Source organism: Vulpes vulpes, chromosome 8 (genome assembly GCF_048418805.1).
Source record: "Vulpes vulpes isolate BD-2025 chromosome 8, VulVul3, whole genome shotgun sequence".
In the NCBI taxonomy this organism is placed as follows: domain Eukaryota; kingdom Metazoa; phylum Chordata; class Mammalia; order Carnivora; family Canidae; genus Vulpes; species Vulpes vulpes.
The window spans coordinates 26,617,488-27,175,651 of NC_132787.1; the positions used below are offsets into that span (position 1 = coordinate 26,617,488).

A 558,164-nucleotide genomic window follows, 5' to 3' on the forward strand; every position below is an offset into this window, starting at 1 on the left:
ACCTGGACATTTAGGAGTATTATGTTAAGACTCTAGATCTTATTTTAACTATTTTAGTTAGCTTCCTCTTAGAGAACTCTGGCAAAGGAAGTGGAGGAGCCACCTCTGCAGGTATAGGTAAAGACCAAGTTCTGTTTCAGTCTCTGTTGACACCTCAGGGGCTGGGTGGGTGGTCCTTGTTACTGGAGTTGTTAGTGAAAATTCTAGCTTCACAATAAGCTTCTGCTGATACCATCCTAGATAGGTAGAAGTGTCTCATTAGGGATCCCTGGGTGGGGCAGCGGTTTGGCGCCTGCCTTTGGCCCAGGGCACGATCCTGGAGACCCGGGATCGAATCCCACATCGGGCTCCCGGTGCATGGAGCCTGCTTCTCCCTCTGCCTGTGTCTCTGCCTCTCTCTCTCTCTCTGTGACTATCATAAATAAAAAATAAAAAAATAAAAAAAAAATAAAATTCAACAAAAATTAAAAAAAAAAAAAGTGTCTCATTATTACTACTTTTGTAGTCTCCACTGACACCACAGATGAGTGGTAGACTCTTCAACGCTGAGTGTGGGGTGAGACTCTTGATTCTATATTGGGGCTTCTCTGATGTCATGGGTTTTTGGGGAGCCTTAGACTTTGGTGATATAGGTGGAGGTAGGCCACATTTTTCCTGTGGTGTTTGGCTAGAGTATTATCTAAGCATTTCTCTGTCTTGCTGTCTTTTCCTGATCATTTGGCTAGAGAGAGTGGAATTTTTTTGGGGGTATTGTGTTTTGTTTTTTGGGTTTTCTTTTGTTTTGTTTGTTTTTTGTCTGTGTCTATTGATATTTTTTAATTCCAAGTCTGAGTTACATAAGTTCAAAACAAAACCAAAGGAACTCACCACTGAGTTGCTCTTTGGGTCCCAAGGTCCTTAGTGGCCTTCTCTCCACTTTTCAGAGTCTTCTCAGATTTGTTTTACACATATCGCCCAGGGTTTCTAGTTGTGCTTAGTGGGGAAAATAGAGAAAAGTACATCTAACCCTTCTCAAGAGTAGAAGTCTCCAAAAGATGAACTTCGTAGTAATATAAAGGAATAGGTATACCTGAGTAGTCAAATAGAAAAATAAAGTTAGATAAATATCACTTAATGTATATTTCTGGTATATCCTATACACCAGAAAAAATTCTAAATGGATCAAATATTTTAATGTGAACTACAAAACTATAAAAGAAAGCATGGAAAAATTATTTTGATAGGCTCAGACTGGGGGGAAATCCTTCTAACTGTAACATATTTAGGAACTGTAAGAGAAAAATGGGTACATTTGACTAGAATGCTAATCTATTTGACTAGAAATTTAATCTATTCCATGGCAAAAAAATAAAATATCATAAGCATAGTTAAGAAATCAAGTGGTAATCTAAAAAGCATACATTCTCAATTTATGTCACAAAGAATTAAGCTCTTTAGCATATAAAGAGCTAGTAACTGGTAAGGAAACCAGCAATAACTGAATAGAAAAAATAGACAAAAGAATATGAAAAGAAACACACACAGTCAAGCAAACACAAATGGTTTTAAAATGCTTTCAAATTTAAGATAGATTTAAAAATTCTAATGACATTTAAAATAAAACCTTATTCACTTAGAGAAATACAAATGTAAACAGCACTGGGGAAACATTGTACCCTTTACTCCTTTCAGACCAAAAATCCCAAAGTTCAGGGCACATTTGATCAGTAAGAACAGACTTCCATCTGTTTCTGATGTGAGTATAAACTGGTAGAGACCTTTGGAAAGCATTTTGGTAATATTAAAATTACTTCTAGGAATTTATCCTAAGGTGTAATTGCATGTGTGGAGAATGATGCATTTATGTGGTTATTCATTGCAACTTTTAAAAATAGCAAAAGATTGAAAATAATCTGTTGTTAAATGAAAAAAATGTGTGTAATATGCTATCACTTATATTTTAAAAGAGGGGACAAAATTGATAATTTTATTGGCTTGTACTTATGTACAAATTCTTTGAAACAAATAGAAAATTAGTAATAGTGTTTACCTGAGGCATGGGAGAGGCAAGATATTTTACTAAGCAAATAGAGGACTCACAGGAAGGCAAATTTTCATTAAGTTACTTTTTATATTTTTGATTTTTGAATCATGTGAAACAAGGAAGAGAAGGAGAGAGGAAGGGAGAAGGGAAAGAACAAGAAAAGATTTAAGAGACTTACGGGGAAAAAAAATCCAAGAAGACAAAAAAACAAAACAAAACAGCATGATGAGATGGCTGATAGAATTCAATCAGTGATTATTTAGTCACCATAAAGGAGAACAAAAAGATGATATTAAAAAAAACAAAGTTTGCTAAAAGGATAATATATATTTTAACACATTGTATGTTGACCAGTACAAATTATGTTAGTTGTATGTTCAGTTTTGTTCTTCCACTAAGGGATAGCACAAGGTGTCTTTGTTTTCACAGGCAGGGAAACTCTTTAAAAGCACTCGTGTAAAAGATTATTGACTCTAAAAATCAGAAGTGGATCAAAAATTCTGGTCCTGAAATATCAGAGTTAGATTGTCACTGTGGGGAATGGATTATGTAGGATGCATCTGGACATAAGGAGAGAAACCAGGCAGGGATGCTCCAACATTAACTTTGCTTTTATAGGATAAAAACATGGTCTTGATGCCAGAGTTTACTTGAGAACCAGGAGGTTTTCATTGCCTATAAACATTTCCTTTAATAGAAATATTAAGTCTACATGCTATCTTGAAGAACACTGTAAGCCTCAAGTGAAAAAGAACCATGGCACAGCCATAAATTAATCCTTCCAGATTAATGAGACCATGCCTTCCTCATGGGATCTTTCTGGCTATTGAATTCCCACATTAGAGATTCTGGCCAGCCTCAAGAAACTCCATTAAGGCATACTACCTTTGTGCCTGCTCTCTGAGGCCACTAGTTTTAGCTGAATAGCTGTATCCTTTGTTAAATTAGGAAAACCTTATCAGATCTGTAAGTAAGTGAGTGAGTGAGTGAGTCAGGGGAAGGGTGGGGAGAGAGGAGAAAGAAGATGTTAGGGTAAAAGAGAAGGAGGGGGAGGCAGGAGGAGGAGAGAAGGAGGGAAGGAGGGAAAGAGAGAGAGGTAGGGAAATGTCCATACTGGATGCTTATGTGTGTTCTACTACTTTGGACACACTCCATTAGTCTACCCAATATGCTACATAGCGAATGTGGTTTTCTTCTCTTCAAGGGCTGACCTGCCTCTGGGCATGACTTTTTCAAGCTACCTTCTTCACTTTATCATTTCAAAGTAGTTTAATTTTTATCTAACTCCCTGATGATTTCTTTCCCTCAACAATTTCCACTGAAGGTAACTAGAACCACTATAAAAGTTTTATTTTAATATCTAGAAGATTAAACTTTCTTGATATTTTTGCAGTACCTCTAAGGATGTCATTTGTCAGCAACTTAGTGCCAAAATGTTCAACGTAGTAATGGACACACACACACACACACACACACACACATCCACATTCACACTGAAAACAGTAAAGAATCTTTCTGAGACAAAAAACCCAGTCACAGAGAATGTGTATAAAGGCTGGCACTTCCCCGGTATTCCTGTTTGCTCCTCACAATAACCCTACAGGGCAACTATCTTCACTTTAGGTTATACAGGAGCCTATGAGGCTCGGCAGGATGAATTATCCTAGCTGGCAAGCAAAGAGGTATTTCATGTTTAGATCTTCTTATTTTAGAACTCCTATTCCTCCACAACACCAACAACTTGCCTAAGTATTTCTTTTATTCTATTTTTTTTAAGCCCTTGCTCCATGGTGACCTAACATCCCACCATCAATTCAGTCTCATGTGCAGATCATACGGCTGAGATGGTCTTCCAACTACATATCAGGAAGGAACTAATTTTCATAAATAAGCAATCAACGGGTCATTGTTACTTGTTCCTCCCTGGATTCAGAGGCAATCTGCCATTTCTTTGGCATCTTTGTTTGCAGAGCTCCTGAGAACAGGAGCTATGATTTATTTCAGAGCTCCTAGAATTACATATCCTTGAACTATACAGATTACTATTATCTTCATTCTCAGTTCTGGGCGGAAGCCTGTAGCTCCAAAATACAACTTACAATTTTTTTAAAATCCTGCCCCAGAATTGTTGAACAAGCACAGGAAAGTTCAATACCAATTTGGCTAAGAAAGATTTAAAAAAGTTCTATTTGCTATACATGTTTAATTTGCAGTATGCAATAGATTCCAGGAATAATCACAGGATTTATTTAATGAAAGCTATGACAACAAAATGGAATATTACCTTATGCTACCTCGGGCCCATTTTTCATTTATACATCCAATAAGCATTTTATTGAATCTCTGCTAGGTTCCAGAATTTTGCTGAATACAATCTAAATAATATAAAACCAAACCTAATAACATGTAATTCCTACCTGGGAACGCAGAGAGGGCATTGCATTGGACACTCAAAAACCTAAATTTAAAACCTATCTGCAAATCAATGCTATTTGATTAGGGGCAGTTGTTAATCTCTCTAGTTCTTTTTTCCTCACCTAAAAAGTGAATTAAATTATATCTTCTTTTAAGTCTCTTTCAAGATCCAAAGTTATATGGTAATGCCTAACCCTCCAGACAAAATTTGGTGGAAAGTTAGAAAAAAAAATCATTGTCCCACTTTGAGTATTTTCCCTAAATTACTTATGCTTTGAAATGTTCATATTCCTTTTTAAAAGTCATCCCCTTGGTTTTGATACAGCCTCTTTTGATAGTGCAAATAATTACACTAGAGACAGATATTAAGGAAGCACAATCATGACTATTCTAAAAACAGCCATAAAAATGAAACAGTAACAACAAAACCTGCTCATCACTCTCTTAGCAAGATAACTTTGTTTTTGTCTGTTTCACATTGCAAAAAATGATCTAATTTAATTTCCCTTCTTTCTCTGGCAATATTGCTTTGTCAGTTCATGTCTTTGTTTTATGCTACCAGCATCCTTTGGCATCTCAGTCCACATTTGGAATTTTCTTAAAAATTACTTATTTTACAGTGATACTAATAGAAGATACTACTAGTCAATTTAAAAACTGTTGGGATACAATGATCATTCCTAGACTTTAGCTAAGACATGTTCCTGTGAATATTTCTCACAGGCAATCTCTCATTTTTCATGTCTACTTTAAACCTTTCCAATCAGTTTTCTTTTGTCAATTTTTATTTTGAATTGTATGTAGGGGATTAAGTGATGAGTCAAAGAACCTGTATTGAAAAACTATTTTTAAAATTCCTAAAGTCTATTCTTTCTGTAGAATACTAATGATGAGATCAAGTATTACTTGAATCATGAGCATTGTGAGCAACAAAGTGGTTCCAAGGAAAAATGTTTATCCATAGAAACTGAAAAATTCAAATACATGATTTGTCAAGATAACTGATGCAGTAAAACATACTTCTACTCCCAAAGAGATAATCTGTCAGAGAGTTCCTGCTCCACAGACAGCAGTTATAAGAATAAGCTGAAATATCAGCAAAGCATATTATTTCATCTGTAAAAAAAGAGGGAATAAACTAGTCCTAGAACTAGAGTCACGAAGAACAAAGGTTTAAATAGTGTTAGCCCTTTCCCAAGTCATTGAAGAAGTCAAGGTGAAGCTGGGAAGTAGAGTGTAGCTGGAAAAGGAGAGGGGTGATTGTAAACAGACAGCATGTTAGCAAAAGCAGAAAAATTATGTTGGGAATGATTTTGAAGATATTGCCTTGAGGATTGTTATTGTTCAAAGTATGCATTTAAAAATACTCCCCTTTCCACATACACAGTCACGGGCAAACAAAGCATTGCTCTTAGAAACTGTTTGACAGGGATCCCTGGGTGGCGCAGCGGTTTAGTGCCTGCCTTTGGCTCAGGGCGTGATCCTGGAGACCCGGGATCGAATCCCACCTTGGGCTCCCGGTACATGGAGCCTGCTTCTCCCTCTGCCTATGTCTCTGCCTCTCTCTCTCTGTGTGTGTGTGTGTGTGTGTGTGTGTGTGTGACTATCAAAAATAAATAAAAATTAAAAAAAAAAAGAAATTGTTTGACATGCCAGTCTCATCCTGCGCACTTGTTTCTCTCTGTTTTTAAACAAATCAGCAAGTAGAATCCTCTTGCTTCACTTTCCCTCCTTTGAGACATCAATATTTTAGAACAAAAACATAAAATCCAAAATTTATGTTATTTTCTTTTTTCCCCCTTGAAGGGATTCCTTTCTCACACAGACTATAGTTAAGTGATACATAGGGGAAGAAATAGGCTGATGCTAACTCATTTTTAAAAATTCAATTATTGGGTGAATGGGTGACGGGCACTGAGGGGGGCACTTGATGGGATGAGCACTGGGTGTTATTCTGTAAGTTGGCAAATTGAACACCAATAAAAAATAAATTTATTATAAAAAAATAAAAAATAAAAATTCAATTATATAAATAACTTACATTTTCTCACTAATAACATAAAGGAGACCTTATATTACAGGTGTAAAGAAAAGTATTTACCTCAACACAGCAAGTCCACTCTTGCTGATACTTAGCACAACTACCATCAATATAAAATAAATAACTGACCTTAATTTCACATGATTGATAAAATATGAGCACAGGGATAACTGTCTTGATTACAAGCTTAATTCTAGTTATCTTACCTACACCAGTATTTTAGAAAGATCTGAAGCATTCCATGGATAAAGTAACTGAAAGAGAAAATAGTACTCTCTCTCTCACTGCAAAAGACTCTTGATACTATAACTTTAAAATGACTGTAAGCAAAAAGTTGACCACATTTTTAAAAATATCTTGATTAGCTACTAGACAATGAAATTCAATGTACACATGCAAGATTCTAAGAAAAAAAATAATTGCACGAGCAGTGAATTGAAAACATGATGATGATAATTACGATAATGCTGTTGTTGCTGCTAAAATTTATTTAGAGCTTATTATGTCCCAGAATTGTGCTAAGAACTGTATATGTGTTATTCTAGATCTCTACCTATATATGTCTGGATCTATAAGAGTACTGTTCATGTCTCTATACTGCTGGTACTAAAGATATAACCATTTTCAAATGATGCAACTACAACTATTAAATATCTTGTTGAAAGTCAAACATCTTGGAATTGGAAAAGCCTGAATTTGAACTTATAAAAACTGACCCCAGAGGCAGTTTTTTCAACTGCTGTGAGGAAAAGTCACCACAAAAGCACAACGTGTGAAAAAGAAATGGAGGGACACCTGGGTGGCTCAGTGGTTGAGTATCTGCCATCAGTTCAGGGCATAATCCCGGGGTATTGGGATCAAGTCCCATATTGGGCTCCCCATGGGGAGCCTGCTTCTCCCTCTGTCTCTCTGTGTCTTTCATGAATAAACAAATAAAATCTTAAAAATAAGGAAGAAGAACTGGACAGGTTAATTAATATATGGCAATAGTAAAATATGATTGCTAAAAATACAAAATGAGATAATCTTAGGCTGCTTTAAGAGCTTTTTAGCATTGAAATATATGGAGAAAACAGTACTCTTACTGATCACACCACATCTGGAGATCTGGATTTAGTTCTAGACATGACACTTTAAGAGAGACAATAAGTAATTGGAGCAAATGCACAAAACTAACAGTGCAATGTATCAACTTGAAGTTATGCTGGAGAAGGAGTGGATAGGAGAAACCAGAGGAGGTTGTCCTAAAAAGGAGGAAGGGAGAAATGACTATTTACTGTGTACCTACCAGGTATAAAGCACGCTGCCAGACAGTTTAATTTAACCAGGAAAAAAAAATGCTAAACCACACCTACTTTTCGAAGGGGTTTATGATCATTAAGAGAAGGCTTTTTCACAAGCTGGACACTTTGCTCATCTGGAATATGTAGAATGAGCTAGGAGCTGAGTTTGGGAATAGAGGCTGTGTTGATTCTAATTAATTATAATATTTTGTATTGATTATGTAGAGCTATTAATAAAATGGAATGAGTTTTGGAATACTGAAGACAATTACAGATGGAAAAAATAAACAGAACAAGAGAAAAGGAACTAAGAGGCAGAAGAGACAGAGGCCAAGGAGGCATAGCCGAGACAAAGCAAAAAAAAGTAGGCATGATTTAAGCAAAAAACAATGTATGGGGAGGGGGGGATGGAGGGTAAAGTTGGGAGGAATGATAAGAAATAAGACTACAGGAGGAGGGGCAAGACCGCGGAAGAGTAGGGTCCCCAAACACCTGTCCCCACCAAATTACCTAGATAACCTTCAAATCATCCTGAAAATCTACGAATTCGGCCTGAGATTTAAAGAGACCAGCTGGAATGTTACAGTGAGAAGAGTTCGCGCTTCTATCAAGGTAGGAAGACGGGGGAAAAGAAATAAAGAAACAAAAGGCCTCCAAGGGGGAGGGGCCCTGCGAGGAGCCGGGCTGAGGCCGGGGCGAGTGTCCCCAGGACAGGAGAGCCCCGTCCCGGAGGAGCAGGAGCTGCACCAACCTTCCCGGGCGGAAAGGGGCTCGCAGGGAGTTAGAGCAGGACCCAGGAGGGCGGGGATGCCCTCGGGCTCCCGGGGACACTAACAGGCACCTGCGCCCCGGGAGATGCGCCGAGCTCCCTAAGGGCTGCAGCACGCACGGCGGGACCCGGAGCAGCTCGGAGGGGCTCGGGCGGCGGCTCCGCGGAGGGGGCTGCGGGGCGGGAGCCCGAATCCAACAGCGCAGACCCAGAGCACAGGGCGCCGGGACACAACCCAGGATCCGGCCTCCCCCGGGACAGGCAGAGGCCGGGAGGGCCCAGGACAGCAAGGACGCTCCTGCCCAGAGCTGAGCAGATCAGCGGCCCGCCCCGGAGCCCCCAGGCCCTGCAGACGGAGAGCCCTGGAGTTCCTGCGGGAGCTGACTCCAGGGCTGCAGAGCTGGCCCCGCCACTGTTGCTGTTCCTCCTGAGGCCTCACGGGGTAAACAACCCCCCTGAGCCCTGCACCAAGCAGGGGGCAGAGCAGCTCCCCCAAGTGCTAACACCTGAAAATGAGCACAACAGGCCCCTCCCCCAGAAGACCAGCTAGAGGGACAAGTTCCAGGGGAAGTCAAGGGACTTAAAGTATACAGAATCAGAAGATACTCCCCCGTGTTTTTTTTCTTTTTTTTCTTTTTTTTGCTTTTTGATTTCTGTTTGCTTCCCCCATCCTTTTTTTCCCTTTATTTCTTTCTCTTTCTCTTTTTCTTTACTTTTTTCTTTTTTTTTTCTTTTTTCTTTTTCTCTTTTCTTTCCTTCTTTCTCTCCTCTCTTCTTCTCCTTTTCCCAATACAACTTGTTTTTGGCCACTCTGGACTGAGCAAAATGACTAGAAGGAAAACCTCACCTCAAAAGAAAGAATCAGAAACAGTCCTCTCTCCCACAGTTACAAAATCTGGATTACAATTCAATGTCAGAAAGCCAATTCAGAAGCACGATTATACAGCTACTGGTGGCTCTAGAAAAAAGCATAAAGGACTCAAGAGACTTCATGACTGCAGAATTTAGATCCAATCAGGCAGAAATTAAAAATCAATTGAATGAGATGCAATCCAAACTAGAAGTCCTAACGACGAGGGTTAACGAGGTGGAAGAATGAGTGAGTGACATAGAAGACAAGTTGATGGCAAAGAGGGAAACTGAGGAAAAAGAGACAAACAATTAAAAGACCATGAAGACAGATTAAGGGAAATAAACGAAGGCCTGAGGAAGAAAAACCAACGTTTAATTGGGATTCCTGAGGGTGCCAAAAGGGACAGGGTGCCAGAATATGTATTTGAACAAATCATAGCTGAAAATTTTCCTATTCTGGGAAGGGAAACAGGCATTCATATCCAGGAAATAGAGAGATTCCCCCCCTAAAATCAATAAAAACCGTTCAACACCTCGACATTTAATAGTTAAGCTTGCAAATTCCAAATAAACAGAAGATCCTTAAAGCAGCAAGAGACAAGAAATCCCTGACTTTTATGGGGAGGAGTATTAGGGTAACAGCAGACCTCCCCACAAAGACGTGGCAGGACAGAAAGGGCTGGCAGGATATACTCAGGGTCCTAAATGAGAAGAACATGCAACCAAGAATACTTTATCCAGCAAGGCTCTCATTCAAAATGGAAGGAGAGATAAAGAGCTTCCAAGACAGGCAGGAACTGAAAGAATATGTGACCTCCAAACCAGCTCTGCAAGAAATTTTAAGGGGGACTCTTAAAATTCCCCTTTAAGAAGAAGTTCAGTGGAACAATCCACAAAAACAAGGACTGAATAGATATCATGATGACACTAAACTCATATCTGTCAATAGTAACTCTGAATGTAAATGGGCTTAATGACCCCATCAAAAGGCACAGGGTTTCAGACTGGATAAAAAAGCAGGACCCATCTATTTGCTGTCGCCAAGAGACTCATTTTAGACAGAAGGACACCTACAGCCTGAAAATAAAAGGTTGGAGAACCATTTACCATTCAAATGGTCCTCAAAAGAAAGCAGGGGTAGCCATCCTTATATCAGATAAACTAAAATTTACCCCAAAGACTGTAGTGAGAGATGAAGAGGGACACTATCTCATACTCAAAGGATCTATCCAACAAGAGGACTTAACAATCCTCAATATATATGCCCCAAATGTGGGAGCTGCCAAATATTTAAATCAATTAATAACCAAAGTGAAGACATACTTAGATAATAATACACTTATACTTGGTGACTTCAATCTAGCACTTTCTACACTCGATAGGTCTTCTAAACACAACATCTCCAAAGAAACGAGAGCTTTAAATGATACACTGGACCAGATGGATTTCACAGATATCTACAGAACTTTACATCCAAACTCAACTGATTACACCTTCTTCTCAAGTGCACACGGAACTTTCTCCAGAATAGACCACATACTGGGTCACAAATCGGGTCTGAACCGATTCCAAAAGATTGGGATCGTCCCCTGTATATTCTCAGACCATAATGCCTTGAAATTAGAACTAAATCACAACAAGAAGTTTGGAAGGACCTCAAACACGTGGAGGTTAAGGACCATCCTGCTAAAAGATGAAAGGGTCAACCAGGAAATTAAGGAAGAACTAAAAAGATTCATGGAAACTAATGAGAATGAAGATACAACCGTTCAAAATCTTTGGGATGCAGCAAAAGCAGTCCTAAGGGGGAAATACATTGCAATACAAGCATCCATTCAAAAACTGGAAAGAACTCAAATACAAAAGCTAACCTTACACATAAAGGAGCTAGAGAAAAAACAGCAAATAGATCTTACACCCAGCAGAAGAAGAGAGTTAATTAAAATTCGAGCAGAACTCAGCGAAATCGAGACCAGAAGAACTGTGGAACAGATCAACAGAACCAGGAGTTTGTTCTTTGAAAGAATTAATAAGATAGATAAACCATTAGCCAGCCTTATTAAAGAGAAGAGAGAGAAGACTCAAATTAATAAAATCATGAATGAGAAAGGAGAGATCACTACCAACACCAAGGAAATACGAACGATTTTAAAAACATATTATGAACAGCTCTACGCCAATACATTAGGCAATCTAGAAGAAATGGACACATTCCTGGAAAGCCACAAACTACCAAAATTGGAACAGGAAGAAATAGAAAACTTGAACAGGCCAATAAACAGGGAGGAAATTGAAGCAGTCATCAAAAACCTCCCAAGACACAAAAGTCCAGGGCCAGATGGCTTCCCAGGGGAATTCTATCAAACGTTTAAAGAAGAAACCATACCTATTCTACTGAAGCTGTTTGGAAAGATAGAAAGAGATGGAGTACTTCCAAATTCATTCTATGAGGCCTGCATCACCTTAATTCCAAAACCAGACAAAGACCCCACCAAAAAGGAGAATTATAGACCAATATCCCTGATGAACATGGATGCAAAAATTCTCAACAAGATACTAGCCAATAGGATCCAAGAGTACATTAAGAAAATTATTCACCATGACCAAGTAGGATTTGTCCCTGGGATACAAGACTGGTTCAACACTCGTAAAACCATCAATGTGATTCATCATATCAGCAAGAGAAAAACCAAGAACCATATGATCCTCTCAATAGATGCAGAGAAAGCATTTGACAAAATACAGCATTCATTCCTGATCAAAACTCTTCAGAGTGTAGGGATAGAGGGAATATTCCTCGACATCTTAAAAGCCATCTACGAAAAGCCCACAGAAAATATCATTCTCAATGGGGAAGCACTGGGAGCCTTTCCGCTAAGATCGGGAACAAGACAGGGATGTCCACTCTCACCACTGCTATTCAACATAGTACTGGAAGTCCTAGCCTCAGCAATCAGACAACAAAAAGAAATAAAAGGCATTCAAATTGGCAAAGAAGAAGTCAAACTCTCCCTCTTCGCCGATGACATGATACTCTACATAGAAAACCCAAAAGCCTCCACCCCAAGATTGGTAGAACTCATACAGCAATTTGGTAGCATGGCAGAATACAAAATCAATGCCCAGAAATCAATGGCATTTCTATACACTAACAATGAGACTGAAGAAAGAGAAATTAATGAGTCAATCCCATTTACAATTGCACCCAAAAGCATAAGATACCTAGGAATAAACCTAACAAAAGAGGTAAAGGATTTATACCCTAAAAACTACAGAACACTTCTGAAAGAAATTGAGGAAGACACAAAGAGATGGAAAAATATTACATGCTCATGGATTGGCAGAATTAATACTGTGAAAATGTCAATGTTACCCAGGGCAATTTACACGTTTAATGCAATCCCTATCAAAATACCATGGACTTTCTTCAGAGAGTTGGAACAAATCATCTTAAGATTTGTGTGGAATCAGAAAAGACTCCGAATAGCCAGGGGAATTTTAAAAAAGAAAACCACATCTGGGGACATCACAATGCCAGATTTCAGGTTGTACTACAAAGCTGTGGTCATCAAGACAGTGTGGTACTGGCACAAAAACAGACACATAGATCAATGGAACAGAATAGAGAACCCAGAAGTGGACCCTGAACTTTATGGTCAACTAATATTCGATAAAGGAGGAAAGACTATCCATTGGAAGAGAGACAGTCTCTTCAATAAATGGTGCTGGGAAAATTGGACATCCACATGCAGAAGAATGAAACTAGACCACTCTCTTTCACCATACACGAAGATAAACTCAAAATGGATGAAAGATCTAAATGTGAGACAAGATTCCACCAAAATCCTTGAGGAGAACACAGGCAACACCCTTTTTGAACTTGGCCACAGTAACTTCTTGCAAGATACATCCATGAAGGCAAAAGAAACAAAAGCAAAAATGAACTATTGGGACTTCTTCAAGATAAGAAGCTTTTGCACAGCAAAGGATACAGTCAACAAAACTAAAAGACAACCTACAGAGTGGGAGAAGATATTTGCAAATGATGTATCAGATAAAGGGCTAGTTTCCAAATCTATAAAGAACTTATTAAACTCAACACCAAAGGAACAAATAATCCAATCATGAAATGGGCAAAGGACATGAAGAGAAATCTCACAGAGGAAGACACAGACATGGCCAACAAGCACATGAGAAAATGCTCTGCATCACTTGCCATCAGGGAAATACAAATCAAAACCACAATGAGATACCACCTCACACTGGTGAGAATGGGGAAAATTATCAAGGCAGGAAACCACAAATGTTGGAGAGGATGCGGAGAAAAGGGAACCCTCTTACACTGTGGGTGGGAATGTGAACTGGTGCAGCCACTCTGGAAAACTGTGTGGAGGTTCCTCAAAGAGTTAAAAATAAACCTGCCCTATGATCCAGCAATTGCACTGTTGGGAATTTACCCCAAAGATTCAGATGGAATGAAACGCCGGGACACCTGCCCCCCGATGTTTATAGCAGCAATGTCCACAATAGCCAAACTGTGGAAGGAGCCTCAGTGTCCATCGAAAGATGAATGGATAAAGAAGATGTGGTCCATGTATACAATGGATATTACTCAGCCATTAGTAACGACAAATACTCATCATTTGCTTCAACGTGGATGGAACTGGAGGGTATTATGCTGAGTGAAGTAAGTTAATCGGAGAAGGACAAACAGTGTATGTTCTCATTCATTTGGGGAATATAAACAATAGGAAAGGGAATATAAGGGAAGGGAGAAGAAATGTGTGGTGAAATATCAGAAAGGGAGACAGAACATGAAAAACTCCTAATTCTGGGTAACAAACTAGGGGTGGTGGAATGGGAGGAGGGCGGGGGTTGGGGGTGAATGGGTGACGGGCACTTAGGGGGGCACTTGATGGGATGAGCACTGGGTGTTATTCTGTATGTTGGTAAATTGAACACCAATAAAAAATACATTTATTTAAAAATAAATAAATAAATAATTTAAAAAAATTAAAAAAAATAAAAAAAAATAAAAAGAAATTAGACTACATAGGTAAGCAGGAGCTAGCCAGATAGGGAAATTAAGTCATATTAAGGACTCTGGACTTTATCCAAAGGATGGTGAGATAACATTAGCTGGGAAGTTACATGACCAGTTTTAAATTTTAGAAGGGCCCCTCTGTTTAAAAGGAGGAAAATTGATTGGAGGCATGGAGGACAGGCAGGAGTGTATTGCCTTCTATCAGGTGAAAGATCATGGTGGCATGTAATGAGGTAATTGCAGTGGTAGTGGGGAACAGGTGAATGATTTGACAGTCCAGAATAATTGACAGACAGGTAGTATCAAGGTTGACATTTAGGTTTCTGGCTTCATCAAATAGTTAGATGGTTGTGTAACTCACTGAGCTAGATGAAAAATAAGATGAATTCTGTTTTGTACATACTGAGTTTGTGGTTCCTGTAAACTCAGTCCAGATGTTCAATATGCAGGTGGACACATGGGTTTGTTGCTCTGAGCCAGAGATACCTATTTGGACTTAGCAGCAGAATAGGGGTAGTAAATGAAGGAATGAGTATGAATAACTTAAAACAAGGAACATTTGGAAAGGAGATTGCTTAGAAGAGAACACAATTAGCTGTCATGGAAAAGCTGAAGATTGGACACTGCACAGCAAAGAAAAATAAGAAGGATGAGAAACTCGAAGTCACTGGTGACTTTAGAAAAAGATGTGACTATGGAGTGGTAGACAAATCTCGAGTAGGGTAGGTTCAAGAGAGATGGTTGTGGTTTTTAAGCCACTACATTTTGGGGGTAATTTATAATGTATTAAAAGTTCACTGATAGAAGGGATGTGGTGTCAAAAAAGTTTTCTTTTTTTAAAAATGAGTTTTGCATAATTTATGCTGAGGCTAATGCTCATAAAGAGGGAAAATTTGCTGTAATGAAGCCCTTGAGCAAAAGGGGTAAGACCTAGTGCTCTGGTAGAAATGCTGGCCTCTGATAGGGCCATGGATGGCCCTTTCACAGTTAACAGGAGAACAGGAGTAATGGGCACAGACCTACATCAGTCAGTGTGGTTCTAGGTCATGTGCAGAGGCGCTCTTTAATGGCCTCTATTTTTCTCAGTGAAATCAAAAACAGGTTGAAAGCATCAGCTAAATGTGAGGTGGAAAAAGAAGTGCTACAGATTTGAGTAGAAAAAAATATGAAATGGAAGTCTAGCACAGTAAACAATTAAAGGTTTAGAAAATGTTTTAAGATTGTAGGCAGCTCTAACATGCATGGGGTTCCAAGGTCATGAATTTAAGGTGAGAGCAGTCAGCATGGTTTTGTATTTTTTCCAGCCACATTCACCCAGGCATGTGCCGACCAAGCAGAGAGCAGAGGATTATGCTTGGTAGGTATAACAAAGGGATAGAAAAATAAGGACATTACTTTTTACAGTGAATGACAATTGAATTTATGTTGAATAGGGAGAAAAATGAGAACTTGAGGAAAATGAGGGACAGTAAAAGGTGGTAAACTGAGCTGTAGTAGAAAATTTTCACAGTTTAGGTAATTGCAGAAGTAAGTTAGAATGATGGGATGTTGTGGTCAGAGAACAGAAGCTGAGAAATTGAGGTTATGGAAGATTGAGTTGTTGGTGATGACGGGATCTCAGCTATGGTCACAAAGAGTATGGTAGAGGATGAAGGCAGAATGGGGGGGGAAATCATTCAAGGAAAGGAGATTCAGGAATTGAGAAGCCAGTGTATGTGAAGGATTATGAATGTAGATACTGAAATCACTATAAATGATAAGAAAGCAGTGTCAGAGACAATGCTCTTGTGCTTGATAATCAGGCCTTCAGGAAAGAAAGACAAGTGACTTAGGAGTTCTCTGGGTGTCTCCAACAAGAGAAATAGAATGTAGTTTAGTTGATGCATTTAAAGGTAGTGACTTCTAAGGCAAGAAGGAGACATAAGTAGCAATTAAAAAAAAAAATCAAAGTGAATCTATGCTATTTCAACATTTGGGGTTGGGGGTGTGGAGGTCTCCACTTAGGAGAGCTGCAAGAGAAGCATCTTCAAGTAGAAATATATGGTATGTCTTATTTACTCTAGGACAAACTTCTCTCTCTAATGCCATCTTTTACTCTTCATTTTTGGGTCATCTACCATCATAAGTATTGAAGGAATTAGCCCCAAATCACTATTATTTTTCCCTTCCAAATCTGATTCTTACTGATTTCAACATCCATCCACAACATTTACTTTAGGCTCTGGCCTTTTAATTCCTCAGCCTTCGTACTTTCGGTGACTTTATCTGCTTTCTCACCTCAATAATCCACTTTCATTGTTAAAACCTATATTGTCAGCACCAATAACTGTTGCACCAGATACTGATGGTTAGCTAACCAAAAGCATTTCCAACTCCCCCTAACTTGCATCCACAGTCTAGAGGCAAAGCTAACCACTTTTCTCCAGGATCCTACGGTGGCCACATCAAATATATATAAATATTTTGCTGCTTTCACTTGTGCTTTCTTCTTGTGTAGAACACAGACATGTGGCCTAGAGGTACACTGACCAAACTAAAAGCCATAATTTCAGTAGTATAAGGATTTAAGCCCCAAAGTCAATATACTGAGTGTGGTGGATGGAAGCATAGAAAATGCCTAATTGCTCCAGGATAAGATGGAGAACAAAAAGACATGGAAGACAAAATGTGAGGAGTCAAGATCCCTGGAAAAATAGAAGTCACCAATGCAAGAAATACTATATTCTCAAGTACAATAAATACAAAGAAAACCACATTGAGACAGATCATAATAAAATTACTTAAAACCAAGTACAAAGAGAAAAATCTTAAAATCAATGAAACCAGAATACTATCTTCAAAGAAGAAACAATAAATGATAGCTGATTTCTCTAAAGAAACAATGGAAAAACAATCTGACTAAAAGATAGGCAGAGGGGGTACCTGGGTGGTTTTGTTGGTCAAGCATCTACCTTTGGCTCAGGTAATGATCCCAGAGTCCCAGGATCAAGCCCACTTCAGGTTTCCTGCTCAGTGGGGAGTCTGCTTCTCCTTCTGCTCCTCCCCCTGCTTGTGCTCTCTCTCTCTCAAATAAATAAATAAAATCTTTTTAAAAATAAAATAAAAAGTAAAAGATAGGCAGATGTATTTTTATGGAAGACAGACAGATGGCTAACAGGTACATGAAAAGGTGTTCAATATTGCTAATCATCAGGGAAATGCAAATCAAACCCACAATGAAATATCTCAACTATTAAAATGGGTATTATCAAAAGGACATAAATAAGTGTTGATGAGAATGTGGGGAAAAAGAAACCCTTATGCACTGTTGGTGGGAATGTAAATTGGTGCAGCCCACTATAAAAAACAGTGTGGAGTTTCTTCTGAAAATTAAAAATAGAACTACCATATGACCTAGCAATTCCACTTCTGGATATTTATCCAAAGCAAATGAAAATACTAACTCAAAAGATATATATGTACCCCCATATTCATTGCAACATTATTTACAATAGTCAAGATATGGAAACAACACAAGTGTCCATTGATGAATGAATGGGATAAAGGAATTACACACACACACACACACACACACACACACAATGGGATACTATTCAACCATTAAAAAAAGTAATCTTGCCAATTGCAAAATATGGATGGACCTTGAGGGCGTTATGTTAAGTGAAATAAGTCAGAGAAAGACAAATACCACATGATCTCAATTATATGTGGAACCTAAAAGCAAAAATAAAACAAACTTCTAGATACAGAGAAAAAATTAGTGGTTACCAGAGGAAGTAGTGGGGCCTGAAATGAGTGAAGGCGGTTAAAAGTTACAAGCTTCTAGCCATAAAATAAATAAATCCTGGGATGTAATGTACAGCACAGTGACTAGAGTTAATAGTACTGTGTTATATATTTGAAAGTCACTAGCAGAGATTTTAAGTTCTCATGGCAAGAAAGAAAACATTTGTAACTATATGTGGTAATGTATGTTAACTAGACTTATTGTGGTGATCATTTTGCAATATATGCAAATATCAAATCATTATGTTGTACAATTGAAACTAATATGTTTTAAAAAAGAAACTAACATAACATTATATGCCAATTATATCTCAGTAAAGTAAACAAGAACAATAGAAGCCAGAGGGAAATGTATAATGTATCTCAAATGATTGAAGATAATAATTGCCAACCTAGAAATCTACACTCAGCCAAACTATCTCTAAAATTGATCTTTTAAATCCTTAAAATTTGCAGACAAAGAAAAATTGACTGAATTTGTCCAGAGCAAAATGGCTCTAAGGAAAATACTAAACGGAGTACTTATGGGAGGCATATATAGGTATAGATCAATAGAACAGTTAATATACAGTGTATCTGAATAAATACTGTATAAAACATTAATGCCTTGTAGAATGCAAAATGCAGGTAGAATTACAAGAATAGTTTAAACATTTTTGAATGGGTAAGTACTTAAAGTCCTTGCATTTTCTGAAATTGCTTGAATATCGATAAAGGGAAGAATTCATGCTAGTAAGTCAAGAATTCATGCTTTGACAAGTTAACCAATAAAAGTAGAGTTCTTAAAAAATGCAAAACTAATAAACTAATAGGACAAAAGGAATAGAATTAGGAAAAAACTAAGTAATCTAAAACAGGCAAAAAAGGGGAAAAAAGGAACATAGGGAAGGTAGAATTAATAGAAAACAAATATAAAAGCTTAGATTTATGAGCATGAACTAAAGCTTCAATAAAGGGACACCTGGGTGGCTTAGTGGTTGAGCATCTGCCTTTGGCTCAGGCTGTGATCCCAAGGTCCTGGGACTGAGTCCCTCCTCGGGCTCCCTGTGAAGAGCCTGCTTCTCTCTCTGTGTCTCTCAGGAATAAATAAAATCTTTAGGGGGGAAAAAAAGCTTCAATTAAAAGACACAATTTTCAAATCTGAAAAAACCAAAACCTAATTACATGCTGCCTTCACAAGACACACTTTAATTATAACGACACACTGAACTTAAAAGAAACAAATTTTTAAAAAGATAAGCTAAGCAAATACTGCAAAGAGGCTGCCATAGCTACATTAACATCAGGTGAGGTAGAAAGAAGTAAGGCAAATGCATGCTTCGAGATAAAAAGAACCATTTCAATGATAAAATTTGTCAGTCAACAGGATACAACAATTCTTAATTATTATGCATTGAATAATACAGCCTAAAAATAAGCAAAATTTAACAGAATTAAAATCTGAAAGACAACCACAACCATAGTGGGAGATTTTAACATCATAACCTCATAAAAATATAAAACTAGCAAGCAGTAAGCTTGCTAAGATTTGAACGTGCTTAACAAATGACCTAGTTAACATACATAGAACACTGTAAAAAAAAAAAGGAGAATATACATTCTTTTCTGGTTTATGTGAAACCTTAACCAAAAACAGATGTACACCTGGCCATAGTTAACACAAATTTCAAAAGAGTAATGTCATATAAAACACATCTTCTGATCACAGTGAAATGAAGTTGGAAACCCAGACAAAACAAAATCCACATATTTAAAAATTAAGCAAAACTCACCTAAATAGCCCGGTTAAAGGAGAAATTCCTATGAAAAACTAAAATTAAAAGGAGAAAATTAGAATAAACTGGTAACAGAAAATGACATCCCCAAGTTGTGGGATGTCGCTAAAGCTCAACTTAGAGTAGCAACTCTCATATATCAGCATGCACCTGAATCACCTGGCAGTCTTCTTAAAACACAGGCTGCTGGACTCTGCTCTAAAACTTCTGATTCACTAACTTTGGTATCAGGTGAGAATTTGCGGTTCTAACAACGTTCCAGGTGATACTGATGCTGCTGGTCCAGGAAACACAACTTATCCTAAGATACTATGAACAACTTCAGGATGATAAATTTGATAAATAAATACATTTTTAGAAAAACAATTCACTGAAATTAGCACAAGAACAGATACAAAATCTGAATGGTTTCATATCTATTTCAAATTTTCAATCTCTAATTAAGAAAATTTACACAAAGCCAAACTTCACACACCAGGGAAAGTTCTCAACCACATAAGGAAAAGAAAATATACTAATCTTACACAAAAGCCTTCAGAGAATAGGAAGAAACCCCCCTCTCAAAAAAACCCCCAAACCAAGAAACCTCAATTTCTTTTATGAGGTCAACATATCATTAAATATTAAATCAAAATTTAGAATGGTATTAAAAGAAATGAGGAAAGTGCTGTTCAACCACCCTCATGCACATAGACCCCAAAATCTTAAAAATAAATATGAAAATAAACTGCATCCATCACTATATGAAAGAGAAGCTGAGTCCTGGATGACAGCGGTAACTACACCAGCTTTGGTTTGTCGGCCTGATACTTCTTGATAAGTAACAAAATTAAACACTTAGGTATGTAGCCAGTGTTAGGTTTGTTATTAATGCTATTAAATGATTTTTTATTGATATTACTCAATCGCCTACAAAGTCTCAATCTAAGCATATAACCACTAACTCCTCTATTTCCCATATCCCAATTCAACAATTATTCCTCCCAAGCCTGAATACAACCATTAACTTGGAAATTTCTTCACTGCCTACTCAGACCTCACTTCTCATTGCCTGTCACTATCATCATGTCCTTGTGTACAATGTCAACTCTTTGACATCCATCCTCCACTGCATTACCAGACAAACCTCCAAATCTAGTGAGGTTAATTAAATCTCTGCATACCTCACGATTGCACCTGAGTGGCTCATACAGTGACTACAAACCAGCTGGGTTGCTTACCCATCTCACTTTAAACCACTAACCATGCCCCTTCACAAAAGCCCAGAAAACTCACATTTTCTCATCAGTCGATTCTCCCCTTCTCCATGGTAATGGTTTCAAAGCTATTGCTCTATTTTCAAATATCCAGTACTTCTCCCTGCCCTCCATACTCTCAGAGGGTGACCCCCTATTTTACTATGATCATAGAAGCCATAGAAGCTAACAGCCTCAGCTTCTCCCACCAACTTATCAACATTCTGCAGCGGCAAGTGTACTGGTTAAAACTGCATTATTGGGCACCTGAGTGGTTCAGTTGGTTGAGCCTCCCACTCTTGATCTTGGCTTAGGCCATGATCTCAGGTCCCAAGTAGGGCTCTATGCTCAGGGGAGAGCCTGCTCAAGATTCTCTCTGTCTCCCCCTACCTCTCTCCCACCCTCTCTCTCCAAAGCAAATAAATCTTTGGAAAAAAAAAAAAAAGCCTGCATCACCATGTGAGAACACAGAGTCCTAGGTCAAAATCAATATTAGGAAGATACTTAGAAAACTTGCATTATGGCGGCGTTCCTCAAAGTTTCGTAAACAGACCCATAGCAGCAGCATCACCCGGGAACTTGCTACAAATGCCAATTCCCAGACTTGTTGAATTAGAATCTCCTGAAATTGGGACCCAGCACCCAAGGTTTATCAAGCCCTCCAGTAGCTGATTCTCATGTGCCCTGAGGTTTGAGAACCGCTACTCTAGAACATGCTGATATAATTACGTTGTTTTACCTCCTACTCAAAACAGAGTCATGTACAATAGTTATTAAGGATGGAAAGAAGGAGTACATACATCTAAGCACGTACATTTTTCTGACTTTAAGAAGTCTCAGGAAACTTTAAATTGCCTCCAGTTTCTAACATTATTTTTCTAGGTAAAATCGAAGCCCAGTAATGTGCCCAAGTTCATATAGTAGCCTTGATTCTGCCTTTTAATAATGATGTCTAATGGGCAAATCAATTAACTTTCTCCCAAAATAGAGAGCTAATCTCTGCTGTTCTGCACTAGTTTCCTAGGGCTGCCATAAAAAATTACCACAGACTAAGTGGCCTAAAACAACAGAACTTCATTCTCTCACAGTTATCAAGGCTAGAATCTAAAATCTAGGTTTGTCAACAGGGTTGGTTACTGTGGGATATTCGGAAAGAGAACATTATCAGCCCTCTCTCCCAGCTTCTGGGGAGTACTGGCAAGTCTTGACTTTCCTTGGCTCATAGATGTATCATTCCAATCTCTGTCTCCATCTTCTGTGGCTTTCTCCCTCACTTGTCTATCTTTGCTTCCAAATTGTCCTCTTGAAATCTTGCCATTTGAGACAACATGGATGGACTTTAAGGACATTATACTAAGTGAAATAAGCCAGATAGAAAAACCAAATACTGTCTGATCTCACTTATATGTGGAATAAAAAAAAAAACTGAACTCATAAAAAGAGAGAGTAGAGTGGTAGTTACCAGGAGCTGAGGGGTATGTGAAATGGGAAGATGTTGGTTATAGGATACAGACTTCCAGGTATAAGATGAATAAATTATAAGGATCCCAATGTGAGATGCTTTACCTCATCCCATATCTCTCAGGCCTCCCTGTAAGGATACAGCCTAATTCTAAACCTAAAAAGGAAATAAAATGACATAAATTCATATTACGTCATTTTTTATGTACAAAAACTTCAGTAAGAGCAAAAAAATGTGGTATAAGTACATTAGTGTGACTAATGATCCTTATTTTACTTTATAATGTGACTAAGGATAGAAATGGTAGCAGCTCTTCCATTGTTTTCTCTGCTTGTTCTTGCATTATAGATTTTTTCAATCTATGGTGCGTTTTGTTTTATTTTTTACAGAAATCTGTTAGAACCATCTGTCAACTCAGAAGGTTAGTGCCATTAAGACTAGACACTATAATCCATAAAGCCACTTCCCCAGGTGCAGGTAAACTGTGAGACATTGTTAATGCCTTCTGTGTTGTGAAATTTCTCCTTTTTTTTTTTTTTTTGTCAAGATGTATTGGGAAATGTACATTACATAGGATTGTCTTATGCATATTCAAGCGAAGAAGCTGGAATCAATCCATATATTTAATATTAGGAAAATAATATATTTTTGATAAATAAACTTGTGTTAGATTAACATTCTAACATTTTCTTCATATCTTTAATGGCTCATCCTACATACCTATTTTGAGAACACCATTTTAGGAGAAGCCAAATTCCTTGGAAAGAAGCACCAAATATCAGGCTCTTTCTATTCTTCAATGTTTTCCTCTTATCTCAGTGATCCTCCATTTGGTTTGTCATCATTAATGTTTCACATCTGACCTCAAGCTTTGGGCTTCTAGACTGCCTATTCAACTACTCTTTTTAACCTAATCTCCTGAGGCACCTGGGTGGCTCAGTTGGTTAAATGTCAACTCAAATCATGATCCCAGAGTCCTGGGATGAAGCCCCACATTGGGCCCCCTGCTCAGCAGGGAGCTTGCTTCTCCCTCTCCCTCTGCCCCTCCCTGTCGCTCTTGCTCTCTCTCTCTCAAATAAAGTCTTTAAAAAAAATAATAAAGCCTAATCTTCTATTTCACAGAGACATCTAGTCTGACTCCTATATATCATCTCATTCACCTCCTTCTCAATATAATATAAGGGAGACAGCAAAGATCATTGGTTAAACCTAGGACTCTAGAGTCAGACCAACTGGGTATGTGATGTCGTGAGCTGCTTTACCTCTCTGGACCTGTCTCTTCAACATGGAAAGTGGAGATAATACAGAAGCTGGCAGAGTCTTCCTGGAAACAGTAAATAAAATAAGGTATGCGAGGTGTCATCCAGAAGGTTTATGGTTCAAACAGGTCAGTCAACTCTATAAAATATGACTGAGTGGTCAAGATGGATGGAGTCTGAGAGTCTCCGGTGAATTAGCAGCATCAAGTAAATATGCCATAGTATTATCATCGTCATGATCATGCCTGTTAATTTCCTAGTTGTCTATTCATCCCTCTCTGGACTCTGTATCACCCTATTGTATCTGAATGTGGAAATATTCGCCAAATGCCTACAGTTTGCTACTGTTGCACTCTCCTTAACATCTTGTCATTCTATTATTGACCCTTAGAACTTCTCTAAATCTTGACTGTGTCTCTTCCCCTTTTCCCCACTGCTAACTCTCCCAGCTGTACAACCAAGACCTCAATTTGGACACTATCAACAGTGTTAAAGACACTGAGGCACAGAAGAGAAAAAAAGAAATGCAGAGAGGTAGAATGGCATTCTATGCATCCTAAAGTCTACCTCCAGGGCTGCCGCCATAACATATCAAAATTTGAATTTAGCATCCTTAAAGAATTTGGTCCAGAAAATAATGTTTGATGAAAAACTAAGGTGTGGGCTTAGAAATGTCTCTCTCCATTTTTACCTAAATCAGGTACTTACCACCTTGTTGCAACATGCTTTCTAGGTATCCCTCTTGGCATGTCTGTGATGTTGGGTCCGTGTCACCTATCTGTAGACAGCCACGCACTTTTTAAAGACAATGCTACATTTTCGAATTTTCGGTGCATTTCTTCACTTGAGGATTGACTTTGAGTGCACGGTCTTGCTGAAATAACTTAAGCACATGTGGCTTAAACTGTCACTTTGAGTGACACTTTCTCATATTTATGTCCCTGACATCTCCACAACTATAAACTGCAAAAGTGGAACGAATGGAGCAGAAATGGCCAAAAAATACAGGAAACTTTCTCCCTCGGCTACTCTCATTTCTCTAGTTTCCAGGCAGTCTTCCCCCCATTCATCCTGCCTAAGGCTGTTTCCCCTCATGAGTCAAACCTTCTAAGTCAAGAAGCATTTCCGTGAAACCAGTCATTCTTTCCAAAATTCCAGAGATGAGCTAAAACGAATGAAAACCAAACCTGTGCATAAAAGGCAATGAGTCTTATACCTCCCATACACAAAATGTCAATCTCTGAAGTTTATGAAACTTTATATTTTATACTACTAGAACCTAAAATAGAATCCTGAGGATTTAAATTGGGCTTCTAGGATTCTTTTAGAGGTTAATTATACTGGAAGTATCTAGGACATTTAATTTTATAAACTCTGAAGCTAGGAAAATATTCTTAGTATTTATAGTTTGGAGGAAAAATAAGGGGAAAAGTGGTAATAAAAAGGAAATACTCTGTTTATGCTTTCTTTTGGATTATGTATAGAATTACATTTTGATAGTCTGCCCAGAATTTCAAAACCTTGGACGTATATATCAAAGGTACTCCATACATGCCTTCCTCTCTGCTTCTATTATTTCAGACATCCAAGTTCCCTGAAGCAGAGACTGAGCGCCAGAATTTCCTGTCTGCAGCATGCATACCAAGTCAGCATGGCCAGACCTGAATCAGGAATCGTCATGCTTTCTCAGCTCTTCAGATTTTCTCAAATGCCCAACAGACACAGCTCATTTGTGAGTTGGCTCCACTTTAGAAGACAATGGCTAAATGGAACCCATGTTGTTCTTGAAAAATGTAGAGATGAGGTGTAGAAGAACACTGAAATGGACACTTTCCGTCAGCCCACCCAGTATAAGCACCGTTTTTATTCAGCTCCTTACAAATTCTTACAAGCTCTCACCTTCTTCTTATATTTTAGACTCTAGGATTGTGTAGCACATCGTTTTAAAAGCCGCTTAGCTACTGCTGAACAAAGCAGGAATACTGTGCTTTGTGGACTGTTTATATACCAAGCATGTTTATGCATTCCAGCATTATGTTGGCTTTTAAAACATGCAACATATTTGATACATTCTAAATTTGTTCTCTTAAGTGAGTCAGAATGCCTTACATCCTGCAGTGGTATAAATCACAGCAAGAAGTACCTAAAAAAGAGGCAGAATGAACATGAATTTCACTAAGCAGCCCTTGTTTTCACAAACAAAAAAGGCCAACATGTTATTATTTAGGTATTGCCAGTGATAAAAGAAATCTTTAAAAAAATGTTTTGATAGTAAATGTGAAATGCAAAGCTATAAAACTCCTAGAAGGTAGCATAGGAGAAAACCTAGATGACCCTGAGTATGACAATGACTTCTTAGATATAATACCAAAAGCATAATACATGAAGAAAAGAATTGGCAAGTTGTACTTCATTAAAGTTAAAAGCTTTGCTCTGTTAAAGGCAATGTAAAGAGAATTAGAAAACAAAGCACACACTGGAAGAAAATATTTACTAAAGATAAAGGACTATTGTGCAAAATATTCAAAGAACTCAAAGTCAATGCTAAGAAAGGAAACAATCTGATTAAAATATGGGCCAAAGATTGTGACAGACATCTCACCAAAGAAAATATAGAGAGAGTAAATAATCACATAAAAAATATTCCACATCATAGGTCATCAGAAAAATGAAAATTAAAACAACAAGATGCCACTATATACCTATTAGAATGGCCAGGATCTGGAACACTGACAATGTGGTTATGTGAAGCAAGAGAACCTCTCATTCATTGCTGGTGGGAATGCAAATAGTACAGCCACTTTGGAAGACAGTTTGGTGGTTTTGTTTTTTTTTTTTTACCAAAATGAACATATTCTTACTACACAATCCAATGGTCATGCTCCTTAGTATTTATCCAAAGGAGCTGAAAATTCATATCTACACAAATACTTGCACATGTATGTTTGTATCAGCTTTATTCATAATTGCCAAAACTTGGAAATAACCAACTTATCCATCAGTAGGTAAATAGATCAGCGAACTGTGCTACATATAGACAATGGAATATTATTCAGCACTAAAAAGTAGTGATCAACCTATGAAAAGACATAGAGGAATCTTAGTATTACTAAGTGAAAGAAGTCAATATGAAAAGCTACAAGTGCATGACTCCAACTACATGTCATTCTGAAAATGGCAAAACCTTGGAAATATTAAAAAGATCAGTGGTTGCCAGGGGTGGGGAAAATGGGTGGGATGAATAGGCCAGAGCACAGAGGATTTTTAGGGCAGTGGAAATACTGAGTAATCCAACAATGATGGGTACATGTTATTATATATTTGTCCAGACCCATGGAATGTACAACACCAAGAGTGAATCCTAACATAAGCTGTGGACTTTGGTGATTATAACATGCCAACGTGGGTTCATAAGTCAGAGCAAATGTACCATTCTGATGGGGGATGTTGATAAAAGAGAAAGCTGTGCGTGTGTGGAGGCAGAAGGTAATGAAGAAAGCTCTGTACCATCCTCTCATTTTTACTGTGAATCTAAAACTGCTCTTAAAAAAAAAACTAGTCTTTGAAAGTAGTAATGAAATAATTTTTTCAAAAAAGTAAAAAGAATCAGGGAGAAAATGTCCCAACGTAATTCCTAAAAAGTTCAAAGCAAGGAGTTTTTCTCCGATATCTTCAGTCTCCCTTCCTCTCATCAATAAAAGAAATACATATGAATTCTGATGCTAGTGGAGGGAGCAGACCTGGGATTATGCATTTCTCACAAACTCCTGATAATGCTGCTGCTACTGGTCTATGGACCATGTTTTGTATAGCAAGCCATACACCACCTCAAGGGTCGAGATGCGCTGGGTTTCTAAGGAATCACATTACAATCATGATGAATGGAGCACAGGAACTTGTTTTGGAATTCCTTCTTGGCAACTTGCTGCGGGGAGAGCTGAAGAAAAAAAATTACTAGAAGAAGAACCTGAGTTTAACTTGTGGATCTTCCCATTTGTGCTAGGATTAAAAAGAAAACCATAGGTAGAAACACAACGGGAATGAATGTAAACAGACCAGGATTATGTCTGCTGATTACCCAAATGATTTTGGTAAGCTACACAACTTTTGTAGAACTTCATTTATTTAGCTTTCAAATTAAGAGGTTGGACTTACGCAAGTCTTGGTCACAGAGCAAAAGAAAGCAAAATGGGGTGGGGGGTACAGGGTGTGGGGCAGTGAAGAGCTGAGGATGTGTCAGAATATGAAGGTACTAAGGAAGACTGGGTAAATGTGGAGGGCAGAGTATGGTCACAGTCAAAGCTTTAATATAAATGCTAAGTTTATTCAAAGTATAAGACAAAGGTAGAAGTAGGGTAGTAAAAAATGAAGTTTAAGAGCAGGATGCAGAGTAGGACAGAGTAGGATGCAGAGTAGGATATAAAAAATGAATCAAGGGAGACTATTAAAGATGTATCCTAATAAATCATGAATAGAGGCAGAGAGGCTATTCTATGTGAAGCCTGTGGCAGTAGCACATCAGCTTGAAGGCGAGGGAGGTGTGACATTGAATGTGACTCATCTTTCTTTTTTTGTTTTAGATTTAATTTTTTTGTTGTTTGTTTATTTATTTATTTATTGGGAGGGGAGAAGCTGAGGGGGAGGGAGAGAGAGACAAGCAGACCCTGCACTGAACACCGAGCCCCAGGAGGGGCTGATCTCTTGACCCTGAGATCAGAACCTGAGCCAAAATCAATCTCAAGACCTTGAGATCAGGAGCTGAGCTGAAATCAGGAGTCTGAAGTCTAACTGACTGAACTGTCCCCAGGCACCCTGTGACTAATCTATCGAATCCCTTCCAGATATAACATTTCACGATCATTGCTTCCCTTTTTCTTCATCCAGGCCTCTCCTTAGAATCATCTTGGACCATTTGCTCCGTGGCTTCCCACATTCCTAACCTCTCTGAAGAAACTTAGAAGGTTATCTCAAAAGTCTTTTTTTGTCTTTTACTAGACTAATTTCTTATATTTATTTTGTCTGTATTTCAACACACATTCCATGTTTCCCTGCAGCATATTGCATTAGGCCATATTCCATTTTCTTCTTTAACATTTATTTCACTATCACACCATGCTATTCCTTTGAATTTCCATTGGAAGCAATTTTAGTGGTATACATAATATTCTTCAACACTCCTGTCTTGTTTTCTTTTCCATAATGAAAAAGGCACATCATAAGAGTTTTCTATGGATTTTTTTGTGCGTTGATTTTTTTTTCTTACTTTAGCAATGTCATAATTTAGTAAATTGGAGTCCACAGCCTATTATTAGCTTGAGAACTCTTCTTTAATGATTAGTGTCCAGAAAGCTATGTGGTAACTTTATTTTTTTAAATATTTTTAAAGATTTTTATTTATTTATTCATGAGAGACACACAGAGAGAGGCAGAAACGTAGGCAGAGGGAGAAGCAGGCTCTGATGTAGGAATCGATCCCTGGACTCCGGGATCACGCCCTGAGCCAAAGGCAGACACTCAACCGCTGAGCCACCTAGTTGTCCCTATGCAGTAACTTTATATTTAGTTACTGTTTTCAACTTTCTAAGAAGCAGCATTTTTGTTTTATGAACAATAAGCAAGTAGTTAAAAAAATACTAAATATTTTCCTCAGGGAATCTTTAGTGACAATAGATACACCTTGTGAATACAGATAGATATAGAAGTGTCTCCATATTTATATATTAAAATGACATCTCCAAATGCTACCTCTGTGGGTAGATGTTTACATTACTTAGAATTTTATCTATTTCTGTATATTCTAACACTTGTAATTGACAAAACACCTCTAAAACCCCCCAACTAATCATTACTCCTAATGATAAGATCAAGGGAGACATTTCAAAATATAAACAATACTTTAAAAACAATCTGTTAGGATGAAAGAACATAAGCTTTACTTTCTTGTTATATATATTTTTTCTTTCAAAGAAATGTCCTCTTCCTATCAGCTCTCACAATATGAACAAACATTTTTATTCAGCTGCTTGCAATCCCTTTCTAGTTCCTTACTCCAATCCTCTGTCTCAAATTTTAGATTCTGAAGCTGTGTCACACAGGTTAAGAGCCAGATGAATAAAACAGGAATATTGTACTTTGTGGCCCTGGTTTCATCACATTCTCTCAAGGCCATGTGCTTCAGAATCTCCTTGAAGCTTGTTAAGAATTAAAATGCCTGTGCTCTCTTAGACCCACCAAACTAGAATTTCTGCTGATGGAACATAGAAATCCATTTCTTTTTACACCACTTCTGGTGATCCTTATAAGCACTAAAGGTCAGGATGTACTGTACTATAGTAACAAGTCCCAAAATAGCCATTTCCAAATATCTTCTCTGCTTTAAAAGACCTCTATTGTCTCTTTGCTTTGCTAAACTATGAATGAGATTTGCTTAATGAGAAAAAAAAAATTACCTTCCAGTAAGTACCAAAGGCCATTTCCACTTTCTCTTACTTTTTTTTTTTTTTTATTAATTAGGTAGGCTGATCTGTCTACCCAAAAATATGTTCCACATCAGAGCTCCAAGTTATAAGTGTATTACCTACATGGAGGATGTGTTTACTATCTAATATCTAACATCATCAGGTTATCTTAGAGTCATTTCTCCCAGACATTTTTCGTAAGTCTATATATTGGGCAGCAGGACTCCCATTAAGATAGATAGAAAAAGGACTTCTAGTTCAAACTTCCTTCTACTTTGTTTCTTCTGGGCTGCCTTACCTTACCTCTTTCTTTCCTCTGATCCTGAAGAACAGAAAAATAGCTATATTTGTCCATGCCTGCTTTTATTTCTCTTTATGCGTTTCTCCCCAGCCATATCCACTGGAATATGCATGTTACAGACCCCACACTCAAGAAACGCAATGAGTTCTGTTATTTCTTATTTCACACTGAGTTTTATCATGAAATTTTTTTACTTTTCAAGAGATGTTGAATGTTCCTAGGTCTTTGACCATCTATTAAGCATGCCAGTGCATACATGCACAAAAACTTAAGTTTGGAAAGCATTCACTCTCCTGTATATTGGAGTCCTTGGTGATTCTGAACTCTTTAAATTCTAAAGTATTACTGGATGTGCTACATTTGCTGGTAGCATGTGTCTGCTTCTGTTTAATTTTTGCTCTTTCTTGAATCACTAAGTTTGTTTTTCAATCTTGGTATATTTCTATAATACAAGTTGAATTACTACAAAGTTCAAGTCTATGTTTATCTCTATTATGGACTTTTTTTCCAGGCCCTGAAGAGCACATGATAAAAGTAAGAAAACTCTGGACTAAGCATCATAAAACCTAAATTTTAGTGACAAATCCAGGGCCACCACATTTAGCCAGGCTGGCCAAGCACACTCAACATTATAGAGAGGCCCTGAGTTGTCAGTTCAGAGGATGGAGGAGTCTCCCTAACTCCACAACTTATGAACCATAATATATGACCACACACCTGCACTGTCCTAGGAGCAGCCAATGCTTCTCAATGCAGTTGCATTGTGAAAGCATTTCATAAATTAGATGCTCTGTACAAATGAATTAAGACTTTGCCTTTGATAAATCTAAAATACAAAGAGCTTACATTGGATATATATTATTTTTTCATTATATTTTTTCTCTAAAACTGCCACTGTATTTCCTGACATTTAAATTCAATATCTAGGCTCAATCAATAGATATGAATGTGTTTTAAATCCCTGAGTCACCTAATACCTGAGTGCTCTGAACAGGTGTCTTCTAAGAAACATATAATCCATTTAGTGGAGACCTATAATACTCATTTTGTTTTCACAGATGGTGTTGGATTATTAAAGTGGAAATACACCAAGAAGTTTTTAGAGTACCTTTCCATTTAAGCTGGACTTTGCATTATTTAAAGCTATGATAATTTAACTTGGCTCTAATCCTCTCATAGTCCAGTCTGATCAAATCATTATTTTCTATATCTCCCATATTTCAGTTTTCCTGTTACTGACCACTCCCCTGTCCCCACTGCATCATATAAAAAGCCTAGGGGAGGAAAACATATGATTCAGCTTCAAAGTGTTTCATCTGCAGCCATATCCTTTTCTTTTCAGAGGGCAGGTAATGAAACAGAATCACGAAAAACAAATAATGGCAAATCTACTATTGATTATTTGCATGGGGAAGTCATTTAGCCTTTCTTTATCTCAGGTTGGTCCTCTGTTACATAAAGTAATAAATTATTCGAACTACTAAATTTTTTAAGGGCAATCAAGTGTCAAAGTGGTTCAGGATTGGTTTGTTGAGAAATACTATGAATCTAGAATCTTATCAGTTTATCTAATCATACACAATATCTACCATGGGTCTTAAAGCAGAAAGATTTGGAGTTAGTGAATTCAGCTCTTTTACTTATCTCTGTGACTTTGGGCAAATGACTCTTATGTTTCCTTGGCTGCTTAGAGTCTGAAATACCCTTGTATATCTGGAGAATTTCCCATCATATGCATTTGTTGAACCATCTCCCACTATAGAACCTGAAAAGGCCAAAAACCCACTTCTCTGTATATCTTCCATTCCCAGCACCTAGCATATTGGCTCAAAACCTAGGCTTCTCCAAATAGATGCTTCCATATGAAACTCTGAGCTTGGATTGAGTAACATAAACAGTGAGAGTTTATTCACTTTGTCAGTGGGAATTGAGATGGTGCTACTATTTTGGTGGGGATGGAACTCCAGGAGTTTCTACCTGGCTATTCCTACTAAATGGTGCTTACTATATTGATCAAGACGTTGCTATGAGGATCCAGTTGGTTGTTAATGATATATGTCTCAAGTTTATATGGAGAAAATCCAGAGAATGGATTTAGGATATGATGTTTCATATCAGAATTCCATGTAAGACCTGATCTCTCAAAATCTCTCACTTAACAAGTAGACCTAGCAATGTTGGTTGCCAGCAATTAGTTTTAGCTCAGAGTTGGTGCTCATTAAGTACAAAAAGATCTGTGTATTTTTTAAGCTACCCTAGAATATGGGGCAGACTAGAGAACATGTTTACCCTATGGACTCGTAGCCATACTCTACTGTCCACCATCAAGTCTGTTAGCCTCCTCTTGGGTGACACCTGATCTGTGAAAAATGCAGTCAGTGAGTTAGAGTGATTTTCCTCTCAGTATTCTCCAGACAAACCATCCAACTAGCAGAAACAACTTGGAATGTACCCCTAAGTTAAAGATTCTAATGTGCTGAAACTTAACTGTCTAGAACAGATTAAAATCTCAAGTACATGCAAATACCAAGTATCACTTAATTAGAAAATGTTAAATCTGTCATTTTTATCACCAAAAAATTCACTTTCAGGTATAAGCTGCAACCAGGCCCATTTTATACCTGGAGAAACAAGTAGCAGCCAGTATCTTTAGTGAATGCTAACCTTGAATTTGAAATTTGTAGTTATTTAGTTTAAAATTTGCTAACTTTACAGATAAAATTTCAAATGTACCAATACTAAGAAGACATTTTTATTTCTTCCATATTAGAATATTTAATAGATGTCTGCTTTCAGAATTAATTCTGCTCCTTTCAAACATACATATTTTAAAAGTAAAATATTTAAAATGGATACCGTAGAGTTCAGAAGCCCCCAAACAGAACTACCTTAGTGTTGATATCTGGTATATGCAGAGGTGGGGGAAAAAGGAGCTGTTTAAAAAATACAGCTGGGAAAAAAGTTATACATTTGGGAAAAAGATCGAATTTGATCCCTACCTCATGTCATAAGTATCATTAATAAAACAACTCTAAATTAAATAAGGATTTAAAATGCAAAAACAAAAATATAAAACTTCTAGAAGAAAATATAGATGAACATTTTAGATGTGACCGTGAGGAAAGACTTCTTAATTTACAAAAACCAAAACAAAGAAAAGTAAACTTTACTGTATCAAAAGTAAGAAATTCTGTTCATCCAAAACACCTTAAGGAAGGGGGTGGGGTATCGATGGGGATGGTCTATAATGAAGGAGAAAACATTTGCACATTTGCAACAACAAAAGATTGCTACAAAGAATATTTTTTTGAAAACTCCTAAAAAATCAATAAGAAAAGCAGAAACTGTAGACATTTAACTGAAGATAAAATGCAACTGGACAATAAATATATGATAATCAGTATTATTAATGATCAGTGAAGGCAAATTAAGACCATAATGAGATATAATTTTACAGCTATTAAATTTGCACAGCTTTAAAAATCCAACAATGTCCAGTGTCAGGAAAGATGTAGATTCCCAAAATCTCTTATACATTACCATTATAAAGATATATCAATGAAACCATTCTGGGGCACAGTTCGACATCGCTTCCAAAATTTGAACATTCACATGTGCCACAACCAGCATTTTTATTCCTAGGAGTATATGTGAGAAAAGCTTATGTGCCTGTACAACAGGGAACTTGTACAAAAATCTCTTTACAGCACTACTTATAATAGCAGAGAGCTGAAAACAACCAAGATGTCATCAATTTAAATGAACTGGTATATGTACACAGTGAAATATTATGCAGAAATCATAATATTACAATAATACAACAATACAATTTGTGGCAGGCTGAAAAATGGTCCCCCAAAATATACTCACTTCCTTATCCCCAGAACTTGTGACAATTCCTTTATATGGCAATATGTGTGATTAAGTTAAGGTTCTTGAGAGGAGCTTACTTACCTTTATTAACCTGGTGGGTCCTAAATGGAATCACATGTCTGCTTATAAAAGTGAGGCAGGAGGAATTATTAGACAGACATACACAGAAGAGAAAACCGTGTGAAGACACAGCAGAGAGAGAGATTTGAAGATGCTGGTGATGTGGCCACAAATGAAGGAATGATGGCAGCCACAGAAACTGAATGAGGCAAGGAACAGATTATTTTCCCCTAGAGGTCTCTTGAGGGAGGGCAGCCCTACCAACACCTTGACTAATGCCTAGTGAAACTAGTTTTGGACTTCTGACCTCTAGAACTGTGAGAAAATATGCCACCAAGTTTGTGGTAATTTGTTACAGCAGCCACAGGAAACAAATGTACAATTCAATGATATATCCATATATACGGCAAATGCATTTTTTTAAAAAATATTATTAGCTGAAATAGATAACTAAAATAAAAAGCCTAATTGTACAATGTGTTGATTTGTAAACCAAATTATGTTAATATAAAAGGATGTTAGGCAAAAATAATAAATCTAAACAAATGGGGGGAATCTTCCTTAAGACATCACTGTATGGGGGCACCTAGGTGGCTCAGTTGGTTGTGTCCAACTCTTGGTTTCAACTCAGGTCATAATCTCATGGGTCCTGGGATCAAGTCCCACATTGGAGTCCACATTCAGTGGGGAGTCTGCTTAAGATTTTTCCCTCTGCCTCTCCTCCCCTTCCCTCTACTCATTTGCGTGGGCACACATGTGCACTCTCTCAAATAAATATTAAAAAAAAAATCACTGTAGCAAGTACAAGGTTATTTCCTGGACTTTCATCATAGTGTCTGATGATCCATAGAGTATGAGGCACCATAATTATGGTAACTCAATACAAAATAAAGCGGAATGGTTATAGAGTGGCGAGAATGATATTAGTTCTTTAGAATGTAAATAAATGAGACCCAGGAATAAGATTGTTGAAACACAGACAGGAAGAATCAGCAATTTGAGAAACAGGAATGACTGGAGTTTCAGACAGCTTCCAGAAAGGATTCTGATTTAATTTGCATTTAGCAAGCAGCTCATGACCTAGCCTCATCCACTGTTCCACTGTCATATACCCAAGACAGTCGTTCTCAAACTTAGGTGGAATCAGAATCACCTGGGAAGTTGGTATAAACCCAGAGGCTCAGGCGTAGTCTCTTCAGTGAGCCTGTTCTTCTGTGTTCTGAGTTCAACAGGTATCCTGATATGCATCAACACTGAGAACCACTGATTGAGGAAAACAGATGGAGAGAAAAATTATAATGTCCCTGAAAACAGTCCCCAAAGAATGAGACAGAAAATTTTATTCTCTTCCCTCATTGCTCATTCAAATCTGTTCTCTGATAGTAATTCTCTGTGTCCCTGTGAAATCTAAGCAGATTCCATGACTTTTCTGATTGCTCTCAGAAAATAAAAAGTCCTCTGGTCATTTTTGTCACAAAACATTTAATTTGGGTATTTAAATGATCATTCTCAAGTAATGCTCAAGACTCTAAACTGCATTTAAAACTTCCTCTAAGTTTTGGCAAGGATGTGGAGAAAAAGAAAACTTGTGCACTGTTGGTGGGAATGTAAATTGATGTGGCCACTGTGGAAAACAGTATGAAAGTTCCTCAAAAAAGAAACACCATATGACCCACTGATTCCCCTACTGGGTATTTACCCCCCCCACCACCACCAAGTACTAATTCAAAAAGGTATATGAATCTCTATGTTTATTGCAGCATTATTGCCAAGAGCCAAGGTATGGAAGCAACCAAAGTGTCCATCAATAGATGAACGGATAGAGAAAACATACACACAGGAATATTATTCAGCCATTAAAAAGAAGGAGATCTTGCCATTTGTGACAACATGGATGGACCTAGAAGATATTATGCTGAGTGAAATAAGTCAGAGAAAGACAAATATCATATGATTTCACTTGCATGTGGAATCCAAAAAATAAATTAATAAACAAACAAAAAGCAAAACAAATCCATAATACAGAGAATTGACAACTGCCAGAGAGGAGAGGTGGGGGGATGGGAAAAACAGATGAAGGGGAGTGGGAAATATAGGTTTCCAGTTACATAATGAGTAAGTCATGGGCATGAAAGGTACACTACAGGGAACATAATCAATGGTATTTTAATAGCATTCATTGTATGAAGACAGATGGTAACTACACTTGGGGCGAATATAGCATAAGGTATAGACTTGTCCAATCACTGTGTTGTCCACCTGAAACCATGACATTGTATGTTAACTATATATGTCAATCATATATATGTATATATATGTATATATCTGCTAAACAAAACCCACAGTAATTGTTATTAAAAACAACAACAGGGGTTCCTGGGTGGTTCAGTCAGTTAAGGGTCTGCCTTCAGCTCAGGTCATGATCCTGGAGTCCCACATCAGGCTCCCTACTCAGCAAGGAGTCTGCTTCTCCCTCTCCCTCTGTCCCCCTCCCCCTGCTCATGCTCTCTCTCTCTCTCACTCTCTATCTCTCTCAAATAAATAATAAAGTCTTTTTAAAAAAAGAAAGAACAAAAGATAAAGGATAGGTTAGAAGCCTACAGTGCTGGGAGGGCTCCAGTTACCTCCTTTATTACACTGCTTCTCCACTCCATGGACAGGCTGGCTCCAGATCTTCTAGATTTCACAGAGGTGTTAGAGAGCTGTAAAGCCCAAGAAAGTTCTCATTGACAGGCACCAATATAATCTGGCATTGGTTTCCTCTGAGCTTGGCAGGGATTTAAAGCTGAATCTTTCTTGTGGAGTGTATTTATAATTTCTATGGAACTGGCAACAAGATCTCCCATTGTTGTACTCCTAACACAAATGAGGTCTCCTCTGCCTAGACATTCAGGAGTTCACCCTGATTTCCTGAGGCCCATTCCATTCTCTCAAGAGCCACCCTTGCAAGGTGGCTCCAGGCATGTCTCTCTCTTCTATCTGGCCCTCAGGAGTCCCAGAAACCCTGCATTAATTCTGGCAATGGAGGTTGTGCCTAGGGCAGCAAGCTTTTTAGCTTTTCTAGAAGCAAACTCTGTGCCCCAGACCCTAGCACACAAGGCATCTTCTTTAAGGGGCTTCCTTGAACCCCTCAAATTCCACATGAGGGGAAGTAGAAGGGACATTTCACAGCACTCAAAATCAAATGATCATTACTTAAAGAGATTGAGCTAAAACAAACCAGCATGGAAAGGTAAAACATAAAACAATGGATGGCAGTAAATTAACATCAAGAAAAATGAGACAAATAAACATATTAATTTGGATAAAGTATAATAGAAAGTAAACTTTTTAACATGGATTAAAGAGGTCCATTAAAATAATAATAGATAAAACTTAGAAAATGTGTCAAATACATAAAGAAAAATTCTTGGCATTGAATAATAATTTGGCATAGGTACAACTAAATACACATTTCTTAGCCCTTAATCAATTGTATAAAAATATATATGTAATGAAAAATAATAAATTCAGAATTTTATATATATCAAATTTTGTAAGTCTTTAATCAGAGTTACCTAGTACACATGACCCTTAAAATAAATCTCTCTCTCTATATATATATTTTGCCAAAAAACATACATAAATTCCAAGTGCCCAAGATTACTCAGCCATTAGAAATGATGAATACCCACCATTTGCTTCGACGTGGATGGAACTGGAGGGTATTATGCTAAGTGAGGTAAGTAAATCAGAGAAGGACAATCATTATATAGTTTCACCCATATGGGGAATATAAGAAATAGTGAAAGAGATTATAGGAGAAAAGAGGGAAAATGAGTGGGAAAAATTAGAGAGGGTGACAAAACATGAGAGACTCCTAACTCTGGGAAATGAACAAGGGGTAGTGGAAGGGGAGGTGGGCAGGGGGATGGGGTGACTAGGTGACGGGCACTGAGGGGAGAACTTGACAGGATAAGCACTGAGTATTATACTCTATGTTGGCAAATCAAACTTCAATTAAAAAAATTTTTTAAAGCTATTTTTATTTTGCAAAAGACTAAAACTAGATATTTACAGAAGAAATATTAAAGAAGGATATCAATCATTTAACAATTCAAAGTCTTAAATATTAGACTAAAAATATAAATATATAATTATAAACTATTCAAGTGTTAATGATGATGACTAAAATATATCCAAAATTTATAGGAGATAGACAAAGTAATGCTCAAAGATCATTTAAAATTTTTAAAATTTTAAGTTATAATTTTAAATAGCTTAAAAAGAACTATTGTTTATTACATAAATGTAAATGCAAATATTTGGAAAAATTCATAGAAATCTAGAGGAATCAGAAAGAAAACAGTAATAATTTTGAGTCCTTAGTATGTGATGCTGAATAAGTTAAAATACCTACCTTTTTACAGACTGAGTATGTGATGCTGAATAAGTTAAAATACCTACCTTTTTACTTAATTCATGCTCAGCACTTTGTATACAGAAAATAGTGAACAAATTGCAAGATAAAATAAAAGAGTGAACAAGTCACAGGTCTTGTCCTGAAGAACTTTAAAAGTCAGTAGGGAGTAACATAAATAGGTAATCAAAATATAGGGGGTCAGTTGTCCTCTGACAGTACAAAGGGCCAGGGAAGCGTTAGCACATTGTGCTAATACTATGAAGTGGAGGTATCCGCAAGGGACAGGATGCATAATTTGAGTCCTGACAGTAAATGGCATCAGAGAGGTACGTGAAAGCATGTGAAAGGAGAGAGAACAGAATACAGTTTGGAGAACTGAAAACATTTCAATATCACTAGAGATTAAATGATGAAATGTGGTCTTGGAGAGGTGAGCCTGGCTCTATGATGGAAAGTCTCACAGGAAATGTTAAGGAATTTCAACGTCATCCTGGGAGGTATCAAAGGATGGTTAGAAAGAGTACAACATGGGAAGATGTGCATTTTAGAACTGTGACCAGATGGAGTGCGACATGTTATTCCCTCCTGTCTAGGGTGAAACCTGTGCCACACTAGGACAAGAAGGGGCTCATGATTCATAGATAGTAGGGTCACACGCATACACGGGAAATGAAACCAAGTAAGGAAATGAATACTCCAAATCCAAAAATGGTGTACAGGGAGTCAGAATCAAATACCAACAAATACTGACCACTTAAAGCACAGAAGATCCAAAAGTGAGGTATAAAAAGTAAAACAGCCAGACTAACAGACTCAAGGGAAGAACACAAAACACAAGAGAAGAATGGAGTTGCAATACTATAAAATTAACAGAGGCGTTATAAATTACTAGAACTGAGGGAAATTGGCAAAGCATCCACCAGTAAATGTAAGAAAAACATCAGTGAAGAGTGGTACCATCATCCTCTTGGGTTTCCTTTAAGGTCTACTGGTAAGCTACTTTTTAGAATATGGTCATTTGGTACCATTATATAATTTTAACTCCCCAATCAATTAAAGACAAGGATGATATTTCTACTCCCAAGATGCCTAATGGGATGAATTACTTATAATTCAGTTTGGTCTATGAAGTGGATGTGATTTCCTGGAACTGGTAGGGTAGTTACTCTATATAAGGACTCTGAACAAAACAAAATGAAAGCTATGGGAAACTTGAGAGCGATCTTCCAAGTGGATCATTAAATTTAATAATATTAGAAGCTTTTAATAAAATAATATTAATTTCCCTAGTGCCATTCCTATCAATGATATGGATGTCACATTAAATTATAACCAAAACAGTGTTTGTCAGAAGTGATAACATAATGGGGCACCTGGGTGGCTCAGTCAGTTAAGCATGGGACTCTTGATTTCAGTCAGGTCATGATCTCAGGGTCATGAAATCAAGCTCTGAGCTGGGCATGGAGCCTGCTTAAAATTTTCTCTCTCCCTCTACCCCTCCCTCCCACTGTGTGTGCTCTCTTTCTCTCTCTCTCTCTCTCTCTCTCTCTAAAAAAGAAAGAAAGAAAGAAAGAAAGAAAGAAAGAAAGAAAGAAAGAAAGAAAAAGAAAGAGGCTAAAATCCAAAACTGTGAATAATGAGAATATATAAAATTGCAGTAATGAGTTTCAGAGTTGTGATTAGTTAAGCATCACTTTCTCTCTGTTGATGTAGCAAATAAATCTCTTCCCAGTGCCACTGAGCACTTCTGACTCCCATCAATTTTATTACCAATTATTTCCTGATATTTATCAATGCCAGCCACAGGTATTATTTTTCTCCAATTAGTCTCCATAGTTTTTGTTTGTTTGTTTTGTTTTGTTGGGTTTTTTTAGAGTAGGACAGAGAGAGAGGGAGAGCGAAGCAGGGGTGGGGTAGAGAGAAAGATAATTCTATGCAGGCTCCATACCCAACGTGGAGCCCACTGTAGGGTGATCTCATAACCCTGAGAACATGACCTGAGCCAACATCAAAGAGTTAGTCACCTAACCAACTGAGCCACCTAGGCACCCCTCTCCATGGTATTTTTAATGTAATTTTGAGGAAAAAATGGAATGGAAACAAATCATGTGCTCTTGCTGTAGCGATTGGCCAACTCAAAATATTGTCAGCTTTGAGCAAGCATTATTATGAATACCACATTAAATATATCCAGTATATATTAACACATTAAATATATCCAGTATATATTCAAAACAGATTATGTTGATATAATCATAGATGAATTTGGGATTTGCAGAATTTCAGTAAAATTAGAGTTCTAGGATTACATATGCATATAATTAGCCATTCAATTTTTTATTTATTTTTTCAATCAATCACACAAATTATTTATCAAGCACCTACTATGTTCTATGTCCTGTTTCAGGTGCAAGAAGTAGAGTGAACAAAATAGACAAAATCTTGCTCTCAGTGAACATTCTTGTTTTGCTTTATGTAAGAGTTCATTCCATGAAATAAGAAAAATTCATTAATGCATGACCTTTTGTCTCTTTTTAAGAGAAGGCATGGGTACTTTGAAAGCTTCAGAGATGAGTTTGTGATATATTTTTATATTTTTTTTACTTCTTTCCAAAAGCATTTAAAATATTTATCATCTCTCTGACAAAAAAAATAAAGAAATAATGCTTATTTTAAAAAGCCAAGATAAAAGGTCTATAATATAACCTACTTTATTGTTCATGAGAAAGAATTCTAATAACAGCACAGGATGTTTTTTTTAAAACCATTTTAAAGAAATTATAATTTCAAATTTGGAATCTGTCAGCCAAACACTTGATTCACCAGTCACCTGCATATTTGAAGATTAATTAATCTCCAGATGTGTATTAATTACACCAATAATGTAAGATCAAGTACACATCAAACTATGTTTTTCAACTTTCATAGCTCACTTCTAATGCCTTTGCTCTGCTTACACATTTTGAAGAATTGTTTATCTTTTTGCATATTCGTGAGTGGCATCATATAAAGCCATGATAGAATTAAGAGTTTTTCACTTTTCTACTTATTCATAAAACATTATAACTTATAAATTCAAACAGGCATAATGATAAATGGATAAACTTCTGTGTTTTCTTCTGCAAATTCCACAGGTACTTCATTAAATTTCCCACAATTTTCATTTTTTTTGCAGGTTAAGCCATATATTTTATTGTGACTTACTGCAAAATAGTCTCTTATACCCATTGTAAGTTGTGTCAGGTTATTTTTCCTACTTTGATGAAATGTAGCAGTTTCTTTTCAACAAGGATATATTTTAACATTTTCAATGGGTCCGACCTACATTTAAGTTGTTCTATCCATGCAGTTTTCTCATACTGTATTATTGAGTAAACTGGGGAAAAAAACTCATTGACTATGTTTGGTGATTTTCTTGTGCTGTTTTCACTTAGTATTGAAGGTGTTCCCTTTTGTAAGAACCTACTTAGAATCCATATATTGAAATATACATATGAAATTATATAGCAGGCTCATCTTCATTTTCCAACCAAGGCCTTGTACATTAAAAATCAGATCCAGCATGTGTCACTGATTGTTTATATGACACTGATTGTTTTTCCAAATTCCAAGGATTTACAATGGCTGCTTTATTGCCTGAGAGCATTTTAATTCAAGGTAGTTAATGTTATTTGAATTTTTAATTGGTAATACTATAGGTTTACAAGCAAAAGCAAGCCTTGCACTAGAGACGTCAAGTCTACAAAATGATAAGTAAAGAGAACCAAACCATCAAGTTTTAAAAGTTGATGTTAGAAATGCCTCATTTAGTTCAAATACGCTGCTATGAAATAATTTTTTAAATGTGTGAATAAGAGCCAACCACCTAAGAGTGAAAATAACATCTAACTGAGAGATAGTTTATATTCCATCAGATGATGGGATTAAATAACATGAAGACTGAAAATATATCTACATACATAAAAAGTTTGGTTCCCAAAATAATTATGAAATATTTACGCCATCTCTAAGGGAATGGCTGGAACATAAACAAAGTACCCTATTAGAAAGAGCTTCAAAAAAAAAAAATTAAAAAAAAAGGAGCTTCAAAGAGCACTTTTATTGTTGCAATTAATTTACTTTCTGAAACTCTGAAGAAAGGACAATTCTATTGTAGAAATCTGTGGTCCTTCACGAATCAAAGTCAGAAATTATATTACTTTTCATAATTATCAATAGGAACAAAACCATGTGAGACATTAAAATAGACATGCTTTTAGTTTGGATACAACTGAAAAAAAGTGCAACTCACAGAAGTTGTACTTTTCTTAAGCAAGACAGCATAGAAGTTCAAGTTAAATACTAAATTTCCATTTCTAATAAAAATATTAGGAGATTTTAATAGATGGTGAAACCAGCATGGCAAGTGTTATAATTTGATATCACTTCCAATAACACTATGATCAGAAACTCATTGATTCTATATGAAAACTATTAAAATTTTACTGACTTTATTTCAATATTTATTTATTTATTTATTTATTTATTTATTTATTTATTTATAGCGCAGCTGTGTGCATAGGCAGTACAAAAAGGCAGTATAGTATTATAGTTAAGGGTGGTTAGTCAGCTGTCCTGAGTTCAAATCCAGGTTCTGTGCCATCTGAATAACCTTGAGCAAACTGGCTCCTCTCTATTTGCAGCTGTTTTTAAAATGAGAAGAACAATACTTACTTCATAAGATAAATAGTTTGAAGGAATAGTTTGAAAGGCTCATAGTTTCAAAGGAGAAGTGGGCACAAACATCCAATTCTGGTCTCATTTATTCTCATTTATCTACTCTTTTTTTGTCTTTGAGCAGCAGCCCAAGGAAGAAAAAAATCAGAACACACATTTCTGGCTGAATTTCAACTTCTTCCTCTCTTCATCCACTAGTGTTCTTGATCCACTGAAAGGAAACTTGAGGAATTTGAAAAATCTTATTTTCCATGTCAGAAGTTATTACATCATCCTCCTTACAATAACATGTCTTAATCTTCTCCAGGTTTGATGAATTCTTGTTCCAACTAGAATAAATGTCATATACTTGAAGAGCCAGAAAAGAATGTGTATTTAAATTTTCAAAGCATCACCTCCTTCACAACTGTATAAAAAAGAAAAGAAAAGGAAAAGCTGAGTGATTGTGCCAAAAGGACAGGAGGGAACATTTCTATGCTTTCGAAAGGATACCCAGCAAGCAATGGTTAAAAATGATGTTATCTGGACCAAAGCCCTTGCCAAGCTAATCTTGACAGACACAGTAAATCTGTCCATATTAGATGTGTCAGTCTCAGTTGCACACCTTGCTTTAATAGTTAGGGTGCCTCAGTCCTCCTCTAGCCACAGTAGAGGAAGTGCTGAGTAATCATCGATAGAGAGGTGATTTAACAGTTAATGAGGTTCCTTGGGATGTGCCCATAAGGATCTCCTTCAATTCTTCACAGTTTCCTCTCATATCCTGGAGAAATGTCTACAACTAAGTCACTTTTTAAAAGATTTTAAAATTAAATTCCACATTAGGTTATGTATTACAATGAGCTTTACTACTGTTCATGGAAAAATGACATCCAGTTACAAAACAACAGCCTCATTGATTTAACCTCATATGGCCTTAGATGATGGATAGAAGATTCATTTATACCAATACTTCCTTATTCTGTTTGAGGATTATCAAAGATTTATGAATTTGGTTTAGAAAATGTTGATCTCTAACTGCACTTTTTAAACACCTTCTAAAAACCAATTACCTCATTTTCAATTAATTAAACCAATTACACCATTCAAAACTGTTCATCTTAGTCATATATCAGTAGTTATCATACTTCAAGGAGCTAATTTTTGGCTATTGTATGTCTTCTGTTATATGCAGAACATTAAGCTTTGCTGTGTTGTTCTGTATATTAATTTTCATATTTAAAGGTAGAAGTATATGCATTATATTTTTAAATGTATTTTAAAATTTAAATTGTGAAGTCAAGCCCTTAAAAATTTTATATTACATCACAGTAAAATGTTTATTTTGCCAATAGAGCAGTCCCACTATGACACTAAAAGCATTTAGCTTTTTGGCAAACCAAATCTTGTAAAGAATGCTAATATTGTCTCCAAGCTTCTTGGAATGCATAGGGTTTTTGCCTCTTTTCAGATGCAAGCAATAGCTTGTTAGGTTATTCTTAGAAGAATGGTTCCTCCTGGTTTATTTTTTTAATCCCAGTTTTGGAGAGATAAAGGTGTATACTTACCCTCACATGCACTGAGTTATACCTTCACCAGATCACAATGTCTAGGTAAGATCTGCATATCTGCAATTGTGTTATGATTCACCTGGAGAACCAGATACCACCTCCTCAACCCTCTGCACTTCTTCTGTGGGGATAAAAGTAAAGTGAGATGGTAAAAGTGGCCAACGCTGAACACTTTAGTTGATCAAGTAACCCTGAACAGGTTAGAGTAGCAGAACAGAATACTGGATTAGCAGTGAAAGGAGCTATAAACCTTAATTATCTCAACAACAACTTTATTTCCTAGCTATGTGACTCAGTCTCAATTTGTTCTTATATCAGGTAAGAAAGCAAAATCATCACAGGTGACATACTGGAGCCAGCAGAGGGTACAATGTGAACACGTGGGAGGGCAATGATTCATCCAAGTAGAGGGATAGGCTTTAAAGTCTTTCTCAGAGGAGTTGACACTATGAAAGGCATGAGACTGAGCCGGATGGTGAAGATGTTGCATCTCAGAAGATGCAAGGCTATTGTGAGGATTAAGAAGACACTCAAAACACCCTCAGTGCTTGGTGTGTTATGCTAATTCTTGTTCTCCTTGTTTGACATGGCAGAGTTTGCCTTTAATCAATGAGCTGCCAACCCCTTCTTAGCACTCAAAAAAAGAGCCCCATAGAATCATGGGAGAGCATGGTCAGGACCAGCTTCATGGGCATACAACCTGTGCAGTTGCACACAGCCCCCACACAGAAGGGGCCTCAGTTTGGCCTCTCCTGTCATTGCCTTGAAATTCTCAGTACTTTTGAGCAAGGTACCCCACATTTTTATTTTGTACCAGGCCCCACAAATTATGTAGCCAGTTCTGACTATGGTAACAGAAAATCCAAATTTGTGTTGATTAGACTGATTCACATCCTGGTTTTCTTCCTAGCTTCATGAATTTCTTGAGTTTCTTTTTCTATAGCTTTAAAAATGGCAATATCACCAAAATCTATTCATTTGGGAGGATCAAATGAATTATGATTGTAAAACCAATGTTTATTTTGTAAGTTATAGAAACAGGGAGGATAGTCGCTCAGCTACTGAGACCCTTGTCCCTTGTATTTAAAGAAGTTACTATTTGTAATTATTTTAAAAATCTGGAAATTAGTACATACATACCCCTGCTCTTTCTTCTCTTCTTTTCTTTTTCTTTTTTTTTTTTAATTTTATTTATTCATTCATGAGAGACACAGAGAGAGAGAGAGGCAGAGACACAGGCAGAAGGAGAAGCAGGGTCCATGCAGGGAGCCTGATGTGGGATTCGATCCTGGGACTCTGGGATCACACCCTGAGCCGAAGGCAGATACCCAACCGCTGAGTCACCCAGGGGCCCCTCTTCTCTTCTTTTATGTTTGTCCCTTCTTTCCTTTGCAATTGATCTCATACTATGTGTCCGATATGGGACTTAATGCTACAAATGCAGGTTCAAGAAGATAGAAGTTAATTTGGAAGAAAGGAGCATTCTAGAAAAAAGAGATAACTGATGAGAAGTGTGAATTTATATTGACAGTGAAGAAAGGGTGAGAGACCGAACCAGGATAGTGACTGCAAAAATGGAAAATAAAAAGAAAACCCAGATTTACAAAATGTCTAGGAAGTATTGGCAGAAATTAGTTATTAGTTGTGCAGTGGTGGAGGGGTACTACACACACAATTCTGACACAAAATACAGAGCTAGGGTTCCCACACCAAGCAATTATCCAACTCTGAACCACCAACTTGGTGCCATATAATTTAATTCTAATAATTTAATTCAACAACCCAGTGTTAGTGCAGATCCCACGGGTTAAGGGCTCAGTCCTACAAGACTGCCTCCCACTTCAGACATCAGTCACAAGACCGACCAAGTATCCTTAACTTCTGACTAGCTATAAATCAGGGGTTCCCATGAACCCCTCCCCATGTTAGATAATTTGCTAGGAAAGCCCAAAGAACCCAGGAAGACAGTTTACTTACTATTACCAGTTTATTAAAAATGATACAACTCAGAAACAGCCAAATGGAAGAGATGCACAGGTAAGTTTGGGGAGAAGGACACAGAGCTTCTAGACCTTTTCTGAATACTTCCACTTTTACAGCACCAAGATGTGTTCACCAGACCAGAGCTCTCTGAACCCCATTGTTTAGGGTATTTATGGAAGTTTCATCACCTAGGCATGATTGATTAGATCAACAGCCATTCGTGATTAACTCCATCTACAGGTCCTCTCCCCTCATGGAGGTGGGCAGGGTAGAGATGAAAGCCCCAACCCTCCAATCATCTGGTTGGTTCCTCTGTCAACCTGCCCCCATGCTGAAGCTACCTAGAAGCCCACCAAGAGTCCACCTCACTAGCATACAAGGGGTGGATGAAATGCGTTTGTTATGAATAACAGATTCTCCTCTCACCTTTATGATTCAGGGAATTCCAAGAGTATTGGGAGCTCTATATTAGGAACCAGAGAAGATGACCAAATATGCATTTCTTATTACTTTGCAGTCCCATGGTGGTGGGAGCGGAAGGAGAATATTTCTTTTCCATCTTACCTCTTTCACTCCTTAGTGCCAATAAACAAAATAGACTTTCCCAAACTATTCAGTTTAGCTAAGTTACTTTTCTTCTTCAGGTTGTACTAAAGAAAGTCTATGCTGTATCATCTATAATTACTGCAAATTTATATATCTATAGTCACATTACTGTTTGATTTCAAAACAGATATATTGAAATCCCAAATCCCACCATAATTTTGGCTGTTCACAGACAGCTGTAGACATGATGGTGGTCAGGCATGTCCTCTTGTCAAAAAGCCACTTACCATTTCCATGATATATCACATATAAGGCATATAGACATCTTCTCTCTCAGATCAATTTCAAGGTTTCCACTGTGAAATCACAGAAATTCAGGGTTGTAAAGCACGTTAATGGTTACAGAACTGGAATACTTGAGACACTCTGGCTTAGATTTTATCTACATGTTTCATAAGATCAAGAAACTAGAGAGCAAGGGCCACCTGCTTTGATAAGTTTAACTCCTGGTTCTGAGAAAAAAACATTTTTTTTTGAGAACTGGGAACAATAATATATGACTACTATTTCAAGGCCCCATGAACTTTCAAATTCACTTTCCTATTTTGTCAAACAACTGTCAGACAAGGTTGATTTTTTTTCCCCTCCTCATTTAAATGTCTCTCATGCTTTCTGATATAAGAATTGTGCTTAAACGAAATGAGGTCACCGTTTGCTTTTATTTTGCCTAGGCTTTTGACAGAAAAGAATAATGTAGCCTAAAAGGAATATAAACTGGTGTGAATGAGGGAAGTGAGGGACACATGAGTCATAGGGAATAAGGCTGTCCTATCAGAAACAATGAGAATGATTGCTATATATTTGACAGATGAGAAACTTACACATTATCTCATTAAATTTCATTTTCAATATTGAGCACATTCAGGGCAAGGATGATAAAATATTTTAAAGCTCTAACTTCAGCTGTACAATCACTGTAGTTAAAAATTATTCAATAAACCATAATTCATCAATTATGTACAGGACACAAAGCCCTCATTTTGCGTCCTGAAAATGATTGCTTAGAATGTTCCTTAAGAGCCCAAAGGAATATTACAATATAGAGAGTTATATGAACTTGTTCAACCTAGAAAACACACACACACACACACAGACAAACACACACACATTTCACTCATACACATCCACTCTACCAAATTTATAGTTTTTACCATTTGGGAAGGGAAAAGGCTTCACAGTGAAACAAAAGGAAAATGACAAGTCATTTTGGTATTTCATAAGCTCATCATACATTTCTGACGTAAGTACATGATTATAAATGCAAAGTGTCTTTCTAATATGTCATACCAGATATGCTGTAAGTTCTGAAACAAGATCAAATGATGCCTAATGGCTGCATAAAAATCATGACCAAATAAATGGGACAACAGCCAAAGAGCAGACTCCTGTGAATAAAAAATAGTTAAATGCCACCTATTTAGCTTAATGTACTACTACATTTTACTTGTTTTCCAAAATATTGCATCATTCAATGAATACGTGAAGTCCTACTACGTGCCGAATGGTTTATTCCGTTGGTAGCAACTTATTGGTCACAAAGAGGTGCTGAAATCAAATCTCCCTCTAAGATTTTTTCTCATTCACTGCTGATCTTGGGCTCCTTGTTGTTGTTGTTGAAACTGATCAATGTTCACCACATTCAGTAATATTTTCCAGACTTGCAGACAAATTAATTCATAGCATATGCATTCACTTCCCCTTGAAAACACAATTTTTACAGTTTTTGTTTCCAGAGAATACAGAGCAAGTTTATTTTTCAGAAGAATTAATGAAATAAGAAAACAGTTGCTTCATTGAGTAGTCTAGCCTCAAAGCCACGGATAATCTAGAGGACAACTTCAGTGACGTACTTCATTTTCCACAGGGGCCTGTTCCAATTAAAAGGAATCTAGTCTTCCATAAAGCTCTCTTTTTTCCAGTTACCACACACTTAATGAGAACTCCACTACCTGCTCTTGCCTGATCAAATAGGCTTTTAGGACAAATTCCTCCGTCTTGCTATTTGAAATGTTGACTTTGTAATGATTTTTTGTATAAATATTTCAAGACAATCGTCTATTTCTTTGTATCTATTCTACTATCACTTACTGGAAAAGGAGGAAATTATTGTAAGAATAGAATTTTCTAATTTCCATTTATTGTTCTCTGCAAGAATCTGGAGTTTTGTTGTTATGTTTGTCCATCTATCTGCCTGGTCTTCACTTGAGGGCAAAGGGTGATATTTATAGTTTTATATTGCACTACAACTAAAATATATTTTCAAATCACAATTCATTTTTTACTACTCTTCTAGAGATTACACAGATTTGTTTAGCAGTGTTATATTACACCAGTCTACCAATATTAACATAGACAGTAGTGATTTTATAATATGTCAAATAGCTAATTGACAAGGGTTTCATAAGACTGACACTGTAAAATTGGATTTCTTTAAATATTAGTCTACAGAGATAGCTAGTGAAAATAGACTGGACATATACTACCTAGTGTTAAAGGCTCAGTAAAAGGATCTTATTAACTTTATTTCTTCCTCAATTATTCAATGTTTTATCAAGTAACTTGATTACAGTACCTATTTCTAAAGGAGAGCAATTAATATCTGCCTCAATTTGACTTGATTTCTTCAACAACTACTCACCCAAGTTTCCACAGTCAACAACAACCTGAAGTGGACTCAGATCTGTTTAATTCCAGAGCTTGGACTTTTCACATCCAGCAGAATTATATCAATGCCTCGTTCCCCCCCTCCACCCACACCTGCTTCTTTTGTATTTTATTCATAAGTGAGTAATAACCTGACCTACCAAGGTGATCAAGTCAGAAATCCAGAAGTCATCTGAGATTGCTTCCTCTTTCTCAGAAACCATTTATAATTAGTCCTTAAGATCACTAGAATTTACCTTTTTAACATTCCTGATACCTGAATTTTCATTTCCTTTTCTACTTCACCTGTCTTAAATTCCTTATCTTTCTCCCAATTAAAGTTTTCTCACCTACCCTCCATCTTCAAATCTCCATGTCTTAGACACATTTTCTATAAGGAAAAACTAACTTCACACACACTACCACCACCTCTCCCACACCATAAAATTTTTGAGTGACATCTGACGAGATAAAGTTCAAATTCATTAGTATGCTATATATCATTCTCTGTGACCCTACCTGTCTCCCTCTTGCCCTTCCTGACATACCATTCCCTATAATTTATCCACTAGTCAAATGAAGCCACCCACTCTGCCCTAACTATGTTAAAGATTTTTATGTTTCTGCAAGTTTGTTCAACTTCTCCATGCTACTTTATATGGCTTCAGGATGGGGTGTGACACAACTATAGTCAAATTTAGTACTTCTATTACTTTACAAGATTAACATCTTTTACAAAGTTTTAACTTCTTTAATAGCAATAAGTTTAGCACATTCATATTTGTAGTGGTCTTATATGTAATTCTTAGACAGTAGGCACAGTCATATGCATAACTGTTTATATGGTAGGCCCCATTTAGTAAACAGAACCAGATTTGTATTTGTCATATAATAGACTGTACTGCAGGAGACACAATCATAGTTGCAACTGTCATCTACTAGGCACTTAAATGCAGACATAGTAAATTGAATTTTTAAAAGCCGTATTTATATATTAATTCATATAAAGATATAAGTTAAATTTTAATGTTTTCCAGCATAATGCACTTTCATCAACTAATATCATAATTGGTGTTTTCTCTTAGTGATTTTATCCAATATTTTCAGATTCTTGACAGTGTTTGCGATAAACTTATCATTTTTCAGACAACCCTGTCGTTAAAAAGATCTCCATTATACGCCATTATACTGTTTATTGCTTTCATGAGATTCTATACCTAATTCAGATTTTGTCATGTTTGCTTTAGTGTATTTTTTACAGCTTTATTGAGGTATAATAGGTATATTTTTAAATGCATGCATATTTATATATTTAATATATATAATTTGATGAGTTTAGACATAAACATACACTCAAGGTATCAATGTATCCACCACCTCCCAAAGTTACTTTGTGTTCCTTTGTTTTTGTTTTGCTTTGTTTTGTTTTGTTTTTGTGTGGTAACAACACTCAACATGGGAACTGAACATGAGGGTACACTTAATAAATTTTCAAGTGCACAATATTGTATTATTAACTATAGGCACCATGTTGAACAGCGACCTCTAGAACTTATACTTATAGTATAAGTTACTTATGTAACTATAACTTTATACCCAATGGATAAGAACTCCCCATTTTCCTCTCCCTTCATATCCTGGCAACCTTCATTCAATGTTCTGCTTTTAGAAGTTTGACTATTTTAAACATTTCATATAAGCAGACTCATGCAGTATTTGTTCTTCTGTAACTGACATGTCTCTTACCGTAATGCTAAATTGGAACCCTGTACACTGTTGTTGGGAATGCAAAATGGTGCAGCCACTACAGAAAATAGTATGGAGGGTCCTCAAAAATTAAAACTAGAACTACTATATCATATAGCAATTCTACTTCTGAGCAAATATTCAAAAAAATTGAAATTGTGATCTCAAAGGGGTATCCGCATGTCCATGTTCATTGCAGCATTATTAATAGAGGCCAAGTTATGAAAAAAACCCAAATATCCATTGAGAGATAAATGGATAAAAAAGTGTGATACATACATACAATAAAATACTACTCAGCCTTAAAAAAAAAGAATCTTGCCATTTGCAACAACATTGATGAACTTGGTAGACATTATGTTTCAGTGTATTTTTAAAATCGGCAGATTTGACACTATGCTGCCCATTGCAATCATATTGAATTCTAGGTACTGAAGAACTACTTGGCACAGTGGTATTGCTCTAAACACTCATGCATTCAAACAATAGTTTTGAACACCCTCTATTTACTTGCCAAACATCATGGGGGCAGATGATATTTTGGTTCTCAAATTTCTTACAGTATATAATAAGTTAAGGAAGAAATAGAACAGTTTGGCATTAGTGAAACCCCATAAATGTGGGAGGTTGATATACCAAGATTTAAACCTTGGTTTTCACTTTCTAACCCCCAGACCTTGAACAAGTTATAGCACGTCAGTGAAAATCTCAGTCTCTCCATCTGTAATCTGGGGTAAATTGTAAAGTTATTGTAAGAGCATATGTCTGTGAAAGCATTTTGCATTGTGCCTGGCTTTCAGTAAGGAATCAGTAAGAGGTAACATTACAATGCAAGTACCTACAAGTAGTCACGTGGTCAAGGGAGGGAAAGGAAGGCTTTAGGGAAGAAGTGTCATAGGAGGTTAGATTTGGAATATTAATGGAGTTTTCTAAGCAGACAAGGGAAAAAGAACACTCAAGTGGAGCAAAGCAATGTGAGCAGAAGCCTAGACACTCACATGAGTGGGGAGCAAATAACAGTTTGGTATGGCCAGCATCTCTGTCAGCAAACTGGCTAAGCTGTAGCACCTTATTGTTGGCCATTTATATGTGTCACTTAATGAAAAGTAGATACAGTTTATGAATAATTCAGGAAGTTGACAGTAATCTTTGTGTAATCCCCAAACCTCAAACACATATCCATGCACTGCTATCATTTTAAGACATGCTACCTGGTATGGTGCTCTGTGTCATTTTAGCCAATAAATCTTTTAGAGTTCTAACTTGCTTATTTTTCTATTTCTTTCTCAGAGTCTCTAGTGTTATCCTCTCAAAAAAGTTCTCCACCGCAACCAGAGAGGCCCAAAAATCTAAATCGCAAACCCTGAAATGTTGACCACACTATTTAAAACCCTTTAATGGTTTCCTATGACTTCAAAAAACTGAAATTCAAACTTCTTAGTATGGAAAAAATGTCCTCCATTGTATATTCTTCACATCCCTCTCTGATCGTAATACTTTTAACCTGCTCCTGCTTTTGCACTTCGCCATAAAGAAATACCAAACTGCTTAAGATTCCCTGTAAGGGGGGCTTGGGGGGTTCAGTCAGTTAAGTGTCTGCCTTTGTCTCAGATCGTGATCCTGGATTCCCGGGACCCAGCCTGACATTAGAATCCCCACTCAGTGGGGGGGTCTACTTCTCCCTCTCCCCTTCCTCCTGCTCATGCTTTCTCTCAAATAAATAAAATCTTCTTTAAAAAAAAACATTCCCCATATACATCAGGCTCTTTCAAACTGTTCATTTTCTCTTCCTTCCCATGTGCTTTGAATACCCTTTTCCCCTTCATTGTCAGCCTTCATTCTCCAAGACATGTTCAGATGTCTTTTCCTTCTCTGATTGATCTGGATTGAGCTCACCAACTTTGTGCTGCCTTAGAACTTGTGTCCAAGTTACTCGTTTTCTTATCTGTCCCACTAGAACACAACTTTCCTGAAAGATTGTGTGTTTTAATCATTTATTAATAATCCCAGCACAATTACTGCTATATGGTACCTAATAATTATGCCTGTTCAATGAAAGGTAATTTGGAATGTAAACAATCATTCCAGCATAGTAGTCCCCAGATGGTCATGTTATTACTGATTTATAGCCTTTTAACATATACATTAAAGCTGCTTCCAGGTCTCTGGCTCTGTCCTATTCAAGCTGACATGGGATAGGATAATTGGACCTACTTGTTGGTTTGGATTTTATTGATTACAGTTAATGGAAGGTGTAGAAAAACATTAATTTGTTTATAATTAGTCATACCATTATGAAACATTTCAACAACTAACATTTTTCACACACATTAACATGCTTACCATATGCCAGACCTAGAAGCCTTCGGGAACTTCCTGAGGTAAAGAGCCATGCCTGGTAACTGATATTGTGCTTTTCTTCTGATGATATCATTTATTTTGAAGAGACATAATATGGTTAGTTCTAAGGTCTCCCCTTTGCATTTGCACCTCATTATCTGCTGAGAAGGCAAGAGCCCAGTGCTCCTATCACAACTTGGCCTGTGATCCCAAAGTCAAGCTAGGAATCTGTTGATAGATATGGACAGTTGCCCATCCAGAAACTATAAGCTTGGCACCAAATATTATACAAAGAAGCCAACAGTTTTGCCTCATCATCAGTTTTGCCTTTAGGGCTCTAGCAACTATATTTTTACCTCCATTTTTACTCCATTTGTGTAAGTGATGAGCTGCTGCCACCAAATCAATCCAATATAATTCATACCACTCTTTCTCATCATGGTCAGAGTTGTTCCTCATTTCTGCCCAACCACTTTCCAGGGAACAGCATGCTTAGAGTTCAAGTGTATTGAGTCTCTTTGGATTTCAAATAATCTTCTGAAAATTACCTGAAGTTTTCTTTTCTTGCTGTCTTAGCACTTCCGTGTGTGTGTGTGTGTGTGTGTGTGTGTGTGTGTGGAGTGTGTGTGAAGATACTGTATATTTCTGAGCATATTTTTTTAAGATTTTATTTTATTTATTCATGAGTGACACACAGAAAGAGGCAGAGACATAGGCAGAGGGAGAAGCAGGTTCCATGCAGGGAGCCTTTTGCGAACTGCATTCCAGGATTCCAGGATCAAGACCTGGGCCAAAGGCAGATGCTCAACCACTGAGCCACCCAAGCGTCCTTATTTCTGAGCATAATTAAGACCACTACTAGTGTGTTTCCTATGAGCATCTCTTTGCTGAGAAAATAGTATTATCAGAAATGGCATCTATTCCAGAAAGCAGAGGGTACTTATCTTCTGAATTTAAGTGCAATATACCCTTTTGGTTTGTTTTTTTCTCCTTAAGATAGAGGAAGATATGGGAATAGTATCCCTACAGGAATCTCCTGATAATTCTTTCATCTTCAAATGAATGGTCCATCAACCTACCAGGTGGGGATTTCCTCAGATTGGCCAATAGTCAGATTCTACCTCTAGATACAGATTTATTCAGATAGCTTCCCCTGGAGGTATTCAATATTATAAACATTATGTCATTTATAATCAAAATAACCTTAACTTTTCTTTGTAATAATTTGCAAGAGAATGCTTGCTTTGAAATAAAAACAAACAAACTCGGTTTAAATCCCAGATCTGCACTGATATTTATTAACATGGAAATAATATTACTAACATCAAATTCCCTCAAGAATTAATGACAAATGTTTCAAATAGTACCAGGAACATAGAAATATGTTTCACGGTTGTCTATAAAATGTTTTTCCTCGGTGCCTCGGTTAGTCAGTTGGTTATGTATCTGACTCTTGATTTTAGCTTAGGTCATGATCTCAGGGTTGTGAGTTTGAGCCCTGCTTCTCCCTTTCCCTCTGCCTCTCTCACCCTTAAAAAAGGCGGGTTTTTTTTTTTTTCTGGAAAATGCAACATGAAGGGAATCTTTATTTTTTAAAGTCAGAAAGCGTAAAAGCAAATGAGATTTAGTTCACTAAGTCCAAAAGGATCTCCAAATCTTAAATATCCTAGAGATTCTAAGCAATTTAAGATCCTGCAACTCACCCTATGTGGTCTCCCAGTCCCAGAGACTAGGTGCATATGTTGTCAGGAGTCTGATGCAAGTGGTGGAGGAACAGACTCTGGAGCTAAGTCACCACTGACAGCCATTTGATCTTGCTCAAAGAACTTCACCTTCACCTTTAGTTTCCTTATCTCTAAAATAGTTTCTGCCTCATGGTTTGTTAAGAAGATTTAAAGAGTTGATACATGGAGCACCTGGGTGAGTCAGTGGTTGAGGATCTGCCTTCTGCTCAGGTCATGATCCCAGGGTCCTGGGATTGAGTCCTGCATCCGGCTCCCCATAGGGAGCCTGCTCCTCCCTCTGCCTGTGTCTCTGCCTCTCTCTCTCTGTGTCTCTCATGAATAAGTAAATAAAATCTAAAAAAAAAAAAAAAAAAAAAAAAAAAAGAATTGATACATTAAAGCATGCCTGGAACATGGAAAGCTCTTAATACAATGTTAAATACTATGGTTATAGTCAAATTAGACCAGTAAGGCAGAATGAGGAACAGGGAAGTAAAAAAATAGAAATGTCATACCAATCCACTCTCTCTAGCCCTGAAAGAGTTTACTCTGGCCTGAGCATCAATCTTTAATTTTATGTGATTCTTAAGAATGGTTATGCATTTTCTACATGCTGAAAGTTCACTAGCTCATACATCATGTAACCTCTCTTCCCAAGTGGTTTCTCTTGTTCAGCCCCTCTTCCCAGCTGTTTTTCATGCATAAGGCACACATCTTTCACTGGAAATCTCTAGCACATGCATATTCAATCCTAACTGGGCTCAGAATTTAACTCTTTATTCCCTTGGTATTTTCCCCTTGCTTAATGTTTAATCATGCTGACTTAAATATAAAAACCTACAGGGATATTTCTAGTCTGTTTTCACATTTGCCTTTTGATATATTTTAGATGCTTTATTTCAAACATTTTTGATGAACAAAAATTCCAAGAGTTTAGATATTCTATTACACCCCATTCAAATCATCCCTAAATCCAAAAGATGTGCAATTCTTTTTTTTTTTTTAAGATTGTATTTATTTATCATGAGAGACACAGAGAGAGGCAGAGACACAAGCAGAGGGAGAAGCCAGCTCCCTGTGGAGAGCCTGATGAGGGATTCAATCCCTGGACCCCACAATCACACCCTGAGCAGAAGGCAGACACTCAACCACTAAGCCACCCAGGTGCCCCAAAAAAGATGTGTGATTCTTAAACCATCATTCTAAAAGAAAGGAAAACAGAGATAAGTACAAAGAAAAAAGTCAGAAACAAATATTGGTGCAAGTGCTTATTCTAAATAAATTCTGCTTACATTCCTTGTAAAATTATGGTTATCAGGAACCAGCAGATTTTGACTGATGGCTTTTATTCTATTTAAGTCCAAAAGGGCCTACTAAGTGTCACAAAAGTGCAGTTTTTTTCTTACTAAGTCAAGACATGATGTATCCTTATAATATAAGCAGCTGACTTCAGTTTTATTTAAGGGAATCAATAGTTAGGCAAAATTTAAAAGAGCTGACCAGTACCAAGCAAGAAAATCTCAAAGACTAAATGCTCTCAAGAGCCCACTGCAGAGTAAGATTTGTTTTAAATGAATGTCGTGTCTTGGTTCAGATTTCTCAGTTTGGGGTTCTATGACAGCTGATGATACTACTTCATCCTTTTTAAGTCCTCATTATATTTTTTCATCATTCTCACACATTTTATTTTGACAAGTAAACTCTAGGTCCCCTGTGTCTTTTCGGAGAAGGTACTCTCAAGAAGGTTATGAGAAGGCTGGTTGGGAGGGCAAAACACTTCCTGATAAAAACTGTTTCTAAGAGATATAAATAGAAGCTTTTCCAGGACTGTAGTCTGATGCTATATTGGGAATCATGTAACATTTACAATATGCTTCCATGTGAGACAACCTTGTGCTAAAATGTTACTAAAAGAGACAGTACCTTTGGAGTTTACCATATGTGATATTCAAAAGCAGTGGTAAATCCAATCTCCTACCTTAATCCCCACTTGTTATTATAGTAAGTAGCCTCCCGGTTTTCTGCTGTGTCCAGGTAGCATGGTATTTTGCCCATTAGAAGTAGATAGTGGAAATTCCTCTCAAAATTCCATTTACTTCATCTGTAGCTACTAATAAAAATTTAAATTTTTAAAAATAGAGGATAAAATGTTACATTTGAGCTTTTTGAGTGGATGAATTACATTTAATTAAAAAAAGAGAAAGAGAATTCATTGAATATAACCATGCAATGACCTAAAAACATTCATGAAGAGCTAATAAGAATGCCTAAAATTCCAAATGTGGACACTAATAATTACACATGACAGTTTAATAAACTATATGATAGTTTACTCACTGCTTTCCTAAGGAAACTTTACATTTCAGTATCTTAGGGGTTTTTTGGCATTTTAAATTATGATTGACATTTTGGCAATTCCTAGGAGGAAATCTTATAATTCTTATGAAAAACAGATATGCATGATTAAAACGTTTGTGAAGGGACCCCTGGGTGGCTCAGTGGTTGAGTATCTGCCTTAGGCTCAAGGCATGATCCAGGGGTCCTGGGATCAAGTTCCACATCAGGCTCCCCATAGGGAGCTTGCTTCTCCCTCTGCCTATGCCTCTGTCTCTATCTCTGTGTCTCTCATGAATAAATAAATAAAATCTTTAAAATAAAATAAAATGTTTGTGAAACTTTGTAATTAAAATAGTCTTATGAGCTAGGATATTGATGTCACTTTGGCCATATTTCCCTAACACTCAATTTTATCATATGTTTTGGAATTGCAGGTGTCCTTCTTAATTTGAAGATGAAGAAAAAAGTAGGAAAATGATGCCACATGTAATTCAGGGTATCAATGATAAACATAGGATTATAGACAAGATTCTTCTCAAAGACATCAGAGAGGTTACAAGATACCCCAGAATTTGTTGGAATAAGATCTAGAAGAAAACAAGTCGGACATATAAGCAAAGGCACTCAAAGCATACTTACCCTACGAGTATAGTGGCCATTCCAGTTGAAAGGTTAAGCAGTGCTTTTGGTGGTCTTGTGGAACTGGGGAAACAGAAGTCAAAATCAATAACTTTTTAAGAGAGGGGACATTAATAATTTACCCACTACAAAGAACTGTATCTATAAAATAATCTGGAAGTAAACAAGCCCTCTCTTGAACATGCACCTAAACACTGCACCATCTGTTGGAGGGTCAAGGAGCTCAACACTTAAACTTCATTTAAAGTGGTTCTGGACTGGTAGGTAAAAAAGCAAAGGGAAATCCTCTATGAAAAATGATACCATATGAAAAGCATCAGAAAATTTTTCTGAACAATTTTTCTTACACTGTTTTCTTGTAAAAAGGACGTTCAAAACCCAGGCACTTAGCTACTTTCAAATATACAACACAGTATTATTAAGTATAGTCACTTCACTGTACATCCCATGACTTACTCATTTTATAATTGGGAATTTGTATGTTTGGACCCATTTTACCCACCTTACCTATTCCCTCACATCCCCCTTCAGGCAACTACAAATCTGTCCTGTATATCGATAAGCTCATTTCTTTATTTTTTTTTAGACTCTACATATAAGTAGAGTCATACAGTATTTATCTTATTCTGACATTTCATTTAGCATATAGTCCTCAAGTCCTAAGTTGTCCAAATAGCAAGATATTATTTTTATGGCTGAATAATATTCTATTATATAAAAATATTAGCTTCTTTATCCATTCACTCATCAATGTACATTTGTTATTTCCATGTCTTGGCCATTGTAAATAATGGATAATAAACCTGGGGGTGCATATGTCTTTTTAAATTAAAAAAAGAAGCAAAACACAAAAAAGAAGCAAAACAAACAACATAACTTAATGGAATCCTCAAACTCAAATGATAAAACAATTGTATTTAAAATGCCCACAAAAGTGAACACCAAGTTTAACATTTTGGGTAGGGGAGTAGAAAATATAAAACATGACATGGCAGAGAGCACCTGGATGACTTAGTTCATTAAGCGTCCAGCTCTTGATTTCAGCTCAGATCATGATCTCAGGGTCACAAGATCGAGCCCCACACTGAGGTGGGGGGGAGTCCATGCTCAGCATGGAGCCTGCTTAAGATTCTCTCTCTCCCTTTCCCTCTGACCTTCCCTCCCCTGCTCACATGCATGTGCTCTCTCTCTCTCTCTCTCAAAAAAAAAAAAAAAAAAAAGTGACATGGCAGATATGAGACAAAACTGAATAAAAATTCATTAACTGAAAAATGTAACATGAAATTATGAATTGGTAATAGGAATTAGCTATGATTGAAAAAGAATTAGTGAACTAAAGGCAGTCTTGCCTTTAGTGAATTAGGCAGTGAATTAGTGAATTAGTAAATTAGGCAGTCTTGCCTAACCAGGAAGCCCAGCCAAAGAACCCAGGCAACCATGGAGCCCATTGTACAGCCATACTTGGGCAGAGAACCAAACTAGCAGTCCTGTCCAACTACTAAGTATAGCCCCTGGCCCTACATAACCAAAGAGCCTGAACGATGACCCTGGGTAATGCAGAACCTAGTCTATGGCCCTGACTGATTGCTAAACATAGCCTGTGGTCTCACCAAGGCAGGGAGCTCAACCAGTAACCTTGCCCAACTGCAGAACATAGCCACTGACAAGGAAACATGGAAAGCAACTCTATCTGACCACAGAGCACTGTCTCTCTCTCTCCACTCAACCATGAGACACAGCTGGAGCCCCCTTTTGACCAGAGAGCCCCGCCAGCAACCTTGCCTTACAGTGGAGTCTTGCTAGTGGCTTACTGGATGGCAAAGTTCAACTTATAGCCCTGCCTAACTTCAGGGCATAGCCTATGGCCCTGCCTGATCACAGGGAGGCTTCATCCAACTGTGAAGCTCTGCCTGAAGCCCTGAGTGTCCAGTCAGTAGCACCATCTTGGTAGGGAAGCACAGCATGAAAACCCATCTGACCAGGAGAAATTGTTAAGCGTGGCCCGTAAACCTGTCCAGTTGTGGAGTCCAACCAGTGGTACCACTCTGCCAGGGAACACAGGCTGTGACCTTACCTGATCAGAAGTAATTGCAGAGTCCACCTAGTGGCCCCACTTGATTGCAGAGAATAGATAGCAGCCTTGACCAGTAGGGGAGCCCACCCACTGGCACTGCTTGAACACAGAGTCCAGTCAGTTGCACCTCCATCCCAACCTCAGAACACGGGCAGTCGCCTTACCCAAATAAAAACCCCAATAGCAAGCCCTACCTGCCCAAGGATAGTACCAGCTAACCTGTTCAGTAATCAAGCTGAGCTCACTGGCGAAGGTTTTCCCCTGCCAACGTGAACTTGTCAAGTCTGGAAGAAGAGACAACTTACTCAAACATGCAGATACCAAAGCACAGAATCAAGGATCACAAAGAATCAAATAAACATGACACCACCGAAGAAAAGTAATAAAACTCCAATAATAGACCCTAAAAAATGCAGATCTATGAAATGTCTAAGACTTTAGAACAATCCTCTTAAAGAAGTTCAGTGAACACAGAGACAACTAAACAAAATTAGGAGACAAAAATGCATGAACAAAATAAGAAGCTCAACAAAGAAACAGGAGCCACGAAACAAACAATAAAATCTTAGAGCCAAAGAATACAAATGCTGAACTACAGAATTCAAAAGATAGTTTCATCAGCAGAATCAACCAAATAGAAGAACAAACAAATAATGAACAAGAAAATAGGTCATTTAAAATTATCCAGAGAGGGTATCCCTGGGTGGCTTGGAGGCTTGGCACCTGCCTTTGGTCCAGGGCATGGTCTTGGGGTCCCTGGATCGAGTTCCACTTCGAGCTCCCTGTGTGGAGTCTGCTTCTCCCTCTGCCTGTGTCTCTGCCTCTCTCTCTCTCTCCCTCTCTCTCTCTCTGTGTCTTTCATGAATAAATAAATCAAATATTTTAAAAAAATTATCCAGAGACAAGAAAAAAAAAAAAGAGTGAAGAAAGCCTACAATACCCCTTTGGGATACCATTTTAAAAAGCACTATATGCATTATGTGACTTCCAGAAGGAGAAAAGGAAGAGAAAGGGACAAAATGTATATTTAAAGGAATAATAGCTGAAAACTTCCCAAACTTGGGGAGAGAGAGAGACGGACATCCAGATTCATGAGGCCCAAAGGATTCCAAAAGAAACTCCAAAAGGGCTATACCAAGGCACATTATGATTAAATTGTCAAAACTGAAAGACTATGCCAATAAAGATATATACACATCATACACAAAAAAGAAAGCTCTCGAATAAATGACCTAATTTTACATCTCAAGAAACTAGAGAAAGAAGAACAAAGTACAAAATTAGCAGAAAGAAGAAAATAATAAAATTAGAACAGAGATTATTGAAATAGAGGATAGGAAAACAATAAAAAAGACTAACAAAACTAAGAATTGGTTCTTTGAAAAGAGAAATCAAATTGAAAAACCTTTAGCTAGACTAGTCAAGAAAGAGACAAAACTCAAATAAAATTATAAATGAAAGGGGAGATGTTATAACTGATACCACAGAAATACAATGAATCATAAGAGGCTACTATGAACAACTATGTACACCAACAAAGTGTACAACCTAGAAGAAATAGACAAATTCCTAGAAATAGGAATTTGATAAAACCTATCAATGAATCAGAAAGAAACAGAAAATCTGAACAGGTCAATAGTGTACAAGAAGATTAAATAAGTAATCAAAGCCTTCCCAATTAAAAAAAAATCAGATGGTTTCAGTGGTGAATTTAGCCAAACATTTAAGGAAGAATTAATGCCAATTCTTCTCAAATTCTTCCAAAATGTTGAGGTGCAGGGAACATTCCCAAACTAATTTTATGATTCAACACTAATACCCTGATTCCAAACCATATAAGAACACTATGAGAAAACTATAGACCAATATTGTTAGTGAATATTGATGCAAAAATTCTCAAAAAAATCCCAAACTATCAAATCACATTCAACAGCACGTTAAAAAGATCATATGCCATGATCAAGTGGGATTCATACCTGGAATAGAAGGATGGTTTAACATATGCAAATCAATAAATGTGATACATCACAGTAACAGAATGAATAATAAAAATCACATAATTATCTCAAATGATGTAGGGAAAGCAATTGACAGAATTCAATATCCATTCATGACAAATATCTTAACAAATTGGGTATAGAAGGAACAAATTTTAATAAAATAAAAGTCCTATATGATAAGCCCATTGCTAACATCACACTCAGTGATGAAAGGTTGAAAGTTTTCCCTCTAATATCAGGAATGAGACAAGGTGCCTACTTCCACCACTCCTATTCACTGTAGAACTAGAAGTCCTAGCCAGAGCAATTAGACAAAGCAAAGAAATAAATGGCACCAAAATTGAAAGAAAAAAAATCAAAAGCATCTTATTGCAGATGACATCATCATATATATGAGAATATAGAGAGAATTATATAATTTTCAATATGTATACAAACAGAAAGAGATAGGGATAATTCTAAAGACTCCACCAAAAAACTGTATCATTGCAGAACTCAAAATCAAAAATCAGTTCTGTCTATACACTAACAATAAACTACTGAAAAAGAAAGAAAAAAATCCCATTTACAATAGCATCTAAACAATAAAATACATAGAAATAAATGTAAGCAGGGAAGTGAAAGATCTGTACACTGAAAACTATAAAACTTTGATGAAAGAGATTGAGGAAGACACAAATAGAAAAAAATAAATCTTTGTTAAAATATATACTGTTAAAACATCCATACGAACCAAAGCCATGTATAGATTCAATGCTATCTCCATTATGGTTTCAATGGCATATTTTCACATAAAGAAAAAACACAGTTCTAAAATTCACATGGAACCACATGAAGCTCAGAATAGCCAAAGCAATCCTGAGAAAGAGGAACAATACTGGAAGCAACACACTTCCTGATTTCAAACTATATTACAAAGCTATAGTAAATCAAAACAGTATGTTATCAGCACAAAAATGGACATATAGACCAATGGAAGAGCCCAGAAAAAAAACCCATGTATATATATATATATATATACTAATATTTGACAAGAGATAAATAAACTAATATTTGACAAGAGAGCCAAGAATACACAATGGAGAAAAGATAATTTCAATAAATGGTGGGGGAAAAACTAGATATTCACATGCTAAAGAATGAGACTGAACCCCTATCTTACACTGCTCACAAAAATTAACTTTAATGGAATAAAAACTTATATGTAAGACATGAAATCACAAAACTCATAGGAGAAAACATAGAAGAAAGTTCCTTGACATTGGCCTTACCAATAATTTTTTGGACATGACACCAAAAGCACAAGCAACAAAAGAAAATAAGCAAGTGGGGCTGCATCAAACTAAAAGTTTCTGCAAAGTGAAAGAAATGATCAATAAAACAAAAAGGCAACCTAAGAAATGGGAGAAAAATATTCATAAACTATACATCCAAAAAGGGGTTAATATCCAAATATATAAAGGATTCAACTCAATAGCAAAAATATAAAAACAAATAACTTAAAAATGGGCAAAGGGCTTGAACAATTTTCCAAAGAAGATATTTAAATGCCCAACAGGCACTTGAAAATATGCTTAACATGACTAATCATTACAGAAATGCAAATCAAAACCATGCAATATCCTCTCACCCCTGTTAAAATGGCTCTTGTCAACAGATAAGACATAAGTGCTGGCAAGGATATGGAAAAAAGTGCACTGCTGATGGGAATGTAAACTGGCATAGCCACTGTGGAAAACAGAATGGAAGTTCCTAAAAAAAAAAAAAAGAAAAAAATAGAACTACCATATGATCCAGCAATCCCACTTCTGGGTGTATATCTGAAGGAAGCAAAAATGCTGTTTTGAAAAGATACCTGCACCCCATGCCCCTCACAGCATTATTTACAATAGCCAAGATGTAAGAATCACCTAAGTGCTCATCAGCACATGAATAAATAAAGAAAATGTGGTGTGAGTGTGTATGTATGGGATATTACTCAGCCATAAAAAGGAAGGAAATCCTGCCATTTCCAATACTATGGATATACCTTGAGGACATTATGCTACATTAAATAACTCAGACCAAGACAAATACTGTATGATCTCACTTCTTTATGGAATAAAACACTGAAACAACAGAACTGTGGCTGCCCAAAGTAGGCTTGGAGGAGTGGAGTAGGGAGAAATGGGTCAAGGTGGCCACAGGGTACAAACTTCCAGTTACAAGATGAATAAGTTCTGGGGATGTAATGAACAGCATGGTAACTATAGTTAACATTCCTACATTGTATAATTGAAATTTGCTGAAAGAGATCTTAGAGGTTCTGAACACATACAAGCACAGTCACAGACACACAAATGGTAACTATAGGAGGTGATGGATGTGTTAACTAACCTTACTGTGGTAATCATTTCACAATATATACATTTACAAAATCATCATGTGGTACACCTCAAACATCCAAAGCGTCATATGTCAATTAAATCTTCATGAAACTGGAAAAAATATCACAGAGATATTTTATGTTCTTTCTAAGTCTGTGAAATCCCGTGTGTATTTTTTTAAAAGGTTTACTTATTTATTTGTGAGAGAGATAGATCACACAAGAGAGCACAAGTGAGGGGAAGGGCTGAGGGAGAGAATCTCAAGCAGATTCCCCACAGAGTGGGAGCCTGAGGCAAGGCTCGATCCCACATAAGATCATCACCTGAGCCGAAATCAAGAATCAGTCGCTCAACTGATTGAAGCACCTAGGTGCCCCTTCTGTGTGTATTTTAAACAATAGCACATCTCAGTTTGTACCCACCACATTTTAATTGTTCAATAGCCACATATGGCATATGCCCAATGCGTTGCATAGCACAGGTCTCAACATTCCAAAGAGATGAGCAGATTTTGCATATCAAATAATGTAAATAATTGTAGCCAGAATGTGGACTGTGGTAGATTAAATATGACCACAAATACTTTGCAGTTCCTCCCATTAAATAGTGGAACATATTTTCCACTCCTTGAAGCTAAGCTCTCACCTTTTGACTTGCTTTGACTCATAAAATGTAATAGAAGTGGTGTTGTATGAGTTCCAGGGCCTAATTCTCAAGAAGGCTTTTAGCGTTTCCTTCACACTCTTGGAAAATAACCCTGCCTTTTGAGGCAACCTGGAAGCAACTACTGAAAGATGAGAGATTTCACTGATCATTGATCATGGGCAATGGCCAACACTAAGTCTCCAGACATGTGATCGAGGCGACCTTAGACACCCTCTCCTCCCCAATCAAGCCACCTGATGACTGGTGTTGCAGAGCTAACCCCAGGTGAGATCAGAACTGCCTCCCTTACCCAGCTATCTTTAGTCCACCCTGCCATTGAGATTCTCCAAACAGCCCTCTTCACTATTATTGGCATTTACATGGCAAAGACACATCTGTGATGATACTACTTCCCAATGTGCCACTAGACAGAGGCATTCAACCTCTCTACTCTCAGATTTACATTCCTAAGTTTAATAAGATATATCATAATAGTCCTTTTGTCAATTTTTTCTAAGACCTCCGGTTCTCCTTTCCTCACCAATTCTCTCCTCCTGCGTAGTTTAGCAATCTTAGCTTGTACGGTGGTAGGGTAGACAGCTGTGTCTGCACAATCACTTCTCCCAATATTTTACCATCTTACAGCTCCTCAGTGAGAGCCTCTTTTTGGACAGTGTCTATCTAGCTAGAATGAGGTGCATCACAGGTCCAAAGTATACAAATGAGAAGGAGAAGAATGGGAAATATATCATTTATTTGCACATCATCCTATCACATTTATCTGTCCAAATAAATAGCAAAATATGGTCAGTAAATTAGCTTATAATTCTTACATACACTGCGATACTTGGCACAGAGTTAAATGTATAATAGATACCAAATTGGTCATTGAAATTGTTGACTGAGACAGTAAGTCCATCCAGATAGAGTTTACCCCCTTTACATGTTTGGTGTTTCTCTCCTCCAGAGGAAGGTTTTACCTCTGATCCTTTTGAAGTCAATAGGCGTCTTTCTCTAAACAGCTACATAGATGACTAGTGCCCACTAGATAATTTTCTGCTTGGAGATAAATGGAGAAGAGGATAAGGGAGAGGGAGAGAGTGAGTTCTTGTGCACTTCACATCTGTAAAAGCATATTCTTAGTTTCATTCTGACTGGAAATAGAGAATCGGGCCTAGCAGTTCTTAATCTATAAATTTTTGGCACTTTGGTTAATTCAGTGGCATGATAAACATAGTTCACAGTGTGCTTCAATTAAATAGATTTATTTAAAGATGTATTTATTTTAGAGAGAGTGAGTTGGGGGAGGGGCAAAGGAAGAGGGAGAGAATCCTCAAGCAGACTCCCAGCTAAGCACAGAGCCCCACATGGGGCCCAATCCCAGAACCTTGAGATCATGACCTGAGCTGAAATCAAGAATTAGACGTTTAACTGACTGAGGTACCAAGGTGCCTCTCAATCAAATAGATTTTATAGCTTGTTGGTTTTCTAAAATGTCCTTACAAATGATTCTTTTATTGTTATTATTATAAGACAGTGTGATTATATTGATATTGATATGATATATGTGGGAATCAGTGTAAGATTCTGGAATTTTGATCTAGCATGAAACATAAATCAGATATCATCCATTACGTGAATGAATAAAATAGGAATGCTCCACTCACTCTCCAAGTTATCAGTGTAATTAGCAAATGTCAAAAAGTCAAAGAGCAGCATTTTTTTTTTCAAAATCCAAATCATAAACTATTTATCTCTTTCAGATGTTTAATTTAAACTTCAAGTAATAAAAATACATTTGGAAAGAGAATAAAATAAATATATAATATATTGTCTATACATGTGTATGTCAAAGTTTACAAAGTAAGGAAAACCCGTTATGCAACTCTTGAGAGACAAAAAGTAGAACAGCATTGGTAAATATGGGAGACATTTAGAAGTTTCAAAAAATTTTTTTGACTAAACCTTTGTGCTTTTGGAGTGCTAATTTCAAAGTCTGATTAACTATTTTACACTATTAGCTTCACCTAATAAGTTACTATTTCCCAAAAACCAACACTTGAAGTACATGAGCATCTAATAACCAGCTATTCAATGCAAATGACACTATTGCATTGTGTTGCTTCTTAGAAACTAACTCTCAAGTTAGTTTCTAAGAAAAAGTTTGTTCCTTTTTAAAAGTATTTCTAATCCAAAAAGGACATGAAAAGAAAATGATCCTTAGTGTGAGTTTTGTCCTCCCTGCTCAGTTATTTTCTTTCTGAATCTAGATATTTCATTTCAGCAAACCAGGTAGTTTCATCATTATACTAGATTTTGATGTCAAATAAAACTGGATTTCATGGAACCAGTGACTATGAACAGGCACAATAAAGCTCTTGCAAATAATAAAATATAAATCATGAACATAGTTATCCTGTCTTTAAATAGTGAATCATTTACTAAATCTATATTTTTATTTCAAATATTCTGATTCAAAATTTATTATATTAGTAATTTTGTTGAAAAAATGTATTGAGCCAAGTCTTCCTTGGTGCCAAAGTCACTCTCCAATAGTAAACATAACGGTTCCAGAAAGCAGAGTTCCAGTAGCTTGAGAGAGTTAACGCTTCTCTTGAAGGATTAACTTAAATCCAAAGAAAATACAAGCCCATAAATGTAGAGATTTTCATTAAATGGAAATTAAGAGGAGCACTTTGGAGGACTGGTACTGAGGAAACTAGGCTAAGAAATATCTTTTCAGTTGGAAAGAATAATAACCATGTAAAAACTACTAAAGGCTATTTAAACACAAATATTTTACGATGTCTGTTTGGCCATAGTATTTGGAAAGTTTAAGAACACTGAAGATTGTTAAAACACACAATATGCAAACTTTTAAATACACATATGTATGTTTTCCCTCAGACACTAGAAGCAAACAGAATTTCCCCCCTAGGTCCAGGTATCTATGCCCATACAAAATACCTTCAAGCCAACTTTCCTTCTTGGCTCAGAATCTCATGTATGGTTTGCATGATGTTAACAAAATTATTTACTCAACCTGCGATCAGGATGCCAACCAACCTCATGTCCTCAGGGACCTTGTTTTATCTGTTACAGACTCTTTCTCCAGTATCAACATCTTTATTTACCCAGTCAGATTGGCACCCTTAATTGTTCCCTCTCTGCAGTGCGACAGAAGCTCTACAAGAGCGGCTATGTTCCCAATGCCTAGGCAATTTCTCCAGGATCTACTTCCTACAGCTTGCTTCAGTGCTTTTCATGACTGCTTTATTTACTCTGTTTTTATCTTACTGCCTTAAACCAGGAGTCTCCTTTAGATTCATTAAAGTTGAAAAATCTGCCTGCATTTGATTTTCTCTCGTCTCAGAGGACTCTTTCCTCTGTTCTGCAGCCCAGAGGCCAGCCCTACCCATCCCTCACCCTACTGGCTGCTTCCTAGTTCTTGCACTCACCTCATGGCCTGTCCTTAGCTGGCCTCTATTTATCCACATATGGACTTAGCCCAAAATGAATCTCTTTTTACAGCTTTTAAACACATGCAGATCTGCCCTATCTAAAAAACCCTTTCATTACCTATCCCAAATCCTTCAAGAGCCCTAATTCTTCTCTCTCCTTCCCTTTTCTTGGTCAAGCTCCTTGTAAACATAACCTACCCTCAGCTTCTACTTCCTGACCTCACAATCACTGGGATACTGGCGTCTCTTCCCAGCAGCATACTGAATTCTCTCCTGCTGAGAATGTCATTGACCTAATTACTAGCTCCAATGGATACTCTTCTGAATTTCAGTTCCGCGTTTTGTGGCCTAAGACTCAACATACCATTCCTTTTTTTCTTGGAATTCTCTCCTATGATATGCATGGTACTTCTTTCTTCTGGCTTCCTGTGGGGGAACAATGGCATTAGGTACTAAGGAAACTGATCTCAAACATGCATAAAAGCATGCAATATGCATCTCCCTATGACTTATAACAGCTAACTTCTCAGTAGTAGCACATATTGGTACAAGGCTTCACAAAATTGCCTACCCATGCTGCCTCTTGGTCATTAATATCTATTCGTTCAATGAGGGTGTCAGGAATTCTCTCAATTTAGTTCTAATTTTTGAGGACCAAGAAGCTGGCCTGGGGTCTAAGTTAGACTAATAGCCCTTAGCAGACAAGTCATATCAGAGCCTAATGCTTCTCGACCTAGGAGGTCACCTATTTAGAACTGGGATTCTTCTGCACTTGAGGCATACATGGTTCCCTAAACTTTCCTGATGGAAAAAGAAACAAAAAAATAGAATGAGAGGTGAAAAGTGGGACAGAGTCAATTCTTTGCTTCCACTGAAATTCTCAGAGTGGTTGCTGAGACTAAGGGCTAAAAGCTGGCTAGAGGGTAAGGAGATGGTTCGAAAAACATAGTGGTGCCCCTATAACAATATAGTGGCAGGGTAAGTGTGGGCCTGCTTTACCCTGCTGCAGAAGTTTCTTACAGTTCAGCAAATAGTTATTGGGTGTCCATTATGTCCCAGGTTTTCTTTGGGGCAATGGCAACACAAGGATGAGGAAACACAGCTTTTATTCTCAAGGAGCTGCAATTTAGCAGACACTTCCATTAGGTGGGCATGAAAAATATGGTAAAACACCAGGAATCCTTCTCTCAGCTAGAGTATTCTCTCCCTCTTCCTCTGCTATATTCCCCAACCAATGAAGATGGAATTTCAAATTTTACCCCCAGTCCCGTTATAGTCCTATTCATACCTACACTTCTGAGCTCCCATAATGACACCTTGGATGAAGAATTTATTACTATCTTCCATTTGTCAAAGGAATTTCATTACCAGTAAATTTATTCTAGGAGATATCAATATACCTCCTACATTACTCTCTAAGATATGCTGCTTCTGTTGGATGAAACATTGGCAAGATCTTTTGGCTCATTGCATGTTATCCACATTTCTGTTCTTTCCTAAGTATTCCTACTGCTTTGGGATTTCAGTCATTAAGAGGACAATCAAATTGAATCAAAACAATTATGCAATAATATGCATGCCAAGGTTTCCTGGCACCTCTTACCAGAAACTCTACAGTGTGAGAGTGCATTCCCCAAATATTTTATTTACATTCAACTTGTCCCAAGGTATTGCACTAAGAATAGGAATGAATATATAGCCTGTTTGTTCAAAGAAGTAAGCCACATAGCCAAATTTGTACTGGTTAATGTTGTCTCCCTCATGAATAGAGAATATGGAATTGAAAAATGACTAGCATGGAGGACAGAATGACTCAGAAATCTAAGAATAGCCAAATCATGTGAAAAGACGCAAAAGCTGCTTCAAAATGAACTGCATCTGCCTGACTCACAAACCCAGCAAATTACAATATTTAAATCTATGCAGAATAGCCCTCCACCCGCATTTTAACGGCATATTTAACTTTGCGTTGGTATGGCTTTGCCTTCTCACTGTGAGATAGTTTTTAGTTCAAAGGTGTATTCTGGCTCAAAAAAAAATATCAATCCAGTTTGTTCTGTTTCTTTGAGATTATAAATTAATAAATTAGGCTGCTTAGAATCATTTTAAGAATAAATTTGAAACTGCATTTTGAATAAACCTCATGCTCTTCAGAAGTCGAGGAGACACCAACCACCAAAGCCCTGAGAAAGGAAGATAAGATGAGAGCCTAAGACCCCATGGGAGGTCCCATGTTGCCTTAGGTAAGCTCCTTATCTAGGATTCGGGGACTAATCAGACCCCCTAAATACAGTGTTTCCTCTGCATTAGTATTATAAGTCACTTTCTTGGGATTTAATTAGGAACAGAACTGAGAGTAGTCTGAGAGGGCACGTTCTTTGCTGTTCTCATCACCATACTCATCCCTAATAAACTGTCAAGGAAGAAATTCAGGACGAAGGAATTCAATGGACTGAGTATCATCCTGCATTAGATACCTTGGTCAGGCATCATTACCAACACACTGTGCCCTCTGAAGGTCCCATGCTTTGATCAGTAAACAGACCTATATCCTGAATCCTTTCCAAGAAAGCCTTTGCATCCCCTTGCTTTAATTAAAATCTGGGTCTCATCCTAGGCTCAGCCTTCCCTGCAGCCCTTTCAAGTGGTGGTTGCTCTCCCACTGCCATTTCCACACTGTCCCTTCACCAGGGAACCCCTGTTTCTTCTAGTTTCATGTCATCTGGAGAGAATACCCAATCCCCTTCATTCCTGCTGTGATGACCCGTGTTTTGTTTAATGCTCTGCCCTTGGGAGTGTTGACATTTCAAATAATTTTTGATCAAACACCTCCCATTTTCATTTTGCACTGGGTCTCACAAATGATGTAGCTTGTCCTATTCCTATACGTAGTCTTGCCCTTTCAAATTAACTCTACACTAACAACTCAAACCATTTTTTAAGATAATATTTATTTATTCATAAGAGACACAGAGAGGGAGGCAGAGACATAGGCAGAGGGAGAAGGCTCCCTGCAGGAGCCCAAAGCAGACTCGATCCCAGGACCTCAGGATCATGATCTGAGCCAAAGGCAGACGTTCGACCACTGAACCAACCAGGCACTCCCAAACTATTTTATTTTATTTTATTTTATTTTATTTTATTTTATTTTATTTTATTTGAGAGACAGACAAAGACCACATAAGCACCTGCAAGGAGAGGAAGGAGGAGGGAGGGCAAGCAGACTCCCTGTTTAGCAGGGAGCCTGACTTAGAACTAGATCCTAGGACCCTCATATCACAACTGCTGAAACCAAGAATTGGAGGCTAAACAGACTAAGCCATCCAGGTACCCCCAGGCTATTATTTTTATTAGGTGACTCAGGATGCTCCCTTGGTTGAAACACACTGATGGCTTTTCATTGCATTGAGAATCAAATTGTCCCTCATATCATGGTCTACAAAGCCCTGCCTGGTTGGGCTACAAGACTCCCTCCCCCAGTTCAATAACCCCGTTCACTGAAGTTGTAGGCACACTGGCATCTTTCAGATAGTTGTACATACTTGCTTCTCTTACTCAGACACTTTACGCATGTAGTTTCCCTCCTCTGCAGTATTCTTTCCCACACTACAACCTTCTCATACCTCAAGATTTAGCTTGCTGGGGGATCCCTGGGTGGCTCAGCGGTTTAGTGCCTGCCTTTGGCCCAGGGCACGATCCTGGAGTCCCAGGATCGAGTCCCACATCAGGCTCCCGGCATGGAGTTTGCTTCTCCCTCCTCCTGTGTCTCTGCCCCCCCCCCCCCCCCCCCCCGTCTATCATAAATAAATAAATAAATCTTAAAAAAAAAAAAGATTCAGTTTGCTGTGCTTATTGCCAGAACAACCCCCAAATCTCAGTGGCTTATTAAAAAAAGCTTTACTCCTCCATCATAACACAGCCTGATCAGCTGGTTTCCACAGCCAGACTTCCTAATGAGGATTCAGGGGCCCTTTTCAATAGGGTGGCTTCATCACTTTCCAAGTCCTTAGATTCCTTTGCTGGATTGGCTCTGCCCAGCAGGAAGATGAAGGAGGCATGTATGGAGCATCACAGCAGAGGTTTATCACCAGGTCTCAAAGAGGAGTTTGCCAATCTTGACCATATACCAGTGACTCCATGAATTTATAAAAGAGCCTGGGAAATATTGTTTAAGTCTATGCCCAGAAAGGAAAGGAAATGGGTTTGAGTGCATGTTAGTATCTTGGCCACTGTCTTCTACTCAGAGAGTCTCTGATTTTTAATCACAAACAGCTCACCTCTATTTTACTCTACTCTTGTAATCAAATTTTCTTACCTCAATTTGTTGGTTTATTTATTTACTTTTTAATTTTTTAAAAGATTTTATTTATGTATTCATGAAAGACACACAGAGAGAAGCAGAGACATAGGCAGAGTGAGAAGCAGGCTTCCCACAGGGAACCCCACGCAGGACTTGATCCCTGGACCTGGGGATCGCACCCTGAGCCAAAGGCAGATGCTCAACCACTGAGCCACCCAGGCATCCTGGTTGATTTATTTTTTGCCTTTTATTTGTTTAGACTTTCTTATCTACTAGAATGCAAATGCCTTGTGGGCAGAGATCTTACCAATCTTTTTCACTGTCGTATCCTCAGGGCTTAGAGCAGTACCAAGGATATGGTAAATACTTAATTAAAAAAAATTCTGTTGACTAATTTAATGAGTACAAGAAAAATATGTCTTGTTCCCTCTTGCTGGTAATATTGGTAACTATTTTTGTCTGTCATGCAGGAATGATAGAATGGCAAGGTTCCCTACTCCTGCAGAGATTACCAGTGCTTTTAAAGACAGGACATGTTTAGAAATATTCTGGAATCAGATTCCCTAAGTTCAAACCCCAAGGTTACTGCTTATTAGCTATGTAATCTTGAGTGACGTACTCAATCTCTCTAAGCCCTGATTTCCTCTTCTGTTAAAAAAATATAATAGCAAAATTTATATATATATAATATCCACATCCCAGGATTATTGTAAGATAAATGAGATAATATATGTAAAGTACTTAGTAGCACGCTATGGTTAATGGCTCAGTAAAAGTAAGTATGATTATTATTATTTAGCACTACATACCAAATGGCTGGTCCAATACATTGCACAAGCAAGCACTCAATATATATTGGTTGAATAAATGAACAAATGAATAAAGTAAAACCTTCTCTCATAGCTATTGACTCCAGTAAAAACAAGAGTGATCTTTACTGGACCTTTAGTCCATGAAAGCCCTTAGTTGCTAATGTTCAGCTCTTGGAAGGTGCTTTTATGCATAACAATAGTGTACGAGCCCTAGGAAACACCCAATGTTTAAAAAACTATCTGGCAATGTGTGGAAACTTGAACAAGAGCAGCAGATCTCATTCTCTTCCCTCACAATTTTTTTAAGTTTAATTTTTTCCAGTTTTGAGATATAATTGACATACCTCACTGCATAAGTTTAAGCTACACACCATACTGGTTTGATTTACATATATTATGAAATGATTACTACAGTTATTTAGTTAGCATTTATCATCTCATGCAAATACAATACAAAGAGAAAGCAAAAAAAATTTTTTTTCCTTGTGATGAGAACTCAGAATTTACTCTTTGTAGCTTTCACATACATATGTCATAAACCTGTTAACCATAGTCATCATGCTATACATTTCAACCTGAGCACTTACTTCTCTTAACTGGAAGTTTATACCTTTTGACCACCTTCCTCCAATTCCCCTCCTCTTACCCCCTGCCTCTGGTAAACACAAATCTGATCTCTTTTTCTAGGAGTTGTTTTTTTGTTTTTTGTTTGCTTGCTTTTAGATCACACATGTAAATAAGATCATATGATATTTGTCTTTCTCTTTCTGACCTATTTCATTTTAGCATAATGCCCTCCATGTCCATTCATGTTGCCTCAAATGGCAGAATTTTTCATTTTTTATGGCTGAATTTTGTACACACACATGCACAGACACACACAGAAACACCACAACTTCTTTATCCATTCATCTGTGAATGGACACTTAGGTTGTTTCCATTTCTTGGCTACCGCAAATAACACTGCTATAAACAGGGGAGTACAGATATATTTTCAAGTTACTGTTTTCTTTTTTTTTTTTAATTTTTATTTATTTATTTATGATAGTCACAGAGAGAAAGAGAGAGAGAGAGAGAGAGAGAGAGGGAGAGAGAGGGAGAGAGAGAGGCAGAGACACAGGCAGAGGGAGAAGCAGGCTCCATGCACCGGGAGCCCTACGTGGGACTCGATCCCAGGTCTCTAGGATCGCGCCCTGGGCCAAAGGCAGGCGCCAAACCGCTGCGCCACCCAGGGATCCCTCAAGTTACTGTTTTCATTTCCTTTGGACATATGCCCATAAGTAGAATTACCAGATCATATGATAGCCTTATTTCTAATTTTTTGAGGATCCTCCATTCTGTTTTTCATAGTAGCTGCACCAGTTTACAATCGCATCAACGATGCAAAAATGTTTCCTTTTCTCCACATCCTTGCCAGCATTTACTTGTCTTTTTCATAGTGACCAACAGGCATAAGGTAATATCTTGTGGTTTTGATTTGCATTTCCTTAATAACCAGAGATGTTGAGCATCTTTCCTGGTACCTGTTTGCCTTTCTTATGTCTTCTTTGGAGAAATGTCTATGCAGGTCTTTTGCCCATTTTTAAACTGAATGATTTGATTTTTCTATTGGGTTGTAGAAGTTCTTTATATGTTTTGGATATTAACCCCTTATCAGATATACAGTTTGCAAATATTTTTGGCATCCCATTGTCTATGCACTTTGATGATGATTTTTTTGGGGGGAGGGGCAGCACAGAAACTTTTTATTTTGACAGAATTTCACTTGTTTATTTTTTATTTTGTTACTTATGCTATAGGTGTTATATCCAAAAAAATAATTGCCAAGACTTATGTCGAGGAGCTTTTCCTGTTTTCTAGGAGTTTCATGGTTTTAGGTCTTATATTTAAGTCTTTAATCCGTAATTTTAAATATATCTCTCTATTCACATCATCTGACTTTTTAATTTTTAAATCCAACTTCTTTCACATATATAAGTTTCTTCCTAGTGAAAGAATAATGATGAAGGAAACAAATGATCAATTAATATTAGAGCAAATTTAAATCTTAGCATTGCCATATAATTTTAAGATCATTTGAAAAAATTAATCAAAATAAGTACATTCATAAAAAATTTCAAATGATATAGAGGAATACAGAGTAAGAAGAACATATTCTTCCACTGTTGAATATCAGTTCCATCTCCAGAAGCAAACATTGTTAACGATTTCTTGTTTGTTTCTAGAAATTATCTATGTATGAATAAGCGTAGGTTTGCTTGTTCTGTCATTAAAAAAAAAAATACAACAATAAACACCTTTATTATCTGAGTGAAGATAGGAGGGAGGAGGATTTGTTTACTCTTCCTGGCTTTGATTTTCCTCAGCTAGAACTCCAGCTCCTTGCCTTCTAGCACATGGTCATCTGCCCTGCCATGCTGGCCTGGTCTTCTTGTGATGCACTGGGCTGGAACTTCTCCTCCAGAAGATGCTGATTTGGGCATTCTTTGCCCTTTCATCATATTTCTTCTTCATTTCTTCAATCATTTTTGTTTAAAATCTTTTCCCTCTTCAGCACTCAGCTTGGCCCAGGGGCAGTGCATAGTGGGACTCTTCCACTGTTGGGGTGGTATGCTGTCAATGAGCATGACATAGATATTCACAAGGCCTTGGTGAAGCAGTTCATTGATGGATGCTTTGTAGACAACAACAACGCGCCTTGTTTTGCACACACAACCCTTGGAACTCCAGAAGAAGTTCCCCACATGCAGCCTCTAGGCATAGTAGCTCTTGTTCCCTCCCCAAACTCAGACTGCGGGTGTGGGGTATTCTTATTCCAACCTCTGCTTCTTATGGTAAGACTTCCTTTTGTCCTTAGACTTGTTTGTGCCAGTTGTCCCAGGAGATGTTCACTCATAGCTGGCTGAAAACAAAGCTACCGCCATGTGTTTCCCATGCCTTTTATTGCCTGTATGATATTCCAACTGGAGAGAGAGTGTGTGTGTGAGAGAGAGAGAGAGAGCAAAGAAAGGGGGGGAGAGACAGAGAATTGCAAGCCAACTCCTTGCTGAGCACAGAGCCTGACAAAGGGCTCAATATCTCTATTCTGAGATCATGACCTGACCTGAAACCAAGAGTCAGCCACATAATCTACTGATCCACCCAGGCTTCCCTTAAACAGGCTTTTATTGGTAGATACTAAATTGCTTCTTTTTTTGTTAGCTGTTGTATACCGCCTTGTAAATGAAGTCTTGGTACACATATCTTTTCAAAATTATGGGAATATTTCTGAAAGATAAATTCTTAGAAGGGAAGTTTCTGGGTCAAATAATATGTGCCTTTAAGTTTGAGTGATTTTTCTAAACTACCTCTAAAAAGGTGGGTCATTTTATGTATTTTTTTTAAAGATTTTATTTATTTACTTATTAGAGAGAGAGCACAAGAAGAGGAGAGGGAGAAGCAGAGGGGAGCCAGACTTGGGGCTCACTCCCAGGACCCTGGGATCATGACCTAAGCCTAAGGCAGATGCTTAACCAAATGTGCCACCCAGGCACCTCTGGGTAATTTTATGTAATTTTTAAATGTACATCACACTATCTTCTTAATTAACATTTTAAAATCAGGAATGAAAAGAATCTTTTCATGTGTTTGCTGGAAGTTAGTGCTTTTTTTTTTAATGAAATAGCTACAGAGGCACTTTACCCATTTTATATATGGTTTTTTTTTCAGTTCTGTGTGAAAGTAAGAAAAACTAGCTTTTGTTTGCCATACATGTTGAAAATAATTTTTCTAATTTTTTCATTTTTCTTTGACTTTGTTTATGGTGATTCTTGCAACACAAAAGTTTAAAATTTATAACTAGTCATGCATCATCCATCCTTTCCTTCCCTGATTATTTCACCATACACAGAGAAGACTTCTATGCTCATAAAAAAACTTCCTATGCTTTCTTTGGATGATTTCTGAATTTCATCTAAATCTCAGATCTATCTGAAATTTTTTTTGGTACAGAAATGAGGTAAGTCACTAAGTACCTTTTTAAACTGTAAGTTGTTAGAAATTATTTTCCCCTTTATTGAGTTTCCTCACTGATCTAAATGCTATCATCATCAACTATTAAATATCTATGAATCTAGATCTATATCTTGTTTCTATATCATCATCAACTATTAAATATCTATGAATCTAGATCTATATCTTGTTTCTTGAAGCTAATCACAATTCTCCATTTCTTTACCAGTCTCTTATCCTTTAGATTATGATAGCTTAACTTCAAATTTAATATCTGATAAAACTTGTTCTAGCTCACTACTCTTTTTCTTTCCAGAATATTTCTTGTTATTCTCAACCGGCTATTTGTCAGTAAAAAAAAATTAAAGACTTTGTTCATTTACTCCAAAATACACCTACTGGCAGTTTAATTACCCACAATAATAAGGAAAGTGGACTTCTTCACAACGTTGATTCTGTTTATCCTAGAGTAAGGTATATTTCTCCACTCTTTCAAGTCCTTATGTCCATTAGTAGAGTCCTACATATTAATAGTTAGATAGTTAAAAAACAAATTTAGCTATTTTTGTCTTTTTTCTGATTACTATATTAACTTTGTTTATCCTAGAGTAAGGTATATTTCTCCACTCTTTCAAGTCCTTATGTCCATTAGTAGAGTCCTACATATTAATAGTTAGATAGTTAAAAAACAAATTTAGCTATTTTTGTCTTTTTTCTGATTACTATATTAACTTTGAACCAACTACCTCGCCAAATTCTGTTTGCCAAAGCTTTTCAGTGGATTTTCTGGATGCTTTCCTGTTATTAATTAGATCTTTCATTGATTTATTCAATAAATAGTTATTAAGCACTAATATGTGCCAAGCATTAATCTAAATACTAGGCAAAAAGCAGTGATCAAAACTAACAAATTTCTTTCTCTTCTGGAATTTACATGTTAGTAAGAAGAACAGGATAATACTTAAATATATATTATGTTAGGTGATTATAAATATTAAAGAAAAAACAAATTAGGTAAGAGAATAGAGAATTACAGAGGTAGAAATTAGTTACTATTTTAAGTTGGGGAGTCAGTAACTCTGGCCTGAATGAAAAAGAAGGGAATGAGTTACTTCAATACTCAGAGTCAGGACAGAAAAAGGAAAAGCAAGCAGAAAGGAATTGAATGAGAAATATGCTCAAAAGACCAATTGGCTAAAGGTATGAGTAGGAGAGAATGTAGCCAAAAGGATCATGTAGCATCTTATGGGTTTTGCATTTTAATCTGTGAGACAGGAAAAGCCAAAGTTGAGATCTGTGAGTGAAAATGGCATGATTTAACCATTATTTTAAGTAGTATCTGGGTGGCTCAGTGGTTAAGTGTCTGCCTTTGGCTCAGGTCATGATGCTGGGGTCCTGGGATTGAGTCCTGCACCAGGCTTCCTGTATGGAGCTTGCTTCTCCCTCTGCCTATGTCTCTGCCTCTCTCTGATAAAATAAAATCTTAAAAAAAAATTCTTCTGGCTGTGAAGAAAGGATCAAGAAGCAGAGCATTCAAGGTCGGCTGCCTAGGGAAGTGGTAGAGGTGAGATGGTGAAAGCTGAAAAGAAGCACCAAGAAAGTGGGGAGAAGTGATCAGAAGATCTAGGATATAATTTTTTTTTAAAGATTTTATTTATTTATTCATGAGAGACACAGTGAGAGAAGAGGCAGAGACACAGGCAGAGGGAGAAGCAGGCTCCATGCAGGGAGCCCAATGTGGGACTCGATCCCGGGTCTCCAGGACCAGGCCCTGGGCCGAAGGCAGGCGCTAAACCGCTGAGCCACCCAGGGATCCCTCTAGGATGTATTTACACGGTTGAACAGGTAAACTGATGCATTGCAAAACAGTGAGTAAGAGAAACAGAGAAGTACGAGAATATAGTATCTTCAGCAAAGTATTTGCCATTCTTGTTATTTATTATTATAGCCTCTTCATTTCTAATTTTGTGGGGGGGTGTTGCTTTTTTTTAATAAAGATTTTATTTATTTATTCATGAGAGACACACAGAAAAAGGCAGAGACATAGGAAGAGGGAGAAGCAGGCTTCACGTAGGGAGCCCGATGTGGAACTCGATCCCGGCACTCTGGGATCACGCCCTGAGCCAAAGACAGACGCTCAACTGCTGAGCCCCTCAGGCATTCCTAATTTTATGTTTTTGTTCTTTCTCCAGTTTTCTTTGAGAGTTAGGCTAATAGGTTTTTACTTTATTGTCATAGTTTCTCAAAAAAAAAAACCAGTTATAAAATGTATTTATTATTTCTAATGTTTTTCTTTTATTTCATTAATTTATGTGACCTTTCTTATTTCTTCCTTCTTTTAAATTAAGTTTTGCTATTTTTAAAAAATATTCACCTGAATAGCTAATATTTTTCATTTAATTTATCCTTTCAGAGCAAATCAAAGATTCAGGGCTATCATATTTTTTTTTTCTAGCTACAGCTTTTCATATACCATATGTTTTTGGATCTGAAGTCTTTTTATTTTTATTTTCCAGCTATGAAATTTTGGCCTAGATTTCTTCATAGAGTTAAAAAAAAAAAGGAATTTAGAACTTTGAATTTAATCAAAGTAATTTTACTTTGATTTTCGTTATAAATTTCTACTTATTATAAGATAGTCCAAGAATATTGCTTATAATGTTACTACTGTTTAAGATTTATTGAGATTCTCCTTGCACTCATGTAGACAATTTTGGGAAACAACCTACGGAGACTTGAAAAGAAACATTTTCTGTAACTATTAAATAGAATTCAATGTAAATCTGTTAGTTCTATTTAATTCTGTTATTTAGATTCCTCATATCCTCTCTCTTTTTTTTTTTTTTCATTTTCCCTCTCACGTGAAGTGAGTTATAAATCTCCTACTATTATTGCTCCCACATCTTGCTTCTTGGAAGTGCTGAATTGCTGTTTGTGGTTTTAATGTTGTTTTACCTGAAATATGAAGATTCCTAATGGGGTGTTATGGAGCATCTTGAAAGAGATAAAGCCTCTTTTGAAGACATTAGAAAAACTGAACAAAAGAATAAGTCTGGCAAGCAGGGTATGAAAGTACAAGGTGCTCAGAGGAGGGAAATAGCTCCAGAGGCAAGTGGACATGTGTTTGTTTTGTTTGGTGCATTGGCCAGTTCTTTTTTTTTTTTTTTTTTTTTTTTTTTATTTGCCAGTTCTGAGCATGAAGCAGGAGGCTGGGGGTCCAAGAAAAAGGCCAAGAAGATGTCCTTGCTTAAGAGTAGAAAACCCAGCAGAACTTCTGACCATCCCATTGATGCTGGAGAGGCATAAATTAGAGACATGAAGAGCTAGGATTCCAGAAAGAAGGAAGAGAAAACAACACCCATGAGGGAGAATCTCATGACATTGACTTCTGCAGCTATGTGGGCAAAAAGAGCCTAAGAAGCCAAGAAGGATGTCTTTGAAGAGCAAAGAGAGGATTTGGCTGTCCAACAGTTGTACTAGAAGACAGGCATTCAAGTTTTGGTCACACAAGAAGAGAGAGGCATAGGTGAGCATCCTGGGCTCTAAACAGAAATTCCTTGGGAACTATACCTGGAACAGAAGTGAGAGAAATCTAGAAAGAAGTCTTAGAAAAGGTGCAATCCAGTCTGGAATTTAATTTCTGATTCGATTAAAGGGATCAACCTCCACTCCTTCTGGTCTTTGAGAAAGGCAATATGAAGAAGTCTCTTCAGTTTTCCATATGCAATGTCAGACATTAAATTAAAAAAAAAAAAACAGGTATACTGAAAAACAGGATTACATAACCTAACACCAAGAGAAAAAATAGTCAGTAAAAAGAGATCCACAGGTTACCCAGATAGTGGAATTATTGAATAAGGACATTAAAATATCATGACTAATAAATTCAAGAAAATAGAGAGAAAGATGAAGAGTTAAAATATGAAAAATTTCACCAGAGTTAAATCAAATGAAATTTCTAGATGCAAACAGAACAATTAAAATTATAAACTTGATAAAGGGACATATGGCAGATTAGACAGAGAACAGTAGCAATTTGGTGAACTGAAATACAGAACAATAAAAAAATTTTGTACTGAGGCACAGAAGGGTAAAAAGATTAAAAATCCAGAAATGTATATAAGAAAAATAATTTACATGCCAGACATGTTACTGGAGTTCTGGAAGATAAGAGAAAGGGAATCAAGAAAAAGCAGTATTTGCAGAGAAAATGGTTGATGAAGCCACAGATTCATGAAGCCTTTTGCACACTCCTAGTATGAATATGAGGAACATGAAGCCTAGACACATCATTGTCAAATGGCTGGAAGTCAAAAAATCAAGGGAACTTTTGGTACTTCCAAAAGAAATGATTAGGGGATTGGAGAGCACTGGGGGAGACACATTTTTAAAAAGAGAAACAATAAAACAAACAAGTAAATTTTTAACAGACATAAAGAAAGCCAGAAAGCAACAATATGACACCTTTAAAGTATCCAGAGTAAATATCTGCCCACCTAGAATGTTATAGACAGTGGAGGAAAATATCAATCCAAAATGAAAGCAAAATAAAGACTTTTTCAGAAAAATAAAACTCCAAAAAAAAAAAAAAAAAAAAGTATTGCCAGAGACCTGCCATACAAGAAAATACTAAAGGTATTTCTTTGGCAAAAGAAAAATGACTCCAGAGGAGTTAAAATGACCTCAGAGTGAGAAATAAAGAACAATGGAAAGAGTAAGTAATATAGTAAATATAAATTAATGCTGACTGAGCAAAATAATCATTTCTGTTAGGTTCAAACATGTATGTAGATTGAAATTATGACAATAATATATAAAAAATAGAAAAGGGGGCAGCCTGAGTGGCTCAGCGGTTTAGCACCGCCTTCAGCCCAGGGCCTTATCCTGGGGTTCTGGGATCTAGTCCCATGTTGGGCTCCCTGAATGGAGCCTGCTTCTCCCTCTGCCTGCCTGTGTCTCTGCCTCTCTCTCTCTCATGAATAAATAAATAAATAAAATCTTTAAAAAAAATAGAAAAAGTAAAATGAAATTTTAAATGTTTAAATTCTTAGCATGACTAGGGAATGGTAAAAGTTATATTTTTAACTAGATTATATTAACATATGCATATTGTAAACTCAACATAAACAGTAAAACCATAGTAATGCAATGTAAAACTAACAAGAGGTAGAGAAGGAAAAATAAAAAAAAAATTTATCAATCAAAAAGAAGAAAATAAAAGGAAGGAAAAAAGAACTTAGATGGAATGAATTTAAAAAAATAGATGGTAAATGTAAACTCAAATATATCAGTGATTAAATAAAAATAAATGAAATATTCCCATTATATGAAAAATGAAAAAGCAAAACCAAATACAAGTGCATGTCCTTATAAGATATAGGACACTGAAAGGCTAAAACAAAAGGCCAGTAAAAGATATGCTATACAAATATCAACTAAGAAAAGATGGTGTAGTCATGTTAATATAAATTTTAAGACAAAAACATGATTAAATAATGGGCACTATTCTTAATACTAAAGATATCACTCCAGTGACTAAATAAATAAATAAATAAATAAATCTAATAAGAAAGGGTGAAAAGATATGGACAAAAGAGACAGAATGAAAAGGAGAAACAAAATCATGATCTGTTTGGTAGGGTTTCCTTTGCTGTGATAGAACAAGCAAAGAAAATCAGTATGGAACACAGAAGACCTGAAGCTAATCTTTAGTCACAGAGCCACTTTATGATACATTCCATAGAGATTGTGCTAACTATTCTATTGCATTTCAAAGGGTTGTGTATTTGGTAACTTTTAAGGGCAGTATTTGGCGGGGGGGTGGGGAGGGGTGGGGAGGGGTGGGGGTGGTTGTGGCACAGAGGGAGAGAGAGAGCGAATCTTAAGCAGGCTCCACACCTAGCATAAGCCCCATGTAGGACTCCATTTCACCACCCCAAGATCATGCCCTGAGCCAAAATCAGGAGTCCGTGGCTTAACTGCCTGAGCCACCCAGGCGGTGTAAAGGGCAGTATTTTTTATCTATCAGTTAGGTTATATAGAAAACACTGCACTCCTTTTTTAGAGCTATCTGCTGCCAGTGCTGCCTCCTGCTGTTCCTGCCCCACCCTGATTCACTGCCTGCCCAGCTCCCCCTGCCTGCCACACGCCCCCTCCAAACTGGCTTGCCATGCTAGCCACTGATATTTGGAGTTCTTACAACATGGCAGATATGGACAACCTGCCTAGGGTAGTTAAAAGACGAGTGAATGCTCTCAAAAATCTTCAAGTTAAATGTGCACAGATAGAAGCCAAATTCTATGAGGAAGTTCATGATCTTGAAAGAAAATATGCTGTTCTCTATCTGATAAGTGATTTGAGATCACTAATGCAATTTATGAACCTATGGAAGAAGAATGTGAATGGAAACCAGATGAGGAGGACAAAATTTCAGAGGAGCTAAAAGAAAAAAGCCAAGCTTGAAGATGAGAAAAAGGATGAAGAAAAAGAAGACCCGCAAGGGAATTCCTGAATTTTGGTTGACTGTTTTTAAGAACGTTGACTTGCTCAGTGATATGGTACAGGAACATGAGGAACCTATTCTGAAGAACTTGAAAGATATTAAAGTGAAGTTCTCAGATGCTGCCCAGCCTATAAGTTTTGTCTTAGAATTTCACTTTGAACCCAATGAATATTTCACAAATGAAGTGTTGACAAAGACATATAGGATGAGGTCAGAACCAGATGATTTTGGTCCCTTTTCTTTTAATGGACCAGAAATTATGGGTTGTATAGGGTGCCAGATAGATTGGAAAAAAAGGAAAGAATGCCACTTTGAAAACCATTAAGAAACAGAAACATGAGGAACATGGGACAGTTTGTACTGTGACCAAAACAGTTTCCAATGATGCTTTCTTTAATTTTTTTGCCCCTCCTGACTTTCCTGAGATTGGAGATTTGGATGCTGCTGCTGAAGCTATCCTGGTTGCAGACTTTGAAATTGGTCACTTTTTACATGATCAGTATTTTACTTTACTGGAAAAGCCACTGGAGATGATGATGATGATTATGATGAAGAGGGTAAAGAAGCAGATGAGGAAGGAGAAGAAGAAGGAGATGAGGAAAATGATCCAGATTATGATTTAAAGAAGGATCAAAACCCAGGAGTGTGCAAGCAGCAGTGAAGCAGGATGTATGTGGCCTTGAGTATAACCTGCACTGTAATAGCCGACACACAACTCTTATTTACTTACAGCTTATGTTTTTGTATTTTCTTGGTAGACTCAGTATTTTTTTAGAGGAAAGGAATTGATAATTTTAGACCAATTTGTTCTACTTAGCATTTTCACTCTAGTTTTTCTCCAGATCTATTGATTGCACAAGTTCTTTCATGTATGTTCATTCATCACTACATGGTTTAGTTCTGTAGTAATCTGTATCATGTAACAAAGATTTTAGATTACAGTTATGAAAGTGAACAGACTTGTTAAACAGTTTTTTTGTTTTGCTAATTTTTTTCCTGAAGAACCAAAGTATTTTTTTAAGCTGGTAGTTCAATTGGATTTACGTTTGCTTACACTAGCTGTACCTTTCATTATTTTGTTATAGAAATGCAGTGACATAGACTAATATAATTCATCACTTAAAAAACAAAAGCAGAACTTTTTGAGATAAATATATGGTTAAGAATTTCCAGAAAGACCACAAGTGATAATTTAGATTATTAATGGATTTTTGTATTTTAGCTGATGTAGTTAAAAACCCAGTAAGGAAACAATAGTAAAGAAACCTAACTCATAGTGTGATTATTGGTTATTTTAGGGAGGTGAATAAAACCTATTTTCAGAAGTTAAGCCTCATTATTTTAACTGTACTTTTAAGTTTAACTTCCATTAACTAAGCATCTTTTCCTTATGGTAGTGTCTACCTTCTACTTCCCTGTAAGGGATGAATTTACATCATTTGAGAAGCCTATTTCAAGTTTTTTGTTGTTATTGTTTGCTTGCTTGCTTTTGTTTTTTCAGCCTAAGATAAAAATGTCAAATATAATTTTAGTTCTCACAAGATAATGGCTTAATTTTCTACTAATTCAGGTAGAAGCAGAGGCCTAGCTTGAATTAAGCTTTGTACCCAGTTTACCATATTACGGAAGAAAAGAATGTCAACTTTGGGAGACGTATTAATCTGTTAATCAAGAAAGTATAAGAAAGAAAGACCAAATCTTAAATGATGTATTTTTTTTAAAGAAAAATTTTAAAGTTTAAAATTTTTTCCTTTGATTAGGCTAGAAAGAAGGACCGAAGCCTCTATGTTTCATTCTATTCTTATTGCTTTTAAAGTATGAGTATGTCATTTACCCATGCTTTTGTTTACTATGTATTAAAATGGGTAGTATTGTTTACCTAACTACCTCACAGATATGTTAAGGAATATTAAGTTAAATTTTATGAAATGTCTATCTCATTAAAACCTCAAAAATTTGGATACATCTGTACCACAAAAAAAAAAAAAAGAAAGAAAACACTGCATTCAAAAATTGCCAAAATTTACTATACAATGAGCCATAAAGTTAGTTTTGACACTTTTTTTTTACAAATTAACTTTATTGAGGTATAATTTACATATATATATGATATATCCATTATATATATATATATACACATATATATATATAAGATATATCCATTTTACATGTACAGTTTGATGAGTTTTGACATTTACACTCGTGTTGCTTGCTATGGACACAACTAAGGTACTGTATATTTCCACTATACCAAACACTATACCAAACAACTGACTCCTTCATTCTACCTTGTAGTCAATCCTCTTCCCAATCCCAGGCTATTTTATTTAACCGCTAATAGACTTTCTGTTTGTTATATCATGTGGTGTCAAACATAAAAGGAAGTCTCTGGAGCCAGACTGCCTTGGTGAGAACTAGTTTTGTGACTGCCTAGAAATCATTAAAACTTTCTATCCCTCAGTTTTGTCATCTGTAAAAATGGAGATTATAATTATAGTAATTTCTTGTTAGGATTGTTATAAGGATTAGGTTAATGAATATAAAGTGCTTATAAATATGCCTAGAACATATCTTGTGTCTTTTAAGTATTAGCTGAGTTCCTAAAGACCCATCATTGCTCATGGGAATTTTGTTTAGAGACCTATTATATGAAGAAGGCATAATGATGGCATGAATCACTATTTTCTCTGTATATTATTTGCTATTCAGAATTTTAACAGAAAATCTATTTATGAAAGCAACTTCAATTGCTGAGCATATTAGAAAATTCAGCTGAAGATATAATGTTGCATCCTATTTCCTTTACAAAGGCAAAAATGTCTATTTTTTGAAGAATCAGGGTAATTTAAGAGAATATGTTTAATCAGAACAGAGAAAAATAGCTTGCATTATTTAACGCATTCTGTAACAAACAAAATCTCTATTTGTCTAAATAAATTAGGTGCCCATTAAGCAATAATAAGAGTAATATTATCTACTTCCAATTCTCACTCTTCATGCTCATTAGCAAATAAGAAGGCATCATTAATAGAGGGTACTCTTAAATCCCATCTTCAACACTCCAGTTTCCCTTGAGATCGTATAAATCTCTTACCTTTTAAATCCCATGCATAATTCATACCCTGGATAAGTGAATTAAGTATTTCAAGGAGGAAAAAGAATTCCAACTCCTTCTTTGTGAGTAGAAACTATTCACTCAAAAGTCTTTTTAAAATCAAATGCATATCTAAAACAAAACCAAGTATAAACAATGAATTTTTTTATAAAAGTAAATAAAATAATTAGTGGGTTATTTAGTTTTAACTGATTTCTAACAACCGTAGCCCCAGTTACAATTAACTAAATAAATTATGTCTAACTGATGTACATAAATATCTTCTGACAGCTTTATTTTCTATCTCCATGGTTCAGAGAAAGAATCTTAATTCATAATCAAGATAAACCATGAACCAAATTAAAGATCTTGATAAAAGTAGAAAATGTATAATTAGTATGGCCTATAAAGTATCAACAACAGCAGATCATGGTTTTAGTTGAGTATTTTAACCTGAAGGTTATTTTTTAAAAGATATCTATCAAGACATTAAATATATCAACATGTAAATTTATATTTATCATTTATTCCTATGTGTACAGAATAAGAAAAGATTTGAACAGAAAGGGAAATAAATAAGTAAACCAGAATTTTTTAAGCAAATGATCCTTAGGCTCAGATATCATAAAATTGACCATTCTACTTACTGTTTCACTTGGTATTACTACGATAGAATATCAATTAAAAACCATATTTCCCTTTAACTGTTTAAGAGTAAGGTAAAGGTCACTATGTAAGAAAATATATCTATGACCATCTTTATGCCAGAAAACATAAGGAAACTAAAAAGAAATGTTAGCACACCACAATATATGGGCTTTATTTGGTCCTTTTTCAAATAGACAAACTGGGGGGTGGGATGGGAGGAAGAAATGTGAATTAGATGTTTGGCAATCCTAGCAAATTACTATTTTTATAGTGTGATAATAGAATCATTAGAGAAATGAAATATTTACAGAAGAAACAATGTAATATCAGGGATCCAACCCAGCAGAGGTGGAGAGAAGATGAGTAGCTGACAGAAGAATTGATCAGTCACATATTGACAAGCGGTCAGGCTGACCAGAGTATACTGGGTTCATTATATATAATTCTCTCCTTTTGTATATGTCTGAAGTTTTCCATAATAAGAACCTTTTTAAGAAGATCTTCTAATGTCTGTCTTAAAGAAAATTGACATTAACTACATGAAAATAGAAAGACAATAAAAATATTTTGGATTAGATATGTGTAAGTATTCACCCTCTTCATATACAGTTCTTGGGCATTAACTCAAGTGTGAAATTAAACACACTGTGTGGGTTAATGCCTCTTCATTAAAAAATCTTGCATTCACTGAAACTAATATCACACTGTATGTCAATTAACTGGAATTTAAATAAAAACTTGAAAAAAAAGTAAATAAGAAATAATGCATTGAAAAAAACTAAGGTATGCAAGTGATACATCCCCTCAATTTACAATTGACAATTAAATTGTTTAAAATAGAAGGCAGGGAAAGTAGAAAAGCCTGTAAGCTCTCAGAACACACAAATATTACTCTGACTCTATCACTGACTTGTAACTAACTTTGTTCTCCTCAATTTTCTAATGTTGTCACCAGTTATTAGGTTTTTTTCTTTAGACTCTTTAAACACAGATCATTAAAAAAAAAAAAAAGTGTTGCTTTGTAGTGGATTGTGTCAAGTTAACCTGATGAAACTTCATGTCATGTGCTTCGTGTACAAACACCATTGTCTTGAGAGTCTGAGAATGTGCCTGAAAAAGAATGCGAATGATGACATCTGAAAAGCTTGAAAACTCTTCTGTAATGTTTGAGGTGACCATAGTAGGCCTATGTGTCCCAGCCTCCTGATAATCATGCCTATGAGTTTCAGGATTCTCAAGAATTTGAGAAATTATTTTTCCATTATCATGAAACCCCAGATTCTATACTTTGATGGCTAATTTTGAAAATTACACAATTGTTGTTTCAGATCCAGTCCAATTTTTGCTTCTAAGGGACCAGAACACTCATTTCCCTTCAAACACTTTGCTGTCTTAGGAGGGATAGTTGCATCTTGACAAAATTTATCACTATGAATTCAAGCTGTGCCTGTACAGTCACGAAACCCAAACAACCAGATAAAAAAGTGAAAAATCCAATGAATCCTTTGAATGTTTCTATAGGAGATTTATCTTAGTGGTAGTGGAAAATAATGTTTCAGTTGCATATATTTTTAAATACGAAACTAGAGCTCAAAAAAGAAAATTCTGATTTTTCTCTTGTGGTCTATTCAAGATAGGCAAATCGCAATAAAATAACTGGAATACTGATTGACTTTAGTATGAATAGACCTGAATAAGTATAAATATATCATATGGACAAAAAGCACAGAACTTTTTTAGTAAAGTAACTTTTTCCACTGCTTTTGTTTTTAGAGGAATTAGCTAACATCACTTTTATAGAAGTATTTCAAAACTAACATTTCCCTATGGTATCTCTTGGGATAATGATATCTTATTTAATGATAATGAGGTCCTGAATTGCCATAAATCCTTAATGTTAAATGCAACAAACAATATATTTGCTGGACATTATTTGAAAGCCTTTTATATAATTGCTTGAGTCATGTTAATAGCAAATGCCGCCGGACTGTTTTGCCAATAGAAGTCAATAACAATAGAAGAACTGGCAAGGGGATGTGAATTATAGTTTTTAATTCTGGCCTTGATAATACATGCTCCAAAAATCAATGAAGATTGTAGCAGTTCAGTTTCCAGTGATTAAGTAACTATTTAAATAAGATTAGTTGTAGTAAATAGGCAAAAATCCCCAAATCCCACAACACATGGAAGTCTAGGGCACCAACATAGCTTTAGACCTCCATCACTGGGTATGATAACATGCCATCCATTTTCTTAAGTGGTTTTATTAGCTTCACCTACTCATAATACTTAATATTTAATGGCAAGGGAGAATTCCCAACAATTAGCTCCTGGAAAGTAGCCAATCCACCCACATTAAATTTATATTTGCCCAACAGAGTTTCCAAGGCCAGGGTAGTAACAAAAATGAATAAGAAAGTGAAATTGCTCATAATAGGTATTATAGGCCCCTCAGCACAGAGTGGTCAGAACACTTCCTTTGACCCACCTGAATGCAGTCTCCCAACTGCACAAGAAAGCTAGCACCAGGGACGCCTGAGTGGCTCAGAGGCTGGGAGCCTGCCTTCAGCCCAGGGCGTGATCCTGGAGTCCCAGGACCGAGACCCACATCAGGCTCCCTGCATGGAGCCTGCTTCTCCCTCTGTCTGTGTCTCTGCCTCTCTCTCTGTGTCTCTCATGAATAAATAAATAAAATTTAAATAAAATGGTAAATAATAAAATAAAATAAAATAATAAAATAAAATAAAATGAAAGCTAGCACCAGCTGAGAAAGCACCAGCTGTCTGAACATGACAGTCAGAAATGAGTTCTTCCTTCTGATCCAAGAAAACAGAGAGATGAAATGGCTGCATCTTATGAATATATCGTAGGGATAACTAATAATGACTGTAGCCAGCATCCAAATATCTAAATATCACAGAAAGACTTGTATTTGCCTTGTCAGCCACTGACTCAGATTATGTGTGTGGATTTTTTTTTTAAGATTTTATTTATTTATTCATGAGGGGCAGGGGCAGAGAGGCAGAGACACAGGCAGAGGGAGAAGCAAGCTCCATGCAGGGAGCCTGATGTGGGACTCGATCCCTGGTCTCCAGGACCAGGCCCTGGGTTAAAGGTGGCGCTAAACTGCTGAGCCACCTGGGCTGCCCTATGTGTGTGGATTTATTTATTTGTTTGTTTGTTTGTTTAAGATTTTATCTATCTATTCATAAGAGACTCAAAGAGAGAGGCAGAGACAAAGGCAGAGGGAGAAGCAGGCTCCATGCAGGGAGCCCGATGTGGGACTCGATCCTGGGACTCCAGGATCACGCGCTGAGCGGAAAGCAGACACTCAACCGCTAGGCCACCCATGTGTGTGGATTTAAACTGATAAAAAGATATGTGTGTTAGTTAAGGCTCTGAAGTCAGATCGATGTTTGAATTCTAGCTCTGCCATTGCTTCTCAGCCTTTTGGCTAAGATCAAGTGTAGTATCGAGCTCTGCCATTTGCAGACTGTTAGAAATGAACCTTTCAAGTCTTAGTTTTAAGACTGGTAATATGAGAACAATAGTTTTTTCTTTAAGTTTTTATTTAAATTCCAGGGACGCCTGGGTGGCTCAGAGGTTGAGCATCTGCCTTTGGCTCAGGGCGTGATCCTGGGGTCTCGGATGGAGTCCCACATCGAGCTTCCTGTGAGGAGCCTGCTTCTCCCTCTCCCCATGTCTCTACCTCTTTCTCTCTGTGTCTCTCATGAATAAATAAGTAAAATCTTAATAATCAATAAATCAATAAATAAATTCCAGTTAACATACAGTGTTATAATAGTTTCAGGTGTGCAATATAGTGATTCAACACTTCTGTACAACACCTGGTGCTCATCACAGCAAGTGCTCTCCCAAATCCCCTTCACCTGTTTAACCCATCCCGCACCCACCTCCCCTCTGGTGACCAGCAGTTTGGAGAACAGTAGTTGTATCTCAATTATCAGTTGTTATAAGGGGCAAAATAGTATACAGCAAAATATATCGCTGTTTCTGAAAGTTCTCAATAATTATTAACTACTATTCATGGTACTGTAGTCAGTTGTGCACATGGTTTCCAGATTGAATAAAAACAAAGACACTCAATTAAATGTTAATTCGACATAAATAATGAATATTAGCATAGGTATGTCCCATGCAATATTTGGAACAAATTTATGCTAAAAAATTAGTCATTGTTTATCTGAACTTAAAATTTATCTGGGTACCCTGTACCTTACCTGGCAACCCTATGCCTGCATCAATGCAGTCAAGAAAATTCATTGATCTGTTACTTAGTCAAAACCTACTGGTAAGTAAGAGATCTAAGTCAGTCAAACAAAATGTGCACATTGAAGTTCCTGTTCATTATTTAAAGACATATTCCCTACATCTTTACTCAGTGTCTATGAGTCTCGAGTAAAATCTCAAGACTAAAAAGTTTATATTCTGATTAAGAGACGTTCCTCTTGGAGAGCTGCACCTATAAAAAAGCTCCAAGTGTCCTTGTGGAAAAGCTCCAGACCTTTGAAAGGAGCACTGACAAAAACAACTGCTGGCTACAAGGACTACGAGTCAGGCCTGTCTTCCCCAAGCCCCTGTGCTTTATCTTCTGCTTGGCTCCTGTCAGCTTGTGACCCCAGACTGAGCCATGGATTTTGGCTCTCCCACTGGTATCTCTTGTGCTACCCCAATATCTGGCCCCAGTCACGTCTCTGATTCTGATTCAAATACATGGACTGTGCTTTGGAATGTTGTCCATGTTTTCTCAGCATTTCCACCCCTGTTTTGTTCCTGGCTTGACTTTGCACCCACATCTCAGTGCCAATATCTTGCACAAGTCCATTTTGCTATGTTACCAATACAGGAACTGTTTTCAAAGCCCAAACAGATTAGACTCTACAAATTAGTGAAAGAGCCAGATATAACAGGAACACTGATAGCAGCAAGAAATTATGGTTAGCCACCTGACAGCAGTGATATGCTATAATAATAGTAAGCCATTGGTTAAGAGCTTACTGCAGCCAGTCACCTTGTTAGACACTTAGCAGCTTTGTCTCCTTTCATCCTCTTCAGAGTAGGCAATACTATACCCATTGTACAGATAAAGAAAATATCATACTGCTAATGTGTGTCAGAGCTGTAAATGAATACATCTAACTCTCTAAACCCCATGCTTTTGACCACAAAAGGCTATCTACTCAGTGAAAGAGAACATAAAAAAGGAAAAAAAAGTGTCATGAACCCACAAATGTAGTCTTGGACCACTAAATATAGATATAAATGGTGACCCTTTGTGTTTTGTTTTGTTAAAGATTTATTTATTCTATTTTAGAGAAAGAGAGAGATCAAGCTTGTGCACGTGTGTGTTGGGGGAGGACCAGAAAAAAAGAGAGTTTGAAGCAGACTCCACACCAAGTTCAGTGCCCGATGTGGGGCTCGACTTGGGGCTCAATCTCACAACCCTGAGATCATGACCTAAGCTGAAACAAAGATTTGGTTGCTTACCTGACTGGGCCACCCAGGCACCTCTAAACGGTGACCCTTTTAATTTTATCCCACTGAATAAAATTAGACTAGAATACTACAATGCATATGTTATATGTATTATGTTAGTGTAGCACTGTAATCTTGGGCCCAGATGGTTCCACTCAACCATGATGCAGGTCAATTCAGTATTTAGTTTTAGAAGGCAGAATCATCAGAAAAAAAAATTATTCAGAAAGACAGTTCAGTAAGGTGGATTGAACAAGTTTGAGTAAGGCAGTCAGAGGACCTGTGTTTCAATTCTGGCTTCATTCCTCCCTACTAGTTATAAGAACTTGACCAAGTTTCTTGACTTCTTTAGGCCTTGGATTCTTTTGGAAAATGATGGTGATAGAATCTATCTCATGGGTTGGGAGTGAGGATTAAATCAGAGCAAAAGGTGTGTTTAACTCAGTGACAGTCATACTACAATCTCTGAAAAATGTTAGCTTAAAAAAACACAAGGAGGGGTGCCTGAGTGTCTCAGTTAAGTGTCTGCCTTTGGCTCAGGTCATGATCCGAGGGTCCTAGAATCAAGCCCTGCATCAGGATCCCTCCTCAGCGGAGAGTCTGCTTCTCCCTCTCCCTTTGCCCTTCCCCCATTCATTCTATCTCTCAAATAAATGAATAAAATCTTCCAAAAAAAACCCCAACAAACCCACACAAGGAATATGCAACATTTTTTAGACTTTTGTCCAAAACAGTGAAAAGAAAAGAAAAAATAAGAGAAAAGCTATTTTTAAAAACAGCCAACCCTTAGCTAACTAGAAGAGTAAGTTATACTAAATGATCCATATGCTAAAGGTCCTTGATAGCAAAGCTGTGTGTCTGTGTATTTTTATATATGCGTATAGAACTACTGAAAACTCCAATCTTTCTTCAACTAATTTAAGATCCTAAAGAATCCTTATAGTGCTAGGAGGTTAGTCTTTTTAAAATCCAAGGAACTGCAACCTAAGTGTGGACACCTGTGCCCTTGTATCCACACTATGCCTCTATATCCCTATGTACTCTCACTCTCTATATAACTCTATATATCTGTATCTAGACCGATATCAGTATAGACCTATAGATATGGATATAGATATAGATACCTGATCCCTCTAGGCTACCCCTACATCTGTTTACTACAGATTTCCCTTCAGCAGGCACACAATAGAACAAGGAAAAAAATCTACTAGAGCCAACAGTATGACCCAGAAAGGAATTATGCCTAAAATATAATTAATTAATATAATACTTACATAGTATTATATTATATTATTATTATAATTAATATAATTAATTAAGATGTAATCACCTCCAACTTCAGAGCTTTTTTTAAGTGACAAATGCCAAAGAGTTAAACTATTTTTTTTAAATTTTTTTTATTTATTTATGATAGTCATACAGAGAGAGAGAGAGAGGCAGAGACACAGGCAGAGGGAGAAGCAGGCTCCATGCACCAGGAGCCTGATGTGGGATTCGATCCCGGGTCTCCAGGATCGCGCCCTGGGCCAAAGGCAGGCGCCAAACCGCTGCGCCACCCAGGGATCCCCAAAGAGTTAAAAATGGAAGAAAAGATAAAAGGTTTTATCTGGAACATTCTCCTTTGTGTGGCATTTTGGGAGTCGGCTGGTGTGGATTTGTGTGAGAGATGCTGCAAGTATGTGGGATGGCAGCTGTGATGGGCAGAACCAGCAGTGGACGTGGAGACAAAAGTTTTGGATTGTAATCTAGTTCCACCATGCCCAGGCCAATCCTCATCAAATCTCAGAGGTTCAGTTGCCTCATCTGCAAAATACGACTGATGCCACCTATATCAGGGGACTGTTGCTATAATAAAGATTTTGTGTACTAAAGCTCTTAACATGGTATCTGGCACATTTATTGTAGGCACCTAAATATTAAATGGTATGGTTGAAAAAGGTTCAACTCCACCTTTGCTCTTCTAGAAAGAGTTAGTAAAAGCAGGATGACTGCTCCTGAAGGACTTGGCTAGTAGTTTCAAAAAGGGATTGAAGAAACCTCTCCAAAAAGTTTACAAGTTTTCATTATGAAAGGAAATAAATACCAATTCAATGTTTGGGAACTTATAGATTCAAACCTCTTGACACTCTTCTCTAGTTTAAACCAACTGCTGAGTAAATTATCAAAGTATTAAGGTCATAGAAAATTTTTCCAATACAGCTTTTTTAAAGTGTGTGTAGAAATGAAGCTACTTGGTACCACTAGTTTTTACACTTAAAAATGGTTAAGACAAATTATATGTTTATATGTATTTTGCCATATTGACAAAAATGGGGGAGAAAAATGTCTGAATGATGGGGAAACTTAGGAAGGGCTATTATAATTCTATATACATGAAAAACATTTTTTTTCTTATTTTTCTTCTGTTTAATACATTTAAATTGAAAGCCTTAAAAAAATCATAAGACCAAAAGTACTTTATTAAAAACTTTTTGGTTTGAGTAATAATGTATGAGAAGGGTGGAGAGGGTCAGAGTACAAACTGATAATTCTATACATGGATGATTCCAGAACACCTGCCTAAAATATCACAGGATTAAAACTTCTGCAACAGAGTAGAACACTGAAGTGAATTTGCCAAATAGCATTATGTCAACCTGGCTCAAGTAGTTTTCTGAATGCCCAAATGCTCTGGGCATTTTTATTCATTGCACAGGTATTACATGAAACTATGTAAGATTCTAAAGGCTTATCCGGTGCTTTAGTGATCCTCCATTAGTGATTTGAAAGTATGCATGTATCTAATCTAATCAATTGTAAAGATTCTCTACTCCATTAAATTAAAATGTAGGGGAAAAAATTTAATGCAACTTTTCGCTTTTGTATATTATTATACAGCTACTATTTATACAGTTGATCCTTGGACAATGTAGGTTTGAACTCTGCAGTTCTACTTACATGCAAATTTTTTACAGTACAGAGGTATAAATGTATTTTCTCTTCCTTGTGAATTTTTAAATAGCATTTTCTTTTCTCTAGTTCACTTGTCAGAATACAGTATATAATATGTATTATATTATAATATTATTATTAATATACAAAATATGTTTTAATTGACTATTTATGTTATCAGGACAGTTTCCAGTCAACAGTAGGCTATTGACTATTGACTTAATTGACCATTGACTTAATTATTATTAGTTAAGTTTTTGGAAAGTCAAAGTTATACATGGATTTTCAACTGCACAGGGGTCAGAGCCCCTAACCTTCATGTTGTTCAAGGGTCAGCTGTTAGGTTTTTGTGTATAATTCTCTACTGTGTCTCTTTCATTTAATATAACGGGATAGTTTTCAATGGTGTTTACAAAAACACCATAATTATCACTTTGAACAGTTATATATGCTTCCTTTGTTGATACACGATGATCTGCATTATTATTTTCCTATATTTGAGTGTTTGAGTAGTTTCCAACCTGAAACTGTTAATAAGTAAATAAATGCTGCAATAAATATATTCTTCTATATACTTTTGTTTTTTATATTAATTCTATAGGACAAACTTAGTCAAAATATTTGTCTATGTTATACATATTCTCAAATTGTCTTCCAAAATGGTCATATCAATTACATTCTGCCATAAGACATTAGAATTGTTACTGTTTTCATTTATCTTGTTGACTTAAACAGTAAATAAATACTGTTTTGTTCTTTTAATTTGATTTTCTTTGATTACTAAGTATGGGGTTAAAATCCAACTTAGGTTATAAATTAGACAAAAAGCAGACACATTCTCTAAATAGTAGATAAGCAAGAAATAAGTGAGTCACCTTTTCTTTACCTATTCTTCTAGGGTTAAGAGATTTCACTTTCCAGACTTAAATATTTTTAAATTCTGCTTTATATCTTTCATAAAATACTTATGCAAATGATATGAAATTAGGTATATTTACTATTGACAGTAACACAATTCGTTAGGCATAAGGAGAAAGAGATTATCACTTGTATGTTATTTATTTAAAGCTGGACAGAGATTAAAATTATATATGAGACACTTAAAATTACATATGAGACACTGACTCTTAAACATTTTTGCATGATGGAGAACTTTGGGAATCTGGCAAAAGCTGTATTTCTTTTTCTTTACAAAATTTGACAAACTGTAGGAGACTGACGATTCCCATGAAAGGCATCTATGAACTCAAACCGAAAATGCCCCAATATAGTATCTTCATCCTTAATGGAACTTTTAGTTCTAGCCGGGTACATGACTGCCCAGAATAAAGACTCCCAGTTTGAACCATAGCATAGCATATGATTTAATACTGGTCAGTGGGATATAAACAAAGTATGATGGACATATTCTGTAAAGTGAGTGGGCATGCCCTTCTCCCCTGCTCTTCCTTCCACTGCCTATAATAAATATCTGACGACTGGAGTTAAAGGATTCTCCCTGGCCCATGAGTTGGTAGCCACTATAGAATGCAGCAGAATGATGATGTAAAAGAAGACACGGTTCCTGAAGATTGTGGAGTCATTCCACAAACCCTACACTGTTATTCCTGTACTTCATTTTATGTTAATGAAATAAAGCTCTATTTTGTTTAAGCCACTGTTAATTTGGATTTTCTGACACTCGCTGTTAAACCTAATCAATACAGACTTATAAGTTTACAATGAATAAATGGAAGAGTAATTTTCTGAATTTCTCCAGCCATTTAAGCTTCTAGAAGATGTCATCTTGCCATTTTAACCTGCCAGTTTTAACAACAAATCTTGTGCAACTTAAAATGTTCTCTAGGGGCACCTGGGTGGCTTAGTTGGTTAAGTGTCCAACTCTTGATTTTTGGCTTAGGTCATGATCTCAGGGTTGTGAGATCAAGGCCCACATCGGGTTCAGTGTTGGGCATGAAGCCTGCTTAAGATTCCCTTTCTCTCTCCCTCTGCCTCTCCCCCTTCTTAAAAAAGTTCTCTAAAGATAATCTAGAACTGCCAAATCCAGTTTAAAAACTAATTAATTATAACAATTTTGACTATATTTCTGTTTAGAGACACTATTAAGCGTGAGATTACTTAATTAGTACCCTGAACATATTAAATTGCTTATATCTGACCCTGTTTCCTACAAGAAAATTGCAATTTAATACATTGACCTGCTCTACAGATAATCTGAAAGAGTTTGCAAGCACTCTAGCCTGCATGTTAGTAGTCACGAGCATCCTTTCTTCCTTGAGGGCCAACTGAATTTAAAAATGAAAATATTCACAGTTCATGTTTTAAAAATTAGTCTTGTGTGTGTGTGTGTTTTAATAAGGGAAATGCAATCTTTGAAACTGCACTTAATTCTGCTACTTAAGGTTTTTTTAATTTTGCACTAAAATTTCAAAAATTGCATAATCCACTTCCAGCACAATACTTGCTTATAAATTTGTGGTTTTTAAGCACATTTTGCTTAAGATTTGGAGTACCAAATACTAAGGAGTGTTTTTAGACTGGAGAGAAAAATTGACTTGAATCCCACCATAAGCTAGTTAACGAAAGGAATGAAATAACAACAAACATAAGAAGATCTCTAGGTTCTGGGGAAGCAGAGGAGAGGCTCGACCATTTCAAGCTAGGTCTGAGAGGACTGCAGGGGAAGGCAGAGTGGCTATCGTAACACACCACGTGAATACGTGACATTTATTTGCTTTTCTTCACTGATTGTATAAAACATTCTTCCTACAACATTTCCTCAAGGGAAAGAGGTTGACACCTTCATTACAGTTTTATGTCTTTCTCACTTTCGTTAAATGTGAGTTTTGGATGCCCAAGAATGTAGCTTATAAAACAGAAAATTTACTCAGAGGTCTTTGGTTTTCAGCACCAATGCTTGATTAATTAGGGCTATAAGTACATATTTTACACAAAATATTCTATTCACAATTTAGCAAATTTTAACAACTTTATGGGGTCTTTAAACAATGTTTTGTTTCCATTAAAAACCTAAACATCTTCAAATCTGTGAAGAGGAGCAGAATACATCACTCCAAAGTATGCCTCTTTGGCATATGGATTGTTATTTTAAACTGGTTATTTTTAAGAAATAATTTTACAGAGTTTGTAAGAGACATTTACATTTAAAAGGGAAATCTCCATTTGTAAGGGTATCTTCCTCTCTGTATTGGAAGAGAAGGATGACTCTCTAGAAACTCTTATCAATGCAGAAGGTATTCAGACTTAATATGCAATACAACTTTATGGTTGTTAATTTTGTTTTTCCTGATAACCTCCCATTATTGGCTTTGTCCACCTACTCATCTCCATTTTTTGTCTTTAACTGGAGATAATATTTAAGGTGGTGGCTTGGGTCATTTCAGTAGTTACTTTCCTGGGCATGTACTGGGGAGGCATATATGTTATATATAGTATTTTTGCTGGTTTTTATCCTATTAATCTCTCTTTTTATTAAAGGAGTTTCAGCCAAGAACCTAGTAGGGTGGAAGGAAAATTATTTTTCCTCTTTCACCTCTGTATCTATAAATTAAATATATTCTACTTCTTTCTTAAGTGCTTCATTTATCTGACTGATGAGTCTCCTCAGGTATTTAAGAACTTTTTATAAAGCTAATGAGAAAGCTTTAAAGTATGTTTCATTATATGCATTATGTTTTAAAAGTAATTGATCTTAATGGACTTCTGTATTCTTTTCATATATTTCTCTTCTCTTAGTCCCAAAAGCTTTCACAGATTTCAAAATGACATCCAGTTGATCTATTTGATATGTTATTATGAGAATTAAATGAGTTAATCTATGTAAAGTCCTTATATCAGTGCCTGTTCCAGAGGAAGCTCAATATTATCTCAAATGCTTTATCTGACTAATCAGTCGCAATTTCCAGTGTCATTCTCCTGCCAACAATTTGTCCCAACAGTGGTCATAGGTGTGGTTCCTATCATGGTTCCAAATGCTAAACCCCTGGCAGCAGACTAAGAATCAGTCAGCCTTAGAGAAGCACATAAGATTTCACAGGCCCAGTAAGATGGGACTATTCAGAGTGGGGGCTATTTTCTCTGTGCACATGTATGGATGAGTGAGAGAGATTTTAGTTTATCAATTTTAATATTCTGTTTCATTTTCCTAAATTGGATCACAGGCTGCACACTTTGTTAAATGGAGTGGTCCCTAATTTTCTTATCAAAACTCCTAACAAGTTTGAATCTCTTCTCCCTTAACTATTCCTCCATACACACACACCACCAAAGAGAATAAAAACTTAATCTATTTTTTAAGGCCAGAAAGGATTTAATGGACATAGTTTGCTGGGGGATAAAATTCTATTGAGAAAGAAATAAAAGATAAATAGGGACAAGTACTCTCTTGGTTCTCCTTTCAGGCTGCTTCCCAAGGCAGTACTTTTTTCTTTCCTGGGGTTACCTCCACTAATCCTTATAAAGTTTTGCAGTGAGGTACTGCAATAGGAAAGAGAAAAGAATATACACTGGGAGGAGAGAGGTTCAGCCTGCTTTATTACAGTGGTTTCCAAAAGCAGCTGCTTATCAGAATCAGTTATAGAGCTTTAAAAAAAAAAAACAGATTTCCAAGCTCTCCCTTCGATGTACTGAATTGAAATCTTCTAGACCATCTGTGGTAGTACTTGGGGGTTGTTACATCACTAGATGTGTACTAGATCACAGCTCTAGTTAACCACCAGGGCAGGAGACCAGGACAGGATTTGGTACCAACTTTGATATCAATTACTTCAGGAAATTGCCTCTTTAAATTTATTCTGGATGATGTAAACTATGAAGAATACTTGATTCTTCAAATATTTCATCTATCACAATGACAAATGTATATTGATATACCTTGACTACCTACATAGTAGTGTGTCATTAATTTAAAGGGGTCATAATTACATTAAGTTGAAAGGACTTATAAATTTTTACCTATTTTCAATTTAATAGGAAAACAGCATGCAGAAATAGTGTGAGAGAATTAGAATTTAAACTTAGACCATATTTCTCTATGAAGTTATAGCCCTAATTCAAAGACGTAAATTCATAAGAAAAATGTAACAACCCCGTAGAACACTGGACAAAGTATAAAATCTTCTGTCAGTCACTATTATAATCCTTAAATAAATGACGTGGAGAGACATGAAAGTTGTGAAAGCCTGGAAGAATATTCACCAAACTGGTTTCCTCCAGAAGCATGCAGGGTCTAAATGTTGGCATCATGGGCAAGAGGAGGGGAAGGTAATGTGCATGCTGATCAAAGGATGGACTGTTGTTTTTTACTATATACACTTCTGTAATGCTTGACCTTTTTTTAATAATTAGACTGTACTGTTCTTGAGTTGCAAAAAACAAAAATATTAAAAAATTGATTTGAATAAGAAGAAAATAAGGGTTTAAACTTTGGATTGAATTCTCAAATATATCATGGGGGACAAAATATGTGAGAAGGGAAGTAGAAAGGGACACAAAAGTCAAAAAAGAAATAGAATGATTTTAGACACATTTACTGTTACCCATACTAATTATTTTGGAATCTTCCCTTAATAGAAATTCCAACATTTGCATGTTAATAATATTATAATAATATCATAAGTATGATATATAATGATATATACGAAATATCATTTTATGGTTTACAAAATACCATTAATAGTATAGTGAGTTGAACAGTCGCCCCTCCCCCTTAAAGATATGTCCATGTAATAATTCCTAGAACCTGTGAGTGCTATGTGGAAAAAGTATCTTTGCAGGTGTAACTAAATTAAGGATCTTCAGATGAGGATATCATCCTGAAATATTCACTCACTTGCTAAATCCAATGACAAATGTCCTTATAAAAGAAAGGCAGAAGGAGATTTGAGACAGACAGAAGAGGTGGCAATGTGACTACAGAGGCAAAGAGTGATGCAGCCCCAAATCAGGAATGTCATCAGAGACAAGGAATGGATTCTCTCCTAGAGTGCTCCAGAGGGAGTGCAGCCCTACCAGCAGGTTGATTTAAGACTTCCCATCTCCAGAAGTTTAAGAGAATACATTTTTCTTTTTTAAGCCACCCAGTTTGTGGCCATTTGTTACTGCTGCCACAGGAAACTAATACACATAGCTTATAGATCACTTTGGCTTTGTTTTTTCTAACAACCCTTTAAGGCACCTAGAGTCAAATGTTATTTTCTAATTCTTCTCAAACTTTCCCCAAAATAGGAGGGAACAGTTCCCAAATCATGTATGCTATGAGGCCAGTACCATCTCAATCCAAAACCCACACAAAGACATAAGAAACCAGAGACCAATATAACTTATGAATGTAAATATAAAAGGTCTCAACAAAACACTGGGAAACCATATACAGCAGTATGTAAAAAGGATAATAGAACATGACCCAGTATTATTTATCCCAGGAATGCAAGACTGGTTCAACATATGTAAAGCAATCACTATAATAAACCACATTAATAGAATTAAAGGAAAAAAAAAAAAACATGATCATTTCAATAGGCACAGAAAAAGCATTAGACAAAATCCCACACCTTTTCATGACATAAGCACTCAGTAAACTAGGAATAGAAAGGAACTTCCTCAATCTGCCATCTGTGAAAAATCCACATCTAATATTATACTTAATGATGGATAACTGAAGACCTTCCCTACCTAAGATTGAGAACAAGATGAGATGTCTGCTTTCATTATTTTTATTCAGTATTGTACTAGAAGTTCTAGCCAGGTCAATTAGACAATAAAATGAAATCAAATACATCCATATTAAAATGGAAGAAGTAAGAGTCTCTTTTTGCAGATGACATCATCTTATACACAAAAAATTCTAAGGAATTCACAAAAGAAAATGTTTATCAAAAGGTTCACCAAGTTTGCAGGTTATAAGCAGATATATAAAAATCAGTTGCATTTCTATATACTGGTAGAAATTACCCAAAATGAAATTAATAAAACAATTCCATTTACAATAGACTCAAAAATGATAAAATACTTAGGAATTAATATAACAAATAAAGTGCAAGAACTGTACACTGAAAGCTACAAAACATTGTTTGAAAAAAATTTTAAAGGGATCCCTGGGTGGCGCAGCGGTTTGGCGCCTGCCTTTGGCCCAGGGCGCGATCCTGGAGACCCGGGATCGAATCCCACATCGGGCTCCCGGTGCATGGAGCCTGCTTCTCCCTCTGCCTGTGTCTCTGCCTCTCTCTCTCTCTCTCTCTCTCTCTCTCTCTCTCTCTCTGTGACTATCATAAATAAATAAAAATTTAAAAAAAAATAAATAAAAAAGAAAAAAATTTTAAAGATCTGAATAAATAAAAATATACTCCATGCATATAGTTTGGAAAATGATATTGTTAAGATGGCAATACTTTACATATTGATCTACAATTTCAATGCAATTCTTATAAAAATTCTCCCTTTTTTGCAGAAATTATCACGTTGATCCTAAAATTTATGAGGAAATGCAAGGGTCTCAAAATAGCCAAAACAATCTTGAGAAAGAACAAAGTTGGAGAATTCACACTTTATAATTTCAAAACTTACTATAAAGCTACAATATATCATGGTACTGGCATAAAGATAGACATATAGATCAATGAAACAGAAGGGAGAGTCCAGAAATAAACCCTTACATCTATGGTCGAATAGATTTTCAATAAGGGTGCCAAGATAATTTAAGGGGGAAAGTATAGTCTTTTCAGCAAATGTTGCTAAGACTATCAGATAGCCACATGCAAAAGAATGAATTTGATACCCTAAACTCACACCATATACTAAAATTAATTCAAAATGGGTTAATGACCTAAATGCTAGAGATAAAACTTATAAAAGAAAGCACAGCACAAAATCTTTATGGTATTGGATTAGGCAATGGTTTCTTAGATATGACACCCAAAGGAAAAAAGAAAAAACAGATAAATCAGACTTTACAAAAATTAAGAACATTTGTGCATTAGAGAACACTATCAAAAAGTGAAATACAATCCACAGAATGGGAGAAATTACTGCAAATCTGAATAAGGATTTAATGTCCAGAATATATAAATACCTATACAATTCAACAATAAAAAGACAACCCATTTGTATGAAATGTCCAGAATAGGCAAATCCAGAGAGGCAAAAAGTAGATTAATGGTTGCCACAGGCTGGTGAGGAAGGAGAAAAGGGAGAGACTGCCATTAATGAGTATGAAGTTTCTTTTTTGGCTGATGAAAATGTTCCGGAATTAGATTATGGTGATGGTTGTACAACCTTGTGAATATACTACAACCACTGAAATGTACATTTTAAGATGGTGAGTTTTAGGATATGTGAATTAGATCTCAATAAATCATCTCAACAAATAAAATAAAAGCTAAATCTTTATTCCATTACAATGCCTAGGATTAAAAAATTAAGCCCTTTTCCCAAATCATTAAGATGGTCATGAAATTCATCAGGAATTTCTAGAACAAGATGGCTTTTCTGCTCTGAGACATCTGAGATCTCACTTGGAAGGCTCCAAGGGGCTGAAATCATCTGTAGACACCTTTAGTCACATGTCTGGTAGAGGACGTTTGGCTGTGGGCCGAGACCTTTGCTGGGAGTGTTGACTAGAACACTTTCTTATGGCCTGGCCACATAGCCTGGGCTTTCTCAGAGCATGGTGGCCAAGTTCCAAGAACAAGTGTCCTAACAGAGAGGGAAGTAGAGCCAGGTGGAAGCAGTTTCACCTTTAATGACCTAGTCTCACAGAAGTCACTCAGTTACTTCTAGCGCTTCTATTCCTTAGAAGGGAGTGACTGAGACTAGCCCATCCACATTCAGTGGTGGTGGGCCAGGGGAGGGGTGGGGGCATGGTAGGGTGGATACAGAACTTACTTCGTGTTGAGAAAATATCAATGTCACACTGTAAGCAAACCACAGGTATAAGATATATTGGAAAATAAAATCTGCCACACTCATTGATAATAATACCCCCCAAAAAAGTCTAATCTATTCAAAGTCAATTTTGTAAAAGAGCAACTCTGAGAGTCCGTATAGAAGCCACTAGACTTAAGCAAAAACAATATTAAATAATTTCTCCAACAACAGGATAATGAATTAACAGGCATTTAAAAACTGTATTCTGAGCACTTTTTCTGTGTGTATTGGTTACACATTGAATCACTTATCCAGTTATTTGTTCCTTAGAAGTTTATTATTGCCAAGTGATCTTTTAGGCTCTAGAATGCATGAGTGGGCAAGGAAAGACATATGGCACCTAGCCCTAGCAGGAAGGAATAATTACAACAGAATCACATAAACGTGATAAAAGGGGAAATGTAGTATTGCAGGATCACAGCTTAGTGTCTGCTCAGACTACCCATATGTCGAAATAGCCATGGGGTGATTTGTGGTTTTTAAGCATTTACAATAAACAACATGATCCAGAAAGAACATATTAGTTGCTGGAAAGGAAATCCCTCCACAAACGAAAGAAGATAGATAGCACAGAAAGACTTAGGCAATTTAAATAATTAACTAGAAAGTAAAACAGGATAATTCAGTGGCAGAACTTACATTTCCTTATCCTCCCAACCTCCCTTCCCAGTCTCTAGTCCCCAAAACCACCACCACCAGAGTAACCTGGTGGGATAGAGTCAGTAATTTAGACAATTATGCAACAAGTTTCAGCAACTTTTTAAATCCTCAGGACTCTGAACATATTGGACTTTTCTTTAATGATTCACATAATAATTTAAATTTTTTCACATCACTCCACCCATGTCCATAGAATTAACATTTCTATTAACTCTGTCACCCTTCACTGTGTTTAATCAAAGTACAGAAAATATAGTTTAACTTTAACCAGTCAGTTCTAGAATCTTACATATTCTGTAATCACACTGATGTTAAGCTGGCATTGTCCTTAGAATGCTGAATGGAACTAGGGTTTTTTCCCCCAAAGCCTTCATTATTTGAGATAACATAACATGCAAGTAGTGACAAAAAAAAAAAAAAAAGTGAAAAAAAAATAGCTTTACACGGTTGAAATTGGATCCATCTTTCAAGTTACATAAAGGCAACAGGACACTAACCAGTTCACCCAGGGAACAGAACCAATAGCTGTCAAGTTTTCCTGCCCAAGATAGTTGGTCCCTGGAAAAGGAGCTTGAGTTGTGTGATACGCCAGCTGGGAAGAAGTGACTCTTGAACACAAGAGTATAAAACAACTGCAACCAAGCAGGCAGTTTAGTTTGACTATGAAAACACAGAATTATATGTGATTTTCAGTGTACCTAAAATCCCTTAGGGTAGATAAACATTTACTTTCCAAAAGTGAGAAAACTAGTATAGACAAAGCCTTTCTGGAAACTCATCTGTTTACTTAAAAATTAAGTGTAGATTTATTCCCGCTGTCTAGAATTCAGTTTCACCCTCTCCTGCCCCATCCTCTCTGCACTCTCCATTTCTCCAATCCCATGTCAGCTCTCTATATTGCATATTTTTAGCTCATGTATTTGCAGTTCAACATAATCTTCATGAGGGCAGGGACTGTGTCCTACTGTCATCTACTGTTATCTGACTTTTGGTGGGCATCTGAAGAATGATGGAAGAAGGAGGGGGAGTGGGAGGAGAAAAGAATTGTTTAGATTCAGTACTCTGACTTTAATAGGAACTAGGAAGACAGTCTCATTCTCTTTCACATATTTTTTCCCTGAACTATATGCAAAACTAATGTCTAATTTACAAAGAATATGCAACACATTTAAACCTTGTTGCCATTTGTTGGTGCTTCTGAGAAGTACTAGCAGGATTACATTTTGAGATTCTTCTTACAGATTCCTGTCTTCTCTGCATTTCCTCTGGATTTGTTATGTGGGGAGTTAAACATAATTAAGAGGAAAGCACAAAACCGCCCATCCATCCTACTACAATCTTTCTGAGAACTCCAGTTAACATTTTAATTGTACCATCTTTGTTTTTTTTTTTAATTTTTATTTATTTATGATAGTCATCAGAGAGAGAGAGAGAGGCAGAGACATAGGCAGAGGGAGAAGCAGGCTCCATGCACCGGGAGCCCGACGTGGGATTCGATCCCGGGTCTCCAGGATCGCGCCCTGGGCCAAAGGCAGGCGCCAAACCGCTGCGCCCACAGGGATCCCCACCTTATAACTTTTTAAAGACTTGAAGCCAGTACATGTATTCAGGCTGAATTCTGATAGTAGCCATCACCTGGGAAAATATTCTGGTTCTGGTCCCAAGTTTGCTGGTTTCAAAGCACCACTGCAAAACCTATCTATCTAACCCACCTCTGCCTCAAGTGGAAAAGCCAATCTGTAATCAAAAGATTCATTAAAAGATACTATTGATGATTTTACAATAGAGAATGGATAACAAGTTATTGGTGAAAGTGCTTTTCATTGTCATTATTCCCTGAGGTTGTTCCAAGGGCACAATTTTAAAATCCATGTCACTATGAGAAAAGTTATATATCTATAAAATATTTAGATTCTAGGAGAATCTATTCTAGCTAGTAAATATAAGACTAAAACGGTTTCAAATTTTTCACCCACAATTTGTTTATGAATAACCTAAGGAAAGACAGCCTATTAAACTTCCCCAAAGCAGTATCATAATATGTGGCTTTTAAAAATAAGCCATTGTTAAATAAAATATGGATAATATTAGTTGTTCTATTTTACTGATTCCTAAATCTGATTTCGAATCTTCTTAGGGAGATCTGACACATAATACTTTCTAAATCTTGTTATTCCATGAATTGAAATCCAAAATAGAATTGAAAACAAACAAACAAACAAAAAACAACAACAACAACAACAACAACAAAAAACAAAATAGAATTGAGCTCAAATATTTGATATGACTTTTATGGTAATATATTCCAAACAAAGGCAAAATGATAACAACTACCATAAAGATTAACAATCATCATACACTTAAAAATATTTGAACATTCAAATAAGGAAAGAGAGACAGAAGAAATCTACTAAATAAAATGCTTTTTATTTTTGCAATGTTTTGCAATGTTATGTAATTTTTTTTATCTTTCCAAAAGTGTTCTAAACTTACTAAGAGAGAGGAGATTATGTTTTATACAATTCACAGCTATATGGTAAGAATTGTAGTAAGTGCCAACAAAAATTTGAAATTAATTGCCAGGTACATTTAACAGTTTGGAAGCATAGGATTCAAGATAAATGAGTATCCTATCTGACGGGTTCTTATAACTAAAAGCAGTGGATACTAATGTTATAATCTATATACCTTGGAGACAATTCTTTATAAATTTTACTAGGAAAATGTGATAGACCAATTCACAGTGGATATGTAGCTAGGGTCTTATTTAAGGAATTAATAATATTATTGTGTTTTCTCATAGAACTTTAAGAATTTAATTTATTTTTATGTAACAAAATAAAGTAAGTACTGATTTGCAAAGCCAAGATGGAAAAGGAAATTGGGTATTATCTTGAAATCATGCTCTTTTCATGGCTAATTCCCATCTTTCTGCATAGTTGGTTCTTAATGACCCAGACTTTCTACATTGTAGCAGTTATAATCATGCTTGCTATCAGAATAACTGTGGTTAATTATAATCATAAGCAAATTTAAATATCATATTTATATGAATAATGATTCAGGAAAGAAACACTCTGGATGGAGAATTTATTCAATTAATAATCAAAATTTTAAGGATGTAAAGAAAATCTCTCAGAGCATGAAAATTTGAAGAGGACTTTGTAACTGTAAAATTTCCATTTTTCCTGTATGGTCAAACAAAGTCTGTGATCTGACCATAGTGTTTTCCAGCCAGGTGAGTAAGCATGACAAATAGAATCAACTTGTCTCCATTAATATATATAGCTTATTGATCAACTCTGAGGAAGGGGCTGAACCTCCACTGGACTCAAAGAAATTAGTCTATGCTGTTTACATTTTGTAGATAAAACTAAAGCCCAGAAATCCTCACTAAACGGTCTGAAATCACACAGAGAGAAAGGCAATCATTTCAGAGCTGGGACCTACGAGTCCTAAATCACATCTTGAATTATTACTAAATCCTGTTCCAGCCAGTTTCCTGTTTTCTTGTTACTATTCTTTATTTTAGTTTGGCTTTGAAATACTTCTCATGTTGCATTCAGTGATTTATTTTCTATTACAATTAGATATAGTGATTAAAATGTCTTCCATTTTTGTATTTTCTGCACAAATGGATAACATCTAGACAGACTCCCCCTTCCCACACTCTATACTTTAAGTAAATAGGACGGAGTGGTCACAAACAATTTTATCTTTTGTTTCTCAAGGTTGAACTAAGAATGACCATAATATCCCAGGAAGGAACAAATACTAGTGGGTCAGGGGTTTTTTTGTTTTGTTTTGTTTTGTTTTCCTCTTTCTTCAATAAGCAAACCATCATTTAGCAACATAACAAAAAGTCTTATTGCAAAAGTATAGCTTAGTGTTATCAATGTTATCACATATATTCCATGACAGAGGACATAACATTAATTATCCTGCCAAGTAAAACCATAAATTTTAGGTACACTTCCAGTTCTTTCCTATTTTGAAGGGTCTATAAATTTCACGTATTGGGATATCAAGGAACAAAAATTCAGTAAACATAAAGGTCTTCCAATTATCCTACTTTAGAAGAGCTTCATCCAATATAATAAAGAAAATTGTATCTTAAAACATTTTTAAATATTGAAACTTTTAAAAACTATATCTACAAACTGTGGTCTTGGGGTTCCCAGGCTTCTATATATAATGTAATTGTGTAAAATAACAAATAATGCAATTTAAAGCATATTGCGACATCATTTTACATGTGCATACATTCTTCTGTAACTGAGCAAATGGATTAAATTAGATTAGTCTGTGATGGTGATTAGTGGAATTAAGCTATCTGAAGACTACACAGTAATTTAAATATTCATTTTATATAAGAAAAACTGCTTTGTATCTACTTAGTTTTATATATTATACATAAGGATGTTATAACACAGAAATATTTATTTTAAACCTTGAAATATATTCAGAGTTGGAATTTTTCAAGTATAGAGAAAAAAACAAAGACCGACTTTTGAACATGAGTTAATTTATAGGCATGTCAAAGTTTTTCCTAAGTACACAAGCACAACTGGAAAGCAATTTGGCAGATTAAGAAAACAACAACAAAGCAAAAATTGAAATTATTGTTGCTCATAAAAGGCACAAAGAGTAGAGATAAGTAAATATAACAGGTAAATTACAAAGGATGGATGATAAATGATTGGTAATGAATGTGTGCCTGTCGTAGTTCCTCTCTTGCTATCCATATCTTTAAATGAATGTATTGATGATTCCTGAATGCCTTTCTGATCCCTATTTTCCCTCTAGTTTACACCTGATTCTTTAATTGAGCTGTGAGAGCCAGGCACATAGTGTTCATTCAGTGTTTATTATGTAAATGAAAAATAATCAGCAGAAACAATAAAAATTTAGATGTTCAATAAATATATTAATTAAAATGAATTTATGAAGCTAGAGGGACAAAGATCCTAGATATTCCACAAAATAATCTTTTCCAAGACCAAACTGCAGTTCAAAGAGTTAACTATATGGAAAAGTCACTAGAGCAACTTAGAGAAAAAGTAGAAATTTATCCAATAATTTTTTGAATTTAGTATGATGGAAGTAGACTCATAAAATCTTATTTTTCCAATTAATAGTTTTTTCTGTTAAAGCATTTTTTAATCTCAATTTTTGCTTATTATATTCAAGTTCCCCTTATTAAAGAAAGAATTTGACTTCATAAACTTGAAGGAAACTACAGCCAGAAAATAATTCCTTCCTTTCTAAAATGGACTTTACTAGATGAATCTCTAAAGTGTTGGGAGTTCTGTGTAAATAAACAATGGGAAAGACCACTTATGACTCCTTTATTATACTAGAACTTGGAGCTCTAGCAGGTCACTGAGTACAATGACTGAATTTGGCTTCAGTGTAAGTGACTTGCTGTTAGCTCTCAAATAGCCTGGCATTACTCTGTGACTATCACTCAGACTTCACCCCAAAACACTCATAACACAGTAAGATGCTTTTGATTGCTGAGGCAGAATCATTGGATGTCTCATATCCTCATGAGTCCCTTTTTATAGTGTAATGAAAATGTTCTTGCTAACATTGCTTTTAAACATTGCTGTTGTCTTTGTATAAAGTACTTTCTCCAAGTTTCCCAACCACGTTCTCGAGAGTCTCTAACATCTGGCTTCCATCTAACTTTCCACGTGCATCTCATGCATCTCCAACCCCATCCCACCTTAGTTTTCCTTTCAGCCATAGTAAACCATCTACAATGCCACCAGCATTCTCTTTCCTCCTTCTAGCATGTGCATGTGCTATTCCTTCTGTTTTAACCCCCCCTTTCCTTCCTGCTTTGACCCATTTGATTCATTAAAACCTCTTGCCTGTCAAAAATTAAATTAGATACATCCTTCCCCCAATCAAATCTTCCATGAGCAGCAAGAGTGGATGAAACCCCTATCAAGCGTTTATTATGCAATATACCAACTGCCATTTTATCTGTCTCTTCCTACTAGAACTGGGGTGTGGAATGCATTCACCTGGTATGTTGCCTCATATATATGGTAGATACTCAATAAATACATGCTGATGAGAAATGGATTTAGTGAGAAAGACATGTTAGAAGATCATATTTTAAAAATACATTCACAGGTAAAAGAGTGGCCTTCTGAAGAACTCAGGAGCCTGTTAATAGGTAACCTGGCGAAGGGAAAGTAAGGATATAGATTGCTAACCAGCTGACCTTAAAATAGGGAGACTTGTTCTAGAACATCTAGATGGGTTCATTGTAATAGCAAAAGTCCTTAAAAGTGGAAGAAGTGATGTGATGTGAAAAGGACTCAACTCACCATTGCTGGCTTTGAAGACAGAGGAAGGGGGCACAAGCCAAGGAATGTGGGAAGCCTCTTCTAGATTAAAAAAGGCAAGGAAAGAATATTCACTTCAGAAAGGAACAGAGTGCTACCAACATCTTGATTTTAGCCTAGTGAGATCTGTGTCAGATTTCTGACCTATAGATCTTTAAGGTAACAAATTTCTGTTGTTTTAAGCCACTAAGTTTGTGCTGATTTATTATGGCAGCGAATAGGAAACTAACACAAAGACCTTGAGGTAGAGTAAAATTCATTGACAAAAAAATGCTAACCATTAAGGAAAAGTTTAATAAATTCTAATAACTTTTTTCCTCAGCTATTTTGAGATATAAATAGCATGTAACTTTAAGATGTACAATTTGATGATTTGATCATGTACACATTGTGAAATGATTATCACAACAAGGTTAGTTAACACATCTATCACTTCATATAATTGCCTTTTCTTTTGGAGTTAGAACATTTAAGATCTACTCTTTTAGCAACTTCCAAACATGCCATGCAGCATTAATCACCAAGATGTATATAAGATCTTCAGAACTTACTCATCTTATAACTGTAAGATTTTTCTTTAACTAACATTTCCCCATTAATCAATTTAATAACTTTTTAAAAACTTCTGTTGATCAAAAGATTCATAAAGAAAGGAAAATACAAATCAGAAACTCTAGGAGAGATGTCCGAATCATATACAACAACAACAAAGTACTAGGTCTACAGCATATAAAGAATCACTAAAAGAAAAACGAAAAAGTAATCCAAAACAAAAATAAACTTTACAAAATAGAAAATCTAAATGTGCCCCCAAAATATATGAAAATGTGCTAAACCTCAATAGTAATCAGGGAATGAAAATTAGAAACACAATGAAAGCAGATTGGCGAATATAATCTGAAAATCCCAAATGTTGTTGAGCTTGGGGAACAAGGGAAACTCCTATAGATCAGTAGTTGAAGTGCATGAGGTGCAACCACTTTGGAAAATGGTTTGGTATTATCTATGCATCCCCTGATGACTTAGCAATTTCACCCTTAAGTATAGGCTTGAGAGAAATTCAAGAATATGGTACACATACATACATATACATATACACAAAAATATATATCTGCATTTCTCATAATAGACCAAAATTAGAAAGAACCTATTGAAAGTAACTTAAAGAAACTGTAGTATATTCAAACAATGTAATGCTATACATAAATGTGAAAAGAATGAACTATTATCATATATAACAACATGGATGAATCTTACAAACATCTTATTGAATGAAAAAATTAGACATAATAGAATAAAATTAAAATTCCATGTACATGAAATGTCATTTATATGAAATGCCATTCATACAAAATTCAAAACTGATAATACAAATTATATTGCTTGGTAACTTTTTAAAGATTTTATTTATTTATGAGAAAGAGAGAGAGGGTGGGGAGGAGCAGAGGGAAAGGGACAAGCAGACTCTGTACTGGGCATGGGCCCTGACACTGGGCTTCATCTCAAGACCTGAGCTAAAACCAAGAGTCAGATGCTTAGCCAACTGAGCCACGTAGGCACCCCTTTTGCTTAGTAATTTATACATAGATAGTAAAAATATAAGGAAAAGAAAAAAGGGTGCCACAAAATGGACAATGGTTATCTCTAGTCAATGGGGAAGACATACATGATCAGTTGGCTTCGGGATAATATTTCCTGACATGTGTTTGCTTTATTATTAGTCAATAAATTCAATATCTTTGTTGTACATGTTTTCAATCTGTACCTTAAATTTCAAAATTGTCTAGAAAGAATAAGGATAAAAATTGAGTGGCATCATTAAGATCCAGGCTTGCAATACAACTTACTTACATCATCACTCTTCTGTCCACATATTTAAAATCTTTTAGTGAGAAACTATTTCTGAAAGCATAGAGTCAAACTCCTCAGTCTGACATTTCAGGCCACCTAGGATCTGGCCTAAAGCAACCACCCTAACCTTGACTATATCTCTTCACGTACCCTACATGTCAGCCAGACCAGAGGATTTCCCATTCTATGATTATGTACTCAACTTTTTAAGACTCTAGATCTTTACTCACTCTATTCCTTCATCTTCTATCTGTCAAAATACACCATCTTTCAAAGTAATACTCAGACACACCTACGTCATGAAGCTCTCTTGATTCCTATGCTATGATCTTTGATTATTTAATACTCACCACAAATTTATTTATGGATTACTTGTGTGCATTCCTAAAGTTTCAAAACAAATAATGTCTAAAAGGAAAGTTTTTAATAATTTACTTTAGTTAGCAAATTTCATATTGCTACTAAAAGGCAAAGTTGGCAAATGATTTTTACTCCTATTTTTTTAAGCCATTAAGCATTCAAAATTGTACACCTGAAACTAATATAACACTGTATTTTAACTACACTGGAATTAAAATGAAATAATTCTACATCAAGAGGAGAACAACAACAAAAACGGACTCTTTTATGTCCTGAGATTCTCTTATGATTCCCCAATTCAAATATCAGAGAATAATAAACCAAAAAGACCATAATTTCAGGAAAAAAAGAAAATTTCATCACCCAGGTGATATTAATTTTCAGATTGTATATATTAGCTTGTTCAAGTCTCCACTAGACATAGAGGAACATTTCACATCAAACTACTTGGAAAGTAAGTTTCCAATGTTTTGTAGGTCATTTTGACTGACTTTGTTTTAAGCAAACATTTTAATGTCTGCTTACATTAGAAATGTTCTTTCCGAGATTTTATAGATATATATCTTCCTTTTTCCAAAAGTTTACCATTTTTTAAAGAACTTTATATGAAATATGGAATTTTTTAATACTAATATGAAGGTTTTCTGGGGTAAAGAAGTATTAGTCACTATTCTCATTATCATTTTCATTAGACTGGTGCTAAAAAAAAAAAAAGTATCATACTACAGCAACTGAATCCTGTGAGCAAGAGTAGCAATTGGTACCAAATATCTTATATACAAGGGCATAGTAGGTATTGAAATTAACTTCAACCAGGCATCTTCTCTTGCATTCCTTCCCTCTTGTTCCATCTTCTTCTTTATTCTTACTTTGCTTATTTAACTGATTACTACTCATTTTGTTGAATTTTCAGGGTATATCAGTGTTCAAGGTGACAGTGATTGCAAACTGGCAAATAAAGGATAAACTAGAACAAGAAAAAGATTTGTGCTTGAGTGAATAAAGTTATTTTTCACTCCGAAAAAAACAAATTAACCCTGTTGTAGTTGGGGGCGGGGGCACCTCTAGGACTTCCAAACTTTCTCCTCAGTCATGGAACATCTTTGTTGTTGTTGTTGTTGTTTGTTGTTTTTTTTTTTTTAGAGAGAGAGAAAGAATGTGCAAGCAGGATCTGGGGGTTGGAGGTTGGGGGGATGCACAGAGGGAGAGGGAGAGAATCTTCAGCAGGCTCTATGCCCACCACAGAGCCCCACATGGGGCTTGATCTCACAACCCTGAGATCATGACCTGAGCTGAAATCAAGAGTGAGATACTTAACTGACTGAGCCACACAGGCGCCCCATCATGCAACTTCTGATGGGCTTCAGGAAAAAGAAAAGAAACTACATGCTAGCAACTGTGCTTGCCAGAGTTAATTCTCTTAAGTATATATGGTAGCAGCCACTTTTAGGGAACAGGCTTGAACAATGGAATGTAGAAAGAGCCCACAGCAGCCTCAGAGCTGAACACAAACAGGCCCATCAGGCAACCCACCTCAAAATAACCATAGGTCATAACTAACCAATGGGCTATTTACAACCAGGCATAGTTACCAAAAAAGAGAAAATTCTACATGTCCCCATACCTCCTCACCTTTCCCTTTTAAATACAGTCTCTGCCCACTGCCTTGTGGCAGTCTCTGCTTTGGTGTCCTGCCTGCTGCTGCTCCCTTGCAGTGTATTCAGTAAACTTCTATCTCCTTTGTTCTGACTTGAGTGAATTCTTTCACCGCCCATGACACCAGCTTCCACCCAAAGTGGCCATCACTCCACATTTGAGGGCCCCCATCTGATTAGAGAGACACTACAGTTATGATGACTTTAAACAGATCACCATGGGAAAAAAAGTGTTTAACTCTCCATCTTTAACTTGCTTTCAAATATATGTCATTTAGAATGGTAACACATGGGTATCAGTATTAATAATCAAAGATATAAATTTATCTATTTAAAAGGAATCAGGAGCCAAATATGAGGTGCAGACACTTAAAACCACACAGATGTGGAGCCAGGCCATGGGGTCTCCTGACTCCTAACTACTGTCAACATTGTTCCTAATATATCAAAGAATAATAGTCAATCAATTTGTATTTTATATGTACATATATCTATATAGATACTCACATATCTATCCTACTATATATATGAATTATATATGAATTCATATATATTATATATGAATATATAATTCACATATATATATATGAATCAAGTTTTTATTTTCTGCTTTACCATAAAAGTGTCACAAAATTTCAGTCTCTTATTCCACACACTGAATATTTCCAGGGAGGCTAGTGGAGATTTATAGAGGAAGTTTTTATTTCACAGAGGAAGTTTTTATTTCACAGATAAAGAAGGGAGTTCTAGAGGAGTACAGCAGTGACATTTGCATGAAGAAGCCAGTAAGAAAGCATTCAGAGAGAAATCGACTTTGTGTTTAATCTCATCAAGTCACTCAGAAATATCAAACCAGTCTGGACAAACTTTCAACTCCAAATAAGAAGTTAAAAAAAAAAATTCAAAGTCTAAAACTCAGAAAAGTGTTCTTTAGTCATCAAACACACAGAAGGTATGTTCTAGAAAGACAAGGTAGAAGGAACATTACACTCTATCATCTTTTAAAAAATGCCCCAGAAATGAAAATGATTAGAAATGTCCAGGGAACCAGCTATCTGTTCCTCACTTAGTTCCTGTGCTAGTTGGCTGGCTGACTAGTGGATGTGGTAAACCAACCAGTAGAATTCTTTGTGAAGGAAATTAATGGTATGAAAACATGGTAATTAACCTTAAGCCTCTAGTAATTAACCATAAATAAACCTGACTGTTCAATTTATTCAGATTTCAAGGGAAAGAATCCACAGACTGCAGTGGGTTTAGTGAATCAATGGGTCCATCTACAAAACATTTTTGCTTTTGAAAAAAAATTGGCTACTGCCCCGAAAAAAAGGTGTTTGACCAAAGTATTTGAGTCAATGGCTTCCTGTAGACAGCCTCTATATAGGGGTGTGACACAGTGGTCAACTGTGAAGCAATCTGCAAAAGAGTTCAGCTTGGGTAGATTCAAGGCAATGTTTGAAATAAATGTTCATCTTGAAAATGTTTACCTTAAAATAAGAATGGCCTTCCTGTTTTATTTTGAAATATGCTTTTCAGCTGTTAAAATGCCATTACAGTCAATATTTGCTTACCTAATTGGTTTTATAAAGCAAGTATTGTCCAGATGTTGCTTTAATGCTCTAAGCACTCCACTAAGTACTGGACAAAAAAGACAAACTTCTTTTACACTGCAAATGTCACATTTTTGTAACACTGATATCAAGTAAACTATATTGATATTAATGTACATTAATGTATTAGCTAATGTACCAGATTACTATTACAATACATTATCAGGCCATCATCCATTCTCACAAACTTAAATGCACAGGTGAACAATTAACCAATCCCTATCATTCTTTCCAACTAACATGTAAACCTGAAAATACTGTTGCAAAAAAAAAAAGAGTATCTCACATTTTAATAGATTTCACTCTGCCTGAAGATATTATTGTCTGATCTCAGCTAATTGTGATTTTGTGTTTTCCTCAAGCTTCTGGTATTTCCACCACGAAAATTCCTCATTACTACTTGCCAAATTCTGTGGCTATGTCTTTTTCAAAGTTAACTATGTCCCTGTACCTCTTTTCCCATCCCCACTATCATTCCTGGTTGGAGTCTTTATCATCTACCTAAACATTTTCAAATGCTTTTGCAACTGTTACCCAGCCTGAAGGTTTCATCTGTCCCGGTTCACACTACAAGTCATCATCTTAAAAACTTCCTATTTCCCTCTTTGCCAAACAGACAGAACACAATTCCATACACCATTGCTTGACTACATATACCTGATGCTCCAGCTAAAACAGAGTATAAGCTATGGTGTCTCAGAGAAGAGATTCCACTTCCCTACTTCTTTTGTTTCTCTTATTCCTCCCCAAACAGGCTTGCCATTCTCCTACTCAATTCCCTTACCCAATGTAGCCTTCACAGGGACTTCAGCTTCCTATAATCTTTCATTCCTCTACTCTTAGACCACCTCATCTATTCTGGTTATTTTAGCCAGTCATGTTTTGTTTTGCAAAATCCTTCATAATGTAGCTTGTCTTCATGACGTGTGTGTGTGTGTGTGTGTGTGTGTGTGTGTGTGTGTGTTTTAACAAGAGTAGCTTTGCTTGGAAAAGAATAAAGTTTGGAACCACTGACATATATTATCACTCAGCTCTTAAACTCTTATTTAAGAACTACAGAGAAAAGGAACTTGTTTTAATGTGCATCCAAAGTGTCTTGCACATAATAGGGGATCAATAAATATTACTAATTGAGGCTTTACCTTTAGTTAGTGGAAATATGAAAATCCTAAAAGGAAATATAAATACTTAATTTTAAAAAGTACTTTTGTATCACACATAAGAATAGATTGTGAAAGGGTTAAACAGTGAGTCCCTGACCTATGACAGAACAGTATTTAGTCACATCAACAGAAATATCATGTCATCCGTGTTTCTACCTAATAGGAGGATCATCTTTAGCCTGCAAGCCAGGCAGGATTTTCTCACCAAAAGTAGGCCAATTTAACTTTTCCTAATCATGTCACAAATAGGCATCAGAAATGGGAAGAATCTACCTGTGGTACCATAAAAATCATTATCTGTATCTATATCTGGCTTTGTCCCTCTTACCTGACCAGAGCTTCAAAAATCCTTGGCATTTTCTGAGTGATAAGGAGTGCCTTTGTTATGCTAATAAGGCAACACTTGGTAGGCCCTAAATACCTTCAAATAGACCAACTCAAACTGGGAAGGAGAGACAGGCTGGGGGCTGGAAATTGAGTTCAATCATACAGCCAATGATTCACTAAATCATTTATGCTTGTGTAATGAAACATCAATAAAAACTTTGGGCACTGAGCTTCAGTGGAGGTTCCTGGTTAGTGAACACACTGATGTGCTGGGAGTGATGTACCCAGTTTCAGAAGAAGAGAACATGGAAACTCTACATTCCACCCCACCAACCAGCTTTGCTCTATGCACCTGTTCATTTGGCTGTTCCTGACCTGTAACTTTTATAATAAAACTGTAGTCAAAGGTATAGCACCTTCTGTGAGTTCAGTGAGTTGTTCTAACAAATTATCAAATCTGAGGAGGTTATGGAAAGCCCTTAAGTTTTTAGCCAGCCAAGCAGAAGTGAGGGTGGCTTGAAGACACCCAAATTTATGGCTGGCATCTAAACTAGAGGCAGTCTTATGAAGAACTTTACCTTTAACTTGTAGGGTCAGTACTAACTCTAGGTAGTTAGTGTTAGAATTGAATTGTAATTCAGTTCAACTGGGATGTCAGAGAATTGGTGTCAGAATACAGTACTGCAGTTAGTTGGAAAGTAGTAGCTCAGAAGACAGACATAAAGCACAGAAATGAGAGACAATGTTGTATGAGGCCTGGCAAAGAAGAAGGCAGTAGCCCCAGGATAATATGCAATTAAGAACAGAAGTTTTTTCAAGAGCGATACAGAAATGAACCTTCTTAGTAAGAAAAATTTGACAGTGATTCTGAGAAGTAAATTTTGCAAGAGGCAGAAGGCAGGGTGAGAAGCACAAGTTAACTCCATCATCTTAATACAAATGAATTTGTACCTAGAAATTGCCATGTAAGACAAAGGAGGGGTGTGTGTGTGTGTTTGGTGGTGGGTGGGTGGGTGGGTGCAAACTGCATCTGGATCACAACAAAAATATTTCTCTTAGCCACGTGGACGAAGGATATTTTACTTGTTCTAAAATTTGGACAGAATGAGGATCAATATCTGAACCATTTCCTTATTGTATATCATCATGCTTAAGTTAACATCTCAGTAAAATAATTGTCATTTCCATTCCACTACATGTGTTCAGTCATTTTAAGCAAATACTTTTATTATTTCCCTAAAGTAAGAATTACAAAGCCTCTCCAAGCATTACTATAAATAAGCATGTGGACGAGCAAATGATCATAATCAAAATTTTGGTACCCACAGTGGGTAAGAGCAAATGTATATTACCTCTTACAATATTGCACCTCAACCAGGCTTATTTGTGTCTGAATGCTTTATACATTCCACTTCTCTTCAGTAAGAGTTCACAAACTGAATAGGCACTTTTAAAGAAAACAATGAACACATACATATATACACACATATATACATACATAAATACAAACAAACAAACCTGGAACTGATTTCAAGTTGTAAAGGGACAAATTGTTTTGGTTCCGGAATGCTGGAAGGAAATATATTGAAAACAGCAACTATTGATTCAAATAGCAAGTTTTCCTGCTGAAAATATTCAGGAAGTGGGAGTGATGTGAATGAGTGTGTAAAGGGGCATTATGTCCTGTGCTTGATGAATGAATAGGCTCAGTTGGCCATTATCAAACCATCATGGGAACCATAAAGCTTACCCTTTTCCCTTTCTTACAGTCTGCTAATCCTTAGAAACATGAAACATTTTTCCCTGGTCATTGTCAATGTCTTTAATATTTCCAACTTTAGGGGAAAAATTACTAAAGAATTTTTGCTTTAAAAATATATTTTAAGCATTGGTTTTATAAGATCCCAGATTTTCTTTTAAAAATCTCCAAAGATCACCAAACAATATTTTCAACAAATTCTTATAACAATGCTAATCTGAATTCACTTCAGCTGTTCAGAAAATACATGCCATCAATTTCTCATGTAGGGAAGTATGAACAGGAACATTTCTTCCTTTCTTTTTTTTTTTAAAGGATTTTAATTATTTATTTGATAGAGAGAGAGAAACCATAAGTAGGCAGAGCAGCAGGCAGAGGGAAAGGAAGAAGCAGGCTCCCCGCTGAGAAGGGAGCTGGATGTAGGGCTTGATCCCAGGACCCTGGGATCATGACCTGAGCCAAAGGCAGGTGCTTAACTGACTGAGCCACCCAGGTACCCCAACAGGAACATTTCATAGCCATAAAATCTACATAAAATTTTTAAAAATATGCAAATCTTTGGATCATGAACATAACCACAAATTCCTAAAACCTGATCTGCTATATAGCACAATACTTTATAATATGTGATAAAATTAAGTGTCAACTTGTCTGGGCCACAGTTCTCAGATTTTTTATCAAACATTCTGAATTCTTCTGTAAGGCTATTTTTGGATAAGATTAACATTTAAATTGATGAACTTTGAGTAAAGTAGATTGTCCTCTATAAAGTAGCCTCATCTAATCAAATGATGACTTGAATAGAACAAATGACTGACACCTCCCAGGGACAAGAAAGAATTCTGCAGTAGGCAGTCTTTGAACTTGAACTGTAGAACGATTCTTCTCTGGGTCTCTAGCCTGCTAGCCCACCCTGTAAATTCTGGACTTGTCAGCCACCATTATTGCATGAATTAGTTCCTTAAAATAAAGTTTCCATAAAAGAAAGTTTCTTTCTATATACATATACATTCTATTGATTGTGTTTCTCTGAAAGACACTGCCTAATACATAATAGAAACAATAAATGGTTAGGTTAAATGGGCAAAAGTAGAGTCAAACCTAAAAAGCTAACATTCTAGCTAACTAAATATTTTTGAAGAAAATTATATACATTATAACAAAAAGTTACCAAATATCTTTAAATACAGAAAACTTCCACTTCTGCCATTTAACATAAAATTTTTTAAATTGTTATTAAAATTAATAAATAGATATACCATGCTCATGGACTGGAAGAATTAATATTGTTAAAATGTCCATACTACCCAAAGCAATCTACAGATTTAATGCAATACCTATCAAAAAAACAATAGTATTCACAGAACAAATAATTCTAAAATTTGTAGGCACCCCCCCCCATAGCCAAAGCAATATTGAGAGAGAACAAAGCTACAGATATCATAATCCCAGATTTCAAACTATACTACAAAGCTGTCATAATCAAACAGTATGTTACTAGCACAAAAGTAGAAACATAAATCAATGGAACAGAAGAGAGTCCAGAAATAAATCTATATTTAAATAGTCAATTAGTCTACAAAGAAGGCAAAAATATACAACAGGAAAAAGTCTCTTCAACTAATGGTAGTGGGAAAACTGGAGAGCTACATGCAAAAGAATAAAACTGGACTCAAATATCAAAATAAACTCAAAATGGATTAAAGACCTAAATGTAAGACCTGCAGCCATAAAACTCTTAAAAGAAAACATAGCCAGTAATCTCATGGATATTGGCATTAGCAATATTTTTCCAGATCTGTCTCCTCAGATAAGGAAAACAAAACAAAAAATAAACAATTGGGACTATATCAAACTAAAAAGCTTTCGCACAGCAAAGGAAAACATCAACAAAATAAAAAGTTAACCGACAGAATGGGAGAAGATATTTGCAAATGATATATCAGATTAAGGAGTTAATATCTAACATATATAAAGATTCATATTCAACACCAGAAAAAAAAGTATTAAAAAATGGCCAGAGGACCTAAATAGACATTTTTCCAAAGACAACATCTAGATGGCCAACAGACACATTAAAAGATTCTCATCCTCACTAATCACCAGGGAAATGCAAATCAAAACCACAATGAGATATCATCCAACATCAGTTAGAATAGCTAGCAACAAAAAAGACAAAATATAAGAAATATTGGTAAGGATGGAATCTTGTCTCACATTAAAATCTTTCATCCATTTTGAGTTTATCTTTGTGTATGGTGCAAGAGAGTGGTCTAGTTTCATTCTTCTGCATGTGGATGTCCAATTTTCCCAGCACCATTTATTGAAGAGACTGTCTTTCTTCCAGTGGATAGTCTTTCCTCCTTTGTCGAATATTAGTTCACCATAAAGTTGAGGGTCCACTTCTGGATTCTCTATTCTGTTCCATTGAACTATGTGTCTGTTTTTGTGCCAGGACCACACTGTCTTGATGACCACAGCTTTGTAGTACAACCTGAAATCTGGCATTGTGATGCCCCCAGCTATGGTTTTCTTTTTTAAAATTCCCCTGGCTATTCGGGGTCTTTTCTGATTCCACAAAAATCTTAAAATAATTTGTTCCAACTCTCTGAAGAAAGTCCATGGTGTTTTGATAGGGATTGCATTAAACATGTAAATTTCCCTGGGTAACATTGACATTTTCACAATATTAATTCTGCCAATCCATGAGCATAGAGTGTTTTTCCATCTCTTTGTGTCTTCCTCAATTTCTTTCAGAAGAGTTTATAGGGTATAGATCCTTTACCTCTTTGGTTAGGTTTATTCCTAGGTATCTTATGCTTTTGGGTGCAATTGTAAATGGGATTGACTCCTTAATCTCTCTTTCTTCAGTCTCGCTGTTAGTGTATAGAAATGCCACTGACTTTTGGGCATTAATTTTGTAACCTGCCATGCTACCAAATTGCTGTATGAGTTCTAGCAATCTTGGGGTGGAGGCTTTTGGGTTTTCTATGTACAGTATCATGTCATCAGTGAAGAAGGAGAGTTTGACTTCTTCTTTGCCAATGTGAATGCCTTTTATTTCTTTTTGTTGCCTGATTGCTGAGGCTAGGACTTCTAGTACTATGTTGAATAGCAGTGGTGAGAGTGGATATCCCTGTCTTGTTCCTGATCTTAGGGAAAAGGCTCCCAGTGCTTCCCCATTGAGAATGATATTTGCTGTGGGCTTTTCGTAGATGCCTTTTAAGATGTTGAGGAATGTTCCCTCTAACCCTACACTCTGAAGAGTTTTGATCAGGAATGGATGCTGTATTTTGTCAAATGCTTTCTCTGCATCTATTGAGAGGATCCTATGGTTCTTGGTTTTTCTCTTGCTGATATGATGAATCACATTGATTATTTTACAAGTGTTGAACCAGCCTTGCATCCCAGGGATAAATCCTACTTGGTCACGGTGAATAATCTTCTTAATGTATTGTTGTATCCTATTGGCTAGTATCTTGTTGAGAATTTTTGCATCCATGTTCATCAGGGATATTGGTTTATAATTCTCCTTTTTGGTGGGGTCTTTGTCTGGTTTTGGAATTAAGGTGATGCTGGCCTCATAGAACGAGTTTGGAAGTACTCCATCTCTTTCCAAACAGCTTTAATAGATTCCATCAAAATTCCATCAAAATCCTGAACACAGGCAACACCCTTTTTGAACTTGGCCACAGTAACTTCTTGCAAGATTCATCCATGAAGGCAAGAGAAACAAAAGCAAAAATGAACTATTGGGACTTCATCAAGATAAGAAACTTTTGCAAAGCAAAAGATACCATCAACAAAATTCAAAGACAACCCACAGAATAGGAGAAGATATTTGCAAATGACGTATCAGATAAAGGGCTAGTTTCCAAGATCTATAAAGAACTTATTCAACTCAACACCAAAGAAACAAACAATCCAATCATGAAATGGGCAAAAGACATAAACAGAAATCTCACAGAGGAAGACATAGACATGGCCAACAAGCACATGAGGAAATGCTCTGCATCACTTGCCATCAGGGAAATACAAATCAAAACCACACTGAGATATCACCTCAAACCAGTGAGAATGAGGAAAATTAACAAAGCAGGAAATCACAAATGTTGGAGAGGATGTGGAGAAAGGGGAACCTTCCTGCACTGTTGGTGGGAATGTGAACTGGTGCAGCCACTCTGGAAAACTGTGTGGAGGTTCTTCAAAAAGTTAAAAATAGATCTGCCCTAAGACCCAGCAATTGCACTGCTGGGGATTTACCCCAAAGATACAGATGCAATGAAATGCCGGGACACCTGCACCCTGATGTTTCTAGCAGCAATGTCCACAATAGCCAAACTGTGGAAGGAGCCTCGGTGTCCATCAGAAGATGAATGGATAAAGAAGATGTGGTATGTATACAATGGAATATTACTCAGCCATTAGAAACGATAAATACCCACCATTTGCTTCAATGTGGATGGAATTGGAAGATATTATGCTGAGTGAAATAAGTCAATCAGAAAAGGACAAACATTATATGGTCTCATTCATTTGGGGAATATAAAAAAATAGTGAAAGGGAATAAAGGGGAAAGGAGAAAAAAATGAGTGGGAAATATCAGAAAGGGAGATAGAACATGAAAGACTCCTAACTCTGTGAAACGAGCTAGGGGTTGTGGAAGGGGAGGTGGGCGGGGGGGGTGGGGGTGACTGGGTGACGGGCACCGAGGTGGGGACCTCACGGGATGAGTACTGGGTGTTAATCTATATGTTGGCAAATTGAACATCAATAAAAATAATTAAATAAATTTGTAAGTGAAAAAAAAAAAAGAAAGAAAGAAATATTGGCAAGGATATAAAGTAAAGGGAACCCCTATGTATATAAAAGAATAAGTACTTGCCATTTGCAGCAACCTGGATGGCCCTAGAAGGTATTATGCTAACTGATATAAGCCCAATAGAGAAAGACAAATACTATATGATTTCATTTATATGTGGAATCTAAAAAACAAACAAAAAACTTAGATATACTCATAAAAACAAAGAACAAAATAAATTGGTGGTTGCCATAAGGGAGGGGAATGGTAGTTGATTGAAATAGATGAAGGAGATTAAGTACAAATTTCCAATTGTAAAATAAATAAGTCATGGGGATGAAAACCAGCATAGGAAAGATAGTCAATAATACTGTAATAACACTGTATGGTGACACATGGTAACTATACTCAATCATGGTGAGCACTGGGTAATGTATTGCCGAATCACTACGCTGCACACCTGAAACTAACATATTGTATGTCAACTATACTTCAGTAATAAATTTTTCTTTAAAAGACAAGAAATAACAAGTATTGGTAAGGATGTAGAGTAAAGGGAACCCTTGTGCACTCTTAATGGGAATGTAAATTGGTGCAGCCACTATGGAAAATACTATGGAGGTTCCTCAAAATATTTAAAATGGAAATACCATATAACCTAGTAATTCCACTTCTGAGTATTTACTCAAAGAAAATGAAAACACTAATTTGAAAAGATATGCACTCCTATGTTCACTGTAGCATTATTTACAATAGCCAAGACATGGAAGCAACCTAAGTGTCCATCAGCAGATGAATGGATGAAGATGTAGTCCATATATACAATGGAATACTACTTAACCATAAAAAAGAATTAAATCTTGCCATTCACAACATAGATGGACCTAGAGAGTATTATGCTAATTGAAATAAGCCATACAGGAAAAAAAAAAGTGTATCATTTCACTACCATGCAGAATCTAAAAAACAAATAAAAATGGACTCATAAATACAGAGAACAAACTGGTCGTTGCCAAAGAAGTTAGAGATGGAGGGGTAAGAAACATAGGTGAAGGAGATTAAGAGGTACAAACTTCTGGGTATAAAAACAATAATAAAAGGGATGAAAAGTACAGCATAAGGAATATAATCAATACTATTGTAATAACTTTGCATGGTGATAGTATTATATTTATCATGGTAAGTGCTGCACAACATATATAATTATTGAATCACTATGTCATATACCTGAAACTAATATTATATGTCAACTATACTTTAAAAAATAATAAAAATGGGATGCCTGGTTGCCTCTGCAGTTGGGCGCCTGCCTTTGGCTCAGGTCATGATCTCGGAGTCCTGGATCGAGTCCCAACATCAGGCTCCCTGGAGGGAGCCTGCTTCTCCCTCTGTCTATGCCTCTGCATCTCTCTCTCTCCCTCTCTCTCTCTCTGTCTCTCATGAATAAATAAATAAATTTTTATTATTTATTAAATTTATTTTTATTATTTTTTTATTTTAAAAAATAATAAAAGCACATTAGCTTTGATAATGCTTTCAAACAGTATTTTTAATACGTACTAACATAGGTATCTTCCCTTTTCTTACCAGTTTCCTTTCTTCTGGTTAGACTATTTTGAGTTTCCTATGGGTAATTAATTACCTGCTTGAGGTTGTTCTCATATGTTAGCCCAGAGTTAGGCCTGTCTGCATATGGAATGCTCCTACATGGGGTAAATGGAAAATTCATAAGTCCTGCAGTGTAGCTACAGATAAAGAAAGTTTCAATAGCCTTGGTATAGGCACCAAGAAAGTGAGACGGCCTAAGTATAATGCAATGAGAATTTTAGAAGCCAGTACTACACACTGGACCAGTGGTAACAGTTTGTTAAAGAGGTTGTTTTTGCCTTACACTCTACTAGAAATGCTTCCTGAGCTCTGTGGTTAATCCTTCTTACAGGGGGTCTGTATTTTGGGGATAAAATTTTGTTGGTCTCTTAGTCCAGGGGTCCTCTCACCTGGCAGATTCCTCATTCCATACAGACTACTACCATTACCATCTTGAGCAGATTGGAAACAGGGAGCTGGGCTCATTCAGATATATTCCATAACCACTGAAATATTCAGGGATGGTTATATGAGTCCAATCAGGACAAAAAAGTCACAACCCCAGGACTACTTCCAGGCAGGTCAGCAAATAAAAAAAATTTTTTTTTTTTGTATTGTGACACTGCAGAGATGTGTCCCCTTTTCTAATTTCCTTAGCATAAAGCCCATGCAAAAGAAAGCAAAGCTGACAGAGAAAGAGAGAGATCCTGGAGGATGCTGTTGGAAAACAAATATTTAAATCAGCCATACCTAAAGTCATATCTACCTCCTGGAATTCTTGGTCAAATGGGCCAGGAAGTTCATGTTTCGTTTAAGACTGAGTTAAGTTTGTCACTTGAAAACTGCAAAAAGCATAATTCCCTTAGGTAACTTTACCCAGAATTGTATCTAGAAGTTACAACAAATAAAACAGAAGCTGAGTATCTTTAAACACGTATGAGTTACTTTATTCTTGTGACATCAGGTACTTTTAGGCTCAATGGCAAATAAATGAAGGTTTTAGGATATTTGCTCATGAGAATGGAATCTGATCTGAGCAAACACTTGGTATACTCACCTCATTTTCAATCTATTCTTTACTTTCCATTAGTCCTTCCCACAATTGACTCAAGATAGGTGAGGAACAGGTTTAACACAAAAAACAAAAAACACAGGAAAAAATGACTGAGGCCCTACTTTCTCATCGCCAAACAAGTACCAATACTTTCACGTTTGTCATGTTGAGTGTGTTTGTTAATGCAAGTGTATTACCAAATTTAGAGGCCATGTTGCAGTGCAGGGAAACTCCTTCCTTCCCTCTGTATGCTTTTATTATAGCCACATTAGCTCATCATTTTCTTTCTTTCTTTTTTTTTTTTTTTTTCATTCACTAAATGATTTAAAGTCTTCTAAAAGAAGACTGTCTTGCGCAGGAAAACAAGCAAATGACCTCAGGGTGTGCGTCTGCCCTTAGGAAAGGTGTTGGAGGCATTCCTTCCCTAGGCTGTAAAACTCCTACACTGTGGGATTATGTTACCTCAAGGAGCACCAACTCTAGTGACATGTCCTGACATCTCCAGGGAGCAGAAGAAAAGGCATAGCACTGTCTGTTACTCTCCACACGCGTGTACTTCTTTTTTCCACACACTTGTAGGTATAAAAGAGCACATGAAGAGGGCATGAAACAGCACAACAAAAAAGGAGGACACAGAAGCAGACACTAAATGTTTTTGTAAAGAGATAAATGACTGTGACTGTTAACATGAGCCATGCTTTTTTTTTTTTTTTTAACACCACAAATGCACTGGCATGATTTTTTTTAAATGTCACGCACTCTGAGCTTCCTTAAGCAGTGACAGTGTTAAACCACTTGGAAGGAGGAGTGGCAGTCCCTTTCTGCTGGGAGCTGGGTACAGTTCAGTAAGTACAAGTTTCAACAGTCACAATATAAAGTGGCAAAAAAGAGAATGGAAAAATGACAATGTGTGGATGCTAGACACTTGAATGTGTTCAAGTGTTCAAGGAAGTTGTAAACTTTCTTTTGTAGATGGTTCATGATGAAAATACTCTTTACCATATGCTTGCCTTCAGGCAGGGAAAGGACTAGATACATATTTTTAAGCCATTTCCAGCTCTAAGTCCCAGTCATTACTAAAATGAAGAAAAAGAGCTGCTGTTGACTGAACCAGCATGTTTTTCTCTGACTCATTCACATTATGTGGAATTGGCTCAAAGAAGAGAACAGATGTGGGTCATCAGGGTGCATTGCCGACTTTTTGGCTGATCTAAGTAAGCTAATCTTCTATACTCTGCACTTGCAGATGTGTGGTAATATCTAACATTCAACACTTCAAAACAATAGGAGAATAACTACTGAAAAGAACAGAAAAAAAATATTTTTTAACTTTTTTTTAATCACTTTGATTGCAAAGCATGTGTAGTAAAAATCTGCCCCAGACACAACTTTATCAAGTGCCATTTTACAGTAAGTTAAAGAACAGAATAAAATGAATATTCTTTTACTTCTCCCCAGAAAGACTGATTCTCTGTGTTTGCATTCCTTGGCCATAAATTACTAACTCCTGTTATTTTTGTTTTCCAAGAGAGAATTAATCTGAAAGTATAATTTTTTTTTTCCTGGAGATATTCTGCTCACTTTCTGGCTGTGTACAGATAAGCTGTGTTTCTGAATTGATAAAAACCAGATTGTTCAACTACTGATGAAATGTTGATAATACCAAGAAAATTTTACATATTATAAAACTCAATTAGAATTCCTAGCAACGTGCAGGACTTTGGCCATTTGCATTCACTGAGGTTAGGCATGTAGTCACACATTGTCTTGAGAAGCATGGATCTAGCCCAAAGCACAGCCAGTGTCAAATCAAAACATACTTAAAAGAGTACAGATCCCCAGATTTTCATGACTTAAGGCCAGATAGGTCCTTTGAGAAATTTGCATAACTCTGTTAGAAATTAATAGAGGTTGCAAAAACACATATTCAGAGGAAAATGTTAACCTTACCCAGCTCAGAGCTTCAGAGATTGTTCTTTAGTAGCTGATTATTTAGAAAACGTTCTCTGACATCGCTAAATTGTTGTCAAAAACTAACCTCCATGCTTCCAAGCCAAAGTATAACACGAAGACAGAGTTTGGGATACTTAGGAACAATAGCTGTATTGCTTTGCCCAGCAAAGGAGGCTGCAGCAGGCTCAGGCCTTCAAAAACACTGCAAGCCTCCCTGAAGGAAGGGACTGGGGTGTTTCATAAGGAAATACAAGCTCTAGCTGGTTTTGAAGGAAATTGTGTACGTGCTACCAGCCTCCTTTGTCATGTCTTTAGGGTGGTACCAGGTTCCTGAAACAAAAGGGTAAGCAGGGAGGAGGGGAGGTTTGTAGAAGAGAGGAAAAAGCTGACTTTAAAATTGAGATTCACTGAAGCATTAGTGCAGCCATTTTGATTTGTGTTCAACTTTATGCTTTTAAGTGGTTTCAAAATATCTAGACTCTTCTGCTGGCAGTTTGGGAGGTTAAGGAGCAGAACTTTCTCTTCATATTCACTGAGCTAACATCATGACCAGTATTTCAGAATAGTGTTTGGCTGTTGTGATGCTCTCTTCTTGTTTGCTGCTGCTGTTGTTATCAATCAGAGACTAGTCATAACAATCTTACAAAGTCAGTATTTGTAATTTCTTTCCACAGATGAAGAATGTTTGAAGAATTAAGTAGTTTTCTGAAGTCATACAACAAGTTGGTGTCAGTCAGGATTCATACACAAGCCGATATACCTTCTGGAATGTGTGCTCTTTCAATTGTACCAAGATGTATAAATGACTCGTCACAAACACGTTGGGATTAAACCCAGGAGAGAGGGTAGTGAATTCCTGAGGATCTGTCCGAAAGGTGGGTCCTCCAACCAACTTAGTCCCCAACACTACAATACCCTTTAGACTTATCCATACCCAGAGGTAAAAAAGAAATTAAAATCTAAAGGGAGAAAGAATGAGAGAGGTTGAACGTATAGGTCCTTATGATGGGGGAACAGAGGACTAGCTGAGGACAAAGCACGAGCCTGGAGCAGCACACTGACAAGTACTTGAAACAGGCAGAGGGACATTCCTCTACAAACTCAACTGCCTCCATGTTAATACTTGGCTAAGGGCAAAAGGCAATCTTAGCCTGACCCCCAGGATCCTGTGAGTCTGTTTTAATGTATAAAAATTCCTTTAGAAATTTCCTTTATCTCTAAACCCCCAAGAAACATGTTGGCAATCATCCCCCAAGCACAACCCACTGATATACATCTGAAGGGTCTCATGATTAAGGTTTAATCAGACAATAATATATGATCTTTCCCCAACAAGAGCTAGCATCCTGGAAACCTTGCTTCCAAAATTCCTTAGAGACAACACTATCCCCAAAACCCTCCCAACTCCCAGGTATATAATCAGTCACCCCTCACAGGCCTGGGGCAGCAGCTCTTCCTGCCCACGGGTCCTGTCCCTGGGCTTTAATAAAACCACCGTTTTGCACCAAAGATGTCTCAAGAATTTTCTTGGTTGTTGGCTCCAGACCTCACCTATATTCCAAAACTTCATCATTTAGATTAATCAGCTCTTACTAACTGCAATTAGAACTCCAAACAGATTTCTCCAACCTCAATCCCATATGAAAGAAGCAGAGCTAAATCCTATTATTCATTAGATTGATCCAGTTCATTTTAATCTTTCAATATATAACATAATTGTGATATATTTGGTTTAGGATTAAAATAAAACACTCTTCTCTCACTCTCCTTTGTTCTCAATCTTTATTTTTCTGAAAAATGTAGGCTGTGGTGCGAGAAACCACCACACTGTTAATCACAAATGAGAAAACTGAATGTTTATTCAAAGGCAGTAGGTTTATAAAACCGGGTGAAGAATTTATAAGGTGTAGACTTCTTCTGACACCTGACAGCTTGGATTTCTCTGCCTTTTTTGACACTGAAGTATGACGAGATTAGTTTTCTGGACCTTCCATATGTCTTTGCCAAACCCATAATATGTAGAAACCTATCAATGTGATAAATAATATGAGAAACAAATCCTGGGAAAGGGATTAAATTTGGTGGGGATTTCCTTCAAATAGCCAAATTCATCTTTCTCAAAAGAAGCAGAGGAAGCTGCTAATGTTGCCTTGGAAAATTTGAAAGTGAATTATGTTCACTTCTCTTTACTTATTCAAATATCTCAACTTCGTTAAAGCAAAAGGACTCAAAACATCCTGTGATTGAAAGGGCAGATTTTTTTCAGTTACTTTTTCCCAACTGATTAAAAAGAGAAAAATCACATTGCAAGTCATAAACAGAAGTGATATAAGATGTTTCTCCCAAGTAATAACAAAAGAGTTACAAACAAATGCAAAAAAGGGAGACACTAAGGGAAGAGGAAGAAAAATTGAGGTCATGAAGAAAAAGTGGTTCTGAACAAAATAAAGTTTCAAGACATTAAAAAATGCACCAGCAACTGTGATTTATAGTGTAGTAGTAAAGAGCACAGGCTCAGGCTCTTTATAGCTGTGTCATCTTGGGCAAATTATTCCATCTTTCCCCTCTTTGCTTTCCTTGTTCATATTAAAGCCATATCTACCACAAATGTTGTGGTAGAGATTAAATAATTTGATACTTGTAAAGCTCTAGACTCTTACATAAAACATCGTATTACATAAATGCCCCAAAATGCCACTACTTCGTTTATTAAACTTTAGAACTTGAATTCAAAAGAAATCTACTATTTAGAAGGCTGCTTAATGTATTGAATTCTGTATTTCCAACTCTTCTCATGTCATATTGCAGGGAGAAAGGAGAAATAATGTAAATCTGGGTTCATCATCTGCCTTCCTGCAGTTGATTCATCACTGACTTTCTCACATTTGTTTTAGAAGAATATTGACTTTCAAAGTGATGTAGCAATGAGCATCACGGTTAACTGGACCCTACATATCTCAGGGGGTTTTGATTCCTTTATCTCACTGTAATTTATTAAATTACTATTATTATTATTATTAAATGTTCTTCTTCCAGAAAATAAACCTTTATGTTAGGAATGACAGTGGATTCTTTGTGAAGGGGTGTGTGCAAAAAAAAAATGCTAATATGGAGAAGGAAAACACAGCTGATCTATCGTTCACTGGAATGATACCTACATGTCCACATTTGAAGTTTGGTCTAGAGCAGTGGTTCCCAAACTTTAGCATGTATGAGAATCACCTGGAAGTCTCCTTAACAACGGATTGCTGGTTCCAATCCTTGGAATTCCTGATTTAGTAGGTCTGGGGTGAGTCTAAAAATTTTCCTAACACTTTCTCAAGTGATGGTGATTCTGGGGACCACACTTTGGGAACCTTTACTCTAGACCTAATAATAAAGTCACTTCAGGAGTTTATTTTTATATAAAATACCAATGCCTTTAAATTAGCATCTGGGGGGGGGGGGGTAGGTCTGAGCATTTATTTGCATTAAAAAAAAAGAAAAACCTCCCCAAGTGACTCTATGGTAGCACCAAGATTGGGAACTCCTGGTCTAGAGATACAATTGTCAAGGAGGATGGATGTTGAATCAGGTTCCCCAGACATCGTTTCCAATTTCTCCTTACCCTATCCCAAGACTAGATGATGCCCTGGGAAGGGAGTGAAAATAGTTTTTAATTTTTTCTTAGAGTTAGTCTCAGGATCTCTTCAGTCAAAATTACCTTTATTTATATAAATAAAGATCCCCTGCCTCACCCAGGAGCTGCAAAGTCCCAGATGATCTACATACCACACCAGTGTTTGAAAATTACTGCTCTTGAGATAAGAGGGAACAGGTTCTAATTCTTCCTTGCAGATTAGGAGTTGCACTGAACATCATAATTCACATAGTAATAATTGGTTAGTTCCAAGTTCAGTGGCACCAGCCCTAGAAAGGTGAAAGAATCAATAAAAGAAGGAAGGTAAAAAGGGAAGGGGAAATGCGCAGAGAGAGAAAAGGGAGTGCTGAGGTCAACTCCTCTCTCCTTACCAGAACCAATAATTACGCAGCTGGCTTCTCTTTTAATTTACCCTGGCACACGGGATGGAATGTGTTCTGCTGATACACATTTCTGAAGCACCAAGCAGGCTCTGCTGACAGCTGGGTTGGTTGCCGTCTCAACACAGAGCAAAAGAATTTTGCAAGGAAACATTTTTCTTTATTTCCCCCTCTAAATGGGGAGAGGAATGCCATATGTGAGGAAAGACAGGATGCAGACATGATTATGTAAGGTAGTAAAAGCAAGAGACTAGCCTCAGGTGAAATATTTAGGAAGGTAATTCTTGAGGAGAAACCCTCCCTTATGAAGCTGTTTAACCTCTTTTATTCAAAATCTAACTCTATTACTTGTATATATTATCATGCTGCTGATTATGATTTCACACACTATTTTTTGAGTAGCTTCAAAAAGACAAAAATGAATAATGAATCTCCCATCGCTTGGAAAGATAAGGACTGCCAATGGTGGTGTCGGCCACTGTCATTCTCTATATGGTTTGTCGGAGTTGGCAGTTTTGCCCCTAGAACTATGGGTCTTCTGATGCTTTTGTGTGAAAGGGGATGCCCACTGTTAGCTGGATTCTAGGTGAATCTCTTGGCTGATGTTTTCCATCAGCTCACAGCTTGGTTGTGCATTGGCAGCTTTAGACAATGCTGCATATTGCTGGGCTTGGCAAAAGAAAGGGTAATCAGATCTACTTGGTAAAATCTGTCAAAAGGGTTTTATATCCCAACACAGTGTTTCTAATGAGATTCTCATATAAAGACTCTAAAATTAAAAATTATATCAATTATTAGTGCTTTACACTCTCCTAGACAGATTTTTCTCCATGCATGCTGTGTGTGATCACTATAACTCCTTAACAATGATTTTAGATTTCAGGATGAAAATATGTGAGGTACTGAAAATTCATCTAAGTATATCAAAGTTGCAAAGTGAAATGATTCCCCTGTGACTTTTCCTTAAAATAAGAGGAAGTCGAAAGAGCTTGTTTTCCTTCCACTTTATCTGAAGTAACCAGAAGGTTTTATTTTTGTTAACTTATCAGATTTACTAAGATTGTTCTCATCTAAAATAAAACTGATTCTGGGAAGATTGCATTCTCCTATGTTGTGCTATTGCTCAGCACTGTAGAAATTACAACTACTATACCAACATTCCCCATCTTTTCAGTAATCTAGTCCATTGTTTGTCACTATTATTCTGAAAAATGTCTAGAAACTTCTGGAAAGCATGCACAGAATGGATTTATATGTGCAGGGATAAGAATAAAGAAAGGAAGAGAGTGAGTTGGCACACTTTCCTTTAGGAGCATAAGATTTAAGATAGCAGCAGTTCATATCTGTGTCAAGAAAGGACTACTTGCAAATTCAGAACAGAAGCCTAGTTTTTATTACCTTTTGTAAAGAGAATTTCTTTCTTTCTTTGATAAAAACATAGATTCTGACTACACTCGTCAGAATGGGAAAATATTGCTTGAGTTTCCCACCTACCATAAATATAATGAAGTACAATTTATACACTTTTGTTTAGGTAAAAGGACTATCATTTACTGACATAAACTCATGATTTTAATGAGTTTCAAAAAATCTTTAGTAAAAATGACGTAAGTAGAGTAGCTAAGTGATAAAGAAGCAAACATGATGAAAATAAATGTATGTAAAGGGGAAATTAAAAGCTTTCTAATTTCCAATGCAAAGTATACATATACAGTATGTGCTATAGGAAAAAAATTTTTCTAGAGCTAGGTTTTTCTTTTGATGACACCCAACAAATATGTATGCCACTTTCTCCAGGCTGTTTTTGGTTATTTATTGCCACTTTAGCCATAAAATGTAGTATTAAATAAATGTCATATTACTAAAAATGGATGGTTTCTAATTGGCTAAACTATTGGGAATATAAAAAACTATGTGTGTTTTAAACCAATGGTATGAATTAGTATTTTACCTTTGAGAGTTTTTGAATAGCAGGTGGAAACAACATACTGTTTTGGTGTGGCAGTCCATAGAGTATTTTCTGTAGACCTCTGGGGGTCCCTGAGACTTTTCTGGGGTTCGTGAGGTCAAAATTATTTTTATAATTACAACCAAATGTTATTTGCCTCTTTTGCTTTGTTGACATTTGCACTGATGATACAACAGCAAAGGCAGGCAAAACTGCTTGTGCCTCTACACTAAGGCCACTGCATCAAACACCATGTCTACACATTTGCAATTTTGTAAAACAATGGTTTCAATGAAGAATTCATTTATGAAACAATAACAACCATGTCAGTTTTCCTAAATCTTGACACTTTTTAAATATTCTATGTGACGTAATAGGTAGTACACATAAAGCACTTCTGCCATGTAATGAAGGGCAATGAATGTTCCCAAGTAATAGCACATGTCCGATTTTTTGAGTTGCTAACAGAATAAGCTTCCTTGTTTCCATGGAATACTACTTTTACTTGAAAGAATGATTGGCATACAAGCTATCAAGATGCAGAGTTAGGCATTTGGCTGATAATTTCTACAAAATCAAAGAAGTATGCCAATCATTCCAAGAAGGAAAAAAAAAAAAGATTTTTCAGACTTGTTGCCAATAAAATAAAACTAAATGAGTAAAAAAATTAGAATTTTGAAAACTCACATTTGCCACCATGAGTTTGATAGTTCTCAATACTGAAGGCATTTTCAAATGAGCTCAGTGTGTTATTTTAAGAAAAGTAATTTTTATATTGTATAGCAAAATATGTCAACATTTAAGAGGGAGGACTGCATTAACTCAGAGAATCAAGAGTTTTCAACAACAACTATATCATTTTACAAAATCAAGCATGGGTAAAAGTGCAAGAGAGACCAATAGATTATAATGCATAGAGTAGATAAAGTTTGTTAATATGCTTTAAGATCCCATATACAACTAAACATTAAGAAACTATCGCTTGTCGAGTTTTGGTGTAATATCAAAGAATACCCACAATTATCTGAAAATGTTATTAAAATACTCTTCCCTTTTCAAACTAGATATCTGTTTGAGGCTGGATTCTTCATATACTTCAACCAAAGCAACATATTATGAAAGACCAAATGCAAAGCAGATATGAGAGATAAAATACTATCTTCTACTGAGCCAGATATTAATGAGATTTGCAAAAATCATAAATATCATTATTTTCTTAAACTTATTTCACTGATGTTATTTTATTACTTTAAAATAAACTATAATATTTTTAAAACTCTTTTTTTTTTAAAGTAGATGCCACGCCCAGCATGGAGCCCAATGTGGGGCTTGAACTCCTAACTGTGAGATCAAGACCTGAGATGAGATCAAGAGTTGAACACTTAACTGACTGAGCTACCCAGACACCCCTACAATATTTTTTTAAATTCTTAAGAATTTCTAACTCAGTAAATATAATAAATATAATCCCCATAAATAAGTTTTTGAGGTCCTCAATAATTTTTAGAGGTATAAAGTATTAGTGAAACAAAAATATTTGAGAACCATTGCCTAGGATTATCACTCTCACTCTCATTCTATGAACAAACATTGATTGTGACATATGTAGAAGTAGTTTCATAAGGGTAAGTAGTCAGAAAACTATTACGGAGTTTATTTTATTTTTATTTTTTTTATTTTATTTTTTTATATTACGGAGTTTAGATCATTCAGAGACTTAGCAGATATACATACCTTATTAGGTACTTCCAGTAACTTGTTGATCATTACATAGTAGGTTTCCTTCTGAATTTTCATCCAATCCTATTCAGTAAAAGTGCACTACTGCTATCCCTGCTTGGTTTAGAGCTAAGTTAAGAAAATATGCCTTTTTCTTGAAATATCTTAAAAATAAATTTCTCTTGGGGTGCCTGTGTGGTGTAGCTGGTTAAGTGGAGGACTCTTAGTTTCAGCTCGGGCCATGATCTCAGGGTTGTGAAATCGAGCCCAGTCTCAGGCTGTGCACTCAGCAAGGAGTCTGCTTAAGACTCTCTCTCCTTCTCCCTCTCCCTTTCCTCCTCCTCCTCACTCTCTTTCTTAAGAAAGAAAGAAAGAAAGAAAGAAAGAAAGAAAGAAAGAAAAAGAAAGAAAGAAATTTCCCTTGACATAAGTGAAGAAATAACACAGGAGAAAAGTCAGAAGAAAACTAATTCAAAGAGGCCACAGAATAAAAGCCAGTGTAATGAGTTTGGTGAAGGCAAGACTGAGATAAGAGAAAAAAAGCAGAAACTGCTTCAGTGGACTTTAATAAACATTGTAAAATATATTGATTCGAGTGAAGCTTTTCACTGTTGTTTATATACTTGAGCATGAATCTAAGAGTCAAGCAGAAGATTATATATATATATATATATATATATATTTTAAAGACTTTATTTTTAAACAATCTCTACACCCAAAGTGGGGCTCAACCTTACAGTTCCAAGATCAAAAGTCACACTTTCCACTGACTGAACCAGCCAGGCACCCTGGGGCAGAATATTTTAGATACAAAGCTGATTGCCTATGGGTAATAAAAGATGTGTTCATTTCTGCTTTCATTTGAATGCTGTGCCTTAGGACAAGGAAGAAAGAAATGGTGAATGAGGGACACCTGGGTAGCTCAGCTGAGTGTCTGCCTTTGGCTCAGGGTGTGATCCTGGGTCCAGGGATCGAGTCCCACGTTGGGCTCTCTGTGAGGAGCCTGCTTCTCCCTCTGTCTATGTCTCTGCTTCTGTCTATGTCTCTGCATCTCTGTGTATATCTCTCATGAAGAAATAAATAAGATCTTTAAAAAAGAAAGAAATGGAGAATGAATTGGTGATTGTGCCAATGGTGCTTGTACTGCTCAGAGATAGAAGTCAAGAAATAGAAGTCCTCCAGTTATTTTAACAGAAAGAATTTAATACAAAGGATAGTGAGGTGTTATGAAGGAAGAAACTGCAGGAAATAGCGACCATGCCCTAACGAGGAAACAAATGGAAGAGTTTATTAAAACATAGAAGCTTGGAGGAGGAACCCTGAAGAGTTGGGACCTAGACCACTTGATAAGGGGTGTTGTTTGACTGATATTGTTTCCCTAGACACCAGAGGAGAGCACCACTGAGCTGGGACCCAGACTTCTTTGCAGCCCCACTGGTGCTGATGCCTCAGAGGCAAACATGATGATTCTAAGAAAAAAAACAAAGTTGACCTCTAAGAAAAAAAAAGAGTTATGTCTGGGAAAATTATAGAATCTTTAGGCATCCATGCTTGTGTAACCTTAGAATTGAGAATACTACTAGGAAAAGTAAAAGGGGGCTAAAAAAAAAAAAGATATATTGTACATAGGATTACATATATGTTAGACTCAAATGCCAAGGACAAAAAAATAAATGATAGAAAACTAAAGGTGATTCAACTGTCAAAAAATTAAAAATGAATTCATCACAATCTATTGACCTAATTTTCAATATTTAAGATGAGAAAGAAAAGTACGTGATGAGATGTATAAAAATATAAAACATATAGGACATATATAAGCAAGGATGAATACAAAAGTATGTCAAACCTACCAAAATTGTTTCTGAAAAGTATTTAAAAGGATCCAGAAAAACAGAAATAATGAAAAAAAGATTAAGAAATGGGTAATTTTAAATGTGTAACAAGATAATGATCCAGTAAGAAAGAGATGAACTATATATAAAGAAGATATTATAGTAACAGAAGAAAGTCTCCACTCATCTTCTATTTTGTTACCACTTTCTGTATCAAGTACTCTTTAATCCAGAGAGTGGTAAACAAATATGTTTTAAAATGTACTTAAAGCCATGAAATGACAGCCAAAGAATACTTAATTTAAAGAAATCCCATTCTCTGGGACCACATGAATTGCTTCCCAGACAACTGAAAGAATGCACAGGTGTGATTATATAACCAATGTATGAGATCTTTGAAAATTGAAGAACAGAAAGAGTGTCAGAAACTCCTTTTTCCTGGTCATCTAAGAGCAAAAGGAATGAATTCCACTATAGTTCAGTAAGTCGATATACATCTTTGCAATTTTAGATCTTAAAAAAAGAAAATTGTGATGCCAGCAAATACCCAAAAGAAAAGTCATGATAAAATAACCTCACATTTTTTTAGAATATTTTATTTACTTATTTGAGAGACAGTGAGACAGAGCATAAGCAGGATAAGTGGCAGAGGGAGAAGTAGACACCTCAGTCAGTGGGGAGCCCGATGCAGGCTTGATCCTGAGACTCCAGGATCATGACCTGAGCCAAAGGCAGATGCTTAACTGACTGAGCCACCCAGGTACCCCAGCTCATTACCTTTTTTTTTTTTTAAGATTTTATTTATTTATTCATGAGAGACACACACACAGAGAGGCAGAGACATAGGCAGAGAGAGAAGCAGGCCCCTTGCAGGGAGCCTGATGTGGGTCTCAATACTGGGATTCTGGGGATCACGCTCTGAGCCAAAGGCAGACACTCAACCACTGAGCCACCAAGACATCCCCAGCTCATTAGCTTTTAAACAAGATTGTCAGGGGACAGGAAACATCATGGATATACTGTAATTTGAATTAAAGAATGTACTTGATAGAAACTCTCTTGACATCTGTTTTGAAATGAAGAAGTGTCAGTAACATACATTCCTTGTAGAAACTAAGCCAATGGGTACATGTTAGTAGACAACCTACAGGGAAGATAAATTCACGTGCTATTGACCAGTGACTTGAGGAAAGACGTGGAGGCGGGCTCATCAAGCTTGTAAATAACATCATAATGGAAGGGAAAGCAAATATATTGCATCTGGATTCAGTGGGATCTCCAATTAACGGAATGTCATGATGAAGCCAAGAGATGCACTTTATCATGTGTAATATAAAATTATGCCTTTTATTTTTTAATTACATATTGCAGGATATGGCAGTTCAGGTTTGAAAACATTTGCTCTGAAAGAAGCCTGAAGAGTTCAGTTGACCACAATGTATGTTCAACTGACCATAAGGACATAACATGCTGTGAGCTTATTTGAACTGATATAGTCTGAATCCAGGTGTTGTCGAAAGTAAGAGGGATCATCTTACTGTAATATCCAATGTCAGGCTACTTGAAGACAACAGTCCTGATGTAGCACATTGACAAACTGAGGTTTAACTCAAAGAGATGAAATAAACTAAAGGATGTCTAGAGACTCAGAGTTTGTGGGTTCATTGGTGTTTTGTCTAAGAAGACGAGAATAAACTGGCTAATCATCTACAAATATTTGAAGGTCTATCTTATAAAAAGTTTATTCTGAGTTTCCAAGACCCTAAATAAGGACCACTGTGAGAACTTACAGAAAATACCCTGGATGGTCCTGTAAGAAGCCTTCCCTAATAAAGCCAGCAGTCTCTCAATGGAACCTCAGTACTACTGATGATCGAGGTCAGGTCCTATAGAAGGATTCCTTAATTTGGTGGAAGCTAGACTAGCTTTAAAAAAATGTTTTTAAATACATGTATAGTAAACACACAATGTCATATTTGTTTCAGGTATACAACATAATGATTCAACTTCTCTATATCATATGCTATGCTCACTATAACTGTAGCTACTATTGGTCACCATACAACGCTATTACGTATCATTGACTATATTCCCTATATTGTGCCTTTTATTCTTGTTACTTACTTATTCTGTAACTGAAGCCAGTATCTCCTTCCCCCTTTCATCCATTTTGTCCACACTTCACCCCTTTCCCTCTGGCAATGATCGGTTCGTACTTATAGGTCTGATTCTGCTTTATGTTTGTTTATTAATTTGTTCGTTTTTTAGATTTCACATATCTGTGAAATCATATGGTATTTGTCTTTCTCAGTCTGACTTTTTTTCTAAGATCTCTACTAGTTAATATTTCTCTAATTTTATATAGTCAACAATATCTGGACGTATCCAGCTGTGTAGTCAGCAAGTTTGTATATTCAGACTTAACTACTCTTCATTCCTATAATATCCAGATGAAACAGGATAAGTTGAGGATATAGCTGAATTATGTGAGTAATAGCAGCTATGGAAACCCAGGTAGAAAAGGGGAGGAAATAATAACAACTTCAGATTTATCATAAAAGCTATGTTGATTTTAGTCCACAAAGGGATCTCATTATTACAGTAATAGGAAAATAATCAAGAGTCAATAACTCAGCCTTGAAGGTAGCAAACAAATGTACTGTGTTAATACAGTTGTCAAAGCCAAATCTTGCTAGAGCAAAATTCTATTTGAGTTCCACACACCTGGTTTTTTCCTACTCTGGGTCTTAAGATCTTAACCATAATAGACACATAGAGGCCGACTAGCTCAGATATCAATTTCGTCAGGAGTCTGTACTTCTGGAATTTATGAAGAAAGGATTAGTGAGAATGGATGAAAAAGCCTGAAGGTAGGGCATCTGGGTGGCTCAGTCAGTTATGCATCTGCTTTTGACTCAGGTCATGATTTCAGAATCCTGGGAGCTCAAGCTCCGAGTCAGGCTCCCTGCTCAGTGGGGGAGTGTGTTTCTCCCTCTGTCCCTCCTCTCCATGGCCCCCTCGCTCGCTCGTGGTCTTTCTCTCTCTCTCAAATAAATAAATAAAATCTTTTTTTAAAAAAGTGTGAAATGTCTTAAACTTCAACACAAATACATATTACAATCCCCAGGAGAGCTCTGATGTAAATTTGCTAGTCAACCCCATATAAGGAACCAGGTAAAGCCTTTAGCCAGAGAGATGAAGGCGATGTTCTCTGGGTAAATTTTAGAGACTTTTCTTCTGCTGTTCTTGTCTGGTGATCTTCTTTTGTGTGCCCTGTGCAATTCTTTTCTTTGTTGGTATCTACTGGAATAACATATTCTTTTTGCTACTACTTTGAGAGGAACCCCTACCTGGTTTTGTTTTTAAGATTTTATTTGAGAGAGAGGGAGAGCACAGAGGGAGAGGGAGAAGCAGAGTCCCCCCTCGCCCTCCACCATGAGCAGAGAGTCCAATGAAAAGGCTCCATTCCCAGGACCCTGAGAGCATGACCTGAGCCGAAGGCAGACGTTTGCTGACTGAGCTACCCAGGTGCCCCAACCGCTACCTGGTTTTATGCTTACTTAAAGTTAACTTTATATACAAATTTATATATAGCAACTACAAAGGATGATTTGTTTACTTCTTAAATGCTTTACAAAATCTCTTTGCTTTTTTTTATATTATTACTCCCTATTTTGAAGTGACTTTTCTTTAATTGGCTCAATGGTACACCCCTGCTCCATAGTGACAGTGTAGCTGTCATTTGTTTTTTGCAAACAGCATTCCAGTGCTTTTTGCATTCTGTATGCACTTGTTGTGCTGACCATCCCTGTCCCAAGGATAATGTACTCTGTTCCCTTCAGTGAGAAGAGAAACCTCTGGATTGGGGACTATTTTGGGGAGAGAGGAGACCACCAATAGACTGACCCTGAAACTACATGATACTCTTCGCATTACCCATTACACATTAATTGCCCTCCTGGTGGTGTTGGCTCAGTGTTTGGTTTGGGTTTCCTGTAACTACTTCATGCCTTATGTTCTATGCACTATACTACAAGCATGAAAATAAAAGACATAAGTAGAAAGAGACTCCATAACAACTGTTTCCTAGGTAATATGATCCTACACATCCAATTTACCAATTGGCAAATAAGCATTTTAGCAAGGAAAACCCACTTCATCAAAATTTGACAGTTGCTTTGCACTGGAAATCATTTCCCCCTTAAAAACCACCAAATTTCACCTGGCCATGCTCACATCTGATAATGTAACCTTCTGTCCCTTCTCTAGGAATCCTGGAACCCCAAAAGTTCAGCCCCCTTGAGGAGTCTGGTGAAAGGAATACAAATACACAAGGTCTCACTTCTTCCACAGACATAGTCTTTATGCCTCAGTTGTTTGTAACTTAGAATCTGTTTTCTCATAGAACAAATGTAGTTAATTTACCATATTTAACCACTATGCAGCTATAGTCCAAGTTCAGTGGGGTTTGGAAGTCTGCTATGACAACCTAAGCAAGTATTCACAGTCTCTTTTCTGCGAGAAAATGCAATCGTTGTTTGAAATAATTCCTTTCCAAGTAATCTTTTAATATATAATCACTCACAAATTCCTAAGTATATGTTGTATATACATTCTTCAAAATTATACATGCACCATAGACATTACAATATGAATTTTTACTGTGAGAGGGAAGTTGAGGGTATCTTTTTTATCTGAGCATACTATTAAAGTATTTTGAATAAAACTAACTGAGGTCTATACGATCTGTGAGTAAAAATAATAGGATATCAGGTATTATGTACATGCTCACTTGTTTTCCCCACCTTGTCTTAACTGACAAAAAACACTTTCATTCTGTGCTGAGAGTGGTGGGTGCCAAAAAGCAAGATACAAAATAGATTTGGTTTATGACTGTTTGGGCTCTGAGGGCAGACACCTTCTGGCACTGGTCCACAGGTGGGACAGATGATCTATTGCTTCTCTGCCATAGTTTATCTGACCCAAACAATATTTGATTGTTTAAAAGGTGGCCATTTACCCACTTTGAATGCGAAAGCTGGCAGACTTAGATTCGGGTCACCAAAGTTGTTTGGGGTTTTCCTTTTTCTGAGAGTTACAGAAAGCAGCCTAAAGAGCATGACTTTGCACAAAGTGCCTTTGTTTTCAGATTTATAGATTTTCTGTATCCAATACGAAATAAGCTTTGTAGGTAGCCACAAATATTGCAAATTATGTTTATATTATGGTTTTGTCCAGTTTTTCAAAACAACATGCTCTAAACATACTCTGTTGGCATAATGAGAGTTAAGAGAAGAGAATCTAAGGAATGTGGTTTTCCTCAAAACTAACTGAGAAGTGAAGTCAAAGCACACAGTGTTGAAAAACCTTTTGTAAACTAATAACAGCTGCTTAATAATTGGCTTTTGTTGGGATAGAGGAGGGAGTGCCTGCCTGCACAGGCTCACCACACTGGCAAGTCCACCTCGTGTTAAGTCAAAGGAAATTCAACAATGTTATCTAAAACATACAAAGGGCATAAACTGATATAATGTTAAATCGACTGTGTAAATATTCTTAAGAAGATATTATTAAAAAACCAAATGTTTTCTTTTGTCTAAACCATGAAATATGGAATTGTGTAGCTTTGCCATTTCCTTTCAGACTGTTTAGGACTCAAACTACTTTTATTTCCTGTTTTTTTTTTTTTTATTCTTCGAATATTAACTGTAGAAATAGAAGCATAAATCTAAAAGAAGAATTAAAATAGGCTCTGGTCTTACTCAATGTGTATTACATTTTAGCCAAAATCAGGTATATGTGATGAAAAATAACAGGAGGTTTTCATCTCAGGAAGAACATGCTGTTTCTTTTGACTCTGAATTACATAACATGATAATGGACTCCTTTTTCCAACCTTTTCTAGCAGTTTCTCACCATGTTCATTAGCATATATTAGCTACGGATTATTCAATGTTTTTCTTGTGTATAAAATTATGGAAGATACCAAGGATTTAATATTAAACTTAGATGCTTAAATATCTATTGACAGAATGGAATTTCATGAACTACTTGATATAAAGTACAGTCCTATATATTATTAAACGTACTAAAAATCCAAACAAAAAAATGTAAGCTGTACTGGTGATGGTTATAATTATAGTATTAGAAAGATTCATTAAGGAGTAAGAAGGACTATCATAGTTTTAAAAAGCAGCAACAACTCGGGGGAGGTGGGTGTTGTCTCTCTAAACAGATAAGCATAATTAAACTGTGTTTGTGGGAACATGGCCAGCTCAATGATATTTGCTTCCATCTCTACATCACTACAAAAGTTTACCTACACTGTGTGCCAAGCAGCAAGAACCTAGAAATACTGGTCTTACCAATCATGGAGTGTTAATGTGACACAAGATCCAAATCTTAACTGCCTACCTTACTCATATAATATGGCTCTTCAGAGTCTTGAAATTTTAGATATCACAACTTACATTAAAATAACCTCTAGAATCAAATGGAGTAATACAAAGGATCAATTAGAGACATAGACACTAAATCTAGTATTAACTCTATATAAATTGAGGGAAGAAATCAGTTTCCTTTGTAGTTCATCTGATAAAAGAAAAAATTGGATCAAGTCATTCTACGGTCTTCTTTGGTTTAAACATTCCGCAAATTTCACAAGGCAGTGCTTCCCAAACTCTTCATCAGTCAAGAACACCCCCCCACAAACCCACATACGCACACCTTATTTTTTTAACACTGCTACAAAATAGATGCTTTATGTAATAATTATCTCTCCATTTTATCAATCAAAGGTACATGTGTGCACAATTAATACCACACTAACTTAATAGAAATTTGATACTTAAGTTAGGCCATATAGCCTTATCTTGGGTAAGCATATGTAGTTCCTTAGCTTTGGGGGAAATATTAAAGGTATAAACTACTTAGGGATCTAGGTTCACATGATTGAAAATCATCAAACTGGGAAAAATACACTATCCAAATCTGCCGAGAGAATTTAGCTACCCGCTATCTTCCCAATTCAGTTACCTAGAAGGAAATCATTATCCTCTACTAATTTGTCACACAAACATACCTTAATCTTTGTTATCCTTTTGATAATTTTTTATCATGTTTTGTTGTCATCTGAGAACCTAGAATAGGAAATAATACATCTGATCAATAAGAAATCTGAAAACCAATCCCAATAGGTTGCAGATAGATGAGTAGGATGCCTACTGCCACATAAAAAGACTTTTTTTTTTAAAGATTGATTGATTGACTGATTGATTTATTCATGAGAGACACAGAGAGAGAGACAGAGAGACAGGCAGAGGAAGAAGCAGGCTCCACCTGCGGAGCCCGATGTGGGACTCGATCCCAAGTCTCCAGGATCATGCCCCGGCCTGAAGGCGGCACTAAACCGCAGAGCCACCCGGGCTGCCCTAAAAAGACATTTTTAGAGACTTTCAAGGTAACACACTTTCCATTAGTATCTGATCTTAAAACTTAATTAACTGATCTCCCAGTTAGAAATACTGGTGTATAAGCGACGTGCCTGAGATAGGCCTTATGTGGATTGGGCTAAGCTGTATAAGAAGCTAAGTAGCTACGGAATATTAAATCAGGAAAACAAGGCACAAACACAGAAGCAGTGTGGCATAGGGAAAACAGTGTGGCAAAGGGATAACAGAATTAAGATAAATCAGCTGGAGACCTTAAACAACTAAATCATGTTAGCTCATCTGAGTTGAAATTTTTTCAACTGACAAATGAAAGTGGTCTAATTGCACAAGACCAGGAAAAGTATCAAGTATTATGGGCATTCAGAACCAGCCATGGAGGTCAGTGGTGGATTTGCCTCTGAAATTAACATTGAGTGGAGCCTAAAGGCATGTATATTGTTTGCACTCAGTGGGTGGAAGCCAAACAGAGCAGAGACAGATATAAAAATATCAAGGCACATTCAAATGAAAAATAATCAAGTACAGAGAGTAGAATAAGATTATATCTGAAAAGGTAGGTTATGTGGGTGAAACAAAGATGGATAATATGTGTTCCTTATCTTCAGGGAGATTTATAGTCAAGTAGAGAAGGCAGGATATGTGTGCAAATAAGCATGTACCATATTTTAGCTGAGTCACTCTGCCTTTTGAGATCCAGTTGGTTAAGTGTCCAACTCTTGGTTTCAGGTCAGGTCATGACCTCAGGGCTGTGAGCTAGAGCTCTTCATCAGTAGGAGCTGAGCTCAAAGTGTGCTGGAGATTCTTTCCTCCTCCCTCCCCCTCTGATCCTCTCCCCACTTGTGTTCTCTCTCTAAAATAAATAAATAAAATCTTTTTAAAATAAAATAAAATAATTGGGGATGAGATTTAGTGAGCTTCTCTTGATTGACGTTTTGCCTAGTTACTTCTAATTCTAGCTTTGGCCAAGTTCTCAATATCCTGTCTTGACTTTGACACTATTCTCTTTTCTGTGTATTGACCCAAACATGGAACATCCTTCCTTTTCTTTAAGCTCACACAATTTGTAGACGATGGATAGTTTCTGTTTGTACTTCCAAATCACTCTATTTCATCTACTTTGCCCCATAACCTGGAAGGTTGCAATGTATATTTTGCTTAATGGTCTCTCATGCCCACTGACTTGCGGTTTTGGTTTGGCCGATGGAAGATACCAACAAGATCAGCCCTTAGAGGTAAAATGAACTAAACCAGTTTATTTCTCCCGCTCTCTTCCTGGTAGTCCTCTACATGTTGACTCCATTGATAGAACCCACCACTCCTATCAAGTGACTGGCCAACTAGAGCTACTCTCTCTGGGTTGCTTCTCCTGTTTGTTTCCTCTCTACAGTTTTAGTCCTATGCAGCTGCATATCACTTCTTGGTTTTCCTAAACCCTGTTCACGCCTCTGAATATAATATCTTTTTTCAAACTCCTTATTTACCAAATTTGAGTAGCCACCTCTTTCCTTCCAGGACTCTGTTACAATGAAGAATAGCTATTTCCTAGATATTTAAGGTGTAACAGTGAGAATTGCACTATAGCACACAGAATAACTTGAATATCACGTAGCCTACTCTTTTTTTAAAAGATTTTATTTATTTATTCATGAGAGACACAGAGAGAGAGGCAGAGAGAGAAGCAGGCTCCCCTTAGGGAGCCTGATGTGGGACTCGATCCCAGGACCCCAGGATCATGACCTGAGCCAAAGGCAGACGCTCAACCACTGAGCCACCCAGGTGCCCCTCACTTAGCCTAGTCTTAAAAGTCTTTTTCCTTTTGTACTTTTTAAAACTCAAGGTATAATTGACACATGGTTTTACGAGTTTCAGATGTATAAGATGATTCAACATTTGTATAAATTTTGAAATGATCACTACAAATAAATCTAGTTAACACCAATCACCTATATATAGTTACAAAAATTTTTTTTCTTGTGATAAGTTTCAAAATCCATACTCTTAGCAACTTTCAAATATGCAAATACTATTATTACTATATCACCAGATTGTACATTATGTCCCCATGACTTATTTTATAATTAGAAGTTTGTATCTTTTCACGCCCTTCACCCCTAGCCCCTCCCCACCCACCTCTGGCAACCATCAAGCTGTCTTCTATATCTATGAGCTTGGTTTTTGTTTTCATTTTTTAGATTCCACATTTAAGTGGTATCATGCAGTATTTTTCTTATTTCTGACTTACTTCACTTGGTATAATGCCCTCAAAGTCCATTCATGCTGTCACAGATGGCAAGATTTCACTCTTCTTTATGACTGAATAATATTCCATTGTGTGTACATATGTACATACACACACTTTTTAAAATTTATCTGTGATGAACATTTTGGTTGTTTCCATGTCTTGGTTATTGTAAATAATGCTGCAATGACCATAGGGATGCAGATACCTTTTCAAGTTAGTGTTTTTGTTTCCTTCAAATAATTACCCAAAAGTGGAATTATTGGATTACATTACTATTACTTTTAATTTTCTGAGGAAACTCCATACTGCTGCATACTGTGGCTGCACCAGTTCTTTCCTACCAACAGTGAGCAAGGTTTTCTTTCTCTCCACATCTTCACCGATTCTTGTTATTTCTCTTTTTAATAACAGCTATTTAGGTGTGAGGTGATATCTCATTGTGGTTTTGATTTGCATTTCCTTAATGATTAGTGGTGTTGAGCACTTTTTCATGTACCTATTGGCCATCTGTGTATCTTCTTAGGAAAGCATCCATTCAGATCCTATACCCATTTTTAAATTACATTGGCTTTGTTTTGTTTGGTGTGGAGTAATAGGAGTTCTTCATATATTTTAGATATTGACTCTTTATCAGATATAATGATTTGCAAATATTTCCTCCTGTTCAGTATGTGGTCTTTTCATTTTGTTGATGAAAATTCCTTTGAGGTACAAAATTTTTTTTTACTTAGAGTAGCCCCGCTTATTAATTTTTACTTTTGTTCCCAAATCCACAAAAAATTATCACTAAGACCAAAGTCAAGGAGCTTAACAGCTATATTTATTTCTAGTTTTATGATTTTAGGTCTTACATTGACGTCTTTAATCCATTTTGAGTATGGTATAAGATAGTGGCTCAGTTTCATTCTTCTGCATGTAGCTGTCCAGTTTTCCCAACACCATTTATTTGAAGAGCCTGTCCTTTCCCACTGTATATTCTTGGCTCTTTTGTCCTTAACTGACCACATATGCATGGGTTTTATTCTTTTTGATGCAACTATAAATGGGATTATTTTCTTAATTCTCTTTTTGATAGCTGCAATGGATTTTTGTACATTGATTTTGTTTTAAAGTCTTTCAATCACTATCTTCTATCTTCCTTCAAATCTAACCTCATTTCTTCTACTAGGGCTCCAGATATTCATTATATTGCTAACCCCTTTTCTCTTCTATAACTTCCCTTCGCCACCTTCACTTCTGAGCACATTTGCTCTAAATTCCTACAAATCCCAATGCATGCTTAAAAATTCTAATTTAGTTACCTCTTGGCCTCATCCCTGACATGCTTTGAGGCCCTTGTTAAAAAAAGAAAAAAGAGAGGGATCCCTGGGTGGCGCAGTGGTTTGGCGCCTGCCTTTGACCCAGGGCGCGATCCTGGAGACCCAGGATCGAATCCCACGTCGGGCTCCCAGTGCATGGAGCCTGCTTCTCCCTCTGCCTGTGTCTCTGCCTCTCTCTCTCTCTCTCTCTCTGTGTGTGACTATCATAAATAAATAAAAATTAAAAAAAAAAAAAAGAAAAAGAAAAAAGAAAAAAGAGAGAGGCAAACCATAAGACAGACTCTTAACTATAGAAAATAAACAGGACTGTTGAAGGGGAGTTGGGTGGGGGCCGAGCTAAATGGATGTGTATCAAGGAGGACACTGGTTGTGATGAGCACTGGGTGTTGTATGTAAATGATGAATCACTAAATTCTAATCCTGATACTAGTATTACACCGTACATTAACTAACTGGAATTTAAAGATTTTGTTAATTTACTTTAGAGAGAGAGAAAGAGAGGGCAGGGGGTAAGGGCAGAGGGAGAGAATCCCAAGTAGACTCTACACTGAGTGTGGAGTATGATACGGGGCTCGATCTCACAACCCTAAAACTATGACCTAAGTTGAAACAAAGAATCAGACATTTAACTGCACTACCCGGATGCCTCTTAACTGGAATTTAAATAAAAACCCGAAACAAACAAATAAGCAAATGAAATCTGAACACATACAAAGACAAAAAAAAAAAAAATCACTTTTCAAGATGTTTTGCTAAACAAAGCCAGTTCTTATTACTATAATTCTTATAACTCTAGCCCATTTAAAACTTTCCTGATTCCCATGAGACTAATACAAACATGAGAGTTTTATCTCTATCATTAGAGAGGTTGAGAGGGAGATGAAAGAAGAAAGAGTTGGCAATATCCAAGTGCTTCTTTAAGAAGGTGGCATTGGACAAATGTAATCTCTGAGAGAGAAATATGATATGGTCAAGCAGAATTAGGGAGAAGAAAATTCAAAGCAGAGGTAAAAGAAAAGGCAAGTATGTGATATGGAAAAGCATGACTCATCTGAGCAGTTCTGTTTAGTTTATAAATGATGAAAGTAGTGTTTGAAAAGAATAATTTGACAGTAGTATTCTGAATGAATTCAAGGGAAGAAAAACTTGAGTCAGGAAGACCAGGGTATTGCAAAGTTTACGTAAGAGGTGATTACAAATCAATCTAGGATGGTAGAATTATAATAGAAATAACAGCACTAACATAGAAACCTAGGAGACTAAAAAAGACATTAATCTCTACGTTCTGAACTAGAAAATGGACATTATATATTAAGATTGAAAGAAAGTTGAAGAACAATTTTTTTAAATTATGCATGACAATATAATAACACATACAGCACTATATTCCTAGCAATGCATTGACACACTAATACTCGGAGATTAAAGCGACTTGTGCAAGGTTATCCAGCTAACTAGTGATAGAACTTGGAATCAAAACCCTAGCAATCTAAAGTGTGTGGTGCTCTCAGCTATTATTGAATTAACTTATTTATTCCATGTCCAGCTATTACTCCCATTTGACAGAAGTAGGTTTCATTAATGCTCCCATTTTGCTAAACAGGAAGGAAACAAACAGAGTTCAAGTTTTGCCCAGCTCCTCAACAGAGGAGCAGGAATTTGATCCAAAAGCTAAGACCAGAGCCTGTATTGTTAACATTTACATTATGCTGCCTTTCTGAGACACCTATCAAAAAGGCTTAGTAATTCATCGATTTGGAAAATGAGACAAAACAGATGTAAACAGAAACTGAGTTTTGAAGCTAAGAGTGATTTTTTCTTAAAGTTTTTATTTATTTATTTATGAGAGACACACAGAGAGAGGCAGAGACATAGGCAGAGGGAGAAGCAGGCTCCTCGCAGGGAGCCCAATGTGGGACTCAATCCTCGGACCTGAGATCACTCCCTGAGCCAAAGGCAGATGCTCAACTGCTGAGCCACCCAGGCATCTCAAAAAGGTGATTTTTAAGGCCTCTCCAGATTCAGAAATTTTAACATAAATTTAGAGTCATATAGATTGTCATATTATCACAGATTAGCTGTCAATTAGTAGGGTTATTTGGGCAAACGTCAGGATCCTCATTTGCAAAATGCACAATAACCTTTCCTTTTCAATATAGTAATGAAGTTTAGAGGAGAGAACATAAATGGTATTTAGCCCTGCACATACTAGTTGAAACCAACAACAGTATTTGCTCATATGTACACTTGGCATCATACCTGACACAGAGGAGGCAACATAAATATTTGCTCAATGTGTATATTAATAGACAAAATAATTAAGCAATGGACTGATTTATTAATGGAAAGAGTTCTTAACTATCCATCCGATTCCAATGATCCATCTTCCTTTTCTCTGACTCATCTCTAGTCTATGATTTCAAATTTGACTAAATTTTCTTTTCTTTTTTTTTCAAATATTTATTTATTTATTGTAGACAGAGAGAGACAGAGGGAAAGGGGAGAGGCAGAGGGAGAGAATCCTCAAGCAGACACCCCCTGAGCATGGAACCTGACCCATGCTTGATCTGAGGACCCTGAGATCATGACCTGACCTGAAATCAAGAGTCAGATGCCTGACTAAGCCACCCAGGTGCTCCTGATTAAATGTTCTATCTCGCTTATATTTATCAGTATATTTAAAAAGAGGTGGTAGCAGTTTAGAAAAAGTAAGATTAGGACAAGTCTAATACATATAGAATTGTATGACTTTTATCATAGAATTATCCTTTTAAGGCTGTGGCTTGAGCAAAAATATTGCAGTTTTTGAAACCTCACTCAATCCTGCCATTTCAGATCTATAACATTCATGGTGCCAGACTCTATACAGATCTCTACATAAATCTTTTTTGTGTGTGATTAAAGAAAAAATAATTTAAGAAAGGAAAAGAAAAAAATTTTGAATTACCAAATCCCTGAATTCTATTCATTTTTGTTCACTAACAATTTAAACTGGGTTTTCAGTCATCAGGTATATTAAGTATCTGCAAATAAACCTAGAGTCTTGAATTTGGGTAGCATTAAGAAAATTCAATGTAAATTGAATAAAAAGTTTAGAAACTTTCCTTCAATTGATCAAAAAACAAGAGTAAAGTACTTTGATCACCAAGCAAAAGTCGAAAACAGTACCATTTTACCACAGCAATTATTAAAATTCTCTTCTTATAAAACTTCTTTGATTGTACAATCTGGGGAAAGTTTTCTAGAGATGTAAATGATGCTTTTTTTTTTTTTTTAATAGTGTACTCAGGGTCATACTTTGGCAAATTGTAAAATGCCTTCAACATTTCCTATATTCTTCCCTCTACCCTCCCCCTTTCTCAACAACATATAAAGCTTTCATTCCAGTCTACTGAATAGAGGTAGAGCCATGAATTTTTGAGGTGTATCTATGGCAATATCACCCTGGGAGGGAAAAAATTGTGCCTATAAACTGTACTTGCACATGCCATAAAAAAATAATGCCACCATCCATAAAAAGGAACTCACATTTGTATATGTTATAACTTATTTTCTACATAAAGGAGGAATAGTCTAATCCTTCATGGAAAGAATACCACAAAGGAAGAAAGGAAAGTTTTGGCATTTTGCTCTTTCCATGAAGGAGCAAGTCATTTTTTCTTCTCATTTTTTAGAGAATAATAATCCCCTAATAAGTGCCTCTTTCTCTGTCATGAAAAGTCTTACTAAGTTGTTAAGATTGACCTCATTTCCCTTATTTTAATAATCTGAAATGTCTCTATTCCAGCACAGTTTAAGGGGGATCCATTCAGAGCATGCTTTGCTACAAATAGCAGTTTAGAGAGTATCCTTGCCCTGTCTCAAACTTTGTTGCACTGAAACATGTTAAGTAAACCAGCCAATAAGCACTTTTGGGGTAAAAATTACAACAAACAATTCTATAATACCTCAAGTGATCTCTAACATAGAAAGCACGGGGGTGGGGAGGAATGGAAATGAAAATGGGGGGCATTTCACACAGAAATTTATCCCCACTTCTTCACATTCAAGTCCTGCTACTTCTGTTGCCACTCCTGGGTATGTTCTTGGATGCTGAAAAGAAGCTTTCTAGTTTATGGCCTTACTGATATTCCTCTAGGGAAGGAAAAATGGTCCACATGCGGTGCATTAACCTAAAAGGGAAACATCTGTTTGGAGCTTGGAGCAATTTATTGGCTGAGTTCTGAATACAGTGATTGCAGCTGAGAGTCTCTGTATGATTCTGCAGGTCTCATCTGAGCACAAAGCAAGGAAAATTGGCCATTATGGGAGCACTGGCCTGGGACTTAACTGGATTAGAATATAGATTTTATTCGTTATTTAGATAAAGGTGGTTTCCTTAATAGTACAGGACATTTGAGAATAAAAACAGCACTTACTTGTAAGAAGGATATGGTTTAAATGATGAATTTTATGTTATATATTTTATTAGCAACCCACCCACACAAAAACCAAGATGCGCATCATTCCTCGTATTTCAGATTCTAAACAGGCATCAGAACTCAAAGTCTGATTATTACCAGAGTAAATCCAACATGCAGGATGCTTTTGCTGTGAAATTTTTTATCCTCTGAAGTTTAACAGGCAGAGAGGCCTTGCTGTATAGACTAATGTCATCTCAAAAGTTTTGGTCTTTGAAAAGGGCTAGTGTCTCACTTCATTAAATCTGCATTCAGTCTATGTTTAAACACATGAAGTTCTCAAACTAGGTGGAGCATGTATAAGAAACTAAAATGGAAAAGGAGAGGTGTTGAGTAGCAAAGCTACTAGAACAGAAATTGATTTAAAAGGAAAGATTGTACCTGTTTTGCAAGCACTGGATTGGACCTTCCAAGTAGGCACTGAATAATTGAGTACCCAAGACAAATCTGACAGCTAAACTAGGTGTCCTAACCACCATCAGCTTGCCACTACCATGTGACTGACCAATGTCAGGTGTCATACACATCAGCACACTTGAAAACAATGGCATGGAGCTCTGGATATAACTGGTCCTAAAACTGAAAGATAATTTCTTTAATTCAAATTGCTGCATAAAGTATAATTTATAAAAGGAAAACAGATATTCCATTCAATGGACTCACATTTGAGGCACAGCTAATACTAATATACCAAGAAAATACATAAAACCTAAACTAAGCATTGTCAACAATAGAAATTCCACTTAAGGAGTGGCTCAGTAGATTAAGCATCCAACTCTTGATTTTAAGCTCTCAAAACCATTGTGGTTGTTTTAATTTCTACATTTCAAGTTGTGTTTTGAGCTATCTCTTGTGGAAGGATCATGGTAACTGGAATTGGGGAACAGAGTTCTATTTTACGGCTTTTTGCTCTATTAGCCTTGTGACTTTGTCAAATATTACTTCTCCCTCTGTCAAAGGAGAGTGGTGATAACACTTTATCCAGTAGCTATGAGATTTAAATGAAAAACGATATATGGAAAAAGTGCTGTGTAAATTGATCAGTGTTGCACAAACACTAATTACAATAACCAGAAATCTGACCTCTGGACAAGTAGCTATTGGCAAGGAGGGATTTGTTGTACCAGCTAATTTATCATTTGTCAATAATAACTTATTTAAAACACTGATGGTCTCATGTTAAATCAAAACTTCATGTAGTTATTTTTTTCGAAGACATTATTGGGCAAATGGAGGTTCTATATTCATGTTATAAGCAGGACTGCCGGTAGTTTCTTAAACAGTTTAAAGACTAAACAGATAAGATTTTGTCTTTCCTCTAATAATTTCAAATTATGTTTTACAGAGGTCAATATAATCACAAATCCTTAATTAAGTTCAAGGGTTTTTTTTGTGTCTTGTTTTTATTTATTTAATTTTTTTTTTAGAAAGAGAGAGGAGCATGAAACAAAGGGAGCAGGAGAGAGAATCTTAAGCAGGTTCCACACCCAGCATGGAGCCCAACATGGGGCTCCATCTACAACCCTGAGATCATGATCTAAGCTGAAACCAAGAGTCGGCTGCTTAGCCAACTGAGCCACCCAGATGTCCCCCATAAGAGACTCTTAACAATAGAGAACAAAATGAAGGTTGGTGGAAGGAGGTCGGTGGGAGATGTGCTAAATGAGTAAGGGTATTAAGAACGTCACTTATGATGAGTGCTCAGTGTTGTATGTAAGGGATAATTCACTAAATTCTACTTCTGAAACCAATATTACACTGTATGTTAACTAGAATTTAAATAAAATTGGGGGAAAAATAATAATAAAAATATCATCTTGTGCTGGCATATTGTAATCTCCCATAGGGCACTATGGTATTATCACATATTAATTTGCTAGGGATACCATTACAAAATACTGCAGACTAGGTGGTTAAAAAAACAGAAACCTGTTTTCTCATAGGTCTGGAGGCTAGCCCAGACTTTTCTGGGCTCAGAGCAGCAGCCTGGTTGGTTTCATCTGCAGCCACTCCTCCTCCTCTTGGCTTATAGATGACCACCTTCTCCCTTTACCTCCACGCCATTTTCCCTCTGCATGTGTTTATGTCCAAATATCATCCTTTTATAAGAATATCAGTCCTATTAGAAAAGGGCCCACCCTAATGACCTCATTTTAACTTATCTCATTTTAAGTGATCCCTTTAAAGACCCTATTTCCAAATATAATTACATTTTGAGTTACAATAAATAAAACATAAATTTTCAACACATAAATTTTGAGGGAATATAATTCAGCCCAAAACATATCATTCATAAACACATACCATTCACTTTGTATTACTGATTTCTGCTCTCAATTGAATATCTATTTTGATATGCATAAAACTCATAAAACTGAAAAGTTAAATGAAATTCCAAAAGTAAAAGGACAATAAAAATATTTCATTGCATATTCATAATCATGTTGGTCCACATGGTAAAAGTTACATTTTCTCAGATTATCCTTCAGCAGGTACTGTGCAATATATTTTAGAAAGGATGATAACTTAAATTATAACTTATAATTATAACTTAATTATAATTTGCTGCCTCTTCTACTGCCTGGAAAATTAATTTGCATGAAATATTTCATTAATTGATAATAAAGGTGTTAGTATAATAAGAAGTTTTTAAATGACAATGAAAAGTTAGTACATAAAGTATATACTCAATAAGGAATAATAGGAATTTGTGATTGGATTAAGAAAACCATCAAATATATCACCAATGAAATAAATAGTTTTAAATACAGTGGCTACTTCTGCTTGTTCTTATGATTCACTAAAAAAAAAAAAAAATAGCTTCTAAAACATTCTCCATTTCTACTGCAACCTTAATTGCCTACTAGTCCCTATTTTACATACCATATTGAAAATTAAAAATTCATATTCTTTCCTTAACAAAAGTTTCTGGAAATGTTATGTTCAATGATATAGATTCAAGCTAAAAATTAAATATTATATAAGTCAATTTTCTGGCAAGACTAACAATAAAAAAATAAGCAAGTATGTCATTAAAAATTTTAGTAATGTCATAATACTCAAGTTGGAAGTGATCAAAAATTTTCTATATAATTCTCTGATTACAAGTATACATAACAGATACATGTATATTATTTAGCACACTATTATATATTATCATTATTTATACATACTTATACACATATATAAAATTAATTATATGTGTGTACATATTTATACATACATATTTACACACGTGTGTGTGTGTGTGTGTGTGTGTGTATGTATATATATATAGAGAGAGAGAGAGAGTTTCAGTGTTTTGTTCTGAAACCTGGTTATACCTGCCATTGTGTTGACTTTTGACTACAGTCAAACATGGATTGATGTCTTTGGAATCAGATTAACAATTCTGTTTTTCTTTTATTCAAAGTTCAGAATGCATCATACTCTAAGACCCAGTGTGACTGCTTCTCCCCAAATTTCTAACTTTATACTACTTATGTATGTAACTCAGGCAACATGGAATTATGGTAATAAAACATTTTCTATTTGAAATGCATTGCATAATTCTTACCTATTGTAGACAGACGTCATCTAAAGAACAATTGCCTCTTTTGATGTTTATTTACAGTCCTCCCAGCCTTCCCATGACAAAATGGTTGTTAACATCAATTAGTTTATTTAGCCATAAATTTTTTTAACTATAAGGTAACACCATCACAATGAAAGAATGACATTACATAAAAGGGTAAAAAAGAAAAAAAAAGCAGAAGCATGACAGGATCAACTACTTTTATAGGGCTTGAGCTGATACATTATCAAAAAAAATTGTCAGTGGGTTTATGACACCTGTTAATTTTTAGCCAGTAAGATAAATTTGTTTTCACTCTTCTGCATGACTTTGTGCTTGCTTTTTTTGCTTGCCTGATTTCTTTCTTTTCTTTCCTTATCTCTCCCAGTTTTTAAAATCAGAATATATTCTTTTCCCCTTATCCCTACCAACTTTTTTAAATCTAATTTTTTTATTATTGTAACTCCAAATATTTTTCATTCCAGCAATTATCATAAAGGTACTTCTAATGTATTTAATTAAATACATCTAGAAAAACTAAATTGACCTCTTAATACATCTAGTAGCAAATTATAATGTCCTATAATTACAGAGAGGAAAAAGATTGCTCAACTATAGGGTGAGGTCCACTGTAGGGTGGCTCTACAGTGATGAGTGATCTAAATAGAACTCTTGGAGAAGCAGAGGCAGAGATAAAAGAACAACCTTAACTACCAACCTACTCAATGACCTTGAATAAATCAACAACTTATCCTTTTTTCTTTCACCTTGACAATTATTGCTTTTTCTGCCTGTTGGTTTGGACTATTGGACTAGAGTAATGCCTTGATAATTTATCTTTGTTCTCTGAAACTATCTATATATGATTTAAACTTCTGCTTTATTTTATATTCTATTTGATGTTTTACTACACACATTACAGTTTCAAACAAGACTGCAAGAGTTGAGGGTGTTGATTAAGCTGCTCAAATAAATAAACTGAGCCCAACCACTTTAAGAAGCACCATGTGCACATAAATAATGATTATGTTCACTATAGCTGATCTTTTTCCTGGTCTTTACGGAAAGTCAGCCAGGACTTCAGGTGTTGGCCCCACCCCTTACAGAAGTGGGAGTTACTCTGCATTTAGAAAACATAACACTGCCTTTCATTAAAATCCCTCTATAATTTTTTAAAGATTTTATTTATTTATTCATGAAAGACACTGAGAGAGAGAGAGAGAGAGAGGCAGAGAAATAGGCAGAGGGAGAAGCACAGGGAGCCTGATGTGGGACTTGATCCCATTGATCTCAGGATCCCAGGGATCATGACCTGAGCCAAAAGCAAATTCTCAACCACTGAGCCACCCAGGTGGCCCTTCATAGAATACAGTTTTAATGAAACACACAGAATCCCTCTCCATTTAATTGTACCATATTTGTTTCTGTCTTCAGTGTTTTCCCACTTTATAATATGGTTGAATCAGGTATATTTTTACCTCCCAGAAGCATTCTATACATTTACTCATCTTTCAATAATCTTTGTAATGAGAAAACTTTGCTTTTTTTCTTCAAATTTCCCTGTTTTCCTTTTTTATGATGGCAAAAAAATTATGTCTTAAAATATAATTTATAAAATTTGACTGGTGTCCTGAAGTCCATAAAATCCCATTACCATAAGGCTGACCAGAAAATAATTGGAAAGTGAGCCCAACAAAATGAGGCTGTTTTGCAGAGATAAAGTTAGCACATACTATATCCCAAACCACAGGAACCAACTATTTGGCTATTTCAGTTGAGTAATCCAAGGCTTGCTTCTTGCTTTGGTAATTTTTTTAAAGATTTTATTTATTTATCCGAGAGAGAGAAAGCGAGAGAGAGAAAGAGAGAGGCAGAGACATACACAGAGGGAGAAGCAGGCTCCCTGAGGGGAGCCAGATACGGCCTCGATTCCAGGACCCCGGGATCATTGCCTGGGCCATAGGCAGACATTCAACCACTGGGCCACACAGGTGCCCTTTGCTTTGTTAAATTTGTGTGTAGATGTCAGACAGCTGCTCTCTTACCCGAAAGTGCATTTAGTGATAGATTGAGGGCTGCCATATGCACAGTGTGTAATTCCTTTTGCAGAGGACAAGTAAGATCTACAGAGTATTATCAAAAGATCACCCAGTGTGAGGTCTTTATAATATATAGTTTTGATAAAAAACAGTACATAATAAAAGGACCACCTTACACTATTTATCTGATAGCTTGTAGTTTTCAATTAGGATTTCAAGAAGTAGCAAGATCTGTTCTATTTCCAGGCTATAGTCTTCTTCCATTGTCTAAGAATTTGTTGTAAAAATAGGCCTCTCATTTTATTGTTCCTATAATCAAATTTTTAACCTTAGGAAATTTCCTACAAGGATAGCAATATAAGTTCCATATGGGGATGGAATGATCTGTGTTAAATTACTGACCAATTGCTTCATTAATTATTAAAGAAAAGTTATACTGAATTCCACACAGTATAATGTAAGGTAGAAGAGAATTGTTTGTTCTGAATGTTCAGTTACTAGAAAATGAAATAGATATTCTTTACTCTAGTTTTCCTACTCAGCAAAGTTATGAAGCTTTATCATGAACTTTATAAAATTGCCACATGGGGCTTCTAGATGGCTCAGTCATTTCAGCATCCAACTCTTGATTTCGGCTCAGGTCATGATCTTGAGGTCCTGGGATTAAGCCCCACATTGGGCTCCTTGCTCAGTTCAGAGTCTGCTTGGGATTCTCTCTCTCCCTCTCCCTCTGCTTCTTTCCCCCACTCTCTCTCAAATAAATAAATAAATCTTAAAAAAAAAAAAAAAAGGATTGCCACATAAGACCTATTCTAGTGATTTAAGATAAATGGCACCAGCACCCTATTCTTCAGTCCCTTATCCAGGGGAAATTATAACCAAGTATTTAAAGTGGCTAAAGATTGTTGTTAATGGTCTTTAATTTTCACATTATGAAGATCCAGAAATGACTAGAAAAGTTTTAAATGAGTCTTCAACTAGAAAATGTAATCTGTGTCATTAATAATCAAACAAAGAGGAGAGTGGTTCTTACCCCCAATGAACCTCTTGCAATTAATCTGGAAAGACGTGTGTGTGTTTCATTGGAAGGACAGTGGCTCACAAAAGACATAACCCTATCAAATCACCTGAAATCCTTCTAGCAACAAGGGAAGAGTCTTAAGGATCTTTCGGTTAAAACTAATAAAAATCTACTCAAATCAGCTCAAGCAAAAGTGAAATCTAGAAGAGACACTCAAAGGTAGTCAGAGTAGCCAAAAGCAGAAATATACTTACATTTTGATAAAAAATGCAAAGGTCTTAAGGCAGTTTACTATCCTTCATGCAACTTCTCTACTTCTCTTTTAGACAATCTTCTATAATGCAGTTATTTTTGTTTTTCCATTACAACAGCTTTCAAGAGTTTACTTTCCTGTCCCTAACTATTTCACTTAGATGTAGAATGTCTATTACTGTCTAATTCAGTCTCTGGGGCTCTGAGTTTAATTGACCAAGAGAATGAATCTGGTTTTCTCAGCTTTGTCACATTTCACCTTGGCCCAATCAAGTGTGGCCAGGGATGGGGAGTGGGTGGATCACCCTATATGCAAAGGCCAAAAGGGCTGGATGAGGATGGGATAACTGAAGAAACTTTCCTTTTCTGTCCAACCAACCAAATAATCTTTTATAGGCAATCAGTATCAGTAATAAAACTTATTCAATTTAGAGAAAATTAATTTCCACACATAATATAAATGCTCTCTATACTATACTGAAGATGCTAAGTAGTAATCATAACAGTACTGAAAGTATTATGTGAAAGTATCCTTCTTAATACAATGAAGACAATATGTAACTATTGTAACATTATAACATTTTTAATTAGCTGAATATTAAAAGAACATATGTGAACGTTGGGCAAGGATTTAGTAATTATATTTTGAAATTCAATATCTCACAATGGAAAGAAAAATTCCATTCCTCATATGTTGGAAAAATTCTTTTATAAACTACTATTAGTGTTTTTTATTAGATTTCAATTTGTAGTTGTATGCAAATCACAAACTCAGATATATATTTTCTAAAACTCTTTGTAAAGTCATCATAAAAAATGTCAGTTTACTAGCTTAAAATAAATCAGAATGCTGCAGTATTATATGCGATAATAATGCTGCTGGGCTGGGCACTTTCCACATATATTCTCATATACCCATAACCATTCCGACATTTAGGTGCATTTTTTAACCATTTTACAAATGAGGAATCTGAGGTTCAGGAATGTTCTATTTTGTCCAAGTTATCTAAGATAAGTGCAGTGGTAGCAGGATTCTCTAATAATAATCAGACAATTTTTCTACTGACCCAAAAGTATCTTTGCAAAAATTAGATGCTGACACTCTCTCAAGACAATGTACTAACATCTGCTAGAAAATTGCCATTATAAATATAGAAATCCATAATGACCACAAATGTGAATGGTGTCCCCCTAGAATTATGCAATGACTATGTATGTCAGCCTGTTAATAAAAATAGTAAGGATGTTATTAGTGAATCCTTCTCTCTACATGGTGTACCATTCATTAACGCCCAGCCCTCCTGACTGCTCTCATTCACCCCTACCCCATTACATAGGTAAATGATTAAACTCTGAAAGTGTTTCAGCACATTTGTTTCATTGATATATCCCAGTGATAAAAGACTTTAAAAGGAGTGTTAAACCACAGTTCCAATAAATCTCTACGTATAATTCAATCAGTAAAACATGTGGTCTAAGAAATGCACAGTTTATGACCCAATGTCCCTCTGTGACCTCCATCATTTAAAGAAAATCTTAGTTATACAGTTAACAAAGGAAATCTCTTAACAAACATCAACAGGGCCTCCATTTTGCTGTCTCATTATGATGAAGTGAAATGTGACATCATTTCAGATGACCTGTTTAGAAGACTTCAGTACATACATTAGCTGTGCTTACCCTCATTTACTGATTTCTTCCACGTCCTGCAGGGAAAACCTTCTCCCAGAATGATGGTTTTGCTGGCTAATCTTCCATTGGACCAGCAATGCTCAAGAAGAATAGAGGATAGAAAGGATAACAGAATCTCCAGGGAAGCAAGTGCATTTTGGAAAAGTGTTTTCATTATAATATTGTAGTTGAGAGAAGGAAAGTCTTGTATTTAAATTAAAAACTACAGAAAGTAAAATCTTATGAAACCCCCAATTATGGAGATAGGGGTTGAGGGAAAAAAGAGGAGGAAGGAAAACATGGTGTAAATGTAAAAACTTGAGTAACACTTGACCAGACTCCTCCCCCTGATATCTGAGGAACCATTTCACCAAATGGCATCAGTTTGGTGGCATCTTTTTCACTCAGGACAAGGGGAGAGATGTGGAACCAGCTCGGTTTCTTGACCTTGGCTTTAAACTGACAGGATTCTCAAGTTTTAGCTTTGGTGCAGTACCAAATTTGTGCAAGGGAATAGCATGAGGCTTACCACAGTACCTTGAAATACATCTTTTGTAGATTTTTTTCCCAATAGCCATATTCATATATTTCTAAAAGCCACATAGCTACCAACTTGAGATATTATTCCTGTGGGAGTGAGGAACATAGGAACCCAGCTGATGCTAAAATAATTCTACTTACATTCACATTGCCACTACTCCTATTTCTGAGGTAGCTTGCAACCCTTAGAAAGAGTCTCTTGGAAAGGTTTTATATATACATGTATGTATATGCACATCTTCCTATAAGATTTACTTATGTACAGTAGCTGCATGGACTTGAGATTAGAATTAAAGTATAATTGTTAAACAGATGAAGGAGGTGAAGAATTGTAGAGGTGGAACATCTCATTCTCATACAGAAGGCCATGATCCACAGTATTAACTCAACCTGAGGGTGTCAGGACAGACTCAGGGAAAGAACCTTGAAATAGGCTTCCAGAGTCTCTAGGAATGGAAACTGTAATGAGGTGGACCATAGCAATGGTTTGCTAAAGTCAAAATCTTTTCCTGCTGGCAATTGCCATTTGACAGATTCCACCGGATTCATGAGGCATAAAATCAAGATACTTGGAGTTTTGAAAAATAAAATCAGAGGCAAATCCACTTGGGGAAAACCCCATGAATGTTCCTAACTAGATCATGACCATTTTTTTCTATAGACTGCTAGCATCTCATTAGTACTTCTTAATGGCAAGAATAATTCAGGGAATAAGTAGCAAATTTATACAAAGAAACAATTACTGTGCAGATTGATACCTTTTACTATTTCAAGGATCCAGAAAAATATCCCATTATATATGCTCCTTTCTTCATCACTCTTAAAAATATTGAACAGGGTGATTAAAGATGGTTTATGTTGAAGTAGCAAAAAGACTCCAAACAATTCTAAAAATAAAAACAGCAGCTTCTCAGAGAACATCCTTTATGATAGAAGTCTCCTTCAGAATTTCATAGACACTAGAAATATTTAAGAGAGCAACTAAGTGGATAATTATTTCATTACAAATATCTTTTATTTAATAGGTGAATTATTTGTTAAAATTTCCTATGCTGTGTTCTTCAGTTCATTTGCCAAATTTCAGATTAAGGCTTGAATATTTCTATTTGGCTATAAATAGAAAGATTACATTTTATAATAAAATTATATTTCCTTGAACAATAACTTTACATTTCTCCCCAATATTCTGGTATTCCTAGCAAATCTTATATAACGATTTCCTTTCTATTGCTTTCTGGCTAGTTTTCCATACATGGAATCTCACTAATTTTATCTCCAGAGACGCCCGTTGGCAACCCTTCAAAATTGTACTGGCAGCCTGTCTTGGTAGGGCACCAGGTTCTTTCCCTGTTGTCCACATTTGCATGTTTGTTTAAATCTTGACCCTGTAGAGGAAGTTTGCTCACTGGAAAAGATGAGGTAAAGATCTCCTCCATCACAGATTCTTAAAAAAGATTCTCTTAGTCTAAGAAAGTCCTCCTTTAAAATGAAAAAAACAAAACAAAACAAAAACACAGAAAAGCCATTTGAAAGTTGCTTGTAAAGTTACACATACACTTGAAATTTCATTTCAGAAAAATGGAAACACATATCCATGCAAAGACCTTCATAGAAATGTTCACAGCAGTTGTATTCATAATAGCTACAAACTGGAAACAACCCAAAAGCCCATCAATAGGTGAATATCCACACAATAGAATACCACTCAGCAGTTACGAGAAACAAACTACAACTGATATATGTAACAACACAGATAAATCTCCAAAACATTAGGTTGAGTGAAAGAACCCATACACAAAAGATGCAGTCAATATGTTTGCATTTACATAACCATCTAGAAAAAGCAAAATCATGGTGCCAGAAAGCAGATAACTGGGAGGGACAGAAGGTGAAAGAAGAGACTGATTACAATAGGGCATGAACTTTTGGGGGCAATGTAAATGTTCACTATCTTATTTTGGTGGTGATTATACTTGTTCACTCTCACTGAGCTTACTCTCACTCTCACTCTTAGAATCAATTTTATTACATATAAATTAGAGTGCAATAAAGCTAAGTATAAAGAAATACACAAATGTAACAATTTAGATCAGTGATCCTTAAAATATTTTGTATCACAGTATTTAATGAAAATTATTGAGTTGGTTTCAAAACACTAGTAGTAAGATTACGAAGAAGTTTTATAAACTCACTAGTAGCATCCATTGCTCCCCAGGCTAAAACACCTTTCTTTGGAGGATAAGTTAAGATAGCCTAGTGAATTTTTAAAAAATCAAGTTCCTTACCTCAACCTTTAACCCAAAATCAACTGCATGGAAGAAAGGATAGTTTAAAGGACAATAATAGCCCTGCTTCGCTTGAGGAGAGGCATTTAAAATGAATTTTGAGAATGTTGAAAATAAATATCACCCACTCACAATTTTCCCCCAAGACTTCAAGATCGGCAACCATCCCCATTCTGCTGAAAATCACCTCGCATGCCATCATTGACACAAATAAACAAGCCTTATAAATGCCTTTGATACCAATAAGATAGAGTAAAATAGAACCTTTCACTGATGAAAGCTAATAGTTTTGCATTCAATTTATGTGGAGTACTTAGAGCCAACATTTCCTTTTCTCCTGTATAAAAGATGATTGAGGCCCTGTTCTTTAGATTTCCAAAAGCTCATACATTTTATTATAATCATTTCATAAGGAGGAGTTTTTCATGAAAAATCTTTGTCATTTAGATGCCTATTTTTAAATTAGCTATCAATTTTCCGTGTATCATTCTACATATAAGTGTTTTACAAAGAAAATTGGCTAAATTTGATTACCCTGTCAATTGTCCTTCTTCCTTTCCCATTAATTTCCTAAAATAAAATATTCCCACATGATTAGCCCTGAGTTCCCTGATTGCTACAGGGGAAACTGATTTCTCTTAATCTCATTTCCTGAATACTGCTAAGTACTGTAGTTTAAAGAAATAGCAAAAGATTTAATTGTTTTCCAAATTGATATTGATATGTTGGTAATAAGTAAAAATTATCACATTGTACATCTTAAATAGGTTACAGTAAAAAAATAGTTGGGAATGGGAGAATTTTTGTAAGAGCAATGTGAAGTCCTTGAACTCTATGTGACTTAGGTGACAAAATTATATAGGTCAATCAATGAATACATTGAGTAGGATCTCCAATTATTCTTTGCTTATTTGTTTAATTTTTTTGGTGGTGGGGAGGCGGACTGAGGAAAGCAAAGAATTAGAAACTACCACATCTTGCAAAAAGATTTGCATGCTATCTAGTCCCTAGAGTCATTTACTTTCTTAATATCCACCCCAATAAGTCTAATGGCCCTTTGTTCCTCAGTTGGATTTTATACTCTGGGACAATATACTAATTCAGGATGTGTGAGAGGTATGCCTTTGTAAGGTTTAAGAAAGGAGAGATCATGAATGCAGACTTGGTCAGAGGAGAAAGCTTGTACTCTACCTTAAAAGAACTCAAGGCTTTTTCACAAATTTCTGCAAAGAATCCATTTGTAAGTTGAAAATGAGAATATTGATTATCTTTAAACTCTGTGTTAGCAGGGCCTTTGGAAAAGCTTCTGCAGGTTTCCAGGGGTACGGGGTAGTATTGGCATAAAAACAGATACATAGATCAATGGAACAGAGTAGGGAGCCCAGAAATAAACCCAGACATATATGGTCAACTAATTTACGATAAAGGAGCTAAGAACAAAAGACAATCCCTTCAATAGATGTTATTGAGAAAACTGGACAGCTACATACAAAAGAATACGATTAGACCACTATCTTAACAATATACGTAAAAATTAACTCAAAATAGATTAAAAACTTGAACGAAAGACCTAAAACCATAAAACCCCTTGAGGAAAAAATAGGCAGTAAACTTCATGAGACTGGTCTTGGGGGTGATTGTTTGGATTTGGTATCAAAAGCAAAGGCAACAAAAGTAAAATAAACAAGTGGGACTACATCAAACAAAAAATTTTCTGCACAACAAATAAAACCATCAACAAAATGACAAGACAACCTACTGAATGGGAGAAAATATTTGCAAATCATATAACCAATAAGGGCTTAATATCTAAAATATGTGAAGAATTCATACAGCTCAAAAGCAATGACAACAGCAAAATTGATTTAAAAGTGGGTAAAGGAATTGAATAGACAATTTTCCAAAAGAAGACATACAGATAGCCAACAGGTATATGAAAATGTGTTCAACATCACTAATCATCAGGGAAGTGCAAATCAAAATCACAATGTGGTATCACCTCTCATCTGTCAGAATGGGGCTATTTACAACAACAACAAAAAAGACAAATAACAAGGGTTAGCAAGGTTGTGGGGAAAGGTGAATGTATCTTCATGCAGTGTTGGTGGGGATGTAAATTGGTGTAGCTACCGTGGAAAACAGTATGGAGCTTCCTCAAAAAATTAAAAATAGAACTATGATATAATCACTTCTAAGTATCCAAAGGAAATGAAAATACTAACTTGAAAAGAGATCTGCACCCCCATGTTCATTGCAATATAATTAACAATAGCCAAGACATAGAAGCATCCTAAGGATCCACTAATAGATGAATAAATGGATAAAGAAAATGTGATACTGATACACATACACAGTACAAAAGACATAAAAAAGACGAAGAAATCTTGCTGTTTGCAAGAATATAGATGGACCTGAAGGGCATTACACTAAATGAAATCAGCAGAGAAAGACAAATACTATATATACTCACTTATATGTGGAACCTATGAAATAAAATAGCATATAAGGTAAAAACTGAACTCATACAGACAACAGACTAGTGTTTGCCAGAGGCAGAAGAGGTGTGAGGTAGGGGAAATGGGTGAAGAGATCAAAAGGTACAAATTTTCAGTTATAAGATAAATAAGTTCTGGGGATATAATATACAGCATGGTGACTATAATTAATAATACTGTGACTGTACATTTGAAAGTTGCTAAAAGAGTAGATCTTAAAAGTTCTCACAAGAAAAAAATTGTAACTGTGTGGTGAGGGACATGACCTAGGCTTATTGTGGTGATCATTTTTGTAATACCTACAAATATCAAGTCATCATGTTTTACACCTGAAACTAAAATAATGTTATATATCAATTATATCTCAATTTAAAAAGGAGACTGATTTTCTAAAATGCTTGGTTTTCTTCAATTAAAAAAATTTTGAGGGGATACCTAGGTGGCTCAGTGGGTGAGCATCTGCCTTTGGCTCAGGTTGTGATCCCAGGGTCCTGGGATCGAGTCCCACATCAGGGTCCCTATAGGAAGCCCACTTCTCTCTCTGCCTATGTCTCTGCTTCTCTCTGTATATCTCTCATGAACAAATAAAATCTTTTAAAAAAATTTTTGTTAGCTCTTTTTGGATTTTGTTTGCTTGTTTTTGCTACACGTGTAGGTATGTGAAAATGAAATGTCTTCCATATTTTCAATATGCATTGCCCTTTTAGTGAAGCTGTCCTCACTGATACTGAGTTCAGAGACTAAAATTCAGTGATAGTAAAGAAATATTTTTTAACACCTACTTTATGTGAGTTACTATACTCAGTGACATACGAGATACAATGGTGAATCCTTCAAGGATTGTAGAGTCTGCATAAAAAAGAAACACATATTCAAAAAACTAAAAGCTACAAATTTAAATGAGAATATGCCTACTGCTAGGCAAAGGCTTTCTAAAGGATAACACTATTAGTTTTATAAAAAACAATGTTGAGAAAATGCAGAAGGTCTTACTAAGACTTTCACTTGCTATTTGATCATCTTTCATCATTTATATTAAACCATTCATTCACTTATCAGAGATTCCTTGAAATCCTGCTATGTACCCAGCATAATATTGCTAATAAAAAAAATGTAGTGCAGTCGAATGATGAAGGTTGGTTGCTGTCTGCAAAAATGTTCATAGTCTTTGGGAAAAATAGACATTTAAAAAAAATAGACATTTAAACAAAAAATTTGGTGTATATATTATAAATTTAATGACAACATGTATAGTTAAAGTAAATGGACAAGATTTCTATTTCTAACTCATAAAGGCTTTCATGTTAAATTTTTTAAAACATAACTCTTAGAATAAGCCAATGTAGTGAGAAGTGATTAGGTTTGGGATACTTCTTGAAGGAAGAAATCAGAGCATTTGCTAATAGGCCAGATGTCAAATAAAAGGAGAATAGGAAGTTTCATTCTTTTGCACATTGCTCTCCAGTCTGGAAAACAATATGGAAGTTCCTCCAAAAGTTAAAAATAGAACTACCCTATGATCCAGCAATTGCACTACTAGGTATTTACCCAAAGAATACAAAAACATTAATTTGAAGGGACTCATGCCCCTATGTTTACAACAGCATTATTAACAATAGCCAATTATGGAAAGAGCCAAATGTTCATTGACTGATGAATGAATATCAGATGTATCTCACATATTCTCACGTATATATATAATGGAATATTACTCAATCATCAAAAGAATGAATCGGGGATCCCTGGGTGGCTCAGCGGTTTAGCGCCTGCCTTTGGCCCAGGGTGTGATCCTGGAGTCTTGGGATCCTGCATCAGTCTCCCTGCATGGAGCCTGCTTCTCCCTCTGCCTGTGTCTCTGTCTCTCTCTTTCTCTATGTCTATCATGAATAAATAAATCTTTAAAAAAAAAAAGAATGAAATCTTGCCATTTGCAATAACATAGAGCTAGAGATTACTATGCTAAGTGAAATGTCAGAGAAAGACAAATACCACATGATTTCACTCATATGTGGAATTTAAGAAACAAAACAACTGACCATAGGGGAAAAAAGAGAGGAAAACCAAGAAACAAACTCTTAATTCTAGAGAACAAACTGATGGTTACCAGAGGGGTGGTGGGTGAGGGATGGGTGAAATAGATGAATGGGATTAAGGAGGGCCCTTGGTGTGATGAGCACCAGGTGCTCTACATAGTGTTGAATCACTAAATTGTACACCTGAACCTAATATTACACTGTATGCTAACTAACGGAAATTTAAATAAAAACTTGGGGGGAAAAATAATAGTAAGGTCAAGTCTAAGGTTTGGAATGTGAACAACTGGAAAAATTGAGATGCAATATCAGTTAACATTTGCTTTGTAACAAACCACTCCAAAATTTGGTGGCTTCAAAGTGATTTATTTGTTCACAATTTAGCGGGCTGGCAGTTCTGTTTAGTTCCCGGGTCCTCTGGAAGGCTTGCTGAGGCTTATTCACATGGCAGCAGCTTTAAAAGTAGCACCAGCAGCGGAGTAAAAGCTAGTAGGCCTATTAGGAATTCATATTCAGAAATTGTATACAGTCACTCCTGTCACTTTTTAGTTCATAACAAGAGATGAAGACAGGTCAGATGAAAGGAGTGGAGAAACAGATTCCATCTATTGATGGAAGGAGTTGAAAATAATTTGTGACCATTCTAAGTCCATCATCATAGGTAGGAAAGACAGCATCTGCAGTCCACTCTAAGACTTTAGTTTGTAGAGAAAACTTTGTGCTTCAGCAGAAAACTGTGTTGTTTAGAGCATCCTCTTCTGGGTCATCTACTTCTGATTCTTTTGTATAACTGTCAACTGTTGACGACTGATGGCAAGACAAAATGATTCCCATCGGTGGACCTGCAAAGGAATTCCGTCCCCTACCGGCTCGACCAACTTCCCTCCTCCTCTGTCTCCATTCACACATTAAAATATTCCTAATCTATAAATAGGTCTGTTCTTTGAATTCTTCTCTTCTCAATATTTTAAAATATATTCTTAATTGTGGTAAAATGCACAGAACATAAAAATGTGCCATCTGAATCATTTTCAAGTGTACAGTTAGGTAGAGTTAATAAGTACTTTCACATTGCTGTGAATCACCACGATCCATCTCCAGAACTGCCTTCATCCTACAAAACTGTAACTCTGTACCCCTGAAACAAGAACTCCCCATTCCTCCGCCTACCTTACCTCCAGCCCTGGCAATCACCCTCCCACCTTCTGTGAAGATAAATTTCACTGCTCCAGATACCTCATATTAGTGGAACCACACAGTATTTGTCTTTTTTGTGACTGGCTTATTTCACTTAGCATAATATCTTCAAAGTGCATCCAGGTGGTAGCATGTGTCAGAATTCCCTTCCTTTTTAAGGCTGAATAATAGCACATTGTATGTATATACCATATATTTGTTTGTCCATTCATCAAATACCAAGATATTTGAGTTGCTTCTACATTTTGACATTATGAATAATGCTGCTATGAACATATACGTACAAATATCTCTTCAAGGCTCTGCTTTCAGTTCTTTTGGGAATAGACTCAGAAGTGGGATTGATGAATCATATGATAATTCTATTTTTAATTTTTTGAGGAACCACCTTACTGTTTTTCATAGAGGCTGCACCATTTACATCCACACCAACAGTGCACAATGATTCCAATTTCCCTACATCCTCACCAACACTGAGTCTTCTCCTCTTCTCTTCTTTCTTTTTTTGATAGTAACCATCCTAAGGGTTGTGAGGTGGTTGGATTTTTTTTGACTGCTTATAGTATTTTACCAATTCTCTCATTAAAAATAAGTTAATTGCAGCATGTGTGCTAATAGATATTATGCAATAAAGAAGAAAAATTTATGAGGCAGGAGACAGGGCAACAGCGGGAACAAAGTTCCTGAGTAGAGAATCAGATCTAGACAGCCATGGAGAGAATTATATATTCATAGTAATTGAAAGTAAAGTAAAGTAAAGTACTCATATAAAATGCAGATTCCTTTACTTGGATGAGGGAGCATGTGGAAGAGATCTTCTGAATTCCTCTTTTCATTTTTTAAACTCTACTCCTTAGCTCAAAACAAAGTGCACAGTAGCTACTTAAATGTTTCTTGAGTGAATATAATAAAAATAATCTTTCTCTACAAAGACAGAACATAATAGTAAAGACTCGTCTAACAAATATATTTGTTTAATATAATAATTAAACCTAGATTAATTCATAGCCTTTGTTAACAGACTCTTAAAATACTTCTAAATTATTCACATAAATAATTTTAAAAGTACAATCTCTTCAATTTCCCCCTACCTCCTTAGCAATTAAAGGTAAAAGAGCCTTGTGGCAATGTCAATCTGTCTGCAACATCACACCTCTTTGACTGATAGAAAACAGACAAACTAATGAGAGGAAGCTAAATAGGGATATTGTTTACTGGCTCTGATAATTTATTGTTGGCAAGCAGGTGAATCCTATCTAAGAGATAGGGAATAGAGAAAACATTATGCTTGGTTTCAGATTAAGTACAAAATGGAGGACATCATTGGAAACAAAAAACAAACTTAACTGACTCCTACTTATGGCTCATCAGGCCTCAGAAGCTGAGCTCAGGATGTATCTAGAGACTTTAAATACATAAAGAGCAGGGCTGGGACAGGCGCTAATTGAAGACTGAAAGGCAATCTCACTGTGTGGGAGAAGATAGCTGTGTGTTCATTAGCATAAACAACACATTCCAAGGTTCCAAACTATGTAACTTCCCACATTGAGCATCTGACCCAGCTGACCCCAGCGCTGAGTGAGCTAATCAGCATCTGAGTATAAAGTGAAAAGTCACATAGATACCAGAGGTAGAGGGGAAAAGCTTAGAAATCCTTTTTTTCAATTTAGTTCAATTCAACAAATGTTCGTTGAAACCCTACGTTCAAAACCACCACAACAGAATGTAGATACAGAGAATGATAAAGGAGACTCCGCTGCCTGATATAATTAGCTTCAGTGTTAAACTTTTTAACTTTAAATGAAGAAAAAGGACTTACTACTTAATTGTGTATCATGGAAAAACAATACATGAATTTACTAAACATTGAAGTTAAGAATTGCAACTAATTTCAATTGCCTCCTAGCAATTGTGCCCTGAACTATGACCTATATACCTCCTTCCATAATATGGTCTGGATCATTTTTTGATTCCAGACGGCTAAATCTAAATCTCAATCTGTTGCTATCCTCTCCACTTCCATCAGTTTGCACTTTCTTCTTTTTCCTTTTTCCCATGTGTGCTGGGATGTCTTTGCCAGAGATTTATGGACTCCCTCTGCTTTCCTACAATGTAGCATTATTACACTTTTATGGTTATATCATCAATATGTATGTCTCCCTGTCGCCGTGTCCCTTTTTTCCTAAATTTGTTAGTTCCTCTTCTGTGGTGTCTCTTTATTCTACTTGAAGTTGCAAATCATTCATTGCATACTTTCAGCATACATTTATGGAGCGTAGTTGGCTGGCTCTGTGGTTTGTGCTACTCTGTGAATTTTCTCCTGTTTTTCCACATTCATTCCTCCAGAGTGCTTTTTCACTACTTACTCTTGTTAAGGGTGGTTCTGTTTTAGAAAATCCTGTGGTTTAGTCTGGAAATGACTGACTTCATGAGAGGGTGCTTGCAGGAAAATCATGTCCCCGCAATAGACAAGTCTGTCTCTTTCTCACTTGCTTCTTATTATCTCTGCTTCTTTCTCGTTCTGACCCTGAGGATCTCAGTGGCGATGTAATGTGAAAAGTCACCCCCATAGTTTCATAAGCCACTCTAATTTATTTCTTCTCCCAACACATACCCTTTGAAATACCTCTTTCACAGCTAGAAGTAGTTGCGGAATTTGTCAGAAAAGTTTTTACATTTTCTTATAAAAACATTATGATAACTCATATCATGAGGTTGACATATGAGACTGTCAGACTGATTTTAGTTTTGATCTCATGTTTCCTTCCCACTCTGTCACTATCACACTAATGACTGTTAAAATGCTCCCAAAGACAGGCAAATAAGAAAACAAAGAAAAGAGCCAGAAGATTACATGTTCCCAAATGAGCAAATATTGCCCATATTTGAGAAAAATTATATTGGGTTAGTTTATAAATGTTTAAGCATTATGAAAATCTCCAGAGGGGGAAAAAAGATAACCTTTGACCATAGGAATGAGATACTCTGTTCATGATGTCACTCCCCAGTTACTGCGATTTTTAAAGATTAACACCTTCCTCTCTAGGTTAATTTTATTTAGGAATGACCACGAATGGTATTGACCTGTAATGAAACAGATAGCTTAAGCATTATATATTATAATACCAAGGACAACATCTTAACATTTTCAAAATCACTTTTAAAGAAGTCAGAAAAATATTCTGTTCATGTTTTTGCTCATGTTGAAAGTTGTCCTTGGGAACAGAAGAATGCATTTCTTAATTTATATATAATTGGCATGTAAAATCTTTCCACCACATTCCACTGACTTGTTCACATCAGCCTAATAACTATACTGCCTGAGTCAGGTGTCAATGATGTAGGAGTCAGGGGCAGACGGGGCTAGGCAGTGAGAGATAAGGGAAAGGTCCCAGAGTCAGGCTCCTACCTATCCCAATAAAACAGATATAATATAGTAAAAACAGGAAAAAAATAAACCTGGCTCCCTAGCTCCAAAATGTTAGGGAGTATCCTCCTTTAATGGCTACTAAGTAATCACAGAAATCCCAGATGTAAAGAAATATTATTAATCAGAGAGAAGGGAACCCCTTGTTTGGGCTCATGATATTTACAAAAAACATCTTGTTTGTTATTATGGTAGTTATTAGTCCACCATATTTGTTCTAAATATCCACCCTGATATTGACAAGAAATTCACCAAGTTCCCTGGTCAGCTTCCTATAAAAGATAGACCATAAAAGGCCTCAGGAGCAACCCTGTGGGGACCCCTCTCACTTCTGAGAGCTTTCTTTGTATCTCTGTTTAGTAAACTTCTATTGCTTTGCTCACTCTCTTGTTGTCCACTAGATTCATTCTTTGACTTTGTGAGATAAGAACTAAATTCTCCAGTATCATTAACAATAAGTACCTTTCTTCTTATTGTGCATTATCATCATCCTCCTCCAACACCATTCACTGAAGTCTTCTGTGTACTGGAGGCTTTTAAAAATACTTCTTGTTTAATTCTCTAATGACCTTATCAAGTAAGTATTATTATCCTCTTTCCAGAGAAAATAGAGGCTTAACAAGATTAAGAAATTTGCTCAGGGTCTTATACCTTATACAATTACTATTGTTGAAGTCAGGATTATTTGAAATAAGGCATGTTGGCTTGCAAATCTGATAACACAATGTTGCTTTCATGATGGATATGATGGTAACACTTTAAATTGTTCAAAATGAATAGCTCACAGACAATTGTTATAAGTATAAAAGGTGAAAAATTGTGGGTTTTATCAAGAGTGTAAAATTATCATTTGAATTTTTCCTGATGATCAGACAAGCGTGAAAATTATGCTTTCCTTAATTTGAAGTTATGATAATAAAGCATTTGTGAATTTACAACAAATTTTTATTTGAGCTTAACTTAGGAAGGCAGGCTTAGCACTGTTATTCACATTTTACAGAAAAGGAAATGGAATCTCAGGGAGGCAGAGTGTTTAGTGGAATAAAGCCTAGAGCCTCAGTCTTTTGAGTTCTAGTTATTTGTTCTTCTCAATTCATTTTAGGGAAGCCCATGTTTGTGAATGATCAGAGGAAGCTCCCTGGACTTTGCTCCATGATTGCATTGGAAAAGAAAAAAAAAAAAAAGGAAAGAAAGAAAGCACTATAAATCAACTTGAAATATCCACTGAGAGCTTCATCCATTCATTAAGTGGTACTAATAAGCACTGTAAGAAAACAGCTCTGCTATGTGACACAATGCAAATTTATAAAAAGTATAAAATAAGAAAGAGAAGGAGGAATTCATAACTAATGAAAAGACAAAAAAAATTTATAACCAAGAGATTTAATCGAAGTTTGAACAGGACAATGCCTAAGCATTCTCAGAAGTTCCCTGCTTATGCCAATTTCTTTGTTACAAATTAACTTCCAGTGTGATCTAGATACTTTCCAAACATTTTTTTTTCTGTTACATGTCATAAATCAAATTTGCTAATACTATAATATGCATTGTTGAGTTTTAAAAAATTCTAATTCGTTTTTTAAACTGGCAAAATAACACAATTTTTTAAATTGGCAAAGTAACATACTTTAAGACATGATTTGCAAAACACAAAGTTTAATAGAAACTTTGGAAATAATTGAAATTTACAGGGGGAAGATAACTAGTCTTGCAAAGAGAATGTAGCCCAAAATTAGAGGGCTTTGTTTTGATTTGTTTTGATACTGACTTTAAAACTTTCCAGTTACTTAATTTCTAGTCATCCTTAGGCTAAGCCAGTAAATGGAGAGCTAAGTAGATTTTACTTATATATTTACTCAGATATTTCATACTGGACTATTGATTAAAACAGGAAGTACAAGGAACACGGAAACAGAATGAAAAGCATAGACTTAATGAAAAGTTAACGAGCAGTATAAAAACAGTAATAACTTTTCAAGAGGAAAGAAATGGATTAATTTGTTCTTGATACAAAAAAGCACTCTTAGGGGAGACAGGGGAGAGAGCTTCTGGTTGTTGAAATAAAAGGGAAGAAAAAAAACCTCTGGAAGAATTATAACTGACAAGTATGCTTGAGTAAAATCCTATCTGCTATATGACATTAAAAACTAACAGTGCCTTAAAAATCCTCATTAAAACTCTAAACATTATAACATGCCATCTTTTGTGGATGCCACTGGAAGTTAACCCAAAGCTGAAGCAGAACCAGCTGAGGAAGGTAAAGATCATGTTAATAACATCGTAGTATCGTAGTGAAATTCTGGGGGCCTGGGACCCCGATTTGAGAATCATCGCTCAATACAGTAGCTTTGTACAGAAGTACAAACTAAGAACAATAAAATGTTCAAGCGGTAGTACCAGCTAGGATATGGTATATTTGTTAGTCCCTATCTTTGAGGATCCTTCACAGGTATACACAAACCCTATATCCCCATCGACCTTTTTCTAGATGCTCTAGAAGTCATACTGGCCCCTTTTCAGAGACAATCTGCAATCTGCACCAAGGTCAGTTATTGACCAATGCTGAGAGTTGTTCATTAACAGTACTGATTTAAAAAACAAAACAAAACAAAACAAAACAAAACAGTACTGGTTTTGCTGCATTTTGGAGCCGAAGAAAGTGTCAGGGAACTTTTTTAAAGAGCAGAGGGGATGACTGAGACGACTTTAAATTTATTCCAAAGAGTTAACCAAATGCTTAACTGGTTGCAATTGAGTTACTTAGGTTTTGAGTTTCTTGAATGACATTTATATTTTCCCTGCCATTCAAGAAAACATTTAGATTATTCATCTTGATGTTATATCAAAAATCTATTTATTAAATAAGACAATGAGAAAATAATACAAATGAGAACCATTTTTTAACTGGTTAAAAAAATATGAGCTACTTCATATCATGGAATCTACCTGTGGTATTTTCATGTCAAAATTTTAAAAACTTTAAAACCCTGCTTAAGTGTAGTTTCAAAGTTTTTAGTTCTTTCCTTTTCTGGTTGAACATACTGATGTCTTTTTCAACACCTCTAAATTCTGACACTTCTACTTCACTATTTGTTTCAAGAATAATAATAGTTTTCGTAAGAAATTTAACTTTCTTTTTTTTGAGAGTGAAAAGATGAGTGCGTGAGTGCAGAGGGGCAAAGGGAAAAGGAGAGAGCGACTCCCAAGCTGGCTCCACACTGCTTGAGCAGATAATGGAGCTTGATCCCACGACTCCATGATCTCAAGATCATGACCTGAATCAAAGTCAAAATCAAGAGTTGGATGATTAGCTGACTGAGCCACCAGGTGCCCCCAAAGGTCAGATTTTTAGGAAAAGAAAATAAATATTACTATTAGCCCAATACCTACCATTGGATTACATTTAATCATTTATTTTAAGGATAAAGAATCTTGACTATGGGCAACCATTTTCCAGACTGGGAAAGGGGAATCATGCTAGTTACTACGTAATCACATAGCCACTGTACTTGTAATCTATGCCTTATAATCCCATAGATGAGTTTGGTTATTTTAAATTATTAAAGAGTAAAAGGATATTTTGCTTTTGTTTTTTCAGTACTCCTTTAAGTTTATTGAAATTTGAAACTTGTATACTGATCACACACATCTATACAATGAATCTATTTTTGTAACCCTCAAAGAACAAGCCAGTAAGTCTAGATTATGTATGAAAAGCCCTCATACGTTGCCAGAACCTACACTAGAATAAAGAAAAAAATATACTTCTGAATGTAACCTATTATTCTTGAGACATCTTTTTTTTCTAGAGTTATTGAGATGTAACTGATGTATTTATATATGTATATATATATATATATATATATATTCAACAAATTGCAGAATGACTACCCCAATAAGATTAATTAACACATCACCTCACGTAGTTACCTTTTGTGGATGTGTGCATGTGTGGTGAGAACTTAAAGATCTACTCTCTTAGTAATTTTCAGTTAGACAATACAGAATTGTTAACTGGAGTCATCATGCTGTACATTAAGGGGATATTTTTCTAACTTCTCTGTGAAATTATTTTACACTCTCTTTCACCTGTGTCTGTAGGTACACATGAAATACTTTGTTGTTATTATTCCACTCAAATAAGTTACACTTAACTCCCCATAATAAATGAAGTTATATTACTTCTACAGTCTTTATTCTTTTTATAAATATTTTATTTATTTATTTATCTGATAGAGGGAGAATAAAGAGAGAGAGAGAGTATGAGCAGGGGAGATGGGCAGAAGGAGAGGGAGACTCCTCACTGGGCAGGTAGCCCCATGCGGGGCTCAACCCTTGGAATATGATCTAAGCTTGAAGGCAGATGTTTAACCGACTGAGCCACCTGGGAACCCCACCTGTATGGTCTTTAAAGTATCAAAACATTTACTTATCCCAGATTTTATCTATTAGAATACTGTAGAAAATTATGAAAAATATTAAATTAAAAAATATTAAATTAATATTTAAATATTAAATATTTATATTTAATATTAAATATAAATTAAAAATATTTTAAATATTAAATTAAAAATAAATTTATTTTATTTATTAAAATATTAAAAATATTTAAAATATTAAAAATATTAAAAAATATTAAAAAATATTAAATTAAAAATGGCAATAAAATAACTATTATGCCATTTCCCTCTACTGAGTAATATGAAAGACTTGCTCTGATATATGTGCCTTAATTTGTGGTTACATGGCCAAGTGATATGGAGACCTTAATTAATTAATCTAACATCCTATCCTCATCCTTAATTTTGCCGTAGAAGAAAAATGTCCCATTACTTGTCTACTTTGACTAACTTTGCTACATGACTGCTTTCTTCTAGTCCATGTTAGGTGTGGCATATAAAATAACAATAAATATTTTTATCTTGCATACCATAATATCTGACTGTAATTATTCAAAGTTTTTTGGAAACTAACATGGAAGATCTAAAATACTACAGCAAAACAAACAAACCAGACCCAAACAAAACAAAACAGTTATCATTGCTACTGCTAAGTCAGGATTTCCAAAAATTCTTTAGGCAAATCTTTGGGGGAGGAATTTATGTCCCGGTGTTCAAAGATGGCCCTTCATATTTTAAAATAGAGAGGTTCTATTTGCTTAATCTAAGAAAGCCTCTTTCATTAGACTATTCACAGAATATCTCAAACTAGAACTTACTCTCTTACATGATAGAATGTAAAGCAAAGTTCTGGATTCAGAGTCTAAATGACCCTTAGCAACTGTGTGACCTTGAAAATTTATTTCACTCTTCTCCAGTTCAATTGCCTCATCTCCAAAATAGAGGTAATCACACTTACTGCTTAGGATTACTTTTAGGATCACCTAATATAATGTATAAAAAGTGTTTATTAAAGTGCTTTGCTCAAAGGAATACTTTTTAAAATAAATGTTAATTTTAAACAATTATCCTAAATATGAGTTTAATGAGACTAGTAATGCCAAATTTAAATAATATGAATGAGTCTTATGAAACTGTTAGTGCACTCAAATACATGAGTTCAAGTCAGTCTTCCTGCTATATTTTTAAGTAAAAGTATAAAGATAATAATGCATTCACTCATTAATATGCTCCTTGATAACAAAAACTGATGTTAAAATTTTAAATCTAAGGCAGTAGAAAAGACTGAATAGATCAAGAATGGGCTTTGAATATTACTTCATACAATCTTCATGTCTTTCACTTATGGGAAAAGTAAAGCCTTGAAAGGTAGAATGACCTCTTAACAATAAGGGCTAGAAAGCAGCCACTAGACATTGCAGAGCATGGAGCAAAAGTCAGGGCCACAAAGGCCAGGTCAGAACACTTCTCAAAACATTAAATTTAGGGACACCTGGGTGACCTAGTAGTTAGTTGAACATCTGCCTTTGGCTCAGGTCATGATCCTGGGGTCCTGGGATCGAGTCCTGCATTAGGCTCCCTATAGGGAGCCTGCTTCTCCCTCTGCCTATGTGTCTGCATCTCCCTCTGTGTCTCTCATGAATAAATAAACAAAATCTTTTTAAAAAGATACATTAAACTTAATTCTGATGTCAGATGCTCTTCATTTTATGGGCACTTGTTCTGTCTATCTATCTATCTGTCTATCTATCATCTATCTATCTATCTATCTATCTAAAACACAGTAAATGATATATATATTAAGATGCACCTAAATGTGAATAAGAAACTAGTGTATTTAGTCCCTAGAAAACAGTTACCTTAAAAAATTAATATCGGGCAGCCTGGGTGACTCAGCGGTTTACTGCCGCCTTCGGCCTAGGGTATGATCCTAGAGACTCTGGATCGAGTCCCATGTCAGGCTCACTGCACGTAGCCTGTTTCTGTGCCTCTCTCTCTGTCTTTCATGAATAAATAAATAAAATCTTTAAAAAAAATCAATGGTTTAATTATGTAGAATATGCTTTATTATTTGTCTTCAAATTATCTTTATACAATCTCATTCTTCAATCTACTCTGTGAAGTAGGAAGGCTATCTCATATGAACTGCATTTGAAAGAAGAAATTGAGACAGGAAAAGTACAATTTCATAGCTAGTAATGGGTGAGACAAAAACCAGGTCTTCGGATACCTGCTCAAGAGTTTTCTTCAGCCTTTGCATCATGATAGTTTTCAGCTGTAAAACTGATACTTCTCTGCCCTTCATTAATAAATGTTAAATGTGTAAAAACAGAACCATCTAAATGAGTGAATTTTTGATACCTACACAAAATTAAGAATGCAGCCTCGGATTATGTTATTGAGAATCTGACCTCAGAGAAAAGGTCATGGTCATTGTTCTCTTTATGTGAATTTACAATATAAATTGACAAAAGTTTTAATCCTACAATGCCCCTCCAAAATAAATTTAAGGTTACAATCAACTAGGAAGAGCAAGACTAAAAATACCTCAAGGAATAAAGCACCCAAATTTCATCAGTTATTTTGTAAGACTCAAAAAAGCCTTTCATATCTGAATGCAACCTGTAGAAGATATCTTTAGGTATCTGAATTTTTAAAATGACCTTCATTTTGAAGTGTCCCTTTAAAGCTCTTCCTAGGTGTTGCTAAGTAGAGTAAAACGAATCCTACAGACTGTACTTTAACACTATGATAGGTTCTATTGATGTAACAGCATTATCAACTACCCACCCTGGTCAGATAATACCTTTCCCAAGGTACTAGGGCAATAAAGATTGGCCTAAGCCATGGTGGCAGGACTGTAAATCCTCTCTGAGAAAAGCAGTTTACCCCTTTGCGAGTGTGCTGCTAGGATTAGGAGCAGCCGGGGAGGCCTCGGCAGACACCCCGGCAGGGTGTGGCATTCACATCCATTGCTGTGAGCCCTGGGCAGCAGGGCTGGAGTCTGTATACTCCTCCCAGGAAAACGGCCCCAGCCATGCCTTGGATTTCATGCAGAGAAGGGGAAGATTGTGACCAAGGTGAGATCAGTTGTATCAGTTAAGTTAAGGTTCTAGGGGGCAACTCACATAGTAAAAAGAGCACAGCATTTTTAAATCAGGGGAATCTAAATTTGAATTCTTACTCCTCTAACAGTAAATTTGAATTTCTTTATCACCAGTATGACTTTGAGCAAGTCACTTACTTTCTCCATTTAAAAGGCATATGACTGGGGATCCCTGGGTGGCTCAGCGGTTTAATGCCTGCCTTTGGCCTAGGGTGTGATCCTGGAGTCCCAGGATCGAGTCCTGCATCAGGCTCCTGGCATGGAGCCTGCTTCTCCCTCTGCCTGTGTCTCTGCCCTCACCCCCCTCTATCATGAATAAGTAAATAAAATCTTAAAAAAAAAAAAAAGAAATAAAAGGCATATGACCTTAGGAAAGTTGCTTGACTTTTTGTGCCTCCACTTCTTCATCTGTAAAATGGGATAATGCCTCTAGGGTTATGGTTAGTTAAACGAGTCAGTATATATTTAAGCCCTTCAAAGAATACTTGACATACAGTAAGTCCTATTTAAGTGTTAGCTGCTCTGATTTATTACTATCTCTCTGAGCCTCAGTTTCCTCATCTGAGAAATAGGGATAATAGAACATGCCTTACAGAGGCTTTTGAGGAATATGTGAAAACTTAATACTTACTCTGTAAATGGTACTGTTATTGTCCTTGTTGTTGTTATACGGCCACTCTATTGCTGTTGTTCTCCAGGCACATTAGTCTTTTGTGTTGGACGGTGGTACCACACACTTTCATGCTAATGGGAGGGGAAAAAAAACAACAACAACTGAGCTTGATCTTTCTCTAGTTGTAGGATGACAGCTTATGACCCAAGTCTAGAACTGAACCTTAGGGTCACCCAAGTAATAGAAGATACTATTCCCAGATAAAGTAAGTAAATCATTGAAACTGACTTATATTTAAAAAGTCCTTCAGACAGGTGACAATGTCAGAAAAATTCAATGTCAGAAACACAGATTATTCAGTTTTAAGATCTCCCATAATAATAAAGATATGCCACAGAACAGTTCTTCAATATATACTCTTTGCCATATTGCTGCTAATATTCACCCATAATAGCTTGTCAGAGTCAAAGTTAAACCCTCATTGTTGTCTCAGATAAGAGTATAAGACATTCTTCAGGCTGGACAAAATGAAAAGAGAGTTGGTCTACCAAATTTGCCAATTATTTTTCTACATGAGGCCAGCACCAACATTATTGGTGATGCAGTAATGATGCATCCTTGGTCCCAATGAGAGACCAACAATAGGCAGAGGCAAGTGAGGCACTCACCTTGGATGCCAAAACATCAATTAATGAGATAAATAATATTGCAATGCAAGTTTTTTAAATCAAAACTAATGCAAAAAAATCTATAATCATAAAAATACCAAAATTTTCAATTAAATCAGTGAATTAGTTTTCTAGGCCTTCTGTACATTTTACCTGAAACATGGTCACTTAAAACAACACCAATTTACTATCTTACAGTTCTGTATATCAGAAGTCTGAAGTGGATCTCACTGGATCTCATCAAAATAAGATGTCCGCAGGGATGTGTTCCTTCTAGAGGCCCTAGGGGAGAGAGTCACTTTCCCTGCCTTTTCCAGCTTCTAGAAGCTGCCTGCTTTCCTTCACACATGGCCTCTTTCCTCCATCTCCAAACCCAGCAAGGGTTGGTTGAGACCTTCTCATACTGAGACCACCCACAATATGCCACTGTGACCAGTCTCCCTCTTCTGCTTCTAAGGACCCTTGTGATTGTACTGCACCCACCCAGATAACACAGTATAATCTCCCCCATATCAAGGTCCTCGATCTAATCACATTTATAGTCCCTTTTGCTGTGTAAGGTAACATACAGTTTCTAGGAACTGCGTGTCAGAAACTCTTGGTGGTCATTTTTCTGTTTAATATGGACAAGATCTAACCCTGTACTTGCATGGCCCTGTCTCATTTTCCACACCCTAATCCTGGCCCTGCCACATTGTTCATTGACAAATTGTGACAATTCTAGTCCTGAGTTTGTTTAATTGGTAGCACTCTATTCACAACACCCTTATATAATCTAGAGGTGTTACTAGACAAAGCTATTTTGAAAGTGCCTGGAAGCAAACAAGTAATCAAAAAATTGTAAAACAAGCATGATAAACAATTTGTTTCAGTGTTTAGAAAGGAAGCTAAAATTCATCTCTAAAGCATTAGTGATTTTTTTTTCTCCATGTAGTAAATAACATATTCTATTATTCTTACTCTGTTATTTCTGTTTTACTTTTGGTTTAAGTACTTGAAATGTTTCATTTAAAAGTTAGAGGATTACTTGCTCTAGATTCTTAGCTCGGTTAAAGCACTATACCTCACTTTTACAGAGCCCTGGATGCTCTAGGATTGTTTTCTGCTCATATTAAATGAGCTTGCTGTTACCATTCTTGGAAACTCTGAGCATATAGGTGCCTTCTCTAGACCCCATGTTGGATTTTTCCATCTTGATTTTACCACATGCTTGTGAGTCCCTTAGGGCAGGGACTATCATTCGTCATTTGGCACAATATAGATGTCAGATATTTTTGCAAATGTTATGGGGTTGAATTTTCAAAATAACCCAAATAACTGAATACTATCTTCATATACTATGTCCCAGTCCAGTGGAATTATTTGCCCAAAGTCACCAGGATATGAGTCCAGCTCCACTGTTCTCGAAATCTCCTGCCTTTTCCCCATACCCCATATTAGTTCATCACTACTGAGGGCATGATTGTGGATATCCAAATACAGGCTTAAATTGGGAGCACTCCCAGAGGTTCCAGACCATATTTACCTTTCTTTAAGAGTCTTTGATGAGGATGGGATATATATTGTCAGGACACAGCACATCAACAGAAACTCCTTTTGCATATATACAAACAAGTCTACTAACAAAAATATTCACTGAAACATTGTTAGAAAATTGCCCAATAGAATTCCAGAATGTGTATAAACTATCTTATTTCTGATTAAAGAAAAGAAATTTCACTTGCTATCAAAGCATTCAGGAAAGTGGAGAAGGAGGCATCTGCATCATTAATAATATAGTTACTTACCAGTAGGGCCAATTAAATTAAAATGGTCTCTTTTCCTACAACAGATTTGGTTCCAAACACATTACACAAGTTATACTCAGAAAATTTACTGCTAGGAGACCATTTAACACTCATTAATCCTAGAACTTTCTTTTGCAATCTTTGTCTATAAAGGAAATTCCCATTGTTGCCCTAAATTATTGGACACTTTTATTTGTACATGAAAGAAACACATTTCTTTTCTCCATGCCTCTAGCCAAGGGAGCCAGAGCCAGCACCCTGCTCAGCAGGTACAGCTTCCAGCATCCTCTCGGTCCTGGCTGCAGCATCAAGAGAAAAGCCTGGGGTAATCACTTCAAGGGCAGGACATCATGGACCCTCCCTGCAAAGCACTCTCTAACAGTCTATAACTGCCATGTGGAGGCCAGGGAAAGATCTAGGGCCATGGGCCTTTCTGCCAAATCCAAGTTCACTCCAGAGTGCACGTTGCTCCACAGGGCAAGCGTGATTCTGGAGAAATGTCTTCACACACTCACTGCTGTAGCTGATCCTCATTTCTCCTCTAAGTTTTGCCCTCACAAGTCAGATCCTGACAACAAACTAGTCAAATGCCATCATGGCAAAATGCCATCTCATAAGCACTAGGAGAAACAAAACACAACGAACATTTGTTTTAGAGAACTTTATAGTGAAGATGTTAGCATATTATAACATCCTATTTACCTATATAGAACTTGCTTAATAAGCTTTCCTCCTTAAACAAACATTATGAATCTAACCTTTCTATTTAAATAAAAACTTTTTTTTTTTAAAAAAGAGTCTAGCCTTTCTGAGAAATATTCCTTTTCAAATAGTAATCAGGAGACACAAACATGATTTTTTAACCAAAGAAGTTAATTTAGTTTCTTAAATGTTTCTAATATTTAATTAATCATCAGAATCATTTGGAAAGCTTCTGAAAGTATAGATTCTTAGTCCTCTACCTATATTTAATAAATCAGAATTACTCATGGAATTGCCTGGGAATCTGAATTTTTACCAGGATGATGCTTATTGGACAAGAATCAGGCAAATCTTTTTTGTGTTCTATAATAAGCATAGTTTGCATTGGACCCCAGAGCTTATTTAAAAATGAGAAGACACATGGCTCATACTCTGGAAGGATTTGAAATTTAGTAGGAGAAATCAAACAACTAAATAATTACACAATAAGGCACAATATAAGAAGTATCATGAGAGTATTGTACCAAAATAGATCTAGTAGTCTAGAGAAAGAAGTAATTATGTCAGGTGAGGGAAATAAGGAAAGGCTTTAAAGAAGGTATTTCGTTTGAGATAGATTTTCCAAAGGTTGTAATCTTAATGGGAATCAGGAAATGCAAAGGCACAAACACAGAAAACCCACGATATGAGTGAGAAAGAGTGAGCAGCAGTGTTTGACCACAATATCGGGAGTAGCTGGCGCAAACACTGGAAATTTAAACAGGTGCCCAACTGAGAGACAACTGAATGTTTGGCAATGTAGTGTATATTTCATTTCATAAGGAATGGGGTCAATGAACTAAGACATGGAGTCAGCTGGTGGCCATGTGCTCCACACAGCATACATTGAAAGGAGGAAGGCTTTGACACTTAGTAAAATTGATTCTGAGGTCTGAACCTGAAAAATGTCAAATACCAGGTCTTAAAACCAAACCAAATCCTTCATTTAATCCTATCTATCTATTTATTTATCTATCCAACTACTTTCTAATATGTAATTTCTGCATGCATAGAACTGCACGTAATTTTTGACCATTCTAAAAAGCTCAAAGTACCAAACAAACTCCTTGAGGATTTGGAGTTTTTGACAACATAAACTCACTCTACATTAAGTCCTATAGTGGTTGTACTGCCCCCACTAGATGCACCTACATCTACAGAAGTCAAACAGATTTTTCCATTTTTCTGCCAAAAGTTAACATCTCAGAGGAATACAAAATGATCTCTTCCAGGCATATCTGCAGCACAGAAAAATGAGTGATCTTTTTGCATGATATATTTATGTAAATATTAATCAACAGCTTTTGATAAAGAAAAATACAACATATGCTTAAGCAAACATGCACATATGTTTTTGAAAAATATTTTAAATACAAGCAGCTTTGCGGAAATTCTCAAGAATTATTCCAAACGTTAGCAATTATATTCTCAAAGGAAAGATTGGTCTCTATAAATGAAATAAATGCAGGGATTTTTTTTTTAGTACTTGTGATTGTGCAACACAGATGTCAAGATATGTTTACACTAGGAGCTGGGAAAATAAGCACAATGCTAGGGACATGGACCCAAAAGAAATCAAGAGCTAAGCAGAAAAAGAAAGGTCAGGAAAAAAAATCTGTGCATTACTTTTCTTCTTTCTATTCTCTTTCAACAGGAGTTTATCGAAGCACTGCTTTCACGAGAGCTTAATGCTGGGACAATTCTACACTGAAAAAGCGAGAAGGAGCAAGGAATAAGAATAATTACCATTTGTTAAGCATCTATTTTGTGCTAGAACATCTGCCACACTATTTACATGTTATCCTGCAAAGTAGGGAACTTGCATGATCCACAGAAAGATTAAAGAAGTTATTTAAGGTTATTGAACCAGTAATAATAATGCCTAATTCATTGGGCTACTATGAGGATTAAAATGGGTTAAACAATGAAAAGTATTCATTTGTTTTTAAAAGTTCATTTATTTATTTGAGAGGGAGAGAGAGGTGGAGAGTGGCAGAGGAGCCCTCTGAGCATGGAGCACAGAATGGGCTGGATCTTATGACCTGAGATCACACCTGAGCTGAAACCCAGAGTAAGATGCTTAAGATCCCAAACATGAAAGGTATTTAAAACAGCACTTGGTATGTAGTAAGTAAATACAAGCCATTATTATTATGCCATGAGAAGGCCAGTATCTATCTTAGTTTCTTTAAAATATCACTTACTACAGCAAAACGTTTTTCATTTCAATATTCTCGTCATATTCTTAGTGTTACTGATTCATAGAAGCACCATTTCTCAGTGATTTTATATTTATAATCACCATTATAATCTAAAATTCAGTTAAAGGATATTAAGGCAAAAGTATGTGGAAGGAAGGCCTCCTTGTGATTTACTGGTAGAGTAAATAAGTCATAAAATGCCACTTACAGGTTCTACCAGCTTTATCTATATAGTTGTGGGGTGTGTGCCCAAACACATGGACAAATTTGTAGGTGATATCTCTATCTTTGCATGTTTATAAGTATCACAGCCAAGGCAAAGCCTCATTGTCTCCTTCCTGATGAGGACAAAGAATGGATTTCAGAAAGCCTCAGCCAGATTTTGTCACACAATTCTTTTGTTTCAAAAAAAGGTAGTATTTTTAAGTTGTTTATGTTAACTAATAGGTTTATAATTGTTATTTTAAAATATAATAAGTATCCAAAAAATTTGTTTGAATTTCTAATATTTAATATAGAAATTGGTAGATATCATCCCCCGAAATTTAGAGATCTCTAGGGAGTTTCAATAACTCTTAAAATTGTGAAGGTGTCCTGAGAAAAAAAGTCTGAGAAGTGCTGTTGGAGGTGCTATTGTACCTCTTGCAGATAAACCGAATCATGGCTCTACCTAGCCACAGTAGCACCACTGCTAATTGAGGTGAGGCACGTATGTGTGTGTATGTGTCCCATGTGTGCCTGGTGTACATGAGTGTGAAACAAATGTGGAAATTAATCACAGTATTCCAGTGTACAGTGCTACCTGTATTTTATGTTATGCCCTCTTCTGATAGCCTCTGAGATAAGCACTATCATTATCTGCATTTGACAGATGAGGAAATTAAGACATAAATAGGAAATGGGCATTCAATAATGAAAATATAAACAATGGGACAATGGAATAGATATATAACAGGCAGAATATATCTTCATCTAGAAGAGAAATCTCCCTATCTGGAATAGAAAAACTAAAGAAGATGGAAGGATTGAAATTGAGCAATTGAGCAATAACAAACAATCAAATAAGCACAATAACTCTACTCATTTGAGCTTGAGAAACATTTCTCCCCATCCATACACAGAGATAGTAATACTTGATCTACTTCTCCCCAAGTCTAAAAAGATCAAAGCAAGTGAAATATTTATAGAAATTCCCTTTAAGCTATGAAGTCCAGAAGTAATAAGTCATACTGTATATGTCCAAAAAGGACCATAATTTGCATAAATAATAATGATTATTTCAAGACTACTCAACTTAAAATGACTTTCTCTTTATTAGTTTGGTAATTTCTTAATGCCAAGTACACATTTTTGAGTGTTTTTGTCTTTCTACTTTGGATTCTTAGCCCAGTTAGTTTGAAATAATGATATGTGGTAAGCTAATTGTTGGCACTGTGTTTCAATAGCATTGTTAATTATTAGCATTTTCATGAATACAACTATATGCTTGGTAAATAACTAGAGAAAACTTTAATTTCAGAACTTTACAAAAAACCAGGATACCTCTTATGGAGTATTATGCCAGGAAAAATAGAAAAAAAAGTCTCCCTTGTAGTTGTTTGACTTGAGGATTATTTTATGAAATAGAATTAGCCATAGTTTAGTTTTCTTTGTAAGAATGTGTGTGTATGTGTGTGTGAATGTGTGTATTTATCAAGCACCAAAAATCTGTTTACAAATGGAATGTCACCAAACCATCCTGAAGCTTTGACCAGGAGGCATTCATCTTACCATGCCTAGCAGCAACCACAGCGGGGGTGTCTATGTTTGTCAATGTTGGCAATGAGCTGGCACCAGAGCCAGTATGAAATCTGCTTAAGAGAATTCATGTAACTCTCAAAGCTGATGCTAGGTTGGTTTAGCTTAGGAAGTCAAGAAAATCGAATCTTTTTGCATTATATAGCTAACATTAGCTATATAATCAAAGACAAATAGCTCCAATCTCTGTTCCTCTGTCAAAAATGATTACTAATAAAGTCTGTTTGAAAGAAATGCAATCTTTATTTCTGCTTAAAAAGATAAGCATTATGAAATTCTAACAGCGAGCATTACAGAAATACTAGGCATAAGGATACTAAAATATTCTTATGTAATTTCTGTCTCATTCCAACAGATAGGATGTATTCAAGAGGTCCACTGTGAAGCTAGCCTTGTTCTGTCTTTGACATTCAATACCATCAAGAAGACAAAATTTGAAACAACCAGAAAACAATATAGAGCAATCCATTAAGAGGATTAGATTTATGATACAAACCAAGAACTACAGGAGTTCAGAGGAAGAAGTTCAATTAGACTGGAGTGACCTGAACTGTAGTATAAAAAGAAGAAAGAAAAAGCAAAACTCTGAAACCTGGCAAAGCTGTGTGGCAGTAACGTTCCACATTTTGCTTACTTCTTTCTTCCCAGGTCTCATGTCCTACTGCTCATGTGTGGAGAAAAAAAGAGAACGTCTTGTCTGCACCCCCTTCTCTTCTGAAGTCAAGTTTATGCTCAGGGCCACAGACAGAAGTATTATCCCACTCACAGGCACTTGAACACTGAATAATAATACATCATACCAAAACTTTATTCCTGAGAAAATATCTCACCATGTGAGCCTTATACATCCAGTGTCACCAGAAACTAGAGAATTTGAAATACAGATTTTTTTTCCTTAAAACAAATCCTTATCATTTCCTTCCTCTGAACACAGCCTTCCTTCCTTCCTCACAAACACAGCCTCTGATCAGAAACTCAGAATTCATTATTACTGTCTTACCTGAATTATGTAAGAGATACACTTCCCTAAATGAAAACACAGAAGTGACTTTTCAAACTAAACACAAGCCAATGCACACAGAGATAAATAGTTTGAAAGGAAATTTTAGAAATGAACATAAAAAAGGGGGAAAGAAAAAAAAAGGAGATTCCCTGGGTGGTTCAGCAGTTTGGCGCCTGCCTTTGGCCCAGGACGTGATCCTGGAGTCCCCAGATCGAGTCCCGCATAGGGCTCCCGGCATGGAGCCTGCTTCTCCCTCTGCCTGTGTCTCTGCCCACCCCCTCTCTCTATGTCTATCATGAATAAATTAAAAAAAAAATCTGTGTGAGGCTGTTCCCCGTAACAGTAAAGGTAAAATTATTTCAAAGCAGTATTTGACATGGAAGATTTTAATAATTCTGGGCACACTTCCTTAAAATGTAATTCACAACAATACCTAAAAATAACAGTTACCAACTGAAAACCTAATAAACATTTGACTTTCTCTGAGTAGAGCAGTGAATTATGGAATTTCTACTCAATCTCTGCTGCTTCATCTCATAATTCCTGCAAGAAAAGCAAATCCCTATGTAGTTCTCTAGCATAGTAACATGTGAACCTGGGATTTCTATAGGCATTAGTGGTGTCAGCCTTGGGTTACATTCTCCATGTCCTACATGACCACTGTATGTCCTAAATATTATATCTCACACCATTAAACATGTACTAGAGAAAACATTAAAGAATTAGTCTTGGAAGTATTATGTGATATTTACACAAGATATTTTCCCTATAGAGAAAATTATAGTAAGGAATTACAATTACATGGAAATGAACATATTCATGAAGAGCATTTATGTTGATTTACTCTGGTCTTACTATTAAGGTAAAAGGTTTTTTTAATGGAGGCAGAAATCCTAAGGATGGTGGTGTACAGTGGTGTACATGCTGATCAGTTTATTCATTCAACCACCCAAGAAGCAGTTATTGAGGGCTTACTTTATGCTAGGTACTACATTAATGATATGAGTAAGACATGAGTAAATACGATAGGATTCCATGTCAACTCACAGTATAGTTGGGGTGACAACTTTAAAAGAGTGAGAGAAAGTGCACAGATTCATGTTCAAAGCACAGTAGGCTGACAAAGGAAGCAGTAGCCAACTAGGGCCACATTTCAGGGGGAACAATGATGCAGGGTCTTGCCAAAAAAAAAAAAAAAGTACGTAATTTAACAATAGACTCATGGGGGACAGACAATGCAAGCAAATAAAGCAGCACATGCAGGTACATAGAAACATGAAAGAACAGTACACGTAGTTTAGAAGGCCTGGTACATAGAGCACGTATGGGTGAGGAGCAGGGCAAGTAGCTGGGAAGACTGGAGTAAGATCATATATGCTACATTAAAGAAATCCAGATTGCTTCCTGAAGGCAATGGCAGTGACCTCATCAGATATGTGGTTTAGAAAGAGAACTTGTGGAAGCATCAAGAATGACTTGGTTGGGCTAGGAGATTATTATAATTTGGAATATTATATATGCCACTTCCTTGATGGAAAAACAAGCAAGAAAGTTCTGAAGCTGACTTTAGTTAACAACTGTAGCAGATGGTACTACTTGCCTGTGTAGTATCTATTTTCCCTTTCATCACTACCTATAGAATTACAATATTCTTTGGGATGGAGATGTGCTATATTAAAAATGTTCATCTTTCAAAGATAGACTTGAAGCTAAAGCCATATGACCATACTTCTGTCCAATAAGATGTAAGAGGAAGTCTAGTGGGAAGGGCTTCTGTAAAATCTGTTGTTTCCCTAATTCAAAAGGAAGATAAATAGTTAACACACGCTTTTCTCCTCAACCGTACCCCGTCTTTCTGCCTGAAACACGAACAGCATACCTAGAGATGGAACAAGCATTTGTGAACACCAAGATAAAGTCACAAAAGAGAGTAGCATGGAAGAAAAAAAGGAATCTGGTCCTTGATGGTTCCTTAAAGCTGTTGTGCCATCCTGAGTTGCCTAACTCCAAATTTCTTTTGAAATGTAAAAAAATAAGTTCAATTTGATAAAGGCATTGTAATCAGATTTCTATTATATATAGTTAAAAGTAATATCAACTCAGCAACGAAGGAAGAGTAAGAACAAAAAAAATCTAAAAACAAAACAAAACAAAAAAACAGAAAAGCAGAAAACAAGCAGTAAATAAGCCAAGAGAATTTAGTTCAAGACAAAGAATGTATCAGCAAACCACTCCAAGCTTTTTATTAAGGCTTCTATCTCTAAAAACCTCAATATCTGTCTTTATCAATCTCACATATTGACTTCTTAAAAGTTTAAACTCATGACCTAATTCCTCCTGTTCCACCTCATCTTTTTTTTTTCTTTAATTTTCTCAGATCAATGCAGGATTAAGAGTAAACCAGGCCTTGCAGTTATGGATGACCTCTGCTGTAACCTGAAAGTACAAGCAAATAAATATCCAGAGTGTTTCGAAGTTCCCCATGGCACCCTAAGCCATTATTTTCCTCTTAAACTGCTAGCTAGAATTCCTATCAACGCAAGAATCATTAAAATATCTTATTGTGGCAAATTACTTTCGGTAAAAAACAAAAACAAAAACAAAAACCAGATAAAGCTACATTCACTAGTTCATTTTTCATAAAAGCAAGGACTGATTGAACATCAACATTATCCCAGTTTTAAAGAAAAAAAATTCCCATCAATACATAACTTATATTTTAAAGTGCACCAGACCTACCAAGTGAGATGGATAGGTCACATCTTTCTAGTCAACATCTACAGTTCCCGTTGGCATTTCTGGGATTCCAGCCATAAAATGGAGGCTAACGTGTGATTCTCAGTTATTCAGTTTCCCTGCACATAACAGGAACTGTTCTGATCCTGTGTGGCTTAATGCTGACACATTGTGTTGTTCCAACTAAGTAATTCCAAGCATTCACATTACCACTCTGGCTGCCAGATGTTCTTGCGAGGACCTGTCTCCTCTGTAGCACCATGAACCTTGATTAAAGTAGATGAAGGGCATTATATTTACTTCATCACTCTAATATGGGACAGTATTCTGGCTATTAATTACAACTGGCATCTAGTTGGAAAAAGGAAAAGTTCTAAAAGTTCAATTGAGCAAACATGTAATACAATTCAGCTAATTGATTTTAACTAATGATTGGTCAGCCTGACCTCAATGCACAAATCCTTTGTGACATTACTTAATTTTTTTATGGTCCAAGAGTCAGTAATAGTACTTCTGAAAGTTGGTTTTCTCTTGGATCAGTATGATAAATAATGAAAGAATCATTTCTATACAATATTACAAAATGGGAAACTATGCATAACACATTTTACCTCTACACAGCTGCATGCCGGTTTGATTGATCCCAGATGCTAGCAAAAGGCAAAGCAAAAAACAAAACCACATAGCATGTTTAAACATCATTTTTATTTATACCTGCATAAACAACTCAATGGTCAGAATACACATTTTAAAATAAGATTTACTTTGAATCCCTTAAGTCAAGATCTATTATAACTCAACAATTGGTATGATCAAATATGAAAAGCCTGATACTGAATCAGGATGGTAGAGTTTTGCAGATGGTATTAAAAGAGAATGGAGAAAGATAAAAAATTATATATATATATATATATATATATATATATATATATATATATATATATGTTTTTAACACTAAAACCTGTGCTATCTATAACTTTCCAATCCTTGAACCTTCAGAAATTAGAAAGTTGACATTAGCAAAAACTTAATAAGGAAAATGAGATGTTCTATGGTGGTTACAGGGTTTTCAGTGACACTTATTCTAGATCTATATGGGGAAGAATATAAGCCTGGTGAGTAGAAACAACATGTTACTCTAAAATTTTATGGCAGGCATACCAAAAAGTTTTAATTCAAATATCAGTTCTAATTGACTGGTAGTATTTATCTGGAACATTACATTAAGAAAACTTTGGAGGTAGAATCAAAGATCAAAAAGGAAGAATGCCATAACTGATTAGTAATTTCTGCAGGGATAGGAGTGGATAGAACGTGTATAAAATATACCATCCTACTATGATATGAGTTCTTGAAATTGACCATAATTTAAATATAAAAAATACAACTTTTTCACTTACTAAAGCCAAATAAATGGAGCTTTAAAAATGTAAATATTCCTGGGGTGGTTTTTTTTTTTTTTCCTATCTACTTTGCCGCAGGTGCTGGAGCTTTTTGTTTTTTTCCCATACACCACTTTCCAAACCATCTGACTTGTTTCTTACCCTGACAATTATCTGTGGCTATCTTTCCCCAATGTACTCCTCTACTTGAGGTAAGAAATAAACAAAGTTCTTTTATCAATTAACTAGGACAGAAATATCTAGAATTTATAAGAATAAAGTAGAGAATGGATCCTGAGGGCATGAATAATACAAATTAGATAATCAGCTACTCCGTTAAATGTTGACTTAAGTTCTCTTTAACCTCACATAGGTTATCACAGTGAGATAAATTAAAATCAGCAACACTCTAGAACACATCACTGTAACTTATTTTATTTATTTATTTCAATAAATATTTATTGGGTACCTATTCCTTACCAAGCACTATTCTAAACATTAGGCAAAAGTAAAACAGTTATTGTGGTGTACTTTAAAATGAACACAATTTGGTCTCAGTCTTCAAAATGTTATGGTTTAATAGAAAAGATCAAATATTCAACTAAGTGATTACAAAGGACAATCTAACATGCACAAAACAATAATATACACAATTTGTGGTTATACCAGAAATTACTAAATTTGAGAAAACTTGCTTTTTAAATTAAGGACTTAGAAATATTCCATGTCCTTCAGTAAAATAAATGAAATCAATGAATCAAGAATGGGATTATACTAAAGCAGGCCATTTGTGCCTCACTGGAGAAGACTCAAAAGGACTCTAAAAGTACTTCTCACCAAAGAAAACATGAAAGGAGCTTAGAGTTCACATGAAGCATTCATCCTTCCATATTTCCATAATGGTCCTTTCTGCTCTTCCAGGCATCAGGACCCAAGGTATGCTAATCAACTCAATATTCAAAAGAAGACAATCATCAGCAAGATCTTCTAGATAACTCTCTTGAGTGCAAATAATGGAAATATCCATAGTAAGCCAAGAGTACAAATTCAGAGGAATTCATCAACAATTTACTGATGTCTACTGCATGCAGGGCAGTTTCTAGGAGATATGGAATACAAACATGATATAACTCCAACTACTGTCCTCAATTTCAAGAATCTCAGGCCTCAGGGCAGCCCCCGTGGTGCAGCGGTTTAGCCTCGCCTGCAGCCCAGGGCGTGATCCTGGAGACCCTGAATCCAGTCCCACGTCAGCTCTCTGAATGATGCCTGCTTCTCCCTCTGCCTGTGTCTCTGCCTCTCTCTTTCTCTCTATGAATAAATAAATAAAATCTTAAAAAAAAAAAAAAAGAATCTCAGTCCTCAAAAGAGAGAAAACCACTTGCCAGAAAATGACTGAAATAAATTTGAGCTGTTTCCTTATCACTTGCCCTTTCCTCCCCTTCCCCAAAGCAGTTGAACTGCATAACATCATGGAAGGTAGAGAAGAGCTCATGAAGACTTGAGACAGTATGAAGTGAGAAATGGGAAAGGAGGGGACCCCCATAGAAGACAAACCCGTCTCAATCAGAGGCAGTGTGCCTGCTGACATCTCAAGAGGCAGGGTACATGGAGTGGATGCCTAGAGGTGGAAAGGGCAGGAGTGTTTGGTAAATTGATTACACTGAACAAAGAAAATAATTAAGGATAATGAGAGCCAGGTTTCTCACTGACAAATGTACTTCCATATAAAGAAAGAAGCCTAGAAGGAACTCTGAAGTGCTGCCTGGAAATTAAAGGTATCCATATGAACTCATGTTTATATAGAGCAGTAGCACACACACACGTATATGTGTATATATATGTATATACACACACTCCTCTATTCCTTAGCTTTACATGCTGAGAGGGCCCAGAAATAATGGTATCCTACTAGCAATGAACACAGTAACCCAGGTCTTAGAACCATTACTTCCTGGAGAAATAATGATTTCAGGACCTGGGCAAGGAAGGTACAAGATAAGAAAGGAGTATCTTTTGGGGACAAAAAGTAGAAAAGTTCTCAAAGAATAATGAGGACATGCCCAAAAAACACAGTAATCACCTTGCATAGAAGCCATTTTTGGAATATATTTGAATGTCAACATGAATAAAGAGAGAGATCATAAACCAGTGAATCAAGTAGGAATCTATGAGACTAGGCTGATTAAATTGAAAAATAAATAAATAAGGGCAGCACCCATGGTGCAGCGGTTTAGCGCGGCCTGCAGCCTGGGGTGTGACCCTGGGATCGAGTCCCACATTGGGCTCCCTGTGTGGAGCCTGCTTCTCCTTCTGCCTGTGTCTCTGCCTCTCTCTCTCTCTCTCTGAATAAATAAGTAAATAATCTTTTTAAAAAATAAAAATAAATGAGAAGAGAAATTTCTTCTTTATTCTAGAATTCCAACAAATACATGTAGACAGTAGAGAAAAGTCAACATTTAGCAAGCATGATAATGATCTGTGGATGTGGACAGAACTTGTCAATAGAGGCACTGAGAGGGGCAAGGCATCATTTCTGGAATATTTCTACCAAGAAACATAGGAAAGAACCAGGTTGAATGGCACATAATAGATAGAACATAGTTCCTGGATAGGAAAGATGGGAGAAAGAAAAACACCTGTAAAATTGGAGGAAGCTAAAGATATGTAAGGACTTCACACAACATACCTTCCTGGATGGGATGCTGTGAAGAAACAGCTGTAGATAAAGGACTGAGACCTGTGGGTTTGACAGTAGAATTATATCAACGATTTCTTTATTTGAAGGGTTTCACAGAGGCTATATAGGAGGGTGCCCATGTTTGGAGAAATAATATACTGTTTAGGGGTAATGTCTCCACCTTGCTTTCAAATACTTAAAAAAAAAAGACTAATAGTAATGGAAATATTCTTTGAAAAGGAGGCAATGAAACAAATATATTAAATGTTAACAGAGAATCTCATGAGGGGATACCTAAGAAGTCTTTCTTTTTTTCTTTTTTCTTTTCTTTTTTTATTCATGAGAGACACACAGAGAGAGAGAGGCAGAGATATAGGCAGAGGGAGAAGCAGGTTCCCTGTGGGGACCCCCAATGCAGGACTTGGTCGTAGGACCCCAGGATCACAACCTGAGCCAAAGGGAGACGCTCAACCACTGAACCACCCAGGTGCCCCCTAAGAGGTCTTTCCAATATACTTTTGACCGCTCTAGAAGTTTGAAAATCTTTCAAAATAAACTATTGAACTGATATTTTTAAAAGTTTGCATGATAAAGACCATTGCAGAGAGGTATAGCACAATCAGCCCACAAACCCAGGTGATGTCATTTTCTTCACCTTTCCCAGCTTACCTGAATTTCTAATGCAAGTTCTAGAGTCTGCCAAGAGCTGAAGAAACTTAATATATTTCCATTCAGTCATTCTTCCCACAAGCTCTTCTAGGGGGTTGCATCTAATTAGTTCTGGGACACTAATAAATTCCAAGATATTGGGAAGAAAAGTGAGAGAATACAGCCTTCAATTTCACCAGCCTTGCAGGTGTCCTCCAAAACATTATTATGTTTCTACCTTGTCCCCAGGTTAGCATTTCATACAGATCCCCCCTGAGGAAATATTCCTCGATCTCCTTCCACATAGCTCCTTCAGGTTTGCCACTCTCCCCACCGTCACAACTTGACAGTATGTAAGCTTCTCCTTCTTCTTCTTTCCCTTCTGGGAAAAACCTTTTTACAGCCCAGGGTAAAGTTTTAGAATTTCCTAAACTGACTACTGAAACTTTCCACCACCTTAGGGAATGGAAGTACAAATTAAATATTTAACCAAAACATACACAAATTAAAAAAAATAATAAACCCTAATTTTCCTGCACACTCGAGTTTCCAATGTGAAAGCAGAAGGTAGATAGATGGCAAAGGAGAGAGTTCCTGCCTGGCTTTTGAATGTCAAAATCCTAGGTCCTCTGGAGAACAGCAAGGACAGACTAATGGCTTATATTAAAAGACTTTGGAGAAAACATCATGAGTAAGGGTGATAGCCCTTCTCCTCTTGCCCTTCTCCTCTTCCTCACTCTCCAAGAAGAAAAAAATTATCTGGGCTGAGGAGAAGGAAAAGAGTAGGGGGGTGGGAGAAGGTAGGATTGGTAGGAGAAGCCCTATACCCTGTTTCCTGAGCTAATTCAGACATGTAGCAATATCCCAGATATGCTTGTGAGTTCTAAATCAGATGGAACTTAATATCCATTTTCCCAGCAAAGTCCTGGGGAGATGGCAAAACCCCCCAAAAAAGAGTGGCTACCTGGAATGTCTAAACCAATGGTTTTCAACCTTGGCCAAACACTGAAATTGTCTGGGAGCTATAACTCAGACCCTAATCCAGGGCAGGGTTATCAAACATTAGCAGGTATCAGAATCACCTCCAAGGTTCTTAAAATATATGTATGTCCCAGGTATTGGCAGCTCTAAAGCTCCTCAGGTGATCCTTACATTTCAGCCAGGGTTGAGACCCGCAGGTCTAAGCAGATGGAGCCTCAGATATTGTGGTGTGCTGCACAAGAGAAACAAAAGGCATTCCTCATGTGGGTCCAAAGTTTGTACAGCAGTAGTGGAGTGATCCCGACCCCAAAGAAACAAATGTCTGTATGAAAGCCAGTGTCAATGACTGATCAAGAACAAGATGGGGGATAGACTTGGAAGATGACTCTGTGGCCAGAGGACATCAGAGAGCAGAGAGTCCTTTCTTTCTTTCTTTCATACACAGCCCCCCTCCTACAATAGTCACATCCTAGGGAGGGAGTAAGAAGGGCAGTGGGACTCGCTCTTTGGCTCAAGAGATTTGTTTTTACCACCTTCATGGAAGATAGACACAAAATAGAAATTGTATTTAAGGACAGAAAACCAAAACTTTGTAGACTGATTTTTTTTTTTTTTTTTTTATCTTTTAGGGTGGTTAGGCAAGGCCATTTTTCATGGCTGAGGGGATTAGAAAGAGCCTGAGAAGAGTGGTTTAAGTTTGGAATGCTAGCTGAGGTAATAAGCCTGGGAACTGACCAGGGATTGTTAAAAGGATTATCGACCTGTGTTGCAGGGCCAACTCAGATTGGAAACCATAAATTTGTAGTGGCATCAATTCACACAGTTGCGTGACTTTTCTCCACTGATGTTGCCAGCCCCATCGTAGCAGCAGAAGGGATTGCTTATATTGATCTAAAGTTGGGAGTGTGTGGATAGGTATAGCTAAAGGGCAAATCAATGAAAGAAGCTGAAGATCTTAAATGTTAGTTGAGAAGTTTAACTATTAACTCTCACTGAGAGACTAACAGCCCCGTAGGTTTGAAGATGGTGGTAAATTGGTAGCACAAGGATGTAATACAATGTGTTACTAAAACGGGAAATATAGTCAAACCCAGTATTGCTATGGGGCAATTATGGAAACAGGATGGATATAGGAAGAAAGAACACCACAAAAACCATGGTTTGAGAATCGAATCAACTATAGAAGAACAAATTATTCAACCAAACTGAACTTAAAAATACTAATTTAAGGACGAATAATGAATGAGGTTTCTGTAGAAAAGATTATCCTCTCTGAGAAAACCGAAGAACAGCTATAAGTAAATGGGACCTGTGGGTTTGACAGTAGAACTGTCGATACATAAGTCATTCGGCCAACTTTTTAAAGGGACTGAAAAGACTAATTCTTCTATTACAAAAACGAAAAATTTAAAAATCAAGTAAAAGATTTTTTAAAGTCATAACCTAAGAATTCAAACGCTATCAAATTATTTAACAACTTATACTTAGTACCAAATAAGACATTCTCAGGATTGTTATCTGCTACATTATTTTAGATGTTTCATAATGATAAATTTTAGTGTGAGAACCCAAGGGGCAACTGCTTGCATATTTATCAGCAAGCTCCATTTTAAATGTCCTTTTCTTACCATGAAAAATCCACCGAATTGGCATTAAACCAAGAGTTATTTGTGTTGAGTCTGAGAACGCAGCATACATGTGCCAAAATAGTTACATGATAATGCTAAATTCAATGGGGCATTTATCATATGAGTTTTAAAAAAGAAGAAATGGCACAATAGTTTCCCCTAGTTTTCCCTGAGAAAATTCCTTTCAAAGGATCTGCTCATCAGATTCTGCAATTTATTTCAAATTGGAATTGCAGAAATGAGTAAGTAACCCACTGAAATGCCTGGAAGCACTAAATGAAATTCCAGGGAGTGATTGAGAGTGTGGATCCAGATGCTGGTCAGACAATGTCTGGGAACTCTGCTGTCAGCCTAATTGTGAGTGATGACTGAACTCTAAGCGTTTGCACATTTGAATCAGATAAGCATCCATAACGTTGGATTCTTTCAAACTTTGTTTCAATGTGCCTTCCATCATTATGTCTCTTTTTTCACTTGTTTAATTTCTGATATTTCCATTGCTAAGAATTTATTTTAAAAAACATACATTTGATGTTTTTTAAGACACTTCTGAATCTGTGATTTATTCTAGCAACAGAATTAAAATTGAACGTATTGAACATATCACACAAAAATATGGCCAATTATTTTGTGTGAATTCCTCTTCGCTACCAATCCTCTCTACCACTTCCTTTTCTCTTTTGTTCTCCCCTTTTTTTTCTGAGCACTCGCTATCAAGATAACACAAGGCCTTCTAAGATCACATGTTTAGTGGAAAAGAAAAAAAACACACGCATATAAATATAATTATAATGAAATTGTAATAAGAACTATAAAATTGTAGTTAATACCAAATAACAGTGGTAGGAGGATGAAGAAGATGAGGAGGCATGAATTCGCCTCAGAAATGGTGGTCATAGAAGGCTTTTTGGAGAAGGTAACTTTGAAAGACGGGCTGGCTTCTGGAATCACAGTGCAAGCAAAGGAAGCACCACCTGCATGAAGAGAAAAGAACATGGGGTGGTTCCCCAAAGTGGAGGAGATTAGTATTGCTGGAGCCTAGAGAGAGGAGAGAGGCCAGAAATAAAACTAGAGAAGCAGTTATGGGGCTACCATGAAAGGGGCTGCAGGAATGAAAAATTTGAATTGCATCCTAAGTGCTGTGTATCCTCACTAAAGGAGTGAGAAGTGGGGGATAACACAATTAGCTCTGATATGCAGTTTTTGTTTTTTTGTTTTTTAAATCACCAACTTGTGGTAGGGAGTGGATGGGAGAAAGAGACTGGAATTTGAGAAATCAGATGAACATGGGGGGTTGGGGGGCACCGAGAGAGAGGCAAAACATAAAACAGACTCTTAACTATGGAGAACAAACTGAGGATTGATGGAGGGAGGTGGGTGGGGATGGGTGAAATGGGTGATGGAAATTAAGGAGGGCACTTATCATGATGAGTACCTGGTGTTGGATGTAAGTGATGAATCCACTAAATTCTACACCTGAAACTAATATTACACCGTATGTTAACTAACTGGAATTAATATAAACAGATGAAACAAACAAAATACAGGAACCCACACCCCCTCAAAAAAAAAGGAATGAATTATCATAAGCTAGGCAAGAGATAGATACAAATGGCCTGAACTAGGCAGTTGGCAATAGACACATCCTGCTCCATTTAAACCTGAGGATATCTAATTCTGTTTTTATATTAGCAAAATAGCATTATATTTTGTCCCTCCTTTTTGGTCACAGTTCTTTATCCATATAAAAAGACATAAAGTATACCATAATTACATACTTTTCATTTATTTCCAAGTGGATGTTTTTCTGCCTCTCCTGAAAATGTCATCTTTATAAGGAGTGCATAGGAGAGATTGAAAAGAATGGTAAAAAGATAGCCAACATTTATCTTCCATGAATTGAAAGTAGTTAAATTATTTTGTATAGTAAGAGAATTATCATTTTAGCTCATGAGAAAATATAGTATATTTATACCCTCTCTTGTCTTGTGAACTAAATATCATTTTATATGAATATATTAAATATCATTTCATATGAAAATGGCTCCAAATCAACAGTACAAACTCGATCCAAATTTAAAATTCAAACTAAGACTTGAAGTTGTTTCCCAAATTTAAAGTTTACTAAGCACTATTCTTCCTCTCTGTGAAAATATCAATGCTGATATGCCCAAGTAGTTTTGAGCATTATGATAAAGATCACTATCAGTTAAAGGAAGAAAATTAGCATACCTAGACATTTATAATTCTTGAATGAATTGATGATTCTTTGGTGATATTAATTATAAATGAAATTAATGCACAGAGTATGACACAGACTAAAATTTTTCATTTCAAAGTAAAGTCCCTTGTTAATGTATTTGTTGGTTATGAAGGGCTTAGTCACATAGCTAGAATATTTCCCTATTATAAAATGAGGAAAACAAATTCTTTATCCTAAATCATCTCTGCAGACAGGCCCAAATTATTCAATAATTCTTTAGTACTCACAGTTGGCATTTGCTCTCTGCTCGGATTCTGATCACTGGTAAAACTTTCCTAGATAGTTCACAATTTACAATATGAATGAGTGGAAATGTTCATCAGAAAAAAAAATACATAGGTCAAGTGACAATAACTAGCTAATTTTTTATGAGAAGAAATTGTTATTTTTTCTAATATGAAACAAAATAATTGTCTGGTTTTATTGAGTAGCAGGGGAAAGGGTCTGAAATCAATTTGGGCTAAAGGCCAATCAATAGCACTCCCAGCACTCAACACAGGGCTCAAATCCATTTTATTAATCACCTCAGGGAGTAAATCCCTAATTCCAAATTAGGTCTCCAAATCCCTTTCAAAAGTTCTTCAGCTTCTCCTAGCTCATCTGGGTAGCTATTTACCTTAGACTCCTCCTTCCATTTTTGTTTTCTTTTTCTTTTCATGTGGCCATTGTTGTGATAAATATTTGAACATCGGTGCATGCTTACATAACCTTAAGTGCCAAGCTTCTCAGAGGCAGTTGAGTCAGCGAAGCAGAACATATCATGCAGGGGGAGGAGGAAGTGCTACCATGGTGATTTACCCAAAGGACTCACCCTACATGAATGTTGCATAAATTAAATTCCATTCATCATCCTGGTTGTCTTTGTCAAAGCTATCTCTCCCTTTGGTAAACAGCAGCAGGGTTGTGTAGCACTAGAATACAAGGGAAAGCAGAAGAGGAAGGGCAACATAGGTAATTCCACACGGCACGCAGAAAATTCTTTCCCTCTGGCATTAGTGAAAAAAATGATCATTGTGCCAGACAGACTTGCTCCAAAGTATGAGAAAATGTTTTACAGGAGAGTGGTTGAGAGATGTGATGCACACAGATGGCATCATTAAACAACGACTCCTCAAATCAACACCCTCGTTACTGTCTCCTCAGATATAACTATGTGACAATGTTACCCTTGTCACTGTCATCGTGCCCAGCACTTCATCGCTCTTACTTAGTTATCCTACTCTGTTCTGTACAGGTTCTGTGTCCTGTGGCTCCTTAACACATGGTCAATAACAGTAATGCACTCCTGCCATTACATCAGTCACCAGGTAGCCACCCATAAAAGGGGTCAGGTGACTAATTGTTGGCAACAAATATTAGAATGTCCTTGCTGTTTGCCAACCAGGAGATACCTCTGTGCCATTGATTTTCTTGGGTTTAGTATGGATTTATTTGTGTATCTTCAAACTGCGTCACTGGAAGCTGTGGGCTCTGGATCTGTAAAAGATTAGCATTCCTGCCAGAGAGACAATCAATAATATGAGAAACTCCTGCTGCCGTAATTTAGAGGAACAATAGCTTGCTGTTTATTCAACATTGTTTATGTTTCTCACTTATTGAGTTTGTGTTATGAATAGAGAAAGAGATTGAAACTGGTAAAAATAGCTCTAGATTAAATACCTTATTAGTGTACCCCAACTTCTAAAAGGTTCTCTTTTCCTCACTAATTAAGCTTCATTAAATCATAATCTTGGATTAAACTTAATTATAACAGATTTTTGTAATTGTTTTATTTTTACCACTCAAATGGAAAATGAGAGCTAAATCAAAAGTATCAGTATTTTATAATGAAACTAAGATATTTTAAATGATAGAAGAAATATTTAAGTCCCAGTATAGAGTAACCATAATTCAGCATTAGGGCTAAGAAATGTTCTCTCCGTGCAAAAAATAGCATTGCCAGGGAAACTCTTGTATTATGAGCATCTACTATATGCTAGTCTCTGAGCGTATAATATTGCCATAAAGAAGTTTGATAATTATAGACTTTCTTCTGAGGATACAAAAGCAAAAAACAAAACAACACAAACCCCCCACCTCAAAATCAACATGCCTAATCCAAAACTTAAGAGCCTCTTTTCAAACCAATTCCTTTCCCTATATGCTTCATCTCAATGGTGGCACCAACATCTATCCAGTTCCATAATCTATAAAACTAAGAGGCATCTTTATCATCTCCCTTGCCCTCATCCCACACATCAAACTACACCAGCCCTGTCGATTTTATCTCCTAAATATATTTGCAATGGTTTCCCCCCAGACTATGCTGCATATACCTCTTCCAAATAGTTGAAAATAGCTTCCTGTTTGTCCTGAATCCCTTTCCCTTTCCAGCCTACAATCCAGTCTCCACAATATAGTCATATCTTTTCAGAATACAAATCTCATAGCATCCTTAAAACCTTTACTCACTAGCATCTGAGTCTTTAAGGCAAGAGGACAGAGATAACTGCTCAGAAGTAAGAATACATGAGCAACAGCAATGTCAACCAAGAATTCACTTTCAGCAAATCTTCATACACATTCTACCCATGCTCCAGCCATGCCAAGTTTTTAAATTTTTCCAGAATATACTATAGTATTTGTGATTCTTTGGTTCTAAATGAACTCTTTACACTTTACCTGATAAACTCCTACTTTTTCTTTAGGACTCTTCCAACCCCTCCTGCCTCTTTGGCCTTTTCTCACTATACCAAGGCTGTATTACTTAATCCTTATGGCTAGGACTTCAAGGTTCTAGGTTAAGACTTATGTATTCATGCTATTATTAGCTCCATTTTTTCCCACAGAATCTTTCTTGTTAAGTATATGGCTAGAGTCCCCACTGGACTGCTATCTGCATATGGCTAAAGATTATTTATTCATTTTCTCAACTTTTTAAAGATTTTATTTATTTATTCATGAGAGACAAACAGTGAGAGGCAGAGACATAAGCAGAGGGAGAAGCAGGCTTCCTGCAGGGAACCTATGTGGGACTTGATCCCAGGACCCCAGGATCATGACCTGAGCCAAAAGTAGATGCTCAACCACTGAGACACCCAGGCGTCCCTCATTTTCTCAAGTTTTAAACAAATATTTTTGAGTGCCTACTACCACATGCCAATACACGAACTCTAGCATATGAAAGGCATATAGTAAATACTGCATATATTTATCCTGACTAGGGCATAGGAAAACTTTTTTTTTTTTTTTTTTTTTTGGTGTTGATGTTCTTTGTCTTCTTTAGGGGAAAAAAAAGACCAATAGTGTTTTTAACATCATTAAATCATTAAAGTTTTTTGTCATTTTTGTTGTTCTTTGTTATTTGTTTTATCTTGTGTTCAGCTGCATTCGTGACACATGTTAAATGTCGTGTGTTTTTTGAATAAATGAATGAATCCCTGGAAAACCTTTCCCATATTTCTGCTGAATAAGCTCCAATTCACACCTCCTTCTTTGAGAGAGCATTTCTCAGTTTCTCCAATTTTGTCAGCCTCTCCTTTATGCTCCAAAAGCAAATGTGTATACCCCCACAAGAGTACATAACTGCATTTTAAAATCTTTTTGGAGCATCTGGGTTTCTTTTTTTTCAGCAAAGTATTAGCTCTTGGCATTATGTACACTATTGATCCAACATAATGAATAAATGAATGCATGAAGAGCTACAATAAAATACAGCATCTAAACGTGCACAAAAAAGGCCCATTAATTTTCAATTGAAGGATGGAAGGTTAGGTTGAGGAAAATGCTATTGGTGTTGAAAAGATGAATAATATAAATAAAATTTCAGGATCATATGAGAGAAAGGAATAAGAAAAGGCTAGCATAACATAGCAAGGCATAACTGTGCATGTGCAAGAGGGTGACTGGAGTGGCTGGACCACAAGAGTGTGGAGGATTTGGAGATGGTGGAGGGACAGTGCAAGAAAGGACTTGAATGTAGGTTGTAAAAGACTAATAATCATGCTGGGATTTGCCACGGATAGGATTTGAATGTTGTTTGGAAATACAGCCTGCTACAGAATATCAGAATCTGATTAACTGGATTAGGTTAATAGAAAAGTAGGAGATTTTCGGAGACTGTTTTTGTTGGATAATTGAGGAGAATCAAGAATGTAGGAGTTTCTGGAGTGTCTGGGTGGCTCAGTCAGTTGGGCATCCAACTCTTGGTTTCAGCTCAGGTCATGATGTCAGGGTTGTGATATGGAGCTGTGCATCAGGCTCTGTGCTCAGTGGGGAGTCTGCTTGAGATTCTCTATCCCCTTGCCCTCCCCTTGCTTTTTCTAGCTCTCTCACTGTCTCTCTCTAAAATAAATAAATCTTTTAAAAAAAAAAGAATGTAGGAATTTCACAATGAATGAAAATAAAACAGGTGCAAAAACAAACAAATAGATCACTGAGAATTTTCATAATGAAAGAAAATAAGGGACAAGAATTCAAAGTTGATGAGAGAAAACTGAATAATTGACTATGTCTAGGAAAAAGTGGCTAATTAATAGATGCAATATCACAAAACAGATGAAAAATATAGTGCAGGTGGAAGGGTAAAACTTTGAAAGGATGAAGGATATTTCTCCTTCAAGTTTATAAAAGATCCAGTATGTTATGCTTCTTTAGGGTTATCTTTATCAGAATGTGTGTGGCAAGGGTAAATTTTAGCATCAGAAAGTATTTAATTGTATTTTATTTATCACTTAAATGGATAAAGACTATAGTACTGTAGAAGGGAAGAGATCTAAATAGTACTGAGAGTCTCTAAATTTTCATGTAATTCTACACTTCTTTGTCTATAAATGTCTACTAAATCACTGCTCTTGACCATTTTCAGCATCAATGGAGATAGGAACGTTGCTTTCTCATGTGCTCTCATGAGCAATGTTGGTGTATATGCTGGATGTTAATCTCTAGGAATTATTCCTACAGATAGAAAAATATCACAGTTAAATAACAGTATTAGTATTTATAATAGCTAATATTGATTTCTTGCTACTGTGTATTTTTCATTCTCCAAAATTCAATGGCTGGGGATCCTATGTTGGAAAACTACTAAATGAATTTGCCATACTTTAATTAAACCTTGATTTCAAGTCAATATGCATTTCTTATTCCTTTAAGGAATCAGCAGAATGATGGCTTCCCCACACAGGTCATTTGGTATTCTTAGAATATTGTTACATACAAAAACAAGAAAGAAAACCCTTATAAAATTTACTGCAAAACATTAAGCTAATTGAATTTCTCTTAACACAGTAACAAAATTAATTTTTTCAAAAAATTTTTAGAAAATTGAATCAATCACTTTACACAGTCTGCTGAGTAACTGCTTGGTATACTAACATCTTAAACTAAACGAAAATTTCAGTAAGTTTTAAAAAATGCATCATGATGATCATTGAGTCATTTTTCTTTCCCTTTACTTGCCAAAGTACATTTATCACTCTTATGATTGATCATAAAAATTGTCTGAAATAATATGCAATGGGTTTTAACGACATACCAAACTTAATGTGAATTATCTTTAGCTGTAGCTTTTCCTCATCTTAAATCATCCAACCTCTAATCTTAATTCCTTTTTTGTTTATAGCTGTAGATACACAGCGTATTAATGATTCATTCCATATGCTCGTTAAGGTGAGTTCAATCATTCTTTGGCAAGAGTCCTTTTTTTTTCTAACCTACATCATGCAAGAAAAATTAGGTTGACCTAATTGTTTTTTGGAGCATAGGATCTTCACAGCCATATTTGCAACATCTCCTTTTAAATGCTGTTGTTTTTCCTACTCTGCTTTCTAATGTTTTAAGGGAGATGCACTAGGAAAAAAAAAAAAAAACCACGAAGGAAAATAAACCATTTAATGTGGCATCTGGTGCTGTCCTTGCTAGTTTTTTTCACCATGATGCCAGGCCTATTTCCTGTCTTGATTGATTAGAGCTTGATTGCATAGCATAAGTTTTCAGCAATGCTAAAGGATTACAGCTGAATCTCTTCCACATCCTTTCAAAAAGTTTCCAATGACAATCTGCTTGCCCTCCCACCCCAGCAGTTCCTGTTGTTATTTGCAGGAGACAGGACTTGGCTCTCAAGAAATTCTGGAAGTCAGTGAGTTTTCTTTAGTGAACAACGGGATAAGGACAGGGCCAATAGCTAAATAAAAATATCATCCATATTATTCTCATAGGAAGTTACTTCATCAAGTTTCCAACTAGCATTTAAATACATTCTTTAAGCAAAATAAAAAGACTTTTCCTTTTGTAAATTGTGAAATCCAACTGCTAGCACTAAAGTATTTTTTAATTTAAACTGATTTATAGCATATTTGAAAGAATACATACTAAATCTCCAATAGAGTGGAAAAATATTTGAAGGAGTTCAAGAATTACCTCACTATGTGATATAATAAGGAATCCATTCTAGAAAATAAATCTTGTGAGCCACCAGGTATTGTCTCTAGTGGTTGTCTCAGTACACACATGTACAAGATACAATGAACTTTTTCTGCCATCCAATATCCTATCCAATATCCAATTTTTACTTATTTTTGTGGAAGTAAATGTGATATGAATGTTTATCTATATGAAATACAGTATAAATGTGCAACAGGGTTACAAACTATCTGATCCAAGAAATACCTAGGAGCAAGAAAGTATTCTATTGTGAGTTAGGACCTTAACCTATTTATGCTCGTCATATGAATCAGTCACTCAGTGACTTATCAGAAACAAGGCAGTCCTATTTATAATCAACTCCATACACAAGTTACAAACTTCTTCCTCCATGTAATATTTGATGGAAATATCTTAATGGTTTTGCTCTTTTGACAAAGACAATAAAATAGAGTATATGAGTTTTTTCTTCTTTTGTAATTATATTTGTTGTTTGTGAGGGTATTTTTTTTCTCTATTTAAACCCAGTTAGATGTGTAGTATCAAAACGAAGAGTAAAAACATTTTTTTTTCTGAAATAATCACTCCCAAATAATGAGGAGAACATGAAATTTAAAACCAATTTTAATTGGTTGAGTGGCTCAGTGGTTGAGCGCCTGCCATGGGCCCAGAGTGTGATCCTGGAGTCCTGGGATCAAGTCCCACTTTGGGCTCCCTGCATGAAGCCTGCTTCTTTCTCTCTCTGCCTATGTCTCTGCCTCTCTCTTTCTGTGTCCCTCATGAATAAATAAATAGAATCTAAAAAAAAAAAAATTCCATCTTCAGTGCAAAGGAGACACGTATTATACAACTATTTATATAAAGATGGTTTTGCAAGGAAGAGTCAAACCTAAGTGACTACAGAAGGTGGAAGCTAATGAAAAGCAAAGTGAATGTCCCTATAGAACCTCAGAAGAAAAATGCAAGTGACAATTCAGAACATCTCAAAAGGGAGATACCATAGGAAGAAAAAAAAAGCAAATTGCACAAAGCAGGGTCATTTTTCCAAATTCTGTACAAGAAGCAATTAGAACTGCAGCCAAAAAAGTAAAATTTCTAGAAGAAAAGCAAGAGACAAAAGGTTTGCTCTGTGGACAACCCAACAATTGGAGCCTATGCTCCAGACATAGAGAAGAGCCTGTGGGAGAGGCCATACCAAAACCAGGTAGGTGATTAAGTCTGCATACCCAACCACTGGACCACTCCCCCAGCCCTACCCTTTTAGCTCCAGAATAGCAGCAGATATAGGCTGATATTCCAGGAAGGAGACTGCAACATGCAGTCTATATATAAATATAGAGAAAATTAAGAGATTAAGACCTACAGCTAGTAATATTTGGAATCCTCTAATGACAAAGCTAACTGGCCATCTGACTAACAGTATACAAGCCTACTCCTAACCAAAGATCTCCCAGCCAGCTTTTTAGCTTCTTATGCAAATTAAAGGATAGTCTGGGATTACTGAATATTTGAAGGAAATTTTCAACATAAAATATAGTGAAGAAAATGAATAAACAGGAAATAAAGTAGCCAGGAGGGAACAAATAAAGTAACAGACAATGCAGGTTGTAATAATCATGACATTGTCAGAGAAGTAGGCTATTGTATCAGTGAAAGGAGATAAGCATGATTTTAAAAAGGAAAAAACTTGAAAAACAACTCGAGGTTTTAAAGTAGGATTTTTTCAATATAAAAATCAAAGATTTTTTAAAAAATCAAAGATTTAGATAATAATGTTCTGGAAATAATCACAAAGTAAAACAAAAAGCCATATAATAATGAGGATTATTATAGGATATATTTCATATAATAGTAATAGAATCACTCAGAAGAAGAACAGATAAATTGTTGCTGATGAGAAATTATCAAAATATAATATAAGAAGGGGCACCTGGGTGGCTCAGTCAGTTAAGCATCTGCCTTCAGCTCAGGTCATGATCTCAGGATCCTGGGATTGAGCCCCACATCAGGCTCCCTGCTCAGTGGGGAGTCTGCTTTTGGCTCTCTCTCTGCCCCTCTTTCTGCTCACACATGCTCTCTCTCTCAAATAAATAAATAAAATCTTTTTAAAAACTAAATATTCTATCAACAAAGTATATGAATTTCCAGAATGAAAGTGTCCACCACGTTCCAGTGGTGTTCCAGTACAAAGAATGGAAAAAATATTAAGAAGACAAACTATTTTGATTGATTCTTCAATTAATATAAAATAACTAAATTTTGAGATTTTATTTTTGCTTTATTTTTCTTTTTTTTAAAGAGAGAGAGAGAGAGAGTGAGAGAAAACACATGGGTGGGGGGCAGAGAGAGAATCTTAAGCAGACTTCACACCCAACATGGAGCCCAGTGCGGGTGGGGCTTGATTCCATGACCCTGAGATCATCACCTGAGCCAAAATCAAGAGTTGGTCTCTTAACCAACTGAGTTACTTAAGCACCCCCTTTTGCTTTATTTTCTATTTTTGTTGCTATTTTATGTGTTTTCATGATATTTCCTGAATATTTTAATGAAAAATTGAAGAAAGTATGACAGGATGTTTGCTGTGTTGACAAAAAAAAAAAAAAAAAAACTTTCATTTTTGAGAATCCATAGCACACATTTACTACTTAATTGCACCTTCTTGTATTAGTTCATGACTTCATGACTGTTAAGCTTGTTTCACAAAAAAGAAGGCCTAGCCCAACCTATACTGTCAAATAATTTTGAACAATAGCACCAAACTAACACAAAGGGGAAAGGAAAGTTGCCATGTGCAAAAATTATTTCAAGATGGGCTCATAGATCCAAATGTAGAATCTAAAATTAAGACAGTGGAAGAAATATAGGAGGACATCTCTCAACCTTGATATAGGCAAAGCTCTCTTTACAAGAGAAAGCATTAACTATAAAACAAAAAAATTGCTAAATATTAGTTATCAAAATTGAAAATTTGTTTTCATCAAAAAAAAAAAAAAAAACAACAACCCTCTATTGGGGGAACCTAGGTGACTCAGTTGGTTAAGCATCTGCCTTCAGCTCAGGTCATGCTCTCAAGGTCTTAGGATCAAGTCTCACATCAGACTCCCTGCAGGGAGCCTGCTTCTCCTTCTGCCTATATCTCTGCCTCTCTCCCTTTCTCTCTGTCTCTGATAAATAAATCTTTAAAAGAATAATAAAAAAGTAAAACCACACTGACAAATGACAAGCCACTATTCACCCATTAAAATGGCTAACATTAAAAAGAAGGAGTACAAATATGGATGAGGATGTGGAGTAACTAGTACTCTCATACATTCTAGTGGAAGTTTAAATGGTACAATCACACATTCAATCCCTCTGACACATCAGTTCCACTCATAGATATTTATTCAAGATAAATGAAAACATATGTCCTTGGAAAGCCTTGTATAAAGAATGTTTACAGCAGTTTTAGTCATAATAGCCCAAAACTGGAAACAGTTCAGTGTCCATCAGCAGGAGAACAGATAAACTGTGGTATTTATTCTATGGTATATTTCTCAACAATAAAAAAGAACATGGGATGAATCGTCAAAACGTTATGCTAAGGAAAAGGAGCCAGACACAAAAGAATGTGTGCTGTATGATTCCACTGAAATAAAGTACTAGATTAAGTAAAACTAATCAATTAGTGATTGCATTGTGTGTGTAGGGGGAGGTTATTAAATAGAAAAGGGCACAAGCACATCTTCTGGGATGATAGAAATGGTCTATATGTTGATAAGGGTGTGAGTTACACAGATGTATTTATTTTTTCAATACTGGTTGAATTGTACATTTAAAATGTGTGCATTTCACTCTATGTTGATGATATTTTAATAAACTTATGTAGACAAACTAGAAGGTCTAGGATTCTATGTTAAAATTGTAAAACAGTTTGCTTAGTAATTATGTCATTGAGTAACATGAGTAATATAGTCCAAATGACATATGATAAAAGCTCAACCAAGTAGATCTTAATATCTTACATGAGAAGTCAGTTTAATGGTATCCCCACTGCTTATGAGGAATTCTACTATAGATGGAAGTTGACCCAGAAAATACTCTCATCAAAAGGGTACACATATTGCAAACTGCCCTAAATTAATTTGCTTGTTCATAGACATTACGGTTTTTGTGGGGGACATATGCATAATCTCCAAAGGTTAAAAGTGAGAGCTATGCCTTTTCCTGGCCATCTCACCTCTGGGAGGTATGTTAGAATGAAAGCAAGTCTAAGACTGAATTTTGATAACACATACCAACATTTATTAGCAAGCAACCATGAATACAATCACACAAACTGTTCTATATGTTCAACAAAGTCCCAGCCCTCTGTCCTTTTTTGGCACTTTGATAACAGGCACTTTACAGAGATTTAAGTGCAAATAGATGCTCTGGTAGAAGGAGTCCCCTAATATTCTAGTTGGATCAGGTAACAGAAGCTTCAAAAGATCTTAAGACAAGAGGTTGATGGATTTAGAATCAGGGAACAGGTAGCTCAGGCCAGTAGATTCTTAGGTCCTGTTTGAGCAAGGCTGAGATGGCTATATATTTCTAGCCAATTGACATACCTTGAATATCACCAATTTCTTCAATGAAAAATAATTTATATACTAGTTTATAAATACTCTAGAGTTGATCTTAGGTAAAAATAGTTGTAGCTTTGCAACTGGTGAGGATTGGGGTCTGGTTAGAGCAACTTTAAGAGATAGATAATATATATATCATACTGTCAATGTTTAAATATCTTTAAGTAAATTATAATAATACAATAGTATGAAACCCATCCCATCCTCAATTAGCAAAGATAACAGAACTAGAAATATCAACTGGAAAAAAGAAAAAAAAAGGAAAGAAATATCAACTGGAACAATGCTGTAATACTACCCAGGAAGGAAATCTAGCCATTTGTGAGTAATGGGTGCATTTCAATTCAGATTAAGACTCCACACTGAAACTTTGATCTTTAAGCAATTATACCCTGAGAGCTATCTGTAATATTAATATGTGCTCTGATTCAAGGACTGACTATGTCAGCCAGATCATGTTGGCAACAAAGCAGTAAGTTATAAACAGAACAGAATAAGAAAAAACTGGGTGACAAAAGAAAAAAAAATTAAAAACCTGTAACAGCAGATCATTGATAATTCCTTTAGCCCAGCTAGCCAAAGATTTCACCAGTTTCTAATGATGAAAAATTACAAGATATTTTCAGAACACTATTGCAAGTTACTTGTATTTGTGGTACATAAAGAAGTTCATGAGCATTGCTGAAAAAACGTATATTTTCTTATGATTTGGTGAGTTTGAACATTTTTCTTTAGCCTTTTCTATTTGTTATAAAGCTTATTAAATTACAGACTTCTTCCAACCCCAAATAAGCTCCAGTCTTAAAAGATTCTTCCTTAAAGAACATGAGATCGGGGATCCCTGGGTGGCGCAGCGGTTTGGCGCCTGCCTTTGGCCCAGGGCGCGATCTTGGAGACCCGGGATCGAATCCCACATCGGGCTCCCAGTGCATGGAGCCTGCTTCTCCCTCTGCCTGTGTCTCTACCTCTCTCTCTCTCTCTCTCTCTCTCTCTCTGTGACTATCATAAATAAATTAAAAAAAAAAAAAAAAAAAAAAAGAACATGAGATCGGGACACTTGGGTGGCTCAATCAGTTAAGCATTAAGCACCTGCCTTCAGGTCATGATCAAGGGTCCTGGGATCAAGCACCTCACCAGGTTGTCTGGCTCCCTGCCCTGTGGGAGCTTGCTTCTCCTTCTCCCTCTGTCCCTTGCCTCCCCTTGCCTGTGAGCATTCTCTTTCTCTTTCAATCTCTCTCTCAAAATAAAAAATAAAATATTTAAAATAAATAACTTTTAAAAACTTTAAATTTAAAGAGAATGTGAGCCCAGGCCTTGACATCCTATAAAATATCCCCCTTCATACTCTCCTTTCAGAAAGACACTAAGACTTGTCAAGGTGGTATCGACTCTTACTGCTAATAAATCTACTTTTTCTTTAAGAGGTGATCTGGAGATATTTTGTTGAATTCAATAGCAGTATCATAAAGAATGCCTAATTAAAGCTAATTCCTATTTTAGAATGCCATATATCACATAAACTCAAATAAATGATAATGAATGTATATTGATAACATGGAAACAAATTTAGCAATATAAAATTCCAATAAAATATTGAAAAATATTTTGTACCATCCCATTTGTTAATCAAAAACAGTGTGAGGAGCCTTGAGGAAAAACAAAAACCCAGCCTACCCAAAGAGAATTCCTTCACAAAAGTCAGATCATCTAAGATCTATTAGAAATTTATTCCTTTGAGTAGGACATCTAAATACTATATTCAACCTTGGTGCTTTTGTCCATTATTTCTTTCAAATTGGAATTCTAACCACATAACCATCTTTCAAAATGTGTTTTATTTTTTAAAAACATTTATTTATTTATTCATGAGAGACACGGAGAGAGAGAGGCAGAGACACAGGCAGAGGGAGAAGCAGGCTCCTCACAGGGAGCCCGATGCAGAACTCGATCCCATAACCCAGGATCATGCCCTGAGTTGAAGGCAGACGTTTAACCATTGAGCCACCCAGGCATTCCTCAAAATGTGATTTAGATGATATATCTGTGAAGATTTTCAGGGATTCTCTCAACCTTCCCTTTACAATTAATTGCCTTCCTCTCAGCTATGCCTTTTATATTGACCATAGAGTACTTGTTTTCATTTCTTTCTCCACCTACAATTCAATGACCCACTTAAGGGCAGGATCCATGGTGTAGATGCCCTTGTTTCCCAGGGGCTAATCATCTGAAAGCCTGCATTTTAAAAAAATGTAATAAATGTTTATGAGTTATTTGACCAGATCTTGGTCTAGTGATTATTTCATTTAATTGGAAACTCTACCTATAAAGCCTTATTAACTAATGATACCTGTGTCGTGCCGTACATTACTTTTCTACTAAGAAGAAAAGTTACCAGTTACCAGTTGCTTACATCAGAAATTCTAGCTAGAATAAGGGCACTGAAATAGAAAATAGAAAGGTACCAAAGGCAAGAGTCCGCTCTTTGGACCCAGTCTCAATCAAGGTGAAAGAATTCTGTAGAGGTTTTATAGCTTGCTTTCTAGGGAAATCTGATATGCTTAGTAGACTATTTCAGAATCATTTATGTTGGTACAATCTAACATTTGAGTTAAAAAAAGAAAACATAGATTCTATCCTCTATAGATTCTATCTCAAGTAAGTTTAAAATAGCAGGGTGTGTGTGTGTGTGTGTAAAAAAAAATCTGAATTTTTTCAGGACATAGTCCAGACATTATATTTTCTACTTTAAAAAGAGGAAACTATTTTAAATGTTTTATTCCTCACTGAGCAAAGCAACTTGTTTTCTCTTTTATAAGGAGTGTGAAAAGTTAAATGACACACTCGTCAGGGTTGACTTGAGTTGAGATTTAATATAACAAGCCCTCCTACACCTGCAATTAGTAAGTGGTTGCATGACATAGGAGGAAGGCATTAGCTTTAATATCCAAATCCTGAGATCAAATTAGAAATTTACAACTTATCTGGGCAAAAATGGGCCATTATTTCATGTCTGGGTCTCAGTTTCTTCTTTTGTTAAAATGAGGATAACAGTGCCATTTTTATAAAATTCAGAACTATGGATTCAAAGAAAAACTCTTTGTGAGAATAATTTAGGCAATGTTTGATTTGCCAGGACAATGCAGCCAATAACATGAGACCACAGATGGCTCACACCCCTAGCATGAGACCACAGAGGCTCTTCAATAGCCACAAGTGGTCCAGATGTCGGTTTTATGTCTCTTCTGAAAGAAGGCAAAGTGTTTTTCTCTATCTAGTTCTCACAAATGAAGTGGGGAGAAATGTTAGCCGTGTGACTTTAATGAGTATCACATGAACAAGTTCCCTACACACTACTTTGGAAATGTTACCAAATGAAAGGTTACATTTAGAAAGGGCATAAAACTGGATGAGATAATGGTACAGTCGTTGCCTGGGACACAATCGAGGGCATCACCTTTGCTGCTGGGAAATGCAACAGGGGTGCAGTAGGTATGGTTACCTACATGCATAGCAATCACTCGCAACATGTTGATGGGCCTGTGTTAACTTGAAAATTGGTTCTTCTCCCAAACAACACCATATAAACCCATGCAAAGCATACAGAGGGAATGCCCGGTATATCTTAGTGGTACTTGTTTTCCTGTTGTTAGGCAGTGAGCAGTTCAGCCAATGCTTAAAATGCACAGTCATCCACACTTAACACATTTTCTGTCGCCAGAAGTGCAACTGATAAACAGTTAGTTACAAACTCACGCAGATAATACTTCCAGAACTCCCTTCTGTTCAAGCCTGTTACCCATGGAACTATTCCAAGCAAAACAGATGATAAGAACTTCAGGACAACCTCTGTGGGGGTCTCATTTCCCAATCACATGATTAAACTCTCATCTCATTGCCATTTGGCTGCCCTAGGTTTTTCTAAACCTTTGTTCATTTACTCCATTGTATTTTATATGTGGCATTATGGCGAAAATCATCTGCTCTAAGTACCTCACTGGATGATAATTAATAATATGCATTTCTACCCTCACTCTAGTTCCTAGAAGGTGGCTGCAGAACATTATTGGAATCATTTTGTATCACCAATGCTTAAATAGGACCTGGCATTTAGTAGGGCCTGAATAAATGTTTGTTGACTATCTTAAGAATGCCTTCATCAGCCACACATTTATTTGTAATGTGTGCCCCCATGTTTTCTGTATATCTAGTAATACCTATATTTTTCAGTGTCTGGCAGCAAATTTTTAGCCCTCTGAGGGCTACTCTGAGCTACTTATCATCCATTCACTCATTTATTTTCACCAAGTTCCCAATCTACTTTCTCAGTTTCAACAAATACTTATCTTCGTCTGCCTGAAAACACAACACAACATTTTATATGTTTGAAAACTGTACAGTCACTGCCATATGTAACAGCACTATCCAATCAAAATATAATGACAGCCACAAGTGAAGGCAAATGCGGGCTCTTTCTTTTTTTTTTTTTTTTTTACGGGGATGGATGGTCTAAATGACGGTGTCACCCTGTCAGCATAACATATGCTCTGGAAGATCCTCAAAAAGCCCTTCCAAGAATGTTTCCTTAAGAGAAAATGTGTTCATTTAATATTTCTAGTAGCTATACTTAAAAAGTAAATAGAAATAGGTAAATTTTTGAATAGTATCATTTTAAACTACACATGTCAAAGTACTATCAACATGCTCAATACAAAAATGATTAATGAAATATTTTATACTCCATTTTTTAAATCAAGTTTTTAAGTGTATGGCTTGCCATATATTCATTTCAGTAGGTCACATTCCAAGTGCTCAGTGGCCATATGTGGCTAGTGGCTATCATACTGCACAGCACAAACCTATAAAAAACCATAAGAGAGGGAGGTGCACAGAGATTTCTGATACAAAATAGACTAGAATGGATGTTAAAACAAGAAAACACGGGGGCCAAAGGAGGACTCAATTCTAAGAGAAGGAAGGGAGGTAGGCTCCTTTGGATCTGCTCTACCTCTTTTTCCTTTAATAAATCATGTATCCCTCATCTCATTAGCCATTTCCTCCTTTATTCAGTGACTGTGTGCATCAATGGATCTGGAGGGCAGTGCTATGTTTTATAGAACTATATGCAAATAAATCACATATTTAGGCGAGCATGAGGCCATGTATAAATAATGTGACTCTGCAGCTGATATAAACACTGTAATTATAATATAGGGAAAGGGCAAATGTAAGATAAAAAGAATGAGCTATGATTGCCAGAGTATATAATGATGTCCTCTTTTCCTGGTGGAGTACCAAAATGTTTAAGTGCAGGCAATGAGTAAGATAAAGACATGGACCTGGTTAACAGGAAGCCAACTTTTTATTTTCCTCCCACACATGAAAAAGAATTAGTAGAAATTAATGACAGTGCTTTCACAGCACCTGTTATGTAAATATCTGAACTGTTAACTATCAGGAATAGGTATGAATTTAAAAGATCAAATTCAGAACTACAAGGACTCTAAAATATTCCCCATGCTTGGCAAAAGTTCTCCTAATGCTACTATTATTTTCTATTGGCACAGACTAATGAGAAGAGACAACAAAAAAAAGACACAGAGTCCATGCAGAAGGATCAGATATAAATTAAATCACTAAGCCCTAGAAAAGCCAGCATCACAACACTGAACATATATGTAAAGTCTTAGCCTGGGAAGATTTTTTCACAAAACAGCTAAAATGAGAGTCGCATTTTAGAGGTCAAGGATTTCATTTGATTAAGAAGAGAGGAATGTGATTGAGAAGGAGGAGCTCAAGAATGAAACATAATGCATCCTAACAAGCTTTGTGAGAGTGGAATGGGAAATAAAATAAGTAGTTTTACACAAAATTAATCAACAGAAAACAAATAAATTACAATGAGGAAAAAGGGCATAGAAGTGAGGAGCCTGGACTCAGATTTTATAGACTCATTCTAAATCTACAGGCCAGTGTTTCATTATCTGAACTCTCCCAGTCTCAATGTCCTCATCTGAAAAAGGGGATTCAAAAGAGCACCCACTTAGAGGATATTAAATGAGTTCATCTGTATTATGTATTGAGCACAGAGCCTAGCATATAATCAACATGCAGTGCATTTTAGCTGCAATCATTAGATTATTTGGGGGCACAAGGCTTGGAAGTGGATAACAAGGAGTAGTGTTGCAAAGTATCTGATAAGTCACCTTTCATGAATATAAAAAAAAAAATTTTAATTGTCATTTGATGAAAGAGACCATAACTGAAGAGTCCAATTTAGAATGTGGCGGCTATCTAAGTGAAAGATTGGTAGAATCTGGGCCAAAATTGTATCTAAACAAAAAGAAAGTGGTGGAGGTGAGGTAAATGCTTCAGAAACATCCTGAGAACTTATAATGAATAAGGTTCGAGAAAAACAAAGAGAACACTGTGCCCCTTGTTCAGCACAAATCACTCCCTTACTTGTGTCACTCTTGGAAGATTCCTTAATCTCTCCAAGCTTTAGTTCCCTTAGCTTCAAAATGAGGATGATATTAACACAAACATCATAGGAATATTCTAAAAAATTAAGTGAGTTATTATTTGTCAAGCCTTTGGGGTAGTGACTGACACATGGTAAAGTGCGACGTAAGTAGGTGTTCAGCGAATTTGAAAACAAACACAACTTTTTTGAAAAGCTCCTTAAGCACTGACTTTCGTTCTTCCACACATTACATTTTCTAGGATCCAAAAAGCAACACTATGAAGCAGTCCAGCTCCCATGCTAGCAACGGAAAGAGAGGCATGGTCAGAGTCACACAGACAGGAAGTGTTCCAGCCAAAAGCTGCACCCAGACATTCTACTTCAGCCTGGGTTCTCCTCACTCTACCACCAGTCCTTCAGGGCCATTAGCCTGAAAACCAGCAAACAGTGATGTAATAATAAACTGAGAAGTTTGAAAGGGCTAATGGTGCGTTCATTTGTCACTGGGATTCCTTTACTTAGATTCGTAGAATGTAAATATCAGAAAATCATTATAAGTGTGAAAAGAAATGAAGACCACCCAAATGAGAGCAAGGAAAAGCTATCTCTCTCACCTTGCTATCGCAAGAGAGTCAATCATCATCACTTGTGTTGTGGCAAAGACCCAAAGGCAGTCAGAGGAGTAGAAAAGCTTTTTAATAGAAAAAAGAGAAGACTTCCAGATATGCCCTGATTGGAGGCTGTTGCATGGGAAGCCATAATTGGGCTCACTAGAAGTTGGGTATTCTATGTGATTAGATAGGGGTACTTAACAGGTTTTCTCTGGTTGGTCCTAAGTTGGAAGAGGGGACAAACGTTAGGGAGGCTGTCAGTTACTAATCAAGTCCTGCCTTTGGGGGATTGATTGTTATAGGCGTTATTATTGCTTAAGATAGTGGTCTGACTTCCTACAAAACTGACTTACAGATAGCAGGCTTCCTTCCTAGGTTCATCATTATAGATAATGGATTGGTTGCTTATGCTAGTTCCTGCAGGCTGGGAATTTTCATATGAAGCCTGGCCATTTCTGTTTGCATATTCAGTCTCTCAGAAGTCATCTAGTTTAAATCCCAACACAAATCTTTAATCCCTGGCCATTGTACAACATAATGGAGAACTCCAAAATATAAAAATGACCTATTCCATTCTGAGACAACTTTCAATGTTTCAATTTTTTAGCCATTAATAATTACAAACATGTGTCTACTGCTAATTCCTACTAGTTGGCTCTATTTCTGTGTTCCGAAAAATAATAAAACCCTCAGAGTATATACAACATCCTGATGGTCTACTCTCAGCATATACATCTTGTATTAAAAGAAATATAGCCTTTGAGGGGTGCGTGGATGGCTCAGTCGGTTGAGCATGTGGCTTTGGCTCAAGTCATGATCTCAGGGGTCCTGGGATCAAGCCCTGCATCACATTGGGCTCCTTGCTCAGCAGAGAGCCTACTTTTCCCTCTCCCTCTGCCCCTACCCCCTGCTTGTGCACTCTCTCACCCTCTCTCTCTCTTTCAAATAAATAAAATCTTTTTTAAAAATAAAAAATATTTTTTAAAATATTTTTTTAAAAATAAAATCTTTTTTAAAAAGTGAAATATAGTCTTTGAATTTTCAAAGAATCATCCTGATGTCACAGCCTAACCTTGCTATTTTTACATCTCAGGGATAATCTTTTGTTCTGTTCACCCATATATTTTATAGCAAATACACAACCTCCATGAGACTGGGCTAAATGTGAAAGTAGATCCTAACAGCAGGATAAGATCCTTCTGCCCGTTTCTATTTTGAGAAAAATATCTCAGAAAAACATTATTGAAAACTGCATCAGTCATTGAAATACCACCCTAGTTCCATCCACATCATTGCAAATGGTAAGATTTCATTTTTTGATGACTGAGTAATATTCCATTTTATATATGTATATGTATGTGTATGTGTATGTGTGTATACACACACACACATGCCACGTCTTCTTTATCCATTAACCTGTCGATAGGCATCTGGGCTCTTCCCATATTTTGGCTACTGTGAACATTGCTATTATAAACATTGCAATGATGTGGATGGAACTAGAGGATATTATGCTAAGCAAAATAAGTCAATCAGAGAAAGACAAATATCATATGATTTTACTCACATGTGGAATTTAAGAAACAAAGCAGAGGATCATAGGGGAAAGGAGAGAAAAATAAGATGAAATCAGAGAGGGAGACAAACCATAAGAGACTCTTAACCATAGGAAACAAACTGAGGGTTGCTGGAGGGGAGGGAGGTGGGGGGATGGGATAACTGGGTGATGGGCATTAAGGAGGACACTTGATGGGATGAGCACTGTGTGTTACATACAACTGATGAATCACTGAACTTTACTTCTGAAATTAATAATATATACTACATGTTAATTAATTTAATTTAAATTAAAAAATAAAAAAATAAAAAATAAAATGCTACCCTAGATAGGTACATAGGATTGAATAAAATTTCGATTTACAAATTGGTATTTCTTAACTTTACTTCACAGGAGATATTCTGTTCCCTCCTTTTCCCCTGTCCCCAAACATCAGTCACAGAAAATTCATCTGCTTTTCAAAGGGAATGTATTGCTTTTCTCTCTCCTTGCAATAACTCAAATACAAAGAACTAAAACAATGTAAGCGAAAGACAGGCAAATCACTCCTTGAGCTAGTCCTTCTTGGCACTGGTAAAGGAAGAGGTGTTTTCTTAAAGTTTTTGTCTACTTAATTGGATGTTTTGGAGAAAGGGAACAATGAAAGAGGATAAACTAACAGTTTCTTCATCCATCGAAAGTAGTTATCCTCCTAATCTTCACTGTAGAAATACTGCACTTACTTTCTCTGGTCTGCCTCCTGTAGTGGAAGACAGTTCTCCCTTAGTAAAATAGTTTTTCCCTATGCACTCTTATACTTCAACCTGAGACATTTTAGTTAACACTCTCTCTGCCCATCTTAGGCAGATTACAGAAATAAACTTGCCTTTTTCCATCTATAAGAGAAAATAAGACTATATACTCAATAGCATTACTTCCTCCTATAAAATATCCACATAAACAAATCCATATTTGTAAACAATATCTCGACCAAGCCCCTGAATTATGTGTGTGACAATTACAAAACATTGTGAGTCAATGAACTTGGGTCATTATGAGAGGATAAAGCAGATCTAAAGAAAATGAGATTCTCATCAATCGTTACCACAATGAGAAAAATGGAAGGCTCAACTATCCAGTGCATAAAAACTGTATGGAGCAAACTTTGTCATAAAGGAAAATCCTAAAGCCTCTCCCCTCCAGTTAGAGAAAGTTCAGCTATTTGTAGACTCATTCAATAAATGCATCAATAATTAGTACTAATTGTTGAGGAACAAAACAATATGCAAGATAATGGATGGAAAGTAACACATGAGACATGATTTTTCATTTTCTGCCTGTGGCAAAGATGACCACTCTCTACCAAAGATGTATGTTTTCCTATCCCAGGGTTGAATCGTTTTCGGAAAGTATTTACCTAACTTGGGCCCTTTGTATTGAGATGTGGCCATATGACTGGTCCCCATCCATATAACATATGCCAAAGTAAGTCACTTCCAGGCTGGAGTGGTTAAGTAGCAAATAGGCCTTCCCACCACTCTCCATCTCTGGCAAAAATTGCAGGACTCCAAGATCTACAGAGGGATGGAAGAACCATAGGATGAAATAAGCCTGAGTCATTGAATCACTACATGGAAAGCCACCCAAAAACATTTGATTCGGACTTTGTGTGAGCAAGAAACTTTCCTATTGTATTAAACCACTGAGATTTCAGGATTTTCCTATTACAGCAGCCAGTGTTATTTTAATCAATAAAGAAATCCATTCAATTATCCTTTGACAAACATTTCACTTTCTTTCCAAGTTCAGATGAATTAAACTTGTTCACCCACAACTCTCTAAAAAGAATGCTGAATTGCTGGCTCTCCTGTCATTTACCCGAATGCCACCATGAGCAGCTTTGGTTTTCAAAAAATCAATTTTGATGAAAATTCATGAGGGACCTCAAACTTTACCTCTGATCAACCCTTTATTCTGCTGAATATCACCAAGGTCTAAAAGGAGCCCCATGATCTTTGAGAACAGACAGGGCCTCATAGAATTTTCAACCTATAACCTAGGGCAATAGCAAATGAAATGGGGCTTTAATGAAGAGCCATGTCCTGAAGGAATCCCATGTTTCTTGTGTGCAACTGTACAGCTGGCCCTGACTCTTCCTTTAAGCCACAGATATATTGTTTCATGATCGCTCTCATCTTGTATTTCTGCATTTCTATAAGGCATTTCCTCTTGTCAAAGCTCTCCACATCCTCTAGGTGAGTCCATCCTGTGCTGTTTCCACAACAGTTAATGCACACATTTCCGGAGGCAGAGAATAAATGAAAGAGAGGCACTAATGGCATGGAATAGAGATGCCAGATCACATCAGGTCTTGGAGGTCATGGTGAGATCTTTAGTCTTTACCCTCAGAAGAAAACAGAAGCCATGGAAGCACATTCAGGATGAGGATGATTTGATCTGTTTTGCTTTTTCAAAAGATTACTTTGGCTGCAGGGTAGAGAGTAAGTTAGAGAGGATCAACTGGAAGGCATGGCTATAGTCTGGCAAGACAGGATATGGCCTAAATCTGAGCATGGCAGAATGAACTGATAAACAACAGGCTTGTGATAAAGACAGATGTGAGGAGTAGAAAGATGTTAATGGAGATGCCTGGGTGATAATGAAGATAGGGACACTTCCTCAAGAACACCGGTGGGAGAATAATTGCTCTATTGTTTTCATGATGTTTCTTCTGTTTTGTTTACAGGTACTCCTTCAAGAATCCAGTGCTACCTGCAAGCTGTTGGTAAACCAACTATAGGACTCCCCTGTGATTCCTTCTCTCCTCAGGGTCATCTGCTCCCCAATGCATCTCCCCAAGAAGCTCAAGACTCACAAGTTTTCTTTAATTCTGATGTCAGTGGCTAAAACCACCACATTCAGCTTAGGCCTGAGATTTCTCCTCTTGCTGATACCTCCATTCACGCATTTTCCTATAGCTAGTCCTGCCAAACAAGCTTATTCCCCACCACTTCCTGAGATGCCCCCACGTGTGCCACCAAAGCCTTGATCCTTCACCCTTCAGATGATCCTTCCCTGACATTCTCTTGGATGTAGGGTTTTCACTGGTCCTCTCCTTCCACATCCTTAGGCTCCATGAATCATTCTTCCCAGCTCCAATACCTCACCACCACCACCTGCCAGGGCCACAGAAAATTACTCCACTTTCTCTGCAAAAGGACCCAAATCTGTGTTCATGCTCACTATGTCACAGCCATCCTTCCATCCTCTGTTCTTGATTCCCAAGTAGCTTGCTTCCTCCTTGTGGATGGTGCACACTCAGCCTCTCTCATTTCTTCTCTGGAATCTCTACCACATAACAGATGTGAACTGAATGATGGAAAGAAAGTAACATTTTTCCCCCATTTGGAAGCTTGCCTCAAATCAATCAACTTGCTTGCCATATTTAACATTCAAGCTTTGTGCATATGCTAATAAATCATTAAAATTCATGTGATCCTAACATTTTTGAGTTCTTTCTTTCTCTCTATTTCGTAATTTTTACCCAATTCTGTAAATTACAATGTTGCAAGTGAGAGTAATCACCAGCAAAAATATGCATTGTACACAGGACTAAATAGAGGAATCTCAAGATAAAAATCTCCAACATTTATTATATACTTTTTGGCCTTGAGTACTTCACAATTCTGTTTCTCTCTTGCCAAATGGAATACTGATTAACTTCACAATACTGTTATGTGCAGTAGAACACAATAACAAATTATGCCTTCCAAAATGCCCAGAGAATTTAACAAATCATAAGGAAATTAGGGCCTTGGGAAGTTCCTAAGAGCCAAGTGCTCCTCTACCTATGGTTACTTAAAGATTTAGCTCCTACTTATATACTTCAAATGTCAAGAAATTCAATAACTGTGAGGTAGACAGTTCCAGTGTTGTTCTTATTTGGGGAAAGTTTCTTTTACTGAAACAATATGAATGTTTCTATTACTTTCACCTCTAGGTTCTCCCACTAAAAAATAAATTCATTTCCATTCCTAAATAATAGCCCCAACTGTTCATACACAGCTGAGTCTTCACTAAATCTATTCATCTTTAGACTGATCAGGAGCAGTGACCCCAAATCTCCCTCAGAGGCTAGGTCTTATCAATCGCTCCCTCAGCTGCCCTGGCCTACTTCAGCCACCCTGGAAGCCCTTCTATGTCCTCTCTTCGCATCTTACTCTGATGGACTCCAAATTAGGAAGACCCTTGTGGCACTCAGGTCCTAGCACAGGCCAGGAGACATGATCTCAACACCAGGAAGCTGAGGGTCTCATAACCATTCTTTTTTTAGATTTTATTTATTTATTCATGAGAGACACAGAGAGAGAGGCAGAGACCCAGGCAGGGGGAGAAGCAGGCTCCATACAGGGAGCCCGATGTGGGACTAAATCCCGGGTCTGCAGGATCACGCTCTGGGCCCAAGGCAGTGCTAAATCACTGAGCCACCCAAGCCGCCCTCATAACCATTCTCGACCTAAGTTCAGTCCTCTTAGTTTTAACTGGCTAGCACCTCTTGGCTATTCTGAAACTTGTGATTCACTAAAATCCAAAGGTATTTTGCACATTTTTCTGTAATGTTAAGACTCTCCATTATACTCCTGTTAGCTTCAGACTAACTTCTGAACTTTGTATTTATTCTTGTTACATTGCAAAGTATTGATTCCCATCTAGTAAGATTTCTGAATTCTTATGTTGCCATTTGAAATATTAGCCATTTTTTCTAGCTCTCAAGCCATCCTTTCCATTATCCAACTCAAGAATCAAAATACTACGCAGGACAAGGTAAAAGGCAAAGTATTGTGACAAAATCTAAGCACTTAACTATATGAAATAAAAATGTTATTTTTAAACTCATTTAAACTATGCATCAAAAATGTAAATTCCAAATACACTTCACGATAGGAGTTTTGAGGTGAATTTCCTCCTTGTCTATAAGTAGATGAATGTATAATAGGATTAAGTAATATCTATAATTGCCAACCTGAGCAAATTAATTTTTTAAAAAAACCTTACTATTATTGACCACAGAAAAGCTGAAGGACATCCTTATGGAAAGCATATATTGTGTCATGCAAGGAAATTTAAGATCCATTATTCTGCAACTTTTCCCATATAATAGGCTTATTTAGACTTTCACTTGCCTAGATGCCCACACTAATAATATGTAACTAAGTTTGATATTAGTTTATTAAGAACTTCAATTGGTCTTGTAATTTTTAATATTTGTAAAGACTTCTAGGCACACCTTTCAACTCAGTGATCTTAAAGAACCTTCAAAAAAGTGACACAAAAATCAACCAGCAAAAGAAAACTAATCTGCATCAGCAATTTAGTAAGTTTTTGGTTATCTGTTTTGCAGATAAATATGTGTATGCATTTAGCCTTAAAAGATATATATAGAATTGTTTAACTGTGATGCTTTTAGCAGTAAATCTATGACCTATTTATTGCTATAAATTCATTACCAAAGCTTTTTCCCTTTCTCACGCCAAGCTAAAGTATAAACCTTGCACCATTACAAATTCTAACTACAGCCAAATACATCCAATTATAATCAGTTGCAGTAAACCCTCACTTTGCATTAGGCATAATTAACCGTGTGATAAATAATCAGTATAATAACATTTAATGTGCTGTGATAGCATTTCTGAATTACTCATGAGAATCTAGAAAATAGAATATACTTCAATTTTAACCATCAATGTTTTTAACCATTTCATGTCTGAAATGTCACACTTGTACCTTGTTAGAGAAATTTAAGTACACCCACTCAAAAATTAAAAGTTGGATATGCATGGGATGCCTGGTGGCTCAGTTGATTAAAGGTCTGCCTTCAGCTCAAGCTCAGGTCTGATCTTGGGGTCCTGGGATCCATCCAGGTGTTGGGCTCCCCCTTCCTCTCTCTCTGCCCCTCCTCCTGCTCATGTGTACACCCTCTCTCCAGAATAAATAAATAAAAATATTTTTTAAAAAAGGCATACACTTAAGGGCATCTTAATGTATGTGGTAATAAAACAATTCTCTACTTCATTCAAAATATTACCTACTTTAATAATTTTTAAAATATTTTATTTATATATTTGAGAGAGAAGGAGAACGAGCATAGGGAGAGGCAGCTCCACACAGGATCATGACCTGAGAAGTCAGACATTTAATTGACTTAGGCACCCAGGTGCCCCACCCACTTCAATAAATTTTAATAGTAAAGTACATTTCCACAAATGTAGCTACTTCCAAAATTTTTAAGAATTCCCAGGGTAGACAAAGTTTTTCTTGGCATATTAGAGGGTAAAATTTCATTAGGAAAAACTTTAATTCATTCATTCATTCACATTTCAAGAAAGAACTCACACCTGGTTTATTTCAATTATAATAGGAACAGGAAGAAGAAGAAGGAGGAAGAGTAAGAGGAGAGAAAAGAGAAGAAGGAGGAGAAAGGAGAGAAGGGGAAGAAAGATCTCTGCTCTATCATTGTAAATAATGATATACACGTCTATTACATGGAAAAATATTTTTATTCTAGCACATAACATTTTTTAAGTTGCCAACTTTTATTATAATCCTATTTCATAGAAAGAGGAATGTAGCAATTAGAGTATATTAAAAAATGTTTTTAAAACTGCAGGTTTGTACATGTTGCTCTGTTTGCATCTGGAAGAGGCTCTCCCCCACATAAGGCACAGCAGCTGCACTTACTCAGTGTCTCCTTGCAGATGCAGCCCTGGGCATGCTTGGCACAGCCCATGGAGCAGCAGGAGCAGTAGCTCTACTTGTAGGAGCTGCCTTTGCATGAATTGAATTTATAGAAGCTACTTGTGGAACAGGAGTAGCTGGGGTCCATTTTAAGCTGAGGTGAGGGCAGAGGTCCAAAGCAGGTGACATAGGGAGACACTGGTGTAGGCTGGAGGCATGGTCTAACACAACATTTTTAAAATAGATTTATTTATTCATTTGGGAGGGTAGGGTAGAGGAAGAGAATCTCAAGCAGACTCCTTCCAGAGCCTGACACAGGGCTCAATCTCACGACCCATGGAATCATGACCTGAGCTGAAACCAAGAGTTGGATGCTTTAACCAACTGAGCCACCCAGGCACCCCTTGCACATAACATTTTTTATCAACACCACTAACATTGTCTTTCTTTTTTATTTGTCACACCAAGGTCAATTAGGAATTAATATCAAATAGTTTTTCTGAATTTCATAGTCTTTATTTAATTTTAGGCTAATTTCACTCATGTCATTAAATCACAAAATGATATGTTTCTATTTTACTAGAAACTCTATTCCCACAAACCTTATGGAACTGCTAAAGTTAACTGGTTGCACTGTAATTTTGGTTGGTATTGTAATAGTGGTTAAAAAATGGATCCTGGGGCACCTGGATGGCTCAGTGTTTGAGCATCTGCCTTCAGCTCAGGTCATGATCCCAGGGTCTTGGGATCGAATCTTGCATCAGGCTCCCCATGCAGAGCCTGCTTCTCCCTCTGCCTATGTCTCTGTCTCTCTGTGTGTCTCTCATGAATAAATAAATAAAAGTCTTTAAAAAAAATGGATCCTAAACTAAGACTTAAGAAATTTCTCTGGGTGGAAACTATCATAATAGTATTTGCTCTAGTGAGATCTTGATCTATATATTCACTACAAACATGGTATAGGTTACATTTAATTATTTATGTTTCTTCCTCTTCGTCTCACAACACTTTTGGCTGATAATCTCTCTGGCTCAGTTTACTATTTCCACCTTTAAGGATTGCTCTTAATTAAGTCTTAATTAACCAGAATTGCTCTCTCATGTTATCTGTGGAACCACTTTATGTTCAATAACCCAAAACCAATAAAGAAGATACTCTCAGAATGTTTTCACTTCATGTCTGCAACATTTGCAAAGATATTTAAAGGATAGTTAGGAGATGCTCTTTTCCCGTCTTTAAAAGACTATTAAGCTATTAACCCAAGAATGCAAATTGTTGCCCAAGAGAAACCCGAGTTTAATGCGGGATTCTACTGGAAGAGTTGGTAGAGTTCAGAGTTATCCATTCACATTCCCTCACTTCTATGAACAAATGTGAATGGAATTTTGGATAAATAAATATGAGCTAATAAAGTGAAGTCAACAACCTTCTCATGAAGTTTAGTCTGTAACCTTGCAGAGTTTTCGCATGTTCAAACTGACTTACCTACTTCTCCACAAAGAAAAAAGTAGGAGTCATCAAGAAGTCTCTTTCTCCTCCACATACAACAAAGGAGAATGTGGATTTAGTCAAAGAATCCTACTCTTATTCTTATTTTGTTACCACTTATAAATGATAATGGCTGATATGAAAATAAAAATAATTTAGGGAACTACATGAAAGCACTACTAAACATTTTTACTCTCAAAGAAATGGCACATAACTCTTGAACTCACAAGGATATTAAAATCAGATGGGGATGAGAATGGAAATGAAACGTCCTGTGAGACAAGATTCCTCACCTGATGTCTTTTCTGCAGTCCTCCAAACATTCACGTCTGCCAGAAACACAGGAACATAGGTCATTTATTTGTCACCATGCCCTGTGCCAGAGATACACGTTTGAATGATATATGGCCTTTGCTTTCACAAGACTTGTGTTTTAATTAGAGAAAAGAAGTAAATAAAAAAAAAATTATAGGAGAGTGTGATAATTGCTAGAGGTATGGCATGGAGGAAGTGATGGTTAGAAGACAAGAAACAATAGATTAAGAGTGGAGTAAGGTGTTCTACACAGAGAGAAAAGCAATTCAAGCACACAACAGCATGTGCCTACTAGACAGATCCCTTGGGCGAACAGTAGATCGTGTCATGTGACTGCAGTGCGGCAAGTCTGTGACCACACAACAGTGCATAATGCAGGGAGCAAAGCAAAGATGAAATTACATGCATGCAAACCCTCTGGGAACCTCCAAATGGTGATCCCACTATTTCTTTTCTGTTCATCACTCCATTTCTACTCTCCCTTCTCTCCTTACTTACCCAGCTTAGATACTGTGAGCTATCATTAAATCACTGGTTACAAATACCCTCCAGAGAACCTGGGTGGCTCAGTCATTGAGCGTCAGACTCTTGATTTGATCTCAGCATCCTGGGATCTAGTCCCCTATCAGGCTCCATTCTCAGCTCAGAGTCTGCTTGAGATTCTCTCTCTCCTTCTCCCTCTGCTCCTCTCCCCACTTGCTCTCTCTCTCTCTCTCTCTCTAAAATAAATAACTAAAATCTAAAAAACAAAAACAAAAAACCCACAAATATCCTCCAACGCCTTGCCCCTCTCTTCCTGTGCCATGAAGCAAAACCCAATCTTACACCTAACTCCATGGCTTATTAGAGCAGCTGAATCTTAGCTGGAGGAAAATAACACACACACAAACACCATTTTAGCAATTATAACCAAGCAGACTTGCCTCATTTTACATCTCAACTATAAATCTCAGCAATACATTTAGCTTTTTTCAGATTAGTTTGCTCCTCTTCTCAACCAATTTCACACCTTCTTTCTTTCCAAACATCTATCAGTGCCTCCTTACTTATCTTCCTTATTTCGGTGATAAAATAATTCAGTCTAAAGGGAATGACGCCCTTTCCCACATCCCATTTATACCAGCTTACATACATCTGTGTCTATAATCTGTTTGCTCTCTCATAAAAATGGATAAACAGTAACTTCTCTCTAAAGCCAACCCTTCCACTCTCTTCTGCCTACACCAGCTGCCTACACCTATACCTCTGCTATATCAATTTTTCCTTTTTATTAACTCCTTCTCACCTGAGCTAAAATATGCTATATGTCCTGTCTTTAACCCTCCTTTAACCCCATGCCTCACTCTAGCTGCCATATTATCTTACATATAGATGATAATTTTTCTAACATCTGTATTTCTTATTATGGGAAAATCCCTTGAGTATACTGTTTATCTGTGTGCTCTCCACTTCTTTACCTCTCATCCTCTGATCTACTTTAAGCAGTCTTTGATCTCCATCATTCTACTGAAGCTGCTCTTGTCAAGGTCTCCAACCAATTCCATTTTGGAAAAAAAAATCAAGACAGAAGCTACAGTCTTTGTATAATCCAAACTCAGATGTCACATCCCATTACTTCTGCCGTAGTCTATTCATTAAAGCAAGTCAGTGAGTCCAGCCCATATTCCAGGGGTGGTGATTACTTGAGTGTGAATGTTGGAAGGTGGGATCAATGATGGCCAGCTCAGAGGCTGCCTACCATTCCACATTCTCTCTCTAAACCTTGAGATTCAAAAATGTCTTGGGCATGAAGTCATGTGAGGACCCATGAGCAAGGTTTTGCTTATCATTTCCTTTCACTTGATGCTGCCTCTGCTCAGTAATGCTGTAAAGTGGCAGGAGGAGCAGCAATAGCAAATGTTCTTAACTCTGTGCTTACCCTCATCCACTGCTGGCAGCCAGGGTGATCACTCTACCCCTTCTGTAGATTCAATATTCTTCTGGTCTACATGTATATCCTCTGAGAGATCTCAAGACCTTTGCTCTGCAATACTTAAACAGACCTTTCCAACTGATATCCATTCCTCTAGTCAATGTGATACTGCCATGCTCTCCCAGGTCAGCCTTAAGCTATACTGGATGAGGGACACAGGCTTCTGCGTGAACAGAATCACTCTTCTCTGCACTTAGAGGCTCCTTGCCTCTCTTCCCCAATCCTGGTAGCACATGAAAGGCAATGGCTTGGCCAATATTAAAAGAGATCACATTCTGTAGTGTGAGATCTACTGTCTCAGAAAATTTCAAATATAAAGTATAGTATTGTTAACTACAATCACCATGTGGTACATTAGGTCTCCAGAAATTATTCATCTTATAACTGAAAGTTTATATTCTCTGACCAACATCTCTTCATCTTCCCCACTCCCCAGCCCCTGGTAACACCATTCTGTTCTCTGTTATTATAAGTCTGATATATATCAAAACATCTGTTGTACATCTTAAAAATATACAATTTTTATTTATCAAGCACATCTCAATAAAGGTAGAAGCAAATAAAATCTTTAATGAGAGCAGGAGAGAAAGAGAAAGATCACAATGATTACAACCTAAAATGTTCAAGAAAAGATATATTTGGAAGATTATGTATTTTACATTTACACTATAAAATTTTGAAAAATAAATTTAATGTGACTAGAGAGTAAATGCTGATATTTTACTGCATGCTCTGGATAAGACTTGCATTTGTGGTTATCAACAAAGCACAGTAACAAATTTAATAGAGTTATAGGAACCCAGTATTCACAGAGGATGACACAGAAACATAAGCAATGATGTAACCAGCACTAAATAAATGGCATAAGGGAACTGCAGGCAAAGGCAAGAAGACATGTTTTGTTTAACTCCAAGAAGAATCCTAACAGCCATGGCATTTTGAGTAATAACAGTATCTCTACCTTTTCTTCATGGTAAATGTAGCAGACTGAGTAGTAGACTCAAGAAGTCTCATCCACCCAGAATCTCAGAATGTGACCTAATTTGGAAATAGGGTCTTCCGAGATGTAATTAGTTAAGTCAAGATATGGACACTTTGAATTAGGGTGGGCTCTACAGTGACTGGTGTCCTTTTAAGAGAAGGAGAGGACACACAGAGATACAAAAAATAAAAAGCCACATATGCACAGAAGTAGAGATTGAAGTGATGCATCTACTATAAACCAAGGAACACCAGAAGCTAGGAAGGGAAGAATTTCCTCTGGAGCCTTCGGAGGACCATGGCCCTGTCAACACCTTGATTTCAGACTTCTAGCTTCCAGAACTGTGAGAGATAGATGTCTATTTGCATTAAACTCCCCAGTTTGTGGTAATTTGTTAGAGCAGCCCTAAGAACTTAAAGTAGGAGACTTTATGCCAAGATGGCATATTTGGCAATAAAGAAAACAAAGAGATGAACCTGAACAAGGAGAGATGGTACCTAGACACTGCAGAAGAATCTGTGCAGCCACTTACTGGGCAATAAACAAAAAAAAATAACTGTCTCTTCTCTACTCATTATTCTAAATCCTAATCAGTAGGTCATTACAACCCCTACAGGCCCATGAATTATAATAAAATTTTCAGCTAAGTTGATACTATAAACAGGGACCCCACAAAAATATTTGCTCAGGGCCCTACACATCCTAGATGCAGCCCTGTTACTGGCTACCTATTTATCATTCTTGGTTCCTCTCCTTTTTTATTCTCATGCCATATGTGCTAGTTTCCCTAAGACAGCCCCAGCTTGTGCCTATCTTGGTCTAATTATTAAATGTGCTCCCTTTTATGCTCAAAAGGATCCCACTTTGATAAAATTATAGGTCTTTCCAATTATACCATCAGCTAGTCTTATAGGCCTTATCTTTAAAAAAAAAAAAAAAAAGTCCTATTTGACCACTCCCCACCATCTTTCAATGGGCTTTTATAATAGCTTAAAACTAAATTCAAGGTGAGATCCAGGACCAGAAAAAGGATATTAGTGGGGAAAATGGAGAAAGTCACAAAAGAGCTGTAGGTTGGTTAATAGCGCTGTGCCAATGTCCATTTCCTGGTTTTAATCATTGTACAATGGCAATGCAAAATGTAATCATTAGGGGAAGCTGCATAAAGGCTATGATCTGGGAAATCTCTGTACTAGTCCAGGAGCTCTTCTCTATGTCTAAAATTCTTTACAAGTAAAAAGTTTTAAAAATAAATATTTAAAAGAAAAAAAAAACTGTTCTCCTTGCTTCTATTCTTGCCCACCCCCCTCCCCAACCCCAACAATGCACACACATACATAATCTATTTTCCAAAAAAGCTCTCAGGGTGATCTTCTTAAATTGTAAATCAGTGTATGTCTCCCTGCTAAATAAATAAATAAATAAGGATAAACAAACAAAGCTCTACAATTTCTTCCTATCAACACACAGAATAAAATCAAAATCCTGGAATACTTGACCTCCAATTTGTCTCATGGATCCCTTCCTCTCCTCACAGTTCAGGTATATACTCAGAAACCACATCCTCAAAGAGCCCTTCCCTAACTACCCCCATCTAAATCGTTCCCTTCCAACCCTGTCACTCTTTAGTTCAAAAATTTCTGTTTTCTCTATAACACTTAATACTATTGAAGTTGCGCTATTTCTTAAATGATGACTTTATTTTATTCTAGTCTCCTCCCCCCCCCCATTAGAATAGAATGTAAGCTTAATGAGAGCAGAGACTACTTTTTCACTACTGTAACTGCAGTACTGAGGAATGCCCAGAGCACAGCATTCAAGAAATATTTACTGCACAGGGTAAAGTAACTGCTTTATGCTGTCTGGTGAAAAAAATATATAAATATATATTTACAGAGCTATGGAAACAAAGTTGAGAAGCAATTAATTCCAGTGGTCATGGTCAAATACAACCTGTACATGATTCTATATTAATGTTCTTGGAACACAAGTACACTCCTATCACTCCACTATTCAAAAATCCTTAGCATCTTTGTTATTATAGGATAAATTCCAAACTCACTAGCCTAGAATTCAAAGTTATCTTTGGTCTGCCTCTACTTAATTCTCTTCAACTTTACGTTTCCATCTCTGATTTGTGGACTCCACTGAAAAAATTTCAGCTCCATTCTCATATTAGTCATCCATCTAGAATGTCTTCTTCCATCCCCTGCCTTCCCCAACAAACTTCTTTCTACATATATAGTTCTAATTTGTCCCTCAAGGTGAGGATCAAACTTCCTGCTGCTCTACTGCATGTTCTCAGATATTTCCAGAGCTTCCTTGGCCTTCTCAGCAAGTGTGGTTTCTTATCATCTGCATCATTCATCTGATATTTGACAATATTTTTTTGTGTAAACTGTTACTTCATATGTTTCATGAAATTTCTGCTCAAATAGGTATAGAATAGTTGGGAAACAAATACTTACATATTTGTGTCGGTCACAGAATTGAGGCTATACTAAATACCCAAAATTTATTACCGACTGACCAGTAAGTAGACACATATACCATATGTAAATAAGTAGACATATATACTCTGTCTCATATTATACTGGGGAATAAGCTCATTTACTGAGGGCTGTCTTTGAGTTAAGTTGAGCTAGATTTTAATTGGTTTAGGAAGAATGAAATTCGATTGGAAATATACATTTCTTGAAATGAAGACATTAAGACAAAGGATTCTTTTCTCAAATAAAAAGTATAAGTATGTAATATTTAATATAAGTGACAGAAAAAATGGAGAATATTCCTTCTCAGATCTCTTTTCCCAAAAGATAGGAATGAAACTATAAATTTTTCTAAAAAGTCATTCCAGGCTATAAAATCTCACTTAATTCTCTTTTTTTCCTATCTTTAATTTTTAAAGTAAGTTTAAAACCTCAAGATGTTGGTCTTCAGTCAACAAAACAACCATTCCTTGCCTCTGCATGTTTTTTGAGCTTAGCATGGAGTAACCCTTTGAATTTTCAGGTTGTGTTTCCATACCAAGAGCTCCTGCAATAGCTCTAGAGTCCTGTGAGAAGATTTCCCAGAAGGAGAGCAGATGTGGTATTCATATGTGTCCCTGATGTTCATTTTCTTGAACTTGATTTCATTTACTCTTTAACTCTTTTTTAAAGAATAGTGTTGTTGGCTTAAAATATTAGCTTTATTTTTGCATAAATTTGCATAATAATGCATTAACTCAAAATATGGATAACAAAATCAAGTAAATTCATTAGTCAACCTACAGTAATTGAGCTCAAGTACAACATGAGTAGTGTTACATATATAAAATGCCTACAATTTTAAAATTAATCACAACCTCGATCAAGAAGAGGTAAGAAATTGCTGAGGGGCACTGATTACTATCCTATGAAGGAGCCCATAGAGTTATTCTGTTTTTACTAAATAACTCTATGGGGAACTGGCTGGCTCCCTATTTTCTTGCCAGTGCTACCAAGAATGAGCACAGTTCACACTACCCCTTCTGCAAAGACATTTTACTACTCTTTGCATCTTTAGGACCTATGATTCTTTCCACAACACAGGCAGATGATCACTTTTCTTTTTCATTTGAATTATGAAGTTTCCCCCTATCTAGCCCATAAACCAGTTTTTTGTTGTTGTTGTTTTTATTTTTTGTTTTTACTCAAAGTGTGGTCTACTGATCTCCATCAGAATTATCTGTAGATTCCAGACCACAGCTACTGTCAGTTTCTGAAGATGGAATCTACAATTCTGAATTTTTAACAAGCTTCCTGAATTATTCTCAGTCACATGAAATTTTGAGACCCAGTCCTACAACACACACACACATCACAAAACAGACATTTCTTACTCAGAAAAATACACTAAGCAGATGTTATAAAGCAGGAGTTTTCTATTGGCCTTTTTATCAGTTTACTAAAAGGAATGACTGTTCACCTAGGGCAGACCTATTTCCTAGGTGGATGATGAAAAATGGTAACACGTTTTTAAAAATCTGCTTTGCATTTGCTATTCATTGACAAGTGTGTCTGAGGAGGAATCAGGACCCCTCATGCTCTCTGAAATCCTCCCACATTCTCTCTGGAAATGTAACATATTTGAGCCACATGTGTCCTTCGATCTTCAAGAGCCCCACCATTTGGAGATGATTGAAAATACACAAAGCAGAAAATTCTCGAATGTCAAATTTTTAAAGTTGTAGAAAGTAATAAAGTACTAAATATCACTTTTGACCCCATCCATGCATTAAAAACACTAAAGGGCAAAGACCTCTTACTGTCTTCATACTATGAAGAAATTTCTTAAGTCCAGTAATATTTATTGCTGCTCCCCGCCCCCCCCCCCCCCGGAAGTTTTTCTTATAGACATTCTCTTCCCTAGTGCTAGAATGATCTGTGTAAAAGCTGGTTAAAAGGCTTATCTCAAATAAGTAATTTTCATGGGGCCAGATGTTGTCCTGGTTTTCTGCTTGCTTTGCTGTCAGTCATTAAAGTATCTGGAATTGCTAGAAGGCTAATCAGCAATTTTTTGACAAATGTCAAGTAATTCAATGGTTATAGTTCTAGCTAACTTTTCAAAAAAAAATTAATAAAGCCCCTGTCAAGTAGATGAACTTGGGCAGCCTCCTTTCTTAACTGCCCAGAAATGTTTCTAATAATGTGAAAGCTTTTACGGAGAGAAAAGCTCTTAGTGATGAAATGTAGAATGCACTAACAAGTATTCTCTGGATTAGAAAATAGAAAACATTAAAAGAAGCATACTACCAAAGACTTGGGGACAGAGAGAAATCCGCAGGCTATCTCATCATTTTTTTTCTGAGAAAAAAAGTCCTTTGTATTCAAAACCTGTACCCATGTTTGTCCCTTAGTGCTCCTTGTGTTGGTTTTCCAGTGATAGTGATCAGTTCGTATTAATTTATCTGCTCTCTCTCATTTGTTTCTCATCACTGTCAGTACAGGGCTTTATGGGACACTGCCAAGGTAATGGAAGTGAGTCTGAACATAAAGTACTGACTGCTTGCATTCCATACCACCATCACCATCATTATCATCATTGAATATGGAAAGATAAGTAGCAACAATATTAAATACATTGGTGGAAAATAGTTTTTGTATTGAATAATTGCAATAACAACAAGAAATACTGCCATTCATTTAATCCTCATTTCAATTTTATGAGTTAAGTGATATTATCTCCATTTTAAAGAGGAAGTCTTTCTTTTCAAGATTTTATTTTACCTTTTATTTTTTTAATTTAAATTCAATTTGCCAACATATAGTATAACACCCACTGCTCATCTTATCATGTACCCTCCTTAATGCCTGTCACCCAGTTACCCTTTCCCTCCACCGACCTCCCCTTCTGGAACCCTTTTTTTGTTTACCAGACTCTGCCTCTAATTTTTCACAACTCAGTTCCCCCCTCTTCCCTTATGGTCCCTTTCACTATTTTTAAAGAGGAAATCTAAGGCATAGAAAAGTTACATGTGTTTCCCAAATCATATGTGACCAGGTAAGTATCAGAACCAGGATTCACAAACAGGCAGGTTAGCTTCAGAGCACACACTCTTCACCACTTGTTATGATGCTATCAAGAAAAATAAATCAGAGCCAGGATTCACAACAGGCAGGTTAGCTTCAGAGCACACATTCTTCATCACTTGTTATGATGCTATCAAGAAAAATAAATCAGTCCATGTAGGTATGGACTCAAGACTTCATCTTCAGAGCTCTAAACAACTGAGCTTACCAGTCACAGGTAGATCTTGCATAACAATTTAGGTACATACCCAAAGCTCCTCATAATATTAAAGTGAGTCATTTTTATCTAACAAAAAAATGCATATCTCACCATAGGTATAATTTATGAGGTTAATATAAGAGAAATGCTAAATGAGCATCATATTAGTCAGAATCCGCTGTAATGCAGAAATAGTTTGGAGATTTGGGATCAACTTTATACGTGAGGACTTTAGCCTTTTCCCTGTCCACACTACATTGAGTTACTCTACCTCTTTTTGGAAAGTGAAGACAGAATTTGAGCCTATTAATTACTGTGAACAGAATTCTTAAGGAATGAAAAACATATACGATTTTAAATTAGAAAAAATATATTATTTTAAAATGTAATACACATACTCACCTATTCATAAATTAATCCCTATATATTGTTCAAGATAATGACAGAAAAGTTTGTTAACTATAAATGTTAAATATACACTGGGGGGTAAAGTTCAAGGGTGTAAAAATAAATTATGAATTATACTAAGTAAGCATTATCTGTCAGACAGAGAAATTAGAAGAGAGAAGATGATGATGAAGGTCCCCATGGATAAATAAGGAAGACAAGACTGCCATCCCAGGGGCACAGCCCCAGAGTTGGAGCTAATGATCCAGTCTTCTAGTTAATGACTATGTTCATAACTTCACTCTAATTCACATACAAAACTGTGAACAAGTCTTTCCAAGGTGAAGGAGCTTCGCAGGTATCTTAGGGTATGTTCTTATTTTTTGAGTAGCTTTTTATTTTACTATTATGGTCTAGAACTTAATGGTTAAAAAGCACAGACTCCAATATTAGAATGCCTGATTCTAAATCCCAGTCCCTCATTTACTAACACTGCAAGTGATTAAGTCATTAAACTCTGTGTCACCTTTCTTTGTTCATCTGTAAAATAAAAAGCCTAAAACTGCCTACCTTAGAGAATGGTGGTAAGAGAGACAAAGGAGAATAGACCTAAGTACAGTGTATGGCACCTGGTAAGATTTTTTTAAATGTTATCCCTTATCTAGAGCTATGAACCCAAAGAGCTGGAATTCTACTATCATTTGAGGGATGTCCGTTCTCTAATCTGCAGAAGTAAACCAAAAGATAAAGGGGACCCTTTTTCCTTGCCTTTCTATCTCTTTTGTATTCTCTAAGTACAGAAAGGTTTAAGATTTAAAGTAATAAATACTATTTTTAAAAGATACCACTGCTTTTGTTCTCACTTAGTTCCTTAAGAACTTTGGGTCAAAACAATCTACAATATGGAAAGTTAAGAAACTTTAATTAGGATTTTGAAATTCCCTTTATAAAAATGCCACTATTAGTTATTTGGTGTCAGCAAATATTTATCAAAGGCTTAAAAAGCCCCAGGCACTGTTGGGGCACAAACACAGGAAAAAAATGGAAGTCCTTCTCCTTAAGATACCCAAAACTGAATGAGGAGACAGACCCAGGAGAAACAACAATATCCCCAAATAATTGTCTCATTGGAGAATTTTTCAAAGTATAGTTTAATCCTAGATGAAAAATTGCCTATGTCTGTTTAGAAAAGTTAAGGAAGGCCACAGTAGTAGGTGCTTTCAGGCAGTCAGGAGAATTTCAGAGAGGACAAGAATATTCATGGCACAGAGGTTGAAATTATAAACGTAAGAATTATAAACATGATTGGAGTAAAAGAGTGTGTTGGAGAAGGGACAGGATATGAGTCCAAACAGACAAGGAGGAATTGGATCACAAAGGGATTTCATATCATAAAAAGGAATAAATAGAGAGAATGGATATCAGATGTATATATTAGAAAGCTAATTTTAATGACATGTGATTGACTATGTTGGATTGCCAAAAAATGCAGGGATATCAAGGAGAAGACTATGTGAGAGTCCAAGCATCTGGACAAGGATAGAAATAGGGTGGAGAAGAGGTCTAACAACAATATCTAATAGATGAATAAATTGGATCTGTTGACTGATAGATATTAAAAATGAGAAAGAGTGATGGTAGTGATAGCTCTGTGATGAGGAATGCAAGAGGGAGCTGTGTGTATGACTCTGGGTTTAATAAAAAGACAGAATTCATGTATTAATCTGAACAGAGAAAGCTTACTATACAGAATCATTAACTAAAACAGGAGGTAACCACAAAAAGGAAAACAGAACTTTAAAGGCTACAGAAATGGCCAATTCAGGAGCAGCCACTACTTCTTCTTTGTTCAGGTGAAACATCTGAGGTAGCAGTAAGTCTAGAAGAGGCCCATGTCTTCCACCAAGGTCAAATTCCAGAGACTGATGAGCAGCCATGGCCAGTGATGACCAAGAATTTTGCCGAGATGTCACACCAGCAGCACAGACTTGGACTTCAGTCTCTGAGGTGTTAAAGGGAGCTATCGATGGGGAGGGGCCACACTGCTGAATTCACTGGAAAGCTCTCCCTGGGGTGCTGAGGAAAGCTGCCCAGGGGGAAGTCTTGCTGGAGCCTATCAAAGGGAAGGAGCTAAGAAAGAGAAACTCCTTCCCCCTGAAGTACACTTCAAAACTTTGTTATGGCAAAGCTTAACATCAAGACGGATGGCAAAGAAGAAATGTTTACAGTGTCCAGCTTGATTATCACAGAGAAGGCAATGAAGAGTGGATTTGGAGCTGAGAAGCAATAAATTGAGAACTGGCATAGCATATACAAGGAGAAGGTGAATTCTATTATGGAAATTTTGAGTTTGAGGTGCCTTTGGGGACACCCATATGGGATAGTAATGGGTCTTGAAATCTGAAGAGAGGTTTGAATAGAGGTGCAGATTTCAAGAACTGTCAACAGATATGTGGCAGATAGAGCCTTGGGCATGGTTTAAATTGTCCAAAGAAAATGAGTTCTCTGAAAATAAAAGATACCAAGGACAAAGGGAAACAGTACATGTCTCCTCTTGGCAAAAAGGAAAAAGAGCCCACAAAAAAAAGGAGAAATTAAATCACAAAACAGTAAAATTACGGTTAAAAATGTGAGGAGAGAGTACTGAATAACCCAAAGCATTAGGTAAAAGAAAATGTTCACTAGATTTGAAAATTAAAAGGTAAAATTGGTGAAAAAACTTTCAGTGTAAGGGTGATAAAGTCAAACCGCATGGATCCAGGTATGAACAAGTGAGGAAAGAGAAATAGAAAATAGATTTTTTTTCTTCAGGGTAGTAACTAAAAGAGGATGAAGTGTCAGTGGAAAAGAGTTTTGTTTGTTTGTTTGCTTGCTTTGGAGGGTAGGAGGTGGGGCTAAAGAACAAAGAGAGAAACGAGTGGTGTGAGAAACACTTGAGCATGTGGCAAAAAACAGAAAATCCAGAAACAGGAAAGAAACTGATGAAGTAAATACTGGAGGAGGCAGGAGGCCTGTGTGGCTCAGTTGGTTAGGTGTCTACCTTTGGCTCAAGTCATGATCCCAGGTCCTGGGATTGAGCCCCACATTGGGGTCCCTGCTCAGCCAGCAGAGTGCTTCTCCCTCTCCCTCTGCCTGCCTCTCCCACTGCCTGCTGCTCCCTCTGTTTGTACTTTCTCTCTCTTTCTCTGTCAAATAAATAAATAAAATGTTTAAAAAATATTGGAGGAAGCAGTACACAGATTAAGGAATCAGAATCAGATAAAAGTAGAGATATCTTCTCCTCAAGAATGTTTATTTGCCAGTTAGTAAACATAAATAGATCATGAAATTTCTACCCACTCTAAACTTTTGATATTACCCAATCCAGAAAAAAGAAAAAGATTCTTTGAACTTGGGAGATTGAAGGGAATTCAGAACAATGTTCCCAAAATGGCAGTCCACAAATCAGAATGGGATGTGGAAAGCTCTTTATGAGGATTCCTTAGGAGCAAACTTAAAAACAGGAAGGAGCCTACCTTGGGTCTTTTGGTCCTCGCTATTATAGGATCTGTCATTGTGCTGCCATTGTTCACTTACATGTCTGTTTCTTCTCCTAGACTTTGAAATCCTCAAGACAGGTCTGAGTCTGACTCACATTTATACCTTTAATGACCAGCCAAGCACAATCAGTGTGTAATAGATAACAGAATGAATAAATCAACCCAAGCTTCAAACAACAGCAACAAGGACAAACAACAGCAACAACAACAACAACAACACAAAAAAATAGGGGGAACCCAGCAGGCAACACTGAGCCTTCCTCAACCAAAGCAGATTCCCCTTTTTCCTGTTTGACATATGCAACTCTCTCTCCCATTTCATTCAAAGAAAAGTCCCGCTATCACACCACTTGGAAGCTACGCTTTAGCCCAACCCATTCATTTTCCAGATGAGGAACCTGGGGAATTGAGAAGACAAGTGACTAATCTAGAATGTCAGGGCTACTCTGTCACTAAAACATAGGTCTCAGTTCATTATCAATAATAAACCAATTAATTTATCAATTCCCCCAAACTGAAGTATTTATACTATTTACAATTTAATCCAAATAATTTTGACCTTGACCTCAGCCTTTCCTCAGCATGGTATCCTATACCTTCATTCAAGAAAAATCAAGAAACCATCTATCTGTGGCTTCTTATGAGGTTGCTTAGCAGAAATGCATTCAGAAGTAACAATTCTGGGACGCCCGGGTGGCTCAGTGGTTGAGCGCCTGCCTTCGGCCCAGGGCATGATCCCGGGGTCCTAGGATGAGTCCCACATCGGGCTCCCTGCATGGGGCCTGCTTCTCCCTCTGCCTGTGTCTCTGCCTCTCTCTCGGTGTCTCTCATGAATAAATAAATGAAATCTTTTTTTAAAAAAAGTAACAATTCTAATAAACTTTGAGACTCATAAACAAGAAAGAATTCGAAGGAACTGCCTGAACTCACTGAATTGTGCCACATCAATGTCCTATTTGAGCCTGATGATTTGCTATTTCTCTTGTCATAAAAAGAAAGTCCATAACTGCCCTTGGGAAATAATCCTCTCTGTCTACTCACTTTTGTTATAAGCAATCAAATGAAACAAAATAAAAACTTTCATGCTCTAACTGCAGGATTTAAGGAAAGAACTATCAAAATTACCTTAGGAGAATTTTGCAAACTATACATTCCCTTGCTTTAGTCAAGATATCCTGATAAATTATTATCAACTCTAAGTTTATATATAAGAAAGAAGTGAAAAATTGAATGTTAAGTATATATAGCAAGCCAAAAGTCAGAATAACAAGGCTAAAGTACTCTCTTGTAATAGCAGATAAGTGAGACTTTGAAGCAAAGAGTATTATCAGAACTAATAAAAATAATAAAGGAAGATATAAAATTCACAAAAATATGTAAATCTAAAACTGCAGGATTAAAAGGAGAAATATAGAATTCTACAGATTTTGAGATGTTGACACTCACTCCCATCTCAGCAATTGATAAAATCACCAGACACAAACTCAATTAAGACATGTAATCTAAAAACACCAAGAACCACTGCCAAAATTTATGTTAACAGAATCAGCAAATGCAGAATATATGTTATCTTCAAGTGTACATGTACATGATATATTCACCATGACAGGACAACTGGAATTCTCATACCCTGCTGGTGGGAATATAGAATAGTACAGCCACTTTGGAAAACTATTTGGCCATTTTAAAGAATTTAGAAGTTACCTGCCATATAATCTAGCCATTCTACTGTTGGGCATTTATACAAGAGAATCCAAGACATAAAAACTTGTACATGAATACTCATAACAGCTCTATCTTTTTTTTTAATTTTTTTAATTAATTTTTATTGTTGTTCAATTTACCAACATACAGAAAAACACCCAGTGCTCATCCCGTCAAGTGTCCACCTCAGTGCCCGTCACCCATTCCCCTCCAACACCCGCCCTCCTCCCCTTCCACCACCCCTAGTTCGTTTCCCCGAGTTAGGAGTCTTTATGTTCTGTCTCCCTTCCTGATATTTCCCAACATTTCTTTTCCCTTCCTTTATATTCCCTTTCACTATTATTTATATTCCCCAAATGAATGAGAACATACACTGTTTGTCCTTCTCCGATTGACTTATTTCACTCAGCATAATACCCTCCAGTTCCATCCACGTTGAAGCAAATGGTGGGTATTTGTCGTTTCTAATGGCTGAGTAATATTCCATTGTATACATAAACCACATCTTCTTTATCCATTCATCTTTCGATGGACACCGAGGCTCCTTCCACAGTTTGGCTATTGTGGCCATTAACAGCTCTATCTTTAACAAAAACTAGAAACAACCCAAATGTCCATTAACACGTGAATGAGTAAATAAATTGTGGTATATTCATACACTGGAACACTAAACCATTGATATACACAACCATAGGGCTGGACATCAAAATTATTATACTTAGTGAAAGAAGCGCGCGCACGCACGAGAGAGAGAGAGAGAGAGAGAGAGAGAATACTGTATGATTGAATTCATATAAATTTCTAGAAAATGCAGATCAATCTATAACAGAAAACAGATCAGTGGTTGCCTGAAGACAGAAGAGAAATAGATAAAAGGGGCAGAAGAAACTTTTGAGGATGTTGAAAATGCTTTGTATCAAGATTTCATGTAGTGATGATTTCATGGGGGCATCCATATGTTGAAATTGATCCAATACATATTTTAAGCATATATATTTTATTGTTCTCATTCATGCCTCAATAAAGATAAAAGAAATTTTAAAAATAATCCAGCATCAGGAGAGAGTGGGCTGACTACAGAAGAAATAAGATTAACCAGAGGTTGATAATTGTCGAAGTTAGGAAAGAGGCATAAGCACAGGGGAATTCATTACAGTAATATCTTACTTCTGCATTTGCTTGAAATTTTGCTTAAACAAATGTTTCAAAACCTCTGAATAAAGCCTATTAAGAATACAGTCTTGATTCCTTGTAAAACCTGTAGAGAGAATTAATTTCTGACCATAATAGTTGCTTAGCATTCTAGCCTCCATTTTGCTAACCATACTACAATGTGGATTATATATGTTAATTAATATTTTGTTATGATTTTGTAAATGAATCAGTCCAAAGCACAGTAACACTAGGGGAGGGGGGCTGTGACCAAGAATTATTTTTAGTGATTATCTCTAAGTTAGGGTTATTAAGAAAAGAAAATCCAAAACTTGGAAATAGGCAAATGGATGACCATATTTCTTTCAATGTCATGCTGGAACTTGTCTAACAAACATATCCAAGATTTATTTAATTCTCTAGGGTATGTATCTTTGTTTAGCTTTCTATTTACTATTGATTAGAATATTTTACAGTTCTGTGGAGAGATGTTAGCTTTTAGAGAACTTACAATGATGCAATGGTTCTTGTCCAATAACAACAAAAATACAATTGTTAGTCGAGATTTTAATCTGGTAAAGATGACAGTGACTCCTGCCTAGTTAAAAAAGAAAAAAGATAATCCCAAATATTATACTTTTTCTTTAGAACATTAAGGGTTTTTACCTAACTTGGCAATCAGTATTCATTCTTTCAGTGACTATAAATATTTTTTCTCTACTATACTCAATTGAATCAGATTTACTATATTTTTGGGTCTCTCATTAAAAACTTAGATATAATGGCCAAGACATGGAAACAACCCAAGTGTTCACCGATGGATGACTAGATCCAGTGTGTGTGTGTGTGTGTGTGCGCGCACACTCACTAAGCATAACAATTTTGATGTCCAGTCCTGTGGTTGTGGTGTATACACACACACAGATATACATACACAATGGAATAAAAAAAATGAGATCTTTCCATTTTTGACAACATGGATGGAACCTGAAGACATTATGCTAAGTGAAACAAGTTCAACAGAGATAGATATCATATGATCTCACTTATATGTAGAATCTAAAAAAAAAAAAAAAAAAAAAGCTTCCTAGATAAGAAGAGCAGATTGCCAGCGGCATGGTTAGAGGAATAGAGGTATGAAGAGGGTCAAAAGGTACAAGCTCCAGTTATAAAATAAATACATCATGGCAATTATTTAAAAGCTAAATCTTCTAAAAATGCCCAAATCCTGCCTTGCATCAGGCACATTATCTCTCCATAAAAAATCTCATAAAGATAGAAATGAAGGGGACACATTTTTGGCTCATCTTGGGTCTGAAATCCAAGTGCAGAAGTCTATGGCAAATTGGGCTTATAGCCTAAAGAAAATCTTCTTTCTTCACCTAACACCAAATCTTAACATTTTTAGGCAGCTACTCCAGCTCTCATAAATGAAGAGAGTAAGGTGGCCAAAATTGCCTTTTGAGTTAGCTTGCCACCTGGAAAAAAGAGAAGAAAGGGCCACACTCATAGGTGACCTTTTAGCAAATACTTACTCTTTGGTAAATGTGGCTTAATCAGTACTCTGAAATCTGTTAAATTAACCACGATGTGGTAATTTGGTACCACAATGTGGCAGCAAGAAGGATTAGAAGAGCAGCAAAGGGGTTTGGGTTAGCTTATCCCCTAGATACATAACACTCACTAGCAAGACAAATGTGACCAAGTCCTAGAAAAGGTTACAATCTAGTTGGACAGACCAGATTCTCTGCTGCTATGTAGTAGCAGAGGAGCCGCCCATACAGAAGTTCTGGGTTAGAAGTTAGAAGTAACTGTGGCCTGGCATGTCCAGACTGAAATTTGGTGGGTGAAATATAAGAATTTTTTTTGGTGTTTCCTCTGTTTTTCTTTCTTTCTTATTTTTAGGAAAGAAGTATATGCAGAAATTTATAAAATGGGGTCTGGAGAGAGGAAGAGTACAGGGTCTATCCTGGGATACCAATTCTAATTTTAGAGAGTGGAGATAGGGGAATGATCGTGTTAATACACATTATGAAAAAAATACACATTCTGTGTATATTTAAATAAAATATGAAAAGATAATGAGGGGGGAGGGGACAGCAGGACTGAGGACCAGAGGCCTAAGACGGAGTTCTAATTCACACTGACAGAACAAATGTAATCCCTGGGAAAGGGAAAGCCTTACCCCTAGCAGTCAAGCTCTCTCTTCGCTAGCATGCCCTCAAAGCACTTATGATGGATGGCTCTATGGACATTCTAGTGCTTGAGGTTTAGCAAATCTGAACAGCCCTCTAGACATCAACATTAACTCCCCAGATACTTATGTTTGTCTTGTAAAACAAATTGGACTGGAAGAATGAAAATAAAGGGAGATGTCATGGAAGACATGTGTTTTTGGTTGGGGAAGACAAAAAGAATGTGTTACAGGGGTCTGAACCCCAGACTAAGCAAATGGGTAAGCTAGGTATTGTGTGCAGGGCCCAGAATCAGCAGGGAAAAGTCTTGAAGCCAGCCCTGGCCAAACCACTAGCTGTCTTGGACAAGCCATCTAACTACTCTGCTCCTCCTTCCATATCTGTAAAATGAGCGAATTAAATCAAGAGAATTATCTCCTAGTTTCCTTCCAACTCTAAGGTATGAAATACTAAATATTATGGGAAATTAAACTTAACAATAGATGGAAAGAACAGGAAAGGAGTAGGATTTAGTTTTATATAAAGAAATCAGCAACAATCGGAGCCACCTTGTCGCAAAACCTTTAAGTTCTTTACTTTCAGAATAGAAACCAAGCTATCTGAGAATGGGATTTACAATCACAGTCAAAATGCTGGGGGGAAAAAATGGAGGAAAAAAAAAACCCAACCCAACATGTGGTCATTGTTTTATTAATGAGATGCTGCCTCCTGCAGTATAAGATCAACACAGCACTTGAGCTGAAATGTTTCCCAATGGCCAAACCAAACAACTGCTCTGGTTTAATAGTCTGGCTTTTCAGAGTTGTTGTTGCTGTTGTTGTTTGGCATATTAGTTGCTTTTTTTCTGTTTTTTAATTAGGGTGGTGGAAAGAAAATATGATATAAAGTTAAAATTTTCTAAAATTTACAAGCATCTGAAGGAAAATGTTTCCTGAGTAAATGCAAGTCCCGTCTGAGCTTGCATTTGGTTCCCTTCACAGACTCTCCTCTCTGGAGCCTGGTTTTCTTCTCTGTGCTTTGTGCCACCTGGTTTGCAGCTGAACAAAGAACAATCCTCTCCATTTTGCATTAGTCTTGCTTGAAGAGTTCATAAGAAAACAGTGATACCAAATGTGGCAGGCTCTTGAGAAAGTATAATTACACAGAAACAAATAGGGTATGTGTTAGCCTAAATATGTCTGGAGTGATTTATTATTTTTGTTACAGTTCAATAAGTTTTTGTCTTTGATGTGGAGATTTTCATTGAGGAAAACGTATGGTAAATTCTAACAGTAAAATAAGCATTATAAGAGCATGGACTCTGGAGCCAGGCAGCCTGGGTCCCAGCACTTACTAGTTATGTGGCTTAGGTTAATTTACTTAACTTCTCTGTGCTTCAATTTCCTGAGCCATCAAGTAGGGGTAACAGTAAGACTTATCTCTCAAGTATCTTGGGGATTTGTCTTTGTAAAGCCCTTAGAATAATAGCTGGGACATAGTCAATGCTACATAAGTATTTATTAGTATGAACAAATATTGTTAAATAAATAATCTAGGGAAGGAGGAAGATCCAAATCCTCATTTTCTCATATACTTTTCCTTTTACATGGTTACCATCCATGTCTCTCCACTGCATCTATTCTATAGCAATGAATCATCTTTTTTCCTATCTTTTTCTGTTTTCTATGCTTCCACCATTATAGAGAAAATAAGAATCAAAGAATCATGGGGCAGGAAACTCTTTCTACTAGCTTTAAGTCTTTTCATCTACAAGGAAAAGGAACTGAGACCCAGAGAGATTAACTGACATGTCTAGGGTCAAATAGCTAATGAAGGGTCACTTCTTATCAGACATATAAAAAGCTCTTTCTCCCTAAAGCACATTATTTCTGATACTTCACCATTACGTCCACCTTCCCAGACCTCTACCTTCCTTCTTTTCTTCTTTCTTCATCTTCCTTCTCTCTCTTTCTCTTTCTCTCTCTCTCTCTCTCTCACTACCACATCTCACTTCAGGGCAGGACTAGAAACTAAGTATCTTGTTCAAGTCTGTTCTTAATGACCTTTCTTATCTGGTTGCTTGAATTCCCTTTTGCTGGCAAAAATAACATGCCCATAGTTCTGAAACAAAAATGGAAACCCAGGCTAGGATTAGAGTTTTTTACCTTTTATTTTTTTTTAAAAGTAATATATGAATGAGTTAAGAAAACATAAAACTTCAATCACAGGTGATTTTGCATTTAGAGAATTAGCTTTCTTTCTTTCTCTTCTTTTTTTTTGAGAATTAACTTTCTTTAAAATAATGAAGGTATCTGAAATTGGTATTATTCTAGAATTCAAAATTATGCCATCCCATGTATATACCACATACAATTGAAACACCACACATATTCAAACCTCTGGAATCTTATTGGTCTCCATGCTGTGTTCTTTCAATCCTCTGGCCACTAGTCATTCAGCCACCAAGCAATATACATCAGCATAATTTAATTATTTATCATAATTTATTGAGTATGATTTGCAAAGGATCTGGTGATACATTAAACAAACAAATAAGACTAGCAGTGTAGTTTATAGTTTAGTGGGATAAACAGAAAAACTGATAATTAAATAAGTTAAAGTGTTAAAATGGAGGAAAACATTTAAAGTATCTCTCAATAGAGTCTCAATCAAGAGTTAAATGTATAAAAGAAGACAGTCTACTCCAGTATGGTTGAGTGACATATAAGTAGTTAATAACAAATACATATAATTACCAATGAGATCACTGCTATGAAGATCAGTGTGCCATCACAGATGAGAAAAAGGAACAGGGGAGGATAATTTATTTGGAATATCTAGGAAGGTTTCTCTGAGAAAGGAGCCTGAGTTCACTGCAACCTGAAGAATGAGTTGAGTAAAAAGCCACCTAGGCAGAAGAATAGCATGAATGAAGTCCTGATTGAGTGGAGAGCTGGGCGCTACTCTCTTAGAATTTTCCAGGCAAAATGCAAATATTCTAGCAAGGTCAATGCTATATGTCATTCATTAACCTTAGAAAGAAATATTTTAGAAGATAGCTGGGAGGATGTCCTTCCCTGGGTTATATCATAAGGTTGGAAAATGTGAAAGAAAAAGAGGAAGGGCACTGAAAAGGGATATGGAGGATACCAACTTTTGGATTTTTCAGAGTTCGACTGATGACCAATGTTGGATGTTACTTACCAATTAGAATGTCATTTTCCTGGGATTTATATACATGCATATTTAGGTGGACAATCAGTTGAAGCAAACGAGAAAGGTACATCTAGTATAGATTAGAACATAGTTAATAGCTGAGAGGAAACCACACTGTGCTTACAAACATGACTGCAGAGTATTGTGTGATGTTCTTTTCTCCACGCATCGAAAGAAAGATCAAAAGTGAAACTAATTATGCTGGAAAAGCACACTCAGTCAGAAATTTGGAAAAAGAAGGTGTTTGGAGCAATTAAAAGCAAAGCCTTTTAAAGTAAAAAAGTAAAAACTAAAATAAAATCATTGGAAGTTGAGAGAAATTCACTAAGGACAAAGACCCAAGAAAAATCAGTACAAGATTTCACAATTAATCTTCACTCTTTATGCAAATAAAAAGATTATATAGTAAAAATAATACAGTAACTAACTTGAAGATTTACAAGGAATTATGTTAAGAATGTAAATAAAAATAAATTAAGTTCAGTTATTTCACTCATTTTATTCGTAATTCAAAAACCATTTATTGAAACTCTGCTAAATAGATACCTAAGACTTTTTTGTTCATTTGTTCCTTCACTGAATCTTTTCAGCAATTGTTTATTAAGAACCTGCCACTCCCTGTGGATGTGGAAGTGAACAAGACTGATAAAAGTCCTTGTCCTCATTAGAGCTTACATTCTAGTGGGAGAAACAGACAATAAACATGTCATCAAATAAATAGGAAAATTTTCAAATAGCTCTAAGTTCAATAAAGTGGTAATGGGATAGAGTATAACCAGGTAAAAGAACAGAGAAGTCAAAGAATATTGCAGCAAGATCTGATGTGATCTATGAACTGATCTATTGCAGGAGAAACAGATTTTTTAGATTTGTTTGCCATTCAGGAGGGACAGAGGAACTCAGGTACAGTCAGCCCAACTAATGTGGGAGGATTATAGAAATCCATGGGGCAGGTATAACTAAGTTATACTTAAGTTAACTAAGTTGTCTGGTGAGCCTTCAAAGCTGATTCGGCCCAAGGAAGTAAGAAAAAAAGAATAAACAGAGAGAATTCCATGAACACAGGCAATATAACCAAAGGCACTGTAGCAGGACACAGCGTGCACAGACAGGGGAATTAGAGTAAATCAGAGTTACTGGAGAAAGTTAAGACACAACATGTTGAGGTCTGAACTAGAGTAGAATAGGAAAATTCATGGAAGGTCATCTATCATTTATATATATATTATATTATAAATAATATTATATATATTATTATATTGTGTATTATAATACATAATTATAATATATATTTATATATAATATATATCTATAATATAATAATATATAATATACTGTATTATATATTATAACTATATTTTATATTATAAAGAGAGCCTTTTTTAATATATTATATTATTACTAGGCTGATGAAAACAGTCCAGATAGCAGTTGATCAAAACCTTAATGTAGTTGTGCTGGTAGCAAATAATACTAATAGTTTAAACATGCTGTGGCACTGGCTCTATTCTAGGCACTATTTTAAGCAGTTAAGAGCTCTTAATTCATTTAATGCTCACTAAAATCCTACAAGGCAGTGGCAGCCCCGGTGGCGCAGCAGTTTAGCGCCGCCTGCAGCCCAGGGCGTGATCCTGGAGGCCCTGGATCGAGTCCCACGTCGGGCTCCCAGCATGGAGCCTGCTTCTCCCTCTGCCTGTGTCTCTGCCTCTCTCTGTCTCTATGAATAAATAAATTTTAAAAATAAAATAAAATCCTATAAGGCGCCTTTCACGAAGATGGTGCCAAAGGCGAAGAAGGAAGGAAGCCCCTGCCCCTCCCAAAGCCGAAGCCAAAGCAAAGGCTTTGAAAGCTAAGAACGTGGTGCTGAAAGGCGTGCACAGTCTCAGAAAAAGAAGATCCGCATGTCACCTACATTCTGACGACCAAAACCCTGCATCTCCGAAGGCGGCCCAAATATCCTCGAAAGAGCGCCCCCAGGAGAAACAAACTTGATCACTCTGCCATCATCAAGTTCCCCCTGACTACTGAGTTAGCCATGAAGAAAATAGAAGAAAAAATACACTTGTGTTCATTGTGGATGTCAAGGCCATATGCACCAGATCAAACAGGCTGTGAAGAAGCTCTATGACATTGATGTGGCCAAGGGCAACACCTTGATCAGGCCTGATGGAGAGAAGAAAGCATATGTTCTACTGGCTCCTGACTATGATGCTTTGGATGTTGCCAACAAAATTGGGATCATCTAAACTGAGTCCAGCCGGCTATAAATCTAAATATAATTTTTTTCACCATTAAATAAATAAATAAGTAAATAAATGAAATCCTATAAGGCAAAACCTATTCTTATCTCCATTTTTACAGATAGGGAAACTGAGGTAGAAAATAGTTAAGTAGCTTGCCTAAAAGTAATAGAACAACGTGGTAATAGAGCTAGTAAGCAATAAAGCTGGGAGGATAGGGGAAGGGATTCAAAAAATATTTAAGGGAAAAAGTGTTTCAAGATGGACCTAAGGAAAAAATGAGCAACATTTTGTAAGTAGGAAAAGTTAAGAAAATTCCCACACTTCCAGTTGTGCCTTGGGTGTTTGACTATGGCATTACGTGAGATAGAAAAACAATGGGTAAGAAACCAGCAAGTCTGTTGAAAAATGGATAATTCATTTGGAGATTTGGGGGCACCTGTAGAATATCTATAGTGAGCAGGAATTTGGAAAAATAGTTTAAATAACAAGAGAGAGGTCTAGGATAAAGATATAAAACTGTAAGCCACTGGGTATACAAATAGAAAGAAAAACCATGAAAAACTTTAACAGAAAAGGTACATTTATCAATAGCATAAATAGGAAAGGAGATTATCGGGATCCAGTAGGCATCTGTTTCTTCCCTAATGAACCAGCAGTCTTCAAAGTTTCAGGTATGTTCTTAGGTCAGAGGAAAAAAAAAAAAAAAAAAACACCAGAGGATTTCATGGTCAATTCAGAGGAAGAATAAGTACAGTATTTTAGTTGTTTACAGTTTTTAAAGAAAACTTTATCTTAAAGCCAATAGGTAATTTAGGGTTCGACCAACTAAAATATTTCAAACTGAGTTTGCTGAATTTGATGATGGAATTCTTATTACAGATTTACTTGAAAATGGAAAATTGGTGGGTAGAATTTTATTTTAAGGTGTAAAGTATGTAAGAATCATTCTCTTTCTGGGAACTACAAATCATCTAGTCAAAAGTGATGAAAACTAAGAAATAATAGGAACAAAATAAATCCTCTTTGTACCCACCAGGCCACTGAAAATCTAATATAAAATATTTTTTCACTAGGTGATTTTTTTCCTACAAGATATGACTTTGGGTTCCAAGTACAGAAGTTCTTCTAAATATGTGTAGAAAACTAAGAAATTGACATGTGCAGGCTAAGCAAGAAAAGGAGAATAAACTCTCAGAAAAAGAATGCCATTCTTGGTTTGCCAGGAGACCAAAGTGATCTCTTAAATATGTTCTCTAACTCAGGGTCTCTGTCTCTCAATCAGAGAAAAGATGGGGCAGAAAAACAAAATGATAGTTTAGGATATAATGGTACATAAACCTACCAGCCTACTCTTAAATTTACCAATACATTTTACAAAGTACTATGGCTGCAAAATTTCTACATCCTGAGGTTCCACTGCCAATCACTAATCAGATTGACAGACAGATGGACAGAATATGTACACGGAGATCTACACATACAGCCGACTCTTGGACAACACAAGGGTTGAGTCCCTTGCGTCCAACACAAGAGTACTGAGTCCCGCACAACCAAAATTTGGTCTATAAATTTCAGTTTCCCAAAAACTTAATTACTAATAGCCTACTGCTGACTGGAAGCTGTACTGATAACATCAGTCAATTAATATATATTTTGTGTGTTATATGTATTATATGTTATATTCTTACAATAAAGTAAGCTAGAAAAAAATAAATTATTAGTAAGAAAATCAGAAAAGAAAATATATTTACAGTACTATATTGTATTTAGAAAAAAAAAACCAACCATGTTCAAGTGGACCCATGCACTTCAAATCTGTGATATTCAAGGGTCAACTGTACTTTCTGGCTTATTTCTGTCCTCTTTTTCGGGTCCATTATCAACTCTTACTACTTGCTTTTCATTTATTCCGAACCTATTACTCAAATTTAGGCATTGAAAGTTAATAGAATACCTCATACATGCCTAGATATAAGAAACAAGTATGATACAGTCTTTGCCCTGGAGATATACACAGTCTGGTAGAATGACAAATTAGGGCTTGCTAATCTCTCTCCTTGATAACTGTACGCTTTCTTTTTTTTCTGCTTCCTTTAACAAATAAAATGCCATCCTTGAATAACTAATAAGGTGCCCAGATCATATTTTTAAAAATTTATATTGTTTTCTGTAATCCTAAGAATCCAGTAATGCTTCCTTTCATTGAATTCACAGCACTCATTGTTTAAATAACATATTTAGCTATCAATTGTTCATGGTCCTGTAATAAGTCTTGTATCATCATTTCTTATATGTCACTTCTCAGATTCTATCATTGGTATATATCTTATATCCCCAAATGGCTTACAAACTAACGTCAGCAGTCTTGTTTCACTCTTGCTTGTATCTATCAAGCTGAAAAGAATTCCTTTAACCTAGAAAGTCTCAATAATTATTTGAAAAAATTATTTGACAAAATTATTTTTGACGTACTATTTTCAGACAAGATTAGTTCGCCATTCATTTATTCAACCAAAAACTATTCAGTACTTACTATGTGTCAGCAATTATACTGGACATGTAGCAGTGAATTCAGTACAGACCCCAGAATCTTGAAGCTTACTTACTATAAGGGAGGAAGATGATAATTAAATACCCCAGTCAATACTGTTAATGCTCTGAAGAATAAAACAGGCTAAAAGAATAGAGTGATGAGAATGATCAGGGAAGGTGTTGGCGAAGAACTGACATATGAACAGAGATCTATCTGCCCAGGTAATGACTACTAAATACAAAGACCTGAGAGTGAAAAGTCCTTAGTGAGTTAAAGACACAGCAAGAGAACCAGAACACCTGGATCAGAATGTGCTAAAAAGAAGAGAAATAGAACTGCCTTGGTAAATTATTCATTTTCCTAGACCAGACCTCAAAGTAATCTGTGATTTGGGGTGATATTCTTGCCTTAAGATCATCAGATTTGGTTGATAAAGCTTGTCTTAACTCGCAGATTCAATTATTATGAAAGCAGAAAGTATATGTGAAAGTATTCTGAGCAATTATAAAGGGTATGAGTATCATCTTAAATCATCAACTTTGGTTTTAAGGTGTTCCAGTGGATTCCACTAAAAAACCTAATTTCTTTTCTCCTCTAATTTTCCTTTAATAATATGGCATCAAACATTTGAAGCAAAAATTAATAGAACAAAGAAATACAGATAAATCTATAATTGTGGTAGAAAATTTTAACATGCTTTTCTCAATAAGTGACAGAACAAGCAGACAAAAAATTGATACACAAGTAGAACAAGGAGATATACAAACTTGACCTAATGGACATATTTAACCCTGCATCTATCTATTGCAGAATATACATTTTTATCAATTCACATCAAACATTTATTGACCAAATAATGAGTCATAAACCAACTATCAACAAATTTCTAAGAAAATTTCTAGGAAAATTATATGGAGAATGTGTTATTAACTCAATGTAATTAATCTATAAATCAGTATTTTTTTAAATATCAGAAAATCTTCAAGGGTTAGAGCCATTTCTGAAATCAGAAAAGAGTACAGATGAAAAAATTTAAAATAAATGATACCAAAAATAAGAACATCTTTTCATTTTAAAGAGATTATAGTCTTTAAAGGCACATATTGAAAAAAAGAGAAAAGCTAAAAAAAAAAAAAAAAAAGCTAAAAATTAACTTCAATAAATTAAAGAACATCAAATTAAAGTCCAAAAAAAAATATATATATATAGGGTAGCCCGGCTGGCTCAGCGGTTTAGCGCTGCCTTCAGCCCAGGGTGTGATCCTGGAGACCCAAGATCAAGTCCCACATCAGGCTCCCTGCATGGAGCCTGCTTTTCTCTCTGCCTGTGTCTCTGCCTCTCTCTCTCTCTCTCTCTCTCTCTCTCTCTCTCTCTGTGTGTGTGTGTTTCTCATGAATAAATAAATAAGATATATTTTTTTAAAAATCCAAAAAAATAAAAGAAAGTCTAAGTATATATAGAGAAATTCATGAAAGAAAGTATAAACACAATGGAAGGGAGCTATGCCAAAAGCTGGCTCTTTGAAAAGACAAAAGTGATAAACCACTGGTGAACAAGGAGACAGAAGACACACCCATTTAGAAATGACAGACAAAAGGAACATCTTGCAGACATTAAAGAGATTAAGAAGATATTATGAACAGCTTATGACAATAAATATAAATTTGGGACAAATGGATAAATTCCCAGAAAAATATAACTATGACTCAAGGAGAAAGAGGAAATATGAATAATCTTACAGCCATGAAAGAGACTGAATCAATAATGAAAAGTCTTCCCACAACTAAACTCCAAGAGCAAATGGTTCCATTGGCTAGTTATCCAAATATAACTCATGATTATTCTAAAAGGCTAGCATACTTTGATACCAAAACCCAAAGGAACAGTAAGGAAAAGGAAAATTATAGGTCAACCTAACTATAAACAATAATGCAAAAAACTTCAAGAAAATAGCAGCTAACTAAATCCAAAAACATATAAAGGATAATACATTTTAACAAAGGAAAATTTATTCCAAGAATATGTTCAATTTAACATAAGAGAGGCAACTAATTGGGACGCCTGGGTGGCTCAGTTGGTTAAGTGTCTGTCTTCAGCTCAGATCAAAATCCCAGGGTCTTGGGACCAAGATCCAAGTAGAGTCCAACTCCCTGCTCTATCGGTAGCCTGCTTCTCCCTCTCCCTTTGACTGCCACTCTCCTGCTTGTGTTTGCACGCTCTCTGTCAAATGAATAAAATTAAAAAAAAAAAAAAAAAGGCAACTAATTTAATTCACATTATCTCAATGCAAAAAAAAAAAAAAAAAATCCATCCAGGAAAACATTTAATAATATCCAATATTTGTTCTTGGGGGGAAAAAAAGGATTTAGCAAAAAAAAGAGTAAAAGAGAACATTTTATCTGGGAAAGGAGAGTTTTGCAAACTTTTTATTAAAGAGACAGATAAGAATTTTTAGCTTTGCAAGCCACATTATCTCTGTTGCACAACTCAGCTTTGTCATTGTGGTATGAAAGCAGTTATAGACAACATTTACATTAAAGGACATGGTTGTGTTCCAGTAAAACCTTAGTTACAAAAATAGTTGGCAATCCATGTTGGGTCACGGACAGTGGACTGCCAACTCCTAAGTTAGAGGCTCTCTATAAAACATCCTGGTATTCACCACAACTAATGGTAAAACCACTTCCTTTGAGATAAAAACAATACAAAATTCCCCACTGTTAAAATTGTGAATCACATTGCATTTGAAGTTCTAGTCAAAGCAATAAGCTAAGAAAAATAAATGAAAGGTACAAGAATTAGGAAGGAAGAAGTAGAACTGTCATTACTTGCAGAAAAATTTACCATGAATATATAAAATCCAAAAGACCTTACAGATAGCTTTAATGAGGAGAATTTAGCATGGTTTCTGGATACAAAAATCAATATAAAAATGTATTCCTAAAATAAATAAAATCTTAAGTGATATCATTTACAATATTATCAAAAATATAATTACCTAAGAATATATTTATAAAAGTATGCATAAGACTTCTACAGAGAAATTTACAAAATTAATTGAGACACATTAAGAAGACCCAAATAAGCAAATGCATGAATAATAATCATTCTATTTTAGAGATGTCAATTCTCCCCTGCTGTATAGACTCAATACAATTATAAACAAAATCTCAAAACAGTCATTTTGTGGAGTTTGACAAGCTGATTCTAAAATATATATAAAATTTCAGAAGTCAGAATAGTCAAAACATAAGAATGAGGGAAAAGAATTTGCTCTCACTAAGATCAAGACTTATTTTAAAGCTCAAGTAAATAGAAAAGTATGTTACCAGTCCAATGACAGAAACCTAAGAAACAGGCCACACTGGTACAGGAACTTCTATATGACAGAAGTAGCACTGTCGGTATAGACATGGTAGATTTTTAGGTAAATGGTGCTAAGAAAATTGGATATCTGTGTGAGAGAAAATAATATCAGACTCTTATTCACAAAATACTAAATCAATCAGATAGACTAAAATGAAAATATTAAAACTATAAATTTTTAGAAAGTAATAGAGAAACATATCCATATGATCTTACAGTAGAAAAGGATTTCCTAAATAAAACGTAAAATTGTCCATGAGGAAAATGATCAATAAATTCTTCCACATAACATTAAGAACATCTGCTTATCTAAAGAACTATAAAGAAAATTAAACAAGTCATAGAGAGGATGATATCTACTATATATAAACAAAAATATTTGGTATCTAGAATATAAAAAAAACTTATAGGTTTAAAAAACAATACAGTAACATTCATTGCAAAGAATTTACATGGATAAGAAAAATAAAATAGGGCAGCCCGGGTGGCTCAGTGGTTTAGCGTCGCCTTCAGCCTAGGGCCTGATCCTGGAGACCTGTAATCGAGTCCCACGTCAGGCTCCCTGCATAGAGCCTGTTTCTCCCTCTGCCTGTATCTCTGCATCTCTCTCTCTCTCTCTCTCTCTCTCTCTCTCTGTGTCTCTCATGAATAAATAAATAAAATCTTTTAAAAAAATAAAAAGTACAATTGAAAAATGAGCAAAACTTTTAACTAGGCAAAGTGACAAAAAACAGTATATAGTCTAAATGCCAAATAAACATAAAAGCTGAATCTCAATATCATTAGTAAGCAGGGTCATGAAAATCTCCATAACCATTATGTATCTGTCAGACTAACAAAACTTTTTAAAGTGTAATTATACTAAGGTAAGGATGTGGCAATGAAAACTCACATACTATTGGAAAACAATTTGACATTTTCTGGTAAAATTGAAGATTTATATTTCTATCAACTCAACAATTACACATTTAGAGAAATTAATATGTGTGCATTAGAAAACAAAATAAGACTGTTCACAGCTGGAAACACCCCAAATGCACCCTAACACTAGGATATGTATAAACTGTATTAGAGCCATATAATGAAATACTATACAGCAATGAAAATAGATGAATTATATACAACTATAGCAAATACCACAAGGTGGATAAGTTTCACAAATACAATACTGAGATACAAAAGCTAGGAAAAGAGGAATATGTAATTCCATTCAAACAGGTTTTTAAAAACAGCTTATCTAAAGTGTAGATTTTAGAGATGCATATATAAGTATTAATATCTCCTTTCATTCTTTGCAGTTCTAGGACAAAAGACCACAGAATAGATACCTTCAGGTCAAAGAGGCATGACTGTGATCAAAGAGTGACAAAAAGGGCTGAGACTCCAGAGGAGCTGGCCAGCTTCTATTTCTTGACCTCAGTGGTGGCTACATAAGGTTCACCACAGGACTTTTTGTTCACATGACAAATATTTGTTTTATAAGTTGTTCTATATACATACTATATTTTATAATAAAGAAAAAAGCAAAATAAAGCAAAATAGCAAAACAAGACTACTACAGCAGATCCTTGAACAACACAGGTTTGAACTGAATGGGTTTAATTGCTGGCAGGTTTTTTTTTTAATATAAATATGGTATTGTAAATATATATTCTCTTATGATTTTAATAATTTTTCTAGTTCATATTATTGTAATAATATAGTATGTATTACATTACCATACAAAATATATGTTAATCACTGCTTATGTTATCAATAAGGCTCTGGTCAATAGTAGGCTATCAATAGTTAAGTTTTGGGGGAGTTAAAAGTTATATATCAATTTTCTACATCATAAGGGGTTAATGCCCCAACCCCCACATTGTTCAAGGTTCAACTATATTCTTCTTTGTAATATCTAGGTTCTTGTTCACTGAAGCCTTGAATTTTCATTCCATTATACCAAATAGCTTTCATATAATTTTTATATTTTACAAATTATATTTTTCCTACTTAAATGTATTCCCCTGTATTATTGAACTTCATTTTCTGGAACATAGAAGACCTCTCATCATGTTTACTTATGCTGTAACAAATTTATAGATAAAAAACAAAGCACTACATGCAGAATGGCAGTCTTCCCCACCCTACTCTCCAAAGCTAGTTAAGACAAAAACTTTACCTGATGCAGAACACATAACAATAACATGGATATACAAAGGAGATATGAAGGGCTTTGTCTATCTTGCAACAGATGAAAATATGTAAATGACAATCACATGATTTGTACACATATTAGACTGCAAATATACACAACATGCTTAGAGCAATCCAACATGACTGACTACTCAAATACGTTATTCTTTTGCATAGGTTTCCAAACTTCTACCAAAAAGTATTATTATACAGAGGATATGAGAGAGTTTATGAGTTCAAATTAATACCTTTAAATGCTGGATTTTTATCCATTTATTAAATATCTATCCTACACACTATAAAAGATAATTACATTCAATGCCATAATAGGGTCTCAATCCCATACATTAAAAACTAGAATTAAAACCGGTATTAATGGACATATTACAAAATTATTAAGTAGCCGTATTTTTTAACACAGTTTTTATGAAGCTATATTAGCCTGACATTCCTCTGTGCCTAGAATCTGTCTTCTCATTTCTATTTTGAGACTTTGGCCATTTCTGTGATAGCAATGCCAATAGAGTTGCCAGTTGCCATTAATCTCAGTTCTATGAAAGAGTAAATCATTACCACAAGCAATTAAACAATAAATGCATTAAAATAAGACCAATTAGAGCTAAGTCTAGACATTCACCATGTAGTTATGAGACAGGCTTGTCATAATCATTTCAATTTTAACTGCAAATGTCTTTAATAATTCTTTCCAAAAGAAGCAAGACTGAAGATTCTGTTGTGGGAGTACCCAAATACAGTAGGGTTTAAATTGAAATACTCCATCAGGAATTTCAGTTGTACAGTTGCAAAGCTTTCCTGTACCATTAATTTTTATGCACACAATTGGTCGTGAGCTTCGTTTGCCAATAATCTACCATTCACAACCACTCTGAGATTTTTAACTGTATCCGCTCTTTCCCACATTTCCAACCTCTAATCAATTGCTATATAAAGATGAAGAGAGTTCACAATCTATGACTGTATGTGATTTTTCTTTCCTTTAGATAGTCAACATTACACATAAGACTGATTTCAAGGTGTTTTAATAATTTGGGACTCTGTGGGAATAAAAATATCTGAGGTCTTCTTGAACTCAGGTGATCTTTACAAATATATCAGTTATTGTTTCATGTTATTTCTTAATACTGTCAATGTATGGATGAATTTAGGTATTTTTCCAGAGGAACTCTGGATAAATTCTTTAATTTCTGAAGCTTTTGTTGTTGTTATTCTTGTTGTTGTCCAGTTTCGTATGCCATATTTTAATTACCCCAAAACACTATTTTCTATCCTAAGAAAATAGAGAAATAATGTAGTCCTTTATCTAATGACTTGTAGACAGCTGCAAATTTTAATTTCTTCCATCTACTGACATAGCAACAGCTTTTCTCATTAGGGTAATAAAAGGACAGAAAGGCTGTAAATATAGATGTAAATATTCCAATTTTGTTGGCAGAGAAAGAGATTAGGGTTGGAGAGAGAGAATCCGATAAAGCAAAAGGAACTCTCCCTGAAAATCTAAGCAAAAACAGAAATGTCCATAAGTATACCAAGTGATTACAGGGATTAGGAGGTTACGAAATGTCATATTTTTATTTATTGCCATTAACAAGATATTTCTCAATAAAGGCAACTATAGTTGGGCATAAATAATATTGAGGATCTGCCCTGTGTTTGATGCCAATGAGCAGCATACAAGAAGCATAGTGGTTTGGTACAGGTAAAGAACACAGACAGGTATCCCCCACTCCAATCAGGCTGAGCCCAAATCCCAAGTTGGTGTCTAATCTTAGGTGTCAACCTTAATGACTTAAAAATACACTACTCAACAATTACATAGCAACTGCATCAATTTTTAGTGGACCACATATGTCCAGTTTGGATCCTTGAATGGGCATCAAAGTTAGAAACAACTTAAATTGCAAATAAAATATTCAGTGCATGATCATATATATATATATAATAACAAAGCTTTCTAGGAAGAGAATCCATAGCATTTAGGAACATATTTTTTAAATGTGTACAATCTTGCAGAATGTTTCATATATTTGGGATTTACATCACATTTAGTTCTGGATCCCATCAGAATAACCTCTACTCATGCAGACACAAGAAAATATTTCATTAGGGTTATGTAACTAAACATCTCAAGACTTTATTTTACTTAAAAAAAAGTCTGAGTGGATTTTTTTTTCATCTAACTATATCAAGCACTATAAACAGTATACTTTAAAAATAACTAAGGAAACTATGTCTTCTTGAATTGAGATTTTGCCAACGCAAAGAAATAGCTCATATTTTCATCTATCATTGCTGACTGGTTTCAGGAATTAGAAACAGAAATGTAATGATAGGAACATGAACTTTTAACAATGGTTGAAACATACTCTAGCCTTGTTCCAAGTCGGCTGTCACCCACCACATCTTATTATGACAGTTTAAAATGTCTTCACTGATAGCAGCATTTGAAGGATTAATTAAAGATGAAATCCATGTTTGCTTGTACACGTAATAGGGAGAGTGTGGGAGGTTAATAAACGTATATTTCTCATGGAATTAAAAGAGAAGGACACAGTGTTTCTATCAAGGGAAAAACAGATAAGAGGGAAATGTGTCTGTGACATGAGTATAAAAAATAACTCAATCTCCTCTTGAAAATTAGTGTAGGCCTAGTAAACTATGTCCTTAAAAAAGCAGTCTGACTAAAATATCTCGGCCTACAATCAAGGAAAAAAGTCACTACAAATTGAAAATATAATCAGGCACCATAATACTTCATTCTCCTATGCCCCTAGAAATTAGAGAAACTGAAAAAAATGTGTGTAAAATTATTCTAAGCTCTAACATTCTACAGTGATAGTGCTACAAATATACCAAAATCTAATTTATATTTGTTAAATATAATTGACCTTTATATCTATACATCAGTATTAATGTTGGCTCTCTTTATACATAAATAAATAAATTCCATCAAACCTAAATAATTGGAAGATCATGTTTAACTCCTAAACATACATAATTATCTATGTTAAAACAAACAGCATGTTTATCACATTGGGCATATATTGTAGGTCAAGTTTTACCTCAAATCCCAGCCAACATACTCATGATTAATTTTTCTTATTCATTCTACATCATTCATTCTTTCATGAACACTGGCATGTGATAATAGGAAGAATTTGTTCCTTGCAGTGAGAAAGACCTGAGTTCTAGCCTCAGAACCACTATATTCTAACAAATTGACCTTAGAGAAGTACCTTGATACCCCAACTTTTCCTTCTGTAAAACAGAAATGACAACAGCTCCTTTGCAAAGATTTAAGAAATCTGACTTAATAGAAACATGTTTTCCTTTAGTCCATACCTGTCATTGCTCTTTAATCTTCTTATTCCAACTCTGATTTCAAATTCATGTGTTAAAACTAGTCAGAATAGTGACTGACACATATGGCCCTCAATGTATAAGGACAACTGATGGTTAATATAAAAATGGTCATGGTAGCTTACACTTGTGGATAATATCTCAGTTTTATGTTTAATCCTAAAGAACATAAATATCCTAAAAATCAAGAGTCCTAAGAAATGGATTGATTCTATTTGATATTTAAGAGTTAACAACAATGTAAGTCAAAGTTAAACCACATCACTGTTCATTTTTGCATTTTTCATTCTAATGTCTATGATACAAATGGAAGATATGACTCATCTCTTATTTGCAAATTACCTCAGCAAACATGGAAACAATTTACAACCAATCATGCTACATATTAAAATTTCACAATACTCTGTCATCTGTCATTGTCATCAAGAAGACCACTTCCCTCACACTAACTTCTGTTTTGTATTTTAAAACTGACTACACAGTCATCCAATACATTAAAAAGAGAATCTCTTAAAACAATTTGCTCTGAGAGGGATAATTCAGTGTGGAAGACTATTTCCTCCTAATTGATGTCCTAAACATTTTAATTGGTTTGACTACACACTAATTATCAAAGCTTCAACCTTGTCATTGCCAAAATTCTTTCATTATTAATGTACCCATCACAGTAACATCCTGTAGGTCCCTAAAAACAAGTTGTTGGAAAATTCTTAATCAAGAGCATACCACTGACAGTAATAAAGGTCCTGTCTTTCAAAAACAGGACCTGAGAGGCACCTGGGTTGCTCAGTGGTTGAGCATCTGCCTTCTGTTCAGGTCATGATCCTAGGGTCCTGGGATCTAGACCTGCATCAGGCTCCCTCTAGGGAGTCTGCTTCTCCCTCTGCCTATGTCTCTGCCTCTCTATGTGTCTCTTGTGAATAAATAAATAAAATTAAAAAAAAAAAAAACAGGACCTGAGAAGGAGGCATTATCCATTCACATCTCATATTTTCCTTTTTGATTTGCTTCTTTAGTTCCTAGAGAATTACAGGTCATAACATGTATTAGCCTGGACTCTAGGATTGCAAGTGACAGAAATCCAATCTAATTAGTTTAAGCACGAGAGTAAACAGTGGATGGAGTCTCATCACTGTGAATGGTATCTTATCACTATGGTTGAGGTCATGTACTATGGATTCTTATTTTTGTTCCATCCTTTTTTTAGCTGTGCAATCTTTGGCAAGAGAATTAAGCTTTTCCTTCCTTGGGTCCTACAAAATGGGGACAGAAATAAAACTTATCTCATGGAACTGCTGAGACAATTACATGATTTAATACATATAAAGCACTTGGAAAATAGCCTGGCACATAATAAATGCTTAATAATTTTTTAAACGAGTAGAGATAAACCTAATTTTAGAGAGAATTGGCATGAATATTATCATGATCCACTTATTCTGGGGTTTTTTGAATCTACATTTCAATATTTCTCAACTTCAGACAAACAACTTAGCAACCAGTTTGAAAGAGACTTCTTTCTTCAGATCAATATAAAATATTTCAGGAAAAGACTGATTGACCCAGTTTAAATCATGCACCCATTCCTGGACTAGCCACTTTGACTGCAGATGAGGTTCTATGATTAGCAAGCCAAGTCTCCTAGTTAATGTCTGTTGATTCAGCATAATGACTAAAAGTACAATTATAATTTCCATATCATTTTTAATGTAGTATTCTTGCCAAAATGTTTAATCTGAGGCTAATTACAAGGAAACAATAAAAAATATCTAGGTTGTGGGACATTTTATACTATAGTCATGGATGCTTTAAAAAATTTTAAGATAGATTGATTGAGATTAGAAAATATGATAACCCAATGAAATGCATGATTCTAGGAAATAATGAAATATCTACAAAGAACATTTTGGGAACAGTTGTGTGTGATGGCAGTACTGTACTTATGTTGGAGAATGTCCTTGGCTCCATGATATAAACGCTGAAGAATTTGACAGGAAATTTTCAAAATGTCTGCACCTGATTTTCAAGTGATTCAGAGGGGGATAAAAGGCTATATATCCATAGAGATATGGAGCAAAATGTCACAAAATACTAACTATTGTTAAATATGGATAAATCAGTATATTATATTCATTGTATTATTTTTCTTATGCTTCTGTAGGTTTTACATTTTTTCAAAAAAATCAGGGGGAAAATAATCCCTTTTAAGTAATAAATTATATTACTATGTCTATCTATGATGGGACCAATTTGGGCTGGTTGTCTATCCTTGAACAATTACTAGGTAATGTTTGACAGGGAAGCAAAAACATAAAAAATGATGGCTAGTCCCATTCACAACAGTTGTCTAAAATATGAGGAAGAAGAGAAAATTCCCAAGGAATTTGAAACTGAAGAATCACTGTGTACCAGGCGGGCACCCAGTTCATGTACTGTAACATGCAAATTATCTCTAGTCCAAATGCTGTTATTCTTGAATTCTGTTTTTCAGGTGGAATAAACCAAAACCGGGGACCTTTTAGCAAAGGAAATGCCTTTTTCTCACTTGCTTCCCTGAAATTGCCATGGTCTTTTACATGTACCTAGTCTAGGTCAGGAAAACTTCACTGAGAGAGGCTTAGGAATTCTTCCTATCATAATCCCAATGGTTGGGTTTCATCCAATCTGAAAACTATTGACACTGATCCCTTAATGCTACTATTTCTCTAGAACTCTCTCTTCCCCTAACCAAAGTCTATGAGAACCTGTCTCTTTTCCTGTCATAAATCTTCTTTTGCAGTCAATAAACTTTTAAAGAGAATGTTCATCAGTTTTTTTCATAATTTTGTAAGATATTTGAGAAGTCAGGCTAAAGACCTTGGAATTGGAATCCCAAATCTACCATTTCTAAGATGCCACTTTGGGCAAGTTACTTTACATCTCTGAAATTCAGTTTCATCATCATTAAAAATGAGAATAATCACATCTGCCTTCCGAAATCGTTGTAAGTATTAGAAGAAATTAGAAAAAATAACATAAAACATGTAATAGCTGCTTTCTATAAATAAGAATGATGATGATGATATCCCAGCTCCTGCCCTTGGGGACCTCACTATCCAGTAACCTCTATCTCCTTACCTGATTTCCTGCTGATCCCAACCAATTAGAACTTGCTTCCAAAACAAATGACTATGCCTCTATATGTGCAAGTGTAAAACAGAAATACAGGCTTTTTTTTTTAAATGTCTGAGACATTAAACCTAATTGCACAGCATCTTACTTTCATTTGCATCTTGTTTTGTTAAACATTACCCAAATCCAAATGCATTACAGTACATCAAGCTTTAAAATTTCTTCCCCTTCAGACCTTTCTATATAAAATATTACTTTCTCTTTGCATAAAAATACTTCACATTCCCTTAATTTAGGTTTTTCCCATCACTAAATATGTCTAAATGTTTTTGAGAGTAAGTAGGACCTTGTTACAGAGTAATACGTCATCGGGAAGACAGAAGACACAGCTGGTGTATTATCTGGTGCAAATCCATTCTTTCCAGATTAAGAATCTTTGTTAGCAGTAAGTGTGTAATAGATTGGAAAGAATGTAGTTAAGCTATTTGGTATGAGGTTTTGATTCACAGAATTAGAAGAAAATTACTTTATTTAGGAAATTAAGAAAGCAAGACTTCAATATCAGTATACGAAATAATTTGGAATACTAAAGGTCACTGATATTTGCTCTAAATTGAATACAGGAATTTCAAATATGGACTCGAAACTAGGCAGGGTTGAAGAACCCAATATTTTCATCTTTATACCAAAAATACCCTAATACAGAGACAAAACAGGAGACTACTAATAAATTCTGGATAATTAATTAACAAATTAACATAAAAATATAATGAATTTTAATAAGCATTTAGGGCCATAATATTCCAAGAAACTAGTAGAACCTCAATTATGTTAGAAAATGTCTTCAATTTTAAGCCATTTTAAGAAGGACATACATTTCATATATATTCAAGAGTGACCTTGTATATAGATAGTTGCCCTTATAATATGATTTCAGAAACTCCTAAAGGTCTGCTATAGTTTTGAATATGATTTCAAATTACTAAATGTTCTTGTAAGACTCCATTGTAGTAAATCATTGTGCATAAGCCACTAGAAGCAGAATCTAAAGTTTACAAAAACAGACAATGGCTGAAATTCCCTATGCAACTAGATAGTAGCTTCCTCCTCCCTCTTCAAACCCTTAACCCCCAAAAAACAAAAGAAAAAAAAAAGGAAATAGGATGTTGCATACAGCCATGAAGTATTGAGAAGAAAAGACTCTTGAGACAGCCAAACACAACAGTGCAGTTCTCCATATGAGCCTTGGAAGAGAAGTGATGGAGTTGCCTAGAGTAGAGTAATCAAAGTATTTTTCCACTCAATTCTGTGTACTTCTTACAGAAGACACTGATTAGCCAAATGCTAAGATAACTGGTCCCAGTTTTAGAGCCTTCTCTTAAGATGAGAGCCTTGGTTTCCCCATCAGTCTAGAGAATCCATCTCTCTACCAACACCTTCTGTACTTTGGCTATCTCCACATCAGTTTCATTTATCTATAGCTGCATAACAAGCTGCCACAACTTTTAGTAGCTAAGCAGGGACAGCCTCCTCTTCGCATGTGATGGACATTGGAGGTCTACAGGGACTCAAAAATCCAAGATGGCTTCTCCTACCTGCCTGGTATACAGTTGAAATGCTGAAAGGGCTGGAGGCTGTCTATGCCTCAATCTTTCCACTTGGAGGTACTCCTTTACCACTGGCTTGGGGCTTCAAAAGAGCAGCAGAGAAAGCCAGGATTCTTAAAGTCCAAGCTCACAACTGGCATATTTTCATTTTTGTCCCATTCTGTCAGTAACAGTAAGTTAGTCACAAGGTCAGTAGACACCCAAGGGTAGAGTAGAGAGATCCCATCTTGGAAGAGAGGAGTGGCACACACTTACAGGAATGGGAGAAACTAAACCTTTGCAGAAGATCAACTTATAATTTAACTTCAGCACATTTAGATAATGCCCAGTATGCCATCACCTTAGATGATGACAGATGAAATTATGTTCCTACTTCCCAAATTTCTGTATTATTGATGGATAATACCACTTTTTACTTTATAATTTTTGCATAAAATAATCTAAGTATTTCTGCAGTCTTAGTGAATTGAGGGTAGAGTCACTGTGAAGGATTCTGGGTAAGTAGGGATAAGTCCTTCAAAAATGACACCCAACTCACTAAAATGTCATTTTCTCATCTTATTGCAGTTCCAGTCTTGCCATTACAGTCCTTCTTTATAGTAAAGCATTAAAATGGGAATAAAAATGTGCATGTGTTACCCAGGAATACAGAACACTATTAGGAATAAACACAATTATAAAGGTCAGCTTAGAAATCACCTGTACAAGGTCTTTGTAGAAAGAAACATAAGAGAAGCAATTTGAGGAGGATAAAATAGAAAAGGGGTACAATAGGGATCCCTGGGTGGTGCAGCGGTTTAGCGCCTGCCTTTGGCCCAGGGCGCGATCCTGGAGACCTGGGATCGAATCCCACGTCGGGCTCCCGGTGCATGGAGCCTGCTTCTCTCTCTGCCTATGTCTCTGCCTCTCTCTCTCACTCTGTGACTATCATAAATAAATAAAAATTTAAAAAAAAAAAAAAAAAGAAAAGGGGTACAATAGAGAGAAAAAAAATAAACCAGAAAAAGTTGACACAGATGCCACTTTTAAGAAAGCCTCTTAAAAGAAGCAAAGGGTGTAACATGAGTGAGACATACTAAAGAGAAATTCACCTATAGTAATGTAACTCCATTTGGCTAACAAGGTTCCATGAGAAAAACAATGGATGAGGTTTTGGCTTCATCAGTGGAAACTACAATGCAATTGACTAATTATTAGTGTATTATTCTTAACTGACCTTATCAGTTACAGCAGGATTTTATACTGATTTCCAATTTTTTGTATCCTGATACTAATTACAGAATTGAATCTCTGAAACTTCTTATGTATCTAATACTAGGAATAAAAATATTTTTAAATTGCCAAAATAGACACTACTTCAAATATCAGTTTGTACTTTTTATTAGAATTTAAAGGATTATATATACAATAGTAACAAAAGCCACAACTGGGCTGAATAGACACTTACATTTTTTAAAAAATGCAACTTCTTACTGATTAAACACATTAATCCATGCAAGAAATATCTCATGGTCATTATGTATAAGGAAACAACAGGGATTCAAAGAAGAACTGTTTGCCGTTGAAGAGCTTAAAGTCTAGCAGGGGAGATAAAATATAAAGAAAATAGCCATAATATCACATGAGGTATAAAAATGCCATAGGAGAAACACAAAGGAAAACTGCTGTAGAGTGTCAGAGGATACTTGATACGCACTTTGAAAGGTGGGTAGAAATTTTAGAGCAGAAAACAGGAAGAGAAGAGCACTCAATATAGATGCCATGGGGCAAACGATAAAAACTCTTCTTTCCAGGAATAAAAAGTATAGAAATTTGGGGAGTTGAGGAATATTTAAGGTAGGTGGAGAATAATAATAAAGAATTGAAAGTTGAAGAGGTAGATAGGACTGTCACTGTCATGTTAAAGATTTTGGGTTCTATTCTAAGTTTTTAAAATATCTTTGCCTAAGTACACTCAGAAGAATTTTTGAAGAATGTATACTTCTTTGCAAAATTTTTCTTTATCATTATGATTTTTTACTTGTTTAAATACTGGCAAGTATATGATTTCTACTAATATCATAAATATTAACATTTAAAAACACTTGTTAAAAAAAATAAAAAAATAAAAACACTTGTTACATCATTCTTTTAATCTAGCCATTGGAATTCAGAATCAACTATTTGAAAAATACATGCAGACACTCCTAGATAATCAGAAATTTGACATTATTTCCTTTTGTTTCTTGAACCGCTTCTATTCTCATTCTCCTTCATAATTTTATACTAATTGTCTTAAAAGTCTTTATAGATCAAGCTTTCATATTTCTCTGGAGGAAAAATGCTTAGTATATAAATGAAATTTAGTTTGTTTATACCTGTTATCAAAAGGCCGTGTTTTACAAAAATGTCCCAGATTGTTACCATTATCATGATTATCAGTACACAACTGATCAAAACAAATGTCTTCAAATTTTGATAAATATTACTAATTATAAATGTTAAAAACATTATTGGAAATGTATCCCTTAACAAAATAAATGAGACTTTTTTTTAAAAAAACTCATTTTGTGAATCAGTGGATGAGTATCACTTATACAGAATCAGATTCAGCATCAACTCTATCTCTATTTTTTCCCTTAGAAATGTTTATAGATGTTATGTAAATAAGTATATGACAGTAAAAGAAATTGTTATAAAATATCACTCAATTCTTTGAACTTGACTTAATAAGTCAAAAATCACAATGATCTATCATCAAAAATTATTTTTAGCTATCATCTGATTAGATCCACCTTAATTTCATGCAAAGCAAGGATTAGGTATCATGTTTGATCAAACAAGAGCATGTTAATAGAATCCAATTATCACCAATATTTTAAATTGCCCGTTTTTTGACACTTCAAAAATTTTACAGTCTGAGTCAGTGTATAAGATTCAGAATAAGTGAAGCAGGAACCTCTTTTGTCAAACTAGAGAAGGATGACTCAAAAAAAAAAAAAAGCCATAGGAAGGAAAACCACAGTTTGCATCCCAACTCCACAGCAGGTAGAACACTGCAATAGGGAATAATTGACAGTTTTTTATCAGGGAAGTAATACAATTATAACTGTGCTTTGGAAATACTAAACTGCAATGTACAGATTGGGTTCAAAGAAGCTGTTCTAAGCAAGGAAACAAATGGAGACTGTACAGTAGATTAAAAAGTGTTAAAGAGGGTGTGAACTAGGAAACACTTTGAAGCATAAGGGAGCAAAAAATATAATGAAAAAAACATTATGGAATAAAAACCAAAATTATTTAGTAAATAAACAAAATTTGATGTGGAAAATAAATGTATCATTTCCCTCTCACCCATTCAGTGAATAAATATTTTTTAAGTGCTTGATATATGGCTAATGTGAAGGCAAATATAAAAGGATGGCATACAGGAAGACCATTCAGTAAAATTATTTATGTGCTATGATAGAATACTGGTACAGGTCTTCAGGCTCTCTTAAAAGATAGGGGAAATCATTGGAAGGGTTGTAAGCAGAATTGATTTCAAAGGGCAAAAGGATCTCCGGAAAACTTTGAAATCTTGCATATTCTAATTCACTAGTCTGGGTATCTCTTCTTCTATTCAATATAATATCAAAATACGTCCATTTTTTTCCTTTAAAAAGTGAGTTGTATTGATACCTTCTTGTTGCTCTTACTACCCAATAGATTACCTTTAAATTTCTCAAAAGCAAAGAATTAGATATTACTTTACCTATAAAAGGAAGTTACCCAGTTATTAGGGCCCAATTATACATCAATATTTCAAACTGTCCCTCTTTTAGCACTTTGGAAATTTTTACAGCCTGAAGCAATGCACAAGACTCATGATGAATCTTAAACAGAACCATCCATATCTGCATTCCTGATTCAAGAAGTATAGTGTGCACCAAGTGCCAACTACATCAAAGCTTACTTCTGCTCCCCAGTTATTAAGTCCCTCCATAGCTGGCCTCCCTTTGACCTAATCTCTGGTAAATATTCTTATTGATTCCAACATGCCATCTGCATTTTCATCAGATTATCTTCCCAATATGGACCAACAACAGCTAGATTCATTCCCAAGTCTGCTTATGCTTTTTTCTATTTCTGCCATATCATTCCCATTTGCTTATACCATGTCCCCACTCATACACACATTGGAAATGGGCACTTTTCCTGACTGATGTCCAGCTTCCCTTCAAGATCTACCTCAAGTTTTACATACTACATGAAGGTTTTTCTGTTACTCCTACACATAATATTTTCCTCTATATTGATTTGCATTTTGATTAATTAATTCTCAATACAATTTCAGGGGCACCTGGCTGGCTACGTTGGTTAAGCGTCTGACTCTTGATTTTGGGTCAGGTCATGATCTCAGGGACACAATATCAAGATTCCATCACAATGCATGCTCAGCATGGAGTCTGCTTGGGATTCTCTCTCTCCTTCTGCCTCCCCCCGCCCTTGTGCTCTGTCTAAATAAATAAATAAATAAAATCTTTTTAAAAAAATTTCAATCCCATTTCCATTTACTAGATTATTTAAGGTTGGTCTTATTATTTCTTTTCTTTTTCAAAGGAACTTACCCTCTCCACATAATCAAAGTCTCCAGTGTTAAATGTAAACAGACAGAATTTTATTCCAGATATTATCTTTTAGATACATATACTCATAATCAAATTTTCCAATATAACACTATGAAATCCAAAACATTAAGGTTTTCTACTTCTCTAGGGAATTACTATTAATTTCTGGAAACCCTGGGAAAGTAGTTCCTTCTGTAGGACAAAGGCATTCTTTCCCCTTCTCCCAAACCATAAATTCAAAGGAATAAACAGTAAAGACAAAATCCCTCATACTCCCACTATTATATTCCTTATCAGCAATAAGACTTATTTTAGGATGAAATTCAAAGAGGAAGCATATATAGTGGAGAATTTTATTCATTCATTCATTCATTCATTCATTCACTGGGAGAGGGAAGAGGGAGAGAGAGAGAAACTCTTAAGTAGGCTCCACATCCAGCATAATCTAACAACCCTGAGATCACAACCTGAACTGAAATCAAGAGTCAGATGCATAACCAAGTGAGACAGCCAAGCACCCTGAGACAATCTACTTTAAAAACAGAATGACTATCCTCAGCATTTCAAAAGCATTATTTCAAGAGGTTAACAAAAGTCAACATATTAAGAATGCCTTTTAAAATTATGAGCATTGTTGGGCAGCCCTGGTGGCTCAGTGGTTTAGTGCCACCTTCAGCCCAGGGCACGATCCTGGAGACCCAGGATTGACTCCCACGTCGGGCTCCCCACGTGGAGCCTGCTTCTCCCTCTGCCTGTGTCTCTGCGCCTCTCTCTCTCTCTCTCTCTCTCTCTCTCATGAATAAATAAACAAAATCTTTAAAAAATATATGATTTTTTTTTATTATTATTATTTATGATAGTCACAGAGAAAGAGAGAGAGAGGCAGAGACACAGACAGAGGGAGAAGCAGGCTCCACGCACCGGGAGCCCGATGTGGGATTCGATCCCGGGTCTCCAGGATCGCGCCCTGGACCAAAGGCAGGCGCAAAACCACTGCGCCACCCAGGGATCCCTATATGATCATTGTTAATATCGCTAGTAATTAAAATTTATACTCCCAAAGTATACTTCTTCCTCAAATTAATAAACTGCAAGTAAAAGAAAATTTAAACTAAATTCATATTGGGTAGGTATCAGTCTCTACTGATACTTCCAAGTCATGGTAGTAGGCAAAATATGATACACAAAGGAAATGGATCTTATCGCAGAGTTGAGAGCCAGTTTAGCAATCAGGTTTTTGTTGATTTATGAAGTGTATTTATGAATAAAAGCACAGAACAGCAGGTTGGAAAAATTCAAGTCAAATATCCAATCAATGATTATCTTGCTTTTCCAACAGTTTTGACTATCAAAAAGATCCATAGCAGATGTCCAAGTGCTTCTTTTGATTAGAAACCTTCTATTTCCCAAGCTAGTCCATCTGTCAGAGATAAGTTATGATTATTAAAAATAAACTTCTTAAAGTAAGTCAAAAATCTGTCACCCTTTAGCTTCACTCATCAATGCTAGTACTAGTCCTTCAGGTCATAAATAATTGAATGCACTCATCACTATCTCTTCCTCTTAAATATTTTTTTTTAAAGATTTTATTTATTTATTCATGAGAGACACAGAGAGAGAGAGGCAGAGACACAGGCAGAGGGAGAAGCAGGCTCCACACAGGACTCCATGCGGAACTCAATCTCGGGTCTCCAGGATCATGCCCTGGGCTGAAGGCCGGTGCCAAACTGCTCAGCCACCCGGGGATCCCCCCTTCTTAAATATTTAAAAATGACTTTACAACTCTCCTTTATGTTTTCTCTTTTATTTATTTTTTTCAAGATTTTATTTATACGTGAGAAACACACAGAGAGAGAGAGGCAGAGACACAGGCAGAGGGAGAATCAGGCTCCATGCAGGGAGCCCGAAGTGGGACTCGATCCCGGGTCTCCAGGATCATGCCCTAGGCTGAAGGCAGCGCTAAACCGCTGAGCCACCCAGGCTGCCCATGTTTTCTCTTTTAAATGCTGAATATGTCCAGTTTCTTTTATACTACTTCCTATAACATGGATCTTAAGTTTTTCATTTTCTTGGTCTCTTTGCCCATGAATGGCTTTTCCAGTGTGACTCTCTAAAAGGACTACAATCTTATCACGTCACACCTATTAGTGGAAGATAGAGCAGGAAAATCATCTTCCTTTTATTTGGTTGCCATACTCAATGAGGTTACAACAGTGGAGTCTACATGCCAAATAATATTGTAGGGAATGAAAATCTTCGCTTCTATACTTCTAGGTTCTGTAGCTAATCTAAGAATTAAAGTGACATAATACAGATTAACCAGATAAAACAAATTTCAGTTATGTACATATGTACAGAAGTCCTCAAGGATATGACTCCAAAGGCCACCAGATGACTAAAGGTTATACACCATCCTCAGCAGAAGAAAGAGAAAAAGATCAAGGATGAAAGCTCAGAGAGGCAATTCCTGGGAAGGTGACAAGAAGAAATATTTGGTAAATAAAGATTTCTCTGCCATGCAGATCATTCAAAATGGATTAAAGACTTGAATATAAGACCTGAAATCATAAAACTCCTAGAAGAAAATATAGGCAGTAAGCTCAGTTAGTAATATTTTTGGACCAGTCTCCCTAGGCAAGGGCAAAAAAGGTAAACAAATTGGACTACATCAAAATAAAAAGCTTTTGCACAGCAAAGGAAACCATCAACAATGGAAAAAGCAACCTACTGAAAGAAAAAAGATATTTGCAAAACATGGATCCAATAAGGGGTTAATATCCATATAATATGAAGAACTTATACAACTTAATATCAAAAACCAAACCACCTGATTTTAACATGGGAAGAGGACTTGAATAGATATTTTTCCAAAGAAGACATATGGATGGCCAACAGACACATGGAAAGATTCCCAACATTGCTCATCATCAGGGAAATACAAATCAAAACCATAATGAGATACCACCTCACGTCTGTCAGAATGCCCAAAATCAAAATGACAAAAAATAATAAGTGTTGGTAAAGACACTGTATAAAGAGAATCCTCGCACACTGTTGGTGGGAATGTAAATTGAGGGAGGCACTATGGAAAACAGTATAGAGATTCCTCAAAAAAATTAATAATAGGAGGGAGAGGAAGATGGCGAAGGAGGAGGATTGTGAGTTCACTTCCTCACATGGACACACCAAGGCAACAACTATATGTAATACACTTACTCTGAAAATGACCTGAGACTGGCAGAGCAGACTTGTACAGCTAAAGGCATAATGAGAAGGCCACACTGAGAAAGGATAGCAAGGGAAGAGATGTAGTAAGGAACCAGACTCCATGTGTGGCTGTGACCCACAAGTGGGAGGAATGTCACAGATGTGGTGGCACTCCCTGTGAAGGGAGAGGATCAAGCCCTAAATCAGGTACCACTGGTCTTGGGACCTGCACCAGGAAGACAAGCCCCCATCACATCTGGCTTTGAAAATCAGCAAGGCTTACCTCTAGGAAAGCTGAAGGGCTCTGGGAAATTGAGCTGCCAATCTTAAAAAGACATCACACTGCATCTTGGCCCAAGATCTAGCACAGAAGTAGCAGTTTGAAAATCACCTGGAGGTGCATGTGATTGACTCAGTCAGCTGAGCATCAACTCTTGGTTTCAGATCAGGTCATGATCTAATGAGTCCTGAGATCAACCCTTGCGTCAGGCTTTGCACTCAGTGGGGAGTCTGATCTGCCCCTGCTAGCTCACTTGCTCTCTCTCTCTCTCTCTCTCTCTCTCAAATAAATAAATATGTCTCTAAAAAAAAAAGGTAAGAAAAGAAAAGAAAAGAAAAGCACGTGGAGTATACATAAAGGATATTTATTGATTAATTTTAGTATGTGTGCTAGAGGGGCAGAATTTTCAAAAGTTTTCTCTGAGAATGGAGGTGCTGGTGGATGCATTTCTTTTATCCTCCCTCTAGCTCTAGCTAGTCAGGTGTTTGAAGAACGTGCTCTGACACTCTCCATCTACCTGCTAGCAGAGCTTGCCCCATCCAGGTGGTCCCCTGTGGACCCACTTTACCCAACACATCCTGGCAGGTACCTTTCATCAAATCACAAGAGAGCAAAGCCAGGAGAAAAGAACAGAGATTAAGAACAAAGAATACACACAAATACAAAGGATTCAAAAACAACCAGAAAACATAACAAATTGATATGTATATACCTATCAGCAATTACTTCAAATGTAAAAGGTCAAAAGACAAAGTGTGACTAAATGGGTTTTTCTTTAAAAAAAAAAAAAACCCACACTCTTTCTCTCTATATATCTATCATGAATAAATAAATAAATAAATCTTTTAAAAAGGAGGGGGATCCCTGGGTGGCTCAGCGGTTTGGCGCCTGCCTTTGGCCCAGGGCACAATCCTGGAGTCCCGGGATTGAGTCCCACGGCGGCTCCTGGCATGGAGCCTGCTTCTCCCTCCTCCTGTGTCTCTGCCTCTCTCTTTCTCTATATTTATCTTTCATGAATAAATAAATAAATAAATCTTTAAAAAATAAAAAATAAAAAAAACCCCACAAACTTTTAGCAAGACTCATCAATGAAAGGAGGACTCAGAAATGAAAGATGAGAAGTAACAACCAACACCACAGAAATACAAAGGATTTTAAGAGACTACTACAAAAAATATATGCCAACAAATTGGACAACTTAGAAACTTACAATCTTCCAAGCCTAAATCAAGAAGAAATAGAAAATCTGAACAGACCAATTACTAGTAACAAAGTGTAATCAGTAATCAGAAAACTTCCAACAAACAAAACTTCCAGGACCAAATAGCTTCACAGGTAAATTTTACTAAACATTAAAAAAAAAATTTTACTAAACATTTAAAGAAAAGCTAATATCTATCCATCTCAAACTATTCCCCCTTGCTAAAAAAAAAAAAAATAGAAGAAGGAGTGCTTTCAAATTCATTCTTTGAGGCCAACAGATACATATAAAGATGCTGAACATCACTAATCATCAGGGAAATGCAAATCAAAGGCAAATGAGATAATGCCTCACACCAGTCAGAATAGCTATCTTCAAAAAGACAAAAAATAACAACTGTTGGGCAAGGTTATAAAGAAAAAGGAAACCTCATGTACTCTTGGTGGAAATGTAAATTGGTACAGTCACTGTAGAAAACAGTATGGAGGGTCCTAAAAATTTAAAAATAGAAGTACCATAAAGCACAGTAATTCCACTTCTGGGTATTTATCCAAGGAAAATGAAAAGATCTATGTACCCCTATGTTCACTGCAGCATTATTTACAATAGTCAAGATATGCAAGCAACCTAAGTGTCACCGAACAGGTGAATGGATAGAGGAGATGTGGTGTACATATACATAATAGAATATTACTTGGCCACCAAGAAGAATGAAATCTTGCCATTCACAGCAACATGGATGGACCTAGAGGGTACTATGCTAACTGAAGTAAGTCAAAGGCAAATACCATATTATTTCACTTATATATGAAATTTGAAAAACAAAACAAGTGAACAAAAACAAAACCAGACTCCTAAATACAAAGTGGTAGCTGTCAGAGGGGATGCAGATGGGGTGATGAGCAAGATAGATGAAGGCGTCCCAGTTATGTTATAACTAAGTCACAGAGATGAAAAGTACTGCATCAGAAACACAGTCAATAATATTGTAATAATGTTTGATGGTAACTACATTTATCTCGGTAAACATTGAGTAATGTACAAATTGTTGAATCACTATGTCATACACCTGAAACTAATATAATATTATATATCAACAATACTCCAATTAAAACTGTATTTTAAAAACACATTTTTAAATTAAAAATAGAGCCATGGGATCCAGCAATTCCACTTTGGGTATTTTAATATCTTTCTTTTTTTTTAATATCTTTCTTTTTTAAAGATTTATTTATTTATTTATTTATTTATTTATTTATTTATTTATTTATTTGAGAGAGTGAGAGAGAGCATGAGCAGGAGGCAGGCAGAGAGAGAGGGAGAGCAGACTGCTTGCTGATCAGGGAGCCCAAAGTGAGGCTTGATCCCAGGACCCCAGGATCATGACCTGAGCTGAAGGCAGACACTTAACTGACTGAGCGACCCAGGCACCTCACTTCTGAATATTTTTCTGAAGAAAACAGAAACACTAATTCAAAAAGATATGTGTGCCCCTATGTTTATTGCATTATTTATAGTAGCCGAATTATAGAAGCACCCAAGTGTCCATCAATAGATGAATGGATAAAACAAGAGTCTGTGTGTGTGTGTGCGTGTGCGTGTGTGTGTGTGTGTGATGGAATAATACTCAGCCATAAAAAAGAATGAAATCTTGCCATTTGTAACAACATGGATGGATCTAGAGAGTATTATACCAAGTGAAATAAGTCAGATAGAAAAAGATAAGGAGCATATGGTTTTATTTATATATATGGAATCTAAACAAAACAAATAAACAGATAAATAGGAACACAATCATATATAAAAAAAAAAAAAAAACTATTAGTTACCAGAGCAGGGAGAGATGGAGGTTGGCAAAATAGGTGGTGGAGATTATAAGGTACACACTTCCAATTATAAAACACCTAGGTCATGGGGACATATTGTACAGCTTAAGGATATAGTCAATAATATTGTAATAACTTTCTATGGTAACTGGGCTTAGTAGGGGGATCGTTTTGTAACATATAAAAATATCAAAGCACTTGATATACACCTGAAATTAATAGAATATTATATGTCAACCATACTTCAATTTAAAAAAGTTATCTCTAGTATAGCTCTCTTCCTGGCATAGGCTCCTTTCTAATGTAAATTTCCCTCACAAAAAGACAACTTTCACCCTGTTTTCAGAGCTTCTCCAGTCTACAAAAAGTTTTTCAAAGTAATGAGTTCAAAATAATCTTTATGCCAAAGAGACATATTTTGGGGTGGCATATTCTGCTACTCTTTAAGAATATGAATATCCCATTAGTAAAAATAATTCAAGAAAATGGCATGTAAATTGCAACTTTCCCTTTGTTTTGTTTTTTTTTAAGATTTTATTTATTTATTCCTGAGAGACACAGAGAAAGAGGCAGAGACATAGGCAGAGGAAGAAGCAGGCTCCCTGCAGGGAGCCTGCTGTGGGATTCAATCCCATGACCCTGGGATCATGACCTAAACCGAAGTCAGATGCTCAACCACTGAGCCACCCATGCATCCCTGCCTTCCATTTTTTAAATATATTTAATACTCAAAAGTTTCCATGTTACAAAAAAGCAATTAGGATCCTAAATACAATTAGGATATCAGTGACAGAAATATCAGTTCCCAATCCATATCAATCCTGTCCAGAATTCAAATCTTAAATTATGCTAAGAAAGCATATTGCTTTGAGGAAGTAAGCTCAATTTTATAATCCAAATAATCCAAAGCAAAAACATTTCATTATTTACACAATCCATTCATTTACTTAACACTCTCAAATGCTAATGAGTATAATATGAGATCAGATACCGTTCCCTCGTTAGGGGAAGTTCAGGCAAAGAAGACGAGAGCAAAGATTATTCCTAAAATAAAAAACAAAACAATGCCTTAAATCCAGACAAATGCTTATAACTTGACATACTATTTTGCAATATTTCAAGAAATGTTCAATAGGAAAGAAATCACTATATCAAGATCAAGACCTGAGCTGAGGGATGCCTGGGTGGCTCAGTGGTTTAGCACCTGCCTTCAGCCCAGGGTGTGATCCTGGAGTCTTGGGATTGAGTCCCACATCAAGCTCCCTGCATGGAGCCTGCTTCTCCCTCTGCCTGTATCTCTGCCTCTCTCTCTCTCTCTCTCATAAATAAATAAAATCCTAAAAAAAAAAAAAAAAAAAAAAAAAGACCTGAGCTGAAATCAAGAGTCAGACACTTAACCAACTGAGCCACCCAGGCACCCACTTAAAGTGCACCCACTTCCTTATTATTAGGAAACCATTGAGACACAAGTCATATTTGCTTAATTCCTAAAAGAAAGAGTCATTATCTAAAACAGAATTAGTGAGGTGTTAAAGGCTCTTATACAAATCTTAAATGTGGTCACTCCCAAACTGTGCTTCTCTCATTGTTAAATAAAATGGTTAAGATTTTTAAAGGGAAGACTGACAGAAGGTCTGAAAGACAGAGTTTCCGGTTTTTTAACATTTAAATGTTTTCATTTCTCAAAAGAACCAATTATCATATGGTTCAGGCTGGCCTATCTCTATGATCTTAAATAAATTCCTTAACTGTACACAACTAAATTATCTTTGTTTATACCTTCTAGGCATCCAAAAGACCCTGACAACAGATACAATATCGAGTTTTTTAGTTCCTTGGAAGAAAAAAAAATTGAAATCAAGGTATTACTATTATCCCTATATATGTTGTATTTTAATAATGCCTGTTAAGGAATGTATGATATGCTATGGTTTGAATGTCTGTGTTCCCCCCTCCCCAAATTCAAATGTTAAATCCTAATGTTCAGTGTAATGGTATTAGGAGATAGAGCCTTCAAGAGGTTATTAGACCATAGGGAAGAGCCTTCATAAATGGGATTAATACCCTTATAAAAGAAGCTCTGGAGAGCTCCCTAGCCCCCTTCTACCACATGTGGATACAAGGAGGGGTCTGAATGACCCTAAAGAGGTCTCTTACCCAACCATACTGGCATTATGATCTCAGATTTCCAGCTTCCAAAACCATGAGAGATAAATTCTGTTTTTTATAAGCCACCAAGTTGGTGACATTTTGCTATTACATCCCAAAAAGATTAAGACAAGAGATTTATTAGAAATGTGTTGAGGTCAAGTCCTCTGCAATGAATAGAACTCTAGCAGAGTATTAGGCCCAATTCTTACTGCCAACCAAGTTTCACGGATTATGAAATTTCAGAGCTAAGGGCTGATAAGGTGACATCTTCTTCTGTTCTAATTATTGATAACATATGTACATTTTTAAGTTTAGCAGGTGAAGAAGAGGAGAAATATGGCTACCAAAATAATCAACATCAATGGCCAAATAAGTCTTTAGAGGTGTCACAAAGGACTTTGAGAAAATTGTAAGTATCCCGCATAAACAAGCCTACTGGGGTGTATGAAATATTCTAAATTTTAATCTAGGAGGGGTTGCGTGAGGTATAAATGTGTAAAAATGGGCACATTTTACTATATGTGAGTTTTAGCTCAGTAAGGAAGGAAGAAATATACCAATGTTAATCTTGTTATGGTTGTTCTAAAATTCACTTTTTAAAGTGTTTAGACTTAACCTCTTCAGTTATTAAAATGGTTAAGAGGACATGGGTCCTCTATGACTTTTATGCAACAAGGGCATTCACGTTAAAACTCTGTAATGCTCATGAGCAGAGATGTCCCTCCCTGTTCAATTAGAGCTGAGAAAACCAGACCAACATCCGACTTACAAGTAAGCAGAAAAATCACTTTTGTTATAACTTACATTATGCCAAAAGATTACTGTGTCCCAAAGGCCTTTCCATTCCACCAATCTGACAGAACCCTAGAAATGTCCACTCTTTTTTTAATTAAGATTTTTAATTCCAGTATAGCTAACATACAGTTTTATATTAATTTCAGGTGTACAATACAGTACTTCAACATTCTATACATTACCCAGTGCTCATCATGACAGGAGCCCTTCTTGATCCCATCACCTATTTCACCCATTCCCCCACCCATGGCAACTATCAGTTTGTTTTCTATAGTTAAAAGTCTATTTCTTGGTTTCTCTCCCTTTTTTTTCCTTTTTTCACTTGATTTGTATCTTAAATTCCACATATGAATGAGATCATATGATTTTTGTCTTTCTCTGAATGGCTTATTTTGCCTATTATACTCTCTACCTCCATCCAGAATGCAAATGGCAAGATTTCTTTTTTTTTAATGGCTGAGTAATATGTGATTGCATATATATACTACCCCTTTGTTACCCATTCACCTATGGGCTGCTTCCAGAATTTTGCTATCATAAATAATACTGCAGTAAACATGGGGGCACATGTATCCCTTTGAATTAATTTTAGTGTTTATTTTTTGCAGTAAATACTCAGCAATGACTGGATCAAAGGGTAGTTCCATTTTCTACTTTTTGAGGAACCTCCATACTGTTTTCCACAGTGGCTGCAACAGTTTGCATTCCCATTAGCAGTGCACAAGTGGTCCTATTTCTTCACATCCTCTTCAACACTCATTTCTTGTGTTTTTTATTTTAGCCATCTGACAGGTGTGAGGTGATATTTCATTGAAGTTTTGACTTGCATTTCCCTGATGATGAGCAATGTTGAGTATTTTTCATGTGTCTGTTGGCCATCTCTATGTCATCTCTGGAGAAATATCTTCTCCATCTGTTGATGTCTTCTTCCCATAGAAATCTCCACTCTTAAAATTTTGGGAACAAGATGAAGTGTTCAAGTAAAATATGATTTTTTCAGGTTTTCCAAAGTCACCTAAAAGAGCTCTGAAGAAATGTTATACATGGCAAGTGTTTACTGGCATGTTTTAAAAATCCAGAGTATGGATACTGTCCATGAAGGATAGGCCCAAATGCCACATCAGGATGTTGTTTGATGGCAGGAATGGGGAAAGTAGTAGAATGGGAAGGAGCAATCTGTCACTGTTTAATTCTTAATAACACAATCACCCCATCCCCTCACCACCAGAGATATGTGCTGGAAATAAGAATGTGGGAAGCATGGAGAAAGGCAGGGGGAAGGGGACAAACTACTTTCCAAAAATTAATTGGCCCCAGTGCAGAAGAAACCATCCTGGAATAATGAGCTGGAAAACTTGGCTTCAGTCTCAAACCTGTCACTAGGTAGCTGTGCAATTATTACTTAATTCCTCCCATTCACCATTTCTTCATCTATAAAAGGAAGAGGTGGAACAAGATGATCTACAAGCCCAGGGATTCCAAGTGCTCCCGGTCTTATTGAATTATGATATCTCCTACTGTGTCCTGTTGGGTTCTATAATTTTGTAGTTAGAGAGGTGAAATGTTTCCATTTGGGATAGGAGGTAGTCATTGTTTATTTTCATGTCTACCGTAGCAACATTCAAACATGCTGGGATCACAGAAATGTCTGGCTCTCTCCCCAGTGTCCTCTTGCTGGCATGCTATCCGAAGAGCAGACTTGAAACAATAAAATACAAAGTTATGGGGAATTCCTACATCTTTCTTAAGATAATACATCACTAACAGGATTCAGGTTTGGTCAATGTTAGTATTCTTGCTAATGGCACTGATTTTCCCACAGGTTTTTGTGTTAGAATTCATAGGTGATTATTCCCAGGTGATAATTATTACATTTTATTGAAGGTGTATACTCTTTAGACTTTTAATATTATTTTATTTCAGGGGAGCAAATTTGCCAACAGAAGAGTTAAAACTGAAGGGCTAACATAAGCTCAAATATCTTAAATGGAGCTATTTTCTGTACATTTCAAAGCAATACCTCAATAAAACAAGTTTTAATGGACTGAATTGCAGTTTGTAACATTAGAATGACATCAAGGAGCTTGAGATTAGTCTGGCAGTGATGATAACATCAAGTGACTGAGAGGATGCAAAACGTTGCAGACCTGTGGATGTGAAAGTCCTGACACATTATCTAGGATCTTGCACTATCAAAATCATTCAGGCATGCAACAAATCCATGTAAAAAAAAAAATCAGCATTGTCCCTGCTCACAAAACAAGTTTACAATACAGGATCAGGGCCTTAGGAACTGAAGCAACCATCATACTGTGGACAGGTTAAGTAAAATGGTTCTAGTTTATTCAGTAGCCACTACACAGGAGGGTTCACAGTCCATCCACTGCTGTCTTGACAAACACCTGCCCTATCTTTGAGCTGGAGCATACAGAGATGGGAGAGAAGGAAAGTTAAAAAAAAAAAAAAAAAAAAAACAAGCCTATAAAATAGGAGGTTTAACATAAACTTTTGGCTATAGATATGGGATCCAGAGGAGAGAGGAAAGAACCCTCAGTTATCTTTATCCTGACTCTACTATAACAAATATGCTCCACAAAATTCTACAAGTTTTTACCAGAAAAAGAAAAAAGGAGAAAAAAATGCGTTTCAGTTGGTAGCAGGGTCCATTTAATATTTTATTTGCCATTTTCATTTGTGTTTTCACAAAACTAAATTTTGCTACCCAGCACACCTATTGAAAATAAATGTATGGTTTAATAATAAGCTTACTTTTAAATACATATCATTCTGATTTCTATATATCCAGTTCTAAACAACCCTGATTTTAAATTAAAAGAAAAGTTTACTCTCCTTTTTATGTACTTTCTAAAAATAGTTTGCTTAGCTAAATATGTAGGTCCTGCAGAATTGGCTAGATTTATGAAACATTCTTTAATAAACCAAACAGTGTCTATATAAAAAGCAGATGCAATACCTTTGTAATTCAATTTTATAGTTTAAAAATATTCTACATGGAAGTGCCAAATTCTGCCCTGCAGAGACACAGGGCTCCCAGTGACGTCAATGAGAGCCATGTATCCACAAAGGAGGGCAAAACTATGCCCTGAGCACTTAAATTTAGTAATCCATTAGGCTCAGTGAGGAAGAATAAGATCAGTTCAAATACCATCTCATCAGCATTTAAATCCGCTGATGCTAAATGCTGTTGGAGGCCCGCTGAAACCCACAAAGCTTATAGATGTAGAAGAAACATAAAAGCAGAAGAACAGTTCCTTTTCCTACGACTGACCAATTTTTAAATTTGCAATCTCATGTATGTTTCTTCTGAGACCATCTTTTACCATCGTAAGATAGCTGGAGTCTGATTTCATGAAATAAAATGTTGAACTTGGGATTGTATAAACAAGGAAAAGCTCTTCTTTGAATGAATAGAAAGAGGATTCATACATGAACTAATGACTATTTTTGATGTAAGCCAGCACCCTATACTCATGTGAATAGGGTAAGAAGACAATAGCAAGAGAGAAAGGCTAAGGGATGCAAGATCAGAGCTATGCTTCCATGTTAACTACACGCTGTTAAATAGAAAAACTTTATTTATTTAAATAAATTATTTAATAATTATTTATTATTTAAATAATAAAACTTTATTTTATTTAAAAAATAAAATGAAGCTGCAGTTCTGTACTATGTGTAAGAACACCTTTAAGAGCTAGAGGTATCATAGAATTATACAGTCATAGCAGAAACATCATATTGATGTCATCTTCAAATTCAAATATGCTTTCATGTTTCCTTGTCGGCGTCTGTCATTAATGGAATTTACCACAAGAGAGTTAATGCCTTGACTGATCCATGAATTTTAAACATCACAGAGACATAACAGGTGCTTTTAATTATAAAGCAAGACTAAAGTTTACCTCTACTAAGTCTTCATTCTTTCTAGTCTCTTCCTCTTTTGCTCACTTTTTCTTCCTGATGCCAGAACAGTCTTAGCGAAGAATATCGTTCCCAGTTTAAACAATTCTACTGCCTCTTCATTAACCAAAGGGCAAGTCCAGATACCCTAACCTGACAAGTATGGTTCTCTTTAACCTAACCCCACTTTTCAGTAACCGATCTGAACTATTCACTGTCCCCTTGAAATGGCTCCCACACTTCCCCACTTCTGCACCTTTGCCATTTTGCTTTGCCAATAGACTCATCTCCAGAAATCGCCACCTACATATCTTTCAAGATAAGATACACAAAGCACCACAACAATGCCAAACTCCCCATATAAGCAGTTAGCTTGTACTCCCCTTACTGCAGTGAATGACCTTCTCATTCAGTTTTGGTTCATTACATGTGATTTATTTTTTTTTTAATTAATTTATTTATTTATTTATTTTATGATAGTTACAGAGAGAGAGAGAGAGAGGCAGAGACACAGGCAGAGGGAGAAGCAGGCTCCATGCACCGGGAGCCTGACGTGGGATTCGATCCAGGGTCTCCCGGATCGCGCCCTGGGCCAAAGGCAGGCGCCAAACCGCTGCGCCACCCAGGGATCCCATTACATGTGATTTATTGATTAGTCTATAAACACTTTATGGGCAAGTTGAATATTTAATTCATATTTTTATCATAAAATACCTAGACCTTCACTAGCATTTCACGAGCTAAAGACATTTACTGACAACTAGAAATATTTGTATACAATGTTATAATGATCAGTTGAGGAAATGATCATTATAGTCAAAGTCAAAATAGAATAAAATGCTGGCTCCATCTCAAGAGTGGTCAGAAAGCCAAGAAGGGCTATAAAACGTTCTGGCACAAGTGGCTTCCAGTCTGGCAACATGCACCAGTGAAAATTTCCTCCCCGGGATCATGTCTTAAAATGTGAAGTTATCACTTGTTAAATTATTGCTAGAGAAAGATAAAGAGTGAGTTAGCTAAGGAGCCTTTCTCCCTGTCACCATCCAAAACTCAAATCCATCTACATACTTCATTGTTCATACCACCTTGAGAAGCACAGTAGGTTTTATAAAAGACAGACTCACAACAATGCACACAGAGGAAAGCTCTTCCACCACTGTGACAGAAGCAAGTCCAAGAGGTAGTATTCTATCTCTTATCTCATCTCCATTCCCTAGGCAATTGAGGAGCAGAGACTTCTTCAGGTGGTAAGGAGGAACCAAGTTGAAAAGATAAGGAATAGGGGTGGAATAGTCGGTTAAGCATCTGACTCTTGGTTTTGGTGGGCATCATGATCTCAGGGTCTTGGGTTGAGCCTTGTGATGGGCTCTGCACTCAGCGTGGAGTATGCTTGTCCCTTTCCCTCTGCTCCTCCCACCACTCATGCTCACTTATTCTCTCTCTCTTAAATCAATCAATCAATCAATCATCAATCTTTTTTTTAAATAAAAGGACTATAAAGCATTAGTGGGATGGCTGCAAATTAGGCTGAAGGAAACGCTTTTCAGAGAATATAATCAATTGTGCTGCCATGGGAGAGCCCTGAACCATTTCCAGCTGTGCAGGACCTGCTCAGCTGATTCACCTGGGGCACTTAGGGAGCAGGTACAGGCTGAGTCCACACACACGATTCCAGATTTAGTGAAACTGGCTTGGGCATTGGGCATCTGTGTTTTTAACAAATGTCGGAGATGCTACACTATGTAAGTCAGAGATGAATATTCAAGTTCATTTTAAGTTATTTTCCTTTTTATTTATTTTTTTACTTTTTTTTTTATGATAGTCACAGAGAGAGAGAGAGCCAGAGACACAGGCAGAGGGAGAAGCAGGCTCTATGCACAGGGAGCCCGATGTGGGATTCGATCCCCGGTCTCCAGGATTACGCCCTGGGCCAAAGGCAGGCACCAAATCGCTGTGCCACCCAGGGATCCCTATTTTCCTTTTTAAATGTCATTCCCTCCATGTAGGAAAACTATGTCATTAGGTCCATGACTTAAAATGACTGATCACTGCTATTAGTTTCAACAAAGTAAGCAATCGGAATCAAAATCAGCTATATATATAATGAGAATATTTTACTAAGTGTCTTATTGATGAACCAATTATAATCTGAAGCAGAATTGCAGGGGAGAGAGCACCTGTACAAATGAGAAGGAGAGTTTGCCAATTAAAAACAAAACCACTCTTGCATTTTGGGTATCACTTTCTTTGGCCATTATAAAACAGAATTTCATTAATGTAATCAACATTTTTATTCCAAAAGGACACCATTTCAAGTAGGTAAAGTAAGACATAGATATTTGTCAGCTACCCTGGGGTGCCTGATACAGCACGAGGTTGCATTCCCTGTCCTCCCTTTGCAGGAAGGCTTTGGTAAGGAGGCACATCTAAGGCTTATTTTCTCGTATAAATCCTTTTTTTTTTCTTTCTCCTCCTCCTTCTCTCCAATTATTCATTTCTCTTCCTTATTAGAAGCAACAATTGGGTTTTGCTTTTGGAGGATGGCCTTAGAATAAGAATCCACGCTGAAGTAAACATTTTAACCTAATCCAGTATTTCTGAAATCCCTGAGTTTCAAAAAACTTGACTGGAAATAAGCTATTTCCCTCATAATCTATTTAGTCTTTACTGCTGCATGTTTTCTGTTTGTTTCATTATTAAAGAGGAGGAGGAGGAGGAGGAGAAATGAAAGGTAAAATGGTGAAAGTTATTTTTTGTTAAAAACTTGTAAGAGGGTATGTTTCAGGTGTTAATTATAAGGTTCCTGTTTTGTCTCATTTTCTTTTAGCTATTTTCTGTCTCCTTTTTTATCAGATCAGAATATTGTTACAGAACTAGTTTGTAAAATCTTTCCCAACTATCCACCCATTTCACTTTATTCTGTAACTCAACATATTTTAAAATTTACTTGAAAAGGACATTCTTCTCCATTTGGCTGTGTTATATAGAGACCACAGTGAGCCTACCAGAGTAAAAGTAATAAGCAAAAAGTAATAATAATGGAAACTGAGAGAGAAGTTAACAATGCCCTTGCTTCAGCAAAAGTAACCAAATTTCTCCTGACTTCATCTAAGTGAAGGTCACCTAACTAGTATAGGATATAGGATATCATAACTAAAAAAAGAAGTAAGAACAAAAGGAAGGCCAAAGAAACAAACTATCACACAGGAGATACCAATTCAAATAGAAGTTTTGTAATGCTGAATCTTTTCAATATCAGGTTGTTTCTCAACAATTTCTAGCCTATGTGACAGCTTTATGAATAAACTGCCCAGTGATTTAGTAAGAAGTCAAAAGCTGATTTTTAAATTTTAAGTATAGTTGACACGCAATATTACAATAGTTTCAGGTGTACAACACAATGCTTCAACTTCTCCCTATGTTATACTATGCTCACCACAAGTATAGCCAAATGCTACTTTAGAATGGAGCTCACCAAGTCAACTCCAAAAGTATTCATGCAGCAAAAATCCTTCTTTAATTCCTTACTGATTATTAACTCTTCCTGAATCAAGATCCAAAATGACAAGGTTTGGAAACCAAGGTACACTCAGCTTGTAAGTCAAAAAGAAAACATAATGGAAAATCATCTTCTAAAATGAGCTCCTGATCTTGATTACAATGAATCTCTTAAGACTAGTTGTTATCAAGTCTACTCAAAATAAAGCATCTAACAAAAGCCTGCATTGTACTCCCCATGGGAGGGGAAGGCTGGCAGTCTGTAATGGTATATTTTCCTTATGTAAAATTTACCACTACATGGTTGTTTGAATGTTATAGCTTACTTATATGCATAATAAAGATGTAAAACAGGTATTAGAAGCAAATCATAGAAATTGCTCATCACTAAAGTTGGAGAATTTAGAAGATACTAAATCCAATTTTCTACAAAATGCAAAATCCCCAGGCTCTCTGTAATGGGAAGAGGTTGACAGCCTATAAATCTGAAATTATTACTTAGTACACAGAAGAATAGCACTAATATATTATAAAAACCCAAAATGTTTCTTATCAAGGTCACTCTGTGAATCTAAAAATCTAAGAGAGCTGAGAGAGAGAGAGAGAGAGAGAGAGAGAATGGAGAAAAAGTTATTTGTTAAAAACAAAAACGAGGATGCCTGGGTGGCTCAGTGGTTGAGCGTCTGCCTTCGACTCAGGGTATGATCCCGCGATCCTGGAATCAAGTCCCATATCGGGCTCCCGATAGCGAGCCTGCCTCTCCCTCTGCCTATGTCTCTGCCTTTATGTGTCTCTCATGAATAAATGAATAAAATATTAAAAAAAAAAAAACTTGGGATGGCTCTGTTGCTCAGGGGTGAGTGTCTGCCTTTGGCTTAGGTCGTGATCCCAGAACCAAGTCCCTCATCGGGCTCCCCCCACCAGGGGGAGAAGCAGGCTCTCTCCCTCTGCCTATGTCTCTGTGTCTCTCATGAATAAATAAATAAAATCCTTAAAAATAAATAAATAAATAAATAACCTTAAGACTGATTGGTTGCTCTGGCTGAAATTCCTTCCTTTTGCCCACATATTTGGTGTTCCTTTTTTTCACAGACACTCTGCAAATCTTGTGACATAAGACCTGCTCTGCTTATGGTGATAAGTTTCCTGAGGGCAGAGGACAAGAGTCAGGGACTATTTATCTTTGAATTCCTGTTGCTTAGAACATTATTTGCTGGGCATCTGATTGCATGCATGACATTAGTAGTAGTAGTAGTAAAGGTAACACTATTTATGAAGCACCCAATAAGCACCAGGTACTTTGCTCACAACTTTTAAAATAGTATCTCTGATAATGACAATAATCTTGTAAATCTTATTGAAACACATTTTACAGATGAGGGAACAGATAGAGACTATTTAATTGGCCTAGCATCACAAAGTTTTTAAGTGGTGGATTTGCATTTTAACCCAAAGAAAAATAATCAATGCAATTTACTTTCCATTAGCAGGTGTACCAAATAAAAATCTGTTGAATTAAAAAGAATATAAACAGTAAAATAATATGGATTATACAACAGTAAAATAAAATGAATACAGCATATGAATAACTGTAAAACAAGTAACATAACTATACAAAACTGGCAAGTTTATCTACTTATTCTGCAAAATGAGGATCATAAATATGGTGACAGCTGGCCTGGAAAACCTGAAAGACATATAAAAGTATAAAGAATAATGTTTAAAAAGAAAACCTTCAATCCTACTACCCAGACATTGTTAATACTTTATAAATATTATTTTAATCATTTGTGTATATACACATAAACACTCTTTTCACATAGATGAAATCATACATTTTTATTCAGTGATATGGATTAGAAGTGTTTCTATACCACAAATCTACACCACAATTCCTAATACCCATATAGTACTCCAATCAAAGTTATTTAGCCTACTTCCTATTAATAGACACTAATCTCTGCTCATTTCTTTTTATAACCAATTTCTAGAAATTTAACTTATTTTAAGTTCTGAGGAAAAATGAACATTATAAAAGCTAGAGAGAATGACTACAGTGAATACTGTATTTATTCAAGATGTTTACTCATTATTGTAGAAGGATTCAGTGTTTCTCTTTAAAAAAAAAATCTGACTAAACATTGGCGCTTTTCCACTTCACATATAAACATTTCTTTAGGAAAGAATTATTCATATAAAATAAGGAGAAAACCACCAGCTGAGAATGGCCAAAGTGGCAGGCCTCTAGACCAGGTATTATATATAAAAAAAGATTTATCTTCATCTATGAGTTGCTTCTGACCTATGTCTGTTTTCTATCTGCTCATATAGACTTGACAAGTAAGAACATGAAAGTAAATTCCAAAAAATGATCAATATTTTGCATTTACCTGCCCCTCAATGCTTATGCCTAAAATGCTCTAAAAAACAGGTAAACATTCATGTAACTGTACATGCCTAGTACAGTGCCTTTAACCTGGAAGAATTCAATAAATTTGGGAGGTGGAAATCAGGTAAAATAAATCAGCTAAAATGAACTATTGGGAAGAAATTAAGAAAACAATTCCAGTTACAGTAGTATCAAAAAACCAAAATACTTAGGAATAAATTTAACCAAGGATATGAAGGATCTGAACACTGAAAACCATAAAATACTAATAAAATCAATTGAAAAAGGTATAAAGGAAATATATTAATAATTATATTTATAAATAAATAAAGTATTTATTATAATAAATAAATAAAGGAAAGATATTCTATACTTATGGATTGGTAAAATTAATATGGTTTAAAGGGATGCCATACTACCCAGAGCGATCTACAGATTCAGTGCAATCCTAACCAAAATTTCAATGGCATTTTTCACAGAAATAGAAAAAACAGTACTAAAATGTGTATGGAACCACAAAATAGCCAATGCAATCTTGAGAAAGAATGAAGCTGGGAGCATCATAGGTTCTGATTTAAAGCAGTAATACAATGCTATAGTGATCAAAACAGTACAGTATTGGCATAAAAACAGACACAGATAAATGGAGCAGAGTAGAGAGCCCAGAATTAAGCCATGTATGTGTGTGAGTATGTGTGTGATTGTGTATATCATATATATATATAAAATATGTGTGATTGTATATATATATATATATATATATATATATATATATATATACACAATCTTTTGTAAAGGCCAATCTTTTGTAAAGGCGTCAAAAATACACAATAGAGAATGGATAGTCTCCAATAAATGGTGCTGGAAAAGCTGGATATCCACATGCAAAAGAATGAAACTAGATTCCTATCTTTCGCCACACACAAAATCAATTCAATGAGTTAAAGACTTTATTTAACGTAAGACCTAAAACTATAAAACTCATGGAAGAAGACATAGGATAAGATCCTTGCCATTGGTTTTGGCGATGACTCTTTGGATTTGACACCAAAAGCAAAGACAACAAAGCAAAAATAAACAAGTGGGACTGTATCAAAGTAAAAAGCCTCTGCATAGCAACAAAAGCCATCAACAAAATGAAATAGCAACATATGGAAAGGGGGAAAAATTGGAAACCACAAATCCAACATGGGATCAATATCCAAAATATACAAGAAATTCATTAATAACAAATAAATAACCCAATTTTAAAATGAGCAAAGGACCTGGATAGACATTTTCCCAAAGAAAACATACAAATGGCCAACAGCTACATGAAAATGTGGTCAATATCACTAAGCATTGGAAAATGCAAATCAAAACCACAATATCACCTCACACATGTTCCAATGTCTATTATCAAAAAAGACAAAAGATAAAAATGTTGGTAAGGATATGGGAAAAGGGAACCCCTGTACACTACTGGTGGGAATGTAAACTGGTACAGCCACTATGGAAAATAGTATGGAAGTTCCTCAAGAAATTAAAAATGGTCCAACAATCTTATTTCTGGAATACATCCAAAAAAATGAAATTATCTCAAAAGGTATCTGTACTCCCATGTTTACTGCAGCATTATTCACAAGAGCCATAGTATAGAAAAAAGTCCTTCAATAGGTGGATAAAGAAAATGTGGTATATACAGATACATAATGGAATATTATTAAGCCCTAAAAAGAAAGAAAAGAAAGTCCTTCCATTTGTGACAACACAGATGAACCCAAAAAGCATTATGCTAACTAAAATAAACCAGATGAAGACAAATATTGCACAGTATCATATAGAGAGTCTTAAATTTTTTTTTCTCTTAAATAAAAATAAGGGAAGGAGCGCTTGGGTGCCTGTCAGTTATCCAACTGACTCTAGATTTTGGCTCAGGTCATGATCTCAGGGTCCTGCACCTGTCTCCTCAGCGAGGAATCTACTTCTCCCTCTCCCTCTGCCCCTCCCCATGCACACTCTCTCAAATAAATAAGGCAAATTCACAGAAACGGAGCACATTGGTGGTTGCCAGGGGCTAGAAAGGTGAGGATGAGAGAGAGGTTAGTAAAAGGGTACAAACTTCCTGTTGTGAGATTAACAAGATCTGAGAATCTAATGTATTGCATAATGACTACCGTTAATAATTATGTACTGTATCACTAAAATTTGCTGAGTAGAACTTAAGGATTCTCACCAAAACAAACAAAAAATTTAACTATGTGAGGTAATGGATATGTTAATTTAACTCTATGTGGGAACCATTCCACAATATATCCCATAGCAAATCATTACATTTTATACTTTAACTGTATTAAAATTCTGTATGCCAATTATAACTCAATAAGGCTGGAAAAATAAAAAGATATTGAAAAGCTGATTGTAAATTTTATATGAAAATTTAAAGGACCTAATATAGCCAAAAAATACTGAAAAAAAAACCTTAAGAACTCACTACCTGATTTTAAGACTTATTTTGGAGCTATAATTAAGACAGGGGGGTATCAAGATAAAGGCAGACCAGCAGCTCTAAAAAGTTTTGGTCTTAGGATTCTTGTACACTCTTGCCAATAACCGAGGATCCCAATAAGCTTTTGTTTATATGAGTTATATCTATCAATACTTACCATGTTGGATATAAAATAGAAATGTTCAAGGCTCATTTTAATTTTTAAAAGATTTTATTTATGTGAGGAGAGAGTGTGCTAGCATGAGGAGGAAGGAGAGGGAGAAGCAGACTCCCTCCTGAGGAGGAAGCCCTACCTAGAGCTCAATTCCAGGACTTAGAGATAATGACCTGAGCCCAAGGTAGATGCATAACCAACTGAGCCACCCAGGCACCCCTCACAGCTTACTTTTCATTCCTTTAAAAATAACAATAAACCAACTACATGTTAACGAAAGTTAAATATTTTATGAAAAATAAATATCCTCTAAAACAAAGAAAAATCAGTGACAACATTAGAATTGTTTTACATTTTTGAAGCTCTCTTTAATAAGCATTCTCATATCTGGTTCTACATTTAATTCCTTGCTATATTGCTTAGGTTGAAGTGGATAAAGAAAATAGGCAACGCCCTGAAATGTACAGAGAAAATTAAGAATATGTTCACAGACTTTCCAGACTGCATAACAAAATTCATCAAGTGGTAGCTTTTTAAAGGTTAATTGTTGTGTAGAACCTGAAAACTTATGAAGTTTACATGCTCCATTGATCTGTCTTGCACTCTGAGCAGACTTTTTCACCCATGTATGCTTTTGTAATATGTATAGGTTGTTTGGAAAATAAATGATTCAGCAAGTTCAGTATTTCTTCCTTATGATGACACACTTGATTACAAAATATTAGAAACTCACATTCAGGGCAGCCCAGGTGGCTCAGCAGTTTAGTACCACCTTCAGCTCAGGGCGTGATCGCAGGTCTGGGGATCAAGTCCCATACCGGGCTCCCTGCATGGAGCCGGCTTCTCCCTCTGCCTGTGTCTCTGCCTCTCTCTCTCTCTCTCTCTCTCTCTCTGTGTGTGTCTCATGAATAAATAAATAAAATCTTAAAAAAAAAAAGAAAAGAAACTCACATTCATTAATATCATCATCAATGCTATCAATAAAGTATTTAGGTATTGGGAAGTGACCAAGCTCATGGCATCAATACATATTTTGCAAAATTATAATTTTAGCATTCGCAATAGACTGTCAGTTTCTCTCCTTGGAATGACAGCCTCACTTTGTTCATTTTTGAGAAAATATCTGCCAAATACACAATCTGAATGAATAATCATAGTTTATCAGTCAAGTTATGATGGTGTTCACAGAAGAAAAAAAAAGCATTTAATTCAGCTTGCAAATCAAACAATTTTACAAGTGCTTTTTCTCCTGTACCAGAAGTCCACAAATTATGACCAGGAAAGCCAAATCCAGCTTTATATCTGTTGTAGTAAATAAAGTCTTATTGGAACAGAGCCATACCCATTCATTTACATATTGTCTATGACTACTTTAATGCTATGATGGCAGGGTTGAGTAAAATGCAGGATTTTGTGTGTAAAGCTGGAAATTTACTACCTGGCCCTATACAGAAAAAGTCTGCCAATTCTTACACTAGACAAGCCATCAGAACTTCGGTATGTAATTGATCTGTTTTACACATACTTCCCACTTCATCAAATAGACAATTTTTAAAATGCATACTCAGGAGTCAACTTTAATAAATTAGCTTTTCTCACCTTATTATGGACTTCTTAAGTGTGTGGCAGTGAGGAATACAATGACAGTGAGTAGTTTGGCATCACTGCCTTGATTTATACTAAGATAACAGCAGTTTCACCCAGAATTGCTTTTACATCATCAGTGCAAATAGCAATTCAGTGAGGAAAAAAAAAGGCAAAGGATACCTTAGTATTATCATGAGAATACTTTTAACTGAAAAGATCTCAGTTTCCTCTGAAAGGATCTCAGGGATCCCAAAGGTCTGCGGACCATAGTTTGAAAACCATTTTGATAGGCAAATAGGTCAATGGACAGAATAGAAATTTAAGAAATATACCCACACATATATGTTCAATTGATTTTTAATAGTCACCAATGCAATCAATGGGGGAAAAAAGTTTTTCAACAAATGAAGCTAGAATAGCCAGATAAATAAGTGGGGAAAAAAAGGATCCTTGACCCTACCTCATCCCATACACAAATAATTTGAGACAGATTATACACCTAAATACTGAAGCTGAAACTATAAACTTCCAAGAGAAGAGAATATCTTCATGATCTTAGGCTAGGTGAAGATTTTTTTAAAGAAAACACAGAAAGAACTAACTGTAAAAGAATTATCTAACCTGTCTGTTCTATGAAGATGTATGCTCCATGGGTTTCCTTTTCCTCAGACATATTACACAACCACTAAAATTAACATGGACCAAACAGGTAACAACTTTTACTAAATTGCCAGCAAGAGGAAAATACCATTCCTCTCCACCATCACTACCTTACCACATACTTGCATGCCATACGTGAGTCAGATCTGAAGCACCTACCCCCTTAAATTTAAAGAAAAGCAATTGAAATGTCGTCTTTAAACTTTAGTCCAGAATCTCTACTTCTGGGCTTGGGAAGATTGTTTTCAAGAGTAGACCAATTGCTTAGCCTGCTACATGATGACAGTGACGCATTTGAAGAAGTAATTTGAGAGAGAAGATATGAGGTCACGAAGGAGGAAGCTGTAAATAAAATTACCACCAGAAGTATCTTACCATGCCCTAACAACTACAGATATAAAGCAATCACGTTCAGTTCCATCTCCTACATTGACGCCAGTGGCACTGCCAACAAAGCACAGATGCACACCACATGAGCAGGTGCAAGGATGATTTCATGAGCTATGTGATGGCTGTTTGGAAACAGTGGTAGGCCCATCCCACACTGGAATTGTACATCTGTTATATATCTAGCATTTCATTATGGAAAATCTTTGCATTTATTTAACTCCTTTGGTGGTGCATTCATTTAACTGAGCTAAATATTTCATGAATATTCATTAGTGTGCTTATTTACATAGTTCCTAATCTGTTAGACACTGCAGCCAATATTCTAAACCAGAACTCTGTACTAACCATTACTCATGTACAACCACAGTACCATGACAATTGATGGCCATAATGACCCTAAAGTATCACATGATTTTGAAGTCCATTCTATATCACAGGAAATAATTCATCTCCAAATTAAATCTCAACTGAAAATTAAAATGCTAATGAGATACAATGTCTGGTCAATTAAGCTGGCAAAGATTAAGAGAAATGATGAAGGTATGGGGAAATGGGCCCCCTAAATACTCTTTAAGGAAATATAAATCAGTACAAACTTTTTAGAGAACAGTTTTTCATGATATGTTAAAAGCCTTACAAATAATTCTAGCTAATACTTATATGGTGTTTATTATAAGTCATATAAATTCTAAGTGTTCATTAGTTAATCCTAAAAATATCCCTATAAAATATGATTATTATTAGCCCCATTTTAAAGATGAAAACACTGAATCTCAGAGAGATTAATTCACCTGAACAAAGTCACACAGCTGGCTCAAACTCCAGAACAGGAATTTGAACACAGAAAATCAGTTTTTAAGAGTCCATGCACCTAACAGTCACATGATATTACATTACACTGCACCTCAAAATGTGCAGACTTTCAAACTCCAGTTCCTCTTCTTGGGATTTATTCTAAGGAAACTAAAAAAGATATGTACCAAAATGTAGCTATAGGGATGTTTATTATAGCATTTTAAATTAAAAAATCTGTAAATTATACAAATACTTCATTGTAATGATTATGGCATATCCATGTGGCAAACTGCTATAAAGCCTTTTTTTAAATGTTAATTTTAATAAAATGGAAAATGATTATGCATAGTAAGATCTTGTGCTGGCTTCTCCTGTTTGCATTTCTCCGTATTTCCCTACCCTTACTCTGTGCCCCAAGAGGCTCACCTCCATGACCCGTATCATCTGAGCTCCCATCAAAGCTGGATTCCAGCTGGGTTCTACCAACAAAAAAGCATTCAGAGAAGACTAGAATAAACTTGGATGTCTATTTCCTTCCCTACATTAGGGAAGTTTTCAGTTACTATTTCTTCAAATAAATTTTCTATACCTTTCTCTCTCTCCTTTTTCTGAGACCCCTACAATGTGAATGTTTGTCCATTTGTTGTCCCAGATCTCTTAATCTATCCTCTGTTTCATTCTTTTCTCTTTTTGCTGTTCAGCTTGTGTGCTTTCTGTTACTGTCTTCCAGATCACTGATCCATTCTTCTGCATCTTCTAAACGACTCTTGATTCCCACTAGCATGTTTGTTTTTAATTTCAGTTACTGTATTCTTCAACTCTGATTTGTTCTTTTGATATTTTCTTTCTCTTCATTGAAGGTCTCACTAAGATCTTCCACTTTTCTCCAGCCTAATGAGTATCTTTATGGTCATTACTTTAAATTCTTTATCAGGTATATTGTTTATCTCAATTTTCATGTGGTTCTTTTTCTGATATTTTTTTCTTATACTTTCTTTTGGAGCATATCCCTCTGTCTCTCCATTTTGCTGGACTTTCTGTGTTTGTTCCTGTGGGTTAGGATGAGTGGCTACATCTCCCAAACTTGAAGGAGTGGTCTTGTGAATGGTGTGTCCTATGCACACTGTGTATGATTGATGACTTTTGCTGGCTGGCTGGAGCTGTAGTTATAATGCTAGCTACCCTTTTAAACTGTGGCTTTCTACAGAAAGAAGAAAATAACAAAAAAGAAAAAAGAAAAGGAGAAAAAAAGCAGAAGAAAAAAGCAAAAGAGAAAAAAGAAAAAGAAACAAGAGAAAAAAAAAACAAGAATAAAAATTAAACAAGACAATGGGGTGCCTAGCTGGCTCAGTTGGTTAAACATCTAGCTCTTGGTTTGGGCTCAGGTCATGATCTCATGGGTCCTAAGATCAAGCCCCCGTTGAGCTCTGCACTCAGAGGGGAGTCTGCTTGAGATTTTCTCCCTTTGCCCTTCCCCCAATTAGCACAAATATTTTTTTAAAAAGGACAAATTTTTAAAAATTAAGAAATAAAAAATTTTAGAAGTTTTAATGAAAAGTTTTTAAGATTTTATTTATTTATTCATGAGAGACACACACAGAGAGAAAGAGATAGGCAGAGGGCGAGGCAGGCTGTCTGCAGGGAGCCTGATGTAAGATTTGATTCCCAGGAATCACAACCTGAGCTAAAGTGGATACTCAATCCCTGAGCCACTCAGGAGTCCCTAATTAAAGTTTTTAATTAAACCAACCTGTGGCTTATTTTCTGTGCTCTAGTACCACATGGGCTATGGTGGGCTGTGGACCTTGGGCTCACTGAAGTCACAAGCTCACTGTGATTCAGATCCTGTTCCAGTCTGGGCTTTTAAGGTGAAATGGGAGAGGGCAATCTCCACAGCTCCTTGGCCCTCTTAAACTGTGGCTTTTTTTTTCTGTGTCCCAATGCCACCAGGGCTGGTTTGGGCCTGCAGACCCTGGACTTGTCGAAGTCACAAGCTCCCTGTGAGGACCAGACGTGCCAGTTGTGCTGTCCTGACCCTGCTCTAGTCTGAACAGCTACATGTAAAAGAATGAAACTGGGCCACTTTCTTACATCATATACAAAAACAAATTCAAAATAGATTAAAGACCTAAATGTGAGACCTAAAACCATAAAAATCCTAAAAGAGAGGATGGGCAGTAATTTCTCTGACATCAGCCATAGCAACACTTTTCTACATATGTCTCCTGAGGCAAAGGAAACAAAAGCAAAAATAAACTATTAGGACTACATCAAAATAAAAAGCTTTTGCACAGCAAAGAAATCATCAACAAAATGAAAAGTCAACCTGCTGAATGGGAGAAGATATATGCAAAAGACATATCTGTTAAGGAGTTAGTATCCAAAATATATAAAGAACTTAACACAACTCAAAAAAAAAAAAAAAGAAAAGAAAAGCAACAACAAGAAAAAACAAAAACAAGCAAGCTGATTTAAAAATGGATAGAGAATCTAAATAGGCATTTTTCCAAATGGCCAACAAACATGTTAAAAGATGCTCAACATCACTCATCATCAGAGAAATGCAAAGTAAAACCATAATGAGATAGCACTTTACACCAGTTAGAATGGCTAGTATCAAAATGACAAGAAACAACAAGTATTGGCAGGAATGTGAAGAAAAGGGAATTTTTGTGTAATGTTAATGAGAACATAAATTGATATAGCCATTGTGGAAAACAGTATGGAGGTTGCTAAAAAAATTAAAAATAGAACTACTATATGATCCAATATTTCCACTATTGGATATTTATCCAAAGAAAACAAAAACACTAATTCAAAAAGATATAGGTACCCGTCTATTTATTGCAGCATTATTACAATAGCCAAGATACGGAAATAATGTAAGTGTCCATCAATAGATGAATGGTTAAGAAATATGTGGTATACACACACACACACACACACACACACACACACACACAGGAATATTACATAGCCATAAAAAATGAGATCATGCCATTTGAGACAATAAGGATGGACCTAAGTGAAATAAGTCAGACTGAGAAAGACAAATACCATATGATTTAACTCCTAAATGTAATCCAAAACAACAACAAATGAATATATAAAAAGCAGAATCAGACATATAAATACAAAGAACAAACTGATGGTTTCCAGAGGGAAGGGGCAAGAAGTTGTGCAAAATGGGTGAAGGGGAGGGGGAGATACAGGCTTCTTTACAGACTGAATAAGTCACAGGAATAAAAGGCACAGGATAAGGAATACAGTCAATGCTACTGTAACAATGATGTATGAGGACTGATGGTAGCTACACTTGTGGTGAACATAGCATAAGATATGAACTTGTCAAACAACTAAGTTGTACACTTGAAACTAATGTAACACTGTATGTTAACTATTCTCAAATTAAAAAAAAAGTTTAAATAAAGTGGGAACCATACAAAAAAAAAAAAAGACTAGATTGGAAGGAGAGAAAGAAGAGATGGATGGAGGTGAGGTTCTTTCTCTATTATGACCCTGCACTTGTAGCAGTGGTTGCAGCCCTCCTGGACACCACTACTGATAAGAAGCCCCTTCCAGTTAGCTTTCACTGGGCTCCAATGACATTATTCTTTTCCCAGACCCTCTCAGGCTAGGGAGGTAACAGGCTACCAGTGTTAGATTCCAAGTGGCTCAGCCTCCCTTGTTGGCAACAGAGGCCTTTCCCACACTTACATAAATCATGCCTTCATTTAGGTCTCTTCAGTAAAGCCATCTGAGTAGAATTCTGTTGCCAACAGAGACCCTAACTGTAAGGGAATGAGATGGGAAATATATCTTAGCTTAGAAAAAAATCTGAGAGAATATACAAAAAATGCTGCCAGTGTTTACCTTTGGGTGGTGACATGAGTTATTTATTTTAATCTTTATTTATAGATATTGAGGAAAGAGAAGACTTTATTATATCATGGCTCAAAAACTTACTGCATTGAAAACAATGGACAAACCACCTAAGGTCATGTAGTCATTTAAAAAGTAAAAATAATAATGTCTATCACTTCAGGTTTTTATGGATATTAAGAAAGATATAGTCCATGTAAAGTCCTAAGTGTACAGTAGGTGTTCCTATGATGTCTTGTTTTTAACAATTTCCTAGTACACGATTATTTGTGGATTGAAACTGCATAACATATGATAAAAGCACATATCAAAAAATGCTGAAAACTATCAAGGGCCATATATATGTATATTTTGGAATTGTACCGGGGGGGGGGGGGGGGACAACTTTCCACACATAATAGTGAACTGAAATATCTTTGGTGACTTTTTGAAATAACTAAAGATCTACTCGTTAAATTATCATATAGAATATAGGTTCAAAATGAAAGAAACAGAAAGCCTCTTGGCTTGCATATATAGTCAAGAACTAACTCCATACAGAAGTAAACAGAATTTCCCTCAAACTAATATATTCTTGATGGGTATTAGCTTGTAAGTTGTCACATGAAGGGGGAAAAGCACATTGCAAGACATCTGAGAAATACAATCCCTCTTTTGATAATAAATATAATTTTATTTTCACTTTGGACCTATTCACAGACTTGCAGTCTGTTCATCTTATTGGTCCTATAGCTCGTGCATGACACAGTATTCATTCCAACACTTTCCCACCCACCGTAATCGATGCTGGGTGACTTAAAGATTGGCATCTCTCAACCCCAAAAAGACTGTTTTAAATGGTAACTTTTTCCACTGCTCTCCCCAAAAATGACTGACTGAATAAAATAATCAAAAAATTTCATAATAAAAACAAATAAAATTAATGAGAATTCCTCTAAGCTAGAGGTTTGAAAGGAGCCAACACCACTGAAATGTCTGAAGCCAGACAGGGCCTAAGGAGTTCACAAGTTCATTCATTATGGCAAACTGAAGGAAATGTGGTCAGACCTGCTGTCAGTTTAAAGAATATCACTGAAGCTTTACAAAAATGATGTATGTTCCCATTCAAACATACCAAAAGCTATTGAACTTAATTTCCTTTTTAAACATGTACTCTGCTATCCTCAGTTGCTGATGGGTGAGGAAATGCTTCAACCCACAGGGCATTTTTGGTTCACTGACAAATGTATTCACAAGCAGCAGATTGTTCCCAAAAAACATGTTTTTATGTGTAAGATTTCAAGTAGACCACCATTTCAAATGTCTGGCCTCTCTTTATTCTCTTGTTCAGGAATCCAGACATCTCCCCATCTTGCCATCTCCTTCTTCATCATATGTCAATTTTGTGTGGCCCTAACATCCTCGATGATTATTATCTTGGTCAACAAAATCAAATTATATTATCGCTCTCCTTGAATATTTTCGTGTGTGTGCCTTGGTTTTTGCAGCCCTTTTTGGTCTAACATTGTGCAACTGATTTGTTATACTGGCTTCAATTTCCTCTGCAATATCCACCAAACTCAGTCCCACAGCAGGACACTGAGCTTCAGCACCCAAGACCTTTCACACTTCACTTAATTTACTGTCATGGGAACTTCTCATCCAAAAAACAAAAGTCATAAGTTGCTTCTAGGCTGATTCTAAATAAATCTACCACAGAAAAATAAAAATCAGTTTCCACTCTTATATCTGGCCATTAGTAAAGGCTAAATACTTCAAAATTCCCAGTGTAAGATGGGGAGACTGATTTGCACTGTTATTTTCCTAAATTTTTTTCTTGCTTAAAACCAGTGGAAGTAAGGTAATTTAATATAGAAAATTTCCATTCATACCAAAATGCATCCTACAAACCTAACCTCTATGCATATTTAAAGATACAAATACAATTGTTGTGTGCATTATACCCTCTTCATTACAAACTACCAGAGAACCTTCAATGGCCTAGAAGTAACTAAATGTTAGTTGGATGGAATAATTCTTCTTCCCTAATTATCTTTTAATGTGCTTCAGAGACTATCAGGATAAAGAAGTTACAGGACAGAATATGAATATAATTTGATGAATTCTAATTATTGCTGTCATGACTGACTGTTTTTCCTCCAGTTGTCTAAGCTGATTCACAACTAGTTCCTGTTACTTCTAAACTGCATATAGTAATATGGCACGTACTCTAGGAAAAGGCCAGGCACATGTCAACCAACTGTAGGTACAAAGAACTCTAGCCCTAGAAAAAAATAAAGGACATAGTTACTTGTGTTCAAGGAGAATTTTTCTTTCTAAAAGTTGTAAGCTGCAAAATAGAAATTTAACTTTCTTCAATTTCTGATGGAAAAGTAAATACTTAAATATCAAGGCACATTGATAAAAAGGATTACTTTTTGACCATCAGCCTTCCCTTCCCATAATGTTAGGTTGCATTAACCCGAAAAGAAATATTGACTCCTGGTGCCAATTCACTTCTTCCCTTTTGTGATATTTGTTTAGACCATGCTCACGTCCTGCCACCATCACCTCTTCCTCTCAGCTGTCTAATCAGCTTAAATGACTTGGGATGGTGTAATATCACAGACAGAAGGTGCTCACATATCGACTCGGTGAATGAATGAATGAATGAATGAGTCAACTGCTAATTATTAAACATGGGGAAATTAGGGTAGATACTATAGAACACTTCACAGAAGCCAAGTAACTCAATTCTGATATAAATACTGCCACTTACACTTTCACACTCAATTCTTAGTTATTAAAATACAATGCTTGTCCTCTTGCTTGCTCTCACTCTCTTCCTTCTCTCTCTCACTGCAATGGTTTGGAAACTTTTGGAGAAAGTTTAGGAATATATGGCACATTCTGATTATTTTCTGTTTTTCTATGTGATATGTCTACATTTGCTACTACTGCTTTTGTAGGATATTATTCTAAGGGCTAAAATGAACATTAAGAAAAAAAAGAAGACTCAAGGTTTTAGCTGACTTTAGTATTTGTACTTCCATATGATCCTATATAGTCATCATTATTCCCTGAAAGATACCACCCACTCAGGCTTTAGACTTCTATAGCGCAGCTAACTACATGAATACATGAGACAGTCAGAAACTCTTATTCTGAAAGCATTCATTCAAAAAACTTCCTGTTGTGCCATATATTATTAAGGTTCCATTTTTAACTTCAAATTGCATTAAAAATCATCCAAAAATCCTAAAGATTTTTTTTATCCTTTCCATCACACAGGCAAATATCATATACAGAGATAGTTGCTATCTAAAAACACAACTATAAAGAGTGGCAACATGCTTCAAAAAGCTGGTGGTGAACATATTCAAGCACTAAAAATGATGTGCTACTGTTCTTATGTCTTTCCTACGAGGGTACTACACAGATGAGGCTATGATTCTATATCCAGGAAAATTCATTTTTCATTAAAATACATGACAATTACTAGCATAAAAGAATCATAACACAAATAAAAGTGGTGGTCAATGGAGTAAAGTGTGCTATAATTCCAGGATTGTTTTGGGAAAAATATACTACTTGAAGTCTCTAAAAATTAAAGGTCCATTTCATAAAGTAGGGCTTGAAAATAAGCAATATAAATAAGTTTTTAAGAACCCATGAGTAAAAGAAGAAATGCTATAAAAGAGAAAATATTTTTAAATAAATGATAATAAAAATGAGATATTAAAATTTGTGGGGTACAGCTTAAGGCAATTTCCAGAAGACAGTTTGTAAGATAGCTTAAGAAAAAAAGAAAAGCATAAATTATCAATATGAAGAATGAAAGAAAGGGATATCACTACAGATTTATCATTATTTTTTTTTATTTTTTATTTTTTTTAATTTTTTTTAAATTCATTTATGATCGTCACACAGAGAGAGAGGGAGAGAGAGAGAGAGGCAGAGACACAGGCAGAGGGAGAAGCAGGCTCCATGCACCGGGAGCCCGACGTGGGATTCGATCCCGGGTCTCCAGGATCGCGCCCTGGGCCAAAGGCAGGCGTCAAACCGCTGCGCCACCCAGGGATCCCCCAGATTTATCATTATTATAAAGATAAATTCTAAGGGAACATTATGAATTATGCAATAAATCTGAAAATTTGGATGAAATGGCAAAATTTCTTGAAAAATACAACTTATCAAAACTGACACAAGACAAAATAGAAATTCTGAATATTCCCAAATATATTAAATACATTTAATCTATAATTTACATAGTCCCAAAGAAAATTCCAGGTTCAGATAAATTTACCAAGAAATTTTTTCCAAATATTCTTCACAACAACATAAGTCTTACACAAACTTTTCCAGAGAACAGAACTTATTTCATGAAGGCATCATGATCTTGACACAAAAACATGATAATGGCATATAAAAGAAAGGATAATTAAAGACCAATCTCACGTATAAATATGGATGTAAATAGTCTAAGGAACATTGAAAATTCAGAAACAGACCCACACATACGTGGTTAGCAGATTTACATTAAAGGTATGGCAGAAGTACAGTGGGAGACATTTCAAGGAACAAAGGCAGCTTTTTTTTTTTTTTTTTAAACAACCACGGGAGTAGAAGGTAAGCCAGGCCTTAAGGCCTACAAACCCTACCCACTGCCGTGGAAAACTGTACTTTAGAAAACAGTGTTGTGACCAGGATCCCTGAGAATCTCTCCTATTGTTAGGCGCAGGCTAAGTGTCACCTGGACAAACCCAGCCTTGTTTCCAAAGTCACAAGGATTGGATAGGAGATTAAAGTCTGTCGTTCTCAGGAAGCCAGGCCGTGTTGCTAGGGTATCAATTTTCCCAGCAATGATCTCCTGGGGCTCTAACCTCTGTGATAGAGATTTGGCCTCACCAGGATTGTTATTTAGAACACAGTTCCCACAGTAACCACAGTTCTGCAGCTTTACAGGGTTACCAAGAATATCTACTGAATATTCATGGAAAAAATAAGCCTTTACCCTTATCTCACAACAAACACAAAAATAAGTTTTAAGGGTGCCTGGGTGGCTCAGTCAGTTAAGCATCTGACTCTTGATTTTGGCTCAGGTCATGATCTCGGGGCAGTGAGATCAAGTTCCACATTAGGCTCCACGCTGAGTATGGAGCCTGCTTAAGGTTCTCTCTCTACCTTTCCCTCTGTCCTTACTCCCTTCCCTTCTCTCTCTAAAAAAAAAAAAAAAAAAAAAAAAAAAACATTTTAGACAGATTATAAAAATTTTTTTAAACATTTTATTTATTTATTCATGAGTGACAGAGAGAGAGAGAGGCAGAGACACCGTCCAAGAGAGAAGCAGGCTCCACGCAGGGAGCCCGACATGGGACTTGATCCCAGGTCTCCAGGATCAGGCCCTGGGATGAGGTCAGCACTAAACTGCTGGGCCACCGGGGTTGCCCAAGACAGATTATAAATTAAATGCAAAACATTAAACATTAAAATCTCTAGAAGAAAAATATTTTCTATTTTGCAGGTAGGCAAAGATTTTTCTAGATAGGAAACAATAAGCACTAACCATAAAGATTTGAAAAATTGAAGTACATTAAAATTAAGAACATCCAACTATCTCAAGACACCATAAGTAAGTAAAAAGGCAAGCCACAGAGCAGGAAAAGGTATTTACAATATATACATCTGACAAAGGGTTTATGTGCATAGTATAAAAGAACATACATGTATCAATTAAGAGAAGGAAAGACCAGGTTTTTAATGAGCAAAATACTAGCAGGTCTCTTTACAAAAAAAGGATATCCAAGTGTCCAATTAGCATTTTAAAAGATATTATACCTCATCAGGAAAAAGCAAATTAAACTGACAAGATACTACTACATACATAATAAGAGATAAAATTTTTTAAATCCAGCAATATCAAAGGTTGAGAATGTAGGACAACTGGAATTCTCATATACTGTATCATGGAATGATGTATCATGGAAATTTTAATTAGTATAATTATTGTGAAAAACATGTTAGTAGTATATAAAACAAAAACCACACATTTTATGGCCCAGCAACTCCATGCCTAACAAAAAATGTGTACATATGTTCACCAAAAGACATGTACAAGAATGTTCCTAAGCAGCACTATTTGTGATGATCCAAAACAGGAAATAAGCTAAATAAGATTACAAGAGATACGTTAATTGTATAGTCATACAATGGAATACCACAGAGTAGGAAGTGACAACCATTTTCTGTAAAGGAGTAGATAATAAACATTTTAGATTTTGCAGGCCATATATGTTCTCTGTTACATATGTATATACACGTATGTATGTGTGTGTATACCTTTTTTTTATAAGCCTTGAGAAATATCAATATCACTCTTAGCCCGAGGCTGAATAAAGTAAATAGTGGGCTGGATTAAGCCTGTAGGCAGTTCTTTGCCAGCTCGCGGCCTGGAAAAATACAGCAAATTATGTGCCTACACGGATGAATGTCATAAGTGAAACACTGAGCAAGAGGCAACAGACACTAAACATACTCTATGAAAACAAGCAAAACTCATCTACAGTGTTGAAAGTCTGAGTAGTGCGGTGGGCATGAAGAGGGCTCCTGGAGTACAGGAAGTAGTCGCTTATCTTGGTCTGGATAGTGTTTACATGTCCAAATGGTGTTCACTTCAAAAAAATTCATAGACCTAAGTGAGGTCTATGTGCTTTAGTATATTTTTGCCTACTTCAATAAAAATTTACAAAAACAATTGAGACTATGAGACTTCTCAGACCACTAGATACGCTAACAGGCATTCTGAAGTTCCCAGAAGAGTGTGAATAATACAGCATTTCCTGAACTTATTTAATTAAAGAACGTTTTCTCTTAGAATACCTCTCTCAAAATTCATGACTCTTGGGGCCCCTAGGTGGCTCAGTCAGTTGAGCGTCTGGACTCATTTCAGCTCAGGTCACGATCTCAGATCAAGCCCTGAGTCAGGCTCTGCACTGGGCGTGGAGTCTGCTTGAGATTCTCTCTCCCTATCCCTCTATCTCTCCTCCTGTACTCGCACTCTGTCTCTCTCTAAAATAAATAAATAAATCTTTTTAAAAAATTTCATATGACCCTTTGAGGAAAAGGGAGAAAATGGAATGAAATACAAGGTGTGTCAAAGTGTATAGGACACAATAAAAATGAAATAACAGGCTAAGGTCACAGAAGACTCCAGTGCCATTTCTTCAAATGTCATGTCTAGTTTCAACTTTTATCTCATGGGCAACTATGAGAGATTCTGAGTGGGAGAAGAACAAAATCAGATCCACAGGCTTAGAAGATAATACTGGGAGTAAAGTGAAGAGATACTGAATGGGGGAACAGGTGCTGAAAAGGAAGAGAGGGAGCTGTAGGTTGGGGATCCTTCGGTGACTGCAGTCACCCTGATATGCGGTGGGAAAGGCTTAATCTGAGCAATAACCACACAAACAAGACATTAAGCAAGTTCAAGAACAAATACATGTGTTTATTGGTCAATAAGTCACTGGGGATAGATAAACACACCTGTCATATTTTAAGCAGGAATGTACTTCCATTCTACAGCTTATGATCAAACATACTTTGAATCTGGAATTCTGCATTATCAACAAATATAAGGTGAAAGATGCAGCATAGAAGTTCTATAGGGTAATGCTTAGAGAGGGTCCACTGATTGGAAAGAGGCTCATGGGGTTTGTCTTATGATCACACTTGCATAGCAATGACCAGTTTTTATTTATGTGAATTTCTATTTGGAATGGTTTGACCCTATACCTGCAGAGAAAAAACTGTATTTTTACTTAGAACATATGCTTATTTGGAGGTGGTTGGGGAAAGGGCTGATAAAGTTTTAGGGGAAGTCAAAATCTCTCCATCTGAGCACCTCCTTGCCTCACTATTTAAATTAACTGCAACCGGGCACCTAGCTGTCTCAGTCAGTAGAGCATGCAACTCTTGATCTCAGGACTATAAATTCAAGCCACATTAGGCGTAGAAATTACCTAAAATTAATTGACTGATTAACTTGCCACATTTTAATAACATAATACTTTTGTGAAATCAACAGTTTTGTAATGCTTTGCTATCTTCCACCAAAGCGTCAAAGATAACAGTGATCATATGAAAATGTTTTGACACTAAATGGCTTTATTTGATAAAAAAAAAAATAAGCACAAAAAAAGCAGATGAATACATAATGAATTAAGCAGAACAATCTATGATTGATTTACATCTATGGTCTCTACGGGAGATGTCACCATGTGGTCTGTGCTAAGCTGAATAATGGTCCCTGAAATATATATATGTCCCAATCTCAGGTACCCATGAATGTTATTTTATATAGCAAAGGGGATCTTGTAGATGCAATCAAAGGTAAGGATCTTAAAAGAAAATTGTCCTGCATTATCTGGGTGGGCCCAATGTATTCATAATAGTCCTTATAAGAGGAACACAGAAGTGAGAGTCTAAGAAGGTGACATGATGACAGAAGCAGGGACTAGGGTGGTGTACTTTGGACAAGGAGAATACAGACAACCAATAGAAGCTGGAGAAAACAAGAGAATGCTTTCCTTCCCCAGAGTGTCCAGAGAGAACCAGCCTTGTGAAACCTTGACTTAAGCCCAGTGAAATTTTTGGGCTTCTGACCTCTAGAAGGAGGTCATTTGTGTTGTCATAAGTCATTAAATTTGTGGCAATTCTTTATTGCAGCAATAGGAAACTAATACATCATCCCAGTGAAATGTTTATCAAACCTGGTGCACGTCAGAATCATCTGGACAGTCTGTTAAAGATACAGACCCTCAGATCTCATTCCTAGAAATTCTGAATCCCTAGATGTGTGATGAGACACAGAACTCTAATTTTTTTAAAGAAGCTCTGGGGTGATTACTGTGCTGTAAACCAGAGTGTAAGTCAGAAGAGTGACTGGAGGAAATTGTGCATTAGCTTCCCGGGATTGCCATATCAAATCACCACAAACTTGAGACCTTAAAACAACAGAAATGTATTCTTTCACAGTTCAAGAAATCAGAAGTCCAAGATCAGTTTCACCAAGCCAGACTTAGGGTACTCAAAAGGCTGCCTTTGCTGTGAAAGCTCTAAGAGAGAATCCATCCTCTGCCTCTTCCAGTTTCTGGTGGCTGCCAGCATTCCTTAACTCACGGCCACATCGTTCCACTCTTAGCCCCCGGGGTCACACGGCCTCTTCCATGTGCATCCAATCTCTCTCTGCTTCTCTCATATAAAGACACCAATGATCGGAATTAAGACCCACCTGATAATCCAGGACAATCATCTCATCTCGTGACCTTTAGTTTAATTACTTTTGCAAAAATCCCTTTTCCTTATAGAGTAACCCTTACGCGTTCCCAGAATTTGAACCTGGCATCTCTGGATGGCCCTGATTCAACCTTTTACAATGCCTTAGCACCCTTCCAGGTAATTTAAGGGTGAAGACAATAGAGCCAAAGCAGACTTTTCAGAAAGACTAAAATCTTTTTATATTCAAATCCCCTTTTGACCCTTCACAAATTACAATTATGCTATTAAAAAACAACCATCCTCACTGGAGTATTCTGATGATTAATGAGGTTGTGATAAGCAGGGAATTTGGGGATTAAAAGAAGAAGTCCCTGGGATTCAGTAGCATTTTTATTATGAGGTTATATGCCCCTCTGAAAAACTGGCTTCTCACAAGAGTGCTTCCAAGTATAAAAGTATTGCCAACAAAAGAATCCTTATGAAAAGTTTCTTTCATAGAGAAATTTACTACATGTGACTGACCACACAAACAGATTACAAGAAATGTTTGTTGGGGAGTTATTTTTATGCAAAATCGTATTTCAAATTTAAATAAATTCAGGATTTGTTGGCCTGCATTTTCACTCCAAGCAATGAGGAAATTGAGATTCCCTGGTTCCTTGACAAGAGCATTCTTATTCTGCTTGGCTTTTTAAGGCACTTCAGGTAAAGCTTCTATAAGAGAGATTATCTTGAAGTTGCAAGGAGCACACAGAATTCAAACAATGGCCTGAGATCTGTGTTTTGTGTGGTGATGTTCCACAGAAATAATAATGAGTAATATAGATTTTCTTTGCAGAAGATGTCTGCTTGCTTTTAGAAATGGCAAGCACTGGGGATCCCTGGGTGGCTCAGTGGTTTAGCACCTGCCTTCAGCCCAGGGTGTGATCCTGGAGTCCCAGGATCAAGCCTCACATCAGGCTCCCTACATGGAGCCTGCTTCTCCCTCTGCCTGTGTCTCTACCTCTTTCTTTCTCTCTGTGTGTCTCTCATGAATAAATAAAATCTTTATAAAAAAAAAAAGAAATGGCAAGTACTCATTCTAATATTTTTTCAACATCCCTGGATAATGAGGCTGAAAGCTTTTCCTGTCCTTTATGTGTACATTTTTGTATCCCGTCCCCTAAAAAACATTTAGTGTTCCTCATTCCTTTACTATTCCCTACTCAAAATCTGAATAACCATTCCCTTAAAATAATCCATGCCTCGGCTTTAACAACATAATTTTTACTTTAGCAGGTCATTATTCCACCCTTTGAATAACTTTCAAAAAAAAAAAAAAAAAAACACTTTCTAATTCATCCCACCTGAGTGTGACCACACTGTTCTTGCCTACAAGGTATTTTTCGCTTCTTTGAATTCCCTTCTTGGTACTGGCTCCAAATTGCACTGTCAATGCTCTGGGCTAATCTGCCAGCCAACGTCCCTTAAAATTCCCGGAGAAAGAGTGTTAGTTAATAACCAACTAATAGTGTAATATATAATACACATAATACCTAATAGTATTGGCTAGTAATCAACTAATAATAGTGTTGTCTAAGAACCACCTCGTCAGAACAACCTAGAAAGCTTGCTAAAAATGCAGATTCCAAAACCTTAACTCAGACCTATGAAACATAATTTCTGGGAAAATAATTCAGGAATTTGTACTTTTTTGCAAACAAAATGAAACCACTAATAAACTGGGATTCAATCCAACCTAATACTTGAAAATATCCACCTCATGCATTCTCTTCTCCCTGCACCCATGTCTTAATGGTTTAATGGCACCTTTTGTGGAAATCAAGGAGTCTTGATTAGTGCTGCAAAGCATCATCCAGACACCACCCGGGAACTGTGGCACATCTTTATTGTACCTTTCATAATGCTCACTCCATTTTTGTTTCTAAATTCCCGTCCAATTTCATTCTTCTTTTTTCAATCAACATACCTCCATCATTTCCTGGAGAAATCCAACCCTTATTAACTCTTTGTTATTTCAGTGCCCACTCCTATTTTCTAGAGACTTCTTCATGGTGCCCTTATCCCAGTCCAGAAATCCACTGAATTAAGGCCAGGAGAGTGAGTAGGCAATGAAAAATCAGGTGTCTCCAGGATATATTATTTGGAAAAAAAATTTTTTTTTTTTTTTGACAAATGGAGCAAGAGAAGGCAGCAATTAATCTACTGGGAGCATATTTGGGACCGCAAAATTTACCAGAAGAACCTAATTTTCCCTTGGTTAGCATAAAAGAAAAGACTAAAGACAAGAGGATTATTCTTTGGGGGAGAAAAATCTAGTTCTATGTCCTATGACACAGGGAACCTCACTCTTACTATATCTAGAGATTTTTTTCATCAATGTAATAACATGAGCACAATTTAATCTTGTTCAGTTTTGCTGCAAATAAACTTTTTCTTTTTTCTAAAAGGAGGTTAACTTATGCAACACAGACACAACTCTTCACAAAATGCCAGTGACAGGAGCAATTATCATCCCTGCTCTTTACACTAAAATAGTGGAGCCTCTTGGTCAGGACACTGAGAAAGAAAACTCGGTTGTAACTGGGACAGAGAACACATTCTGCCCTCGCACAACGTGATACTCCTACATTCAAACTGTCTTGTTAAAGTGCTTCACGGCACAGTATTGTTGGCCAATTTACATGGCATTTGGATTTGAAGTTATATGCCATTTGGGGAAGATTACTATAATTAGAAAAATGGCCTAATTACTTTTCTGGCAACAGCGAAGAAAGAGAACAGACTTTTCGGCTTAAAGACACAAGTCCTTGAGAAACCTCAAAAGGTTCTGGGATCCTGTTTGACAGGAAAGAACATCTCATCTGAACTTCTTGGATCTGTTAAAAAAACCAAGGTTGTTTTTTTTGTTTTGTTTTGTTTTGTTTTGAGAAGCCAAACCACAAGAGAGGGAGAAAGAAAGAATGAAGAATGAAGAATGAAGAAGGAGAAGGGGAAAAAAAAAAAAAACAGAAAAATAGTCCTTCCTATTGGATTTTGAAACCGAGATGCTAGGAATGGTCCTTTCTGCTGAGCCGTGAGCTTCAATGGCTGGTCCCTGCAAGAAGCACAAACAGGAAACAACGGGCATGGGGGGGGGGGGGGGGGGGGGGGGCGGGGAGTGTGAATTCTCAATGACAGGACTTGGAAGATAGTTTCACACGAACATCATTCGGTGGCTTTGTCTGTTTTAATTGCAAAGAACATTATGTTATAGTCTCAGAGTTTCAAAGAGCAGCTCCTTTGATTTTAGGCCTCAAGTTAACATTTATGATGGCAAAGGTAAAAACCAGCCTGAGCTCCTCTTTCTCTGTGTTGAGAGAGGGAGACAGGGCTGCACTGAACTGAAGACCCATTCTCCAGGCCTCTGTCTTTCAGGACACCGCCTTTCATCCAGACGGAAAGTGGAACAGTGAGAGCTTTGTTGGAGCAAAGTGACCCAAGGCTTTTGCTATTTAGATTCTATTTCCTGAACTTTGCAGTTGGAAAACCTGCACTAGATGAACCGTGTCTTCCCAAAACTACAATTTAAAACTGTCAGAATTTTTAAATTAAATTTAATTTTTGTTTATTTATTTTTAAATACAAGGGTAAGATCAAGATAGTGAAATAACTTCAAAATGTGCATTTTGAGGGGTGAGAGGAGAGAGTGGTGGCTCGGGAAAAGCAGAAAGGGTTATTATTAAACTGCTTGCTTTCAAGTCATGAGCTGTCTAATGAAAATGTTCCCTTGGTCAACGTGGCTCTTGTTATACTGTTTCCTATCATTAGTGACTTCTGAAGTGCAGCCTCGCCCTCCCTTGCAAGGCACTTTATCTACCACAGAAGGGGAAGTTGGATTTCAGGCTGTGCTAAAAGTGAAACAGCAGCTCTGTCCCTGGCCGTCCTTTGCCTGTGTGAGAAGAGTTCCCCTATAAAAGTTCCTTTGATCTTAAATCTCAGAGTGTTTTTCTTCAACAGCCTAAATGGAAAACGTAAACACATATAAAAAAACACTGCCCCACCAAAGTGATTTTGAATCTTGTCCAATTTCAATACAACCCTTAAAAATCATTTATCGAATTGTTTCTTACTTGATGGTGTCATGTAACTCCATGTGAACACTTTTTCTAAGAGTGGGAGGGCTGGGGGAGGGGGCAGAGGGACAGAGATAATCTCAAGCAGGCTCCACGCCCAGTGCAGAGCTCCAAGGGGCTTCTATCTCACAACCTTGAGATCATGACCTGAACCAAAATCAAGAGTCAGATGCTTCACCTACTGCTCTACTCAGGCACCCCTCATGTGAACATTTTTAAAAGCATGTATATTGTTCGAACAAGATTCTCATTAATTTTATTTTCTGGGAAAAGAGGATTTGGTGTACTGTATTACAGCATTAATCAAGTAACTCTGGTGTTCTTTTAACAATAATCAATTCCTTTGGAGGAAAGGGAAAATCTACCATTACATATCCTAGACTAATCTTTGTGTGTGTTATGTAAACTACTGAAAATACAATCTTTTGGTGCAGTTGCAGTTGTAAGGTATTAAACATAGTGCATGGAATCTTTATAAAGACCCAGATTAGGAATTATTTTCAATGAAAGGAATGTAGGTCTTTTTAATAAAGCTGCTATGAACAGAGATGGGTTACTATCTTAGGAAAGGAATTCTTTTTTTAAAAAAAAAATTATTTATTTATTCATGAAAGACAGAGAGAGAGAGAAAGGCAGAGACATAGGCAGAGGGAGAAGCAGGCTCCAGGCAGGGAGTCCGATTCAGGACTCGATCCTGATCCTGAGACTGTGAATCACACCCTGAGCCTGGGGCAGGCTGAGCCACCAAGGCATCCCAGGAAAGGAATTCTAAAACTAAACTCCTATTGATGGAATTATGTCCCTTCAAAATTCCTATGTTGAAGCCTTAACCCCTTACCTCAAAATGTGAACATTTTTATGTTTGAAAGGCCATTAGAGTAGGCTCTCATACAATCTTTTAAGAGGAAAGGTAACACACAACTAGACACTAGGGTTGCACAGCCATGGAGGACAGACCATGTGAGGACATGGCAAGAAGGTGGCCGTCGACAAACAAAGGAGAGAGACCTCAGGAGAAAGCCACCCTACTGGCACCTTGACCTTGGCCTCCTAGCCTCCAGAACTGTGAGAAAACACACTTCTGTTGTTTACACAACCTAGTCTATGGTTACTTTGCTATGGTAGTCTAAGCAGACTAAGATACAAACCATCAAGTAAAGGCAATCATCTGTAAGCCAGACCCCGATGGTAGACTAGACAACACATAGAGCTAGCATAAAACAGACAACAAGGAGTAAGGTCAAGAACACAGTAGAAAAGAGTCAGGCTCCCAAGTGATAGCTAGAAGGAAGCAAGCATCTTGATTTCCAAGCTAAGAAGGGACAAAGCAGGAGATAGAGCCATTTCCTCCATCAGAATTCTGTTAAATTTCCTTAAATGCAATGCTAGAGAGTATCAGCTTCATTCTGTGAAGGGAGGGAGAAGAGCCCCCAGGCCTAGATTTCATGAGATGCTGGTAAAGCAAGAGTATGATCTTTTGGTACAGTGAGAGGATTAGGCAAAAGTGGATATCAGTTCTCATTAAGGCAAGACTGGAGACATCTCAATTGTTATAAGAATTGAAGCTGATAGACTTAATCTAGGGAGGGGAGAGAGTGTGTGTGTAAGCCAGGATAGTAAGTGAAATACAAAGTTGGTTAGACCGAGAAATACATAAATTTGACTGTGTTTACTTCAAAGTTCTAGATTTTTTTTTTTTTGTATCAGGAATGATAGCACTTGGAGATTAAGTGGATTAACATTATATTTTCTCACTCCTGAGTCTGTGAAATTTGTTTCATCTATACAACATCTGAAACCTCTGCTCAGAGGTATATTTAAGTAGATAGTATAAAATATTTTATTTTGTATCTCTTTTCCATTTGACTGTTTCTGTATTGCTTACTGCCCAGGCTCATTATTTTATTCTATATATATGCCAGCCTCACTATTTCTATAAGAATCATAATCTTGAAGAAAACTTTAAAATTTTTGATATTGTGCTGTTTTATTTACCACGATCACCCATCCCCAAATATTTGGTAATTACAGTAACATGTACTAAATGCAATAAGAAGCTTTTATGATCTAACTAATAAATTCTAATTTTCACTAAAACAGATATTTCTATCTTGGTAGTTTAATGTCCCCCCTCCTTTTTTTTTTACTAACTGCACAGGCAGAACAAAATACTGAACACATGAGGGCACAGGAGGACATAGTTCACCCCATTTTCAACATTTCAGAATTCATTACAGAATTAGGTCCAGATTCCCTGGCTTGAAACTCAATATCCTTCACAACTTAAACCCACATTGTTTGACTAAAATGACCATTCACTCTTTTGCTAATGCACACTGAGGTCCTACTATGTGTCAGATTGTTTCAATTATTCCCTAGAAAATTCCAGCCAGACAGGTCAACTCCATTGGCCAGAATAAAACCACATATATCCTCTTCTCCATGTTCTCCTTACACCCTCAACTGTCTAGAATGCCCTTCTTCTCCCCTCTGTTTGGTTTCTACTACTCTTTCAAGGCACAGGTCAAAACTCTTCTCTTCCCTGAACTCACTCAGAACTTGCCCCATCAGAAGTCACTCATTGTCAGATTACTGAGGCTGTGCGTAGGTGAGAAGGAATGTTTCTCATTCTCATCTTTGTAACAAAGAAGACATACTTTGTCAGATAATGTCTAGTTCTTCAAATTATGGGAAATCACATCAACTAATAAATTAAGTTTTTAGCAGGGAGTTTTTAAAGCCTCAGCAAAGTATCATAGTTTAGAAATAACTAAGGTCCAAAGACCTAAATAGATGGTAGGGCAATACCAAAGATTATAAAGGAATGTGAAGACTGAGGGAAGGGCAGGGGGTCGGATTACAGCATTTCAGGAACCAGAGTTTGCTCTGTGGGAGACAGGAATAATAAAAGGGGAAGAAATGAGAAATTGAGAGTTTCTTCCGTGATTAGTTTAAAGGTCTCAATTCTGCTATAGACATCATGTAACTTTATGTCCCCATAGAGATGTCCTTACTGTACTTCCCTAAGACATATCCAATCAGCCTAGGGAGTTACCATATCAAGTGTATATCTATAGGCCCAGGATCAAACTTTCATACACATATTTAATGCAGGAAATGGCTAAGAAAGTTTAAGTAAGGAAGAGATCGATTCTAAACCAGGGACAAAGGAAAGGCTTCCCTGAGGAAATTGTATTCAAGTTTGAGAATCCTACTTGATAGGGCAAAAATTCAATTCCCCATGAGAGACCTATTTTCACATCAGCAGTTTGAGATTCCTTGACAAGGCTGAAAAACCGTCAGTTGTAGAGGAAAAATATGAGTGTCATGTCAACTTATCTTGATGCCTAATTCTCCTGAAATTAAAAGCTCAGAAAGGCATACTCATCCAGATCTATTAAAAAATAAAGCTTGGTGACTCACTAATAGTTTCATTCCACTTATTTCTGAAAGTCAATTTTAACAGAAATATTACAAGATAAATATTAAGAGATTGCTTCAGGGCAGCCAGCCTCAGAAATCTGAACCTGCCACTCTCAACACGTCAGACACAGTCCGCTGTTATTCCAAAACAGCCATAGACTTTTTTGTACCAGTTATGTACTGTACTGTCATGGTTCATTGAATGCAATAGGACACCATGTACGTGTGCATGTGTGCGATTGCGTGTGCATGCACGCTGATACGAGATGTGAATCTGAACGGAAAACAATGAACTTCATATAATAGTCCTCAGAGAAGGTAACCAGCCTCACAAAGAATAGCCCTATTCTTCTTGCCTTAGAAATATACCGTAACTGTTACATGACATAGGGATCCCGATGAGCCAACTCCCGAAACAAAATACACATATTTGGAATTGTTTTTAACAGTCTCCATGCCTACTCCTGGGGTTGCCGAGTCTCAGAACCCTGTTTTCACACACATGAAGGAGTAAAAACCACACCACACACAGACTCCAAAATTTACACTGGCTCCTCATTCAGTTAAAGATCCTTCTTAAATTGTTTTCCTAGTTGTTTTGAATTTTCTCCCTGAACTTCCTCCAGTTCCTTGAGACGCCTTCACCTTTGTCAGCAACTTCTTCACTCTGTGCTTTCAATATCAATGCTCAAGACCTGGAGAGCCCCAGCTTCCTGTTCCACCCATAAATCCCTGTCACTTGAGGCAAGTGCCTGGAGAGAAAGGTAACTCCTGGCCACTGTTTCAGCTTAGTTCTTCCCGCACAGGCCACCTCAATACTCTTCTCCCAAAGAGGTCTTTATAACATCCCCACTCCAAATCTATTTGTAAGATTAAGTCCAAATTCATCAGCTGGATCTAACGGACCCTCCACAATCTGGCACCCACCTTCTCTACTGCAAGTGCTCTCCAGCCTTGAAGCCTGTTAGAATTGTCTATTTCCTATTCTTTACACAACCAGGAGTTTCTCCCATTCTGTTCTTCTGTTCATGCTCTTCTTGCTGTCACATCTTCCCACCTACTGCTCCCTCCATGATAGCACAGCTATGATCTTTGCCATAGTTATGATCTATAAAACCACCATGAATACAAAAGTAAGGAATACCAAACCACTGCTCTTAGGAGAAAGACAGGGTTTGATTCCTGTGAGCCTCCAGTCAACATTTTTGTCAAACAATTAATACTTGACCTTGTTTGATGCAGGTCTCTGCTTAAAGACACCTTATTTAACATATGTCGCTGATTCATTAACATGGAACTCTCAGCCAACAACTCTATGTAACTCATGCCTGAAACGCACATCACACACACATATTCTCCACAAGGCACATTGCATAGCCTTCTTGCATTCAGGAACACCAGATAGCACTTCAACACCGCACTTGAGAGCCTCTGAAAAATGGTGCTTTAGCAAAAGCACCAGCTAAACTGACTGCAAAAAGGACACTTGTTTACAGTGGGAGAACTGAAGCAAGAAGGCAAACTGTTGCCTTGTTCGACCTCAGCTGGGAATATGCATAGGTTGGGTGAGCTAAATCATCAACCAGTCTACTCATGTCCGTAAATGACTGCAAAAGTGTCGCAAGTACTGATGTGGAGGTTACAAATAAATTTTAGCAAGTAGGCAAGTTCTCAATTATGAAATCCAAGAATAACGAGGATTGACTGCATTACCTATTCATCAAGGAGGCCACAGAGTAGTAGCAGAATTGGTCCTAGACTTCCAGTGGAAAACCGGGGTGTGAGGACGCCTTCCTACCTGTGCAAGTGTTAGCCAGGTGTTCATCTCTCTAGACCTCATTCCTCAGCTTTAAAATGGCAGTAGTAATATGACACTCAAAATATGATGTATCTAAAATCCAGCTGTTTCAATAAGGCACTATATAAATGAGAGGTAGTCTGGTAGTCACATCTTCCACAAAAACTTTCCTGATTATCCTAGCCTATACAATCTGTCTTCCCTGAATTCAGAGCACATATAACTTAAAATACTTATCTATTATTTGACATAGCCTTTTTCATATTTTGTACTTTATCAATTCATTTGATTATTCAACTGTTGACTTTTCAAATAGAAGAGAAACTTCTTGAGGCCAAAGAACTCTTGACTGCTTCTTTGTCTCATTCATCTGCACCTGGAACAATACTACTCATAAATGAATGCATGAATGCAAAACTCACATAAGTCATTCTACAGACATCCCAGAGGATTCTGACAGCAGGGGTATGATTCACACATCAACAGGCATCCTCATGATACCAGGTTAGGGCTCTTAGCCTCTGACTGGCAAGCAGTCAGACTAGCAAACTTTTGAGACCTGTTTACAAAAGAGCTTATCTTTCCCTGTAGATAAACTACCTGGCACTAAACCAAAGCCACTTACACACAAGTTAAGAAAGTTCAGTTGACTTTCTGATAGCTTTATGCCTCTAGCTTTCGATGGAGACTGTCCCCAACCACGCCGAGCCTGGAAGAGCCAAGCTTTTCATAGGAAACGTGATCTCAAAAATAAGTGAGATTTTCGCCCCTCATGAAACTGCTATGCAGTTTGTTTGGTTTTGTGTGTGTGTGTGTGTGTGTGTGTGTGTGTGTGTGTGTGTGTTTTAATATTCAAGGTTTATAAAACTGTCTCCAATTTAGACTAACATTTAGGTGTTGATTAGGACCCAATACCCAAACATTCTGATGTTTTCCCCTTTTCTGATATTGTAAGCTATTCTCATCCACTTCCAATTCTGATTCGTAACAGCTCAGTTTCACATGATTCCATGATGGGAATAACTGGGAAGAGGGAAAAAAAAAAAAAAAAAAGGAACAATATTCACAAGAAAGCTGTCTGTCTGATATAAGAGAAGAGAATCACATCACACGGGTAGCTTGTGACGTGCTCTTGGCTGTTGGTCTATCCTTATACTTTCTTAGTGATTTATTCAAGGGGCTCTGCTTTGTTTCACTTGCAAACTATTTTAACATTGCTGAGGGTAAACAGAGTGTCACCAGATTTCCCGTCTTCCCCGGGTCATTTTTCCTGGTTATATAAATGTTTGTCTTAATCCTACTTCTTCCTCTGCACTTTTCAAAATGTTTTTCTATGCTTCTAGTCTGCACAGGGTCAGTGTGCTAATTACCAAATGAGATGAAGATGAAAGAGACTCCATACTCAGGGCCAAATATCTAGGCTACAAGTCTTCAGGCAAAATCATGTTTTTTATAACATTTGTAGTCATCCATCCAGGCACCCTTCACCCTCACATGTTGTTTCGAATTATTAAATGACAGCTCCAAATGGGCTCAGAGCAGAAAACTCCATGCTAAGGATCCAGTAACGGCTGCTTCTGCTTTTGTGGTTTTCAGAAGTGGGAAAGACGCGATAGTCAGGTACACTGATTTATCAGAGTGTTTTTCCTCAGCTCCAAACTTGCATATTAGGGGGAGAATTCTAGGTTAAATGTGAACGCTTTACAGCTTTCCCACCAACCGAACTGTGTTGTATTTGGCAAATGGTTTTCTGGAAGGAGAACAACACGTTAAGCTCTAGCCATGACATAGTTTGTGATAAGCTTAACTGAATTCAAGAAGGAACAATTGATGCCAACTGTTCTTACACTCTTAAAATTTCTCATGCATGGAGGGGGAGAAAAAGCTCCAACAAAGCTTGAATATTTCAAAAGCAATTTGATATACAAACCAAATTAATGAATACTGATACTATTCTTAAGTGGTTTTAAAAATTATAAACAACCCTCTGATCATGTCCGGAGAGAAATATTTAGACTAAAATATTAATGATTGAAACTGGATAAAAATGTGCTACTAAGTTGTGTGTGTTTTTTTTTTAAATACTTCCTATTCAACCCCAAAAGTGCACAGAAAAAATAGACCATTTTTTTGCTATAAACTAACATAGCTGAAATAATCACAGGCATTAATTTTTCTGGTTCTTTATGAGAACTGTTATGTTTTTATAAGCCTCACCACCAGAAGAGTATTTCTGTTTAAAGTGTTTAATGGTAGAGACTAAAAATTCTGTTACCTAAAGTTAAGCAGCTTCTAAATTTTCGTCACCTAAGCCCAGCATATCTTTTGCTAAGGGGAATAATTCTAGCTATAAAGAGATGATTCATTCATGAGCAACCAGCCTACACATTCCATTTTATCTATGGAGAGGCTGAGAACCAAGCTCAAGTTCAGTACATGGTTAAAAGAAAAAAAATACCTAATGGAACTTTTCAGGGCCATGGCAGTGACATTTCAAATGATTTTAGAGTTCCTTGGAGGTGAGGACAAATGCCAAGAGAATGGCACAGGCCAGCCTACATAAATCAAATTATTCTTTCATTTAGCACTTTGGTCATGTACTTGGTGCATCACAAAGAAACTCTCTCAGATGTAGGTAAGTAGACAGATGCCAACTCAAGTAGAACTTTAGAGGTGTCAGAATGGCCTCTGCTTGGCCTCTGGTCTGCATCTCATGCCCAAATAATACCTTTACAGTGAAATTGGAAGGCAGGCAGTTAAAGTGAGAATGAGGACAGAATGCCTTTGAGAATCATAAAAGTTATAAATTGTTTCCTGTAAAAATGATCATACACATAATTTTGCAAACGTGAAGGAATTTTTTATGCTTTGTGAAATTCATCTGCAGAACTGTACTCATTTATGGACCTCATATTAACAATCTCAGAAAAAAGACATTTTCCCCTAGTAAGGAGCAAATGTCATTGAACAAAGTAACAAATGGTTTGAATCACTGACACAGATTTCGTCTCCTTCAGTAAATTCTTATTCAGCTCCTACCCTTACACAAGGCACCGTTCAAAATGCTCTGTACCCCTAGGTGGTCTCAGCAGAGCCTCACATTGAAGAGCGGGTTTGGCTGAAGGGCAGCACTTCATTTTATAATAGTATTATTGCAACCAAAGGGTTGTGTTCATTATTGCTGTTCTGCTCCAGTTTAACTTCTTATACTTACTGTTCAAAGAAAGATTTCTGCAAGCTCAGAAAACATATTAACTTTTAATGATGCAATTTGGGGTAAGTGTCTACAAAAACCTCACTGACTCCGTGGAGATGGTATCACCAGTTACACATTGCAAAGCACGGCCCAAACCTGACACGACACTGCCTCTGGCTATGTGACAGGACTCAAGCACACAGTCAGGAGGAGGGCTCTGGAGCCCCACTTACAGAGACATGGGCATTCTGCTGCTGCAAAAGGTTCTGAGAACAAGGCCCTAACAGGAGAGCCTGAGATAGCTGTTGAATCCTAGCAGAATACAAACTACAATCCTGACCCTATAAGACCCTTTAGCTGAGAATTTCCAAGACTGCTTCACTATTTCTATGACCATACCTTTGCCACTAAATCCCAAAGACAAGACAGGTGTGTCCAGTAGGCCAGTTGGAATCCTGCCTCCACTTGCTACTTCCCAGCTTTGTCACTAAAGGGTCAGGCAGTCATAAGATAAGGTCCCTACCTCCTGTGAGACCATCTCCTTGAGGATTTAGGGGGATGCATGACAAAGAGAAGCTTTGTCAAATGTTCATTTGAATGACAAATGTTCAGTCTTTTCATACATTATCCATTCTGATCCTCACGGCCTCTGAAAGTTAGTTTTGTTGGATCTGATTCAGAAAAAGTCAACCTTTCTCCAAGTCACAGCAGCCACCTTGGTGGTGAGCTCAAACTGGAAAGTAAGACTTCTGATCCCACACTGGCAAGCGCTCTAATAAATATAGTACAGGTGCCTGTAAACATGGACCCAAGCAAAGTGTGAGGAACACTGCTGATGCAGTATTAAACAAGACAGGGATTTTGCTCTCACGATGGAACAGAGTCCAATGAGAAAAGCCTCTGACACATACATGTTTATGTATGCAATGACAATTTTCAGCAGGAAAAACAAACAGCAGGACCCGCTAAAGGAAAGCATATGGGGGACTGAGCCAGCAATAGCTTTCTACAAAAAAATGGCACTTGATCTGGGCCTCAAGGTGCAGTGAAAACACCTGAAGTCAGACCACCAGGACAGAATTACCACTAATAAGTAATGAGGCTTTGAATAAATTCCTCAATTTTCTCTAGACTATAATTTTTCTCACGTGGAAAATGGGGATAATAATATCCACCTCACAGAATTGTTACGAGAATTAAAGTAATGTTTGTAAATCCCTTACAACCAGATAATTTGTTGTCTAAACCAAGACACTCTTGAGAGCATGAGAAAGCACTATCAGAAATTATTCCAGGGTGGGGCACCTGAGTGGCTCAGTTGGTTAAGCATCTGATTCATGATTTTGGCTCAGGTCATGATCGAGATTCTCTCCCTCTCCTCCTCCCCCAAATAAACAAATAAATAATCTTTAAAAAGAATTTATTCCAGAGAAACAGGAAAACCTGGGCATAAGTCACCCTATTTATCGCCATACTATTCCAACATAAAATGCTTATAAAAAGGTTCATTCATAGAACCATGTAATTATAAAATATTATACCTGGAAGGAACTGACATATCATTAAATCCAAACATCCCATTTTATAGTTGAAGAAATTGAACCTCTGAATGGTTAAATGACAGGGATGTTTCATTTCAGAGGCAGGATCAGTGCCTAACTTTTCTGACTGCTCACCCAGGTACCTTACCATGATCACCCCTCATCTCTAAAAAAAATTTCTTCTCAACCAACACTGTCACAGAAATGATAGAAAATCCATAATTCTCCTCAACAGCTTGTCTTACAGTTCGTAAATCCTGACTGACTGAACCTAGCCAATTGCAGATCCAACTAGTACTGTCTTCAGGGAAGAAAAGTACAACTAGCCGGTCACTAACCAAGGAAGAAGGGGAATTTCACCCCGCCACAGGTCATTTATTGCTGCGTTTACTTATGTCTCATTTATAGAACATCTTTTCCTTGGATTTGAAGATTCAATTAATTCATAATAAATCTATTTTATGGAGCAAATAAAGTAAGAATAGGATTTCATAGATAATAACTTCACATAAAGCTCATTCTTCCAATTGACCAAATAACTCCCTAGGGCAGAAGCTACCCACATTTTTCTGCACAGTACAAGTGAACTGATACACGCTCCCATCATTAACAGTGATTCACAAAAAGGAGTAGGGAAGAGCGGAGTCTCTGGAAGATATGTGAAAAATTTTTTCTCGAAGACCTTCAAATTATTCTGATCCCCTTCTGACTTCCTTCCCAAACTCCTCCCATCTCCTAAGCCATTTTTTTTCATGGTTCTGGAAGTTGAACATAGAGAATGTCTCTGCCTGGGAAATAAGTTGGATTGAGAGAGACTCCATCCTTAATTTATGGAGTTGTTGAAACTCTCCTCAATAGTTTCTTCTCTAAAAGCTTTACAGTTTCATCCTCCAAGCAAGGTTACTCTACTTTCTGGGATGCCAGGGCATTTGCATTCACCCCTACTGTACCCTTAGCCACACTCTGTTATAATGATTGCTCAGATCTCTCTGCTCAACAGAGAGCTACTCAGAGATGTGCATGAAACCTTACACTGCTCCATCAACCCAGTAACAGCCTGGCACATAGTAGGATCTCAAATAATCACCACTGAATAAATTACTTGGGGAGCCTTGGGAACAATATATTAATAAAGAACACTACCCAGGAACTGTTTTCAGGACAAAAGAAATGATCTATGTAATAACACTGTAAGTTCTTTGGAAGAAAGATACTGTAAAACTGCAAGGCATTACTCTTCTTTATTGTATGGCAAATCACCACAGTGCTTTCCTTAAATGGTACTTACTGGCCTGGAAAGCTAATGTCCCTCATTAGGTGTCTGACTCCCAGAGAGTCACTTATGTAACTGGAAGCACTTGAGTGATTCTGTTGCATGAAGTCATTTTGTTTTAAAAAAGTGCTGCACACAAGAATTTTTATCTTACTTACTTCATTATTTGTAATCTTAGGGAAATGACTTTAAAAAAATATCTAATTTTGAAAGTCCTTCATATCATAGAAAAATGAGATTTAAAAAAAAAAGCTAAGTCTTATAAAAGAAAATGTTTAAAAAGGAGGGTGGGAGGGGGTTACTACCCCAATCATCCCTAATAAATTAGCCACAGGAAGTTTTGAGGCTCTCAAGTCCTGTTAGAACACATGATATTCATGAGAAGTTTACTTAAATATACATATCTTGACTTCCAAAAACATGCATTCTGGTTTAAAGAAGGGATTAGTAATTGCAAGATGAAGTGGACAAAGAAAGCCATACAACAGAGACATAAGATTCTAAATTTCACCTAGCATGATTTTTCACAAAGTATATAAAGTTGTCAGATTCAATAAAACAATTGATTTTATGTTCTACAGCTATTTAAGTTTCTTTATGGCCAAACTGAATGGAAATAGTAATTCATCTGTTGGCCTACAGATATGTTTTTTAAAAATCCTTTATAACTGTGTTGTGCAAAAATAAATAGCAAGTACACTTCCCTGCACTATTTGTGGAGGTTGAATACAAAAATATGTTCTTCAGACTGCCAAATGTAGTCACTGATTTCCATTAGTTAATAAAAAGATTTTAATGTCTATCTCCAATACTACTACCACCCTCAAAAAATAAAACTACTACATTTTCTATCTGTTAACCAGTTCACACACAAACACATTCATTTATCATTAACTGCATTTGTTCCAAACTATCTCTCAGGGTGTTAGGAATTCCAACTGCACATTTTGAGATGCTCAGAATTAATTACAAACATTTAAGCACTATACTGATGTATTATGAATTCCTTAAAGAGATACCTTAGCAGTGTCCCATGTTATCATGACATCCAAACAGATATTTTAAGCAAGAATTTATTGAGCAATTATCACATGTAATTGGACTACAAGTTGCCATAAGCAGCTGTAAAACATGATTTTTGCCTCAAGGAGTTTCCATTATTATATAACTTAGAGAAAGATATGTGGGCAGGGGGAATCAAAATGCTTAAACTTATTTGTCCTAGAAGGCGGCATCTTCTATTTTATGTTAACAGATTTACATTCAACCTCTCTACTAATGACACTATGAGTTTAATTTTTTCCCCTCTTTCAAATGATTTAGTGACTGCCATCTGAATACAATTCCAGTGATCTTTGGCATACAATCTTCTACACATAATGAGGCACACTACAGGGCATTGAGCATTGATACATGTTCGGGCCAAAGAACATGTGTCATATGTTTTGCTGGCTAAAGAGATCCTGCCTTCCAAGATCTCAATTTTCATATTTAACTGAATAAACATCATGGCACACCTACCATGTGCCCAATATATTATATTAAGTACTATAGATATAAAAACAAATGTTTCCCTGACTTCAAGAAAGCAAAGTCTTCAGAAGGCTTATATACTCATAGTCTACAGAAGTTTGCAAAAACCAAATTCCATGCATTTTTATAATCTTTTTAATCTCTTTCTCAGAGAATGGCCCCATCATCTACTCAGTCATCCCAGTGATCATTAGAGATTTATCCTTTTCTGAAGCCCAAATTTAAACAGAATGCAAGCCCTGTTGATTCCACCTACTAAATTCCTCTCAAACCAATTCCTACCACCACTGCCATAGCTCAGATCTGCTTCTCTCTCCACCTGGAATGCTGCAATAATTTCAGTACTTATCAGAATTGTTGTAGTAGGAGAGGAAAGAAACCTAACTCAATACAGCCTAAGCAAAGAAAAAAAAAATGTGGGGAAACGTAATTTTCCGAAAGGATGAAAATTTGAGTAGCCCACAAAATCAGAAGAATAATCTTGGGAACTCTTAGAGACCAGAAACCACTCAAAGCTAGAAGAGACAAGGAAGGATCCTTCCCTAGAACCTTCAGAGAGAGTATGGCCCTGCCAAAAATTTGATTCTGGGTTTTGCAGCCTCCAGAATGGGGGGAAAATAAATTTCTATTGTTAGAAGACACTCAGTTTGTGGGAGTTTATTTATGACAGCCCTAGGAAACTGAATCAATGGGCACTGGCAGACTTAGGTTCCCATTGTTTTTTAGGAACTCTGAAAGAAAGAAAGAACACTTCTGTCTTCCATATTAGTGTACTTAAAACCCTAGTCCCAGAATCTGATTGACCTAACTGGAGTCAGATGCCTATTCTCAAACAGATCAGAGTACCCAGAGGTGAGATGCCACGACGGACAAGGGATGCTCATGCCTAGGAAATGTATGCGTCTCTCTGACTGAAGAGAAGGGGCATAGGGCAGTAACTGGAAACTTCACCAAAAACACAGGAGTAAGAAAGGAGCAAATCTCAAACAAAAAGACCAAGATGCTGATGCCAAAACAATAGGGAAGGGAGACTGAGTAGACGACACACTTACACCAACCACGGTCCCTTATCGCTCTTTATCTCACCTTCTCCCCCCATTTACCCATCCTCCAAGTCAATGGTAGACTAGTATTCCTCAAAGGCATCTCTCACCATGTGGCCTCCCCAAAATCTTTTAGTAGCTGCCTTTAATTTTCAGAGTAATGCATATAACCATCTTGCCCCTGCCTCTCGAGTCACTTCCACCACTCGCCCCATCTCTGGCCAGCCCATACCTCTTAGAGTTCTCTCAGCATCCCAGGCACTTAAATAACCCCATTTCCTTGCTCCCCCTTGGGATGTTCTTCCTACTTTTTTCCACTTTATTAATTCCTACTCATCCTTTAAGATTATATACAAGTTTCAACAGGAATGTGCTTCTACACACATTACCTCACCTCTCTAGCTTCAGAGCCCTCATCTGCAATATGAGGTCATTATTAATTTGCAGGAGAAATTTCTTCAAACTTAGTATGCTTCCCTGGTGACTCTGAGTAAGCCTCTGCTTTCTTCTATGATGCCAATGTAGCTGAGAAAAACCATAGATATACATCAAATGAATGACTGTTGGCAAATTTGTCTAGCTAGTGATAAAATGCACCCTGACTTCTAACTACAGGAAACAAAGTGAAGGTTGCTGGAGGGGAAAGGGGTGGGGGGATGGGGTAACTGGGCGACAGGCATTAAGGAGAACACGTGATGACATGAGCACTGCATGTTATATGCAACTGATGAATCACTAAATTCTACCCCTGAAACAAATACTATGCTATATGTTAACTCACTTGAATTTAAATAAAATCTTAAAAGAAAGAAAAAAAACAAAGATGCCTTCTAAAAAATAGAATAAATAAATAAAATGCTCCCTAATTCTGAAACACCAGCTTAACCATAAGTTAGAGATTCAGAAGCGGAAATGGTTGTTACACAGATGAAAAATAATGTTGCCATAAATAATATAAAAGTAAATCAGTTATCAGTTCAAAAAAATAATGGAAAAAGGAAAAGAATATGCAATCTATCACTATTTTTGGAGAGTTAGTACAAAAGAGATGGGAGCCTCTTGTATCCATTGCCCTGGTTCTAGGATCAGGAAATATCATATCTGGAAATCATCATGAAATCCAGATCTGACTGGAAAGAATGGTACACTAACGAAGCCAGGGCCATTCCTTTACACCTCAGCATTAACTGTCATATCCAGAGCTGAATCGGACAAGGTCTGGACTCAGACTAGTTTAGTCCAAATCTATGCTCTACCATGACATATTTGGCCTCAAGGAACTTATTCAAATTCTGAATGTTTCTCACCTATAAAACTGGGATGATAATAGTACTCTCTTTCATTGGATCCATGTAAGGATTTAATGGTTTGAGATATACAAAGCACTCAGAGCAGTAATTAACATATTATAGTAAATGCTCCATTAAAGTTTTGGTTGTATTACCTCCAGCCTTTTAGCAGGACCATAAGGAAATAGATGAGAGCTTAGGCATGGCTGGGGAGGGGAGGTGATGGGGGGAGGTGCAGGGACAAAGAGCATGAGGCATAAGAAAAGTTGGTAAAACAGCTAATGGGAAAGAAGGGTACAGATGCTAAACCTGGGCTCTGGAGGCATCCTTGCTTTAACTGGGGCAGGTGTAAGCTGAATGGCGGAGGACTCAGTTATTTATTTGAAGCCAGTCATTTTTTTTTGCCATGCCTCCTCTCCAACTAGAAGCTCCTTTATCTGGGTCTAAAAGTAGGGTTCTCATCTTTAATTTTTTCCCTACTTCTTCATGCTTACTTCCAGCAGGCAGGGGAAATTTTTGATGATACAACTCATAGATCCTCTATTATCCAGCAGGTGAAGATTTTTCCTGCCCTGGTATGGTGATGTACCATGTTCCCCTGACACAAAATGATGTGAGGGCCTACTGAACACGTTGAAAGTTCCAAGATAACAGTTATAAAGAGAAAAACACACAAACTGATGAAAGGTAACATTTAATTTTTTTAAAGGATTTTATTTATTTGAGAAAAGTGGGATTGTGAGACAGAGAGAGAGCAGTAATGGATAGGGGCACAGGGAGAAGGAGAAGTAGGATCCCCTCTGACTGGGGAGCCCTATGCAGGGCTAAATCCCAGAACCCTGAGATCATGACCTGAGCCAAAGGCAGACACCTAACCAACTGAGCCATCCCAGTGCCCCCAAGAGATGACATTTTAATATCTATTATATTGGGTTCTTCAGAAAGAAAAAAAAAAAACAATAAAATGTATGTATGTGTGTGTGTGTGCGTGTGTGTGTATATCTTTCTGAGAGGGGGGAGAGAATGGGGGTAGATTTTAAGAAATGATCACATGATTGTTGGAGCTAGCAAACACAAACTCTGTAGAGTAAGCAGCAGGCTGGAAATTTGGAAAATACTTGTTGCTATTGCAGCTTGAGTTCAAAGGCAATCTGCTAACAGAATTCCCTCTTCCCCAGGGGAAGGTAGTCCTTTTTCTTGTATAGCCTTCAACTGATTGTGGGAGGCCCACCCACATTTTGGCAGATAATCTGCTTTATTCAAAACCTACTCATTTAAATATTATTCTTGGGGCACCTGGGTGGCTCAGTTGGTTAAGCAGTTGCCTTTGGCTCAGGTCATGATTCGAGGGTCCTGGGATGGAGCCCCATGTCAGGCTCCCTGCTCACTGCGGAGCCTGCTTCTCCCTCTCTCTCTCCTCCTCAACTTGTGTTTGCTCTCTCTCTCTAGTGCTCTTTCTCAAATTATAAAATCTTTTTAATAAATAAATAAATATTAATCTCATCTAAAACAATCTTCACAGCAACATCTATACCAGTGTTTGGCCAAGTATCTGGGTACTGTGGCCCTGCCAACCTGACACATATATTTAACCACCAGAATGACCAATTAATATTTTTCTTTCCCAATCCCAAGAAAATACCATCACTTTCACCAACCAGACACTAGTTAGGTGAGAGCTATCTCTATTTCTCTCTTCTACTCTCTCTCACTCAACTATAACAATAACTATTTCAACTATACATTTTTGTTTTCTTTGTATTCTTCCTTTGAAAAAATATGGCCCTCAGCCCCAAATCCTCTGAGTGCAATGTCACAAGGTTTCAAATTCCACATACTATGGAGAACCATCCCCAGATGGTTCTCAACATTGGTGTGGATTTCTCACTAAATTGTTTAAAAGCCAAATTATGAAGCCAAATAATGGCAATAGAATTTGAACATTATTGCTCTTAACTCATACTGAAGCTAATACATCATGATTGTAGATACAGACTTATACAATATGACATGCAAGAAGAATCAAATAATGAATTAGAAAAACTTAAAGTCACAGTTGAAATAATATTAATAGCATTGTAAGAAAGTCATTATATTTACTTTTCTATTACCTATAGAGTCTTGAATGCCAATACAAATATAAAAATCATCTTTACAGAAAATCAAACTGAGAATTTGCTCTAAAATCTTCCATATTTTCATAATATTGTTAGGATGTCAACCTAACAATAATTGCTGAGCCTCTACCAGGTGTCAGTGACTTCTCACTTTTGCCTGCATGTTGTACATATGCCCTTTTCAGAAAAACTTTTAATCATTTTAGGAAGCCAAGGAAGAAACTGTAGTTCATCACTCCTTGAAGTACATACACTATTAATTTATCCACCCATTCATTCAGCAAGTATTTACTCATGTCTCTATACTCTGTAAGGTCCTGGGATATACTGATGAATGACACATTCCACAACCTCTTGGAATCTATGGTGTACTAGGAAGAGAAAACCTTCTGCGGTTTACAGACCAACATCAAGAGAAAAACATTTAATTACAATTCCAGGTGCTTTTCTGGAAATATACAATATTATATTAGAGATAATCTAATAGTTAACATAAAATACATGTAAAATACTGGGGAGTCACAGACTACAGTGTCGTTAAGAATATGTGAGGGATGTTGGGATATTATAACTTGGATGTCTGTGCATATGAGGGAAAGAGCTAAGCCATGACACTGTCAGAGAGAACTTAGTGCACTGAACTTCAGCTCAAAGGGTCACAGATTCAGTGATAGATCTTTAGAAAAGATATGGCAAATCTCTAACTCTTCTCCTTTACCGTGATTTTTGGTTTCTGCTTTTTCCTTCCCTGTCTTTGAGAACCAGAAGCCAGAGCACTGTATCTGAATATAAGTAATTAGTTGCTATTTATTATTCTCTGTTAACTTGGAGGTAAATGTCTTCATTTCTCTATTATGACACTGAGAATGAGATATGCACCATATGCATCAACATTTCCAAGATGTACTGAAATCCTGAAAATAGGAGTGTGGAGTGAGTGTTACAATTTCTCACCAGAAAGTGACTTCCAAGGTCTCTCCTGGTCCTGAAATGCTATGATATGCTCCATTTGTTGTATATCCATCATAACCCAGGGGCGAAGGTCAAGGTTTCAAAAGCAGGAAGCACTGGTCTGGGTCAGACATTAAAATGGTGGGAAAAGAATGTGGTCTTAGCATCTTACATTAATGTCAGTAAAATTCAACATATGTCTTATAAATGCATAATAAAAATGAAAGGATATTAATTTTAAAACTCAAAAAAAAAAAAAAAAAAAAAAAAAGACGTGGGACAGGGGAAGGGAAGGGAAGACCCATCTGGGAAACAAAGAGTCAACCCTGACTTTCAAGGAACCATAAATTAGCAAGGAGAGAGGAACAAGTTATTTTTTTTTACTATGAAAGGAAGTTAAATTGCCACATTTCCTTCAAATCAAGAACAGATTTAAGCAGCCACAATTTGCCAGGATGAGTGGGCTATCTAAATTACCTAATTAGATGAGGGTCATTTGATCATAGTAACTGATATTGCTGTAATTCCACTTAATTCTCCAACCAAAACAAATCAATCCACAGAACCTTATGGTGGTCTTAATTGATTATAGCATTGCTTGCCTTTAACACTTTACTTATTTAGCACTTTCAAAATGTTACTAAATATTTTCTTCATTTTTAGGTCTATTTTTTTAAAGATTTATTTATTTATTTATTTATTTATTTATTTATTTATTTATCTATCTATCTATGGAAGAGATTGTGCAGGAAGAGGGGGAGTAGAGGGGGAAGGAGAAAGAATCTGAAGCATATTCCATGCTGAGCACAGAGCCCCACCCTAGGCTAGATCTCACTACTGTAAGATCATGACCTCAGGCGAAATCAGGAGTCTGAAGTTTAACTGAGCCACACAAGTGCCCCAGGTCTTTTCTTTTTTAACAAACAAATTCTCTAAACCAAACAATAAAAGAAAGAGGAGAAGGAGAAGAAGAATATCATTTAAAATGATATTTTAAATATCTATAAAAAAGATATTTTTTAAGGTCTGGATGTTCTAGATTAAATCAATAGAGACAGATTTGGAAAGAAAAAAAATATCTAACAAAACTCTGAGGCAGCAGCCCCTAACAATCCACAGAAACACTGCTCAAGTTAACAAATTCAGCAAAATTTTAGGGTATGTGATCAACAAACAAAAATCATCTGTGTTTCTAATACCCCATCAATGGACAATCTGAAGAAGAAATTAAGAGAACAATTCCATCTGGGGCACCTGGGTTGGGTCAGTGGTTGAGTGTCTGCTTTTGGCTCAGGTTGTGATCCCAGGGTTCTGGGATTTAGTCCCACATCAGGCTCCCTATAGGGAGCCTGCTTCTCCCACTACCTATGTCTCTGCCTCTCTCTGTGTATCTGTCATGAATAAATAAATTAAATCTAAAAAGAAAAAAGAAAACAATTCCATTTGTAAAATATAATGATTGAGATGATAAGATTGGGAGGTGGGCTGCTTGAGTTTCAAGGCCCAAATGCCACTAACTGACAGTGGCTGGAAGGGATACTCATGCAAATTACCTAATCAGTCAGAGACTCAATTGCCTCATCTGTAAAAACAAAAACAACCACCTGCTTCATAGGGTTCTTGTGAGAATAAATCAGTTAATTCATGTAAATTCTTTAAATAGTCGCTAAATACATAGTGAATACTCAATAAATATTAAAAATAAAAAGCACAAGGAAAGATAATCAGATAAAGCTGGATTTGTGTATTTGGGGGAAATTATTTCATTTTTGTTATTTGGTGGTGCTGCTTTTGACTCAAAGGCAGGAGACAGACAACAGTGAGACTATCAAAAGGACCTCAACATCAATGATCATGCAAAAACCACTATATTCTCAACAGGATGTTCTAAGGAGCAGCTAGACTTTTCAGAAACCCGCCTTTGTCTCAGCCATTTCCACATCTGACCATTCATCAAGTCCTGTGATTCTTCTTTTAAAATGGTTCTCCTGTCTCCCTTCCTACCTCCTCTCTCCTTTCACTACACGGGTTCAAGTTCTCATGGTCTTTCACAGAAATACCTTCCTTCCTCCAAACTCATAATCCTCAAATCTTCCCTCTACATATCCACAAGGGATATCTATTCTAACCTCACCATTTCCCTTCCAGATATGTCAAAGAATATTTTCCACAGCATACCAAGCCTGCTAAGCTAGATCCCTGTCTTTTGCTCCCATTTCCTCCGTTACACCACCAACCTGTCCAGAAATTGTGGTTTCCTTGAAAAAAGAACTTCCTAACAATCACTCTCTCCCTCTTTAGACCAAAATTAAAAAAAAAAAAAAAAAAAGTCATCCTGGAATAGCACTGTATGGTGACAGATGGTAGCTGCATTTGCAGTAAGCACAGCATGTGTAGCTGTTGAGTTACTATGTTGTACACCTGAAACTAATGTAACATGGGCTGTCACTTGTACTTCAATTAAAAAAAAAGTTTTAATCACTTTGATTCCTTTGTTCAGACAACTGATTTAAGTATTTAAAAGAATATGTCCTTAGACAAGTTCTGTGGGCTGCAAATAGAAACATCTTAAGCTTCTTTTGAGTATATCACTGCTGTGATTGCTTTGAATATAGTATTAAAGCCACTAGGTCACCCACCTGTATTTACAGTGGTACATCCCACACATGATACTTTTAAGCTTTATGGCCTTTGAAAAAAAGTCACTGAGATAGAATTATATTTTTCTTTTTAATTAAAAAAAGGTGGATAACATGAGAAAATTAGAGAAAACAGTTATCTCCATGCTTTTCTGGTGTTGAAAGCAAGAAATGTACATCAGAGTAAATATCAAATTTGCATTCTCTTTTGATCATTCCTACTATCCAATAAATAATTCCATTTCCTTCAGTTACTACTTGTCTTCTATTTAGCAAAGCTCCTCCAGAGAGTTGATTATACACAAAATTACTATCATTTAAGTAAGATGACCCATTCCTGCCATCCCTATTCCCAAATAACTCACAGTTTATAAGGGTAGAAAAGCAAACAGATAGCTTCAATACCATAAGACAAATGAATGAGACAAGTATATACAGAGTAAAATGAAAGCACAAAGGAGGCAGGGGTCGGGTGGGGCAGGCATTGAGCTAATTCCCCACAGAAGGTACAAGAAAGTTTTCCAGAGAAGCTGCTTTGTATGAGTCATGATGGAATCCACCAGATAGACCCAGTATTCCAAGAAAATGCTACAAATGCAAAAGCATATAGAGGAGCAAGAGTGGTTAGCTCCAGAGACTGCACAGTTTGTCATAGCTGGAGAGTGGGGTATTTGTAGGTGACAAGGCTAAACGGGTAGCCTAATATCCTATTACAGCCCATATTACACTTCTCTATAATCACTTGGTTCCTATGAGCATTTTCCATTAGATCATAAACATTATAGGGCCAGGGACAAGCATTGCTTCATTCTTCCCTGTATCTATCACTTCTGTATAAAGCATAATTAAAGTTCAAAAATAATTTTTGACTTTTAGGTGGCTTTGCTGACATTAATAATAACTTCAGCCAGCCTATCATACAACCAATAAAGGTTCACTGAACCATTCATATAGGAGATTGGCATGATCATATTTACGAATGATCACACTGACAGTGGTACCAAAAATGAAGATGAGGAAGGCTAGACTGGAAGCAAGAACAGACAATAAGCTATATCCAAACAAGTATTTTATTTCTGGTCAGAATAATTAACTCACCAAATATCACAGGTCTACAATGTCAAATAATTGGAATATTTTTATTTTTATTTTATTTTGAAAATGAGATTTTAACCTTAGTTTTTATTTTATTTTATAATTACAATGGAGAATTTAGAAGATGAAGAATCAAATCAAAATACTGGAGAAAAAACTTCCTGTGCCTTCATTTATGATTTCCCATAGACTTCCATGAATTTTCTTTTCAATATTTTTATAGTTTTTGAGTTAAGTTCTTAGGTCACTTTATTGCTTCTCACTGTGTGATCAAAATTCAGATCATTTTGTGTAAAGAGGTAAAGGCCCCTGTGATTGATAGGCTTCTACAACTCTTTTTAATTATTTAGAGCTTCATGAGGAAAAAAAAATTTCTATATTATAGCCATGCAAATAGACATAGACACCAATGGAACACAAAGTCCAAAAATAGGCCCAAATATGTACAACATCTCAAATCAGTGAGGGAAAGATAGCTTTTTAAAATATATGGTGCTATGAAAGGAGACAGTGGAGTAGGAGGATATCTGACTCACTTCATCCCACAGATACACCCAGATAACACCCACATCAGTGGAAATAACCCAAAAAACAACCCAAAAACTGGCAAAGGGGACTCTCCACAGCTAAATGTAGAGAAGAGCCACATCAAAGAGAGTAAGAAAGGCAGAGGTGCAGTTTAAAGCCAAACTGACCTGTAGGATTATCTGCAGGAAAAAAGCATGCCATGGATACAGAGGAGGAGACCCCAACCAGACATTTCTGGCACAAAGGACCCACAACAGGGAAGACAAATCTGCACAACATTTGGCTTTGAAAATCAGAGGGGGTTAACATCATGAGTCCTTATAATCAACAGGACTTAACACCTAGAACTTTAAAATAAGGAAGTCAGCACTAGCAGAGCTGGAGAGAGATAGGAAATGGAGGCCTCACCATTAAAGATAAAGCACAACAAACAGTGCCATAGAGATACAGCATAGAAGTAGCATATAAAAAAAAAATGGCGGGGGTATATCGGAGAGAGACCTCTTTACTAATCTCAAAGCATGTGCTACAGAGGCAAGACAAGGATCTTTGGGAAACTTCCCCCAAAACAAAATAAACAAACAACAACAAAAAAACAATGGGCACTATTTCCTTCCCCCCACCCAGCTTAAATACAAAAACACCTACAGAAATGGCATGAACACTGTCCACCTAGCTTGCTGACAGCACACCTCACCTCCATGCTCTTCTGTGAACCAGTGCCCTTCAACCCAACCTGAGCAGGAATTTTCCAGAGAAGTTCCAGGTCACCTCTCATAGCAGACCAGATCAGCACAAATCCTGCTAACACCATGCACCCCTGCCTCCATGCTGTCCTACAGACCCACTCCCTCCAACACGACCTTAGCAGGAGTCCATCCAAAGTAGCACCACAAGTCTAGCAATGTTCAAGCAGCCCTAACAGGGGTTAGAACCACCCCAAAGTGAATCCTGCCCCAGGGAGAATGGAAGATAACCACACATACCAGTCTGAAAGTGACCTCAGCAGTAGACTGGGGGAAGGCACCCAGTCTGACTATATGCCCTGCCCAGCAACAAAAGCTGCTCAGGAGACAACACAGGAAGAATACTCTGCAGTCCAGTTCAACTGCAGCTGGCAAATGCCTGGTCTGAACCAGCTCAAGCCCAAGACAGTCCCAGACTGGCCCATTAACAACACAGGGACCAAATCCGTCCCACACTGGGCAAAGAGAGCCATTACAGACAACTGGACTAAAGGCAAATATGGCTCAGCCACAAGAATAAGGCACAGGCAACACCCATAGGAGACACCTCTGAAGTGCTAGACTCTGGTGAACAGGGTACACTGAGCTGCAGGGCACTGCAGGACTCTTCTTCACAAAGCCACTACTTAAAGAGCAGGATACATAGCTAACTTTCCTACCACATAGACACAGAGAGTTAGACAAAATGAGGAGACAGAGGAATACGTACCAAATTAAAGGACAGGACAAAACAACAGCAAGAGACCTAAGCAAAAGAGATAAATAAGATGCCTCATAGAGAATTTTAAATCATGGTCATAAAGATACTCACTAGACATGAGAAAAGAGTGGAGGACTTAAGACCCTCAACAAAGAGACAGAAAACCTAAGTAAGAACCAATCAGAAATGAGGAAGTCAATAACTGAAATTAAAAATGCACTAAAGAGTGCCAACATTTTGGAGCCAGTGGAGGCCTGTTGGGAAAGGACTCCTAAAATGATGAGTATGTCTGGAAGGCTGTGGTCCAAGGCCATTTTTGCTGGCTATCTGTGGGGTCTCCAGAACCAGGTGAAACACAGCTCTTCTTAAAATTGAAGATGTTTATGCTTGAGATGAAACTGAATTCTATCTAGGCAAAAGATGTGTTTATGTGTACAAACCAAAGAAAAACACAGTGACTCCTGGTGCAAAACAAATAAAACCAGAGTAATCTGGGGGAAAGTAACTCATGCTCATGGAAACAGTGGCACAGTTCATGCCAAATTCCAAAGCAAATTTCCCACTAAAACCACTGGCCACAGCACCCATGTAATGCTATACCCCTCAAGAATTTAAGCTTACTGAAAAGTAGGGGAACCTAGTGGCTTAGTCAGCTAAGTGTCTGTTTCTTGGTTTTGGCGAGGTCATGATCTTAGGGTCATGGGATCAAGCCCCACAACAAGCTCTGCACTCCCTTTCCCCCTGTACCTCCCCCTACTCACACACTCTCTCTAAACAAATAAATAAAACTTAAAAAAATAAACTTACTGAAAAGTAAAGGTATAGATTTTTTTAAAAAGAATAAAGTGAATAAATACTAAAGGGAATGCAAAATAGACTAGAAAGCTAAGAACCAATCAGTGACCTGGAAAACAGTAATGGAAAGCAATCAAGCTGGAAAAAGGGAAGGAAGGGAGGAAGGAAGGAAGGAAGGAAGGAAGGAAGGAAGGAGAAAAAAAGAAAGAAAAAAAGAAAGAAAAGAAGAAGAAGAAGAAGAAGAAGAAGAAGAAGAAGAAGAAGAAGAAAAAGAAAGAAAGAAAGAAAAAGAAAGAAAGAAAGAAAGAAAGAAAGAAAGAAAAGAAAGAAAGAAAGAAGAAAGAAGAAAGGGAGGAAGGAAGAAAAGAGTAACTAAAAATGAGAATAAGAAAAAAATAAATTAATTAAAAATAAAAATAAATAAAAAATAAAAATAAGAATAGGGCAGCCCAGGTGACTCAGTGGTTTAGTGCTGCTTTCAGCCCACAGCCTGACCCTGGAGACCCGGGATCGAGTTCCACATTAGGCTCCCTGCATGGAGCCTGCTTCTCCCTCTGCCTGTGTCTCTGCCTCTCTCTCTTTCTGTGTATCTCTCATGAATGAATAAATAAAATCTTTTTTTAAAAATGAGAATAGATTAAGGGAACTCATAGACACCATCCAGTATAATAACTTTCACAACTCAGAGATCCCAGAAGGAAAAGAGAGAAAGAAGGGGGCAGAAAATTTATTTGAAGAAATAGCAGCTACTTTCTGAAGCTACCTTCCTGAATCTTGGGAAGGAAACAGTCATCCAGATTCAGGAGACACAGAGAGCCCTTAACAAAATCAACCCAAGGAGGTCCACACCAAGACAAATAATAGTTAAAATGAGAAAAAGCAGTGTTAAAGAGAGAATTCTAAAAGCAGCAAGAGAAAAGAAAATGGTTACGTACAAGGGAAACCTCATTTTTCAGCAGAAACTTTGCAAGCCAGAAGGGAGGTACATGACATACTCAAAGTGCTGAAAGAAAAAAATCTGAATCCAAGAATACTCCCTCCAGCAAGGCTTTCATTCTGAATAAAAGGAAAGATAAAGAGTTTCTCAGGCAAAAGAATTTATCACTACTAAACCAGTCTTACAAGAAATATTAAAGGAGACTCTGTGAGTGGAAAGAAACACCATAAGCACAGGTAAGAAAAGTAGGAAGCATAAAAGCAGTAAAATTGATTATATCTGTACAAATCAGTCAAGGGATTCACAAAATATAAGAATGTAAAGTATGACACCACATACATAAAATGTGGAGGGGAGTGGAGTAAAATTTTAGGGCTGTAAGGATAGGTTAAATTAAATGACCATCAACTTAATATAATTGACTGCAATATGCATGAGATGACATAAATAAACCTAACAGTAACCACAAATCAAACCACAAATCAAAACTGGTAATAAATATGCAAAAAAGTAAAGAAAAAGAATCCAAGTATATTATTAAAGAAAGACAGTAAACCATGAGAGAGCAAGAAAAGAAAGGAACAGGGGAAAACTGCTAAAACAACTGTAAAACAAGTAACAAAATTGTAATAAGAACATGCCTATCAATAATTATTTCAAATGTAATGAACTAAACACTCCAATCAAAAGACATAAGGTGATGGAATGGATTGAAGAAAAAAAAAAGACCCATGTATATACTACCTATAAAAGGCTCATTGCAGATCTAGACACATGCAGATTGAAAGTAAAAGGGTGAAAAATCATTTATCATACAAATAGAAGTGAAAAGAAAGCTGGAGTAGCAAGACTTACATAAAAAGACTTTAAAATAAAGACTGTAACAAGAGACAAACACAGACACACATAATCATAAAGGGATCAATCCAACAAAAAGATGTAAGAATTTTGCACCTAAAATCGTAGCACCCAAATACATAAAGCAGCTAATAACAAACATAAAGTAAATAATTAATAGTAATAATAGTAGAGGACTTAAACACCCCACTTTCATCAATGGATAGATTACCCAGACAGAAAATCAACAATGGCTTTGAATGACATATTACCAGAGAAATCTAACAGAGATATTCAGAATATTTCATCCCAAAATTGCAGGATACACATTCAAGTGCATATGGATCATATATTAGGCCACAAAATAAGTCTCAACAAGTTCAAAAACATTGAAGTCATCCTATGCATCTTTTCAAACCACAAAGCTAAGAAACTAGGAAACAATCACAAGGAAAAAAGTCTGGAAAGAACACAAACACATGGAAGTTAAAGAACATGCTACTAAACAATGAAGGAATAGGTCAACCAAGAAATCAAATGGGAAAATTAAAAACACATTGAGACAAATGAAAATAAAAACTAATGGTCCAAAGTCTTTTGGTGCAACAAAAGGTGTTCTAAGAGGGAAGTTTATAGCAATAAAGGCCTACCCCAAGAAGCAAGAAAAATCTCAAATAAACAACCTAATATTACACCTAAAATTGCTACCAAAAAAAAAAAAAAAAAAAAAAAGGAGTAAAACCCAAAACCAGTAGAAGGAAAAGAAGGAAATAATAAAAATTAGAGCAGAAATAAATGAAATAGAAACTAGAAAATAATAAAGACAATAGAATAGATCAATGAAACCAAGGGGCTTCTTCTGTGAAAAGATCAAGAAAATGACCTTTAACCAGACTCACCAAAAAAAAGAAGGAAAGAGGACTCAAAATCAGAAATGAAAGAGGAGACACAATAACCAACACCATAGAAATACAAAGGATTATATGAGAATATGATCAAAAATTACATGCTAACGTGGATAAATTCCTAGAAACATATAATCTCCCAACACTGAATCAGGAAGAAATAGAAAATTTGAATGAACACACTGATTACCAGCAATGAAATTAAATCAGTAATCAAAAAACTCCTAACAAACAAAAGTCCAGGACCAGATGGCTTCACAGATGACTTCCACCAAACATTCAAAGAAGAGTTGATATAGGGATCCCTGGGTGGCGCAGCGGTTTGGCGCCTGCCTTTGGCCCAGGGCGCGATCCTGGAGACCCAGGATCGAATCCCATGTCGGGCTCCCGGTGCATGGAGCCTGCTTCTCCCTCTGCCTGTGTCTCTGCCTCTCTCTCTCTCTGTGTGACTATCATAAATAAATAAAAAAAATTAAAAAAAAAAAGAGTTGATATATATTCTTCCCAAACAATTCCAATGAATAGAAGAGAAACAAAAGCTTCCAAGTTTATTCTGAGGCCAGCAATACTCTGATACCAAAACAGATGAGAACACTACAAAAAAAGAGAGAGAGAGAGAGAACTAAAGGCCAATATCAGTTATGAACAGAGACACAAAAATTTTCAACAAAATATTAGCAAACTGATTCCAACAATACATTAAAAAAAATCATTCACCATGATCATTTATTGCTGGGATGTAAGGGTGGTTCAATATTTGCAAGTCAATCAATGTGATAACATCACATAAACAAAAGAAATTAGAAAAACATGATCATTTCCATAGATGCAGAAAAACCATTTGGACAAAGTACAATGCCCATTCATGATAAAAAAAAAAAAAACCCTCAAGAAAGTATGTTTAGAAAGAATATTACTCAACATAATAAAAGTCATATATGAAAAAAAAAACACAGCTAACAGCATAGTCAACAGGGAAAAACAAGGAGCTTTTCACCTTTTCCCTTAATATCAGAAACAAGACAAGAAGGATATCTACTCTCATCACGTTTATTCAGCATATACTCTAAGTCCTAGCTGCAGCAATCAGACAACAGGAAGAAATAAAAGGCATCCAAATAGATAAAGAAGTTGTCAAACTTTCTCTATTTGCAGATGACATGGTACTATATAGAGAAAACCCTAAAGATTCCACCAAGAAAACTACTATAACTGATAAATGAATTCAGTAAAGTCACAGGATACAAAATCAATAAATAAAAATTCATTGCATTTCTATACACTAATAATAAAGTAGCAGAAAGAGAAATTTAAAAAACAACCCCATTTACAATCACATCAAAAGTAATAAAATACCTAGGAATAAACTTAACCAAGGAAGTGAGAGGCCTGTACTCTAAAAACTTTAAAACAATGGTGAAAGAAAATGATGATACAAACAAATAGAACAAAACTCCATGCTCATTAACTGGAAGAACAAACATGGTTAAAATGTCCATAGTGCCTGAAGCAATCTACAGATTTAATGCAATCTGTATCAAAATGCCAACAGCACTCTTTATAGAACTAGAACAAATAATCCCAAAATTTGTATGGGATTGCCAAAGCAATATTGCAAAAGAACAAAAAAAAGCTGGAGGTATCACAATCACAGACCTCAAGATACACTACAAAGCTGCAATAATCAAAAAAGTATGGTACTGGCACAAAAAAGGCACACAGATCTATGGAATAGAATAGAGAGCCTAGAAATAAGTGCACAATTACATGGTCAATTAATATTTGACAAATAAGGAAAGAATGGGAAAAAGTGGGAAAGAATGGGAAAAAGTCTCTTCAACAAATGATGTAAGGTAAAACTGGACAGCAACATACAAAAGAACACAACTGGATCACTTTTTTTTGTTGTTGTTGTTTTGGTTTTTTTGGATCACTTTCTTACACAAAAATAAACTCAAGATCGATTAAAGACCTAAATGTGAGACCTGAAGCCATAAAAATCCTAGAAAAGAGCATGGGCAGTAATTCCTCTGACATCGGCCACAGCAATATTTTTCTAGATATGTCTCCTGAGGCAAGAGAAACAAAAGCAAAAATAAACTGTTGGGACTACATCAAAATAATCTACACAGTGAAGGAAACAATCAATACAACTAAAAGGCAACCTACTGACTGGGAGAAGATATTTGCAAATGATTTGTCTGGTCAGGGTCCAAAACACATAAAGAACTTACACAACACCCAAAAAACAAATACTCCAATTAAAAATGGGCAGAAGACATGAATAGACATTTATCTAAGGAAGACATATAGATGGCCAACAAACACATGAAAAGATATTCAACATCACTCATCATCAGGGAAATGACAGGTGTAACCTCAACCAGGTATCAATGTCACACCTGTCAGAATGGCTAAAATCAAAAAATTCAAACAAGTGTTGGCAAGGACATGGAGAAAAAGGAAGCCTCATACACTGTTGGTGGGAATGCAAACTGGTATAGCCATGGTGGACAACAGTATGGAGTTTCCTTAAAAAGTTAAAAATGAAACTACCCTACAAATCCAGTAATTGCACACCTAGGTATTTAACCCAAAAATATAAGAACACTAATTCAGGGGGATCCCTGGGTGGCTCAGCAATTCAGTACCTGCCTTCCACCCAGGGCATGATCCTGGAGTCCTAGGATCGAGTCCCGCATCAGGCTCCCTGCATGAAGCCTGCTTCTCCCTCTGCCTGTGTCTCTGCCTCTCTCTCTCTCTCTCTGTGACTATCATAAATAAATAAAGAAAACTTAAAAAAATAAATAAATAAATAAATAAATAAATAAATAAATAAAAATAAAAAATCTTAAAAAAAAAACCAACACTAATTCAAAGGGATGCATGTGCTCCCATGTTTACTGCAGCATCATTTACAATAGCTAAATTATGGAAGCAGCCCAAGTGTCCATTGATAGATGAATGGGTAAAGAAGAGGTGGTAGATGTATATATATATTATTCAGCCATATAAAAGAATAAAATCTTGCCATTTGCAGTAACTTGGATGGATCTAGAGAATAATGCTAAGTGAAATAAGTCAGAGAAAGACAAATGCCATATGATTTCACTCATATGTGGAATTTAAGAAAAAAAATGAGCAAAGAAAAAAAGACAAACTAAAAACAGACTCTTAACTTTAGAGAATAAACAGATGGTACCAGAGGGGAGATGAGTCGGGGTGGGTGAAATAGGTAAAGAGAATTAAGAGTATACTCACCGGGATGAGCACTGTGTAATGTAGAAATTATTGAATCACTATATTGTACCCCTGAAACATATATATATACTGTATGTTAATTATACTGGAATTATAATTTTTAAAAATATGAAAAACAAGTAATAATAAAATGCATAATGCTGTGACAATGAATCACATTCTGGATATTTGATCCAAGACAATCAGAAATTTAAATATAAAAAAATGAAACTGTAAAATTGCTGGAAGAAAACACTGACTACTTCCTCTATAACTTTGGACAGAGGAAGACCTTTCTGACCTGTGATCGAAGTCCAAAAGTCATTTAAAAAAAAAGACTGACAAATTTATTACATAAATTTTTTAAAATTTCTATTAGATACTTTAAACAAAGCCAAAAAATAAGTAACAAACTGGCCAAAAAAATTATGACTCATACGATAATCAAAAGCCTAATTTCCCTTAATATGTAAAAAAAAAAAAAAAAAAAACCCACCTAGGGATTGAGGGAAAAGAGACCAACACCCTTTAACCTGTCCAAAATACCTGATATCACTTACAATAAATGAAATTCAAATAAAATTAAACTACAATATGACATTTCTCAGAAGCCTAGCATTTGATAACATATGCTGCTGTCAAAACTGAGGGCAAAGAGGCACCTCCTACTTTGCTGACCAACATGCATGTGCCCTGTGGAGAGCCATTTGGCCATAACTAAAACTTCCAAATGCATTCTCCCTCCTCCACCTAGCAATTGCAATTCTAGGAACTTATCCAAGGTAAACTTCCCATGTGCTAGTTGACACACATACAAGGTTATTCACTATAGCATTATTTGTAGCAGAAAAAAAAAAGGAAAAATAAGCCAAGTGTGTATCTATATAAAATCAGTTATGTACATTAATATGCCCACTTATCTCTAGATACTGATATAGAAAGATGCCTATGATATATTGTTATGGAAGAAGAAGGAGGATGAAGGGAGAGTTAGGGGAGGGGTGGAGGAGGAAGAGGAAGAAGAAAGTTGTGTAAGAAAGGGATAAATAAGAAATATATATATTTATCTTTGCTTGTATATTTCAAAGATATGAAACTAATAAAAGAAGATGAGGCAAATGTGTAAAAATGAAGTGATCAAAAACAGGCAAGAGTGATACTTCTTCATGTTACCCCTTAAATACTACTGTTTTATTTTTTTGAACCATACAAAAATAACAAAAAGTTTTAAGCCTAAAGTGCCAACAGATGAATGAAGTCATTGCCAGATTTTAAAAACTAAAAAGAATTGAGAGCTCTTAAAAATAATGTCATAGATATCAAGGATCCCTTGGTAGATTTTGTGTATCATACTCTTTTATGATTTCTCCCTATGATGTAACTGTTTCCACAACAGAACTTTCCCTGCCAGTATCCTCCACACCATTTCCCCCAGCCTGAACTAAGACTGATCAATAGGCTCAGGAGCCTTTACCACAGGCAGAGAAGGAACTTGAAAGTTGACATCAGCTTGTTGTTTTCACGCCTAACAATTCATCCACACACAACTGTGTAGTATTTTCCCTTTAAAAGTATAGACATTATAATTATTTATATTCTATCTATACAACAACAATATGCTCTATACAAGGACAAAAAAGAACCAGATGAAATAGGTCTGTACAAACAACATCGGGAAAATAGAGAATGGAGTTATAACTGTTTCAAGAAAGATACATAAAATCAATTTCAACAAGATGAAAGTGTCAAAACTGGCAACTGAAGCCAACATGCTTTACCCATAAAAGAGATGGTGAATGCTCTCTCCCTTGGGGAAACCTTCCCCGCCAAACCACCCCAACTGATGGCAACAGATACACCAAATCTGCCAGCACTGAGAAATGAAAGACAAACAGAGGAGACATTCAAAAGCAATCAAGCATTTGGGAAAAATAAGAAGGAATGAATGAGTTGGTTCTGACCAAATTTAAAATGCTAAAGTAAAAAAAAAAAAAAAATGCTAAAGTAAGGAGACAAATTTGGAAATAAAGTTGTGGAAAACATCACATACTAGAAAGGTTATACCGAGGGCATCTTAAGATATAGAGTATTTTCTCAAAATTCTTATCCAGACCACAAAACAACAATACCATATTCGCAACTCGGTGGAGCTGTTTTATTAAAAATATCCATCCCCATTTTATAGCAGGGAAACTGTGGCTTAGAAAAGTAACGTAGATTTTGGGAGCCTATGCTCTTGCCCTCCCAAGGCATCAAAAAGGGACAGCAGACAACCAACAAGGACAAAAAAACATAATCACAGTTTCAAAAACAAACCAAAATTAGCAATGTGAGGGCCATTTTTCCAGTGAACGATATTTCCCCGTATCACAGGAGCACATGTGGGTTCTCACTCTTTTGCATAAGAGGAGAAATAAAAAGAGCAGCAACAAAAAACTAGTACATCTCAATGTCTTCCTAAATGCCAAGTTCTTTGCCTGCACTATTTCATTCTCTCCTTGCAACGTGTAAGGTCAGTACCATTATCATCCCATTTAAAGATAAGGAAATGAGAACTTGGAAAAGTTAGGCAACTTACCACTTCACTCAACCACCAAGTGGCAAAGCCAAAATTCAGACATGAGCCTGAACCCATGCCTATCTCAGAGGCCATAAAACCTGAGAGGTTAGGCTCTGGGGAGAGATTGCCTGAACATGAATCCTGGCACTAACACCTCTGAGCAGGGCCACTGTGGGTTAATTACTAAACTATCTTGCCCTTGTGCCTCGTCTAACTCATCTGCAACATTGAGAGCTATACTGGTTCTTAGGGTTCTTCTAAGAATGAAATGAGTTAAATGAATAAAGCACTTAAAAGTATGCCCACACACGGTATCCTATATGATCACAAATGTTAGCTAGTATGAAGAGGATTGCTATTGGTACTTTAGCACTCTCAACTCTTTCAGCACTGCAAAATAATGAGTGTTTATGAGATTTCCCTTATCCATTAGGAAGTTTAATTTATCTTCAATAAGCCTAACAAAAAAGAAAGGTTGCCACATATTTTAGAAAATTTTCTCCTAAAAACATTTATGGGATTAATGGAATCTCCCTTAACTATCCCAAAAAGTCATTATAAGGAACAATGAGGTTAGATAAACAAGTCACCATTGTTTGTGAGAACATTATTTGACTCGCAATAGTGAGAGCCACGTACCAATATTTGATTGCATTTCCTTTGTATTTTTGATCACCAAAGGATTTGCAATTAATATTAATTCTTTTTATAAGGAAAACCAAAACATTTTATCAAGCAGACCCAAGCAACCAAATTCTTTAGAGCTTACCTTTGCTCTTTGCTAATTCCCCCCCCCCTTGTTAATCTGAGAAGTACAATACCATAGTAGTTCAAGATTTCATCCAAACTGAGTTTAGATGCAGAAAAAAATTGTTGTCCCTCTAGTTCCAGTCTATATGTATGATTTACAAAGCATAGGTTACTACCTTACATAAATTCTAGACAAAAGAAAAAATACTCACCTTGGGGATAATGACAATATTTTTGGAGAAATATCCCATCACACGATTATGTAAACATTCAAGCAAAATGTTTTCTCTAAACTTAGAGACACACTGGAAATAAGTAGATTTTACTGAATTCTAAACTGGTTTAATTTCCCAGCTGGACTATTTCTTTATGTTTGCATAGATTGATGTTTTTTAATTAACTGACTTTGGACAGCACTTGCATTCTCTGTGCATAAAAATATTTTCTTATTTCCTGTTCACTTTGTGTTAGACACACTTGTCTGTTTCACCACATTGGAAAATTAAGTTGGAAGAGATATTTTCAGAGATATGTAGAGACCACAACAAAATGAGGGAGGGAGGAATCCCTCCGATTGCCATTGAATGAGGAAGAAATGTGAATCTGCTACAGATACACTCCCACAGAAGAAAAAATTAGGAAGCCTATTATTTGCCCATTTTTGGCTGAACTTCTAGGAGGAATGAAACACAATTTTTTAAATGACTCAGTAGGAGAAAGGCAAAGGAAACTATTTAAGTCTATAATATCTTATTAATCTCTTGTGACAAGAATGCCTTTGCACTAACAGGGGAAGAGGACACGTGAGAAAGGTGTATGTGAGCCAGGGGTATATGTCACCAATGGAACAAGGAAGGTTTTTCAGTGTCGCACGTATTATCCTGTGTTCTATTTTAGGTGGCTTACCCATTCTGTCTCTTCTGCTAGTCCCCTTCCTTGCAGTGAGAGGACAAGTGCAGATGGTGGACTTGAGAGGCTGCAGAATGGGTGAGATATCTAAAATAGATCATAAGGTAATATGTGCCACAACGAAAGGTTTCCTCATTCAGTTGGCCATCTACATCATCATGAGGAACGGTGCTGACATATGGCTATGGGGAAAAAAATGGAAAAGATAAATAAAAACAGAAACTAAACATTTTATAACATGCTACAGGACTAAAAATCTGCACAAAATAATATGAAAAATGTTGTGTTCAAGGGTAATACTATCTACCTGCTATGTCTACCTACCCTGTGCCTTGCTCTGTGCCAGGTAAGCTGCATAATGTCCTTCGGGACTTTCACAAGTACATAGTTGATTTCCTGAAGACATTTTTCAGCTGCCAGATTCCTGAACAGTTAGGTCCCAGGCAGAGCCTTAAATCTTTCATATGTATTGTCCAATTTAACTCCCACAATAATTTTATGAGATAAGTATCATGATTGTAGATATTATTACCTCTTTTATGCATGAGGAACCTGAGGCCTGGAGCTATTATGTGCTGTCCAACTATATAAATTATCAAATGGGAGAATAATGGCAGAATATGAAAAGCACTGGAATTAGTAGGTTGGGATTAGATAATAATCTAATCTAAAAGAACTAAAAAGAAATATGCAAAGATGGCCCGTCTCTCTAGTAATCAAGGAAGTACTTGTACAATAGTAAAATAACATTTAGGCCATCAGATTTTTAAAAAGAGGCACCTGGGTGGCTCAGTGGTTGAGCATCTGCCTTCGGTTCAGGGCATGATCCTGGGGTCCTAGGATCGAGTCCCACATCAGGCTCCCATGAGGACCCTGCTTCTCCCTCTGCCTGTGTCTCTGCCTCTCTCCCTGTGTCTCTCATGAAAAAAATAAGAAAGTCTTTTTTAAAAAGATTTTAAAAAAAGAAAAAGATAGGTACCATCCACTATTTGCTAACATGCAAGGAAATAAGCATTTTCTTGTAACATCAATAGGCGTGTAGATTTACTCAACCATTCAGAAGGACAAGTTGACACAATGCACATGCCCTTCAGCCTAGAAATCCTAATTGACATGTAGAAAAATATTACCAACACTTTAGTCCAAACCACCATCATTTGGCCTATTGCAGTGTATTCTATGTTAGTCAGCTTTGCTGCAATAACAAACCACCCAATATCTTCAGAGTATATGGTAACATACACATATTTCCCACCATGTGATTATGCAAGGGTTGAAAGTTTGCTAGAGACTGTGGCTCTTCTTCACATGTCTTTTCATTCTAGGATCCAGTCTGAATCTCTCAAGGCAGTAAAAAAATATTAGAAGGCTGAGAAGACCCATGCAATCTGATTTAAGGACTTTAATATGTCATGTCTACACACATTCCAGTGAACCAAAGCCAGCTACATGGTCCAGGCTTGATAACCAGGTAGATGGGCAACAGTGGGGAAGGGAGACACAGGGATATTCCTATAGGGTGGCACAACATACCAAATGGCAAGAAAGTACAAATGTAATTCTTGTTCAGGGAAAAAAGGAAGTAATTGACTATGAATAACCATAGACTCACTCTCCTAACTGGTCCTCCATACTGCAGCCAGAGTGATCCAATTAAAACAGAAGTCTGATCTTGTAATTCTTCTACTCAAAACATTCCAACAGCTACACATCCCACTCAGAGTAAAAACCAGTCTTCACCATGGCCTAGAAGATGGCCTGGATGTTTTGATTTCCCTCCTGTAGCCATTACCTTTGTGATCACTCCCTCATGAAAACTCTTCTTTAGCCACACTTGCTTCCCACCTACCTCAGGGCCTTTGCACATACTAAGCTACCTTACCTAAAGCACTCCACATTCAGATATGCCTGGGCCTATCTCCTCTGCTTCTTTTAGGCTTCATTCAAATGGCAACTTAAGAGTAGATATTGGTGGTTACATTAACCTATACATGTAATAAAACTGCGCAGAACTGCACATACACACACAAATGAGTACATGTAAAAACTGGGAGAATTTGAATGAGGTCTACAGCCTACACAATTACCAGTTTCATCATTTTGATATGATACTATACTCATGCAAGATATTACCATGGGGAAATTTGGATAAAGTGTTATTTGTACTACTTTGTGACTTTCAGTAAGTCTATAATTCTCTCAGAATTAGTTTTGTTCCTAAATGAGAAAAAAATAGGTGAGCAATCAGCTTGCATAAAATGATACCCCCAAACCATATATCCTTTTATTCTATTCCACTTCACTGTCCTTATCATAAGCTGACAGATTTACATATTTTGATATAGACAATACATTTATTTGATTATTGTCAGTTTCCCCTACTAGAAAATAAATCTATGGCAGTGAGCTTTGTCCATTGCGTTTACTGTTGATTCCCCGGCACCAAGAAGAATGCCTAGCATATAGTAACTACTCAATAAACATCTATTAATAAGAATAAATGTGCCCAGTAGCCAAAATTGGAAACTATCTAAATGTTCATAAATAAGGAACAATTAAATTTTGATATGTGGTCAAACACTGTGCAGTAATTTAAAGAATGAAGTAGATCTCTATGTACTCACACAGAAGAGCTCCATGATATATTTCCAAGAGTAAAAATAAGTTACATGAAATTGGCACAACATGATCCCAATTAGTAAAGCAGAAAATCATAATGCTTAAGAACAGGGATTCTACATGCACATCTTTGTTCCACTCCTCATCTGCAGGGTGGCCTTGAACAAGTGATTTAATCTCATTTGCCTCAATTTGCACATCTATAAAATCAAAATAATGCTGCAGGGTTAAATAAGTAAAGACTGTGACACCATATATCTCTAGTACTCGGCACATTATAAACATTTAACATATGTTAGTTATGATTATTATTTATGTACAAAAATCTGATACAATTATACATATAAGTGTTTTAAATCCATAGAAGAAGGTCAAGAATGAAACAGAAAAGTGTTAGCAGCTGTGACCCGTAGGGAGCGATAAGGAAAGGGATGTGGGACTTTCTTTTTTAATTAAAAAAACCACACACCCAAGGGGTCAAATATAAATCATTTTAAATTACATAAACGAGTGCTTTCTTCCATAACTGATGGATAATCAAGGAATAACTACAGCTGCTTCACCTAAATTTGCAGTAGATTTGCAGGGCCCAGGAGCCCACACACATGGCTGAGGCTGCTGATCCCTGAGGCCCTGCCCCAGTACTCCTAATTGCTGAGAAATGCTGACATGGGTGCTGGTGCCCAAGGTGTTTTGAAGGGCAGGAGTATGAGCAAACGCTTCTCTCTCTCTCTCACCCTCCTTTCCACCCATTAGGGATTCTATTAAATGGGGCCTCGCACTATGGAAAACTGTTTCAACTCAGAGAATTCTGCTAAGGACTCCGCCACTTGCTGGCTTACAGCTGGTAGGTTAGTTAATTTTTGTCTCATTTTCTCCAGGTTACATTTTGTCTTTTGAAAAACAGCTCAGCACTGTTTTAGCTTGTTGCTCAATGGATGGATGATGGATGTTTGCAATTCATCTTTCTCATCCTCCTACTTCCTGCTTTTACTTTTATCTTTTTTACCTTTTATTTAAATCACATATTTTTATGTTTAATCATTTTTGTTTCTTTGCTTATCAGCCTCTTTCTCATATTTTTTCTATACCTTTTATTTACCATTATTTTAAAATATAATTTCATCATTCTCTTTAACTTTTATTATTTTTGTTTTTATCCACTTTATTTTGAAATATCAAATATCAATAAATTCAATAAAAAATGTCATCCTTATCTTTTTTTAGCTTTTTCTTTGTTAGGTTTGTAAAATCTTTTGTCTCATTTTTAAACATAGTCCCTATTTGTTTTACATTTTGTGGGAAATTTAATGAAATTTTTCTCTTCTCCTTTCTTAAATTTTAATTCAGTTTTATGCCATGATTTACCTTGATAATGGCTGGCTGACAGCACAGGCAAAGTGGTGGTAATATAGACAAATGCACCATGCTGTTAGAACAATCTGGAGGTCTATGATCTTTCAGCTCTCCCTGGAGGACCCCTATAGTTCTAACACCTTCTTCACCCCTACTTAGCAAAAGGCCTCCTTTTATAATGTTTATTTTCTAAATATATTACTCCACAGTCATCATGACGGAATAGGTACTGTCTCATCTCTCTGTGCAGAGATCCCTATGCTAAAATTCATAGTTAGACCATAATCTAAGAAGTCCAAGTTGGGCAAGAGATTACAGTAAGATATAGTTAGACCATAATCTAAGAAGTACAAGTAGGGCAAGAGATTAAAGTAAGAGAAATCTGCTTTTTCAACATGTCTAGACGGAGTAGGGCTAAACCACCCATACACTTCCATCAAAGAAGCCAAAGCACAATGTCCATATTCAGATTTCTGACATCACTTCTATGTCACCCTGATAATTTACTTCTTAGTCTTCTCCCTTCTCAGTAGACCTCTAGAAAGAAACCCCAATGGATTAGTTTCTTCAGCTATCTTCATTCATTATGAGACATAGAAGCTCAAAAAGAAACAAGTTGATCCTTGCTAGAGTGGGAGAGAGGAGGATTTTTCGTTCTGTTTTGCTTTAACTGAGCCAGCTCTGCTTTAACTAGATAACATCACAGACGTACAGTAAAGCCACTAAGAGGTATGGTCTATTTAGCCTATCAAAATCAAATGTAGAGATAATGTTTCGTCAACTGAGGGATTTATATGATCCACAAAATGTTTCAAGATACAGTACTACAGCTCAGTTTGGGTTTCTCCTTCCCTATGTCTCTTCCCCATAGAGAAACACAAAGATATATGAGAAAAGAACCTGGTTAGTTTTGGGGGCTTAGGCCATAACATTAATATTTCTAGTTTCCTGCAGTTTTCTCCCATTATGCCTCTAGTTTATTCTTTTGGGATCCTTTCCCCGTGGACCCAGCTGTTGGGTCCAATTGCTATTGTCCAATCTCCATGATTTTATCCACTCACCACCAACAGTCCTAGGAAATGACATTGATCAAGTATCTTGATTGAAGATCTAAAGCATCCAGCCATTCCTATTCACTACACACACATCCATGACAACTCTCTGCAATCAACTCACTCTCGCTCCTTCTGGTCAGGTGTCTTCTAAGATCTGTCCACCTAGGCCATAACCTGACTCCTTTAAATTTGGTCTGTTCAGGAGCACCTGCGTGGCTTAGTCAGTTAGGCATCCAACTCTTGATTTCAGCTCAGGGTAGATGAGACTGAGCCCAGCATCAGGTTCCATGCTAGGCTGCCTCTCCCCTCCTTTCTCTCTCTCTCTCTCTCTCCTTCTCCAAAAAAGAAGAAAAAAAAGTTTTCAATACTTTAAAAATTAAATAAATAAATAAATTTGATCTGTTCAACCAGCAACTGCAACTTTAACTTATGCTAAGCTGCATACTAATGCCGGCATCTATATTTCCTTATCATTAATAATGTACCACCCAGTGAATGTGAATCCTATGGAATTACACTGCAAAAGAATTCAACAACAAAGATCTTCATGGGGTAGTTTTTCTAATCCATTTTAACAGTAGATACCTGCTGCAAGAGACATGGATTTTGGAAATCCATTTGCTGTGTTCCATGTTTAGGATCCTCCTTTTTCTTCCTAGCCATGCAGGGGAGAGATCTGTACTACAAGTGCTGCTCTGGTGACTGTCTACTTCAGAGAGCACCTGCCGTGAAGTTCACACTCTAGAAATATGTCCATTTAGCTCATTCTTTCATTTCCCAGATAAGCTGTACACACCTGCTGGCCCACCTGTGCTGTGATAAGGAGGAGAAAGCTTTGCCATTATCTGCCATTATCTTTTTCCAGAACTTGATTTCATTTCACTTCAGACTCTGACAGGAAAGCATTTATTTGGATGAAAGATCTAAATGTGAGACAAGAATCCATCAAAATCCTAGAGGAGAATACAGGCAACACCCTTTTTGAACTAGACCGCAGCAACTTCTTGCAAGATACATCTATGAAGGCAAGGGAAACAAAAGCAAAAATGAATTATTGGGACTTCATCAAGATAAGAAGCTTCTGCACAGCAAAAGAAACAGTCAGCAAAACTAAAAGACAACCTACAGAATGGGAGAAGATATTCGCAAATGACCTATCAGATAAAGGGCTAGTTTCCAAGATCTATAAAGAACTTATTAAACTCAACAGCAAAGAAACAAACAAACCAATCATGAAATGGGCAAAATACATGAACAGAAATTTCACCAAAGAAGAGATAGACATGGCCAAAAAGCACATGAGAAAATGCTCCACATCACTTGCCATCAGGCAAATACAAATCAAAACCACAATGAGATACAACCTCACACCAGTGAAAATGGGGAAAATTAACAAGACAGGAAACCACAAATGTTGGAGAGGATGTGCAGAAAGGGGAACCCTCTTCCACTGTTGCTGGGAATGTGAACTGGTGCAGCCACTCTGGAAAACTGTGTGGAGGTTCCTCAAAGAGTTAAAAATAGATCTGCCCTATGGCCCAGCAATTGCACTGCTGGGGATTTACCCCAAAGATACAGATGCAATGAAACCCCGGGACACCTGCACCACGATGTTTCTAGCAGCAATGTCCACAATAGCCAAACTGTGGAAGGAGCCTCGGTGTCCATCGAAAGATGAATGGATAAAGAAGATGTGGTTTATGTATACAATGGAATATTACTCAGCCATTAGAAACGACAAATACCCACCATTTGCTTCGACATGGATGGACTGGAGGGTATTATGCTGAGTGAAGTAAGTCAATCGGAAAAGGACAAACATTATATATGGTCTCATTCATTTGGGGAATATAAAAAATAGTGAAAGAGATTTAGGGGAAAGGAGAGAAAATGAGTGGGAAATATCAGAGAGGGAGACAGAACATGAGACTCCTAACTCTGGGAAATGAACAAGGGGGTAGTGGAAGGGGAGGTGGGTGGGGGTGACTAGGCAACAGGTACTGAGGGGGCACTTGACGGGATGAGCACTGGGTGTTATGCTATATGTTGGCAAATTGAACGCGAATAAAAAAAATATACAAAAAAAAAGGAAACCATTTATCAAGTAAAAGGCATGACTATATTCAGACAATTATAAATGTTTAAGTTTATGCTGCTTAAAGAACTTATTAAAAGAATATTAAAAGAATCAGGGTTTTTCAGAAAAGACATTCTTATTAAAAGAATCAGGGTTTTTCAGAAAAGACATTCTTGAAGCTTCCCAAAATTTACCAAGTTGTTCAGATTCAGGGAAGTGATCATGGTCTTGCATGACAGAGTATAAATTGTCTGTCATGATTCTGAGATTTACAGAAAGCTTCTGCTGAAATCCCAGAGCAGAATATATCACTTGTTGCCAAACCATGAAAATTAAATATTAAAAAATTCCACCAAAAATCAACCTGGAGGGCAGCCCCGGTGGCGCAGCAGTTTAGCACTGCCTGCAGCCCAGGGCGTGGATCCTGGAGACCTGGGATCAAGTCCCACGTCAGGCTCCTGCATGGAGCCTGCTTCTCCCTCCTCCTGTGTCTCTGCCTCTCTCTCTCTCTATGTCTATCATAAATAAATAAATAAATCTTTAAAAAAAAAATCAACCTGGAGACAGAAACTAGCTAGAACCAAAGGAAGAAATTGAAAATGTCTTCCAGGGTCAGAGATGATATCATTTAGAAAAGTATAACCAACACCAAATTATACCTATATTCAAGGTTCCAGAAATATAAGCTCAGTTTCCACTGTTCAAAAAAAAAGTTTTATTGGCCATACAAATGGAATAATCCAACATAGAATGGGGAAAAAATGTCTGCCCAAGGTGTTCTCAGCATTATTTGCAATATTTTTTTATTTAAATGAAGCCATCTAAATGATCTAAAATTGTGAAATGATTAATGATTAATTAGTAAGTAAAATGATCAATGTCAAATATACAATGGAGTAATTTTCTACACCGCAAATTATTTTTATAGTTTACAGTAACATGAGGAAATGATTTTTTACAATAATTTTAATTGGAAAAAGGCAAGATAAAAATTGAATCAGCAGTGTATATAAAATGATGAAGACAAAAACAAATAAATTTTAAATAACAAACATAGCCACAATTAGGTATGGAAACATTTTACTTGTCTATGTAACATGTTGACAAAGTTTTTTCTTCCTTTGCCCTAGAATTAACAACCAGGATCCAAAATTAAGGGCAAATGTATTAATTAAGTAAAACGTCCTAAGCTGGTCAAAAACAATAAGGCAGGGATCCCTGGGTGGTTCAGCGGTTTAGCGCCACCTTCAGCCCAGGGCATGATCCTGGAGTTTTGAGATGGAGTCCCATGACGGGCTCCCTGCATGGAGCCTGCTGCTCCCTCTGCCTGTGTCTCTGCCTCTCTTTCTGTGTCTCTCATGAATGAATACATAAAATCTTTAAAAAGAAAAAAGAAAAAAAAAAAAAAAAACAACCAAACACAACCTCAGGTTGATTAAACAGAAGCTGAGCCAGTTCTGCCAGTCAAGCTTCACCCCACTACTATTTTGTCTATTTGCCTTAGTGAAGGCAATAAACCAAGAGAAAGGAAAAGAAATAAAGAAACAACCCAGGTTATTAGGAGTAAATTATTCAAGGTGACTGGGGTTTCTGGACCCTGAAGCCAAGTGAAAAGGAATTCCCAGGGAATCAATTGCCTAAGAAAGGAAGTCACCATACAGGTGTTTATGGGGCCATAGAATCTGTAGATCTACACTGGTCTTACCATTGGAACAAAACAATGAATGGCTTCTTGAGATAGCATGATGTTTTTGGAGGCGTATATGAACCTCAGATGCTTTGGTCCACTTCTGAATTAGATATTTTCAAAGAAAAGAGGCATGCCAGAGTTCTGATTCCCACAAAGAAAAAAGGGACATCATGTATCTGAGATGAAGATGGAGAGCAACCCCACACATAGTCCTCTCACACCCTCAAGAAGCACAGAGGGCAGCAGTATAGGTTCCCAGGAGCCCACATAATGAAGACAAACTGCAAAGCCACTAGATTCCCCACTAGAAAAAGAACTAGGTACCACAGCCCCCCAATGGAGCCCAAACACCTCCCCAAGAAAACAGTACTTAGTATCTCTACAGATACTACCACACAAACAGAAGTGACCAGCAGTGGAAAGAATCAAACTGAGCCACTGCAAGAGCAGGCTGCCCTCCCTACACAACACTTGTAAGAATGCAATTCCTCCTATACTTTCTCTTGTCTCCCCCAATATACCTAAGGGACCCGTAAGAAACCACAAGGCAAACCATGTGACCCAGAGACAAACCATGCCCTCTCCAGCCTCTTTCTACTCCCCTCTGGTGGTGGAGGATGGGGCGGTGGGGGGGGGGGGGCAGTGGCAGAAGGAGTCTTTGGGGCCTAAACCTGGCTGGTGCTGAGAAAAAAGGAAGAGATATTCGTGGAATTGAATATGAGATTGATGCTTCACCCTGGGCCACACAGAGTGTTTAATAACTGAAAATGACTGGAAAATATGGGATAGGAACAAAGTGTTGATAAGCAATGTAAAGATGAAATTCACCACAACATAGTTGAAGTAATTGGAGTAAATAAAATCATTTATATTTGTAGCCCACCAAGTTCACAGTGTTCAATAAACTAGTTATATGTTTCCAAATGTGCTATCATCATCATGCAGGATTTTTGTATTTGTTTCTATTTTCACTTTTAGCTTGGTCATATCAAATATTTGGGAGGGATTAAGGATATAGAAATTCTTTGTTTTAAGATTTTAAGTAATCTCTACACCCAACATGGTACTTGAACCCACAACCCCAAGATCAAGTTACATGCTTCTCCAACTAAGTCAACCAGGTACCCCAAGGATATGTAAATTCTTAAGTCCCAGGGCCCTTTATCTGCTATTATTAGGACCTTACATATTTTATGAACATGCCTAATTTTCCCCATTAAACTGACGCCTCTTTGACTGCAGAATTTAAGTTTAATGTATCTTTTTTTCCCCAAAGTATTAACACTGTGCCTTGCATATAGAGGGTACTCAATAAATATTAATGGAATGAGCTTTTGTTCATGTATTTTACTGTTATTTCAGAGTAAGTATATGAAAAAGTCGCTTACTTTAATGAACAGCAATCTCAGTGATGGGTCATTTAGTTCTGGCATTACAATTTGGAGACCTACATGAGTCTTCCCTCCTAGTGGACCAATGGTTAACTGATGTAGTTGTGTTAAATATTTACAATCCAATCTAATACATATGACTTCCAGCTTATCATAAATTGAGAAAAATGTCCCAACTTATTTTAAGTTGGGAAAACCTTCATGTTCAAGGCAATTTTCAACTTCTCAAAGATAATACATGCAATGCTGAAACTTGAAAGTGTTACTCATCCTTAGTTATCCTATAATGGCTAATGATCAATATGAGAAGTGTCCTATATTATAAATTATTATTCTTATTACATACATCCAAATTAAATACAAACTTGAGGAAATTAAGGTTAGTATCCTAATCTCTTAGGTAGTAAATCACATTTATTGAATTTGACCAAGTACAGTTGGCAAAATAGTTGTATGCACATAAACAGCCTGAAAGTCAACTGTAGTTTATGTTATACTATCTTTTATTAAAATTTCTGAATGCAAATTCTATAGAACATAAGACTTAAGGCTGCAGTGTTATTTTAAATGCATAGTTTAAAAAAATAAATTAAAAAATAAAAAATGAAAAGATAAATGCATAGTTTAACCATCTGTTTCGTGATTCTATATTTTAACAAAGAAGAAAATTATTCAAAGGCTACAGTCAGAGAAAAGCTTTCCCCAGACTGAAATCTACCAGGAAAATTAATACATGAAGCATCATTTTTTCCTCACAATTATTTTTTCTGTGGATATTTCAAATATCCATTTTTAACTAGTTCTCTCCTATAACCATATATATAAAATCACTTATGTGGTTACAAATGTTATTATATGTGTACAGAGACAAAATTGACCTAAAGAAGCATAAGTCATAGATGTTTGCGTCATCACAGAGTGAAAATATTCAAAGTCTAAGATCCAAATTAGAAACTCAATTTATAATTGTAATAGAATGGTATCATATGAATGCAATTAAATGTAGAATTTTTTTATACCCTGTTTCCCTTTAAAAATATATTTGATCACTAAAAAATGATGACTATAACTATTTTTAAGGATGAAAAAAAATTTAAATAACGTGAAAAAGTTTGATATACATATAAACAAATTACATGTAAGATGGATGTGTGTGTATGTATGTGTATGTATATTTTTTTAAGGTCAGCAACATCAAACCAAAATTGAATCATCCTATCTGAAGGTTTAAGACTTCTGACTATAACCAAAGACAAAACAAAAATCTTCTATACTGAAAAAAAAAAAAAGAGGTCAGTGTAGTTACTATGAATGGGTTTCAAACCTTGCTCTAAGCTTCCTGGCAGCTGAAAAGAGAGGAAAATATAATGGCCTGTTACTTAACCTCAGCAGTGGATTTTTGGCAGCACTCTCTTCAAAGACACATTGTGAAAATATTCTGAGAAAATGTAGGTGAAGTGTTTGGCATAGGGCCTGGTGCATAGATGTGTGAGGATGTTATCTAGTATTACTATCTAAAAGGAAAAGACAAGTGAAGTTGCTCACAAAAGACACCATTAATGCCAGTACCAAATCCTAAGAGAATTTTCCTACATGGATCATTGTATCAGGGACTTAAATGAAAGTCATTTCATTAAACTTGACTGTGTGGGCCAGTAGAGTCTGAATTAGGATGGTTTCTTTTTTCAAGGCATGCTCATTGTATCTGTGTCAGGCACAGTGCCTTGCACATAATGAATAGTCATGTTTAACTGATCTTGTTACAAAGTAATACTCTCCCATAAATATTTCTGGCTCTCAAAGCCTTTCCTTTTTCCTCCACAGTCTTTAAATTACCTGAGCTTTGGCCAAGGCTCTCTTCTTCAGCAATTCCATCTACCTCGCAAGGAGAAAAAAATCTAAATTCCCAGTCAATGTCACCTGCCACAATAAAGCACATCTACTCATCCACATCCAAGAAATAGGACAGAGTAGGATATGTATCATAGCTTCCTTGTTGTGTTGCAAGTTGAAATTTCACCTTTCTAAAAAATATGATAATTTGAGTGAATTTGAGTTTCAACTTCCTAATTTTTCCCCCCTACCTCCCATTCTCTTTATAACCAAGTTCCAAATTGCTACCTCTGTTTCCTCCTTAAACTTCTATCCTACCAGCTCTCCAGTGAAACTGCTCTTGACTGCAAGGTCTCAATGACTACTCATTAACAAACCTTAAGGACATTTCAGTTTGCATGCATTTACTGACCACCATAAAACATACATATTTTGAAATACATCCTCTTTTGAAATTCTCTCTTCTTGTAACTTATATGATATCACATTTTCACAGTTTCACGGTTCTCCTATTCTATTCCTTTTTTTTTTTTTTTCCTATTCTATTCCTAATCATTTTCTTTCCTTTCTTTTCTCCATCTAATTCTTAAACGTTGATGTTCCCAGGAGTGCCATCACTCGCTCTTTTCTCTTTTATAGCTTTTTCTAGGAAAATTCACTCTGGTGCATCTTTCCACTACCCCACCCTGCCCACAAAGCAATCCCTAGGCCCCCTAATCTACAGCTACAGGGAAGGAACTATGAAAGCTTTGCATCTTCAAGGAGTACGCATTACAAAGCAGTCATAGAGAATGAAGTGGGGGTAATAAACTCTCAAAGGACAAAGTCAGGAATCACAAAGACATGCACTAGGGAATTCCTCTCAGATAGCAAAGCCAAGAGCTAGCAGAGAGCCTAATGAAGGAGCTTTTCTAATACCAAAGAATGACTTCATAATTCCTGTTCTGTTTGACAACTGCTATGGATAATGACTTCTATGCCTTTCTAATTTCTCTCTTTTTCTCTCTCTTTTTTTAAGATTTTATTAATTTGACACAGAGAGAGAGAACACAAGCAGGGGGGTCAGCAGAGGGAAAGGAAGAAGCAGACTCCCCTCTGAGCAGGGAGCCCAATGTGGGGCTCTATCCCAGGACCCTGGGATCATGCTCTGAGCCAAAGGCAAAAACTTAACTGACTGAGCCACCCAGGTGCCCCTCATTTCCCTCTTTTCTGTATGGGAAACTTTATAGCAGTTGTTCTATTTGTTCTCTCATTAGATTATGAGCACTTATGGGGCAGAGTAGAGTGCCTTTTAGGTTGTGGGACCACAAGAAGCTATATCTCACCTCAATGTACACAGAGTTCGGGGACTTGGAGTTGGATGAGACACATAATGAATTTGGGGATTATCGTCCTTATGAAGGAATTGATGGTGTCCTATGAATGAACAGAAGTATGTTCAAAGATATATGGGAGTCCAAAATGTTGTGTCCCAATATTCATTTTCCTCTTTTTCAATGGTGTTAGAGTCACAAGTTTGGGGCTTGGCACAAGGCTTCCCAGAATAGAGACTGCAGCTTCCACATTTCTTCTGCAGCTAGGTATACAACTCAATTCTGAGCAATGGGATAATAAGCCTAAGTATTTCGGTAGCAGCTTCTAGAAATCTTTTTGATGGTTAGAGCATGTGTGCCCTTTGCTCTTCTTTCTCTCTCCCTCCAACCTGCTGCCTGGAACTCAGATATCACAATCCATGACAAGGCAGTACGATATAAGAAACCTTTGTCCCTCGTGTTATAGAACACCATATTTGTCTGCAAGTACCAACTCAGATTTTTATGTGCAGCTAAAATAAACTTCTGTACCATTTAAGCCACTATTAATTGGGATTTTCTATGACTTAGAGTAAAACGTAGCCCTAACTGGCAAAGTAAATTAAATGGACCCAAGGTCTCTTGCTTGGGCAACTGAAAGAATGAATGATGACACAATTTACTGAGATAGGAAAGGACAGGTTTGAGTGAAGGATTCAATTTTGGATGTGGAGAGTATGAGGTGCTTGCAAAAATCCAGAGACATTCTCCAAAGAGTAATTCAGGCAAGAACAAAGAAAAATCTGAAGATCTATATGTGCAAATGATATATAAAACCTCAAGAATGTTCATCCAAGGAACATATATATATATATATACAAAGTAGACAGCAACCATGGTATGAATCCAAAAATATTATTTTAAGCCTACAAATTTCTGTCATTTTTCAGGTTCTGGCTTTCATTTTCATGTTTACTCTGTATACACAATATTTATGCTGAGCCAATCTCCTATCAGATGTGACCTTGCCCCTCAGGAATAACCAGTGGAAAACACTGTTCTAATAAAGTCAATGGAAAGTTCACAGACTTGCCCAAATCTTATCTGCCCTATTTATAGTCCAAGAAACAGAACTAGAACATTTAGGGCAAAATCGGCTTTTCTGAATAACCCTACCATTCACAATCATAATTTAAAAAAAAAATCACAAAACCTCAGGATAGAAAGTGCCCTCAGATCCTTCTAAACCAATATACCACCATAAATAAATAAAGATTATATATCATAAATATAATGTATTAAGAATCCTAAATGCAGGACGCCTGGGTGGCTCAGCAGTTGAGCATCCGCCTTTGGCTCAGGGCATGATCCTGGATTTCTGGGATCAAGTCCCCACATCAGGCTTCCTGAATGGAGTCTGCTTCTCCCTCTGCCTATGTCTCTGCCTCTCTCTCTCTCTCTCTCTCTCTCTCTGTGTGTGTGTGTGTGTGTCTCTCATGAATAAATAAATAAAATCTCTTAAAAATTGAAAAAAAAGAATCCTAAATAAACAAATGTAAAAGCTATTCCTACAACATTCAAAAGAATAAGAGAATAAAAATTTTTTATTTTTATAAAAAATAAAAGAAATAACTTAGTAAGTGTAAAACTGTTGTTTCAAGTGTTTCTCATGTTGTCTCAAGATCTTTTCCATCTCTAACATTCACAAAAAAATCCCTCATTGATGATATTCTGACTTCAGCAAGGAAGGTTAATTTAAATACCAGGAGCCACCTTTTAACTGCAAGGTCATTCAAACATTGCTAGAGTTTACCAAAGTAGTTTATGGAATCTCCTTCAGAGGTTTTTAAACATCAGATAGACACTCCTTTGAAGAAATTAGTTTAAGATAACTCTAATATAGTTCTTTTGCAGCAGGGAGTTGAACCACAAGATTGTTTTACTATGACACTATTTCCTGGCTGGAAATTGAAGGTGGGAAAAGAAAATAACAGTGAGTTTGAAGTTTGGGGTTTTATTATTTAAATCATTTCCTCATATTTAATGAGCTGCAAATTTCACCATTTATGGCATTTAAATACATTCAAGACTCTAGGATATTTGTCATGGCCTTGCCAAATGGGATTTATTTAATTTCTGACTAATTTAGACTTACGATTTCTCTGAAGGAGGCATAATGCCTTGGTTCTGGCTCCAGCTTTATAACTTCCAGTCAGGGCAGGAGAACCGCAAGACTGAGTTACCGCAGTAGACTGACCGCTATTGTTCAAGGACATCTTGGCTTGCCTGGACACTCTTTGATACTTGAAACTAGTATTTGAAGTCATAGGGAGAAGTCATCTCTATGGTTTGGAAGAGTTAACTTTTCCGACCAACTATGCAGTCAATTTTTGATTAATTGGTTAATGAGGTGGAGAAAGGCAATGGCTGAATTCTAAATCATAGATAAGACAAAACTGCAATTAAGCATGGTTAATCCACATCCAAATCACCACTTCAATATTCTGAATTAATAGCAAAAGAGCATGTATAAAACAGTAAGGGGAAATTGACCCAAAAACTTACTCCAAATGCAATGCTGGAAATCAGAACTATCAAGTGCAAAGTTTACAGGAGAGTGAGGAACTGTGCTCCACACTCTCTTTTTTTTTTTTTCCTTTAAGAAGAATTTGGATGCAGAACTCTCTCTTAAAGTGTGTAGGAAAACAAGTTCACTTTAAATTCCCCATGCCCCAACAAGGTCATAATTAGCAATAAGTAAGAGAGTAAATTATTAAGTGGCTAGAATAAAACATTGTTTGTTGATGACCACTACAAATGACAACAATCTTAACATTCATTAAATGTCTGGTAAGTGAAGTATTTATTTCAGAGTTCCTCTTCCAGAAACAGAGGACTGCCCTCACCGCACCTCTCTGCAAGTCTGGCCCAAGACTACTGAAAATGAAAGGAACAAAGCTCCTGCAAGTGTGACTTTCTAAGCAGCTGTTGCAGTTTCTACAGGATAATAATTAAACTCTAGGACATTATGGCCAAAGTACCTCCATCCCAGTGCTTTCCATCCAAAGAATGTTCCAAAGTCAACAGTAAAGTTGTTTCAAAGGTGGAAGGAGACTAATATTAGACACAGTCTTCTTTCAGGTGGAAGGTATATGGGAAATGGGTGCCCAGGACTCACTTCCCTTAGACACAGCAAGCAGGGGACAAATTGACCTTGGTCTATACAACCTTATGTTCAATTCCCCAGTTCTTCTATTTCCTGTCCATGTGCCCTTGAGCAAGTCCTTTATTTTCCGAAAGGCTTTGTTTTCTTATAAACTGAAGAAGAAAAAAGAAAGGAAGAAAGAAAAGAAAGAGATGGGGAGAAAGAGAAGAGAAGATATCTGTATGACATCTACCTTAATGGAATGCTGTGAGGGTCAAAATGTTAATTATGTGAAAGTTTTTTGCAAAGTATAAAAATTATAGAATACAAGGAATTACTGTATTTACTATTTGATTATCATTACTTGAGTAATAATGGATTTGATGTTCTCTTAAGTACTACTTCATTTTATTCCAAAATACGTATATATTTCTTCCCAGAAGTTGTACTTTCTCATGCAGGATAAAGATACAATAAAAGCTACAGTCCATAAACCACATATATACATGAGTGTCAAGTACCAGACCCAGCACACAGTATACCATTTTTTATGTATACATATGTCACATACTTAATTTGTAAACTGTTGAAAACTTCTATGAAATGGTCAACTACATTTATAGAAACTAGGTACCTCGCGATCATGCCAAACACTTTACATCTAATTGCTGCCTAAAATATTTTCCCTAAAAAAAATAAAATAAAACAAAATAAAATAAAATAAAATAAAATAAAATAAAATAAAACAAAATAAAATAAAATAAAATAAAATAAAATAAAATATTTTCCCTTGGGATGGCAGTCTTCGTTTTTTTTCCTTGTCCCATTCTATAGAGCAATTATCTCCTTCTCTAAAATTAACAAAAGAACGCCTCAACTAATAACTATTCTTTACTAATAAAATTTAGAAAAAAAAACAAATTGACATTTATTGTACACCTATCATGGGCTAAGCACTTTACATGTAGTGCTACTGAAACAAGTGGGACGCCTCATACTTGTTGAGAAAGTATCATGCCCCAGGCACTGTAATAGGCAATTTCCATATGTCAGTTAATTCTGACAGCAATAATTTTTAAAATGCCTGTTTTTAAAAAAGCCTCAGTGAGATGAGACTGACCCAAATTCACACAACAGGCTGCAAATTCAGGATTCCAGGTCAGCTTCCTCATTCCATATATGTTTAAATATTGACCAGTTGATTTCTATAGGGGAAAGAAGGTTCACAAAAGTATTCCTAAAATATACAATTATCTACAGAACAAGCACGTCAATATATCAAGACCAAAATACTGGTAGTAAAATTAAAATATGGCTGCATTTGAAAAGAAAGGTATCACATTTGACGCCACCTTTTTTATTTCCTTTAGTTCTATTTTCTCTGGATTAGCGCTTGTGAAGTATTTCTTGGGTTTTGTTAGAGGCAGATGCCTATTCTTTCTTAGGTTGGTTTTTTGGAGAGCCAGGAAATGGTGAAATCTGACAAGTAAAACTTTATGAATTAAGAATTTTCAAAAACCGTAGGCCTGCAATAATGCTACTGGCATTAAATCAATCCAGAATTATTTCTTGCTATGTTTCTAACTACTATGGTCTCAGCCTCAGCAAAATGTCACCCCCAGAGTAGACTAAATGCACTCTTTTATCATTTTATTTTTTTTCTTTTATCATTTTATCACAACCTTTATGTTTCCTGCATAACCATTTAACATCGTCTGCCACATGAGGTCATAAACTAGGCCATGTAAGGGTAGGGGCTACATACTTGTCTTGTTGCCTGCTCTATTCCTAGGCTCTTTCCCAGAGACACAGGCACAGACACACACACACACACACACACACACACACACACAACCCTTACTGAGTATCTGCGCCATGAAGAATGAGCTAAAGGGTATAACAGTTGGCTGGCACAATCAATGGTAGAGTACTTGTTAGCATTCTTAGAGCGATAGCAATTCTAAGGAAATTTTAAGTATAAACAAACAAAACACCTGGCTTCAATATTTCAAAAATAAAATTGTTGTACATTTTTTGCCTTACCAGAATGTTTCCTGTGGCTTTTCTACATATAAAATGATGAAAGCCAAACTCTCCAACCTGATCTCAACCAAAATGAGACAACAGCCTGCCATCACATCTGCACCAAGCCATTTCTGCTCATTCCCAGAATCATATTGACTTTTAAAGCCAACAGCAGCTTTTACATTTTCAGGATATTTTCCAAATTTATCTCTCAAAAAGTGACTATACCTATCTGGCCTTATCTTCTGCCCATTGTTAACTGTTAGTATTCCAAATGCAACTTACTTGCACACAGGTTTAAAAAAGAAAAAAGAAAAGTAACTGTCCTAAGGCAAAGAATAAAGAAACTATACATTAGAAACAATGAAAATTAGCATTAAGAATAAATTTCTGCCAGCTTAAAATTTTCAGAGACAGCTCTAGAAAAATAAATTCTTATAAACCTTTCCCACTGATCATGATTATCACTATTTTAATTATTTAAAAAAATTAACTTTGAGGGCACCTGGGTGGCTCAGTCGGTTAAGTGCCTGCCTTTGGCTCAGGTCATGATCTCAGGCTCCTGGGATGGATCCCCAGATCAGACTCCAGTCCCTCATCAGGCTCCAGCCCCACATTGGACTCCTTACTCAGAGGGGAGCCTGCTTCTCCCTCTGCCTACTGCCCCTGCTGCTCATGCTGTCAAATAAAAAATAAAATCTTTAAAAAAAATTAACTTTAAAAAACATTATTTAATGATTAAACAATCATTGCAAATGGGCTGGTATATACATACAGAAATCAACATTTCTATTTCCAGAATGCTCATTTTCTATAACATCACCTTTATTTCCCTTTTTATAACGCTGTCTTCTTTCAAAGTTCTCTTATCACAAATAGAATATATCTCTGAAGCACTCTTTGCAGACAAAAGTTTTCTCTCCTGACATGATCACATCCTTTTTTCTGAACTTCCTTCCATAAATGATTCTCTATGATAAATAACTCAGTCGGGATTTTTCACCAAATGAGATTTACTGCCTCTGTTTTAAATGGCAACACTACTTTACTTATATGGACAGACTAATGATCTGTGAAGCATATTTTTATATGAACTCAAGATTCAAAAATTAACTGCCCTTTTGTGTAACCTTTTGATGTAGGAATGAATTAGGGGTAGATGGGGCTGGGCAGGGGAAGAGAAGGGAAAAGCCCCAAAGGCAGGCTCTTACCCATCCCAAGGAAACAGAAATAGGACAGTAAAGACGGAAAAAAAACAATAACAAAAAAAAACAAAAACCTGGCTCCCCAGCTCCAAAATGTTAGGGAGTATCCCCCCTTTAATGGCTACTAGACTCACAGAAACCCCAGATGTAGAGAAATATTATGGAAGAGATATTAACCAGAGAGAAGGGAACCCCTTGTTTGTGTTAATGATATTTACAAAGAAACATCTTGTTTGTTACAAGTCCACCATGTTTGTTCTAAATATAGACATATTTATAAATCCACCCTGATATTGACAAGAAATTTACTAAGTCCCTGGTCAGTTTCCTATAAAAGACAGACCATAAGTGCCCTCAGTGGCACCTTGTCTGGACCTCTCTCACTTTTGAGAGCTTTCTCTGTATCTCTGCTTAATAAACCACTATTGCTTTGCTCACTCTGTGTTGTCCATGAGATTTGTTCTTTGACTCCATGAGACAAGAACCAAGCTCTCCATATCACTTTGACCATCGGCTCTAAATGTTTTCTCAATATATTTTGCTAACACATGCTCAACCAGGAGTCTCCTTTCTTTTGAACTTTCTTCTGCAGTTTTGGGGATTCTCTTTTCACTGTGCAATGGTACCTTTTGCCTCTAGGGGCTACTGGAAAATCTTTTTATGAAAATGAAACTTTCCTTAAGGAAATTCCAAACATTTGTCAAGATACCAAGCTCTAAGTTAAAATTTCTTCCTTTTATCAGTGAAGTGAAGTAATATTATGGTTATTATGCTTTCTTTCCTTTAATAATTCATAATACTATAATAATAATAGTAAAGACTATTTTTATTTATTTTTCTTTTACATTTTGGCTATGAAATACATCATATATGTAAAAGATTGTGTCGTTTATTTACACTGTGGAGAAAAATAATAAAACTGTCACCCTTATACTGTCCACCACCTTAAGACACAGATCCCTGCTGGTTACTGCAAGCTACATAGGGCCCTTCCCCAGTTACATTCCTCTCCCCCAGACCTCAGGTCACTACCACTCTAAATTACGTTAATTGCTCCCTTGTTTTCTACTAAGTGCTTCACAGATTTGTGAATCCATTAAAAACAGTTCCTCTTGGGAACTGGGGTAGCTCAGTTGGTTGGGTGTCTGCCTCAGCTCAGGTCATGATCTGGGTGTCCTAAGATCAAGCCCCGTATCAGGCTCCTTGCTCTGCGAGGCGTCTGCTTCTCCCTCTCTCTCTGCCTCTCCCCACAACTTGTGCACTCTCTCTTTCTCTGTCAATGAATAAATTTAAAAATCTTAAAAAAAAAAGTTTGTCTCTTTTATTATCGCATATGAATGGAACTATATATATGTTTTTTTTTTTCTTCCACATGTTTTTTGAAATACAAACATACAAAAATACGTAGCTGAGTTCGTTTTTACTGCTATATAGCACTCCAGGGCATGAACATACTACAATTTATGTAAATTTTTATCCTTCCAATTCCAAAAGAGTGAAAATCCCTCAGTAATCAGAATTTCCCTGGTTATTAATGAGTTTGAGCACCTTTTCAGATGTTCATGAACCATTAGCATTTCTTCTTCTCTAAAATGACCATTGTTTCTGCCCGTTTTACTTTTGTCATTTTTTACTGATTCGTTGCTCTACTACTCTGTTTCTTACTGTATTCATTCACTTTATGCCTTTTTTCAATAAATAGGAATTCTTGATTTTAATGTGACTGGATTATAAATCTTTCCTTTTAAGGTTTCTACATTTTGCGTGTTAAGAAATTTCTCCAACCCTGAGACCATGATATTTCTAAGATTTTAAGTCTTTTAAAATTGCTATGGTTTGGCCTTTCATGTTTAATTCTTCAGTCCTCTGAGTAATGTTTGTGTATAGGATGATGTAGGGACCCAAAATTGTTTTTTTCTGTCATTAAACATTTAGTGTTCCATAATTTGCAGAAGGGTCGATCCTTTCCCCAATGATCTGCAATACCACTACATCGTAGATCAAGGGTACACAGAAGCATCAGAGTCTTTCAATGTCTAAGTTCTCTATTCTGTTCCTGTGCCAATACCACATGGCCATAATCCTTATAGCTTCATAATTATGAGAATTTCAGTTTCTTCCCATTAATAATCCCTTGAAATCTCATACAGTAAATCCATACTTTTTTTTTTCTTCATTGGTGTTCTATTATTAGCCCTTTGCTCTTACACATGAATTTTAGAATCATTTCCAAAACCCTCTGGGATTTTCATTTAACTTGCATTAAATTTATAGATAATTTTTAATACTTTATTATTCATGAGAGACACAGAAAGAGAGAGGCAGAGACACAGGCAGAGGGAGAAGCAGGCTCCATGCAGGGAGCACGATGTGGGACTCGATCCTGAAACTCCAGGATCACCCCCTGAGCCGAAGGCAGACACTCAACCACTGAGCCACCTAGGCATTCCCAAATTTATAGATAATTGTATGTGAACCTGTCATCTTTACTATATTGAATCTTGCTACCTCTGAATATGGTAAACATGTACGTATGAATAATTTTAATATCCTCAAAGAAAGTTAATTTTTTTTCCTACAGAACTTGAATATTTCTGTTGGACTTGTTTCTAGATTATACACATGATGTTATTCAGAAATGCAATGGGCTTCTTAAAAAACTGAAGCAGCATATACAGAAAAATACACAAATCATAACTTACAACCCAATGGATTATCACAAAATGACCTTGCCCATGTGACTACCACCTACATGAAAATAAAATAATAACAGTACCCAAGAAACCACCAGTACCAAAACCACCATCAACTTCCTCTCCAAGGATAAACACTTTTATCATCAATTTCTATCAACATTACCCTTGCCTGGTCCTCATGTTATATAAGGGAAGTCATATAGACTCCATTATTTCCTGCTTTCTCTAGTATCAGGATGTGAGATTCATCTCAGTTATTGCATGTAACTATAATCCATTCTTTTTCATTTCTTTATAGTATTACACTGTGTGAATGTGTGAATATAATAGAAGTTATCCTTTCTCGTGATACTGCATATTTCAATAATATCCAGTTGTTGGTTATTACAAATAAAACCGCTATGAACATTCTTGTATGTCTTTCGGTAAAATATACATACATACACATATACTTTTTTTGTATTTACCAACTGGTTAGATATCCTATTTTTTTAAGTGTGTGTTCAAGCCATTTGCCCTTTTTTTAATCTTCATTATCTGTCTTAATCTTACTAATTAGTAGTAATTCCTAGTGCTCTAGCTACATACCATTGTGGATATCTTTTTCCACTCAGTGGCATGCCTTTTTACTCACTGAGTTATATCTTATGATAAACAGGGCCTTAATTGTAATATTGGAAAACTTACCAATACTTTTCTTTATAACAAGCACTTTTTGTGTTCCCTTTTCAGAAATCACTCCCTACCCCAAGATCATGAAGATAATCTCCAATGTTATCTTCTAGAAGATTTACTGTTTTACCATTTATACTTAGAAATAGATTTTACCTAGAATTGACTTTTAAATGGCATGCGAAGTAGGACTTGAGTTTTATTTTTCCCATATGGCTCTCTAATTAATTCAGAACCATTTATTTAAAAAACTGTCACAGTCCCACTGCTCTGCAGTGTCACACTTGCCATAAATTATAGGACGATGGTTGGTAGAACTTGTGTTTTGTTCCATTGAGCTACTTGCCCAGTCTTGCATTCAGTAAAGCACCATATGAATTAATTTGGGATTAAAATCAGTAATTGTATCTAGTAGTGTCTCTTAACTTTGTTGTCCTTCAGTATTGTCTTATATTTCTATATAAATTTTAAAAATCAACTTGTCAATCTACATGCACAAACATACATACAACTTTGTGGGAATTCTGATTAAGATTGCACTGATCTGAGGCACCTGGGTGGCTCAGTTGGTTAAGTGGCTAACTCTTGATTCCAGCTCAGGTCATGATCTCAGCGTTGTGGGATCGAGGCCCCTGTTGGATTCTGAGCTCAGCGTGGAGTCTGCTTGTCCCTCTCCCTCTGCTCCTCCTCCTACTTGTGCACTCTCTCTCTTTTTCTCTAAAATAAATAAAATCTTTGGAAAAATAAAAGATTGCACTGAATCTAAGGATTCACTGAGATGGAAGTAACATGATGGCAATAGTCTTCCAAACCACAAACGTATTATAACCCTTCTACTTAGATATTTTTTAATTTTTCTCTGCAAACATTTATAGTTTTCTATGAAAAGCATCTACATTTCTTCCATTAAATTTACTCCTAGGTATTTGTTTGCTTGTTTTCCCAAATGGTATTGTTTTTCAATTTCATGTTCAAATTGCTGTTGGTATTTAGTAGCATGATGACCCTGTTTGATTGGCTTTGTCAATGTCAGTTATTAATTCTAAAAATTATCTGTAGATTGTTTTGAATTTTCCATGTATACAGTTGTCATCTGTGAAAAAACAACAGTGTCTTTCTTCCTTTCTAGTCTTTATGCTTTTTCTTTCTTTCTCTTGTCTTATTTGTTGTAACTGTTTTCCATTTCAAGAAGGAAAATGGAAATATAAAAAAGGAAATATGAAAAAAGGTAGGTTTCTGTTCTGAAGTAATGTGAATAGACTTTGAATATTTTGAAAGACCATTCTCATCCATTTTTTCTCTACTCATAATTAAAGATATCCAACGATACTTCCCAGCTAATATTTCAACCATTCCTCTAGGTACCTAATCTGGACTACTACCCTTGCCTGCTCCTCATGTTATATAAGAATAAGTATTTCTGACATCTATAATTTTCCTCTTTGCTACATAAATATTTTTCTGGTAGAGGTTATGATAAGGTCACACATACACAGCAAGTGAGAATTTTAAAAATTAAAATTAAAATTAAAAAGACAAAGATTAGGATGCCTGGGTGGCTCAGTGGTTGAGCACCTGCCTTTGGCTCAGGGCATGATCCCGGAGTTCCAGGATGGAATCCCACATCAGGCTCCCTGCATGGAACCTGCTTCTCCCTCTGCCTGTGTCTCTGCCTCTCTCTCTGTGTCTCTCATGAATAAATAAATAAAATCTTTAAAAAATAAAATAAAAAGACAAAGATTATCTGGTGCTCTGCCAAACCCTGGCTGAGTGAATTTGAAAAAAGCAACAGCTCCATTTTTTTCAATTATGATATAATAACATTGTCACTTACCTCAAAGAATTGTGTGAATTAATGCAATAAAATAATTTGAGGGCAGCCAGTGTGGCTCAGCGGTTTAGCGCCACCTTCAGCCCAGGGGATGATCCTGGAGACCCAGGATCGAGTCCCACATTGGGCTCCCTGCGTGGGGCCTGCTTCTCCTTCTGCCTGTGTCTCAGCCTCTATCTCTCTGTGTTTCTCATGAATAAATAAAATATTTAAAAAGAATAAAATAAAATAAAATAATTTGAGTTCCTTCAAAATAGATGCTCAAAAATAAGTCATTTCACACAGTTCCATTAACTTTGGATCTCCTTATTTTAAAAAGAAAATATAAGAAGGGAACAAATGTATAGTTTATATTCTCATTACTTGTTATTAAGAAAATGATTATTTTGGATGCACATCTCTATATTACAATCTATTACTTCCATTTCTTGAGAAACAACATTCAAAAATTAAGAATGTTTTTGCCCTAAGATTAAATGACAAGGAGACAAGCCATAAGAGACTCTTAACTACAGGAAAGAAACTGAGGGTTGCTGGCAGGGAGGTAGATGAGAGAATAGGGTAACTGGGTGAGGGGCATTAAAGAGGACACTTGATGTGATGAACACTGAGTGTTATATGCAATTTATGAATCACTAAACTCTACCTCTGAAACTAATTGCTATTCATTATTATATTATTATTATTATAACATTATGTTAAGTAATTGATTAATTGATTTTAAATAAAATGTTTAAAAACGTCTTTGCCTTTTGGCCCAGAAATTCTACCACTGTAAATTTTTACTAAGAAACATGTCAAAATATCAAAAAAACAAAATTTAAGCAAAAATATATTTATTGCAGCTTTACTAACACAGAAAAAAAAACAAATAATGATCCAATAATGGATGAATATTTAAATAAATTGTTATTTACATAATTAAACATCATTAAACACTTAAATATATGTGCTTTAAAAAGAATTTCACAATAAGAAGAGAGCTTATGTTATAAATGAATGTATGATAACTATACTGGAATTTTAAAACCTAATAAAAATAAAATTAAATGAAAAAAAGACAATGGAATTGTTTATACACTCCATAGCTGTACACTTTGGTATAGAGCTCAACCATACCAAAAAAAAAAAAAGGATTAAAATGAAAAAATGTTAACAATGCATATCTTAGAATGGTTGTTATAATTACACTATCCTTTTAATTTTTTGAATTATCATGAATTTTTATTATGTTTATAACAAGAAAACTGGAAATCATATTTCAGACAAAATGATTTCAGGATACATTTTAAATTCAATGAATTGAGTTTACCAAGAAAGGGAAGCAAAGCAATGCATAAAACTCTGGTTCTAATAGATGGACACTACCAGTGGACTCATCAGCACTTTACACATTTTATTCATTCAGGAGTAAAATTAATAAACTAGTGGGCCTTGAGCAGCCCCGGTGGCCCAGCATTTTAGCGCCACTTTCAGCCCGGGGTGTGATCCTGGAGACTGGGGATCAAGTCCCATGTCAGGCTCCCTGCATGGAGTCTGCTTCTCCCTCTGCCTGTGTCTCTGTCTCTGCCTCTCTCTCTCTCTCCTCTCTCTCTCTTTCTCTCTTTCTGTCATGTCTAGTGCTAACACTAGACCAGATACCTGGTTCATCTGGAGCACAGGCTCTGTTTATCAAAATTGGCCTAATGGGCAATTACTGCCCACTTCTGTGACATAGAGCTAAATTATTTATCCTTCTAAAGTATACATGTAGATTATTTTAGTCCTGAGGCCACTAATAATTTATTCTGAGCATAAAACTGTGACAACTAACCACAGTGGCTAAGTTAACTTTTTGAGGACAACCTCTTCTCCTTGTTCATTCTTTTGCTTTGTTTAGTTTAGGACAGGCACAGCTTTGCCCATCACAGGAGCCACAGCCTCAAAATGTCCATAAGCCATGATCCATAAGCCCCAAAATGTCTTCTGTTTTCAAGCAGGCTTTGTTCATCAGACATGAAGTGAGTAACTGCTTGCTCGCTGACCTCAGCAAATGGGAGATACACGGAAACCTGACATGCGAGCTTTTACATCTTCACTCCATGTTTTGTGGTCACCCTCAAGTCACACATCTGACAATCCTATTTGGTCCAAATCATGGCAGTCATTTACTTGTCCTACAACTTTGAGCAAGTTACTTGACCCATTGAGCCTTAATGTCTTCATTTGTAAAATAATGGTAACCATTATTAACCTTTTTGTGTTTATAGAAAGATTACTTGATACAGGTAGAAGGCTTCACACAGTATTTGATATCAATATTCATGAAGTCATAGTCAAAGTAAATGTACAGGTGCTAAAATAAAAAGTTCATTTGGAACACTTCCTAAAATGAGGAACTAGAGCAGGTCCAAAACTGTTCAAAGAATCCAAGGACCAGAGCAAAGATCCTGGATTGATAGGATTGAAGATGGGGTGGTGGAGATGAGGAAGGAGGAGGTTTATTGTATATTTTCAGCAACTGGATGATATCATTTGGACAATTTTTCTTTTTAATGAACATTACTGGAGTCTAATACACAGAAAAGTTACAAAATGTAAACGTAATGCACAATGAATTTTCATTAAGCCTCTATATTACACTCAACACCACAGGTCAAGAGACACATCACTGCTGACACCACAGAAACCCAGAGAAGGATTTTTAAAGAAAGATTTTCAGAGAACTGTCAACCCTTCACCTCAAGCCAAGAGGCAGAAGCTTTAAAGGAGGCAATGTCCTCAGCTGCTAGGAACTTAGGGGAAAGAAGCCAACTGAAGTAGTCTGTGCAGGAGAGTAACTGTTTTCTGGGGTTTATCAGTACAAAGAATGTATGACTGTTTCTCTTGGATCCAACATAGGTCCCCTATAGGAGAGAGAATCCTATGGGGAATTTGAGATCCTAAGAGTGCCTGCAGGACAATAAATAAGCATCAACAGAAATAAGCAAGGGCTTTCATTCCTAGAGACAATGGAAGAAATGAGCAACTAGACTAAAGAAAAATGCATTTGCCTTTGTCAGAGGAATTGTAACATAGGGATCATCTCTGAAAAACCCACCTGCACCCATGCAAGCAAGAATCAGCTTTAATGTCCACCATATCCAGAGCATGTCACTATCGCCTCCATGGTACCAGTCAAGCAAAATGTCCCCTGTCCTCTCCTTCCTCCCCACCCACCAACAAGTTAGCAAGGAGAGGAGGAATTAAAAGCTAGGCAGGCATGAAAGCAAGAGGCCATCACATAGCTACTGATATGCCATGTGTCTGGGGACGCAAGTTTTCAAGAGGAGAAGCTTCAACTCTAAATCAAGTTGTGGCTTTTAATGAAAATTGATGCCCCTATAGGGGACTGGACATTTTGCTTTTTGAATTTAGATTCTTTGTATTACTTAAGATTGTCCTGAAAGTTCTTTGATTTGCATACAGTTTCAGGGTCAAGAAAGAACCAACTTCACTGAATAAACATGAAGGAACAATGAAATTTTTAAAAAGAAGTTTTTTTCTGACTCTACCATTCAAGTGTTGTGTGTACAATACACTGAGTTTATCACTCTTATTTTCATGGTAGGCTTCAAGACAGGTGTGGGAAACAGCCACATTATCATCCAATGTTGGCATAAGTTAGACCTCCAGGCCCACCAGCAAGATATACAATTACACAAGAATATCTGCCCTGGTGAGGTAGCTGCCCCTGAATACATTTTTTAAGTGTTTTCAAAAACAACATTAGTTTTATATAGAAAGAGGAGAAAACATCCTCATACCTCCATGTTACTCACCTGAACTATACGGTATTTGTAGAGCAATAATGTGGAAGATCACCTGTGGACCAGGTCTCTAGGTTAGTGGTCAGACCCACAGCACATCCATCTGCTCCTCACTTTGGAGTGTTTCCAGACTATTTCATTGTACGACCTCAATGAAGCACACGATGGAAAGGTTGATTCAAGAAAGCATCTCTGCGACACTCTAATACTGCTTGCATCTGTCATAGTGACACTTAGAGCACTGCATCATATCAAAATGCACGATTGTTAACCAAAATGAAAAAATAATCAAAAATGTAACTTTATTCCTCTGTTTATCACCTATGACATAAAATTTAAAACTCAATGATTATAAAAGAAGTTTAAAATATCAAACCTCTGAAATATGCTGTCAATTAACTCCCACAAGCAGTAAATTAAAATCGAGTTCTTAAATATCAAAGCTGATAACCTGGTTTATAGTTAATAGAGTTTTACCATTCTAGAACTGAAAAACTGAATTAAAAAATCATTCCCTAGATCTTTGTATATTGACCAATAAATTAAAATTTAGTTTTGCCATAGCTATGACCTCTTAGCCAAATTCTAGTTTCAACCTAATATTTTATGTACCTGTCTTCATTAAGAGTCTTAGTCCACAACCCAAAAGTATCAGAATTATTTAAAAAATTAAAATTAAAATTAAAAAAAAACTTAGAAATCACTTTATTTCTACACCATTTTCTACACAGGGAAAACAACAACCCAGAGGGATAAAGTGACTTTTCTAGAATTGCCTAAGTAATTGATTATTAAGATGAGTCTAGAACTCCAACTAATATCCTTTGGGATCTCCAGAAAATGGTTAGCAATTTGCTGCTGACACCAGACCCATTCTCCTTTCCCTACTTCAAACTAAGCAACTCCACTGTAACTAGTTTCACCCATTGCCTTCCACATTAGATTTTATTTGAGCAATATGTTTGTCTAAAATCATTTGAAAAATCATTGCTTTCTATGAACACCAGTGAATTTATTTTTTTTAAAAAATGCCCTGTGAATAAAAAAAAAAATAACCTTTATCATTTTGCTATGCTGTACAAAGTAAACCTGAATGGCTACTGGCCTTTAAAAAACAACAAATATCAATTAAACAGCCTTTAGATTGACACTCCCCTCCCAAAAGTGCTTTCTTGCAAATAAGTAATTAATTGGCTGTTAGTTGGAACTGGACTAAATAACAAGTTTTAGCTACATCATACTTGTCCCTTCTTTTATTTCATTTCACAGAAGTAATCCACTCAAGAAAAATACCTTTAGGACAGGACTTTATGTGAGAGGTTAAAAAGATCAATATGTGTACAACAGGCATTTCCACAAAATGTAGACAAGTTATATCAGGGATACCAGCTGTAGTCATCATTTCAAAATTCTGTCATTTTTTTAGAAACCGTGTCTCAGAATACCTTTATTCAGATATATCCACCCCCAATTATTCTAGTTGCACAAGAAGGAGCTCTCTTTAATACCAACAGAGAAAAAAAAATCTATGTTATGGCAATGCCTAAAATATCCTACCATGTTAACTCCTTATCACTGATCATCATGTATTCACACAATTGGTTTTTTAGTTAACTGAAACAAGATGATGGGTAGAATTAAAGAATAGGAAAAACAACCAAAAATGCAATTTTTTGGCATAAATTGTACTGATTCCTCCAAGAATAAGATGGAAATCACATAAGCCAAGATGAATTGAATCTGAATGGGTAATAAGTTAGTTTAAGGAGTTCAGTATATGTCTGAGGGCAAAGAGCTACCTTTTTTACTTTCTACATGATAATCTGACCCTAACTTTCTAGCTCTGCTCCCTTGGGAGCCCAAGAAAAGTTAGCATGTCGTATATTTTGGAAGGCAACTTCGCTAAAAATAAAATTGATCTCTGACTGGTAGTCTGCATCTGGCTGGAAGAACAATAAATGCCTGACTGGGATCCCACCTATCGGGCCTGATTTGTTCCACTAGGCCTAATGTTCTCAAGGTTCATCCATGTTGTAGCATGAATCAGCATTTCACTTTTTTTTTTTTAACAGCTTTATTGAGATAAAATTCACACATCATGCAATTAACTCATTTAGAGTATACAATCCAGGGAATAAAAGGCACAGCATAAGGAAGACAGTCAATGATAGTATAATAGCATTATATGGTAACAGATAGTAGCTATGGTTGTGAAGCAGAGCATAATTTACAGAGATGTTGAACTACTACGTTGTACCTGAAACTAGTTGTACACCTGAAACTAATGTAACATTGTATCAACAATGCTCAAATTTTAAAAATTAAAATAAAGTGTACAATTAATTGGCTTTTAGTATTTGCAGTTATCCAAACATAATCACCTCCTAAGAAACCCTGTACCCTTTAACTATCACCCTCTTATCTGTCCACCTCCTCTAGCCCTAGGCAACTACTAACCTACTTTGTCTTTATGGAGTCACCTATTCTGGACTTCCCCACGATTGTAATCATATACTATTATGTGGTCTTTGGTAACTGGCTTCTTTTACTTAATATAATGTTTTCAAGGTTCATCCTCACTGTAACATATGTCAGTACTTCATTCTTTTTTATGGTTAAACAATGTTGCATTGGATGCATATATACCACAGTTTATCACTTGTCTACTGATTGACATTGGGTTGTTTCCGCCTTTTGGCTATTATGAATTATGCTGCTGGAACATTTAGGTACATGTTTTCTTATGAACATATGTTTCCATTTCTCTTGAACATACAACCAACCACTTACTGAGTCATATTGTAACTCCATATTTAATCATTTGAGGAATTGCTAGACTTCAAAATTGGGTACATTATATTTTGGTGTACATTTATATTTTGGGTACATTTATATTTTTACCAACAGTAAAAAACAGTAAGAATTAGGGTTATTTTCTATATCCTCCCCAACTCTTATCTGATATTTTTATTCTATATGCTTATTTTTAATAATCACCTTTTCCTTCTCTAAAGCCCTTACAAACTTTATTCAGGGATATTTTCAAGAACTTTGCCCAGGTTTTAGTTTGTAAAATTTTTCTTCCTATTTTTAAGAGGCACTATTAACAATTGCCTTTGTCAATCTCCTGCATTCAGTACCATCCTCCAAGCTTGCTCAAATATTGCCATTTCTCAAATACCACTTTGCATTAAGGGAAACAGAAGACTGCATATGTATTTGTGTCTTTTTCTTCAACACTGAGAAAAAATTTTGCATAAAAACAATCCCAAAATATAGATGCTTTCTTTAAAAAAGAAAAAAATTAATTTTGGTTATTTGGTACTATTTTATTTTTTTATTTCCCTATATTATTCCTATTTTGAATTACATAATAAGTAATGTCATGAAATAAAAATCAGCATTATAAAAGATTATTTAACCACAGAGCTGGATAAAATATATTCAAATGATAAGTGAATACCTACAGTATTTTAAATGCAGGATATAACCCTTTTGAAAAAATCCATTGGTCCCAAAAAATAATTCTTTCTCCAAAAGTTTTTAATCAAATCCAGTTTTTAAACAGAAAGATTATTAACATTGTATTTTACTACCAAAATCTTATTTAATGATTCTGATTGTTTCAAAACAGATAGTATAACAAGGAATCTCATTATTATTCTAATCCAGTCTTATGATTTCATACAACCCACACTGCAAAGACATTTTGAATCAGAACACCGAGTTACTCCCTTTCCTTCGCACGTAAACTGAGAACTAAACATTAAACAAACTTATAAAGAAATGAGATCAGGTTTAACTAATATGTCACATTGTTCTGGCAGCTAGCATGGTTGATCTTTGTCAAGTACGAAAAACAAAGAAGAATTATGAAATAAGCTCTAATTCCCTTGGAGATTAATATCATATGTATGTCTATTAATGAATATTCAAAACATATACAAACTTCTTTTATTACTGTAATTTTAAATTATCTTCCATCTTGGTTATCTAATTCAAACCTAAGCCTCTCCACATTTTAGCATGCTTAATTAAAATCTGTCTGTAAATCCAAATTATATCTGTTGGGATTCTCATATTTTCCAGGATGAGTAGTTAATATGTTTATGTTTAGACCAACGTACAAGCCTAACTTTGTCCACTTTATGTTTAGTTCAAGTCCTGTCTTGTCCTCTGATATTAATTCTCCAGAAAAAAAGGGAAAAGCATCTGGTCAGTACCAGGGTGCTAAAGCAGAGCAAGTAGAAAGGCTTTAAGAAGAGCAAACATCCCTCCAATTTTGTTGGCATCTTTTTAAAGCCTTTCAGGTAGAAGGGACATTTATACAGAGACATCTAGTGGCAAAGAGGAATCAATACAGGACCCAAGTCCCTGACAGTATTGGAACTTCATCTCGGCTCAATCTTCATACATCAAGAGGAATAAATTCCTGAACTCTAGATATTGGCCATTTCGAGTACTTATGATAGTATATTAACAAAAAAAATTGAAAATTCAAAGAATTTGAACTGAATCTTATTTTTTTCATGATAATGAAACTAAGCTTGTAGTCAAGTTGGATTTGTTCCCACCAGGTTTCTCTATTTTTTCAAGCCATAGTACTGTTAAAAAGTAAAGAATGATTTTACCGAAATTAATCTTTCCAGAAACATTGAAAGCCAAAATAAACCAATTCCCCTTTGTGTTGTTGAACATTAGTTTAATAGCATTATTTTATAAAGCAATATGACTATAATAAAAAAAAACTAATAGAAAACTAATGACCTATATTTCAATTAAAAATCATGAAAATAAAATAACAGCAAATCTTAAGTAAACCATTCAGCATCCTTAAGATATTTTCTTATGTGGTGCTTTTACAAACATCTTTTTGCTTCTGTTTTTAAAAATGAAATTAAAAATTAGGCAAAAACCTATTTCAGTGCAAATAACAATTTTTCCATTAGCTTTCTTTCCTACTAAACAAGAAAAGTAACTGCTTTTCTGGTACTCCTGGAGAGCAAAAGATAAAAAAAGAGTGAGCATTTAGATCTGGGTCTCAAAAGAAGTGCGTTAGTAAGGACTACAGGTAGAATGTTTTGATTTTAAATTAACACTGACCTTCATTTCAGTGACCAACTTGGAATCTTATTCAGGCTAAACTCCAAAATGGGCATTTAACTGGCAAGATGTTTTGTCTTCACCTTGCCTTCAACATAAATTATCTTCTACCTGCAAGGAAAGTAGCCTGCAGCACTTCTGGCTTATACATGTACTAGCTCTTCTACTATCAATGCCAGTCCTTTAGTTTCTTCATAATTAACCATAATTTTCCCATTTTTACAGATAGAAGAGTGGACTTTAATATTTTAATGGCCAAGTCTCATTCATATAAGTTAAAAATATTAAGGTTGTATTTGGAATTGTTAGCCGGTCATGGGGCAGAGCTGATATTTTCACTATTCTGGGTACCTTATTTCTGACTGCTTAAATACTTGATGTCTTCCTTCTCAACTGCTTGGCATTTACCAGATATAAAATGATTTGGCATTGATTTTTACTGAGGAATCCTACAACTGCTATACATCTCATTTTACCTATTCCCGGATCATAAGTTGATCCTACTTTTACACAACTATGTCCTATATCATAAACAAATGATACATACTTATATATAAAATAAAAAAGTAGTCAAACTTTAAGAGCATTGAGAAGCTTATCCTTAGCTTTAAAAAGGCAGCAAAATCATAAATAATGATTCTCTGAATTCAGATTGTATAAATAGGAAATAGTGTTAAATTATGAACTTTAACAAAAAGAATATGATAGTTATGAATATTTATCATATATTCACTTAATGTTTAGTATACACTTCTTAACATATTCCCCTATGCCTTGCCCCAGGATGTCCTGCCCACAGCTTTTCTCAGACAATGGATACAATGCTCATTATGGAATTTTATTTTATTTTATTTTATTTTATTTTGCAACTGAAGATCAGACCAGACTTAGGGTACAGTTAGGCTGATAAAGTCATCAGATATAAACTCACCCAAAGAGATAGATTAGGATATGATGAAGACTGGAACTGAAGGAATTGTGTGAACTTAGAGTTTTGACACAGATTGATATTGATAGAGAAAAATAAATGTAGGTACAAATATGTATATTAGATGTATTTTTATTCCTTAGATCTGCCTATTCGAGGGCCTGGAAGCAATGACATCTCAATAACAATGAATACACCTAAAGTCCAGACCTTGGCTTCTAATTACCATTCTCCATTAAAAGAAATGAGGGCTCTTCAGGGACATGGCTGATTATAAACAAAATGAAAGCAGGGAAAATATAAGATACACCTGTAACATCTTATTATGCCAGAGAGCAAAGATGCATGCATGAATGATGAAGATATGTCAAAAGGACACAGAAACTAGCTTGAACAAATTTCTACTGGTTATACTGGGGACAAGTTGAGCAACTTTTTTTTTTTAAGATTTTTATTTATTTATTCGTGAGAGAGAGAAAGAGAGAGAGAGAGAGAGAGAGAGGCAGAGACACAGGCAGAGGGAGAAGCAGGCTCCATGCAGGAAGCCTGAGGGGACTCGATCCCAAGTCTCCAGGATCACATTCTGGGCTGCAGGGGCACTAAACCGCTGGGCCACCAGGGCTGCCCGAGCAACTTTTTAAATAAAGATAGCAATGGAGTATAACACACTGAATAAAATGGGAAGTAAATACATGTAATTAAATGGATAAATTGATAGTTTGAAGAAACAGAGATATTTTGTAATGATATTTTATAAAGTGCCTCCCTATAAAATACTTATTACAAAGGAAGTATTTCCACTTTATAGTGGAAAAGTGTGACAGAAACCATCTTAATAAAAAAAAATCAATGAAAGGAATTTAGCATCACTTCTGGTATGTTCCTGCCAAAATTCACAGTTGAGTCTAATCTTGAGGAAAGATCAGACAACCTAAATTAAGCGACATCCTTCAAAATAATTGGCCTTTTGTTTTCAAATGTGTCCAGACTGTGGGAGTCAAGAAGACTAACGAACTGTTCCAAAGTGAAGAAAGCTAAAGGGAAATAACAACTAAGTGCAACAAGTGATTCTACCGGATTTGGGAGGGTGGGGGAGGCCTACTATACGTGGCATTATTGGAACAACTGATGAAACTTGAATGGATTCTGAAAAATATACCAGAGTAATGTATCAATGTACATTTCCTCATTTGGTGGTTCAATTTAGTTAAATAGGAGAATATCCTTTAGCATGAAACGCACATAAAAATATTCAGGAATAGGGCAGCCCCGGTGGCGCAGTGGTTTAGCGCCGCCTGCAGCCCGGGGCATGATCCTGGAGACCCTGGATCAAGTCCCACGTCAGGCTCTCTGTATGATGTCTGCTTCTCCCTGTGCCTGCATCTCTGCCTCTCTGCCTCTCTCTCTCTCTCTCTGTCTCAATAAATAAATAAAAATTAAAATAAATATTCAGGAATAAGTATCACACTACCAAATGATTCAGAAAAAAAAATGGTTCTGGTATTGTACTTCTACCTTTCTGAAAGTTTGTCTTATTTCATGGGACACCTGGGTGGTGCAGTAGGTTAAGCATCCAAGTTTTGGTTTTGGCCCAGGCTGTAATCTCAGGGTGGTGAGATTGAGCCCCACATCAGGCTCAGTGTGGAGTCTGCTTGAAATTCTCTCTCTCCATCTCCCTCTGCCCCACCTGCTCATGCTCTCTCTCATTGCCTCACTCATAAATCTTTTTTTTTAATTTATACTTATTTCAAAATTTTAGAAATCATATATGAAAATCTTCCCAAGTATTTGAGTAAACTCATTTTCAAAATATTCATATAAAATAAATTCAAACCCAACTTCCACATCTGTCCAATTAATTTACTATCTGACTGGGAAACATCACTCTATTTAGAAAGTGGTACAATCATTTTTTTCTATTTGACATGATTCATGCAATAAATCACCCCATGAGTACATATTAAAGAAGGTAATAAAGTCACAGCAAAGAATAAAGTAGATACTTAGTCTTACTGAGTTTACATTCTGTGGAGGAGATGGACAATAAACAAGTAAACAATTTCAGATAGCAGTGGTGATCAGAAAATAAAACAAGGTGATATAAGAGACAGTAGATAGGATAAGACAGGGTGGACTATAGGGTCAGAGAGAGTTTCCCTGGGAAACTGATATCAAATAATGAGAACCAATCATGAGAAAATCTGGGCAAAGACAGTTGAGGCAAGGGAAACACTGGGCACAAAGGCCTGAGGCAAGAACTACAGGAAAAGAAGGGCAACCAGTGTGGCCAGAAAGCAACAAGCAAGGGGAGATGATAGGAAATGAGGTCCAAGATGAGCTGTAGAACAAAAGTCATGCTGGACTTTGTGGGCCATGCTGAGAAGTTAGGGTTTTGTTCAAAGACAGTGGATAACCATGAAAGGTTCTGGACTTTTAATAATCTCTCTTATGTTTAAAAGATCATTGTCCATAGTGCATGACAAATGGACTAGTTGCAGGAATGCAAGAAAAGTAGCAAAGTGGTAACTTAGGAAATTATTACAGTACAAATGGCAATTGATTTGGTAAAACACACATACACGCAAACAAATAGAGTAACAGTTGAGACAAAAACAAGTAGACAGACTGGGAATGTACTTTGGACTTCATAATACAACACAGTTTTATAAGATATTATGTCTTTCTGATTGAGCAAATTCTATGTATTTGAATTAACTTTTGGCCATTTCAGTACTTAAGTCTCTAATTCCGGCATGCATAAAGTAATTAGGACCTTGTGAGCCTAGTTAGACTTTAAACAGAACAATACAGGGCAAAATAAAAGTGCAGGAAAAAAGGACTCATTTCGATATGTGCTTCTTTCAATAAAATGTCTGTTCTTACACCTTACGTGAGAAGTGCTAAATAGTCCTAGTTTTTTAAAGAAGTGTTAACTTATACAAAAGAAGCACAAATTTGTCATTTGAAGCAAGGAGGGAGAATACATTTACAACTGGAAAAACGGAAAATGAGATGTTTGGAACTCCATAATTCTGGAGATGTGTGTGGTGAGTTGGAGAAAAGAGAGTTTGAGAAAATCAGAATGTAAGACATGCATTCTGGAAATTTTGTCAGAGGATACAACACCATAACTAGCTAAGAAAGGGTGTATTAAATTATCAGATTTGCCTAAAACCTACAGAAACACATGCTTGGAGCCCACTCTAACCCACAAACTTTGCAATGTCAAATGGCCTACCCAAATTAACTTCCCTTCCTAAGGATGGTGATCTTTCAAAGTAGAGATCCAGAACATACCACTGTGAAGAGGTCTTTGTTTTTTTCTGAACTCCCTTTACCTGCCTTAAAACAGAGCCTTCCAAAAAAATTCATCTGATATAAACCCTCTTCCGAGGACCTGCATAACCAGGGAAGAAAGGCTCCTATCACCAGAGAAAAGAAGTTGGCACCAGCATAAGGAACTGCCTAATCAGACATTATCACAAAACTATCATATCTCCCATCTATTCTATAGATCCATTTATCTTTCCTGAAAGTCATTTGTTTTCCCATAAGGACCTTTCTCCATTAAGATGGTATATACGCTCTAAATTCTAACTGCCTCCTGAGTCACATTTTCTGTGAACACTCATATACATTCACAAATTAAAAATCTGTCTTTTCTCTTGCTAATCTGTATTTCATCAGTTTAATTAGCAGACCTCCAATCAGCAACCTAAGAGGGTAGAGGAAATATTTTTCCTTGCTAATGAAAGATTAAAAAGAATTTCTTTTATGAAAAAATATCTGGTCTCCTAGGTAAAGGACAAAACCCATTCCTCACCCAGTTGTTATTCTCACAATTTGTAATTTTTTTACACTTTATAAATTTTAATAGATATCTTATACATCAACTAGATTTGGGAAAGAATTTTAAGCAACACACAAAAAACCCCACATCTAATAAAAAATTATTATTATCAATAATAATAATAAATCATTCCTAGGAAAATTTAAGACGTGTAAGGAGGGAGTAAAGAGAGTATTCAGATCATAAGTGTTTATATAATTCATTTTTCTAAGTTAGCCAGAGAGATAAGAAAATTATTATTGATTTTTTATTGATAAAAAGAGAGAACCAAAGATACAATGGTTTGTCAGAGAAAGCAGGACTTTTCTTTGCACTTAAAACTAAATGGGAATTTTCACGAGACTTACCTAATGGGGCACTGAGCCATATTATAGGCAACTTCCTTAATAACATCTCCCTTAATAACATGCAAATGTGGTATCTGATTTCATAAGGATGTTTCTTGCAGCATTCTTCCAAGAAATGTAGGAATAACAGCTCAATGGAGGTAATACAAAAGGTCAAGGTGGACAAATGAGCTAATTAGCGTCTCCATTTGTCAAGCTTTCTTTTTTCTGTCTTACTAGTATGACTCAGCTGTTTAAAGCTTTATCATCCCTGGTTATACTGATCAACAGAGTTGGACAGAAGCCAGAGCAGGAGTTCCTCAGGTTCTCAGAACATGGCAGGTCTTGTATTTAGTAAATTTCCAAAGATATATAGAAATGACAAGCCCTTTAAGAAGCATGATGCTTGAAGACACAGTTTTGTCCTTGACTAGAATCTACAATGATTAAAGAGCAATCAAGATGAGAGAGAGGTTGAAACTTAGCTGGAAATGGTCTAGGCTAAGATAGTGACTCCAGCTCTGGTTCTCTAAACACATAAGCTTTGAGTCATTTTTCTTCTGCACCCCATCCTTAAAGTATCTAAAATATGCTATGGGAAAAGTCATATTTATAGAAAGAAACATCAAGAACTAGAGGAAGTGTATTCCTTTCATCATTAGCCAGCACTAATCCACTACTTGGAGGAGCAAAGCTACATTCCTAACAGAGCAGAGCATGTGAACAATGGGCAACCAATTGAAGCAACTCATTTGAAAATTTGTCACTTCCTAGAGAGTGTTACAAGTACAAACTGGAGATTTAAAAAAAAAAAAAAAGAAGAAGAAGAAGAAGAAGAAAAGAAGAAGAAGAAGAAGAAGAAGAAGAAGAAGAAGAAGAAGAAGAAGAAGAATGAATTTGTCCTTGAGACTCAATGAAGTATTTTCTAGGAGTATATGTAGTAAAGTCAAAAGTAAGGAATATGGAATGTTCAACAGATGGTTCTATTTTTTATTACAGGCAAAGTGAAAACATCTCAAGAATCAAGAAGTGAAAGAAATAAAATTTAACAGGTAATTTTGTCCACATGTTTAAAATAGAGCTGTAAAATTTATTTCTCTTTCTCTAATTGCTTCCAGGAAATTATTTCTCCTGGTTTGCCTTTTGGTAATGAGACACAGAAAACTGTGTCACTATCACTTTAAGACTGGTTGACTAGTTAGTTGGTCAAACCAGTTACTGGTTCTAGAAAGAAAGAAATCACTAAAAGGAAAACCAATTAAATAGGTTACTTCCCTTTGAAGGAAGATACTTGAGCATTGTCATTAAAAGTGTTGATCTGATTTAAAATACCTGGGTTTAAACACTGGCTTGGAAGATGACAAAAGAGCAATTTACTCACTTCTCTATACCTTTGTTTCCTTGTCTGCAAAATGGGTACAGTAACTACGAGCACATCATCAGGCCATTCTGAAGATTAAATATCATAATACACGTAAAGTGTTTGAAGTAGGCTCTACCTTATAATAAGTGTTCATAAATATTCAGTGCAATGGTTATACCTTTCGCAGAGTGACTTGGGTTTCTAAGCTAGGCATCTATCCCAAGAGGCTGCCCCATTAAGTAACTGCTGAGCAATAAGAAAGGGGAATCTTATGCTGACATAGTCTAAATTAGACTCAGAAATTCAATTGTTTCCATTCCCAAACACTATTATTTATTCTAAATAAGTTTTCTCCAAAAAATGTGTTTTACCCTCAGATGGCTATATGGCTCAGTTGGTTAAACAGTTAAGCATCTGCCTTCAGGTCAGGTCATGATCCCAGGGTCCTGGGATTGAGCCCCACAACAGGTCTCCCTACTCAGAGGGTAGCCTGCTTCTCCTTCTCTCTTTCTCTGCCCCTCCCCTTGCTTGTGCAAACACTCACATGTGTGCACTCTCTCTCAAATAAAATCTTTTTTAAAAAATTAAAATTAAAAAAAAGTTTTCCCTTCAAAAAATTCAACATTTCAAATATAGCTTAAATTTACTTTACTAAAGAACATTCCATCTGACATAAACAAATTTTTAAAATATAATTAAAAGAAACAATGAGATTCCATATGGGGAAAGAAGACAATGGAAATGTGTTCATGATCTGAACTTCATAGATTATAGCTGGAATGTTTGTACAGCTGCACTATATAATTGGGTTACTATCTTCCCAGAATTATGAGCAATACAAAGGGAAGACTGCTAAGCTGTTCTTTTTATCCTGTGGGAAGTCAGGGGAAAGCTGTTGCAGGAGCAGCTTAGTTTAGAGACAGAGGCAACTGGTTTACCATGAATTTGGTTGAACTGGGGGAAAGAGAAGAAAGCTCTAGAACACAGAAGGCAGGAACCTTCACTTAGTCTGTTTATCAAGAATGTGGCTATTGTGTCCAGAAAATGATGAGCCAAAATGCACAAGATGAGACAATAAAAAGAATATAGAAATAAAATCAGAGCACCAACTCCCACCGATAGGTAATCTTGAGCCATTCAACCAGATTAAATTGTCCACAGAAACCCTAATCTCCCAAGATAAGACTTCCCTCCCTTGAACTCAACAGTTTTTTTAAATTTATTTTTTATTGGTGTTCAATTTGCCAACATATAGAATAATACCCAGTGCTCATCCCATCAAGTGCTCCCCTCAGTGCCTGTCACCCAATCACCCCAGCCCCCCACCCACCTCCCTTTCTACCACCCCTTGTTTGTTTCCCAGAGTTAGGAGTCTCTCATGTTCTGCCTCCCTTTTTGATATTTCCCACTCATTTTTTCTCCTTTCCCCTTTATTCCCTTTCACCTTTTTTTATATTTCCCAAATGAATGAGACCATATAATGTTTGTCCTTCTCCAATTGACTTATTTCACTCAGCATAATACCCTCCAGTTCCATCCACGTTGAAGCAAATGGTGGGTATTTGTTGTTTCTATGGCTGGAACTCAACAGTTTCTATGTACCTCATCCACTTCCAGATATAACAACAGAAACCCACAACTCCCCATGTAGAGTCAATTCAGGTGTATGCCAAGTCACTATTGCATCTGGGGAGAGTACAGCATTGCGTTTTCTGAATCCTTGTGCGTGTGTGTGTGTGTGTGTGTGTGTGTGTGTGTGTGTGTGCGTCGATCTAAGGAAGAGCTAATGGAATTCCAAAACATAAAGACCATTCACGGCAAGAGGCATAGCAAAAAGGACACTGGATTTTCAATCTGAATATTGGGTTCAGTTCCTAGCTCAGTTACCAACTAGATCATCTTGGGCAAATAGTGAATCTTCCCTGATCCTCAATCTCCTCAACTGTATAGTAGGTATAATAATACCCTGACCTAAGAGTTTCTTGAGAAGATAACAAGAGGTAATAGATGTTAAAACTCTTTGTAAACTCAAATATGCTGCCAGAGTTTGTTACAATGGTTGTTTGGTACAGTTTCTAACAACTGTGGTTTATCCCCCTCAAAGATATTGTGACTTGCTTCTGAGAAGGTATTGCTTCCTCACCTCTTCTATACTTACCAATTTCTTCAGAGGGACCTCCATAGAGTGTGCAGGAAGAACAGCGAACTGTAAGACTTGGCTTTTCATTTCTTCCATGAATCATTTAATCTCTCTGATTCCAAGTCCCTTGACTTAGAAGTTTATTTTCTAACATAAATGGAGTCCAAAGGTAGGGCAAGTTTCAGGTTAACTGATTAAATCACTGAAGGATGACATCAGAGATCATATCCTCTGCTTTACCGTCCAAAGAATCACCTTCATCCTAAGACTGGTCATGAGATGACAGCCAGCAGTCACCAGAGCCACACGTTTCCTCGTTCACTTGCCTTAAATTTGAATATGCTTCCTTACCATAGGAAGTTCACCAGTAACAGCCACCAGGGAAATTGTCCTAATACACTGATTGGCTGAAACTATAGTTCTCTATCACTACCATACTTTAGAACCAGTTAAGAAGTAATTTTTAAGTTCCCAGTTCCCACACTTCAGAGATTCTGATTCAATATATGGGGTGGGAATGGAACATCTCTCTTTTTTTTAGCAGCATCTCACAGGATCCAGATATGTAGCCAGGGATGAGAAACACCACTTCAGAGTAATTAGGATGCTCCATAAAGCTGAGGATGGGGGTGTTTAGAAGGCAACCAAGAAATGCATACTATAGTGGGTACAGTCACATAGTATAATCCCTTGAAATGTCCAAAGTGTATATGTGCGTATTAAACATTCAACAGTAGTGAAAAAATAAAATAAAATAAACATTCAACAGTAAATAAAGTGAATTAATGTTGCTTTTGCTAGCTACTTAATAAAGATCATAACAAACAGAACAAAAAGAGCAGCCTAACCATAGAATGAAGCACTAAGGACAAAATCCCCTTTACTAGTCTCAGACCAATATTCTCATAGGAATTCTGAAATAGACAAGACCAAAATAAAACAGGAGGTTCAAAAAGTCCAAACTTAAGGACTATATAGCACAGGGGTCAAGAGAAAGTTGCCATTTAGGAATCTAAAGAGCTCTAAAAAAAAATTAGTATCAAGGGACCAGGAGGTGACAATGATTTGAGGCAGAAGCTCTTTCTATTAAGAAAGTAACTGATTCCAGCAAATAGGCAATTCAGAACCCATGGAAGAGAACCACTGTAAAAAATGTAATTACCTGGAAATGGTACAAAACAGGACAACAGCTGCAGAAGGACCCCCCCAGGTCCAACTGGCTCTTCGTTTTATAGAAGCACAGAGAAGAGGAACTTTCCCAAAGTAACAGTGAGGCAGGCAGATGAACTATTTGAGACCTCTTAATAAGCAATACTTCTCATTATTGTGCCTTTGCAGTGTTTTTCTTGCCAAGGTGCAAGGCTCATGACCTGGCAAACCAAACATTTAGGTTCTAGCCAAAAGGGAATTAAAAGTACCAGAACACTAACAACTCAAAACCACCCCATCAAGCAAATATGTGGCAAATGAAGGATGTGGGGAAATGTAGTACAGACATTCCATTATGTGTCAAGAATAAGATATAAGACAAGCAATGATGTAAATGTTTTATCAAATGGCATTAGTAAGGTCATTAATGATGTCTGAATATTGGCAACTCGGAGAGTCTTGGGTATGCAAGCAGAATCACACAGGACACAGTCCTGGCAAAGTTACAAATAGGAAGCACTTGTGCAAACATTATGTGACAATGTCGCTTTGGGAAAGGCATGAGTGTAGTCCAAAAAGAAATGTTTGTCCAGTCTAAAGAAGCAGTTAGCTTATTCCTGACCACTTGTACCACAACAGTTTCAGAGTCAAATCACCAACAGATTCTATCTGGCAGCCACTGACAGAACCTTTTAACCTATATAACTTAAACACAAATGAGCATCAGGAAGCCATTCTGTCTGAATTGAAGTTTCTATCTTTCACAAGGGTGAGTCTCCTGTCTCAGAACTGCATTTCATCCAAATCTCAGAAAGGTTGTCAGAAATGCCTCCCACTCTTCTCATTCTCATTAACAGTTCAATGTTACATATTTTTCCTCTTCGCAAGGGGAGGAGTAGAGGGAGTTTGTAATGAGAAAGTCTGATTAATAAAAATAATGTAGCTTTGAAAACAAGAAAGAGAATTTAAGACAAAAATGAGACAATCTTTCATTGTAATTCATCCAACCAGGATCTGTAAAAACCTCTGATAAGCCAGACACAATGATAAGGGCTAAGATCATGAAAGTATTCTGTTGACCAACAGCAAAAGGGGTGACAAATAGGAATTTGTGGGCCAAAGCTTGGGGTGGTGATGGTGGGAAGGCATTTAAGCTGCAATGACAGTTCATGAAAATGCTGGCAGTGGTGCTATGATGGATTAGATAAATGAAGGAGTGGAAAAGGGTGATGAATTACTTGTGCCTGTAAATTTAAGTTAACACATGTACTATTTGTTCCTTCCAAAATTTTAAATGATCTTCAAATTTGTAAATCTATGTACTTTAAGTTAATATATCCAATGGCATTAAGCCACAGGAACATATGTCAAAGACTGATTTCAAATTTATGTCTTTCAAGAAGTCTTCCCTTCTCTGATCACTCTGCAGCTATCCCCCAATGCCCATTTATGCTATTTTGTACCATGTGATAGATGTATTGCAAAGGGTTAAGCCCACGTACTCAGACAAGTTGTGCTCATATCCTGGCTTGAAAACCTACAAGCTGTGTGATCCTAGGTTTTCTCCATGAAAGATTTCGTAAAAGCCCTTGTCATGGCTCGTGTCACAGGAAAAATGGACTGTAAATGTTAGGTATTAATATTTATAGTTTCTTTGTTGCTTCACATTTGTCTTGATTCATTTCATATATGTATATTTGGTCTCAATAAATATCTGTTAAATAATTGCCCTCATAAATAAATTCCAATGCATGAAAATACATAGATCAAACCCAAATATCTTAACTTAAAAAACTATATGTCAGAAAATCCAGAGCATTATTCTTATAACGTGTCAGAACTTTTGAGAATTTCTCTTATATTTTGCTGGGTTAGTAAGATTAGAGAATTATATTGGCCTAATGATCACATGTGCCTCAATCTACAAACTTTAAGATCTGACATGCTCAGGCTCACAGAAAAACCCAGAGAGCAATGGTGACTCTAACCATCCAATATCCACAATTTTATCCCTAATAAGATACAATAAATGAAGGAAAACTTCTTGATAACCATTTTAGGGAGAGATCTAAGAAGATTATTAAGTATAAAGTACATAAGTTTTTGGTACTCTAATCAAGCTCTGTCCCTAGAGGGACAGAGGATGGAAGCCACATGTGTAGAGGTGCACATCTATAGAGCTCCCTCAGAGCTATGGATGAAGGCTCAGGGCTCCAGTCTATCTGTGGTTCACATTGGATCCTGAGATATTTGAATAAAGCCAACATAAGATTTTCTAAAGTCAGAAAACTATATGGATGACTTCAGGGTTCTGGGGACATTGCTTGGTGAGTCCATGGCTCTGTAGCTGAGAATCCCTGAAGTGTGAATATCAGCAATTACAGTGACAATCACATCAGCAAGGATGCAGGGTTCCACATCTCAGGAAAGGCCTTCTACTGTTTTACTTAACTCCCCATAGAAGACGCCCCTGCCCCAAACAATAATATCTGATACCTGAGCTTTTTGGAGATTTAACAGAATTTTCAACTAAAAATATATATTATTTAGCAATCCTGCTATGAAATATGATAGCAATATACAGAAAATCATTTCTTTTCCCTTCATCATGAAAATAAAGACACACTTGATAATAAGGTACTACTGAGTCAAGCATGGGATTGTTTTTGTTTGTGGAGGTGGTGGTATAGAGAAAAGGGGAATTTTTTTTAAATATCACAATACTTTGCAGTCACTAACTCATTCCATTTAATCCACCTTGGGTCCCCTGAGGTTTAGCACAAGATTCTTTAAAATCTGTGGTAACTGCCAAAGTAATTTAGGTTTAACAGATTATACCCTGACAGGGCTGGGGGGCGGGGGGAGAAATGCTGGGGGTGTGTGTGTGCAGGGGATGATAAGCATTAAGGTACAAATAGCTCTTCATAAAGACAGAGGTTACCTGCAATGAAATTCAAATGGCACTCCCTGTTTTCTCTCCATACACCTTTTTAAAACATTGATTCAATAGATTTTCTTGCTTGCTTTCTTATATTTTTCTTTTTAGAGAGTGAAATTATGGTACACTCTAAAGATATGTTGTCATTGGCACATATTTTACTTTTATTAAACAAATACAGTGGTGGCATTTTAAATTACAATGTATGCTGAAGAGGAGGTGATGAATAGTCCTTCCATTATGAATCACCCACAATCTCTCTGGAGACACTCTTTTCACATAACATTGAAGGGAAAAACCTCTAGGTCTTCCCAGGCATTTTTTTAAACAAATTATTTCATTAAAAAAGTCCAAACATGGTTTTTAGGCAGTAATGTGTTGATAAATGTTATCAATCAGCTATCATTTGTAGTCTTCACCCTTCCTTTTAAGTACTCCCACAGTGGCTAATCTCAAGCTACCAACAATGATGCCCCCACCACGGTGTTGAAAAGTGATGCACACAGCTGCCTCTCAGAAGCTTGGATGAACCCACTCCAATACACCTGAATACAGCCACCGACACTGATGGAGAAGATGAAGCACACCCCAAGGTTCAGCTGTTTTACCAACAATTGGGAAGGAAGGAGGGAATCTGACATGTTTTGGGGTTTTTTTCCCCCCTCTGCCTCACTGGGAAGTTTTCTAGTAGTAGACATTTTATCTCAGATCCTGGTCTAGGAGATCTATCAAGAACAACTTTAAAAAGAGGGAGGGGAGGTGCTCAGTAGTCCACGTGACATCTTAATAGCCCTTATTAGTATTATTACTAACTAGGAAAAAAAAGCACTTAGCACAAATTATCCCTGGGAATTCTCAAGGATCCCTGAGGAGTAAGTAGGCAGTAAGTGTGAATTCCATTTTATAGGAAGCTCAGAGTTTCTGAGAAGATAAGAAATCAAGTTGGGCAATAGAACCATTAAACAGCAGTAATCCTTTTCAGCAGCAGACTAGAAGAGGTCCACTCCTCTGGAGGAAAAAATAACTAATCTTTATTCCCTCATACACTCCAGTCTTACTTCAGTTGTTCCACTTAAACTCAACCTATTTTTCACCCAGCAGGTGCTTGAGGACCCGGTTAGTATAAACTAGAAGAAGCAGCCTCTGTGAATTTGAATTTTCTTTTTGCCTCCTCAGATATTGTCACCAATCCTAAAATGTTTGGTTAGAATAAAATGTAGCCTGATGAAATATGCCTTATTATTGAGAAGTTAAAATCTGTCTTATCCTTCTTGCTGAACATTCATTGGCCAAAAGAATTTTTTTAAAAAATTATCTTCTCCTAGATCTACCTTTGTATTCTCCATGCCCTGAGAAGGAAAGGAACCAGTTTTGGTTCAGATCCACTGGGATAGAATAAGCTCTATGGTCTCAGAGGTGAGTGGCTTGGAGGGTTTTGCCCCAGAAGACCCTGAAGAGAACTAGATATCCCTGGACTGGAGGCTTAGGGGTGATGATGTCAAGCGCAGGTGAGAGGTCAAGAGTATAAAACACCTGCATTCTGGTCTCTCAAAACACTGAGAAGCTACAGTGCTTGAGTGTGAAGGCCTGGATGTGGCACTTTGGAAAGTTCAGGGGCCATGTTCATGTCCCAAGTGAAGAGTAATAGGGAGCCAGTCTCAAATGGGTCACACAAGCCTGAACAGCAAACCCTCAGCAACTATCAACCAAGACAGAACATAGAGACCCCTTGTCCAATTTTTCTGGTTGATTTCAAACCCCTTGGCTCTTTTGTTGTTCTAAGTAAGGTAAGAGCAAGGAGAAGAAGGTCTCCTGAAAAAAAAAAAATAGCTTGAGTTTGGTTGTCCTGCTAGGTAGGTGACTGGAGCCATCCATATTTGATTTGATTCAGAAGAGAGAAAAGAAATGTTTTTTGCATCTCAGTGTCATACTGAAAAATTTGAAATTCCTGTACTGTGGCAGGAAGGGCTTTTTACAGTCTCCCCTTGCCTCAGGCTAATTGGAAACCCTACCCTATTAATCCTGTACTCCTGTTCTATGAATGCTCTTTGGCTTCACAAATATCTCCAATGCAAATGAAATAACTGAAGTTAAGCTTACTTCACTGGCTCCGGGTTTTAACATTTTATACCTGAAACATGTAGGTTACCCTAGGTTTTGGAATGGCCCTCTTTGGTTAGATTAAATTTGATTAGATGTACACAGCCCTCTTCAAGTTAGTAATAGCCAAGAGCAAAGTTTGCCATACCTTTCTGCCTGATTTGGACACAGATATACCTCAAGTACACTTCTAGAATCTTAGCTACATCGTGCAGAAATTTTGTGAAGCAAAACAGAAGTGGACAAAGCATGGCAAACCCATCAATCTCTACCAGTAAATCCAGTAGCCAAAGCTTCACTCTCTTCCATGCCATTAGAGAATAGCAGAGAAATATGCAATTATAGAGCATTAAGTTATTGTGCCACTTTGGTGAGAAGAAGGGTGAGGTCCATTTTCTGCTTTTACTTGAAAGTATCTCTACCTTCATATTGAACAAATTATTTAACCTCTGTGGACAATGGGTTCCTTACCTAAAAGTCTGTGTATTCAACTAGATGATCTCTAAGATTCCTTGCAGCACTAAAATTCCATAATTCTAGTATATTATGAAATCCCAAAAACAAAGGAAGAGAGAAACATTGTTCTCATTCTATTGTCCACCCAGCTGAATTTATCAGATTCCGATTGTGAGTTATAAATAAAGGAAGAAAAGACACTGATACAATATAGAACTTGTATCTCTAGGAAGTATACTTTTCATCCATCTGGATCTTAATTCTTTCACATGCTAACAAATAATTGAACAGACTATCTATAGAAACGATTTTATCCATTCATCCACTTTGCTCTATAAAGTAAAAATAACTTTATTGTTATAAAACTGCTCAAATAAAAATAGAGAAATGCAATCCTCAACAGTTTCTGACATCTAGCTGCATGAAGTCTCCATGAGTCCCAACAGCTCTTCACATACACACCAAGGTAAGAGTGCCATCTGCTGGCTCAAGTTGTCTAGCCGTGTCTTTCTAACTTGATACAATAAAAAAGTTACTCTCCAGATAACTTACAACTGGAATCCACATCCTGCTTGGTGAAAACTCTGAACTTTCTATAACATGATGTATGGAGCCTAAAGAGAAAAATTATTTGTCCTGATATCCAAAATACACAAAACATGAACAAAGTATTACTCCTGAATTACATAAGTACTTATTTATATCATATCCTACAATATTCACATCAAAAAACTATAAACTTAGGTTTGAAAGTAAGTAGTGTCTTTCTTTGAAAGCTTTTAAGAGAGCTAGACTATCTTGAGTGTTTATACAGTAGGATACAGTGTCAATTGTCAAAAGTTTCATCAATTTGATAGCAACAAACTAAATTGGCAGGGAGTAGCTCTCTTAACACATTCAAACAAAGAAAAATGAAAACACGGTTAGGTTGAAGAGTCATCTATCACAGAGAACCATCATTTCGTGGTTCCATACTAGTATCAGTGGGCAGATCAAGGCCAGAATGAAGCACTTACTCTCTCCTTTATGAGGTGCTGTGATGTTAACATCAGAGCCACCAAAATTCACTCTTATTCGTCTTAATCCCACCAACATCTCCTTCAGAATATATTCTCTTTTAATACAACCTCTTACAGCAATGGAGGTGCTCAGAGAATGTTTCATAGAAAAATGAAACATTTCAATTACTTATACCAGTAATGGTCCAAGATCCCAGGAGAACTTATTCCATTGCCTAAAATGTTGGATAACTACTTAGCACAATCCTAAAATCATCTAAGGAGTTGTATGAGGTGACTGGAACACTTTTTATTCAAAAAAGTACACCAAACTTCTTATACACAAAGCTTTAACCAAAAGAAAACAATCGTTCTAACTAAATGAGGTTATCAAGAAGTATTACCAAGAAGCCAAGAGATGAACTAGCAAGGGTCTTAAGCATCCTGGGCATTCCTCTTAATTTTCTGCCTTATCTGTATGGTAAAGATTATCTCATAACAATTCACTGATTTTTGGTATTAAAGGTGTTTTATTTTCTCATGCCATTCTGTGAGGTTGTTTGGAAAAGGCCAATTATTAAAATATTAAATCAAGTAACTAATATATTTTAAATTAATTTAGTTATGGACATAAAATATGTATTAAAAACCAATATACCCACTGATCTTTTGCTGAAAGATGATGTTAATCATGTTGTTTCCTCCATGTATGAATATGAACGGATGTAAGTAAACTACACCAGATTACTCACAGTTTGTATTTGGATCAAAACGATTCCAGGATCAAAGTTAGTGTTGGTGACCTATCATCACACGGTTTTCATCATTGGTACCAAGGTCTAAGAACACAGCTGCCTGAAGTCACATACTGCTTCTGGTTCTCTGACAATGTCTTTAGATCAGTTTGTGAGTGACCACCAAACTTGCCAAAGTACTAATGTTAGAGTTCTGAAACCACATCCACAAGAGTGCAGGAAACCAATCATGAGTTTACCCCAAGTTAATGACAATAGACAACCTGGAGAAAATTACTTCCTATAACACATGCCACTCCTCATATTTAATGTTGAAAGCTACCACAGATCAACTACAGTGACAATATCAGACCAGGAGCGACCACATTCCATAACAAATATTTCCTCAAGTACTATTTCATTTGTTTTTTAAAGACACCCTCTGAGATAGGCAAACTATTTTATAAATCACCTGAAGTCATTTATTCAATTTTTCAGTAAACAGCAACAGGTTTTCTCCACTTGAATAATGTTTACCATAAGACTAAAACCAAAAACCCAGTAGAGCTTGTCAACAATAGGCTAGTAAACACTAAACCCTAAACTACAGATTGACATAACCCAGCGAAGCATAATGGTGGTGTCTGCTGGAACTATCACATTCTCTGTTGATGGAATTCATCTATCAAATAGCCACATGGCTAACACTGCCACATATAGCAAGAAATGTCAATGAACAGGTGCTCAAAGTAGCCATTCCCTCTGGACTGGAGGATGTTGGTAAGGAGCGACAAAAATTGAATGACACCAATCAAATCTTTGTTTTTTGAATATATCAAACTGATTTATCAGCATAAAAATATGTTTGAAGTTATCTAGATGAAGAAAGAGACCCCAAAAAGTCATGGTCTATCAAGTTCACAGAGTTAGTTAGCCGAGTCAAGACTGGAACTTGGCTCTACTGTGAGTCAAAAAGTTAGGGTTGCAGACTGAAACAATGTGAAAGAATACAGGATAATTCATTAAAATGATTTTTTTAAATGTGGCCAATACATTAGTAGCCAACGAATTAGTAAAAGCATGAGGAAACTGACTACTTACATCAACAGCTGGTGGGAAAGTAAAGTGATCCAACATTTAACTTTAGATATAAAGATTTAGATATAGGTGATACAGAGATATATTCTTAAAAATATATAAATATCCACACCCTTTCATCCAATAATCCCATTTCAAAGATGAATGCAGATTTATAAGGCTATTTCTCTCAAAGTTAATTGCAACAGACAAATAATGAAAATAATATAAATGTCTACCTCTACTAAATTAATAAAATTAAAATTAATGTTTGTCTCTCATTGCAATGGAGTACTATGTAACCAAGAAAAATTGTGTTTCAGAAAAATAGTGCATGAGATGGGAAAATGCTTTAGCTATATTTTGATGTCTTAGCGTATGTTTTTGATATATATTGGTATTAAAAGTATCTATAAACTATATGATAGCTATGATTCTAGTTAAGGCAATATTTGTGAATAAGCATATTCAGCAAATATACAGTCAATAACATATACAAAAAGACACTGAAGGACATGTAATAATACCAATTATCCTTGGATTAAAAATTATGTATTTTTCATTTTATGCTTTTTTATATTTTCTGCAGTGAATACACATTTGGTCTTTCACACAAAAAAATAATTGTATTTAAACTAACACAGTGCAAGCTGAGACACAGGAATAAACTAGGACTTTGAGTTATTAGCAGCTGCAGGACTTCCAGGCACCTCAGTTGGTCAAGGATTAGTGCTTGGGCAATTTATCTGGCTCTTAATTTTCTAGAGGTTAGGCAAAAATAGAGTAGGAAGTTCCAATTTCTATCAATAGAAACACATTATTCACAGTCCTTTTTTCCTGGAACTATAGCTAAACAGGAATTTAGCATCATTCAAACTCTTACATAAAAGACCTCATGACATATATTGAGCAGGAACTTCAACTGTGATCTTAAAACTCAGTAGCTTTCTTTTGACAACTTTCAGGCATCGATTCTCTGATAAATCAAATCCTACTATGTGAAATTAAATATAAATACAATTAAATTCAAGATCTGCATAATCTCTGGCAAGATCTGGGTCCTTATAACTGTGTGTTTTGGTAGCAAGTGTTTTTAGTAAAACCATAATAATCTATCCTATAATGCTCTGATCTAGAGGATCCATGTCACTGGTTGTGACAAAGTCTGAGTTAGAATCAACATGCTTCCTTTTATTTAAAAAGAATGTCCTGGCAAATTGAACACCAATAAAAAATAAATTTATAAAAAAATGTCCTTAATATCCCAATATACTTAATTAAAACAAACATTTCAATCATTTCCCAAAGGGATAATAGGTAGTCTATGTGCTTTTGTGTGTTATGTACTGGAACATGTAATGTGCTCTGAATCACATCAAAACCTTTTTACTACAAATTTGAAAAGGTGTTATAGTATGCGACTGCATTCTTAGAAATGGCATAAAGAAAATTTTCTAGAAGATTGAGGTAGTCATGTCAACTTTACCCTAGCATTCAGTAACCATTCCACCAGTCATCCAAATCAAAGCAAAACAAAACCAAGCACTGAGTCTTTCTCTTGGCCAGCCTAGATATGCCAACCTCTCCTTCACCTAAACCCTGTCATACAGTGTAGTTGCCCTCACTTCGCCTTTCTCCTATCCACGGCCAATTCACTGTCTCCCACCAACTATAACACCAAAAGATATGTTTGGGAAGAGCATTGGTCATAATTATATCTGCTCCCAAAAAGTTATGAGCATACCCAAACATTCCTGTTTGCAATCGGATACTATTATTTTATTCAGCAAACATCTTTTTACCATATACTACTACTGGATAATATATGATGCAGATAGGTGGAGAAATATGTGGAACACAGTGTCATAATTGCTATGGTAGCATTATGCACACAGTTCAACAAAGAGCAAAGGAGAAAACTGTCAAGTTTACCCACATAGGAGTTGCGGTTTCAATTCTGTAAACTATGTGTTCATATTCATCTCTTAATGATCTTCAAAGTGTTTTTGAAGTGTTGATATTCTGACATTTGGGGATTTAAGGAGCAAGTGAACAGTTTGACCATTTTTCTATCTCTGTTCCACTCTCAGCACTCTCGATATAACCTAAAACACAGACCACATATTCATATTGCAGTATTTGATTAATATAGTTAATAGATACAAAATAGCATTAATTAAATGATTGGTATACAAAGGTGCTAACACTCTTCTACCACTTTGGGGAGTCCAGTGAATATTTGTCATGTTTGTGGCAATCCAGCATCTTTTGTACATTCTTCTTTTCTGTCTGAACATTTTCACACATTCTGAGACCCAGCTCTTCAACATAGAAGCCAGAACTCCAAGCTAGCTTGCAGCTGGGTAAAAGCATGTGATACACCCACACAGGACTTCAGTCTGGGAAGCTGGTGACATGAGAAAGCAGATGCAGATGTAATCCATCTTTCAGTGAGCATGGCAGCAGATATATCTGGCTCTCCAGGGTCAGAAGTCCCAGAACTTCTGGGGCCCAATCCAATATCACCAGTGAAGTTGCAATATCCAGGACAAACTGCAATGTCTGCACTCAGTGGTGGCAGCACTGGTGCCTTTGCTAGAGTAGCCACTAAAATCTGTTTTGGGCATTGTTTCTAGTAAAGTGGCTGAGCCAGACATCTCAAGTCTTTTGGGAGATCCTTCGATGGGCCAAATATATTTGAATAAGCTTCTTTCCTGCACAATTAAGCTAAGGTGGATTTTATTGCTTGGAACCATGACACACTTCCAATGGCTACTGATCAAGGAGGGAGCCTTCCCATTAAGGATATCTGAATCTAAACCTCCCTAATGATCACAGAGCAATGCTCTTGGAGTGCTCCACTTCCTAGCCCTCAGGAATACAGACGATGCATGAGGAGTTGCAAACTCCCTTAGCAGCTTACTGCCCTACTTACATGTAGCTCAACAACCAGAGTCTGCTTTTGGAAACAGACTACATTTCTTTGCTTCTTGGTATGTACACCCTTTCACTCCCTTCCTCCAAATCTTAGTACACAACACTATTTTCTTTACCTAAAGAAGCGTCTGTTTCTTCCTCCTATTTCCCTTCAACCTGTAAGCCACTTGTCTCTACATCATAAACATTTTTTCCAGTTCTACAATGGCTAATAGGTTAGCTGCATTCTATGTTTTTAAAAGATGTTATTTATTTACTCATGAGAGACAGAGGCGTCCCAATAGCTGCATTCGAAAATATTTTCAAATTGTTTTTGAAAGTCTTTGTGAAGAATTTACACTTTCCCTTTACCTATTAATAGACCTGGTAATTCCATTCAGAAAAAAATTCTCAGAGGGAACTCAAATCACATTTCCCTAACAGACTTATCCTGTTAAAGTGTTTATTCATTGAGTCTATCCACTAATAAGATCCTACAAGCCTATCTGACATCCAACTGGTTCCTTCTGGAATACTAGCTTTAGTGGCTTGTTTCTGTACAGTATATTTTTTAAAAATAAAAGGAGTTTATTAGCGTTTTCATCTACAAAGACATCTCCACAGATTGTCACTTGTTAAGTATATGTATGCATATGCAGAAGCACACAAATACTAATATTTACTCTGAACTCTTAGAATTTATCAAGTTCATCAGGACAGGGCTGAAACTTGCTTTCATGAAATATATGAAAGTCGGTGTTACTGGCCAAGTGTAGTATAAACAAAATGGAGGAAGGAGCGAATCATACAAACTAAGAAAACAAATTATTCTGAAGCCCTTGAACAGCTGCTCTTCACATATAAAATACTTACCAGTTCAAGCCTATGACATCTCAAACCACATCAAGAGGGCACATGGGATTGTAGGAACCCATTCTGATATTTTGTATTAGGTTTTATAATACAAGCATTACTTCGTGGATATTTACTTAAAATATCTTGTAGGTTGACCAATTAAAATCTGTTTTTCTATTTGAGGTTGCCATGAGTTCAAATTTTAAAAATACTACTTAGAGGGACACCTCTAGGTAGCTCAGTGGTTGAGCATCTGCCTTTGACTCAGGGCATGATTCTGGGATCAAGGATCAAGTCCCACATCAGGCTCCCTGCATGGAGGCTGTTTCTCCCTCTGCCTATGTCACTCCCATTCTCTCTCTCTCTCTCTCAGTCTCTCTCTCTCTCTCATGAATAAATAAAATCTTTTAAAAAAATAAAAATTAATAAAAATTTAAATGAAACCTAGAAAAAAATTCATGTAATGTAGGAATTAAGCAGGACATTTAGAAAAAGATACATTCCTCTGCTAGCCATAAATACTTCCTTTTGGGTGAAATCTAAAAGTTGTGTTCTACAATGGACATAGGGATTACAAATACTAAGAAGCATTAACCAAAGCACACATGGGGGAATCTTAGCACTAACTCTTTTTTATGTTAACTGATATGAATGTAGGTCAGTATGATTTCTGCTGCATGGGGGAAAATGAAGTTTAGCTTGGAAAAAGGAACAACACTGCTATTTGGCCTCAAGAGTATAAAGAATAATAGCAATAATTGCTTATGACATGCTAAGCATTTTTCAAGAAATGTATAGGTATTACCTCATTTAATCCTGTAACAACACTAAGATACACCTTTATAACCCTTTCACAAATGAGGTACAGAAAGGTTAATTAACTCTGCCAAGGTCACACAGTGCCACTGCATTTGGGACTCAAACTAAGGCAATCTAAGCCCAGACTTGTGCTTTATATGATTTACTATATTGCCCTATTTTCTCTCCTCAGTCCTTGAAATTATCTGATACTCCACATTGTAGATTTCTAAGTATGTGATTAAAGATGTGGGGACAAGGGCACTTGGATGGTTGGTGGAGTGTCTGACTCTCAATCTCAGGTCTTGATCTCAGAGTCATGAGTTAAAGCCCTACATTGGGTGTGGAGCCTAGTATTTATAAAAAAAAAAAAAAAAGATGTTGGAAGGAAGGAAATTCTTAGAAAAATCTCGAGCATAAAGATTCCTCTCTAAGACTTGAGTATTACCCTCAGTAGAAAAAAAATTTTTTTAATTTAAAATTTAAAATTGTGAGGCAATATTACTCAAATGTTGGTAAATACATATCCTGGCAAAATATGCTTCCAGCTGTTCAAGCTAATTGCTTTCTTTCTTTCTTCTTCTTCTTCTTTTTTTTTTTTTTTTTTGACTCGCTTGTTCAGATCATTAGTGATATTTTTAGCTGTGTTTTCCATTTGCATTATCAACAGAGATTGAACAAGAGGCCATTGCTTTAATAATCAACCACGTCTCAATAATTAGCCACTTACTTCAACATACAATGTATTTCACCTGCAGGATATAGAATTGCAACTCTCTAAATTGCACTTGCAAGGATCATCAAGCTGCCCTGTGCCACAATAACATGCACGTGCACATGCACTTGATCCTTTATACATGTTTCACATAATACATGTATTCTCTGCAGGTTTTTTCCTGATCACTACAGTCCATGGAGTAGCTACAACTATGAAGAAAACATCTCCAGCAAGGCAAAATTCCTGAAATAAGGAAAACAGATCACTTCCAAAAGTTGGGTTCCTTGTCATCATTAATTCAACAAATGTGTATTGAGGGCCTACTTTGTGATACCAGGGATAGAGACACAGTATGAATAAAGACCCTGTCCCCAAAGAGTTCAGTCTAATTTATAGACTAGGCAAGAAAACCAAATATTATGATACACAGATAAATATTATAATCAAGAAAGCAAAAGGCATTATGAGAGCCCAGTAGAGGCATTTAGATGGAGAATAAAAAGCGTATATGATGCACACCTTGGGGTTGGATATTTCCAAAATAAAGGGCACTGGAACCAAATTTTAGACAGTGTGAGATTTTTAGCTAAGGTGAAGGTAATTCCAAGCCCAGAGAAAACTGTATCAAAACACAAAAGTACAAGTAGGTTGGTGTGATTGAATGACAGTGTGCATGTGGAGGTATGGCAAATGACAGAACTGAAAATATTCCAAAAGCCACTTGCCCTGAAAAATATATGATGTGATTTATTCTCTGACACTTGCATATCCTCTCAAAGACAAATAAATATATGCCAAAGAGCATAATTAGAAAACCATTGCACAGGTTCTGACTAAACAAGTAGACTAAACAAAGAGAAGGCTGAATAAATGAAACCCCACTAGGATAAATAGTTAATAAAAAGAATGATCTATAAGACAAGGATAGAATGGATACAACAGCAAATGAGAGATGTTATAAAAATTTTAAGAAGATGGAAAGAAAATGGATGGATGGTAACTGACTTAATAGATATGAGAAAGTTGAGTGCATTCAGAGGATAAACAAAATGACCACTTACTTGCACTGCAGAATCCAAGAAAAACATATGAATTAGAGGCAAAGATTAGCTAAGAAAGTGGGTATAAAGGCTGCAGCAAGTACCACTCATGCACCTTGGAAAAAGAAGGGAATTCTACTATGGGGAATGTAAACCAAAAAGGCTCTGAAAAGGCAGAGCATAGAGAAAAGAATACTATACAAACAAACGGATGAGTTATACTCCCAAATACAAGTTAAAAGGACTTCCTTTTGGAGAAATTACCTAGAGCAAGAAGGATCTGATGTTTACAGTGTGAGCACTAAAAAGACAGGTACATCTTTGAGTATCATGAACAGGACATCCCAGGCAAAAGATACAAAAGATATAGCTTGTGCAGATACACAGTCATGAAGGAATGTGGCAAGTCTGAGGAGTGGCAAGAAGCTCAGTCTGTTTAACAAATGGCATGTGCCAGCTGGAGAAGAGTGAAAAATCACACTGGGGAGAAGTTCAAGATCCACCCATTAAAGGCCATATATGTTAGAGAGAATGCATTGCCCATTATATACAAGAAGGGAGTTTCCAAAGGAGAATGACATGGTCAGATTTAGAAAGACAAATCTGGTTGTGGTGTAAAAGATAACCAGGATTGAAATAAAATATAGGAATGAAAATCCAACTAGACTCCAGCTGAGATTTTATCTCTCTGAGAAAAATGAGAGACTGAAGTAAGGCAATGGTAATGGGAAAGAGGAGAGTTGGGATTCCAGCGATGTTTCTAAGGTAGGACGGGTGGGATGTTTTTATCAAATCGATGTAAGGGGGGAGGGGAAGCAAAGGAGGCAAAGATGAAACTTAGGTTTCTAGCCTAGGAATGATGGTGGCCCAATAACCAAAGGAGGGAACATTATAGAAAATTCTTCAGCTTATTTTTGTACCATTAGCTTTTCCCATCACCATATTCTTGCTCCCTTCCACCACTGGCTTTTGCAGGTGCTATCTTCCATCCTGAGCACTCCTGCCTTTAGTCTTTACCTTGAAAACTCCTACTAATCTTCTAGGTCTCAGGCTTAATGTCATTTCCACTTCCAGTAAACCTCCCATGAATGCTCAGATGTCATCACAGCACCACATACCTTCCCTATATAGCATTTATCAATGCAGTAATTTCATATATGTCTATGAGTTCTGTTGTTTTAAGAACTGCCTCTCCTATTAGATACTAAGCTCCATGAGTTCAGAAAAAGACACGTTTCCTTGGTTTTCCCAATTCCCAGCTTCATATTTGGCACATAGTAGGCACTCAATAAATATTTATTTAATCTGGTTGGCTTTTGTGGCCTAGATATTTTTTAAAGATTTTACTTATTTATATATTTATTTATTTATTTATTTATTTATTTACTTACTTACTTACTTATTTACTAGAGAGAGAGAGAAAGTCAGAGAGCACAAGTTGGGGAGGGGGAGGGCAGAATAGCAGAGGGAGAGAGAGAAGTAGGCCTCCCACTGAGCAGGAAGCCCAATGTAGGGTTGACCCCAGGATCCTGGGGTCATGACCTGAGTCAAAGGCACTTAACCAACTGAGTCACCCAGGCGCACCTTGGTGATCTAAATTTTGACAACACATTATATACTCCTGGAAAATATGCCTAAATAAGGCATTTGCTAAGAATTTAGTTTTACTTTAAAATGAGTTAATAGACAAGAAATAACAGTTAGCAAATAGTATGACATATACTTCAGTAGCTATTTTTATTTCATCAGAATTATTCCATCATTTCCCAGCAAATGTGCAAAGTATTACTGACTAGTCACATCACTTCCTGAAATTACATGTAGCTGGAAATCCTGCTAGTTCCCAAAATAAGAAAATGCAAAATCTTTTCTCATCCTTCATTAGATTTTCAGGCTGCTTTTCAAAAATATTACAAGCCTTATTGTCCTCAGTATTGTCTCAACAGTCATTAAGAATCACTTTCTCATTTAGTTTAGCTAGCTGTGTGGAACACCTCTTACTTCCCACCTCCAAGATATCTTCTTTATAATAGGTTTGAAATTAAGACCACGAAGCTATACTGACAGCTTAGATGAAGCAACAACATTCATAAAACACCATTTGCTCCATTTCTTCCCTTAATTCCTCTTTAAGTGAAAGAGGGACACTGTAGAGAAGTGGGTACTTTCATGGTGATACATGATTGGGTGCATCCTCTTAGATAATGAATAATGCACAGTACTGGCCATCGAATGCATTTCCAGCTCAACCTCACAGCAGAATTATCTGGTGCCCCAGGAAATGAAAGCACTACATAAATGGAGTCTTTTAGCAGCCAAATCCAAAGAGAAAACACAAGTTTCACCTGGGTGCTATATTTCTGTAGTTAAAATGACAATTCTTAGATATGAATTGTGCTTTAGGCAAAGCTGTGAAACATGCATGGGCACATACACACACACATGCACACCCAGTTCTTATATGTTAGCTGAAGTTCCTTAGCATTCTGTCTACCTCTTCACCCCCATCGACCCAGGCCTTGGCCGGCTATCCTTGCAGAAGAAAGAAATAGCTTCAGTCAAAACAACCTACCTGCCCCAACTCTACTTTCTTGGTATATGTTCCAGAATTGGGCCCCCCTAGCCATGGCTGTTCAATGAAATAACAATGACAGGTTATTAGATTATGTGTTTCCCATATCATAAACATTTGAAGCTTATTAGGGGGAGCTAGAAATTAGTGCCTCCAGCTCCATAACCACTGGTGTGAATTTGGAGGAAAGAAAAATCACTGGCATAAGTCAGCTTTGGAGTTGGTTATACATCTATCCTACCCATGCATACATATTCACCTTTTCAAACATTCACTAAGGAATAAATAAGGGATGTCAAATAAGAGTAAATTCTGGTTATTCGAATTCCATTCGATACAGTACTTTAATGTCATAGTCCCTGGATATGGTCCCTACTTTCCAGGATCTTACAGTTCTGTGGGGCCCAGCTCTATGTCAGTCTCGAAGTCAAATGTTGTATAACTTATTACCCCTAGCATACAACCTCTATTAAAGTCAGAATCTCTTTTTGACAACTATAAACTCCATGTCTAACACTGAGTTCAGTAAATACTTGGTGGATGAATGGATACTAGTACTACAGTCTGGTAAATAGCAAAATCTTTTACTCGATTTTCTTTTCTACAAAATAAGAATGACAATATCCACTTCATAAAACTTGTGTCGAGATTAAGTGACATATGTAGAAAGCTCCTAACAGACACCACCTCACATCAGTGAGAATGGTGAAAATTAACAAGACGGGAAACAAGAAATGTTGGAGAGGATGTGGAAAAAGGGGAACCCTCTGTTGGTGGGAATGTGAACTGGTCCAGCCACTCTAGAAAACTGTATGGAGGTTGCTCAAAGAGTTAAAAATATAACTGCCCTACCTTATGACCCAACCATTGCACTGCTGGTGATTTACCCCAAAGATACAGATGCAGTGAAATGCCAGAACACCTACACCCCAATGTTTATAGCAGCAGTGTCCACAATAGCCAAACGGTGGAAGGAACCTTGGTGTCTATTGAAAGATGAGTGGATAAAGAAGATGTGGTATATGTGTACGATGGAATATTACTCAGCCATTAGAAGTGACAAATACCCACCATTTGCTTCAATGTGGATAGAACTGAGGGTATTATGCTGAGTGAAGTAAATCAGTCAGAGAAGGACAAACATTATATTGTCTCATTCATTTGGGGAATATAAAAAATAGTGAAAGGGATTATAAGGGAAAGGAGAGAAAATGAGTGGGAAATATCAGTGAGGGTGACAAAACATGAGACTCCTAACTCAGGGAAATGAACAAGGGGTAGGGTAAGGGGAGGTGGGTGGGGAGTTAGGGTGACTGGGTGATGGGCACTGAGGGGAGCACTTGACGGGATGAGCACTGAGTGTTAATACTATATGTTGGCAAATTGAACTCCAATAAATAAAATATACAAATAAAATTTAATGTAATATATGGGAGGTGAAAAAAACAAAAAAGAAAGCTCCTAACAAACCTTCAGGAAACAATAAGTACCTCTGGTTTTTTTTTTTTTTTCATTAGGTAGACTAATTGCTATTACAACAACAAAAGATGTAACAGAAGGAGAACAAGTCAACCCTCAAGCATTCCTAACAGAGAGGAGTTCCATGGCACAGAGAGTTTACAACAAATAGATAATCTGGGCCCTACATACATCAACTAGGATAGAAAAACTAGGAGTGGAACAGCAGACTTGGAATAATCTACTTTGAGAGAACTATTAATTAACTATATTCTCATTAAATAGGTAACCAGGGAGGTGGTAAGAAAGTGAAGGACTTGGTCTTAAATTCTAGATATTCCACTACAATCCCACTATGGTAATTCCGCATTGCATGGTATTTGATAATACAGTATTCCTGAGGACCCACAACACTGTTTTGTCCCCTGCTCTCACAACACTAACAAATCATTCATCAGTTCTGTGTCCTGGTATCATTAAAGCAGTTCTAATAAACTGAAGAGTTGTTTGAGACAGTAAATGTGAAACATGAAAAACAGAAATGAAATGAAAATGATTCTCCAGGGCTGTGCCTAACTTCAAAATACGTCTATGTTGTTACCATATGCCATAAGTATCCCTCTCCAGTAAAGACCCGTACAAGTAAGATTTCATTTTCAAGGCAATTTAATAGTTGGTGAATATGCTGTTTCATTAGATACTAGGTAATAAAATAAATTATGTTATTTTGTTTGAGTCGTTATCTTACATAATCTAGTCCTTTATACGAAGTCCCTCCCTTTAATATATATTTTAAATTCTTTCTCCAATAGGAGTAAAAAATTGTACTGAGTTACTACTTTCTTTCAACCAGTCCACTTTGGGAATGTGTAAAACACTGAATCAGGACGTGGTGGTGCAGTCAGTACCCCAGGAGAGCATTTTCTCCCCAAATGACAGACTATTTCATGGAAAGAACAAACCTCATTAAGTGCCAGAGTTGAAACTTGTGGTTAGTGGTTGAACCCATCAGATTTACGACTTTGAAACATGTCGCTAGTTTTCATCTTGAAAACTGAGAACAGAAGGAACATATTTTAGCATAATACCTACTGTTTGACCTTTCAGTCTTCCTTCTGGTTCTTTCATTGCAGCCCATAGAATACGGTACACAAACCAAAGCTATCTGGTTCATCATAAAATAGAGCCATTTGATCATTCAACACACATTAATTAAGTACCTATTATGTCCAGGAACTAGAATAGTACAAAGATGAATAAGATAAGATTTGTGTGAGAGACTAACATGAAAACAACTGATCTCCAGCATTCAAAGTATGACCATTATCGAACAAAGTGGGATGGAAACAGACAGAAACCATGAGGGAAGGAAACTAATCACAAAAGCGGTGGCAATTGAGCTGAATATTAAAAGAATCAATGACTGTTTCTCAGACACATAGGACAGTTATTCCAGTCAGTAAGGAAAATATTTCAAAGGCATGTATTGAGATAACCAAACTAACTCTGGGAACAGTGAGCAGCCACCTGTCCCCAATAGGTAGAGCTAGGGGAGACAGGTAACTGGAAAGGAAAATTATAAATAAAAAGTGAAGGTAAAAACCAAATCATACATGTCTATTATTCATTCATAACCAAATACTTTGAGAGCACTTAACTCTGTGTGAGAAATCATCCCAGGCAGAGAGGCACAGCAAGGAACATGGCAGACAAGATCCTGCCCCAGATTCTAGTATACACCAGGCTAATGTATTTGGACTTTAGTCTACAAGCATCAGAGCTAAGCAGGAAAAGCAGCACAAACAGATTTAGAAAGGTAATTCTTCTGACAGTATAAAAAATGGCTCAGAACAAAACAAACTAGACATCACAAGAGGAGTCTGAAGGCTACTTCAAAAGACCAGATGAGTCCTGCTTCTGCTCTGTCTTCTATGAAATATTATGGTCTCCTCACTTATGCATCTTCATCAAGAATTTGTAGAGGATATGCATTCCAAAATATCATTATTATGTGACTCATTTTTCACAAAAGAAGTGTTTGTTCTCAAATCTTAACAAATTTCTACATCAAGAGTATATTTTTTTTGGATCCAGATCATGTTAGGCCACTAGCTACTCTCAATCATTCTGACTCATTTCCTGAACTTTCAGTCATTCCAAGGGAACTCAAGAGACAAAGCCAAACAGACTAAAGCCACCTATATGGCCCCAGTGAATTTTCAAGTTCCAGAGGACTTCCAAAATAACAGATGAGCCAAGACTCCTAGAAGCTACAAAAAAGAAACCAAACCTGTTCCCCTCCTCTACACCACACTTTCCAGGGTAATTAGGACCTCCAGGGTCTATGATCTTGCAGATTTTACCATCCATTTCATATGTATCCCAGAGTGTCAAGAATTGCCAAAGTCTTAAAATTCATGTGAGAGGGCCCCTGAAATTTATTCTTTTTCATATGGAGCTTCACACATTTATGTCTATCACTTGCTCCCAGTAACAACCAAAGAAATACGGCAAATCATATATAAACAGACTAATTGTAAAGATGAAGAAATTAAACCAAAAGAGAGCAAGACTTTTACCCAAAGGTATGTGCTGGTAAACAGTAGAGTCAGAACTAGAATCCAGAGCTTTTGACTCCTACACCATGTTCTTGGTTTTACCACCATCCTGTCTCTTCAGCCATCCATCATTCCCTCTCCTACTATACCTACACAGGTGCATAACAACCCCTAGCTCTCCTGAGGTTAATCAGATAATCTCTTTTAGGTTAAACCAGACTTCATGAAAGCAACCACCCTTTCTTTATAAGGCCCAGGCAAGGCTTTACGTTTTCTGTTACCTTCTAAAATAAAATATCTTTTTCTTTAATGATTCCTTTCATCTTCCTCTCCCAACCTCCTCAGAGTTGCAGAGAATTGGAGCCCTGGTAAACCCACAATGACCCCAGTAGGATTCAAGCTATTTTTAGATCAAGACTGAAATATTCAGGCAGCAAAAAGAGCCAGTGAGACGCCAAACTCAGTATCCACCCTGGAAATGAACAAAAATGGGAAGCAAGCTGGCTGGTGCAGCGTCCCTTCATATTTATAATAAATTGTCTGAGAAACCTTGGTGAATTAGCAATGACTCCATGCCAGGAATTCTGTGCCTCAGCCAATACTGGAGCTTACTCTGCTAAACCTAGGCCACCTGAGGTTTTTCAAAAATATTGCTTTCACATGAAGTCCACACAGCTCGGCCAATGCAGCCAAGAATAAGGCCTAGAGAGCACACTGGTAAGCTTGGTGCTAGTCTCACTATAGTCATATGAGGCAAGAGGCAGCATATAAAGAAGGAAAAACCTCCTAAGCAGGGATCAGAAGACCTAGATTCCTTACTTATAAGTGATGTTGAGAAAGTCACGAGGAAGCTCATCTGGCCCCAGCTGTAGAGTGTGAAGCCTTCACTGTCAGCCTCCTCAGGGACTGTCTCTGCCTCGGCCACAGAGGCCCCTTCCAGGAGCAGTCTGCATACAAAGACGGATCAAGGCATAAGGGCCTGGAAATCGTAGCCCAGCATGAGACATCCTGATAGGCCAGAGCTCCCCACGGGGTCAGCAGAGGCTGCTGGGCTAGGCCTACAGCAAAATTGCACTCCTCCACCCAACCCCCGCTTCTCCCACCTCTCTTTCACAGATCTGGACCCAAGGAGACTCCCTAATGCACATCCTTAACCAGCAATACTGTCTCAAGAGCGTGCATCCCAGGAGAATGAAACGTGCAACCAAAAAAGACATGTCTGACATTATTATGACTCCTCAAATAAAAATCTTCGGAAAATAAAAAAATAATAATAATAAATAAAAAATAAATAAAAATCTTCAGAAAATAGAGTTCTGCTGTTTAGGCTGAGAAATGTTCCCAAGCCAGGCAAAGTCATACTAGTGTTGTAAGGTTAGACGAGATCTCTGCTAAGCAACTAAGGACAAAAACACCAATGATCACAACAATAATACTAATAGAGCTGTTTGCTTCCATTTTTTCACAATTAAACAGAAGCAAACCAAGATGCACTCATGGAATCGGAAAAGGGTTTCCTCTCCCTCAGCTTTACCTTTCTCTGTAATTGCATCACGTGCAGTCCTGTGCTACCTTTAGCACCTAGTGCCACCCTGCTTGGATTCCTTCTTTCACGTTAATGGGAAAATTAAATGATGCCAAAAGCCTGCAACTGTCTTGAACATATTCTTAAAATTATGTTTGTTAGTAGACTGATTATTTCCGTGGCTTCTGTGAAAAGCTCTCAGATCCCCTTTTAGGACTGAAGGGCTCACACTCCAGTGGCTGGGAATGTTACTGGCAGATGGTTCTCAGCTCTTGGTTCTCTCCAGGAACTGACTTCAGCTGAAGACAGCTGCATCACCCATGAACACAAGCCCATCAGATGACTGGTCCATGCACAAGTTTAATGGCCTACTCCCTCCAACTAAGGACTCCTGGGAAGGGCCACCCTGGCTTCTGAGCTCCCTGTGAAGTTGGCTGAAGCTGTGTGTAGACTGCAGCAGAGCCTTGACTGCAGCTGCTACACCAGACAGGCTATCTGCTAAAGCAGATTAACATGTCTCAAGCACCTGCTTTGCAGCCATGGATCTGGTGAATATGTTCTCTTTGTCTTTATTGGAAAGAGAGTAAGAAGTTCTTCTCATTGGCTCAGAATTAATATCAGTGCATTTACTGTCTTGTCCCAGAGCTAGATAGAAATGGTACACTCAGGACTGGTCACAGTAGGGCCAGTGGACACAGTACTTGTGCCCCTGCTTCTCCTATCATTCACCTATTTACTGAAACTTCAGTTCACCCTATGGCTGTGTGATTGTCCATTAAAACCACTGATGGAGGAATAAAACTTGAGCCAGGTTCGCAGATGATCAGTTCACTATGTGGAAACACGTAAAAAATATATATATACATATAGGATACAGGTGCACCACAAGGTGATCTTGAAATACAGCAGTGTAAAGAAATCCTAATGAGCAGAGCTGCAGAAAGCAGGCCTGGTCACACACTATGCAGAAACAAAAGTGGGCAGTGGCAAATGGCTTGGCCAGTTGGTAATATGACTGAAAGCAGAAAAACTGAACAATAGGGAACAGGAGGTCAAGGGAAAAGGTATATGGCTAAATCTATGGGAATGGGCAAGAACTATGATATATTTGCATTTTATGTCATGCCCTTCAGAGAATATCCAACATAGAAGAGACCATTCAATAACTAATTAGAGAAAATTAGTCAACCAGTTAATGTCGAACAGCCTGTTAGTGGTCAGCCCATGCTGAATTATGGGTGAATTATAAATGAAGTGGCCCTGGTGGCAAAGATGTAAACTATGAAGGTCCCAACATATGACTGCCATTCCTGAAAGCTTTCCTACCTATTGGCACCGCAGAAGGTACAACCTTCCATCAATATTGAACCCCATTCCTCAAAGAAACAACCATTTGATAGCAAGTTGACCATATTGAACCCCTTCTACTTTGGAAGGAGCAGTGACCTATCTTGAACAGAACAGACACATAACAAGAGTGTGGGTTTGACTGCTCTGTCTATGGGGCATCAGCCAGTACTAGTATATGAAGATCTTCAGAGTATTTGACCTTCCCATCCCCAACGTGCACATAAAGTGCAGACCAAGAGACCTATTTTATAGCAAACAAGGTGTGGCAATGGTCCCATCACACTATCACATACTATGCCACCCAGAAGATGCCAGTCCAATAAAGTAACCAAACAGGCTGTTAAAGTGATAGATGAACCTCCAGTTCAGAGATAATACCCTGTAAGGATGGTGTGCCATCTGTGAGGATATTTAAAGTCAATGACCATTATATGGTGCTGGTCTCCAAAAGGAAAAACCTACAAGTCTCAAACCAAAGTGCTGAAGCAGGAGTGTCTCCACTTATCCCTACTTCCAGTGACCTATTTCTAGAATTTGCTATCTTCCTATCCCTGCAGCTCTGGTTTCTGTCAATTGAGAGAGGTCTTGGTTCTCAAAGAAGACCCAGTAATTTTTCAACCTATGGTTGATGCTCAAGTACTTTGGTTCCCTTTGTCAGGAAAGGATGCAAGAACAATTATTATCCTGTCAAGAACTGATTCTGATCATCAGAAGGAGGTAGGGCAGGGAGGAACATATCTGGCATCCAAGTGATCTACCTGGTGATCTCTGGGTATCCTTTTGCCCACATAAATTGATGAGTGCAGCAGCCATAGCCTGAAATGGTGACCAGAGCCTCAAATATCTCAGAGATGAAGATCTGGGTACCTCAAAAAATAAGCCACCTGGACCAAAAAAGATGCAAGCTGAGGACGAGGGGGACATATCATGGATAAAGAGGAGGGAGTTAATGACTATATTAAGCCTAGCTTAGTACTAGGGACCATGATTTATCTCACCTACTGTCGTCTTATGAGACTCTCTCATAGAAAGTGGTCCAAAAGAATCCTGGAGGACTCACTCCCAGAAGTTATATGAAAGAGCAGATTTAAGTAGCAGAAGGGGTTGACTGAAGTAGATATTGTGATGTGGAGTCTAGTCCCCTCAGGACTGAAGACTTACCTCCTTTGCTACAGAAGTACTGTCAGCTAAAAACCCTCAGCTGTCAGGATTTTCTAGAAATTGTGCTCAGCTAAAGACAACCTCTTTACCTAACGTCACATCCCCTTACCAGGGGCTGTCTGCATCAGTGACAGAGCAGCACAGAATTATAGCAGCTGGCTCCCTCACATCAGTGCAGAACAGCTCTGCAGGGCACCCACCTTATAGAGTTAGCAGTGGCCTTGCTGAGACTGTATCAAAGCCTATAAGCTCTTTTTGCCCAATCCTGTATCCTTGTCTTTCCCCATAGGTGTTGATCCCCAAAGCACTCCTCCAATAAACTTCCTGTTTATAAATTTCTACCTCAGAATTTGTTCTCTGGGCAACCTGACCTGCAACATTTATAATTACACAATAATGGAAATAAATTTCAGAAAACACTGCATCTTATGCTTTATCCATAATGTTCTTTCAGCTCATCTCTTAATTCTGCTAACTTATCTTTTAATCATTCATGATTAACTTATTATCAAACATCCCCAAAGAAAGTTTGATAACTTTTCCTACATTTTTCAAGCCTCTGAAAGTGTACTCACACCAACTTCAGTGTCAATAATGATGTTACTTCACTGAAATCAAGGCTAAACATTATTTCCCTTTACCTCCTTCCTCCAGCTCCTAAATTTATGTGCTCACATGTATTTTTCTTCCTTTCTCAAAAAATAAAGTGACTCTATATCAAGGTTAATTTTTACTACTTAGTTCTTTGTGTTATGATTTTGTGACTTCCACACAATATTTCTTTCATTAAAGTCTTTAATCTCTCCATCTGAAAGTTTCCTTCCTTTGAATTTATTAATATCCAAAGCATTATTCCATCAAAGTCTTTAATCCCTCTATACAAAAGTTTATTTCCTTTTTGTCTATAAATACCATTACTTACTTAAAAAAACAAAAACAAAACCTCAAAGTCTATTTTTTCTTTAATGTGCCATCTTGTTTCTCTCCTATTCTTTACAAACAAGGTGGAGAAATGTATACTCACTATATCTATCCCCATTTTGAATCCATACATAATAAGCTATAATCTGTATTCCATCTGTAACTCTCTACTGAAATACCTCTCTGAAAAGTCAACAATGATTTCCTAATAGTCAAACCCAATGACTTTTCCTTACTCTTTTTCGTTTTCAACCATTCTATGGCATTTTACATTATTTGGTCTTGTCTTATTCTTAAAATTCTTTCCTCATTACATTTTCCAAGAAGCTGTAATGTCCAGGTTCTCAATCAAACTTTTTAACCACATGTCCTCAGTTCCTACCCACCCATTACAGGCACTCCCAAAGTACTGTTTTCGTTCTTTTCTCTTCCAACTCTGATCCTGCTCTCTTAGTGATCCCGTTTTTCCCTACCTTGGACTATAAAAACTATGATTCTGAAAATGAAATCACCAGGATAGGTTGGGAAGATGGCAGAGCAGGAAAACACTAAGCTTACCTCATCTCACGGACACATCTAGATAACAGCCACATCAGTTCAGCTAATCCAAAAACCAAACTGAAGACTGGCAAAACAGTTCATCATAAAACAGAGGCCAAATCAAATAGGGTAGGAGACCAGAAACTTGGTCAGTCAGGAACCAAATTATTGATGAGACTAACCACAAACAGGAGGGGCACCACAAGCAGAGAGAAGGGAGAGGTACAGATCCCACACCAAGCACCCCAGACACAGGGATACTGCATAACAAGTCCCCATAACATTTGGCTTTGAGAACCACTGGGGCTTGGGGCACCTGGGTGGTTCAGTGGTTGATCGTCTGCCTTCAGCTCAGGTCATGAATCCAGGGTCCTGCGATCAAGTCCTACACCAGGATCCCCATGGGGAGCCTGCTTCTCCCTCTGCCTGTGTCTCTGCCTCTCTCTGTGTGTCTCTCATGAATAAATAAATAAAATTATTTTTAAAAAAAGAAAAAGAAAACCACTGAGGCTTAACTTTGTGAGTTTTTATAACCAGCAGGGCTTAACTCCAGATACTTTAAAAATCAGTGGGCTTAGCTCTGGAAAAGCTGGAGGGCAATAGGGAACTGAATCCTCACTCTTAAAGAAACCACAAAACAAACAATCCAGCATAGAAGCACCATTTTGAAAAAGTCTAGGATATAAATGAAAATTTATTTACTAATCTCAGAACATGTGCTGGAGGGGCAGGGATCTTTAGGATACTTCTCTAAGAACAAAGAGGTGGTAGCCTTCATTTCTCTCCCTCACCAGCCTAGATAGCAGGACAGTGCAAACCAGGGTGAACACTCTCCACCTACCTCGCTAAAGTACACCCCACCCCTACAGTCTTCTGCAGATCTGCCCATCCAACTCATTCCACTTGTCAGAAGTACCTCCAAAGTGGCTCCTGCCATATCTCATCCTGCAAGCAGCCCCAGGAGGGACCAGCACCACTCCCAAGTGACACCTGTCCTGGGGAGAAGAGAGGCTAATGACACACCAGTCTGACTGCAATCTCAGCAGCTGAACCTTATAACTGGAAGAAGAGAGAGAGTGCCCTGCCAATCAGTGCATCTGCAGTCCCAGGAGACACACTGAAGGCAGAAATCTGATCTGACTGCCAGCCCTGCCCACCAACCAAAACTTCTCAGGAGGCAGCACACGCAGAGATCCCTGCAGTTTGGGGTCACTGAAGCCCCAGCAGGCATCTGGTCTGACTGCTGACACCACCCAACTGCAGGCCCACAGCAACCCTAGACTGTACCCATAACAGCACAAGGACCAAATATGACCCCAAACAGGCAAATTAGGTCATTTGGGCCACTAGACTTAAGGCAAATGAGGCTCAATGACAACAGCAGGTTCCACACAGCCCACACAGGAGACATCCCTGAAGCACAAGGTTCTGGTGAACAGGGGACATTATAGTGCAGGGTATTAGACACTTCTTTACAAGGCCACTATTTTCAGGATTAGGAGACAGAATGGACTTTCTCAACACACAGAAACAGAAAAGGAGAGTTAGACAAAATGAAGAGACAGGAATATGTACCAAATGAAAGAATATAACAAAACCACAGCAAAAGACTAAATTAAATTAAAATAAGCAATATCCCAATTGAGAATTTAAAGAGTCATAAAGATACTTACTGAACTTGAGTAAAGAATGTAGGATCTCAGTGAGACTTTCAACAAAGAGACACAATACATAAAAAGAATCAATCATGGATGAAGAATGCAATAACTAAAATTTAAAACACAGTAGAAAAGGGGTGCCTGGGTGGCTCAGTAAGTTTAGTGCCTGACTCGATTTTAGGTCATGATCTTAGGGCCATGAGATCGAGCCTTCATCGAGTTCCACACTGGGCATAGAGCCTGCTTGAGATTCTCTCTCTTCCCCCTCCTCCCAACTAGCTCTCATGATCTCTCTCTCTCTCTCTCTCTGAAATTTAATTAATTAAAATAAAAAAACTTAAAATGGGCAGAAGACCTGAATAGACATTTTTCCAAAGAAGATATGCAGGTGGCGAACAGACACATGAAAAGATGCTCACTGGTAATCACAATGCAAATTATACCATAAAGAGATATCACTTTATCTCTTTCAAATGGCTAGTATTTGAAAAAACACAAAGAATAACAAGTGTTGGCAAGGATATGGATAAGATAGCATCCTCATGCACTGCTTATAGGAATACAATTGGCATAATCACTATGGAAAACAGTATGGAGGTTCCTCTAAAAATTGAAAATTACCATATGATGCAGTAATTCCACTACTGGGTATATACCCAAAGAAAATGAAAACACTCATGTGAAAAGCTATATGCACTTCTATGTTTACTGTAGCATTATCTACAATAGTCAAGATAGGGAAGCAATCCAACTGTCCATCTATAGATGAATGGATAAAAAAGAGGTGGTATATAAATGCAATGGAATATTACCCAACCATAAAAAGGAATAAGTTCTTGCCATTTGGAAGAACATGGTTGGAACTAGAGGGTATAATGTTAAGTGAAATAAGTCAGAGAAATACAAATATCATATGATTTCACTCATGTGAAACTTAAGAAACAAATGAACAAACAAAAAAACCAAATTCTTAAATACAGAGAACTGATAGTTGCCAGAGGGGAGGTGGTTGAGGGGATAGATGAAGCAGATAAAAATATTCACTTATCTTTTTTCAATTTTATTTAAATTAAATTTGCCAAAATATACTATAACACTCAGTATTAATCTCATCATGAAGAATACACTTATCTTGATAAGCACTGAGAAATGTATCCAATTGTTGAATCATTATATTGTATACCTCAAACTAATATAAACCTGTTAACTATACTTGAATTTTTTTAAAAAATCGCCAATTTAACACTTTCTCTTTAGCTCTAAGCCCAGGTTTTTTACAATAAAATATATTAATTATTGATTTCATAACAACTATAATTTATTATGTTGTGAATGTTTCTATTTCCAACTTACTAAGTGTTTATGCTAAATGTGTTGTATAAAGTTGATACCTTCACAGGATTTATTGAGATGATCATATAGACTTTATCCTTTGACATACTATAAGATTTTCTGAAAGCCAACTATCTTTATGTTCCTGAAATAAATCTTACTCTAAAATGTTATTTTTTAAACACACTGCTTGATAGCATTTTATTCAAGATTCCTAAATCAATATGTACGAGTGAGTCTGACCTACAAATTTCACTGAAACTATCTTTATTGGGTTTTATGTTAGAGTTATTATTTTCCTATGCTCTAGGAAATTTTTATAAAACAGAAGAAATTATCAGTTCATAACAGTCCAAGTACTCACCCATAAAATCTTCTGAGTCTAGTATTCATTTTTTAAGGTAGTTTTTTAAAACATTACATTTCTTGCATGGTTTCTCATCTATTCAGATTTTTTATTTTTTCCGTGTCAACTTTAGTTAGATAGAATGCAAACCATCTTGAGGTGCCTGGATGGCTCAGTTAAGCATCTGACTCTTGGTTTCAGTTCAGATCATGATCTTAGGATCTTGAGTTGGAGCCCCATATGAGGCTCCATGTTCAGCAGGGAATCTGCTTGAGATTCTCTTCCTTTTTCTCTCTCCCCCACTCTGCTCACACCTACCCTCTCTCTCAAATAATCTTTTTAAAAAGAAAAAAAAGAATGCAAATCATCTTTTTTTTTTTTAAATGCAAGGCTCAAACTCACGACCCTGAGATCAAGACCTGAGCTGAGATCATAAGTCAGGTGCTTAGCTGAGCCACCCAGGTAGCCCCAAACCATCTTTTAAAATACATGACTGAAAAACAAAAAATAAAAATAAAAATAAAAAATAAAATACATGACCAAGCTAAACCAAAAGGAAAAAAAAGTTCCTAAGAAGCCAAAACTCATATGAAAGTTGGAATCCAGCTGGATTACTCCATGGTAGCCTGAAGACTGGATTTTAATGGACTCATAGACAAGTGAAAGAACACAAAGCCCAGATTCTTTACAAAGTAGAGAATCAGACCAAAGAATCTTACATAAAGGCATGAATGAGTAAAGTAGGGGAAGAGCATTACAGGGAGATATAATAGGTATAATCCTATAGCCTTGGCTCTGAGAGAAGAGGGATAGAATTTATTATGTTAGGCCTTCCTTTGGGTAGGATCACTATGGAAATTCTTAATACCTCTGTCACTGGAAAATCTCCAAATTGAAATTGGTCCTATGTATAACCTTAAAGTAGTCCTAGGTCAGTTGTGGCTCCAGGCTCCTGTCAAAAGTAAATACATGGGGGCACCTGAGTGGCTCAGTTAAGCATCTGCCTTCAGTTCAGGTCATGATCTCAGGGTCCTGGGATGGAGCCTGGCATTAGGCTCCCTGCTCTGCAGGCAGGGAGCCTGCTTCTCCCTCTCCTCCCTGCTCATGTTTTCTTTCTCTGTCGTTATTTCTGTATTTCTCAAATAAATGAATAAAATCTTTAAAAAGAAAAAGTAAATTTTACTTTTTACACGTGTACCCGACCTGCAATAAACCCTTCTTGAGAAAAAAAAAAAAGCACATTTAAACCCACTTCTCAAATAATTTCCCAAACTAAAACTCCAAGTTCAGGAGCTAAACAATGGAAACAATTGGAAAAGAGAGAGAGAGAGAGAGAGAGAGAGACGTGCAACTAGGAGCAAAAATCAGCAAAATCCAAAAGATAAAGGATCACACATACAACAATTACATATATTAAAATAATCAGATACTGAATAACTATATAATGAGAATATAAGTAATAAGTATAAGTAACATTTTGATATATTATTATATAAATAATAAAAGAGTGCACTGAAAGTGTAAATGAAGAAATAAGAGACTATCAAAATTGATCATGCACATTTGACGATAGAATCAGATAAAATGCCTAAATATGAAAACATAACTGAAATTAGAAACTTAATGTTGCCTTAAATATATGAAGTTGAGGGGCACTTGGGTGGCTCAGTCAGGCCTCTGACTCTTGATTTCAGCTCAGATTGTAATCTCAGGGTGGGGGGGATCAAACCCCATGATGGGCTCTGCACTCAGTACAGAGCCTGCTAGAGATTCTCTCCCTCTACCCTTCTAATATTCTTGAAGAAGTTATTCAAAAGAAACTTCTTAGAAAATATGAAAAAAAAATGATTTAAGAGCTAAGAAAACATAATGAAAGAATACAATGAATATATCACAACAGAGACCATGAGATGGAAAATAAAAAAGAGCTTAAGAGGCAGTAAGATGCCTGTAAGATGATATAATCAGAGTTTCAAGAGGCACTAGAGAGAACAGGAAAAGCAATATTTAAATAGATAAGACTGATAATTTTCTAGAATTTATTTGTAAAGTAAAAAATAAAGGGTATAAATCCCCAAAATTAGGAGGCAACAAACCCAAGGAGAGTAAATAAAAAGAAATCCACAAACACACTGTTGTGAAACTAAAGAAGACTAAAGACAAAAAGATCTTATAAGCCACCAGGAGAAAAAACAGATTCCCTGCAACAGAATGGCAGACTGATGACTCATCTCTCAAAAGCAACAATGAAAGCTACAAAAATTATGGCGTATCTTCAAAATGGTAAGTGATTTTCAGATAGAATTGTATTTTCATCAACTGTTTTTCAAGAATCAAGTTGAAATAAGGACATTTATAAAATAACAAAAATTCAAAAAGTTTATTACCAACAGACATCTCTAGAGACATGTGTAAAGTACTTTGTGAAAAAAGATAAATTCCTAAGGAGGTGCTAAGATGCAAGATATGCCAGCAACCAAAGGAAATGATAAACATGAAATGAACTGAAAAAAGCATTGCATAAACCAGTAATAACATCTAATGTAGTGGTTAAAATATTAAAATAGAACTAAAATACTGATTAAAATTTGAGCATTCTAAGTCTTTATGTTGTCCAGGAGAAGGGTAACTGCTAAAAGATTAGAATGTATATATCCTTATTAGAAGGGAAGAAATAAGAATGAAGAAAAGCATCTTAGACAAGAACAGAGAAGGAAAAAAGTTTAAAAAGCAAGCTAAATAAAAAGTAAAAAAAAAAGGTAAAAATGAATTCAAATGTACTAGGAATTATTATAAGTGTAAAGACAATTATCTATTCTATTAAAAGAAAATCAGCCATTTATACTTCATATTAAAAATATTGTAATAATATAAAATAGAAATCATATTTCTAGTGATTAGGTTATGGGATTAAAAATTAATAGAGAAACAAAATTTGGCATAAACTAGACTATTACTTGGAAGAAAATTAATAGAAAACATGAATGAGGGGTGCCTGGGTGGCCCATTCGGTTAAACATCTGCCTTCAGCTCAGGTCATGATCTCAAGGTCTTGGGATCAAGCTCTGTGTTTGGCTTCCTGCTCAGAGAGAGTCTCCCTCCCCTTCTCCCCACTCCGTCCTCCTCCACCCCCAACTCATGCTCACTCTCTCTTTCAAATAAAATCTTTTTTAAAAATGAAAAAAACATGAATGATCCTGCAATCATTAAAGGTATTAAATCAATAAAAGAAGGCAAGCATGTACCCCACCTTTGTTATATAATTGTACTTCAGGATAATCAAAAAATTGCCAAGGAACCATTCCTTTTTATAAAAGTATTCTAGCCTGTAAGGAGAAAATAATTTCAAAATAAACTTATCAAAAAAAAAAATGCTTTCCAGAGAGAGAGATAAAATGCTGGAGGACTAGGGGACCCTAATTTGATCTGGCCCCTGAAACTCAGCTAGATAGCTATGAAATCATTCTAAATACCTTCTAACTCAACCAGAGATCTAAGAAAAGAATTGCTGCAATTGTATAAATAAAAAAGCACCACTTTTTGCAAGGCAGGTACGGAGACATGAATATGAGGGGATATATGGGAAGATAAACCGTGGGCTGAGGGAGCCTCCCGCAATAAGCTGCCAGAAAGTGATATAGCAGTGGAGTGTAAAATCAGAACTTTTAGAAGTCTGCTTGGGTGAGAGACCTCCCTGCCTGAAAGGTGCTCAGGAAGGCAAACCCCAGGTGGACAGTGCAGTCTTAGGACCCCCAGGGTCACAGAAAGAATGGGGTACCTGAGTGCAGTAAGTTCCCAAGTATCTGAGCAGGGAAGCTGACTGCAAATGGAGTCTAGGCACCTGCTTTTTGCTCAGTGTTGCCATAAACCATGAACAACTACACAGCTGCAAGAGCACTCTCCAAGAAGGGGCCCAGCAAGTAGCAGGACCACAGTGTGACTCCCCTCCCCACCCCAGGAGGAGTGGTGCATGTGTGCACCACAGGAGTCTGTAAAGTTGAAAAACTCCAAACAGGGTCACATGCCTGAGATAAAATTGCTCAGTCAGAGGCTGAATGAACACAGAGTGAGGAACAAAAACAGAGAGATAAGAATGACTGCTTTTCTGTGAGGATGCATTGAAGAGTGGGAAGGCCTAAACATTCAGCTTCAAGGATGGAGATGGGGCATTACCATTTTCATCCACCAAAATAGTGCTGAAAGCTTTCAAGGAACAAAAGAGCAATAGAGCAATCCAGAGCCACTTACACTCAGCCCAGCCCCCTAGCAAGGAGGGTACAATTCCACCCAGGGAAAGACACCTGAAAATCAGCACAACAGGCCCCCTGCCCAGAAGATTGGCAGGAACATCCAGATAATACCAAGTTCACCATGTCATACAGAACTACAAAATTTCAGGACTAGGGAAAAATAATATATAGAATTTGTGGGGTTTTCTCATGATTCTTTAGTCTTTCAATTTTAATTTTTTTTTCCTTTTCTGGCTATTTTCTTATTTTATCAACTCTTTTTTTAAGTCTTTTTTAATTTTCATTTGTACATTTTATATATTTTTTTTTCATTTTTGGCTTCCTTTCATTGTATTCAATTTTATTTTTGTGTATGTATAAGTTTTTCTTTATTTATAATTTGGGGATCTAGTTTCTTCTAAAAAAAGAGACCAAATTACACGCAGGATCAAGTTTATTGCTCTGTTTGGTTCATCTTCTGTTTGACTTTATTCTCTTTCTCTTTCTTTTTCTTTTTTGGTTTTTGATCTCTTCTGATTTGTTCAATACATATTTTTCTGATGTTGTTACAATTTATGTATTTTGTTCTATCATCTATTCTTCTCTGGAGATAATAATAAGATACAAGAACTCACCCCAAAAAAAGAGAACAAGAAGTACTACTCACTGCCAAGGATTTAATCAATATGAATATAGGTTAAGATGTCAGAACTAGAATTCAAAATGATTATAAAGATATTAGCTGGGCTAGGAAAAAGTATAGAAGACACTAGAGAATCCCTTACTGGAGAAATAAAAGAACTAAAATCTAATCAGACCAAAATCAAAAAGGCTATTATTGAGATGCAATAAAAAATGGGGGCTCTAACTCTAGAATAAATGAGGCAGAAGAGAGAGTCAGTGGTATAGAAGACAAAATTATGGAGAATAAAGAAACAGAAAAAGAAAGATAATAAACTAGTGGATCACGAGGGGAGAATTCAAGAGATAAGTGATACAATATAGTGAAACAATATTAGAATAATTAGGGTCCCAGAGGAAGAGGAAAGAGAGAAGGGGGCGTGCAGAACGTTTCTTTGAGCAAATTATAGCTGAGAATTTCCCTAATCAGGGGAAGGAAACAGACATTCAAGTCCAGAAGGTATTCAAGTCCAGAGAACCCCCTTCAAAATCAATAAAAATGGGTCAACACCCCAACATACAATAGTGAAGCTTGCAAATTTCAGAGACAAAGAGAAAATCCTGAAAGCAACTTGGGACAAGAGGTCCTTAACCTACACGGGTAGAAAAGTACAGCTGGTAGTATACCTATCTACAGAGATCTAGCAGGCCAGAAAGGACTGACACGATATATTCACGGTGCTAAATGAGAAAAAATATGCAGCCAAGAATACTTTATCCAGCAAGGTTGTCATTCAGAATGGAAGGAGAGATAAAGAACTTCCAGGACAAACATAAACTAAAAGAATTTGTGATCACAAAACCAGCCCTGCAAGAAACATTAAAGACGATCCCTTAAGGGAAAAAAGAGCCCAAAAATAACATGGACTAGAAAAGAACAGAGACAATAAACAGAAACAGTGACTTTACAGGTAATACAATATCACTAAATTCATATCTTCCAATAATTACTTTGACTATAAATGGGCTAAATGCTCTAACCAAAAGACAGAGGGTATCAGATTGGATAAAAAAGCAAGACCCATCTATATATTCATGGAAAAAACTCATTTTAGACTCAGAGGCACCTCTTGATTGAAAGTGAGGGAGTGGAGAACCACTTATCATGCTAATGGACATTAAAAGAAAGCTAGAATAGCAATCCTTATAACAGACAAATTAGATTTTAAACCAGAGACCATAATAAGAAATGAAGAAGGACTCTATATCATAATTAAAGAGTCTATTCAACAAGATGATCTAACAATTTTAAATATTTATGCCTCTAACATGGGAACAGCCAATTATATAAACCAATTAATAATAAAATTAAAGAAACCCATTGATAATAATATAATAATAGTAGGGGACTTTAAAACCCCACTCACTGAAATGGACACATCACCTAGCAGAAGATCAACAAGGAAACAAAGGCTTTGAATGACACACCAGACCAGATGAACTTCACAGATAAATTCAGAACATTCCATCCTAAAGCAACAGAATACACATTTTTCTTGGGTGCACATAGAACATTCTCTAAAATACATCGTATACTGGGTCACAAATCAGGTCTCAACTGGTACAAAAAGACTAAAATTAATCCTTGTACATTTTCAGGCCATAATGCTTTAAAACTTGAACTCAAGGGATCCCTGGGTGGCGCAGTGGTTTAGTGCCTGCCTTTGGCCCAGGGCGCGATCCTGGAGACCCGGGATCGAATCCCACATTGGGCTCCCAGTGCATGGAGCCTGCCTCTCCTTCTGCCTATGTCTCTGCCCCTCTCTCTCTCTCTCTCTGTGTGTGTGACTATCATAAATAAATAAAAATTAAAAAAAAACGAACTCAATCACAAGAGGAAAACAAACACATGAAGGTTAAAAAGCATCCTATTAAGGAATGAATGGGTAAACCAGGAAATTAAAGATTTTCAAAAATTCATAGAAACAAATGAAGATGAAAACACAACTGTTCAAAACCTTTGGGATGCAGCAAAGGAGGTCCTAAGAGGGAAGTACATAACAATACAAGACTTTCTCAAGAAACAACAAAAGTCCCAAATATACAGTCTAACCTTCCCCAAAGGAGCTAGAGAAAGAACAGCAAATAAAGCCTAAATCCATCAGGAGAAGAGAATTAATAAAGAGTAAAGAAGAAATCAATGAAATAGAAACCAACAGAATAGTAGAACAGATCAACGAAACTAGGAGCTGGTTCTCCAAAAGAATTAATAAAATTGATAAACCCCTAGCCAGTCTTACCAAAATAAAAGAGAAAGGACCCAAATAAAATTGTGAATGAAAGAAGAGAGATCACAACCAACATCACAGAAATATAAACAATTATAAGAACATATTATTATAAGCAACTATATTCCAACAAATTAGGCAACCCATAAATAATGGATACATTCCTAGAAACATAAACTACCAAAACTGAAACAGGAAGAAATAGAAAATCTGAACAGACTCATAACCAGCAAAGAAAATGAAGTGGTAATAAAAAATCTCCCAACAAACAAGAGTCGAAGGCTAGATGGCTTCCCAGGGGAATTCTACCAAACATTTAAAGAAGAATTATTATCTATTCTCTTGAAGCTATTTCAAAAAATAGAAATGTAAAGAAAACTTCCAAATTCATTCTGAGACCAGCATTACGTTGTTTCCAAAACCAGACAAAGACCCGACCAAAAAGAATTACAGACCAATATCCCTCATGAACATGTATGCCAAAATTCTCACCAAGGTACAGCCAATAGGATCCAACAGTACATTAAAAGAATTATTCACCATGACCAAGTGGGATTTATTCATGGGCTGCAAGGTGGTTCAACAACTACAAATCAATGTAATATACTACACTAATAAGAGAAAGAATAAGAACTATATGATCCTCTCAATAGATGCAGAGAAAGCATTTGACAAAATACAGCATCTTTTCTTGATTAAAACTCTCCACAGTGTACGGACAGAGGGAACATACTTCAATATCCTAAAAGCTATATACAAAAAGCCCACAGTGAATATCATTCTCAATGGGGAAAAAGTGAGAGCTTTTCCCCTAAGGTCAGGAACAAAACAGGAACATCCACTCTCACTACTGTTGTTGAAGTCCTAGCCCTGGCAATGAGACAACAAAAAGAAAAAGAAAAAAGGCATCCAAATCCACAAAGAAGAAGTTGAACTCTCACTCTTCATAGATGACATGATACTCTCTGTGGAAACCCAAAAGATTCCACTCCAAAATTGCTGAAACTCATACAGGAATTCAGCAACGTGACAGCATATAAAATCAATGCACAGTAATCAGCTGCATTTCTACACACTAACAATGAGACAGAAGAAAGAGAAATTAAGGAATCTTTTCCATTTACAATTGTATCAAAAACCACATGTTACATATGAATAAACCTAACCAAAGAGGAAAAGGATCTATACTCTGAAAACTATAGAACACTTATGAAAGAAACTGAGAAAGACACAAAGTAACATAAAAATATTCCATGCTCATGCATTAGGAGAACAAATGCTGTTAAAATGTCTGTGATTCCCAGAGCAATCTACATATTCAATGTTATCCTTATCAAAAGGATTATCAAAATGCCATCAACATTTTTCACAAAGCTAGAACAAATAATCCTAAAATTTGTATGGAACCAGAAAAGACCCTGAATAGCCAAAGGAATGTTGAAAAAGAAAACCAAAGCTTGTGGCATCACAATTCTGGACTTCAAGTTCTATTACAAAGCTGTAATCGTCAAGACATTATGGTCCTGGCACAAAAACAGATACACAGATCAGTGGAACAGAATAGAGAACCCAGAAATGGACCCTCAACTCGATGGGCAACTAATCTCCCACAAAGCTGGAAAAAAAAGACAGTCTCTTCAACAAATGGTGTTGGGAAAATTAGACAGTCACATGCAGAATGAAACTGGACCATTTTCTTACACCAAACATAAAAATCAACTCAAAATGGATGAAAGACCTAAATGTGAGACAGGAATCCATCAAAATCCTAGAGGAGAACACAGGCAACACCCTTTTTGAACTTAGCCACAGCAACTTCTTGCTAGATACATCTCCAATGGAAGGGAAACAAAGGCAAAAATGAACTATTGGAACTTCATCAAGATAAAAAGTTTTGCACATCAAAGGAAACAGTCAACAGAACCAAAGACAACAATATATCTATAGGAAAAATAACAGGAAATGGAATCAGAATGTGACAGTGAGTCAAATTATAAGCAACTGGTTGGATGGAATTTATTATCAATTGAATGGGGGAATACTTGGTGAAGCAGGTTTACTGGATGAAACCAGGAGTTTAGTATTGAAAATGTTAAGTTTAAGATGTTTATAGAAAGTCCAAACAAAGCTGTCATATACACAATTGGATATATAAACCTGGAATTGTGGACCAGTGACAAAAACATGGGAACCATCAGCATGTAGGTGGTATTTACAGCCAGCTAACTACAATGAGATCACTAAGGGAAGGAGATTGACAGAAAAATGAAGCCAACTAGGACTGAGTTTTGGAGAGTGATCCAGGAGAAGACACCACTTTCTATTTTCTTATATACTATATAATTCATAATATATTGTGTTTATTTTTATAAACTTGAAGAATGTAAAATCCCATTCAAGTAGAGATTTTTGTCTTTTCTGTTGCATCCATTGATACAACACAAATACACAGAGTAGTGCCTGACTTTCATAGGCATTCAATAAACACTTGTTGATGAGAATGTATGGATTATGCTTTTTATATTTATTTTAGAAATTTTTCCATACATTGAAGTCAGAAAGATAGCCTTTCTTTTCATTAAATATATTACATATTTCCCTTTCATATTGACTCCATAACCCATATAGAACTGAATAGTGTAAAGTAAGGCTCTAATTTCATTTTCATACATATTTTCATTTCTCTAGAATGAAGTACAAAATTGTTAGCATAACATTCAAGGCACTTCATAATCCAAATCTATGTTATGTACCCCATGTTACCTCTCACTGCCGGCCTACACAATCCTAGTTCAACTACATTAAATCCCTTCTAATTCTTGAGCACTGGACAATGCAATATGATATGCTAAAGGAATAAGAAGAGAATGTGAAATTATGAAAAGGTAAATATTGACATTTGTGGGTAATATCGTATACCTAGAAAAATCAAAATATCATTTGAAAAACATAAAATTAATAAAAATTTAGAATAGTTAAAATATTTGTGAGGTGCCTGGGCGGCTCAATCATCTGCCTTCAGCTCAGGTCACAATCCTGTGGCTCAAGCCCCGAGACAGGCTCCCTGCTCAGCAGGGGGTCTGTTTCTCCCTCTCCTCTCCCTCTGCCACTCCCCACAGCTTATGTTTTCTCTCTTGCTATCTCAAATAAATAAATAAAATCTTTAAAAAGAAAAAAGAATAGTTAAAATATTTATGCCCATTAAAATGTTTTTGTAAAAATATCAAATTACATGAGACATGCTCATAATATAATATTAACTTATAAAAACAGAATTCTAAATTATTCCTACCATAATATTTATTCTAGGTTTAGAAAAATTAAATATGGAATAAGTAATTTAAGAAGCATACTAAAATGTTAATGGTCATTGTGTTTTTAGGGTTGAATTTTTCCCTATATACTAAGTATATAAGTTAATTTTATAATGAAAAACTACTAAAAATATTTTATATCTTATCCCTGATCAGAGAAGTTCTACCAAATTTCAAATAAGTCCTTGAAAAATGAGGATTTCAGTTGAAATTTTACATCAGTCATAACTACCAAAAAAATTGAAACATCCATTTATGCTAGAAAATAAATCTTCACTGTCACTAAGATTAATAAGCCTAAATAACACAGATTTGGAGATGAAATATCTAGTCTAGTAACTTCACAACATGGATATTATCATCTCCAATAGTTGTTAAAAGCATGGATCCATGGCTTTTCATCTACATGTAGTAGAACCAACAAAATAGCTTTGCTAGTAAATCCTAAAATTCAGATGGTATGAGCTTCTATTTTACAACTGGAAATGTCCTTGAAAGTCAACTATCCCAATATTTTAGAGATAGAATTCCAATACTTAAGAAGAAAAGAGATTTACTGATGATCACACATCTAGATGATGGGAATGACATCAATACCAGAATCATCACTTTACCATTCTTCCTACAGTAACACACTTCAATTCCTAATCACTGAACTCAAATCAAAATGATTGAATATTTGCCTTCAAAAATTTCCCTAATGCATTCTTCCCCAAATGGTTTCTTTCCTGAGAAGAAAAATATATAAATATTATATATAATGTGTATTTGTTACATATTATAAATGTTATACATATATATGTGTGTGTGTGTGTGTGTGTGTGTGTATGTGTATACACTTACGTGCCCATTCATGTAATTCCGAACATTGGAGCCCTTTAAGGAGAATGTTTTGAAGCCACATACTGATAGACTATCTGCTTTTCGGAAACATCCACAGAATAATTCCTTTGAATAAGCAGCATTGCTTTTCAATATATAAATTCTCTATTAAAATGTTTATAATGCAATTCTCCCTTTTGTTATAGTAAATGAAAACACTATGTCTTCTATAAAAAATTCATTAAGAAATGCCATTCGTAAAAAGATTCAATTAAGTATATGAAACTTTATCCCACTGTGACCTATATTGAGTTGTTCTATAAGACAATATAATCTTATTTTTGTTCTGAGCTCATCTCTGGAGCAAAGATTGAATTTCATTAAGAAAAACAGCTCTGCCCTTCCAATTAGAGTCCCAGAGGAATCTGACTGTGAACTTTCCAAGGCATAGGGTGGGTGAAAGACCACGCATGCTTCAACTCTCTCTCTCTCTTGCTCGCTCTCTCTCTCTCTCTCTCTCACACACACACACACACACACACACACACACACACACGTGCAACATTCCTATTATCCCTTCCATCTGAGACTGACCAGAGTTAATTTTTTTGTTTTTAACAGACAGGGAAAATACCACAGCATTTATTCATTTTTGACTAGAAACCCAGCAAAGGTCATGCCCTAATCCAAACCAAACACTCAGGATTTATTTTAGCAATCCCTCTGAAATTGTCCTTTCTTTCCTCTGAAGATACAAATTCCTCATCTGCTTCTTGCATGACAGACACTTCTAGACTATCCAGCTAAACTTACTTCTCTGTGGAGAAAGCCCCACAGCAGAAACAACAGGCCATTCTCCGCTTGAATAGCCTCATATGATGGAAAACTATTCCTGCAGTAAACTGAGCTGGGGGGTGGGCAGGGCAGCTCTAGCTCTAATACTGGTCACAAAGAGTCTGGTAAATGTCTAAATGTCCCATGGGTTATCAGACATGTGCACCTTCACAGAGTTGTAATCATTAACTCCTGTGTAGATGACAAATTTGTCCTCTCATTCATCTCATTTACCCAGAACTTTCTACATGTTCTCATATTCTGTACAACCTTGATCATCAGTCATTAAAAATAAATACAGTAAAATTAGGGCATTGGTATTTGAGATAATTTTTTGTCATCTAAAAATAAACTATTTTTTTCTTGGTTAGTCATTTTTAAGTGCTGATCTATAGACTGGTTTCATCAGAATTACTAGCGAAATATTTTTTTTAATCCTAAAGATTATGATCCAAGAGATTATGACATAGATCTCAAGTGTAGGACCCACTGGTCTAAATAATTTCTGAAGTCTCTAGAGTCTCTCTACTCTTCTACAACTCAGAATTACTACTGCATGCAATATTAACACCCACTGTGTATGCTGATTGTGATTACCACTCCACACTATGAGAATAAGCCTTCTCAAATCCCCACTGTTTCAGGTTGGATTTCATGGGAAACAGGGTCTAAATCAGAGATTAGCATTCAGAAAGTTTACTGGGGAGTGGCAGCCTTGGGCACGGAAATGAAGCAGGATTGGGCAGTAAGAAATTGGATTGAGATACCAACTCAAGAAAGACTTCAGCTGATGCACAGGGACCTCTGAGGCTGATTCGTGCTCTTCAGAGTTGTTTGGAGCTGGGATGAGGGGCTTGGGTCTTTATACCTGGTATGAACATGTCACTGCATGCTATCCCCCCAGGAAAGGATCATGAACTTGGCAAGATGACTTTCTTCACCAAAGAGCAGCTAATGACTGAATAGCTTCTCAGTCCTCAAGTGGAATCTGGCATCTGTCACTCATCCATTTCACTTACTTTCACTACAAACAAAACAAAACAAAACAAAAAAGATGGGGAGAGTTAAGCCAGAATATTTCTCAGTAGAAAATCAATAGTTTTTAAGTTAAGGGGCGGGGGTGGGGGGAAACCCCACAACATTATTATCTCTCATTTCCTCCCATTTCAAGCACTGGATATTTATGTAATGATTCATCACTAAAATGAAGCATGAATTTCTATGTGGAATTATTTCTAGTCCTTTAAATGGCACTTCTTAGGATTTCTTCATGTTTAGAGTTTCATCAATCAGAATAAACTGCTTCCAAACAATTGATTATTTTCATCTGTTTAAAAAATTTGTACAAGAGAATGATGTGACATCAAGAATGTAGAAGTCTTAGGGACATCTGGGTGGCTCAGTCAGTTGAGCATTGACTCTTGGTTTGAGCTCAGGTTGTGTTCTCATGGGTAAGGAGATCAAGTCCCACATCAGGCTCAGCAATCAGTGTGAAGTCCACTTGAAGATTGTCTCCCTCTGCCTCTCTCCCTACTTTTACACATAAGAGCACGCTCTGTCTCTCTAAAATAAATAAATAAATCCTTTTTTAAAAAAAGAATGCAGGCATTTTCACAATGAGATATCACCTGACATCGGTGAGAATGGCTGTTAACAGAATCACAAGAAATAACAAGTGTTAACAAGGATGTGTAGAAAAGAAAAACTTTGTTCAATGCTGGCAGGAATGTAAATCAGTGCAATCACTATGGAAAACACTGTGGAAATTCTTCAAAAGGTTGAAAATAAAACCACCATATGATCCAGCCATTTAACTTCTGGGTATTTTTGTTAAGAAAATAAAAACACTAAGTTGAAAAGAAAAAAAATAAAAAATAAAAAATTTGTAATTATTACATGTATTTTTCCCTTAATAATGTTTCTTTGGAAAACCAAAAGAGAATTCTTGACTCTTGTGACAATCTCACACTGTACATGGCCTTTTCATAGAGGGTTGTAATGAATAATCACCACTGCAAATTCTCAGGAGCCCAAGAAATGTGGGCCCTTTTCCCCAACTTGCCTCATTTAATAGGAATATTGGACAGATAATGTGAGATCATATCTCAGCATCTCCAAACCAGATGGGGTTCCCAAGAGTGTATAAAATCAATCCAGCTAATAGATGAAGAGGTAGATGAAGCTGTAGAAGGAATGCTAATACTACACTTAGAGTCAAATATCCTTGGCCTGAGCTCTGTCTCTGCTGCTTTTAACTTCTGATAGTGAAAATGTCACTAAATCTCTAAGCCCTAGTTCTCTTGTCTAGTAAAATGGGAGCGAGTTCACCTCCATCAAAACTGACATAATGACACAGAAAGATATAACTGAAAAAGCTGTGTACACACAGGCAAAGTCACTGCCGCTGTCCTGGAGTCCTCTATCATTTCCTTGCTCTATACTATCTTCAAAACTAACACATAAGCTACTTGAGGCAGGCATTTCTTTAAATGTGATTCAGACACATGAGAAATCTTGCATACAATAAAAACTACTACTAAAAAAAAAAAAAACTACTACTTACTGTGTGCCGTGCATAATTATTTAATTCTTCCAACAACTCTATAAAGTGGTTTCTTTCTTATTCCCATTTTGCAAGTGAAGAATTTGGAGCTTAGTGGGCTGTGAGACATTCCTACCATCTTACAGTGAGTAAAAGGAAAGCCTTTATAGCCCATCACTCTGCTTCCCTTCCTCTTTTTTAGTTTTAAGACTTTATTTGGGGTGGCCTGGGTGGCTCAGCAGTTTAGCGCCGCCTTCAGCCCAGGGCCTGATCCTGGAGACCCGGGATCAAGTCCTGCGTCGGGCTCCCCGCATGGGGCCTACTTTTCCTGCCTATTTCTCTGCCTCTCTCTGTGTGTGTCTCTCATTAATAAATAAATAAATAAAATATTTTTTCAAAAAAAAGACTATTTGTTTGAAAAAGAGAGTGAAAGAGAGAGCATGAGTGGTGGGGAGAGGAAGTGATAGTGGGGAGGGGGAAGTAAGAGAGGGAGAAGCAGGCTCCCCTCTGAGCAGAGAGCTGAATGTGAGACTCAAAACAGACTGTAACAAGGAACAAAGAAAGGCATTCCATAATGACAAAGGGATTGATCCAACAAGGGGATGTAACATGATCATCATCTTAAGAAATGCAAAAAAGTATTTGACAAGATTCAACTTCCATCTATTCATGACAAAAATTCTCAACAAAATGGGGTTAGAAGGAATATACCTCAACATAATAAAAGCCATATAGTGAAAATCCACAGCTAACATCATCTCATTGTTGAAAAACAGAGCTTTCCTAAGGTCAAGATAAGATAAGAATGTCCACTCTCACCACTTTTGTTCAACATATTAGAAGTTCCAGCCATAAGCAATCAGACAAGAGAAAGAAATAAGAGCCATCCATATAGGTAAAGAAGTTTAACTGTCACTATGTGCAGATGACACAATGCTATACATATAAAATTCTAAAGATTCCACAAAAAACTACTAACAGTAATAAACTAATTCAGTAATGTGGCAGGACACAAAATTCATACCAAGAAATCAGTCGTGTTTCTGTACACTAACAACAAAGTCTCAGAGAGAAAATTTTAAGACAACACCATTTACAACGCACCAAAAAGCAGAAAATATCTAGTAATAAACTTAACCAAAGAGGTGAAAGATATGTACTCTGAAAACTATAAAACATTAATGAAAGAAATTGATGAGCATACAAAATAATCGAAAGATATTCCATGCTCATGGATTGAAAGAATATTATCAAAATGTCCATATTACCCAAAGCAGTCAGCAGATTCAATGCAATCCCTATCAAAATACCAACAGTATTTTTCACAAAACTAGAACAAATAATACCAAAATTTGTATGGGCTCACAAAAGACCTCAAATAGCCAAAGAAATTCTAATAATAACAAAGCTGGAATTATCACAATTTCAGATTTTGAGATATACTACAGGGGTGCAGTATGGTACAGGCACAAAAACAGACACAAAGATTAAAAAAAAGAACAGAATAGAGACCCCAGAAACAAATCCCCACATTCATATGGTCAATTAATCTATGATAAAGGAAGCAGGGAAATACAATGGAGAAAAGAGTCTTTTCAATAAATGGTGCTGGGAAAACTGGACAGGGCATGTAAAATAATAAACTGGACCATTTTCTAACACCGCACAAAAATAAACTCAAAATGGATTAAAGACCTAAATGTGAGACCTGAAACCATAAAACCCTATAAGAGAACACAGGCAGTAATTTCTCTGATATCAGCCATTGCAACATTTTTCTAAATGTGTCTCCTGAGGTCTCCTGACACAAGGAAAAAAAAACAAAAAATAAACTATTGACACTACATCAAAACAAACTTTTGTACAGCAAAGAATACCATCAACAAAACAAAAAGACAACCTACTGAATGAGAGAAGATATTTGCAAATGGTATGTCTGATAAGGGATTAATATCCAAAATATATGAGGAACTTACACAACACCAAAAAACCCACAAATAATCCAATTTTAAAATGGGCAGAATAGACATTTTTCCAAAGAAGACATACAGATGGCCAGCAGACAGGTGAAAAGATGCTCAACATCACTTAATCATCAGGGAAGTGCACATTAAAACCACAATGAGATATCCCCTCACATCAGTTTAGAATGGCTAGTATCAAAATGATAAGACACTACAAGTGTTGGTGAGGATGTAGAGAAAAAGAAAATCTCATACACTGTTGGTGGAAATGTAAATTGGTACAGCCTGTGGAAAACAGTATAAAAGATCCTCCAAGAAATTAAAAATAGAAATACTGGGATCCCTGGGTGGCGCAGCGGTTTGGCGCCTGCCTTTGGCCCAGGGCGCGATCCCGGAGACCCGGGATCGAATCCCACATCAGGCTCCCGATGCATGGAGCCTGCTTCCCCCTCCGCCTGTGTCTCTGCCTCTCTCTCTCTGTGACTATCATAAATAAATAAAAAATTAAAAAAAAATAGAAATACTATATGATTCAATAATTCCACCACTGGGTATTTACCCAGGAAAAAAAAATGATAACACTAACTCAAAAAGACATATGTTTATTGCAATGTTATTTACAATAGCCAAAAGAAGTAATTAACCTAAATGTCCATCAATAGATGATGAATATAAACATGTTAGAATATTACTCAGCCATAAAAAGTTTGAGATCATGCCATTTGAGACAACATGAATAGACCAGGAGGGTATTATACTAAGTAAAATAAGTCAGATTGAGAAAGACAAATACCATATGATTCCAGTCACAAGTGGAATCTTTTTTAAAAAATGAATAAACAAATAAAAAGCAGAATCAGAACTACAAATACAGAGAACAAACTGATAGTACCAGTGTTGGGGGGAGGGTGGGGTTGAGCATAACAGGTGAAGAGAAGAGGGAGATACAAGCCTCCAGTTACAGAATGAGTAAGTCATGGGAATAAAAAGTAAAGCATAAAGAATGTGGTCAATGATATTATAATCGCAATGTAATAGGACAGTTAATAGTTATACTTTCTTTTTTTTTTAAGATTTTATTTATTTATTCATGAGAGACACAGAGAGAGAGGCGGGGGCACAAGCAAAGAGAGAAGCAGGCTCCATGCACGGAGCAGGATGTGGGACTCGATCCCCGGTCTCCAGGATCGCGCCCTGAGCCAAAGGCAAATGCTCAACCCGCTGAGCCACCCGGGTGTCCCGATAGCTATACTTGTGAACATAACATGAAGCATAAACTTGCCAAATCACTAAGTTGTGCACCTGAAACTACTGTAACATTGTGTGTCAACCATACTTAAATTAAAAAAAGAGAAGATAACACAAAAATTTCAAGTCACTTAAAAATTAAAATCTTACTAAAAATGATCAGAAGATCTGAATAGACATTTTTTCCAGAGAAGCCATACAGGTGGCCAAGAGGCACATGAAAAGATGCTCAATATCACCAATCATCAGGAAATGTAAATCAAAACCATAGTGAGATATTTAACTTCACACCTGTTAAAATGGCTATAATAATTTAAAAAAAAAAAAAGACAAATAACAAGTGTTGATCAGGATGTGGAGAAAAGGGAGCCCTTGTGTACTGTTGGTGGAAATATACATTGGTGCAGCCATTATAGAAAACAGTAGGGAGGGCTCTCAAAAAATTAATAATAAACTACCATATGATTCAGCAATTCCATTTCTTGGTATTTATCTGCAGAAAACAAAAACACTAACTCAAAAAGACATACGCACCTTTCTGTTCATTGCAACATTATTTACATAGTCAAGATACAGAAACAACCGAAGTACCCATTAATAGAAGAATGGATAAAAAGACACATACAGGGGCAGCCTGGGTGGCTCAGTGGTTTAGCGCCGCCTTCGGCCCAGGGCATGATCCTGGAGACCCGGAATTGAGTCCCACGTCGGGCTCCCTGCGTGGAGCCTGCTTCTCCCTCTGCCTGTGTCTCTGCCTCTCTGTGTCTTTCATGAATAAATAAATAAAATCTTGTTTTAAAAATTTTTTAAATTAAATTAAATTTTTAAAAAAGACACATACATACACACATAATATGCAATGGAATACTATTCTGCCACAAAAAAAAAAGAATGAAATCTTGCCATGTGCAACAACATAAATAGACTTTGAGGGTATTATGCTACATGAAAGAAATCAGACAAAGACAGGTACTGTGTATGGTCTCACTTATATGTGAAATCATAAAAACAAAAACAAAAAAAGTTTGTGAATACAGAGAACCCACTGGTGATTGCCAGAGAAGGGAGTGGGAGTGGGAGAAATGAGTGAAAGGGTCAAAAGGTACAAACTCCCAATTATAAAATAAATAATTCATAGAGATGTACTATACAGGATGGTGACTACAGTTAATAATACTGTATTGCATATCTGAAAGTTGCTAAGAGAGTAAAACTTAAATGTTCTCATCACAAGAAAGGAAAAATAAATTTTGTAACTATGTAAGGTAATAGACATTAACATAACATAACATAACAAAAAATAGACATTAACATAACAAAACATAAAATACATTAAAATTAACATAATAAACATTTATATATATTTATATATATATATATAACATAATAGACATCTACATAAAACCTTTCTAGACTTACAGGAAGCATATTTAATAAAATTTCAAAAGCTTTTCCCCTTGAGATAAAAGAAATAAGAAACTTGTTATCACCATTTCTATTCAACATTATACTGAGGTGCCTGGACCTGGTCAGTTCAAAAACGGCAAGAAAACAATAATAGGTAAAAGATAAAAGGAATGAATATTTGAAAGAAAGAAATAAAATTGTAAATCTTTCATTATTGGCTGATAACATAACATATATGTGCAAAATCCAAAAAATTACAAATTACTGGAATTTAACAAAATCTCTAGACACAAAACCAATATACAAAAATCAATTGCAATTGTATATACACTGGCATCAAACAAACAAAATGAAATGTTTTAAATAGCATTTAAAAAACATCAACTACTTAGGAATAAATCTGTGATGTGTAACACTTATAGTCTAAAATTACAAAATTAATGGCATGGAAGATTCAATGCTACAAAAATAACGAATCCTCCAAAATTGATCTACAGGTTTAAAGTAACCTCAATCAAAACCTCAGCTGGATATTTTTAAAGAAACTTCACAATCTGATTCAAGTATTCAAAGAATCCATTTGATTTATGACAAAGGTAACATACAATGAGTTAGGGAAAGAATGGGTTTGGGGTGCGTGGGTGGTTCAGTCGGTTAAGCTTCTGACTCTTGATTTTGGCTCAGATCATGATCCCAGGGTCATGAGATCAAGCCCAGCATTGGGCTCTGTGCTCAGCAGGGAGTCTAGGTGAGAGTCTCTCTCTCCCTCTTTTTTCCCCTTCTCTGTGTGACCTTTCTCTCTCTAAATAAATAAATGTATAAAATCTCTTTTAAAAAAATATATAAAATCTTTTTTAATTAAAAATACATTTTTAAAAAGGAAAAGAATGGGTTTCTTATATTCCCCGTATGAGTGAAACCATATAATTGTCCTTCTCCAATTAACTTACCTCACTCATCATAATACCCTCCAGTTGCATCCATGTCGAAGCAAATGGTGGGTATAGAGAAAAGGAGGGAAAATGAGTGGGGAAAATTAGAGAAGGTGACAAAACATGAGAGACTCCTACCTCTGGGAAACAAACAAGGGGTAGTGGAAGGGGAAGTGGGCAGGAGGATGGGGTGACTAGGTGACAGGCACTGAGGAGGGCACTTGACAGGATGAGCACTGGGTGTCATACTATATGTTGGCAAATAGAACTTCAATTTCAAAAAAGGGGGGAAAAAAGAAAGAAAATAAAAGGAAAAAAAGAAAAGAATGGGTTTTTAGTCATTGTCACTGGGTCAATTGTATACCCACATACAAAAACTTTGAATCTTCAACCTCTACCATACAGCATGTGCCAATATCAGTTCCAGATATATTGTAAATCTAAATGTGAAAGATAAAACATTACAGCTTGTGAAAGAAATCATATATGAGTATTTGATGACATTTGGATAAGCAAAGATCTCTTAAACAGAATACAAAAAGTACTGACCATAAGTGTAATGACAAATGCTAAATTGTTTCATATGAAAATTAAGAATGTCTATCCTTCAAAGACATGATTAAGAAGTGAAAAATAAAGCCCCATGGTGGAAGAAGATGTTTGCAACATCTTCTTAACAAAAGATCCAGAATTTCTAAAATCAGTGAGAAAAAGACAATCCAATAGAAAAAATGGGCAAGAAACTTGAGCAGGCACTCTGCAAAGAGGATTATCTGAAGGGTTGATAAACATATCTGAAGGTACTCAACTTTTTAAATCGAAACACAAATTAAAACCACCATGAGATACTACTACTATCTGCCATTATGGCTAAAAATAAAAATGACTAATAATACCAAGAGTCGGAAAGGATGAGAACCAAATGAAATGGAACTCTTTCAGAAACCACTTTAGAATAACTATTGAGGAGGGGCACCTGGCTGGCTCAGTTGGGGGAGCATGCAACTCTTGAGCTTGGGGTTGTGAGTTCGAACCCCATGTTAGGTGTACAGATTACTCAAAAATGAAATCTAAAAAAAACAAAAACAAAAACTATTGATCAGTTTCCACTAAAAACAATTACCACATGCCCCCAGGAGTTCCACTCCTGATTATATACAAAAAGAAATATGCACTGTTCCCCATAAGAACACTTATAAGAATGTTCATAGCAGCAGTGACAGCATTAGGCAAAAACTGTGGGCTTTTCATAAAATAGAATACTACGGAGAACTGAGAATGAACAAAGCACTGTTATATGGAACAACAGGGATAAATCTCACTAACAGAACATTCAGCCAACAGACAGGAAGTACAGCTTCTGTAATCATATTAACATAAATTTCAGACAAAACTATTCTATGGCTTAGAAGTCAGAGTGGTGATTACATTTAGGACAACAGTGATCAGGGGAGTTTATGGGTTTCTGGTAATAGTCTGTTTCTTGTTCTAGGTACAACTGCCTTCACTTTGTGGAAATTGAGCTATACATTACAATCTGTGCATTTCTCTGTATGTGTGTTATACTTCAATAAAACATTTTTTTAATTCCCATAGAAACATTCATTTCGCTTTGCCCCTAACAAATAAGAGGTATCAAGAACTCCTAGCTCAGGTATGAAGCCAACTAAACCATTGCCCATTCACAAATGAGAGATGTCTCAGGCTTAAATTTTCCTAAGACTAATTTATTCACAAGATTCAGCTGTCCCACTTATAAGTATTTACCCATTCCGGCTGGTCTTTCTTTGATACCATCCTTTTAAAACTTTTGTTTTCACTCTCTGTAGTATGGCTCTGAAGCTGATGAGACCAGATTTTGTTGGTTCTCAGAAATTCATTTTCCATTTCTTAATCACAATGGTGGCCATAACACAATTGCAGAAACGCAATTTGCCATCCAAATCTACCAAGAAAACACAAAAATTAATCATTTAGACACTAGCCCATCTGTATCATTTTAAAAATTTAGCATGGTTTTACTTTGATTCCTGCATTCTCACTTTAAATTCCTGTTGATTTTCATTGTGTAATTTAGTATTTTGGAAAAAAACAACAAATTTTTATTCCTATTGCAAATTGGAATAATTGTTAGATATTTATCTCTTTATTCTTCATATTCCATTTTCAAGGTCAAAACCAGCATTAACTCAACTTCATATTTTATTAAATGTTATGTTGATGTTTCAAATCCCCTGTGGCCCCAATTCTAATTCTTCTCCCACTTTTGATTAGTCTATTCTGTCAGAATCACAGCAACTAAAATTGCCTCAGAAGAAAGGAGAAAGAATTAGAATTTAGTTATTGACTTTTCCAAAGGGCATGGTAATGAATACATAAAACAATCAGGTGGAAAATAATCACTGGTGCAAAATGAGCAATGCAAATGACTTCCTATTTAGAGTTTTTAAGCTTTCTCTATGATTAAACTATAGTAAAGAGCAGTGCCTAGCAATTATAATTTCTAATAACAAATATGGCTTAAGCAACTTTTTGCTTTCATTGAGCTATCCAGACTTAAGTCTCTATTTTTGATAGTTAATACAATTAACCCATAAATGTACATTTGTCATCTTCTTTAAAACCCATGCAATTCTGGGATTAAATTTTGTTTTACCAAGATTAAAATTTACATATAGAAAACAAAAACTCATTAGCCACAAATTATAATTTCATTCAGAAAAATTTAAAAAATGGAAAAGAATACTTCTAATTTAAAATAATACTAAATACCTGGATTAATTCTCTTCCCTACCAAAAAATTTTTACCAATGGAAATACACATACTTGTAATATATTTAGGGCACAATAAAAGCATTATAAAATCATAGACAAAAAAAAAATAAAATAAAATAAAATCATAGACAAATAAAAAATATAAGGGCATGCCAACAACTGTTTTTATTACTGACAATTGAGTAAAGAAAAAACCCTTGCAAGTCTGACCAGTCCTTTGGAAATGACAGTGACTCTAAAGTAACATTTTCTTCCTCTACATGTAAGTGATTTCCATGGCAACTCTCCATCTGTTTCCCACTATTTTCACAGGCTATTTAAAATTAAGTTTACATATGTCAATGTTCCAAGATAATCTCTGTGTTTGCATAAACCATATGCCTCCTTGACAAAGTTGGTTATGCCAGTAACATTAGAGAAGTGTTTAAATGTCACATCTGTTTTGTAAGGGAAAAAAATGGGGGTAAAATGGGAATGAAGCTGGAATGGGAAGCACTACTTCTACAAATTTAATGGTAATCAATCCTTAAGCCAATGATTATAGAGTTCTCTTTAGTATCTAAATCAGAAAATTACTTACAATCTAGTAAGAAAGAATTCTAAGTAAAATATACCTGAGTTTATCTAATACTTAAAACCTATAGGAAATATACAAATTTCCCAACATAACTTTATATTAAGCAGCCTTCATTATATGAACTATATATATGTTATTAAGGATCGTGTAAAGGGGCAAGGTATCCCTTTAAAAAGATAAAATTTAGCAGGTGGGAAGTATAAATCAAACAAATTTGGAACTTCTTTTCTCACTACCAAATCTTTCCCATAATGTTACTAGAAGACTGCTTCAGAAATAATTAGGTCCCTGAGAAGCATTCAGAATGAGTTTTTTTTTTTAATTTTTATTTATTTATGATAGTCACAGAGAGAGAGAGAGAGAGGCAGAGACACAGGCAGAGGGAGAAACAGGCTCCATGCACCGGGAGCCTGACGTGGGATTCGATCCCAGGTCTCCAGGATCGCGCCCTGGGTCAAAGGCAGGCGCCAAACCGCTGCGCCACCCAGGGATCCCGAGTTTTTTTTTTTTTTAAAGTAAACTTTCACCTGAGATTTATTCTTCTAATCATATGTAGCAGAAACTTCTGGTCACAAGCTCAACCCTTAATCCCTGAAACTTTGGTCCTAAGAAATGCAGTTATACTAATGGATACATTTCCTACTGAAATTAATTAATTAACTAATTAATAAATAATTTTAAAGAGACATTCTTGAAGATGCAAAATAAGTATTAGACAATACTAAATGGATGTTTCCTGTTTTGATTTTGAGTAGGCTGATCTGTCTTGCATGTGGAAAGTGTGTACATTCTGTGACCTACAAGAGCTGAGAAGGGCTTCTCTGTCACCATCTTTTTCACCACCGTAATTTGCTCTTATGTCTCAAATCTCCACTACTTGCTTTCCTCAGCTTCCATCACTGAAATTCCCTGCGGAAATATTCGTAGATGAGAAAGGCAAGTCATTACATCTGCACTCAATTCATTTTCATTTCCCTAACAAAGAGCATTTGCTGAGAAAATGGGACAAGTATATTTTCAAAGGACAGAATGGTAGTGTCTCTACTGGGACTCTATCTAGGAAAAGTAGACTGGAAAGGGCAGCTACAGAGCATGACTCTTAAAAGTTGGGGCAGAGGGACGAATGTTATGAGAATATTAATTATCTGGAGTAAGGATAATTACTCCAGATTATTCCAATTCGCATGGAGAAAAAGGAAAATTTAACTTATCCCAAGTTTGTTTAGGGTTAGGTTTGCCCTAATGCAGGTAGATATCAAATCCCTTTGAGAATGTGATATAAAGCTTCAAACTTTCCCCAAATTTGCCCTTAAAACATGGCTATAACCCATGTTGTGGCATATGTCAGGATTCCTTTTTTATGGTGAATAATATCCCATTGTATATATTTGTGTGTGTATCATCTCTACTCATCCATCAATGGACATGTGGGTTGTTTCTACCTCTTGGCTATTGAGAATGCTGAAACCAACATAGAAGGGCAAAAATCTCTTTGAGATCCTGACTTCAATTCTTTTGAATAAATAATCAGAAGTGGGATTGCTGGATCATATAGTAGCTCTATTTCTAATTTTTTCAGAAATCTATACCATTTTCCATAGCAGCAGATGCTATGCTAAGTGAAATAAGCCAGTTACAGAAGGACAAATACTGTATGATTGCACTTATACGAGCTATCCAAAGCAGTCAAACTCCTAGAAACTGAAAGTAGAATGGTAGTTGGCAGGGACTATGAAGAGAAAGAAATGGGTAGCTGCTGTTCAGTGGGGACAGAGCATAAATCATGCAAGATGAAAAAGTTCTAAAGATTTGCTTTACAACACTGTGCTTATAGGTCACAATACTGTACTATACACTTAAAAATTTGTTAAGAATGTACAAAAAAATGTTAAGAATGTAGATCTCATGTTACTTTTTAAGACAATAAAAAAAAGTTTAAAAAAAACATAGCTACATTTTCCTGGGGTTCAAGTCCTTTCTGACACACCAGGTTGAGTCTCTGATCTGGCAGATCCTCAGACCCAAGGACGTAACCCTGTCCTGTGACGACTCAGGAAGATGGGCTTACCTGACAAGACAAGACATTTCCAAAAAGTCAAGACAGTAGTGTCAATCCTCCAGTGTAGCCAATAGGATTCCATCTATAACAACTTAAAATAACTAGTGCATTTCTTAGTAAGAGAAAAAATAAGCCTATTTGTAACCTTGTCAGTTATCAAACCCTATTCTGAGTCCTGCATCATGGGATGAGGAGCTGCTACAATAGCTCTTTAGAATCATTTAAAATGACTGTGACTTCATAAAGAAGTCTTACTTACTGATATGAAAGAGAAGATGAAGAAAGTGCAAGAGAGGGAGAAAGGAAGGGAAAAAGACTTAACTCCCTAGAAGCTATACTATCTATGACTAACAGATCTGTATATACATAATATATATACACACATTATGTATAATACATGTGTAATACAATAGTAACCCGTATTCATTGACTTACAACTATAAGCCAGCTAAGTGTTTTACATACATTGTTTTTACATCACAGAGCTAATACTAGGAATTAAGCATAATTATTCTAATTTTACAAATTAGATAACTGAAGCTCAATGATATTAAATAACCTTATTAACCTCAACCTAAAACAATCTGAAACTGGGGGACAAATTAGAACAAACCTTTTTCTGGGGTTTGGGGGTGTTTCCTATATCACTTTGCACAGAACTGGGAAAGGCATAAATATTTAAAGACTCTAGCTTAGAAGTCTTATACATTCATAAAAAGTCTCTATCTTTGCATTGAAATACATGTTAGGATCATTATTCTTTAAGATGGTCCCATAATGTAAAAGTGCTGTGTATCTATTAGCTTTTTGTTCATCATGGCCAGTCCGATAATCACAACTGAAGTCAATCAAAGTCTGCAAAATAGCACCAGCAGCCACTTCCACCTCAGTATATGATAATGTACTGACTACACTGCTGGGACTCAGTAAATGTCAAATAACAGCTTTAGAGCAACATTATTAAATCTCTTTTGAAGCTCTTCATTCAGTTATGTGGGAGCACAGTAATTACACTGACAGGCAGCTTAATCTGTCTGTCATATTTCAGAACTGTCTAGAATCCATTAGTATCAACCAACCACAGGACTTCAGAGTATCCCCAATCAAAATATTGCTGGGGAATCCTTGCTCCACTATTTATGAGCTGTGTAACTAGATTAGCTGTATTTTCTTATTTTCTATATCCTTGATGCTCTAGCACCTATGACCTAAAATGAGAGAGACTAACCATCCCAAGACTAGCCAATTCAAGTGTACCTTTTATATGAAAATCAACTAACCCAGTGTCCATGCTGGGAATTAACCCCTCTATCTGGCTCTTACACTGCAAGGCGTAATATTCTTCTGCCCTAATCATCTCATGACCAAGTACCAGAAAACTAGGCAAAGTCCCTATGCCCCAGAGCCCACTGAAATTATTCAAACTACTCAATCCTAAACTTGCTTACCCTGCCTTTCCCATTCCTTCCCACAGACACAATAAAGGTTCTTTGCCATGCTTTCCCCCTGCCCCCAGTGGACCCCTGGTTCTTCCCCCACGTGATGCAATGTGATGTGCTGTGCCTCCCATTTCTTGGAAGCTGTGAATAAAAACTTCTTCCTCATGACAATCATTTCCATGTCTGCACTTCTTATCCTAGCTGATTAAAACAAATCCCAGGTACATTTTAAAACTGTGACCTTGGAATTTCTAAACCTCCCTATAACTCAAGCTCCTTTAAAATTTTTTCCTTTATTTATTCATTCATAAGAGACATAGAGGAGAGGCAGAGACATAGGCAGAGGGGGAAGCAGACTCCCTGCAGGGAGCCTGATGCAGGACTCAATCCCAGGATACTGGGATCACACCCTGAGCTGAAGGTAGATGCTCAAACACTTTGTCACCCAGGTGCCCCTCAAGCTACTTATATACAATGAAATAACATTACCTACCTCAAAAAATTGTTATGAAATTTAAGTAATTAATACACAGAGAACATTAAGACCAGTACTCCATATACAGAGTACATTAAATAGCTGTTAGCTGTTATTATTGTGATTAATGCTAAGTCAAGAGTAATTGATTCTAAAATTAGCATTCTAAACCAGCATACTTTGCCAACTCTGTATTACTTTCAGTTTTGACATTCAGGGATTTAGCATACATGGATTTAACTGTATGTGAAAAATACTGATGCTTCATTATAACTTAGTAATGTCTAATTTTGCAAAGGTAAGAATTAAATTAAATGCAAAGTGAATATGATTTTAGTGACTGGCCATAGAAAATGGCCCAAAATCCACAGATCAACATGGCCTCCTATAGTCTGCTCTCTGGAATTATTCTTGTAAAGTCAAAAAACGTTGATTCTCTGTGGAAAATGCCCTCCCACTTGCCCTGCCTCCCTCCTCAGAAAAACAAAGTTGGCTGATGATGTAAAAGAAGATAAAGTAAATGATTCAATAAAAAAAGAGAGAGAGAGAGAGTTGAAAGCCAGAGAATGTAAGTTTTGAATAAAGGGTGAAATGAGTTCAACAACAGCCAGGATAGATGATATAAAGTTCCCCATATGCTCTATACATAAACAAGAAAAAAGCAATTCGTTAGACTGCTTCAAGGAGTTTTCCAACCAAGAGCAAAATGATTGATGTATATGAGAAGTCGAACTGTACTAAAATAAGAGGTCAACTTATAAAATGAAGAGATGCATTTAAAAAAAAAAAAAAAGATGACCTCTGAAATAAACATGATTAGAAAAAAAAAACCAGAAGCATCTAAAGAAAAAAAAAAAGAGTTCCAGGGTAGCAATAGAAAACAAGGACAATAGACTGAACTTTGCTATGAATAAAGGTGTATTCAAAGTGTTAACAAAGGGGCAGCCCTGGTGACTCAATGGTTTAGTGCTGCCTTCCACCCAGGTTGTGATCCTGGAGACCCAGGATAGAGTCCCACATCGGGGCCCCTGCATGGAGTCTGCTTCTCTCTCTGCCTCTCTCTCTCTCTCACTCTGTGTCTCTCATGAATAAATAAATAAAATCTTTTTTTAAAAAGTGTTAACAAAGCATTTTCCCCCAAAATATTAGGTAAGAGTAAGATACAGCTTTAAATGAACATGTTGCTATGGAAGAATTTTCTCCAGTGCCAAAGAACACATTGGGTTATATATTGCCACAAATATTCACTGCAGACAAAAAAAAAATCACAATCACGAAAAGAGAATGATAGTGGATTTCCAGATCCACATGTAAGGAGGTTGTAAACTGTCACTGTGTTCTAACAACAAGGAAAAAGCTGACCAGGCTAAAAAATCAACAACTCTTTTTGGATCCATTCAAGAGGGGAGGACTTAGGGTAACCCTGTGTTCTAATGCTGGAGAGACAGGCAAATACAGGGAGTCACATCTTCAAGAGCAGAGACTCACTAGCAGAAACCAGTGTGGGATCCAGTGGGGGGTAGGTAAACCTGAACTGCATTGATGAATTCTCAGGATCCCAGTGTCCACAAGTCTAAGTTAAAAATTTCAGGGGAAGTCAGTCACAGAGTGACCCCCACAACACTTTAAATTTACCTCAGGAGTATGCCTGGGTGGCTCAGTGGTTAAGCATCTGCCTTTGGCTCAGGTTCTGATCTTGAAGTCCCAGGATCGAGTCCCACATAGGGCTCCCAGCAGGGAGCCTGCATCTCCCTCTGCTTGTGTCTCTGCCTTTCTTTGTGTGTCTCTAATGAAATAAATAAAACCTTTTTAAAATTTTACTTCAGGATCTTGACCACATTCCCACAATAAATATGTGAGAAGAATCTCTTACTTCTGGCAGAGGGAGGGGAAAAGGAACCATTCTTAAGTACACAAAAGCCTGCCGTCAGGAGAAACTAGTTACCTACAGCCTAACCTCCTGAAGTATTATGAGAACAGAACTGACCTGGAAGAAGGAAATATCTCAATTCCAAGTGATTCTAATTTCCACATCGGAGAAGGAAAATACCCAACTCCAGCCTATTCTAACCATTTTGCTCCACCAAGGGAGGGCAAAAAACTGAGAAACACTTGTTAAGTTCACAGTCTAGAGGCAAAGGTGCACTAAAAGATTGAGATGCCCTCCTCCCAAAGGTTACAGCACTAAAGGACTATTTACAATAGTTCCTTTTAAATGGTACATCACATTCAGCTCTCAAGAAAAAATTACAAGACATACCAAAAGGCAAAAACACATAATTTGAAGAGACAGAGCAAATGTCATAACCAGATATGGCAGAAATGTTGGAATTACCAGACAGAGAACTTAAAACATCCATGATTAATATGCTCAATATTCTAATGTATAGACGATATGCAAGAACAGACAGGCAATATAAGAGATGGAAATCCTAAGAAAGAACTTAAAAGAAATGCTAGAGATTAAAAAAATATTGTAAACGAAATAAAGAATACCTTTGATGGGCTTATTAGGTAATTAGACACAGCTTAGGAAAAAATCTCTGAGCTAGAGGATTAAAAAAAAAACTTTTATTTTTGTCTTACTCTTAATTGGTCTAACATAACAGTTTGTTCAAAATAATAGTAATGATGTGTTGAATCACAAAAAAACTCGGATGCCTGGGCAACTCATTCAGTTGAGCATCCAACTCTTGGTTTCAGTTCATGTCATGATCTCAAAGGTGATGAGATGGAGCCCCAAATGGGGCCCCAAGCTCAGTGGGGAGTCTACTTAAAGATTCTCCCATTCTGCCCCACCCCACACACACACTCTCTTTATCTTTAAAATAAATAAATCTTTTAAAAAACAAAATCACACACACACACACACACACACACAAAAAAAAAAAAAAACAGAAAGAGTGGAAGACAAATAAGAGCAACAAATAGAAAACAATAACAAAAATGGTAGATATTAATCCAATATATCAACATTTCCTTTAATTTCAATGGTCTAAATACACCAATCAAAAAACTAAGATTATAAGAATGGATCAAAAAATATGATCTAACTGGAATGCACAGCTGGCTCAGTAAGTAGAGCATGCAACTCAATCTCAGAATCATGAGTTTAAGTCCCATGTTGGGCCTAGAGTTTACTTTGAAAAATAAAAATTAAATTAAATTTTAAAAAATATATGATCCAACTATATGTTGTCTATAAGAAGCTCATTTGAAATATAAGGATATATATAAATTAAAATTCAGTTGATGGAGAAAAATATACCACGTTAAACTAATCAAAAGAAAGCAGGAGTAGCTATGTCAATTCCAGACAGAACAGACTTGAAAGTAAGGAAAGTTATCAGAGATAAATAAGGGCATTACTTAATGATAAATGGGTCAATTCTCCAAGAAGATTTAACAATTCTTAATGTGTATGCATCTGACAACAGAGCATCAAACTTTGTGAGGCAAAAAGTGATAGAACAGAATGGACAATTACATGAATCCACTATCATAGTTGGAGACTTAAACACTCCTCTCTTAGAAATGGAAAGAACCAACAGGTAGAAAATAAGTAAGGACGTAGTTGAATTCAACAACACCATGGATCAAGTGAATATAACTGACATCTACAGAATGTTTCATTTAATAACATCATAAGACACATTTTTCTCAAGTTGACGAGGGACAGAAATTATATAATGTCTGCTCTTCGATTTCAGCAAAATTGAAGTAGGAATCCCTAACAGATATAGCTGTAAAATGTCAAAGTACGTGGAGACTGTACAATACACTTCTAAATAACACAGGGTCAAAACTCAAGAGAAATCTTTAAATATTTTGAACTAAATGAAATATGAAAACACAACTTAGCAAAATTTGTGAGACGCAGCAAAAGCAGTGCTTAGAGGGAAATGTATAGCATTGAATGCATACATTAGAAAAGAAGATCTAAAATCAATCGTCTCAGTTTCCACCTAAGAAACTAGAAAGAAAAGAGCTAATTAATCTAAAATAAGTACAAGGAAAAAATAAAAAGAGCAGAAATCAATGAAGAAAACAGACCAATAATAACACCACCAAAAGCTGGTTCTTTGAAAAACATAAATAAAATTGACAAGCCTCTAGCCAGGCTAACTCAAGGGAGTGAGAGAGGAGACACAAAGTACTAATATCAGAGATTAAAAAGGGGATATCCCCTACAGACCCCTTAAAATTAAGAAGATAAAAAGAAATAGTATGAAGAACTGTGCGCATATATTTGATAACCTAGATGAAAGTAACAATCTACAAAATTCACACACACAAAAATCTGGAAAGCCTATATCTATTAAAGAAACTGAATCAATAATTAATAACCTTCTAAAACAGAAAGCACCAAGCTCAGATTGTTTCTTTGATTAATTCTATCAAGCATTTAAGGTACAAATTACATCAATTCTCTATAACTCTTTCAGATGGAAACAGAGGGAATACTTCAGAATTCATTTGATGAGGCTAGCATTACCAGAAAAGTCATCACAAGAAAACTAAAGACCAGTATTTCTCATGAACAAAGCTCTAAATATCCTTACTAGAACACTAACATATCAAATCCATTTTTAAAAGACCTGTGCACCATGACCAAGTGGGATTCTTCCAGGAATGGTTCAACATTTAAAAAATCAATTAATGTAATCCATTGCATCAACAAGCTAAAAAGGAAAAATCACATGAACATATCAATAGATGCAGAAAAAGTATCTGACAACAACCAACATACATTCACGATAAAAACTCAGCAAATCAGGAACAGAGATTAATTTCCTCAATTTGATAAAGAATATCTACAAAAAACGTATAGCCAGCATCATACTTAATGACGAGAAACTCAAAGCTTTCCCACTAAAATCACAAGGCAAGATGTCCACTCTATGCCTTTTCAACATCATACTATAAGTTCTTACTAATGTAGTAACACAAGAAAAGGAAATAAAGGTATACAGACTGGGAAAGAAGACATAAAATTGTTTTTGTTCACAGGTGATATGATCTATGTAGAAAATCTAAAAGAGTCAAAAATAACTTTAAAAAAAACCCTCTGGGAACTATTAAGCAATTTTAGCAAGGCTGCAGGTTACAAGACTAATACATGAAAGTCAACTGCTTTCCTATATACCAACAAGGAACAAGTAGAATTTGAAATTAAAAACAATATCATTCACATTAGCACCAACAAAAAGAAATACTTAGTGGTGCCTAGATGTCTCAGTCAGTTAAGCATCCAAATCTTGATTTCAGCTCAGGTCATGATCTCAGGGTCATGGGATCAAGCACCAAGTCAAGTTTCATGCTCAGCAGAGAGTTTACTTCTCTCCTTCTCTCTGCCCTCCCTCTTCGCTCTCTCTCTCTCTCTTCCTCCCTCTCTCTCAAATAAATAAATGAATCTTTAAAAAAAAAAAAAAAAAAACCTTAGCAGCACCTGGGTGGTGCATTTAGTTAGTCTCTGACTTTTGGTTTCAGCTCAGGTCATGATTTTAGGGTCCCTGAAATCACTGCCTGCTTAGGGAGGGACTGCTTGTCTCCCTCTCTCTCTCTGCCCTTCCCCCATCACACTCAAATAAATAAATCTTTTTTTAAAAAAAAATCTCAGAAAACATGTACAAGATCTATATGAGAAGAACTACAAAATTCTGATAAATAAAATCAAAGAAAACTAATAAACAGAGATTCCATATTCATGGCTAGAAAAGTTCAATATTATCAAGCTGTCACTTCTTCCCAACTTCAATTGTAGATCCAGTGCAACTCCAATCAAAATATCTGCAAATTATTTTATAGATAATGACAAACTAATTACAAAGTTTATATAGAGAGGCAAAAGACTCAGACCAGGTAACACAATACTGAAGAAGAACAAGGTTGGAGAATGAGGCTACCTGATTATAAGACTTGAAATAAAGTTACAGTAATCATGACTGTATCGTATTGATAAAAGAAAAGACAAATGCGTCAATGGAACAGAATTGAGGACCCAGAAAAAGATCTTCACAGAGTCAATTGATCTTCGACAGAGGAGTAAAGCCTGCAGAGTAGAGAAAAGACAGTCTCTTCAACAAATGGTACTAGACATCCACATATAAAAAAGATCAATCTATACACAGACCTTATACCTTTCACAAAAATTAACTCAAAATGGACCATATACCTAAGCGTAACATGCAAAACTATCAAATTTCTAGAAGATGATATAGCAGAAAAGTTAGATGACCTTGGATACAGTGATGTCTTTTTTGATATAATACAAAACATACAAAACCAAAGATGTCTTTAAGACACAATGCCAATTCTAATAAACTGAACTTCATTAAAATTAAAACTTTTGTTCTCTGAAAGACACTGTCCAGAGAATAAAAAGACAAGCCACAGACTAGGAGAAAATATTTGTGAAACATACATCTGATAAAGAATTCTTATCCAGTGAAATATATAAAGAACTCTTAAAATTCAACAATTAAAAAAAAACTATTAAAAATGGGCTAAAGACCTTATAAATATCTCAACAAAGAAAATATAAAGATAATGAGTAGGCACATGAAAAGAATGCTCCACATCATGTATCATCAGGGAAATGTAAACTAAAATATCAGTGAGACACCACTAAACACCTATTAAAATGACCAAAATCCCAAATATGGACAATACCAAATGCTGACAAAGATGTGGATGGAACAGCAAAAATTCTCATCCTTTGCTACTGGGAATATAAAACTGTACACTAACTTTGGAAGATAGTTTGGCAGTTTCTTACAAAACTAAACATACTCTTACCATATGAATGGCAATCACATGCTTGTTACTTACCGGAGGGAGTTGAAAACACACGTCCACACAAAAACCTGGACACATGTTAAAGCAGCTTTATTCATAACTGCCAAAACTTGGAAGCAATCAAGATGTCTCTCAGTAGGTAAGTGAACATATAAAGTGTGGTATATCAAGCAATGGAAAATTACTCAGCATTAAAATAAAACAAGCTTATCAAGCCATGAAAGAACATAGAAGAAACTTAAATGTCTTTGTTACTAAGGGAAAAGGCTACATATGGTAAGATTCCAACTATATGACATTCTGGAAAGGGCAAAAGTATGGAGACAATTAAAAAATCCCTGCCAGAGGTGGCACAGAGGCATATAGAGCAGAGAGTTCTAGGGCAGTGAAAATACTCTGTATGATATTACAATGATGGATACATGTCATTCGGTACATGTTTGTGCAAAGGTACAACACCAGGAATGAACCCTGAGGGAAACTATGGGCTCTGGGGTGATTTTGATGTGTCAATGTAGGTTCAGTTTTTGCAAAAAATGTGCCATCCTAGTGAGCAGTATCGATAATGGAGGAAGCTATGCATGTGTAAGGACATGGAGTGAATGGGGAAATCTCTGTATCTTCCTCTCAGTTTTATTGTAAACCTTAAAAAAAAAAAGCTGCTTTTTTTATTTTTTAAAGAGGACAGTATTTTTAGATATAAAGCCAATGTACTTTCACACCAATAATATCTCATTTCCAGTTTTCCCAAGGCCCCCCTCATATTAAATCAATGGTATTAATTATTAAAAGGAGTCAACTTTAAGTTTCAGATTATATTTAGATACAACTAAGATAATCTGCTTTGACAAATTTTTATTATTTTTTTATTTATTTTTATTTTTTTGACAAATTTTTAAATCCTAAAATCTTTCTTATCCTGTTAATACAGTCTTAAATCCTGAATACAGAATTTTACTATAAGACATAAGGTGGAAAGAATGTAGGTTATGACATAAAAACAGATTTCTTATGCACAGACCAGAAAATAAAATTTCAAGTAGCCAGTGAAAGGTAAAAAATTTAAAAGCTTAAAGACTAAGGCAACATGTTGTCTGGGACCCAAAGAAAGAAATCAGGGCCCATATACCACCCTTCTGGGTAAACTTGATAGGAATACTGGGGGGGAAAATAGTGGAAGAAAAATGCAAGAACATCCCAACTGACACTCCTGTGCCCCTCATGTCCCATTAATTAAATGAACCAAAGATACTATTTCTGGTTGCCCACAATCAGTTGTGCATGGCATGCAGGGGATCAAAAACTTGCATATGTATCCATGGGAAGCATGCAAATTCTGGGATGAACAATAGACCTATTAAAGGGAAAATTTACTTTTTTGAAAGTATAATAATGACTCTCCCACAAATATAAACACTCAAATGAGGCTGTGTCTAATTCATCAACTAATGAGAAAACCAGTAAGACGGTATGACTGCTTCAAAGGAGAATTCAAATATTTTTTAAAGATTTTATTTATTTTTATTTGAGAGAGAGATTGAGCAAGAGAGAGAGGAAGTGAGCATGCACATGAGCAGGGGCTGAGGGAGAGGGAGAAGCAGACTCTCCTACTGAACGGGGAGCCTGACACATGGCTGAATCCCAGGACCTGAAGGAGTTGATAACACATGTCCACACAAAAACCTGACCTGAGCTGAAGGCAGATACTTAATAGACTGAGCCACCCAGGTGCCCCTAAGAGAATTTTTCAAATTTTATATGTGTATTTAACACACATACACACACACACACACAAACACACACACATATATTATAGCAACAAGGTCATATACCCATACTGTGGACTTTAGTTAATGTGGCACCGTGTATTTTGATAGCTTTATAAATTACTTTAATCTGCTATTTATGCCAGCACTAGAGATCCATGAAGGTCACTGACATTGTGTTTTAATTTATAGAGTTCTGTAAGGGAAATTATATTATCTAGTAGTATTTCTGAACTTGAAATTTACAGAAGGGTTTGGGGTATCTCTTTTTGAAATGTTAGAAAACAATCTCCATATACATGGTGATACTCTTTCCCTCCAGGGGATAAAGCCATCATAGGCATCAGAGCAGGGCTGTCAAATAGCAAATTGGAGCAATAAAACAATTACTTAAACTGCAAGTAAAAATTTCACATCAATTTAAAATTATCTTCATCTTCCTGTTAAGTTTCTGTTTTTCAAAGTTCCAAGAAAATGGGGCACCTGGCTGGCTCAGTCATTGAGCATCTGCCTTCAGCTCAAGTAGTGATCCCAGGATCCAGGGATCAAGTCCCATATCAGGCTCCCCACAGGAAGCCTGCTTCTCCCTCTACCTAAGTCTCTGCCTCTCTCTGTGTGTCTCTCATGAATAAATAAATAAAATAATTTTTTAAATGTTCCAAGAAACTATTTTGATGAGCAATTCCTGAAAGAAATTATTTTTCAACACATCTAGAAGCTAATATTGTGTGCATTAAAGGAAATGCCCAGAGAAAAGATGGACGGAATGAGCCCAAGCCAAGTGAAAACCAGTAATGCCAAATTCTGTCTCTCACTGTAAAAAGCTCCTCTTAGTTTCATGCCATCCAAACCATGACTTAGCATTTTGAAACAAGTGTACATGGTCAGTTCCAGGACAGAAAAAGAGAACTACTGAATAGATAGCAGACAACAAGATTAAAGCATTCTCAAGTCACTTTTTGCCTCATTTAGTTATTTATTCATTCATTTAACAAATACTTAGTGATGATGTACCTGATAGAAGGACTGTGTGTTGTATATTTGTGTTGGTTCCAAACTTCAGGAGTTCCCTAGGAGAAATCTGAAATCGGTCCCTGGACAGGACAGGTAAGGAGAGACTAAACAAAGAGGCAGGCCACTCCAGACTGGCAGGTGGCAGATGTAATAAGCAAGGGAACTTACACAGTTTGTCTTGGGTGGCTACATCTCCCCACCATAATCTTGAGAGTTTATGACCAGAGGCCTTAGCTGGGTTCAGTCATGTATACCATCTAGGGGTCTCAAGGAGCCCTTACTCTCTCAAGGTCATGTCCTTCAAAAGGCTCCTGCTGTGAGCACAGTGGGCAGAAGATACATTCCCAGGGCAGATGAGGGTCTAAGGAGACGCTGACTGCCTGGGTCCAGCTCTTGGGTCAACTAACAGTCATGTCCTCTTAACGACGCCCTCCAACAAGTTGGCATGTAACAAGACTGAAAAAGATAGTCCACATTCTCAGGGTTACTTAAGGTTCCATGAGGCTAAAAACTAAGTGGTAAGTATGAGGCTTTTCCTAAATGATTTGGGTGGGGAAAGTTTTTCTGGAAAACAATACTAAACTGGTATCTGATGAATAAAGTTTTCACCCTAGTGATTGCTAGGAAAAAAAACCATGAACTTTGATTTGAATAAAGGTATATGCAGGCAGAAATGTCTGGTGTAGAAACAGTACTATGCTAACCTCAACAAGAAAAAAATAAAAAATAAAAAACAAAACACAAAAACTGCATTTCCAAATTTAGTCAGCTAGGGACATTGAGTCAGGTCACTTAAAACAGGCACAAAGTTTCATCATTCCAAGGAGTTGAGTATTGTGCCTCTTATCTACTAATCTAAAATTAAATTTCCCATTTAGCTTTGACATAAAGACTATTTATAGACATTTTTAAAAAGAAGAAGAAAACTAAAAAGCTTAAACCCTGGGCGTAGTTCCTAAACCAAAAGCAATAAGAAGAAAGCGACATCTAATGGTTCAAAACATCTCCAGTTGCTCTTCAAAACTCAAGGGAATAGAAAAGACAGATTTTGACACAAACCATCAGACAAAGACAGCCTCAAAAGTCATCCTAAAAAGTCAAAAATGTCATCCAACCATCTGGGAAACGAACTCAATGCATTCAATCTCATGTCGTGCTGAGCTGTGGAAAGTTTAACCAAAAAGAATTCCAAAGATTAACCATAAACAGCTTAAATGCTTTTAGACTTCTTGTAGGATTTTTTCTCTTGTGAGAAAATAATAACACTTGTGTAGTGCAAACATGTACCAGATCCTCTCCTAAGTGCCTCATGTATATTAAGTCATTTAAAGATTGTTTTTACACAATCCACTTTTATGCAAATGAATAAACTGTAAGTTCTGCTAGAACCGTTAAGGTCAAAGTAGGAATAAATTAATGTTGTGCAAAGACAAAAGTATTAAATGGATTTGATTACTTCTTAGAACAGAACCACAAAGGAACTTAAGACGTCAAAGTTTATATTTCGGTCCTCAGGAGTTGTTGAAAAATCCATCCCATGAGAGGAAATGCAGCACTTTTACTTATTTTTACTTATTCCTTAATTTTTTCTGTCCTGTTCTTTGCTTTTTTTTCTTTTATTTATTTTTTTAACCAGAGTTCAATTTGCCAACATATAGCATATCATCCAATGCTCATCCTGTCAAGTGCCCCCCTCAGTGCCCGTCACCCAGTCACCCCAACCCCCCGCCCACCTCCCATTCCACTACCCCTTGTTCGTTTCTCAGAGTTAGGAGTCTCTCATGTTCAGTCATCCTCAATGATATTTTCACTCATTTTCTCTCCTTTCCCCTTTATTCCCTTTTACTATTTTTTAATATTCTCCAAATGAATGAGACCATATAATATTTGTCCTTCTCTGATTGACTTATTTCACTCAGCATAATACCATCCAATTCTTTGCTTTATCTTGCTCATCTGTGGAAAGTATTTTTTCCCTAGATTCTTTCTTCCATCACTGAATTTTACCAGTACTTATGGGCTTATAAAGGTATAATTCCAAATAGTTTATCTTTCTAAACATCATTCCTCCAATTCGAGAAAGAGTCACCAAGTTAATGGTATACCTGGCTTAAGCCTGGTAGGTCAAAAAGCCAGGCCAACACCAAGAAAAGATACATGAATCACAATATATGTGTCTTCTTTAGAAAAATGTCTTCATACAAAAAACGAGATTTTAAGTATTGCTCTGTGTTGCCTACTGAGGGAAGATTTTTTTAAAATGTGTTAATCACCGTAACTAGGTAAATATCAACCAATAAATATAAACTCCTGCCAAATCCAAATGTCCTTTTATTTCTCACGAAATGGTAGAAATCGTGTTTGTTTTCACCTACAGTTTTATCAGTCATGTGGTCTCTTGCCTACACATAAATTCAGCCTGAGAGACAGCCTCAGGATGTGACCTCATTACAGGACATTTTTGGCAATTAGCCATTCCTTTGTAACTAACAAAAAAGATACTAATTTTCTCTTAAGGATCCATAATTTGTTCTGAAGCATCTCTTGTTACATAGACCATCTTCAGACTTGAAGACTGGATAGGTAGAAGTGCTGTTGACTGGTCTCCTGGTTTGGGAATGCATCTTTGCTATATGTGGAAGCTTTTTGTCTCTTTTGTGGTGGTCAGAACGGAAAAGCATAGATTATATGACTTTATCAAAATGCATTTTTTATTATGTTCTTTACAATCAAGATAAGTTTCTTTTAGGAACCAAAATTCTGCATGCCCAAGTGTCTTTCCTTAAAAACTCAATATTTTATGAATGAGATACTTTGCACAGAATACATGAAGATTATCCACTAACCAACCTGGTAACCTCCAGCTCCTTCCAAATCTCTTAAGAGGGTTGGTGATTTTGTAGTCTTCAGAACAAGAGAAGCACACATTTTAGACATATAGCCCAGAAAAAATTTGATGATCAGGGTCCCCTGATGAATAAATAAAGCTCTGAACCATATCACTTTTTATTGGCTTATTAGTGACTTTCAAGAGCATGAGCAGTGATACTTTTTCATTATTTCTCTCAAAGAGGAAGAATTGGGGGGAAATAATCTAGCTTTTCTAAGTGAGCTCTACACCCAGTGTGGGACTTGAATGCATGACCCCAAGATCAAGAGTTTAATGTTCCACTGACTGAGCCAGCCCGGTGCCCTTATAGCTTTTCTTACTACACCAATTAAGAAGAAATGTCTCAGTGAAGCTTCTGGAAAAAATGACATGTTCCAGCAAAAAATTTAATGATGAACCCCACAAAATTGTCCTTCCCGAGGGTCCCCAAACTTCTTCACAATTCCAGACCCTGTGATATACATGCCTCAATTTCTTCCCAAAGTCCTTTTCAACCTTCCTCAGGAAGCTCCATCTCCCAGCCTTCACTCCTAGCATTGTTCCAGTATCTAAAAGACTGCTTGCTTGCATTTACTTGCACATATTAACTCCTCAATAAATGGTTTTTGACTGTTTCTTGAGCTAATTATAAGCATCACTGTAAGTTCCTTCCCAAATCCTTTCACAGTCTCTGGCGACAGCCAGCCTGTAAATGCGGTCATTTCAAGTTCACAGTGATATTTCTGGAGGCATGGAGGAAAGCAATACCGTTTCAGCAAACTAACAACTGAGTCAGGTCTTGCGTCAGGGAAAAGGGAAATCAGAGTGACTAAGACAACTTCCCCTAAGACAAGATATAGCAGGGCCTAAAGAGGATTAAACAAATTTAGTGGCTTAACCAATACAAATTTATTACCTTGCAGTTCTGGAGGTCAGAAGTTCAAATGGCATCTCGCTGGACTAAAATCAAGGTGTTGGCAGGTCTGCATCCTTTTGAAGAAGAATCCATTTCTTTGACTTTTCTAATTTCTAGGGGCCACCAACATTCCTTGGCTTATGGCTCCTTTCTTCCATCTTCAAAACTATCAAGGGATCCCTGGGTGGTTTAGTGGTTTAGCACCTGCCTTCGGCCCAGGGTGTGATCCTGGAGTCCTGGGATCGAGTCCCACATCCGGCTCCTTGCATGGAGCCTGCTTCTCCCTCTGCCTGTGTCTCTGCCTCTCTCCTTGTGTCTCTCATGAATAAATAAATAAAATCTTAAAAAAATATATATCAAGATTAAGTTGAGTCTTTCTCACATCGAATCATTCTGATCTCTTTTTCTGTTTCCCTCTTGCATTCTAAATGATCATTTTGATTACAACGTGCTCACCTGGATAATCCTGGGCAAGCTCCTTATTTGAAGATCCTTTAGCTGATTAGCATTCTTAATTCTAACTACATTAATTCCCATTTGACTTATAAAGTAGCATATTCAAAGGTTTCTGGGATGAAGACATGGACATCAGGATGAGCACTGGGTGTTATGCTATATGTTGGCAAATTGAGCTTCAATAAAAGATAGATGATAGATGATAGATAGATAGATAGATAGATAGATAGATAGATAGATAGATAAAAAGAAGACATGGACATCTTTAAAGAGCCCACTATTTTACCTACTACAGAAAACTATAAGAAAACCTGTCCTTTGTTACAGGAAAAAAAATCTGTCTTCCAAGGCTGTTAGCTATACAAGCATCCTTGAAAAGACAGCCCAGAACAAAGGGCAGTCAGAGCTTTCCTTCACAAGACATGCAGAAATCTGAGTCTTGGAGGACACGAGAAAGTATCCTCCAAGACTCATCATCACTTGATACCCTCATATATTTGCATAGGAAACTGAGTAAAGATTTCTAATTGTTTTAAATTATATATTTTCTCTAATACAGCTTTACTTATGCAAAAACGAAAGCCTCTGATGACCAGTCAAGTTACTGCTTTTGTTTTTGTTTTGTTTTGTTTTGTTTTTTTTATGACACTGACAGAATCTGGATCACAAGACTATATTTGTTTATATGGGTTAAAATGGATAGATAATTCCATATAGAAATTAAATTCCGTATCTAGAAATTATAGCTAGATCTTTCTAGCATAATTTTGCTAGTTTAGTCAAAGACTAAATATATAATCAAATCTCATCAACTTGAAGAGATCAATGAATACTTAGAGGAAACAAAGCAGTTTAAATAACCCGATAAATTTGGTTTGGGTGGCTAGCTTTGTGGGGAGGATTTTTGATATTTCATTACAGTGCTAAAGAATTTTCTATGTTAGGAAGTTCTTCATACTTAACCTTAAATCTTGCTATTTGCAGCTTTAACTCATCTCCTCTTAATCTGTCCTCTGGGATCTCTCTGTCACATGATCCTTTGTGCCTTCCAGAAGGAACAAAAATAAAAGACTCTCATGACACTCCTCCCTGATAAATTATACTAAAAGAAATTTGCCCTGTTCCTACAAATAAATCCATAAAGAAGACTCCTTGGTAAATTTTAGTTTTCTAGTGAAAATAAGTTCTGTCTATGCAAAATTTTTCTCACTGAAGTGAAATGAAAGGTGCTGATCACCTTTGGATAAATATTTGCATTTTATATTTTATTTATATAACAAAGTTAAAAGAGAAGTTCCAACTAAAGTACCAAGATAAAAATAAATGAAAAAAGTAGTATGATACACATGCAAAACTTACAAAGGAGTAAGCCAAAAACCTGTTACATGACTCTTAAAATTCTTTATGAACATTACGATTATAAAAGGTCAAACAATGGGGCACCTGGCTGGTTCAGTCAGTAGAATATGCAACTCTTGATCTCAGGATCATGAGTTCAAGCCTCATGTTGAGCCTAAAGCTTACTTTAAAAAAAAAAAAGCCAGATAGTTAGATATTGGTAAAATTTTTATGAAGATTTCTATGGAGGTAGCTGTTGCTCCTCTGAATCCCAATCTTCAGTGTCCCAATGAGTTTGGGGGGAAAGCAGACCCTCACCTCATGGCAAGAGGGAGCTTCAAGAAGACTATTCTTAGAGTAAACAATCCAAGGATTTGGCAGCAGGCCAAAAATAGCTTCCTGCTGTGCTAGAATCAGCCTTCATTTTCAGAATTTAAGCAAAGAATATTTCCATATGTGAGCCTAGAGCCACCATATATAGTGTTCTGATTATGTGCTATCAAGAGTATATCACCTATTGAGGGGAGAGGGGTACTGGAGGAATTCATTTATATGGTAACACAGGAATATTTATTATCTGGCACAGGGCAGTAGAGGGTCTTGTTCTAACAAAACCAGTATATATGGCCACAATTTCCCAACAGGCAGAAACAAAGTGCCTTGGGAAACATGCACTTCTTTCTAATAAACACAAAAGCATCATATGAGCAAGCAATGGCACTATGTGGGCTCTATATGTGTGTGACTGCGAGGGAGCACCCGCACAGGGACTCAATAAGGCTGCCTGCAGAGGTTCATGAGACCTCAGTAAAAAAAAGCCACACGTGGACTACCAAACCACAAGAGTCTGAAGAGGGCATGAGCAAGAGCATGTTCAACTGAAACAAGAGAACTACAGATGAGGAACCTCCAACCCTGTTGTTCTGATGCCAACAGAACAAAAGAAAGAGTTCATTTTGAATATTGGCAGATCCCTTTCTAGGAGATGTCAGTCAAGAACCTCCTTGCACCTTCCCCAATTTTTCTTCCCTCCTTCCTGTTTCAACTGCCAGGGTCAGCAACATTGGTTGGCAACACGGAAAGGGCAAAGAAAGCACGCATATAATGTGCTATCACAGAGTGACTGGGAAGTGCTAGAGGAATGCTAGTCCTCAAACTTTTCTCTCATACCTTCAGACTTCTTATGCTTGACTGATTCCTGCACAATTTCAAAATCAATTTCACACACAGAAATCCTAAGTTATAATGTTCCTTCCATCTCTAAAATTTGGTACGTTTTGACATTATTTTTATGCTTTAATTTTGCTAGCATTTTTTTAAAGATTTTATTTATTTATTCATGAGAGACAGAGAGAGAGGCAGAGACACAGGCAGAGGGAGAAGCAGGCTCCATGGAGGGAGCCTGATGCAGGACTCAATCCTGGGTCTCCAGGATCAGGCCCTGGGCTGAAGGCAGTGCCAAACCGCTGAGCCACCTGGGCTGCCCTTTTGCTAGCATTTAGAAAAATCATGAGCTAGGACAACTTAAAACCTGAGAAGGAAATGTAAGAAGTAATTAAACCTCAAAGAACAAAGACCAAAGGGCAAATAGGAATAAAGCAGGATACACAGAAACAGGCAGAAGCCAACAAAGGAGCCAGATTTTCAAGTAGGACAACAAAGTATTTTTTAACTTAATTGAGAGCTCATGAGAAAGTCAATGAAAGCAAGATGACTGACAGGTGGACTGAAGTCCCACCTCCAGCATCTATCCAGCACCCCTAAGGTGATCATCACTGTTGTGCCTTTCTGTAATGTGTATAATGAAAGATCAAGCTGTCAAGTGACAAAGCAAGGAAGCTAAGGAAACTGCTGGGATAGGAGACCTAAAAAAGAAAAGAGATCAAGGACACAGACCCAGGATGGACACTGAATCCAAAGATTAGAGTGAAGCGATAGGCCTAAATTAACACAAACCAGGGAAAACAAGCAGAAACCAAAGTTCTGACATATTCGCTAAATCCGAACCAGGTCAGCCACCAACATATTTGAGAGAAACAGGACGCTTAAAAAAACCAAATAGGAAGCCGTCTTCCAAAGAGGGCACTCTGAAGATTTTCAAATTGGTGCAAGTTCACATTTTTAAAGGAACCTGTTTGCAGATCCCCTACACTTAGAGGTACTTTTTCTATAACTGATACAATACACTCTTCTCAAAGTCACTTTTTTCCCTATGTACCAAAGAAAAGTTTACCTCTCACCCATCCCAAACCTTAAAATGTTCCAGAACCAGAGAGAATTCATCAATTCCTTTCATCAAAGCCTCAGAAACAGCTTCACATGCATACTTCTCAACAAGTCTAACTAAAAGATGCACTTCTCATCTATTTTCCCTTTTTAAAAAATCAAATATTTTAATATATCTGTGCCATTTTGAGCAGCTGTAAACCATTAATAATCATAGTGATAATTCAACACCACAGAACTATTTGAACATAATAACCTTAGGGTCACAGGAAAACATGTAATTTTTAACTTCAATTTACATAGTTTTTGTTGCTATTGCCATTAAATTTACTAAGGTGAACCTATCAGTGAGAGTTCTCAAGAGAAACAGGACCAATAGGAGACAGAAGAAAGAACTGGCTAGTGATTGTGGAGGCTGGCCAGTTTGAAACCTGTTCGGGGATCATATGAGCATGAAAACAGGCTCTTGGGCAATTACATGTAGCTGTTTATAAATTAAGGACTCAGATTATCCTAGACATACATATTAGCTTCGTGAACTTGGACAATTACTTAAATGGAGTTCCTTGGCCTGGGGGTTGTTGTTTTTATACGTCATATTAAGCACTTACTTCATCCAGTTTAGGACAAGATTAACTGAGATAACATTTGCAAACCACTTAGGATCATTTCTGACACACAGTAAATCTTCAACAAATGCTATTATTATTAAGCAACAGGTATCATTTGCAGATCGTAACCCACCAAGACCTGTAATGCAGGAGGAACTCTCAAAATCTGCCAGACTCCTCTCTCTCTAATCCTCCTTTCAGATCAATCCCCAGGATCCTATGGGTAGGCAAGAAAACACTGATCCTTAATCCCAACCTCAGTTCATAAAGGACAGCATCTCCAATTATTCTCTAGAAAGTGTCCTAGCACTGGATCCCCCACATTGCTTAAGCATACATTAGACATTAGTTCTCTCTTTTCTACTGAGCATGCATCCCAGCCAAGCCTCTTCCTAATGGTAGCTCTGGTTCCTTAAGGGATCTCTAATAACCCTGGATCTCAGAGTTCCTTTGCTGATCTACTCAATTATAAGATAGCTTTCACAGTTTAAAAACAATTTTTTTTCCAGATCAAAGGATTTTGTTTGTGTAGAGGAGCTATTAATGCTTTCAGGTAGCGTGGGGTAAAAAATCACTCTGCTTTGACTATAATCCTTGCAGACTGGGTATGCCCACTTTCCTGATTCCTTTGGAGGGGTTTCCTGGCCTTCCTCCTTTTTTTAAGATTTTATTTATTTATTCATGAAAGAGGGAGAGAGAGAGGCAGAGACATAGGCAGAGGGAGCCCGATGTGAGACTCGATCCTGAGACTCCAGGATCATGCCCTGAGCCGAAGGCAGACGCTCAGCTACTGAGCCACTCAGACATCCCTCCTGAACTTCTTCATATGCACTGTTCTCTTCTAAACCCTTCTGCTTCTTAGCCAAAATGCAGTTCTCTGAATTTCCTAAAGCTGCTTCTCCCCCACAGGCTAAATTATCTCTCCTAAGCCTTCTATCTGTAAAAGTCAGAAATTATCGAACTATCCAAGTGTTTTCCACAATTTTGCCTATTCGTCCGAATGGTCACTTTTAATCATTTTAATTTATTTCTCCAAATTTAAGCCTTTGCATTTTGTCAAGTTGAGTCCAGGAAATAGGCCTCTTCAAAGAGGGAAAACACAAAATATCATATTACTCTTTCAACATAATTTTGATTTGATCAAAGATTTCCTTCAATTTCGTCTTCACAAAGCATGGATTTTCCAGCTGAACCTTGCTCGTTCCCCATTTAAATTAAAAAATCATTTAAAAAAACATTTCAGTAATAATGGACTTTGAAGACACTTCAGAGAAAGAGAACAAAGAAGAAAAAATACCACATTTCCATCACCCAAAGACAACCACTGTCAACATTTCTGGATCTTTTCTCTGAGCCAAAAAAAGAAAAAGTGCCTTTCCCACTACATGCACATGCACACACGCATACACACTCACACACACATACACACACACACACACACACAGGTATATTAAAGGAAAGAAGAAAAAAAAACAGATACAAGTAATTTCCTGACTTTAAATCTTGTACAGACATTTGTGCTAATTTCCCAACAACCTTCATTTCCTTATGTCACCAGATAGAACAAGAGGTTTCTGAGCAGGCCGAGTTGGTCTTCCTGCCCCACTGCCCATCAAATTTCCAATCTTAGTTCCCTCACTTTTGCAAGCCTAACAGGCTTCCTACCGCTTCTGTCCTTTAGATGGCAGCATGGTCTCTAACACTTTGCTGCCTCTTTCCCAAGTAGTACAATTCTCTCAATCAAAAGGAATGTTAAGGTTGAATTATCTGACGGAGTCTGAGGAGTAGAAGTTGAGAGGGGAACGAAGAGTCACTGAGAGTGAACATGTGGAACATGGAGAAGCCAGAAGTTGTCTGCAGAATCACAGGCTTCCAGCTACCACATCTCTGCCAAAGACATGACAGCTGTCATCACCACAGCCCACTCCCTGTTACTGCAAGAGTCTGAACGACAAAACGTGTCTGTTCGTTCACTCATTCCTTCAAAATGTATTTACAGACCTCTTACTGTGTGTCAGAAAAGTAGGGTGGCAGCCAGGACTGGACAAGAATGCTGTCTACTAGCAAGGTGGCAGACAGGAGACACTGGGACAGAGGTGGATAAAACACCATTCTGTACCATTTATCCCGCCCTCACTGATCATATATTCTAGTGGAGGAGACAGATGACAAGTATACAATATAAACTGAGGTAATGATAAGCACTCTGAGGAAAAATAAAACAGGGCAAAGGAGTTAGAAAGGGTATAAGGAAAAAAATAAGAATTTTTTTTAAAGGGTATAAGGAATGGCCGCTTCACACAGGATTGTTGAGGAAGGTTTCTCTCAGGAGGTGATATTCAAGCAAAGACCTGATGAAGCAAGCAAGGGAGAGTTACTGAGATACCTGAAGGGAAAAAAGGCTAAAGCCATGTTATTCAGACAGTCTTAGTTTGTTCAAGGAAAAGATGGAAGCCAGTGTGACTGAAAAAAGGTAAGCAAACCAACAGGCAACCAGAGAGATGAGACCTTGTAGGGCCTTGCAGGCCATGGAAAAGGCTCTGGAATTTATCATAAAGGTCAAGAAAAGCCTTTTGGCAGGAGGGAGGTTTGAACAGAGGGGTAATAAGATCTAATTTCAGTTTTAATCCAAATTACACCAGCTGCTGTACAGAGTACAGGTTGGATTTGGGGTAAGGAGAGGCAGTAGTGAGGTCAGTCATGTGGCTATTGCAAAGCCAACGGAGAGATGGTGGCGGCCTATTGTGGATGAGGAATAGAGAGCAAGACTTGGGGGGGTGGGTAGAGGGGAGTTGTTTGCCGGGGGATTAGGGAGGGGTCAACAGTTTCCTGTGGGGTAGTTGGATTTGAATAGAATAGAATCACATTCTATTACAGATGTCAAATAGGCAAATGGATACACAAATCCAAAGCTCAGTGGAAAGATCAGAACTGGAGAAAACTTGAAAGTCCTGTGTATTTCTAATATTCATAACCAATCAGCTGAATAAGATCACCTTGGAAGCAAGTGAGAGCCTAAGCCCTGGGGCATGCCAACATTTAGAGGGGCCAGCAAACTCAAAAAGAAAACCATAGTAGTTAGGTGTTCCAGAAGATGATGTTTCAATAAGAAGTGATGAACTTTGTCCATAGCTTCCAAGAATTCAAGTAAATGCATATCAAGAAGTGGCCACTGGATTGAGCAAGATGAGAGTCACCGCTGATGCTGGCGAGTGCACTCTTGGCACATGTGGGGAAAGGGCTTGGCTGGAGTGAAAGAGAAAACATGGTGGAAGGACACAGAGCACAGACATCCTGCTGAGTGTCAGTGTAAAGAGAAACAGAAAAATGAAACAAAAACTATTTATGCTCTTGTTCCTCCTTAAATCACTATTTCCCATAGTTAACTATTATTTTCTTTAAGAAGAGCCTGGTATTAGTCCCTGTTCCAAAACTTTGAGAGCCAAGTGTTCCTCCGTTTCCCTTCTGCTTTGCCAGTCTCCTTGAAGGGCACATGTCCCAAACAGCATAGCTACAAGGTGAAGAAAGATTACCCCATATCAGACTTTACCACGCAAGAGGTAAGCACACTTTGTCACTAGGATTTGGGAATCGCAGCTGGCATGAATCATCTCAATGCTCTACCTCTGTTTATAGGCTAAAATCCTTTTCATCTCTTCCCATCCATGGTTTCTGGCTACGCAAGTCCTCTCATCCTCAAAGGTAGTATTTCTCAAATTTGGTAAGTAGGTTGCCTGCTTCATGATGAAACTGTACTTAAGTCCAGGAGAAGAGAAAAAGGATAATGTAATGAGATCCCATAAAAGCAAATATGGTGAATTTAAAGCACTGTCCTTGGATAGGGATAAATCCTCTCATCTTTGAGTGTCTCCTTTTATAAAATAATGGTGATATTAGATGACAGAAGGGGTTCCCCCCTCATTATTTAGCAAAAATAAAGTCAGGTATCTGTACCTTGCTTCCAATGCTATTTTCTAGATACTATCACTTTGTAATATCCACAAGTCTAACAACCATTGCTTTAAAGCATAACTCGACTGGCACCTTGGCCAGGACGACTTCCATTATGTGCCCAAATCCAAAGTGACTTCTGATGTTGTTTATTTTGCTTTGATCCGTTGGCCTTTGAATATATTTCTCTCTCCTCCTGGAGACCAAATTCCTTCAGTTAAGTGATTCTTTCCTATTATCCATACTAAGAAGCTCAGAAAAATATATTCTTATACAAATGAGAAAATTGAGATCTAGAGAAATTAAATTACCTATAAATTATAATCACTAATATTTACTGAGCACTCACTATGTGCTGGACATTCTTATAAGCATTTCACATATATTTATTTATTTTGCCCTCACAACAAGCCTATAAGGTAGGCTACTATCACCATACTCATTTTGCAGAAAGATTCAGCAACCTGCCCGAGGTCAAAGAGGTAGTAGGAAATAGTCACTCTAAGGTGGGAATCCCAGTAGCCTGGCTCCAGAGTCCATGAAGTTAACACTACAGTACAGGTGAAAAGGGGCGTGACTTTTCACAATACAAACTGGTCTCCTAGTTCTTGGCTGGCATTCTTTTCTAGAAGGCTATGATTGCAAAATCACCTTTTCTTCAACAGGTTTTTTGAAGTATTTATAATTTCAAGTCTATTTATCAAAAGAGTCAATCCCTTTTATAATGTCCAGCCAGTACTTCAGTATAATTATCTCAGATTTCCCATCCCATATTCTAATTGTCTACATACATCTGCTTAGCTATAAGGTCTTGCTAATTCTGTCTGAATTTCTTTCCCAACTGTCCCCCAGAAAGAAAGAAAGAAAATTAAGTCATCAAACATTGTTCAAGCAACTGTGACCAGAAACTCAATAAGGTAGGAAATGAGCCAATAACATCAAGCATCCTTTCATTAAGATTTTTCAGTACCTATTTGGTCCATCTTAAATAAAGCTGGCTTCACCTGAGAACCCCAAATTTAAATGTGGTGAGTACCCCTACAGGTTGAATCCTTTGTGTGGCAGGTATTTCATCTCACACTTTAAAATTCTGAAGAGAATTCTATGCCTCAAACCCAAGGAAAATATCAGTGGTACCAAAAAAAATCAAGGACAGAGTGGCTGTCCTGTCAAAAAGGCCCATATGATTTTATTCTAAGAGAGTTTCATATTTTATTTGGCTGAAAAACCCCTCTTAGAAATCACAGAAAAAGTTTATCATTGTACAGCCCCAGTAGGATATTACTTTCCTAAATAATGATCATAGTGTTAATATGTATCAAAAATACATTTTTAGAAGAAAAAAATTTTTTAAAAGAAGAAAAAATTAACAAAAGTCTATGGAAGTCCTAAATTTACACACCTTCTCAATGTCAATGTGGTAAATATCCTTATTTCCCCACATCAGTGACAATCCCGAGACGGAAGTTCTTATCACAACAGAAAGTATCCCCTACCTACACTCTCCCAGCAGACTTCTGCTAAAAATCCCACTCCAAGTTCTTCCTCCCAGGACTCATTTTGCAGCACCAATGACTTGCCCCAGGCATAGCAGGAGATGCCTCGGACCTCTCGTGTTCTCCATCCAGGAGTACAACCCTGACAAGTGAGTCTATAACCTTAACAGTGAAGTAAGTCTCTCTTGAGACCTTTTGGCTTTGTTTATTCATCAGTTGCTCCTGAATGCCAGAGACTCACATGGAATTTGAGACCTAGAGTCTCCTCCCATAGTACACATCACTTTTCTGAAAAGCTCCCCTTGCCCCCAAATACAGATGATCCAAAAGCATTCATAATTTGCAGAGTGGAGAACAGACCTCATCACAACCCTAGTAGCCTTCCTGCCTCTCAATGAGATTGTTGAACATCTCATAAGAAATATGTTCTTATACCACCTAGGGAGTTGGGGTAGGCCATCACATATTTAGCAACAATTTCTGGAAATATACAGAGAAACTCCTAGAAATACACATACAGGGGTACCTGGGTGGCTCAGTCAGCTGAGCCTCCAACTCTTGATTTTGGTTCCGGTCATGATCTCAGGGTCCTAAAATCAAGCTCTGAGTCAGGCTCCATGCTCAGATTCTCTTTTCCACTCCCTTTGCCCCATCCCCTGCTCATGCTAAGTCTCTATCAAAAAAAAAAAAAAAAAAAAAAAAACGGAGAGAGAGAAAAGAAATACACACAGTATCCCACACACAAACACACAGTAAATATAACTGTATTTACTAAAAACAGATAACTCATCATTTTTCAAGTCATCACAAAGCATTTATAAAATTCAACTCTATGTTTTGAGATTTTTCATATGTTCATGAAATACTACTGTAGGTTTTAAAAATACAATAAAAAAATACGTTAAAAAATTCAACTATATGGTCAGTGAAAAAGAAAACCTCATAAAGTACAAAATTCAACAAATAATCCAGGGCACAGTTGTTGACCATAATACAATAAAGTACAAATAACCAAAGTATAAGCAAAAAAGACTTGTCAATTATAAAGCAATCACACAAATAACTTTCAGGTGATAATAACGTTTTTAATTACAACCTCAGAAAAGGTTTTTGGTGTGTGTTTTTGAGATTAAAGCCTACATTTCCGACGTAAACTTTTTAACATCAACATTATTACATTATTCAAGTATCACTATGCCTAGCCATAGACTTTCCCAGGGTTTAATTATTTCTGCTAAGATTAGTTTGGTTTCCGTAGAAATCTCAAACAGCTCACCCTTTAGAAAAGCTTGTGGGGGACATATTAGTGCAGACCTTGGGTACATTCAGGATGAACCTAAAATATAAAATCAGACCTTGGGGTAAGTTTTATTACAAACTCATGACCTCTTTAAAGTGTGTGTTTAAAAGATGATGAATCTTCAAGTAACTTCATACTAACTCAAACCGTTTCTCCCAAATGGCATTTAAGATTTTAAAAATTGCAGACTTGCCTCTAACTTACTCTAATTTCCCTAAAGCATGTTCTTCTAAGAGCCAAGAAACTCATTTAGGCTGTTAATTAAATCTGTCCCCCAAAGATGAAACAGAGAACATGAAGTTACAAATCTAAATATACCCAACACCTACAACATTTTAACATTCGTAAAAGATGTATCTACACAGGATCAACTACAGATTCAAAAGAATTCCTTATTCCTACACTGAACAGGCCTCCAGAATTGAACATAGGACCCTTAGAGGAACCATGACACACCAAAATAGAGTGAAAGAAAAGGGTATGATTTCAGAGTCAAATAAAATTATTCCATGGGCCCTTAAAAACTCAGGCATTTTCATGAGGCTAAGAGATTATTTTTTATAAAAGGAAACATATGTTATCCATAGAGATCTTTTCATTAAACCCCAAAGTCTCATCTATTTGCTGGTTATAAAAATTCTACATATGGAAAGTAACTGTAAAACCACTGAACTTGAAATTCAATGTATGTGCATATAGACATTGCATGTAATTTCCTGGGTGTATAACTTTTAAGCAGCATGTAAAATACCTTTGTGAGTCTTGCTCTGTTTTACTTTTTTTCAGTGTTAAGTGATACCAAGTTTCAGAGTAACAGTGTTATGTCTGGGTTTATACTTGAACAGGGCTTCTTATTTTCTCTGGCCACACACAGTTAGAGGAAATTAAATTTGGCCCTAAGAGTCTACACACGAAGCACTAGGTGTTTTATTTACCTCTCAAAGAAACTGTGCCATGAAACAGCTAATCATCTGTCCATCCCTCTATATCAAGAAATTAGGTCCCTTAATAGATTATGTGGTAGAGGGAAAAGGCCCACAGGAATTGAAATCAAGTAGCTCCACCACTTAGCAAGCAGCTCTGTGATTTAAGACTCCTCAGGATATCAAATGATACCTCGTCTATATTAAATGAGAGTAAAGATTTCTTCCCTGTCGACCCTACAGTATGTTGCAGAAGGTATGAGAAAATGAATGTGCAACCTTCAACAAGCACAGGATCCCTGTTGGGCACTGGGGAAGCAGTGGTAAGACATGGCCTTACCTTGTAAGTTTGTAAAGAGCGCCCCACATCAACCACTTACCCCCAGTACAAGGGTAATGCTCCTCCCCCAACAACAGTCAGAATCTCACAGATGGGATCATTAGGTCTGAAAAGCTTTTCTCCAGAATTCCTCAGAGCTCACTGCCTCATTAATTTAGTACATGTTTAAGATGTTATAATTTTTTTAAACTTTTTATTGTGGAGCTTTTCAAACAAATACAGAGAAAAAGGTTAATAAATCCCTACATACCTGTCACTCTGCTTCCACACTCAACTCATAGCCTCCTTGTTCCAATTAGGACTCTTTTCTGATGCCCCCTGCCCATTTCTGGATTATGTTAAAGCAAATCTCAAGACATTCTTTCATCTATACACCTCAGTATACTTCATTGTGGGATCCCTGGGTGGCGCAGCGGTTTGGCGCCTGTCTTTGGCCCGGGGCACAATCCTGGAGACCCAGGATTGAATCCCACATCGGGCTCCCGGTGCATGGAGCCTGCTTCTCCCTCTGCCTGTGTCTCTGCCTCTCTCTCTCTCTCTCTCTCTCCTCTGTGTGTGTGTGTAACTATCATAAATAAATAAAAATTTTAAAAAATTTTTAAATTTCATTGTAATGTGTTTATATACATTTCCATATGATAAAGGCTCTTTTTTTTTTTTTAACAAAATCACAATTACAGCATCACACCTAAACCTGACATTTTACTTAAAATTAAAAATCCTGGGGCATCTGGGTAGCTCAGTCAGTTATGTACCCAATGATTTCAGCTCAGGTCATGATCACAAGGTTGAGGGGTTAAGCTCTGAGTCTAGCTTAGCCTGGAGTCTGCTTAAGATTCTCTCCCTCTCAGCCTCGGTGTCCATCGAAAGATGAATGGATAAAGAAGATGTGGTTTATGTATACAATGGAATGACAAATACCCACCATTTGCTTCAACGTGGATGGAACTGGAGGGTATTATGCTGAGTGAAGTAAGTCAATCAGAGAAGGACAAACAGTGTATGTTCTCATTCATTTGGGGAATATAAATAATAGTGAAAGGGAATATAAAGGAAGGGAAAAGAAATGTTGGGAAATATCAGGAAGGGAGACAGAACATAAAGACTCCTAACTTGGGGAAACGAACTAGGGGTGGTGGAAGGGGAGGAGGGCGGGTGTTGGAGGGGAATGGGTGACAGGCACTGAGGGGGACACTTGACGGGATGAGCACTGGGTGTTCTTCTGTATGTTGGTAAATTGAACACCAATAAAAATTAATTTAAAAAAAAAAAAAAACTCTTAGTTGACAGGGGCGCCTGGCTGGCTCAGTCAGTGGAGCATGTAACTCTTGATTTCGGGTTGTTAAGTTCAAGCCCCAAGTTGGGGGCTTAAAAATAAAATAAAATATTTTTACTTAAAAATAAAAATATATATATATTAAAAAAAAAGATTCTCTCCCTCTCCTGTTGCTCTCCCCTCACCAGGCTCACTCTCTCAAAAAAATAAATAAATAAATAAAATTAAAATTACAAACCCCCAGTGCTTTCTTTCCCTACTTATTCTCTATTGCCTTAATTGCTATCTGACTTACTCTACGGTTTGCCTATTTATTCATTGTCTATCTCATCCACTAGAATGTAAGCTCCCTGAAAGCAGGTATTTTTGTCTGTTTTGTTCTCTACTGTATTCCTAGTATCTAGAATTGTGCCAAACATTGAAGGCACTCAGTGATTTGTTTCTGAATAAAAGAATCCTTTGAAGTCATAAGAAAAGATTGGATGCAGGGGCACCAGGGTGGCTCAGTCAGTTAAGCATCCAACTCTTAATCTCAGCTCAGGACTTCATCTCAGAGTCCTGAGTTCAAGCCCAGCACTTGAACAGATTGTATTCATATGATAAACTTAAGACAAAACCCTACCCTAGCCTTAAATGCCAGCTAAGCTTTTGATCAGAGCAAAACAGCAGACTTTTCAAATTTATTCTTTCCAAGAAAACCTGAAGTCCTGTATTCCTATTTAATTGCTCAAGGGTGTACTCAGATGACAAGATAGAATGTTAAGGAAACAAAGAGACCTAAGAATTATTACCACCTTGACAGAAAGCAATTTTAATTCTGTTCAAAAGTTCTTAGTCCTTGGAAACACTGAGGAGCAGACCATTATTTCTGCAACTTCAATTCCTACTTCCTATTTATTAATAGTCTAGGAGCAGGCATACGCTAAGAGTAAAATTTCCAGATTCTATTTTGAATAAATAATAATAGCTAACTTTGGTAGAGCACTTATTATGCACAAGGCATCTTCTAAGTGTTTTACCCATATTACTTCATTTTATCATCATAATGACTCTACAATGTAGATAAAATTATCCTGTTAATAGATGAGGTTGAATGAGACACAGAGTAAGAACTCTCCATAACAGAGCAGAGTACAGTCAACATCCCTCCACTGGAAAGTAAGAGCTCATGACCTGAGCCCAGGAGTTCTTGGTCCACAACCTGTACTCTGAATCCCTGTGCTATCCCCAAAATATCACACATCAGCGAGCTGCCATGTTGCATTCTCCATGAGGAAACCAGTAGTGCAGCACCTAAGAACAAAATCTTGGGAATCAATCTGACATGGATTAGTATCTAAGCTCTTCTAGTTATATGACCCTTAGTAAATTAACCTGAGGTTCAGTTTCTTCATTTCTAAAATAGAAATTAAGGACACCTAGATGACTCAGTTGGTCAAGCGTCTGCCTTTGGCTCAGGTCATAATCTCAGGGTCCTCAGACCAAGTCCCACATTGGGCTCCCTGCTCAGCGGGGAGTCTGCTGTCCCTGTGCCCCTCCCCCATACTCATTTTCTCTCTCTCTCAAATAAATAAAAATCTTTTAAAAATAAAAATAAGGAATAAAATAGGCATTATAATAAAACATACCTCACATAATTAATGAAAGCGTTAAATGAGAGAATCTATGTAAGGTATTCAGTTCAATTTCATTTTGTGGGTGTCAAAGCCACAGAGCAATTAAGAGCAATCTGTGAAGTCAGAACGCCTGGGCTGGAATCTCAGTAATGCCATTCACTCTAACCTTGGGCAAGTTATTTAACTCCTCTGTACCTTTATTTCCTCATCTATAAAATAGGGAAAATATCAGTACTTACCTTATGACAGTTAAGAGTGTTACTCCATATAACAGCTCAGAACAGCACCTAACACATTATAAATTCTCAATAAATGTTAACTATTTTTTCATTATAACTATCTCTGTTATTCCTCCCTCTTCCCAACATATTTCCAAGCCAGCTTTCCATATCCCACACTCCCAGATGTTACACACTTAACAGAAAATTAAAATTAACATTTCCCCAGAGATCCCAAGAACTAACAATTATAAAACTTCAAAGAAAGGTGCCAGCTGATCATGTCCAAAATTTACAAATGCAAAGTCTCAGACCTGGTTTCCCACAAGGCAGAGAGCCAGCTTTAAACATCTGTCAGGCCTGGAGAGAGTGAAACTATCCCATCACAGACCCTCCTTAGCTTCTAATGGGGTCAAAACGGCATCCAGAGAGTGGGCGAGGATGGAGAATAAGAGAAGAACCTGACCTTGCTTCCCATTTAGACATCCTTGGTTCCCTCCAGAGATGCTCCAGAGGAAATTACAGTGGAGAAAAAAGCCCATAAGAGACCCTGGTTATATGGTGGATAAAGAAGAGTTGTACTGTCTGAAGACAGAAATGTTCATTAATACACTGAGCTGTATACACTTGTAAATATAGAATTGGGACTGTGTGTATGCAATCTAAAGTAGGGTAGTCAAGTCCCTAGAATTCAAGAAGAATTCTCTGCTTCTCCCCCACTAAATAAATTATACAAGGTCAGTAGGAGACAAACATAAATTGTGAATTTTTTGACATCTTACATATTTTACTCATGTAACATACAAGCTGTCTTCAGTTGCCTCCTGTGTCCCAACTTCCCCACTACCAGCTTAGGAACACCCCAGGGACACTCACCTATCTCCACCCTCTCAACCTCCCATCTCTGCCTAACGCCAGCAGATTTTAGATTCACCTTAGATTCCACCATAAAGCTCAGGCCACCCAAACCTCCCCACTGTTCCAACAGAAGTCAGATGTATACACAAGCCACTGTTTTCTGCACATAACCAATCCCTCTGCTTACAATATCCTTCCCCCCCTCTTCTGCACCTGCTGAACACCTGCAAGACATCATCAACAATGGCATCACCTGGGGATACCTGGGTGGTTCAGCGGTTTAATGCCTGCCTTTGGCCCAGGGTGCCATCCTGGAGTCCCGGGATCGAGTCCTACGTCGAGCTCCTGGCATGGAGCCTGATTCTCCCTCTGCCTGTGTCTCTGCCTCTCTCTCTCTCTCTCTCTCTCTCTCTCTCTCTCTATCAGAAATAAATAAATCTTAAAAAAAAAAAACAATGGCATCACCCTAGTAGATACTTTCCCAATCTTTAAATACATTCACCCCTGCCTCCGAGTGGCACACTGTATGCGACCCCATTATACACTTTTTATAGTGTACTGAGTGGTGTAATTACTTCACTGCGCTGAAGGATACATTGGGGCAGGGTCATCTTCATCTAGGTAAACTCTTTAGCAATGAAAAGAATCAATCTGTGTTTACTGAACTCAAACAAGGCATTTTGTTTTATTCATAATGTTTATGTGGTTCTTTTCATAACCTTTCCAGTCAATTCTCCACCTTTAAAATTTCATATATATATAAATCAAATATTTCTAAGTACAATAACATAACAATTGATTTCTAGATAAAGCACAAAAATCTCCTAAAACTATGAAAGTCTTTTACAAGAGACAGGTAACAGTAAAGAGTTCCAGCTCAGAAGATTATATCGTCCATCTATTTTCTCATGGCTGAGGAGGAGCTCCACCAATAAGGAGCTCCTGCCAATAAAAGTTTGACACAATGGTCCTTCCCATTTGGAAGACAGCACATGTTTCCCCCTTCTCTCAGAGTTTTGTCCAGATGCAACAAAGCAGATTGCTTTAGATACAGAAAATTTTCTCTGGCTTGTGCTGGGGCTCCCTGCACAGACTTCTCTTTCATCTGCCTTCAGAGCATTTTCTTGTCTGGCCTTAAAAACCCCTGGAGATACTTCATAAGACTCAACAGACACAGGCAAGATCGGCACATTCCAACTTGATTGAAGGAAGAGAACAGATGATGTGCACATTTTTCAAGGCCACATGTACCTCTTCTAGGCAAAAGGGGCACCAACAAGAGAAAGCTGGGCCTTTACTAAAAGTGGAGGGCTTCCATCCATAAGTCCTGCTGGCAGTCAACTGATTAACTCTTACTTTGAAAGAACTCAAACACTACTACTTGCATGCTTTTCACACTGATTTTATCATTGTAGGCAAAAGAAATATTCACTAAGGACAGTTATATATTGGAGAAACAAATGTAATTTCAAGGGAATATTCAATATAACTAAGCAATTTCTATATCCTTAGCATGACTTATACATTTTACATTTTCAGACAGGTTCCATCAATTTCATAGGAGGAAAATTCTCTCTGGTGCTGATAGTTAAGTAACTAAATCCACTCCTTTCCCATGTCTACTATCTTATTATACAAGTGGGATCTGATGGGGCACTGACTGCCCTATAGACAGAAAGTTGGAGTTGGGCGTGACAGGAAGCCAGCGGGTGGACAAAGGGGATTGCACAGCCAGACATTATTGTTTGTTTGCTGCATGGTAACGATTCAGTAAATCTTTTCTGAATCTATGGTTCTACCTGCAAGTTGAACAATATGGTAGTGAGTGATCTTAATTATTATAGAATATGGGCAGCGCGGGTGGCTCAGGGATTTAGCACTGCCTTCAGCCCAGGGCCTGATCCTGGAGACCCGGGATGGAGTCCCATGTCGGGCTCCCTGCATGGAGCCTGCTTCTCCTTCTGCCTGTGTCTCTGCCTCTCTCTCTCTCTCTCTCTCTCTCTCTCTCGAATAAATAAATAAAATCTTTTTAAAAATTATTACAGAATACTAAAGCCCAAGAGATGCATTGTTGTCAGATATTTCAAAATACTGCATAAATGACTATAAACATAAGCTGGAAGTTAATTACTAGGACATCATTTATTGGCTCACATACTACCCCCAGGGCCATATGCCAGGGATTTGGACACAGATAGTCATGTTCAAGCCCTGATTAAATCATCAAACTTACCAGGAGTTCCAGCACAACTCAATGGCATGGCTCCTTAGGCTGGCTATCAAAAGCAGCACTATAGTCTCATGGTTTAGCCCAGTATTCAGAAATAATAATTTTTCTGTCTGCACTTCCCAAGACTCCACAGGGTTGCAGGAAGAAGGGAGACTACAGACTTCTATACTGACATGTTACCTGGTTTTCTACTCTAGGAGTAGAGCATAGTTTCCACAAAGCACACTCATGCCGTTAGAAAAGGGTTAGTATGAAGGTGTTATGCAGATGGCCCATATAAGGACGAGCAGTGACACATCACTAGTTAAGGTATGCTTGTGACTTGTCACAGAAAACCCTCAATCCTTCTCTCTCTAGAGAAGTTCACCCCAAATGCCCTAACTACATCTCCCACGAAAGCTATAGCAGCCAGAAGAGCAGAAGTAAACTGAACCTAAGACTCAAATTTCTTTTCTTTCTCCAAAGGTACAAGGTCTATCACTGGAGCTATGAATTAAGTACAAAGCGGGTGGACATCAGTTTTGCCTCACCTATAAAGTAAATTCTCAGCAAGGTGATTTCTATTGTGATTTCTACAAACTCCATGGGGCAGCTAACTTCTTAAGGAGTTTTTCTGAACCTTACAAATGTAAATGCCATTTCTCTTGCTGCCGGTCATCTCCTCCCTTGCCCTAATAATCTCTCATTACCCCTGTGTAAGTATGGCCACTTCAGAACAGGTTACAAACTCTCTATAGCACCAAGTAACACATAAACTCTACCACCCCATCCCTATCTCCAGGGCAAAGCCCCACTCTGCCTTCACTTAGGGAATCCCCTTCCAGAGCAGATGCCTTCCATTATGGCTGACACGGGCAAGGACAAGGAATGCCTGACAAGATGTTTTCAATATTACATTAACATATGCTAAGGGAAATAAGTCAGTTAGAGGAAGACAAATACCGTATGATTTCACTCATATGTGGAATTTAAGAAACAAAACAGATGAACACAGAGGAAGGGAAGGAAAAATAAAATAAAAACAGAGAGGGGGGCAAACCATAGGAGACTCTTAACTATAGAAAACAAACTGAGAGTTGCTGAGGGGGGAGAGGTGATTGGGTGATGGGCATTAAGGAGGCACTTGAAACAATGAGCACTGGATGATACGTGCAACTGATGAATCACTAAATTCTACCCCTAAAACTATATATATATATATAGAGAGAGAGAGAGAGAGAGAATTTTATTTATTTATTCATGAGACATAAGCAGAGGGAGAAGCAGGCTCCCTGCAGGGAGCCTGATGTAGGACTCAATCCCAGGACCTTGGGATCATGCCCTGAGCCAAAGGCACATGCTCAAACACTGAGCCATCCAGGTGCCCCAATAAAATCTTTTTTTTTTAATTTCTTTTTATTGGACTTCAGTTTGCCAACATATAGCATAACACCCAGTGTTCATCATGCCAAGTGCCCCCCTCAGTGCCTGTCACCCAGTCACCCCAACTCCCCGCCCACCTCCCTTTCCACCACCCCTTGTTTGTTTCCCAGAGCTAGGTGTCTCCCATGTTTTGTCACCCCCACTGATATTTTCACTCATTTTCTCTCTTCTTCCCTTTATTCTCCCCCACTATTTTTTATATTCCCCAAATGAATGAGACCATATAATGTTTGTCCTTCTCTGATTGACTTACTTCACTCAGCATAATACCCTCCAGTTCCATCCACGTTGAAGCAAATGGTGGGTATTTGTCTCTTCTGATGGCTGAGTAATATTCCATTATATACATAGACCACAGCTTCTTTATCCATTCATCTTTCGGGGGGACACCGAGGCTCCTTCCACAGTTTGGCTATTGTGGATATTGCTGCTATTTAAAAAAAAAAAAAAAAAGTCCATGGGACACCTGGGTGGTTCAGTGGTTGAGCATGTGCCTTTGGCTCAGGGCGTGGTCCTAGAGTCCCAGGATCGAGTCCTACATTAGGCTCCCTGCATGGAGCCTACTTCTCCCTCTGCCTGAGTCTTCTCTGTGTGTCTCTCATAAATAAATAAATAAAATATTTTTAAAAAATAAAAAAAATTTTTTAACTTCTTATCATAAGACAAAGAAATTGGTAACTATGTGTGGACAATCGTTATATGGTTTCACTCATACACGGAACAGAAGAAATAGTGAAAGGGATTATAAGGAAAGGAGAGGAACTGAATGGGGGAAAATTAGAGAGGGAGACAAGCCATGAGACTCCTAACTCTGAGAAACAAACAAAGGGTTGCAGAAGGGGAGGTGGGTGGGGGGATGAGGTAATTGCATGATGGGCATTAAAGAGGGCACTTGATGGGATGAGCACTGGGTGTTATACTGTATATTGACAAATTGAATTTAAATTTAAAAAATTTAAAAAAAGAAATTGGTAACTATGTGGTGATGGATGATATTAACTGGACTAATTGTGGTGATCATTTCATAATATACATAAATGTCAAATTATTACATTGTATATCTGAAATATAATGCTGTATGTCAGTTATATCTCAATAAAAATAGAAATTTTAAATTCTTTTAAAATAAAAATCAGGGTTTTTTTTAAACAATATCTTGTTAATCTTTTTTTTTTTAAGATTTTATTTATTTATTCATGAAAGACACTGAGAGAGAGGGAGAGATTCAGAGACACAGGGAGAGGGCGAAGCAGGCTCCATGCAGGGAGCCCGATATGGGACTCAATCCCGGGTCTCCAGGATCACACCCTGGGCCTAAGGCGGCACTAAACCGCTGAACCACCCAGGGATACCCAATGAGGGTTTTCTTTTAAGTAACTTTCTCAAAGAAAAGAATGCCACATTCATAGTATTGCCTTACATATTGGGCCAGTTTAAATCCTAAACATCAAGCAAAAACATCTTGTGCTTCTCTTCACTACACCATCTTCCCAAGCTTAAACTAGGCCTAACACTTTGCCTTTTTTTTTTCTTTAATGATTTTATTTATTTATTTTAGAGACAGTGCAAGCATAAGGGGGCAGAGAGAGAGACAGGCAGACGGCGCTGAGTGCAGAGCCCAATGCAGGGCTTGATCCCACCACCCTGAGATCATGACCTGAGCTAGAACCAAGAGCTGGAAGCTTAACTGACTAAGTCACCCCAGGCCTAAGATTCTTCTATTCTTTGTCAGATTCTTGAGGATATAAAAAAAATCACTTTTAGACACCAAGCGGAGTAAATCTTAAATAAAGTGGTATTGCTTTTATCTTTACTCCCTTTTTGCTGAACACTTACAAGAAAGTTTAATTCTTTGGTGTTCAGGACCACACTTCATGTTCTATAACTAAAAGGACGCACTATATTTGTAAACTAACTAGGGCATGGCATTCAATCCAGATTTGCAGCAAATCTTCACCCATATTGCAAACCAGATGGAGAATTTAACTATTTTATAGCAACTAGCAGCTGTCTTCTTTTGGTGTTTATATGCCTAGAGTCAAAATCCATAGCCTGCTGTATGTCCCTAGTGAAGTAAGAAGCTTAGAAATGAGATCTTTCTAAGTTTTCCTCTGTTTCCCTTCTAAAATATTTTTAAAACATTAACCAGCTTGATAGTACCCCAAATAAGCCAACAGAAGGAAATCCTTTCCAAATGTAGCCTTCCATCTATGCAGGAGGTACCTTCATTTTACCACATGGTGTATCTACAAATGTTTTTCTATATAGTTTGTACACAAACTGGAAATAAAAATCAATGAACTGCTCTCCTATATAACTTATTGCTCAATAGTGGCCATCATAAAAGATTGGCAACTAATCCTTACTGGCCAGAAAGACCTACATATGGTTCATCTCTTTCTGGTATACACTAAATCAGAGCCTTAAAGAGAAGTAGGTAGGGAAGTTCAATTTAATGCTCTCATTACACAAGACAAATGGTGAAGCAGATGGTAGTATATAAAGCAATTCCAGCTCTTTATCACTTTGGTTCTTCCAGATTTAAACATTTAGACCACAATAATTTTTAAATATATCCATGAAAAAGCAGGAAAAACAGAAAATGCATGCAAATTTTCCTGGAATGCAAGCCACAGTCATGGAGATGGAATTCGTCTGGACCTCAATAAAATGAGAGTGTGAAGACTGATCTTTTAATACAAAATTAACATACGACCCAAAGTTCTCTGGTGCCTTCTGGTACTCAAACAGAAACTCTTTTAGCAAGTAAGATTTTTTTTTTTTTTTTAAGGCTGACTGAACCCTCAGCTGGATGGCAATCTTCAATTCATGTCATACACTTGACCAATTGTTTTAATGCTCATTTTGATAGTAACGGCCAAGAGCAGCTGTAGATTTAACAGACTGTGAAGCCCTCAGATTCGATTTCACTGTGAAATGTAGTCAGGGATCTGTGTGCAGAAACACATTAACCAGTATGACTCCAGTCTCTGCCTGAAGACTCAACAAAAATAGAGAGAAGGCCAATGGAGAGGAAGGAGAGAATGAGTGGGAGAAGGCAGGGAAGCAAAGAAACACTTGGATCTTGGGTGCCCTAAATCATTACAGTGAATGAACCTGATAACATACTCATAGGAAGAACAGTGGCATAATATAAATACAAAGTGTACCAGCCTGGCATTCATACACAGTTCCTGCTGCAACATAATTAACGTGATAGTAAATTATTTCTTTATTTAAGCAAGAGCAACATCAAGTCACTACAAAAGTGAACAAATTGGGGATCCCTGGGTGGCTCAGCAGTTTGGCACCTGCCTTCGGCCCAGGGCATAATCCTGGAGTCCTAGGATCGAGTCCCACATCAGGCTCCCTGCATGGAGCCTGCTTCTCCCTCTGCCTGTGTCTCTGCGTCTCTCTGTCTCACATGAATAAATAAAATCTTTTTTTAAAAAGTGACAATTCTTTTAAAATTTTATTTATTTATTCATGAGAGATCCAGAGAGAGAGAGAGAGAGAGGCAGAGACACAGGCAGAGGGAGAAACAGGCTCCATGCAGGGAGCCTGACATGGGACTGGATCCCAGGTCTCCAGGATCACGCCCTAAGCTGAAGGCAGGCGCCAAACCGCTGCGCCACACGGGCTGCCCCAAAAGTGAATAAATTTTAAATGAAATAGAAAATCATGCCACAGTCTTAAGGACCTGAAAGGTCTGACATAATAGTAAAGGCAAATTGAAGCCCTACGCCCCAATAGTATGTTCCAGGGGGCTCCTCTGCAGTGGCTTCAACACATAAAGAACAGCATTCCCTCAAAAGACTACACTGGACAAGAATGTTCAGACTTTCTGACACCACGTTGCTCAATCCTACTGTCTCAGAAGGGGTGGAGGATTCCGAGGGAAACAAATTTGGAGGCAGCTGTAATGTTCTCTCCACCAAGTTCCAGAAGAAATAAGAGATTAGGAAATCTTGAGGGGAAAAAAAAGGTTTCGTTTTTATTCCACACTTAGGGACAAATTGATGTGAATTTTGGAAGAGGAAAAGCTTATATTCTGGGCCCCAATGCTTTTGTTTCCTCTCAACAAAGCAAAACAGAGAGGGTCTTAGGTATGGAACAAAATGTTGTATTTAGAGTCAGAAACACTTAACTCTGACACTTCATCCACCCAATTACTTAATCTCTTCACTATGTTACTAAGGTATAATTCAAGAAGAGACATAAACTTCATTTATTCTGCCCCTGACCTCTAACAATGACACCATAGACCCTAAATTCCAAGAGAAGTCATCCCTCCTCTTATATTAGCTGTGGGGTTTAGGATGGGTGCATGTGTACATGCCTGAAACAAAGACATGCTTTTTAAGAGCAAGGGAGCAATATGGCAATATGGAAACAGATGTGAAAAGCAAACATGTCCTACAACAAATTTTAAAGAAATTTGGAGCTCGTATAAGACAAATTTAGGAAGGGTAAAGCTAAGGGTTCCAAGCTGGAAGTCACCTTCCATCACAGAGAACCTTACCTCACCCTACTGCCCAATCTCATTCCAAAGGATGCTGTTCCCAGAGAGGTGCCACTCTCCTCCCTTAGTATTAGCAAAGTCTTTAAGGTGTTCTTCCCTTGGTGTTCACCTGTATGTAGTCAAAGTTCTCGAACTTTAATAGCTCACTCACAAAGTCTAAAAACCTACTACATACATCTCAAAGGAATGAATCTCTAATCATTACATTTCAGAAAAGATCACAAAGCCTTGCAGTTTATGAGATTGGGGTGTCTGTGTATTCAGAATACCTCTCACATCATACTCTGTGGATAATTATATTCTTTTTCTACTCATAATAGTAGAACCACTGCCCTTGCACTTTGAGATAAAGCACCTTGAGGGGCTGCTTTAACCTGAAAATCTCCAAATAAAGGGTAAATCTTTACATAGAGAGCTGTTTACTTTTCAATTACTTATACCAAGCTTGCCTAAATTATAAATTATTTTCTGTTTGCAAAAAGCCTAACATGGTACCTTGCACATATTTATGAGATTGGTCAAAAAAATGTATTAACTTAAGTTTTTAGCCCTAGCTTTTCAAATCAATTCAAGAAAACAATTTTTACCTCTAACTAATGAACTAAGGGGTATGGCATTACAGTTACAACCTCGAGCTTCTATAGACCTCTGTCAATTTTTGTGAAAGGGTCATTTTCTAGAAAGGTAGAACCAGTAGCTCAATCAGTACCACCATTACAATTCTTGGCATGTTGCTCCATAGAACAGGAAGCACTCTCAAAGCACAAGGGGGGACGCCTGGGTGGATCAGGGTTTGAGCATCTGTCTTCAGCTCAGAGCGTGATCCCGCGGTCAGGGGATCAAGTCCCACATCGGGCTCCCTGCATGGAGCCTGCTTCTCCCTCTGCCTGTGTCTCTCTGCCTCTCTCTCTGTCTCCCACGAATAAGTAAATAAAATCTTAAGAATTAAAAAAAAAAAAGCACAAGGGCAGTTGTTCTACTATAGTGGTTTAAAACAAGGTTTGGACTTGGAACTGTGTTCAAATCTCAACTCTCACTTTCTGATTGTATGACCTTGGTCAAGTTATCTAGCTCTGCTAAAATCAGCTCCTCTATCTATAAAATAGAGCTAATATGCGCCCATTTTATGTGTATGTGAAGCTTTTCCTTGTTCACTATACACAAACTTTTGGAATCTTCTATTATAATCCTCTATGGACATTATGGACTACAACTCATTGAAGCACCCAGGAACTTACAAAGTAAAGCCACAAAAGACTAAGCTGGGAAATTAACCCAGGGACTCACTGACTTACTTTTAACGAACGTTCTAACAGCAATACCTACAATGGGAGTTATATCATTGGAAATAAGAGTCGGAAATTCGAGATTAAGTTTTTTCCAAGGCTCAAATCTAAACTGTTTGACTCAATGACATTGGACTACAAATAACTTCAAACTTTCTATTAACTAGAAAAGGTGGTGAATCATTGCCAAGACTTCACATTGCATCTGGTCAGATGGAATAATTCATCCCTAAACAGCAGATAGCCACTTGGCCCTCCAAGGCAAATCCAAAAAAACCTGGACAGGTTTTCTTGACCTCTGTGTGGTAATATGGAATCACAGCTTTGAGGCACTCTACAAAGTCTTACGCTCTTAGTGTTTGTGCACATCGCAGCTGCCACGTATAAACTGTCCAGCTTTAAGTGCTGCTCTATAGCCACTGTCAAGTCAGTTGACCCAACAAAAGAGATACAGCCAGACCTGAATCCAACTCCAAACTGGTGTTTCTGAGATGAAGGTGTCATCTAGAAATCAACAGTGGTGGTGATCAAGAGTGACTGTTGCTATGGCCAACACTTCACCCTGGCCAGAAGATAGCTAGAGGGAGCGGGTGGAAGTAGAAAGCCAGAACCACCACCCCCATCAGTTATGCCACTACAAATGCAGAATGTCTTGCAATTTGAGTAACACTTCCTTCTTCCCTCCCAAACCTCGCCTTCCTTGTGGCTACCTTTACCCTAAGTAATAAAGCAATCCAACAACTTGCCCAAGCTTCTGACATTTCATCCTAAGAATCTGAGCCTAAATTTTAAGTAATAAAAACCATGCACTAATGAGAAGTCTTTGCAGAATAATCTGTGTTTATCTGTGTAGGGTAAAGTGTAAGCAGATTTGCTTGTAGCCCACTATGAAATAATGGGGATTCCTAAACTCTCCATTGTCAAAGATTAGAGCCTCAGCTGGGGCACACCCCCACTGCATAGACAATATCCACATGGGCTGCTCCACATCACCCCTGTGGGACTTGGGAGGACAAGAATTATGTGAACATGAAGCTCACATTGTTTGTTGTGCCATGATTAATAAAGTCCTTTGTCTTTGACCCAGGAATCTCGTGTCTTCTTCCAGCATCTATGAAACTGTGAAAGCTAACTCATTAGCTGACAAGTAGGGCAAAATCTCAGACCCCTTACCAGGGATAGCTTGCATTCAATGATGGGGTACCAAGGCTTGAGCCATTGCCTCAATTCAAAATATAACCAAATGGCCACTCAAAATCCATGGTTACCCACTGGATTAGCAAGGCCGCCATTAAAACTCTCTCATATAAAATACATAACGAACTTATATCATCAACACCAAAATCATCATCATCATCATCATCCAATTAAGAAATGGGCAGACAACATAAACAGACATTTCTCCAAGGAAGACATCCAGATGGCCAACAGACACATGAAAGATGCTCAACATCACTCATTGTCAGGGAAATGTAAATCAAAACCACAATGAGCTATCACCTCACACCTGTCAGAATGGCTAAAATCAAAAATTCAAACAACTAGCGTTGGCGAGGCTGTGGGGGGAAAGGAAGCACTGTTGATGGGAATGCAAACTGGTGCAGGAAAACAGTATAGAGGTTCCTCATGAAATTAAAATTAGAATTACCCTACAATCCAGGAATCACACTACAGGTTATTTACCAAAGCAGCCCAAATGTCCATTGATAAATGAGTGGATAAAGAAGATGTGGTATAAAAAAAAAATGATGTGGTATATACACACACACACACTGGAATATTATCCCGCCATAACAAAAGAATGAAATCTTGCCATTTGCACAACATGGCTAGAAATAGAGAATACAATGCTAAGCTAAATAAGACAATGAGAGAAAAACAAATACCATATGATTTCACTGACATGAGGAATTTAAGAAACAAAACAAAGGCAGGAAAAAAGAGACAAACCAAAAACAGACTTTTAACTATAGGGAACAAACTGATGGTTACCAGAGGGGAGGTGGGTGGGGGGATGGATGAAATGGATGAAGGGGAGTAAGGAGTACACTTATCTTGATGAGCACTAAGTAATATATGGAAGTGAATCATTCTATTATACATCTGAAACTAATATAACCCTGTATCTTAACTATACTGGAATTAAAATTTAAAAACAAGAAAAAGGAGAGAGGGAAGGAAAGAGGGTAGGAGGGAGAAAGGAAGAAAGAAAACTAGATAATAAACCTCTACTTCACATTTTAAAAAATATATATTAAAAAAAGAAATACAAAAAAAATTTTTTAACTATCATGGTTGAACTCCTCTCTCTGCCCTTCCCTGCTTCCTTCACTTCCCTATAGGCATTCACAAGAATATCATCCTACAAATCTCCTGCATGGAAATCTCAGAGTCTCAGAGCTAGTTCTCAGAAACCTGACCTGAGCTGGGGAAAGTCTTTGCTTCTGTACATTCACAGGATTCTCACCAGCACTTTGTGATGGAGCCTAGACCTAAGCCTTCTGCTATTTACAACTTCCTTCCTCATTTCACTCCTGCATATGCTCAAATTTCAGACTAATCCATTAATGATCATTCACCATTAGGAATTTCTTATTTAAGTCACTAAAGGGCACATAAACAGTTACTTGAGATCAGTCTCTTGAAAGACTTCCTGGAGGGAGTTGGAACATCACAGGATTTCAACTCAAGGCAAATTTAAGCAAAGATTTTGCGCGAGTTTAAATTTCCTGAACTGTGTACATTTTCTGAAATGATGGTCTGCTTATAAGAGATTGACTAAAAGTTATCCAGGCACTAGCACCAGCAAATAAGGAGAGAGGGAAAGAGTTGAACAGTTCTGGCCAGCACAACCATAATAAGCAGCCAATACAATTTGGCCTTCCTTTCATTTTTGTTTTCTCTTATACTGAAGAATTTTTTTTTTAATAGAAACAGAGTTCTTTTGCCTGAAAGCTTTGAATGCTGGGACTCTGGCCACTTCAGCTAAAATCGTTAATTACCTGGGTATTTTTTTTTTAATTCCAAAATGCTACATTTGGAAAAGCATTTTGAAAGGAATATAGAAAACACTTGTCAGTGTTCATTTCCTGAAAGATTTTGCTTTACTAAAACAGGAACTGGGTTTCTACCTTTCTACTAACAGCTAACAGAGCTGGAAAATCAAAAGGCACTAGGGTAATTATGTTCCCCCAAAAAACAAAAGTAAAAGCACCAACTCTTCAGCCTCAGAGCAAAAAAATCTGCTTACTATCAGAAACAAAAGTTCACCCAAAGGTAAATCAGAGTCAAGTGCCGGTCTTTTCAGGCAGAAGAACGAACAAATGCATCAGTTGCTGGCCTTGTTACAACACAGTGTTTATAAAACATTTAATGCAGCATTTCCTTGCCAATTAAAAGTGAGTGTAGGATTTACCTTTCAGTTTTAATATCTTTCCCTGACTTTTATACAAGCAACATGAGCCAAAGGGATTAAGGAAACTATTGAATACATATTTCCACAAAACTGTCTTCGCTGGAAAGTATCTTCAGGGTAAAAGGAAACAATACAAGAGCCCTGAAAGTAAGGACAGACTGAATTTCCTTTGGATATAATTGGTACAACTGGAAATTTATTTGTATATTTAATGTAAAAGCCTGATTGTCTGGCCATCCCAGGGATTCTGTGAGCTTCCTAATACCCTTTAATAAAGCCCTTTCTGTTATAACTAGCAATAGAGGATTCAAACTAAGAACAGTAAGCCACAGAGCAACTGGTACCAAAGGCTTTGCAGTCCACGTACCCTTAAAAAAACAGGAATCTTCCATTTTCTTCCTGGGTTGGGTGCAAAGGCAGTAAAGATCTCATGACCTTTAAAGGACTGGCAGCTCACTTTACATGGGGCAGAGGTGGCACTTGCCTGGTCACCTGTTATAACCCAGAATGCAGCACCTACCACTGGCAACATGGCACCAGCCTGCTTTAAAAAAAAGAAAGAAAGAAAGAAAGAAAGAAGAAAAGAAAAGGCCAAGCTCAATTTAAAATTCTTGGCTTCCAGCCTAATTCTCAAATAAAGAGTTTTCTGCAACTACCCTAAAAAAAGAGCTTCCTATATCTTACAGTTGCTTGGCTGAGATCACTTGAAAGTCAGACACAGAGTGTGACCTTACATTGCACAATTGCAAGGTACATTCATTTCGTGGGTCTTCTCTTAAGTACAAGTTAGGGAACTGACTAAGAAAGAAGGCCCTAAGAACTAGAACGGAGTCCACTGGTACCCCGAAACCTTCAAAAACATTAATCCTCCAGGGGTGCCTGGCTGGCTCAGTTAGTTAAGCATCTGCCTTCAGCTCAGGTCATGACCTCAGGGTCCTGGGATCAAGCCTTGGGTCAGGCTCCCCATTCCGCTGGAAGTCTACTTGTCCCTCTGCCTCTCCTCCTGCTGATACTCTCTCTCTGTGTCTCAAATAAGTAAAGTTTTTTTAAAAAAATTTCAACGATTTTATTTATTTATTTGAGAGAGAGAAAGCCAGAGACAGAGCATGAGCAAAGCTGGAGAAGCAGAAGAAGGCTCCCCACTGAGCAGAGACCCTGACCTGGGGCTCTATGCCAGGACCCTGGGATCATGACCTGAACCAAAGGCAGACCTTTAGCCAACTGAGCCACTCAGGGACCCCAGTAAATAAAATCTTAAAAAAAAAATACAACTAAAAACTAAAAACCACTAATCCTCCCTTCTAGATGAAGTACTTCTCTCTTCCATTAAATCTGTTCCTGACTTGCTACAGAAGCCTTGACTGTAAATGACTCATCACCAACCAAATGCAGTCACTTCTCAATTTTCCCACTGTTGCATTCTTTGTGCTTCTGTACCTAAAGGTAGAGATATAATCCACCATGCCCTTTGAGGTAAATTACAAAGTCAAACCATGAATCTACATCAAGAAACACTGTAACAAGTGGTTGATTTCTATTACCAGAAATCTGGAGAATAAATATGAAAATAAATTCTGAGAATGTTAGAAGGAAAAGAACATAACTTTATATTTACTAAGGTTATGAATATGGAAATAAATGCCAAAATGCGGGACCCAATGCACTAGTTCTAAAAAACCCCACTTGCTTCCAACTGTTTTCTTGGAAACAGTTTCTTTCTGAACTCAAATGTGGACTTGATGGGGGTTTATGCTGAAGGATGCTGAGATATCAGATTATATAATGTAGTAGAAAAAATTACAAAGAGCCAGAAAGTCAGGAATAATAAATTAAAATTATTATATACACTTATCTATGTATCCCAAATTATGTCTCCCAAGAAGGCCCAAGGTCTTTACCATAGCACTGAAAAGTATTTAAATGTTGAGGTCTTTGAAAAGCACTATAATGGTTGAACCCTATGAATCAAGATAAGTGGGAAAACCACCTTTGGAATAGGTCCCATTATTTCAATAAAGATTATAGAATCCCAGGGAGGAAGAGGCCAGCAGAGTCACTTAATCACAAGAGACAGGACTGGCTTGCTAACCATAATAAGCAGTAATGATAGAGTGGACAAGAATTTAATTTGCTTAATAGAGTTTACTCCAAAAACTATTTTATTAATGCAAGGGCCTCAATGTCTACAGAAGTCTGACTAATATGTGTATATTCACATATACGAAATCAAAAACATCTACAGAGTGAACAGCTGTGGAATTAGAACACCAAAATCACTGTGAAGGAGTCAGTTGTCCAGAATATGAGAGACAGCACAAGCAACAATTTCCCCCAAAGAAGGGCAGTGACGAGCTGACTTGCTATGTCTATTGACCTAAAACTAGATAGGACTATGTCAAGCATTCAGGCATTTTTTAATTATCACTATTACAGGTTATCTTTAAAATTATTCTGAGGGGGAAGTAGAGTCAAGAATCTCAAAAAGACCTCCAATATACCTAACTCTTCTTTAAGAAACTGTGGTGCCACTCATTGAGCCAGAGATTGTTACTCCAGGAGTCCGTTGATTTCAAAATTATAATCATAAATTGTGTGAAAAGTAACAAAAAGAGACTACTTGAGGCCAAAACCCATGAGCCACAGGTAAAGCTATACTCAAAGCCAAAATATACCATTAAATGCCTTAATATATGTTAATATTAAAAATGAAATAAGTACTAAATGTAAGAAATTAAAACTATAACATCAAATTTTGATCCAAAAGCAATAATAAGAAAGAAGAAACATAGAAAACTGTTTCTCTGCAAGTATTTTTTTCTGCAAATATTCTTTAAAATACATAAACCCCTGGCAAGCCTGATTAATGGAAAAAGACAAAAACAAGAATATACAACCTTGAGATTTAAAAAGCTGATTGCCAAAATAAAATAAATAAAATAAAATAAAATAAAATAAAAAGGTGATTGCCAAGATTTTTTTTGATTGTGATAAAACCACAGATTTTTTAAGTGATCTAAAAATCATAAAAGAATATAGATGCAAACCTGTGGAAATTTTTTCAGACACACTTCAAGGGTTACCTCAGATTCTCAAGACCACACCTGTTTCCTGGAGCCCTCAGCCACACAGATGCCACTGTTGCCACCACCACTGCCACTTCATCTGCTGGCATCCTTGATCTCATTCTCTCCTGAGGTAAGAACCAGGTTTGGAAACATGGCTTCCCTCACCCCTTCCCATCATGACAGAAACCACAGGACTTAAATATTAGCATTCCACAAGAGTAGGATCCAGCTTCCACAGCAAAGAGGCCAGGTGATGTAGGCTGGAAGGGCAGGGAGTAAACTCCCAATGGGGCAAACACTGGCCAATGAGAGAAGGGAGTGGGACGGAGTTGGCAGATAAATCCACCTCTCTTTCTCTCTCCGACCCACTATTCCAAAGCTTATTTTCCATACAACCTGTTGGGAGATGCTCTTCATCCTCAGGAAGCACTGGGCATCTTGGTAATGCACCAACTTGCATCTGCTTCCCATCTCTCCCTGGTTCCCATCTCCCTCTCTTTCACTGTCGCAGGACTGCACCTCCCAATAAAACAGCACTAAAGCCTTGCTTTAGCCTCTGTGTTCTGGGGATCTCAAGCTAAGACAGTGATAAATATGAAAATTTGGATACATACTGATTTTCAACCAAAATAAAAATTACTACACTTGACCAAGTAGTAGATAGAAAGTTTGAAGAGATAAACAATCACAGGAAACACTGGATAGCAAAGTAAAGGTCCCATTTTTAAAAGGACAGCTAGATAATATAACAGCTGAGTTATATATAATTTTTAAGGCACAAATAATTCCTATTTTATCTATTCTCAACCAAAGAATTATCTTATTTATTTTATGCATTGTTGTGTTCTTATTAACATAAGTATATTCCAGAAAAAGAAAACTATAGACAAATTTTATTTATAAATAAAGATGCAAACATTTTTAAATGATCTCAAATAAATTCTGGCAGTGCATTAAAAGAACAAACTCATCATAACCAATTTTCAACTCATCAGCAGGTCACATCAATGTCCACATGTATGAGTAAACTCAATAACTTTCTCAATGTAACATAAGACCCCCCTGCCAAGATCTCTCCCTCTCTCCCTCATTCTCTCTTATACACACACACACACACACACACACACACACACACTCACACAAGCACACTGTGACCAGATGAATAAAACATACTAAAGATACATCTGGTTTCCTCCCAGAAGCCTTTCCAGTTTTCCTTGTGCTTTCTCCTAGTGTTCATTCCAACAGAAGTAGAACTGGCATTGGGGAAAGAGCACTCCATTCTGTGTAAGCCTGACTCAGGCATTGTAGGATGTTTATCATTTCTGACCCAGCACATTAAATTTCATAGCACTCCCAAATCACTGACAACCGAAAGCCCCTACATGTTTCCAAGTGTCCATGAGGATAATCCATCCCTCATTAAGTAACATTGGGAGGAACTCCAGAGAGCTACCCCTGCCCCTGAATCCCAGCAACTACTGGGAACTCTCTCCTCCTCAGATGACTTACTACTAGCTTCTTGTCTGCCCCTCCATTCTAATCTCCCCTCTTCAGAAACTGAAGAGGACACCATCATTTTAGTTCTGTTGGCCTTTCCTATCTGAGTATGCTAGAATCAAGGCCCAGAAAATTCAGTAATATGCACCTCCATACAAAGTGCTCAAGAGAGGGATGGCTGGGTGGTTCAGCAGTTGAGCAACTGCCTTTGGCTTAGGTCATGATCCTGGTCCCGGGATCAAGTCCCACATCGGGCTCCCTGTGAGGAGCCTGTTTCTCCCTCTGCCTGTATCTCTGCCCCTCTCTGTGCGTCTCTCATGAATAAATAAATAAGATCTTTTTTTTAAAAGTGCTCAAAGGAGCAGCAATATCCACGCTGTATTCTATCATGCAGTTTTGTGGATCTATGTGAGCACTGAAACAACAGAATTTCCACAGAATCAAAAATAGCAATCTACCACGACTCGTTAGGTCAAAATATTTGCCACTCACTGGAGCTTCTTTCCTCCTCTGATGATCAGTATAACAAATGTTCATGGCCCAAGCTCTAGAGAGAGATGGACATAAGTCCAAATTCCACTCTACATGCCCTTGGGCAATGCATTAACCCCTCTAACCTGAGTTTTCTTCATCTATAAAATGAAGGAAATAGTACCAATTTAATAGGTAAGCTGTAAGATTTAAGGTGCTCAGCACAGGGGCTACTATGCACTAAATGTTCAGTAAGTGTTGGCTGTTTTATTACCTCATTTAAACACCAAGCTAGCATATACTCCCACAAGCAGGTTTCCAAATTCATTCTGAATTCTAACCAGTTAATGCATTTTCAATGTTCCTTTTGCATATTTTAAGGAGCTTTAGTTATACTTCAGTGTGATAAGAAACACACAATTCACTCTTGAGAGTTATGGTAAATAGCTATCTCCTCAAAAAGCTCTGAGTACTGACAGCAGAAAAAGGATCACCACAATAAATCCAGCGCCCATCACACTGCAGACACAGAATAGCTACTTATTAAATCTGAAATGAATGAAAAAAGCTCACAATCATCTAGTGCCTTAGAATGGCACTCCGCTTAATATATTAAACGGATAACTTCTAATAGTCACTACTACTCTGAAAGTAGGCATGGTCACCAACTGGTTAGGTGTACCATGGCAGCAGAGATGCATCCTAAAAGCAGAGGTTGGTGAGAAAAGTGAACAATAGAAACACTTATAGGACACACTAAAATCCATGTAAATTAACAATAAATATGTCAGTTGTCAAAACTCATTGAATAGCATCCTTAAAAGTCAATCATTTATTTCTCTGTTTGTAAATTTTAACTAAACAAACTGTAAACAGGGCAGCCCCGGTGGCCCAGTGGTTTAGCGCCACCTTCAGCCCAGGGTGTGATCCTGGAGACCCGGGATCCAGTCCCACATCGGGCTCCCTGCATGGAGCCTGCTTCTCCCTCTGCCTGTGTCCCTGCTTCTCTCTCGCTCTCTCTGTGTCTGTCGTGAATAAATAAATAAAATCTTTAAAAAATATAAAAATAAACTGTAAACAAATAAATACATCATTAATCTTCATTTCTAGGTGCTATTCAAAGTGAATTGCAGACATCAATACCTTTCTAAAACTTCAGCATGCTGTTATTAATTAGAGTTTTTTAAAGATTTTATTTATTCATGAGAGACACAGAGAGAGGCAGAGACATAGGCAGAGGGAGAAGCAGGCTCCCTGTGGGGAGCCTGATGCAGGACTTGATCCCTGGACCTCAGGATCACGCCCTGAGCCAAAGGCAGATGCCCAGCCACTAAGTCACCCAGGTGTCCCTTAATTAGATTTTAATATGGACAGAGGAATGGAAAATGAATACCTAATACAGTAAATAAAGTAAAATGTTATTGGTAAAATCTAGATGGTGTTCACTACACAATTCTTCAAACTTTTCTGTATTTTGATTTTTTTCAAAATAAAATTTTGGGGGGGAAATGTATGCAAAACCATAGTTATTTTCTAAGTATACAGACAGGAACAGGATATATACTGGACACACTGAACAACTACCTGGTGCACAGTGAGAATTTATTCATATTGTTGTAAGAGAACGTGTTCATGGATAAGAGGGGGAAAATGCAAGTGAAATGTGGAGGTAAAGGAATAAATAAATGAGGGGCACTTGGGTGACTCAGTCCAGTAAGTGTCTGACTCTTGGTTTTGGCTTAGGTCATGATTTCATGGGTCATGAGATGGAGCCCCAAGTCAGGAATCTGCACTCAGCATGGAGTCTGCTTGAAGATTTTCTCCCTCTGCACAGCCCCCTCTCTCAAATAATCTTTTCCAAAAAAAGAATGAATAAATGAAAAATAGGAAAGAAAACTCAAAGGATATATGACTAATTCCCACCTGCAAATAACTGCATTCCAACAATATTAAGAGTTTCAACTCAAATATATATATGAATTTCTTAAGAAATACACCCCATCTCAAAGAGGGCAATTATCTAAAGAAAACTGTTACCATCTCCATCTCTTCCCTCGCCCTTTCTTCCTCTCCCACCTATTTATTCATATCATTAAACTTCATTAATGTACTCTTTCAAATAACTAGCATAAACCTAGAATTGAGAGGAAAAAAAACTTTTCTTTTCAAAACATGGTTAACATTTCTTGCCAAAATATGGTTAATATTTTGTATGCGGGGTTTTTGCTGAATCTTCCATTCTTTTTTTATATGCATCTTCTAATTTGCTTTGACTCCAATTTGTCTTTCACCAGTTTTTCCATGATCCTTAGCCATACCGCTGGCCATAGTCCTTTGTAAGAAAGCAGTGTCCAACCCCTCTGTGAAAAGATTTCAATCTAAAATGGAATCAAGGCTAGAAAAGGAAAATCAAGCCTGTGTCCTCAGGAAAACAAACTTGAGGCCTGAGACACTAGTTTCCCATAAATGCCTAATTTACAGCCAACCAAAACTCATGGCTTAACCGATGAAGAGCTACCAAGAACCTCTCCTCATCCTCAAGCCAACGGACTTGCTGCTTGGACTCTTGCTAAACTCCCCCTTCTCTGCACTCCTGACCCATAAACAGGGCCTACCCCAAACCCTCAGGTTTCACCTCTAGTGTGCTACAGATGGTGCCCCAAATTGCAATTCCTTTGCTATTCCCAAACAAAATCGGTTTCTGGTAGGTCGAGGTCTCTTCTTGCCTCTGTTTACCTCTTTATTTAGCTTGACACACACCTTAGGAATATTCAATCTCATCATATTTCACTTCGGGAATTACAAAAAAAGACACATTCTCAGCTGTGTGGCAGATAGCAAGGCAGCCTGTCATAGAGAGCACATCACCAGGTTGGCTCAGAGTTCTGATGTCACCTTCACTGACTAGATGATCTTAGGTCATTTAATCTGACCTTTGTTTTTCTTTTTTTTTTTTTTAACTTTGTTTTTCTAATCAAAAAATTGGAATAATAATGGCTATCTCACAGAGCTGTGATAAAAACGAAAAAGACAATGAGGCTATAAATATCCTATGCATGTGGTTACAAATTACCCCTGGGCTCGCTTTCATTCTCCACAAAATTTTAATTTTCTCCATGTTCTCCTGGATACTTTCTTTCATGTATATATGGAAGTCATTAAAACAGTTCCTGAGAGAAAGTTTCAGAACCTCACAATTGTTGTCGGCATAGAGTCTCATGCACAGGGATTCTGTCTATATGCTGCACGTTAAAGGATCTCATTATTGTTTGGTTTTGTATCTTTAATCTTCTCAAGTTACTTCATTGTATCAATTCTCTCTTTAGAATGAAGCATGTCCAAAAACTTTAATTCTTAACATGTGCTCTTGAAAATCAGCATGGGATTGGGACCAGAGAAAATGAGTTACAGAACACGTGACAAGATTTCATACATTCTTGATCTATCTGGTCCGCTATTGATATTTTCTTTTGTTCTTTAAAACAGCAATTTCCAGTGAGTGTTGCAGATAATCCAGGGAATAAACCAAACAACTCATTTATGGGACAAAGAAAAGAAGAAAATATGAGAAAAGCTATTTGTATTTTTTGCCTCATTCTTAGGAATTTCAATTTTTGTGTATAGCACTAATATATTAGTAGAGTATGTATTAATCAAAAAAGTTTTGAGGGGCACCTGGGTGGCTCAGTCAGTTGAGCATCTGATTCTTGGTTTTGATTTGGATCATAGACTCAGGGTCATGGGATTGAGACCCACATCAGGCTCGCGTTCAGCGAGGAGTCTGCCTCAGAGTCTTTAGTCCTCCCTCTCTCTCTGCCCTTCCCCCTGCCACTCACACACACTCTCTCTCTAAGATAGATAAATAAATAAATAAATAAATAAATAAATAAATAAATAAATCGGTTTTTTTTTTTAAAAGTTTAGAAGCTACTATTTTGAACTTACAATGCATTAGGAAGTCCTAAGTTGCTTTTGCTCTTTGATTTATAAAATGAAGTTTTCATAATAACAATCTACACAGTCAAAAGAATTTCAAATATAGAAAATAATCATTCCATTCACTCAGCAGTAAGTGTTTTCTAGGACTGAAGTCATGATTTTCTTGACAAATAACAGTAGCCAGTATTCTCTATCAAGTTCTTCACAAGAGATACTAAAGACAAATTAGATTTTTCTAACCCACAAGTCAGAGAAATGCTTGTGAAACTCAGGACCATAACACTTTGGGGTTCTCTTTTTTTGGGGGGGGGTTCTCTCTATTGGAAATAAGCAGAATCACTTGATTAAAAGGTCTAAGGTCACTAAGAAGTAGTAGAATTGCACCTTCAACCCCCATCTTCTCATTCCCAAATCTGTTGTTTCAATTTATGCTACAGTTACATCTTTCCAGGTATCTGAAAACTCCATTATAGCATGGGGGCAATGTGGCATAGAGTTAATGTGGTTTGGGGGCAGGGGCGGGACTAGAGAGCTTCAGAAGCTAGAGTTTTAATCCTGCTTCCACTACTTAGCTCATGAGTGACCTTAGAGAATTATTTTTTTTTTCTTAGAGAATTATTTTAATCTCTCCAAACCTCAATTCCCTCATTCTATAAAGAGGACACAGTAATCCCTGTCATGCCTACCTCAAAGGGCTGTCAACATGCAATGATGAAAAGTATGTCAGTGTAGGGGGTGCCTCGGTGGCTTAGTTGGTTAAGTCTCTAACAATTTCTGCTCAGGTCATGATCTCGGTCATGACATCAAGCCCTACACTGGGCTCTGTGCTGGGCATGGAGCCTGCTTGAGATTCTCTCTCTCCCTCTCCCTCTGCTCCTCCCTACTCTCCACTCCCTATTCTCTCTCAAAAAAATAAAAATAAATAAAAATAAAATAAAATAAAATAAAGCATGTCAATGTAACTTACAAAGTCAGACACTGTTTTTTATGAACTTCCATTCAGCAATTGCATTGGGGAGGCATGGAGCCAGTCCTGGATATTTCCTATCTATACAGTAAAAGGTACTGATACTCAACTCCAGCAAATTTAGACATCATTTAACACAAAGCAATAGAACCTGCAGCTTCGCTAGCCACCAGCTGCAAAACACTGAATCTCTATCCAAATTTGGCTTAAGATTAACCCAAGTGAAGAATTTTAAAAAGGGCACCTGGGCGGCTCAGTCGCTCAAGCCTCTGCCTTCGGCTCAGGTTATGAGCCCTGCATTGAGCTCCCCATTCAGTGGGAAACCTGCTTCTCCCTCTCCCCTACCCAGCTCCTCTTGGACGCTCTCCTCTCTCAAAAATATAAATAAAATCTTTTAAGAAGAATTTAAGAAAGATGCTAAGAGAAAGATGAGAGCCTTTAACCATCAGTAGCTATGGAAGGCAAATTACTATATGCCCTGAAATAAGAAGGAAAACAGAGATGAAAAAGTATTAAGTTTGGTATTCTTGGAGAAGTAACTGTGTATACAATTCAAAAGGAATTCATAAATCTTCCTGTTCCAAAATCACCATCTACTGGAAAGAAAACCAGAGTCATGTTGCTTCTTTCTAGACAAGCTCAGAAACTGTCACTACGTCTTTTTTGTGAGAAGTTATTGTAGCAAAAGAACTACTGAAGGAATACTAAAGGCTAATACATTCCTCAGAATCATTTAATTCTATAATATGCAGGTGGGAATTTTTATTTTAATAGCTACGTAGAGAATATTTGATCCTTTTTAATTTTTCCCTAGCCATTTTTCTACTCCTAGTTTGTGCCTCAGAAAAATGAAAAAATATGACTGGTAAAACTGACAGTAGAAAAAGAAAAACTTTCTCCATCATCCTCTGCTCAGCCTTTTTATTGCTCATGCAGATTGGCCTGAAGGTTTTAATAGCCAAGGAATTAATTAGAAATGTCTGTTATGGCAGAAACATTGCTGCTATTGCTGTGGTTAGTGATTTCTCTTTTATCACAATTTTAAAGAGCCAAATGATCACCAAGTAGTAAAATGCTCTCTCAGTAGATTCTTCATTTTTCATATAAATTAACTGCAATTTCAGAGAGAGTTTGGGGCCATTTTTCCATTATGTTCAGTAGGTAAATGATCCAAAAGAGCTCCTAATATTTCTAAAAGTCCTGACAAGCAACTCCTTCCAAAGTTGAGACCACACACTAAGATGGATATTGAGATTTCTTACCTTCAAGATTAAGACAAATGATAAATAAGCCAAACAAAATAAGATGAAATGACCACTTTCAGGATATAATCACCATAAAGTTATTTAACACTCCCCAGACAGTGACCTGGCATTTCTTATGAGGAGAAAACCACCTCAGAATAACAACTATGGGAAAAAGCGTATGTAATCCAAGGGATCAATAAGCATAGAGAGAAAGTCAATGACAATGAATATAGTGACATAGGAAATTGACCAAATTAGAATCATAATGAACTGTTCTGAAAAAAAGTCTGTCATTAGATGCAGCATCTTCAGAATCAGTACGACTGGCACAAATTAGGCACTTGATAATAATCGAATATATAGGATGAAAGGTTTAACCATTCTCCAAAGTTATCCAAGGCTTATTTTTCTCTAGAAATTTAATTTTCAATCCTTAGCCTTAATGGCTAGAAAAAGCTGCTCGTATTCCTAAAGAACATAATAACAAAGTCTAGGCCTCTGACACAGACCATAATTGGCAAGGCCTACTGAGCAAAACATCAACTTCCATTGCTTTGAATGGCCCTTAGCACAGTGACATATGCATCTAGAATTTATTAAATACATTTCAGTGACATTAAAATATTCCAATATAAGAAATGCTACACCGAAGCACTCAAAAATACTATTTTCAACTCTCTAGTTACTGAAAGAAGCAAACCTGGAGACATATATATAAAGTAACAAAAATACAGGCTTTCTGGGCCTTCTTGTCAGCAAATAAAGCAGAGAGCTAGATAGCTGAATGCCTATAAAGGTTTTTGTTATGAGTCAGAATTAAATCCCACAGGATTTTGTGTTTTCTTTTTCCTTTTCAAAATGAGTTAGCATTCTTTTTCCATAGCGTGTTATTTGATCTCATGTGTGCTACTAATAACTATTATTGTTCCTTTAGATGACAAACCTTTATCTCCTCCCTCCTTGATGTCTAGCATCGTCCATTCAAGTCATTGTGAAAACAGACTACATGAAAAAAGACAGAACCCTAGACTAATGCCATCCTAAGAGGAAAGTAAATGAGAGCAATGAGGCAAGGATAAAACTTCTCACTTGAATAACAGTGGGGACACTTTTTATTCATCATGAGGGGTATACAGGATCATCTGGGGGATTTTAAGACCTACCTTAAGATCAACCACTGAAATCTGCATACTAATGACTCTTAAATTTCTATCTCTAGTATAACCCTGTACCTGGGCACCTGATTATCTTGCCCTGTCCCAGCGCCACCACACTTGACCCCATTTCTATCTTCTTGAGTAACCAATTAGTATGACAATTTCTGACATTGTTTAAAAGATGATAATTCATTTAGGCCTGGAAACTTGAAAAAAAAAACTTAGTGAGGCTAAAATTATTAGGAAACCCTTATACAGCATGTGTTCTGAGGTTTTTACATACATTAATTCATTTAATCCTCATACCTCCATGAGGTAGATACTGTCGTCCATATTTTTGCAGATCATGGAATTAAGACAGAGAGGTTAAGCATTTGGCTTAAGAACACACAGCCAACAATCAGTGGAGCTGGCATCTGAACGGAGGCAATCTGATTTCAAAACATATACTCTAATTTTGGTCCTAAAAATAAGCAAGCAAGCAAACAAAAATGCAAGATGCTGAGTTATCTCTTAACCCCTTACCTACTTGACATCGATTCTTTTTGGAATTTTGCAATCCTTTCCAGTTGGTTCTCCACTTGTTGAAAAAGATGCACAAAACAAGAGGTGAGCAGAATAAAGCCTACCAATGGCAACAGTCAATACAATCAGGCTGAGGGAATGACAATGAAACCCTGGGACCCTCTGTTTTCTCACAGGCGTCAGTTAACAAGAGATCACTCTCAGCCAAAAGGCCTAATGCTTCCCTATTGTGCGCTTCGCTCTGCACAGGGCGAATTTTCAGCGACCTCCTTCTAGCCCCAGCACTCAATGTGTTGAACCTAGAGATAATCTGGCCTTTCCCTCGTGTGCTTTCTTCTCTTGTCCATCTGCTCTTTTGCTGCACTCCCTGCAGATTCTCTCCTGAAGCCATGCTGGCTTCTGCTTCTTATTGTTTTGGTGAAATATTGTATGCATATCCAAATGAAACAGACATCACTCAACTAAAAAAAAATAAAAAATGAAAATGAGTGCTGAAACAGAAGCACCTGTAAGACCTGCTTGGTGCTTTTTCGTTCCCTTCCCTGAGTTAACCACTATCCTGGATCTGGGATACATTTGTTAAGTAGGCTCCACAGCTAATGTGGGGCTCAGACACACCACCCTGAGATCAAGAGTCACGTGCTCCACTGAAATGAGCCAGCCAGGTGCCCCTTGGGGTACTTTTTATAATTTTATTTTTTTTTATATTTTATAATTTTAATATGAATCTAGAAACAACAGCTACATCTATATGATTTCTTTTTTTTTCCTAGTTCTATATAATGTTAAACTTTATAGGAATGATATCACATTGTATATATACTATTCCCCTGGCCTTATTGTTTATTTTAATAATAGTTGTAACAGCAAAAATAAACAACTTTGTCCCCACCAAACAGCTTAAATAAAAGAACATTTACATTACCACGGGTGCTCCTTGATTCCATCCTCCTCCTCAACTCCCAGAGGTAATTCCTATCCTGACTTTTGTAATATTCCTCTACTTGTTTTATAGTTCCTACCACTTACACATGCATCCCTAAGACAAGTATTACTCCATTTTGCCAGTTTATTTTCTTATATAATGTTTGTATATGTTCTCCTGTGACTTGCCTCCTCCACTCACTATTTTGGAAATTCTCCCACACTGGCTCATATGGCAGTACTCCCTTCACGTTTACCAGTCCACGGTGCAGGCTACAGTATATGGCCATCATGCACTGATGGAAGTTTATTTTGTTGTTTTAACCTTTTGTATATCATACTTGACTACACCTGAGATATACACCTGAAAAAAAAATCCATCTATTATTTTCTGTAACTCAAGTTTTCTGGAGAGTAACTTCAGTCACTTCATATTTTCTCAACTTAGACTTGAACTCAGTCAATTCAGGATTTTGGTCTCTGATTTTATTCATTGAAGGGGTAAAATGTAGTCCATGTGGCATTATGAGGAGTCATAATTTTATATGGCAGGAAGGCTCTGGTCCAGTCATACTCTATCTTCCACTGGCATCCTTTAGGATGGATCTCCCCCTGGTTTTGTTACTTTTGTCATTGTTTTGGTTTTGGCAATTTTGTCTGGTGGCATCCTCTGAGAGATGTCATAGATGCTTCCTAAGAGGAAAAAACAAAAACAAAAAAACACTTTCCAGATGCTTCCAGCACCACTCTATGGCACGAACAACTGAAATGCTACCCTAGGCCCTTTCTTCCTCCATTCACATTGGCCAAGAAACTTTGCCACAAGTTTTTGTCTCCCCTGACTTATCAGGAAAAGAGACTTGGAATCTCTTTGGATGGATGGGGCACTGAGCAGAAACAATAGAAATATGAACAAAGTATTAGGCTTTAGAGAAATTTCAGTCTATCCTGAAGGCCTGAAGGATTAGGTTAATTCTTCTGATTACCTGAAAAGCAAAGGAAAGACTGTTCCCTCTTGGGGAATAAACTAGTAAAATAATCCAAAGGCTGAGTCTCCATCTCATAAACACACCGCCAACATGGCAGCCACTGGCCATGTGTGGAAATTTAAAGTGTGAATAATTAAAATTAAACAGAATTTTAAAAAAAATAAAAATAAACAGAATTTAAACTTACATTAGCCACATTTCGAGCACTCAAATAGGCTAGAGGCTATTGGAGAACACAGACATAGAACATTTCCATCATCACAGAAAATTCTATTGGATGGCATGGTCTTAGAGGATGCTTATATAAGAGAGAGCCAAGAGGATATTCTAAATAAAAGCACTAGAGTCCCAAAGAGCAGGACTGTTGATTTTGACAGCAGGTGTCCAGATTTGCAAACCAGAGTAACCGCATTTGACCTCAGCATCCAGGACAGCTAAAAGGCAGAAGGGCTCTTTCTAAGGACAACAGGCAGTTTTTGAGAGACCTCAGGAATCACTCCTTCCCTTGAACCAGATGGAGAGAATCTTGGGCAGGTTCTATGGTCACAGCTCATCACAGGTTGATCTGGGCTACAATGGAATGAGACCTCATAGTCTTTCACCCTGGCTGTTCCTCACACAGCTGACACCTGTTACAAAATGAAGGGAGGAAAATTGCCCTCTGGGAAACGTGTACTCTTTAATAGTATAATATAGGCCCATTTCACCAAGTCTAAGTAATATTAAGTGAAAACGTCCATGTTTTAAATGTTTGTATTCCTTTTATTTGCCATTCTATACACTTTGATGTTTAACTAGTCCGTCACTGAATGCTGGTATATTCTAACTGCAAATTTAAACCCCTCTTCCTCTAGGATTCCCTTCTAAACAAAGAACTTTGTGTAGTTCTGGGTTATTTGGTTCAGTCTGTATTTTTCTCTTTCATTGCATCAAAGCTTGAAGCTGTGAGCCCTCAGGGGCCCTCCCTTTCCTGTTCCCTGGCCTGCTCTATATAGCAAGGGGGCTGAGCCCTACAGGCTACATTTCCAAGGCTTCCCTATAGTTGGAAGATCTGAGATCAGCCAGGGAGGGGACAGGAAGGAGCCCAGAGACCTGGAGGGAAAGAGAACCCAGGGCACTTCCTTCCTCGTCCATCCATCTTCAGGAGCGTCTCCAACAGGGGCTCTTTTTTCCCTCCATGGTGCCAGCTCAGACTAGCCAGGCCTACCGCTGCTGCATTTTTCCATAGGGTGCCTGGTCTCCAGGCTCCAGTAACACTACTTCTGTCCTCTGTCACGCCGGCCCACAAGTCACACTAGCTTCCTACTACTGCTAATACCAGGATCAGCTCACCACCTCCTGTGTGACTTCTCCATAATTCCATCACCTGTGTAACCAATTCCTGCATTCAATGTCTCTCACTACTCAGAGAGGTTTCGGTGCTCCTGCTAGGATCTGACACATCTCTTCAAACTCTGTTCAAGCTCACATGGGAAAGCTGGCAAGTATCTGCCCCAGTTACTACAAAGTGTTCCCAGCCCTCCCAGGAGTATATGTCTGCCTATGGAAGCCAAGTTCACAAAATTAAATCCACCCCCTAAATTGCATGCACATATGGTGGCATGTGCTATATCCTATTCTGTTTTGTTTTTTTTAACTGTGATCTTCCAAAGCAAGACTTACAAAAACCTACCCCCCGCAAGCTACCATGGTTAATGATTCAGGCTATACTCCATAGACTCCCCTGGCAGGGGCCACTGTAACAGACTGCTCCAATCTCACCCTCTGACTACCAGGACTTGTGCCCTGCCCAGGGCTCATCTGGCTCACCTAGAGGGATGCCTTTTTCTGACTGGTCTTGGCAGAAGACTGGAGAGGCACATTTTGCCATTTATCTGTCAAGAAGGGGTCTTTCTTCCTAATTTGCAAAAGGTAATTTGTGCTTGACTTGGACCTCTACCTGTGTATCTATTTTCCTATTCAGATATACATAGTACTCTAGAGCTGAGGTCATCTAATTGTGTAAACTTGTAATGAGGAGCACAAGGGGGTCTGGGGATCTTATGTTAGGAGGGTCCCTCAATCCTCTAAGTCCATAGCAAATTTTACATTCCAGATCACAGTGCATTATAATTATGGGTCCATCTGCCATCCCCATAGATTGTTAGCTCCCCAAAGGCAAGGACTTTCAGCTCTGTATCTGCAAGGCTTACCAAAGTGCCTTGCACTTAGCAGTGCTATATATGTCTTTACCAAATGAACACTGAATTATATTTTACAATTTACAGAACACTTATACATTTATCACCTTTAGTGCTCACAGAAATACTATGAGGCAATCTCGGTGATTTTGTGAATGAGGAAAATCAGACAGAGAAGGAAAGGCCGCATTCACTGTTAGTAATGCAGCAAGTACTTAAACTTGGGTCTACATATTTCTAGACCAATGTTCTATCACACCTATCCAATGACACCCCTGGTCTTCCTTTGTACTATCTCCAAACAATATTTTGAATAAATTAGGGGAAAGTGTACCCTCTGGGTGGGTGAATTACAAAAACTTTCCTCTGAGTCAACAAATCAGAAAAAAACTGGTCCTGGCCAAGTGATTCTGTGTGAAGCACATCCCACCCAATCACACATGGGCACCCCGGAAGAAGGGCAATTTGTTATAACCCATCTGGGAAAATGAAGTTCAGAGATCCCTTTTGATTTTACCTATAAGTGACACAGGGCTCCCTTTATTAACTCTACTACACATTTATGCCATAAAAATGCTTTTCATGGCTTTGTTTTCAACTTTTTATAACATACTAAAACTCAAAGCATTACTGAGGAAGCTTCTGATGGCAGCAATGTTTTACCCATATCCCAATAAAAAAGCTATTTTATGTTAGTTACTTTCTTATCCTTTCTATCACAATCATCTTCAAATGCTTATAGTACTGTGCCAGATAATTTTGAGTATATCTACGACCTCTTTCCCGTAAGTCTTCCCTCTCACCTCAAAAGGTAGATTTCCCAGCTTTGCCTCAGTTGTTTTTTGGTTTTCACCAAGTTGAATTACAGTTCTACTAAAACAGATATGAGTAGACAGTCTTTTATCAGCTGTAAATTTTCCATAATTTTTCTTATGAGATCTTTAATTCTCTTATTTTCAAATAGAGGCTATACCAGACCCAACCATTTAGAAAGCAAACCTTATCCATAAACCGCACATTATGCCATACCAGGCCTACACTGCTTCTTGTTCCAGGACCATTGTGCAGATGTCAGAGAGTGCCTTTCCAGACTCATGAAAATGGTGGTGGCTCTCTTGATATTAAACCGACCCCAAAAAAGGCAACTCTGAAAATTTTTTTCTTTCTTTGGTCTTCCCCTGAACTTCAAAAAAGAACCACATCATTCCCTATTTTTTTCCCTCTCCTTTACAATATCAATTGGGGTTCCTTTCCTTACATCTTTTTAGTGAACTGTTACAGACACTTCTGGGATTTATAAAATAATTTCCTTCACATTAATGCAAAAATTCTGTTACTTCTCCACTCAACAGAAACAAAAGTTATGACTCCAATTTTATTTTTCTCTCTTCTCTTCCTAATCTTTACCTCATGTTCCTTTTATCTTACCTTTTCAATTTCTAAGCCTTAAGATCAATCTTTTTGATCTATTTCTCCATACCACCCTGTAACCCTTGCACAAAACAGGAATCCGGTAATTTCAAACAGGGTCATGAGCACACACAATTCTCTCTTCTGTCTACCTTCTCTCATGGACACTTGGTGAGCACTGCTCTCTCCTTCACAGTTTAGAACGATCTTTAAAAATTATACATTACTAACACCTTTAGCCACTGAATGATATAACATTGATCTGCTAATGTTGACACTAATCTGCTAAGATCTGTGTATTTTTCCCACTTTACCTGAGATATAATTGGCATATATCACTGTACGAGTTTTAGCTGTACAGCATAAAGGTTCGACTCACACAGATTGTAAAATCATTACCACAGTAAGTTTAGTTAACATCCATCATGTCATGCAGATACAATAGAAAGAAATGGGAGGGGGGGAAAGGACAAAAATATTTTCTCCTTGTAATAAGAACTCTTAGGATTTACTCTCAACTTTTTTTTAAAAGATTTTATTTATTTATTCATGAGAGACACAGAGAGAGACAGAGAGGCAGAGACACAGGCAGAGGGAGAAGCAGGCTCCATGCAGGGAGCCTGACGTGGGACTCCAGGATCACATCCCAGGACTCCAGGATCACATCCCCAGCTCAAGGCAGTGCTAAACCACTGAGCCATCCAGGCTGCCCTCTCAACAACTTTCATATCATATGGCAGTGATAACTGGACTCATCATGCTGTCCATTACGTCACTGCGGTCATCAACAGATGAATGGGTAAAGAAAAATAAGAGAGTAGCTGGAGACCAAACTGGGAGTAATTGCACTGGTTCACAGAGAATATCATCAGGGACAAATGAGGCAGGAGCAGAAGCAACTGGAAAACATGGAGTTAAGAGACCCTACGTGGCAAAACTACCAGAACTCCAGCCAGGATGTGGGGGTTGAGGGAAGACACAGAGGATGACTTGTGAGTTGGGCTTCAGTAGCTAAGCAATGTTGTCCTTTACGAGACAAGATGACAGGAAGAAGGGCAAGTTTTGATGTAAACATGATTCATTCAGTTTGGGTAAAATATTCTTCATCTGGAAAACAGTGCTTTGCTTCTGTTTTTATTCGATTTGAAGTTGACATGTAGTATTTTTTAGGTACAGTAAGTGTGGGGAAACTGATTTATGCCTAGAAGTTAATTTTCTGTGTTTGCTTTTGATATCTAAACAGAAGTACATGCCTGGTACTTTCAAGAAAGATTCCGGGATATAAATACATCTTTTGAATATATTTTATTTATACAAAACATTTTTTAAAAAATTATGTATACCCTTTGTGCCATTTTTTAGCTATTGCCTCTCAACTCTAAAACCAATTCTGTACTGTTTTGTGATGCTGGGACACAGATTCTTCAAAATACATTTCCCAAACTCCTTTGCCAATTGGCTTCCTGTTAAGTCTCGCACCAGAGGGAGACTGGGAGGCAGATCAGCAAACAAGCAACTCTCTCCTTCCTTTTGCTTGGTGTTCCTGTCAGGGGCATTTTGTCCCAGCTACAACACCTAGTTCCCACTGCAAGTACCGTTGGCACCCATCACCAACCTCTCTCAAGCCATCACTTACTAGCTGCGACCCAATCATAACCCCCCCTCAGAGGCCTGAGCCCCAACTTTGCAGGTCCCCTACTCTGAGTTCTAGCTTTCAGTGGTCCCAACCTCATCCCTGCTGTCTCCCTAAGACCAGGATTGTAGCAGCTACTTTGGTAATTATCTTCATGTTAGTTCAGTGCTCCCTTTCGTTTTTTCCTATGGAAAAAAGCACCTATGGAAACTACTCCCTATATTAAATTCTCTCTGTTGAAATCTTTAGTACAGTCTCTATTTTCTGACTGGACAGTGACTAATATACCTTGGGTATATAAAAATGAATAATAAACTTTCCTACCTTCCAGGAGCTCATAAACCAGTTAGGAGATGAAAACAGCCAATAAATGTAGTTGTTTCTCTTCAAAATAGGGGACAGGCCATCTTTCTTTCCTCTTCATCCCAAAGTTAGGAGGTAGATTTATAACTGATGAAGTAAGGGAAAGAAAACCACAGCCTGGAATACACATAGAGAGGACTGCGGATACGAATGGAGCTTGTCTGCCCAGCAGAGCCCCGAAAGGGCTAGAAACTAGAAACCTTGATTACCATGGAAGGCAAAAATGAGGGACCAGGCTGAACTAAATGTGCATAGACTGGCTTCTTCTCCACCCCATCCCCAGAAGTAGAGTGCTCAGCAGCCAGTCAACCCTCACCCCCCACCTCCAGGAACATAAAAATGATTTATCTCCAATGAAATAAGATTAACACAGGGAGTGAACCAGAATAGCCAGTGGCAATGTTGTTGCCTCACCACAAATTCTTCTGGAACTTAGAGATCCCAGCTTAAAAATAGGGTCCCTGGCCACATGCTCTAAGATGAAGCCTGTCAGTAAAGAGGCCTCACTTACCTCCACTGAAATCAAATTTTCTATTGCATTAGTCTTCATTTAAAAAAAAAACCAGTCACATGTTCAGAATCAAAAATCAAATAATATATAAAAAGAATATAGTTCAGGGATCCCTGGGTGGCGCAGCGGTTTGGCGCCTGCCTTTGGCCCGGGGCGCGATCCTGGAGACCCGGGATCGAATCCCACATCGGGCTCCCGGTGCATGGAGCCTGCTTCTCCCTCTGCCTGTGTCTCTGCCTCTCTCTCTCTCTCTGTGACTATCATAAATAAATAAAAAATTAAAAAAAAAAAAAAGAATATAGTTCAAATACTCTCACTTTTCCCCACCCACCCTGGTCTCACCTATTCCCATCCCAAAGATAACCTCTCTGATTAGTTTCTTGGGTATCCTTCTAGAGTTTTCACATAAACACAAGAAAATGTATTTGTATATTCCATTTTTCATTAAAATTAGTATATGATACATACTGGTCATTATTTTTTTCAATATTAGCTATTCCGATAAGTATGTAGTAGCATTTCATTCTGGTATTAAGTTGCACTTCTGTCATGTCTAATGATGTTGAGCATCTTTTCACATACTTTTTGCCATCTGTATCAGTCTCTTATGGCTGATGTTGTGCATTACCACAAACTTGGTAACACAAAACAACAGAATTTTATTCTCTCCTAGTTCTGGAGGCCAGGAGTCCAAAATCGGTATCACTGAGCCAAAATTAAGGCTCAGCATGGCTGTGTTACCTTGGGAGGCTCTAGTAGAGAACCCTTCCCTTGCCCTTTCCAGCTTCTGGAGCTGCATTCCTTATATCCTTGCCTCCTGGCTTTTCCTCCATCTTCAAAGCACGTGGGTAGTATCTCCTGACTCTTTCCTTCTGCTTCCATCACATGTGAATGAACAAAACAGAACTTGACAACATTTTTATAATACATCCTTAGAAGTTACATAATATCACTTCCACAGTATTCTGCTGGTCAAGGCAGTCAAAAAGCCCTCTTCAACGAAGACATACAGGTCACCAGCAGGTACATGGAAAGGTGCTCAACACCATCAATCACCAAGGAAATGCAAATCAAAACTATAAAGAGGTATCGACTCATACCTGCTAGCATGACTATTATCAAAAAAAATGAGAGATAAGTCCTCAAGGATGCGGAGAAGAGGGAACACTTGTGCACTATTGGTGGGAATGTAAATTGGTACAGTCACTATGGTGAGCAGTATGGAAGTTCCTCAAAAAATTGGAAATAGAATTACCATATGATCCAGCAATCCTACTTATGGGTATATATCCAAAAGAAATGAAATCAGAATCTTGAAGAGATCTGCACTCCCATATTTATTGCTGTATGATTCACAATATTCAAGGTATAGAAACAACCTCAGGGTCTGTTAGCAGATGAATAGATGAAGAAGAAATTACACACACACACACACACTGGAATTTTACTCAGCCCAAGAATGAAATCTTGCCATTTGCAACAACATGGATGGACTTTGAGGGCATTATGCTAAGTGAAGTAAGTAAGAGAGAAAGACAAATTACAGTATGTTCTCACTTATATGTGTAATCTAAAAATAAATTTAACTCACAGAAACAAAAAGTAGAATAATGGTTACCAGGGAACTAGGAATGGAAAAATGAGGAGATATTGGTCAAAGGATACAAACTTCAGTTATAAGATGATTATATTCTGTGGATTTAATGTATGACGTGGTGACTAATCAGTTAATACTGTACTATATACCAGGAAGTTGCTAAGAGAATAGATTATATATATATATATATATATATATATATATATGTGTGTGTGTGTGTATATATATATATATATATATATATCCATCCTGAGGCCTACTATAAATTCACTCCCAGATATATACCCAACAGAAATGTATATATATATGTCCCAAAAGGCATGCCAAAGAATGCTCAACGCTGCATTATTTGTAATAGCCCAAAGCTGGAAACAATCCAACTATTTTTTAACAGTAGAAAAGGCACATGTATGTATCATGATAGATGTAGCTGGTTGAAGACAGAAGTATAAAATGAGTCAATGGCAACTATATGCCTCAACATGGATGAAGTGGACAAACATACACACTGTACAACTGTATTTCTATAACGTTCAAAAATGTTACAGTTTTGAAATCTAAATTACAGTGTTAAGAGTATTTTATTGTTTCCCATGTGTAAGGCACTATGGCTATAAAACTGAATAAACTGTTTTGTTAGAATTAGGATAGTGTGGGCAGCCCTGGTGGTGCAGCGGTTTAGCATCGCCTGAAGCCTGGGGTGTGATCCTGGAGACCTGGGATCGAGTCCCACGTCAGGCTCCCTGCATGGAGCCTGCTTCTCCCTCTGCCTGTGTCTCTGCATGTCTCTCTCTCTCTGTGTCTCTCATGAATAAATAAATAAAATCTTTAAAAAAAAAAAAGAATTAGGATAGTGTTTACCTTTGAAGAGAAAAATGGGTATTGACTACAGGGAGCTCTGGGGAGGCTCCTGGGTTACTGATAATGCTATTTCTCAATCTGAATTGTGGCTACAAAGACTTAGTTGCTCTGGAGTGATTTACTGAGTTTATTATGTACTTTTTTACACGTAAAACAACAAGCAAATATTTGTTAAGCACCCAATGTGTGCATATAAGATTGTGTTGGGCACTGTGTTCTTTTACCTATTTTGTTGGCATCACCCTACTGGAAGGAGACCATTCTTACTAACTAGCTCAAGGGACAGTACAGCCGATGAGTACAGTCAGGCTCTGCAAGTCCATTCTGAGAGTGGAAAATAGAGCCCAATCAGGCATGGCCAGAGATTCAATCCCTTTGATTGCCAGAATCCATGTTAGTACTTCCCAGTTCATGAGAACTCTTCTGTGCCACACTGGAATTTCCAGAGATAACCGTACTGCTTAGGGCCAGGATACCCCTGCTCCAAAGCTTGAGTGACTCTTGTTGCCTCAAGTATCTATCTGACTGCCGTCTGGAAGCAGCAGCTGATAGGTGAAAGGAGAGCTTGCTGCAACCCCACCATGCTTAGGTGGGTAGGAGGCAGAGCCAAGTCTGAACCTGCAGAGAACTGTATTCTGGTTACATACCCACTACATTACCCATTTTCTCAACTATAAAGCTGTAAGAACACATCTATTAGTATTTGAAAAGGACTTATTTGCATAATTAAAATTTAAGGACATCAGTGTACATGACAGTCTTGCCTAAATCTAGATGGAAATTTCAGTTATAAATGTAAAGAAGTAAAAATATTTTGATTTGAGGGGGAAAAAATAAAGCCCTTCAAACTTCAAGAGGAGGAGACAGAAACTCTACCTCTTGATAGGAGAATGGCAAGTTTCTAGAAAGTTATGTGACTTGAGGAAATGCTAAGTAAAATATGCCAGGCACAGAAAGACAAGTACTACATAATTCCACTTATATGAAGTACCTAAAATAGTCAAATCCATAGAATCAAAGACTGTAGTGGTGGTTCCCACGGCATGAGAGGAGGAGCATGAGAGGAGGAGAACACAAGGAGTTGTTAATCAAAGGATATACACTTTCAGTCAAGCAAGATGAATAAGCTCCAAAGATCTGTATCCACATATCAACAATAGTATAACTGTACTTGAAAACTTAAGAGGGTAAACTTCATGTTGTGTTCTTTTCATAATAAAATAATTTTTTTAAAGAAAGTTATGTGAGACAGGAGATACTCTCTTGATCATCTTTAGAAAGTAAAATCTGGGGGCACCTGGCTGGCTAAGTTGGTTAAGCATCTGCCTTTGGCTCAGGTCATGATCCCAGGGTGCTGGGATCAAGCCCCCCATTGGGCTACATGCTTCCATTCCCCCTGTTTGTGCACTTTCTCTCTCTCTCTCTTTCTCTCTCTCTCTCTCTCTGTCAAAGAAATATTTTTAATGAGGGATCCCTGGGTGGCTCAGCGTTTAGCACCTGCCTTCAGCCCAGGGCATGATCCTGGAGACCTGGGATCGAGTCCCATGTCGGGCTCCCTGCATGGAGCCTGCTTCTCCCTCTGCCTGTGTATCTGCCTCTCTCTCTCTCTGTCTCTCATGAATAAATAAATAAAATATTTTTTAAAAATTTATAATGATTTTTAAAAATAAAAATTAATAAAAATTTTAAAAAGAAAACATAATCTGCTACAGTGACCTCAGTATTTTGAAGATATTAAGATAACCATCAAAAGAGCTAAATACAGTATCAGTTTAAAAGAATTAAAAGAGATTAATTCTAGAGGATAGAACTGGGGCTGATCAACAGTAGGACAGGGACCATGATTTCTACCTTATGCCTTCTGTAATACTTTTTAGTCAAGTGCATGTATTAGTTTGATAAATTCTTTTAATATTGTATTGAGAGGGGCACCCTGCTGGCTCAGGTGGTAGGGCATACAACTCTTGATCTCGGGGATTGTGAGTTCGAGCCCCATGTTGGGTGTAGAAATCAGTTAAAAAAATTAAAAACCTTTTTAAAACATTGTATTTAAAAATATATGTAGTTAAAATGAGCTGCTCTTTGACTTATACAAGCTACCACTCTGGTCTCACATCAGCCAGCGCTTAGAATACAGCTTCTTCACTGGTTTCCGTTAAAAAAAAAAAAAATTAATTAAAAAAATTTTTTAAATCACTCCAAATTTGGTGATCAGTTAACATCTTTATGAGATTTATAGGACCATGGAAAAGGATCATATCACATAAAATCAATTGTTACACTGAAGTTTTCTTAAATATGTTTTTTTAATTTATCAAACTATTACATGAATTTGATTTTTTTTTTTATGAATTTGATTTTTAAAGTTCAAACACTACTGGCTTGTGGTGAAAAAGCAATTGCCTTGCCCCACTTGCTTTCCATTCCCAGTCTATTCTGAAGAGCCAACCTCTTTTCATTCTTCTCAATTAATTCTGCATTTATTTTCTTCTTATTTTCTTGGTTTTTACTTGAAAGTCCTCCATTTGAAATTTCTGTCCTCTTTCCATGTCTCCTCTCTCTGTCTTCTCAATTTTACCTGCCCCCCTCTGGCCCAAGAGGAACCCCTGCCAAGACTTGTCTGGGTCTCTGAGTCCTGGAACAACTGCCTTCTCAGTCCTGAGGGCTCAGCCGCAGCTCTGGAGCAAGCTTACCAAATTACCCCTCTTCGAAGGTTTGGACCTCCCCACAAGGAATTTGATAGCTGCAGCTCGTAAAGGGAAGTTTCTCCTTATTTTACACAAATTAGTAAGATATATAGTATAATCAATCATGGAAATACATTCAATGCTCAGAAAAAACTCCAAGAATGGTTAACTCTAAGGAAATCAAGATAACACTTTCCAGAAGGGAAAAAATAGTTTGGTAAGCGGGGAAGGCTTTTCAGATAGACAGTAAAGACTGGAAATGGTAAAATCACACAATGTCTTAGGGGAACCTATATTTTTGCAGCATAAAATTCAAGAGGAGAAAATGTGAGAAATGAGCCTAAAAAAGTTAATAAGAGTCAGATGGTCCTTATATGTGAGTGAGGCTAAGGAGCTGGACTTGGGCCCACAATCCAGGAGTTGAAAATTTAAATGCCTATAAATGCCAAACAGATCGTGTAAATGAGTAAAATGAAATGATGTAAATGAAAAAAAAAGACAGGAAGTGTACGATCCTGTGGGAAACTAGGGAAACTGTGCCCTTCCAAATGGAACAGTTTAATTATTTTTACACAAAATAGAAGGGTAGTGTTGCCAGAGCTTCCAGCGTTTTAGTAATAGCAGAATATCCAGATTTTTTGTCAAATTCTCCAATTTTTAAATGTTGGCAACTATTACATGGTTTTTCTTTTATCAGGCTCAAAGGACGTGGTAAAAAAAATTATACATGTATGTAAAGTATTCTATATGAATTTAATAATAGCAGGATATTCAGATTTTTCTATCAAATTCTCCAATTTTTAAATATTGGCAACTATTACATAGTTTTTCTTTTTTCAGGCTCAAAGTATGTGGTCAAAAAATATTATAGATATAACATTTTTCATATATATATGTATATATATATATATATGTATATATATATATATATATATATATATATATATATATATATATATACACTTGAAAGCTGGTTTTTGCTAAAGGACCAAAAGTTTTTACCTATTTTAGAAGCAATAAGAGAACAGCCATTATAAAACTTTAAGACAGGGTGGAGCCATGGTCAGTTTGACAGTTTTAAAGATCACCCTGGTGGAAGAATGTAGAATGGATTGATTGGGAGAGTGAAAAATTGAAACTGAACATAGAGAGTCAAGTTTGAAGGCTTTTACAAGCGATCATTGATAGTAGATGTGCTGAAAGTTTAAGGCACCATGTTTACATAATCAATTGTTACTTTTCAATGCAAGTAGTGAAACAGTCCTGAGCATTCCACCAGAATTAGACCCCAAATGATCACGGAGAACTTTATTTCTGTAAATCTTGGGTGTTATACTTCCAGAGACAGAATGGATTTATCTCTTCATTAGTTTCCAGGATGGCTTCTTTTTTTCTCCCTCTCTTAAAGATATTTGCCAATAGTAATAAAAGAAAAGATTGTACATCTGGCTTTAGAAAGACAGCTTGTTGAACCTCTACCCTCTGCTTCTGTATTATATCAATCGCAGAAGCGGATATTTTCTGCACACGGTTCCCATGTGCCCACATCTCTGAATGTAAAATAAACAGTACAGGCCATGAAAACAGAGTGTTTTAAACAGAGCATTCCAGCTGGGAAAACTGTCTAAACATAATCTTTATTTTTATAGTCATTTAAAGCTGTCCTTTATCTATTAAATTAACTTTAAGAAAGGAGAAAATGGGGAAGTAAGAGGGGTGGAGGAAAAAGAGAGAAAGAGCTTGCTTATTCATCTGTTTTTCTGTGACACCTAATATTTCCATTGCTTTAGGCTTAGATGTTAATATATATTTCCAGAACAAAATTATTATATCTAGGCAAAGACAGAAAAATTTTAGCCACTTTCAGTATATTTTTAAGATCTTTTTAAATCAAATCTGCTCGAGACAGATCAAATGCTATCTTTGTCTCATGCTCAATTTATTTAATCAGTAAGAACCAACATTCCCTAGTTCTTTCTCTCTCTTTTTTTTAACCAATGTTCCCTAGTTATATAGATAGCACCTTTCAGGTACTGGCCAAGCTTTAGCCCCACTCTATGTCATGAGTTTGCAGGGTATGCCCAGGCATCAAGTCCAGTTGTCCCAGAATGAAAAGGAAAGGAGATACCCCATCAGTATCACGTTGCTTGCCCAGCAAGCTTTGAAGATAGCCTAAGCTTTAGTGACATTATCAACTATTTGGCCCCTAAGCAGCATGTGAAGAAGTCAAGGGTTCATACACAGGAAGAGAGCTCTGGCCTGCTTTCCCACCAAATCCTGAGTTCTGGGCTCTGTTCCCACTTTTTTTCTAAGCTGTTTTATGTCTCATAAAGACATGTATGGATAGGACCCTGGCATCAGAGACCCTACTCTCACCGCTGTAAAATTCCCTTTCTCCACGGAGAAAAAAATTAACACTGCCACCCACTTATTCCTGCATCTATCCGTGGAGTTTCAGCTTAAAGAGAGTATAGTTCATTCCCATCTTTGAGTTCAGAATAGAGAGAAAATTCCTGTGAATCTTTCTGGAGTTATGACAAAGAGAGATGTGTTCCAGATATCCTGAGTTGAAAACTGGAATGCATTTTCTCATAGAAACAATCATTAGCTTCCCAGGCCAGTTCATAAAATCCTACTTAATCTATTATGTTCTCAGAATATTCCAGAACTTTCTATGTAACCCATCTGCTCTGTTCTCATTCTTAGTTTATTTTTCTTTTTTAACTGAGTAGCATGAATAAAACACTGCTTTGCCAAATCCTCCAAGCTTTTCCACTCAAATTTACAAAGTTCCATGTGTGCAACCCACCAGATATTAAAAACCTATGCAGGCTCAGCTGATGAGTTTTGCAGTCCCAGTTTTGCCTGCCCCACCTCGGGCCAGCAACAAAGTGTAGGTATGTTCAACAGCTCTTTCCTTTCCTCCTGTCCTTCAGCTGTCATGGAAAATGCAAGAAAGTTTGAGGCCTGTTATTTTAGATGGTAGCCTGCCAGAGACAGGCCCACTTATATATGTAAATTTTATATGTGTTATCAATTTATTAATGGGAAAAGAATGGATTGCTGGGTGGAGATGAGAAAAACATTCACTGTATGGAAAAAAAAAAACATCATTCTTCTGGATTTTAAGATTCCTCTCCCTCATGTCATTAGAGAGAAGAGGGAAAAATAGAGAGGAGTACTGGACCCTCGAAATGTATAGACTGGACAACTTCAACAGAGCTTATCAAAGTCTCCATATGGACCAGTGACCTCCTGGTGTATAATCCACAGCTGGCACACATGAAGGGTGATGAATGATCTACAAGGACCAGCTTGGCTTCCATTGGCTCCTTCAACACAGCCACCAGTGAAACTCAACATGCTCCTAAAGCTGACCCCCCAGATGAGGGCTTCTTATCTTCCCACTCTGATCTCCTACAAGGAAGACTCCACCCCTCCCGGCCTACATATCCCTCCGTTGATCTTCTCAGAGGTGCAGATGAGAGGATCTCATTATTCTCTAGTTTCTTGCTAACTGTCTAACAACAGTATCAAATCTATGTCTCCTCCTCACGGGTCCTCTCTTTTGACTCTCAAAACCCCATTTGGAGGAAGAAAGCTTTTTTTTTAAACCTAAGATTCTGTTATTTCTTGCTCTCTTCTCAAGGCAATGAGGAACACTTTAGAGTAACAAGTGGATATAACATAAGGAAGTGGAAAGGAAAGAACATGAAAATTATTGTTTCTAGAAATCAAATGGTTGCACATCAGTAATCCACCACTATCCTTAAATGAGCATAGAGAAAAGAGAGGTCGAGCTCCCCTTATTTAAAAAAATAATAATAAATAAAGGCTGGTAAGGTCTCTGATTGGTCCAACTAAATTCTCCCATCCCTGTGCAAGCACTGGCCAGGAAAATGAGGTACTCTGAGAAGCCAAACCCGCGGAAGGGAGAGCCTTACCAAAAATCACATATTTAGTCAAAGGAATTACCAACAGTTCTCTCCAAAAGAAGGTGTAAGCACTTTTCAAATCAAGTAAAAGTGCTTAGTACACAGAAGACTATTCTCTAAGTTCACTTCCTAGAGGTGTTTAAACAAATGCTTAAAGCAAGATACTTGGAATGTCTTCCTCAACTGGAGAGAACACAAACCTACCAAAATATACATTATATACACATTTTATGTATACTGTGTATATATACATAAACAATGTGTACATATATAATGTGTGTGTGTGTGTGTGTGTATATATATATATATATATATATATATATATATATATATATATATAAAGAGAGAGAGAGAGAGAGAGACACCTCCTGTGCCATATAAGTGAGATCATTCCTGAGGAAGTTTCTCGAGAATGATTCCAGCTCTCAGTGCCCCCGGCAGCCGCGTAGATCTGTCCCTTTGCTTCAACAGTAGACAAAAAAGACTCCGCGACACCCCCTCTTCCAGTCACCCCCTCTTCCAGCCTCTGACCACCCCCAACCTCCTTCCCAGGCTCAACCTCCAGGACCACCTTCTCTGCCATCCTCTGCCCCCAGGGCGGCCCGAGGCCTTTTGAGCAACCTCCAGGACCCCCCTCTGCGCGGGCCGGTGCACAGGTGACCCTGAGGCTCGGGCGCCGGCCGCCTCCGCAGGTTCGCGGACCCGCTGCACCAGCGCATCACCGGCTGCGGCCTCTCGCTGCAGGTGGAGGAGCCGCCCCAGGGCCGCGGGGTGAAGCCCTGACCTCCTCCGACCCTGCCAGGGCCCGGGGGAGGACCGAACCCGTCCCTTCTGCTCTGCGTGGCTGGATTCTGTGCACGCAGATGCCTCTGCAGGTCGCGGCGACTTCCTGAGGCCGCTTCCTGGGTGCGGAGGTGAAACTCGCCCAGGTGGCGACCACCTGACTCCCCTCCGCAGGCTGGTGGGGGGCTCTGCCTCCTGGGGAGCCTCTGGAGCCCGGCGGCCTCTGAGGGGCCCCTGAGGCATCACCCTGGTGCCAGGCCTTGTGCCCGAGCCTCTCCCTGCAGCCCAGAGGCAGCAGTTGCCCCACGCTGGAGCCCTCCTCTCAAGCAATGCGGAAACAGATAAGGCTTTTAGTAGGCAGAAAGGCTTGCAAACTATTTGCATCAAGAAATTCCTCTCTACACACTACATAATTCGAAATACAGGGATTCCAGCACGTTTAGTGACTCCATGACCACATTTAGACCATTTGTTGCCCAGAGCCAGAGAAGGTACCAGAATTAAAAAGAATCAATCCACTTGGGTCTTAAAGTCCCTTAAAATGCAGGTCAGCTTCACAGATAACCAGAGAGGCCTTGGGCACCCTAGGATTGGAAGGATTCTTGGACCGAACTTATTTCCTGATAAAGAGATACCTGAAGCCAAAAGAACCAGCATATTTTATTCTTAATAAAGAAAGCCAAATAAAATAAAATAAAATAATAAAATAAAATAAATAAAATATAAAATATGGGCAGCCCTGGTGGCTCAGTGGTTTAGTGCCACCTTCAGCCCAGGGTGTGAGCCTGGAGTCCAGGGATCGAGTCCTACATCAGGCTCCCTGCACAGAGCCTGCTTCTTCCTCTGCCTGTGTCTCTGCCTCTCTCTGTGTGTGTCTCTCATGAATAAATAAATAAAATCTTAAAAAAATAAAATAAAGAAAGCCCAAAGACCCTTTTCCATTGTCCATTAAATTAGACAATGTATCTGCTTTAGAGGAGTCTCTAAATGTTCATGATTCTATTAACATCTTTACTAGTAAAACTAGCATTTAATTCCCATGATTAACAACCAGTTAAACAGGGGCACATGGCTGGCTCCATTGGTTGGGTGACTGCCTTCAGCTGGGGTTATAATCCCAGAGTCCTCAGATGGAGCCCCTCCTAGGTCTCCCTGCTCAACCGGGAGTCGGCTTCTCCCTCTGCCTCTGCGTGCTGCTCTCCCTGCTTGTGTGCTCTGTGTGCATGTGTGTCAAATGAGTAAATAAAATATTTTTTAAAATTAAAAAAAAAACAATAAATAATTATTCAGAAGTTGATTCAAGGTCTTCCTACCAGTTCTTGAAGAAACAAGATCAAGTATTTGTTAGTGACATAGGAAAAAGGAATTTGAGGATAGACTTAAGATTCATAACTATATGCATCTCTAGTAAGACTTGAAAGAATTTACAGAGCTCTAGGACTATTCGACATAGGTAGTTTAGCTGAGACTTCAAAAGGTCTTGTGTAAACAACATAAGAAGTACAGTAAATTACAAAAGAAATGTTTTTCCTCCAACCAAAAGGTAGAGTCTATTTCTTTACTCTTGAATCTGGGTAGGTTATACCATTTACTTTGGCCAATGTGATGCAAGCAAAAACTTAAAAAGTACTTTCACTCTGGAGTTTGTCACCTGCAGCTCTTGGAACTCTGCCACCATGAGAACAAACATGGATTATTTTGCCAGAGGATAAAAGATATGTGACTCAGTCACCTCAGATAGACAGCCAACTCACCAAGTGACTGGAGACACATGAGTGAACCCAGCCAAGATCACCAGAAGAACCAGCTAGTTGAGCCCAGCCCAGACTGCAAACAATGGAATCAATGAGCTAAATAAGTGAAGCCATGAAGCCACAAAGTCACAAAGTTTAGTATGCATCAAATGCTAATTGATAGAAAATAGGTATTTATATACTCTCTTTAATTGAGAGGTCTTAAGGATCCTTGGTGAAGGGCTACTTTAGCACATTTGTAGGAATTAGTTAAAGGACCACCTATGGGAGGATCATGGGGTCACTATGGTTTAGTATGCAAGGCACAAGCTGAATATGAGTCTCTATTCACTCTATTCACAGAATACTCTTATACAGTAATTTTTAAATTTCAATAATATTATTTATAACAATATTTACTGATAATTTACCATGTGTCCTAATCTATGCTAAGCAGTTAGTACATATTATTTCCTGTGATGTTCATAGCAAACTTCTGAGATAGGTATTCCCATTCAAGGTGAGGTAACAGAGGCTTAGAAAAGTTAGGACCCAGTATGACTCTTGATTTCAGCTCAGCTCATCTTGACATCAAGCCCCATGTCAGGCTCCAGGCTGAGTATGGAAACTGCTTAAAAATTCTCTCTCTCACTCCACCTCTCCTTGCTCAAATTCTCTCTCTCTCTCTCAAAAAAAAAAAAAAATGTTAAGACCTTTGCCCAAAGAGATGCAAATGGGAGGTGGTAGACTTGGTCTTAATCCAGGTCAGCCTGAGTCCAGAATTCTAGCTCTCAACCACTATGGCATACTAGTTCCATTTTAAACTGTTTTCATGTCCATTATTCAGACTAGAATACAGAAAGAACAATAACCTCCTGGAGTATGAAAGCACAGAGACACAAAAATGATTATGTAGACAAGTAGAACCAACAGATCGTTTCAAAAATTCTTGAATCATTGTTCAATTAAATCGAACCTCTTCAGCCCAGGATTCCAAGTCTTCCAAAATTCACTCAACCCTCCACTTCCAATCATATATCTCATTACACTTCACTATCATCACCACCACACCATCCACCCCAAAGAAGGCCCTACATTCCAGCAGTAGCCTCTCTTCCTCATCACATCAATCCTCTCTCTTCTGTTTTCTCTGCCTGAAGTACCCCTCCATCCCTCTTCTTGGGTGTGTCCAAAGCCAAGCTGCCTTTTCCAGGAAGCCTGCTTGATCTTCTTTCTCCCTCATATGCCCCAGCATTTTGAACTTGTATTAGAGACAGACTCTTCCTGGTTTTTTCTTTTTATTTTTCCTCTACACTTCTGGTTCCTCCTGTTTGATTTTAGATTTCAAGAAGGGGAGGAAATTGGCAATATGTGCTTAACCAAAAGGTTAAGTGATTTAAGAAGGTTAAGTGATTTAAGGCCTCAGCTTCCTCATCTATAAAATGGAGATGATAATACTGCCAGCAAAATGCAGCCTCAGGGGAAAGCTCAGGTCAAGAGTGTGGCTAGAGCAAGGACATGGACGCAGCAAGAGAATACTATGCTAAATGAGGTAAGTTAGTCCAAGAAAGACAAATCCCATAGGATTTCACTCATATGTGGATTGAAGAAACAAAACAAATTAACATAGGAAAAAAAAGAGAGAGGCAAACCAAAAAACAGACTCTTAACTCTAGAGAACAAACTGAGGGTTGCTAGAGGGGAGGTCGGTTGGCGAAGGCAAGAAATGGGTGATGAAGATAAAGGAGTGCACGTGTGCTGTGTGTCTTATGAAAAGTGATGAATCACTAAATTCTACACCAGAAACCAATATTACACTGCACATTAAATAATGAATTTAAATAAAGATTTGGAAAATTAATTAAGTAATTACTAAAAATTTTGAGAAATAAATATGTATATTTCACTTCATTCTGAAAAAAATCAAAGTTTAGTATTTTGGCTATGTGGGTTAGATTTATTTTTCAAACATTTAAATACATTTGTATTCAAATTCTGAAGGTTGAATGGGAAATTACTTAGAAGTTGACATTTTGCAAATAGAGATTCACATTGAGAAAAAAAAAGAGTGAGGGTGGAAGAGGGGGAGAGAAAGACAAACCAAGAAACAGACTCTTAACTGTAGAGAACAAACTGATGGTTACCACAGGGGAGGGTGGGGTGGAGAAAATAAATGATGGGGAATAGGGATTGCACTGGTCATGATGAGTACTTGGTGATGTATGGAAGCATTGGATCACATATGGTACACTTGGAACTAATATAACACTGTAGATTAACTACACTGGAATTAAAATAAAATAACATAACATAAAATAAAAATGTCGCTATAAGACCTTTTGTTAAACCTCAGAAATAAGTTGTTGATAGATCCTCCACAGTACCCTGTGTCTCAGCACAAGGTAGAAGGGCATTGACAAATGTGGCTTTTATCTAAAGGAGCACATCCTAACTTGATACACAACTTACATAGGAAGTATGTAGGAAGCTATGAAATCTTTGAAAGCTTGGGTTAAATGGATCAAAAACACTTCAAAATAAGAAGAGGCTTCTGAACAGAAATCAAACTACTCAAATGCAAGCACATGCCATTTCTTGTGGGGGAAAAAAAAAAAGTGTGACTCAGAACCCAGAAGGCAGAACCAAGAGCCACAGGAAACTACTTTCAGTAGCAGAACTGAGCCCTAATTAAAGAATATTTCCTGTTCTTGGAGTGGGAAGACATGGTGGCACGTGGCCAGCTTGGTTCTAAAACTGCTACCTGCCTCCTTTCACCCCTTTTTGAACAAGGTTGTGACTATGGTTATCCTATCCCTATGCCATTATTATTTGAGGACAACTTGTCTTTTTTTTTTTTTTTTTTTTTTTTTTTTTTTTTTTACATGGCTTTCCTTCTAAGGAACTACAGCAAGGAATCCAAACCACACTTTGTCTTAGCTCAGGCTCCTATAACAAACACCATAAACTAGGTAGCTTATGAACAACAAAAATTTATTTCTCAAAGTTCCAGAGGCTGGAGGCCACAATCAGGATGCCAGCATGATCAGATCCTGGTGAGGGCCCTCTTCTGGGTTTCAGACAACTGGCTTCTCATTGTGTTCTCCCATGGCAGAATGAGAGCAAGCTAGCTCTCTGGCCTCTTCTTATAGAGCCACTAATCCGATTCATGAGGATTCCGCTCTCATGACTTCATTACCTCCCAAATGCCCCAGCTCCAAATACCATCACATGAGGGACTGTATTTCAATCTAGGAATTTGGAGGACACACATTCAGTCCATAGCACATTTGAACCTAATCAAAGAAATACTAAAATCTAAGCAATGCTGTAATAAGATTGAGGGATCCCAGACTCCAAGATCAAAACCCAATCAAGGGGCGCCTAGGTGGCTCAGTGGTTGAGCGTCTGCCTTTGGCTCAAGTCGTGATTCCTGGGGTCCTGGGGATCGAGTCCCACATCAGGCTCCAAGTAGGGAGCCTGCTTCTCCCTCTGCCTACATCTCTGCCTCTCTCTCTGTGTCTCTCATGAATAAATAAATAAAACCTTTAAAAAAAAAAAAAAAACAACCACCTGATCATGACACTCCAGGAGAGAAAACGTAGGCCACACAGTAATAAAGAGATCCATTCTAAAACCAATTTCTCCTGCCTTGCTAATCTATTGAAGCATTCAAACAAAATCGTTAAACAGACCTGTGTTCTCCAAATCACAGTTACAGTTCAGAATTACTCTTGAACATGATATAAAATCCTGTTTTATTCTTTTGAAAAAGAGTAGAGGCAGCAGTTTCCTAGATGTTAATACAGACTTTGTGAGAAGACATATCTATGACTATGTGGCATGTATGAAGCAATTTTTGATAAATTTATTCAGACAAATGATTTAGAGAATGTCTCTCTTCATATAAAACTTCAGAAGAGAAAAAGGCTGATGGAGGAGAAAGAAATGTTCATTTAAAAAAATTCTATAAAGAACAGGAAAGGGACACCTGGGTGGCTCAGCGGTTGAGCGTCTGCCTTTGGCTCAGGGCATGATCCTGGTCCTGGGATCAAGTCCCACATCGGGCTCCCTATGGGGAGCCTCCTTCTCCCTCTGCCTATGTCTCTTTCTCTCTTTGTGTGTCTCTTATGAATAAATAAAATCTTAAAAAAAAAAAAAAAGAACAGGAAAGATCTGGCTGTTGTTCACAGGTGGAGACCATATGTTGTTTTCAAGGTGAGAATACTCATGGAAAGTGAAGCCTTAAAACAGCTATACTGTGAATCACAATCTAAACTAACACTTCCCAACATGGAAGTGTCTAGAAAATCATCCCTTTGCCCTTTGAAGGACCCTGAAAGAGGCATTCGTTTTCTCAAAAATTCTTGATGATTAATTCTCAAGCAGATACGCAAATATGCCATCTCCGCTCGTCTCGATTTCTGTGACAACTATCTTATCATTTGGAAGCACAAACAAGATGATTTGTAGCCTTTTAACTGAATTGTTGTCTTTTAAAATGAACATCTATCGGGACAGCTGGATGGCTCAGTCAATTAAGCATCCAACTCTCTCTTGATCTCAGCTCAGGTCTTTCTTTTTTTTTTTTTTAAGATTTTATTTATTTATTCATGACAGACACAGAGAGAGAGGCAGAGATATAGGCAGAGGGAGAAGCAGGCTCATGCAGGGAGCCCGATGTGAGACTCGATCCCAGGACTCCTGGGTTATCCCTGAGCCAAAGGTAGAGACGCTCAACCACCCAGGCATCCATCAGCTCAGATCTTGATCAGATCTTGATCTCAGGGTCATGATTCAAGCCCTGTGTTGGACTTTATGCTGGGTGTGAAGCGTACTTATTTTTTTACTTTACTTATTTTTTTATTTAATTTATTTAATTTATTTATTTATTTATTTATTTATTATAAATAAATACTAAAATCTTAAGAGGAAAAACACTTGATGACAAAAGTTTGATTTCATTTTACATGAATAAGTGGGACATAAAAGATTGAAACATGACCTTTTCACTGTCATACCATTATAAATTTGGTGTTTTGTTTTGTTTTGTTTGAATATTTATTTATTTATTTGAGAGACAGTGCAGTGGGGAGGGGAAGAAGGAGAGGGAGAGAGAGTCTGAAGTAGACTCCGCTCTGAGCACGGAGCATGATGCCAGGTCCAATCTCATAACCCTGAGATCATGACCCTGAGATCACAACTTGAGCCAAAACAAAGAGTTGGTCACCCAACCAACTGTGCCACCCAGGTGTCCCCATTACAAGTTCTTAAACAAACTTAATGAAATTCAATATTTTCAGTTTAAATGTCACCATGTGTCATATTACACAAATATTAAATTTACTTAGTGTTGACTGTCAAAGTATCAAAACTTAAGGAAAATATGAATGTTTAAAGGGATGATACAACCATCTTTGGTAATTATGTTACCATTATTTGCACCATAGTAAAAAAAACTATGAGCTTTGACCAAACTGCATGTTTTGCCTTGGCGTCTTGCCTTGGAAAAGAAAAAAAGCAAATGTTTGGTATTGATTGCTAATTAAGCCAAAATTAAGACCCAATTCACCTCTAAATGGCCTTGAAAAACCTACCCCTTCATTCTTCGTAGGCCTTAATGAGTTGTGTTTATAACTTCTATTTTTCTTTGTTTCAGGATTTTAGAATCTCTTTTCACAGGAGACCTACTTATATAACTCACTCTGACCCTTTTCTCTTCATAAAAACAGAATAAACTTGTAACTAGAACACTATGCCTTTACAAAGTGTCACAGTATTTTTTATCAGTATGAAAGGGGGGCATGGTTTTCCCAAGTAGAATCATAAGAAGTTTGTGATTTCTGTCAGCAAAACATGAAAACACTGAATATCTAATAAGTGAGATGCATGGACACAGAACACTAAATTTTCCAAATCAGCATTCTTATGAATTAAAAGATGAATCTGAGGTTTGGATGAACTTTTCTCTGAAATATGCATGGATTAAACAAAAGGAAAAAGAATTAAATGAAAGCATTTTAGGTTTTGTTCACTATTTGGGCAGCTATTTGATAAGAGACTATCTTTTGACATCATAATACCTATTTATTCTTCTCAAGAAAGAAAATTTTTCCTTCAATTTAACCTTTTAAAAATATGCATTAATATCAAAGTAATAAATCTTTTTAATGAGTTTTATTATTATAATTTCTTTTAAAAAATTATACTGATAACCAATTTATGTAAGCCCTACTGATTACATTTTATGATCTTTTCAAAATGTATTGTTTTAAATAAACAATCTTTATTGATAAAAATCATCTTTTCATTTTTTTACTTAGAATTCTTTTGCTACATACATACAAGTCTTTTGTTCTTTGTATACAAAACATATACAGGGGCACCTAGCTGGCTCAGTTGGTGGAGCATCTTACTCTTGATCTCAGGGTTATAAGTTTTGAGCTCCTATTTCATGTAGAGATTGTTTAAAAATAAAATCTTTTTTTTCAGTTTTATTTATTTATTCATGATAGACACAGAGAAAGAGGCAGAGACACAGAGGGAGAAGCAGGCTCCCAGCAAGGAGCCCTTGTAGGACTAGATCCCAGGACCCTAGGATCATGCCCTGACCCAAAGGCAGACACTGAACTGCTGAGCCACCCAGGTGCCCCTAAAAGTAAAATCTGAAAAAAAAATACACACAGTCTTCATAACTATTACTTCCAATGATTGCAAAATAGTCCATTAAGTCAGCAGAATATAAATTTTTAAGTTTCCTCCTCTTTTTTTTTTTTTAATTTTATTTTTAAGCAATCTCTACATACAACATAGGGACAGAACTCACAATCCTGAGATCCAGAGTTGTATGCCCCACAGATTGAGCCAAATACCCCCATCCTATTTGATGTAGAATTTATTTCTATAATAAATAAACTAAGATAATCTCTCTAAGCATAGTTCATGTATTCTTTGGAATTATTTCTGTAGAATAAATTCTCAGAATTACAATTACTGGGAAAAGAAAGTCTAAAATTTTATGGCTCATTATTTCCAAATTGCTCTTCAAGAAGGCTGAACCAATTAATAGTGCTCCCAAGAAATGGTGACTTTCCAGTTTCTCCAAAGTATTATCAATAAATTTTTTAATTTTTGTCTATATTATTATCTTGCTTTCCTCTCAACAATCTGTAAATGTTAAATTAACATTTATATGTCATTTTATGTGATTTTCTCTACTATCACAGCCATCCTCCATTTTTCCATTGTGAACTTAATAATTTCTTTAAAAATATTTTTCATTAGGAGTGCCTGGGTGGCTCAGTTACTTGAGCATCCAACTCTCTCTCTCTCTTTTTATTTTAAAATTTCATATATTTATCTGACAGAGAGAGAGAGCACAAGCAGGGGGAGCAGCAGGCAGAGGGCATAGGGAGAGGAAGAAGCAGACTCCCGGCTGAGCAGGGAGCCTGGCATGGGGCTCAATTCCAGAACTCTGAGATCATGACCCAAGCCAAAGGCAGACACTTAACTGACTGAGCCACCCAGGTACCCCTGAGCATCCAACTTTTGATTTCGGGTCCAGTCATGATCTTGCTCTCTCTCCCTCTCCCTCTGCCTCTCCCCCAACTCACATGTGCACATGCTCTCTAAATAAATAAATAAATAAATTTGGGGGAAATATTTTTCTTTATAAATATTTTTGATATTAGACTTTAATCTATCACCATACCTATTTGCCATTTTGTTTCTTCTACTTTCATTGTACAAAAGTTTTACCTGTGCCCGTGAAGGAAAGAATGTCACATTTAAATAAACACTCCACTTTAATTTTTTATGAATTTTCTTTAAATAGTTAACACTCTAATTAATGGGTTACCTATTAAACAATGGTTTAACATACATGTAACAAATTTTTCTCACCAATTCTTTTCCCATTATGTTAGAGAAGTATTCTTCCATATTTGTGCTTTGTATAAGTTCCTGGCTGCAGGGCAAACTGTATATAATGGAAATGTTAAGCAATTAGGTGGACATATAGGTCTGAAGCTCAGGAGAAAAAGGGATGGAATTTTTGACATAAGGATAATATGTGAAACTATACAGTGGATGAAATTTTTGAGGGGAAATGTGAAGTGTGTCAGGAAGAGAGTCCCAGATAGAACCCTAAAAATTATCGATATTTAAAGAATGAAGAAAGATTAGCCCACAGGGCTAGGATATATGCGCCAGAAAGACAGGAGGAAACCTAGAAGGGGAGAGGGTCATAAAAACAATAGAAGGGAGCATTTGAAGAAGAAAGTAATTAATAGTGTCAAATACTAATAATCTACCAATAAAGACTGATAAAACTTTGGATTTAGAACATAGAGTTCACAGTACACTCGTGGGCTAGAAGTTAAACTAGAATCCAATGAAGTGGGGAGAGTATGTGGAAACAGTGAATAAAGTCAACTCTTAATTATTTTATGAACATTGGCCATGAAGGGTATAAAGGAGCTCAGTACATGGGTAACTAAATTTTTATCAAGTTAAGAAACACAGAGTTCCTGGGTGGTTCATGTCAGTTAGGTGTCCAACTTTTGATTTCAACTCAGGTCATGATCTCAGGGTCATGAGGTGGAGCCCTGAGATGGGCTCTGTCCTGGGTGTGGAGCCTGCTTAAGATTCTCTATCTCTTCTTCTGCTGCACCCCTATCCCTGCTCACTCAAGCACATGTGCACACACTCTCTCTAAAAAGAAAGAAAAAAAGTAAACAACTGAATATTATTATTTTAGATGATTGCCTGGAGATAGTTAAGAGAGAATGGGATGAGGGGATGTATACACAATGATAATAAACAACCCTTTGTTTATAAGAAGGTTAGACACAATGAATTGAGAAAATGAGGAAACAGAAGAGAGACCCATGGGGTCAACCAATGGGAGACACTTAGGCAGTTTATGTGCTGACAGAATTGTTCTGGAAGGACAAGCAGTTTATGTGCAGAAAAGTCCATGGGAAGATGAGAGGGACAAGAATCCAGAATTCAGGTGGAGGACTTGGCTGGGACAGGAGCAGGGACATTAAAAAGTGAGGAAAGGCAGATTGCAGGAACAGATGGAGGTGGACTGGTAGATTTGAACCAAGTGATATGAAGTTAGGAAGATGAAGGAATTCCTCTAGGATTTCCCCAAGAATATTTCTCTCTTATTTGAAATTTCAAGTAGTTTCTTGTATCGTAAGAGACATTTCCTCACTCCTGAGGATGGTGAAACAATATTCACATATCCATCTGAATTTGAACCCCACTCTGGGTCTTCTGAAACAGCACAGGTTTGTACAAAAGTTTTTACTGTGGAATCTCTTCCCTCATCGGGACCTTTTTCCTTTTTGCAAATTCCCCAAATTTTCTTTTAGTCAGAGATTGAGATCACCTATGTAGTACACTTTTTATCTGAATTATTAGCCAGAGTAGCTTTTCCATGTTGCCTACTTAAGAAAAGGGCTATATGGATGTTTCCTAAAACTTCCTTAGATCCTACCAGTCATGACCTTTTCCCTCTGTCATATTGAATGTTACATCCATCAGGTCAAGTTATCTCACCTAACACAAATATACCATAATAAGAAATATATATTTGATCTCTGTTCCCAGTTCCTGACCCAGAGCTCCTAAAACTTTTGGAGTTTACTGAGTGATAGGAATGGAACATCTTTTGTTCTAGTGAGGTGATGCTTGGTGGGCCCATGGATAAATTCAAGATGGGAGCTAGTTGTCAGAAAGAGCAGGGCATTATTAGAGGACTGTGATTTTCAGCCCAAGCCCCATCCTATGGAGAGGAGAGAGACGCTGGAGAATGAGTTAATAATTGATCACGCCTACATGATGAAACTTCCATAAAACCCCCAGACCTACAGAGAGGGGCTTAGTTGGTAAAGCATACGACTCTTGATCTCCAAGTCATGAGTTCAAGCCCCATATTGGGCACAGAGATTACTTAAAAAAAAAAAAAAAAGAAAGAAAGAAAAAGAAAGAAAGAAATCCCCAAACTACACGGCTCAGAGAGCTTCTGGGTTAATGAACACATCTGTGTGCCAGGAAAGGTGGCACACCCCCAACTTCAAGGGTAAAGAAGCCCTCATGCTCAGGATCCATCTAGACTTTGCCCTATGCCCCTTCATCTGGCTGTTCACCCATATCCTTTATTATATACTCCATAATAAACCAGTAAGCATGTTTCCCTGAGTTGTGTGAGTCAATATAGCAAATTATTGAACCGAAGAGGGGGCTGTAGAAACTCCTGATTTATAGCCTGTTGGTCAGAAGTACAAACAACAATTTGGGACTTGCTATTGGCCTCTGAAGCGGGGGCAGTCTTGTGGAAATGGGCACTTGACTTGGAGGGGGGTGTCTCTGCATATCTGGGTAGTGTCAATTGAAGTGTAGGATACCCAGTTGGTTTTGAGAGATTTAGAGAATTGGCTGGTGTGGGAAACTCCTCCCACACACACATGTGGTGTCAGAAGTGTTCTGTAGGGGTGCCTGGGTGGCTAAATCGGTTAATCATCCGACTTTTGATTTCACCTCAGCTCATCATCTCATGGTCATTAGATCGAGCCTCACATTGGGCTCTGAGCTCAGCAAGGAGTCTGCTTGAGATACTCTCCCTCTGCCCCTCCCACTATCACCCCTCCCCCCCCCAGCTCAACCATGTGCTCGCTCTCTAAATAAATAAATAAATCTTTAAAAAAATAACTGTTCTGTGAGTAGGGCACTTTTTTCCCCTCTTGACAAGATTCCTGCTCCCCTTATTCTAACTTTTCTTTAATTTCTCTTCTCCTTCCTTCTTTCCTTCAGACCACCAATTCACATTTCTCTATAAGAAAATCTCACTATTACCAGTGTTTAAGGGGATGACAGGTGACTGTCCTGTTTGTGTTAATCTTTGACAAATCAAAGAATAATTGTCATCATCTATCAGCAATTGGAAAACTGAAGAATTTCTTTGAAGGAACTTTAAACATCTAGCCAAACTTTTCCAAGAAATTTCAAGGAAGAAGAAATGGTTGATTTTTAAGGTGATAATTTTGGAGTTCATTGTATTTGTTTAATTTGTGTGGCATGATGATATTTCAAAGTATTAATAGTGCACTCTTTCCCACCTGCTCAGTAAAATAGCTGATCCTCTCACAGCATAATTTTTTCTACACAATAGGGAGGGAACAAGGTATTGCATTCTTCATGTCTAAGGTCACAAGGAAATTGCCTCCCCCACCCTTGCCCAGATAAGACAAAATACTACAAAAAATAGATATAAACCAGGAGAACAGATTTTTCACCTGTCCCTCCACCCCTTGCCACAAATAGATCCAAAAAAAAATCTCTCAACAGGAGATAGGAAAAGGAGAGCTTTGGAGAAGCATAGTGACAGTCAGGGAGTGCGGGTGGGGGTCAGTCACCAGAGAACGCTTTATGGAAAACCTTTAATTGAGAAATCTCAAAGTAAATAGAACATGTGTTCAGCTCCAAATGTGGAGTATTTTGAAAGTCACAGCATACAGAGCACTCTGGGTTCTAAGGAAGCAAGACAGTAGAGAAGGCAACCAGCAAAGAGGAGCTAGAACAAACCCCTGGGTTTCCCTCCTAAGGGGATTGGAGAAGATTTAGTAGTTTCCATGGGCCTCATGTGGGTGGGCATAGATGTCCACCTGTGTAGAAGCCACTTGCAGGCCAAAGGAAGACACATTACAAAGCTAAGGCATGAGGGCAGTTGGCTGGCTCAGTTGGAAGAGCTTGCAACTCTTGATCTCAGGGTCATGAGTTTGAGCCCCATGTTGGGTTTAGAGATTACTTAAATAAATAAAACTATGACAAACAAAGCTAAGGCATAAGCCTCCTGACATAAGTAAAAGAGAACACAGGAAATAAGAGAGCCATCATTTTTGCCAAGTTGTTTGGTGGGAATTAAATAAACACAGGCAAACTTGCCATTCACCCCCCAGTAAAACAAGCCAAGGAAAGACCAAGAAATGAAGTGTCCCCTCCTCCACAATCTCAAATGGAGATTGTGTCGACCCCGGGAGTTTAGAATTGGGACCTGGATGCGGGGAAATGAAAAAATCTTGAGAAGGGGCTATGCCTCCCTCAGAATTGTTTAAACGAGGCTGTCATAGAAATGATAAGATGGGACTGAGGAAAACGAAAAGGATGAAACTAGCTTGGACTAGACCAAACAAGACCATTAGGAGGCTGAGATCCCATCAGGTACAAATCACCATTATACATTGTAACTATTTTTAAAGTGTCATTAAAAACACCAACTTTGAAAACACTGGGACCTGTCATATTAACTTGTACTCAAGTTTCTTCACTTTTATGCAGATCTTGAGCTATAGCTTTTTATTAAGCCATCTTTGGGATATAAATAATACCCTGAATAGGTAGTAATCCTGCATGAGTCTTTTTTTTTTTTAAGTCAGACTTGCACATGACCTCTTCCATACAATCATACAGGGAGGTAGACTTACCCCAGAACACATTAATCCAATTCGTCAAATGCCTGACGAGACTCAGATGCTTCTCCTCGGTGCTTGCTCTTGTCAGAAAGCTTCAGAAAGCAACAGTAGGTCATGCAGCAAACAAGTGAAATATGTCATGATAATTATTTGAGTTTACATGGGATCCCTGGGTGGCTCAGCAGTTGAGGCCTGCCTGCCTTCGGCTCAGGGTGTGATCCCGGAGTCCAGGGATCGAGTCCCACATCGGGCTCCCTGCATGGAGCCTGCTTCTCCCTCTGCCTATGTCTCTGCCATTCTCTCTCTCTCTCTCTCTCTCTCTGTGTGTGTGTGTGTCTCTCATGAATAAATAAATAAAATATTTTTTAAAAAACTATTTGAGCTTATAGCTCATGGTAAGTTTTGGGTACTTTAAATCTTTTAAAAAAATTTTCTAGTGACAATTACCTTTACAAGTAGACATGAGTCATTAGTTAGAAATTGTAATCTGATAAATAAATAAGATTACGTCTCATTGCAAAAAGAGACAATTTGAAACCAAGTGATATTCAACTAATAGTCAATGAAATGAAAGCAAGTGCCTATACATGTTTCACATGAAATCTTGTGAAGACAAGAAAGTACAATGAAAGCACTCACTTGGTCTCATTTTAGTGTGACTAAAATTGCTCAACTTCTTGTAATTCATGCAGTGAAATCTTCTGATTTTAGTCCCCCTAAATCACATGATTTTGCAAGAAAACACAAACATTCCAAAAAATAAACAATTTGGACATTTGAACTAATTGTGAACTAACTGCCTAATTGAACTACTTAGAGTCATCAACTAAATTTTATATGAACAAAATTGAAATCTGACAATGAAATCTCCTTAATAGACCCATCCAAAGTTACAAGTGGGGAAAAGACAAATTCTACCAAAAAAGAGCTTGCTAAAGTTGGGGTTATGTTACAACATCAGATATTTACAAAAACATAATCACTCTTCTGCTGACATTTAAGGTGAGACAAGTGCAAATCACTTAGCATCCTTGGCTCCAGGAAACCTGATGCCAGGTGTGCCATTACGTATTGAGACAACCAAAAATGCCCCCATATATTTCCAAATACCTTTGAGAGCCCATACCATGTTGGTTACCATCACTGATCTAACCTCGAAATGCACAAAATACATATCTAGTGAATTCCTTCAAAGTCTAGGTTTTATGATTCAGATACATGAAAATAAAGATTTTCAGTTGTCTGTGTTTTGCTTGTTTTTATACAGAGTTACACAAATGAACACAAGGAATACCTTAAAAACAGGGGCACCTGGCTGGCTCAAGTCAGTGAAGCATGCATGTGATTCTTGATCTCAGGGTTGTGAGTTTGAGCCCCACGTTGGGAGATTACTTTTTTTAAAAGATTTTATTTATTTATTTACTCATGACAGAGGGAGAGGCAGAGACACAGGCAGTGGAAGGAGCAGGCTCCCTGAGGGGAGCCTGATGTGGGACTCGATCCCAGGACCCCAGGATCACACCTTAAGCCAAAGGCAGACACTCAACCACTAAGCCACCCAGGTGCCCTGAGAGGAGTAATTACTTTTTTTTTTTAAGATTTTATTTATTTATTCATGAGACACACACACACTATGCAGGGAGCCTGACGTAGACTCGATCCCGGGTCTCCAGGATCACGTCCTGAGCTGAAGGCAGCGCTAAATCGCTCAGCCACCCAGGCTGCTCGAGTAATTCCTTTTTTAAAAAAATGAACACAACCTCCCTCTGCCTATGTCTCTGCCTCTCTCTATGTGTCTCTTGTGAATAAATAAATTTTAAAAAATTTTTTTAAGGGGGACACCTGGGTGGCTCAGCAGTTAAGTAGCTTCCTTCAGCTCTGGGCTTGATCCTGGGGTCCCGGGATTGAGTTTTGCATCAGGCTCCCTGCATGGAGCCTGCTTCTCCTCCCTCCCTCTGCCTATGTCTCTGCCTCTCTCTCTGTGTCTCTTGTGAATAAATAAATAAAATCTTTAAAAAAAAAATGAACACAAAGGAGACTTACTAGATAAAATAAAACTGGAGAAAAAAATTAGGTTTTTAGATTAGATTATAATATACCACTGAATAACTTGTCAAAAATGTATCATGTCTATTCTGATATAAAAGGAATTGCTAAGATAAAAGCAGTTGCTGAGACATGCTTGCTGTGGTCTTATGTGTGTCAAATAGTTGTCTACACAGCATTGTGAAAGAAGTTGGATAAGCTGTAAAAATTGTCAAATTTATTAAGGCATTAGTCTTTCAACTGGGGACTTTTCAGTTATTTTAATGATAAGAGTGGTAAACTCCAGAATGCATGTTTTTACATTAAAGTTTTTTAGGAGTTCCAAGATAAGGTTCTGCTACAGATATTTCAAATTAAAATGTAAATGTAAATAACTTTTTTAAAAAACTCCATTAATTAAACATCTCTCCAATGCAATTTAGTTGTAACCAGCTGGAGTATCTAGATGCTATTTTTAACCAGCTGAATGGGTTCATTCTGGCAGTTTAGGGTCCCCAGTTCATGCTCATAACAGCAGAAAAAGCGTCATCAACAAAACTGAAACCAAATTTAGACTCAGAATACAAAGTAACACTATTTTTACTCTTTTGCAATTTTAAGGGAATGTCAGACAGAACTTGCCACTAACAAGATGCTTTGAAATGGCATCACTGAGTAACTCATAGTTTTATGACATTTGAAAACATAGTGTCAGCCAGATACACTGATGGTTTAAGCAACCTCAGGAATCCAATCATTAAATCCTTTTAAAAAGTGCATCCTCGTTAGTTAAGGAAGATGAGTCTTTATTAGGATACTGTCAGTAATTTAATGTTGCTATGTAAATTTCCTAACATGGCATTTTGAGATCTCTGGATCAGTTTTAGTGAAGAGATAGAGATCAGGATTGCAAGGTGACATGTTAAATATATATATTTATAATAAATATATATTTATAATAAATATATATATATATATATAATTAGTTTGCCTCAAGCCATGGAGGGCCAAGAGGCTACCAGATGCTGCAAGAGGCAAGGAAGGATCCTGCCCTGGAGACTTCAGTGGGAGTGTGGGCCTGCCAGCACCCTGATTTTGGACTTCTAGCCTCCAGAACTGTATGAGAATAAATTTCTGTTGTTTAAAGCCACTGGTAGTGGTAGTTTCAGACAGCAGCACCAGGAAACTATTACAACTCCCATTTCAATCATCTATGAACACGAAAATGGCATCTTCGTCGCCCCATTTTTTAACAAAGGTTATAATTAAGAATTCATAAATTATCTAATAAAATATAGCTATTATGTATATTACGTACTAGAGGTTACGTAAGATTACATTGGAAAAGAGGAAATGGTTAGGGATGCCCGGGTGATTCACTCAATTAAGCGACTGCCTTTGGCTCAGGTCATGATCCCAGGGTCCTGGAATCAAGTCTGCATGGGGCTCCCTGCTCAGTGGGGAATCTGCTTCTTCTTCTTCCCTTTCTCCCTCCTCGTGATATCTTTCAATCTCTTTCAATCAAATAAATAAAATATTTTTTTAAAAAAAGAAGAAAAAGAAAAAAGAAAGGAGGATACCGCGGTGAAAAACATAAAAAAAGAAAGCTCAAGTTCACTGCCTCAGTTTGACCACACCATTCCACTCATCAGTCCACCAAGATGTAGAGGGGGAGAAAAATGACATGCTCAAGATGACAAAGCAAATCCACAGCAGAGACCCAGCTCTGGCTTTTACATCTCTTGATTTCTAACCCAGTCTTTTTCTCCTGCCCCTCTGGATGAGGCTTCACTCTCCAGGGCTGGAAGCCAAGAATGATTTGAAAAAGACAGCCTTCCAGCATAAAAATATTTAAAGAGCATGGTTCCCACACAATGCTCTCAAGGGATTGCCTTTCGTATTGAAATAAATACACATTCTTTACCATAGGCAGGTCTTGGGTTTGTCATAAATCTACAAACAATTCTCATGTGTTTGGGAAGAGGGCCGAATTCTGCCCTTTATGAAGGCAAAAGCAAACAAACTTCAAACCGTTGTGTTCTATCGAGTCAGAAAAAGAAAAAAAAAAACAAGAGAAAGGAGGACTTAGCATGTCTACCCCTTCCAATGTGAACAAAATAATTACTTTTTTTCCATCCTAGGAGATTCCCAGTAAAAAAGAAAAAAAAAAGTAGTAACATCCTCATGTTGCCCTTCATGCTCGTGTTGCCGAGGGGAGTAACTTTTAGGGGTTATTTGGGCCCTTATTTGGGAAGATAGACACCCTTATATCATGTTGCATACACTCTTCACAAGTTTGATCCAGTTTTATTTCTTGGCTGAGTCCTTGCCTCGGTTGAATTCCCTCCAAAGGCTGAGGTCAGAGAGGCCTCACAAACAGGCAGCCATCTCTCCAAAAGGAGAAAAGACCCACATTGGAAGAAAGAATGCAGAGGCAGCGGTGCCTTCTTTGTGTCTGCAAATCATCAGTGATATAGAAGGTCAAGCGAGCAGGGCTGAGATGGAAACAGTGTGTTTCCATGTTAGAGAGGAATGTTCTCGGGATGGGAAAAACTTGCACATATGAAGACCAGGAGAGTTTTACTGAGCCTCGGGAGCAGAAGGGTGAAGGTTTGGGTGCTCCCAGCAGCATCAAGGTGTCCTAAGCAAAGCATGACTTTTAAATGGGACCGCTGGTAAAGAAAAAGTTACCGAGCCAAACGCAACAAAGAAAAGAAGTTCAGTCCTTGGTTGTAGAGGAAACAAAACCCTCCAAAGAAGCCTGTTTCCCTCATTGCTGAACTGCCTACCTTTGCAGCTCTGAACTCGAACATCACTACCCTGAGAGGCACTGGCTGGTTTTGCCCAGCCCAGGACTACTTACACCTCATTTTTCCAAATGTGCTATGTCTCTAGTCAGAGCTAGAACTTGCCATAAATCTAAAAATCGTCACCACACCTGAAAACCATCCAAATTAGCCAGAGTGGGTTTTGCACACCATTTTGGTTGCACAAAAGAAGAGCTGCTGAGGTTGAGTTTGTGTTTTGAGACCGGCTTTGCGAACTCCATATGAAAGGTTGAGGGTGACTGCCACGAACAAAACCTTAAGTTACTTCATTCTTCCTTCAAGCTTCCAGAAAAAGCTTGCCACCAGATTTGTTTAAAAGGATTCCATCTCACGTGAGTTATTTCTTGGCATGAAGAACCTTTCCTTTCATGTTATATTAAGAGCGTGTGCACCACATTCCTTCAAAAGGCAAGTCTTCCTTTCACAAACACAAAATGAAGTCACGGAAGCTGTGGCAATCCTAAACAAAACTACATGTGGGTATTCCAACCCTCTAGCCTTAGGAAAGCCTGAAGTAGATCTTCCTTGCTTGGCCTGAATCAGTATTTTGTAATGGTAATTTTTCTTCTTTTTCTCTTTCTTCTTTCTTTTCTTTCTTTCTTTCTTTCTTTCTTTATCTTTCTTCTTTCTGTCTTTTTTTTTTTTTTTTTGGCAAAAAAGTAAACAATCTTCTTTGCTTCTGGGTGCTAAAATCATAAATGGGCTTTCTCACTGCATTGGAAACTATGACTATGACACTAAAAACTATGTTTACTGCCCAGCAAGCACACCTGCCACAATACTCTGGAGAAGAAGTCAAAGGCACTTCACTGCGTCCACTGCCTGCAGCTGGAATCTCACTCCAGGCTGGAATCTCTCTCCTGGCAAACAAAAACACAGAGCCGGACCTCAAGCAGTATTCTGTTGACATGGAGCAAGATGATTTGTGAGAGGGAATAAAAATTGCTATCTTGCCCCACACCACAGGTCGTATTCCCTGTCTACTCACCTACTTGATGATGTGCACTGAGATCCAGGTAAATCAGCAGCCGGCTCACAGCCACGCAGAGGCATCCCTTTCCTGTTTTTCCACCTGAAGTCATTTGTGGGCTTTTGAGGCCAAATGAAAGATTTGATGCAAAATGTGGAGCAATGCAGCTCTCCAGGGATTTTTCAGACTCAGTGGTTTGAAATTAATTTTACTCCTTCACTAAAGACTGTGAGGCAAATGGGTCTATTATTCCATTTGTTGTATCTGGTGTGGACAGAGAAGTGAAACATTTTTATTTAGAAACTTCTGCTGTCTCCTCTCTACCTCCTTTTTCCACAAGAAGCCTTACTACACGAAGTACATAGTAACCAGATCATGTTTCACTTTTTAAATGTACACCAAAAATGAAGTGTTAAGATTATCAAGGAAGTCAAAGTGTAAGATCTTGCACCTCTGTTCTTAGGAAAAAAGAAAAATAGGGGACTTGTTAGATGGGACAGGGCTCAAATCATGGCTCACTCACAGACTTGATGAGCTATCACAGACATGCTACCCAAATTCCAGAGACTTCTCTGTAAAATGGGTCTGGCACCCCCTTCCTTTCAAGGTTGTTGCGAGAATTAGAAATAATGCGTATGTAAAAGCCTATTACATTATTCTTGTGATTATTGCCCAAACTACTAATGCCTAATAAAAATTACATGCTAAAAATATATTTCTTGCAGATGAATGAATAAACAAATATTTACAAATGCTCCTGCATTGAGCCACTCAATCGTCTGTGATGTAATTAATATCTTAAAGCAGTGCCTATCGTACTTTAAGGGATCTACCAGTCACCAGGAAATCTTGTTAAAATGTACATTCTGGGTCAGTAAGTCTAAGGTGGAATCTGAAACTCTACATTTCCAACAAGCTCCCAGTCCATGCTGACATTTTGACTTCTAAATTCCTAGATAATTCAGGACACCTGGGTGGCTCATTGGTTGAGCATCTGCCTTTGGCTCAGGGTGTGATCCTGGGCTCCTGGGATGGAGTCCCACATTGGGCTCCCCACAGGGAGCCTTTTTTCTCCTTCTCCCTATGTCTCTACCTCTCTCTCTCTCTCTGTCTCTCATGAATAAATAAAAATCTTACAAAAATAAATAAATTCCTAGACAATTTCATTACTGAGGAATAGACCAACCAGTTCTTTAAATATTCACATGACACCAAAATACATTCTATCCAAATAAAAACTCAACACCAATTAGACACCATTGTTTTTTCCCATCACAGCAACTAATAATGGATTCTCAACAGTATTATCATCTCAGCTCAAGTTAATCAGGGGGTTCAGCTCCAGTTCTCTTATCAATGAACTTCTCACAGGGGATGACCTAAGAATCAAATTGTAGCCCATCCTTCTTAACAAAAGTTGGGTCACACCTACCCCCAGCTTTGGCTTGGAAGCCAGAAAACATCTGCTATTGTTCTTGGTAACTAGAAGCTGAGTTTTGAATGTCTCCATAACAAAAGCCAAGAATATATGTGAGAATGACATTATTTGTAACTCCACATCAGTTTTCTTTGTGTCCATTAGGTAGTTAGCATAGTTACTGTTGGAATTTCTTTGTGGTGGTGTCTGTCTGGACACACTTCCTAAAATCAGACCACTTCTCCTTAACTAGCATTGGTTTTGGTCTTCCTTATGAGTTTTGTTTTGAACTAGTGTAACACACGGCTGGTTTTAATGTATCTTTTCCACTTATTATAGTTAATATTCCTACAGTACAATTTTAAAATCTTGTCTTTTTATATTATATTTATGCTTCTGTTTTATGATTTTTTCAAGCTGTTATATTAGTTGTAACCAATAGTATACACATTGAATCTCATTTTTCATCCCTTGAAAAAAAAACCTACTAGATAATAAACTTGGCTAAGACTTTGTTTTGGGAATTTTACAAGACATCTGTAGCAATTAGATTTTCTTCTTCTACATTGAAAATATAAACTGCTTTCTTCCTTCCCATAAGCTATTGATCTCTTAGCTGTTATAATCTATTCTTATGATCTGTATAAGCCCTGAATGAACTCCCTTTATTCAATAACATTAAACTTTTTGGCTTCTTAAAAATAAATTTAAAAAAATAATAAACATAACATAAACATTGGAATGGGGGGGGGGGGGATGAGAGAAATAAGGTTCCTGGTTCCATGGAACTGACAGTCTAGCCAAAGAAGACACAGTGACACCAGTGTAGACCAATATGATCAGTATTCTGGTGCTCCAGGACCCTAAGCTAAAACAGGGAAGCCTAAGAGAGCTAGAGGGGCACCAAGGGAGGCTGCTCTGAGGAAGTGATGCTCAAGCTACAATCAAAAGGATGAATGATCAAAGCCGGGTATTCAAGAGGAAAGGTGTGGACAGTGTTCCACACAGAAGGAACACCATGTTTAAAGGCACGAAAGCACAAGAGGGCAGGGAGTGCTGGAAGCACAGAAATCAGTCCAAAATGGCTTCTCTTCACCAGTGAAATATTCACACAGGACAAAAGGGTGGAGAAGCAAGAATCTCCGCATAACCCATATGCCAAGACCTGTCAGATTTTTAACAAGCTGTTATTTATAAATGCTTCTTAGCTTTTTATATAATAGGTGTTATAAAAGTGCAAATAAGCAAATAAATAAATACATACATGCATCGCTGGTAGGCTTCATTATGCCAGGGCACTTGAGATCACGTGGCAAATGAACATAACAGAGAGACCTCTCTGTCCAAAGATAGAGGGAAAAAAAAAATAGACCAGAATAATCTGGTTTCACATAAGCCTGGAAATTACCAAATGATTACATTATATGCCTGGGAGTGGGATTTTTTTTTTCTTACAGAGACTGAGAGAAAGTAATTAATCATTAAAAAATAATACTTCAAAAGCGAAGTGCTTTGTAAAACATTGTTTGCAAGGCAGTTTTTCATTTGACTCCCATAGGTTTTAATTATAAAGAGGTGAGTAGGTATAAATTTGCTTCATGAGGCTCAGTAATAACACTTAAAGTTTCATTTTTTAATTTTTAAAAATCAAATTATTTTGGTTTTGGTCCCAACCTACCTTCACCTAGTAGAATTAATGGAAAATTCAGTGTAACATGGCTTAGAGGGAAGGCAGGTATTTGGGGTAAGGTCTTGCCACCTGTTTCCCTAAGATCATACAAGAATTCCTAGAGAGGATACAGTGCTTGGAAAATGAGAAGAGGGGCTCAAACTAAAGCCCATAGTGGTTGTTGTGGTAACCATACTCCTTCTATACTGAAGATGAGACAAACTGCTCAGCATCACCTCCAGGCAGCTCTGAGATGCAAATCCCAGCTGTCCTTTCCTCTTAGGCTTACCTGGAGAGATACTCAGTAATCAAGGGCCTCACTCTCCAATCTCCACAGACTTCCTGCAGCCACCCTCTTATACACAGCCATGGGTGCTGCAGGCTGACTTCCCAAAGTCAAGGAAGTTTCCTCCTAGAATCAGCCTTCAACCAACCCTGCCACCCTCCTCTTATTCTCTGCATTATCCAGTTTTTTCCCTATTGATGGCCCTGAAATACAAAAACCAGGGCACCTCGGGGGTACAGTCGGGTGAGTACTCAACTCTTGGTTTGGGCTCAGGTCATGATCTCAGGATCACAGGATTGAGCCCCTCACCAGGCTCCATGTTCAGGGGGAAGTCTGCTTGAGATTCTCTCTCCCTCTCCCCCTACTGCTTCCCAATCCATGCACACACTTTCACACTCTCTCACTCTCAAATAAAAAAAAATAAATCTTAAAAAAAAAAATACAAAACTCAACACTTTCCCTATTGGGGCTGTAAAATAAAAGCAAGTTGTAGAACCACTCAGACCTTTAAGAAACAATACTAAGCTCATCTTCTGGGGTAGGAGTAGTAACAGGAGATACTTTGTGCTTCCTGGCAGCAAGATTAAAACTCAAGGCATCAATTAATTTTTTTAATAATTCACAACTGTGATAGAAGTATTTACAAAATTTTTCTACCAAATAACTTCTCTACAAACCAAAGTATGTTTCCACAAATACAGTCACATGTTAGTTCAACATAAACATTAACTCATTTTCATTCCCTCTCCATCTCAGCTGCCACGGCTATTGTACTCAATTCTTCCCACTGGCACCTCATTGGAGCAGATTTCATTACTCCTTTGAGATTTCTCTCCAGATGCCTTCAGGAGTCCTGTTTTGATGCAGGGATCTCATTTCTAACCCCCTGACTCACCTAGGCTAAGCCTTCATCTCCTACACCCTTCATAGATGGGAGAAATCAAGTGTCCTGTCTAAATTATCAAGAGCAACTCACATCCCATCCCACTTCCCCCATCCCCAAACATACATACAACAGAAACCCCCACTACTATCTCTCTCTGGAGCAACATCAACTTAATGCTGAGAAAGATATTCAGATGCATCTAAATTGTCATAATGCTGGAACCAATATTCACTTTCTCTACTCCCTTAACTGATACATGAGACCCATTTAGTTGGAGGAAAGTGGGACCTCCTATATTTCTTAAGAAATAACCACTCAGGCAGGAGATCAAAACCCAAAATTCTGTAAGATGAAATCCTGACAATTGTGAACGGAAAAGAAATAGAAGAAGAAAACACAGGCACTTAAAAACCACAAACTTTGATCCCAAGAGAGGAGGGCTTTGACTAACTAGGAATTAAAAGATTTCTTAGAATAGGTAGCTTTTCTTACAAAGATGGGCAGTTTTGCAAAAACTTCTAGGGGCAGACAGCTTTAAAGACAGGGACTGGGTGGTCCTGGCCTATGTGAAAGGAACACTGGTTTTTCCTGGCTAGCTCTCACGCTCAGTCTCTCCAAATTTCCACAATTCCTCCATCAGTAGCAGCTCAGGAGTTGTTATAAGAGAGATTTAGGAACAGCGATGTGATTGGTAAAGAGGCTAAAAGAATGATCTTGAGCTTGAATTTGGACAGAATCTCACAATTCATACTTAGATTGTAGGTTATGTGTCTATTCAAGTGACAAAGCTATTTAAAGGTATTTTCATTTAGAATGCACATAAGTTTCAAAAAATTTCCATTATCCTAGTCAACTATGTGATTTTTTAAAATATGAAGTAGTTTTAGGGGTGAGGATGGATGGATTTGGAAAGAGCTGTTCCAGTTTCACTTCTACCTTCAACCTCAGCAAATGACTTCACCTTCAACTTCTAAAATATAGTGAATTCACCAGTCAAGAACTTCTTTAGTTTCCTCAACTGTAAAATGAGAATAAGAATATCTATCACATAGGAGGAAGATTGAACAAGTTATAATTTTTGAAGCACTTGGATCAGCAACTAGGGTGGAAAGCGTTAAATGTTAACAACTGGGATCCCTGGGTGGCGCAGCGGTTTGGCACCTGCCTTTGGCCCAGGGCGCGATCCTGGAGACCCGGGATCGAATCCCACGTCAGGCTCCCGGTGCATGGAGCCTGCTTCTCCCTCTGCCTGTGTCTCTGCCTCTCTCTCTCTCTGTGACTATCGTAAATAAATAAAAAAAAATTTTAAAAAAAATAAATAAATAAATGTTAACAACTATAATTATTATCCCTCAAGCTCTCCCAGCAGATCTATAAACCTACCTATATCTGCACCTACCAATTTTCCTTTCCTTTCCTGTTACAAGAAAAGTAACGTCCCTCCTATCTAAACCACTTGTGCTCTGGCGATTCCATGTTTTCCAGCCTTCTAACGGACATATTAGCAATTATTTTCCCTCATTTCTGAATCTTCAGCCTTCACCTTTCCATAGGCTCCCTCCCATCACAAGAAACTAAATTTTAAACTCATTAACAGGGGCAGCCAGGGTGGCTCAGCGGTTTAGCGCCACCTTCAGCCCAGGGTGACCTGGGCTTGAGTCCCATGTCAGGCTCCCTGCATGGAGCCTGCTTCTCCCTCTTGCCTGTGTCTCTGCCTCTCTCTCTCTCTCTCTCTCTCTGTGTGTGTGTGTGTGTGTGTGTGTGTGTCATGAATAAATAAAATCTTAAAAATAAAATAAAATAAAATAAAATAAAATAAAAAACTCATTAACATTTCCACAGCAATAAATCCATATTATAATACCTTTTTCACTTTTTAGGCAGATTGTTGCTAATTACTAGTTCTGGCCCCAAACTGAACCCATGATCTCCACATCTATCTGTTCCCGGAGACCCTTGGTTCAGGTTCTCTGAGGCCCCCAATCTCCAATATCCACCATGAAATTAATACACTTCTCCTGTATTAGTCAGGAAAAGGTAGGTTATGTTGCAGGAACAAACAACCCCTATTGTTGGTAGCTTAAAACGATTAAGATTTCTTTCTTATTCAAATTGTATATCCACTGCCTGTCACTGGGGCCTCTGATCCATGCTTCCTCAGTCAGGGACCCAGAGTGACACAGAGGTTCCACCACTGAAACCTGCTAGTCACCACAGCAGTGGGAAGAAGAGAAAAAGGGAAATTTTGCTCCAGCCTTTAAATGTTTCCTTGAGGACGAGGGGCAAGACGGCGGAAGAGTAGGGTCCCCAAGTCACCTGTCCCCACCAAATTACCTAGATAACCTTCAAACCATCCTGAAAATCTACGAATTCGGCCTGAGATTTAAAGAGAGACCAGCTGGAACGCTACAGTGAGAAGAGTGCGCGCTTCTATCAAGGTAGGAAGACGGGGAAAAAGAAATAAAGAAACAAAAGGCCTCAAGGGGGAGGGGCCCCGAGGAGCCGGGCTGAGGCCGGGGCGAGTGTCCCCAGGACAGGAGAGCCCCGTCCCGGAGGAGCAGGAGCTGCACCGACCTTCCCCGCGGAAAGGCCTCCCGGGGAATTGGAGCAGGATCCCCAGAAAGGCGGGGATGCCCTCGGGCTCCCTGGGACAGTAACAGAGGAACTGCGCCCCGGAGAGTGCGCCGAGCTCCCTAAGGGCTGCAGCGCTCGGCGGGACCCGGAGCAGCGCGGAGGGGCTCGGGCAGAGGAAGAGGCCCGTGTAGAGGGCGCTGCGGGCGGGAGCGCGAATCCAACAGCGCAGGCCCCGGGGCACAGGGCGCCGGGACACAGCCCAGGATCCGGCCTCCCCCGGGACAGGCAGAGGCCGGGAGGGCCCAGGACAGCAAGGACGCTCCTGCCCTGAGCTGAGCAGATCAGCGGCCCCGCCCCGGAGCCCCCAGGCCCTGCAGACGGAGAGCCCCGGAGTTACTGCGGGAGCTGACTCCAGGGCTGCAGAGCTGGCCCTGCCACTGCGGTTGTTCCTCCTGGGGCCTCACGGGGTGAACAATCCCCACTGAGCCCTGCACCAGGCAGGGGCAGAGCAGCTCCCCCAAGTGCTAACACCTGAAAATCAGCACAACAGGCCCCTCCCCCAGAAGACCAAGGAGACGGACCAGTTCCAGGGGAAGTCAAGGGACTTAAAGTATACAGAATCGGAAGATACTCCCCCGTGTTTGTCTTTTTTGTTGTTTTTGTTTTTTTCTTTTTGACTTCTGTTTGCTTCCCCCATCCTTTTTATTTCTTTCTTTCTTTTTCTTTCTCTTTTTCTTCTTTTTTCTTTTTTCTTTTTCTCTTTTCTTTCCTTCTTTCTCTCCTCTCTTTTTCTCCTTTTCCCAACACAACTTGTTTTTGGCCACTCTGCACTGAGCAAAATGACTAGAAGGAAAACCTCACCTCAAAAGAAAGAATCAGAAACAGTCCTCTCTCCCACAGAGTTACAAAATCTGGATTACAATTTAATGTCAGAAAGCCAATTCAGAAGCACTATTATACAGCTACTGGTGGCTCTAGAAAAAACCATAAAGGACTCAAGAGACTTCATGACAGCAGAATTTAGATCCAATCAGGCAGAAATTAAAAATCAATTGAATGAGATACAATTCAAACTAGAAGTCCTAAGGATGAGGGTTAACGAGGTGGAAGAACGAGTGAGTGACATAGAAGACAAGCTGATGGCAAAGAGGGAAACTGAGGAAAAAAGAGACAGACAATTAAGACCATGAAGACAGATTAAGGGAAATAAACGACAGCCTGAGGAGGAAAAACCTACGTTTAATTGGAGTTCCTGAGGGCACCGAAAGGGACAGAGGGCCAGAATATGTATTTGAACAAATCCTAGC

General features: G+C 36.9%; 1 long non-coding RNA gene and 3 pseudogenes across 4 annotated transcripts; 2 read left to right on the plus strand and 2 right to left on the minus strand.

Moving 5' to 3' along the window:
• Positions 1 to 867: 867 nt before the first annotated feature.
• On the minus strand, positions 868 to 443,706 carry LOC112917240 (uncharacterized). 4 transcript variants are annotated; one of them, XR_012002934.1, is made up of 12 exons: positions 443,548 to 443,706; positions 441,853 to 442,008; positions 383,979 to 384,114; positions 351,094 to 351,144; positions 338,654 to 338,771; positions 185,365 to 185,477; positions 148,324 to 148,381; positions 59,320 to 59,382; positions 58,322 to 58,453; positions 48,118 to 48,186; positions 45,299 to 45,422; positions 43,752 to 44,160 (listed from the first exon to the last, which is right to left on the minus strand). It is a non-coding gene; the product is annotated as an uncharacterized lncRNA (long non-coding RNA). The 4 variants fall into 4 exon arrangements; XR_012002935.1 differs by lacking the exons at positions 148,324 to 148,381; positions 338,654 to 338,771; positions 351,094 to 351,144; positions 383,979 to 384,114 and adding an exon at positions 868 to 1,069 and having other exon boundaries at positions 443,548 to 443,693; XR_003234441.2 differs by lacking the exons at positions 148,324 to 148,381; positions 185,365 to 185,477; positions 338,654 to 338,771; ... (2 more) ...; positions 441,853 to 442,008; positions 443,548 to 443,706 and adding exons at positions 868 to 1,069; positions 70,230 to 70,291.
• On the minus strand, positions 70,611 to 80,894 carry LOC112917484 (small ribosomal subunit protein eS8-like; annotated as a pseudogene).
• On the plus strand, positions 85,170 to 86,130 carry LOC112917238 (nucleosome assembly protein 1-like 1 pseudogene; annotated as a pseudogene).
• LOC112917614 (U2 spliceosomal RNA) lies at positions 92,646 to 92,787 on the plus strand (annotated as a pseudogene).
• Positions 443,707 to 558,164: the final 114,458 nt, after the last annotated feature.